This window comes from Pinus tabuliformis, chromosome 4_2 (genome assembly GCF_031772625.1).
Source record: "Pinus tabuliformis cultivar Carrire ecotype Pingquan chromosome 4_2, CPIR1, whole genome shotgun sequence".
Taxonomy (NCBI): domain Eukaryota; kingdom Viridiplantae; phylum Streptophyta; class Pinopsida; order Pinales; family Pinaceae; genus Pinus; species Pinus tabuliformis.
Window position 1 is genome coordinate 970688568 of NC_142304.1, and position 576716 is coordinate 971265283.

The following is a 576716-nucleotide window of genomic DNA, read 5'->3' on the forward strand; positions in this document are numbered from 1 at the left end:
CCTAAAAATAATAAACCTAAAGGAGTAAAATCATATGAAAATGAAACCCAAGTATATGGTGTAAAATCCCTCGACATTGGTCCCAACACACTCACTCAAGATTTCAAACAAAATTCTCAATTATTACAAATTATTTTCTTTCGAGCATCCACCGTCCATTATATAATATGTGACTTAGTTAAATCATTCCTTTTAAGAGTTAGTGAAAGCAATCAATCCTAACTTGATTAGGATTAGCAAGGGTGGGAACTCTGGTAATCAGGGATGAAATAGTATCCAATCATCATATATATTTAATTTGTCTATAATTAAGCTTCACAAACCACATTTGACTCCATACTAACAATGAAACATAATCATAATATCACCTAAATAGACTAAATTGACAATAAAAGAAGCATAATAATAGTAAAATTATTGACCTAAAAATATCAAAATTAAAAGATCATAATCAAACCCACAAATTTTTCCTATGGGATAGAAAGGCTTACAACCTATGCAAAATTCCAAGATACAGTGAAAAAGATGCAAGACACAAGCTCCATAGTGAAGACCAGACAAGTGTCTGGCAAATGCAATTGATGTCGTCGACTATATAAGAAGAAACAATCATTCATCTTTTCTACCACTATACATTCTTATCATTATTTTCATTGGTTTCTTTCTTCTTTACGTTGAGTAATGCATGCTTCTTACTTCCCTCCTCATCATTTACTTTTTCCTCTTGTTGCTTTATGTTGAGTAGTGCATGCTTTTTACTTCCATTATCTTTTGCTTCTTGTTGACTTATGTTGAGTAATGCATTTTTTTACTTCCTTCTTGCCTAAACAATCTAGCTAGCTTGTTCTTTTCCTTCATATCGTGCTCAGACTCATTGTTATTAGTCGACAATCTTAAGTTACTTAACATACTACTTTGTGTTTCAAGTGCCACTTGCAATAGAGTTTTGACTACATTTTGATATCGACATCGAAAAGTTGGGATTCTCAAAAGAGAGGTGGCCATTCTCCTACAACCTATTGTTCAAGAAAGAAAATGAAGTTGAAGAGTTGTTGAGCTCTGGCCATTCCCTCAATCAGAGCTCATATGAGAAATTTATGCCTCCTCGAAGTTGACCTATCGAAATTGACTACCATAATTCAAGATGATGACATGCTATCCCTTATTATTAGTGGAAATGGGGATAGCTACATGATCATGATGAATAATACTCTAGAAGTGTCAATAGTATAGCTCTATTTAAGGTCTGAAAGAGTCAAACATAACCACTAGTAGGCTATATGGTTGTGTTATGATTGGACCACTAGAAGGAAAAGGGGTTCCTTTGTTTTTGAGTGCATTTTCTCCATAGATGAGTAGAGTAGCTAAGAGGGATAGGGAGAGAGCACATAGATATGATTTGTGCACTGTAGTAGCCCATATGGAATAGACCTTGCTTATTTGTACTCAAAATCATTTTCTATTCAGAAAAAGAGAGAAAAGCGACCTCACTTTGCAATGGGGTTTTCTCCTATAAGCGTTTCTTAGGTTATATCTTTGGTCAATCATGGTTTGTGAATTTTTATGTTGTTTTTCTCTATTTTATACATACTTATAATTTGCATGCATACACAATAAATAGTAATTTACATATCCAAAAATCTAAAGAGAAAAATACCCTCATACTATAGATTTCAAATTTTAAGTATAATTTTATCGGATTTGTTGTGACGAACTATCTAGTAGAATGTCCATAATAGTTTACAGATCAAATTGGTATCATAGTAGGTTTTTTAGGGTATATTGTGGATATTTGCATGGGATCTAGATCAACTAGGCCAAAAATCATAAAATCCCAGTCATGGTCGACGAATATGTGAATAACTCTCGTGATTCCGTAGAGGAGAGGTTTTCCCAATTAGAATCACACGTTGTAGATATAAACTGTAATGTGAATCTCCTCATGATGGCCCTAACCAATAAGAGCAGGTTACTTGGAGAATATGGGGGTTCTAACGTATAGGTACAATCATAGGGGAGATCAAGAGATCGAGAAGAAATAAAAAATGAGTCCAAGAAAGGACCCAAAAAGGATCAACCTAGCTTTGATTATTGTGAACCATTCATAGTCCCTGTTCAAAATGGAAACAAAGGTCTATATCAAGACATACCAAGGTGAGATAGACACGAAAGTAAAATCATTGGTTTCCACAATTAGAAGTTTATTTTAGTGTTCTTCATATAGAGGAAGAACATATGATTTCATTTGTGCGACTAAAATTAGAGGGATATGTTGTGACCTAGTGGGAAATCCACACAAATATCTTGAGGTTGGATGGAGATCATATAGTGAATAAGTGGGCTGACTTTAAAACCATCATTTGGTCACAATTTTACCCTATCAGGTATGTAGAGGACCAATGGATCTGGTGCCACTACTTTTGGCAGAAGTAGGGGTAGAGCGTACAAGACTACACCACAAAATTTAGAAATATGGCCATAATGTTGGGTATGTCCCCAAAGAACCTAGATGTACTCCTCAAGTATATTGGGGGTCTACACAACCATCTATGGAAGCAAGTGATGTTTTTCAAGCCTAGATATTTTTACAAGGCTTGTATATAGGCATAATACCTAGAGAGCATAGGCCTGAAGAAAAGGGAAATCATGTGGAAGGAGCCCCGTGATGCTTTTAGGGAGGGGAAGAAGAAGTGGAAATGGGGAAAAGATAAAAAAACAACATCCACAATACACTAGTGCAAAGATTCCAACAACTAATGCAACCATTATAACATTGATGGTCATACAAAGGTGAAGTTATGGAAGTTGCATCCAAATCTTAACTCGAAGAACAAAAATAAAGATAATAATATGATGAATTTCATGGCCATTGATTTGAACAACCAAGTTGAAAGAAGCTTGGATTTGGATGAAAATATCGTTTGTACATCAATGAAAAAGGTGGTGAATCTAAGTAGCCTTTAGCAACAGGAATAGAACATAAATACTAGGCTCTTCCATAAAAAGATACAAGTTAAAAAATATATATATTGATGTTATGTTTGACTTAGGATCCCAAGCGAATCTCAATAAAAAAATGTTGGTCAACAACATGGCATTGGAATTCTATGATCATCCAAGCCCATATACATTGGGATGGGTAAATAAGGATGCATAGACAGCGGTAACAAAATAATGCAAAATTAGATTTGCTATCAGTGTGTTAATTTTTATTGATGAAGTAAAACTATATGTAGTTCCCCTTTATGTATGTGAAGTGGTGTTTGGAAGTCCCTACATGTACATGTGAGATGAAATATTTATGTGGAGAGCCAACTGGTATCGAATCATCAAGGATGGAAAATCGTTCACCATCAACACACACATAGACAAGTAAAAAATGTCACTAGTAACTGCCAATCAAGCCAAGAAATTGATCAGTTCTAGTAAGAAGTATATGTTGTTATTGTTAAAGGGAAAATAAGTTTGTAGAAGAGTCAGTGAGAGAAAAGGCATCCCTGGAGAGGTGTACTAAAAACAAAAACAACAAATAGAAGAGTTTCTACATGTATATATGGATGTGTTCTAGGAACCTAAAGGGATACCACCCAAGAGGGAAGTGGAGCACAAGATCCAGTTGTCGCCAAACTGCCCATTTCCAATCATTGGGATGTATAAGAAATCTATTATAGCAACAAGTGAGGTGAAGAAATAGTTGGAACAACTATTGGAACACGGTTTCATTCAATTGAGTACATCACCATGTGGGTCACCCATCATCATTGTGCCAAAGAAGGATGTGACTTAGCCAATGTGTATATATTACAGGCGGTTGAACAAAATTACGTTCAATAATATGTACCCCCTATTGATAATATATTATCTATTGGATCAATTGCAACAAGTGAATTTTTTCACCAAGCTGGACTTAAACTTTGGTCAACACCAAGTTCAAGTCAAAGAAGAAGATACTTGGAAGATCGCCTTCAAATTCAGGGAAGGTTTGTATGAGTGGTTAGTCATGGCATTCAGACTTTCTAATGCACCGTTTATGCTTATGAGTTTAATCCATGATATATTGTGCTCTTTTATAGATTCATTTGCTATTGTATATTTGGATGATATATTGGTATATAGTGCTACTTAGGAGGAGAAAATATCACTTTTTGATACAGGTGTTGGAGACATTAAAGAAGCACCAACTGCTATTAAATATCAAGAAGTGTGAGTTTTCAGAACAAACTTTGGTGTATCTGGGATATGTGATAAGTACAAGAGAGCTAACGATAGATCCTACCAAGATACTAATGGCGAGTGTATACTAAAGTTTTTGAGGTTAGGAATTTCGTTAGGGTGGCACAATACTTGAGGACATCCATAGCCTCATTTTTAGTGGTAGTAGCACTACTTCACACCATAATAGAAAGCGGAAATAGTTTCTAGAGGTGAAAGGGATATTAGAGGGCCTTTGACGAGCTAAAGAAGAAGATCAGTCAAACACTAATTATGGCATTACTAACAACAACCCTTCGAAGTGGAGACATATGTGAGTGGGTATGCTATGGGAGTGGTCTTGATACAATGAGGAAGGCATGTATGCCACAAGTCCAAAGTATTTAATGGGGAAGTTCTTAACTACCCTACCTATGGTAAGGAGCTCTATGCCCTAGTGCAAGCTGTGAAGAAGTGGAAACACTATCTAATGGGAAAGGAGATAGTAATCCACATAGTTCACCAACCATTATAGTACCTATAGGCTAAGAGTAAGCTACCACAAACCAAGAATTACAAGTGGATGGGGTTTTGTACAATAGTTTCATTTAGTGATCAATCATAAGAAGGGCAACACAAACAAGTTGGACAACATGCTTTCAAGACCACCCACATCAAAGATCATAGGTTTGGGAACTTTGATGCACATGGAGTCATTAAACCATGATGCATATAGGGAGGCATATTCAAAGGATGATGACTTCAAGGAGGTGTTTTAACAGTTGCATATCCAATTTCATGTGCACAACGGTGATAAAAAAGTTGACTACCATCTCCAAGATGAGTTACTCCACATTTTGGATAAGTTACGTGTTCATAAAGGTGAGTGATTGGAACTGATTAGAGAGGCTCGCACCTCCGAGGTTGCAGAGAACTTTGGTGTAGGGAAGACAATGACCAACTTATAGAGGGATGTGTATTGGCCCAAGATGCAAGAACAAGTAACTAGGTTCATAAGAGGATGCATACTTTGTTGTACCAACAAGCCTAGTAATAGGAAACATGGTCTATATCATCCCTTCCTTATATATACCCACTTATCCCTAGGAAAGAATTTCCATGGAATTTGTGGGAGGTTTACCAACAACTAGGAAGGGACATGACTACTCGTTCATGGTAGTTGACTGGTTTAGCAAGATGTGTGTCCCGATGCCTTGCAAGAAGAACATTAGAAAGAAAGAAGCACCAAACTTTTTCTTTGGATAGGTTTGGGTGCAATTTGGGATACCAAGGAGAATCATTTCATATAGGGACAAAAGATTCTAAGTGAACTTTGGACTACATTGTGGGAGGAGATGGACATGAAATTGAAGAGGTCTACAATATTGCATTCGCAGATAGATCGGAAGATAGAGGTAGTCAACAAGAATTTGGTGCAACCAATGAGAGGTTATAATCATAAGCATCTGAAGGCACTTGTCAATAATAATTTTATAAATTCTCTCTCTTAGACACACATATATGAATTTTGAGTATTAATAGTTTGAAATTTTGATTATTTTTTATTATGATTTTGTGATAGAAAATATTTTGACTTTGCATTGATTATACCTTCATCAAATATTTTGCAAAACATTTTAAAGTTTTACAGTTATAAAACAGTTTTTTTTAAGTGTTTATATTTTGCAAAACATTTTAAAGTTTTACAGTTATAAAACAGTTTTTTTTAAGTGTTTATTATTTTGAAATTTATTTATTTGGGAGGAGAAATCATAAAGAAAACATAAAAACTTTTTTAATGGGTTGTCTATTATTCCTCCCACTCTCATAATATGGGAGTCGAGAAAGTTAATATGCAAAACATAATATATTTCATATTCCATGTTTTGTATATTAACTCCACTCACTCCAACTCATTTTTACATTAATGCATTTTATTATTATCATTATTATTTTCCTATTTTATTTATTTATTTATTTTATTATTGATTAATTAATTGAATATATCGAAATACTTTTCAATTTTTTTCTTTCAATCATCATTACTAAGACTCCAAAATAAAAATAAAATAAAACAATTTTCTAAATTTTTTGTTTTTTCCTCGCAAAGAACCATAATTTTATTGCATGAGGAACAAAATTACATTTTGCACATGTTTAAAGAATTGAATAAGAGGAAGACCACAATATTGTAAGAAAATAAATTGTCTTTCGACCCAAAAAATAAGATATGACAACTGAGAAATTAAGTGTTTAAAAATGGCTTAACTTCTTATTTTCCTTGTTTTTTTGCATTTTCTGCCAACCCCCTGATGACGTATCTATAGGTATTATTGCCAACTTTGTTGCATTCACCACAGATATTGTTCTTTATCAAAATCGAAACTTTCTTACACATGCACTTTTTGTTCTTGATATCCCATCACCTTTAATTGTCAGCGTTCCTTCTACACCAAGATCATGAATTATCTCTATATCTTGCAATTTCTACATATGTTGTGAATTTGAAACTGGATTTTGGGTTGTCATGTCATATTTAGAGAGGGGGCCTTCCTTGACCTCCTCTTCCTCATCCTCCAAAAAAATGGGTTCATATGTTTGCCAATTTTTGGATTTACAAACTTTCCCATTTTTCTTTTTTGCAAGTTTTTTTACTTGTGGACACGAATTCTGCATATGCCTTGTTCGAAAGCATGAACACCATCTGAAGGTTGTGTTTTCATAATCTAAAGTATAGATCCATCACAAATATTTACGATTCAACAAAATATGATATGGTAGACCTTTACTAGATCTATTTCCACACATAGACAAGCAAAGGTAAATAATCCTTGTTGTAACTTTTCAATATCCATCTTTATGAACTCGCCCATAGTATTCCCAATGTACTCAATGACCTTTTGATGTTGGAAAGGAAGGGGGATATGTGGCGACCTAAAAAAAATGGCATTTTTGTTGCAACCACGTTTGAGTGATCACATTCAGTAACCAATGAAGTGAGGAAGAGCCCTTATCTTCCCCAAAACTAAGGCCCATCCACCATACAATTGTCATAGTCTTCCTAGGAATAAAACTATATAATGGAAAACCCTTTGGAACATAAATAAATATCACAATGTTTTCCTAGGTTGTAAATATCCACTAATGCAATGCTTCTTTGTCCAAAATCTATTGGATTTGCAAATGAGAGCCCTATCATGTAAGAATGTGAAGAGATGTTTTACCTTTGCATTGGTTATTTCCAAAGTAGGCATTTCCTCCATCTTATTTACAATGTATGACCTTGAAAGAGCTTGAGGCTGGACCGTTGAGATGGGATCTTTACCACGTGCAACATCCTTGTATGAGGCTAAAGTAGAACGCCCTCTAGAACCCACTTCTCTGCCATGCAGTCTCAAGACTAAAAACATAAAAAAATTCCTAGAGACACTGTATACACTCAGTTGACAGGAGTCCAATCACTATTTTCCCTCATAAATAAGAAATTGAAAGATAGAGGAATTCCAAGACGTTGTTTCAAGATTTATTTTAGAATCCTTCACCTTGTCTTTCGCATGAACCTAGGTATATATTTTCCATTGAGGGTTTTAACAGATATTTGAAACCCTTGCATGGATTTCGGGCTTCCTGTGTTGTCCATTGTACCCATGGAAAGGGGATTTGGAGGGATCCTTCACAGATCACTTCTTCCTAAGTGGGTCTACATATATTAAGGAGGCACAAATTTGTAAGGAAAATAAAATCTCATGGATCTGCATATATGAGCCTAAAAATCCAAAGAGAGGGAGCCAGGACAAAGCACAACCAAAGGCTCAAAACAAAAAGGGAAGGCATGTCGTTCCATAAAACATCCCATAAAACATCCAAAAATCACCCATATCTGATCGGATTTTGTAATGGGACTCCTACATAGATTTTCCTCCTTGCCTTCAGTAGAAACTAAACTGAGAAAATGATGATTTGACGGGAGCGAAGATATCATAACCACACAAAACTCATACCATCCCAATAGAGCCCTTCAAAGAGATTTTTTGCACAATCAAACACAAACCTAAAAATATGAAGGAGCTCACACCTAAGATCTAGATCACTTCACCAAAACTTACATCGAGGGCCAAATCACCGTAGAGCATCTCCATAGTAATTCTAGCTCTGGTTGTCGCCTTCCTTTTTTCCCTCCTGTTGTAAATCTAGGTATTTAGAAAAAAATTGTCTACAAAAATAGAATTTTAATACAGCACAAAACTACAAAACTATTTACCAATTGTATTTTAATTTAATTTTTTATTATTATTTCCAATTATAAGAAGATTTGTAACACTTCTTTTAAAAAAAATTATAATATATTTTTAATCTTATTCACATGTATGAATAATGAAGAATAATGAATTTAGCCATATTGGGTAATGAGTGAGACGGACATGTGTTGATGGGGAAGAAGTAAGAGGACAAGTGGTGATGAGGAGGAAGAGATGTAGGAGGTTATGAGTGAGAGGACATGTGGTGATGAGGAAGAAGAGGTGTAGGAGGTGGCATGGCATCCATTCCACTACACAATAAATGGAAGGGACATGCCATGTCGTCCCTACAAAAAATGCTTGAGATGCCATATACATCCAGGATCACACCATGAAATCCTATCACTATGACATGTAGTTTCATTACAATGCTCACCAACTCTATGTAAATACGAAATGTGGATTTTTACTCTAAAGAAGAATAATGATTATGAGGATTTTCACTTTCTTTATTGTTTTAATGGTGACTTGCCTCCCGTACTCATGGAAATTCCAAGGGATGGATTTCCCAAATTGGAATTTTCTTAACTCTCAACTCTCTATCGAATCTCCAGGATGTTTCTCCTCAAGGATTTCACTCTAGTTGCTATTTTAGGACTGACCTCTTGTACTCATTGCAATTGGAAGGGAAGGCTTTTCTAGCTTAGTAGTTTTCCAACTCCCAATTGGCTCTCTTATTTGTTTATCCTCTTGGCTTTCTTCAGCACAACTCAATTGATAGTGGAGTTTACACTGCCCGCCCAACCCTCAACCTACCAATCATCAAGTTTGGTGGTGGTGTGAGTGTGAAAAATCCACAATTGTAATAAATTGGAAACTATTCTTCTAACTGATGCAATTTATTTGACTTCTGTTAATTAATTAACGAAAAATAACGAATAGCTCACTACTGCAATATTCACAATTAAAAATAAATTTTGTGGAAAAAATTCAGGAACTAAGAAATAATGGATACACATAAAATGACATTGAAGTTTGGACTAACATTCTCAGAAAAACTCTAAAGGGAAAATTGGTGCAACATATAAGGGTTTATATTTTATTATCTTCAACAAATTAGAGAGTACATAGATTTGCTTGCTAGAACACAGGCCAAGCTCCAGAAAATTTACTCCACCACTCCAACTGGCAGATTGACCTCGAAACCCTCTGTTTCCCTTGCAAAATCAAACTCGGACATGTCCAGTAAATGTGTACAAAAAATGCTCTCTACAGGAAATATACATTTGCTGGAAACTTAGAATTATTGATCTTGCACTCCTTTTGGAGCTCCTGCACTCACACTAGGCAACTCGCTTTATCCTTTGGATCTGATCTCGACAACTGGAAAAGTGACCGACTACCCAAACCTACACAATGGAGAAACTCACATGACATTCTTGTTGGTAAACTCGACCTCTGCAAATTTCTATGGAAATCTCCCCTAAAATCCCTTCTCTCCAATCTTAGTTGATCCTCTCAATGATGCTATGTTGGCTCGAACTCTTCCTTCACTGAATGTTGCGCACTAGGAAATTCGAACTACCCTCTTTCTCATTCGATATGCCTTCTCCAAGCCCCATTGACTTTCTCTTATAGTTCGCTCATTGGAGCACCAACAACCAAGATCTAATCGTGATCGATGGCTCAAATTATCTAAGACTTGATCCATGTCACTTTATACAATTCTCTAAAGCATAAGTTGATTTCCTTAATTAATATCCTTTAATTAACAATTTTCCTAAGTTATACTTAGGAAAATTTAATTATCCGGTTAATTAATTTAATTAAGGTGTTTCAGAGCTATATCTCTCGAAACCATTTCTAGGTATTGGAGATCTCATGTTACTTAGCCTCTCTGACACCTTAGAGACTAGAACACTTTTCCAATGCTACCACATCCATAAAAAAAGAAAACTAACACTCCCTCTTAGTAATGAAGGTGTTCTCTCGAACAATCCTATGATTGGACTGTCCATGTTGTTGATTTCTGACATCTGAGATACAACTAGTTCTCACTGCCCACCAACTACTACGCATACTCTGATTCACCTCACATTATTTTTTCCTTTGCTCTGCCACAATTCCTGCATTAGGTTTGCAACTACTATAGTAGTGAGTTTCATATACTCCGAACCTTAAGCACTATGCTTCCATAGGGTTACTCCCTCTAAAGCTAGACTCTCTCTGAGTCTTAATCTCCCAATGGAAAATCACTCTGGGTAGAACTACATCTGCACCCTGTGACTGAGAAATTCACAATTCCTATGCCATTCCAACTAGCTCTGCATTGTCTCTCAAGAACTGATTGCAACTAGTTATGCTAACAATAAACCTGATACTATGATATTGTGGGCCCCTGTAGCAAAGGTGATGATCCATGTGAACAACAATTGGATCTGATCTAGACTTCTTGCTGCTCACCTATGGACCCTGCCCAGTTTTTGACACACTAAGGTATCAAGCTCCACCTCAACTTGGAGGTATTACTGCTATCAGTGAAAACTCCTCCAATCTGGTAGTCAACTCATCGATCTCTGCCAAAGCTGCTATCTGGTCCTACTTCTTGTCCTTCTTCCTTTGAGTACATTGGGAGACATAGTGACCAACTGCACCACACCTGAAGCACTTGAACTTTGAAAGGTATTTCTTCTTCTTTTCTCCTCCCATTAAGCCTTGTCCCTGTATGGGACCTTTCTTCGCCTTTCCTTTACTTGTGAAGGCTACGTTCTCTTCATCCTCCTCCTCCTTTGGTCCATTTCTATTGTTGTTGATAGTACCTACTACAAGACTAAGCCTCAACTCTTCTTGAGTGAAGTCACTCCACAGACGATCCCATCCAAGTAGCGTATCTTGCCCATAAATAACTTGGAAAAAAGTATGCTACTCTTTAGTGAATCCATTGAGAGCTATTGCACCAGCGCACTTTCTTCAGGTTTCTCTCCTACTACCGCAAGTTTATCTCTGACCGTCTTGATTCTACTAAGATAAGGTGTAACACCTTCTCCCTTCTACATCTTAGTGGTCCTCTTCTTCTCCTTGAGAATCATTTTATGATTCTATAATGGGTTCTCATACAATTTTATGATGGCATCCCACATGTCCTTAGTCGTATTCTTGTCTGCAATATGTGGGACTATGTGATCTCGAACCCCATATAGGACCATCCTCTTAGCTTTGGCCATTTCTTTATTGAAGGTATCCAACTGTTGTGGATATGTTGGCTCTACCATGACATTTGTCACAAATTACTTCAAACTATGCTCATCCAACAAGAATTGAATTTTGGCCTTCCATACACCAAAGTTAGAGGCTCCATCAAGTCTGTCTTGATCCCTGAGCCTTGTTGTAGCCATCTCTGCGAAACTCAAATATGTCGGAGGTCAATAAACTAGAACTCCCTTTTCTATTTTTAGTAACTAGATATGGCTTCTTCTACTAATCACACTCCTCCTGGAATGTGCATATATGGCCTCTGCAAACTTGTACAACCCTAGATCTGCCTCCAGGTGAGATGTCTAACCTCCCTCTACCTCTGGAATAGATTCGTTGTGCCTACCGAAAACTAATCTAGCATTCGACAACTGATCAAACCCTCTTCTAGCAACTCATACTACAAAATTTAGCCTCTTGATGATGGAATTTCGATCTCCTCTCCCTTAGCTAGAAAACAAGGAAACCCTAAGAGAAATTGTTGGAAATTCCTCCAGTGTGCTTTCCTCTTCCTTCACTTCATAGATCTGCAATTGTAAATCCCTGTTGCAAATTTTTGTGCCCATATATACTCTTCGAACTGATGGATCTGATCATTTGAATTGCTTCCCTATAATACCACTGCCTGCAGCTAGAAATCTGAAGCAAAATCGAACTTTTGCTCCACCTGGATCTAGAAATCGATTTTCTGCTTCTCTGTAAATTGAACCCTTTGCTTGACCTGCACAGATCTAGATCTTGTGTTTCAGATCTCCCTCTAAAACTACACGATCTTATTTCGTCCCACTTTGAGCCTCACATCACCATCTACTACATTGATGCCATGTGAAAAATCCACAATTGCAATAAATTTGAAGTTATTCTTCTAGCTGATGCAATTTATTTGTCTTCTATTAATTAATTAATGACAAATAACGAATAAATCACTACTGCAATATTCATAATTGAAAATAAACATCGTGGAAAATAAATCGAGCACTGAGGAATAATGCACACACATAAAATGACACCGAAATTTGGACTAACGTCCCCAAAGAAACCTTGAAGGGAAAACTAGTGCAATTACATATGAGGGTTTATATTTTATTATCTTCAACAAATTAGAGAGTACATAGATCTGCTTGGCATAACATTGGCCAAGCTTCGAAAAATTTACTCCACCACTTCAACTAGTAGATTGACCTGGAAATGTTAGGATATTCTGACACATAGGAAATAATTAATTATAACTTGGTCTAATGTATAGTTAGGTAAATTGTGTTTCTTTAGTATGTACTTTTTGTAACTTACAATCCGACGGTCATGATATGTTCTAGACATGAAGTGATCTGACGGTTCATTCTCTCCTCAGTATTACCAACACTTGATCTGTGTTTTGACACCTGATTAGTCCAAATCTCTATTTAAATAGCATGTAGGGTCATTTTTTAGGTGATCGTTCATGAGAGAATCTTATGTAATTTTTCTTTTTACATTAATAAATTTTTTGAAGTGGTCGCGTTGGCTTAGGCCGTGGACTGTTTCCTTCTTTGAGGGTTTTAAACATGTCAATAATACTGGTGTACTGATTTGTGATCTGTTTGTGAGTGGTGTCCTTTGGTGTTCTATCTAAGGAACATACCCTGTAAATTCCTACATGGTATCAGAGTTATTTGAGGGTTTCATCCACTGGTGATCCAAATATGAAACCGGTACAACTGCATCTAACTATCGTTTCATGCTGAAAGGTTTCTGGTAGCCCTAGCTACGTCATTTTTAAGGCTGGAGGTATACATTCTTTATTTGCAGTTATAGTTATTTATCTCTCTGTTTATTTCATTTTATAGTCCTCTATAAAAAAAAATTATTAGCAGATCTATACCTTTCATTTTGCATATGCTCTTTTCCCCGCGACTCTGTGAGATCTAGGCAAACCAAAAATAGAAAGAAAAGATTTTTCTCATGCATATGCTCTTTTCCGCTGCACCTTAGTGTGATCTCAGAACATCAGAAACATTGAGGAAAATATTTAGTTTCCGACCAAGTCTAACTTTAAGCTGTAAGGTTTGCATTACTTTTGCTTGTTCGTTTGGTTTATGTGGTTGTTTTTTTTTGTTTTGTAGGCAAAAATAGGTTTTTCAAGTAAGCACACACTCCAAAGCTTCAGAAAGGTAAAAAAAAACTATTTCTTCCTTTCCAAAAATTACTAACCTTTTAAGCTAGCTCAATTGGTCTAAAGTTACTTTATGAGAATAGAGGTCTTGGGTTCAAGTCTTTCATTTTGTTGAGTTACTTTTCAAAAAACACATATAAGTTATGTTTTAAAGTTACTTTATGTAAAAGCATTATCACCCATTATAAAAATTGAGTCATTTATAATTATAAAGTCACTTTATCTTTTATTTAAGTTACAATTTAGTGGATAGTTTATAAATTAACATTGTAAATGTGACTTTCACTTAGTTATAAAAGTGGGTTACATAAAGTAATTTTTTTTTTTTTTAACTGAGCTAATTAGATTAAGTTTGGAACGGGAGGGAATTTTTTTTATATAACATTATCATTCACTTCCAAACATTCACATGGTTCGTCGACATCTTCAACAACTTTTCTTCAAAAATCCAAAACTTCTTTATCTGGAAGTTGTTTTCAAAGCTGTTTTTTTTTTAATTGCCCTAATTTTTTGAGATCTTTCCATTAGAACACTTAGTTTCAACATATACAACTTCATTTTCTTTTAAAATGGAAAGTATATGCATAGTTACTCTTGACAGCACCAACTACTTCCAATGGCTATCCTACATTATGGATTTACTTAGAAGTCAAGGTCTTTATATAATAGCCTCAGACCAAGAGTATAAACCTAAAGATGAAGATAAGCAATACAAATGGGAAAATAAGCAAAATCAAGCACGTGGGTTGATAGGGATGTCTATTTCTACAAACCTTAGATTCCATATCGCAAAAATTGATACCACCGACTAGGAGTCCTCAACACGTTAGCAACCAAAGCCCTTAGAATCTCTGACAAGGAACACCTAGAAAAAGAAATAGAACACCTTATTAAAGCTTTCCTAAAAAACAGATACAACAAACATCAAGCCATCAAAGCCATAAATAAGGCAAACACTCGACCTAACAAAAATAAAAACTTTGATAACATAATAGGAAAAGTCAACCTCCCTTACATACAAGGGACTACAGACAAAATCTCCCACATCCTGAAAAATAATGGAATTCTAACCACTTTCAAACCCTTAAACACTATCCGTAACTGCCTTAATCCAGTCAAAGACAAAATCGATCCTAAATGCCATAAAGGGGTCTACTTAGTCCCCTGCTCATGCGGAAAACCCTATGTAGGTGAGACTGGAAGATCTTTCAACACTAGAATCCAGGAACACGCAGCTGACATTAAACACAATCGTTCCAAATCCTCAGTGCTAGTTGAACATTCTGATAAAACTAAACACCAAATCTGTATAGAAGATACCCGCATCTTAGCTAGAAGTGAACACTACTTCATAAGGAAATTCAGAGAAGCCATAGAAATCAGCAAACACCCTAATAACCTCAATAGAGACGACGGATGGACCATAAGTGAAAATTGGATTCCAATCCTTTCATCCAAATCGACCCCCACCTTACTATAATCCTCCTCTAATCAACCTAGAACAAACATAAAAGATCTAATCCATTATAATGAAAATAAGTAGAATATATACTATCAATAGATAATTAATAAATATATTATAATAATTATAATTATAACAATTAATAATTAATTAAAATAAAGATAATCAAAATAATTAAAAGTAAAATAGTTAAAATTAAACAATGAATTAGAATAAATTTAACTAAAATAAATATAATTAATACAATTATAAAATTAATCAAATATAATTATAATACAAAATGATTAATACAAAATTAATTAATATAATAAAACATAAATATTTATTCTAATTAATATTCAACATGACTAAAATCAATATAAATACAAAGTAATAACAAAACCGCCATAATAAATAATTAGGATAAATATAATTAATAAATAAATTAAAACAAATAGAATTAGAACATTAAAAATTAATAATTAATTAAAAGAAATATAATTAACATAATTAAAATTAATCATTAATAAAATTAAAGAATTAAAATAATCAAAATAAATAATTAATTAAAATAATAAAAATAGATAATTAATCAAAATAATTACAATATTAATCAGAATAAATATAATTAAAATACAAAATGTTTAATACAAATACAATTAATATAACCATAACCCTAAAATAATAATAATAATAATTCTATCACAATTAAAAAAAAAAAACCTAAATTTCACAAATACAATCAAAATATAATAAAACACTTATAATTATAATTAACAAATCCTAATATCTGTCGGCTAAACATACATCTCTATATATTTGAAAAATCAGATCAGTATTTCAACAATCTTTCACATCGTGAAGATGAACCATCGTTGTTGGTTCGAAACGTCGATTATAAAGAAACCTAATGCAATGTATCCGGAAAAAATTCTACATAATCATAAAACTCGCAGAAACCTCAAAGACAAAAAAACTCAATAAAGTTTTTGAAATTAAAAATGAAATTAGAGCCCATCAACTCAAAAATGAGTTGCTTACATTAGACCCCAATAGTCTTTCTTCCATTGAAAATTTTTTGTCCAAGTTCAAGATCCTTAGACTTCTCTTGGAAGGTGTTAAGGTTAAGAAAGGAGATGGTAGCCTTATCTATTCCATTCTTACTAAGTTAGGACTAGCCTACTCTGTGTTTGTTTCCACCTTCCATTCTACTAGAGAAGCCTTTATTTCTCAAGGACAAGACTACAAGTCCTCTTCTTTTGATGCCTTCTGTGATTCTTTAATAAGAGAGCAAGAAAAACTCTTACATCTTGCTCTTCTTAATACTAGAAAATCTTCTAAGAAAGCCTTAGCAGCTCAGCAACAACCAAGTTCAAAGAATCCTAAGAAGCAACATCCTAAAAAGAATGGTCCTAAACCAAACAAAAGTCCTAAGCAATTTCAGTCTCACAATGAAAACTCAACTCAACAAAATGATAAGGCAACTAAAAACAAAGGGAAGAAGACTGATAGACACTGCAAATGTTGTAATCGTGATGGCCACTTAGAATCCAAATGCTTTAAGAAGATGGAAGACTTGGAAGCAACAATGAAGAAGCATAGCATCCATTTGGAGCACTCTTCAACTTCAACTTCATCTTCAGGAATAACACTTTCTGCATGTGGTTCTGGTTATGCACTAAATGTATTTTCTTCTTCTCATTCTCATGAGTGGCTCATTGATTCTGGAGCTTCTTATCACATGGCAAAAAACAAAGCCACGTTTTCTTCTTTAAATGATTGTAACAACAAAAATATATTTGTTGGTGATGATAGATCGCTTAGCGTTGTAGGGACTGGAACTATTCATCTAGACAATGGTCAATTTAATGATGTATTATGTTTTCCTACCTTATCCTGCAACCCTATATCTATATATCAGGTAACTCATTCAGGTGAAGGTAAAACCATTGAATTTTCACCTCATGATGTTGTAAATAAGTACCTAGAGATCCTAGATAGATTTTAGCTACTGCCATTGTTGATGATTCTACAAGGTTGTATAAGTTTAACAACTTTGGGTCATCAACTCTTCCCTCGGTATTTTTTGCTCATAATGATGAAGTGAGCAAACTTGGCATGAGCGATTTGGTCACTTAAACTATCGCTCCTTTCAAAATCTATGTAAAGAAAACACGGTGACAATTCTTCCTATGGTATCTTTCATAGATGGTGTTTGTTCGGGATGTGTACTCAGAAAACATCATCGGGATAGTTTTGAAAAATGTGCCTCTTGGCACGCTTCAACCCCTTTACAACTTGTGCATAGTGATTTATGTGGTCCACTTCCAGTTGTTTCGTTCTCTGGTTATAATATTTCTTAACATTCATTGATGATATTTCCAGACGCACTTGGGTATACTTCTTAAAACTCAAGAGTGAAGTCTTTAACATGTTCTTGGCCTTTAAGGCCTTTGTTGAGAAATAACCTGGACATCAAATTCTTAAGCTAAGATCCGATAATGGCGGAGAATATGTTAATAAAAAATTCATCAACTTTTGCACTAAGCATGGAATTTAATTGCAACATATTGTTCCATATACTCCATAGTGAAATGGTGTAGCTGAAAAGAAGAATCACATCTTAAAGGAAATGGCTAATTGTATGGTTGAATCTAAAGGACTTAGTCTTAATTTTTGGGCAGAAGGAATTCACTGTGCAAATTACATACTAAATCACACTCCTACTACGGTTTTAAAGAATATCACTCCAGAAGAAGCATGGAGCTAAATTAACCCAGATGTAAGTCACTTTCGCGTTTTTGGAAGTGAAGCATGGGCCCATATTCCAGATGAGAAACATAAAGCCTTAGAACCTAAGAGTGAAAAATGTATTTTTGTTGGATATTCTGAATATTTCAAAGAATATAGACTTCTTCAACCTAAATCCAAAAATGTTATCATTAGAAAGATGTAAAGTTTGCTGAAAATAAATCGGACCATGAGCCTAGTTTGGTGGATGAGCCACCTCTCTCTATCCCTTCTACTTCTGAAAATATTCCTTCTTTAGATGATGACAGTGAGGATGAAAATCCTCCCACACCTTCTCGAGATCCTCCTTCAGCTTCTCAGCTTCCAAAATGGTTTCGTACTACTCGGGATGTAGCAAGTGCTCTTGTAGGTGATCCTACAGATCATCGTTGTACACATTCTCAGATTGATAAAGGCTCTTCTTTACTAGCAAGCTTCAACGAATTATGATCCTAACACTTTTGCAAAAGCTTCAGACCATCCAGATTGGGACGCAACTATGAATGAAGAATATCATTTATTATTGGCAAATGATACATGGGACCTTGTTCCTCTTCCAAAGGGACAAAAACTTTTTAGATGTAAATGGGTTTACAAAACCAAGTTTGGACAAGATGGAAAAATTGATAAACATAAAGCTCGTCTTGTTACTAAGGATTTTTCACAAGTTAAAGGCATTGACTATACTGAAACCTTCTCCCTTATTGCCAAAATGAACTCTATCCACCTTGTTCTATCCCTTGCTACCTCTTTCAAAATGGAAGTCCATCAGATGGATGTCAAATCCGCCTTCTTGCATGGGGACTTGCATGAAGAAATCTATATCGAAAAACCCCCTGGATTTATACAAAAAGAATCCAGCCTTGTATGTCAGCTTAATAAATCCCTTTATGGTCTCAAGAAAGCCCCTCAGGCTTGGTATGCCTAAATGGATAGCTTTCTTTTAAATACTGACTTTTCTAGGTGTCATTATGACAACATTGTTTACACCAAGTAAGTGGGTAAGTCCCTTATCATTCTTTTTCTTCATATTGATGATCTTATCCTTACTAGTAGTGATCCCAACCTTATAAACCATGTGAATTCTAGCCTTAAAAAGCAGTTTGAAATGATAGACTTAGGACACTTGCATTATTTTCTTGGTCTTCAAGTCTTGCAATCCAAAAAAGGTATTTCCATTTCCTAGTGCAAGTATGCATGTGATTTTCTACACCACTTTCACATGGAAGACTCTAAGCCAACCCCTTCTCCCTTTCAGTCTAGAGCCAAACTTTCAATCACTTGTATGTCCCCTAAAGTTGATGCTACCTTATAACGTCAGTTTGTTGGAAAACTTTTGTATCTGACCCATACACATCTTGACATTTCCTTTGTTGTTGGTCTTGTTGCTCGATTTATGAAAAACCCACAGGAAAGTCATTGGAAAGCAGCGAAAAGAATACTTTGTTATGTTCGAGGTACAGTTCAGTTTGAGATTCATTATAGTGCAGAAGCATCTCCTCTATTGGTTGGTTTCACTGATTCTAATTGGGGTGGTGACCTTAATGATCAGAATTCTACTACAGGTTATGTATTCACTCTTGGTTCTGGACCTATTACATGGGGTTGCAAGAAACATAGTGCCATTTCTCTTTCTTCAGCAGAAGCAGAGTATCGTGGTGCCATTAAAGGTAGTAAGGAAGACCTGTGGCTTCGTCAGATCCTGTCAGAGCTTGGTTTTCAGCAGGAACATCCAACTAAACTTTGGTGTGATAATCAAAGTGCCGTTCAACTATGCAAAGATCCAGTCCAACATCAGTGCCACAAACACATTGAACTACACATGCACTTCATCAAAAATCTCATTCATGACCATGTTCTTGAAGTGCAATATTATTCAACTGATCAAGTTGCAAACATCTTTACAAAGGCTCTCACAAAGGCGAAGTTTACTAAACTTCGATTTATGGTTGGAGTTCAGGAAGTTGTAACTAAGGGGGGATGGGGGGAGAGGCTCTATTGCCTCCTTCCTTCTCCTATTGTGTCATCTTTGTACATCCTTCAATCCTATTCCAAGTTTCTTTGGGGGATGTTAAGATATTCCGACACATAGAAAATAATTAAGTATAACTTGGTCTAGTGTATAGTCAGGTAAAGTGTGTTTCTTTAGTATGTATTTTTTGTAACTTACAATCCGACGGTCACAATATGTTTTATACATGAAGTGATCTAACGGTTTATTCTCTCCTCGGTATTATCGACACTTGATTCGTGGCTTAACACCCGATTGGTCCATGATCTCTATTTAAAGAGCATGGAGGGTCATTTGTTAGGTGATCGTTCATGAGAGAATCTTATGTAAATCTTCTTTCTTTTACATTAATAAATTTCCTGAAGTTGCCGCATTGGCTCAGACCGTGGAATGTTTCCCTCTTTGAGGGTTTTAACTACAACAAGAATATTGTTGTACTGATCTGTGATCTATTCGTGAGTGATGTCCTTTGGTGTTATATCTAAGGAACTTACCCTGTAAATTCCTACATGAAATTCTCACCCTTGAAAAATCAAACTCGGCTTCTTCCAGTAAATGCATACAAAAAAACGTTATCTGTGGTAAATACACACTTGCTGGAAACTGAGAACTGCTGATCCAACACTCTTCTGGTTATTTTGCACTTGCACTAGGAAAATGCTCTATCCTCTAGGTATGATCTAGACAACTAGAAAGGTGATCTTCTTCCAAAATCTATGCATTGGAGAAATTCGCATGACCTTCTTGTTGGTAAACTCAACCTCCGCAAATTTCTGTAGAAATCTCCCTTGGAAACCCTTCTCTCCAATCTCTGGTGATCCTCTCACTAATGCTCTACTGGCTCATTAGGGAATTTTGAGGTCTAAAATGGGCCTCCTAAGGAAATTATAAAATAATAGTGGAAACAATAAAATAAGATTAGATTACATCATCAAATTTTAGAGGGAAGAAAGAAAAACTATTTTTTCAACTCCTATTTTCAGCTTATCTCCCTATGGGTTTATTCAAATTTCGAGCAGAAACACTCATTGGATGCATAATTGATTCCTCATCCAAGGAGTACCCATGTTGCATACTTTAGATGGGCTCCACTATACGAAAAATGATAAATACATGAAAAACGTGATTGCAATCACATTTGTTCATGTATTTCTCATTTTCCGTGTAGCAGGGCCATCAAAAGTATGCAACATGAGCACTCTTTGGATGAAGAATTAAATTTTGTATCCAACAAGTACTCCCGCTCGAAATTTGAGTAAAATGTTAGGGAGATAAGTTGAAAATCGAGTTGAAAAAAATAGTTTTATTATTTTTTTACTTTTTTATTTTTTTAATATTTTACTCTAAAAATGGTAAATCATCCCCCATGGTTGACATCATCACATTGAATCTTATTGGTTCTAATAAAATTTATTTCGGTTGTACATTTTACTTAGGAGGTCCATTTTAGACCTCAAAACTCCCTTAATGCAAACTCTTACCTTGTTGAATCTTGTGCAATGGAAAATTTGCACTTCCATCTTGCTCCTTTGATATGTCTTTTCTAAGCCCCATCGACTTGCTCTTATAATTCTCTCGCTAGAGCACCAATGCCCAAGATCAAATCGTGATCAATGGCTCATATTATCTTAGACTCATTCCATGTCACTTTCTGGAAGTCTCTAGAGCATAAGTCGTTTTCCTTAATTAATATCCTTTAATTAACTAGTTTTCCTAAGTTAGACTTTGGATAATTTAATTATCCGGTTAATTAATTTAAGTAAGGTGTTTTAGAGCTATATGTCACGAACCTCTCTGACACCTTAGAGACTAGAACCCCTGTTTGATGATACCGCATCAATTAAAAAACTAACAGTGAGTTGTGGCATAGGCTCTCTCCCTTTATCCCTTATCTTCTAACATCACTTTACATTTTGAGCCCTTCTCCAGTAGTTGCACTTTTAGGAAACTCCCAGCCTCAACTCCCTATCTCTATCATGACACTTCAATATGCACACAACCTTAGCTCCCTACCCCTACCATGACGCGTCAATAGGCACACAACCTTAACTCTCTACCCTATCATGACATGTCAACAGACACACAGTTGTCAAGGTATAACATACTATGAATATTGGGGAGGTTTGAGAGCTCACTTTAGGGCCGAATCCTCTCCTGTCAATCCCATGAGAAAATATCAAAAGCCATTTAACAAGAACTCCACAATGTTGAGAAAGAAATAGTTGAGGAAAGAGGATGTCTCTTAGACACAAAGATTGTAGCAAAAGTAATAACATGGATTCTAGACATTGATCACACTCAAGAAAGGGAAATTCAATACCTCCACACTATAGATTTATATTGATAAATGAAAACATTGTTGGAAAAAGTGTTGTTGGACCAAAATGCCTCTAAGGATGAGATTTTTCTCATAATGGATGAGCTTAAACGACAAATGAAGGACCTAAATCTAAAAATGGATAGGATTGAAACTCATTTCGCTCCTCCACCAACTCCAGGGTACTCAAGCTAGCAAGGTGAAGATCCTATTAAAGTGGACACATTTGAATCCACATAATATCTATGTTTTCCTCTTAGTGCAGTGTTTTTTTCTTTCATCTCCTCTTCAGTACATTGAATATGCTAGTTTGAAGGATGTTTTCAGTTTTGAACACAAACTCCATGAACATTTCTATTTAAATTTTGCTTCTTAAACTCCCTTATTCAAGAATTTGATTCATTGTCACTAATATTGTTTTCTAAGTGGGAACCAGATGCATGTACAAACTATCTAGATTTATAATTTTTGAAACATCAATAGAAAATTTTTATCTTAAAAAATTGAAGAATAATGTTTTAAAAATGAAGAATAATGAATTTTTTTATGGATTATCTTTCATGTATTAAGTTCACATATTTGTAAACTCAAAAAATTTAACTTAAAAACTGAAGAATAATGTTTTAAAAATGAAAAATAATGAAATTTTTATGGATTTTTTTTCATGTATTAAGTTTATATAATAGTAAATTGATAAGTCTATCACAGCATAATAGAAAGCCTTTATTAAACTCTTATTTTAAAAAAATAAGATGGTGAAACTAAATTTCTATGAATGTAAAACTAAATTTATGAATGTAAAATATAAATTTAATCTTAAGGGCAGAGAAAATATTCAACCTTCATAGATTTTGTATATGATGAACAAAGGTGGGAGTCAAATTTCAACTTAAAAAGAATTAACAAACTTCAAGCTTCAAATTTTTATGAAAATCAGTAAGACACAAAATTTACATTTTATAAATTTTATGAAAAACAATTTTACACACAATCGACATTTTATAAATTTTAAGATATGAGAATATCCATTCTATCATAAAATCTGTATATAACAAAATGTCAAATTTCAATACCAATTGTCCTTGTGATTTAAACATCTACAACTCAAGAAGCTAGAATTTCACATACATTTCTTGATTAAAATACCTATTGTTGTTGAAGTAGATAATGGTGTAATGAAAAAAAATGATTTGGCAAGATTGAAGCCCATCTCAACCAAGCTAAGAAGCTTCACATTTGTGAGGAAGTAATTTTCCTTCATCAAGCTTATTATTAACAAACACTAAGCCCTAGGTTCTTAACCCCAACTAAGAATTATAGATCCAAATCTTGTAAAGAGCATGGATTTGTTGGTCATTAAGTATACTCCTCAAATGAAAATGAATGCAGTTTAAAGAGCCCCAATGTTTGGTTCTTTGGATTTTCTTTAGCTATCCTTGAAGAGCCCCACTGTTAGGTTCCTTGGATTTACTTTACCTCCCCCTAGAGAACCTAGTTGTTAGGTTCCTGGTGTAGCCTCGAAGTCTTAATATAATGATATGAAAACATAATTGCACTACCAGAATGGTGTGTCAAGTGATTTGGCAAGGTTTGCTAGCATCTCAAATAACTTTCAAAATGGATTATGAAATGATTTGATAAGATTTGTTACATCCCAAATAACATTTGAATCTTTACATTTGTGCCTTTGCATTTCCTTGGATTTCCTTTGACCCCCCTAGAGAACCCCATTGTTAGGTTCATGGTGTAGGCTCAAATTATTAATATGATGGTATGCAAACATAATTGCACTACCAGAATGGTGTGTGAAGAGATTTGGAAAGGTTTGCTACCATCTCAAATAGCTTTCAAAATGGATTATGAAATGATTTGATAAGATTTGATAACATCCCAAATAACATTTCAATCTTTACATTTGTGTATTTATATCTTCCTTCATCAAAATAGGGTATGAATTGATTTGGAAAGATTTGATACCATTTCAGATAAGGAATTATGTCCAATATTTCCCTTCATCAAAATGAGGGATGAAATGATTTGATAAGATTTGATACCGTCTCAAATCAGCTCAAAATCATCTAAATGAATTAGTTCCCCTTCATTGAGCTTATTATCAAGCTTAACCTCTATGCATGTTAAGTTCCTAAACCACCTAAGAATGTTTTCTTTATGCATGTTAAGTTCCTAAGCCCACGTAAGAATGTTTTCTTCAATTGAGTTGTTGGTAATGGAGTCAATCCTAAAGTGAAATTCAACATCAATTCCCTCTCTTTGGAATCCTCATGAGCCATTGTTAGGTTCCGTGTATTTCCTTTAGCTACCTCTAAGAAAATGGCTTCTTAGATCTCCTTTTAGTTAACCTAAACAAATTGATGGTACTCCTAAAATATGGCATGTCAACATCAAATCCATTTCTAAAATCTTCAAGAGAGCTCCATTGTTAGGATATTTATATTTTCTTTTGTTGCCCCTAAAAAGTGGGTAGAAACCCTAAAAAATAACGAAGAAAATGGTATGGGCTCAAAGTCTTGATATGAAGATATACAACCACAACCACACCATAAAAAATAATGGATGATCATACCATCTTGACAAGTATGTTCATGCTATATATGACTATCAGTTTCACCTTTACCTGTACGTATCCCATGGCTGCACCAAGGTGTTGACAACCCATGGAAATGAACCTTAAGGTAACCAACATTAACCTAAGGCTAGTGGGTAAAATATCAGGCGTTGAAGAAAAAATTAAGTATGGTCATACCATATTAACACGCCTATTCATGCTATATATGACTATCAATTTGACCTTTGCGTCTAAGAACCCCATGGTTGAACCAAGCTGTTGAAAACCCATGTGGTTCAACCCCATGGTAATGGAATCTTTAGGTAGCTAACATTAGTCCTAAGGCTAGTGGGTAAAATATCAAGCGTTCAAGAAAGAATTAAGTGTACTAAAGTTATTAATGGTAATGGAATCTTTAGGTAGCCAACATTAGTCCTAAGGCTAGTTGGTAAAATATCAAGCGTTGAAGAAAAAATTAAGTGTACTACATTTCTTAATGGTAATGGAATCTTTAGGTAGCCAACATTAGTCCTAAGGCTAGTGGATAGAATATCAAGCGAAGAAAAAATTAAGTGTACTAAATTTTTTAATATGGTCACAAAGACCCTAGATGCACCATCAAAATATGGGAAGGCTACACCAAGAAAACAAATAACAGACTATACATTTCCATAAGTTTGATCCTTAGCTATCTCGAAGGTAATATACAATGTATTGGAACTGATGGGAATTAAACCTTAATATCCCATGGATACCTTAATCTGTGGTATGAAAATCCTCACTCCCATCATTATTCTTAAACCTGTTGGGTAAGGTAAAAATGCCTTACTAGAAACCTGTTGGATGAGGTAAAAAACAACAGATATGGAATAGTCCTAGTGTTTGAGAAATACAGAATAGTCCTAGTGTTTGAGAAATTGAGAGGTTATAAGATTAATGTGATTTCTCCTTTCTTGATAATTACTTGTGAATTTGTTGGCATTATTTTATTATGTTTTTCTTCTTTCATCACACAATTACCAAATATAAAAACATGAAGATCACAAGAATATAGAGAACACAAGATATAGGCTCCAAGCTAGGGAAAAATCCTCTAAAGGGGAAAACCTAGAAAATTCTCTTCTTATAGAATCAGATCAGATGAGATATCCAAGACCCATGACCACAGAAAACTTCACCCTCTAGATGCCAAGTCAAACCCTCCTTTAGCACAACAAATCCATCGTCAAGAGACTAGCAACAAGAGATGTATCAAGGCAAATTTTCCGCAAACTTTAAACTCAAGAAGAAACTCCTTCTGTCATACTTCAACTCTCATTTTCATCTTTGCCTTTTCTATAATATTTCAAACCAAAATCATTCAGTGTGTGTCCAAATGAACTCCATCTTCACTCTATTTATACAGTCCAGAGGGGTGCTAATACACATGTCCATTGGAACATGGTTGACTTGACAGGTAGGCCGACTTGGCACCTAAAGAGGTTTTTCTTTACAATAGGTCCAAATAGGACTTTGACTCTTTAACTCAAAAATGAAGCATGAAGAACATGCTTGTCTGGAAGAATAATAATAATTTTTATTTTTCTTTTCTTTTGCTTTTTACATAAACTACATAATGGTATAAATTATTAAGACCAAAACTAATTACGTTTTCCAACACCTAGGTCCTTAATATGGTGACAGAGATTTCCAGTGATTCAACAAAAGATACCAATTTTGTACTTCAACCTATGTTAGAATGGAAAAGTAAATTATGCTCCTACAACTGCTACTATGTTAATTAGTATGGAACATAAATTGTACTCCTAACAATTATTATTTTAAGAAATAAAGAAAGTCTTATTTAATGTAATATGTTCTACGTTAGAATAGGAAAGAAATTTTACTCCTCCAACTACTACTATAATGGAATCATTATGTAATAGCAAGTGGATCTTAAAGAGTTGTGAATAATATTATTCAACTACTACTATAATATATTATCATGTAATAGCAAGTGGATCTTGAAAAAGAGTTAGTGGATAATATTCTTTAAAAGCATAAGGAAGAAGGTCCTAGTTAATCTAATGTTCTCTATGGTAGATTGGGAATTTTTTTTTACTCCTATAATGTGCTCTATGTTTTTTTAACCAGAATGAGTAGATTTTTTATATAAATATAGCATGCTCGTTCGCAAACAAAACCAAGATTTTACATAGTTTTTTCAAGCCTTCAAAGGGCTGATGATATATCATTTGGTCTGCAAACCTACTGTATAAGTGTTCTCTGTTCTGCTCACAAAAATTCCCCATTCCAGAGCTCCTACAACTATAAATTCGACAAAACTGAAGCATTAAATATTTACATTTACATTGTGCCATTTAGAAACTGTGAGAAAAAACTTATAAAAACTAAATATCCATTGGCGCTGGACTGTTAAGGTCCAGGCCAGTGGAGACTTCTTCGGTGCCTTTGTTCAGGTCCAACTCAGTAGAGTCCTCCTCGTTTTTCTTGCTTCTCTCCTCCACTTTGAGCTTTAGCTGCTCAATTTGTTGCCGCAGTGCATCTACTTCATCTTCTAGCTGTCGAATACACTCCCTCTTTTCCAGCTGTCTCTCATGCATCGTCAGGTTCTCTTGTTGTTGATGATGTATGTTGCGCTACAATTCAGTCAGGCCTTCCCTTAAATCCAAGTGGTCCTACACACAGATGATGCAGGTTGGTCGATTTCTCCTACTCGCCAGAGAAATTCCCACCCACAGCCCCCCTGACCTCGGCCTGCGACTGCCCCAAGTGCCTAACCAGGAACTATCCTCTGCACTCTGCACACTTGAATCCATCTTCAGACTACCCAGAGTGTCCCAAAACCTTATGTCACTCCCGCTCAATTCCAGGGTACTCTTGACCCACCGTTCCAGGAACCAACCTTCCACCACCACATCCACCTCACTGGCCTCCAACAAAACCCCAGGGATCTAACCCTTTACAGACCCAAGGTTTATAAACCTTCTCTCCAACAACAATCTTAAATTCAGTCGTGCTCAAACAGACATCCCTACACGGGTTGACGCTTAATTCTTCCCTGAGGTTCTAGAGCTGAACCTCCTCCCAATTCAACAAAATATCAACACCCAACCCAGCAACAACACTCAGACCATCAATTGCACTTAGACCCATGGCCCCCTAAAGCTTCCCACTCGAAATCTCAGGTACATATGACTGCTTGAGATTTTTCCCTTCAACCCAAACCCATCAACTGACTCGTAGCAACCTCAGCTTCAACCATCAAGGCTTCGCAGAGGTCACCTAAGCAAAATAAAACCTTAAACCATAAAAAATGAACATACCGTTATTCCTTTTATAGCAGCTGCAAGAATGTGCGATGATGATGTACCGTATGAAGAAGTTGATACAGATGAGATCCCGATGGACTTCCATTATTTCCTAGTTGTCCGCCATAAAATCTCAGCACTGCTCCTGGTCCATCTTTCCCATCCTAAGCCTCCTCCCGCAAGCGAACATGTTTGTTCTGTGCACCGTAATTAAATGTTGCTCCGAAATCCCCATTATCCTTCTATCTCCCAAGGTGGTGCATCGTCCTTTGCACCTTGAACCAAGGTGTGGGAATTGAATACACACGGAGAGGTCTCTTCCATGAAGAAGTGTAGTACCAGTGTGCCGAACACAGACACATCACAAATGTAAGCAGAGGATGCTCTTGCCATGAGGCTCCATGACAGGCCAGGGCTCACATGTAATGATGCGACAAGGCCCAAGGGACAGGGGGATGAGGTGGGCAGGGGTGGAGAACATGGCGGGAAGGAGGGGAGGCGGGACTGGATGGGAGAGGGGAGCGACGGGGAAAATGAGAGGAGAATGGTGGAGGGAAGGGATGGGGGGGGATAAATAGGGAAGAGGGGTGGCGAAGGAAAGGGGAGAGGATGGAAAGGAAAGGGGGAGGGCTAAGGGTAAGGTGGACAGGCTAAATAACCACCGTAAGAAATTTGAAAGCAATATCCCTAATTCCAAAATTTGTTGACTTCCTTGCAAGGCTGAGAGCAACCTCCACATTCCAAAATTTGTATCTCATCAAGACACTTATGGGATGTTAGTCATGCTCACAAACTCACTCATAATGCACCTTTCTTCTCTCAACTGACATGCATGGTTATAGCCTGTTTGTTAGCTTCGTGGTTATTTCCTCTGAGAATATGGAAGAAAGACACAAATTCGAAGGAGGGGATCAACCCCTGGAATCTCTTGATAATTTGGCTCAAGGTAGTGTTTTCCACTAATGAAGCATATAGATCATATGCCTAGTAATTATCATGGAATCCCCTAAAACCTGTATTGTTTTTATGCCCTTCTTTTGAGCCAGTGTGAAGCCTAGGAACAAGCCATACGCTTTTGCTTGGTTGGTCTTCCATCCAAGCCCCCAAGCATATCTATATTCAATGATTCCTTCAGGATTAATGAGAATCCCTCCCCCTCCTACCACCCCAGGGTTACCTTTTGACGCACCATCAAATTGAAGGGTCCATTTATTTGTGGATCTGAGCCAATCCACCAGACCTTCCGAGGACAACCTCAGAATCCACTTGGCCCGAGAGGGAGAACTGTGCCCCAGAACCTAAGAGGTCGGGGAGCACACCCACGAGCCAACTAAGCAGATTCCCGCTGATCCAAGAAAGGGTCTATAACTAGTTTATGCAGCTCCATACAAGCCAAAAGGGTAGTCATGGCTATTACCCCAGCCAAGGCTCGAGTCATTTTAAATATTGCCTTGTTCCTAGGTAGCCATATTTGCCAACAGGCATACTTAGGAAGAGCATACCAAATTTCTTTAAAGTTGCTTTTGGCCTGAAGGGAGCCCAAATAAAATTTGGGCCAAGATCTAAAGAAGGTCAGGATGTTTGAAGGCCAGGTAGTTCTGTAATATAGAGGCCCAAGGACTACAGACCAAACTTCATTAGCCACATCACAATGGAGAAAGAGGTGAGGGATAGATTCTTCTGCAGATTCACAGAGCGAGCATTTTGAGGGGTTGATCTGTCCCCTCTGAATATGTTATGTAGAAATAAAATTTTTATGTGATAACAACCAACAAAAAAAAATTGAGTTTTGGGATGGCATTCGTTTTCCAGATTGCTCCCCAAATAGAGTTTTTTGGAGGTAATTGGGAGTTTAAGAGCATTTGCAAATATCCTTCTTTGATAGTATAGCTGGCATTCTTCCATCCCCACTTGTCTGCCTCTAGAATGGCTATGGGGGCACAACCTCTTAGCTTCTTTAGTAGATTATCTCTTTGGAGGAGAAGAGCCTCCATATATTTTCTAACTTCCATCCCTTCCATCCTCCTTGCTGGTTCCACTCAACAATCTGCCCCGGATTTTCCTCCCCCTATGTCTCAAGAACTTTTTAAGATCCACCAAGGAAAGTTCAAACTCCAAGGGATGGAGTCTCATAATCGAATCTGAAAAAATCTTGGTGGAGTTTCCATTTCCTGGAATTTTGTTTAGATTTTTGGTGATAATGCCCTTGGAGGAGTTTATCAAAAGCCAGATGGGGGAGCCCAATCCAGGGGCCTCGCGGCATCCACGGTCAAGTTGCTGAGATAGGTATTTAGCCTGAATCACTTAGAACCACCACTAACTCGGATTTGTGATCAAACTCCAGTATAGTTTAGCTCCCATTGCCATATTGGCTATTCCCAGGTCCCTGATTCCTAATCCCCCATGCTATTTCAAAGCTCTGACTATTTTCCAATTCACTAAGTGGTATTTCTTTGTTGCCCATTTGGTGAAGCACACTCTTGGGGGCTTGTAGGACAGTGAACTAATACAAAGGTATCGTCGACAAACTAACTGAACAATGATTTCTCTACCTGCATAATTAATCCAAGTCCCACCCTAGTTAAAAATTTTGGTTTTCATTTTATCTTGCCCTTTTTGCCAGGCATGTGGAGCAACGCGTCCTAGGGAGATTGGGATCCCTAAATAATTGAAATCTTTCCACTCACGGACTACTTTAAATCCCAAGATTTCTTCGATCTTTTTTTCCCTTTGTCTTGAAATGTTACAGTTGTATATGTGGCTTTTGCTATCATTCGTGGCACCCTTGGACACACTAAGGAATCTATCTAAGATTTTCTTCAATCGCCGAGCGAGTGTGGTCGAAGCTCCGCCCATCAAAATATTATCATCTGCAAATTGTCCATGATTTATGCTTGTTAAGTTATGGTATGTTCTATGCTTATAACAGTTTAATTCTTTTTCTTATTATATTCCATCGATTAGCAATCACATGTACATAAATTAAAGTGCAGATAGAACATTAAACGATCGACAGAAAACAAGCCAAGACAAGAGACACAAGATGTGGCGGCTAGCCAGGGACAAACCCCAAAATGCGTGGGGAAACCCTTTGATCAAATCTTCTTTTATCTTCAATAATTCAGCAGAGAGAAATAGTACAATAAATCTGATTCATATCAGCAGTAGCAAACCCTAGATCAGTAGCATCAACATTAGCGGCTTCATTATCAAACTAGGGCAGACCATATCTCACAAACCGACAGTCGGATTGACTTCATTCCACCACCAAAAGTTTCGGCTTCCAGAGGAGGTTCAGATGAACCTACAGCGCAGTTCAGATGAGGAGATCTTCTAGGCCACGCAAGTCAATCTTTACTTCTGCAGTTGCAGCTTCAGTTTCAACAGTTTCCGGCTTCAAACTAGGGCAGTCGATATCTTGCAAACCGTTCGTCGGATTGACTTCATTCCACCACCAAAAGTTGTGGCTTTCAAAGGAGGTTCAGATGACCCTACAACGCAGTTCCAAAGAGGAGATCTTCTAGGCCACGCAAGTCAATCTTTACTTCTGCAGTTGCAGCTTCAAATTCAACAGCTTCCGGCTTCACATGTGTGAGAGAGAGAGACCCATTTCAGCGCAGTAGAGAAGAGACTCATATCTGCGCAGTAGAAAGAGAGAGATATGATGAGATGAGTGAGTCCAAATGAGGAAAAGTCCTCTTATATTTATACACAATGTTGGTGGGTGAATAGATGCGACTGTTGGGCTTCTGAGCCTACATGAGTTGTAGGTCGGCTTGATAATGATTCCATAATAAAAATAAATTCATATCTCCATGAATACTTATCAGAATTGGGTGATCTTTATATCAATCCTACACCTCTCGACGAGAGGAATCTAATAAAAATATTATTAGCCATGAATAAGATGACCCACATGAAGTTTTGCCCTGGTTGCCAATTTTAACACTCCCTCTCAACCATGGAGAACTTCATCTGCAATCTGTCTATCGGTCGTTACTATTCATCCATCAAATGCACTGCCTTGTACAGCCTGACCCTTGCCCTGCTCTGCTCTATTTTGCCTGTTCTGCTTTGTCTTGTTCTACCCTGCACTGATCTGTACTATTTTGTTCTGTTTTGCTCTGCTCTTGCATTGTTCTGTTCTACTCTGCTTTTGTCTGAATTATGAAGAAGAAGAAATGATCGAGGATGTATCATACTGACTCAAAGTCAGTCTCAGAGTATGTACCACTGGTCCCAGACCAGTCTCAACCAACCCAAAGTCAGCGTCATAGTGAGTACAACTCCAACGGTCCCAGACCAATATCATCCTCCACTGACTCAAAGTCAGTCTCAGAGTATGTACCACTGATCCCAGACCAGTCTCAACCGACCCGAAGTCAGCGTCATAGTATGGTACAACTCCTACCACTGGTCCCAGACCAGTATCATTGATCCCAGATCAATGGAGGTCATCCTAGCGTAGGGAGTACGGCAGTTACAACGATGCGTCCATCGGTACTACTATGGTCCCTAACTTCATTTCCCTGCTCATTGATCAGATGAGAGGTACTTCCCATGAGTCCCAGACTGCATGGGTAGGATGCCTCAACAGGAGAGCTAATCAATCCTGTCCTCACAGGAGAACACATCAATCCTGCTACAATTGCCATGGAGAACACATCAATCCAGGCCTCACAGGAGAACTAATCATCCTGCTACACAGGAGAGCGAATCATCCTGTTCCACAAGAGAGCGAATCATCTTGTCCCACAAGAGAGCGAATCATCTTGTTCCAGTGTGCACCACCAGGGGAGGGTGAGTCACCCTGTGGTCATATGTTGCTCCAGTATGAACCGCAAGTCCTCAGAGCTCCCAGAGCTCAATGTATGCAACATGCAGGACCCTTGTACAAGGGTTTCTTTCCGACTCCAAGTCGTTTGGGAAAATCACAGATTAGATCTTTCCTCGGGGCTTTGATAAGGTGAATCAACCTGTACATCATATTAATGTGATGGAGCTTCCTTGCTCATTGACTTACCATATCCCAGATGATGTCTATCTGCTGGAGCAATTGACGAATATGGGATTCCTCAATAATCGAATCCCACCTCTGGTTGTTACAGAGAATCACAGAGGTATCCAATGTAAATCCAAACAGCTCACTGAAGAGCTTTCGCAACCAGACTGCCTCACACGAGGTTATGCTAGCAACAATATATATTGCTTCGGCGGTGCTCAAAGCCACCGACTTCTGCTTCCTGCTCATCCAGGATATCGAAGCAGATCCCAAGGTGAAACAGCACTCGGAAGTGCTCTTACGGTCCACCACACTGCCTGCCCAATCAGCATCAGTATATCCAAGTAGTCTCACATCTTCGACAGTGTATCTTAACCCATTGTGCCACGAAGATATCTCAGAAGATTCTTGGCATCAATCCAGTGAGGCTCAACCAAATATGAGCTCACAATGCTAACTGAAAAACATATGTTCAGATGGAGGTTCACCAAGAACATCAATGCGAATGAGTTTATGAAACTTAGAGGCATTTCCCAAATCTGGTCCGACATCACTACCATATAACTTTTAAAAGTTAAGATCCTCGAGGTAGTCACAGGCTTGCAGTCCATCATACCAAATCTTTCCAATATCTTTACCACATATTTTCCTTGAGATAGGAAAATTTCCCTTGGCTTCTGCCACACTTCAAGTCCTTGGTCCTTCATTTCAAATTCAGAAGCCATCTCCCTCTTACATTTGTGAATGAGAGGGTTTGCACCTGTAGAAAGAGGTCATCCACATGCAACACCAGTATGATAGGCTTTTCATCTTCAACCTTAAAGTAAAGGTTAGGATCGGCTTCACTCCTAGTGAATCCCAACTTCATCAAGTAGCTATCGATCCTCTCATACCATGCTCGGGGTGCTTGCTTCAGCCCATAGAGAGCCTTCTTCAACCTGCATACATGATATTTTCAATCATAAATCTCAAATCCTTCGGGTTGCTCCACGTAGACCTCTTCTTTGATCAAACCGTGCAAGAACGCAGTCTTGACATCCATCTGATGTAGGTTCCATCCTTGTGAAGTCACAAGGGCTATGATCAAGCGGATGGTCGTATATCTGGCAACAGGTGCAAATATCATAGTCTATACCTCCTTTCTGGGATAAACCACGAGCAACAAAATGAACCTTATACTTTTCCATACTTCCATTTGTTGCATGCTTTATCTTGTAAAGCCATTTTGAAGTAACAATTGTCTTGTCCAGGGTCTAGGAACTACTTCCCAGACATCATTCTCCATAATAGACTCATATTCTATGGTCATAGCACCCTTCCATAGTTAATGCTTGACAACATCTGAGAATGATGAAGGCTCATTTTGTATGATCGTGCTCATGATGGTCAGGTATCCCTGATACTTGTTAAGTTTCTTAATTTGACGGAAGGTTCCTCAGGGTGCAGCATGTCCTTCAGAATCATCAAGTATCCCCCTAAGCCATGAAGGCCTCTTCCTAGAAGAGGAAGGCTCATGTGGATGAGAATCAATCAGATCCATGGGTTCTTCTACATCAGGCATTGATTCATCATCCTTTTCTTTCAGTTCCCTGGTGTCGGCTTCTTGAGAGCTCCTCAAAGTCAGAAGATTGTTCACCTTGCGGTGAACTTTTCTTCAAGAGTCTTGGAACCCAATGCTTGATGAGGGCATCGATTTTGTACATATACGGCAGTGATTGTAGTTTCAGCCCATAGAAACTTCAGAAGTCTTTGATCATGTAGCATGGCCCGGACAGCTTCCATCATCGTGCAGTTCTTCCTTCCCACCACACCATTCTGCTCAGGAGTATGTGGTGTAGTAGTCTCCCTCTTAATGCCAACCTCAGGTATGCCTGAGTGAACCAACTGTAATATATCGGAGGTCTTGCTTTGGCTTGAGGGGAATGGTCCCCTTTTGAGCTTTCCTTCGGCACATCCCGAACATACACCTTCTTTCTCTACTTGGAATTCGGGCATCCCTGTTACCATCTGTCTTACATCGGGTAGAGCTTTGTAATGAAGGTGGGAAAACCTCCGATGCCAAAGTTCGGAGTAAAGAGTTGTCACAAGACATGACACCTAGCGGACTTCCATCGACCTGATATAATGAATCAACATTAAACCCAAGAGTAAAGGAATCTTTATCATTATTTTTCCATATACATACCTTGCCATTGTTGAAGGTTACCTTGTAGCCTCTTTCTTCCATTGCCAAGATGGACACTAGGTTCCTTTTGAGGTCAGGTGCATTTAATACATCCTGGACTTTCTAGCCTTCCTAAATGGTTGTCCTCTTCCTCGATCTCCAGCTCTCCTCTTACCTTTGCTGTTAAATTTGTCATTCCTTTGATTTGCCATCAGAGGGATTTTGATCATCGTCCCTGTGTGAGTCCTTTCTTCTCTTTGCATGAGAAGAAAAGGTAGCAGGAGGACCTTTAGGCATGGGCATTTTTTGCACTTCTACCCTTGTTTGTTCTTGAATGCATCTAGCCATTAATTCCTCGAAACTAGGAATTACATTATTGTTCAGAAGAGTAGTCCTGAACACATACCATTCAGATGGTAATCCTCTGAAAGTTGTGAGTGCCATTTCTCTGTCAGTAATGGTTTCCCCAATAGATAGGAGATCGTTCTTGATCTCGGTGATTCTTAAGAAGTATGCTTGCATACTTTCATCTTTACCCTTCTTGATTTCCCTCAACTTATTTCTAAGAAACAAAACTTGATTTGCATCATTAACTTTAAATAAACTCACCAGTCTGTCGTAGATTTCCTTGGAGGTGTCTAGATCAGAGATGTAGGCCACCAAGCGCTTGTCGATAGAGTCCCGGATGATCTTCTTTGTTTTGACTTCTCTATTTTTCCATTTGTTCCAGGTAGCAGCAGATGCATTTGATGAAGGCTCAACAATATTGCCTCTTACATGGTCCAGCACTCCTTGATCTTCAAGGGTTAGATCGATAGACATCTTCCATCCGTGATAGTCAGCTTTCTCACGGAGCTTGTCTTCGGCAGGAAAGAGTGTTGAGGACCCCATAGTTCTTTTAGGATAGCCTTGCCAATCTTCTCTTCAATGATTGCTCTTGCTCTTGCTCGGGCTTTGTCTTCACCTCAGCTTTGATACCATGTTAAGTTATGGTATGTTCTATGCTTATAACAGTTTACTTCTTTTTCTTATTATATTCCATCGATTAGCAATCACATGTACATAAATTAAAGTGCAGATAGAACATTAAACGATCGACAGAAAACAAGCCAAGACAAGAGACACAAGATGTGGCGGCTAGCCAGGGACAAACCCCACAATGTGTGGGGAAACCCTTTGATCAAATCTTCTTTTATCTTCAATAATTCAACAGAGAGAAATAATACAATAAATCTGATTCATATCAGCAGTAGCAAACCCTAGATCAGTAGCATCAGCATTAGCGGCTTCATTATCAAACTAGGGCAGACCATATCTCACAAACCGACAGTCGGATTGACTTCATTCCACCACCAAAAGTTTCGGCTTCCAGAGGAGGTTCAGATGAACCTACAGCGCAGTTCAGATGAGGAGATCTTTTAGGCCATGCAAGTCAATCTTTACTTCTGCAGTTGCAGCTTCAGTTTCAGCAGTTTCTGACTTCAAACTAGGGCAGTCGATATCTTGCAAACCGTTCATCGGATTGACTTCATTCCACCACCAAAAGTTGCGGCTTTCAAAGGAGGTTTAGATGAACCTACAGCGCAGTTCCAAAGAGGAGATCTTCTAGGCCACGCAAGTCAATCTTTACTTCTGCAGTTGCAGCTTCAAATTCAACAGCTTCCGGCTTCACATGTGAGAGAGAGAGAGACCCATTTCAGTGCAGTAGAGAAGAGACTCATATCTGCGCAGTAGAGAGAGATGTGATGAGATGAGTGAGTCCAAATGAGGAAAAGTCCTCTTATATTTATACACAACGTTGGTGGGTGAATAGATGCGACTGTTGGGCTTCTGAGCCTACATGAGTTGTAGGTCGGCTTGATAATAATTCCATAATCAAAATAAATTCATATCTCCATGAATACTTATCGGAATTGGATGATCTTTATATCAATACTACACCTCTCGACGAGAGGAATCTAATAAAAATATTATTAACCATAAATAAGATGACCCACATGAAGTTTTGCCCTGGTTGTCAATTTTAACAATGCTTCTAATGCCATCCTTATAACGAATGAAAGGAGAGAGGGGGTACCCTTGACGGAGGCCCCACAAGGCTTTGAAGAAGCCTGCAACCCTTCCATTCACCGACGAAGCAATCCAAGGAGAAGAAATACCAAGATTTATCCATCTAATAAAGGTCTCATCCAACCCCATTTTTATGTGCTCTATGTTAGAATGGGAAAGAAATTTTAATTCTAAAATTGTAAGTATAGTAGATCAATATGTAGTAGCATGTGGATATTGGAAAAAGAGTTGTGGATAATATTCTTCAAGAAAACATGGAAGGATGTCTTGTTTAATATAAAACACTCTGCTAAATGGGAAAGAAATTTTACTCTTGCAACTGCTAGTGTAGTAGATCATCATATGTAGATCTCAAAAAAGTGTTGCTAAATATATTATTCGAAAAAATAAAGAGAAAGATTCTAATTTAATCATATTGACACTTACATGTCCCTCTTCTAACTTGGAAAAGAATTTTAAAAACTATGACTAGAACATCCATAAATATATTGACAAATTACCTTCTTTATCCACTATTCCAAACTAGACGATCTTATAATGGGAATTCTAATATATTGACAAATTACCTTCTTTATCCACTCTTCCAAACTAGACGATCTTATAATGGGAATTCTATAACATGAGTAGACTTAGGTTCTTAATATGTACTCTTATAATGAGAATTCTATAACGTGGAGTAGACTTAGGTTCGTAATATACTGAATTCTAATTAAGAGAACATGGAGTGTACTCTTAAATGATCTTATAATGAGAATTTTATAACATGGAGTAAACTTAGGTTCTTAATATGTTCTCAATAAATACTAAATTCTAATTAAGAGAACATGGAGTGGACTTGAGTTCTTATCACATTAACTATAGATGCACCATCAAATAAATACTAAATTCTAATTAAGGAACATGGAGTGGACTTGAGTTCTTATCACATTAACTATAGATGCACCATCAAATAGAGAAAAAGGCCACATCATAAAGATGAGGAACACATGTTCCTCATTATATGTTGCCATAAGGTTGATGCCTACCTCTAGGTACTTTGAACTACTTCAAAATATAGAAAACCCCATGAGAATAAAACCCTAAAATCATGTGGGACCCTGAATATGTGGTGTGAAAATCCTCTACCCACCATTATTCACTGTTGGGTAAGGTAAAATGCCCAGCGAAAAACAAAATAATTTGAGTTGGGCAAGCCCTTAAATATGACAACCCACCTTATGGTCCATGGTCACAAAGGTGTGAGAAAGCTATGGAAATGAAACCTTAAAGCCTTAGTTTAAAATGTTTAAAACAAATGAAACGTTAATACCCACGTCATCTTGGTGGTTACGTGCCACACAAACAAGTCAAAGCACAGCATTATGGAAATGAAACCTTAAAGCCTTAGTTTAAAATGTTTAAAACAAATGAAACGTTAATACCCACGTCATCTTGGTGGTTACGTGCCACACAAACAAGTCAAAGCACAGCATTTTGATCGCACATAATAAATTGGGTTGGGCAAGCCTTTAATTATGTCAATCCACTTTATGGCCCATGGTCACAAAGGTGTGAGAAACCTATGGAAATGAAACCTTAAAACCTTAGTTTAGAATGTTTAAAACAAAGGAAACATTGAAAGCCACGCCATCTTGGTGGATACGTGCCACACAGATAAGTCAAAGCCACAGCATTTTGATGGCACATAGTATACAGTCAAGGAAAAGCCACACCATCTTGATGGCGCATGCCATACATTGTATAAATTTTATCTCTACGTTTAAGTGCTCCCATGGTAAAAAATGAAAGCCTAAGCCTATGGTTAGCAGAAATAGCAGAAATAAAAGTCCATGAACCGGTTGTATAAATTTTATCTCTACGTTTAAGTGCTCCCATGGTAACAAATGAAAGCGCAGAAATAGCAGAAATAAAAGTTCATGAACCGGTAACACCACCTCATTGTAATACATTTTGTTTCTCCCTTTGGGTGCCCCCTTGACAGCACCAATATACCGAAAAGCCTATGGAAATGAAAATCTGTGGTTACACTGAAGTACCAAAGACCCTGCAGAAATAAAAGTACATAGATCGGCTACACCCAGGTGCTAAAAAAATAAACCTGAAGAAGTAAAATCATATGAAAATGAAACCGAAGTATATGGTGTAAAATCCCTCGACATTTGTCCCAACACCATCACTCAAGATTTCAAACAAAATTCTCAATTATTACAAATTATTTTCTTTCGAGCATCCACCCTCCATTATAAAATATGTGACTTAGTTAAATCATTGTTTTTAGGAGTTAGTGAAAGCAATCAATCCTAACTTGATTAGGATTAGCAGGATGGGAACTATGGTAATCAGGGATGAAATGGTATCCAATCATCATCTTATAGTTAATTTGTCTATAATTCAGCTTCACAAACCACATTTGACTCCATACTAACGATGAAACATAATCATAATATCACCTAAACAGACTAAATTGACAGTAAAAGAAGCATACTAGTAGTAACATTATTAACTCGAAAATATCAAAATTAAAAGATCATAATCAAACCCACAAAATTGACCTATGGGATAGAAAGGCTTACAACCTATGCAAAATTCCAAGATATAGTGAAAAAGAGGCCAGACAAAAGCTCCATAGTGAAGACCATACAAGTGACTGGCAAATGCAATTGCTATCGTCCACTATATAAGAACACTCATTCATCTTTGCTACCACTATACATTCTCATCATTATTTTCATTGGTTTCTTGCTGCTTTACGTTGAGTAATGCATCCTTCTTACTTCCCTCCTCATCATTTTCTTTTGCCTCTTGCTGCTTTATGTTGAATAGTGCATGCTTTTTACTTCCCTTATCTTTTGCTTCTTGCTGCTTTATGTTGAGTAATGCATGCTGTTTGCTTCCTTCTTGCCTAAACAATCTATCTAGCTTGTTCTTTGCCTTCATATTGCGCTCAGACTCATTACTATCAGTCGGCAACCTTAAGTTACTTAACATACTGCTCTGTGTTTCGAGTGCCACTTGCAATAGAGTTTTGACTACATTTTGAAATCGGCGTCGAAAAGTCGGCATTCTCGAAAGAGAGGTGGCCATTCCCTGCAGCCTGTTGTTCAAGAAAGAAAATGAAGTTGAAGAGTAAGAAGCCATTGACTTCTGAAGTTAAAAGGTTAGACATAATTACAGGCGAGTGACGTGAAACTATGATATCTCACTTCAAAATAAAAATCTCTTGACTATCATCCACATTCGAATTCACTAGAACGCACATATTCCAGTATTTAATTGCATCCCAAAAGATCAATTAGTAAATTATGCCTAAAAAACATGATCTATGAATGTTAGACTTAGTGGGGAAGCATTCTCGAAAGAGAGGTGGCCATACCCTGCAGCCTGTTGTTCAAGAAACAAAATGAAGTTGAAGAGTAAAAGGCCGTTGACTTCTAAAGTTAAAAAGTTAGACAGGATTACAGGCGAGTGACGTGAAACTATGATATCTCACTTCAAAATAAAAATCTCTTGACTATTATCCACATTCGAATTTATCCTCATTCGAATTCACTAGAACACACACAGTATGTTCCAGTATTTAATTGCATCCCAAAAGATCAATTAGTAAATTATGCCTAGAAAACATGATCTATGAATGTTAGACTTAGTGGGGAAAATATACATTGGTTCGTATACACTGCAGAATATTCAGAATAGTGGAATATAGATGTATCTATTATAGGATAACAATATATTTATTATATAGATGTTGAGTGTAAAGGTGATATGATACGGTGTGATTACAAATGAAGGCCGCTTATATGCTCAGGAGGGCTTATATACTCATGAGGGTGCCCCTTCATGAACATAGACATGTCTCTTCAGCAACTAACTATTATTTAATTAGGCACCCTCATGAACGGTCATGTCCTTTAAAAGGATATCCTCTTCAGTAACTATTTATAACTTAATTAATCATTATTATGATTTATATTATATTCATAACATTACTTTTCTCTTAAAAAAAACTGTCTTCAAAACTTATCGCTGACAAGACGTGTCATCTGTTTCTTTGTCTTGTAATCTATTTGTATTTTTTTAAGTTCTTCGAGTTATCATCTTCGATGATAGAAGATGATAAGATCCTCTGAGTGATAAATAAAATTGTCAAATTGAAAATGATAGAAGATGATAGGATCCTCTGAGTGATAAACAAAATTGTCAATTTGAAAAAGGGATCTGACCCTCCTAAATCAATCTTCTATGGAACTTTGACCCTCCTAAATCAATCTTCTATGGAACTTTGCAATTATTTGATAGCTAGGATAAATTGTTATCGTATAACTGGATTGTACAAACATCAGTAGTCTTCGAAGCATAACTCTGTTTTTTTATTCTCAATGATATATATATACAAACTTACTAAGATTATTTCTCTCGTGATTTGGATGCCAATAAGGAGTTCTTGTGATTTGATTTTATCTTATCATGTGGTTGGAAATTTTTTGATTTACTTCAGATACTGAGGTTGTTGAGTTAGTTATAAAATCTTCACATGGAATTTTCATCGTCTGAACTACAACATCAAACTATGCTTTTACTTCAACTCGTTCATCATCTTTTTGAGTTGTGATATTGACTGGATCAATATTTGTTCTCTTTCTTCAACTTGGATTGTTATGTTTGAAAATTTCGATACTTCTTTCATAGTAAGTTCTAATTTGTTTTTCAATGATTTCTTATCATTTTTAAGTTTTTTAATATGAGTAATTAGACTTTGATTATGATTTCTAAGATGTAAGAGTTCTTCAATTTTTGATTCATCAACCTAATATTTTCAGTGTTTTGATGTTCAAGTTTTTCCTCTTTTAAATCTTTCATATATTCTAATAACCTTTGATTAAGAGTTTTTAAGCGGAAATTTTCTTCTTTTTTCTCTGATAGACTCTCGTTGAATTTTTTCTCGGCCATTCCCTTTTCTTACTTTAATTTTTGCTTCTTAGCCTTGGACTTCTTGACTTTTTCAAGTATTTTTTTATTATGGTCCATTGGATGCAAAATTTCATCATCCTTTTCTTTTGACTCGTTGTAAAACATATCTTCGAGATATCTATGTTTCTTTTTGATACCCCATTTTTATGGTGAAGTTTTGTGAGTTCATATTATAATCCTTTTATTTGCATATGCGCATCACCTTGATATTCTTCAATAATAAATATTTGTCTACATGTTGGACAACCACGTTTTATATTTTTACATATGGACAGAAACATAAATTTCATTTTACAAAAAAGACATTTAGTCCAAAATGTTGACTTGTTTATGAAACTCATTTTTCATACTTTCTTCACTTCTTTCTCAAGACTTCACATTTTTTATTAACTCACCCTTTTATATCTTATTCTTTTATAAAATTATTTTCTCCTTTTTTAAGTACTTATAATCCTTTTTATTTAATCAACCTTAATTACCTTAATAATGATTATTTTATAACCCTTTTTCTTTTTTAATAATTTTATTTTTTCTTAAATTGCATTTTTGTTGACATGACATCTGGTACAACAACAATGGTGGCAATATGCATAATTGGGGGGTGCAAGGTAATCCAATGCAAATTTTAGGCGCTGAGAGACTGCCGATGCCCACCTAATTACCATCAGATATTCGACATATGAAATTGAGAGTAAGAGTGGTGGGAGAATTCGGTGGGCAACAAGGGTCTGGTTTTGCAACAACATTGCAAGAGGTGGCAACTATGATTGCTCTAATACTTTGATATTACTTTAATGTTTTATTTTTTATTTTTAAATAATCTCTTTTTTATTTCTTTTATATATATATATGGCAACTATGACCGCTCTAATACTTTGATATTACTCTAATATCTCAATTTTTTTTTTAAATAATCTCTTTTTTTATTTCTCTTATATATATATATATATATATATATATATATATATATATATATATATATATCCTTTTTTTTAATCATAACTTTGATTTTATTTTGTTTTTTTTTTAATTCCCTTTGTGCAGCAAAATTTGGCCAAGGGCCTTTTTTTTTAATGCCAAAGGTCTCAGGACAGAATGAAGAAACTCAAAAATTTGTGCAGAAAAATGCTTCGATCACAATGACAATGAAGTTGACTTTATGCCCAAAAGTCAGATCAGATTGGCTCTGTGTGAAAATTTCTCAATAGAAACCCTACTATAGTGATAATATTATTTTTTCTACTTATTATCTCATACATAAGTTATTCACAGTGTTCTTACAGCGAATATCAAAATATATTCTACTGCAGCTTTCACAATTAAAATATTGCAAGTAAATGTAAGGAAAAATAATGGTACACGGCAGTAATACCTCTTCTCGGAGACAGATATTCAACCTCTCAGCTCTAGTTTGCCCCACGAAAATTCTTCTGGTGCTTCCTCTTGGCCCTGCGTCAACCCTGCTAACTTCAACTCTGCTCCTGAAGCCTCTGCATCAGCTCTCTGGCCCTTTGCGTCGCCCACACAAGCTCCACAGCCTCTGCGCAGTCCCTAGCTGCCTCTGCATAGATCCTGCTACCTTTGCGTCAGCCTCTTTGGTCACTGCATTGACCCTCTGGCACTATCATTGCCTCTCTACTATGTACTCACTGTCCCTCGCTGCAACAAACCACTAGCTCGAATTTTCTCAGCAAACCCCGCTCCAGAAAATTGAACTCACTGATCAATCTTGGTGTATCTCCAACTGACCCTCAAGCCTCCTTTTATACTTTTCCTGTTGAGTCTTCAACAACCGAGATTAAGTCCCTAATCAACGGCTAAGATTAGATTTGGCTTGATCCATGTCATTCAGAACATTCTCACCCAATTTTATATTAATACCCATTAATATTTTAACTTTCCTAAGTTTAGACTTAGGAATCCTATTAAAAATATTAATTATTTTAATATCTCTCCAACCAGGTGGAATTTCCCCAAACCATTTTTGGGTCTTGGATATCTTATGTGCCTTAGCCTCCCACCAATTTTCATGGCTAGAGCACATCCGATGCTACCACAAATCAACACTTCCTCTTAGCGAGGAATGTGCTCTAGTAATGCTCCACCAATTAAACATCACACTGATCCTTCTGCACCAGTACCTGTGTTGATGCTTTACTTGATGCCTCACACCATTTGCACTATTGCTTCCTGTACTGCTTCCCATGACACTGCCACTGCTACATCTGTACTGTAGCTCCCTCTCAATATGTTGCCCATGCTGCCCCTAGCACTACCACTGCTAACTGTTGCACTACAACTCAGTTACCGAGAAGTAAGTAACTGATCTACCCAAATACTGGCATCCCGATCAATCTAGAAGCCTCATGAAACTAAAGCTGCCTCTGCTGCTATCTTGTGCTCCCTTTGTTGCCACTGTGTCGCTACATACACCTCTGTTCCTCTCGCGCTGCTGCAACCTCCACTACGTTGCCTCGTTTTTCTGCACTCAAGCACTGCCTTGCTGCTTCACTACACTTTGCTCCACCCGACACCTGTCATCGTGCTACTGTCGTTAAGGGCTCCCGTAGCCGTATGTGATCCAAGAGTTTGGGCACCTCAAGGATTCTTGCCCTTAGTTTGTAGTCCCCCTGACTACAACTCGATGTCTCCCCACCTCTTCTCTAGAGGTGCATGAGCACTCATGGCACAGTCGTCATCAGTCTCGACCTCTTTCTCCGCCTTAGCTGGAGCTGCCTTGGAGTCAGAAGCCTCTCCCTTGTTTTTCTTCCTGGGACACTGGGATGCATAATGTCCCAACTCCCCACAATGGAAGCACTTCACTTTGGAGATATCCTCCTTCTTCCTCTTCCCCTGTTGTCCCGCAGATGCTAGAGTCACATCCTCCTCCTCCTCTTTCTTGATTCGACTTCTTTTGCCACTACTCCCCACCTTGGTCAACCGTCTGATCTCTTCTTGGTGAAGAGTTGCCCACATCTACTCCCAACTTGGAAAAGTAGCCCTGCCCAAAATACTTTGGACAAACATCTCCCAATCCTCGGAGACTGCATTTAGGGTTGTCCTCACCATGAATTCCGGATCCGATGTAGACCCCACGAAAGTAAGTTGGTCACGAATATCCTAAAATCTGAGGAGGAACGGATCTATTTGCTCCCCCTTCTGCATCTGATACGACCACAGCGGATTTTCCAAAAGCATATTCTGTTGCACGGAAGAGCCTTGATACAATGCCTTCAAAGTATCCCACATCTCCTTTGTCGTGTTCTTTTTAGCAATATGTGGAACGAGATGATCTTTGACCCCATCAAGGATCATGCACTTCGCCCTTGCCATTGTATCCTCATACTTTTCATTCTCAGCTGGATCGACCAGGATAGCCATGGTTCTCAAAACAAAGTCCTTGATGCAATGTCGATCCAGGACTGCCAGGTCCCTGGCCTTCCAGATGACAAAGTTGGAAGCCCCGTCCAACTTGCAATGATCCCTCGGCCCGTTCACTACCGCTCCTCTTCTAGACTCCCTCTGGGTTTCGACTTCCCTCCTCGATATCTCCCTCTAAATCCTAATTTCCCTGCTGGAAATCCTCCCGCCAAATGTCGAACCGCTCTCTCCAATCCTCCTTGCAACTACAACTCGGATTTGGATTTCTTGACTAGAAATTCGTCAAGGTAGCGACTCCCTCTACCTTGGTTTTGTCCCCTTAAGTACTGTTCTGCACCGACAGAACTAGCACCCCACCAACTTCTCAATCACAATCTTCCCACAACTCCCCAAGCTCCAGCAATTGAAGAAACTGAGCCTTTCAGGCTCTGCGCAATCCCAGCAACGACAAAATCTGCTCCTCCTGGACACAACATCAATTCTTCCTGGCTAAGAAAGATGACCGGGCACTACGTAGGTCTGATCTACCCCTCTGCCTCTGCGATGACCCTCCTTCTAGCTCGAAACGATGACGTGGGCCCTCTGCGTCACTTCTTCTCTGTTGCTTTTGCTTTTGGAACAACGTTGTCTCTCAGGACAACTACTACTGGTGCCTTCAGTTCTCTTGTGATTTGCAACACTCTGATACCATGTTGAATTTTCTAAGTCTAACACGTTAGAAATCCCTACTGCATTATGTGGTTTATTTTCTCCAACTTATTCTTTTCATTAACAAGTTATTTATAAATATAAATACTGAAAATAAACACAAATGCAAAGTTAACTCATATACAAATCAGCAAATGAAATAACTGAGACAAACACACAAGGAACACTGTTATTTTTGGACAATTGTCCTTGGAAAAACCCTATGCGAGAAAACCAGTGTAGCAGATACGAGGGTTTTATTATTAAGCAGCTTCTGAGTACAACTAGGGTGCCAAAAATGGCTCACCCAACAGAGATTGTGACACGGCAGTAATACCTCTTCTTAGAGAGAGATATTCAACCTCTCTGCTCTAGTCTGCCCCACGAAAATTCTTCCAGCGCTTCCTCTTGGCCTTGCGTCAGCCCTGTTAGCTTCAACTCTGCTCCTGAAGCCTCTGCGTCAGCCTCCTAGCTCTTTGCATCAGGTCTCTAGCACTCTGTGTCACCCACGCAAGCCCCACAACCTCTGCGTAGTCCCCAACTGCCTCTGCGTAGCTCTAGCTGCCTCTGTGTCAGCCTCTTCAATCACTGCACTAACCCTCTATTGGAATTTCTAAGTTTAACCCATTAGAAATTCTTCCTGTACCATCTGATTTACTTCTTCCTACTTGTTCAATTACTTAACAAGTTATTTACCATGTAAATACTGAAAATAAATACAAGTACAGTATCAACATCTATAGATCATCAACTGAAGTCTGAAAGTAAACAAGCACACAAGTGACACCGTTATTTTTGGACCAATGTCCCTGGAAAAACCAAATGCGGGAAAACTAGTCCAGCTATTCAGAGGGATTTATTATTATGCAGCTTTCAGAATACAACCAGGGTGCCAGAAATGGCTCACCCAACAGAGAATGCCCTCGGAAGTAGTACCTCTTATTTGGAGACAAATATTCCAGTTGATAAATCACTTGATGAACGATCCCACAGCAACAATTGCAGCTTTTGTTGCTTTGCATCACTCTAATAGGGGCTACGTCAACCTATCCAGCTCAACAACTCCCAGTCTGTCCCATGAAATCCTCCCAGCGTTGTCTCTAGGCCCTGCGTCAGCTCTGCGAGCCTCTGCGTCAGCGTCTGGAGCCTCTATGTCAGCCCCTGGACCCCCTGCATCTCACACGCTCGCCTCTCTAGGTCTGCGTAGCTCTTGGCTGCCTCTACGTAGCCTCTAACTGCCTTTGCATCAACCTCACTGGGCTTAGCGTTGCCTCTCTGGTACCAACTCTGCCTTTCAGCTATGTATTCACTGCCCCTCAGCTGCAACTCAAATCACTCACTCGATTTCCTCAGCAAACCCTACCCCAGAAAATCAAATTCTTGATCTCTCTTCATGTGTTCTCCAACTGACCCTCAAGCCTCCTCTTATACTTTTCTCATTGGTCCATCAACGACCGAGATTAGATCTCTAATCAACGGCTAAGATTAGGTTTGGCTTGATCCATGACTTTTGGACCCTTCTAACTCAGTTTTTTTTTTTTTCCGAGTGGTTCATCGATACCCTTGGTCATTGGGTAGCTGCTACGTCCGCAATAATTTTGGGCAGATCGACCCCGAAGGGATATCACATCCCCGCGGCCTATGTACTGACCTGACCCCAAGGGCTTTTGGGTAGAATCGACCCTATGACCTCCCGTATGGTGAGGCACTGATTTGATCAGTTGAGTTAACCCTTGGGGCTCCTAACCTAGTTTTATATTAATACCCAGTCATATTTTATTTTTCCTATGTTTAGACTTAAGAACTCCATTAAAAATATTAATTATTTTAATATCTCCCAAACCGGTTAGAATATGCCCAAACCATTTCTGGGTCTTGGAGATCTCATGTGCTTTAGCCTCTCTACCAAATTTCGTGGCTAGAGTACATCCGATGCTACCCCAAATCAACACTCCCTCTTAGCGAGAATTGTGCTCTAGAAAAACTCCTTACTGAGTATCACCCTGATCATCCAACATCGGTCCCTATGCTAATGTTAGGCCTCCCTGCCCAACATTCTCTGCACTGCTGCATCCTGTACCGCTGCCCATGGCCCTGCCATTACCACTGCCACTGCCATTGCTGCATCTGTACGACAGCTCCCTCTGCATCCATGTTACTGCCCATGGCCATGCCACTGCCACTACTGCATCTGTACGGCAGCTCCCTCTGCATCCGTGCTACTACCCATGGCCCTGCCACTGCCACTGCTGCATCCCCTCTCATCGTGCTACATCGTGTTGCCCATAGCACTGCCACTGCTAACCACTATATTGCAACTCAGTTACTGAGAAGTAAGTAACTAATCCTCCCAACTCTGACATCTCTGTCAGGCTAGAAACACTCTCGATGCTAAAGCTCCCTTTGTCGCTGACAAGTGCTCCCTCTACTGACCTCTGCGCTGCTGCAACAACTCCATGCATCTTGCATTGTTGCCTCACGTTGTCCTGGGACTCCTGCACTGTAGCACCCTCTGTCGCTCCATTCGCATCTGTCTCTACCGTCATCTGCCAGTCCTGCTACTCCTCTTCGGGGCTCTTGTAGCACGGTATAATCCAAGAGGTTGGGTACCTCAAAGATCCTGCCCCTCATCGCCTGTAGTCCATTTGACTATAGCTCGATGTTACCCAACTTCCTCTCAAGTGGTGCATGAACACTCATGGCACACTCGTCATCCTCCTCGACTTCTTTCTCCACCTTTTCCAGTGGTGCCTTCGAGTCAGAAGCCTCTCCTTTACTCTTCTTCCTCGGACACTAATTCACATAGTGACCCAGTTCCCCATAATGGAAGCAATTGACCTTGGCGAGGTCCTTATTCTTTCTCTTCTCCTGCTTTCCCGAAGATGCGAAAGCCGCATCTCCTTCTTCCTCCTTGATTCTGACCCCTTTTCTGCTACTCCCTGCCTTGGTCACCCGTCTGATCTCTTCTTGACGAAAAGCCACCCACAGTTCCTCCCAATCTAGAAGGCTCGCCCTGCCTAGTATGCTCTAGAAAAATACCCCTCCCAATCCTCTAAGACTGCATTCAATGCGTCCTCACCATCAGTTCCTGATCTGGCGTGGCCCCTATGGAAGTTAGTTGGTAACGGATCTCCTTCAATCAACCGAGGAAGACATCTATCTACTCTCCCTTTTGCATCTAGTATGACCGCAGTTGATTTTCAAGTAACATCTTCCTCTGCACGGAAGTATGCTGGTACAATTTCTTCAGGGCATCCCACATCGCATTTGTCGTGTCCTTCTCAGCAATATGCGACACCACATGATCCTTGACCCCATCAAGGATGATGCACTTCGCCCTAGCCATTGCCTCCTCGTACTTCTCATTTTTAGCTGGGTCAACTGGGATCGCTATTATTTTCAAGGCGAAGTCCTTGATGCGACATCTGTCTAGAATGTGCAAGATCCTAGCCTTCCAGACCACAAAGTTGGATGCTCTGTCCAACCTATCCTGATCTCTTAGTCCATTCATGACCATTATGCTGCTCTTCTTCCCACTCCTCCGAGTCTCTCTACTTCCCTCCTGGAATTCCTCAATTCGACTCTCTCTAAGTCTTGATTTCCCTTCTAGAAATCCCTCCTCCTTGGTCTTTCCCTGTTAGGTACTGTTCTAACCATAGAACCCCACCAGCTTCACTTTGCAAATTATCTACAGCCTCCTACACCCCAACAACTTGAAGGATTGAGCCTCTAAGCTTTGCGCAATCCCGGCACTAGCAAAATCTGCACCTCCTGGCCACAGCGTCGATCCTTCTTGACTAAGAAAGATGATTGGGCACTGTGTAGGTCAAGTTTGCTCCTCTCTGCCTCTGTGCTAATCCTCCTCCTGGCTCAAGCTGATGATGCAGGCCCTTTGCGTCACCCCTTCCTAACTGTTTTCTGCTAGGAATAACTTCTATCACTCGAGACAGTTGTTTATGCTGTTACTGCTCTGCTCAGTTGATGCCTTCTGTTATCTTGTGATTTGCAACCACGCTCTCATACAATGTTGGAATTTCTAAGTTTAACTCGTTAGAAATTTTTCTTGTACTATCTGATTTATTTCTTCCTACTTGTTCAATTTACTTAAGTTACAAGTACAGTATCAACATTTACAGATCATCAACTGAAAGTAAACAAGCACACAAGTGACACCGTTATTTTTGGACCAATGTCCCTGGAAAATCCCAATGCGAGAAAACCGGTGCAGCTATTCAAAGAATTTTATTATTGTGCAGTTTTCAGAATACAACCAGGGTGCCAAAAATGGCTCACCCAACAGAGAATGCCCTCGACAGTAATACCTCTTAGTTGGAGACAAATATTCTGGTTGATAAATCACAGTATGAACGATCCCACAACAACAATTGCAGCTTCTACTGCTCTGTGTCACTCTGATAGGGACTGCGTCGCTGTATTCGGCTCACCAACCCCTGGTCTGTCCCATGAAATCCTCCCAGTGCTGCCTCTAGGCTTTGCATCAGAATCTGGAGCCTCTGTGTCAGCCCCTGGACCCTCTGTGTCTCACATTCTAGCCTCTTTGGCTCTGCGCAGCTCCTGGCTGCCTCTGCATAGCCTCACTGGGCTCAGCGTTGCCTCTCTAATACCAACTCTGCCTCCCAACTATGTATTCACTGCCCCTCAGCTGCAACTCAAATCACTCACTCGATTTCCTTAGCAAACCCTGCCCCAGAAAATCGAATTCTTGATCTCTCTTTATGTGTTCTCCACCTGACCCTCAAGCCTCCTCTTATACTTTTCTCATTGGTCCACCAACAGTCGAGATTAAATCTCTAATCAAAACGACTAAGATTAGATTTGGCTTGATCCATGACTTTTGGACCCTTCTAACCCAGTTTTATATTAATACCCATTAATATTTTATTTTTCCTAAGTTTAGACTTAGGAATTCAATTAAAAATATTAATTATTTTAATATCTCCCAAACCGGTTAGAATCTACCCAAACCATTTGTGGGTCTTGGATATCTCATGTGCTTTAGCCTCTCCGCCAATTTTCGTGGTAGAGCACATCTAATGCTACCCCAAATCAACACCCTCTGTCACTATCCCTGCCTCTCTACTATGTACTCACTGCCCCTTGCTGCTACAGACCACTAGCATGAATTTTCTCAGCAAGCCCCGCTCGAGAAAATCAAACTGACTGATCAATCTTGGTGTATCTCCAACTGACCCTCAAGTCTCCTCTTATACTTTTCCTGTTGAGTCTTCGACGACCGAGATTAAGTTCCTAATCAATGGCTAAGATTAGATTTGGCTTGATCCATATCATTTAGAACATTCTCACCCAGTGTTATGTTAATACCCATTAATATTTTAATTTTCCTAAGTTTAGACTTAGGAACCCTATTAAAAATATTAATTATTTTAATATTTCTCCAACTAGGTGGAATTTCCCGAAACCAATTATAGGTCTTGGAAATCTTATGTTCCTTGGCCTCCCCACCAATTTTCATGGCTAGAGCACATCCGATGCTACCAAAAATCAACAACAATGACAGTTGTTTTTGGACAATCGTCCCCGGAAAAACCCAATGTGGAAAAACCAGTGCAACGGATGAGGGTTTCTTTATTATTCTTCAACAAATTCTCATGTACAAATTACAATCAGCAAAACCGGAGTGAGAAATTTTACAGATGCTTCCTGACAAATTTATGATCTAGGTGAAGTACTCCTCTTCCCCGGAATCCTTTTGCGTCCCTCTGCGTCAAACTTCTCACACTAGCCCAGCGTCTAGCTACCCATGCAGGCTCTGCGTCAATCTGCCTCTACACTGCCTCTTTCTACGTCACCCTGTTCCTACTCTGCGTCTTCATGCCTTGCATTGTAAAAGGATGTTGATGCCCTCTCTTCCTTTCTCACCTGCAACTCTCTCTTTGATTCGATTTTCTCTTGCCGAGCTTCGACTAGTGAGAAAATCGATCTTATTCAGGTAACTGAGTATCTCCCTCTAGTGTGTTCTCCAAGTGCCCATCAAGTCTCCTCTTATAATCCTTGCGTTGATCAATCAAAGGCCCAGATTAGATTCTAATCAATGGCTAGGATCATATTGACTTGATCTCCGCCTTTTTCTAGAAGTTTCACCCACAATTTAAATTAATACCCATTAATTATTTTAATTTCCTAAGTTTAGACTTAGGGTCCCATTAAAAATAATTAATTATTTTAATAAAACTGTTTTTAGGTGGAATTTCCCAAAACGATTTCTGGGTATTGGAGAATGCATGTGTGCTAGCCTCCCTGCAAAATTTGAGACTTAACATCTAATACTACCAAAAATCAAGCCTCCCTCTTAGCGAGGAATGTGCTCTAGCAATGCAACCCTGTTGAAGCATCACCCTGTTCTGTAACATCTCCCTTTGCGCTAGCTAATGTCTGACATCCTGTCCACCAACTACTGTGCAAATGCTGCATCTGTACTGCTACTAAACCTACCACTTGTCAACACTGCATTCGTATTACAACTCCCTCTAAATTTCTGTATCTATGTTGTTGCTGGCACTGGCATTGGCACTGCCATCTGTCCCTGCACTGCAAACTATCGCTGCTATTGAAACGAATTTTCTACCATACCCATCTGCTCTCTTAACTGAGTGAACTTAGCTTTTCCGAGAACCTTTGTGAGTATATTGGCTACCTGCTCTCCTATGAGGACATACAGTGGTTGTACTACCCCACGCTGAACACAGTCTATGATAAAGTGACATCGGATATCTATGTGTTTCGACCGATCATGAAATAATGAATTCTTAGAGAGTTTGATACAACTCTGATTATCAGAGTAAACTCGGTCGCCTCCATCCTTTTTCTGAACAAGCTCACAAGCAATTTTCTAAGCCATATAGCTTCGCACGTCACTGTGTTGACTGCCATATATTCAGCTTCTGCTGAGCTCAAAGCTACCAATTTCTGCTTCCCACTGCACCAAGATATCATCCTTGATCCAACACTGAAGCAGTACCCCGAGGTACTTTTTCGGTCCACTGATCTACCTGCCCAATCTACATCTGTGAACCAATTCAATCTGATGTCCTCCCCTCAAGAGTATTTCAACCCATATCTGACTGTTTTGCACACATACCTAAGAATGTTCCTAGCTGCTTCCCAATGCACCCTTTTTTATTCTACCATGAACTGACTAAGATTGTTGACAACAAAGCAAATGTTTGGCCTAATGTTGACTATATACATAAGCGACCCAATGAGCTCCCTGTACAAGGTGGGGTCTACTTCCTTGTCTTCTGATGCATCTATTTTCTTTCAGTTAGTGATCATGGGAGTAGCCATGGGTCAACAATCCTGCATTCTGAATCTCTATAGAAATTTTGTAGCATATCTTCCTTATCCAAGGAAGAACTCCCCATTCTTCTGCCAAACTTCCAACCCTAGAAAATAATGCATCAACCCCATGTCCTTCATGTCGAATTCAACTTCAAGATTCTTTTTGCAATCCTGTATGAGCCTGGATGACCCAGTTAGGAACAGGTCATCTACATATAATACCAGAATAAGTGGCTCATTCTCTACCATCAAATAGTAGAGATTGGGATCAACATCACTCTTGACAAATACCAACTGTTGCAAGTAACTATCAATCTGACCATACCATGCTCTGGGTACCTGATTGAGCCCATACAGGGCTTTCTTTAATCTGTAGGTTTTAACTCCGTACAGAAATTACCTGCATATGAATTCTAAAACTCATAAAATAAACAATGCAAGAGCATAACACATATACACAGAGATTTTGCCCTTGATCCCAAAACTGGGACTACCCGCTTGATTTTTCATTATGTTCCTTTCAATGTTACAATAAATATTTATACATGCTGAAGCATCCAATACCATGGACCGAAAACCATTGCGTCCAAAACCATGAACCGAAAACCATTGCGTCCAAAACCATGTGCGAAAATCATGCACAAAACAATAGGTAGGTCCGCCCAACCTAATATAGGGTCCAAAACCAAAATTTTCTGGGGCACTGCCTCGGACCCCATAGAATGGGGTTACCTGCACCCCTCAAACCCCCTGTGACTACCCCCGCTACGCAATCAGTGCAATGAGGTGGGGCTCGCCCCCCCCCCCCCCCCCCCCCCTTCTAACCCCTCAATTAACTATGTGGGCTAGTCGTGGAAAAAATATAACACAACCCAACATTCTCCTACTTGTTGTTTTCTTTCTACAGGGGGCCACAAGAGACCTTAGTCATTTATCCAGCCCTGCAACGCCCATTGTTTCTCTACACCAAGAGAACTTCTTAGAGCTCACAGATTTTGTCAATGCATCTGTAGTATTCTTCAAAGTGTCCACCTTTACCAGTAACACCTTTTTGTCTTCTATCATATCCCTCACAAAGTGATACTGAACATCAATGTGCTTTGTCTTTGAATGATATGCCGAGTTCTTTTCCAAAGAAATTGCACTTTGGCTGTCACAATCTATCCTTATAGCTCCCTGTACTAACCCCATACTTGAACACAATCTTTGCAACCAAACTACTTCCTTGCTTGCATGAGTGGCTGCTATGTATTTTGCCTCTGTAGTTGATAGCTATGTCACAAGGTTCGTTGAACTTTAACCTTGAGGTTCGAATTTTGGCGAACCTTAAAAAAAAAATCGAGGTTCGGCGAACCTCATCGAACCTCATAGCCATTGACCAAGTCCATAGATCAAAACTCATAACTTCATGTCACAACTCAAGCTTGTAATTTATCCTTGTAGTTTCCATGTCCGTGATAGAATTTTTGATGTTTACTGATGTTGATTTCTTACTATTTTATCCTATAATTCATTATATATATATATATATATATATATATATATATATATATATATATATATATATATAGACGAACCTAATGGCGAACCTCATCAAAACATTCGAACTCAAACCGAACCTAATCATTGCCGAACCCGAACTCAAACCCGAACATGTGACATTGGTTGATAGTGACACTACATATTGTTTCTTACTCATCCAACTGACTACACCTCCAAATAGGTTAAACACATACCCACTTGTATATCTTCTCTGATCCAAATCTCCAGCATAGTCTGCATCAACAAAGCCACGAATATCCAACACTCTATCCAATCCTGGTCTTCCTTGGTAGCACAAACTAGTGCCACGCAAATACCTGAAAACCCGCTTCACTGCTGTCCAGTGCTCCTTCCCTGGTTTTAACATAAACCTGCTCAATACTCCTACTGCATATGCAATGTCTGGTCTAGTACAAACCATCGCATATATCAGGCTATCGACTGCACTTGCATATGGAACATGAGAGATGTCCTCTTCTTCTTCTTGTGTCTTGGGACACTGTTCAAGAGATAGCTTTACACCTACAGGAATAAGAACCTTCACCAACTCACTATCCTGCATATTAAACCTCTACAATATTGTCTCAACATACTTCCTCTAGTTTAACTAGAGCTTCCTCTTTGTCCGATCTCTTTTAATTTCCATGCCCAAAATATAGTTTGCAGCACCAAGATCTTTCATGTCGAATTTGGAGGACAAATGGGTCTTCAAAACCTGGATGACTTCTTTGTCTTTTCCAACCAGCGACATATTATCCACATACAAGACCAGATAAATAACACGGTCACCAATTAATTTAAAATACACACAGTGATCTTCTTTACTTCAAATGAATCCAAGTCCCCATATAAATGTATCAAATTTCCGATACCACATCCTTGGTGACTGTTTTAATCCATACAGTGACTTCTTTAACTTGCATACCATTTCTTTCTTACCCTTCACCGCAAAACGTTCAGGTTGCTTCATGTAGATCTCCTCTTCCAGATCCCCATGAAGAAATGTTGTCTTCACATCCATCTGTTCTACCTCAAAATCAAAAGCAGCAGCAACAGATAAAAGTAATCTAATATAAGTTACCTTGGCAACAGGAGAAAATATATCACCAAAATCAATTCCCGACACCTGGGAATAACCTTTTGCTACCAACCGAGCTTTGTATTTCTCCACCTTTCCTTCTGCATTTGTCTTCTTCTTGAACACCCATTTGCTGCCAATGAGTTTCCTTCCAATCGGCAACTCCACCAGATCCCAAGCCTCATTTTTGTGCAAAAATGCCATTTCATCAACCATGGCCTCTTTCCAGAGTTTGCCATCCTCTGAATCTACTGCTTCCTTCACAGTTCTGGCTACCTTCTTTCTCGAACTAATGTTCTCACACCCAGAGTTTGTGGCTCTTCATCTTCTGATTCCTCCTCTGTTATAGAGTATGATTCTTCCTCCTTAAGTTCAAACCCTATCTTCTCAGGTTCCTTTGGTTGGACTTCATGTTTAATAACATCTTTTACCTCTTTGAACACCACATCTCGGTTGTACACAACCTTCCTTGTTACTGGGTTCCAAAGCTTATACCCCTTTAAACCATCCTTATACCCAATAAGGATGCACTTTTCAGATTTACTATCCAACTTGGTTTGTTTCTCCTTTGAAACATGTACATATGCATCACATCCAAATACCCTCAGATGTGAGAGAGGGTTTCTTACCAGTCCATACCTCTTGTGGAGTCTTATCCTCCAACGCTGATGAAGGTGATCTGTTGACCAGGTAACATGCCGTCTCCACCGCCTCTGCCCAGAATTCCTGTCCTAACCCAACACCACTGAGCATGCTTCTTGCCCTTTCCATCAACGTCTTGTTCATTCTTTCTGCAACTCCATTTTGCTCAGGTGTGTATGGAGTAGTCTTCTACCATGCTATACTACACTTCTTACATAATTCTTCAAATTCCTTGCTGCAAAACTCTCCACCGTTATCTGTCCTCAACACCTTTATCTTCTTTTCCGTTTGGTTTTCCACCAGAGCTTTAAATTCTTTAAACCTGTCAAAAACTTCAAATTTCTTCTTAAGGAAATATATCCATGTATTCCTTGAGAAGTCATCTATAAATGATACATAGTACACAGACTTACCCAGTGATGGAACCTTCACAGGTCCAAACACATCACTATGCACAAGTTCTAATATCTGTTTCGCCCTCTTCCCACCAGAGGGGAAACTCACCCGATTCTGCGTCCCATATACACAATTTTCACAGAAATCAAAATCCAGAGAGTTATTACTCATACCTTCTACCATACCTTTACCATGAAGTATTCGAAGGACCTTCTCTCCAATATGTCCAAGCCTTTGATGCCACAACATGGGCTTCTCTCCAGAGACCATTAGATTTTCAGTATCTGTATAGGCAGGGGTGAATGCAGAAGCTACCGTTTCACCATATCACCCAACATCCTTGCCTTGCCCGGCCTTTGGTCGAGCGACTAATCGTTCCTTCCTCAATGGTGGCTTCTCTCCAGAGACCATTAGATTTTCTGCTCCACTTTCAGGAACTACAAAACTGTTGCACCCATCAACAACAGTGCTACATTCTAGCTTGTACAGAGTTCCAATCCGAACTCCCCACATCAATACCAGTGCTCCCCGAACCATCTTGCAGGTATTCTTCTCAAACACTGTTTTTACACCTGCATCATCCAGCTTGCTTACAGAAATCAGATTTTTGGCCAATGCAGGAATATGCAAAACACCCTGAAGTGTTCTAACCCTTCCACCTTGCAGCTTCAACATTAATTTTCCATGACCAACGATTCTAGCCTTCCTATCATCCCCTAAGAAGACATCACCACCATCATATTTCTCATACTCACAGAACCACTCTCTATGGGGAGTGAAGTGAAAGGATGCACCTCGGTCAATCAACCATGCCTCATGATCTACATGTGTACTTGAAGAAACCAAATACACATCCCCACCTTCATCTGAGGTGGTTTTCACCTCTGCAGAAGGAGCATCATCAGATCTCTTTCCTTTGTCAGGAGCTTTAGATTTACAGTCCCTTTTGTAGTGCCCTTCCTTTTCGCATTTCCAGCAAACCACCTTTACAGGTTTTCCTGGAGATTTAGATCTCCCACTCGATGACTTATTTTTGTTTCTATTCTGGGACCGTCCTCGTACAGACAATGCATCACCATTCTAGCTCTCCATATTTTTCCATCTCATCTCCTCCGTCAGCAAGGATGAGACTATTTCATCAAACTGCAAGGCAGTTGCATTGCTACCTATTGCAATAACTAGACTATCCCACGAATCTGGTAGAGAACACAACAAACTGATGCACTTATCTTCATCTGAAATTTTAATATCAACAGATAATAACTGACTTACCATAGTATTAAATGCGTTCAGATGCTAAGTCACCAAGTCTCCATCTTTCATCCTCAGGTTATACAACTTTTTCCATAGGAGCAGTTTATTCACCAAAAACTTAAATTGGTACAAAGTCCCTAACTTGTCCCACAAAGCCTTCACCGTAGCTTCCTCTGATACATTTAGCAATACTGAATCTGAGACACACAATCGTATTGTGTTCTTTGCCTTCTGATCCAACTTCTTCTATTCTTCATTGGACACTCTCGTTGGTTTAATACCCGGATCTACCGCGATCCACTAATATTTATCCACCAATAGATCCTCCATCTTGAGTTTCCACAACTCAAAACTCTTAACCATTAAATTTCTCGATCTCTATCTTTCCACTGCTCGTCATCTTCTTTCACCACCAGAATCGATCTCGCAGATCTCCCACTGAACAGTGTCTACCACAGGCCCGAGCGAAACGCCTCAGCAACAAAGGCGTCCTCTTGAAGCCAAAACAACTCTGATACCAAATGTAGGTTTTAACCCTATACAGAAATTACCTGCATACGAATTCTAAAACACATAAAATAAACAATGCGAGAGCATAACACATAAAACACATATACACCAAGATTTTCCCCTGGATCCCAAAACCGAGACTACTAGCTTGATTTTTCATTATGTTCCTTTCAATGTTACAATACATATTTATACATGCCGAAGCATCCAATACCATGGACCGAAAACCATCGCGTCCAAAACCATGTGCGAAAATCATGCACAAAATCATAGGTAGGTCTGCCCAACTTAATATAGGGTCCAAAACCAAAATTTTTAGGGGCGCTGCCCCGGACCCCATAGAGTGGGGTTACCTGCACCCCTCAAACCCCCTGTGACTCCCCCGCTACGCAATCGGCGCAACGAAGGGGGGGCTCTGCCCCCCTTCTAACCCCTCGGTTAACTACGTGGGCTAGTCGTGGAAAGAATATAACACAACCCAACATAATCTGCAAACATGAGTTCTCTTTCCATGAGTTTCGAAGCCTTCGGGTTGTTCTATATATACCTTTTCTTCTATCACCCCGTTCAAGAATGTTGTCTTGACATCCATCTGGTGAATCTCCCATTCCATTTGAGCTGCTATGGATATAACCGATCTCATAGAAGTGTATCGAGCAACTGGGGCAAAGGTCTCTTCATAATCTATTCATGTATGCTTTGAGCTGCTAGGGATATAACCGATCTCATAGAAGTGTATCAAGCAGCTGGGGCGAAGGTCTCTTCATAGTCTATTCCTGTGAGCATACCCCTTTGCCACGAACCTTGCCCTATACTTCTCTATACTGCCATCTGCAGCATACTTGATCTTGTAGATCCATCGTGATTCTATAACTGATATATCTTTTGGTTTAAGTACTACTTCCCACACATCATTCATCATGATAGAGTTGTATTGTTCTACCATGACATCCACCCATACTTTGTGTTGAACAACTTCCTGAAATCTAAAGGGTTCTTCAACCTGAGCTACCAATGCCTGGTATTTGTCAGGTTGTCTACACTGCCTTTTCTCGGATTTAGGAGCTCCAACAAATTCCTTTGCATCCCTCAGTGCCTATCGTACTTCTTCGTTGGTTCTACCACTAGTGGTGGGAGGGTCAACCAACTCCTCCGCTTGATCTTGTCGTTCCATCTACTAAAAACTATCTGCATTTCCTCCTTCTAAGGAGATACCCGTACTGGTCACTATACTTGATCCAGGTGTTTGTCCTCCTGCCTGTCCTTGTTGCCCCTGATGCTCTTGGACTAATGGAACATCTCCTGACTGATCTTCTGTAGGCATCTCACTTTGTCTTCCATGAACTTTGCATCCCATCTCACTACAAACTTCTTGCTGCTAGGATGTAGATTTTGTATGCCTTTGAGGTCTCACTGTATCCTACGAGATACCCCTTTTCTGCAGTTTGATCTAATTTACTATGCTTCTTGTCTGGAATGTGACAATTATCCACAATTTTGGATATCCTGAGATGACTGACTTTCGGCTTCTTCCCTGGGAAGACCCCTTCGAGCGTTTTCTTACCCAACGCTCTATGAGGAGTTTTGTTTTGAATATACACTGTTGTGTTGCAAGCTTCTGTCCATAGATACCTAGGTAGATCATGATCATACAACATAGATTTGGCTACGCCAACAATAGTTCTATTTTCCCATTCTGTTACTCCATTCTGCTCCAGTTTATATGGAGTTGTCCACTCTCTTTTGATGCCCTCCTTTGGGCAGAAATCTGCGAAGTCTTTGTCTGTATATTCTCCACCATTATCTGAATGCAATACCTTTATCTTTTTCCCTGTCATATTTTCAACAAGAGCTTTAAACTCTTAAAAACGATCAAAAACCTCATCCTTAGTCTTTAAGAAATAGATCCAGGTTTTTCTGGAGTGATCATCGATAAAAGTGACAAAGTATTCGCCACCACTAAGAGCTCTTGTGGACATAGGACATAGATATCTGAGTGTATCAATCCTAATACACATTATGCTCTATTGTTACTTCTGGAAAAAATTGCTTTAGCGTACTTCCCTAGTACACATCCTCTGCATAAGTCATCATGTTCAGTACTAAAGACCGGCACTCTTGTAATAGCCTCCCTGAGCATCCTCAGTGTTGCATGGTGTAAATGCCCCATTCCCTTGTGCCATAATTCATTTCTCTCCTTCTCACCATTATAGTTGCTTCTTATCAGTTCCATTGGTGACTCAAGCTACAATCTATACAACTTGTTGCTTCGAATCCCAATTTGCCTTTTCTTCTTCCAGCGTGGATGCTTGACATCTACTTTCTTTCCCATGAAGTATACATCATATCACTTGTCCTATAACTGGGACACTGAAATCAAATTCATTCCTAATCCTGGCAGATGCAAAACATTGGTCGCTTAGATGTTGGTCCCTACTTCGGTCTGAAATGCTATGGTGCCTCTCCCTACTGGAGTACATTTCGTTCCGTTTCCCATAGTGATTTCGAAGTTCATTTGTTCTTCTTGATAACTCGATAAATGTTCTCATACTCCAGTCATATGAGCTGAAGCCTCGCTATCAATGTACCAAACATCTACTGACGTTGAATTTGCTAAGCATGCGAATTCTTCATCTAATCTTGTAGATAACTCTGAGACACTTTGAATATCCATAATGAGTCAATTTTTTACGCTAACCTGTCCAAGCAAATACTGCAGGAAAAACTGCATCCCAAATGAGATAACCCCTCTCGTTGAATCTTTTGTTGCCCAGCTCCTTCTACCACTGACAAATTTCGATCGGAAAGACTTACCTCTTTGTCGACTCACTCAGAGAGATTTTTCCCACGAAATATAATTCTCTTGGATTTGAACTGCGCAAGCCCCTTGGAGATTCGAATTACTACCCCCACAGGAGTTTCATATTCCTTTCTTCCTTCAATGTTGGGTCTTCTGGCTTCTGCTTTCCTTAAAGCTCCGATACCATGTGAAAAATTTCTAAATAGAAATCCTACTGCAGTGATAATATTATTTCTTCTACTTATTATTTTAGAGATAAGTTATTCACAGTGTTCTTACAGCAAATATCAAAATATATTCTACGGCAGCCTTCACAATTAAAAATATTGCAGAAAGTAAATGTAAGGAAAAATACTGGCACACACACAATCACAATGACACAATTATTTTTGGATAATCATCCCGAGAAAAACCCAATGTGGGAAAACAGGTGCAACAGATGAGGGTTTCTTTATTATTCTTCAGCAAATTCTCATGTACAAATTACAACCAGCAAAACAAGAGTGAGAAATTTTACAAACGCTTTCTGACAAATTTCTGATTCAGGTGAAGTACTCTATTTCCTCGCAATCCTTTTGCATCCCTTTGCGTCAAACTTCTCACACCGGCCCAGCGTCTAGACATAGGCTCTGCATCAATCTGCCTCTACACTGCCTCTTTTTGTCTCACCCTATTCTTGCTCTGCATCTTGCTGCCTTCTAAAAAGATGTTGATGTCCTCTCTTCCTTTCTCACCCGCAACTCTCCCTCTTATTCAATTTTCTCTTGCCGAACTTCGACCATTGAGAAACTCAATCTTACTCGAGTAACTGAGTATCTCCCTTTGGTGTGTTCTCCAAGTGCCCATCAAGTCTCCTCTTATAATCCTATCGTTGGTCAATTAATGGCCCAAATTAGGTTCTAATCAACGGCTAGAATCATATTGACTTGATCTCCACCCTCTTCTAGAAGTTTTACCCACAGTTTAGATTAATACCCATTAATTATTTTAATTTCCTAAGTTTAGACTTAGGGTCTCATTAAAAATAATTAATTATTTTAATAAAACTGTTTCTGGGTGGAATTTCCCAAAATGATTTCTAGGTACTGTTTCTGGGTGGAATTTCCCAAAATGATTTCTGGGTATCGGAGAATGCATGTGTCCTAGCCTCCCTACAAAATTTGAAACTTAAAGCACATCTGATGAACTCCGATAACAATGTAACAAACATTGTACACAATGGAATATTCAAAATATCTAAAATATAAAAGTATCCACTATATGACAACAATATATTTATATAAAAAATGTTGAGCAGACGATTTCTGGGTATTGGAGAATGCATGTGTCCTAGCCTCCCTGCAAAATTTGAGACTTCGAGCACATTTGATGCTACCAGAAATCAACATTGTGTAGTGATTGAGCGACTAGTGTGTCGAAGAACTCTGATAATAATGTAACAAACATTGTTCGTATACATAGTGGAATATTCAAAATATCTAAAATATAAAAGTATCCATTATATAACAACAATATATTTATATAAGAAATGTTGAGTGTACAGAAGATATGATACGGTGTAGTTACAAATGAAGCCCGCTTATATACCTAGTCAAGTGCTCCTTCATGAACAGTCATGTCCTTTAAGACATGTCTCTTCAATAACTAATTATTATTTAATTAATCATTATTATTTATATTATTTTTATATATTATATTCATAACAATATAACTTCTATAATTATTAATTTATTAAAGATGTATGCACGTAGAGCACAAACAATATCAAAAATATGGAAACATCAAAAAGACAAAAGAGCTCTAGGTTTGAAAGCATGTTTCAAAGGAGACTTTTCAATTCATGTAATGGTAAGTGTAAACATAGGAAAAGTTTCAATTCAAGTTGAGTGGTAACAGAAAATTTTTCAATTTATGTTGAATGATAAGAGTCGTTAGAGAATTTTTGAACACTAAAATGGGCCTTTTAAGGAGTATTATAAAATAATAGTGGAAATAAAAAAATAATATTAGATTACCTCATCAAGTTTTTGAGGAAAAAAAAACTATTTTTTCAACTTGCATTTTCAACTTATCTCCCTACAATTTTACTCAAATTTCGAGTGGGAGCACTTGTTGGATGCAGAATTTAATTTTGCATTCAAAGAGTACCCATGTTGCATACTTTCGATAGACCCTACTACATGAAAAATGTGAAATACATGAACAAATGTGCTGGCAATCACGCATTTTCATGTGTTTCACATTTTTCTGGTAGGGTCCATTGAAAAATATGCAACATGGGTATTGCTTGGATGCAAAATTAAATTCAGCATCCAAAAAATGCTCCCACTCAAAATTTAAATAAAATCGTAGGGAGACAAGTTGAAAATACGAGATGAAAAAGTAGTTTGTTATTTATTTATTTAACCTTTTTTTTCCAAAAATGGTGAATCATCTCCAATGGTTGACATCAGCATATTGAATCGTACTGGTTCTTAAAAAGTTTATTTTTGTCGTACATTTTTGTTTTGAGACCCATTTTTTACTTCAAAGTTTCTCTAATGAAACATGTTGAGCAATTTGATAAAATTTTATTTCATAGTTTTAGAGATAACTCAAGACCTAATCAATTATTTCTGAATATGGCTACCTCGACAAGGTATTCAATGTTATAGCTTCATATCACTGAAGACCAACTACTGGGGGATATAGGTACTTCGACAAAATAACACATCATTGCTGGAAACCCAACCAATATAATTGGCAGGCAAGTAGAAGGGGAAACATGATTCAATGTTTCACTGTCATGAAAGTAAGTATCTCTAACGACTTTAATTATCAAATTTGATGAGACTTGAACATCATAATCAATACCAATTACATTGCAATTCGTAAGAATCATGATGCAAAGAAACATAAATCTTCCTTAATTTAGAATTTGCTTCAAAACTTAATAATTCACTTATTTTAATGAATAAAAGCCTTTTTTATCACTATAACCCACTTGATTAATGTAATTTAGTTTGGTGTTTGATGATGATAATAAAATATAATTATTGTACAGTGATGTATGGTTTGACGGTAAGTCACATGGGCGAAGCCCGGGGAGACCAAAGTTCAAATCTCATTGAGTACAATGACCTGCTGTGGTGGCGGCTAGAGGGGCGGATTCCCTTTTCCCGTGATTCTGCTCTTGCTAAAATCATAGGAACTAGTTGGTTATGCTCTTGGTGTTATAGTGGCAGCTATGAGGTTTGATCCTGGGTCTCCCATAGATTAGGCCTGGCAGTTACCGATTCACCATGTGGTTAAAAAAATAAAATATAATTATTCCTTAATTTAAAATTTTGTTATTCTTGTTAAAAAGAGTCTAAATAATCCACCGCCGCTTGTACGTTACATTTTGTAAGCATCATTATGTAGAGAAAACATAAATATTTCTTGAATTAGAAATTGATTCAAATAACCCTATAACTTAATAATCCATTTTTTTATTAATACAACTCAACTTTGATCTTAGCTCGAGTGATTTAGTGAACAACATGTTTCCTCAGTTGTGTGGGTTCAAGTTTTTGGAGACATGTTGTAACCGGCCTGTTAGTGACATTTATTAATAGTTGTATCTAGTGTAATAGTGGCAGCGGAAGCGGATCTTTCGAAATTACTAATCCTCCAAAAATTCTCATTATTGTTGAAAAAAAAAATTTGGTGTTTCTAGATTAAAATTTATACATATTTCATTGCTTGGATGTCTTGAAGGTTGTATTAAGTTCAATAGTTAACTAATAATATAATCACTAATTTTGAATGGACAAAAGCAAGATTCTCTTACAACTCGAGTGGATGAAATGTGTCATTATGTAAATATATAATTTTGATAATTAAAATGGAGCAAATTCTTTTTCTTTATAAGTTGTCTCAATCTTGTATTAACTTTTAGCAAAAATTACATCATTAGTCTCTACCACGGTCTACCACTTGGAAGCCAAACCAACGACAAATAGCACAATTTTGACACAAAAACTCTGACTAATACATCATACTTCCAACTAGACTTCCATACAAAGCTATGAGCAACAAAGTGTATACATCTAGAATGAACAAAATGAGCCATGTTGGATTTTCCAGAAGATAACGTAAAGATAATGAAACGAGACTGCATAAGATAGACATAATAAGAGAGAATCATGAGAGACTAGGCATGCCACTGTTAATTTGGCAGCTCAGGGATAAATTCCCTCCTTTCAACTACCTTCCTCATCTAGAGAGAACCCTCTTTGACATTGGAAGAATTTAATTTGGTCAAGGAAAATATTATTTTTAATGAAAAACCCACATGTGTACAAAGGTTTAGGTTAGCCTAAGGAGCAAATTAGGTCTCCTCCAAAGCATATAAATACACATCATGTCACATCACTTTGGAGCATCACTCACACATCATATATCTTCTCTCTCCTCACATGATTGGTTCATACTACCAATGAAATTGCAGGTTGACTCACACATGCGGAGGGAAAATTAGTAATTCTGATTTTTTGCGTTGACTTTCTGATTGGGGATATTTTGACCAGTTGTTGACCAAGTTTGACTTGGCATTTTGACTTGCAAAAATCTGATTTTTGGAGGCCAAATTTCTTGGTGAAGGAACTGAACTTTTCTAGGAAGTTTGACTAAGGTTGACCACAACTCTGTTGACTAAAGTTTGACCACAAAAATTTTAAGTTTGATTGTGACTTCCTCTCTCCTTTGAGAAAGACTTTTTGGAATTGTTTTGACTAAGGTTTGACCAACAAGGAAAGCTAAATTGTTTGATTACTGATTGAGCTCCTTTGGAGAACTATTGACCATTGACTTGAGGATTGGTTAGGGCATCTTTGTCTATTGTTGACTCTGACAAAAATTACAGATTTGATTTGTTGACCAAATTTGACTTTGAGGCTCATATTTTGTATATTGATTGGTTGATCTCTTGGATAGTCAAAGTTGTTGACCTTTGACTCATTGTTGAATTGGAACATTGTATCTCTCTATTGAACCTTTCATGACAATCTAATAAAAGAAGAATTTGAAAGGGCTTCCCCTTTGTGGGGTTTTTCCATGGTCTTTGACCAAATATTATGTCTCTTGTTATTGCTCTTGGCCGCCTTCTACTGGACATTAGATTCACTATTCTAACTACAATTGCTCATTTGTTATTAGAAGATTAAATTTGTTTAAAAGTGACTGCTAATTGAAGAAAAAAATGGCTTAAGTGATTGTGTTAGCATAGAACAATGGAAAATTAACATGGTATTAGAGATGAGGTCCAGACAAGCCCAAGGAAACAAGAGACTAAAACAAACACCTTTGAAGGAATCTATTTGGAAGAAGTTATTTGGTCAAGATGTCTACCTCTTACTTTAGAGCTAGAGATAAGTTGGGTGACTCATCAAATTTTGTTGTTTGTAAGATCAAGTTGGAAGTGATACTAGATGATAATGATGTCTCGGAATATGTGGAAGGAAAAGTACTGAGCCACTAGAAATGCCCCGACCACTGCCAAGTCCAAATATAAGAAGGTGAGCTCAAATCCAAGAAAATCTTATTGAGTCTTTGAAAGATCATTTGCTTACTTATGTTGGAAAATTGAAAAAGTCAAAGGACATCAACGATAAGTTGGTTGGGATGTATTAGGTCAACAATTTGAATCACATTATTTCCTTGAAAAATCAACCAAAGGGCATTAAGATGGACAAGGGGGAATTTGTGCAATCCTATGTTATGAGGATATCCCAACTAAGGGATCAATTGCAGACTGCTGGAGAGCCTATATTTGATAGACAGCTGGTGTTGTTTACTCTTCAAGGTCTTCCTCCTATTTGTGAAACCTTCATCACTACTATTAGCAACAATGACAAGTTCCTGACATTTGATGAGCTCATTAGCAAGTGTACTCAAGAAGAAACCGAGATAATATCTAGAGGGAGAATTCAAAAGCATGAAGAAGGAGAGCCCTCTTCTTTTGCTACACAAGGCAAGAAGAGAAAAGGAAGAGGGAGACCATATCGTTCAAGAAAGTCAGCCCCTGATTCAAAGGACTCCCATAGAGGAGGAAGGAGAATTGAATGCTTCAATTGACATAGACATGGCCACTATTCCTGACACTGTCTGAAAAAGAGAGATGCTCCAAGATTTAACTACAACAATCGTGTCTTCAACAACAACATATTTAGTGTTAAAAGAAGAAGAGATGATAGAAGAAGAGATTCTCTTGATGATCGTGAAGAAGGCCATCGTCTTCAAAAGAGACCAAGGAACTCCAGGTATAAAAATAATGTAGCTACTACTCAATCTGAATATATATTTATTTATGCTCTTTCTAGTTCCTCTCCTCCAGATTTATGTGATAGTTGGTTGGTAGACAATGGGGCTTCTAGACATTTCTCTAGGTACTAGGAATTTCTCTCAAATCTGGTTGAGAGGGAGTCTAATTTAAAGATCATTCTTGGGGACTACTCTCCTTATCCTATGAAGGGTTTTGGTTATGTCAAATTGCATTTGGATTATGGGGAAATTGTTCTTATTCATGATGTTATGTATGTTCCAGAATTAAAGAAGAACCTAGTATCTATATCTGCCTTGGAAGACAAAGGGATGAGAGTTGCTTTCATAAGAAGAAATGTCCTCACCTGGCCTATGGAATCTTGCATGAGGGATGTGTTGAAGAATCTAGGGCAAAGTAGTGTAGTGTGATTCTTCTTTCCTTTGATAACAATTTGTGGAGTATTTTTACTTTTCCTTATTAGCTTATTCTTTTTCTTATTATTATTAGTGCATATGTGTGTACTTCATAAAACTGCTACCAAAACATAAAAACAAGAATAAAAGATGTTGGCTCTCTGCCAAGGCCAAAACCTCTCTTCTCTTGCGAGGGAAACCCTTTTACTGAATTTCTCTTATTGAAGCTTCTATTGATCAATGCTAAACCCTAGACTCTTGACTAGAAAATCCTCCAAGCACAAGTCAAGTCCTTTCAAGATCACTTCCTCTTGCAACACTTTGTCTTCCTCCCCTCGACACATCTTTCGGCAACTATTACAGACTTAGGGCAGCAACAATGCAGCCCTAATACTTCGCACGTGTGAGTAATTCTCCTCACAAAACTATGTTAGACTTGTATTCCTTTCTTCATTTGCATACCCTTATTCCACTCTTGAGAGAGAGGCCTTGTAGGCCTAGTTGAAACCTAAACAATGAGATATATGTGGTTGTGATAGTGTTGTTGTGATGACAGTGGTTAGCCCTCCTTCACTCGCACATGTAACTATAATAAGCCTTAGAACAAACTTCTAAGGCTGGGTATTTCTTCCTTCTTCTTTCGCTAGGGTGAGAGGTCCTTTCGCTTGTCTTGGGAGACCTTGTGAGCCTAGTGTCAAGCCCAAACAACACAAAATAATGGACTACTTGTTCCTGCTATCATACCCACAGATTTCTCCTCCTCTTCTTCACGTGTGACTATTTCTAGCCCTAGAAACAATCCTTCACCTTCGTTGTCCTTTCTTCTTACTTCGTTGTACCCTTTAGACTTCCCTTCCCTTCCTTCTCTTAGCTTTTTCACTTTGCTTATTTCAGAGATCCCTTGAATTCCGTTATAGAGAAGTGGACAGCCTTTATATATAGAGGTTTGTCCCTCCATTTAGGCCGACTTGTCAACTATTTGTAGGCCGACTTGAGGACTGCTAGGAGGCTGATTCGTTGAGCAGATTTCGGATAGTTTCCATGGTGATGTAGCATGTTTGAAGGAGCTTCTTGATGGTGCCATTGCATAAGAGTAGACTTGACTTTGCTTGGAGGTTTTCCCTTTGACTTTAATATATATTTATAGATGGTGTAACATGCCCTTAAGGTCTTCAACATAATTCTTTTGACTATTTGACTCACCTATAGCACTTTAAATAATGCTAGACCTATTTCAGTGAGCAAGAAACTCATTGACATATATTATAAAAATAATATTTCTTTTCTTGAATAAATACAAATATCAAAAGTACATTTATGAAGACCAAACCTAGTTACATTTCCTTCAACACCCCCTCTTAACTAGGGAGGTATTCATACAATATTCCAAGGTGTTTAGCTATTATCAATCTTGAAGAATTCAAATAAGAGAAACCAAATTTGCAATCCATCTGTTATAACATCATATTCATCAGCATTGTCATAGTGCAAGGCCTTGATTGACAACTCCATCTCTTCATGAGATCATGAGCTAGAATGCTGGCAAGACCAATGATTTATAGACACCTTCATCATTGTCTCTCAAGGTACACACCCACTCGGGTGTTCTCTGAGTATGACCTTCTAGGACTATTCTTATCTTGGGTTCCCAACCCTCGAAGAATATCGTCCTCTTGTCTACTCTTGTCTTAGATGCCCTACACATCCTCAAAGAGTATTGGATGCCAGATGATTACCCAATCCTCCCATTCTTTCTTTTCAAGTGAAGACAAGAATGTAGTGTCTATCTTGTGTCTACATTTCCATTCATGGCCTTCATCTAGACTTACGGTTGTTAGTCCTGGTCTAGTGCATGACACATGAGATGGAAAAACACAAATGTCACTCCTTTGTAATCAGGGGTGATCCAAAACTCCCTCTTAACTAGGGACTCATTCATTTATCAACAACTTCTTCTTCGTGGGTCCTTCAGCTGCTTGATCTTCTTCCTTTCTTTGATGTCCAGAAGTCTTTGTCTGAACTTCTTCTAGGTAGGGCACCATCCATTAATCACTTTCCTTCATGGGTTGTCATGTCTTGCTTCCTTCGTGGTAATTGGCTTTCTTGTCATTCATCAGGTTTTCTTGTCATCTTGGCTACTCCTTTGTCATCTTGTCCATGCTTCAGAATATTCTTCTCATGGATGCTTTGTTGTACTTTCTTGTTTACATGCTTTGACTTAGTAGCCCATCATGACTTTATCCTGATATTGTTTCAACATTGCTTTTTCTTTTGTTGGATGGCTTCTTCATCACGACATCTTTGTAGAGTAGAATCAGTTATCTTCATCCTTCATATCTCCAAGGCCTTCATAGGTGTCAAGGGTCCTTTCTTCCTTTGTCAAAGTTGTCCTGCCTTTTGTCGGGAGACATCTTCAAAGTATCTTATCAAATAATGATTCTCGGTGATCATGGTATGCTTGATCTCTTTCTTCATTTTCGTCTTCTTAGATAGATAGGTCAACCATATTATGCTTCTTGTGAGAGCATTTCTTCATTGCTTGCTTCCTGGACTAGTCAGCGTTTCTTCTTGCTTTGTAGTCAACAATCTTATACTCCTTATGTGAGAATATTCTTTTGTTGACCTTCATTGCATTGAAGTGCATGTCTTTGAGCATGTTCTTGGAGAAAGAGATTCTTTCCTACTTGATCATGTTATAGAACTATTCCCATGACTCAATAATACAAAAATGATAACATGACTTAAACTTTGATGCATACATACCTCATCTCTTTGATCATCTTTTTGGTGTGGCCCTTCTTGCTTCATCTTAGCTTGCCTGCATATCATCCTTTTCTTAAATCCCATGAATGGGATTCCCAATGAGACATCTACTTAGGTTCATTTCCCAATGAGACATCTACTTAGGTTCATGAACCTTCTTTTGAAGATTCCATCATAAGATCTTAAAGACCCTTGTCTTGCAAATGTTTCTTTTCTTTTGATGATGCAGGTCTTCTAAGATTCTTAATCATGATCAATTTTTCTTTTCATCATGGATGAGGTCCTATACTAGGTATGCTTCTTCTACATGAATATCTTGAGCTATATCTGCCATGCTCCTATATTCTAGAAGATATTTCTACCCATGAATTTTTGTTCTTATTATAAATGCTACATCTTCATGAGTATCTAGAACACTATGTACTTCATACTTCTAGATTTTAGAGGGTTTTTTTAGCCATGCAATTTTATTCTATTCCTACATGCTCCTATATTACTCAAAACTTTGAAAGAAGTCTAGAAGCAAAGAGTTTGACCTAGTCATAGTAGAGATCCAAAGGATCTTCCTTCTTTTGCTTCTCTCCTTCTTCTTTTACTGCTTGAGTTATGTGAACTTCTTCCCTCTTTTATTTTGTTGTTGTTGTCCTTCTTGAGCTTAGGACAATTCCTTTTGTAGTGTCCATATTCTTGGCATCTAAAACATTGGATTTTGGACATGTCTTTGTTGTTTGTTCTTCGTGGACCAAAGTTGCCAAATTTAGCCTTTCTCTTGGCCATGGTAGCAAATGCTTGCTCCTTTGATCCCACACCTTCCTTTGCCTTAAGTCTGGTTTCCTCTGTTCTACATAGAGACCACATTTCACTGGGAGTGGTTGCTTCCTTCGTGGCATATATGCTTGATGTGAAGTTTCCCCACTCCTTAGGTAGAGTATCGAGTACTACAGTTTTCATTTCTCTGTCAGACATGACTTCCCCACGCTCTTGAAATTGATCTCTCATTTCAAATATTTTCATGAAGTAGGGAGCTATTCCTTCCTTTGTTATCTTCATCTTGTATAATTCATTCCTTAGAGATATTACTTCTCCACTTGTGGATACCGAGAATAGCTCTACTAGCTTATCATAAATTTATTTCGATGTCTCAAATTTGGAGACATAGGGAATGAGAGAATCTTTGATTGATTCTATTAGAATCCTTTGAGCTCTTGTCTCATCCTTATTGTACTTGGCTAATGCTTGAGTTTGTTCCTTAGCAGGGATAGTGATATTCCCTTTGACATGTTCTAGGAGTTCATTCTCCTTGAGAAGTAGATTAGTCCTCTTCTTCCATGCAAGAAAGTTATTGGTACCTACCAATTTATTGCTTTCCTTACAAAAAGACATTGATGTATAAGCAGAAGGGGACATGTACTTACTTGATGGATTTTGAGATGTAATGGATTTCCTCCTTGAAGACTTGATGGCTTTCCTTCCTAGGATCTTGATGTTTTTCAAGTTTCCTTTTCCTTGATGTGTCACCTTAGCTTTGATACCATGTTGAGGAATCCGGGGCAAAGTAATGTAGTGTGATTTTTCGTTACTTTGATAACAATCTGTGGAGTATTTTTACTTTTCCTTATTAGCTTATTCTTCTCCTTCTTCTTATTAGTGCATATGTGTGTACTTTATCAAACTGCTACCAAAACATAAAAACAAGAACACAAGATTTGATAACAATCTGTGGAGTATTTTTACTTTTCCTTATTAGCTTATTCTTCTCCTTCTTCTTATTAGTGCATATGTGTGTACTTTATCAAACTGCTACCAAAACATAAAAACAAGAACACAAGATTTTGGCTCTCTGCCAGGGCCAAAACCTCTCCACTTGAGAGGAAACCCCTTTTAGTGCTTCTATTGATCAATGCCAAACCCTAGACCCTTGACTAGAAGATCCTCCAAGCACAAGTCAAGTCCTTTCAAGATTACTTGCTCTTGCAACACTTTGTCTTCCTCCCTTCGACACTTCTTCCAGCAACTGTTGCAGACTTAGGGCAGCAACGATGCAGCCCTAATTCTTCGCACTTGTGAGTGATTCTCCTCACAAAACTATGTTATTGTCTTCCTTTCTTCATTTGCATACCCTTCTTCCATGCTTGAGAGAGTGGCCTTGGATGCCTAGTTTGAACCCTAAACAATGATATATATATATATATATATATATATATATATATATATATATATGTGTGTGTGTGTGGTTGTTATAGCGTTGTCGTGATGACAGCAGTTAGCCCTCCTTCACTCGCACGTGTGACTATAATAAGCCTTAGAACAGACTTCTAAGGCTGGGTATTTCTTCCTTCTTCCTTCGCTAGGGTGAGAGGTTCTTTCGCTTGTCTTGGGAGACCTTGTAAGCCTAGTGTCAAGCCCAAACAACACAAAATAATGGACTGCTTGTTCCTACTATCATACCCGCAGATTTATCCTCCTCTTCTTCGCACGTGTGATTGTTTCTAGCCATCGAAATAGTCCTTCACCTTCGCTGTCCTTTCTTCTTACTTCGTTGTACCCTTTAGACTTTCCTTCCCTTCCTTCTCTCGGCTTCTTGACTTTGCTTATTTCAGAGATCCCTTAAATTATGTTATAGAGGAGTGGACAACCTATATAATATATATATATAGAGGTTTGTCCCTCCATTTAGGCCGACTTGAGAACTACTAGGAGGCTGATTTGTTGAGCAGATTTCAGATAGTTTCCATGGTGGTGTAGCATGCTTGAAGGAGCTTCTTGATGGTGCCATTGCATAGCAGTAGACTTGACTTTGCTTGGAGGTTTTCCCTTTGACTTTAATATATATTTATACATGGTGTAACATGCCCTTAAGGTCTTCAACATAATTCTTTTGACTATTTGACTCACCTATAGCACTTTAAATAGTGCTAGACCTATTTCAATGAGCAAGATATTCATTGACATAGCTTATAAAAATAATATTTCTTTTCTTGAATAAATACACATATCAAAAGTACATTTATGAAGACCAAACCTAGTTACATTTCCTTCAACATGATGTATTCACCTTGGGATCTAGAATTGAAGGACTCTATAGAGTCAATGGAAGACCTCTGCGATCAATGATACATGATAGAAATCATCAAAGTGAGCTACGGCACTAAAGGTTTGCTCATCTACATTATGAAGCCCTGCCCAAAGTTAGAAGGATGGTTTCTGAGATGCCTGAAGTTTAAACTAACCATGATGAAGTATGTTCGGGATGTGCCAGTGGAAAGAAGTCAAGGGTACCATTCCCCTCCAGCAAAAGCAGGACCAATGATATTCTACAACTCATTCATTCAAATTTGTGGTCCCATTCCGATAAAATCTATGGGTGGCTATATATACTACATAATCTTTGTGGATGACTTATCCCAGAAGACATGGATATTCTACTTGAAGAACAAGGATGAAGCATTCAAGATGTTCCAAGACTTCAAGGCACTGATAAAGAATCAAACAGGGAAAAGGATTAAGGTCTCAAGGTCTGACAATGGTGAAGAATATACTTCTAATGAGTTTATTGACTTCTGCAAAAAGGTTGGAATCAAGAAGGAGACCATCATACCCTATAATCCTGAGCAGAATGGTGTGGCTAAAACAAATAACATGACTATCATGAAAGTTGTTCGAGCCATGTTGCATGATCAAAAGTTACCAAAGTTCCTTTGACGAGAATCCACTAACACAACGATCTATGTTCAAAATAAGTCTCTTCATCAAGCCCTGGGTGACTAGACTCTTAAAGAAGTGTTCACAGGTGTGAAGCTCGGTGTTGGACATCTAAAGATATTTGGTTGCCTTGTGCATTTTCATGTGTCGAAGGACAAAAGGAGCAAGTTGGAAGCCATTGGAAAGGAAGGTACATTTCTTGGATATTGTGATAATTCTAAAGCCTTTAGAATATGCGTGCCTAGTCAAAGGAAAGTTGAGCTTCGCAGCAATGTGACTTTTGATGAGGATGTTGCCCTTGGAAAAGCAAGGGAAATTCCTCCTCCTCCTATTGAGAAGAAGGATGATGATATGGACCCACTGTTGATTTTTGGGTAGCATCGGATGTGCTCTAGCTCCGAAATTCTGTGGAGGGGCTAGAACACATGATAGCTCCAAGACCCTGAAATCGTTTAGTAAAATTCCACCCGGATTGTATTCTATTAAAATAATTAATATTTTTAAACGTGTTCCTAAGTCTAAACATAGGAAAATTAAAATATTAATGGGTATTAATGAAAATATGGGTGAGAAGCTTCTAAGAGACGAGGATCAAGTCTAATTTAATCTTAGCCATTGATTAGAGATTAGATCACGGTTGTTGATTTCTCAACAAGAAAAGTATAAATGGAGGCTTGGGGTCAGTTAAAGAAGACACACAGAGAGATTGAGGAAATCGATTTTCTGAGATGAGAAGTTCTTAGGAGGAAAATTGATTGGGGAGATCTTGCAGCTAAGGGGCAAGGATAGTTCGGGAACACTGACAGAGAGGCGGAGAGAAGCTTGTGGAGGCAGCGCAGTAGCCAGGAGAGTTGATGTTGGCCCAGTCTGGGCCCACGCAGCCTTGACGCAGAGCCTGAAGGGCCAGTGCAAAGGGAGAAAGCTACCTTCCACGCAGAGAGTCGAAACTGCTGGAACAATCGGGCAAGCTGACGCAGTGGGAAGAAGAGTTGATGTAGAGCCTTAGAGAGCTCCACGCCACACGGTTATTGTGAAGGGGCAGTGCAATTGTATTGAATTATGGTATGTTCTATGCTTAAAGCAGTTTACTTATCTTTCTTATTATTATCCACAGATTAGCAATCACATGTACATAAGTAAAGTGCAAATAGAACATTAAACGATCAACAGAAAACAAGCCAAGAGAAGAGACACAAGCAAGCAAGGGACAACAAGGAAGCAAGGTGCAGCCAACACATACGTCAAGATGGCAACATGGTGCAGCAATGGCACATAATGCAGTACAGTGATGGGTACAATCATGAATAATGAAGCGTGATGAGATGTACCATAATGATGATGGGTGCAGCATGGTGCAGCGCGGTGAGGTGCAACATGATGACGAAATGCAGCGCAACGATAGGTGAAGTAGGCACCTTGGAGAATCATTTGAAGCAATATGTCTTCAACTGATCTCATGTAGATATCATAAAGTCAAAAAGTTGACTTCTATTGTAAATGTACTGTCTCTCTCTCTCTCTCTTTCTTTGTTGAACTTTGAAGAACATAAAGGAAGAATTGATCAAGCGTTTCCCCACAATGGGGTCTGTCCCTAGCTGGCGCCACATCTTGTGTCCTCTTGTCTTGTCTTGTCTTCTGCGATTTATATTTATGTTCTATCTGCAATTTACTTTAATGCTGATGTGATTGCTAATCTGGAAAAGATACTGTGAAAATTAAATAAATTGCTCTACAATAGAACATACCTAAATTTAACACCCTAAAACCTCCTCTTATACCTTTTTCTGTTGAGTCTTCAACGACCAAGATTACATTTCTAATCAACGGCTAATATTAGATTTGGCTTGATCCATGTCATTTAGAACCTTCTAACCCAGTTTTATATTAATACCCATTAATATTTTTATTTTCCTAAGTTTAGACTTAAGAACCCATTAAAAATATTAATTATTTTAATATCTTCTTCACCAGGTAGAATTTCCCCAAACCATTTCTGGGTCTTGGAGATTTCATGTGCTTTAGCCTCTCCACTAGTTTTCATGGCTAGAGCACATCCGATGCTACCCCAAACCAACACTCCCTCTTAGTGAGGAACGTGCTCTAGTAATGCTCCACCACTGAACATCACCCTGATCATCTGACACCAGTACCTGTGCTAATGCTTGGCCTGCAGCCCAACATCCTCTGCGTTGCTGCCTCCTGTATTGCTGCCCATGGCTCTACCACTACCACTGCTACATTTTTACCACAGCTCCCTCTGCATCCGTGTTGTTGCTAGTCCTTCCTCCCAACACTACATCTACATTGCAGCTCTCTCTCATCATGTTGCATCGTGCTGCCCATAGCACTACCACTGCTACTGTTGCACTACAACTCAGTTACTAACACGATGGTTACTGATCTACCCAACTACTGACATCCTTGTCAGGCTAGAAACCCTCCTGATGTTGAAGCTCTCTATGTCGCTATCATGTGCTCCCTTTGCTGCCTCTGTGCTATTGCAACAACTTTGTGCCTCTCACACCGTTGCAAACCCCACTTTGCTTTCCTGCACTATTGCAACCTCCTTCGTGCCTCTCGCACTGCTGCAACCCTCTCTGCGTTGGTTTGGGACTACTGCACTCTAACACTCTGTTGCTTCATCTGCATCTACTTCTACCGATATCCGCCATCTGCTACTGTCACTTCGGGGCTCCTGTAGTTGGATATGATCCAAGAGTTTGGGTAACTCAAGGATCCTGTCCCTCGTCTCCTGTAGTCCTCCTGACTATAGCTAGATGTCTCCCCACCTCTTCTCTAGAGGTGTTGATTTGGGGTAGCATCAGATGTGCTCTAGCCACGAAATTTGGTGGAGAGGTTGGGGCACATGAGATCTCCAATACCCAAAAAGGGTTTGGGCAAATTTTAAACAGATCAGGAGATATTAAAATAATTAATATTTTTAATGGCGTCCCTAAGTTTAAACTTAGGGAAAATAAAATATTAATGTGTATTAATATGAATTTGTGTTAGAGTGGTCCAAAAGACATGGATCAAGCCAAATCTAATCTTAGTTGTTGATTAGGGACTTACTCTCGGCCGACGAATCGTCAACAGGAAAATTATAAGAGGAGGCTTGAGGGTCACTTGGAGATCACACCAAATGATCAATCATTCTATTCTCTAGAGCGGGGTTTGCCAAGAGAGATACAATCAGTGATAGGGAGAGCAACTGAGGGAGTATAGAGGAATAGAGAAGGCAGAGATTGTGTTGGGAGAGCAGCGCAGCAGCCAAGGAGGGTGACGTAGAGCCAGCAAGGGCCCACGCAAGGCCACACAGAGACAGCCAAGTGTTGCGCAGAGCACCAGAGGGGCCAGCGTAGCTGACGCAGGGCCTCCTGGAGCTGAGGCAGGCCAAAAAAGGCTGACACAGAGCTAGCATGAGACAGAGAGGGGCTGACACAATCCAAATTGGGCATACGCTAGGGTTGCAGGAGCAGTTTTGTACTGAGGAACCACTGGAAGGGTTTTCTGGGGTTCCAGCCAGGAGATTTCTCTCAAACTGTGAGGTATAGCTGCTAAGGGAATTCTCTGTTGGGTAGGCCAGTTACGACACCCAAATTGTACTCTGATATTGCTTAATAAGAAAACCATCAAATAGCTGCACCGGTTTTCCCGCATTGGGTTTTTCCAGGGACATTGGTCCAAAAATAATGGTGTCATGTGGTGTGTTTGTTCTTGTTTCTTTTAGTTTCTGATCTATAATATGTTGAGCATACACTGGTGTTTATTTTCAGTATTTACTTTGTAAATAACTTGTTAAAGAAAAATAACAAGTAGGTAGGAATAAATCAGAAAAAGTGCATGAAGGGTTTCTAAACTATGTAAACTTAGAAACTTCAACATGGTATCAGAGCATGATTGCAGATAATAGGAGGACTAAAAGATATCAGTCGAGCGGAGCAATAGCAACAGAAAACAGTTGTCCTGAGGTGACAGAAGTTGTTTCTAGCAGCGCAGAAGCCAAGAAGTGTGATGCAGAGCTAGCCAGAGCCATGCAGAAGAAGTCGGGAGCTACGCAGAGCCAACCAGAGCCACGCAGTAGAAACTGGGAGCTGCGCAGAGCCTTAGAGATGCCAATGTTGTTGACACAGAGGGCCAAAGGGCTGATGCAGGGCATCCCAGGGCTGACGCAGACCCATCTGGGGTGACGCAGAGCCAGCATGAGGCAGAGAGGGGCTGACACAATTCACAAAGACAGTTGTTGGAGTCTAGAAGGCTGCAAAAATATTGCAGAGTGGAGCTGGTGAGATATTGTAGTCAGAACAGTACCTGACAAAGTAGGGCCAGAGGAGTTGTTACCGAGGGTTTCTAGCCGAGGAACCTGGATTAGCAGTGCAGTTGCACAAAACGATCAGAGTAGGGAGCATCTCAACAAGCGGCAGAAGGATTTCCAAGAGGGAAATCAGAGGGAGTCCAGAAGAGAACTTCCAGACGGGAAGTAGAGACTCGGAGGAGTCGAACAAAGAACTTCTAGGAGGGAAGTAGAGCAGCGTCATGGCACTACACGAGGTAAGAGACCAAGATAGATTGGACGGAGCATCGAACTTTGTAGTCTAGAAGGCCAGAATCTTATCAGTGCTTGATAGGAATTGTGTCAAGAACTTCGCCTTGAAGGTTATAGCTATCCCAGTGGACCCCAATGATAACGACAAGTACGAGGAGGCGATAGCGAGGGCCAAGTGCATTATCCTTGAGGGGGTCAAGGATCATGTGGTACCGCATATAGCCGAGAAGGAAACGACAATTGAGATGTGGGAGGCTCTCAAGAACCTGTACCAGCATACTTCTGTGCAGAGAAGAATGCTGCTCGAGATGAGGTCGTATCAAATGAAGAAAGGTCAATCGATTGACTCCTTCCTCGAAGGACTGAATGAGATCCGAGATCACTTGACTGTTATAGGAGCGACACCGGATTAAGAGCTTATGGTGAGGACAACCCTGAATGTTGTCTCAGAAGAGTGGGGAATGTTTGTCCAGAGCATCCTAGGCAGAGGGACTCTCCTACCTTGGGATGAGATGTGGGTAGCTCTTCGCTAGGAAGAGATCAGACGGCAGTCAAAGACAGGTAGCAGCAGCAAAGAGATCAAGGTCAAGCAGGAGGAGGAGGATGTGGCCCTAGCATCTGAGGGAAAGCAGGAGAAGCGAAAGAAGAAAGATCTCTTCAAGATCAAGTGATTCCACTGTGGGGAAATGGGTCATTATACGACCAAGTGCCCAAGGAAGAAGAGTAAGGGAGAGTCTTTCGAGACTAAGGCAACGCTAGCACGAGCAGAGAAGGAATTTTTGACAGAGATGATTGTTCCATGAGTGCACACGCACCACTTGAGCGGAAGTGGGGAGACATAGAGCTGTAGTCAGCCGAACTACAAGCAATGAGGGGCAGGATCCTCGAGGTACCAAGCCTCTTGGATTAGACCTTGAAGAGGCTTCGACCTTGCTATGGGAGCCCCAACGAGGAGTAGCAGGACTGGCTAGGTAGGTAGAGACGGATGCGGATGGAGCGACAGACGGAGCTACAGTGCAGGAGTCCTGAGACAGCGCAGAGCTTGCAGGCTGCAGCAGTGCGAGAGGCACAGGAGTGTTGCACCAGTGCAGGAAGGCACAACAAGGTGTGCAACAGTGCGAGATGCAAGGAGTTGTTGCAGCAGCACAGAGGTCAGAGAGAAGGAGCACTTGTCAGCGACAGAGGGAGCTTCAGCATCAGTGGATGTTTCTAGCCCAACAGGGAGGTCAATTAGGAGATCAGTTACTTACTTCTCAATAACTGAGTTGTAGTGCAGTAGTGGGAAGCACGATGCAACATGATGAGAGGAGGTGCAGTGCGGATGCAGTGCTGGGAGAAAGGACCAGCAACAGCACGAATGCAAGGGGAGTTGTCGTACAGATGCAGCAGTGGCAGTGGCAGAACCATGGGCCGCAGTACAGGAGGCAAAATTGCAGAGGATGTTGGGTAGGAAGGCCTCGCATCAGCACAGGTACTGTACCGGATGATTAGTGTAATACTCAGTGAGGAGTATTGCTAAAGAAAAGTCCTCGCTAAGAGGGAGTGTTGATTTGGGTAACATCGAATGTGATCTAACCACGAAATTTGGTGGAGAGGTTGGGGCACATGAGATCTCCAATACCCAGAAAGGGTTTGGGAAAATTCTAAACAGATCAAGAGATATTAAAATAATTAATATTTTTAATGGAGTTCCTAACTTAGGGAAAATAAAATATTAATGTGTATTAATATGAATTTGTGTTAGAGTGGTCCAAAAGACATGGATCAAGCGAAATCTAATCTTAGCCGTTGATTAGGGACTTAATCTCGGTCGTTGAATCATCAACGAGAAAAGTATAAGAGGAGGCTTGAGGGTCACTTAGAGATCACACTAGATGATCAGTCATTCTATTCTCTACAACAAGGTTTGCTAAGAGAGATAGAATCAGTGATCAGGGAGCAGCTTAGGGCATTGAGTAAAGAGGAACAAAGAAGGCAGAGATTGTGCCGAGAGAGCAGCGCAGTAGCCAAGGAGGGCGATGCAGAGCTAGCAAGGGCTCACACAGGGCCACGCAAAGGCAGCCAAGTGTTGCGCAGAGCACCAGAGGGGCTAGCGTAGTTGACGCAAAGGCTCCCAGAGCTGACCCAGGCCAAGAAAGGTTGACGCAGGGCCAACGTGAGACAGAGAGGGGCTGACGTAGTCCAAATTGGGCATACGTTGGGGTTGCAAGAGTAGTTTTGTGCTGACGAACCACCGGAAGGGTTTTCCAGGGTTTCAGCCAGGAGATTTCTCTCAAACTGTGAGGTATAGTTGCTAAGGAAACTCTTTTTTGGTTAGGCCAGTTACGGCACCCAGATTGTACTCTGATATTTCTTAATAAGAAAACCCTCAGATCATTGCACCGGTTTTCCCACATTGGGTCTTTCCGGGGACATTGGTCCAAAAATAATGGTGTCATGTAGTGTGTTTGTTCTTGTTTCTTTTAGTTGTTGATCTGTAATATGTTGAGCATGCACTGGTGTTTATTTTCAATATTTACTTTGTAAATAACTTGTTAAAGAAAAATAACAAGTAGGTAGGAATAAATCAGAAAAAGTGCATGAAGGGTTTCTAAACTAAGTAAACTTAGAAACTTCAACAAGAGGTACATGAGCACTCATGGCACAAATGTAATCATCCTCTACCTCCTTTTCCGCCTTCGCTAGCTCTGCCTTGGAGTCAGACGCCTCTCCCTTATTCTTCTTCCTAGGACACTAGGTTTCATAATGGACCAGTCCCCACAGTTGAAGCACTTTATCTTGGAGAGGTCCTTTTCTTCCTCTTCCTTTGTTGCCTCGCAGATTCTAGAGCCGCATCCTCCTCCTCCTCTTTCTTGACCCGGGCTCCTTTGTTGCTACTTCCCGCCTTGGTCAGTCGCCTGATCTCTTCTAAGCGAAGAGCTGCCCACTCCTCGGAGACTGCGTTCAGGGCAGTCCTCACCATTAATTCATGATCCAGCGTGGCGTGGCCCCTATGGAAGTTAGTTGGTCCCAGATCTCTTGCACCCTGCTGAGGAAGTGATCTACCTGCTCCCCCTTCTGCATCTGGTACGACCATAGCATCTTCCTCTGCACGGAAGTGCCTTGATACAACGTCGTCAAGGTGTCCCACATTTCCTTTGTTGTATTCTTCTCGGTAATATGCTAAACCACATGATCCTTGACCCCATCAAGGATTATACATTTCGCCTTGGCCATCGCATCCTCATACTTTTCGTTATCAACTAGGTCGACTGGGATAGCCACAGTTCTCAAGGCAAAGGCCTTGATGCGATGTCTATATAGAACGAACAGGATCCTAGCCTTCTAGATGACAAAGTTGGATGCCCCATCCAACCTGTCCTGATCCCTCAATCCATTCATGGCCATCTCTTTGCTCTTCTTTTCGACTCCTTTGGGTCTCTACTTCCCTCCTAGAAGTTTTTTGCTAGACTCCCTCTGAGTCTCGATTTCCCTCCTGGAAATCCTCCTGCCAACAGTCGCACCTCCGATCTTCTATGCTCCTGCAACACTGGTCTGGATTTCTTGGCTAGAAATCCGCCTAGGTAGCAACTCCCTCTACCTCGGTTTTGTCACATTAGGTATTGTTCTGCCTGCACAACAACAACACCCCACCAGCTTCACTCTTTGTAATCTTCCCACAACTTCCTATGCTCCAGCAACTGAAGAACTGAGCCTCTAGGCTCGGCGCAATCTCGGTCAAGGCTGATTTGCTCCCCTGGCCAACTGCGTCAACCCTCCTAGTCTTTGTGTGGCTCTTCGTGAGTCTCTTCTGCCTTTCTCTATCTCTTCCTTGGCCTCTCTTTGGCTCGAACTGATGACGCAAGCCCTCTGCATCAACCCTTCTCTGCTACTTTCTGCCTAGGAACAACTTCTATCACTCGAGACAGTTGTTTCTGCTGCAAATTCTCTGATTTAGCTGGTGCCTTCAACTCTCTTTTGATCTGCAATGCTATGATATCGTGTTGAAATTTCTATGTACTACCCGATAGAAATTTTATCTGTATTCTCTGGTTTATTTCCCCTACTTGTTTAGTTACTAATAAGTTATTTAACCATATAAACATTGAAATAAACACAATACAGTCTCAACCATTTACAGATCAACAGCGGAAAAAAATAGACAAGCACAGAAGGGACACTTATTTTTGGACAATCGTCCTCGGAAAAACCCAACTTGGGAAAACTGGTGCAGCAATTATGAGGGTTTTATTTTTAAGCAGCTTTTCTTGAATCCTCTGGGTGCCAAACTGGCTCACCCGACAAAGAACAATAATCTGGCAATAATACCTCTCTTCAGAAGCAGATATTCTGAAAGTCTGCTCCATGAAACCCTCTCCATCTCACTCTAAAGCACTACGTCAGCCTTCCTGGCCTCTACATCAATGCTCTAAGGCTCTGTACAGCCTCTCTGGCCCCTCTACGTCACTTCTACAGCCTCTGCGTCAAACATGCAGGCTCTCTGGACCTCTGCACAGTCACTACTGACCTCTGCGTGGCTCCCTCTAGCTCTGCATTTGCCTCTTTGCCTCTATGTTGGTCTTTCGGCACTATCTTTGCATCTTTGCCTTGCACTCGCTACCCCTCGCTGCAATACTAATCACTGGTTCAATTTCTCTTAGCAAACCCCGCTCTAGAAAATCGAACTGACTGATCACTCTAGTGTATCTCCAACTGACCCTCATGTTGGAATTTTTAAGTCTAACCCATTAGAAACCCTTCATGTACTTTCTGATTTATTCCTACCTACTTGTTCTGTTAATTAACAAGTTATTTACCATGTAAATACTGGAAATAAATACAAGTACATGCTCAACACATTACAGATCATCAACTGAAGGAAACAAAACAAGCACACAAGTGACACCGTTGTTTTTGGACCAATGTCCCCAGAAAAACCCAATGCGGGAAAATCGGTGCAACTATCTGAGGGTTTTATTGTTATGTAGTTTCTGAATACAATCTAGGTGCCAAAACTGGGTCACCCAATAGGGAATAATCTCGGCAGTAGTACCTCTCCTTCGGAGATAGATTCTCCAGCTGAAACCCCAGATAAACACTCTAGTAGCTCCTCAGCTCCAATCTGCCCCACAAAAAACCCCAGCGTCAGCCTCTGTGGACTGTGTCAGTCTCTTCTGCGCTCTGTGTCAACTTTCCCGACAGTTTCGGCAGTTCCCGGCAATTCTGGCTGTTCCCGACAATGCTGGCTTCTGCCCTCAATTTCAGCTTTCCCGGCAGTTCCAGTTGTTCCCGGCAGTTTAAGCTTCTACCCAATACGTCAGATTTCTTGACAGTTCCAACAATTCCCGACAGTTTCGGCTTCTGCCCTCTGTGTCAGCTTTCTCGGCTATTCCCGGCAGTTTCGTTTGTTCTCGGCAGTTTTGGCTTCTGCCCTCTACGTCAGCTTTTCTAGTTGTTCCCGGCAGTTCCGGTTGTTCTCGGTAGTTCCGACTTCTGCCCTCTGCGTCAACTTTCTCGGTTGTTCCGGTAGTTCCAACTTCTTCCCTCTACGTCAACTTTCTCCACTGTTCCGGCAGTTCCGGCTGTTCCTAATAGTTCCAGCTTCTACCCTCTGCATCATCTTTCCTAGCTGTTCCGGCTGTTCCCGGCAATTCCAACTTCTGCTCTGCGTCAACTTTCCCAATTGTTGCACTGATCCTCCTGACACTATCTCTACCTCTCTGTTTCTGTATTCACTGCCCCTCAACTACAACTCTGATCACTCTCTCGACTTCCTCAGCAAACCCTGACCTAGAAAGTTGAAATCTTGATCTCTTGGTGTGTTCTCCAAGTGACCCTCAAGCCTCCTCTTATACTTTTCTCATTGCCAGATCAACGGCCGAGATTAAGTCCCTAATCAACAACTAAGATTAGATTTGGCTTGATCCATGACTTTTGGACCATTCTAACATAGTTTTATATTAATTCACATTAATATTTTGATTTCCCTAAGTTTAGACTTATGGACTCCATTAAAAATATTAATTATTTAAATATCTCCCAAACTGTTTAGAATCTGCCCAAACCCTTTCTGGGTATTGGAGATCTCATGTTCCTTAGCCTCTCCACCAAATTTTGTGGCTAGAGCACATCTTATGCTATCCAAAATCAACACGCCCTCTTAGCGAGGACTATGCTCTAGCAATACTCCTCACTAAGTATTACTCTGATCATCCAGCATCGGTCCCTGATGCTAGGCCTGTTGTCCATCATCTATACTGTTGCATCCTGTACTGCCACTGCCACTTTTGCATCTGTACGACAACTCCCTGTGCATCAGTGTTGTTGCCCATGGCCCTGCCCCTGCCACTACCATTGTTGTGTCTGCACTGCATCCCCTCTCATCATGCTGCATCATGCCACCCATAACACCGCCATTGCTAATTGTTGCACTGCAACTCAGTTACTGAGAAGTAAGTAACTGATCTCCCAACTCTGACATCTTTGTTAGGCTAGAGAAACTCCCGATGCTGAAGCTCCCTATGTCGCTGATAAGTGCTCCCTCTCTGACCCCTGCACTGCTGCAACAACTCCCTGCATCTCGCACCATTGCACACCTCTCTGTGCCATCCTGCACTAGTGCAACACTCTCGTGCCTCTCACATTGTTGCAGCCTGCTAGCCTTGCGTTGTCCTAGGAATCCTGCACTGTAGCTCCCTCTGTCGCTCCATCCACATCTGTCTCCACTAACATCGCTAGTACCGCTACTCCTCTCGGGGTTCCCGTAGCAAGGTCTAATCCAAGAGGCTGGGTACCTCGAGGATCTTGCCCCTCATCACTTGTAGTCCGCCTGACTACAGCTCGATGTCTCCCCACTTTTTTTCAAGTGGCACATGAGTACTCATGGAAGAATCGTCATCCCTCAAGGCAAAGGCCTTGATACGATGTTTATCTAGAATGGACAAGATCCTAGCCTTTCATACCACAAAGTTGAATGCTTTGTCCAGCTTATCCTAATCCCTCATCCCATTCACGGCCATCTCTCTACTCTCCTCTATCGACTCCTCTGAGTCTCTCTACTTCCCGCCTAGAAGTTCCTGGTTCGACTCCAACTGAGTCTCTCTACTTCCCATCTGGAAGTTCTCTTCTGGACTCCCTCTGAGTCCCGATTTCCCTCCTGGAAATCCTTCTGCCAACCGTCAAGTTGCCCCTCTCTGATCGTCTGTGCAACTGCACCACTCATCTGGATTCGTTGGCTAGAAATTCACCTCAGCAGCGACTCCCTCCCCTTGGCCTTGCCCTGTTAGATACTATTCTGACTATAGTACCCCACCAGCTTCACTTTGCAACTTACCCACAGCCTCCTAAGCCCCAACAAACTGAAGGTTAGAGCTTTTAGGCTTTGCGCAATCCCAGCACCAGCAAAATTCGCACCTCCTGGCCACAGGCATCAATCCTTCCTGACTGAGAAAGATGATCGGGCACTGCATAGGTCGAGTCTGCTCCCCTCTGCCACTGCGCTAATCCTCTTCCCGGCTCAAACTTGATGACGCAAGCACTGCATCACCCCTTCCTTGTTGCTTCTCTGCTAGGAACAACTTTTGTCACTCAGGACAGTTGTTTTCTGCTGCTGCTGCTCTGCTTGGTTGATGTCCTCAGTTCTCCTGTGATTTGCAACCACGCTCTGATATCATGTTGGAATTTCCATGTCTAAGCCATTAGAAACCCTTCATGTACTTTCTGATTTATTCCTACCTACTTGTTCTGTTAATTAACAAGTCATTTACCATGTAAATACTGGAAATAAATACAAGTACATGCTCAACACATTATAGATCATCAACTAAAGGAAACAAAACAAGCACACAAGTGACACCGTTGTTTTTGGACCAATGTCCCCGAAAAAACCCAATGCGAGAAAACTGGTGCAGCTATTTGAGGGTTTTATTATTATGTAGTTTCTGAATACAATCTAGGTGCCAAAACCGGCTCACCCAACAAAGAATAATCTCGGGAGTAGTACCACTCCTTCAAAGATAGATGCTCTGGCTGACACCTGGATAAACACTCCGGCAACACCTCAACTACAATCTGCCCCACGAAAAACCCCAACGTCAGCTTCTTCTACGCTCTGCGTCATCTTTCCCGGCAGTTTCGGCTTCGACCCTTTGCGTCAGCTTTCTCGGATGTTCCGACAATTCCGGCATCTACCCTCTGCATCAGCTTTCCCGGCTATTCCAGCAGTTCCAGTTGTTCCCAACAATTCTGGCTTCTGCCCTCTGCGTCAACTTTCCCGTCTGTTCCAGCAGTTCCCGACAGTTCCGGCTATTCCCGGCAATTCCGGACAATTCCAGCTTCTGCGTTAGCTTTCCCGACAGTTCCGGACAATCCCAGCGTCTGCCCTCTGCGTCAACTTTCCCGACAGTTCCCGACAATTCCAGCTTCTGCCCTCTGCGTCAACTTTCCCGGTTATTCGGGCAGTTCCGGCTTCTGCCCTCTGCGTCAACTTTCCCGGTTATTCGGGCAGTTCCGGCTTCTGCCCTCTGCGTTAGCTTTCCCTGTTGTTGCGCTGATCCTCCCGGCACTATCTCTGCCTCTTTGATTTTGTATTCACTGCCCCTCAACTGCAACTCTGATCACTCTCTCGACTTCCTCAGCAAACCCTGCCCCATAAAGTCGAAATCTTGATCTCTTGGTGTGTTCTCCAAGTGACCCTCAAGCCTCCTCTTATACTTTTATCGTTGAAAAATCAACAGCCAAAATTAAGTCCCTAATCAACAGCTAAGATTAGATCTGACTTGATCCATGACTAAGATTACATCTGGCTTGATCCATGACTTTTGGACCATTCTAACATAGTTTTCTACTAATTCAAATTAATATTTTAATTTCCCTAACTTTAGACTTAGGGACTCCATTAAAAATATTAATTATTTTAATATCTCCCAAACTATTTAGAATCTGCCCAAACCCGGGTATTGGAGATCTCATGTACTTTAGCCTCTCCACCAAATTTTTTAACCTCTCCACCAAATTGCTACAGCACATCCGATGCTACCCCAAATCAACACCTCAAGCCTCCTCTTATACTTTTTATGTTGAGTCTTCAATGACCGAGATTACATCTCTAATCAATGGCTAAGATTAGATTTGGCTTGATCCATGTCATTTAGAACCTTCTAACCCAATTTTATATTAATACCCATTACTACTTTTATTTTCCTAAGTTTAAACTTAGGAACCTATTAAAAATATTAATTATTTTAATATATCCTTCACTGAGTAGAATTTCCCCAAACCATTTCTGGGTCTTGGATATCTCATGTGCTTTAGCCACCCCACCAATTTTCATCGCTAGAGCACCTCTAATGCTACCCCAAATCAACATATACTAGCCCGTCAAGGAAGAAGATACAAAGGAGCAAAGAAGCAGTCAACTGAGCTAGCCCGTGCAATCAACCACCAATGCCCTTGAAAATTGTACATCCTTCTTGCCCACCAGCCATGTATTTTGTCAGCGTAACAACCCCAATTCTAGCTTGCTTTCTTATGTTTGAAAAGTTGTACCAAAACTTGGGTAGAAGCTACAGGATCCTTTTGTTTTGTTCATGAAGGATAGGAGTCTGGAGATACATTAGTTGTAGAGCCTTTTACAAGATCTGATTTTTTTTATATTGACTTATACCTGGGGCCTTCTGTATTTGTGGGTAGCTACTTTCTAGGGTTTTTTGGAAGGCCTGGCAATAATTTTGAAGACCATTGTAGGATGGTTTTGAATGCAATATGCATGTGAGGAAGGTGTCACTTTTCTTATGAATAGATTTTGATTTTTTCCTAAGCCAAAAAGGGTATAGTTGGGGCCTTGTAATTTCATCTGTATATTAGATATTTATCTATTAAAAATATATACGTTAACAGGTAGCTACTAAATTCCTGATTGGCTTTGAATATCTTGCCAAGATTTTGATATTGGTAAATTATCCATTGATACCTTGATAGTTCATGAATCATGCATTGTCAATCATGGATTCATGCCACAACTTGATGTTTATTTCTATAGCATCAAATGTGCTCTTGCCTCGAGATTTTGCAAAGAGGCTAAGACACATGCATTCTCCAATACCCAGAAATTATTTGGAAAAATTCCACGTAGAGATGATTTGATTAAAATAATTAACTTTTTTTAATGGTGCCTATGTCTAAACTTAGGAAAACTAATTAATTAAAGGGTATTAATTAAATCAATCAACTCCCAGTTAATCTTAGCCCTTGATTATGTTTTAATCTTTACCATTGGTGCTCCAATGAGAGATTATAAGGAGTTTGATGGGCACTTGGAGAACACACTTGGAGCCACGAGGAATTCGATATTGCTGGGAAATAGAACTCCAGAGTAGTAGCTGTGAGTTGCTGGAGGTGATTCAATAGTTTCAAATGTTGATTTGGGGTAGCATCGGATGTACTCTAGCCATGAAAATTGGTGGAGAGGCTAAAGCACATGAGATCTCCAAGAGCCAAAAATCGTTTTGGAAAATTTCATCCAGATGAAGAGTTATTAAAATAATTAATATTTTTAATGAGTTCTTAAGTCTCAAGTTAGAAAATAAAAATATTAATGGGTATTAATAAAGATAAGGATGAGAAGCTTCTAAAAAATAAGGATCGAGTCTATTTTAATCTTAGTTGTTGATTAAGGACTTAATCTCAGTCGTTGATTCATCAACAAGAAAATTATAAGAAAAGACTTGAGGGTCATTGGAAATATATTGAGGGAGACCAATCAGTTCGATTTCTAGAGTGGGGCTTGCTGAGAAATTTGAACTAGAAGACTAGATTGCAGCAAGAGGTAACGACTACGTGACAAAAAGGCAGGGACAATGCCGGAGGACCAGCACAGAGATTAAAAAGGTAGAAGCAAAGCTACTCAGAAAGACGCAGAGGCAGCTAGACTGCGCAGTCACTGGAGGGCCTGCGTGGGTGATGCAAAGAGGCCAAGTGTTGACGCAATGAGGCAGAGTGCTAACGCAGAGGGTCTGGGAGTTGCGCATAGGCTAGCTGGACTGACATTGAGCCTAGGAGAAATGTCGGATGATTTATCTTTTTGGGTGAGCCAGTTTGGCACCCTAGTTGTACTTAAGGAAAGATGATTAATAAAATCCTTCTCTGCTGTACCGGTTTTCCGCATTAGGTTTTTCCGGGGACAATAGTCCAAAAATAACTGTGTTGATGTGTTTGATTTTGTGCATGTATTTGTTTCTATATAATGGTGTGATATCTGCAGTGGAATTTATTTTAATATTTACTGAAGGGATTTCGCAAATAGCTTATTGGAAAATAAGTAGGTAAAATAAATGAGTTGCTGCAGTAATAGAATTTTCACATGGTATCAGAGCAAGGAATCAGAGACAGGAAGGGAAAAACAATTATGGGTCGAGATCATGATGCAAAGGCATCTACGTAAGGAGACTCGTGCAGATTTTCATAAAATTGCACAAGAGATAGTAATTTCAATTTCTCTATGCTGGCTTCTAGATTGGAAGAAAAAGTTGCTTGTGTGACAAACTCTGCATCATCAGAGGTATGGTATATAAACAGTGGAGCCTCCTGGCATATGACAGGAATCCGGGAATGTTTCTTAGATTATAAAGAGGAAAGGATGAATTTTCAGATCACCATGGGGAATAAGGCAAAGTGTACTCCAGTGGGGAAGGGTACCATAGTTTTTCAAACAGAAAACGGAGAGCGGTCCCATGCTACCAATGTGTTGCATGTGCCAGGACTGGGGATGAACTTACTTTCTGTATCACAACTTCAAAGCAAGGGCTATGACGTTTTCTTCATTAAGGAGAAAGTATACATCAAACACCCGAGTTGGAAAAAGAAAGTGCAGATCGGAATAAGAAGTAAAAGGTTGTACAGGTTACAACTAGAATCACCAATGGCATTGATAGGCAATAATAGAGACAAGGACTTCAATGAACTATGGCATAGAAGAATGGAACATTTGCACCATGGGGCTCTGAGAATTCTCAGCAAAACTGTAACAGGAGTTCCAAATCTTAGTACAGAACGAGATGATGTATGTAGAGGATGTGCTCTGGGCAAGTATGCTAAAGCAACATCTCCTAGAAGTAAAAACAAGGCCAAGAGTGTACTAGGATTGATACACTCAGATATCTGCAGACCAATGTCCACTAAATCTCTTAGTGGTACCGAATACTTCATCACCTTCATTGATGACCACTCCAGGAAAACTTGGATTTGTTTTCTGAAAACCAAGGATGAGGTTTTCTGTCGATTCAAAGAGTCCAAGGCTCTGGTGGAGAATCTGACAGGGAAGAAAATAAAATTTTTGCGCTTAGACAATGGTGGAGAATATGTCGATAAGGACTTCACCGATTTTTGCACTAGGGAAGACATCAGAAGAAAGTGGACAACTCCTTACAATCCGGAGCAGAATGGAGTGGCAGAAAAGAAGAACAGGACTATCGTGGAAGCAGCTAGGGCCATGATGTATGATCAGGATATGCCAAAATTCATGTGGGCAGAAGAATGCAACACGACAGTCTATGTCCAGAATAGAACTCTTCATAGGGCACTCAGCAAGATTAATCCAGAGAAAGTCTTTACCGGGAAGACACTTGAAGTCAACCATTTCAAGATATTTGGGAGTTTAGCATATTGTCGTATACCCGAGGAGAAAAGGAAGAAGTTAGATCAAACTAAGAAAGGATATCTAGTGGGATATAGCGAAAATGCTAAGGCATATAGAATCTATCTTCCAGGAAGCAAGAAGGTAGTAGTTCGATGAGAAGTGAAGTTCATGGAAGATAGGGCCTTCAAAAAATCTCGAGAAATGCCTTCCAAGGAGCAGTCAAAAGATGAGTCATTGGTCAAACCACTTCAACCAGCGGAAGCCAAGAATTCTTCTTCAGAAGAGGAAGAATCACAAGAAGAGGAGGAGCTAACAGATGCACCTGCTACCAAAGGAAGAACGAGCTGGGAACTTCGACAGATTCTGCAGGATGCAGAAGATTTCATCCATGCACCAAGAAACAATAAAAGGGAGCAAAGACAGTCAGATAGATATCAGGCCTTAGTAGCTCAGGATGGGGAGTGTTCCAGTTTTCAGGAGGCCGCTCAACATCAAGTTTGGATGGGATGCGATGGTAGAGGAATACAACTCTATAATGGTGAACGATGTTGAGGAAGTAGTGCCTAGGCCTCAGGACAGATCAATGGTAGGGTTGAGATGGATCTACAAGATTAAATACGCTACAGACGACAGTGTGGAAAAATACAAAGCCAGGTTTGCGGCTAAGGAATATGCTCAAAAGGAAGAAATTGACTACGAAGATACCTTCGCCCCAGTAACCAGGTATACATCTATTAGAACCGTGATATCTCTTGCAGCACAGATGGGAAGGGAGATTCATCATATAGATGTCAAAACGGAATTCTTGAATGGGGTAATAGAAGAGGAAGTATACATTGAACAGCTAGAAGGATTTGAGACTATGCAGATTGACAAAAGCCTTGTATGGACTCAAAAAGGCACCTAAAGCATGGTATGGAAAATTTATAGCTACTTGTAGAAGATGAGGTTTGTCAAGAGTGACGCAAAGTCATAGAGAATGAGCCTCTAATCCTTGTATTATATGTGGATGATCTCTTCCTGAGAGGATCATCCAAGCTCATCGAGGACTGCAAGAAGAATCTAGCCACTGAATTCGACATGAAGGATTTGGGATAGATGCATTATTTCCTGGGGTTGGAAGTTTGGCAGCAGAAGGGGGAGATCTTCCTTAGACAAGGGAGATACACTACAGAAATTCTGAAGAGATTCAAGATGCAGGACTATAGGCCTATGGCTACTCCAATGATCACCAACTGGAAGAAAATTGATGCATCAGAAGACAAGGATGTTGATCCCACATTATATAGGCAGCTCGCAGGGTCCCTGATGTATCTGGTCAATACCAAGCCAAACATTTGTTACACTGTCAACACCCTCAATCAGTTCATGGTGGAACCGAAGAGGGCGCACTAGGCAGCAGCCAAACAAGTTCTCAGATATATACAGGGAACAGTCGATTATGGACTCTTGTATACCAGAAGAAATGATATCAAACTGAGTGGGTTTACTGATGCAGATTGGGCAGGAAGTTCATTAGATCGGAAAAGTACCTTTGGGTAATGTTTCAACATTGGATCGGGGATTACCTCCTAGTGCACTAGGAAACAGAAATCCGTAGCTCTGAGCTCAACTAAAATAGAATATATGGCCGCTAGCACAACTTCATTTGAAGCCATATGGCTTAGAAAACTGCTTGTAAACCTGTTCAGAAGGATGGAAGAGACCAGGATCATGTGTGATAATCAGAGTTGCATCAAGCTCTCTTAGAATCCACTATTTCATGATCAATCAAAACACATTGATATTCGGTGTCTCTTTGTCAGAGACTGTGTCCAACGAGGAGCTATGCAGTTGAGTTACACTCCTACAGGAGAACAGGTGGCAGACATCCTTACTAAGGCTCTTGGAAGAACAAAGTTTGTTTATTTCAGGGAGAAGATGGGGATGGTAAAGAATCCATTTCAGTAACAGAAATGGATAAGTATCAAGTGTTGCAGTGCTATGAGCAGCATGATGCAGCATTAGAGAGAGTTGCAGTGCAGATGCAGTGTTGGGAAGAAGGACCAGCAACAACACAGTTGCAGAGAGAGCTGCAGTACAAATGTAGCAGTGGCAGTGGTAGAGTCATGGGCAGTAGTACAAGCAGCAGCAGTGCAGAGGATGTTAGGCAGCAGGCCAAGCATCAGCACAGGTACCGGTGCAAGATGATCAGGGTGATGTTCATTGGTGGAACATTACTAGAAGTAGAGCACATTCCTCGCTAAGAGGGAGTGTTGATTTGGGGTAGCATCAGATGTGCTCTAGCCATGAAAATTAGTGAAGAGGCTAAAGCACACAAGATCTCCAAGACCCAAAAATCGTTTTGAAAAATTTCATTCGGATGAAGAGTTATTAAAATAATTAATTTAATGAGTTCGTAAGTCTCACCTTAGGAAAATAAAAATATTAATGGGTATTAATAAAGATAAGGATGAGAAACTTCTAAAAGATGAGAATCAAGTCTATTTTAATCCTAGTCATTGATTAGGGACTTAATATCGGTCGTTGATTCATCAACAAGAAAAGTATAAGAGAAAACTTGAGGGTCAGTTGGAGATATACTGATGGAGACCAGTCAGTTCGATTTCTAGAGCGGGGCTTGCTAAGAAATTCGAACTAGAAAACTGAATCACAGCAAGAGGTAACAAGTATGTGACAAAGAGGCAGGGACAACGCCGAAGGACCAGTGCAGAGATTAGAGAGGCAGACGCAAAGGCAGATGGACTGTGCAGTCACTGGAGGGCATGTGTGGGTGACGCAGAGAGACCAAGTGCTAACGTAGTGAGGCAGAGTTCTAACATAAAGGATCTAGGAGCTGTGCAGAGGCTAGCTGGACTGACGTTGAGCCTAGGAGTAACGCCGAAGGATTTATCTCTGTTGGGTGAGCCAGTTTGGCACCCTAGTTCTACTCAAGGAAAGTTGATTAATAAGATCCTCCTCTGCTGCACTGGTTTTCCTGCATTGGGTTTTTGTGGGGACAATTGTCCAAAAATAACTGTGTTGATGTGTTTGATTTTTGTACATGTATTTGTTTCTGTGTAATGGTGTGATATCTGCGGTAGAATTTTTTTTAATATTTATCGAAGGGATTTCGTAAATAACTTATTGGAAAATAAGTAGGTAAAATAAATCAGTTGCTGTAGTAATAGAATTTTCACGTCGAAGCAGTGAGAGAGGGGCAGGGATAGTAAAGGTCGGAAGGAAGTTTTCCAGTCCGGTGAGTGCATAACAGAGAGACAGTGTACTCCATAGAGAGGTTGACGCAGTGCAGAGAGGCAACGCAAAGCTTCAGAGGGAGATCCATATTTACCAAGGGGGAGTCGAGTTTCAGAGGCAGGAGCCAGAGTGGGAGCCCAGAGAGCCAGAAGATCGAGTTTCCAGAGTAGCAATTGATCAACAAAGTGAGAGAGATGTTGGTCCCAGCATGCTGACACAGAGCCAGCGCAGAGGCAGCTAGGGGTAGCTCATCTTGAGCTAAGGTCAGTGTCAGATCACCGGTGGAAGTGAGATTTTTCTCACTAGACATTTGTCAGTTATTTTCTCAAGATTTTTCTCACTAGAAGTTTGTCAGTTATTTTCTTTGCACGGATTGCTAGATTTGAGCATCCATAGTCTTGTACTCAAATTTCCTACTGCATAATAATCAAACCCTCAGCTGCTGCACTGATTTTCCCAAGTTGGGTTTTTCCGGGGACTTTTGTCCAAAAATAATTCTATATGTGTGTGTGTGCATCTATTCTTCCAGTGTTTTTATTTCTTCCACAATATCTATTTTGTGAAGGCTCCAGTGTATGTATTTCGATATTTGCCATAAAAAATTACAAGTAATTTGTTTAAGTAATTTAACAAATAGGAGAAATATCATCAGTTGCTGCAGTACGATTCGAGGTCACCTAATTTTTACACTTGAGTGGTAATTTAAGTGTTAAACAATGGAAATCAAGCACCAATAACTCGGAACATTTCCCCTTTTCATTACTAAATTACTGGTACATAATAAATGTTGAGGGTTTCTCAATTGGAGGTTTGGTTATCAACATAGATAAGCACAAGAGTGGGATGTCGTTTCTATGAGTTTAGCTTTTCCAATTTGCTCATTTACATGTAGAGTTGTTAATGTTATCAACAAAACAGCTGAAAATTTGTATATTGATAAGATGGTTATATTATAATCTGCTACTTCCAGTGCCATCCAGTTAAGAGAATGCACTATGCAAGTGATGTGATTTCGATGCTATTACAAGGTTGCAGGCTATTACAAGTATTTTATTCCAATAGTTGTAAAAATGAAACACGTTTTGAGAATGACTCACTGATGTTGTAATAAAGCTTATACTAGAAAATGAGCTTTTACAATATTCTGTCAATGTAAAGAACAAAAATTCATATCTAATTACCTTCTGCTCAATGCTTCCAATTCGGCTCTTTTCACCTCATTCTCAGGTGGAATGCCACCATTTTGCCAGGCCTCCATGCGTTCAGGATTCTGACTCATTAGTGTCAATTTGCTCAAGTAGAGTGCCTCAATTTCCTGGATTTCGTATGCTCGGATTTGCTCTTTCATGATCATTAATGGTTCAAAGAACCACTCAAAGACTCGGTCTTCAGGCCTGTCAGACTTTTTCAACTCTGTGCTATCAACTGCAAAATTTAAATAGAAAATCTGATTTACCTCATGTAAATGAGTCATAACAGATGCAATTCCATGTTCAAACAAATTAGAGTCACAGTTGTAAGAGAGAAGAATTCCATACAGAGTGGGAGGCTGGCAGAATCAAATTTTGCAGAGTGCAGAAGACTCTGCAAGATACAGTATGCAGGTAGCCCAATGCTAAGAATTCTAGACTTCCCTGTACGGTTCCACTCCTCTAAATCTGAAAGTCTAATCACGCCATCTCGAACTAGGGTCCTCCCATAAAGCTCGCAAGACTGAAAAAGGTGATCCCATATCTAAAAGTACAGTTTACATCTTTTAGCGAAATTGCACTAATCTTTTATCTTTCTTGTATAAGATGCCTTCAATATTACGTATTAATAAGAAATATAGCAGAGTTGTACAAGCATTTAAATTAAAAAAAGAGGGCCGTCAACATCACACTAACCTTTTGATAAGGAGGAGATAATTTTAACAAAAGCAAAATAGGATGATCAATACCTGCACAGATTTCATATCTTGTAGTACCCCCTTCAAGGATGCCGTGCGTTCCGGAATGGATTTTCCATGAATTGGGTGGTCTCCCTTGTTATGACCATTAGATTTCTGTTTGTCAAGTGAATAACTGGTTCCCAGATGTTCAGAGCAACATTTCTTTTCCCTACGGTAGTTGAGCCTGGCTGTCAGGAGTATAAAACAGTTATAATAAACTGAAACCAGTGCAAGGATTCTAATATGCATGTAACTGAACGAATTTAATCGAACAAATAATCAGTTTCTTTTTAGGTTCAAAAGGACAATAGATGTTATATTAATTAAAATACCCATCCTGTACAAGACCATAACTTCAATTGAGTATTACTAGGTAAAACATTAAAATCAGAATAGCACAGACAGAGCACCAAACTTAAGTAGTACCTGGGAAAGCAGGAACCTGATCGCATGTACAAGAAGTCATTGCTATACTCATCAAACAATGCTATTGCAGATATGATGTAGTTTAGTCCTAGTTGAATTGAAGTTTCCTGTTTCATCCATGCATAATATATGTTAAAAAAAGAACACTAACATTATTTATCATCAAATCCAAGTAACAGTCGATCTATTAACTGTGCCATTTCAAATTGAACATATAGTGATAAGAGTTCACATAATAGTGCTATGTTACTAGAATGAGCAAATGGGAAATGGAACAGTAAATGGGGGCTAGAGGCTTCTAAGAGATGAAAAATATGAACCCACATTCCTTCCCACTGTATATGATACGTATAAAATAGATTAGTGATGTACTACTGTAGTATCAAGATGGGAATGGAAATGAGAACAGGAATAGGAATGGAATAAGAACCAGGATTTTCTTGTAAGGTTTCTGGTAACATATGAATAGTGTGATTTTCTGATAAAATAGTGTGATTATTGAATGAAGAGAAGGAAGCAAAATTTACCTATCAAGACATTCAAAAATAAGATTTATAACAATTGCAAATACCTGATACACAACAACTGCACCGTAAAGGCCAAGAAAAAAGCTTGACACAAATGCGGTCAGCATAGCTAAAATCACTGCCAATGGCCAGAGCAGGATAGCAAAGACAGCAAATGGTACACAAACAGTCTCTAAAAATGGTCCCTCCCTTCCTATTAGATCTTGAAATAGTTGATGCCATCCTTTCAAAAGCATGAAAGGACTCTTCCATATTGCAAGCAATATAATGATTGGCACATCCACAATCACACCCAATAAGGCAACCAACAAACAACCTGGTAGCTGCGACAACCTTCAAACAACATCCAACAGGAGATCAATAAGGCATGTGCATATTTCACTAATTTGCAAAAAACAAAGGGATTATATGGAAAAAGGAACACAAAAGAAGACCAACATAATCATCCACTGAACCCTGCATGCGGAGAATTGTTACCTCATTTTAATTATGACATAGATGAAAGGAACAAATAGACTTAATCTAGTGGCAAACGCCACAATCTTCCTTCGAGAAGAGTTTATAGATACCTCTCATGGACTCAATTCTTAGGAAAAAAGAACCAACTCTAAAACAGATGTGTAGTCTTAAACCTTAAAAGTCCATGGGACAATCGTACCTTTATACATAACAAGCATTGACACAAAGAACATAATAATAGCTTGGACGTCTTATTGGAACGTGTTTGTTATTTGCATGGCATACAATGACAACCTCTAATATAACAAATACTACAAAATCACACGAGAAAATACAAGTTATTTAAATAAGAGAAAGGAACAGTGAATGAAATTATATTAATTTATGTAGACCAAAATAGGTAAATAGGACTTAAAGTGCAACATGTCATAGTGGCAATGTAGGACTGCTGAAGGATTTCTAGATGCAAAAGTAGAGTAAAAATTTAAATAAAGAGTACAAAGGGTTAAGCCCAGGAAGTAAACCCTGGACAGAGAGAAGGAAATTGATCCTATGTAAGGAGAGAAGAGAAAAGAAGAAATGAAATGAAATTTTATTAATGTTAATTGAAGACTAAAATAGGTCAATGGGAGAGGAAAGTACAACATACTAAAATAGCGACAAGAGAAGAGCAAAGGGCATCTCTACAACGAGAATAACCTGAGAAAGAGGAACAAGAAAAAAACCCTACAAATCAGGAGTAAGCTAAAAAAATAAAATCTAAGAGTAGTATTGAAATAAAGTGGAATCAATGGCTATAATCCTTATAACAAGAATGACAACGTCCACCCTAACAACCCATGGAATAATATCTTATATTGCACTAGTTTTTAGGTGGGGGACGGGGATGCATCCCTGCGACAGCTAGAGCACACTGCCAATTTTTTCAGGAGACAACAATGATATAGATATATATATATATAGATATATATATATATATATATATATATATATATGAAAAGTATATTATTTCGAATTCACTATAAATATCTACAATTTCTTTAACAAGACATACTATATAGTATCATGCACAACCCTTACACTTCTCAGTTCTGAAAAAGCTCAAGCAATTCAAAAAAGGGCTGAGTGACATTCTATTATTGACTGTTATACATGAGCAAAATGTAACTTAGCTTTAGGAAGCTTAAGTGTAACTATTTTCAATTTGCAATAAGGTCCATGAAGGGTCTATGAGACAAAGAATTGTTTCTATAGCAGCTATTCTTCCTTATAGCTGTTGTTATTGATGATTATGATAAAACATAAAAAGAATTCCCTTCTCAATAGGTTTTGTAAATTTTTATAGCTATGTTGAAAACCACTATAAAGCACTTTGGCACAACCCTTACACTTGCCAGTTCTGAAAATGCTGGAGCAATTCAAATAAGGGATGAGTGACATTCTATTATTGGTCGTTAGACATGAGCAAAATGTTGCTTAGATTTAGGAAACTTAAGTGTAACAATTCTCAATTTGCAATAAGGTCCATGAATGGTCTATGAGACAGAATTGTTTCTATAGCGGTTATTTTTCCTCATATTTCTTGTTATTGATGATTATGTTAAAACAAAAAAGGAATTCCCTTCTCAATAACTCATATTTCTCGTTATTGATGATTATGTTAAAACACAAAAGGAATTCCCTTCCCAATAGGTTTTGTAGACTTTTAGAGCTGTGTTGAAAACCACTGTAGATCACTTTGGTTCTATAAAGACTCAAGAGATTAAATTCATATATCAGATTAAGGAGGCAATTGAATAGGAATGTACTCAAACAATTAGTACCCAATTTAGGTCACTACCGTTGATTTCACAATGCTCGAGGTTGGGATGGCCGGAGCACTAGACTTTGAATGACCCCTGAAAACTCATGTACAACATGTAAAAGCTAAGATGACCCAAAAAATGAGAAAAACAAGAACAATAAACACAAGGATCAGCCCTTTTAAATGTTGCATTTCCTGTTCTTTTAACATGCAGGATTTGCTTCTTGTAATGTTGTTGCAGAATATACAATACTTTAATCACCATAAACGCAAATTGAAATCCATCACACAAAATGCATGTTTTGAGCTGCAACTTGTACAACGAATTTAGATTCACTGCAATACAAAATAATGCATGGAAAATATGAATATATTGTCGAATCATCAATGTCTATGATTGTCAAAATGGAAGATATATGCTCAAAAAATCCCTCAAATCTACCCATAAAATCCTTCAAATCTGCCAGAAACATCCCTGAAATCTGTCTAGAACGTCATTGAAATCTTCCCAGAACATCTTGGGGATGGCTAGAATTCCTTGAGTCCCTGATGAAGTCCCTAGCAGTTTGGGGATGTTTCCCAAGGGTCCATAAGTCCCCGAAACATGGGAATGCAGGAACGCAAGTTTTTTTGGTAGGATGTGTGAAAAATCAGTTGCGTTAATGTAGTTATTCTCCTCCTATATTTAAATAGATTATGTCCCTGTTGACCATGTACATGTCAACAGTTACAAAAGACAAAGTACAAAGCAGTTGAATAAATTTTTTGAGACATCATCATCATTGTAATCCTGAATTCTGCAAATTATTATAAAATGATTCTAGTATGACTATTAAGCCAAGTAACAACACCTAGGTAAGTCTATGAGTCTCCTCAAAGAGTTTCACTCTAAGGAGTTTTTTAACCTCACCAAAATATTTGTGTTTGTAAACACGAATAATTGGCAGAAATTTTCTCCCAGATATACCCCAAAGCTAGGGTTAGGGTGGAACTCATCGACGAGGTCTTAGGTGAGTCCTAGTGTTATCGAGTCAATGTATTTTTATCATACTAAATCATGTGTCTTGTGTAGCCAAATTTGGTTGAGTCTTAAGGGGTCTATGTCTATTGTAAATTTCCCCTTCTAAGGGTGATTATTTCTAAGGGTGATTATTTGTAATAATGTTATGTAAAAGTGTTGTCTAGGAATATTTTTGGTGAATGGTTCCTCATAATTAGAACACCAATGCCAAGATATTTTTAGACCCACTTTGAAGGTGGAAAATGTATAATTCCCCTTTAGAGTCTTTTAATTAATTTTTCTCGCCAAATTAATACAAAAAAATTAGCCAGAAAATTAATTAAATTGTGTCAAAAAATAATTTGAGAGAAATTAAATTCTCTCCAAGTGGAAAATTATCAAAAGTCCCTCAAAAATTCGTGGGTCCAGAAGAAATCAATTTTACGAGGTCCTCCATCAAAAGAAAAGTCAAATTGTCAAGAAAAATTAAACCTTTGGACCATGCTGGTTGAGTCAAGGATCATTTTTCAAAGAAAAAAGGTTGGAAAAAATATTTTTTGGCCTAGGATCAAGGCCTTCATCAACAAATTTTCAAATCAAGGGACAAGATTTAATTTTGGCATGGATCAAGCAGCGACTTGACATTATTATTCAGGATCAAGTCAGACTAGCCATTATTTTTCACTTGGAGGGGTTTGATCCTCTCATTATCTATAGAAGGAAGCTATTGAGCTCCTCATTGTATCATGTACTCATCAGAAAATCATTCGATGTACTGAGCTAGGCTATGCTAGAATAATTTTAATAAAAAGCCTTTGGTGTTTCAATTCGAGGTGTCTCTCTCTTGAAGATTTATGGTATGTGCTAAATAATTTTTATTGCTCTATTGATTTATTATTATCTATTAGCATAGGTATTTTGCTTTAGGTATTGAGCTAGAGTAAACACGTTGAACCTAGCAGATCTAGCATGTATCCCTAGATCTCCATCTTTCTTGTGTGAATCGAACCCCTCTGGAACTAACAATCTATCTTTTGTCTAGAGATCTTTAGCTATTTAGCCCTTGGGATTTTCCCCAAGTACATGGACTTCGAGGTGACCACACCTTCCTTGGACTCTGAGCTTGTCTAACGATTTGTGATGCAAGGTTTTGGCTAGTTCATCTGTAGGTAGATAATGCAGTGCCACAACCCCATCTCGTACCAGGCTTCTGATGTAGTGGTATTTGTTGTTTATATGCTTTGTCTTCGCATGAAACACCAGGTCTTCTATCAATCTAATGCAACTCTGATTATCACAATGTATCCATGTAGGGCTAAATAATCCTTCAAACAAGTTTGATAACAACTTCCTCATCCAAACAACTTCCCGACAAACCTCGCTTGCAACAACATATTCAGCTTCAACACTACTCAAAGAAATTGTATCCTGCTTTCTGCTCATCCATGATACCATGGAAGACCCTACGCTAAAGCATCCACCTATCGTGCTTCTTCTGTCTATCTCACTACCACCCCAATCTAAATTTGTAATCCCACGAGTTGGATGTCATTACCAGTGTACCGGAGGCAATGATATATAGTCCCACGCAAATAGCTTAGGATATACTTGGCTGCAATCTAATGATCATGCTTTTTCTCTATCTGAAATTAACTTACGACATACTGCAAAACAAATGTTTGGTCTAGTGTTCACTAGATATATCAAGGACCCAATCAATTGCCTATAGAAAGTAGAATATGTTATTTTTTGTAGCATCAGATGTGTTCAAGTCGTGAAATTTTGTGGAACGGCTAGAATGCATGAGATCTCCAAAACCCAGAAATCATTTCTGGAAATTCCACCTAGAAATGACTTAATTAGATTATTAGTCAGTTTTTAATATTTCCTACGTCTAAACTTAGGGAATATGACTAATTAATCAAAATTAATTAAGTTAAGGTGTGAATGTTCTAGAAACTCACTCGGATTGACTTCAAGTTAATCCTAGCCATCGATTAAGATCTACTCTTGACCATTGGAGTCTCAACAGAGGATTATAAGAAGAAGTTGATGGGGCTTGGAGAAATTTCTTGAGAGGTTCGATTTCATGAGCAGATGATTTCCTAAGTAGCAGAAATCAGTTGCCATAGAGAGAGCCAGTGAGATCGAAGCAGTGAGAGAGGCAGAGAGGCAGTGAAGCCAGAGGAAGGATTTCGGATCCGGTGAGTGCATTTGCAAAGAGGCAAGTGAGCCACAGTGAGGCTGATGTAGAGCAATGCAATAGCCTCTAGAGGCAATTTCGAATCTGTTTGGGAAAGACGGGTTTCAATGCCAGAAGCTGGGCAGAGGTTCTGGAGGCCAGGAGAGACATTTTCCCAGAAAGCAATAGACCAGACAACTTGACGAGAAGCTGGTTCAAACTGAGTGCAAAAGGAACTGCACTAGGGTAACGCAGTAGCTACGCAATGCCAGTTTGGACAACTCAATTTGAGTTGAGGTCAGAGCTCAAATTTGCTTGAGGAGTGAGGAATTTCCCTCACTAGATTTTTCTTGCCAATATTTCTCTATAGGATTGCCAGTTTCAGAATCTAGTTGTACTCATATTATTTCACCACTGCTTAATAATAAAACCCTCAGTTGCTGCACTGGTTTTCCCAAGATGGGTTTTTCGAGGGACATTGGTCCAAAAATAATTGTGTAAATTTATGTGTGCTAGTACTTTTTCCAGTGTTTATTTCTTCGCATTTTTTTGTGTGCAGGTTGCAGTGTGATTAATTCAGTGTTTGTTGTAGCAAACAGTAAATAAATTGTCAAAAATTAATTTAACAATTAGGAGAATTATTTCCAGTTGCTGCAACAGGATTTGGGTTTCCAAATTTTCACACAGTATCAGAGGGCAAATGATCAATCAGAGAGATCAATAGCGAAGGAAGAGGGAGTTTCATTGTTCATTGAGAGGCAACAGATCGAAACCCTAGAGGCAACACAGTCACCTTGGCCAAGTAGATCCATTGTTGAACTGTAGATGATTGAGATTGTATTGTGTTTATTTCGATGTTTATATGTTTAAATAACTTGTTTGTAATTAACGAGTAGGAGAAATAAACTAGAACAATACAGATAAAATTTCTAATGGGTAATACTTAGAAATTTAAACATTTGTAGCTCTTTCGAACTACAGCTCCAAATCAGCCCACCTCCCTCTAGGAGGTATCTCGGCTGTCATGGCGAACTCCTCCTCTTCGATCTTCACGAGTGCAGCCTTCAAATCGTGCTTCTCATCCTTGTCCTTCTTCTTGAGAGGACACAGAGTAGCATAGTGAGCCATCTCACCACACCTGAAACACTTGATCTTTGAGACGTCCTTCTTACGTCTCTACTACTCCTATTGTCCCTCCGATGCAAGGACTGCATTATCCTCCTCCTCCTTGGGCCTCGACCCACTGTTGGTGCTTCCGTCAAGTTTAACCTTGACTGTGTCTCTCCTCAGCTCCTCTTGTTTTAGAGCTGCCCACATCCCATCCCAGTTCGACAAGGTTTCTCTACCCACGATATTGTTGTAGCAACTACAACCACCCTCCAAAATTTTGCCTTAGCTTTGTTTTGGAGCCTCCCTAGCAACTTTTCATAGCACCTTATCTTGCTCCATCAAGTTCAAAAGCTTCAGTGTTTTGCTTGCACAAAGGCAGCGTGTCGATCAGAGCTCGATGCATTTCCATCACAGATTGATCACCCGGACTTGGTCCAGCTGCACGCTGAGTAGCTCCCCCAAGAAATTGCGCAATTCTAGAGGGCAACCAACCTTCCCTCTAGAAATTTCAATCCTGACTGCAACTTGCTGGGTTCCAGAATTGCACAATTCTAGCAGTCAACACTCAATGAAAATTACGCAATTTTCCCTAGCAGGGCTACTCAACCCAGAATTTGCGCAAATCTGAGCAACAGTCAGTTGCTCTGCCCAGAAATTGCACAAATCTCCCGGGCAGCAAGCCCAGCTCCCAACAGTCGAACAACCTCTTGCATGTGCAACTAAGTTGACTAGTTCCCTCCGGGACCGAGCAAAACTGACTTGTATGCATGGGCTGCTTATCCCAAGGCAGCATGCAAAGGCATCCCTTGTTTCAGGGATCTATTTTTGGCAGTTGGAGGTTACATGCAAGGATCATTTCAGAAACCTCCCACCAAGTGCCGCTTTCCCTAGATTTGTGGCATGCGCATCACAACCTAGCTATTATCAAAACTCATCAACCAGACGTTGAAAAGCTCATTTCTCACATCAACCTTACAGCTCTGACATCCCATGTCACATCTAGGAGCTGTCAGCACATTCAGCTCAACTGTTTTGGGGTAAGCTCGCTTGCCATGCCTGGTGTTGCATTTCTGGCGCCTTTTGTGTTTCGCTTCGTATTAATGTTGTCTGCTTGATTTCAATGAACGCTTGCTGTCATTTTGATACATACTAACTTGTTCTAGCACCATTTCAGTTTTCGTTGCTATCTCACTACTGTCGCATGCATGAAACTGTTTTGCACAAACGGTCGCCGATTCGGCAACTCGCCTCACCCACATGCATGTTGTTCCATTTTCTGAATCTGTCATTCACCATTTGCATGCATGATCATTCACTTATGCTTACACCCAGTATCGCAATGCATTCGCATTCACATTCGCTTTCAGTTGCCCGTCGGCGAGTCTGCCAACCTTGGCCCGGACTCTGCCTCACCAAGAGCCTCACCAAGACCGCATTGCACATTCCTGAGAGGGAAGGCTCTTCCTTCCTCTCCAGAAATGCGCATTTTTTCCCAGTAGTTGTTCCCCAGGAAACTTTGTGCAATCCTAAGGGACAGTGACTGCTGGCCCATAAAATTACACAATGCAGTCACTGAATCTGCAGTCATTGCCAGTTGAAATTGCGCATTGCGCAATTCCAACAGTCAACAGTGAAGCTAGACTATGCATTGCGCATTTCCAGCAACTAATCAGCCTCTTGACAGGCCGGACTGCGCCTTGTGCAGTCTTGGCAGTCACTCTCCCGACCTCCTGGCGGAAATTGTGCAACCTTCATAATCAGTCACACAGGGATGTTGCAAGTCAGTGGTGAAGTTCATTTTGGTTTTCGACTGACAGGTTGCTTGCCATGAGTGTTTCCATGTCTCCAGGTATCGCAAGTGTTCATCTGCCTCTCAGCAATACAAGTACAATGGTTTCTAGGAGAGCAAAGTCGAAGACACCGTTCAGAGCACGCTTGGGGATGCAGTCGATCAATTGTCTATGAGCTTGCCTACTCACAAAGACATCAAGTTGTTTGTAGACAAGGGCATCAAGATATGACAACAGCATCATCATGAATAGTAGCTAAAGGCAGCATACCAGATGCAACGAATGTGAGAGGAAGGTTGTTGACAACACAGAGGCGGAACAAGGAAGAACATGAAGTTGCACAGACAGACAAATGAGTTGCAGGAGGAACAGGAACAGTAGTGGGTGCAACATGCACTCATGGACGGAACTACGCCCGTACAAGTTAAAGATCCATCCCAGCAGCTGGCATGGAGCAGACATGGTGAGCAGTGTTGTTGATCGCATGCAAGGGATTCAGCAGCATGCATGTCATTGTGCACACACATGCGATCCAACCCATTCAGCACACTCACCAAGGCGAAGACAAGAAGCAAGTCCAACTGGAGCTGAACATGTACTTCAGCAAGTTGATGTGCATAATCACCAACACACACTTGAAGATCAGCCCAAACACTATGCATCAGTGTGTTGCCGATTCGGCTGCACTCAAGAAGACCATGCACATGTTAGCAGACGAATTGGATGAAGAAGCCGAACCAATGCACCGGTTGCAACGGAGGCAAGAGTTTGTTTCAGTAAGATGTCACCATGGGGTGCATGCACACCATCACGGACAACCAAGCTTGGCATCAGCTCACCACTTTCGCCATCACAAGCATGTCAAAGAGTTGGTCTCATCACAACAGACCGAGTGTCAGTGATGTCTTGCATAGCTTGCTCAAGCCATGTTGTCTCACATGAGTACAAGTGCATTGTAATGTAACATCATGTCAAGTGTAAGTCAAGTGTCGATAGTTGGATGTAACAATCATAGAGTAGATGAAGAGTCATGAGGGTAAATGAACTGTCATAAAGGGGAATGTCAAGGGTCACCCCACCCTTTGCTATAGATAGAACCTCATAACTCATTATATGGGCTTTTGGTCATCCAAGCATCCGATAAGACTATCTGAAGAGAGCTTGGACAATATTGTAATGCGCCTTGGCTTCCCCACTGCACGGATCAAGTACATCTCTTTGGAGGAGTAGGTGGATGTGGTTGTAACGTTCCATTATTGAAGCTAGTGGTTGGACATGGATGTATTGTATGACTGGAACTTACACTTCTTTATATAATAAGAACCATCACGTTTCATGTATATGTTGTATTGTATTCCAACTATCTTGTTTACTCTAAATGGCATATGTATTTGCTTTCTTGCACATGCATGTATGGACTATTCTGTATGAGTATGTATGAATCTTTCTGAAATGTGTTGTTGGTTTAACCATCACTTTGGATTGCCAACTTTCTTTCCAACTTGTGAGGTATCTTCGCTCGTGTGTTCTCTTCCCATCCGAGTACTATTACAAGTTGCCAAGGGGCGCACTCATCTCAACCCACTTGTGTTAGAACCTCTCATGCACCTTCCTTGACTCACTGCAGTTGTCACACCCTTGCTACCAACAAAGTTATCTTACTTGCCTCTGTGTGAAATCGCGGTCAAGGCATTACCATACGACCCACTGCTGGGACTCCTACACCAAACGGTCTGAGGTCTAATTGGGACTTCTTACCGAGAAGATCCCCTTGACATGTTGGCGGGTCCAACAACGTCAACATTTGTAGCGCTAGGAGGGCCAAATGAAAAGTTGTGCTCTCTCATCCGGTTTTGAACCTTTGCATACCTTTCATGGATTCTTGCACTCTTCTCCCTCCACAATGTTGACATAGATGGTCATTGATGTCAATATGGCAATATTCGAGGAGCCAAGAGGAGCAAACAGAGCCATCAAAGGAGCAAACAAAACTATTGGAGGAGCCAAGAGGAGCAAATAGAGCCATCAGAGGAGCAAATAGAGCTATCGAAGGAGCCAAGAGCAGATAGAGCCATCGGAGGAAGCAAACAGAGCTATCGGAGCAATGAATGCCAAAGAATACACTATCAGGAGCTATCAGGAGCAATATAGTGTATATGCATGCAAATACACTATCGGAGGCGCAAACACATATATATAGGCCAAATACACTATCGGAGGCGCAAACACATATATATAGGCTATATACACTATCGGAGGCAGAAAAAATTATATATATGCAAATACACTATCAGAGGCGGAAAAGAGCGCATATTTAGGAATACACTATTGGAGTCGAGAATTATGTAGAATTATGTAGAGATCGGCGATATTGTAATCGGCAGTTCGGTTATGTGCCATCACCCCAAACCCATGACAGCGACATATATGTGCGGACCCGACGGAACATATAAGTTGGGGTGCATAAATAGTGAAGTCTGCCAAAAGTGCTCCGAAGCATGTTTTTAGTGTATTTCAGATTTTCGGGCTCTAAGCCTTGGCGCGTTAAAACATGCAACTTTGCAATATATATAAATATCATATAATTGCGACGAATGTTGCGGACCCGATGCAACATTGCAGTTTGGTCTATTGTTATGTCGCATCGGACATATAGCAAGTGCTTAAGGCCTTCCACCCCTGAAAGCGCCAATTGAGATATACACAGCGGAACCGATAAAGTTATAAATGCAGGAGTAATAAATTTGAAGTCCGCCCCTTAATGTTTCGGTCGTTTTTTCATATAATCCTGTGTATTTCGTTTGTGACCATAAAAAGGTGGGTCCACATTCCCGGTTAATCTGACCCTCCACCATTGATCATCCCTTCGTGGATCCAACGGTCTACATATATTTCGGGTGGACATATAGCTCGAGGAATACCCGCCCGAAAAGCGATATCCTCCTCCTTCCCACTGTTATGTGTCGCTTGCCTAGTGGAATTGGAAGCCATTCGCTAAATACAAGTTCCTGCTTATGCCCCTTCCGAAATACCACTTGTGGTATAAGAATATCTGTATTGCGCAGGGTTTTTGAAGGGAAAAATGCATAAGAAACACTCCCGATAGTTCAGGAGGCTTGAACAAAAGCTGATTGCAATTGCGATTGGGACGTGGTATGTGGGTCCGTCCTGATTGGTACAGTCTCTCCGCCATCCCCTCATTCAACAACTCCAACACTGCCGAGTGTTGTTCAGAATCATGCTCACACACTTGTTCAGCTTTCACATCCTCCCAACATCACTTCACTTAAATTTCATGCAGATTTGGTTGTGATTCTTTCGAGCTCTCATATGTATTATGTTCTACGACCTCTGTCTTCACACTCGGGTGTTCCTCCGGATGATACTGTCTTGTGTTCATCCATTCTAGACTCTTCACTTGTTGTGAACTGGGAACAAACCACTAACGGAGTTGGTGTTGCACAACCAACATGCGCTATCATTCACGAAGAGTATGAGTGGGAGCTTGAGCATCAACACTCGACGAAGGATGACTCGCTTCCTTCCGAGCCCCCTTTGTTCTTTCCTAACATCTTTGGTGAACATGCAATCCAAGATTTTGCATGTGTGTCTTCATCCACGGATGCACCCATTGTTGATCACTCGTAGTGCTCACCAGATGTTGGTCCATCATTCGACAACGGAGAGGATGACTTATTCATTGAAAATCCACTTGATCTTTCATCTGTCTTTTCCGGAAACACAGAGGATGAGTTTGTTCGCTTTTCATCTACCCCTCTGTTTGATTCATCTAATCATGAGGATGCCGCTGAATTCATTGATTTTTCTGATCGTGGCGAACGTGATCCATTTGTTTCCATATTTGATCATGATCATGACTCTATCGCAGTTGATCTTTCAAAGCCACCGGTTTATGATGATCTATCTGATAATGAAGTTGAAACACCCAAGACCGTCAAGGCACTTCAGCCCGAGCTGATGGTTATGTCAGGTCCTCGCTCTCTTGGCGTTAGTCTCACTTCCGATCATGAAACTGTTCAATCACCTCAGACTCCTCATCACTCATCTGTATGCATTGAATATCAATCTCGCACACAGATCATACTTCACTTGAACTACACGATCCCATCGCTCATGCATTGGAGGAATCTTACATTGCAAGCACTCGTTCGCGACGCAAGTTATCTTTGTTTCTTTCATTTGCTTGCATGTCACAGTCAAGAGTGTGCTTATGCTTCAAAGTTGCACACAGTGTCACACAGCACTATGATAAGTCCACGGACTGCTCATCATGCACTTGCACCCACTTATGTCCTATGGGCACTTTAAAACACGATGTGGTTGTCTTCATTGTTACATCCTTCTTGTTTGCTGGTTCGCACAACTGGATTGCTCGCGGACCAAGCCTTCACCAACATGGATCAACCAATGTGTCGGTGGCCACATTGGAAATATCACTTTACATGATCAGGCCCATGCACAGTTAGTGTAGGAGTAGGAGTAGTGTTTGCTTTCAGTTGTTTGCTTACATGTTGTTTTTGTTTGTTTGTTTGCCTTCTTGTTTGCTTACTCACTTTGCTTTCACTTTCGCTTTTTCTCTTGCTTTGCTTTGTTGTTTGTTAGTTCGCTTGTTTCGTTCATAGGTTAGTTTCGCATGAAACCATGTATGACTCTTGAAGCGAGTTGGGTGAAGTACAAGAGGGCTTGTACAACTATCAGTACTTGGTTATCTGTCATCCTGCCTCTGTATGAAGAACTTGTTACTTTTATTCCATGATACGTCGAAGGAGAATACATACTGTTTGAAGTGAACCTTGGTTAAAACACAACGCTTGCAGGCTAACTAGTGTCAGTCAGTTGTTTTTGGGTTAACCCTTGTCAACTCAATCAAGTAGAGTAAGGTGGGGGAAAACCTTAACAGGCACGTCAAAGGTATAATAAACTACTTCTCTACTGGAGCAACCTCTTCTGCTCTCAGTAAGTCGGGATCCCTCTTCCGCCTCTGAAATGAATAAGTGCGATGCACAGTACAAAAAATAAAAAGTGAAAAAAGCTTGAAAAAATGAAAAATGAATACAGAAAGTCTTCCTATGCAAAGAGGTGGCGTAAGTAACTCCACCAGGGTACTGACCAGGCTTACTGGCAGCGGAGCCATGCTTGTGCTCCTATGTGACTTGATGCAAGAAAAACTGCCTAAAGGAAATTTCCCTGATTTTCACAATAACCTTACGTGAACCTGTGGGTTATGGCCCACCTATACAAATCGGAAGCATTTACATTGGTGGGTTTTAACAAAAACCCGACCAATCACCAAGCAGCGCTTTAACACATAATCCGCCAACGAATGTCGGTCCCACCTGAATGCACAAGACCGGACCCCAAATAAAATAAACCCCTCCCATAAACTTCTCGGGTCCGCTCAAGCCCAAGTCCTATCAGCTTCAATCTCCGTCGTTGATCAAAGCCCACTTGATCCAACGGTCAGCAGCAATATCACACGGGAATCTTGCACAACGTTTACCCAACCTTACGCAGCCGATAAGGATTATAAATCCTTAATCTATAATTGTTAGGTTCTGTTATGAGATTAACGTCTGATGACCCGATATTCGCTGGATATACAAGGTCATCAAATCTATGGCCTACGGATCTTCAACCAGCACACGAATTACCAAACAGCTTAGCGAACAGAAACCAAGAATCGTGCGATTTTGTAATCATGATTCCTACGCATTGGAATTTGAAATCATACAGCAAGAACTTTACCGGTCATTTCCCCAATATGTTGTATTCAATCACCATAATAATTCACCTATACTATCATATCCTGCCATTATTTGTTGTGTTTTTCGAGGTGTACCAGCCGTTATTACCATCCTTTTACCCCGCGGCCACCATGCTAACATTATTACCATCATCAGTTGGGTTGTTGTTACTCCCTCCCTACCAGCCAACTGCATCCATCGTGCTAATCCAGTTCCTATAGCGATGGGTGGGTTGGTTGCACGCCATGAGCCAAAGGGCACGACAATGGTCCGAAACAACCAGGAAGTATGGCAGGTTTTTGAAAATGCAGGGTGGAACATCTACTTCGACAGATAGCAGGGGTTTAACGAGGCAATTGCGATTGAATTTGCACTCAATTTAGAGGAAGGAAGCTCTCGGGTCCGGGGGATAGAAATCCCTGTTACAGAAGAAGCCATTACAGAGGTCAGTGGGCTACCCCAGCAGGGGCAGAAATGGTTTTCACGAAGAACCACCCTTCTGGAGTTCCCCGAGGCATTTCTGCAAGCCGGAGAAAATGTTGTTCATAATGGTCGGGGGTATGACTGGAATTCATTACCACACGCATGGGGTGAAGTAGCAGGTTTTGTAACGAGATACATAACCTGCGAGGGGAGGTATACCACTGTGTTTAAATATCATCTCAGAATGTTGGCTCACCTCCGGTTCCCACAGTCGGAAGCCTTCTCATTGAATATGTCTTTCTTCTTGTTGAAGAGTCTCCATCTGATGGCATGCTCTGCTCGACGTTTGCGACAAGTGGCAGTAGTCAAACCAACCATGGTCTGATCCGGCTAATAGTCACGCATGCAATCGGCCGACTTCAAATTCCGTGGGAAACATTCTGGGATTCTACGGAGGAAGAGATAGCACATATTAGAGCCGCTAGAGAAGAGGAGCCAGAAGAGATGGAGGAAGGAATCGTAGTAGAGGATGAATACATAAATCAAGAAGAACGAAGGAAATGGAGACGGAACCCAAGGGGCTGGAACAGAACCAGGAGAGTGAACCAGAGAGGATAGTCGAGGTTGTTCCACAAGAACCAACCTCGACTATAGAACTGATGGAAGAAGAAGTGCTGCAGCAAGGGGCTAATAAAGAAAGAGTCACCACCATGGAGCAAGTGGAGCAATTCGACAGCACTGTAATAAGCGAAGGAGGACCACATCAAGATGAGGTGGAGGAATTCGTTAATATTGCGACCGGGGGTGTCCCACAAGAACCACCCTCGACCGAAGAACCAATGGAGGAAGATGAACCAGGGCAAGAGGGGCCCGAAGCTGGAAGAACCGTGGGTCCGACAGAAGGAGAGGCTATGGGAATAATGGATGGAATTGACGAAGGATGCAAGAATCCATTTTTATCAATGATGTGCTGGGAGAAACAGTGCCAGCATCGTCTGTTCAAAGACTGCGGGATATGGAAGGTGGTGTTACACAAGAACCACCATCAACCTATCCGACCCGGGAGATTGCAGAAGAATTAAATAGTGAGACTGAAGCTGCTCCACAAGAACCAGCGTCAACCTCAGAACAGGGGACTGCAGTGGCAGAAGTTTCGAACCAGAGCAAAGACGCTGCAGATAGAGGGAAAGAGCCTAGAGCCACAAATGGGGCTGAGACAGATCAAGTAGGAAAATTCTTTCAATTTTCCTCTTACTTCTCCATTCCAAAGGGGGCAAGGGTATCTCGCTCTTCTTGACACGCGGAGGAGGATGTGGCCGTTCCACCGATTTTGAAGTTTGTTGGGTCGAATAAAGAACCAGCTACCACAGGTTTGCTGGCCGCAGACCTCCACAGAGACCTTTCCCAGGAACCAGGAATAAAGGAAGAGACAAATGTTTTTGAAACCAGGGAACCCGGAGGGGAAATTTTGGCTGAACCACTGATGGACACCCATCAAGTGAGCTCGCCACCTGTCGAGATAGCTTCACAACAAGACGAAACAAGAGTCAGTAAGGGAGTGACCGCTCTCCAGGAAGAGAGGCCAAGCAAAACAGTGCCGTCAATTGACCCTATGGATACTCCCTTGAGTAATCCACCACCTGTCGAACCGACTGTAGTACCAGATGAGGTGGTGGTCAAACAAGAATGGGTAGAATTGTGCGAACAACGAAGGCTGCCTACGAAGCAGAAATGTCAGCTGCAATTCAAAGAAACAATGCGGCTCAAAAAAGAGGTTAAGAAGTTGAGAAAGCAGATGCACTGGATGAAGAAACAAGTGAGGAGATATAAGCGTCGGGCTAAGAGGCCCATAGCCACGACGGCCGAAGCAAGGACATAGGTAGATGGAGTGGCAACAACCTCGGTTGCCACTCAAACAGACCCTATAAAATATTTGTTTCAAGGTCGTGAGTTTTCTTTGATGACTAAATTACAAACCTAGAAATCTACCACGACACGATATCAGAACGAAGCAAAGAGAGCCCAAGAACGAGCATCCGCGGCAATCTTCGAATATGTGGAGCGCATTGATATAATGCGATTAAGGTATGCCAAGTAGCAACTCAAGGTGGAGCGGCTGGAAAGGCAAGTGGCAGAGTTGAAAACTGACAAGGAGCAGATGCTCCATTTAGCACAAGAGGTGATGGCATGTCGCCCTCCCGCTTCCAATTATTCTTTATTTTTGCATGAGAATTTTCTTTTCTTCTATTTGGAAAGTATCCAAAAAGAAATTAGTCATGAGATTGAGGATGGTGTACAATTCCTCCAGATAATGAGAGCCCATGATGTGCCAACTCAGCATTTGATGTGTGAGCTTTACATGCATGGGTATCTCCTACGTGTTGAGAGAGAATTTAATCTGGTTCCATATGTGGGGGACATTCATTTAAGGGCCCTCACCTCTTACACTTTCAATCAGATAAGCTGGCAGAAGGCTTCTGACACGTTCGAGTCAAATCAGGCCACGAAGCCTTTTATGGTAAGAGGAGAACCCGAGAGATCAGTGACTATGTATAATAAGCACACTACATTTTTAGAAATTATGGGAAATAAGGAATGGATGTTGAGGACACAAAAGTGGTGCATTGATCTCTATGTCAAACAATTGGTCACATTTCAAGTTGAGGCCCTGGATAGTTGTCAGAAAAGGTGGATGATGTCACCCACATCTGTCCGGAACAGAGAACCGTTTGGAGCACCAAATTTTGCACGAGCACTCAGCAGGGTGCCAAGATATGTGGCATGCATCCAAACATGTGGGGTCCAGTGGATGGGAATTCGATTTCAATACCCTGTCCTATGGTTGCCAGCAGAGCACTACACCCCAGCCTATAATGTACCAAATGATTGGTGGAAGGAAGTTCTTCTTTCGGAGGGATTTAAGGTCCCAGGAACAGAGATGGTCGAGGAATACGATCTCACCCGGCTTCATGAAGCACACAGCTCATCCAACCCAGACCTGCAGAGACGACGATCTGCACGAGGGCGTGCAAAAGGCTAGTTGGGGGGAGATGTTGGGTACCAAATTGGCCTATCTTTTCCCGTCATTTCCACTCCTCTTTTCATCCCTTTTTGTATTCATTCGCATACATTTACCATGCAAAACTGTGAGGTAATTCCCTTTCATCGTCTCTTGGGATATTTAATTAATGAAGTAAAGTCATGTGGGTTTTTCCTATGCGAACCACTAAAATGTGTTATGACCGCAGATTATGAAGCGCAGGTGTTGACCTCACGGCATATTGCAGCAGTTCCGCGATACATAGCAGTTGATCAACCACGACGAAATAGCATAACTAATTTGCAGTTGTTCTCAGCCCATTTTGGATCATTCTTGTTCTTTCTCTCTCGGCACCAGTGCTGTGGTCGAACTGATGTATATCTTTGGGCATATAGTTGCTAGGTTTTGGGGGAGAGATGTTATTCCCCTTTGTACGGCATAAAAGATGGGGTCGTTCCTGTATCGAGGCTAGCCAGACCTTGCATTGTATTGTAACAGCATTGTTCAGATTAATAAAATACAAACCTTTTTGCTAATCTATCTTTCATTGTGAGTAACGCAGCCCTGATCAGAGAGCTGGGCCCGCTCTTCTGATAAGGTGCTACGTATTTCCTTGTTATGTGTGTATTGTTTATTGTTGTGTTTATTTCTTGATTGTTGTTGCAGATTCTTTAGATAACTGTGAATACCTTTTTAAATTCTGCAGTTGAGTTTCTATTTCTGTTTCAACAATGCTTTGATTCGGTAATCACGAACCCTTGGTCGATGACAGATTGTAACCTTGCCCCTGCATATACCTTGCATGTTGCCTTGAAAAGGATACGCACCTGGATTGATACATTAATGTAGGAAAAGGGGTGGATAAATTGTTCATACCTGGACACCAACAGTGGGATGCTCCTGCATCAGACTCCCGAGGCACAAAAATTTATGACCTCTTGGTCATATGCTTCTCCTTAATCCCATAGCAATTCTACCCACTTCCTCAGTGAAACTGCCTTCATGATCTTTCTGTGAGCTGCAACAAAACCTCTGCAGTAACAGTCTTCTCTGCTACATGATACCTCACCAAGCTTCTCCTCTGAGCTTAGTCATTTGGCATCTCTCTGGTTCTCTCTTCTATGGACCCATATGAGCATTTCATGCTCTAGGCTATTGCATTCTTCTCACCTTTTGTTGCCGCTATCAACAGTATAAAGATCATAAACTCTCCAGACTTCAACATAGCTATACCTCCTCCTTTTGCACGCAAAATCTTCTTGCTCGCAGGAAACCTTTCCCTGCTCTAATACCACATGATGCAAGAAAAACTGCCTAAAGGCAATTTCCCTGATTTTCATAATAACCTTACGTGAACCTGTGGGTCATGGCCCACCTATACAAATCGGAAGCGTTTACATTGGTGGGTTTTAACAAAAACCCGACCAATCACTAAGCAACGCTTTAACACATAATCTGCCAACGAACGTCGGTCCCACCTGAATGCACAAGACCGGACCCCAAATAAAATAAACCCACCCCCATAAACTTCTCAGGTCCGCTCAGGCCCAAGTCCTATCGACTTCAATCTCCATCGTTGATCAAAGCCTACTTGATCCAATGGTCAGCAGCGACATCGCACGAGAATATTGCACAACGTTTACCCGGCCTTACGAAGCCGACAAGGATTATAAATCATTAATCTATAAATGTCTGGTTCCGTTCTAAGATTAACATCCGATCACTTTATGACCCGATATCCGTTGGATATATGAGGTCATCAAATCTACGGCCTGCGGGTCTTCAACCAGCACACAGATTACCAAACAGCGTAGCCCCCGCAGTTAACTGTGATGTAAGCGTTTGAAAATGAGATCGATGGCTAAGATTTAGTACAGGGCTTCAACCACGATCAAGACATTCGGACACTCCTATTCCCCGCAGTCTATTCCTCCGCCATTAATATCTGTCAATCTAAACGATCTGACGGCTCCCTCTACGCTTGTTCGCTTATGATGGAATTCACATTTCCACCCAGATTAACTTTGCCACACTCTGTTCACATTCATACAACAGTTAACTTGTTAAGCCCATAACACAGGAATTAACTCAATAACACATAAACACACAGACATAAGAATTCTACATAACACACAATTTATATTATACACAGTATAATTACAATCTAAGGCATTTCAGCCTTAGTCACAAATTCTCCTCTCGACTACATTGAATCCACACTGTTTACACAAATGTTTCCTGCCTATATCACTCTTCTCACACACACAGACTCTTTATAGAGAAAATTACAAAGTTGTGGATCATCTCAGATCCATGATTTCCTCTCACAAATCGCCTAAATCTCTCTATCCACATACATGGCAGATAATTACATTAAATTAAGTCTTCTCAAGACTTATCGATTACATCAAATTAGCTCGTTTTTAATAGAAAATTGCTACCAGTTTACATGATTGTGCACGTCTCCTCCTCCATAGATTTGACTTTGACTTTTGATTAAAGGTGATCAGATGCTCCTACATCAGAATCCCGAGGCACAAAAATTTATGACCTCCTGATCATATGCTTCTCCTTAATGCCATAGCAATTCTACCCACTTCCTCAGTGGAATTGCCTTCATGATCTTTCTGTGAGCTGCAACAAAACCTCTGTAGTAACAGTGTTCTCTGCTACATGATACCTCACCAAGCTTCTCCTCTGAGCTTAGTCTTTTTGGCATCTCTCTGGTTCTCTCTTCTGTGGAACCATATGAGAATTTCATGCTCTAGGTTGCTGCATTCTTCTCACCTTCTGCTGCCGCTATCAACAGTACAAAGATCATAAACTCTCCAATCTTCAACATAACTATACCTCCTACTTTTGCACGGAAAATCTTCTTTCTCGCAGGAAACCTTTCCCTGATCTGATACCACTTGATGCAGGAGAAACCACCTAAAGGAAATTTCCCTGATTTTCATAATAACCTTACGTGAACCTGCGGGTTATGGCCCACCTATACAAATCGGAAGCATTTACATTGGTGGGTTTTAACAAAAACTCGACCAACCACCAAGCAGCGCTTAACACATAATCCGCCAACGAACGCTGGTCCCACCTGAATGCACAAGACTCGACCCAAAATAAAATAAACCCGCGCCCATAAACTTCTCGGGTCTGCTCAGGCCCAAGTCCTATTGGCTTCAATCTCCGCCGTTGATCAAAGCCCACTTGATCCAACGATCAACAACGATATCACACAAGAGTCTTCCACGACATTTACCCGGCCTTACAGAGCCGACAAGGATTATATATCCTTAATATATAAATGTTCGATTCTATTATAAGATTAACGTCCGATCACTTTATGACCCGATATCCGTTGGATATATGAGGTCATCAAATCTACGGCCTACAGGTCTTCAACCAGCACACGGATTACCAAACAGCTTAGCCCCCACACTTAACTATGACATAAGAGTTTGAAAATGAGATCCACTGTTCAGATTTAGTACGAGGCTTCAACCACGATCAAGACATCCGTACACTCCTATTCCCCGCAGTCTATTCCTCCGCCATTTTTCTTCCGCCATTAATATCCGTCAATATAAACGATCCGACAACTCCCTCTGCGCTTGTTCGCTTATGATGGAATTTGTATTTCCACCCAAATTAACTCAGCCACCCTCTATTCACATTCATACAAAAATTAACTTGTTAACATTGGATCACCATCGATCCTTACAGTGATCAATGGTCGATCAATGAACCTATAACACAAGAATTAACTCAATAACACATAAACACACAGACATACAATTCCACATAAACACAATTTATATTATACACAGTATAATTACAGTCTAAGGCATTTCAGCGTTAGTCACAAATTCTCCTCTTGAATACATTGAATCCACACTATGTTTACACAAATGTTTCCTGCCCCTCTATATCACTCTTCTCACACACAGACTCTTTATAGAGAAAATTACAAAGTCATGGATTATCTCAGATCCACGATTTCCTCTCACAAATCGCCTAAATCTCTCTATCCGCATACATGGCAGATAATTACATTAAATTAAGTCTTCTTGAGACTTATCAATCTCGATGTTATCAAAACTCATCAACCAGACACTACAGAGCTCATTTCTCACATCAACCTTGCGACTCTGACATCCCACATCTCATCTAGGAGCTGTCAGCGCATTCAGCTCAACTGTTTTGCGGTAACCCTGCTTGCCATGCCTTGTGTTGCATTTCTGGCGCTTTAGGTGTTTCGCTTCGTATGAATGATGTCTGCTTGATTTCAATGAACGCTTGTTGTCGTTTTGACACATGCTAACTTGTTCTAGCACCGTTTCAGTTTTCGTTGCTATCTCACTGTTGTCGCATGCATGAAACTGTTTTGCACGAACGGTCGCCGATTCGGCGACTCGCCTCACCCACACGCATGTTGTTCCATTTTCTGAATCTATCATTCACCGCTTGCATTCACGATCATTCACTTATGCTTACACTCAGTATCGCCATGAATTCGCATTCACATTCGCTTTCAGTTGCCCTTCGGCGAGTCTGGGCAGCCTTGGCCCGGAATCTGCCTCATCAAGAGCCTCACCAAGACCGCATTGCACAATCCTGAGAGGGAAGGCTCTGCCTTCCTCTCCAGATTTGCGCATTTCTAGCCAACAGTGGTTCCCCAAGCATGCTTTGCGCAATCCTGAGGGAGAGTGACTGTTGGCCTAGAAAATTGTGCAATGCAGTCACTGAGCCTGCAATCATTGCCAGTTGAAATTGCACATTGCGCAATTCCAGCAGTCAGCAGTCAAGCTAGACTATGCATTGCGTAGTTCCAACAGCCAGTCAGCCTCCTAACAACCCGGATTGTGCCTTGCGCAGTCTTGGCAATCAGTCTCCTAACCTCCCGGCAGAAATTGCGCAACCTTCATGATCAGTCACACAAGTATGTTGCAAGTCAGTGCTCAAGCTCATTTTGGTTTTCGACTAATAGGTTGCTTTCCATGAGTGTTGCCAGGAAATCAGAGTCGAAGACACCGTTCAGAGCACACTTGGGGATGCAGTCGATCAATTGTCTATGGGCTTGCCTACTCACGAAGACATCAAGTTGTTCGTAGACAAGGGAATCAAGATATGATAGCAGCAACATCATAGCGAGCAGCATCATGTATAGTAGCTGAAGGCAACATACCAAATGCAACGAATGCAAGAGGAAGGTTGTTGACAACACAGAGGCGAAACAAAGTTGCGAGCTCAAGCAAATCCACTGAGGATGAAAGCAACTTTGGAGACTCAGGCTACGAAGTGACGGCGCAACATGAAGATCGTGCGAAGACAGAGAATGGAACAAAGAAGAAGTTGCATGTGCTGAAGCAGCAACTCAAGGAAGAACAGGAAGCTGCATAGATAGACAAATGAGTTGTATCAGGAACAGGAACAACAGTGCGCACAACATGCACTCACAGATGGAACTGCACCCATACAAGTTAAAGATCCATCCCAGCCACTGGCACGAAGCAAACATGGTGAGCAGTGTTGTTGATCGCATGCAATGGATTCAGCAGCATGCATGTCATTGTGTGCACGCATGCAATCCAACCCATTCAACACACTCACCAAGGCGAAGACATGAAGCATGTCCAATTGGAGTTGAACATGTACTTCGACAAGTTGATGCACATGACCCCCACCACACACTTGAAGATCAACGTGGACACTATGCATCAGTGTGTTGCCGGTTCAACCGCACCCAAGAAGACCATGCGCATGTTAGTAGACGAGTTGTATGAAAAAGTCGAACCAATGCACCGGTTGCAACAGAGGCAAGAGTTCACTTCAGCAAGATGTCACCATGGAGTGCATGCACATTATCATGGACAACCAAGCTTGGCATCAGCTCACCACTTTCGCCATCACAAGCATGTCAAAGAGTTGGTCTCATCACAACAGACCAAGTTTCAGTGATGTCTTGCATAGCTTCCTCAAACCATGTTGTCTCACATGAGTACATGTGCATTGTAATGTAACATCATGTCAAGTGTAAGTCAAGTGTTGATAGTTGGATGTAACAGTCATAGAGTAGATGAAGAATCATGAGGGTAAATGAACTGTCACAAAGGGGAATGTCAAGGGTCACTCTAGCCTTTGCTATAAATAGAACCTCATAACTCATTGTATGGGCTTTTGGTCAGCGAAGCTTCCGAGAAGACTATCTTGGAGAGAGCTTGGACAGTATTGTAACGCGCCTTGGCTTCTCCACTGCACGGAGCTAGTACATCTCTTTGGAGGAGCAGGCAGATGTGGCTGTAACGTTCCACTATTGGAGCTAGTGGTTGGACATGGATGTATTGTATGACTGGAACTTACACTTCTTTATATAATAAGAGCCAACACATTTCATGCATATGTTGTATTGTATTCTAGCTATCTTGTTTACTCTAAATGGCATATGTATTTGCTTTCTTATGCATGCATGTATGGACTATTCTGTATGAGTATGTATGAATCTTTCTGAAATGTGTTGTTGGTTTAACCATCACTTTGGATTGCCAGCTAACTTGCTTTCTAGCTTGTGATGTATCTTCACTCGTGTGTTCCCTTCCCATCCGAGTACTATTACAGGTTGCCAAAGGGCACACTCTTCTCAACCCACTTGTGTTAGAACCTCTCATGCACTTTCCTTGACTCACTGCAACTGTCACACCCTTACTACCAACAGATTTATCATACTTGCCTCTGTGCGAAATCGCGGTCAAAGCATTACCATATGACCCACTGTTGGGACTCCTACACCAAACGATCTGAGGTCTCCTGAAGTTTCGTGAGGAATGGATCCACATGCTCCCCCTTCTACATCTGAGCCGATCTCAGCTTCTGCGCCAAGTACATCTTTCGTTGCTCAGAAGATCCCTGATATAAGGTAGACAATGCGTCCCACATCTCCTTAGCAGTCCCTCTGCTAGCGATGTGATAGACCACATGATCCTTCACTCCGTCGAGGATCATTCTTTTTGCCTTTGCCATTTTAGTTTGAAACTTCTTCAACGGATCTGAGTTTGCAAGCACAACTACCACGTTGTCAACATATGTCTTGAGGGCATGTTCATCTAGAAGGAATGACATTCTAGCTTTCCAAATGACATAGTTGGATGCTTTGTCCAATCTATCCTGATCCCTCAAGCCACCACTTGCCATTTATTCGACAAATATAAAGTCGAATGACCTCCTCTCTCCTTTGTGCTGCTATTGGGCTAGCCAACGCACTCCCTGTTGAAGCTAATAAAATTGTTGCCCCTTACTGCTACTCAGCTCTAGACAATTTGAATTCCTTGGCTAGGAATTCTATGAAGAAAGAAATTCCCTCAGTCGTGCTCCTCTTTCTTTTGACAATTTTCTGCCCAGCAAACTACCTACGGAAAAAAATTTGCGTCCCACCAGCTTCTCCTTACATTGAGATTTCAACACTGCTCCCTCTACCCCAACAAAAACTCGATTTGGAATCCCTTCTCTCTGTCAACTCACTCAGAGAGAGACTGAGTCGAAATTTCAGCCCTCCGGCTAAGAACTGCTCAAACCCTCTAGGGTTTCGAACTGCTGCCCCCTGCAACTTTTCGATTTCTCGCTTCTGCTTAGTGTTGGATCTACTAGCTCTGCTCTTCTTGCTTCACCTATAGCCCCGATAACATGTCAAAATTCCTAAACCAGAATTCGTACTGCAGTCACTGATGATATTTCTCCTACTTGTTAGATTTACATGAACAAGTTATTTGTAGTTTCCTACGGAAAATATTGAAATACATACACTGCAACCTTCACTTAATTAATTTTAAATGCAGAAACAAGAGATTGGGCAAGAAAGAAAATACAACACAATTAACACTATTATTTTTGGACAAAAGTCCCCGAAAACCCCAATGTGGGAAAACTGATGCAGCAGATCTGAGGGTTTATTATTATTAAGGAGCAACAAATTCTGAATACATCTCCGAATACCTCAAGGATTATTCAGTTATAGAGAGAGAAATATTGGAAGAAAGATTTGTGAGATTACCTCACGCAATCATTGAGAAAAATCCTATCACTGGATGATGTACCTCCGGCAGGCCCTCCGCTGCCTCTACACAGTCCTCATGTAGTCCTTGCATCAACCCCTCTAGACACTGCGTCACCTAGCCATCTGGTCAATTTGTTGCCCGGAGTCACTGCTCTCAGCGTCCTGGTCTCACACCCCAGCTCCTAGCTTCTAAAAGTGACTCTACTGCAAAATTACAAACTCTCTCTTACCCTCTGCACTACCTCTTCGTGGCCCTGCGTCAGCCTCTGTGAAAGCTGCTAGATCACTCTCTCCCCTCTCTGTTAATGATTCTCCGGCTGAGAAAATCTATCTCTCCGGATGTTATCTCTGCCCCTCAATTGCAAGAAACTTACTCGATCAGAATTTCCTCCTGAGAACTTCTCACTTCAAACTCGGTGTGTTTTCCAAATAACCCTCAAGCTTCCTTAAATAATCTTCTCATTGACATTCAACGACCCAGATTAAAAGCTAATCAATGGCTAAGATCATTTTAGCTTGATACTTGTCTTCTTCTAGAAGTTATACCCACAATTAGATTAGTACCCATTAATATTTTTAATTTCCTAAGTTTAGACTTAGGGGCCCAAAAAAAATATCAATTATTTTAATAAAAATGTTTCTGGGTGGAATTTCCCAAAACGCTTTCTGGGTTCTTTGGAATACATGTACCCAAGCCTCTCTCCAAAATTTGAGGCCTAGAGCACATTCGATGCTACCCAAATCAACACTGAGCCAACCACGTGGTCCCTCACCCATCTGCCATGATCGTATGTTTGAAGGTGGGCCTCCCAAACCTAAAGGTATGCCTTGTCATTTAGTAATTTAGTACTATAGTTTGCTTATCATTGTTAAATTTTATGTATGTTCTATGCTTAGAGCAAATTATTTCAATTTTCACAGTTAGCTCAATATCTTTTCCAGATTAGCAATCACATCAGCATTAAAGTAAACTACAGATAGAACATAAACATAAATCGTAGAGGAAGAGCCAAAACAAGAGGACACAAGATGTGGCGCTAGCCAGGGACAAACCCCAATGTGGGGAAACCGTTGATCAATTCTTCTTATATGTTCTTCAATAGTTCAGCAAAGAGAGAGAGAGAGATAGTACGTTTACAACAAAAGTCAATACTTTGACTTATCTAGATAAGAACATAGATCATCTCTAAGAAGATGATACATGAGATCAGTTGAAGACATGCTGCTTCAACTGATTCTCCAAGGTGACTCCTTCACCTATCGTTGTGCTGCAATTTGTCATCATGTTGCACCTCACCATGCTGCACCCATCATCGCTATACTGCAGCATCTCATCATGCTTCATTAATCATGACTGTACCCATTACTGTACTGCATTATGTGCCATTGTTGCACCATGTTGCCATACTGACCTATGTGTTAGCTGCATCTTGCTTGCTTGTTGTCCCTAGCATGCTTGTTGTCCTTTGCATGCTTGTTGTTGCATGCTAGCTATCCTTTGCATGCTAGTTGTAACATTGCATGCTTGATGTATTTGCTGCTAAGTACCATACAACTGTCCCAATGTTACTTAGTTGTCCCTTGCATGTTACTCTCCTTCGGAGACAGATGCTCTGGCTGTTCCAACAGTTTCGACAATTTCAGCTATTTCCGGCAATTCTGGCTATTCCCGATAGTTCCGGCAGTTCCAACAGTTCTTGGCAGTTCATGGCAATTCCCGCCTCTGCCCTCTGCGTCAGCTTTCCTAACTGTTCCGGCAGTTCCAACTATTCCTGGCAGTTCCGACAGTTCCGGCAATTCCGACTATTCCTGGCAGTTCCCGACAATTCCGGCAATTTTGGCTATTCCCGGTAGTTCTAGCAGTTCCAGCTTTTCCTGGCAGTTCCTAGTAGTTCCGGATTTTCCCGACAGTTCCGGCAATTTCGGCAGTTTTGTCTTTTACCGGAAGTTCCGACAGTTTTGGCTTTTCCCGGCAGTTTCGATAGTTCCCGGTAGTTCCGGCAATTTTGGCTATCCCTGGTAGTTCCGACAATTCCGGCTTTTCCCGACAGTTCCCAGCGGTTCCAATAGTTCCGGCAATTCCAACAGTTCCGGCGGCTCCTAACAGTTCCGACTTTTCCCGGTAATTCCGATAGTTCCGGTGTTTCCCAGCAATTTTGATAGTTCCTGGTAGTTCCAGCGATTTCGGCTATTCCCGGCAGTTCTGACTTCTGCCCTCTGGATTAGGGCAGCGTTATCCCTTAGGATCTCTCCTCCTACTAAAACCCAAAGACAAGTAGAGAGGAAGAGATCCCAAGTGTTTTGAAATGACTTAAGGCCACCTCTATTTATACTAAAACGTTAAGCGCAAGTGGGGTTTATTTAGTTGTTGGCCGACCTTCATGAATTGTCCCATAACACAAATAAATTCATATCTCCATGAATACTTATCGGAATCGGATGATCTTTAGATCAATCCTACACCTCTCGATGAGAGGGATCCAAAAAAAAATCAACTTCCATTAATAAGATGACCCACATGGAGTTTGGCCCTAGTTGACAATTTTAACACTCCCTCTCAACTACGGAGAACTTCATCCGCTGATCCATATGTCCGACTGTACTATCTCTTCCATCAGTGCATTGCACTGCTCTGCTCTACTGAGCTCTACTCAGTGATCAGATGAGGAGGTACTTCCCATGAGTCCCAGACTGCATGGGTAGGATGCCTCGACAAGAGAACTAACATCCTGTCCACAGGAGAACGAATCATCCTGCCCCACAGTCGCCACGGGAGAACTAATTATCCCGGCCCATAGGAGAACTAATCATCTTGTTTCATAGTTGCCACGGGAGAAATAATCATCCCGGCCCACAAGATAACTAATCATCTTGTTCCACAATTTCTACGGGAGAACTAATCATCCTAGCCCACAGGGGAACTAATCATCCTGTTCGATAGTTGCCACGGGAGAACTAATCATCCTGGCCGACAGGAGAACTAATCATCCTATTCCACAGTTTCCATGGTAGAACTAATCATCCTAGCCCATAGGAGAACTAATCATCTTGTTCCACAGTTGCCATGGGAGAACTAATCATCCCGGCCAACAGGAGAACTAATCATCCTGTTCCACAGTCGCCACGGGGCATCACAAGGGAAGGTTAAACCTCTCATCTTGTACATAGCGCACCACCAAGGGAGGGTGAGTCACCCTGTGGTCGTATGTTGCTCTAGTAAGTACCCCAAGCCCCCCAGAGCTCCCAGAGCTCAATGCATGCAACATGCAGGACCCTTATAAGAAGGTCTCTCATCGAATCCAAGTCATTTAGGAAAGTCACAGATTTGACCTTTCCTCAAGGCTTTGACAAAATGTCTGCGACCTCTACATCAGTCTCAATGCGATGGAGCCTCCTCACTCATCGACTTACCATATCTCAGATAAGGCAGTATCTAATGTCTATCTACTGGAGCAATCATCGAATACGGGATTCCTCAATAATCGAATCCCCCCTCTAGTTGTCACAAAGAATCACAGTGGTATTCATCATGTGTACAAACAACTCACTTAAGAGCTTCTGCAACCATGCAGCTTCACACGAGATCATACTCGTAGCTATGTATTCGGTCTCGACGATGCTTATAGCAACCGACTTCTGCTTCCTGCTCATCCATGATATCGAAGCAGAATCTAAAGAGAACCAGCACTGGGAAGTGCTCTAGTGATCCTCCACACTGCCTGCCCAGTCAGCATTCGAATAATCATGCAGTTTCATATTTCCGGCAGCGTATCTCAATCCATGAGAGATTGTGCCTCGAAGATATCTCAGAAGATTCTTAGCACCAATCCAGTGAGGCTCAACCAAATATGAGCTCACCATGCTAACTGGGAAACATATATCCGGACGGAAGTTCACCAACATCAACGCGAATGAGTTTATGAAACTCAAAGGCATTTCCCAAATCTGGTCCGACATCACTACCATATAACTTATGAAAGTTAAGATCCTCGAGGTAGTCACAGGCTTGCAGTTTATCATTCCACATCCGGAATCCAACTCCCTCTTACTTTTGCTAATGAGAGGGTTTGCACCTGTCAGAAATAGTCATCCTCATAAGGTGTTGTTATGAGAGGTATATCATCCACAACCTTCAAACAATGGTTTGGATCAGCTTCACTCTTAGTGAATCTCAGCTTCATCTAACAACTATCAATCCTCTCATACTACGCCCAGGGAGTTTTGCTTCAAGCCATAGAAGGCTTTCTTCCACCTGCATACTTGAGATTCCTGATCATCAATCTCAAACCCCTCGGGTTGTTCCAAACCTATGGACCTGCTACATGAGGGGAATGTTCCCCTTGTAAGATTTTCCTTCAGTACATCTCAGACATGTACTTTCATGCTCTTTTTGAATTCAGGCATCCCTGTCACCATCTGACTCACAGACCTTCAGTGTTATGTGTCAATGGACATTGTCCCTAGTGGACTTCCTGCAACTTGATACAACCCTGAACTCAAAAACATCTTTGAAAATTCTATTTTCAAACGCGTACCTTTCCAGCGATGAGTGCCACCTCGTAACCTTTGACTTCCATTGCTAAAATGGACACCAAGTTCTTCTTGCGATCAAGTACATAAAAGAGATTCTGTAAATGAATAGAGTTACCCTCATTCAATTGAGGGGTAACATTCCTTACACCCTTTCCGGGATAGGTGGCATCGGCTCCAAGTATAATCCCACAATTGTTTCCATCTCTACCAAATTAAAGAGTGCACCCTTCTATCATCATTCCATCTCTACCAAATTAAAGAGTGCACCCTTCTATCTGATGAAGTGTCTTGAAGCACTACAATCAATAAGCCAGATTCCCAAAGAATCTGGAGGAGAGGGCCAATACAAGATAACACTTCTTTATCTTATCAAAAACAACATTTAATTCTTCATATCTGGGGTTCCTTGCTTTATTTGAAGAGTCGGCCATTTCCTTGATGATCTACATCACCTGTCATTCCTTTGATCATTGAAGATGTCTCTGGAATGATTGTTATCTTCATCAAGAGATGTGTCTCTGCCATTCGGAGACTCCTTCGCATAATGGCCGAACTTATTGCAACCAAGGCATTTGCCTTTCCTTCCCTTAGATCCGAACTTCCCAATGAAGTGATCTTTAGGTAGGCCATCAGAAAATTCTGTTGCGCCATTATGATAATATTCTCTGCTTCGACTTCACCCTCAGTGAATTTGAAGAGGGATGAGGAATCCAATAATCCTTTTGTCCTTTCCCAACTGTCTTCGGTGATTTCTCTTTCACTCTTTCTTGGGCATTGCCTTCACCTCAGCTCTGATACCATGTTAAATTTTAGGTATGTTCTATGATTAGAGCAATTTATTTCAATTTTCACAGTTAGCTCAATATCTTTTTCAAATTAACAATCACATCAGCATTAAAGTAAACTACAGATAGAACATAAACATGAATCACAAAAGACAAGCCAAGACAAGAGGACACAAGATGTAGCGCTAGCCAGGGACAAACCCCAACGTGGGGAAACCCTTGATCAATTCTTCTTATATGTTCTTTAATAGTACAGCAGAGAGAGATAGAGATAGTACGTTTACAATAGAATTCAACACAGACTTATCTAGATAAGAACATAAATCATCTCTAAGAAGATGATACATGAGATCAGTTGAAGACATGTTGCTTCAACTGATTCTCCAAGGTGACTCCTTCACCCATCGTTGTGCTACATTTCATCATCATGTTGCACCACACTGTGCTGCACCATGCTGCACCCATCATCACTATGTTGCATCTCATCATGCTTCATTAATCATGACTGTACCCATCACTATACTGCATTATGTGCCATTGCTGCACCATGTTGCCATACTGACCTATGTGCTGGCTGCCTCTTGCTTGTTTGTTGTCCCCAGTGTGCTTGTTGTCGTTTGCATGCTTGTTGTTGCATGCTAGCTGTAACATTGCATGCTTGGTGTATTTGTTGCTAAGTACCATACAATTGTCCCAATGTTAGTTAGTTGTCCCTTGCATGTTGCTCTACTTTGAAGACAGATTCTCTGGCCGTTCCAGCAGTTTCGGCAATTTTGGTTGTTCCCCGCAGTTTCGGCGGTTCCGGCTATTCCCGATAGTTCCAGCAATTCCGACTTTTCCCGGCAGTTTCGACTTCTACCCTCTGTGTCAGATTTCCCAACTGTTCTACAAGTTCTGGTTGTTCCCGGTAGTTCCGACTATTCCCGACAGTTCCGTCAATTCCGGCTATTCCCGACAGTTTTGGCAATTCCCGGTAGTTCCGGCAATTCCATCTATTCCCGCTAGTTCTGGCTTTTCCCGACAATTCTCGGCAGTTCCCGACAGTTCCAGCTTTTCTCGACAGTTCCAGCAGTGCCCGGCAATTCCGGCTTTTCCCGGCAGTTCCAACAGTTCCGGCTTTTCTCGACAGTTTCGGCAGTTCCTGGTAGTTCCGGCAATTCCAGCAATTTCGGCTATTCCCAATAGTTTCGGTGCCGGCTTTTCCTGACAGTTCCAGGCAGTTCCGGTAGTTCTGGCTTTTCCCGACAATTCCTTGCAGTTCCGGCAATTCCGGAATTTCTTGGCAGTTCCGACAATTCCGGCTTTTCCCGGCAGTTTCGGCAGTTCTCGGTAGTTGCGGCAATTTCGGCTATTCCCGACAGTTCCATCTTTTGGCCTTTGGATTAGGGTAGTGTTATCCCTTAAGATCTCTCCTCCTACTAAAACCCAAAGACAAGTAGAGAGAAAGAGATCACAAGTGTTTTGAAATGACTTGAAGGCCACCTGTATTTATACTAAAAAGTTGAGCACAAGTAGGGTTTATTTGGTTGCTGGCCGACCTTGATGAATTGTCCCATAACACAAATAAATTCATATCTCCATGAATACTTATCGGAATCGGATGATCTTTAGATCAATCCGACACCTCTTAATGAGAGGGATCCAAGAAAAATATCAGCTTCCATTAATAAAATGACCCACGTGGAGTTTGGCCCTAGTTGCGAATTTTAACAATCATGGACACTTCTAGGCATGGATTAATGGGGGCATTCGGTGAAAGATTGGGCTAGGTCTGTGCTCCTGTCTTCTAGACCTCCTTTTGGATGTTAACCGTGGCCCTTCACCCATCTGCCATGATCGTATGTTTGAAGGTGGGCCTCCTGAACCTAAAGGTATGCCTTGTCATTTGGTAATTCAATACTATAGTTTGCTTATCATGGACACTTCTAAGCATGGATTAATGGGGGGATTCGGTGGAAAGAATGGGCTAGGTCTGTGCTCCTGTCTCCTAGACCTCCTTTTGGATGTTAACCGTGGTCCCTCACCCATCTACCAGGATCGTATGTTTGAAGGTGGGCCTCCAGAACCTAAAGGTATGCCTTGTCATTTGGTAATTCAATACTATAGTTTGCTTATCATGGACACTTCTAGGCATGGATTAATGGGGGGATTCGGTGGAAAGAATGGGCTAGGTCTGTTCTCATGTCTTCTAGACCTCCTTTTGGATGTTAACCTTGTACCCTAATCCTGTGGGATCTCTTTTACTGACCCTCAGGATTTAGGGATACTATTACATGGGAAACCCTGATTTTGGTTCTGCAGTCCCGCTCCATGATCCATATATACTAACCCCCTTCAATTCATTGCAACCACATTCATCATTTCTCCCACCTGGGTCCACATTCCTCTACTGGGTCCACATAGGGTTAGCTTTCCCCTTCCCCTTGCCCACACCTTGGGTTAGGTCTGGAATGATGCCCCAGAGATTGATGCAGCTAAAAAGAAAAGTAAAAGCATAATTGGCTACATTCAACAGGAAATGTACCACAAAATACGAAAGATGGCGAGGACAAACACATTTAGCACGTGGGCAAAAGCCAATACATGAGCTCTACCCCATCATCATGGCCATAACCCTAGTTCCTACAGGCTCTATGAGCCTCCTTTGTCATTTAGGATCCCATGATTGTCCCAACCCCTGGTGGGAAATGAACCACCCTAACTTAAAGGGGGTATCCACTAGTATATCTCACACATTATGCTCTTACCCCTTGAGCCCCGAGGAGTTAATTAAAGAAAAATCATAAAAGGAAAAATGCATATAAAGAAAGGTGGAAAAATCAAGGCTAGGGCACCTCATGTACCATGATTACTCCCTCCTATACATTATATACCCAAGTGTGGGCTTCCCTTTTTCAAGCTACCCTTGTGCCTCAACATGTGGCCTAAGGCTGCCCCTTTTCATTCTTTACTCCATTCATCTATTTATCACATGCCACTACCTTTTGAAGGATGTACGTTGGACATACTATCCCCTTTAAAAATAGAAACCACCAAATAGGATACTTGGTTAACCCCATTTGGAACTTGGAGACATTAGCACATGTTGAAGCCCATTATGAAAGGGCATGCCATTATGAAGTCCCCACCTGTTGTCCATAGTTTGTAAGCTCTTTTAATCGATTTCCTTGATGACTTATTATACTAGAAGGCTAGGGGACACATTGGATCTTATGTAGGATTGCAAGTGGTCTCCATCTTGGGTTTAGTCTCTCTATACGAGGTCCTAACCCTCCAAAGGGCTACATTGTCATATGTAGGGTGTGCGTTAAGATCCATGGGCCTCCACAATAGTATACAACACTCCATGGATCACCAGAGATGTTCAGAGATTGCAGGAGATTCACCTATTGGACGAGGAAGATGCACCTGGTTCACCTTTGCCCAGCCAGCTCCACAGTTGTACCATGCACTTGGTAGATCACCCAGGACTTGTATGCTGATGTGGCATCACTTACACCATCATTTGATCCCTTACAGATGGTCTACAAACATCTTCAACTTACTTGGAGACCCATGAGGTCACTTGTGTGCCCTCACAACCTTTGGGAGCACCACAGGTTTATTATGTGGAGGACAAGGGGCCAACCCCTTGTCCATTACTTTTGGAAGTCCAATTCATCATTTTGGCACTTATGGACTTCAGCAGGCCTCTTAAAGAGCCCAACAACATGCATTATTGATTGTTCGACCTCTTGAGAGGCTTGCTATTTTGTTTATGAGCTAGTTTGGTGGGCTTGTCACCAAAAGTTAGTTATTTGCACATTATTTTTATTTGATGGGCCAATGTAGGCTCAAATAGGTAAATCGAACTCATTAGGAGCGTATAAATACAAATGATGAGAGTTCATTTCTCATTATCACTTGGATTGGATCATTCTCTCTCTTAAGAATTTCACATTTCCTTCTTGGTGGAGTCTGGACGAAATTGGAGCATGGATGAATTTTGATGTTTGGATTGAATTTTCTTATCATGGAGCTTCGTAATCGGAATATGTATTGATGGTCAGATATATTCTCTTACATGTAAGTACAATTTTGTTGCTATTTTCTTTGACTTTGTCACATACATTGATAATGGGATTTTCTCTATTTTAAGGATAATTGTTGCATGCATTTACTACTTCATTGTGGAATTATGTTTCTGTTAATTTTAGGTATGTTCTATGCTGATAGCAAATTTACTTAAATTTTCCATATTTGCTCAATATCAATTCCAGATTAGCAATCACATTTAGCATGATAGTAAAATGCAGATAGAACATAAACATAAATCGAGGAAGACAAGCCAAGACAAGAGGACACAAGATGTGGTGCCAGCCAGGGACAAACCCCAATGTGGGGGAACCCTTGATCAATTCTTCTTATGTTCTTCAATAGTTTAGCAGACAGAGAGATAATACATATACATCAGAAGTTAGCATCTTGACTTACCAAAATAAGAGCAGAGATCTTCTCTAAGAAGATGTCACATGAGGTAGTTGATCTGGACACAGGTGATTCCATCACCTTGCTATACATATCACTGTGTTGCACCATGTTGCACCATCATACCATGTCCATCATCACTGTGTTGCACCATCGCCATGTCCATCATCATTGTGCTGCACCATGTTGCACCATGTCCATCATCACTATGTTGCACCACTATCATTGTGCACTATGCTGCACCATTCACACAGTTGTACCCATCATTGTGCACTATGCTGCACCATTCACACAGTTGTACCCATCATTGTGCACTATGCTGCACCATTCCATCACTGTGCACTATGTTGCACCATCATACTGATTTACCCATCATTGTGCACTACGCTGCACCATTCCATCACTGTGCACTATGTTGCACCATCATACTTTCATGTTGCACCTTATTGTGTCATGTTGCACCTTATTAGATACAGTTGCACCTTATTACATACTTTCATCCAACCATGAAAGAGTGCAAACATATATATCACTGATATACATGCAAATCCATATATTGTCTTCGTCTAAAGTCATTCCTCTGAGAGATTGCATATAGGATTGTTGTAGATAACATCCTCACATAACAGTGTATTAGATTTAGGCTTCCATAACAACATATAGGAATTAGCCTTCCATAACATGACAGTGTATAGGTTAGGCTTCCATAACAGCGTACAGGAATTAGGCTTCCATTCTTCCATAACATGACAATGTATAGGTTAGGCTTCCATAACATCGTATAGGAATTAGGCTTCCATTCTTCCATAACATGACAGCACAAAGGTTAGGCTTCCATTCTTCCATAACATGACAGCGTATAGGTTAAGCTTCCATAACAGCGTATAGGAATTAGGGCATCCATAAGGGCAGCGTATACTCTTAGTGATTTTTCCTTCCACCAAAACCCAAACGAGTGGAAAGGAAAAGATCACATGAGATGAGTGACAAATGACTTGCAAGCCACCTCCTTTTATAGTAAAAGGTTGAGGATAGATGGGGGCAACTTGGTCATTGGACGACCTTGACGAATTGTCCCATAACACAAATAAATTCATATCACCATGAATACTTATCAAAATCGAATGATCTTTAGATCAATCATACACCTCTCAATGAGAGGAATCCAAGAAAAATATCAACGACCATGAATAAGTAGACCCACATGGAGTTTGGCCCTAGTTGCCAATTTTAACAGTCCCTCTCATCTCGGGAGAACTCTATCTGCTAATCCCTCTTGTTACACAATAATTTGTCACTGTCTTCACTCAAGTCTTCCTACTGTGTCATGAGTCCAAAGTCATTCATGCTCATGCTCTCTGATGTTGCCAAATGACCCACTTTTCCAAAGTTTCTGCCTCATCGCGTCTGTTGGCTAAATAAACGCGCTGATGGGCGCTCCAAAATAGTCCATAAGCGCTGCCATCGCGGAAGTACACGTGATTCCCGCGATGGTCGAATTTCATGTGCCAGCGCAACTCTCGCTTGTAGTCTCCCACGATGATCTGACTAGCTACGTTATTTAATAGCGATGTCAGCGCGGCAGACCAGTTATGTTCCTGCGATGATCCAGATTGGGCGAATTTGTTCCAACAGTCGGCCTTCCAGATGACTCCAAACCTGGTTGTTGGCCTTGTTTATGTCGCCCTCCTTTCTCTGGCGTCACTGTTCTGTCATTTATGCTACCTTCCTTGGAGATAAGCTCATCTGCCCACCTTTGATGGAGACTCCTCCTCCTATTTAAACTCTCACCATTGCTATGTGCGGTTAGTTTGGAATTCTTAGTCTTTGGAGCGTTGCTAATAGTACTGTGAGTTTGCTAAATAGTTGGTGTGAGTGTGACAAGTTTGGGTTTGTTGATAGCTTGAGGAAGGTTGTGAAGTGCCTTTGATCTTGTGTAAAATTTGTGAGTGAGAGAGACTTGTGTATTGGGAGATCCATCTTCATAGAGTGAATGCTTGAAGAACATGTTGGCTGGATCCCTCTGAGAAGGCTTGTGACGTCAAGACCTTGGTTGTAAGCTTACTCTATTTCATAATTAATGAAATCAATGATGTTTTCCTATGTCTTGTATGTAATGTACTAGATAGCTCATGACTTCTTGACTTTGTGGGTAAATAGATCATTGTTGTTCCGGTTACGTGCTTTGTTGTATTTCCTTTGCATTGTTTCAGGTTGATTACTCATTAGAAGAAGGAAGTGGAAGCTGGAGCAGCGCAACAGAACTCCATCAACCACCGGTTGAGGTAGGCCTCCAACTTGAACTATTTAAGGAAAGCTATTGTTGATTTGTCCTTGTTTGTGACTAGACCCACTCTAGGGCTAGAGGGGTTGCCTCTGTCCGCAGAGGGAACACTTTCCTGCATCACAAATTGGCGACTCCACTGGGGAGCTGGCCTTTGTTCTTTTCTTGTTTACTCTTGTCTTGGTCTTGTTCTGCTCTCTTTTGAAGTTTTGGGGATTAGTTACCTGTTTTCTGAGTTTCCTGGTCTGATCTGGGAAATGCTCTTATTTCATTAAAGATTGATTGTCTTTGGTTTGGGAGTTTTTCCTTCCCCTGTTACTGTTTTGAACATCATCGCGGTTTTTAATTTAACAGTCGCGCTGTTATCGTGTCACCCCTTTTGTAGTATCCTGTTCATAGCGTAATTACGCTTAACAGTCGCAACAGTTCTGTCAATCGGACCATCGCGGAAAAGTCGTGTACTTCCGCGCTGTCATCGCTTTGTTGCTGCGTGTTGTTCTTTATCAGCGCTTTATTGCTAGTGTATTGCCCACGCTGATTGCTGTAGAATTGAATTTTCAATTCTACCTCCTAAATCCATCAGTCTTGCTAGTCCTTTGTTGTTTTCACTTGTTTGATGACTTGTTTTTCACTGTTTAGAGGTTGAGGCACTCTCTTGTGAGCTTTGTTGAACGAATCTTGTCTTTTTGCTTTGTGACCTAGTTTTATTGTTTCAAGTCCTTTGGATCAGTTTCGCTTGGTTGCTTGTTTGCAAGGTTTCGTTTGTTGCTTGCTATTGGTTTGATTGAGCCTTCCCCTTTGCTTACTTTTGGTTGATTGTTTAGTGATTGCTATTGGACCAATCTCAGCATTGATTCGATTTCTCTTCACTACCCGGACATAGATTACAATTGTTTGGATCAACTGTTTTTCCACATTTGTTTGTTGCTTATTGGTTTCTTTTAGATTAAAGGCATCAAAATCAAAAAGATTGCATTTCATTTAGCATGCGAAAGTGAAAGTGAATTTGCATTTCAAGTTGCATATTGAAAAGCGAACGATTAAATCTCTCATTAGTAGTATCCGTGCACTTTAGCGTTTGATGTCTGCTTACATTGAGTGACTGTTTTGTTGCCTTGGTTTTCTTGGTTTGGGAATGATCTCTCTACCCTCCCAGAGGTAGGTGTTCATCGAAGAAAAAGGATATTTCATTCATTCTAGCTGCATCCTAGGTTTTGTTATATACATACGATAAGGCCTGAAAACTGAAACATAATCCAAGATCAACTTTAAAATGAACTAAATAAATCTAACAACGCATTGGAACATAACGCACACATTTAGAAGTCTAGGCTAGAGACGTCCTCCGGCGTCGTTAAACCTAGTCACTTCTGTTTCCACTCAAGGGTGGATGATTCCTCTTTCGGTGACTCAATAGTGGTCTAGTACAGAATTGTGCTCCCACGTACCATCGAGTATATGGGAAGACCCCACTAGGTTATCATCCTTTATCCATAGGAAGCTGTGTCTACCGCCTTACAAGCCGTAACGCACCAAACACGGCATTCGGGAAGATTCACTGTCGTACGGAAAGTCCTTGGTTGTCATATGACTGCCAAGGTGTATGTGCAGTTTTACGGATTTGTCTGATAAACCTTTTGCCTAGTTCTCCAGAGTAGTCACTTTCGTTCTTTTTCGGACTCCCTAAAAGAAAAAGTCCATCTGAGCACTTGTCACTTCAAGCTCATTAAATATTCGAAGGCGACTAGAGTTATCTTTTGTCCTTTTCTCGACTCTTTAAAAATGAAAAGGTCAAGTTTTGTTCTTGTGTCTTAAAATTTATTCGGCCACAATTCACATTTACCCGGTTAGATCTTGTTTGTGTTAGCTTGAGTAGGGTCCTTTCTCTTTAAGTTGCCTTGAGTAGGATCCTGGCGGAATCACCAATCCCGTCTCCTGTTCCGAGTGACCAAGGGTCTCCTCCTTCTATTGTCCCTGAGGTACCGGTTGTGAGTGATACTCTCCCTGTTATTCCGAGTATCCAACCGATTAACTCTCGCGCTCCAGAGGACGAGACTTACGAAATTCACTGGAACCCCGTTTGGGAACCTTCCGAAGAAGATATTCCCGGTACTCCTCCTAGTGTTTCAATCCCAATGTCTTCTTCTGATATGGAGGACACATCCCCCGTCACGAGTGAAGAATCGTTGCGACGAGCGGTGAAATTCCCACCTCAACGGAAACTCCACCCTTCCGTATCACCCCTCTTGGTGTTACGTTGCCTTTATGCTATAAGGCGTTGAGGGACATTATGTCTTCTAGGACTCCCCCTACGAGTTCTATGTGGTCACACACCATCACTCCGACCTCGGATTCCTTCATTCCTCAAATTCACAATATGCCTGTCACTTCCATCCTGACTATTCCAACTGTCTGTGTGGCTTCTTCAACCCCCGTTGTCGGTGCCGTTACTGTATCCTCAGTTGTGACCGCTACTGCTGGACCTTTTTCAGGGTCAGCTTATCGTGGCCCATCGGCATCCATACCCAGAGTTGTTGACCCTACACTAGGTGCCCCACCTTCTTCTGGTTCTATCCCAGTAGGGGGGGCATACGATCAGCATTTACATGCTCTTCAGAATGTGGATCCTCAAAATCCTTTTCATTATTATGATTCTAGAGGAGCTCATATCTATTATCGCGGACCTCTGCCACCTCAGCCTACGGTTGAGGTCACGGTCCCGTTATCCGTTGCTTGGACCCCCACTGGTTACAGCGGTGGCCAAGTATCGCCTGCACATCTTCAAGGACCACCTCATCAAAGCCAACCGTCTTACATGCAAACCTCTCATGGGCAGCGGTATTACGGGCAGTCTTATCCAGGGCAACCTGGAGGCCCACAAGGACAACCCTTTCAGGAACAACCTTCGGCCTTTGGTGGTCCGTCTTTTACCTATTTTGCGCAACCCTCTGGTAATTCGGGACAACCTTACATGCAACAAGGTCAACCTGGTGTCCAGCAAGGTTATCCTTCTGGGCAAGTCGGTCAACCTTACGTTCAGCAAGGCCAACCAACTGTCCAGTCCGCTCAGCCATCTGGTCTATCAAGACAACCCTCAGTTGTGCAAGGACAGCCCAACACCCAGCAAGATCAACCTTTTGGGCAGATGGGTCTGTTGTCGCACAGATGGTCACAACAACGCTCAGACCGGGGGCTATCACCCTGATCCCCGATCTCTCCCTTTAAGCCTGTCTCCCGCTGCTAAGGGGGGTAGACCCTATGGGACAATGGATGACCAATTGTGGACCAGTTGGGTTGGGAGACACAAGGGAAAACAAGCACTTATTTGATTTTATTAAGTTAATAGGCCGTTGCCTTATGGAGTTAATAACTTAATGATTATTTATCAAATGCTTGCAGAAATATGAGCTCATTAACAATCATTTACCATCAAATAACTCAAACAAAGGTTAACTTTTGCCAAGTGCGAGACAAACGACAAATGCTCAATGGCTTAACGATATTCCAGCAATTAAAATACGAAAGATTAAATGCTTTAAATAACCTCGTAAATTTCAAATGCCAACCACTTATCACTTTCATATAGCTAATCTTTAAATGATCATTCAAGCATGTTTAACCACATGAAAATGATGAACATTAATCCCACATCAAAATTTTAGTAGAAAAAGATATATCGCAAAAATGACAACCCCTTGAGCCAAGGCAGAATCTGGCAAAAATTTTCCAATTTATTTATTTATTTTTAAATAAAAATGCAATAAAACTAAAATCAAATAAAACTAAATTAGATCTAATATCTAATCTAAAGTCTAAAAAAAAAACTTTTTCAACCTTTTATGATTTTTTTTTTTAAATCAAAATTTAAACTTTAAATAAGTCTGAAATAGAAAAAATGAACCAAAACATTAAAACTAAAACCTAAATAAAATTAAAAAATCTAAACTAAAAGAAACTGTTTATGCTTTTATAATTTTTATGATTTTTATATTTTTTATGATTTTAAAATTTAAAATTCAAAATGAAACGAAACTAAAAAAAAAATCTAATCTAAAACTAACCTAATCTATAGAAAATAAAGGAACTTTTTTTTTGATATTTTTAAAATAAAAATAAAAATAAAAACTAAATCTAAATCTAAATCTAAATCTAAAAAAACTAAAACTAAAACTAAGATTTAATAAGTCTAAACAAAATGAAAATTAACATCTAATATATACAAAATGAAAACCGAATTCTTTTTATTTTCAAATATTTTATGATTTTTATATTTTATGGTTTTTTATTATTAAAATCTAACTTTAAACAAAATTAAATCTAAATTTAGAGAAGTCTAAATCTAAAACTAAAACAAAAATTTAATAAATTTGAAACTAAACTCTAATCTATAGGAACCTTTTTATTTTAAAAAAAAAACATTTATGATTTTTATATATATATATATATATATATATATTGAGAATGAAATCCAAACTAAAACAATATAAAAACTATCCTAAGATCTAATTATAATAACATTAATGAAATTGAAACTTTACAAAAAAAAAGTAAATTTAAACAGCATCAATTTAAAAGCTAATTCTAAAACTAAAATTTAAGCCTAAAGAAATATATACAAAATAAAATCAAACCTAAGGAAAATTTAAACCTTAAATGAACGCATAAAAAATGTAATGTTTTATTGTGTGAATGTACAGGTGACGGCTGAGGAGAAATACGCAGCAGGAGAAGGAGTTCTAGCAGATTTGAGCAGCGTTTGTTTTGCAGGTTAGTTCGATGGCAGAGAGCGGCAGCGTATGGAGGAGGATGAACAGCGATTTGGAGGTGAAGGCGTGGGCAACGTTTGGGAGCACCACGCGAGGAAGGCAATGGAGTACGCAGCTGGTTTGGCTTGCAGCTGGAAGTGGCAGCGATTTGAAAAACACTGGAGCAGGACGCAGGCAAAGCATTTGAAAATGGGCAATGGGACACAGACGTTGCAGGGTCACCACGCAGATTATGTGGGGAAAAGAGCAAAGGGTGCAATGAACTGAGGGAGCTTCGTATGGCAGCGGACAAAAAATTGTGGATTTTCGTCGGTGTGGAAAAAATAGCTGAAGCAGCAATGGAGATCTGAGAAGAATCAATGAAATGAAGACTGCGCAGGAGCCAAGGGAGCTGCGGAAAGATTTTGAAGGCACCAGCAGCAATGATAGAGGCCTGAGGGTCCTGAATTTTTTTTTTGAAATTTTGATGCAGCATGAAACCCTACCAGGCAGCCAATCAATCCAAACAAATTTTACCAGAAAAATATTTTCCAGAAATCTCAAAAAAATTTAAACTGCTCTGCTTCAGATTTCTCAACGAAAACCTTCGAATAACAGTTCCCAAATCCAAAAAAAGAAAACTTGGACTGCAGGAGTAATGCCTCTGCAAGAAATGGTTCTGAGGCCAGATCTTACCCTCCAGGGCCTAGATCTGGCTTTCAGAATCAGATTTCGACTTCAGATCTGCAACATGCAACCTGTAAACAAACAGCCAGAACCTGAAAATGCCAAAAAATAAATGAAACCCTAAAAACCTTAAGAACAGCTAAATAATTACAGTATTTACAAACTGAAGGCTCTAGGTAGCCAGATTTATTGTTATGCCACAGAAATATTTTCAGAATTTTAAACTTAATGTGAGGTGTTTCAGAAAAACCCTGCATGCATTCATAAAAAAATTCAGATGATAAGCCCGGGATTAAAACTGGCTGGGCTCTTTTAGAAAATGCAATCCGGGAGTTGGCTGGTTCAGCCGAGAACTTCTCCTAACGCCCGATAAACTCAAAACTAAGATTTCCTGCACAGCTTAAAATCAACCATTAACATAGAGGGAAAAAACAATAGTGAATTCCAGATCAAATGGAGATACCTGCCATTATATTTTAGAATCTAAACCATCATTCAAACCCCAGAGATCAGACAAGATACCTGTGCCTAAATCAATCTTCATCAAGCTATAATCGATGGCTGAAAATAAAATTATGCAGAAAAATAAATCATCTTACAGCACTTCCAGAAGAGTAACACCAGCAAGATTTTTAACCCCAAAGTCTTTTTTTATTGCACAAAGAAAATGACTACAAGAGAGCTTTCTTTAGCACCAGACTCTCAGATCCAATCTGATCTCAAATGACCCCTAGCACCCTATTTAAAGGAAAAATTCACAACGGCTAGTTCAAGTGATCCATGTCAAACTAATCTCGACCGTCGATGAGGATAAAGATTTCTTTTAATCTCATCCGTCGAATTTTTAAATGCATTTTAATATATTAAAAAATTAAAATTCTGTGTTTATTTATTCAAAAATTTGACTTATTATTATTTTATTATTATTTTTATTTTTCTATTTTTTATTTTTTTTATTTTTATTTTTTATTTTTTAAATGGATCCTCGAACTTAGCCTTTGGAAAAATCACCTAGGACCTAGGACTTAGGACTTATGAGGGGATTAAAACATTTTCTAACCCTCAAGACACTTTACATCATGACTTTTACAATTTTACATCTCAAAGGGGAAAACCCATTAGACATAGACCCTCATAGACCACCCAGTTCTGCAACCAAATATAATCTAGCAGATCAACACACTAGGATTCCTCTAAGATTCTAATGACAAAATTCATTCCGGCGTTGGGGTTAGGCTAAAGGAAAACTCTGCCGATCATGAATTGGTGAGACAAAAACCTTCCGGAACGTAGATTATCACTAGAAAATTAGGTCCACCTAGGCAATTTACATACATGACTCAACTCTGCTAAGATTATTTACAATTCACACATATAGACTGGGTTTACAACATAATATGATCAATTTGACGATGACTGTCGAATGGCACGGACACATCGCTCAAGCGCTATCCCTTTTGCGAAGAAAAGGGGGTGTACTGCTATGGGTAGTTGACACGTAGTGGTCAACAGGGTCAATCTCAATTTCAACTGGGTCAACCTTCTGGCCAGATGGCTCAGCCTCAATTCTCTCAAGGACATCCTTCTGGGCCTGCTCAACCGGGCACTCAAATGATTGTTGCTTCTCAGGCTCAACCCGGTTTTCAGCCCCAGACTAGGCCCCAGACCCAATCCGGCTTTCAAATGCAGGTTGGACCTCAACCCCAACCGACTTATCAAACACAGCCTGCCTCTCAGGCTCAGTTTGGAGCCCAGCCGCCTTATGGTTTCTAGCAATCCCAAGGGCAAACTCAATTTGCCCCGTATCAAAATTATCAACAATTGCAGGTGAGTCCTTATCAGAATTACCAGCAACCTTATGTTGCTCCTGCAGGCCAAGTTGGTAATCAATGGAATGCTGGGGGGCAAATCCAGAGTCAGCCATCCTATAACCCCTATGGACAGAATCCCTACAGACAAAACCCTCCTGGGCCAAATCCGTCTTGACAAAATCAATGGGGGCAACCGCCAACTGGCTGGAACTCTGGTACTCCTTCCTACCCACAGCCCCAGATGTCCTTTAACCCTCAATTACCCTTTTTAGCAACGTTGGAACTTGGAATTACCGGATGTGTCCAAACTGACCAATGATCCTATTCTTTATAATCTGTATTGGCCCCCGGTTCCAACTAAAATTCCCGGTGATTGTCCCAAATTCGATGGTAAGGCTGGAGAAGATCCCCAAGCTCACGTCATGACTTATCAACTATGGTGTTCATCGAATTCGTGCCTTGTTGATTCAATCCAGCTCCGCCTTTTTCAAAGGACTCTCACTGGCTCTACTGCTAAATGGTATATTGAGTTATCTCGCGGACCTTTTCAAGATTTTAACTCGTTGGCTATGGCGTTTTTAACTCATTTTCAGTTGCCCATCCGATATGAAACGGGCACACACCTCCTGACATCCTTAAAACAGACAACGGCTACGCATATCTCTGATCATATCCATGAATGGAGACGGCGTCGTCGTTTGATTAAGTTTTGGATTCCCGATCAGCTTCTCACCGACTGGTTTATGACCTCATTCGTCGGTCCGATAGCACAAGACATTGCTATGGGGGCATGTGTAACTGAAGAGCAAGCTATTGCGCGCGCTCAGTACCTTGACTTGGTTTACTCCCAGTCCGGTACGCTATATGATTATTTGCCTGATGCCCCGAGACCCGAAACTTCCAAAGCCCCGCCAACGCCATCTGTTGACGGTATCATCGGTTTCGTTAATCCGCCTTCAAAGAAAACTTCCGCGAACCCTAGGAAGCAAAAGTCGAATGCTTCGAATGAAAACACTTCTCAGGCTGTATCTAATTCTAGTAGTACTTCCGAGGTTAATGTCGTCCAGTCCACCACGGCGGACAAAGCCTCGAAAGGAAAAAAGAAGGGAAAAGGAAATAATTAAGCGGATCAACCTAAGCAGGATTCCCCTAAACCTCCACCCGAGGAAGGCGCCAAACGCAAGCCTAAGTACCCTTGTCTTATCTGTGACGAGGATCACTATACCAAAGACTGCTTGAGGCGGTCTGAAGTTAGTCGTTTGTTGAAAGGCGCTCCCGGGACTCCTGCTGTGCTCAAAGAACCTTTTCCCTCACAACAAACACAAATGGTGGCTGATCCATCTCAATCCTCTTCTCTCTTTGGTTCTCAAGTATTTATGGCTGGGACAATTCCCGTCGACATCAATGCTCGGGCAAAAGAGTATCCGTCCACTGCCGGGAAAGAGCCTGAGGTCCCCTCTCGTGCTCCTTCGTCCAGTTCTGGCCCGCTCCATATCGAGAGACCTAGCACTGAGACGCCCGTCCGACCCCCTCCGAAAGGTGTACTCCGGAAATCTTCTTACAACCCTAATGCTCGTGCTGCCTAGCACTACAGCATCATTGAGGACTTAGCCCAGGCTCCGTCAACTATGTCCGCCTTAGAAGTACTCCAGAGCTGCCCCTCTCAGAGGAAGTCCTTGCTATCGGCCATCGGTGGCATAGACCCGGCTGACTCGGATCTGATTACTTTTGACCTAGAAAGCCATATACCGAGACTGCCTCACCAAATTGCCTTCCTCATACAAGTCATTATTAATTCCAAAACGATTCATCGTATAGTCATTGATGAAGGCGCTTCAACTTGCATCATGTCTGTTGCCTGTTGGAAGGCTATTGGTTCTCCGACTCTGAGCCAGTCTCCTACGACCTTGGAAGCCTTTGATGGGAGAGAGTCTCGCCCTTATGGTATACTCCAAATTTGCCCATTTCTTTGGAAGGGAAGACGGTCGAAGTGGAAGTTGAAGTTGTTGATGCTAATCTTACCTACAACCTCCTTCTCGGACGTAGCTGGACATACGCCATGCGAGCCGTGACTTCATCTCTATTCTGTGTCATTCGTTTCCCTCATCAAGGGAAGATCATCACCATAGACCAGTTGTCCTTCTTTGCTTCCTCTTCCGAAGGCAACGTGCCCTTTGTGGAGCATACCTCCATCCCATATGAGAGTGTGGGAGCCGGACTTTTTAAAGATCCTGCCCTGATGGGTGTTTTTTCACTCCCACCTCCTAACGTCGCTCCTATCAATATGATTTCCGTTCGCTCTGATCCGTGGGTTCTTCCCCCCGCTGATCAGGTAGAATCTTGGGGCGATGAGATGCCGTTGAGTCCTGCCGAGCTCAACTACGTCGAAATTGTTTCTGCATCGGCTCCACCTTCTAAACTTGCTCCTTCAGGCAGGGCTCCCGACTCGTACGCTCATTCCCCTTGGCTTGGAGATGATGCTTCTTCGGATCCTTTAAAGGAAACATTTCCTTCTAATGAAGCCATTATTGAGACCATGTCTCTTGAGGAACCCCCTTGGTCTGATCATCACCATCGTTCCTCGTTCCTCCCTGCCCACCGGGAAATGCTTACCTGTCTCGAGCAATTTGCTCCTTGTCTCCCATCTCAACCCCTTCAGACACCCATTAAATTTATCAAGTGTCTTCTGAAGGAAATATGGGAAACATCACGCAGACCCAACCCATCGACATCTCTGTGAAATCAGGGATTGTAGAGCATATCCATATCGGAGTATCTTGTACTCCAGAGGAAATTCAGCTCTATACTGATCTTTTTCACGAATTTCGTGACATTTTTGCTTGGTCCTATGAAGAAATGCCCGGCATTGATCCTAGCATAATGGTGCATGAGATACCTACGTATCCGGGCACTAAGCCTATTCGTCAACGTCTACGCCCCGTGCACCCCCGAAAGGCTGCAGCCATTAAAGCGGAAGTTGAAAAGCTTCTTAAGGCTGGTTTTATTTACCCCATCCCACTTACAGATTGGGTCTCCAATATCGTCCCTGTGACTAAAAAACAGGGTACCATTCGAGTCTGTGTTGATTATCGTGATATTAACCGGGCCTGTCCCAAAGATAACTTCCCCACACCCTTCATTGATCAGCTCATTGATGAGTGTGCTGGGAGCGAAATGTATTCATTTATGGATGGTTTTTCTGGGTATAACCAGATCAATATTGCACCCGCCGATCAGCACAAGACTGCCTTTATCTGTCCGTGGGGCACTTTCGCCTACAAAAAGCTCCCTTTCGGTTTGAAGAACACTGGTGCTACCTTCCAACGTGCAATGTCCTATGCATTTCATGACATTCGTCACATTGTACAACCCTGCCTGGATGATCTACCAGCTCATTCAGCAAAACGCCAGGACCAACCCGTTCATCTTCGCGAAATCTTTCTCCGCTGTCGACACTACCGCATCATGCTCAATCCTCATAAGTGTGTCTTCTGTGTTGAGTCAGGCAGACTGCTCGGGTTTATTGTCTCTCGAGAGGGCATCCATTTGGATCCCCTTAAAGTCGAGGCTATTCTGAATCTTCCTCCCCCTGCTTCTTTGCAGCAGCTGCAGAGTTTGCAGGGCAAAGCGAACTTTTTAAGACAATTCATTCCGAACTATGCCGAAGTGGCTAAATATTTCACGCGGTTATTGAAGCGAGATACTCCTTTTCATTGGGATGCCGCTACTCAAGAGTCCTTCGAGCGTCTCAAGGGTCTCCTTGTTTCCGCTCCATTGTTGCGTCCTCCGAATTATCATCGCGACTATACTCTGTATTTGGCCGCTGCCAATACCACTATTGGCATGGTTCTCGTTCAAGATGACGATGATGACCCTGAGCATGTCATATATTATCTCAGTCGCAATCTTCTAGATACAAAACTCGATACGCTTACGTCGAGAAGTTGGCACTGGCAGCTACTTGTGCCGTCCAACGTTTCCGCCATTATATCTTGTTGTGCACTACGACCGTGGTTTCTGATTGCAACCCAATGACATACATTTTGTCACGTCAGTTGCTGGGGGGCAAGTACTCGAAGTGGATCATTATCCTCCAAGAGTTCGACTTGGAATTCACCACCGCCAAGTCTAAGAAATCCCTTGTCTTTGCTGAGTTACTTTGCTCTTTGCCATCTCCTACCGCGCCCTCTCGGTCAGAGGACCATATCCCGGACGAAACTCTGTTCCTAATTAGCACCCTCGATCCCTGGTACGGGGATATCATTGTATATCTGCAGACGTCCTCTTTTCGTGATGTGTCTAAGGATGCTCGACGACGGATTTGCCATCAGTCTCAGCCCTATCATATCATTGGGGACACCCTGTACCGTCTCGGCACCGACTCCGTTCTCCGTTGATGCCTAACATTCGAGGAAGCTGAGCGAGTTTTGAATGACTGCCATTCTGGCACCTGTGGTGGTCACATGTCCAGATATGCTACTGCTCAAAAGATCCTCTGCGCCGGTTATTTCTGGCCCTCCATCTTTAAGGATTGTATTCTTGTCGTCCGCTCCTAGCACAAGTGCCAAATCTACCAGCGGAAGATGCGTGCGCTTCCCGCTCCATTTCACCCTGTTGTTACCGTCGACCCTTTTGCAAAATGGGGCATTGATTATACGACCTGTAACCCTCGCTCGGCCGGGGGGCATGGGTATATTATTGTTGCCGTTGATTACTTCACAAAATGGGCTGAGGCAATGCCCACATTATCTGAAGACAGTCACACAGCAGCGCAATTTTGTTTAACCATGTTATTTCACGATTCGGAGTCCCTCAGGCTATCGTCACTGATCACAGGAAGCATTTCCGTAATCACATGATGACCGAGCTAACAACCCAGCTAGGCTTACGGCATGATAGTTCGACTCCATACTATCCTCAGGCCAATGGCCAAGTAGAAGCCGTCAACGAGGTTCTAGTTACAATGCTTCAACGTACCGTTGGCATGCACAAGTCTAACTGGCACTTGATGTTGTTCTCTAATTTGTGGGCCTACCGAATCTCGGTGAAAGATGCCACCGGTTTCACTGCATTTCAATTAGTTTACGGACTGGAGGCTACCCTTCCAATCGAGTGCGAGATCCCTTCTTTGAAGTTGGCCGTCGAACTACTTCCCAACACTACTCCAGTAGAAGAATGCCTTCTTTACCTAGAACGGCTGGACGAGACCCGTCAGCTAGCCTCTCTAGCGATCGAAGCACAGAAGAAGAGAGTGAAAACTCACTTCGATCATACTGTCCATCTTCGTTCTTTTGTTGAGAGAGATTTAGTCCTGCTCTACGATCAAGCGAATGATAAGCTAGGGGCAGGCAAACTCGAGCCCATGTGGTTGGGGCCTTATATTGTAAAGAGAGTTTTGCAGAAAGGGACCTACGAGCTAATTGATTATGAAGGGAATCCTCTCGACAAGCCCCGAAACGGGTTGTACTTGAAAAAGCACTATGCGTGAATTCCATGCACTTTGGTTTGTACATACGTGTGTTTTAGCAGGTGTGTTGTGTGTGTGTGTGTGTTTTCATGTTTTTGGCTTGGTGAGAAGGCATGATTGCCGCTTATTGTGTCTTTTGCTTCTTGTGCAGATGTCTGGTGCACCTTACGTTGGTTTTGCCGATGGTGCCTGCCGCAGTACCCGCAACTTGTCCTCTGCGGCATGGGTGATCTACGATCCTCATAGTGAGCTAATAGATCTTCAAGGTGTGTGTTTAGGTTGTACCACAAACAATGTCGCTGAATATAGTGTTGTGATTGAGTTACTGGCTGAGGCAATTAATCTCGGTATTCGTGCATTGGTTGTGAACCTGGACTCTCAACTTGTCGTCCACCAGCTCAATGGGCGATATTCCGTCAGAGACCATCGCATTTTAAGGTTGTATTTACGTGTTAAATTGTTAAAAAGGAATTTTGATTTCATTACATATCAGTATATTCCACGACAATTAAACACGTTAACTGATGCATTGGCTAATCATGTATTGGACAGACATTTGCGTAACATATAATCAAAACATCATACAAGAAAGCATATAAAGCACAATAATAGACCATAGGAATATGTATATATATATATATATATATCGTGTGGCGCACGGAGGCACTCAAAAATAAGTGTACACGTCCAAATAGAGTTTGTGTTTTCCATACATCTAAGACACGTCTCTCAAAAAATCACCAGCAGGAAATAAAAACCTAGGTGTCTACTGCGGTGGGTTGTGCTCCCTATAGTACACTGCTGCTCGTGTCACCCGCCTCAACAGGCAGTGCATCCTGGGTTCCACTCCTACTGTGTGGATCTGGGACACTCTAAGGACCTCCTCGATCCCCATGTAATCTGCAATCCCTGCTAGCAAGCCCTCAAGGTTCTAGATCATTGTCTCCATCGTATCATCTGCCAGAGGAGCCAAGGCTAGTGCTGCAATGCCCTGCGCGTCCCTCCGCGCCTCTGAAGCCTACCCAAGGGGTCTTACTGGTCCTACATCTGCATACCATAGCGTTCGTCATTAGGACATGTACATGAAAAAATAAAAAAACATCATAAAAATCAAAAATGCAAAAACTGTGATCAAGTGTCTTACCACCGTCATCCCACTGCTCTCCAGCGGGCAGCTGCATGTCAAGATCTCCACGGAAATCCATGCCAGCATACGGCCAATCCTCCACGAAAATCGTCTGTCGCTCCAGCCACTCTCGGAAAAATGTCCCCCACGCCACTGGTCGTCCGCCACCTCCTCGTGGCATGACGTGAGCCCATCGCGTGGCCCTCGTCTCACGTGGCCTGGGTAAGTCCAAATCCATGTCTTGCAACTACAGGGTCGGCACTCGCTCCAGCATGAGTGAGACTAAAATGGATCCATAACCAAACTACTTCGTCTCTCCGCGACGGCAGTTGGTCAATTGCCTCTTTATGTTCGCCGTCACCGTCTCTGCCCAATTAAACATGGTGGGATTGAGACACTCGGGAGCCAACCGGAGCTGAGTCTTCGAAGCCTCATGTTGGGCTTGGGAGCCCGCTGCCCATGTCACCATGAAAAGCATAGCACGAAGGACTACATCGTCCATTGTTGGGATTGCCACCTTCCCACTCCTTGTCTTGCGTACCCGTGGGCACACTTGAGCTATCGGCATATCTAAGAAATCACCCCCAGGTCACTACCCCTCCAGAATGGGCCTCTCACCTCGACGGGACAGCCCGGTCAAAAAATATGTCTGTAGAGTCAAACTCAATATCCCAGCCTCGAATGATGAATTTCCCATCTGTGGGACTCCAGGCCCTGATCAGTGGCTCCAGCAAGTCAGGTTGTGACCGCAGGTGTGGAGTTAGGAAGAATTTGAGCAATCCGCATGCCTGTAATGCGTTTCGGCACCCCACATCGGCAAAAGCTTCTATATCGTTGTTATCATGTGTGCGTTCTTGCCAGACAAATTCCATTATAGCCTACAGGACGAGGAAAATTGGATTAGCACTTCTTTTGGAAATTTCAACGTGGAATTTGCATAAAATCATGAGTTCGCGGTGTCATCGCGTCTGTTTTAAAAACAGATGCGATGGTGCGAGGTCGCTAGTTCAAGTTTTTCGCGATCATTGCGAAAGTACACCACTTTTCCGCGATGATCGGGGCGCGCCTTATGTAAATTTTTTCGGCCATCGCAGGGTAAACCCGCGATGACCGAGCGACGGAACTCGGTTTTAAAACCCGCCTAAACTAACACTTGGAATGTTCAAAACACATGAAAAGAGTATTAAAATGGAGCGCAGGGCAATGTGTGTCTACCCGGAACAAGTTTCGAGACTAATGATGCACGGACGGGGCCGAATTTCGCTCGCCAACTTCAGTGCTCCAAGTTGCTCCATGATGAATTGAACAGTGCTATGGTAAAAATGAATGGGTTAATCCTTTTTTATAGTGATTTTGGCAAATTTAAAAATTACATTTCATAAATGTGGGTTTTTTCTCATTGTTTTACCATATGGATAGTCAAAATGTGCTTTTTAACTGTTTTTATATGTATTGTTCATATTATCTCGAACGGGTTTACGTGCAATGTGGTTTTTGTGCAGAGCTTCAAGTAGTGGAATTACGACCGTTTCATATACACTTGATCCCGAAAAGTCATCCTTAAGCTCTTTTCCAACTTGAAACATGAAAAGATAGCTGAGTTTTCCTCTTGACTCGTTAAAAAGAAACGAGAGGATATCGTCTTTAAGCTCTTTTTTCGATCGTTTAAACACAAAAAGATTACCGGGTTTTTGTTGTTTCAGGCTCGTTACTGGTTGCGAAACGACGTGCTTCCGACCGCTTTTCTACTTTTTCGGGTCGAAGTCACTACCTACGAAAAGTACTCCTCGGTCATAATGGTCGGGCGGTTCTTTCGAGTATCGTTTTATACTTTTTCGGGCTCGAGAGACACAACTTTACAAAAAATGACCCCCCTGGAGTTTTCTTTTCCGTGTCTTTTTCAAACTCTCTAAACATGAAAAAGACTCCGAGTTTTACCTATGTCAGACTCATTAAACCTTGACGACATTGGACTCGTCACCATGACGAGACTCGAGCTTCTCCTTCCTAGGGCTCGTTAAAACTATTATTAAGTTGGACTCAACAACAGGTTTATCATTGATTGTCTATGGCAGCTAGTCACTCTTGAACATCGACACTTTTTGCTTCTTGTCGGGTTGGGACATCCATACATCGTCATTTGGCCTTCCGCGGGTTTGGGTCATCATTCTAGCCTCACTCCATCCGATTCATGCCGTCTCCTTCGAGCCTCTGATCCCTTGGTGCCTGAATGCTGCCACCCCCCTCCAGAGTCGTGTCGCCGATATGTTCAAGAGTATAATCCTTCTACAGTTTACACCCTCGTCTTCTCCTATGATACTCTATTTCGCCATCTGCCTCTTGTTCCATATCTCGTGTCATTGATGGGGGAAACATTATGGCCCTCCTACGACGGGTCGTCTTCTGTCGACTTTAGCTCATTATCCAGGAGATTGATCTAGAGATCCCATTTGGTACCTTAGAGCTTGCATGCCTCAATGGCAAGTTCTTCGCACCTGACAGTTGACTTCCATCATTGGTCGTCAATTGGGTGATTCCACGAGTGTTCGACTTCAGCTCCTTTTTCACACTTTGTGGATTGTGCTGGACAGTACCTTGAGAGCCATTAGCATTATTGGTGGTTTCTCTCGCGCTTGTTAACGGTTTTCATCATTGACCGGTAATCAAGCGATGTTCTATCATGCTCGACCTCATCACGTCTATTCGCATGTTAGAATTTATACTATGATCGAATGGGTTCAAGACCCCGAACTCAGATTACGCATGTTTGGGCTGCGTGGATTGGTTTTATGATCACATGACTCATTGATGGATGGCTACGACCATACCTGAGTCCTCATGGATGGCTGCAACCATACCTTTATCATCATCATGGTCTCATTAGCTGGATGGCTGCGTCCATAACACAGACCTATTTCGTATGTCTTTTGGATGCCTGCGCCCATGCCTGGACTACATGTACTTCATTATCAGGGATATCAATTGTACTTGCGTGCAGGTTCTTCCAGATGGTGTTCTAGTTCAATCAGTTTCGTAACGCATTTCACCCCTCCCTCTCTCTCGGGCTCCATATTTTAGGGGGCATCTGTTACATAGTAATTTGTCACTGTCTTCACTCCAGTCTTCCTACTGTGTCATGAGTCCAAAGTCATTCATGTTCATGCTCTCTGATGTTGCCAAATGACCCATTTTTCCAAATTTTCTGCCTCATCGCGTTTGTTGGCTAAAAAACACGCCGATGGGCGCTCCAAAACAGTCCATAAGCGCTGCCATCACGGAAGTACACGTGATTCCCGCGATGGTCGAATTTCATGTGCCAAAACAACTCTCGCTTGTAGTCTCCCGTGATGATCTGACTAGCTACGTTATTTAATAGCGATGTCAGCACGGCAGACCAGTTATGTTCCCGCGATGATCCAGATTGGGCGAATTTGTTCCAACAGTGGGCCTTCCAGATGACTCGAAACCTGGTTGTTGGCCTTGTTTATGTCGCCCTCCTTTCTCTGGCGTGGCTGTTCCGTCATTTGTGCTACCTTCCTTTGAGATAAGCTCATCCTCCCACCTATGATGGAGACTCCTTCTCCTATTTAAACTCTCACCATTGCTATGTGCGGTTAGTTTGGAATTCTTAGTCTTTGGAGTGTTGCTGATAGTACTGTGAGTTTGCTAGATAGCTGGTGTGAGTGTGACAAGTGTGGGTTTGTTGATAGCTTGAGGAAGGTTGTGAAGTGCCTTTGATCTTGTGTAAAACTTGTGAGTGAGAGAGACTTGTGTATTGGGAGATCCATCTTCATAGAGTGAATGCTTGAAGAACATGCTGGCTAGATCCCTCTGAGAAGGCTTGTGACGTCAAGACCTTGGTTGTAAGCTTACTCTATTTCATAATTAATGCAATCAATGATGTTTTCCTATGTCTTGTATGTAATGTACTAGATAGCTCATGACTTCTTGACTTTGTGGGTAAATAGATCATTGTTGTTCCGGTTACGTGCTTTGTTGTATTTCCTTTGCATTGTTTCAGGTTGATTACTCATTAGAAGAAGGAAGCGAAAGCTGGAGCAGCGCAACGAAACTCCATCGACCACCGGTTGAGGTAAGCCTCCAACTTGAACTATTTAAGGAAAGCTATTGTTGATTTGTCCTTGTTTGTGACTAGACCCACTCTAGGGCTAGAGGGGTTGCCTCTGTTCGCAGAGGGAACACTTTCCTGCATCACACCTCTGCCAAACTATACTATCTCTGCCATCAGTGCCCTACACTGCTCTGCTATGCTGAACTAAGAAGAAGAAGAAGTGATTGAGAATGTATCATACCATCCTCTACTGACACGAAGTCAGTCCCATATAAAAGAGAGTGTCTCATACCACTCTTACTGATCTGAAATCAGTTCCAAATAAAGAGAGTGTATCATACCACTCTTACTGATCTAAAATCAGTTCCAAAAGAGAGTGAGTTATATCACTCTTACTAACCCGAAGTCAATTCCAATTGATCCCAAATCAATATCATCCTAGCATATAGGGAGTACGATAGTTACACGATGCGTCCATCGATACTACTATGGTCCCTACCCTCATTTCCCTACTCATTGGCCAAATGTTACGTACTTCCCATGAGTCTCGGACTACATGGGTAGGATGTCTCAGCAGGAGAAGGATGAACCACTCATCTTGCCTACATGTCACCAAGGGTATCCCAGGGGAAGGCTGAACCACTCACCATGTACACAACAAATCACTAGGGGAAGGTTGAACCACTCACCCTATGACTATGTCTCAGTAGGAGAAGGATGAACCACTCAACCTACCTACATGGCAAACCACTAGGGGAAAGGTTGAACCATTCACCCTATGGTTGCTCATCGCTCCATGAAGTACCCCCAAGCCCCCTAGAGCTCCCAGAGCTCAATGTCCATGCTATACAGGACCTTCATGTTGATTTGGGGTAGCATCGAATGTGCTCTAGCCATGAAAATTGGTGGAGAGGCTAGAGCACATGAGATCCCCAAGTACCAGAAATGGTTTGGGCAGATTCTAACCGGTTTGGCAGATATTAAAATAATCAATATTTTTAATGGAGTTCCTAAGTCTAAACTTAGGAAAAATAAAATATTAATGGGTATTAATATAAAACTGGGTTAGAAGGTTCCAAAAGTCATGGATCAAGTCAAATCTAATCTTAGCCGTTGATTAGAGATTTAATCTCGGTCCTTGGAGGACCAACAAGAAAAGTATAAGAAGAGGCTTGAGGGTCAGTTGGAGAACACACTGAGGGAGACCAGTCAATTCGATTTCTGGAGTGGGGTTAGTTGAGAAATTCGAACTAGTGGTCTGGAGAGCAGCAAGAGGCAGTAAGTACAGAACAGAGAGTCGAGAACAGCAGCAGGGGAACAACGCAGAGGTTGGAGAGGCAAACGCAAAGGCTGGAGAGGCAAACGCAAAGGCTGCAAACTACACAATCACTAGAGGGCCTACGTGGGTGACGCAGAGAGGCCCAGTATTGACACAGAGAGGCAGGGGCTGATGCAAAGGGTCTGGGAGCAACGCAAAGATCATCCAAGCTGATGCTAAGACTAGGGGAAGTGCTGAAGAATTTTCTCTTTGTTGGGTAAGCCAGTTTGGCACCCAGTTGTACTAAAGAATTGTTGAATAATAAAATCCTCCCTTGCTGCACCGGTTTTCCCACATTGGGTTTTTCCGGGGACTGATTGTCCAAAATATTTGTGTCGATGTGTTAATTCTTGTGCATGTGTTTGTTTCTTTATTATGATGTGATATTTGCAGCAGAATTTATTTTAATGTTTACTGAAGGATTTTCATAAATAACTTATCGGGAAATAAGTAGGTAAAATAAATCAGTGGTTGCAGTGATGGAATTTTAACATGGTATCAGAGCAAGTAATCAGACACAGGAAGGGAAAATCAATTATGGGTCGAGACCATGATGCAAAGGCATCTACGTCTGGAGACTCGCATAGATTTTCAAAAAATTGCAAAAGAGAGTGATTTTGATTTCTCTATGTTGGCTTCCAGGCTAGAAGAAGAAGTGGCTTGTGTGACTAGCTCTGTATCATCAGAGATATGGTATATATAGAGAGTGGGGCCTCTTAGCATATGACAGGAATCTGGGAATGTTTTTCAGATTATCGAGAGGAGAAGATGAACTTTCAAATCACCATGGGGAACAAGGAAAAATCTACTCCAGTAGGGAGGGGTACCATAGTTTTTCAAACAGAAACGGAAGAACGGTTCCGTGCTACCAATGTGTTGCATGTACCAAGATTGGGGATGAACTTACTTTATCTATCGCAACTTCAAGGCAAAGGCTATGACATTTTCTTCGTCAAGGAGAAAGTATACGTCAAACACCCGAGATGGAAACTGAAAATGCAAATTGGGATCAAAAATAACAGGTTGTAGAGACTACAACTAGAATCACCAATGGCACTAATAGGTAGTCAAGGAGACAAGGATTTGAACGAACTATGGCACAAAAGAATGGGACATTTGCACCATGGGGCTTTAAGAATCCTCAGGAGCACTGTAACAGGAGTTCTGAATCTTAGTATGGAACGAGATGATGTATGTAGAGGATGTGCTCTAGGAAAGTATGCCAAGGCAGCGTTTCCTAGGAGTAAAAACCAGGCCAAGAGTGTACTAGGATTGATACACTCAGATATCTGTGGACCCATGTCCACTAAAGCTCTTAGTGGTGCCGAGTACTTCCTTACCTTCATTGATGACCACCCAAGGAAAACTTAGATTTATTTTATGAAAACCAAGGACGAGGTTTTCTGTCGATTCAAAGAGTTCAAGGCTCCAGTGGAGAATCTGACTGGGAAGGAAAAAAAAATTGTGCTCAGATATTGGTGGAGAGTATGTCGATAAGGACTTCACTGATTTTTGCGCTAAGGAGGGCATCAGAAGAGAATGGACAGCTCCGTACAATCCAAAGCAGAATGGAGTAGCAGAAAGAAAGAATAGGACTATTGTAGAAGCAGCTAGGGCCATGATGTATGATCAGGATATGCCAAAATTCTTATGGGCAGAAGCATGCAACATAGCAGTCTATGTTCAGAATAGAACTCCTCATCAAGCATTGGGTAAGATTACTCCAGAGAAAGTCTTCACAGAGAAGACGCCTGAAGTCAGTCATTTCAGAATATTTGGAAGCTTAGCATATTGCCGCATACCCGAGGAAAAGAGGAAGAAGTTGGATCAAACTGCAGAGAAAGGATATCTAGTGGGATATAGCAAGAACGCTAAGGCATACAAAATCTATCTTCCAGGCAGTAGGAAGGTAATAGTTCGACAGGATGTGAAGTTCATGGAAGACAGGGCTTTCAGAAAATCTCGAGAAATGCCTTCTGAGGAGCAGTCAAAAGAGGAACTATTGGTCAAACCTCTTCAACCAACGGAAGAAAAGAATTCATCCTCGGGTCAAGAAGAATCACAAAATGAGGAGGAGCTAACAGAAGCACCTGCTGGCAGGGGAAGAACGAGCAAGTAATTTCGTCTGATTCTATGAGATGCAGAGGAGTTCATCAATGCACCAAGGAACAACAAGAGGGAGCGAAAACATTCAAATAGATATCAGGTATTAGTAGCTCATGATGGGGAGCTTCCCAGTTTTCAGGAGGCAGCTCAACATCAAGTTTAGCTGGATGCGATGGTAGAGGAGTACAACTCCATAATGGTGAACAATGTTTGGGAGGTAGTGCCAAGGCCTCAAGACAATCAATGGTAAGTTCGAGATGGATCTACAAGATCAAATACGTTGTAGACGGCAGTGTTGAGGAATACAAAGCCAGGTTTGTGGCTAAGGGGTATGCTCAGAAGGAAGGAATTGAATACGAAAAGACCTTCGCCCCAGTAGCGAGGTATGCATCTATTAGAACTGTGATATCTCTTGCAACACAGATGGGGTGGGAGATTCATTAGATGGATGTCAAAACGAAATTTCTGAATGGTGTGATAGAAGAAGAGGTATACATTGAACAACCAGAGGGCTTTGAGACACATGAGAAGAAGTCTCATGTACGCAAATTGAGGAAAGCCTTGTATGGACTGAAGCAGACACCTAGAGCGTGGTATGGGCAAATCGATGGCTATATGCAGGAAATGGGATTTGTCAAGAGTGATGCAAATCCGAATCTCTACTATCTGGTTGTAGAGAATGAGCCTCTAATCTTAGTATTATATGTGGATAATCTCTTCCTGACAGGATCATCCAGGCTCATAGGGGATTGCAAGAAGTATCTAGCCATGGAGTTCAACATGAAGGATTTGGGACGAATGCATTATTTCCTAAGATTGGAAGTTTGGCAGAAAAAGAGGGAGATCTCCTTGGGCAAGGGAGATATGCTACAAAAACCCTGAAGACATTCAAGATGAAGGACTGTAGACCCATGGCTACTCCAATGATAACCAACTGGAAGAAGATTGATGCATCAGAAGACAAAGATGTTGATCCCACTTTATATAGGCAACTCATAGGGTCCCTGATGTATCTGGTCAATACCAGGTCAAACATTTGCTACGTTGTCAACACCCTCAGTCAGTTCATGGTGGAGCTGAAGAGGGCGCACAGGGCAGCAGCCAAACATGTTCTCAGGTATTTACAAGGAACAGTCGCTTATGGACTCTTGTACACCAGGGGTAAGGATATCAGATTGAGTGGGTTTATTGATGTAGATTGGGCAAGAAGTTCAGTGGATTGGAAAAGTACCTCTGGGTATTGTTTCAACATTAGATCAGGAATGACCTCCTGGTGCAGTAGGAAACAGAAATCCGTGGCTCTGAGCTTAGCTGAGGCAGAATACATGGCTGCAAGCATAGCTTCGTGCGAGGCCATATGGCTCAGAAAACTACTTGTGAACCTATTCAGAAGAAAGATGGAGGCGATCAGGATCATGTGTGATAATCAGAGTTGTATCAAGATCTCTGAGAATCCAGTGTTTCACGATCGGTCAAAGCATATTGATATCTGGTGTGTTATGCTCTTGACCTGCAAGAAGATCCCAAAATACCAAATATATGAAGAAACACAACCCAGAACACAGAACAAAATGAGAAATACAACATGTATTTTATTATTCAGAGATGAAAGCAATGTTCACTTGCCTCTTCGAGGGGGCAACCTCCAATAGAGCAAGGCTCGATTACAAAATAAGACACGACGCCCCTCAATGGGGAGTCCCTATCCTTTCTATAGGATTCATACATGCAATACCATGGGTCAGTACCATGGTTCTCTTAATACCATCTATCTAATACCATGGCCCGTTTTCAACTAACTGTGGTCCGTTCCTTTAAATGCAGGTCAACCACTTACAATTATTAATATGGGCTTTATTGACTCTTTAACTAACTATAACTATGACTCGACCCTATTACATAAATAAGGGGGTTATGGTTGGACCCTAACATGTCGTTCCCCCATAAAAACAGCCTTGTCCTCAAGGCTGAAGCTGTGGAAACTGCTGAAGAATAGTGGTTGGTTCCTAGCTCGCATCTTCTGGAGAGGTGTCTTTCCACTTGACGAGGACTTCCTTGATCGTGCGGCCGTGCAGATGTTATTCTTGCGTGTCAAGGCCCTGTTCAAGTTGGAGCCAGATTGAACCTTATTCATCCAATTCAGGGAGACTGGTTTGAATTCTACAATTGTTCCCCACCACTTTCTTGAGGCATGATACATGGAAGACGGGATGGATTTTTGCAGTGGGTGGCAAGGCTAGCTTGTAGGCTACTTCTCCAATGCGCTGAAGTATTTGATAAGGTCCGTAGAATTTTGGAGATAATTTCTGACGCCCTTTTCTTTGAGTGATGTATGCTTGTATGGTTGCAGCCTCAAGAATACCTAATCCCCTTCTTGAAATGTGTGCTCTGAACGATGTTGTTCTGCCTGTTGCTTCATGCGATTCTGAGCTTGATGGAGATTATCTTTGATACGGGCTAGCATGGTTGCACAGTTCTGTAGGAGTTGATCCACTGCTTCCACCTTAAGAGCATCCATGGATATAAGTAGGTGAAGGGAGGAGTTGACCCTAAACTGCTTCATATGGAGTCATCTTGGTGGCGGCATGATAGTTAGTATTATACCACCATTCAGCTAAAGGTAACCACTGTACCCATTGATGTTGCTTTTCTAAAGTGAAGCCCCTGAGGTAGTACTTAGTTTGGGGATAATAGGAAGTACTTAGTTGGAGTTGGGTGCCTTGTAGCTTGAAAAGTTCCTGCCAAAATTTACTGATGAAGATCGGGTCACGATCAGACACAATGGAAGTGGGCATGCCATGCAATTTGAAGATCTTGTCCATGAAAGATTGGGCCACCAAAGTGGAGGTAAAATGGTGGGTTAGGGTGCAAAAATGAGCATACTTAGAAAGTCTGTCCACAACCACCATGATGGCTGACTTGTCGCCCGACTTCGGAAGACCAGTAATGAAATCCACAGAAACATCCGTCCAGATTGAGGCAGGATGGGCAGTGGTTGTAAAGTGCCTGGGGACTTGACTATTTTTCCTTTGTGGCGCTAACACACATCACATTCAACTACAAAAGTAAGAATGTTAGTTTTCATTCCTATCCAGAAGAAGGAACGACAAGTGCGAGCATAAGTCTTCTGAAACCCTGCATGGCCTATAGTGAGAGATGAGTGCAACTCTGGCAAAAAGCACGTTTAAAGAGTGGATGTCGGTGATATCACTACTCTATCCTTGTAGCGAAGAATCTCATCCTTCCAAGAGTAGCCCACTGTGGAATTAGGATCTACTTGCAAGTTATTAATGAGTTGGGAGAACGCAGGATGTGAAAACCATTCCTTGCAGGCTTCTTCAATCCAATCTGGAATGGGAAGAGAGATTGCTAGCAGCGTGCTGTCCTCCTCAAATTGGCGTGATAAAGCATCCACCACAACATTTTCGTGCCCTTTCTTGTAAATTATCTCATAATCATATCCCAACATTTTGGCTAGCCATTTATTTTGTTGCGGCGAGGATAGTTGTTGCTCCAAAAAATATTTAAGGCTTTGATGGTCTGTGCAGATTTGGAAACGCCGCCCCAATAAGTATGGTCGCCAGGTATCCACTGCATGTAAGATGGCCATCATCTCCTTCTCATAGGTATATTATCCCAGATGTTTCCCACTTAGTTGTTGGTTGGTGAAGGCCAAGGGTCAACCTTCCTGCATGAAGATAGCCCCAATACCCGTACCTGAAGCATCATATTCAATCACAAAAGATATGGTGAAGTCGGGTAGTGCCAATACCGGAGTGGAACACATGGCCTGTTTGAGAGCTATAAACGCTTGTTGTGCTTCATCAGTCCAGAGGAATGAATTTTTCTTGAAAAGGTGAGGGAGGTGCCTAGCAATGCGAATTGCGGACAAATTTGCGATAGTAGCCAGTGAGACCCAAGAATCCTCTCAAACTCTTCAAGGTCTTTGGTTGGGGCCAATCTTGCATTGCCTGGATCTTTTTGGGATCCACCCTAACACCTTCACGCCCCACAATGTGGCCCAAATACTAGACTTCTTCCATGCCAAAAGAGCACTTGGACAATTTGACAAATAATTTATGCTTCCTGAGCAGTTGCAAGAGCAGGTCTACCAGGCTGAAGATGTTTTTCCCAGGTGAGCTGTAGATGAGAATCAAAGAAAAAGAGGACAAATTTTCTGAGATATGGTTTGACAAGGTGATTAATGAGGCTCTGAAAAGTGGATGGGCATTACAGAGACCAAATGGCATGACCAAGAATTCATAATGACCTTCATGAGTTCGGAAAGCAATCTTGGTAATGTCTACTTCTTTCATGCGTATTTGGTGATAGCCTGAGCGAAGATCTAGCTTAGTAAAGAATTGAGCACCATTTAGTTCATCCAGCAAATCATCAACAACCAAGAAGGAGAATTTATCTTTGACCGTAAGCTTGTTGAGGGCCCTGAAGTCTGGACACATGCGTCATTCCCCATCTTTCTTGAGCACCATGACCACAGGTGATGAATAAGGACTGATGCTAGGACGAATGACACCGGCTTCCAGGAGTTCCTTGATGATTTTTTCAATTTCATTCTTTTGGGCGAAAGGGTATCTATATGGGTGCACATTCGGTGGTTGTGCCCCTGGGACCAAAGTGATGCTATGATCATGTTCCCCTCTAGAGGGTGGAAGCTCATGAGGTTTGTCAAAGACCTGCGGGTGGTTGTTTAAGACCTGTTGCATCTCAGGATGAATATGAAGAGTAGTGGGCTCAATGGCCTGGATGGCATTAAATTGGGCGATAACTCCATGATGGCCCTTTTTTAACAACTTTTCCATTCGATGCGAGCTGATGATAGAAGGAGTACCTGCCTGGAGTCCGCAAAGGGTATGTGTGTGGTCCTTCTGCTTAAAGCTCATATATAACTCCTAGAAATCCATTGTGATTGGGCCAAGTGTGCGAAGCCATTCAACACCCAAGACAATGTCACAACCACCCATGTTGATGGCAAACATGTGGGTCTTTAGGTGGTAATCTCCCATCTGAAGTTTGATATTTTCACAGCGGCCTTCACATTTCATTGTCCCCCCATCAGCAATCTAGACCTGGAAATTAGAGACTACTCTAACAAAACAATGCACAACTTCTGCGACTCTCTGATGGATAAAGTTATGCATGTTGCCACTATCAATCAATACTACTACAGGGCGATGTTTAATAAAACCTCTGATTTTGAGAGTTTGGGGAGAAGAAATGCCTGCCAAAGCATGGAGCAAGATAATTGGTTCTTCTGGTGTAGCTGGGAGCTCATTGTCCTGCTGGTTGTCCTCATCTTCCTCCTCTGGTCCCTCAAAGGGTGGGGCTTCCTCAGATGAACTGTGATCAGTAGCATCAATTTGAAAGAATTTGGGTTCCTTGCATTTATGCCCCAGGGAGTATTTGTCATCACAGTAGTAACACAATCCTTGCTTTCTTCTTTCAGCCATTTCTGTGGGGGACACCTTTTGAACCTTAAGTGTTTGGGTAGTGCCCTAAGCCTGGGTGGGCGTCCCTTGGCTATGAAATTTGGACGAGGCGACTGGGCCACTAAAGCACGTTCCACTTCGATAGCCTTTGTGCAAGCTTCCATCCATGTGGTTGGGTGGTGCATCCAGATGTGGGCTTGGATGGCGTCTTTCAGACAACTTAAAAAACATTCCAAGTAGAATTCATCTCCCAGACCTGTTGTGCGGAAGGCCAATGTCTCAAAGGCTATAATATAGTCGTTTATTGTGCCTGTCTGTCTGAGCTTAGTAAGACGACCCAAAAAATTAGATTCACGGTCAAAGCGGTCACAAATGGATTTTGCGAACACCTGCCAAGTAATTGTCCTTGGATAGCATTTCTGATGCCACTGCCACCATTGCCATCTTTCTTGGTCCAAGTAAAGGCCTCCCACACGTAGTTTAGTATCATCATCTACGATGTGATTCAGAGTGAAATATTGGTCCATTTGTGCTACCCATATTGCCGGATTAGAGCCATCAAATTTGTACATGTCCAGCTTGGGTGGTCGAGGGTGGGAATGTTGGTGATTTCCATGGAAGTGAAGATGATGGATAGATTCTCCTTCAAGGTCATTATTAAAAGCATATGCCTCTGAATGTAACGTCGACTTGCCCTTTGTGACTGTGTCTGTTAATGTCTGGATCTGCGTCGTTAAAGCCTCCAACCATTTATCAATGGTCTACATCTTCTCATTGACCCTGGCTTGAGCTCTGGTTTCTACCATACACAGAGTCGGGTCACTTGTCATCACTGTGAAAAAATTTGGGACCACCTGAAAATTGAAGCTGACAAGTGAATGGTACCACCTCGCTCAGCTCATCGTCCTGATTCTTATGGGCTAAGTCTCTTATAAGCGTCCCGGGAGGGCCTCAGAGTTTTACTCCCCACTTATCAATACTGCAGTAGCCAAATTCCAAAAAAGTTAACCGTGCCCAATGTCCTGCGAGAATCACCCCAAAGTATAGGAGGCACAAGCCTCCCTGCACAAATCGTCAGATCTGTCTGCGAAACCCTCAACTGTTGAATGTGAGTTGGACTGCGGCAACGACAAAACCCCAGCTGCTAGATCTGAATGGTATTGTGGCGGTAGACCCTGAACTAGTGGATCTAATTGTTGCGGTGGCGACAGAACCCCAACTACTAGATCTGATCTAGCAAAGAAGATAATGGGCGATCTTTAGAGAGACGAGGGAACTATGGTCTCAAGGAGTGTCAGGTGCTACAGATCGCAATATACATAAGGGTCCAATAGTAGTACTCGACCCAATCTTTCAGGGCACTAACTAAGGAGGATCAACTGTACCCTTAGCCGTACTACCCAACTACCCTATCGTACGCGCGAGTAATCTCCCCGAGTGCTGTTCTCGGTGTACTGTAGCAGCAAGACGGCCGACAGTTTATCTACGGCGAGGTTTCAGGTGAGCCTAGGGGGCTTCTGATATACCCAAAGGGTATGTGGAAGACAGTCTATGCGCGGTTCTGTCTAATGCGCTACTACTCGAAGGGGTACCCACAAGGGTTACAAGGGAGTCCAACAAGCGTGACCACCTCTTGTATTTCCTGCATGCATGCCTCCCCAAATCCGCATGTTTATCTGTTCAACGACAGATCCTGTGGTTTAAAGACGCCAAAACATGTCTCTAGCCAAAAAAGATTCTGCTAAAAATGGAGATACCACCGGCCCTGGAAAGCACTCTGATACCACTTGTTATGCTCTTGACCTGCGAGAAGATACTAGAATACCAAATATACGAAGAAACACAACCCAGAACACAAAACAAAATGAGAAATAACAGCATATATTTTATTATTCAGAGATGAAAGCAATGTTCACTTGCCTTTTTCAGGGGGCAAACTCCAATAGAACAGGGCTAGATTACAAAATAAGACACTACACCCCTCAATGGGGAGTCTTTATCCTTTATATAGGATTCATACATGCAATACCATGGTTCTCTTAATACCATCTATCTAATACCATGGCCCATTTGCAACTAACTGTGGTCCCTTTCTTTAAATGCGGGTCAACCACTTACAATTATTAATATGGGCTTTATTGACTCTTTAACTAACTATAACTATGACTCGACCCTATTACATAAATAAGGGGGTTAGGGTTGGACCCTAACACGGTGTCACTTTGTCATAGACTGTGTCCAACGAGGAGCTGTATAGTTGAGCTACACTCCTACAGGAGAACAAGTGGCAGACATCTTTACCAAGGCCCTTGGAAGAACCAAGTTTGATTATTTCAGGGAGAAGATGGGGATGATAAAGAATCCATTTCAGTAGCAGAAATGGGTATGATGTTGCAGTGTAGTAGCAATCAGCAGTAGCACGATGCAACATGATGAGAAGGAGTTTGCAGTGCAGATGCAGTGTTGGGAAGATGGACCAGCAGTAGCACGGATGCAGAGGGAGCTGCAGTACAGATGTAGCAGTGGCAATGATAGAGCCATGGGCAGCAGTACAGGATGCAGCAGTGCAAAGGATGTTGGGCAGGGAGGCTTAGCATCAGCACAGGTATCGATGTCGTATGATCAGAGTAATGCTCAGTGTGGAGTATTACTAGAGCACAGTCCTCGCTAAGAGGGAGTGTTGATTTGGGGTAGCATCGGATGTGCTCTAGCCATGAAAATTGGTGGAGAGGCTAAAGCACATGAGATCCCCAAGACCCAAAAATGGTTTGGGAAGATTCTAACCGATTTGGAAGATATTAAAATAATTAATATTTTTAAAGGAGTTCCTAAGTCTAAATTTAGGAAAAATAAAATATTAATGGGTATTAATATAAAACTAGGCTAGAAGGTTCCAAAATTCATGGATCAAGCCAAATCAAATCTTAGTTGTTGATTAGAGATTTAATCTCGGCCATTGGAGGACCAATAGGAAAATTATAAGAAGAGGCTTGAGGGTCAATTGGAGAACACACTGAGGGAGACCAGTCCATTCGATTTCTGGAGCGGGGCTAACTGAGAAATTCGAACTAGTGGTTTGGAGAGCAGCAGGAGGCAGCAAGTACGAAACAAAGAGGCGGGAACAGCACCAAGGGAACAACGTAGATGTTGGAGAAGCAAACATAGAGGCTACAGACTGCGCAGTCACCGGAGGGCCTGCGTGGGTGACGCAAAGAGGCCCAGTGCTAACGCAAAGAGGCAGGGCTAACGCAGAGGGTCTAGGAGCAATGCAGAGGTCATCCAGGCTAACGCTGGGACTGGGGGAAGTGCTGAAGAATTTTCTCTGTTGGGTAAGCCAGTTTGGTACCCAGTTGTACTGAAGAATTGCTGAATAATAAAATCCTTCCTTGTTGCACCAGTTTTCCCACAATGGGTTTTTTCTGGGACTGATTGTCCAAAATATGTGTCGATGTGTTAATTCTTGTGCATGTGTTTGTTTCTATATTATGATGTGATATCTGCAACAGAATTTATTTTAATGTTTACAGGATTTTCATAAATAACTTATAGGGAAATAATTAGGTAAAATAAATCAGTTGTTGCAGTGATAGAATTTTCACACTTCAGTAGAGAAACTCTCCACGACTCCTAGTCGTTCTCAGAAAGTCAAGAATTTGACCTTTCCCAAGTGCTTCATATGAATATCGACAACCTGCACATTAGTCTCAATACAAAGGAGCCTCTTTGATCCTTGTTGTACCATATCCCAAATAAAGTGGTACCTGGTGTCTATATGCTTAGAGCGATCATAGAACTCAAGATTCCTCAACAATCAAATCCCCCTCTGGTTGTCACAGAAGATCACGATGATATCCAACCCGTGTTCAAACAACTCACTAAAGAGCTTCCACAACCAGTCAACTTCACAGGAGGCCATACTCACTGCTATGTATCCGACCCCATCAGTGCTCAAAGCAACCGACTTCTACTTCCTGCTCATCCAGGATACTGAAGTAGAACTCAAAGAGAACCAACACCTAAAAGTGCTCTTGTGATACCCCACATTTCCTACCTAATCAGCATCAGAATAATCATGCAGCTTCACATTTCCGGCAGTGTATCTCGATCCATGAGAGATTTTGCCCTAAAGATATCTCAAATGATTCTTGACACCAATCCAGTGAGGCTCAATCATATATGAGCTCAATGTGCTAACTGTAAAACATATATCCGGACGGGAGTTCCCAAGAAACTCAATGCTAGTATGAGTTTATGAAATTCAGAGGCATTTCCCAAATCAGGTCCGGCATCACTACCGCATAACTTCTTAAAAGTTAGGCTTCATCGAGGTAATCATGGGCTTGCAGTTCACCATTCCAAATCCAGAATCCAACTCCCTCTTACCTTTGCAAATGAGAGGGTCTGCACCTGTCAGAAAGAGGTCGTCCTCATAAGGTGCCAGTATGAGAGGTCTATTATCCATAACCTCAAAGCAAAGGGTTGGATCGGCTTCACTCCTAGTGAATCTCAACTTCATTGAACAACTATCAATCCTCTCATATCAAATCTGAGGTGTTTGCTCTAAGACATAGAGAGCTTTCTTCCACCTACATGCTTGAGATTCCTAATCAAGAATCTCAAACCCCTCAGGTTGTTCCACATCTAAGGTCTTGCTAGATGAGGGGAATGATCCCCTTGTAAGTTTTCCTATGGTACATCTCAGACATGTACCTTCGTGCCCTTCTTGAATTCAAGCATCCTTTTCACCATCTGACTCACATCGGGTAGGGCCCCCTAATGAGCAGACCTCCGATGCGATAAAAGAGATGTGTCAACCAACATGGTCCGCAATGGACTTCCTTCAACTTGATACAAATTGCCAACCCTGAACTCAAAAGCATCTTAAAATTACTTTTTCAAACACATATCTTTCCATTGATGAATGGACACCAAGTTCTTCTTGAGATCAGGTACATATACCCTGATCCAATTGAAGAGTAACATTCCCTACTCCCTTTACGAGATAGGTGGCATCGTGTCCAAGAATAATCTCCAAGTTGTTTCCTTCTCTCTCAGATTAGAGAGAACTTCCTTATGTCATGTGAATTGCCTTGAAGCACCATTATCAATATACCACTTCTCCAAAGTGTCCGAAGGAGAGGTAGTGAAGAGGGTTGAACTTCTCTTACTTATCCGAAACAACATTTGATTCTTCATACTTGAAGATCCTCGCTTTCTTGAAGAGTCAACCATTTCCTAGATGACCTGCATTCCTTTTTTCCTGTGCCATTGTACCTGTCATTCCTTCGATCATTGAAGATGCCCCTAGAATGATTGTTATCATTATCAAGTGATGAGTCCCTTCTAATCGGACACTCCTTCACATAATGGCCAAACTTATTGTAAGAAAGGCATTTGCGTTTCCTTCCATTCTTAGATCCGGACTTCCCGTTGAAGTGATCTTTAGGTAGGCCATCAAATGCTTCTGTTGCGCCACTTGGATATTATTCTCTGCTTCAACTTCACCCTTGGTGAATTTGAAGAGGGGTGAGGAACCCATTGAGTCTTTTATCCTTTCCAACTGTCTTCAGTGATTGCTCCTTCACTCTTGCTTGGGCTTTGTTTTCACCTCACCTCTGATACCGTGTTAATTTTAGGTATGTTCTATGTTGATGGCAAATTTACTTAAATTTTCCATATTAGCTCAATATCAATTCCAGATTAGCAATCACATTTAGCATGATAGTAAAATGCAGATAGAACATAAACATAAATCGCGGAAGACAAGCCAAGACAAGAGGACACAAGATGTGGCACCAGCCACGGACAAACCCCAATGTGGGAAAACCCTTGATCAATTCTTCTTATGTTCTTCAATAATTCAGGAGAGGGAGAGATAGTACATATACATCAGAAGTCAGCATCTTGATTTATCAAAATAAGATCAAAGATCTTCTCTAAGATCACCTTGTTGTACCTATCACTGTGTTGCACCATCATACCATGTCCATCATCCTTGTGATGCACCATGCTGCACCGTCAACATGTCCATCATCACTATGTTGCACCATTCTGCACCATCACCATGTCCATCATCACTATGCTACACCATGCTGCACCATCACTATGTTGCACCATTGTCATTGAGCACTATGTTGCACCATTCACACTGTTGTACCCATCATTGTGCACTATGTTGCACCATTCCATCACTGTGCACTATGTTGCACCATCATATTGTTGTACCCATCATTGTGCACTACGCTGCACCATTCCATCACTATGCACTATGCTACACCATCATACTGCCACACTACACCTTATTACATACTTTCATCCAACCATGAAAAAGTGCAGACATATATATCATTGATATACAGGCAGATCCATATATTGTCCTCGTCTGAAGTCATTCCTCCGAGAGATTGTATATAGGATTGTTGTAGATAACATCCTCACATAACAACGTATTAGATTTAGGCTTCCATAACAGCGTATAGGAATTAGACTTCCATAACATGATAGCGTATAGGTTAGCCTTCCATAAAAGCGTATAGGAATTAGGCTTCCATAACATGACAGTGTATAGCTTAGGCTTCCATAACAGCGTATAGGAATTAGGCTTCCATTCTTCCATAACATGACAACGTATAGGTTAGGCTTCCATAACAGCATATAGGAATTAGGCTTCCATTCTTCCATAACATGACAGCGTATAGATTAGGCTTCCATAAAATCGTATAGGAATTAGGCTTCCATTCTTCCATAACATGACAGAGTATAGGTTAGGCTTCCATAATAGCGTATACGCATTAGGGCATCCATAAGAGCAGCATATACTCTTAGTGGCTTTTGCTTCCACCAAAACCCAAACGAGTGGAAAGGAAAAGATCACATGAGATGAGTGACAAATGACTTGCAAGCCACCTCCTTTTATAGTAAAACGTTGAGGATAGATGGGGGCAATTTGGTTGCTGGCCGACCTTGACGAATTGCCCCATACACAAATAAATTCATATCTCCATGAATACTTATCGGAATTGGATGATCTTTAAATCAATCCTACACCTCTCAATGAGAGGGATCCAAGAAAAATATCAGCTGCCATGAATAAGTAGACCCGCATGGAGTTTGGCCCTACTTGCCAATTTTAACAATTTCTATATAGCATATCTCTAAGTATGGGCCATGTGTGTTGAACAAATTTTCCTAGAGATCGAAGTTATATTGATAAGCCATCTTGATTTGCAAAACGAAGTATAAATTCTTTAAGGTCATTCTGTTTTTTTCCTAATGCTAAACAAAGTTTCCCTTGAAGCCTCCTCGAGCTAGAAAAGAGATCCACACCCATAATTCTTCTTCACTCCATATCCCCAAAGGAATTAGGCACTAATCCACCATAAGGTGATCACCTTAAAACCTCTTTTTCTTCACTTTTCCCCCTTGTTCTAGGTTTAGCCATGCTGGCCTCTATTGTGCTGGTGTTTCCTCAAGGAATGCTCCAAATTTGAAGAAATTCTGATGGTGGGATTGCGAGATATCCCAAGCCCTAGCCGTGAGACCAAACTTTGCCCTAGTGCTCTCTAGGCTAGTACCTCATGGGATCAATTTGGCACCTCTAAGTGGACACTCTTATTTTGATCCTTTCCCCTTCCTTGTTTAGGTTAAGATTATCATTGGTTTTTGTTGTCGCACAGAATGTCCAGGCAACGCGACAACGCTCAGACCGGGGGCTGTCACTCTGATCCCCGATCTCTCTGTTTAAGCTGTCTCCCTGAAACAGGCTAAGGGGGGTAGACCCTATGAGATAAAGGTAAACCAACTAGGAACCAACTAGGTTGGGAGACACAGCAGGGGAAAACCAGCGCTTGATTGATTTTGATTAGATCTTTAAATGCTTAAGACCAGTGCCTTATGGAGTTAATGAAAACCAAGTAATTAATTAGTTGTTGTTGCTTATGAATTAATTAATGATTACTTGAAAATATTTACAAAATATCAAACATGTCACGAGCATTATATAATCCAAGCAACAATTATGGAGTTAATGAAAACCAAGTAATTAATTAGTTGTTGCCGCTTATGAATTAATTAATGATTGCTTGAAAATATTTACAAAATATCAAACATGTCACGAGCATTATATAATCCAAGCAACGATTAATTTCACTAGATGCAAAATATTCAATAGATGCGCAATGTTCTAGCAAATAAATTTCAAAAGATCAAATACTTCAAGAGACCACGAAATTTATATGCTAACCAGATTCAAATAGTTAATCTCCAGACATAAACGTTTAAGCACATTTAATTATACCACAACAGAAAAAAGACTTTAAAAGGACTCTCCAATTTTTAATTAGTCTTTTTTCATAATTTTTTAATTTTTAAATATTTTTTTATATTTTTATTTTTTTATGAGATTTTTGCTAAATTGAAATAAACAAAAATCTAAACTATACAACAAAAACAAGATTCCTAATAAAAGCCTAAGGATTAATTCTTTTTATGCTTTTTAGGATGATTTATATATGCTTTTTAGGATGATTTATATTTTTTATTTTATTTTTTATATATATATATATATATATATATATATATATAGTTTTTGATTTATGGAATTAGGATCAAAACAAAACTAAATTAAAACTAAAAGCCTAAAAGAAATCAACACCTAATCTATATACAAAAATGAAAGTCGAATTCATGAAAGTCGAATTCTTTTTATTTTTAGATATTTTTATTTTTTATGATTTTTTTGATTTACTTTAAAATTAAAACAAAACTAAACTTTGAAAATTCTGATTATCAAAACTAAAGCCTAACCAAAAGAAAAAATCGAAACTAAACCTAAGTCAAACAAAATCTAACTAACTATGCTAACTTTAAAATCTTAACTATAACAATAAACATACATTCAACCCACATAATAAAACTAAATGAAAATTGAAATTTTTGTTTTTTTTTTACTACTTATATAAACGCAGGTTTGCTGTAGGTGTGACGGTGGAGGGGCTTCGACGGCGGAAAGGAAGAGGCAGTGTGAAAGAGCTAGGTCTGCGGAAGAGGGTGATGGCAGCGTGGGGGTTCTGATTGCAGGTGGAGGAGCTGAGCGATGGGGCAGAAAACGCGTGGGCAGTGTTTGGAGAAACTTCACGCAGGAGGCAGGTGTTTGCAGATTTTGAATGGCTGCAATGGAATAGGTAGCATGAAGATGGCTTGATGCAGGTTGAGACTGAGGCAGAGCAAGACTGCGCGGATTTGACTGCAAGTTGGACAACAAGTGTGATCGAGCCAGTATGGATAGGTGAAGAGCTGAGGGAATTAAGCGTAGGTAGGATGAGTGCATGGGTAGGATGATGGGTGCAGCAGATGTAGAAGGATAAACGCAAATCGAAATTGAAGCTTGCTGCGTGGATACTAGTTTGGGAAAGGACTGGCAGCGTGAAAAGGTAGTGGGGGCAGGATGTGGATTTGGACAAGCGTTAGCAGCAGGGTGGAGCTCGTATAGCAGCAACAAAGCCTGTGGGCCTTTAAAATTTCGAAGATTTTCTGTGGCAATAAAACCCCACTGGGCATCCAATCGAAAATTTACCAGAACCTAAAAATATTTTCCAGAAATCTTTAAACCGCTCTGCTTCAAATTTCTCAACGAAAACCTTCAAATAACAGTTCCCAGATTTAAAATATTCCAAAAAAAACTTGGACTGCAGGAATAATGCCTCTGCCAGAGATGGTTCTGAGGCCAGATCTTACCTTCAAGGGCATAGATCTGGGTTCAAAATCAAATTTCGACTTCAAATCTACAACTTGCAACCTAAAAACAAACAGCCAAAACCTGAAAAATGCAAAAAATAAATGAAACCCTAAGAATAAGCTAAATAATTACAATATTTACAGTTTAAAGGCTCTAAATAGCCAGATTTGTCAGTATGCCACAGAAATATTTTTAAGATTTTGATTTTAAGATAAGGTCCTTTAGAAAACCCTTCATGCATTCACCAGAAAATTTCAAATGATAAGCCCGAGATCAAAACTGGCTGGGCTCTTCAGAAAATGCAATCCGGGAGTTGGCTGGTTCAGCCAAGAACTTCCCCGAACGCCCGATAATCTTCAAAAAAAAAAGGACTTCCTGTACAGCTTAATTCAACCATTAACAAAGAGGGAGAAAACGATACTAAAATCTAGATCTAATGGAGATACCTGCCATCATATTCAGAAATTTAACTACCATTCAAACCCTAGCGACTAAACAAGATACCTGTGTTTAAAATCACTCTTCATCAAGCTATCATCAATGGCTAAAAATAAATTTATGCAGAAAAATAAAACATCTTACAGCTTTTCCAGAAGAGTAACACCAGCAAGATTTCAACCCCAAAGTCTTTCTTTATTGCACATGAAAAATGACTACAAGAGAGATTTCTTTAGCACAAGACTCACAGATCGAATGATCTCAAATGCCCCTAACACCCTATTTAAAGGAAAATTTCCCAACAGCTAGTTCGAGTGATCCATGCCAAAATGATCTCGACCGTCGATGAGGATCAAAATCTCTTTTAATCTCATCCGTCGAAATTTTTAAATGCATTTTAATATATTAAAAATTTAAATTTTGCATTCATTTCCTCAAAACTTTTGACTTATTATTATTATATTATTTTATTTTATTTTATTTTTTAAAATTTTTTATTTATTTATTTTTTAATTTTTTAATTTTATTATTTTTTATTATTTTTACTGGACCTTCGAACTTAGCCTTTGGAAAAAACACCTAGGACCTAGGATTTATGAGGGCATAAAACAATTTCTGACCCTCAAAACACTTTACATCATGACTTTCAATTTTACATCTCAAGAGGGAAAACCCATTTGACATAGACCCTCATAGACCACCCAGTTCTGCGACACATATAATCTAACAGATCAAGCAATTTGTAATAACCTAACCAAACAGTTAGAATTATTTCCAAATTACTTTTACATAGACGCGACCTAGCACACTAGGATTCCCCTAAGATTCTAGTGACAAAATCCATTTCGGCTTTGGAGTTAGGTTGAAGGAATCAATGACTTTGTAATCAGCCTCTTCGAGGGAGCAACCTCCTTTACATTAAACAAATGAACAATTCTTGGATGATACAAATAACAAAACCTCCTTTCTATATATAGGAGTCTAAGGGGTCATAATATAATCAAAGCCGACATAACAATAATAATATAAGGGCACAAAAATAACAATAGTGAGCTTCTATGGAGCACAAAAATAACAATATGGGGACAACAGGGACACAACAATAATAATAAGGGCTACAATGAAAATAGTAATGGGGGAATCACTAGTATTATAGGGACCTAACATGCCCCTCCTTCAAGAAAGTGTTGTCCTTAATGCTTGAGTAGTTCTGGATGCTTCTAAGTTCTGTATAAAATTCTCATCTTTCCATGTGGCATCTTCCGCGGGTAAGTTCTTCCCCTTGATGAGATAATCTTGAAATTGATCGACTTCGTAGTTGTCGAGTTCTTGTTTTTGTGACTGCTTCAGGTTCCAATATAATTTTTCCTTCCTCATCAAGTTCTGGGAATATTGTTTGAACTGGGAGCTTGTCACCTATAACCTTATTTAAGCATGAAACATGGAAAACTGGGTGCACTCAAGAAGCTGCAGGAAGCTCCAATTTGTATGCCATAGTACCTATCTTTTGCAACACCTTGTATGGACCATAATACTTTGGTGATAATTTATTATCCTTCTTAGCTTGCTTGAGGGACATTTGTTTATATGGTTGTAGTCGTAAGAATACCCAATCACCTACATCAAAACTTCTTTCGCTCCGATGTTGATCTGCCTATTGTTTCATTCTATTCTGCGCCAAAGTGAGGTTATCCTTTAAGAATTGGAGAACTTGTTGTTGATGCTCGATGTGATCTTCGATTGCTTGAACCTTAGAATTTTCTCTTAAATATGATGTGATGGATGATGGATAATATCCATAAAGTTCCATAAATGGGGTCATTTTTGCTGCAATATGGAAGGAAGTGTTACACCACCATTCAACCACAGGCAACCATTTGACCCATTGTGTTTGTTTATCAGATACAAAGCAACATAGATATCCTTCTAAACATTTGTTTACTATCTCAGTTTGCCCATCAAATTGAGGATGATAAGATGAGCTATGAGCTAAGTACGAAGACAAGAAAATAATTCTATCCAAAAATTTCCAGTGAAAATGGGATCTCTTTCACTTATAAATCTGTCAACTACCACCATGATAACACTCTTTCCTTCAAACTGGGTAAACCTATGATAAAATCCATTGAAACCTCCTCCCAACGTTAGCTTGGAATGGATAAAGGTTATAATAGACATGGGGTCTTAATTGTTTCAACTTTATTTTGTTGGCAAACTAAACGTTCCGCCACAAACTTTTGAATATTTGATTTAAGGCCATCCCCAAAAAAATAAGTTTTTAGAATCCTGAGTGCCCTCCTAAGGAGGTGTGTGATTCCATAGGAATCTTTTGTTTGAGTTGGGAATTCTTACATAGGTATAAGCGATCTTTGTACCATAACGAATCATTTTTCCAGCTAAATGTATCAGATGTACTAGGATCTTGTTGTAACGTTTGAATGAGTGCCCACACTTTTTCATCATTCTTCCATTCATTTCTTGCTTCGTTTATCCAATCTGGTTGGATAATAGAAGTGGCGCAAAGAAATGCTTCCACATCCTCATCCTTTCTTGAGAGTGCATCTGCCACAACATTTTGCTTCCCTTTTTTGTAGATGATTTCAAAGTCACAACCCAACATCTTTGTGACCCATTTTTGCTACTCTTCTGAAAATAATCATTGTTCTAAAAAGTATTTAAAACTATCATGATCCGTTTTTACCTCGAAGTGTCTTCCCATTAGGTAGGGTCGCCATTTCTTAAATGCTTGTAGTATTGCCAACATTTCCTTCTCATAAATAGCTTTGTGTAAATAAATTCCTTTGATTGGACGACTTTCGAAAGCAATGGGTCTGTCTTCTTGCATTAAAACAGCACCAATTCCATTTCCTGAGGCATCACATTCCACAATAAAGGTTTTTGTGAAGTCCGGCATAGCTAAGACCAATGCTTGGCACATTGCCTTTTTAAGATGTTCAAAGGCCTTCGTTGCTTCTGGAGTCCATGAAAATGCATCTTTCTTTAATAATGTTGTTAGAGGTGCTGCTATTCTCCGATAATTCTTAACAAACTTGTGATAATACCCTGTCAACCCGAGAAATCCTTGCAGATGCTTTATGGATGTGGGGATTTTCCATTCCTTAATGGTTTTAATTTTGCTAGGTCTACCTTAACACCTTCATGAGATACAATATGACCCAGATATTCCACCTCTTGTACTCCAAAGAAACATTTGGAGCTTTTTGCATATAATTGTTTCTCCTCCAATAATTTGAGCACCCTGTCAACATGTTGAACATGATCCTTCCAAGACTTGTTGTAGATTAGTATATCATCAAAAAATACTAACACAAATTTTCTAAGGGTGGGTTTGAAAATGGAATTTCATCAAACCTTGAAATGTAGAAGGTGCATTGGTAAGGCCAAAAGGCATGACCAAAAATTCATAATGACCCTCATGACTTCTAAATGTTGTTTTCGGAATGTCTTTAGTCTTCATTCTGATTTGATGATATCCTGAACGAAGATCCAACTTGGTGAAATAAATTGATCCATGTAATTCATCCAATAATTCATCAATGACAGGAATGGGAAATTTATCTTTACTAGTGAGCTTGTTGAGCTCCCTATAATCCGAACACATGCGCCATGATCCATCCTTCTGGTGAACCAATACTACTGGAGCAGAGAAAGAACTTTGACTAAGTTGAATTATACCAGCCTCTAGCATTTCTGCAACCATACATTCAATTTCACTCTTTTGGGCATAGGGATATCTGTAAGGCCTGATGTTTGGAGAAACACTAACTGCAATCAAATGAATAGCATGATCATGATCATGAATAGGTGGGAGGCCTTTGGGAGTCTCAAATACCTTAGAATGATTGTCCGAGACTTTTTGGAGATCTGGAGAAATAGATGATTTCGATGTGGGAACCTCTAGCGAACATAATTCTGCAATTACGCCTCGTTTTTCTTTCTTTAGAAGCTTTGTCATTCCGTTAGAGTTGATTATCTTTCCCAGTTTCCCTATGATACCCCTTAATTCAACTTCCTTTCCTTCAAAAGAAAATTTCATGAAAAGTTCTTGAAAATTAAAAGCTATTGTACCCAAGGATTGTAGCCATTGGACTCCTAGTACAACATCAGCACCACCCATTGGAATGGAAAGCACTGGGCTATTCAATACATATTCTCCCATGGATAGCTTGATATTATGGCACTTTCCAGAGCAATTTATGGTTCCTCCACTTGCACCCATCACTTGACATTATGGTGCTAGATATAGGAAGCAATTCAATTCCTTGGCTATCTTACAATGAATAAAATTATGGCTACTACCCGAATCAGTCGACACTACTACCTTTTTCTTCTTGATATGTCTTTCTATCTTGATAGTTTGAAGAGTGGTAATTCCGGCCAATGCATTACAAGATATGGTCGAATTCATTTCTTCTTTCTCTAGGGTTTGTTCCTAGTGTATATCCTCTTCTTTTGACGTTTCTTGTTCCTTTTCTTCCTCCTCTTAACAATTTATGTAAAATAATTTCTTCTTAGCACACTTATGACTTTTAGTGTATTTTCTATCACAACTGTAACAAATCCCTTTTGCTCTTTTTTCTTCTGATTGTTGTTGTGTCAACCTTGTAGGTTGTGGAAAGCTAGAGGCAACAACACTTCCATCTTTATAATTGTGAGTGGTAGGCTTCCTTGTTGCCAACCTAAATGCCTTCTCCAATTAATCAAGTTCCCAAAGGCGAACCTCATGTTGGATGTTATCCTTTAAAATCCCTATGAACACATCAAACCTATGCTCCTCTAGAGTATCTTTTACCCTTATATTCAATTTTTGGAAGTCCTCAACGTGCTCCACCATTGAACCCTTTTGTTTGAGATTTATCAATTGGTTGATAAAAGTGTTCCTTTTTGTATCCTCATAATGTGCTATCGTTTCATCCATAAAAATTGCCCAAGTGACAATTTGTTTACGAGAGCAAAGTCATCGATACCATGCAAACTGATTTGGTTCCAAATATAAAGTTGCAATGCGTACCTTTTGTGTGTTTTGCACATTATGGAGATCGAAATATTGCTCTATCTATAGTATCCATATTACGGTATCCTTGTCGTCAAACTTCCTCATATCGATCTTTGAAACATGGTGGGTCTTTGCTCCAACGTTAGAGTCTATGAAATCATGATTAATTTTTATTTTGTTCTCATCATGAGTTTCCTTTACTACCCTTTCGCCATTAGTAAGCATTTCTTGTAGAAACTTTGTCAAATCTGTCTTCAAATCTTCCATGTTGCCTTTAAGTTTTTCTTTTAAACCATCCATCTTAGCTCCACGCCATCCATCTTAGGTTCTGTGTCATTCATCTTACCTTCTATGCCTTTCTTTAAACCATCCATCTTAGCTTCCACGCCTTTTTTAAACCATGCATCATAGCTTCCACGCTATCCATCTTAGCTTCCACGCTTTTCTTTAAACCATCCATCTTAGTTTTTGTTACTTTTTGTGAGAGTGAATTTTGTTGCACTTGATCTCGTAATTTTGATATATCATGTTGCATTTTTTCCTCTTCTTCATGAGTCATGCTACAGATTACAGGTTGCTTACTGGGTGTTTCCATTTTCTTTCTTCAGGGCATCAATTAATGATAATTATGCTTCACTATGCCCTTTGCATTCCTTTAAACTAATTTTTCAAACCAAACTTATGAAAAAAAATTTAAACTACACACAGTTTTTCACTTTGTAGGAGCTCCATATTGTATCTAATATATCTTTGCGATTTCGGATTTCCAAAGTCTGAAATTGCGAACTGTGGTAGCCCTCTGAGTCCTCTTTCCAATGCCATAACTCTGATAGAAATTGAATTCTCCAACAAAGCGTTATGCCCAATCTCCCAAGATGACCTGATTATACATGTTTTCCATAGAGGGAACTTGTACGAAGTGCCATGTGTCACTGTTTCAACCTTCAGATCTAAGAACGATTCATAGAAAACTAGAGTCCGTCCTCTTTCTGTAAATTCTTACGAAATTTCAATATGATACTCATAGAGAAAGTTATGATGATTTTCCCAAGGTCACCTTTTTGGGATGTAGTTCGGGAGCCTGCAAAACCCCTAACTTCCTTGGATCATATCTCCAAAACTATAGCGAGACAACATCTGAAATTTAGAACCGTGGATCATCGAGATTTCAGCTCAAATGGGAATTTTTTTTAGCTTCTGAAACGTCGCAGAAAAATGTTATAGCAAAAATGCCACGATGACCTGTTTTGGAGCAGCGAAACCCTAGAATCCAAAGCTCTAATACCAAATGTTATGAAACCAGCGCACAAAAAGATAGAAAAGATATATCAACGACTTCAAAATCAACCTCTTCGAGGGGCAAACTCCTTTACATTACACAAATGAACAATTCTTGGATGATACAAATGACAAAACCTCCTTTCTATATATAGGAGTCTACGGGGTCACAATATAATCAAAGCCGACATAACAATAATAATATAAAGGCACAAAAATAACAATATTGGGCTTCTATGGGGCACAATAATAACAATATGGGGACAATAGGGGCACAACAATAATAATAAGGGCTACAATGACAATAGCAATGAGGGACTCACTAGTATTAAAGGGAACCTAATAGGGTCTCTTCCCATCAGTGAAAGTGTGTAAAGAGTAGGAAACTTTAGTTGTGGTAATAGTGGGCTTTAGCTTCATTGTTGCTCTTGACCTAGCAAGTGCCCCTCCAGGAACCCCTGCTAGTTTGAGCGGTAACATTTTGGCGTTGTTGCCGAGGAGGAAAAAGGTCTACCTCCCTAGTGAATCATTCAGGAATTGATTCATTAACGACATCTATACTCCACTCATTGTCCAAACCCCTAGTTTACTTAAAGGCGACAACATTCCTCCTTTAACTAGGGTTGCTACAAAAAGGGGAGAACGAACTCCATCACTTGTTGGAACTATCCTTCTCCCTGAATTTGAGAAAGTCAGTGATTCATCCCAAAAATTCCATCTAGTTCTAACATTGACCCAAAACAAGGTGACCAAAAGTGAAAGATACTTGGTTAGTGTCTTTACCCGTTTGAAATTGAGTGATGATCCCAAACCATTGCCTGAAAAATATAACCGATGGTTACCCAAGTTCAAAGGCAATGCTACTTGGACTACCATGAGTGATGATCCCAAACCATTGCCTGAAAAATATAACCGATGGTTACCCAAGTTCAAAGGCAATGCTACTTGGACTACCAATGGCTTTATTGAGGAATTCTATTAGCAAATGTCCCTTAGGATGATCTTTGATGAAGATAAGCCCGTGATGCTTTTCGCTCTATGCTAGAAGGAAAAGTGAGAGAATGATACCTTAGCCTTCCCCAGCATGCATACATGACTTTGAAGACCTAATCATGAAGAGGTGGTCATGCAATGCCCAAGGAACCTTTAACATTGAGAAACCCTATTAAATAACCAAGGGAAGGGAAGAAGTATGGGAATTCATTCAAAAACTTGATACGGTAGTCAAGGATATACCTGATCATTTGAAACCATTTGAAGCTAATATTCTTGATAAATTCATAAAAGTTGTGGGTGGCCACTTAACCTATGTATTAAGGGACAAAAAACCTTCCACATTGGCTGAAGCCAAAGAGATAGCAATGGAAGTTGAGGAAAACCTACGAATCTCGAAGGTAGATGTCACTAACCACCCTAGAGCTAAAGTCGAGGTCAAGAAGGAGAAGTCCAAAGATCAACACGAAGAAACCCTCCTTGCCATCCTCAAGCAAATGGAGAAATTCACAGAAAAAGCCAACACACGTGACAGGGTTAATCTAAGTCCCCGACACGTGGATTCGAGATTCGACGAATACGGGGATTCGAGTGTTAGATGCAGACACGTTGACCCCCAGAACAGGACACGTTCAGATACGTTATATATTATTTTATTAAAATATATATATATATATTAGAAAATAGATATTTCTTATACAAATTCTCATTTGTGATACAAATTCATTGATTTCAAACCTAAGTTGCACGATACGGGGAAACTCTTACGAGTTTCTGAAATGGGAACGGATATATATATTAGGACATTTAAGAAATATGTGAAATCATAAAGCATACATGATATATTCTAATTTATTACATTATGATTAAATTGTCAATTGTCAATGCATAAACTATAAGTCTCTATATTTGCATCACATTTACTCATGAATGATCACATAATGAAAATAGCAATATCCAAAATCAGCCACGAGAAATTTTTAATTTTTTGTCTCATGCTTGATTGGGAGTCCCCTCCTACATAGTCGAACGACCTTAGTGCTCTTGATTAAATACAAATTCCATACCCTAGTACCCTAGGTGCTCTGGATTATTGGGAGTCTCCCCTGCATAGAGGGCTTGGTTCTCTTGATTAAATACAAGTTCCATACCCTAGTACCCTAGGTGCTCTTGATTGTTGGGAGTCTCCCCTGCATAGAGGGCTTGGTGGGCTTGGTTCTCTTGATTAAATACAAGTTCCATACCCTTGTACATGACAAAATCCAATGGAAACATTGCAATCACCCTGATCCTAAAATCCTAAAAAACAGACAAGTATACTGTATTTTGAATGAGATCTAAAATTCTATTTTCTCCATATGAAATCCAATGAGGGCAAAACCACTCTCAAACATCCTGAGTCATTTCATGGTAATGTTAAAAATTTTAGTAAAAAAGATGAAAATGAAAGATAAAGGCGAATGTCCCCTTTATCTTTCATTTTCATCCTTTTACTTTAACATTTTAACATTACCATGAACTGCATATCAACACTAGGGCCATGGGCTTGAACATTAGGCTGCCCCACTAAAAAAAATTCTCTTTTTAATAACTTGAGAAAGCCATCTAGAAGCATCCAGAAGATATTTTAGTCTCCCAATAAAAAATTAGAAGCGAAAAAATAAAAAGAAAATAAAAGAAAACGTGAAGTGTTAACTGGAATCTCTGTCGTACGACCTGGAAACTTGTTTTCGGCCGTACTGGCCATGTTTCCCTAGCATGAAACGAGTCCGTACGGATGAAAACGAATTTTCAGCCGTACGGTATGAGTTTCCTCGTTTCCGTTTCGTTTCTGGCCGGAAATGGACCCCTGGGCAATGTTTCCTGCAACTTAATTCAAACATAGATCTTCATCTAGATGTAAGTTTTACTGTTTACAAAGTAACATCATGCATAGTACATACAAAATTCAAATACATTTGTAATTTGTGACATGTCACATAAATGATAAATCATAAATTCATAATACATATTCAATTTATCAATGATCCAATAGGAGAAAAACAAAATAGTAAGATAAAGATACTGACAACTGTAGTTTTCTCATTAAATCATCAAAATCAAAATGTGTTACATAGGTAGTGCAATGCCAATGGCAAATAGAAATAGAAAATACAAAACAATAAGTATACAAGCCTCAAGGTAGTAGGTAGCTCATGACTCATCAATCATCAATCCTCATAGTCATCATCAAAATCAGCATCACTGTCCTGATCATCATGGTCACCACTACTCTCCTCTTCTACATCCTCCTCCCCTATATCCAAGGTCATCTCTGCATCTGTTGGTGTGGAGGATGACCCCTCTACAGTATCACCATCATCAAATTTGTTAAGCTCTATCACTGGATCATTGAGATCCATGTTGGCCAATGCCAACTCAACACTATTGTCCAGACCCATATCATCAAGAAAGACATCCCACATCTTTGTCTTTCCCTTCAACCACTCATCCCTATGCTTGTAAATAAGCCGAAGATTGGTGCGAACATACACCATTGTCTCTACCCTGGACTGCTCAAACCTTCTCTTCTTAACACTATACAAATTCCCATATGTGCTCCAATTCCTCGTGCAACAAGAGGATGAAGTCACCTGAGAGAGGAACATCATGTCTAACTGTTGTAGAGGAGGGCTTGTTGCCCCATGATTTGCCCACCAAGAATAGGGCTTCTTAGCCCCCCTGTCTCTAATCAGATCTTATCCTGCAAATCGACCATTGCCAGTGGAAAACTCTGCAAAGGCATCGTCCACCTCATCAAGTGATGCTCTATCCTGAAAAACCCACCTGAATGCATCTTTCCTCCCCTGTGAGATTTCACCATCCATGTGAGGAGGGAATCTGCGGGAAGGTCCATCATTCAGCCACTCATGGCTATAGTATTTTGGGTTCAATGAGTGAGCCAAACAATGTAAAGACATGCAATTCTTGTCCCATCTGCTAACAAGAATATCTCGTACAATGGTGAAGGCAGCCTCTAGTGATGTCTCATACTCAGGGCACTCAATGACTCAATCATGGAATCCCATCCCTCATAAACCTCTCCTAGGATGGGTTGGTCTGTATCTACAAATCGAAGCAAAGAAATGATAAGGTCCATGGTCTGAATAAGTAGATCTACCCTCCCACCGAGCATCATCTAGCACTGTGTCCTTCACTCTTCTAGAGGCTACTTGATCTGTCTTTCTCCAAAAAGACCAAAACTCTAAAATAACCATGGCCCCAAGAGTGGTCTTGACTTCCCTCAACCTCTTCAACATGATGAATGATGAGGCAAACCATGTGTCCGCAATCTTCAACAATGATAGATTGTTGTACTCCTTGTAGATAGTGAGGGAATTTGTATGATTTTGTACAAAGTGACGGATATGTCATGCATCTTCAATAATGTTACGAATCCAAAGCACATTAGAAGCAATGGATTTCAATGCTAAGTTCAATAAATGGAAAATGCAAGGTGTTCAAAACACTTGTGGATATTTAACTTCCACAACCATGCCAATAGCCTTGCAAACAGGTGCATTATCTGTAATGATTTGCATATAAGAATCAACACCTACATCTTCAATAACTTTAATAAACAACTCACCCATATATATTGTGCATCCTTGTATTCTCCAAGTGCATCCACTGCTTTCAAGAAAACTGAACCATTCAAGGAAGACACCATGAAGTTGATGAGTGGGTGTCGTGTTGGATCTGTCCATCCATCAGAAACATTGCTAACCCCAGATGTTGGCCATGACACTTAACCATTTTTTGCACCTCTTTTTTTGCATTCGTCAACAATGTGGTCATAAGCTTCTCTGAACCATTGTTTTACAAAACGGCCGAATCGACTCCGACTCGGCCGAGTCGAACCGAGTTGATGGCCTTGGCAATGAAACGGTTGGAAACCCGGTTCGGTTGACCGAGTCACATATGACTCGGCCGAGTCATCCAATGACTCGGCCGAGTCATATGTGACTCGGTCAACCCGGCCGGGTCCGTTATGACTCGGCCGAGTCAATGTAGGGCCGGCTGGGCAGCGTAACAGCTCATGAAATTTCACTTTTTATGTGATTTTTGCAAAAGTTAAATGCAGTTAATGGATTCTAAAGGGTAATTGTAATTTGTTAAATGCTTTTGGGGTCCATTTCCCCCTCCCAAACCCTATTTAAGACAGCCAAATGCTCTCATTCACTCACAGCAGTCTTATGCATTTGAGTGAGAGTCTTCTTTGAGAATTAGTGAGCAGTTCTTGAGCTTGTTTTGGAGCAGCAGTGAGGAGTCTTGGAGGAGCATTGTAGCTGGAGTGAGGAGCTTCTTGGGCAGCCATTTGGAGCAGCATTGAGGAGCTGATTCTTGGAGCAAGCTTGAGGAGGCAGTTTGTGCCTGGAGGTATTTTTTTCCACCTCTATAAATCTGTTTTTGCTTAGTAAATTTTAGGTGCATATCAAGAAAGCTTAGAGAGTGTTTTTTCTCAAATAAAAGAACATTGAATCAATTTTTTTTATTTTTTTTCATTTTCAGATTGTTTTCCTAGTCAAAAAATGGCACCTAGAGCAAAAGATCCTGCTTGGGCATATGTTGAAATGGTTGATAATCAGATGCATTGCAAGTTTTGCCATAGGAAAATTAAGGAAGGTCCTGGGGGGATTAATAGGCTGAAACAACACTTGGCAGGGATTAGAGGCCAAATTACCGCATATACCTCTGATGAAATTGATGAGATTAGAAAGAATTTGTTGGTCAACTTTGAGAAATTTAAAGAAGATAAGGCTAGGCAAAAAGAGATACAGGCTGAAATTGGGAGGAAGAGGGAGATACAAAGAATGATGGCTACCAACCCCCACTATGATTTTGAGGGTTCTTCCTCTATCCCTCAAACTGAGGCATCCAACCCTTTCCGTTATGTTCCTCCCTCTTTTGGTTCTGTTCAAGATAAGGGAAAGGGTAGAATGAAGGGTGATGTGACTATCAAAAGTTATTTCACTCCCTCCTCTCCATCAGATGCACATGGTCCTGAAGTTAGTAAAGGTCAAATTCAGCCCACTTTAGATGACCATTGGAAGAAAGAATTGAGGGAGACTGCTTGTGACTACATAGCTAGATGGTGGTATGATGCTGATATCCCCTTTAATGTTGCTCGTTCACCATATTATGAGCCTATGTTTGATGCCATACATGCTGCTGGAAAAGGCTTCAAAGGCCCTACTATGCAAGAGCTAAGGGGGTTTCGTTTGCAAAAAGAAATTCAATCCATTAATGAGTATTTGCAAGAGTTCAGGGACTCATGGGCAAGAACAGGGTGTACCATCATGTCAGATGGATGGACTGATCAAAGAAACTGTACCATCATAAACTTTCTTGTCTTTTGCCCACAGGGAACCATGTTTTTAAAATCAGTTGATGCATCTGATAAGGTAAAAGATGGCCACTTGTTGTTTCAGCTATTGGATGAGGTTATTGAGGAGGTGGGGGTGGCTAATGTTGTTCAAATCATGACAGACAATGCCTCTAACTATGTTCTTGCTGGTAAAATGTTAGAGGAAAAACACAAGACCATCTTTTGGACCCCATGCGTTGCACATTGCATAGACCTCATGCTTGAGGATATTGGAAAATTAGATTGGGTCAGAAACACTGTAGATAATGCCAAAAGCATAACAAAATTTATCTACAATCATACACTGGTTTTGAGTCTCATGAGGAAACACACTGGAGGCAAGGATATTATTAGGCCTGCCATCACTAGATTTGCTACACATTTTTTTAAATTGCAATCTATGCTTTCCCAACATAGAAACTTGCAAAAGATGTTTTCCAGTGATGAATGGAATCAAAGCAATTAGTCTAACAAACCAGAAGGCAAAGAATTGAAAAGGAAAGTCCATGATGAAACTTTTTGGAGAAAGGCAGCAGAGATTGTGAAGCTTGTTGAGCCACTAGTTAAGGTGTTGCGGTTGGTGGATGGGGAAAGGTTGGCTATGGGCTTCATTTATGAGGCTATGGATCAAGCAAAGGAGCAAATAAAGACAACATACAAGGATAGAGTGGCAAAGTATGGGCCCATTTGGGCAATCATTGATGAAAGATGGAACAATCAACTCCATCGCCCTATACATGCAGCTGGGTATTTTTTGAACCCACGGTATCATTATAAAGCTAAGGAGTCAGGAGCTTTGAGGGGGGAGGTCAGAGATGGACTGGTTGATTGCATTGAACGCATGATCCCATCGGAGTCTGATCAGCTGGAGATACATCAACAGGTCACATCCTTCAGCAATGCAACAGGTACCTTTGGGAAGAACCTAGCAAAGATTGCAAGAGAAGCAGATGAGCCAGGTAAACAAAAATTTCAATTTTCAATTTCTTAATGGTTTTACAGTTTTACTTTTTTTATTAAAGTTTGTTAAATCATTTATAATTTGAAAGTTAGATATAATTTGTAATTTTGTTGAGCTTCAGCCTTCATCTAACTCATAATTCATTACACTCCTATGTTTTTTGCAGCACAATGGTGGGAGGCCTTTGGTGGCCAGTGCCCTCAATTGCAAAGGTTTGCAATTCGTATTTTGAGTCAAACTTGCAGTGCATCTGGGTGTGAGCGCAATTGGTCTGTCTTTGAGAGGATTCACACAAAAAAGAGAAACCGTTTGGAGCAAAAACAGTTGAATGATCTAGTTTTTGTCCAATACAACCTTCGGCTCAGACGGAACCAATTGCTGAACAAAAGACCTGATTCAGATCCCATTGTGTTGGAAGACATTGATCCAACATCAGATTGGGTAGTGGAGAGTCGTCCACCAGAGTTTGATCCTGATGAGGATCTTGATGAACTTGAACTGGAACATCCACTTCAGCCTGTTCAGTTGAATGCAGATCCCAATCCACCAGCCTCAGTCTCACAGCCAGCAAGGAGTAGGACTCCAGTTGTAGGTGCTTCCTCTGCTCAGCCACGACAGAAGCGCAGCCGCATATCTACTCTATCTCAGCTTGCATCTGCTGTGCAGCCTGCTAGTGGTACTGGCACCACTTCTACAGTTGCAGTTGGAGACGATGATGATGATGAGGAGCCATGGGGCCCCTTGTCTGACTCTGATGATGATGATCCAGAGATTGGTCGAGATGATCTTGGCTCCTCTGGCAGTAGCTACTAGCCAGTAGTACTAGTATTGGAGTTTGGTCACCATCACAGTTTACTTTTGTTGTAGAGGCCATTTCTAGCCTCCTTGGTTATTTGTATTTTGTTTTGAGTCTTTGATCATGTATGACAGTTGACTATGTATTGCCATTGGGTACCATTTTGATATAATGGATTGGTTCATGAGCCTACTTTGATCATATGTTGTCTTCCATCTATATTATAATGCTGTGTGTTTGGAAACATGAATGAAAATCTTTAAAATTATGTTTTTTTATAAAAAAAATAAAATAGAGATTCAGATGCTGCCGTAATGGCATATATAATTCATTCATGCATAATGACATAGAGAATATATGCTTTGGCGGAGGTTTGAAAATCTTTCCCTCCTATTTTTGTCATTTTAGGAGGCGGAGGTTTTGTAATGACATATATAATTCATTCATGGCATAATAACATATATAATATATGCATTCACACTCTCTCGATCGAATAGGGTGAGGTACGAACGCTCGAGGAACCATGAGCTCTGATCCACTGAGCTACCAACCCTATCGAATGATCTATAAGATCATTGTAAAGGATGAATAGGATTCGTTATCGAATGCTTGACCCAAAAAAATTTTAAAAATAAATATTTAATGTATTTTTTACAACGACCGAGTCATTGAAATCGAGCCGGCCGAGTCATTACCGAGTCGGAGTCGGAGTCGGAGTCGGAGTCGTAAAACATTGCTCTGAACCAGGAAGCACATACCCTGATGGAGCTCCTTGACTTGGAGCTTGACACATCTCAAAAACTAAAGGTGAGTGTGCAACATTAAAGGATATGAAGTTTTGATAGGAAAAAAGGAAATGGTGAGGTCAAGTTCTTCCCGTTTATCCTTTTGAAAAATCTTGTCCATTGGACCAAGTGAGATTGTCTTTCTTTTTGCTGCTTGTCCCCCACTAGAACTCTCAAATGGAAATTTGTTGCTACCTTGCCTCAAAAATGGAAGGGGGTCATCACTCTTGGTTTTTTTTATTTTGCAGCCACATTTTCCATACCAACATTGGATTCTCTTTCCATTTCTTTCCTCTTTCGTAAAGCCACTTTTGCACAAGCTCCAACTCCACAACCTGGTAAAGCCAACAAATAGCCTTTCACACAGAAATATGTACTTGTGAAAGTATTGTGGCAAAAGTTACATCGCCAATTCACATTGCCTCCTCACTTCACCTTGCTACTTGGCCCTTGCTCTCTTGTGACATATTTCCACAAGGGATATTTCTCAATATTACATTGAGGAGGAAGTCTTCCCTCAACATTACTTACAATAGAGGGAATACTTGCAACAAACTCTGATGAAATTGGGAGAGGAGGGGCATCTCCAATGGGGATATTTTTCCCCTTCCTTTCCCTGCCATTGATTGAGCCATGAAAACTGTAAAAAAATAAACCAAAAATGCACAAAGTTGTCAAAGAAATGCATATGCAAACTGTTGTAATAAAAATGCAAAAAAATAGAGAGGAAATGCACTTACCGTTGCTTGAATCTCTTTGAAAACGCTCCCACACCCTTTGCTCCTTGCTACAAAACACTCACAGCAAACCCACAGCAAAATAGAGAAGTGAAAGTGAAAAAAAACAATAGAAAATTCACCTTTTAACGCCGCGTGGGTGACTTTTTCTAGGTTTGTGTCCGAAAATCAAGACACAATCCGGATTCGATCATGTCCCAATTGAACATGGCATGTCACGATTTCCGGACATGAATTGGCATGAATTGTGTCGGATTCGATGGATTTGCGACACGTCAACCCTTTTGAACGAATCCAGTTTCATAGGTTATCATGAATAAAATCACTGCCTCGGAAATGGCTCAAAAATCTAGTTATATTCCAAAAGGAAAACCCTTTCCTAAAAAGAAAATTGAAGAAGATTGGCCAAGCTCGTCTCAATTCACAAACACTTTGGCAACAACTAATGTTGTTGGGCCAGACTCATCTTCTAAGGATGAGATAAGTGAAGAGGGAGAGAGTGAGGATGAAGAAATTGATGAGAAGGCTAAAGGATGAGAGAAGTGAAGAGGGAGAGAGTGAGGATGAAGAAATTGATGAGAAGGCTAACCTTGTGGACTCTGACATATTCAACATTTTGCGAGGGGGCTCTTACACATACCCTCCCATTAATGAGGTCACCCTTAAGGAAGAATCCATTCTTAACTCTGATAGCAACGGAAGGTTCAAAGGGGTCCAATATGTTGATTTCTGGTAGCATCCGATGTGCTCTAAACCTCAAAATTTGCAGGGAGGCTAGGACACATGTATTAGAGAATACCAAAAATCATTTTTGCGAAATTCTACCTGAAGACAATTTTATTAAAATAATTAATTATTTTTAATGGATGCCTAAGTATAAACTTAAGAAATTAAAATAATTAAAGGGTATTAATAAAACTGGGTGTGAATCTTCTAGAAGAAAACAGAGATCGAGTCAATATGATCTGGGCCATTGACTAGAATTTAATCTGGGTTGTTGATTACTCAATGAGAAGATTATAAGAAGAACTTCGATGGGCATTTGGAAAAGACATCGAGTAGGATCATGAGATCTATTTCTCAAGAGAGCAGCGCAGAGCAATTGGAGAGATCATCGAGGAGATTCTTGTCGTGAAGGGCAGGGATAGTTTTCCGGAGGAAGTTTTTCTAATTCGGAGAGTGCAAGGCAAAGAGGGCAGAGAGTAGTCCGGAGAGGCAACGCAATGCCATGCAGAGGCAGCACAGAGCTTCAGAGGGAGTCCGTATTTCTGTTGGGGAATAGTCGAGATCTAGTGCCAGAGCCAAGGTGTGAGACCGGAAGGCCAGAGGGCCGAAGTTTCCAACTAGCAGGAGATCAAGAGGAGGTGCAATGTGGTCTCAGCAGCAGTGATGCAGTAACTGCGTAGGTGTGACGCTGTGTTGCACAGAGGCTCATCTCCAGTGCAGATCAGTGTTGGATTTTCCAGTGATAGGGTGATATCATCTCACTATCCTTCTTCAAATTAGATTTCTATATAGGATTATCAGTGTGGGCATACGAAGAGTTGTATTTAAAAACTCCTGCATAATAATACTAAGTCTTAGCAGTTGCACCGCTCTTCCTGCCTTGGGTTTTTCCTGGGATATTTTCCAAAAACAATGTTCTCACTTGTGTGTGTGTGTGTTATTTCTTTTTGCTCAGTTCTTGTTTCTGCATATAATTTAATTAGTGAACGTTGCAGTCGTATTTACTTCGATATTTACAGTGCAACACAGTAAATAACTTGCATGAATTAATAAGTAGGAGAAATAATATCAGTTTGTTACAGTAGGGGATTTGGGTCTACAAATTTTCACATGGTATCAGAGTGCAGGTGAAGCAAGCGCGTAGATTGGAAGAGCCCAGCGTTGAAGAGGAGGAGGGAGATCGAAGTGTTGCGTAAGCAGCAAAATGAATCCCTAAAGGGATTGCGCAGTCCAAGCCAAGAGGGCAAGATTCTCGAGGAAAATCTCTCTCTAAGTGAGTTGACAAAGGTAAGATTTCCAGTTCATGATTTGTCAGTGGCAAAGGGAGCAACAGATTCAACGCATAACAGTCTTCAGGTGGGACGCAGTTTTCTGCAGCGTTTGCTAGGTCAAAAAAGCGACAGAAGAAGGAAGAACACATCTTTTGAGGGAATTTCTTCCTCAATGAATTCTGAACCAAGGAATTCTATTTCTCAATTGTTGAGTAGCAGTAGCGAGGAGCAGATCTACTAACTCCAGCAGGGAGTGCGTAGGCCAGCCTAGCAGCTGCGTAGAGGAGAGAGGGAGCAGTTCAAAATTTTATTGGCAGAGACAGCAGCTAATGGGTTGAGAGATCAAGATCGATTAGACGAAACATCCAACTATGTGATATGGAACGCTAGGATCTCCTGCCTTGTAGATGAGCATGATCTCAAAGCCTATGCCGATAGTGTGGTAGTTGTACCAGTGATGATAACATCGAAGAGATATCGCCAATAATCGAAAATATTGCGATATTTTTGGTGAGCCGAAATATCATGATATTTTCTCGCGATATTTTGGCTCCCGAAAATATCGCGATATTTCCGAGATATCGTCGATATCTAGACAAAATATTGTGAGACAATAAAAAATATCTCCGGGCACGCTATGCTGCGGCTAGAAAAAGGGAAATTCATCTTTTTTTTCTTCATTTCTGTTTTTGAGTGTTGGAGAAGGAAGGGGAAAAGTTTTGTGGTGGTTGTCAAGGAGGGATTGAGGATCAAATAACGATTATCACCACCAACTAAGATTTTTTTGTGAATCAAAGATTGAAGAACAATGAGACAAACTTCATTTCTTCCATTAACAGGTATGTTCTTAAAAACCCCTATGTTAATGATTTTTTCATAGATTTCGGGTTATGCTTGCTTGCCTCTTTTTCCTACCAACATTTTTTTCTTTATTTTTTTTTCCGTTTGCTATGATTTTCATGCCCATGAGACAATGTAAGGGTTTTCTCCATATTTGGAGAGCAAGCTTCAATTTTTTTTTCAACTTTCTTATGCACCCCCTTATTGTCATTTTTCATTCACATTGCAAAATGCAAATAATGTAGTAATTTTTTTTAAATGAGGTGGTTATCACTTATTATTTTTTGTGTCGGGGGGTTTAATGCCAATTTTTTGTTTTTTTGTGCCCTAGGTTTGAATTAGTTCACTACAAATGTCAAATATGCCAAAAGCCTTGGACCTATTTTGGGAGTTTGGGGACCCTGTTGGTGGGGCAATGGGGCAAATTGGACATATATATCATGCAAATTGTATTGGACCAAGATGTCAGGAGGGTTTACGCGATTGAAATTCCATCTGGATAGACTCCCTACACACGATGCAGATGTAATGCCTTGTATGGTTTCTAGCGCAGAGGTTATACAAAAAGCTCTTGAAACACTTGCTGAACAAGACAGAAAGATAACTGCTAGGGAGAGGCCATTGGTCTCAGATAGATAGCTACTAGTTTTATTTGTTTTGCTACATATAAGTTTATAACTCATGATGATGAAATACTTTTATATATGTGATGTTATTTTGTTTGAGTCCTTGATTGGACAATTATTAGGGATCAATAGGATATGTGATGTTATTTTGTTTGAATCCTTAATTGGACAATTATCAGGGATCAGCAGGATTTGGTATCGCCTTTGAAGTTTGATGTATCATTTCTATTTGACATCATATATATCAATGCTTTCTTCTTATTTATGTGCCAATGTGTTTAGTTCATGTTGTTATTGCTTTATATGTTTAAAAAACTTTAGAAAAAAATGAATATATTATGCATTTTTTATGCTTGCCGATATTTGTCGATATTTTGCCGATATTTTCGTCGATATTGCCGATAAGATGTTTTCTGGACCCTCGTCGATATTTTGCCGATACCGATATTATCAACACTGGTTGTACCCACCGATGTAGATCCATTCAAGAAGTACAATGTTGAGATGGCAAAGGCCAAGCAGTTGATCCTCAATAGAGTGAGAGATCATGTTGTATGTCACATTGCTGGCAAAGGGACGGCCAAAGAGATGTGGGATGCTTTGGCTACGTTGTATCAAGGACCTTCCGAGTAGCGGAAGATGTACTTGGAGGAGAAAATGAGATCTACGAGGATGCAAAAAGGGGAATGCATTGATCCGTTCCTATCGAAGCTTTAGCAAGTCCAAGATCAATGGGAAGTTGTAGGATCATCACCTCAGCCTACAGAGATGGTGAGGTTGGCCCTGAATTCAGTCTCAGAAGAATGGCAAGTATTTGTCGAGAGTATCCTAGGTAGAGAGAAATTGCCAGAACAGGAAGGGATGAGGCAAGACTTAGTCAAGTGCAATTTTGATGACAGTAGCAGCAGTGGGATGAAGCCTAGGGAGGAAGAGGAGAATGAAGCCCTTGCATCAAAAGGGCAGCAGGAGCAGCAGAGGAGGAAGGACGTTTCTAAGATCAAATGTTTTTTGTGTGGTAAATTTGGTCACTACGCTACGCAGTGTCCTCTCAAGAAGAAGGACAAGGACGAGAAACATGATCCACAGGCTGCAACCGCAAGGATCAAGGAGAAGGAGTTTGCCATGATTGCCTAGATACCTCCAGGGGAGAGGTGGGGTGATCTAGTACTATAGTTCGAAAGAACTACAGATGGGCAAGGTCCATTGAGGAGTCCACCTCATAGATCAATACTTTGCTACGGGAGCACATATCAGAAGTAGCAGAATGGACCAGTGTCAGTGAGTGCAGAAGAATGTCAGAGTAACAGTTGTAGTGGCTAGGAGTGCCAGATACTAAGCAGCGCAAAGTGAGATGTTACGAGCCAAGGTGATGCTTCAGCATGTTGCATTACTAGAGCACATTTCTCGCTAATAGGGAGTGTTTATTTCTAGTATAGCATCGGATGTGATCTAAGCCTCAAAATTTGCATGGAGGCTAGGACACATGTATTCCAGAATACCCAGAAATCGTTTTGGGAAATTCCACCTAGAGACGGTTTTATTAAAATAATTAATTATTTTTAATGGATGCCTAAATATAAACTTAAGAAATTAAAATAATTAAAGGTGTGAATCTTCTAGAAGAAGACAGAGATTGAATCAATATGATCTAAGCCATTGATTAGAATTTAATATGGGTCGTTGATTACTCAATGAGAAGATTATAAGAAGGACTTCAACGGCCATTTGGAAAAGACGTAGAGTGGGATCAAGAGATCAATTTCTCAAGAGAGCAATGCAGAGCAGCCGCAGAGATCATCGAGGGGATTCTTGCAGTGAGGGGCACGGATAGTTTTCCGGAAGAAGTTTCTTTGATCCGGAGAGTGCAAGGCAAAAAGGGCAGAGAGTAGTCTAGAGAGGCAGCGTAGTGCCACGCAGAGGCAGCACAGAACTTCAGAGTGAGTCTGTATTTCTGCTGGGGAACAGTCAAGATCTAGTGTCGGAGTCGGGGTGTGAGACCAAGAGGCCAGAGAGCTGAAGTTTCTAGCTAGCAGGATATCAAAAGGAGGTGCAGCGCAGTCCCAGCAGCAGTGGCGTAGTAACTGTGTAGGTGTGACACATTGTTGCGCATAAACAGCGCAAAGGCTCGTCTCCAGTGCAAATCAATGTCGGATTTTCCAATGACAGGGTGAGATCATCTCACTATCTTTTTATCTTTTGTCCAATTAGATCTCTGTATAACATTTCCAATTTGGGAATCCAAAGAATTGTATTCAAAAACCACTGCATAATAATACAAACCCTCAGTTGTTGCACCGGTTTTCCTGCATTGGGTTTTTCCGAGGACATTTGTCCAAAAATAACCGTGTCACTTGTGTGTGTGTTATTTTTTCTTGCTCATTTCTTGTTTCCACATATAATTTAATTAGTGAAGGTTGTCGTCATATTTACTTCGATATTTAAAATGTAAAACAGTAAATAACTTGCATGAATTAACAAGTAGGAGAAGTAATATCAATTTGTTGCAATAGGGGATTTGGGTCTACAAATTTTCACACAATATTCATGAAAGGAATATAACAAAGACACTACAACCTCTAAGGAACTGTTACCCACCATTTTGTGGGTGATATCCCTAGGAGTATTTTTTCTCCAAGATGGTCCTCAATCAATAGCCAACATCCCCCTTGCAGCCACAAACTAGCTCGTTGTGCCATTTCTTCGCCACCTGAGCTAGCCATGTGGTCCCTCACCCATATACCATGATCATATGTTTTAAGGTGGGCCTCCCAAACCTAAAGGTATGCCTTTTCATTTGGTAATTGAGTATTGTAGTTCGCTTATCATGGACACTTCCGGGCATGGACTAATGGGAGGATTCGGAGGACAGAATGGGCTAGGTCTATGCTCTTGTCCCCTACAACCTTTTTAGATGTTGACCTTGGATTCTAGTCTCATGGGATCTCTTTTACTGGCCCATTGACTTTAGGGATGGTACTTCATGGGAAACTATGATTTTGGTTGTGTGGTCCCACTCCCTCATCCACATGTATTGCACCCTTGCCACTCATTATGACCCCATTCATCATTTCTCCCACATGGGCCCACATTCCTCTACTGGGTCCACATAGGGCTAGCTCTCCCCTTTCCCTTGCCCACACCTTAGGTCAGGCCTGAAATGATGTTGTGGAGGTTCATGCAACTAAAAAGAAAAGTAAAAGCATAATTGGCCACATTCAACAGGAAAATGTACCACAAAATGCAAAAGATGGTCGAGACAAACACATTTAGCACATAGAAAAAATCCAATACATGAGGTCTACCCCATCATCATGGCCATCACCCTGGTTCCTACAAGTTCTATGAGCCTCCTTCATCATATAAGAACTAATGATTGTCCCAACCCCTGGTGGGCAATGAATTGCCCTACCTTAAAAGAAGGTATCCATTGTTATATCTCACACATCATGCTCTTACCCCTTAAGTCCCGAGCAGTTAATTGAAGAAAAATCATAAAAGGGAAAAAGGCATATAAAAAAGGGTGGAAAAATCAAGGTCGGGGCACCTCATGTACCATGATTTCTCCCTCCTATACATTATATACCCAAGTGTGGGCTTCCCTTCTACTAGCTACCCTTGTACCCCAACATGTGGCCCAGGGTTGCCCCTTCTCATTCCCTACTCCATTCACCTCTTTATCACATGCCACCACCTTTTAAAGGATGTACCTTGGACATATTATCCCCTTTAAAAGTAGAAACCACCTAATGGGATACTTGGTTAACCCCACCAAGAGTTTGGAGACATTAACACATGCTAAAGCCCATTATGGAAGGGCAGACCATTATGAAGTCCCCACCTATGGTCCATAGTCTATAAGCTCTTTTACTTGATTTCCTTGATGACATGTTGTACTGGAAGGTTAGGGGATGCATTGGATCTTATGCAGGATTGCAAGTGGTCTCCATCTTGGGTTTGGTCTCCCTATACGGGGTCCTAACCCTCTAGAAGGCTACATTGGCACATCTAAGGTGTGTGTTGATAGCCATGGGTCTCCACAGTGATAAAAAGCACTCCATGGATCCCCAGAGATATTCAGAGATTGCTCGAGATTCACCTATTGGATGAGGAAGATGAACATGGTTCACCATTGCCTAACCAACCCCACAGATGTACCATGCACTTGGAAGCTGACCCAGGACTTGTAGGATGATGTGGCATCACATACACAATCATTTGAGCCCTTATAGATGATCTACAAGTATCTTTGACTTGCTTGGAGGCCCATGAGGTCAGTTGTGTGCCCTCACATCTATTCAGAGCACCATAGGTTTATTATGTGGAGAACAAAGGGCCAATGCTTTGTCCATTACATTTGGAAGTCCAACTCATTTTGGCACTTATGGACTTCATCAGGGCTCTCAGAGAGCCCAACTGTTGATTTGGGGTAGCATCGGATGTGCTCTAGCCATGAAAGATGGTGGAGAGGCTAAAGCACATGACATCTCCAAGATCCAAAAATGGTTTGGGGAAATTCCACCCGATTAGAGAGATATAAAAATAATTAATATTTTTAATGGGGGAAAATTAAAATATTAATGGGTATTAATATAAAACTGGGTGAGAAGGTTTTAAATGACATGGATCAAGCCAAATCTAATCTTAGCCGTTAATTAGAGACTTAATCTCGGTCGTTGAAGAGTCAACAGGAAAAGTATAAGAGGCTTGAGGATCAGTTGGAGATGCACCAAGATTGATCAGTCAATTCGATTTTCTGGAGCGGGGTTTTCTGAGAGAAATCGAACCAGTGATTGGAGCTGCAGCAAGGGGCAGTGAGTGCATAGCAAAGAGGCAGAGACAGTGTCGAAGGATCAACGCTGAGGCAGAGGTGGCTACGCAGAGCCAGCAGAAGCCATGCAAAGGGCCAAAGGGATTGCGCAGAGGCTACCAGGCCCTGCGTGAGTGACGTAGAGGGCCAGAGAGCCTGCACATAGCATCAGAAGGCTGACACAGAGGGTCTCAGGCTAACATAGAGGCCAAGAGGGCTGACACAGAGCCTCAAAGAAGCATTGGAGAGTTTTTTGTGGAGCAAACTTGCCGAATATCTGCTTCCAAAGAGAGGCATTACTGCCAGATTGATTTCTTTGTCGAGTGAGCCAATTTGGCACCCAGTTGTACTCAATAAAGTTGCTTAATAATAAATCCCTTAGAACTGTTGCACCGGTTTTCCCAAGTTGGGTTTTTCCAGGGACAATTGTCCAAAAATAACAGTGTCCCTTATGTGTGTTTATTCTTTCAGTTGATGATCTGTAGATGGTTGAGACTATACTTGTGTTTATTTCAGTATTTATATGGTTAAATAACTTGTTAAGCAATTAAACAAATAGGTAAAATAAACCAAATAGTGCAAGAGAATTTCTAACAGGTTAGACTTAGAAATTTCAACATGGTATCAGAGCTTTGCAGATCACAGGAGAGATAAAGGCACTAGCTAAATCAAAGAATTTGCAGCAGAAACAACTGTCCTGAGAGAAAGAAGTTGTTCCTAAGCAGAAAACAGCAGGGAAGGAGTGACGCAGAGGGCCTGCATCATCATTCCAAGCCAGAGAAAGGGTCAGCGTAGAAGCAATGATAGGCAGAAGAGGCTCACGGAGAGCCACGTCATCCTGCTCAGCCAGGTAGGAGTGATGCAATTGGCCAGAGGAGCGATTCAGCCACTACCAGGATTGCGCAGAGCCAAGAGGCTCAATTTCTTCAACTGCTAGGGCCTATGGAGCTATAAGGAGATTGTGGATTGTGAAGCTGGTGGGATGTTGTTGTTGTCGAAGCAAAACAGTACCTAACGGGATAGAACCAAGGTAGAGGGAGTCGCTACCTAGGTGGATTTTTAGCCAAGAAATCTAGATCAGTATTGCAGGAGCAAAGGCATCGGAAAGGAGTGGTTCAATTGTTGGTAGAAGGATTTCCAGGAGGGAAGTAGAGACTCAGAGGGAGTCGAAGACAAGAGCGGAGATGGCAATGAACGGAATGAGGGATCAAGACAGGTTGTACGGAGCATCCAAATTTGTCATCTAGAAGGCTAGGATCCCGTCTGTTCTAGATAGAAATCGCATCAAGGCCTTCACCTTGAGAACCGTGGCTATCCCAGTTGACCCAGCGGATAACGAAAGGTATAAGGATGCAATGGCCAAGGCAAAGTGCATAATCCTTGATGGGGTCAAGGATCATGTAGTTCAGCATATTGCCGAGAAGAATACGGAAAAGGAAATGTGGGATATCTTGACGACAGTGTATCAAGGAACTTCTGTGCAAAGGAAGATGCTACTGGAGAATCAGCTACAGTCATATCAGATGCAGAAGGGGGAGCAGATAGATCTATTCTTCAGTAGGTTGTAGGAGATTTGGGACAAACTTACTTCCATAGGGGCCACGCCGAATGAGAAGTGAATGGTGAGGAGCCCCGTGAACACAGTCTCTGAGGAGTGGGAGACATTCGTCCAAAGCATTTTGGGCAGAACAAACTCTTCCAGGATGGGAAGAGTTGTGGGTAGCTCTTTACCAAAAAGTGATCAGACAGCTGACCAAGGCAGGAAGTAGCAGCAAAGGCGGTCGAATCAAGAAAGAGGAGGAAGAGGATGCGGCTTTGGCATCTACGGGACAGCAAGGGAAAAGGAAGAAGAAAGACATCTCCATTATGGGAAGCTAGGTCATTATGCAACCCAGTGTCCTAGGAAGAAGAATAAGGGAGAGGCTTCTGACTCCAAGGCAACGCCAGCTAAGGCGGAGAAGGAAGTGGAGACTAATGACGATTGTGCCATGAGTGCTCATGCACCTCTAGAGAAGAGGTGGGGTGACATCGAGCTGTAATAAGAAGGACTACAGGAGATGTGAAGTATGATCCTTGAGGTACCCAAACTCTTGGATCATATCTGACTGCGGGAGCCCCGAGAGACAGTAGCAGGATGACAGATGTCAATAGACGCAAGATGCGGATGGAGTAGCATAACAGTGCTAGAGTGCAGGGATCTGTAGCAGTGCACTGGGGGTTGCAACAGTGCGAGAGGCACAGAGGAGGTTGCAGCAGTGCAAGAAGGCACAAAGGAGGTTGCAACAGTGCAGGAAGGCACAAAGGTGTTTGCAGCAGTGCGAGAGGCACAGAGTTGTTACAGCAACGCAAAGGTAGTAGAGGGAGCACAGGGTAGCAGCAGAGAGAGCTTTAGCATCAGGAGGGCTTCTAGCCTGACAAGGATGTCAGTAGTTGGGTAGATAAGTTACCAATATCTTAGTAACTAAGTTGCAATGCAGCAGTAGCAGTGGTAGTGCTATGGGCAACGCGATGCTGCATGATGAGAGAGAGTTGTTGTGCGGATGCAGTGTTCAAAGGAAGGACTAGCGACAGCACGAATGCAAAGGGAGCTGCAGTAAAAATGTAGCAGTGGTAGTGGTAGAGCCATGGGCAGCAGTACAGGAGGCAGTAGTGTAGAGGATGTTGGGCAGCAGACCAATCATTAGCACAGGTACCTGTGCCGGATGATCAGGGTGATGTTCAATGGTGGAGCATTACTAGAGCACGTTCCTCACTAAAAGGGAGTTTTGATTTGGGGTAGCATTGGATGTGCTCTAGCCATGAAAGCTGCTGGAGAGGCTAAAGCACATGACATCTCCAAAACCCAGAAATGGTTTGGGGAAATTTCACCCGATTAGAGAGATATTAAAATAATTAATATTTTTACTGAGGTTCCTAAGTCTAAACTTAGGAAAATTAAAATATTAATGGGTTTTAATATAAAATTAGGTGAGAAGGTTCCAAATGACATGGATCAAGCCAAATCTAATCTTAGTCATTGATTAGAGACTTAATCTCAGCCGTTGAAGAGTCAACGCAAAAAGTATAAGAGGAGGCTTGAGGGATAGTTGGAGATACACCAAAATTGATTAGTCAGTTCAATTTTATGGAGCGGGGTTTGCTGGGAGAAATTGAACAAGTGATCAGAGTTGCAGCAAGGGGTAGTGAGTGCATAGCAGAGAGGTAGAGATAGTGCTGAAGGATCAACGTTGAGGCAAAGGTGGTTACGCAGAGCCAACAAAAGCCACGAAGAGGGCCAGAGGGATTGCACAGAGGCTACCAAGGCCTGCGTGAGTGATGCAAAGGACCAGAGAGCCTGCGCAGAGCATCAGAAGGCTGACACAGAGGGTTCCAAGCTGACGTAGAGGCCAGGAGGGCTGATGCAAAGCCTCAGAGAGGCGTTGGAGAGTTTTTCGTGGAGCAGACTTGCATAATATCTTCTTCCGAAGAGAGGTATTACTACCAAATTGATTTTTGTGTCGGGTGAGCCAGTTTGGCACCCAGTTGTACTCAATAAAACTGCTTAATAATAAAACGGAAACCCTCAGAACTGTTGCACCAGTTTTCCCAAGTTGGATTTTTCCCGGGGACAATTGTCCAAAAATAATGGTGTCCCTTGTGTGTTTGTCTATTCTTTCAGTTGATGATTTGTAGATGGTTGAGACTATACTTGTGTTTATTTTCAGTATTTATATGGTTAAATAACTTGTTACGTAATTAAACAGGTAGGTGATAAAAACCAGATAGTGCAGGAAGAATTTCTAACGGGTTAGACTTAGAAATTTCAACGCATTATTGATAATTCGACCACTTGGGAGGCTTATTATTTTATTTGTGACCTAGTTTGATGGGCTCATCACCAATTGATAGTTATTTACACATTATTTTAGTTGATGGGCTAATGTAGGCTCAAATTAGGTAATTTGAACTCCTAATGAGTGTATAAATAAGAGAGACATGAATTCATTTGTATCATCACTTGGATTGGATAATATCTTCATGTGAGATTTTCGCTATCTTTTAAGGATAAGACTTTTTGGATGAATGGAAGAATTTCGATGTTTTGTTATTCTCCTTGTCTTAAAGCTTCTATGATTGGGATATCTTGGTGATTGGATATGCTTGTTACATGTAAGTATGTTAATGCTATTTTGATCTTTTATTTTGTTGCATTCATGATATTGGGATTTTCGCTATTCCAGGGTTAATTTGCTACTTTTCTTCGAACGAAATTGTGAAAATTAAATCTCTAAATAGTGTTGTAACATGATTGGACCATGTTTGAATGAATGAATGTTCATAGAGACATCCTTGTATTGACAAGTCACCAAATATTGTTGAACGAAGTATAAATGACCTTGAAGCTACTTCAATTAAGCCCTAATGCCCAACGAAGTTGTCTTTTAGGCCTCATTGACAAATGGAAATCAATCCAAACTCTAAATTTTCCATGACTACATTTCTCCCAAAGGACAAAGCAATGGTCCTCCTCTATTGATCACTTTAAAGCTTGTTTCTTTCACCTTCCCCTCTTTTTCTAGGGCCTAACCTACACAGATCACCTAGGGAATCAATTATCTCACAATCTAGCCATCCAAATACTTTGATTTTTGGTCCACAACTACGCTTGTGTGCCCTCAAGAAGCCCTCCAAATTTCATGAGATTCCGATAGTGGGATCTTGAGATATCGCAAGCCCTAGCTCGAAGACCAATTCTTTCCCTTGGTTTCCCTTAGGCTAGAAACCTCACTGGGATCCTTGCATTGGCTTTCATTGAAAATTCATTCCTTGATCCCTTTCCCCTCTCTAATTAGGTCAAGTCTATCATTGGTTGCTAAATCCTATCCTCTTGACCTAACCTCGAGTCCACTTGGTCCCGTGTGGTCCCTTGCACTATCAAGGTTGATTCTTCAAAGATCACCTGGAACCCAAGTTTCCACAAGAATTCTAAGTCTTAGGGATCTCCTTTGTAGGATACATACTCAAAACCTAACCCTTGAAATTCTCCTCAAGCCCTTCCTAAAGAGCCTTCCATCTTGTCTTCCAAGACAAGCAAGCCACAATCTTGAGCCTGTCTTGTGAATAGGCTTCTAAGATCACCCTTCATCCTATCTTTGATCTATTCGTCTTTGTGATCCTTATCATACCGGGTCTCCTCCCATCGGTGAAAGTTCGTAAAGAGTGGGGAGCTTTGGCTGAGGTGACAGTGGGCTATTGCTCCACTGTTGCCCTTGACCTAGCAACTGCCCCTTTAAGATTCCCTCCTAGCACCCCTGCTAGTTTGAGCAATAACATTTTGGCATCATTGTTGAGGACACGAAGCGTGTGTTTGGTTCCCCATACGACATATTGACATAACATTATTGGCGACTCCATTGGAAGAACGAAGCCCTAGTTCTTCATTGAACTTCAAAGTCAATGCTTGTAGGGCGAACCAAGCATTTGTTAAGGCAATTTCATTCACCCTGGAGACTTCCAACTCGTTAAGGATCCAACAACATGTTGACCACATATATTCCCGCCATAGATATGATAGGTACCCCAAGATATCCTTCATCGAAATCCATAAAGAATATGCCAATGTTCAGTAGGAATCCACATTCCGCAACCAACCACGTGGTAAGGTTCATGAGGTGCCTTTCAAAGAAAAATATAACTCATCCTTGTGACCAAGTGGAATTATTTGTCCTATCCATTGCCCCAAGTACCGATTGGCTTGAGTCATGTAAACCTAAAAGCATTTCTTCTCTTCAAATGTTGACTATGCACTTCTTGTTGCATGAAGGGCAGAGTTTCCAATCTCATGAAGACATATCCCAAATGTTAGATATGGCCCTTCGAGAGGAGGAAGTTATTGAATATGGTTTTATGCTTGAGGAAATGTCCCTTATTGATGCATACTTTAATGATGCTGCCAAAGGAGAGACTCATGAATTGGAAAGCATGTCCTATAAGGATTATGAGGAAGATCTCAACCCCAAGAGCCCTCAGACATTGCAAGAATGGATGATGGAATATGAAAAGTCTTGCAGCGAACTGATAGCCACATATAACTCCCAAGAGATTTTCTCCCACTATTGCGAGAAATCAAAAAGGATCTGTAACACGAAGCATGAATATAAAGAGAGTCCTACTGATGACCTTCTTCTTGAGGCATTTTATCAAAATCATGTAGTAAATACCTTGGAGATCATTCTTCGGGAAAGGATGAAGGAGGAAAAGTCCTCCCTGTCTAAAGAAGAGAATGAATGGCGTCCTAACCAACACCAGATATATAGTGAAGAATGGGAGGATTCTGAGGAAGATCATGATAGTCGAATAAACGAAGAATCTACAAGTGACTCTCGGGTTGTTGATTGGGGAATTGGGAATGATCATAGAAATGAAGACCCCATGGTTTCTCAAGTCCAAAAGAATGAGCTCAAGGAAGAGGAAATGCTCTTGCCCTTATGAATAATAATGTTGGTCCTTATGAAGCCCTTCCTAGTGGTTGGAAAGGTCTCTTATTTATTTTCCAAGATAATTCAATCAAAGAAGAGCCTCCCGAGATTGTGGGAAATTCTGATGACTCTAATATAGAAGAAATTGAGCAAGATGCTTCCCTAGGCCATGCCACCAATAAAGGGTTTTTCTTCATGTTTGAGCGTTCCTCCCCTGCCCTGGAAATAGATGTTTGTGATGATGTTCGTTACCCTAGTCTTGATGAAGCATTGCTTTCCTCTATGAAGGACCAAGAATCATTGTTTTTCCCCAAATACGATGATGGGTCCACTTCTTGATTTCCCAATGACCAAAATAGCATCATCCTAAACATGTCTGAGTCTTTCACTCCTTACCCTAAGGATGATAGGCCCGAGATAGTTCTTCATCAAAGACTCATATACTGGGCCATTGACATTCCATTCCCTGGTTGGGGGATCAAATCCCATCCTCTTGACTAGTGCCTTTTCCTTCTTCCAGGGTTCCTTTCTATGGCATATGGGTCTCTGGTTTTCCCACATCCCTCCCCCGCAACCCCTCATATCATTATTCCCATTTGTAGTGTTAGGTCCACTCCAAAAATAATCATGAAAGCATGTGTTCTTGTTTGATCAATTGACATGTTGGTTGCATTGTGTCTATATGATTATAACTAGCACTTGACATTGTATGTTATGCATGTTAGAGTAGGATGCATCGCATGTTGATTTTGCATTAGAACTAACCTCATATGACAATTCTCATGGTAGATATGATGAATTTAAAGTAAAATTTGCATATTTTATTTTTCTATTGATTTTACGACCTAACACTAAGCATGGGTGATCATAAGAAACCGTGAAAAACATGTTGCCTCGTGGGTTCAATAGTTTATATGTGCAAGTAACAGGTCTATGGTAACCAAGAGATTGTTGGAGTTTTCGTGACCTCCTGTTCGAGTAGCTTCGTCCACTTCTTCGAGAGATCACATTATAATTGGAGCCAGATGTTACCCACCATTTTGTAGGTGATATCCCTAGGAGAACTTTTTTTCTCCAAGATGGTCCTCAGCCGGTAGCCAATGGCCCCTTGCAGCCACCAACTAGCTCGTTGTGCCATTTCTTTGCCACCTGAGCCAGCCATGTGGTCCCTCACCCATCTTCCATGATCATATGTTTGAAGGTGGGCCTCCTAAACCTAAAGGTATGCCTTGTCATTTGGTATTTGAGTATTATAGTTCACTTATCATGGATACTTCTGGGCATGGATTAATGGGGGGATTTGGAGGAATGGGCCAGGTCTATGATCTTATCCCCTACACCCTTTTTGGATGTTAACCTTGGTTTCTAGTCCTGTGGGATCTCTTTTACTGACCCTTTTGGCTTTAGGGATGGTACTCCATGGGAAACCTTGATTTTGGTTGCGTGGTCCCGCTCCCTCATCCACATATATTGCCCCCTTGCCACTCATTATGACCCCATTCATCATTTCTCCCACTTGGGTCCAAATTCCTCCACTGGGTCCACATAGGGCTAGCTCTCCCCTTCCCCTTGCCCATACCTTGGGTCAAGCATGGAATGATGTCGTGGAGGTTGATGCAGCTAAAAAGACAAATAAAAGCATAATTGGCCACATTCAATAGGAAAATGTACCAAAAAATGCAAAAGATGGTCAGGACAAACACATTTAACACGTGGGAGAAAGCCAATACATGACCTCTAGCCCATCATCATGGCCATCACCCAGTTTCCTACAGGTTCCTTCATCATATAGGAACCCATGATTGTCCCAACACCTAATGGGCAATAAACCGCCCTACCTTAAAAGGAGGTATCCACTGCTGTATCTCACACATCATGCTCTTACCCCTTGAGCCCCGAGTAGTTAATTGAAGAGAAATCATAAAAGGGCAAAAGACATATAAAGAAGGGTGGAAAAATCAAGGTCGGGCACCTCATGTACCACGATTTCTCCCTCCTATACATTATATACCCAAGTGTGGGCTTCCCTTCTACTAGCTATCCTTGTAACCCAACATGTGGCCCATGGCTTCTCCTTCTCATTCCCTACCCCATTTAACTCTTTATCACATGCCACCACCTTTTAAAGGATGTACCTTTGACATATTATCCCCTTTAAAAATAGAAACCACCTAATGGGATACTTGGTTACCCCATTTGGAGTTTGGAGACATTAGCACATGCCAAAGCCCATTATGGAAGGGCGGGCCATTATGAAGTCCCCACTTGTGGTCCATGGTTTGTAAGCTCCTTTACTTAATTTCCTTGATGACTTGTTGTACTGGAAGGCTAGGGGACGAATTGGATCTTATGCAGGATTGCAGGTGGTCTCCATATTGGGTTTAGTCTCTCCTTCTACAGGGTCCTAACGCTATAAAGCGCTACATTGGCACACGTTAGGTGTGTGTTGAAAGCCAAGGGCCTCCATAGCTGTAGACAGCACTCCATGGGTCCCCAAAGATGTTCAGATATTGCTCAAGATTCACCTATTGGATGAGGAAGATGCACCCGGTTCACCTTTGCCCAGCGAGCCCCACATATGTACTATGCAATTAGCAGCTAACCCAGGACTTGTCGGATTATGTGGCATCACCTACACCATCATCTGAGCCCTTATAGATGGTCTAGGTGAAAATTCCTCAACCGGAATCCCTATTGTAACAACTGATGATATTACTCCTATTTGTTACATTCCTTTAAACAAATTACTTGCAGTTTCCTATGGCAAATATCATAATACATAAATTGCAACCTTCACTTAATTAAAAATTATGCGGAAACAAAAAATTGAGCAAGAAAGAAAATACAACACAATTGACATTGTTATTTTTGGAAAAATGTCCTCGAAAAATCCAATGCCAGAAAATTGGTGCAGTAGATTTGAGGGTTTTATTATTATGCAGGAGAAAATCTGAGTACATTCTTGGATGCTCAACTAGCAATTCGATACAGGGAGAAACTAGACAAAATGAATGGTGAAATGATCTCACCTTGTCACTGGGAGAATCTGAGTCTGATCACGCTAAACTGGAGCCTCTACAAACCCTTTGTGTAGCCTCTGCACAGAACTGCGTCACTCCTACGCAGTTCCGACATCACCCCTATTGGGTTTCACGTTACTCCTTCTTTGGACCTTCTGTTGGCTGGAAAATCCGAATCTCTGCCTCTCAGTCTCATACCTTGGCTCTCGGCTACTGAAACTCAATTTCCTCAGCAAGAATTCGATCCCCCTCTAAGGCTTGCACTGCCACTGTGACAGCACTACGTGGAACAGCGTTTGCCTATTTGGACGTCGTTCTATCCTCTCTCTGCCTCATACTCTCCAACCCAGGAAAACTTCCTTCTTCCAGATATTCACTGCCCCTCTTTGCAAGAAACCTCCTCGATTAGAATTTCCTCCTGAGAACTTCTCACTTCAGAAATTCGATCTCTTGATCTCTCGGTGTATCTCCCAAATGACCCTCAAGCTCCCATAAATAATCTTCTCGTTGACATTCAACGGCCCAGATTAAATGCTAATCAATGGCTAGAGTCGTTTTAGCTTGATCCTCGTCTTCTTCTAGAAGTTACACCTATAATTAGATTAATCCCCATTAATATTTTTAATTTCCTACGTTTAGACTTAAGATCCCATTAAAATATAATAATTATTTTAATAAAATTGTCTGTGGGTGGAATTTCCCAAAACGCTTTATGGGTTCTTTGGAATACAAGTGCCCAAGCCTCCCTACAAAATTTGAGGCCTAGAGCACATATGATGCTACCCCAAATCAACACGCCCTCTTAGCGAGGAATGTGTTCTAGCAATATACGTCGCTACATACTGCTCTGACTATGAAGCATCGTCCTCTATGTTGCTAATCTCTGACATGCTATCCACCAACTACTATGTTGTTGTTGTAACCGAACTATTGCTGACACTGCCACTGTCAACACTGCATCCATACTACAGTGCCCTCTCAGGTGTTGCATCTGCAGTGCTGCTAGCACTGCCACTACCAACTGCTACTGCATTGCAAACTGTTGTTGCTACTCCACCAGCAATGGAAAAACATCCAAAATCACTGAACTAACTATGTTCAGAATGATACCACATGAATGTTGGAGCCTGACTATTGCTAGTCTCTGCACTGACCCTTTGAATCTACTACATTGTTGCTAACTTCTGCATTGTGCCATTTGCACTGCTACCAACTATGCTCTGGGTTGTTCGGTCTCTGGCGCTCCTAACCACTACAACTGTCTCTCTGACACTCCTCGACACTATCCGACACTATTCCATTTTGCTACAACAAAATTGAGCTCCCATAGCAAGGTATTGATCCAAGAGGTGGACTCCTCAAGGATCCTGCCCATGTGTAGCTTTTTAGAACTACAGCTCCAAATCAGCCCACCTCCCTCCTGGAGGTATCTCGGCTATCATGGTGAACTCCTCTTCAATCTTTGCAGGCACAGCCTTCAGATCGTATTTCTCATCCTTGTCCTTCTTCTTGAGAGGACACTGGGTAGCGTAGTGACCCATCCCACCACACATAAAACACTTGATCTTCGAGACGTCTTTCTTACGTCTTTGCTGCTCCTGTTGTCCCTTCGCTGCAAAGGCTGCATTATCCTCCTTCTCCTTGGGCTTCGACCCACTGTTGTTGCTGCTTCCATCAAGTTTGACCTTGACTAAGTCTCTCCTATTGATTTTTTGTAGCGTCAAATGTGCTCTAGCTCCGAAATTTGGTGGAGGGGCTAAAACACATGAGATCTCCAAAACCCAGAAATCCTTTGGAGAAATTCCACCCGGATGAGGAGTTATTAAATTAATTAATATTTTTTATGAGTTCCTAAGTCTAAACTTAGGAAAAGAAAAATATTAATGTGTATTAATAAAAATATGGACGAGAAGGTTCTAATTGACGAGGATCAAGTTGTTTTAATATTAGCCGTTGGTTAGAGATTTAATCTCGGTCGTTGATTCATCAACAGAAAAAGTATAAGAGGAGGCTTGAGGGTCAATTGGAGATACACTGAATAGATCAATGAGTTCGATTTTTCTGGGGGCGAGGTTTGCTAAGAAAATAGAGCTAATGATTTGAGTTGCAGTGAGGCAGTTCGGCAAAGGAACTGTTAGCGCTTGAAATTTCACCTCAGGCTGAGAAAGGTAAACCTCAAGGCAACATCAAACCACTTAGCCTCGTATCTAGCCCTACGGGGCAGGAGAGGGCTCTCCCCGGTCTATCTCGGTAAAGATCTTCAATTGGTGAGATGATCAATAGGGTAACACTGATTTTAGGCTAGTAAACTGATCAAATGGGTTGATTTGGGGTTTTTTAGGGTTTTTGGTGGCAAATTGAGGAGATGGCAATTTTGGGTGCGGGGATTGGACACAGTTTCTGCAGGGGGTTCTTTGGGGCGAGATAGGAGACAGTATTGATGCCTTAAATTTGAGGTGAATGGATGAGAAAGACAGGTGAGGAGCTAAGGAGAGCAAACAATAACTTTGAATTCTCCTTAAACAGTAGAAAACATTGAAATTAAACAAACTTAAAAGCAGAGCATGACAGTCATGAATTCTACTTTAACACTTCATTTGTTTAATGTGCAGAAGGAAAAGAAAGGAAATGATTCACATAACACACTTACAAGTACATAGAGAAACACACCATCAATACATGTAACCACAAGAATCCCAAAAAGGACTGCAAAACCCTGGTCTTCCTTAGCCAAAAATTGCAGAGATACAGTGAATAATACAATGATAGCTTCTCCCTCAAGAGTCCAACCATGAAAATGAGCAAGAAAGTACATAATATAGATCATCTAACATCTTTCCCTGCCTCTAGGGGTCGAGCTCACTATCCTAGGAGTTGTTTCAACCACTTCTAAACTATGCACTACAAACTAGGCAGTCAAAACAACTTGCCTCTATAACCTAGGAAACCAATTCATTCATTTAATTTTCACATTTTTCATGAATGAATCTTCTAGAAGAGGTACATAAGTGTAAAAGTGTCATAAAAGTACATTAATTACATCAAAGAAGATAATAATCCACCCCAAAAAGTCAAACAGGGTCAAACTGCGTTTTTCTGAGCTGTACACTGAAATTTGGAGAAATTTGCCTAACGGGTCGCGCGCCTCTGCCTAACGGGTCGCGCGCCTTTGGGACCACTTTTGGGGCACTTCCAGGTGGCCAAATTGAGCAAGAGTAGGCTTGTTGGAAAGGTCTGTGAGTCTACTTTCCAACCCAACTGGAATTTCTGTATTTGGTGATCATTTGGCCCTCCAAAATTGCAATCTCCCAAGACTGCTTTCTGTGTTTCAAAAATGTGGCAGAAAGTCATTTTTTGCTTGTTTTTTGACTTTCTGGAGGCCCAAAACTTCATAAAATCTCTTGTCCATTGATGAGCATATGTAACTTCTCATGACAAATCTGAAAATGCTGAGTTTTTGCAAAATGGAGTTGCCAGGATGAAGGGTCGCGCGGGGGTGAGACCCGTTAATGGACAAACCCTGTGTTTGACACAAAAAATTCACAATTGACAAAATTTTCTCCAAATTTCTTGAAATTTGGGCTGGGAGTCCCCAATCAAGTACCATGCTCAGTCCAAGAGGCTTTGGCCAAAATTTGGAGTGGATCGGGCCTTTTCCATCGTTTTAGTGCCTTGGCCAACCTCCTTGGATCCGGCGATTGTAATTTTGACATTTCTCTAAAACCATGACACCTGTGCAAAAAGTGAAGGAGGTTTTTCTTCTTTGGCATGTTTTGGACAAAAACCTCTCTCAGTTTTCCAAAATTCATTTTTGATTGCTCTGAAACGGCTTTTGAGTGAGACTGATCCCGATGTGTGAAGCAAGGAATTTTGTCGAAATGAAGCGAAATAAAGGGGATAAGAGGCTTCTAAATTCTTGGGGAAATTTTTGGAAGTAGGGAGGGATGTTAGGAAGCAGGGGAAAGTGGAATCGCCGAGATCGAGTGAGGGGAAGGGGTCCAAAAGGGCAAAATACAGGCCAAACCTAGAAAATTGCCAGGTTGTAGCTAGAAACTAGGGTTTGTGCAAAAATGAGGAATTTGGCGGATCTAAGGGATGGGAAGTGTTTGATAAGGTATTTTAAGGATAGGGGAAGGTGTATGAACTTCAGGAAACAAGTTTTGCCGATGATTTGACCATCCAAGAGAAATTGGCTTCAAAACCCTAGGAGAGGGAAATGACCTTACCTAGGTGCAACTGAAGCATGGACAAAGTGTAAAATGACTCATTAGACACTAAGATGATAATGAAAACCCTAGGAGAGGGAAATGACCTTACCTAGGTGCAACTGAAGCATGGACAAGGTGTAAAATGACTCATTAGACACTGAGATGATAATGAAAACCCTATGAATGATGATAAACTCAGCTGAATGATGACATGGACCGACATTTGGACAACTTTAGAAGGAGTGAAAGCAAACCCTAGACCTAATGCCTAGTGACCAAATTTTGCTTGAAAACTCTTTGAAATGACAAAATTTGACCTTGACACTCTGAGACCACTTTGTAAGAGCATATTTGATCACTGGAGGAAGGTTGGAAAGGCTGACACTAACATTGGCTCCAATGGGGATGGTAGCTCCTTGGAGGTACCAAGAACCTTAGACCTCTGGGAGAGCAGACCAGTGCTTTATCATCATTGGGCAATGGAGTCAAAAACTCAAGCTGCAATGCATGACTGAAAACTGATGACTTGACAACACAAATTGACTCTCACTCAACTAAAAACTGACTAAATACTTAAACACAATCGACAAACTGAAAATGATGCTCAAAGTGGAGCTTATTCATCAAAACCTACTCTAACAGTTTCATTCATCACCTGATCAAGTGAAATGAAACAACCAATGCAACCAAGTAAGTATTCTGTCTGCTGGTTGAATTCTCCACAAGTTCTCGCTTATGAATAACAAGAGAGAACTACTGAAAGGTAACTCCCATGACAACTTAGAAACAGATCCGTTGAAAGATATGAATTCTCTATCCACCTCCAAAAACACTGCATAAGGATCATGAAATTCAATCACACTGGAACTTAGTTCATCCAATGGATTTCTTCTCTTTTCCTCATACCATGAATGCAAACTTTGATCTAAGCCTTGTGACGAGACCTCTGCTGAAAATGACAAAGAAACCGCTGCTGGATCAAATTCATATCAGCACATGTTTCAAGCTCACCTGTAATCAATGGAAAAAGACTTTGACTGCAAACCTCATCCAAAACATCAGCTATTGGATCATGAAAAACTTGAAAAGACTGCTGCAATGTATCCATTGAAAATGTATGACATCCTTCTAGCTGTTCATCTTTTTCTTGAGAGATTTTACAAAGATTCTGCCTTATAAACCGAAATGCTTCGAAACAAAAGGGTATAGAATCTTCCTGCATCATCAAATCATGTATTTCATCTTCCACTGCTTCATCTGTAATCTGCCCTTCAATTTCATTTGGTGGCTGCAAATCTGATGCTACAAGCTGCTCAAGAATTTTGTTATCTATCTCATCCTCAACATTAACACTAAGAGATTGTTGATTTGTTGTAGGCTGTTCATTTGAAGATTTACTATGCAATCTACCCTTCAAAAAATGAAATGATTCAAAACAGAATGGTACGGAGTCTCCTTGAAACATTAAATCATGTGTCTCCATTTCCAAGTCTTCAGCTGCAACTTGACAATCAATGGCTTTCGGGTGTTGCAAATCTGAATATGAGAAGTCTTGAACAAAATTTTCATCGCGCTCAAGAGGACTCAAATCAAGACTTCTTGACATTTGATTTCTGATTGCATGGTAGTTATCTCTGATGAACTGAAACGAATCAAAACAAAAAGGCAAAGATCCTTCACTTACTTCAAATTTTGCTGCACTCTCCTCATCAATGTCATCGCTGATATGCATCGGTTGATCATTGTACTCGAGCTGTTGTAAGTGAACTTCTTCCTCCTCCCACAAACTAGCTGTTGATTTGTCTGCAAGATTAGCTTCTGTTTGGAGAACATAATCATCATCATACTGATCAAACTGAGGCAAATCATCAGTGTAAAACATATCATCAAGCATGCAGGTCATATCAACAGTTCTTTCTTCGCCAAGGTGATCTACAAAACAATCATTATCAGATCTATGACAACTAGGATAAGAAACAAAATGTTTTGGATCAGCAACTTGTTCTTCTTCAATCAGCGAGCCTTGAACATCATAATCATTCCTTGGGGTGATCTTTTGCATCATCTCTTCCACTGCACTTACCAAAATGTCAAGCTTCACCTCTAAAGATGTTGATTTTTCCGGATCTATGTTTTTCATTTCTTCTTCCTTCATTCTTGCCCGTCGGATCAGCAGATGAGCTTCTACATTTACTGCATTGTTTTGCATCTCGTGAAGTGTTGTAATATCCCTTTCTCTCAGCTGAAACTCCATCTCCGGATCAAAGGCACCCGGATACTGCAAAAGAGCAGATCTAGGAGTAGGCCTTATATCAATTGGCATCGAATAATAAACTTGGTTAAATCTGGCCGAAAACTGTTGTACTGTCTCCCCTGGCAATCTTTTCAGCTGGTTATACTCTTCTATAATCAAGAAAAGGTTCTGCCCGATCATCCACCTATCGAGAAAAACTTTGACGAACTGCTGGAAATCTGAGATGCTCGCATCAGGCAAGGTTTTGAACCAACTCTTCACTTTGGCTTGCAAAGAAAGAGCAAAAAGCCTTATACTGACATCTTCTTCATCGACTTCAAAAAGATCTAGAAAAGTCTCAACATTCTGCACATGTTGCTCGGCATTGACATTCTTACTTTCACCATCAAACCTCGGCAAGTATAGATCATAGTTTTTGGGGAAAGCATGGAGAACAAAGGGTAAAACAAGAGGTTTATACCGATCTGGAATTTTACAAGGGGTAGGGGTATGTACAGAAGGTATAGAATCAGTCTTGGTCTCTTGAGATTCATCAATCTGAAGATGGTCATCACAAAATTTAGAAGAAAGGTCTTGATCAAGCTCAAAGGTATGCAAATCTTTGGTATTCACAATCTTCAAAGGGAAAGAATCAACTGCAGGCCGAGGATCTCTTCTCAAATACAATATACCTTGCAAAGCCTTCTTGACATTCTTGGGAAAAGAGAAGAAATAATTTATGACAAAGAACAAAATGTCTTGGATGAAATTCCAACTTGAATACTTGATCTATCCATGTTGTCCTTTCATGTTTTTTCTGGTCGGGATCATCCTCCAGTGGAGTCTTTGGATCTGATCTCGAAAATGATTTAGAGTCGTCAAGTGAATGATTTTATCTTTTCAAGTGTCTGATCGTTGTCCACTATCAACAATCAGATCTGAACTTGATACATGTACTGGGGTAAAATGCAAATGAAGTGTTGTATTCACAAGCTCACGGAGATGGACTGAAGCAGCGTTTATCTACTTCCGCTTATGCAAAGCAAAAGCGTTTCGAAGGCTACCTGGCATAACTTCAGGCTCTGTCTAAGACTTATGAAACAAACACATCAATCCACAAACGAGTTTGTTCTCCCCAGTATGGTCGTCAATATGTTAGCGCTTGAAATTTCACCTCAGGCTGAGAAAGGTAAACCTCAAGGCAACATCAAACCACTTAGCCTCGTAGCTAGCCCTACGGGGCAGGAGAGGGCTCTCTCCGGTCTATCTCGGTAAAGATCTTCAATTGGTGAGATGACCAATAGGGTAACACTGATTTTAGGCTAGTAAACTGATCAAATGGGTTGATTTGGGGGTTTTTAGGGTTTTTGGTGGCAAATTGAGGAGATGGCAATTTTGGGTGCGGGGATTGGACACAGTTTCTGCAGGGGGTTCTTTGGGGCGAGATAGGAGACAGTATTGATGCCTTAGATTTGAGGTGAATGGATGAGAAAGACAGGTGAAGAGCTAAGGAGAGCAAACAATAACTTTGAATTCTCCTTAAACAGTAGAAAACATTGAAATTAAACAAACTTAAAAGCAGAGCATGACAGTCATGAATTCTACTTTAACACTTCATTTGTTTAATGTGCAGAAGGAAAAGAAAGGAAATGATTCACATAACACACTTACAAGTACATAGAGAAACACATCATCAATACATGTAACCACAAGAATCCCAAAAAGGACTGCAAAACCCTGGTCTTCCTTAGCCAAAAATTGCAGAGATACAGTGAATAATACAATGATAGCTTCTCCCTCAAGAGTCCAACCATGAAAATGAGCAAGAAAGTACATAATATAGATCATCTAACATCTTTCCTTGCCTCTAGGGGTCGAGCTCACTATCCTAGGAGTTGTTTCAACCACTTCTAAACTATGCACTACAAACTAGGCAGTCAAAACAACTTGCCTCTATAAGCTAGGAAACCAATTCATTCATTTAATTTTCACCTTTTTCATGAATGAATCTTCTAGAAGAGGTACATAAGTGTAAAAGTGTCATAAAAGTACATTAATTACATCAAAGAAGATAATAATCCACCCCAAAAAGTCAAACAGGGTCAAACTGCGTTTTTCTGAGCTGTACACTGAAATTTGGAGAAATTTGCCTGACGGGTCGCGCGCCTTTGGGACCACTTTTGGGGTACTTCTAGGTGGCCAAATTGAACAAGAGTAGGCTTGTTGGAAAGGTCTGTGAGTCTACTTTCCAACCCAACTGGAATTTCTGTATTTGGTGATCATTTGGCCCTCCAAAATTGCAATCTCCCAAGACTGCTTTCTGTGTTTCAAAAATGTGGCAGAAAGTCATTTTTTGTTTGTTTTTTGACTTTCTGAAGGCCCAAAACTTCATAAAATCTCTTGTCCATTGATGAGCATATGTAACTTCTCATGACAAATCTGAAAATGCTGAGTTTTTGCAAAATGGAGTTGCCAGGATGAAGGGTCGCGCGGGGGGTGAGACCCGTTAATGGACAAAACCTGTGTTTGACACAAAAAATTCACAATTGACAAAATTTTCTCCAAATTTCTTGAAATTTGGGTTGGGAGTCCCCAATCAAGTACCATGCTCAGTCCAAGAGGCTTTGGCCAAAATTTGGAGTGGATCGGGCCTTTTCCGTCGTTTTAGTGCCTTGGCCAACCTCCTTGGATCCGGCGATTGTAATTTTGACATTTCTCTAAAACCATGACACCTGTGCAAAAAGTGAAGGAGGTTTTTCTTCTTTGGCATGTTTTGGACAAAAACCTCTCTCAGTTTTCCAAAATTCATTTTTGATTGCTCTGAAAAGGCTTTTGAGTGAGACTAATCCCGATGTGTGAAGCAAGGAATTTTGTCGAAATGAAGCGAAATAAAGGGGATAAAAGGCTTCTAAATTCTTGGGGAAATTTTTGGAAGTAGGGAGGGATGTTAGGAAGCAGGGGAAAGTGGAATCGCGGAGATCGAGTGAGGGGAAGGGGTCCAGAAGGGCAAAATACAAGCCAAACCTAGAAAATTGCCAGGTTGTAGCTAGAAACTAGGGTTTGTGCAAAAATGAGGAATTTGGCGGATCTAAGGGATGGGAAGTGTTTGATAAGGTATTTTAAGGATAGGGGAAGGTGTATGAACTTCAGGAAACAAGTTTTGCCGATGATTTGACCATCCAAGAGAAATTGGCTTCAAAACCCTAGGAGAGGGAAATGGCCTTACCTAGGTGCAACTGAAGCATGGACAAGGTGTAAAATGACTCATTAGACACTGAGATGATAATGAAAACCCTATGAATGATGATAAACTCAGCTGAATGATGACATGGACCGACATTTGGACAACTTTAGAAGTGAAAGCAAACCCTAGACCTAATGCCTAATGACCAAATTTTGCTTGAAAACTCTTTGAAATGACAATATTTGACCTTGACACTCTGAGACCACTTTGTAAGAGCATATTTGATCACTGGAGGAAGGCTGGAAAGGCTAACACTAACAGGAACTTCAGTCTGAGGCCAAAGAATACATAGCAGAGAGGCAGAGTAGCACCGAAAGAGACAGTGCAGTCCCATAGAGGGTGACGTAGAGGTCGTAGGGGCTGACGCAAGTGACGCAGAAGCCATAGGGGCTGATGCAGGCCCTTAGAGGCAGCGACGGGGAGATTTTGTCGAGCAAAAAGGGAGCAATTCAGCAAATTGGCTTTCTGAGCAAGGGAGGCTCACTGTGGGGGTGGCGCAGCTCCTAGTGGAGGTGACGCAGTTCCAACGCAGAGCTTGGAGCAGCCATCGCTGCCCAGCACTAAGAACAGTCAGGTCACCTATGGGGTTTGATTATCCAGTTGTTGATTTTGCCAGAATATCCGTCTCTAGATAGAGGTACTTCTACCAGGATTTTTTTTTGTTGCCTGAGCCATATCTGGCACCCTTGTATTCAAGAATCTTCTTGATAATACAAACCCTCTATATGTTGCATCGGTTTTCCCGAATTGGGTTTTTCCAAGGACGATTGTCCAAAAATTATGGTGCCCGTTGTGTGATTGTCTTAGTATATTTCAGTTCATGATCTGTATGTATGTGTACGCTGCAATAGTGTTTTCGTCGATGTTTATGTAATTAAATAACTTGTTAATGCAAAGATCAAGTAGTAGATGTTAAAACAGTAATTGCAGTAGGGGTTTCTGATGTGTATATTCAGAAATTTTCACATCTCCTCAGCTCCTCTTGTATTAGAGTTGCCCACAACTCATCCCAATTCAGCAATGCTGCTCTGCCCAGGATACTCTGGACAAAGACTTGCCCCTCATCTGAGACAGAACTAAGGGCCAGTCTAACCAACCCTGAATCTTGAATTGTATGCACCGCAACAAACAATTCATCACGGGTTTCCTTCAAAGTTGAGAAGAATGGATCCACACGCTCCCCCCTCTGCATCTGAGCAAATCTTAGCTTCTGCTCTAAGTACATCTTCTGCTTCTCAGAAAATCCTTGATATAACGTAGCCAAGGCATCCCACATCTCCTTAGCAATTCCTCTACTAGCGACATGACACACTACATGATCCTTTACTCCATCAAGGATCATCCTCTTGGCCTTCGCCATTTTTTATATGTACTTCTTCAATGGATCTGCATCTGTAGGGATAGCCATCATGATGTCGACGTATGTCTTGAGGGCATGCTCATCTAGGAGGAATGACATTGTAGCCTTCCAATGATGTAGTTGGATGCTCCATCCAACCTGTCCTGATCCTTGAAGCCACTAGTTGCCATTTCTGCCAAAAATAGAAAGTCAAATGACCTCCTCTCTCCTTTGTGATGTTGTTGGGCTAGCCTATGTACTCCCTGCTGGAACTAGTAAAACAGTTGCCCCTTGCTATTGGTCAGCTCTAGAGAATTCGAATTCCTTGGCTAGGAATTCGATGAGGACGAAATTCCCTCAACTGTGGTTCTCCTCTTTCTTCTGACGATTTTTTGCACAACAAACTGCTTGCAAAAAAATTTGCATCCCACCAACTCTCCTTACGTTGAGGCTTCAGTGATACTCCCTCTGCCCCGACAAAAATTCGATCTGGAAGCCCTTCTCTCCATTGACTCTCTCAGAGAGAGACTGCGTCGAAATTTCAGCCCTCCGACTAAGAACTCGTACATCTTTTCGATTTCCCTCTTCCACTAAGCGTTGGATCTACCGGTTTCGCTCTTCTTGCTTCACCTATAGCTTCGTACCATGCAAAAATCCTTAACCGGAATCCCTACTGCAGCAACTGATGATATTACTCCTATTTGTTAAACTCCTTTAAACAAATTACTTGTAAATTCCTACGGAAAATACCATAATACATACACTGCAGCCTTCACTTCATTAAATATTATGCGGAAACAAGACACTGAGCGAGAAAGAAAATACAACACAATTGACACCGTTATTTTTAGACAAATGTCCCCGAAAAAACCCAATGCAAGAAAACTAGTGCAGTAGATCTGAGGGTTTTATTATTATGCAGGAGAAAATCTGAGTACAATTCTTGGATGCTCAACTAGCAATACAATATAGGAAGCAACTGGACAAAATGAATGGTGAAATGATCTCACCCTATCACTAGGAGAATCTGAGTCTGATCACGCTGAACTGGAGCCTCTACATACCCTCTACGCAAAACTGCATCACTCCTACATAGTTCCTACTTCACCCCTGTTGGGTATCATGTTGCTCCTTCTCTGGATCCTCTATTGGCTGGAAAATCCGAATCTCTACCTCCCGATCTCACACCCCAGCTCTCGGCTACTGAAACCTCAGCAGGAATTCGATCCCCCTCCAAGGCCTACACTGCCATTACATCAGCTCTGCGTGGGCTAGCGTCTGCCTCTCTCTGGAGTCTGGACATCGTTTTGCCCTCTCTTTGCCTCGTACTCTCCAGCCCAGGAAAACTTCCTTCTTCCGGATACACACTGCCTTTCTCTACAAGAAATCAACTCGATCAGAATTTCCTCCTAAGAACTTCTCACTTCAGAAATTCGATCTCTTGATCTCTCAGTGTATTTTCCAACTGACCCTCAAGCTCCCTTAAATAATCTTCTCGTTGACATTCAATAGCCCAGATTAAAAGTTAATCAATGGCTAAGATCATTTTAGCCTGATCCTCGTCTTCTTCTAGAAGTTACACCCACAATTAGATTAATACCCATTAATATTTTTTATTTCCTAAGTTTAGACTTAGGGTCCCATTAAAAAATATTAATTATTTTAATCAAATTGTCTCTAGGCGGAATTTCCCAAAACGTTTTCTGGGTTCTTTGAAATACATGTGCCCAAGCCTCCCTGCACACTTTGAGGCCTAGAGCACATCCGTTGTTACCCCAAATCAACAGTCTGCAGGCATCTTTGACTTACTTGGAGACCAAAGAAGTCAATTTTGTGCCCTCACAACCATTGGGAACACCAGAGGTTTATTATGTGGAGAACAACGAGTCAGCCCCTTGTCCATTACTTTTGGAAGTCCAACTCATCATTTTGGCACTTATGGACTTCATCAAGCCTTTTAGAGATCAAAAGACGTTCATTATTGACCATTCGACCTCTTGGGAGGCTTATTATTTTATTTGTGAGGTAGTTTGGTGGGCTTGTCACTAATAGATAGTTACTTGCACATTATTTTAGTTGATGGGCTAATGTCGTCTCAAATTGTGAAGATTCCCACATTGAAGGAACCCCTACTGCAGCAAAACTAAATTTACTTCTCCTACTTGATTTTAATATACATTATCAAGTTATTTTCTGAATAATACTGAAGTAAATTACTTCTACAGCCTACACCAATTTAATTTGATTACATGAAACAAGAAACTGAGCAAAGAACAAGATACATAGGACAAAGTTATTTTTGGACCAAAAAGTCCCCGGAAAAACCCAATGCGGGAAAACCGGTGCAGTAGCTCTGAAGGTTTTCTATTATTAAGCAGTAATTCTGAATACAACGCTAGATGACCTCCCGGCAATCTGGTGACAAAGAAAATATAATGGTAGAAAACAGAGTGAGTTTACCTCACTTCAGCCGGCAGATTCCAGCTGATCCGACAGCAGACTGGCTAACCCCGACTATCTCTGCATTGGCCCTGCGTAGGCCCTACGTCAACCTTTCAGGCTCTGCATCAGCTTCTGCGTTGTCTCCTGTGCCTCTGGAACTTCTGTGTCAACCTCTCCAAGCTGTTCCAACCAATGTGGAAAAAGTCAAAGTCTGGATTTAATCGGCAAGGGTCCAGAAGTTGAAAAAGTCGTGAGTTTTTTTAAAAAGTGGGCAAAAAGTCGGCAAAATTTAAAAAAAAATACAAAAATATTAATTTCTTAAAAAATCCCAATTTTTTTAATAAAATCCCGATTTTTTCAAAAAAAAAATTAAAAAATCGTTAAAGAAACTACCTCATTCACGATTTTTTGGATAAAGTCTCGATTTAATCCCGACTTTTTCAACTGGGAAAAAATCGGCCGATTTAATCGGCGAAAAAAATCACATTTTGGGGATTTAACCCCGACTTTTTCCACACTGGTTCCAACCAATGTTGTGAAAATCGTGATCGGGATTAAATCGGCGCGGGGAACGAATCGAAAAAAATAAGGAAAAAATCGTTTGGTACAAAAATATTCATTTTTTTCAATTTTTTTAATATCTAAACCATCTACAACATAAAATAAATACATTGACACATAAATATGATAAAAAAAACTAATATATAAGATGTCTAATATCGTTTATAGCGCTAAAATCACACATAACATTGAATCATGTACTGAATAGTAAGTCCTGACTCTTGAGTCCCAACTCAGCCTCAAAATATCAACAAAAAATATGATAATGTATCTCATCATGTCATAATGTCATATACAATAAAATGAAAGTCTAATCCTATTGATTTCCTCTGCCCCTCTTGCGAGAAAATGCCACAGTTTTCCCTTTCCCTCTAGATGTAGATGCTGGTGCCTGTGATGGTGGAGATGGCAGTGGAGTCTGATGTGCTCTAGAAGCTGAAGAACTAGAAGTAGGAGCCATAGGAGGTAGACCACGTCCTCTACTGGTGGCAGGGGTAGCCCGGGCAGGTGGTGTCACCTGGAAACATTACAATCTCCCAATCATGAAATCCTGAAAAACTGATAAGTCTACTGGATTTTAAATGAAATCTAAAATTCTACTTTCTCCATATGAAATCCAATGAGGCTGGAACCACTCTCAAACATCCTGAGTCATTTCATGGTAATGTTAAAAATTTAAGTAAAAGGATGAAAATGAAGATTAAGGAGAATGTCACTTTTACTTTGAGAATTTAACATTACCATAAATAGCATATCCATACTAGGGCCTAGACTTGATCATTAAGCTGCCCCACTCAAAAATTATTTGTTTCTTTCAAAAAAAAATGCATGAAAAAACCCAAAAATACGTTATAAAACTATGCTGTTGCGACCCCCAGCGATTTTTTCGGTTTTATCGCGATTTTTTCAATAAAAATCGGCAAAAAAAATCCGTCGATTTTTTCGTTTAATTATCGATTTTATCGGCAGAGGGAAAAAATCGCGATTTTATCATTTTATCACGATTTTCACAACACTAGTTCCAACAGTTCCTCGGCAATTTTCGGCTTTCTGCGTCAGGGCAACCTCACTTCTGCACTGACCCTTCTAGCTCTATGTCAAGGTTGCGTGGGCCCAGACTGGCCCAACATCAGTCATTCTAGTGGCTCTCCGCCTCTCTGTCCAGTATTCCTGAACTATCCTTGCCCCTCTGTTGCAGAATGATCACTCAGTTCGAATTCTCAGCTTCCTATCCCCAAAAATCGAACTCAAGATCAATTCGTTCTCTCCATGTGTGTTTCTAAATGAACCCCAAGCCTCCTCCTTATACTTTTCTCAATGAGACTTCAACGACCAAGATTAAGTCCCTAATCAACAGCGAGGATTAAAACTTGACTTATTCGCTTTCTAGAACATTCTCACCCATATTTTGATTAATACCCATTAATACTTTAATTTTAATAAGTTTAGACTTAGGAACACCATTAAAAATATTAATTATTTTAATAAAATACAATCCAAGTGGAATTTCACCAAACGATTTTTGGGTTCTTTAGAACTTATGTGCCTTAACTCTCCATCAATTTTCATGGCTAGAGAACATTCGATGCTACCAAAAACTAACACTTCCTCTTAGCGAGGAAAGTGCCCTAGCAACAATGTCCAACTGCATGTTGCTTTGTCTCTGAAGCATCTCCATTCCGCACTGTTGTTGCCACCAACATTGTGTTTTTGTTGCTACTGTACTGCTGCCCATGACACTGCCACTACCACTGTTGCATCTATAGTACAACTCCCTCTGCATTTGCTGCAAAAACTGCCGCTGCTAGCTCTACACTGCGTGATTTTCCAATTGTTGTTGCTCAGCAACGGAAAAGCATCCAAAATTTCTGAACTAACTGTGTTCATCATAATACCATGTGAAAGTTGGAATTTCACGGTTACTAGTCTCTAACCCTCTGAATCTTCTGCATTGCTACTAACTTTTGCACTGCGCCATCTGCACTGCTACCAACCTTGCTCTGCATTGATCAGTCTCTAGTCGCAAGCTACTGCATCTATCTCTCAAATCAATCCTACTGCATCATCTGACACTAAGTCCATCTCGCTACTACTGAATCTTGAGCTCCCGTAGCAAGGAATTGATCCAAGAGGTGGACTCCTCAAGAATCCTGCCCACATGTAGTCCTCCCGACTACTACTCAATATCGCCCCATTTCCCTCTTGGAGATCCGTGGGCACTCATGGCAAATTCATCTTCGTCAATTTTTGTTGGAGCAACCTTAGGATCATGTTTCTCATCCTTATACTTTTGCTTCAAAGGACACTGGGATGCAAAGTGGCACATCTCGCCACATTTGAAACATTTCACCTTTGAAATGTCCTTATTTCACTTCTACTTCTGTTGTCCCTTTCATGCTAGAGCTGTGTTCTCCTCCTTCTCCTTGGTCTTTGTGCCACTCCCACTACTGCCATTAAGGTTGACCTTAACCATATCCCTCCTTAATTCTTCCTATAGAAGGGCTGCCCACATCTCCTCTCATGAAGGTAGTCTTTCCCTGCCCAATATACTTTGGACGAAGATTGCCATTCATCCGAGACTCCATTCTGAGTTGTCCTTACCATTGTGGTAGACTGAGTAGACCCCACTGCATCAAGCTAGTCTCTAGTGTCCTGAAGACGTTGAAGATAGGAGTTAACCACTTCTTCCTTCTACATCAATGTCCGCTGCAACTTTTGTTCTAAGTACATCTTTCATTGTTTGAAAGAACCTTCATACAGTGAAGACAAAGCTTCCCACATTTCTCGGGCTGTATTTTTTCCATGCAAGTATGAGACCACATGATCTGGAACTCCATTGAGTATGAACCTCTTCGCCTTTCCCTGCTTGGCCTTGTACTTCTTCTAATCATTGTTCGCGGGAACAACCACAACACTCTTGACGTAGGCTTCGAGATCATACTCCTCCAGAATAGCTAAGATTCTGGTCTTCCATATGACATAGTTGGAAGCTCCTTCAACCTGTCCTGATCTTTAAGCCCATGTGATGCCATCTCACCCAAACTGTCGAATTGACTCCTCTAGTCACTACGCAACACTGGTATGCTGCACAGCAAGTGAAAAATTTGAACTTTTGGCGAGAAAGGTCCTCTAAGGAGAAAATTCCCCTTCTGTGTCTATTCTCTTTTCCGACAGATTTCGGCCCCGACAGAAACTGTGCCCTTCAAGCACTGCGATGAGGCTCTGCATCACTCCCTCCGCTTCTGCAAGCTCACAAACTAAAATCGTACCTCTCTATTGACTCTCTCAAAGAAAGATTTCCTCGAAATCTCTTCTTTCCCAATAAGGACTGCGCAATCCCTTCATGGGATTCGAATTGCTACCAAATGGAGCTATTAGCCTCTTTAGTCAGCGTTGGATCTGCTCTTCCTGTTTCAAAATCAATGCTCTGATACCATGTGAAGATTCCCAGACTGAAGGAACCCCTACTGCAGCAAAACTGAATTTACTTCTACTTGATTTTAATATACATTATCAAGTTATTTTTTGAATAATACTGAAGTAAATTACTTCTGCAGCCTACACCAATTTAATTTGATTACATGAAACAAGAAACTAAACAAAGAACAAGATGCATAGGACACAGTTACTTTTGGACAAAATAGCCCCCGAAAAAACCCAATGCGGGAAAATCGGTGCAGCAGCTCTGAGGGTTTTCTATTATTAAGCAGTGAATCTAAATACAATGCTAGATGCCCTCCCGGCAATCCAGTGACAGAGAAAATATAATGGCAAAAAAATTAGTGAGTTTACATCACTCCACCCGGCAGATTTCGACTGATCCAGCAGCGAAACTAGCTAACCCCGGCTATCTTACGTTGGCCCTGTGTAGGCCCTATGTCAACCTTACAGGCTCTGTGTCAGCTTTTGCGCTATCTCTTCTGCCTCTGGAACTTCTACGTCAACCTCTTCAGGTTGTTCCAACAGTTCCCCGGCAGTTTTCGGCTTTTTGCTTGAGGGCAACCTCACTTCTGCGCTGGCCCTTCTAGCCTGCGTCAAGGTTGCATGGACCCAGACTAGCCCAGCGTCAGTGCTTCTAGATGCTGCGCTACCTCCACTAGTGGCTCTCCGCCTCTCTATCCAATATTCTTAAACTATCCCTACCCCTCTGCTGCAAAATGATCACTCAGTTCGAATTCTCAGCTTCCTAACCCCAGAAATCGAACTCCAGATCAATTCATTCTCTTCGTGTGTGTTTCTAAATGAAACCCAAGCCTCTTTTTTATACTTTTCTCGTTGAGACTTCAATGGCCAAGATTAAGTCTCTAATCAACAGCTAAGATTAAAACTTGACTTGATTCTCTTTCTAAAACATTCTCACCCATATTTTGATTAATACTCATTAATACTTTCATTTTCCGGGTGGAATTTCACCATATGATTTCGAGATTCTTTAGAACTCATGTGCCTTAGTCTCTCCACAAATTTTCATGGCTAAAGCACATCCGATGCTACTAAAAACTAACACTCACTCTTAGCGAGGAAAGTTCTCTAGCAACAATGTCCAACTGCATGCTGCTCTGTCTCTGAAGCATCTCCTTTCCGCACTATTGTTGCCACCAACACTGTGTTGTTGCTGCTACTGTACTTTTGCCCATGACACTGCCACTACCACTATTGCATCTGTATTACAGCCCCCTCTGCATCTGCTGTTAACACTGCCACTGCTAGCTCTACGCTGCGTCATTTTCCAATTGTTGCTACTCAGCAATGGAAAAGAATCCAAAATTCTTGAACTAACTGTGTTCAGCATAATACCATGTGAATGTTGGAATCTGACTGTTACTAGTCTCTGACCCTCTGAATCTTCTGCGATGCTGCTGACTTCTACACTGTGCCATCTACATTGCTGCCAACCTTGCTCTACATTGATCTATCTCTGGTCTCAGGCTACTGCATCTGTCTCTCCAATCAATCCCAACGCATCATCTGACACTAAGTCCATCTCGCTAACTGCTGAATCTCGCGCTCCCATAGCAAGGAATTAATCCAAGAGGTGGACACCTCAAGAATCCTGCCCACATGTATTCCTCCCGACTACAGCTCAATATCGCCCCATTTCCCTCATGGAGATGTATGGGCATTCATGGAAAACTCATCTTCATCAATTTTTGTTGGAGCAGCCTTAGGATCATGTTTCTCATCCATATCCTTTTGCTTCAAAGGACACTGGGATGCAAAGTGGCCCATCTCGCCGCTTCTGCTTCTGCTATCCCTTTCATGCTAGAGGTGCGTTCTCCTCCTCCTCCTTAGTCTTCGTGCCACTCCCACTGCTGCCATTGAGGTTGACCTTAACCAGATCCCTCCTTAATTCTTCTTGTTGAAGGGATGCCCACATCTCCTCCCATGAAGGTAGTCTTTCCTTGCCCAATATACTTTGGACGAAGACTTGCCATTCATCCAAGACTCCATTCAGGGTCGTCCTTACCATTGCGGTAGACTGAGGAGTAGACCCCACTGCAACAAGTTGGTCTCTAGTGTCCTGAAGGCGTTGAAAATAGGAATTAACCCCTTCTCCCTTCTACATCAATGTCCGCTGCAACTTTTGTTCTAAGTACATCTTCCGTTGTTCGGAAGAACCTTCATACAGTGAAGACAAAGCTTCCCACAATTCTCGGGCTGTAGTTTTGCCCTGCAAGTGTGAGACCACATGATCTGGAATTCCATCGAGTATGAACCCTTTCACCTTTCCCTGCTCGACCTTGTACTTCTTCTTCTTATCATTGTCAGCAGGAACAACCACAACACTCTTGACGTAGGCTTTGAGATCGTATTCCTCCAGAATAGCTAAGATTATGGTCTTCCATATGACATAATCGGAAGCTCCTTCCAACATGTCCTGATCTCTGAGCCCATGTGATGCCATCTCACCCAAACTGTCGAATTGACTCCTCTAGTCAATGCACAACACTGGTCTGCTGCCCGACAAGTGAAAAATTCGGATTTTTGGCGAGAAAAGTTCTCTAAGGAAAAAATTCCCCTTCTATGTGTCTTTGCTCTTTTCCGACGGATTTTTGCCCCAGCAGAAACTGTGCCCTTCAAGCATTGCACTGAGGCTCTACGTCACTCCCTCTATCTCCGCAAGCTCACAAACGGGAAATCGTACCTCTATTGACTGCCTCAGAGAGATTTCCTCGGAATCTCTGCCTTCCCAGCAAGGACTGCGCAATCCCTTCAAGGGAATTCGAATTCTACCAAATGCAGCTATTGGCCTCTCTGCTCAGTGTTGGATCTGCTCTTCCTATTTCAAAATCAATGCTCTGATACCATGTGAAGATTCCCACATTGAAAGAACCCCTACTGCAGCAAAACTAAATTTACTTCTCCTACTTGATTTTAATATACATTACCAAGTTATTTTCTAAATAATACTGAAGTAAATTACTTCTACAGCCTACACCAATTTAATTTGATTACATGAAACAAGAAACTGAGCAAAGAACAAGATACATAGGACACAGTGATTTTTGGACAAAAAAGTCCCCGAAAAAACCCAATGCGGGAAAACCGGTGCAGCAGCTCTGAAGGTTTTCTATTATTAAGCATTAATTCTGAATACAATGCTAGATGCCCTCCAGGCAATCCAGTAATAGAGAAAATATAATGGTAGAAAACGGAGTGATTTTACCTCACTTCACCCGGCAGATTCCAGCTGATCCGGCAGCAAAACTGGCTAACCCGGCTATCTCTGCGCTGGCCCTGCGTAGGCCCTACGTCAGCCTTACAGGCTCTATGTTAGCTTCTGCGTTGTCTCTTCTACCTCTGGAAAATATGTGTCAACCTCTCCAAGCTGTTCCAACAGTTCCTCTGCAATTTCCGACTTTCTGGTGAGGGCAGCCTCACTTCTGTGGTGACCCTTTTGGCTCCACGTCAAGGCTGCGTGGGCCGAGACTGGCCCAATGTCTGTCCTTCTAGATGTTGTGCTACCTCCACTAGTGGCTCTCCACCTCTCTATCCAGTATTCCCGAACTATCCCTACCCCTCTGCTGCAAAATGATCACTCAGTTCGAATTCTCAGCTTCCTAGCCCTAGAAATCGAACTCTAGATCAATTCGTTATCTCCGTGTGTTTCTAAATGAACCCCAAGCCTCCTTATACTTTTCTCATTGAAACTTCTGTTAGAGTCGGTCTTGTTGCCCTCCATCAGCGATCAAAGCTCTTTGCATTTGCATATGTAGGTGTCTCATCAGTGTTAATTTTTGCATCCCATTAGGCATGCCATAACCCTGATGGAGGAGCTGGTGTGTTTATACCCCTCTTGGCATTGCTGGTTCAGGTCATTTCAGTCATTAGGCTCTCTCAAAGCTTGTCTTGTTTTGTCATAAGGTCAAATTCCTAGGTCTAGGGTTTTGGTCAAGATAGATTACAAGGTCATGTCTCTGAAGGTCAAATGGTGCCCAGCAAGCCAGAGGGATGATTTTAAAAAGTGTTTCTTCACAAATTTCAATATTGTACAGTTAATTTTCACCTTGGATTTAAAAACTCTGTTTTTAAAGCCAAGGTCATTTTAAATTTTTGTAAAAAGTGATGAAATTTCAAAAGTGTTCAGTGGACAAAATGCAACCCTGGTCCCCTTCACTAGATCCCTCAGATGATCTACCTGCAAAAAGAATCAAGTCAAAGCACTAAATGAGTCAATTTCAGGACAAAGGAAGCCAAAAGTCAGTTTTGTAAAGTGTCAATGAGAAACTTTAGAAAGTGGGTTTGAGCATGAAATTTTTTCAAATGGAGTTTATAAAAAACCAATCTCCCTCCTTTTACTCTCATTATGCATCCAAGGCATTGGCAAGTGCGAGTGAGCAAGTATCCAAGAGCTTTGGGCAAAATCTGGTCAAATTCGGGCTCAAGACAGGCGCGCGACCCGTCAGGCCAGGCGCGCGACCCGTCAGGTGCGCGCGACCCGTCAGCGAGCATCCAGCAGTGTTGTTTTGTAACGGGCGCGACCCGTCAAGCGCGCGCGACCCGTCAACGTTTCCCCTGCAAACTCAACTCAAAATCGCTCAAACTCCCTCCAAATCTTCAAGTTGTTTGAGGTAGGCCCTCTACACTTCAATTTGGTTGTTGGTTATGATTGAAGGCCCTCATGCTTGTGTTTAAGAATCAAATTGTGCAAGTGGAAGAGGCTTCATATGACTGCAATATTAATGGTTAAAATGTGCTAGGGTTTGTGTTGTTTCAAGGTTTTGTCCCTTTGTAATTGTTTCCCTCCTTCCCCTTTCCACTCACATTTGTATTTTCCCATACTATTTTATAAATAAAATGCAAACCCTCCCTTCTCCCTAATCACTGAAAATGCAAAACCAACCCCTCTCCCAAAGCATCAAAAAACTCAAACCCTAATCTTGCTGCACCATATGCATGTTTAAACACAAGAATTTGTTGGTGAATATGTGAAGAGTTTTGTAAATATGTTTCCCTATCTTCCCCTGTTAGTGCATGTATTCATATTCCCATATGTTCACTTTCTATACATGTATTCCCATATGCAGTGATTTTTGCAAATGATTTCCTAATATTCCTGATTATAAACATGTATTCCTATATGCAATAATTGTTTGCAATGTTTTCCTTAAATTCCCTGTTATATTCATATATTCCCAATTCCTTGTAAAAACGTCCCTCCCCTAACATTTCCCTCATGTCCTTATCCCCTTGAAACAGCATAGAAATCAGCATTTTATAAAGCAAAGCAGCAGTACATTTTGTCCACTTTGCTCTTTTAAACATGTCAGAAACCGAAACCTATGAGCAAAGTGATGACCAGTCATCAACTTCAGAGATTGAGGTACAGAGGAGGCCTCATAAAGGTGGAAAGGGTGGACATCATAAGCGAGAGGAGCCCACCTCTTTAGCAGAGTTACAGGCTTGTCCTATGGCAGTCACATGTTTTCAGTATATGTCTTGTTATGAGTTCTGTGAGAGGATCTCTCGGATTCAACACCACAGAGAGTTGGTCCGCCTATTTGTCTTACACTTGCATGATGGACATGTCAACCTTGCAGGGGTAAACTTTACATTGACACCTGAGGTGATCTCACATGCCACAGGGATACCTAATGTTGGGGAGGTGTGGAATAAACGCAAGGTGCTGGATAATGTTCACTTTGAGCCTTTTGTCCAGCCACCATTCATGAGACATTTGGCAGGTGTGTTTCCACCATTCAGGTTTCTCAGGAGCGAGTATGCTCCCATGATGAGGCTCATCATGCACTATTTTACCTGTGAGGGTAGATTTTCACAGATATATTCATATCATATTCGCCTCTTGATGCACTTCACCCGAGTGAGGATGATGAACATCCCTGTTTTCTTCTATCAGAACATTCAGAGGATGGTGCCCATGTTACAGAGGAAGAGCCCGGCACAGCAGTACAGGAGCCTTTATCATTGTGGTTTGATTCAGCTAGTAGTATTGCATCAGTTGACTCAGCAGGGCATCTCATGAGAGGAGTTCATCTCTCGTGAGTTTTTCACAGCACCACCCTCGCCACATCCTGAGATTATTCATGAGGAGGGAGGACCATCACAGCAGCATGACATCCCTGTCACTAGACATGTCAGCTCCTCACCTCTGGTCACCTATCAAAAAGGCCCGAGGGCCTTATTTGCAGCAGCTAGGCGAGTACTATCTCCACAGCAGGTGGAAGGGGTCTCGCCTTCATCATCAGCTCAGCGAGTGTTATCTCCACATCAGGTGGAAGGGGCCTCGCTCTCTTCAGCAACACAGGCAACACAGAGGGGCAAGTAGCCCAAGATTGATGAGGGGCCATCAGGAGTTCCAGATATTGAGTTTGTTGATCTTGAGGCCATTTCTCCGAGCCAAGAGGCAAAGGAGGTCATTCAGCGTCTCAGAGCTGAAAATGATGCCTTGCAGAGGAGATTAGAGGGTGCACAATGGACCATCACATACCTGGAGCAGCGCAACAAACAGTTGGAGGAGAAGGCACTTGATGAGCTATGGAGGATTCGTAGTGACCGAATCTTGAACCGAAGAAGACCCGGTGACCCATTGCCCGCTGACCGAGAGTCCATGCTCATCCAGGTAAATGCACACTTGGAGAGGCTGTTGGCTAAGGCCAACCAAGAGAAGAAATTGCTGAGGAACATGAAGAACCACTACTGGGCAAGGATGCATGTGTGCAAGGCAAAAATGAAAATGTTTCAAAGGCGGTTGACCGAAGCACTAAAACGGAGAAAGAGGCCTAATCCCCTCCGTATCTTGGCTGAGGCTTCACTCAAGGATCAAGGCACTAAATAGCCCAGCCACAGCACAAATCCCAAGAAATTTTGAGAATTTTGGGTGAATTTTGGCATTTTTTTGGTAATTTGCAGGTTTTTCCCATTAACGGGACTCACCCCCCGCGCGACCCTACATCAGGGCAACTCCTTTTGACCAAAACTCAGCATTTCCAGATTTGTCATGCAAAGTTACATATGCTCATGGATGGACTTGAGATTTGGTGAAGTTTTAGGCCTCCAGAAAGTCAAAATACATGCAAAAATTGACTTTCTGCCACTTTTTTGAATTGCAGAAAGCAGTCTTGGAAGATTTGGGTTTTGACAGGACAAATGAACTCCAAATTCAGAAATTCCAGTTGGGTTGGAAAGTAGACTCACAGACCTTTCCAACAAGCCCACTTTTGCTCAATTTGGCCACCTGCAAGTGCCCCAAACATGGCTCCAAAGGCGCGCGACCCGTCAGGCAGGGGCGCGCGACCTGTCAGGCAGTTTTGTCCAGAAATGCACTGTACAGCCCAGAAAACGCAGATTTGACTCAGTTTGACTTTTTGGGATGAAATGTGATTCTCTTTGATGTAATTATTGTACTTTTTAGACACTTTTACTCTTATGTAACACTTCTAGAACATTCATTCATGAAAAGGGTAAATATTAAGTGAATGAATTGGTTTCCAAGTTTATAGAGGCAAGTTGTTTTGACTGCCTAATTTGTAGTGCTTAGTTTAGAAGTGGTTGAAACAGCTCCTAGGATAGTGAGCTCGACCCATGGACGCAGGGAAAGAGGTTAGATCATCTCTATTATGTACTTTTTTGCTCATTTTCATGGTTGGACTCTTGAGGGAGAAGCTATCATTGTATTATTCACTGTATCTCTGCAATTTTTGGCTAAGGAAGACCAGGGTTTTGCAGTCCTCTTTGGGATTCTTGTGGACTCATGTGTTGATGGTGTGTTTCTCAATGTACTTGTAAGCTTGTTATGTGATTCATTTCCTTTCTTTTACTTCTGCACATTAAACAAATGAAGTGTTAAAATAAGAATTCATGCTTGCCATGCTCTGCTTTTAAGTTTGTTTAATTTCAATGTTTTCTACTGTCTAAAGAGAATTCAAAGTTATTGTTTGCTCTCTTTAGCTCTCTTTCTTTCCTGACCATCCACTTCAGTTAAAGGCATCAACACTGTCTCCTACCTCGCCCCAAGGAACCCCCTGCAGAAACTGTGTCCAATCCCCGCACCCAAAATTGCCCTCTCCTCAAATTGCCACCAAAAACCCCAAAAAACCAAAACCAAACTCTTTGATCAGTTTACTAGCCTAATATCAGTGTTACCTTATTGGTCATCTCATCTATTGAAGATTTTACGAGATAGACCGGAGAGAGCCTTCTCCTGCCCCGTAGGGCTAGCTACGAGGCTAAATGGTTTGATGTTGCCTTGAGGTTTACCTTTCTCAGCCTGAGGTGAAATTTCAAGCGCTAACAACTTCAACGGCCGAGATTAAATCTCTAATCAATGGCTAAGATTAAAACTTCACTTATTCGCTTTCTAGAACATTCTCACCCATATTTTGATTAATACCCATTAATACTTTAATTTTCCTAAGTTTAGACATAGAACCCCATTAAAAATATTAATTATTTTAATAAAATACAATCCGAGTGGAATTTCACCAAACAATTTCTGGGTTCTTTAAAACTCATGTGCCTTAGCCTCTCCATCAATTTTCATGGCTAGAGCACATCCAATGCTATCAAAACCTAACAAAAATTAGGTAGTTTGAACTCCTAATGAGTGTATAAATAAGAGAGACATGAATTAATTTGTATCATCACTGGGATTGAGTGTATAAATAAGAGAGACATGAATTAATTTGTATCATCACTGGGATTGGATAATATCTTCTTGTGAGATTTTCGCTATCTTTTTAGGATGAGACTTTTTGGATGAATGGATGAATTTCGATGTTTGGTTATTCTTCTGTCTTGGAGCTTCTATGATTGGCATATCTTGGTGATTGGAAATATTCTTCTTACACGTAAGTACTATGTTAATGTTATTTTGATCCCTTATTTTTCTTTATTCATGATACTGGGATTTTCGCTATTCTAGGGTTAATTCGTTGTTTTTCTTGGAACGAAATTCTGGAAATTAAATCTCTAAATAGTGTTGTATCATGATTAGCCATGTTTAAATGAATGAATTTTTTATTTTTGGTAGCATTGGATGTTCTCTAGCCATCAAAAAATTAGTGGAGAGGCTAAGGCATATGAGATCTCCAAAACCCAGAAATCGTTTGGGGAAATTCTACCTGGATGGAGAGATATTAAAATAATTAATATTTTTAATGAAACCCTAAGTCTAAACTAAGGAAAGTTAAAATATTAATGTGTATTAATATAATATGGGTGAGAAAGTTCTAAATAACGAGGATCATGCCAAATCTAATCTTAACCATTGATTAGGGACTTAATCTCGATCATTGAATCGTCAATAGAAAAAGTATAAGAGGAGGCTTGAGGGTCAATTGAAGATACACCAAGTTGATCAGTTAGTTTGATTTTCTGAGGCAAGGTTTCCTGAGGAAATCGAACAAGTGATCTATTGCAGAGAGGGGTAGTTCCGCAGAAGGCCGAGAATACATAGCAGAGAGGTAGAGAAAGTGTCAAAGAGACAAGGTAGAGGCAACCTTGGCTGATGCAGAGGCAGCCAGCGCTGATGCAAAGGCTTAGAGGGCCGCGCAGAGGATGCAGGAGGCCGAGACGCTAACGCAGGCATACGCAGAAGCTAGCAGAGCTAACGCTGGGCTAAAGGAGCTGCATTGTGCTGTTTCTGTGGAGTAGACTGAGAGCTGAGAGGCAGACACAGAGCCATAGAGGGTGATGCAGTCCTTGGAGGGTGACGCAATTCCGGGAGTTAGCTTGGAGCAGCTTTTGCTGTCTAGCTAAGGAACAGTCAAAGTCACTGTGGGGTCAGTTATCTGGTTACTGAATTAGCCGGAATATCTGTCTCCGAAGTGAGGTACTACTACCGACGACAATCTCTGAAGGGTGAGCCATTTCTGGCACCCTAATTGTATTCAGAAAACTGCATAATAATAAAACCCTCATATCTGTTGCACCGATTTTCCCGCATTGGTTTTTTCCAGGGACGATTGTCCAAAAATAATGGTGTCCCTTATGTTGTCTCAGTTTATTTCAGTTGTTGACCTGTATATTTGTGAAGGTTGCAATTGTGTTTATTTCGATGTTTATATTATTAAATAACTTGTTAATGTAAAGAACAAGTAGGAGATAATAAACCAGATATTGCAGTAGGGGTTTCTAATGTGTTAGATTCAGAAATTTTCACATGGTATCAAAGCGATTGCAGATCACAAGAGGACTGAAGACGCCAACAAAATAAATCTGAAAAATTTGCAGCAGAAGCAGTTGTCCCAAGAGACAACGTTGTTCCGGAGCTGAAGCGGCAAGAGAAGAGGTGACGCAGTGCTTAGATTGTGACGCAGAGGCTTACACAAAGCCTGCGTCAGCATTTCGAGCCAGGAGAGGGGCCAACACAAAGGCAAAGAGGGGCGGATCAAGCCTACCCAGTGCCCGGTCATCTTTCTCAGCTAAGAAGGATCAATGATGTGGCCAGGAGGAGCAGATTCAGCCCAAGCTGTGATTGCGTAGAACCTTAAGGGCTCAAATTCTTCAGTTGTCGGGGCTAAGGAAGCTATGCAGATTGTGATTTGAGGAGCCGGTGAGACGTTTTTTCTGTCTATACAGAACAGTGTCTAAGGAGACGGAACCAAGGTAGAGGGAATCACTACCTCGACAGATTTCTAGCCAAGGAATCCAAATCCGAGTTGCAGTTTCAAGGAGGATTGGGGAGGAGCGGATCGACAGTTGGTCGATTTCCAAGAGGGAAGTCGAGACTCAGAGGGAGTCTAGAAGAAGAGTAGAGATGGTAGTGAACGGATTGAGGGAGCAGGACAGATTAGATGGGGCTTCCAATTTTGCCATCTGGAAGGCTAGGATCTTGGCAATCCTGGATAAACATCGCATCAAGGACTATGACTTGAAAACCGTAGTTGTCCCAGTTGACCCGAATGCTAATGAGAAGTATGAGGAGGTCGAGGCAAAGACGAAATGCATGATCCTAGATAGGGTCAAAGATCATGTGATACCACATATTGCTGAGAAGAACATAGCAAGGGAGATTTGGGAGGCCCTGACCACCTTATACCAGGGCTCTTCCATGCAACAGAAGATGTTGTTGGAGAATCAGTTGAGGTCATATCAGATGCAAAAAGGAAAGGAGATATATCACTTCCTCCTCAAGTTGCAAGGAATTCGCGACCAGCTTAATTCCGTGGGGTCGGCACCGGATCCAACGTTTATGGTCAGGACTGCTCTAAATGCAGTCTCCGAGGACTGGGAGACGTTTGTCCAAAGCATCTTGGGCAGAGAAACTCTCCTCAGTTGGGAAGAGATGTGGCCAGCGCTTCGACAGGAAGAGATCAGGAGGTTGACCAAGGCAAGGAGTAGTGGCAAGGGAGTTCGAGTCAAGAAAGAGGACGAGGATGTGGCTCTAACATCTAAAGGACAGCAAGGGAAGAGGAAGAAGGACATTTCCAAGGTCAAGTGCTTCAATTGTGGGGAACGGGGACATTGTGCATCTCAGTGCCCTGGGAAGAAAAGCAAGGAATAAGCTTCTAGTTCAAAGGAAGCTCCAGCTAAGGCGGAGAAGGATGTCGACACTAATGACGATTGTGCAATAAGTGCTCATGCACCTCTAGAGAAGAGGTGGGGTGACATCGAGTTGTAGTCAGGAGGACTACATGCAAGGGGCGGGATCCTTGAGGTGCTCAAACTCTTGGATCACATCTAGCTACAGGAGCCCTTAACAACAGTAGCATGATGACAGGTGTCAGGTGGAGCAAAGTGTGGTGGAGAAGCAAGGCAGGGCTAGGGTGCAGAAATCTGAGGCAGCGCAGTGGAGGTTGCAGTAGTGCGAGAAGCATAGAGGTGTTTGCAGCAACACAATGGCAGAAAAGGGAGCACAGGATAGCAGCAAAGGCACCTTCAACATCACGAGGCTTCCAGATTGGCCAGGATGTCAGTGGTTGGGAGAAGTCAGCTACTTACTTCTTTGTAACTGAGTTGCAGTGCAGCAATTAGCAGTGGCGGTGCTAGGGGCAGCTGGGCAGCATGTTGAGAGGGAGTTGCAGTACAGATGTGGCAGTGGCAGTGGCAGTGTCATGGGCAGCAGTGCAGTGTATGTGAGGCAGCAAGACAAGCATCAGCGCAGGTACTGTGCGGAGGATCAGTGTGATGTTTCCATGGTGAAGCATTACTAGAGCACATTCCTTGCTAAGAGGGAATGTTGACTTTTGTTAGCATCGGATGTGATCTATCCATGAAAATTGGTGGAGAGGCTAAGGCACATGAAATCTCCAAGACCCAGAAATCGTTTGGGGAAATTCCACCCGAATGGAGAGATATTAAAATAATTAATATTTTTAATGAGACCCTAAGTCTCAACTTAGGAAAATTAAAATATTAATGTGTATTAATATAATATGGGTGAGAAAGTTCTAAATAACGAGGATCAAGCCAAATATAATCTTAGTCGTTGATTAGGGACTTAATCTCGACCATTGAATCGTCAACAGGAAAAGTATAAGAAGAGGCTTGAGGGTCAGTTGAAGATACACCAAGTTGATTAGTCAGTTCGATTTTTTGGGGCGCGGTTTGCTAAGGAAATCGAACAAGTGATCTGTTGCAGCGAGGGGCAGTTCGACAGGAGGCCAAGAATACATAGAAGAGAGGCAAAAGTGTCGAAGAGACAGCAGAGAGGCAGCTTGGGCTGATGCAGAGGTAGCTTGAGCTGATGCAAAGGCTTAGAGGGCTAGCGCAGAGGACGCAGGAGGCAGAGAAGCTAACACAGGCAGATGCAGAGGCTAGCAAAGCTAACGCTGGGTTGAAGGAGTTGTGTTGTGGTGTTCCTGTGGGGCAAACTGAGAGTTGAGGGGCAGACGCAAAGTCGTAGAGGATGACGTAGTTCCAAAAGTTAGCTTGGAGCAACATTCGTTGTCCAGCTAAGAAACAGTCGAAGTCACTGTGGGGCCAATCATCCAGTTGTTGAATTAGTCGTAATATCTGTCTCTGAAGAGAGCTACTACTGTCGAGGATAATCTGTTACACAACATTTTGTCATTGTCCCCGTACTCCCCGTTCCTTGATCCTGAAGGACCTCCATAGTGAACTCCATATGCTTTCCCATCATGAAGAGCATGCCTTTACATCCCTCTTAATGTGCCAAACATTCCCCTCTTGCATCATTCCCAAGAATCTTCCTTCAATCCCAGTTTTCAAGACCAGCGCTAGTACTCATTTCCTTCACCGCGCTGATTCGCAAAGTTTGAAACCAAGCCTAGTGCCGAACGGCACAAGTGAGCCCTTTCATCACTCGCACCAACCCTCTTTTGGCAAGTTTTTAAAAATGGAGTCGAAGCTTCCAAGTCTAGAAGCTTCGTGAACGGAAGTCTAGTAAATGGTTGAGCAAGATAGAGCTGAGAGAGTCTATTTAGGCTCCTTTCCCCTATTAAGATGGAACAAACCAAAGGGGATAAGGCCTCTCCCACCATAAGAAGATCCATTTCCCCTCCACCAAAGCTATGTAAACTCCCCATTTTACACCCTCAGCTAGCTAATGAAAGGGCTGAAATAATCTACAAATCTTGAGAGCCATATTGAGAACCTTAGCCTTCTAGTTTGTGTGTGAAGGGAGAATTAGCTTGTTGTATTTGGTTTGAAGCATAAGGAAAGAGGCCTTGAACTTCCATTGTGTTGAGGGTGAATCATGAGATGCTTCTAGTGGTGCTAGAACCCGGACATGCCAAAGGAAACCTGCAACGTCAAGGCTCAAGTTGTATTTCTCTTTGAGTTTTATTAATACAACTAATGGTTTCTTTCCTACATTGAGTGTCATATTACATTTGATGGCTTAAGATTCCTTGACTTTTTAAGTAGATTGAATGCGATTGTATGCTATCGCGTTTATTGTTGTCTCTTGCGTGTTTGTTTCAAATATTTGAACGGAAAGAACGAAAGGAAGTTGGAGCAAAGAAGCAAGATCACCATCAAGCGGATTAGCGTTCTAAGAGGTAGGCCCTCTTATTCGATTCTAGTCTAAGGAAGTTCTGTTTGCGACTAGACCCACTCTTGGGCTAGAGGGATCACCTCTGTCCGCAGAGGAGATTTACCTACTCCACAAATTGGCGACTCCACTGGGGATCCATCCCTCTCTTTGGATTGTTTGCATTTCATGATTTGTGTTGACTTTTGTCATATCACTCTTTCTTTTTGGTTTTCTATGCTTTACACTGTTTGTTGCCTAGAGTCTTGAATTTAGAGTGACAGGTCTGGTTTTGCTTTCTGAAAATTTTTATTTTTTCCTTGAAATCCTCGATCAACGCTGTTTATTTTTTGACAATCACGCCGATCAACGCGATTTACTCTTAAACAGTCACGTCGTACCCCCTTGTGGCACTTGTTGTCAGTTAAGCACTCACGTAGATTCCTGTAGATTAAAATTAGGGTTTCTCCTTAATCATTGCCAGTGTGTCCTGCCCTCATAAGTTCTGTTTCTTGGCTTGTTTCCCTGTATTCCCCCTGGCTAGAAAGCTTCATTAGCTTGATTTTTTGAGTATTGGATGGTTTGTCCCTAGAGCATCTAGGTCATTGTCCATTCAGCTGTTTGTTTGCTAATCAAGTCAAGTTGTTGGTTAGCCCACCCTCTGATGTGTTAAGTCTGGCCCTGTGTGAAGTTCTTTTTTATTTTTTCTTTGAATCCATCGATCAACGCTCTTTTTGGCCAAACAGTCGCGTCGATCAGGCCTATCAGCGCTAGTTGTAGCCTGGCCAATCGTGTCAGTCGTGCCGACCAGCGCTAGTTTTAGCCCAAAAAGCGTGTCGGTCTCTGAGTTAAGAAAAAATCAAAGTTTTTTCCCATTCCAGTGCCAGTGTGTCTTGACCCTCAGACTCTCTTCTTCCGCCTAGAAGTGACTAGGATGCTTTGTTTGCTGGCTTTGATTGATTGATTGACTTGAAGTTTCATTGCTTGATTTTTTGAGTTTTTTGGATGGTTTCTATGATCCTAGGCATATAGATCAATTACCGTTCATTTGTTAATTCACTCATTGTTTCAAGTTTCTGATTTGATGCTTTGTTTAATCCATCTTTCAGTCGCAACGTCTTCATTGCTTCATTTTCAATTGAATAAGTGAAAGAGTCTCGTTTGTTCTCTTATTTCAAGTGTCTCTTTTCTCTTTCCAAGCATAGATTACATTGCTTGGTTTCTCGATTAAAGCATTTATGTGTTTGGTTTGTTGTTCGATTCAGGGAAGAAGTTGGCTTTAGTTTCATTTATAATGCTTTGGATTTGGTTGATGCTTGTTTGTTCAGAATTGTGAAATTTTCATTAAAGTGTTTTATGTAAAAGATTCATTTTGCATTTTATGAAAATAAGAACATCATTCTAGTTTACTTAAGCGAAAATATTGCATTAGTAGCATTATTGAGAAGCTAAAATTGCATCATCATAAGCATTGGAAATGAAATGAAACTTCTTATGTTGTTAAGGGAAGATTAAGTGCACTTAGGTCATGTATTATGGAAATATTTCATTCTTTGATTGTTGCATTGATTGTGTGCTCTCTATCCCTCAATTAGCGTTAACATTCATCAAAGACAGATTTTTTTTTCTCATATACCTGCATATAGGAGTTTTCGCATGACAATGGTAGGGCCTTGGAATTGAAACCTAATTCAAGATCAACCGTTAAAATTTATTGAATTAACCTAAGGAAGCATTGAAACTTAACGGTCACATTTAGTGGTCTAGGCTAGATACATGTTCCAGCGTCTTTAAACCTAGCAGCTGTCATTCGCTTCGGCGTTAGACAACGCTAGTATGGACTTGTGCTCCCCGTACCGTCACGTATATAAAGGGAAATCCCACTAGGTTTACAATCCTTTATCTGTAAGAAGCCGAGTCTGCCACCTTGTAAACGTGATACACCGAACACAGCATTCGAGGAGATTGTCTACCCATACTTCTCGGTTCGCCAGGAGGTATTCTACAGTTCACAGTTACCTGGTAATCCCTTTTGCCTAGATTATCCTGAGCAGTCATTTTGGTCTTTTTGACTCTTTAAATTTCAAAGATCATCGAGCACTTGTCCTTTCGAGCTCATTAACTCTGAAAGCGACTAGAGTCACCTTTTGCCATTTTCTCGACTCTTAAAATATGAAAAGGCAAAGTTTTGTTTCAGTGTCTTAAAATTAACTACCCACGAAATATTCTTGGTTAAAGTTATCTTCCTTAGTGATTCTTCAAGGTTGATACCAATGGCAACATTTCCAGAGTCTACCAGTCAAGGATTCCCCTCGAATGGGAATCCTAGTTCGTTTCCTTCTTTTGGAAATGCTGGTGCTCCTTATATGGCAACGTTGTCCCTCCTTGGGTTAACCATTGGTTTACCTATCTAGTTATTTTCAACCTCGGTGGTCCCGAGTGTCCCAACTCCTGCCCAGCCATCTCCTTCGTTTGAACCACATCAGGTTGATTCTAAGGTTGACCTCTCACCTTCTTCTCCTATTTCTTCACCTTCCTCTTCTACTTCACCTAGTGAAAGTTCGAAATCCAGTAACTAGAGGGCTAAGAAGAAGAAGAAAAAGACGAAGAAGAAGAAGTCAGATAAGCGAGAGGCTAACTGTGCCACTGTTACTCCAAATGCACCTCCCATTGACAAACCTTCCAATCCTCCACAGGAGGTCAAATTCCCTTGCAAGCTATGTAAGGTGACCATCTCCTTTGAGACTGTCCTGGTATTCCCAGAGTCTTAGAGGTATGGTCTCAAAATCTAGATCGACCATCCCCATCAACCTTTGGAGATCATGTTGATGCTACACCCTCAGCTAGCAATGGAAGAAGAAGGGAAAAATTAAATTCCCCTGTAGGTTATGTGAAGGAGAGCATCTTCTTCACCTTTGTCCTCTTATGGACAAAGGTTTCAAAGTTTTGGAAAACCTTACAGCTCCTTAACCCCAACTTCTTGTTGGTTATCAGAGGCTTTCTTCTAACCCTCTCCTAGTTGGTAAAGACATTGACTTGGGTTCATCTCTTGCCCATCCTGCTCTTCCTGAGCATGACTCTCTTGTGTCTGTTCTCGACCAAACATTGGTCGAAAAGAGTGTCGACTTGGCTCCGCCTTCAGTTGTTCACTCTGTTTCCGAAGAAAGTAGTGATGATCATACTACTCATGTTCTTCTCGTCTCCTTAGATTCTCATGAATCGAAGAGTGACCTTCCTATCCCAGTTGTTCAAGAGAGTCCTTCTCCTTCTCCTATAGGGAATGGGGGCAATCATATGATACCACCACCAAGTAGTTTTGTCATTTCTTTTGATTGGAGTCAATTGACTGCTTTCCGCCTCCCATCTTATGTGCCTTTCCAGATCACAGTACAAGCCTATAATGTGGTAGTACATGGCACTATATTAGATGAAAGCGCGTCTGTTAGCATCATGCCTTCTACTACTTTGCAAGCTTTGGATTCCCCACAACTTGTGCCCCTCACCTAGAATTCGTTGGCTTTCAATGGAGGAATCAGTCAACCCTTAGGGATCCTTTCGAAGTTCCCTATTACTTTGGGAGGAAACACCATATATATAGACGTGATGGTAATCCAAGGTCCCTTAAATTTCAATCTTCTCCTTAGACGCGGCTATGTTTATGTCATGGGAGCTCTTGTTTCTTTGCTTTTTCGTGTAGTTTGTTTTCCACACGAAGGGAGAATAGTGACCATTGATCAATTGTCGTTCACTGGTCACCAAGTGCCTCCTATGCAATCGTCGTCCCCTATTGGTTCTTATTTGCAAGCAGTGCCTTCCCCGCCACAGGTCAATTATGTGGCTACCTGTTCCGTCTCCACATCTGCCGATGATCACACAGATGGTATAGTACATTATGTATTGGGGGCATTGGAACCCGATTTGTCTTTGGTACCAATTGACATGTATCCCTCCCAGAGCGTGGTTCTCCCATCTAGTGAGGGCCTCTTGGGAGCCATGTTCTTGTATGGTCCATGAACATATTAGTGAGCATAGTTTCTTGTCTTGTGTCAAGCTCGTTAAAAAATGAAACAAGGGATACGAAGCAGAGTTCCTTGTCTTGTGTCAAGCTCCTTAAAAATTGAAACAAGGGATGTCAGCATAGTTCCTTGTCTTGTGTCAAGCTCGTTAAATAATAAATCAAGGAGTCTGAGGATAGTTTCTTCCTGTATCTTCCTCGTTAACAAATGAAACAAATGTCCAAGGATAGTTCTTTTATTGTGTCAACCTCGTTAAAAAATTAAACAACTCTCTTTTCCAAATCTAGTCTTTGATTACGATCTCGTAAAATCCCAGTCGAGTCTTTCCTGGATCTCAAGAGTGAACCTTCATTCCATCCACTTCGCTGAATGAAATGAAGCTTGGGGGGCATGTACCTCGAATTGAGTCATTGTGTTGGGGGCATGCAAACTTATCGCAAGCATAGTTTTTCGTTTCAAGCTTGTGTAAACATGAAACCGAATTCACGCAAAGTTCCCCATGGTTCAAGCTTGTGTAAAAATGAACCCAATGCCTGATTTACACTCGTGATTGCCGTTTTTATCAGCTAATTTATGCTAGATGAGCCTTGGTTGTTTCATTCCATCGCCACCATCTCTTTGGCCGATATGCTTTCACTTGGTTGTTTTTTCCTTTCCTAAGGAACCGCAGCAAGGAGTGGTTTTGCTAGCTAGCCTCTTGACCTTTCAATGTTTTGAGCAGTTCCCCCTTAACCGAAACCTATTGCTACCCTTTATACTACTCGTTCCTCTAGGATGGGTCACCTCCTTTAAGCTCTTTTCTGACTCGTAAAAAATTGAAAAGATTACCGAGTATTTTTCCCTTTTTGCCTCGTTAAAGTAAATAAAAACGATGAGTCTACTTTAAGCTCTTTTCCGACTCTCCAAACACGAAAAGATTACCGAGCTCTTGTCGTTTTGAACTCGTTAAAGGCTACGAAACGTCATTTACCCAGTATACGTTTACCCCTTTTTTAGGCTGGGATAAACTATTTACGAAAAAGGCACACCTTAGTCGAACATGGCTAGGAGGTTCTCTCGAGTATTGTTTTCTACCTTTTCGGGCTCGAGAGACACAACTATACGAAAAGGGACTTTTTGGAGTTTTCTTTTCTGTGTCTTTTTCAAACTCTCTAAATATAAAAAAGATACCGAGTTTTACACCTTGTCAAACTCGTTAAAATATTCAACGACATCAGATTCGTCACTATGACAGACATGAGCTTCTCCTTCTTAGGGCTCATTAATCTTACTAGGTCAGATTCATCCGAAGGATGGACTTACAATGCAAGCACATGCTATCCCCTTCAAGCTTGCGATAAAAAATAATTGGGGTACCTGCCAGAAATGGTGGGGGAAAATGGGAAATTTTACCAGTTGTGTCGGCAGCTAGTCACTCTTGAACATGACACTCTTCTGCTTCGTGTTGGGTTGGGATATCCCCACTTCATCATTGACCTTCCTGGGTTTGGGCCACCATTTTTTTGCCTTTCCATTTGATCTTTGCCTCATCATCATGACCTCCGATCCTATGGATCCCAAAGCTTCCAAACTCCGGAGTCGTGTTGTCGATATGTTCAAGAGTTAATCCTTCTGCAGTTTACACTCATTCATGTTTCTCTGTATCATTCATAATCATTGCATCCCTTGTCTCGTGTCGATGATGTGGGATACATCATGGCCCTCCTTCGACACGGTCACGTCACTTCTTGTCGAATTCAGCTCATTATCCGGGAAGTTGGCTGAGAGACTCCCTTCCAGTACCTTAGAGCTTACATGCTCTAATGGCAAGTTCTTTGCACTTGATGACAGGTTCACATCATTGGCCTTCAATCGAGTGATTTCCTGGGTGTTTGACTTCAGTTCCTTATTCACATTCCATGAATTGTGTTGCTGGCACCTTGAGAGCCATTGTCATTATTGATGGTTTCTCCCTCGCTTGTTAACAGTTCACATCATTGACTGGTAATCAAGCGATTTTATAGCATGTTCGACCTCAACACATCTATTCATGTGCTAGAAATTGTACATTTATCGGGTCGTGTTGGAGCGCAAGACCCTGGCCTCAGATTACACAAGTCCAGGTTGCATGGTGATGTGACATGATCATGCTTACATACATGTATCTTTCAGAGTGGATGGCTACGACCGTACCATGAGTCTATTATATGTGATCTTTCTCATAATTAGATGGTTGCAACCATACCTTGGGTTTGATATGATCCTTCTTACTGGATGGTTGCGCCCATACCTTGGATCCATTTCCATGATCTTTTTCTGGATGTTTGCATCCATACCACAATTCATGTATCAAAGATTTCAGTAATGTACATGTATCTATGCTTGCTTGCAGGTTTTTGCGGCGACGGCCTCCAATTCCATGCATCTACTTGTAAAGCATTTCACCCCACTCTAGTTTGGCCTGCACGCTCTAGGGGGCATCTGTTACACAACATTTTGTCACTGTCCCCGTACTCCCATTCCTCGATCCTGGAGGACCTCTACAGTGAACTCTATATGCTTTCCCATCATTAAGAACATGCCTTTACATCCCTCTTCATGTGCAAAACATTCCCCTCTTGCATCATTTCCCAAGAATCTTCCTTCAATCCTAGTTTTCAAAACCGAAGCTAGTGCTCAGTGCCTTCCCCACGCCGATTTGCAAAGTTCAAAACCAATCCTAGCGTGGAACGACGCAAGTGAGCCCTTCATCACTCGCATCGACCCCCTTTTAGCAAGTTTTTAAAAATGGAGTCGAAGCTTCCAAGTCTAGAAGCTTCGGTGAACACAAGTCTGGTAAATCATTGAGCAAGATAGAGCCGAGAGAGCCTATTTGGGCTCCTTTCCCCTATTAAGATGGAACAAACCAAAGGAGATAAGGCCTCTCCTGCCATAAGAGGATCCATTTCCCCTCCCTCAAAGCTATATAAACCCCCCATTTCACACCCTGAGAACCTTAGCCTTCTAATTTGTGTGTGAAGGGAGAATTAGCCTATTGTGTTTGGTTTGAAGCATAAGGAAAGAGGCCTTGAACTTCCATTGTGTTGAGGGTGAATCATGAGATGCTTCTAGTGGTGCTGGAACCCGAACATGCCAAAGGGAACCTGCAACGTCAAGGCTCCAGTTGTATTTCTCTGAGTTTTATTAATACAACTTATGGTTTATTTCCTACATTGAGTATCATATTACATTTGATGGCTTAATATTCCTTGACTTTTTAAGTAGATTGAATGCGATTGTATGGTATCACATTTGTTATTGTCTCTTAGTGTGTTTGTTTCAGTTATTTGAGCGGAAAGAACAAAAGGACACTGGAGCAAAGAAGTGAGATCACCATCAAACGGATTAGCGTTCTAAGAGGTAGGCCCTCTTATTCGATTCTAGTCTACGCAATTTTACATTAGATTGTTCTGTTTGCGGCTAGACCCACTCTTGGGTTAGAGGGATCACCTCTGTCCGCAGAGGATATTTACCTATTCCACACAATCTTTGAAGGGTGAGCCATTTATGGCACCCTTGTTGTATTCAGAAAACTGCATAATAATAAAACCCTCATATTTGCTGCACCGGTTTTCTCGCATTGGGTTTTTCCAGGGATGATGGTCCAAAATAACGGTGTCCCTTGTGTTGCCTCAATTTATTTCAGTTGCTGATTTATATATTTGTGAAGGCTACAATTGTGTTTATTTCAATGTTTTTATTATTAAATAATTGTTAATGTAAAAAACAAGTAGGAGATAATAAACCAGATATTACAGTAGGGTTTCTAATGTGTTAGATTCAGAAATTTTCACATGAATGTTCCCAGAGACATTCTTGTGTTGAAAAGTCACCAAATATTGTTGAACGAAGTATAAATGACCTTGAAGCTACTTCCATTAAGCCCTAATGCCCAACGAAGTTGTCTTTTAGGCCTCCTTGACAAGTGGAAATCAATCCAAACTCTAAATCTTCCATGACTCCATCTCTCCCAAAGGACAAAGCATTGGTCCTCCTCTAGTGATCACTTTAAAGCTTATTTCTTTCACCTTCCCCTCTTTTTCTAGGCCTAGCCTACATAGGTCACCTAGGGCATCAATTATCTCACAATCTAGCCATCCAAATACTTCAATTTTTGGTCCACAACTATGTTAGTGTGTCCTCAAGAAGCCCTCCAAATTTCATGAGATTCCAACGGTGGGATCTTGAAATATCACAAGCCCTAGCTCGAAGACCAATACTTTCCCTTGGTTTACCTTAGGCTAGAAACCTCACTAGGATCCTTGCATTTCCTTTCACTAAAAATTCATTTCTTGATCCATTTCCCCTCCCTAATTAGGTCAAGTCTATCATTGGTTGCTAAATCCTATCCTCTTGACCTAACCTCGGGTCCACTTGGTCCCGTGTGGTCCCATGCACTGTTTTCAAAACCGACCGGCTCGGAACCGACTTGGCAAAGTTGGTCCAAGTTGATGCCCAAAAGTTTGACCCGACCATGGAAACGGTTCGGCCGGCTAGGTTAACACCGAGCTGGCCGAGTTGTTTAACCCGGTCGGCTTGGCCGAGCCCGCAATAACTCGGGTGGGTTGGAACAGCGGCCCGTTAACCCAAAAAATCAGCGATTTTTTTTATTTTCTTCTTTTAGGGAACTCCAAACTGGATTGTAATTTGTCTATATTGTCTTTGGGGTCTATTCCCCTCTCCTAAACCCTATTTAACGCACCCAACCCCTCTCATTCTCTCACAGCCATCTCACGCATTTGAGTGAGAATTTCAGTGAGAGTTTGTGAGGAGTTATTGAGTATGTTTTTGGAGCAGCAGTGAAGAGTCTTGGGCAAGCATTGTAACTGGAGTGAGGAGCTCCTTGGGCAGCCATTTGGAACAGCATTTGCCATTAAGGAGTTGGTTTCTTGGAGCAAGCTTGAGGAGGTAGTTTGTGCCTGGAGGTATTTTATTCACTTGTAAAAATCTATTTTTTCTTATTAAATTTTCTGTGCAAATCTGGAAATCCTAAAGAGTGTTTTTTGTGAAAGAAATGAAAATTGAATCAATGCTTTTTTTTTGTTTTCATTTTCAGATTTTTTGCTTTCATTTCCAAGTCAAAAAATGGCACCTAGAGTGAAAGATGTTGCTTGGACATATGTTGAAATGGTTGATAGTCAAATGCATTGCAACTTTTGCCATAGGAAAATTAAGGAAGGTCCTGGGGGCATTAATAGGTTGAAACAACACATGGCGGGGATTAGAGGCCAAATTACTCCATGTACCTCACCAGAAATTGGGGAGATTAAGAAAGATTTGTTAGCCAGCTTTAAGAAGTTTAAAGAAAATAAGGCTAGGCAAAAAGAGTTAAGAGGTTGAAATTGGGAGGAAGAGGAATATACAAAAAATGTTGGCTATCAACCCCCATTTTGATTTTGAGGATTCTTCCTCTATCCCTTCTACTGATGCATCCAACCCCTTCCAATATGTTCCTCCCTCTTTTGAGTCTTCCAAGGAAAGGGATAGGGTAAAATGAAAAAGGGTGAGATGAATATCAGAAGTTATTTCACTCCCTCCTCTCCATCAAAGCTAGTAGAATTCATATGCAGCCCACTTTAGATGACCATTGGAAGAAAGAATTGAGGGAGACTGCTTGTGATTACATAGCTAGATGGTGGTATGATGCTGATATCCCCTTCAATGCTTCCCGTTCACCATATTATGAGCCTATGTTTGATGCCATACATGCTAATAGAAAAGGCTTCAAAGGCCCTACTATGCATGAGCTAAGGGGGTATCGTTTGCGGAAAGAAATTTTATCCATTAATGACTATTTGAAAGATTTCAAGGACTCATGGGCAAGAACAGGGTGTACCATCATGTCAGATGGATGGACTGATCAAAGAAACCATACCATCATAAACTTTCTTATCTTCTGCCCACAGGGAACCATGTTTCTAAAATCAATTGATGCATCTGATAAGGTAAAATATGGGCAATTGTTGTTTCAGCGATTGGATGAGGTTGTTGAGGAGGTGGGGGTGGATAATGTTGTTCAAGTCATCACAGATAATGCCTCTAGCTATGTTCTTGCTGGTAAGCTGTTAGAGGAAAAACACAGTACCATCTTTTGGACCCCATGTGCTGCAGATTGCATAGACCTCACGCTTGAGGATATTAGCAAATTAGATTGGGTCAAAAACACTATAGATCATGCCAAAAGCATAACAAAATTTATCTACAACCATTCATGGATTTTGAGCCTGATGAGGAAACACACAGGGGGCAGGGATATTATTAGGCTTTCCATCACTAGATTTGCTACTCATTTTTTGACATTGCAATCTATGCTTTCACAACATAGAAACTTGCAAAAGATTTTTTCCAGTGAAGAATGGAGTCAAAGCCAGTGGTCTCACAAACTGGAAGGCAAAGAATTGAAAAAGAAAGTTAATGAAGAAATATTTTGGAGAAAGGCAGCAAAGATTGTGAAGCTTGTTGAGCCACTGGTTAAGGTGTTGCGTTGGTGGATGGGGAAAGATTGGCTATGGGCTTCATTTATGAGGCTATGGATCAAGAAAAGGAGCAAATAAAGAGGGCATACAAGCATAAAGTGGCTAAGTATGGGCCCATTTGGGCAATCATTGATGAAAGATGGAACAATCAACTCCATCGCCCTATACATGCAGTTGGGTATTTTTTGAACCCACGGTATCATTATAAAGCTAAGGTGACAGGAGCTTTGAGGGGGGAGGTTAGAGATGGATTGATTGACTGCATTAATCGCATGATCCCATTGGAGTGTGATTAGCTGGAGATACACCGACAGGTCACAACCTTCAGCACTGCCTCAGGTACCTTTGGGAAGAACCTAGCAAAGATTGCAAGGGAAGCAAATGAGCTAGGTAAACAAAAATTTCAATTTTCAAATTCTTAATACTTATTTTGTTAAATCGTTTATAATTTGAAAGTTGGATATAATTTGTAATTTTGTTTAGCTAACTCATTACACTCCTATGTTTTTTGCAGCACAATGGTGGGAGGCTTTTGGTAGCCATTGTCAAGAATTGCAGAGGTTTGTAATTCGTATTTTGAGTCAAACTTGCAGTGCTACCGGGTGTAAGCGCAAATGGTCTGTCTTTGAGAGGATTCACACAAAGAAGAGAAACCATTTGGATCAAAAACGGTTAAATGATCTAGTATATATCCAATATAACCTCCGGATCAAGCGCAACCAATTGTTGAACAAAAGACCTGATTTAGATCCCATTGTGTTGGAAGACATTGATCCAACATCAGATTGGGTAGTGGAGAGTCATCCAGCAGAGTTTGCTTCTGATGAGGATATTGATTATGACTTATAGACAATAGCATCACTTGAACATAATGTTCAATTGAATGCAGATCTTGATCCACTTGTACCAGCGTCAACCTCAGAGCTAGCAAGTCCTCTACTCAGCCACGACAGAAACGCATATCTCGTCTATCTCAGCTTGCAGCTGCTGCACAGCCTGCTAGTGCTACCACTTCTACAGTTGCAGTTGGAGATGATGATGAAGAGGAGCCATGGGGCCCCCTATCTGACTCTTATGATGATCCAGAGATTGATCCACATGATCTCGGCTCCTCTGGCAGTAGCCAATAGTACTGGTCACAGTTTACTTTTGTTGTAGAGGCCATTTCTAGCCTCCTTGGTTATGTGTTTTTGTTTTGATCTTTATATCATGATCATGTATGTATTGGACAGTGCACTGGGTGCCATTTTGATATAATGGATATATTCATGAGGCTACTTTGATCATATGTTGTCTTCTATCTGTATTCTAATGTTGTGTGTCTGAAAACATGAATGAAAATCATTAAAATTATGCTTTTTTATAAAAAAGATAAATATTTAATGTATATTTTACAACGACCAAGTCATTGAGATCGAGCCGACCGAGTCGATACTGAGTCGGAGTCGGAGTCGACCCTCGGTCGAGTCGGAGTTTTAAAACATTGGTCCCATGCACTATCAAGGTTAATTATTCAAAGATCACCCGGAACCCAATTTTCCACAAGAATTCTAGGGCTTAGGGATCTCCTTTGTAGGACACATACTTAAAACCTAACCCTTGAAATTCTCCCCAAGCCCTTCCTAGAGAGTCTTTCATCTTGTCTTCCAAGACAAGCAAGCCACAATCTTGAGCCTCACTTGTGAATAGGCTTCTAAGATCACCCTTCATCCTATCTTTGATCTATTCATATTTGCGATCCTTATCATACCGGGTCTCCTCCTATCGGTGAAAGTCCATAAAGAGTAGGGAGCTTTAGCTGAGGTGACAGTGGGCTATTGCTCTACTATTTCCCTTGACCTAGCAATTGTCCCTTTAGGATTCCCTCCTAGGACCCCTGCTAGTTTGAGCAGTAACATGAACCATCTAAAGAAGACACATTACCCAAGCAAGCCTCTCCCAAGGAGTCTCTCCCTGAAATTCCTCCCAAGAAGGATCCCCTGACCAAAGCCAATTCAAAAAAAGGGTCCTCCAAGGAAGGAAAACATCAAGAAGAAAGAGAAGGGAAAAGAGGCCAAGCTTAACATTGACATAAGGGTTGTCGTAGGAAAAATAACCATACCCATTCCTTTGAAAGAGATTACAAAAATCCCTGAGCAACAACAACAAATCAAGAAGTCCCTAGGTATTCAGGAAGAAAAATTACCCAAAGACTTACAAAACATTCATTTTCTTCATTGAAACCCTTGATGCGAACCATTTATGCTCACTTTGGCTATCAATGACCTCTTCTTACACAATTGTATGTTACACTCAAGGGCTTCTGCGAATATCATGCCCTTAAAAGTTATGAAGGAATTGGGTCTCATCATCACTCGATCGTATAAGAAGGTATGTGGTTTTAACTCCAAGCCTGTGGAGGCGGAAGGTCTCATAAAGGACCTTAAAGTTTCTTTGTCTAGGAACCCCGACATATCCCTTCTCATGGATGTTGTTGTCATTGATATTCCTAATGTGTGGGGAATGTTATTATCTAGCAAATGGGGGGCTTGTGAAAATTTCTAACACAAAATTCTACTGCAGTAACTGATTTATTTCTCCTACTTAAATAAGTTATTTACAAAACCCTTCAGTAAACATCAAAATAATTTTTGCTGCATTTGTCACATAATAACATAGAGAAAATAACAGTGATATACAAGCACAAGAATCAATCATATCAATGCAGTGATTTTTGGACAATTGCCCCTGAAAAAACCCAATGCGGGAAAACCGATCCAGTAGATGAGGGTTTATTTATTATTCTTCAACAACAATCTCTTTACGAGGAATGATTTTACAGAATATAAAGACACATCTGAAAGAAACACCAAAGACAATTTTTCCCTTTACTTTGGAGAAATTCTGACACCCCGAAGACCCTTCAGCCTTCACTGCGTCACTTCCGCGTGAGGCCTACCACCTTTGCGTCACTTCTGCATGAGGCCTGCGTGAGGACTGCATCCCTTGCTACGTTGTCTCTCTAATCTCCCTCTGCTTTGTCCCTCTTATGCTCTACATCACCTCCTCCTTAGTCTCTGACTGATGCTGATGCCTTCCTCTTCCTTCACCCTACAACTCTCCCTGTGAAATCGAACTCCTTCTCCTTGAGAATTGATTTCCCTCGAATTACTGAGTATTTGCCCAGTGTATCTCTAAATGACTCTCAAGTCTTCTCTTATACTTTTCCTGTTGATGATTCAACGGTCGAGATTAAGTCCCTAATCAACGGCTAAAGATTAAAACAGACTTCATCCTCGTCTCTTAGAAGCTTCTCACCCATATTCTTATTAATATCCATTGACATTTTTATTTTACTAAGTTTAGACTTAGGAACCCCATTAAAAATATTAAGTATTTTAATAACTCAAAATCCGGGTGGAATTTCTCCAAACAATTTCTTGGAGATCTCATGTATTCTAGCCCCTCCACAAAATTTCGAAGCTAAAGCACATCCAATGCTACCCAAAATCAACAAGGCTACCGTTGGGGTCATGTTCAAATGGACTTATCATACGCTACCATCCCACAATCTAATGGAACCCCTTTTATCTTTTATAGGGAACCCACCTACCTCTCTCACGTGATTAAGCTTGGACAATATTACGAAACACATGAAATTGAGAAGCCTTCTCCTATTCTCCCGATTCAAGAAGTATGTATTATCAAACGATCAATTTCTAAAACAAGCATAAAGTGGAAGCCTAAAAAGGAATATAAGATCGGGGACTTTGTCTTGGTTGATAGAGACCCAATGTCTGTCAAGATTCATGGAAAATTTGGGGCGGACTATTATAACATTGCTAAACTCAATGACGAACTTTGGCCCGAGCCGGTCAAGTTAAGTCGTATCACCCATTTCCTTAAGACTTGATATTGTACCATATGCATGGTAGATTAGGATGCATTGCATGTTTATTTTGCAATATCATATCACCCATTTCCTTGAGACTTGATATTGTACCATATGCATGGTAGATTAGGATGCATTGCATGTTTATTTTGAAATATCATATGATATTTCTCATGATAGATTAGCTGCGTTTAGATTTGAAAACTGCATTTTACTTCTCTGAGTCGATTTTATGGGCCTAATCCAAGCATTTGCGATCATGAGACACCATGAAAGCATGCTGCCCCGTGTTTTTCATATATTATATGTGCAGGTAACAGGTCTACGGTAACCAAGAGATTGTTGGAGTTCTCATGACCTCCCATTCGAGTAGCTTCGTCCACTTCGAGAGAGATCACATCACATTTGGAGCCAAATGTTACCCACCATTTTGTGGATGATATCCCTAGGAGAAAAAATTTCTCCAAGTTGGTCTCAATCGGCAGCGAACAGCCCCTTGCAGCCACCAACTAGCTCGTTGTGCCATTTCTCTACCACCTAAGCTAGCCACGTGGTCCATCACCCATCTACCATGATTGTATGTTTGAAGGTGGGCCTCCTGAACCTAAAGGTATGCCTTGTCATTTGGTAATTCAGTACCATAGTTTGCTTATCATGGACACTTATGGGCATGGATTAATGGGGTGATTAGACGGAAAAAATGGGCTAGGTCTACGCTCCAATCTCCTAGACCTCTTTTTGGATGTCAACCTTGTGGCCTAGTCCCGTGGGATCTCTTTTACTAACCCTTGGGATTTAGGGATGGTATTACATGGGAAACCCCGATTTTGGTTGTGTGGTCCCGCTTGTTAGTTTTTGGTAGCATCGGATGTGCTCTAGCCTAAGGCACATGAGTTCTAAAAGAACCCAGAAACCATTTGATTAAATTCCACCCGAATTGTATTTTATTAAAATAATTAATATTTTTAATGGGGTTCCTAAGTCTAAACTTAGGAAAATTAAAGTTTTAATGGGTGTTAATCAAAGTATGGGTGAGAATGTTCTAGAACGCAGATCAAGTCAAGTTTTTAATCTTAGTCGTTGATTGGAGACTTAATCTCAGTCGCTGAAGTCTCAACAAGAAAAGTGTAAGAAGGAGGCTTGGGGTTCAGTTAAAAGCACACTAAGAGAACGAATTGATCTAGAGTTTGAAATTTCTAGGGCTAAGAAGTTGAGAAATTCGAACTAAGTGATCATTCTGCAACAGAGGGGCAGGAATAGTTCGGGAATACTGGGCAGCGAGGCAGAGAGCCACCAGTGGAGGCAACGCAACACCTAAAGGGACAAACGTTGGGCCAGTTTGGGCCCACACATGCTTGACGCTGAACCAGGGAGAGCCAGTGCAGAGGAGAAGTTGCCCTCACGAAGAAATCCGGAATTTTGTCGAGGAGCTGCCAGAACAACAGGGGTGGGTTGACGCAGAAGATCCAGGAGGCAGAAGAGACAACGCAGGGTTGACGTAGAGCACAAGAGACAGCGCAGAGATAGCCGGGGTTAGCCAGATCAATCGAAATCTGTCGTGTGAAATGAGGTAATCTCACTCAGTTTTCCGCCATTATATTTTTCTTTGTAATTGGATTGCCGAGAGGGCATTTAGCATTGTATTCAGAACTACTGCTTAATAATATAAAACCCTCAGAGTTGCTGCACTAGTTTTCCCACATTGGGTTTTTCCAGGGACTATTTTGTCCAAAAGAAACGGTCCTGTGTATCTTGTTCTTTGCTCAGTTTCTTGTTTCATGTAATCAAATTAAATTGGTATAGGCTACAGAAGTAATTTACTTCAGTATTTTTCAGAAAATAGCTTGATAATGTATATTAAAATCAAGTAGGAGAAGTAAATTTAGTTTTGTTGCAGTAGGAGTTCCTTGAGTATAGGAATTTTCACATGGTATCAGAGGATTGATTTTGAAACAGGAAGAGCAGATCCAGTGTTGAACAGAGAGGCCTATAGCTGCATTTGGAAGCAATTCGAATCCCCTTGAAGGGATTGTGCAATCCTTGCCTGGAAAGCAGATTTTCCAAGCAAATTTCTCTCATAGAGAGTCGATAGAGAGGTACGATTTCCTATTCATGAGCTTGCAGACGGAGAGGTAGTGATGCAGGGCCTCAGCGCAGTGCTTGAAGGACGCAGTTTCTGCCGGGGCAAACATCCGTCAGAAAATAGCGAAGACACATAGAAGGAGAATTTTCTCCACGTAAGACTTTTCTCGCCAAAAGTTCGGATTTTTCACTTGCCGGGCAGCAAACCAATGTTGCACAGTGACTAGAGGAGTCAATTCGACAATTTGGGTGAGATGACATCACATGGACTCAGAGATCAAGACAGGTTCGAAGCTTCCAACTATGTCATATGGAAGACCAAAATCTTAGTTGTTCTGGAGGAGTACGATCTCAAATCTTACCTCAAGAGTGTTGTGTCTATTCCCACGAACAATGATCAAATGAAGAAGTACAAGGTCGAGCAGGCAAAGGCAAAGAGGTACATACTCGATGGAGTTCGAGATCATGTGGTTCACACTTCCAAAGCAAAGATACAGCCAAAGAAATGTGGGAAGCTTTGTCTTCACTGTATGAAGGTTCTTCCAAACCACGGAAGATGTACTTAGAACAAAAGTTGCAGCGAACATTGATGTAGAAGGGAGAAGCGGTTAAATCCTATCTTCAACATCTTCAGGACACCAAAGACCAGCTTGCTGCAGTGGGGTCTACTCCTCAGTCTACCACGATGGTAAGGACGGCCCTGAATGGAGTCTCGGATGAATGGCAAGTCTTCATCCAAAGTATATTAGGCAAGGAAAGAATACCTTCGTGGGAGGAGATGTGGGCAGCCCTTCAACAGGAAGAATTAAGGAGGGATCTGGTTAAGGTCAACCTCAATGGCAGCAGTGGGAGTGGCACGAAGACCAAGGAGGAGGATAACATAGCTCTAGCATCAAAGGGACAGCAGAAGGACATTTCGAAGGTGAAATGTTTCAGTGTGGTGAGATGGGCCACTTTGAATCCCAGTGTCCTTTGAAGCAAAAGGATAAGGATGAGAAACATAATCCTAAGGCTACTCCAACAAAAATTGATGAAGATGAGTTTGCCATGAGTGCCCACGCATCTCAAGGAGGGAAATGGGGCGATATAGAACTATAGTCGGGAGGACTACATGTGGGCAGGATTCTTGAGGAACCCACCTCTTGGATCAATTCCTTGCTACAAGAGCCCGTGATTCAACGGTAGCGAAATGGACTTGTGCCAGATCATGCAATTGGTTGGTTGGAGAGATAGATTCAGTAGCCTGAGACTAAAGACTAATCAGCGCATAGCAAGGCTGGCAGCAGTTCGCATGGCACAATGCAGAAGTCAACAACAGCGCAAAAGATTCAAAGGGTCAAAGACTAATAACAATTAGATTCCAACATTCACATAGTATTATGTTGAACACAGTTAGTTCATTAATTCTGGATTTTTTTAGTTGCTTCTCTCAGCAACTGTGTTGCAGTACGAATGCAATGTTAGCAGTGGTAGTGTTAACAGCATAGCAGATGAAGATTTGAGAGGGAGATGTAGTACAGATGCAGCAGTGGCAATGGTAATGTCATGGGTAGTAGTATAGTAGCAGCAGAGCAACACAGTGTTGGTGGCAACAACAATGCGGAAAGGAGATGCATCAGAGACAGAGCAACATGCAATTGGGCATTGTTGCTAGAGCACATTCCTCGCTAAGAGGGAGTGTTAGTTTTTGGTAGCATCGGATGTACTCTAGCCATGAAAATTGGTAGAGAGGTTAAGGCACATGAGTTCTAAAGAACCCAAAAACTGTTTGGTGAAATTCCACCTGGATTGTATTTTATTAAAATAATTAATATTTTTAATGGAGTTCCTAAGTCTAAACTTAGGAAAATTTAAGTGTGAATGGGTATTAATCAAAATATGGGTGAGAATGTTCTAGAAAGCGGATCAAGTCAAGTTTTTAATCTTATCGTTGATTAGAGAATTAATCTCGGTCGTTGAAGTCTCAACAAGAAAAGTATAAAAAGGAGGCTTGGGGTTCATTCAGAAACACATTAAGAGAACGAATTGATCTAGAGTTCGAAATTTTCGAGGCTAGGAAGATGAGAAATTCGAACTAAGTGATCATTTTGCAGCAGAGGGGCAAGGATAGTTCGAGAACACTGGGCAGAGAGGCAGAGAGCCACTAGTGGAGGCAGCAAAACACCTAGAGGGACTGACGCTGGGCCAGTCTGAGCCCATGCAGGCTTGGCGTTGAACCAGGGAGAGCCAGCACAGAGGAGAAGCCGCCCTCATGCAGAAATCCATAATTTTGTCGGGGAGTTGCCGGAACAGTCGGGGAAGGTTGGGGCAGAAGCTCAAGGAGGCAGAAGAGACGGTGCAAGGCTGACGTAGGGCCTACACAGGGCCAACGCAAAGATAGTCGGGGTTAGCCAATTTGCTACCAAATCAACCAGAACCTGTGAAGTGAAATGAGGTGATCTCACTCAGTTTTCTGCCATTATATTTTTCTCTATAACTAGATTGCTGGGAGGGCATTCAGCATTGTATTCAAAACTATTGCTTAATAATATAAAACCATCAAAGTTGCTGCACTTGTTTCCTGCATTGGGTTTTTCCGAGAACTATTTTGTCCAAAAGTAATGGTGTCCTATGTATCTTGTTCTTTTCTCAGTTTCTTGTTTCATGTAATCAAATTAAATTGGTGTAGGCTGCAGAAGTAATTTACTTCAATATTTTTCAGAAAATAACTTGATAATGTATATTAAAATCAAGTAGGAGAAGTAAATTCAGTTTTGCTGCAGTAGGAGTTCCTTAAGTATAGGAATTTTCACACTGCTCCCGCATCCATTGTATATTACTCCCCTTCCATTCATTGTAACCCCATTCATCATTTCTCCCACCAAGGTCCACATTCCTCCATAGGATCCACATAAGGTTAGCTTTCCCCTTCCCCTTGCCCACACCTTGGGTTGGGCTTGGAATGATGCCCCGGATGTTGATGTAGCTAAAAAGAAAAGTAAAAGCATAATTGGCCACATTCAACAGGAAATGTACCACAAAATGCAAAATATGGCAGGGACAAACACATTTAGCACATGGGCAAAAGCCAGTACATGAGCTCTATCCTATCATCATGGCCATCACCCTGGTTCCTACAGCGTCTATGAATCGCCTTTATCATTTAGGAACCCATGAATGTCCCAACCCCTAGTGAGAAATCAACTACCCTACCTTAAACGGGGTATCCATTGCTATATCTCACACATCATGCTCTTACCCCTTGAGCCCCAAGTAGTTAATTAAAGAATAATCATAAAAGCAAAAGGCATGTAAAGAAGGGTGGAAAAATCAAGATCAAGGCACCTCATGTACCATGATTGCTCTATCCTATACATTATATACCCAAGTGTGAGCTTCCCTTTTTCTAGCTACCCTTCTACCCTAGCATGTGACCCAAGGTTGCCCATTTTCATTCCCTACCCCATTCATTTCTTTATCACATGCCGCTACCTTTTAAAGGATGTACCTTAGACATACTATCCCCTTTAAAAGTAAAAACCACCTAATAGGATACTTGGATAACCCCATTTGGAGCTTGGAGACATTAGCACATGCCAATGGCCTGTTGGAAAATGTAACTATGTTTGGTCTTCAATAATGTACTTGAGTCATTATGTAATGTACTTGTCAAAAGAATAATGAAAAGAGTTTTTATTATTATTATTGTGACTTATTAAAGCATGGGTTTCATGCTTGGGTCACCATGTTTTAGGTCAAAGTCCCCATTGAGGGGTTCTAGTATTTATTCCAAGTCTATAGAATTATTGTACATTTAAAGAGACCCTTCTTGGTGTTGGAAACACTGAGAGGGGAGTGAATCAGTATTTCTTTTCAATTGTTATTATGTCCAGTTAGATTCTACACAATTAAAATCAGAGAAATGAATAATCTTATTATAGAAACAAGGAGGATAAAAATCCTTTTATCAAATGAAAGAGTACAATAAGATATGAGGGCACTAACCCTTCAAAGTTCCAGGCACCAACCTGTACCCAAGCACCAACTTGGACTTTTTATTTTTTAATGAGGCTCCAACCTCTAGGGCTTCGACCCTACTCTTCTCAAGGGTCTAACCTTGGGTTTAATGGCGCCAACCCCTAGGACACCAATCCTTTAGTTTTCCTTAATAAAGAATTTGTGATTTACTTGCTTGAATGTTCTTGACAAATTCTCCATTGTTCAATCAGCTCCAAGGTTACTTATTTTTCACTTAATCTTCACTTTACTTTGTTCACCATAGACATCACTGCTACACTTCTTAGTCCATAGTCATCACTGTGTGCACTTCTTTCCAGGCTCTGTCCAAAAGTGTATAACCAAACTGTTGCACAATCCGAGGACAGTACTGCTCCACAGTCCCTAGATCACTCCACTAACTCGAGCTATAACAGGTCCGGAGGTGTATAACCAAACCGCTGCACAATCCGAGGATAGTACTGCTCCACAATCCCTAGATCACTCCACTAACTCTAGCTATAATGGGTCTAAAGGTGTATAACCAAAATGCTACACAATCCGAGGACAGTACTACTCCACAGTCCCTAGATCACTCCACTAACTCGAGCTATAAAAGGTCCGAAGGTGAGCAAGTCTGAGGATGAGCTACAACAATCTGAAGCACTACAATGTAATGTCGAAGTGTGTTACAATCAGTTGAGCACAGTCACAGAGAGCCACCGCAGTTAATAGGGAAAGTCCGAAATATCCACTATCTAAAGATAATTCGAGGCTCAGCAATACACCAAGTCTGAGATCAACAGTTCCTGCATTGTGTCAACAGGTACGCGATCAACAGTTTTTGCACTGTGTCAACAAGTCCGCGATCAACAGTTCTTGCACTGTGTCAACAGGTCCGCGATCAACAGTTCTTGCACTCTATCAAGAGGGCCGAGGGTAATTGGGGTGGAGGAGATGTTTTATTGAGGGTCTGAGGTATGTTTACAGAAAATAAGATTGATCCGTTGTCTATAGTTTGTCAACCATTCAATATAACCCAAAAAACATATATTTGTGGTATTTTCCTTCAATGATATGCCTTTTTTCCTTCAAGTTCACGAGTTGTGAACTGCGGTTACCTCTGATCTTCATAAATTCTTAAACTGACGACAGAATAATGAGTTTGAATGCCTAATATATAGTGTTTCTGTAATGGTAAGCGAATAGACATGACTTTACAAACAGGCCGACATGAGTACCCCTGTGTATAGGTCAGCTTATAAGTAAATAAATAAATTTTGACTTAAAAATTCATTTTCTCACTATTCACTGGGAGTTTGGAGGCGAGTAAGAGCACAATGGAAAGAGGAAAAAATCCTCTTTCAGATGGCATGGGAATTATTAAGAAGAGATACCTCTAATGGATGATAAAATATATATTTTTTGTCACTGCCTTTGAGTTATTAGGTGCAGAAGAGGATTAGGACAGTGTGGCTTCGTTATAGGAGTCAAGTCATCATGAAGGTAGTGCAGCGATGGTGTAGTAATCCATAGGAGAGTGATTAGGACAATGTGGCTTCGTTATAGGAGTCAAGTCATTATGAAAGTAGTGCAGTGATGGTGTAGTATAGGAGAGTTCAACTGGCATATTTTCCATCAATGACAATTATTGACCAACACTTGGGCTTTTGAATCATGTAAAAAGGTTTAGTATTGAGTCCAATATGAATTATGGAACCTCCAAACCATGTCAGCCTAAGGGAAGATCAAGTCGGCCTAAGGCCCTATTCGACCCCACAAGAAGCGTATAAAAGGAAGGACATCGAATTCATTTGGAGCATCACTTCTAATCAAGTTTAAATTCTCTCTATTGGGCAGAAGTGCGAAAATCCTATTGTTGGGCAGAACTGCGAAGTGGGTAGCTGGGAAAGTTTGTTGCCGAGAAGCTAAAGTGAATGTGAATTTTGGTGAGTCTAAGGAGTAAATGAAAATCGAAATTTTGGTGGTGGTCTCTCTCTGTTTCATGCTCTGGATTGGGAGATCGAAGTCTTCCAAGTTGGACTGTTGCCGGAAGCTGTTAGCTGTTGCAGGTTGCTCTATAGTCAAAGTTGTTGGGAAGAGATCAATCTTCTAGAGGCTGACTTAGTATGGAGGGAAGGTCTAGTCTTGGTCTAGGGTGAAGAGTCTCAAAGAATACTATTGAAAGGAATAATTACTTTGACTAGGTTTTCCTCTCGAGGGGTGTTTTTCCGTGGCATGTGCCTACATCTTGTGTCTATTATTTTATGTGTTCCTACTTTTGGCAATTGCTTGATAAACTAAAGAAAGAAGATATAAAGATTCATAATAATAAGAAACATCACAAGTAATTATCAAGATCAAGAAAATCTTTACTACCTTTTTTATTTTCCAACATGCCCATTATGGAAGGGCATGCCATTATGAAGTCCCCACCTGTTGTCCATGGTTTGTAAGATCTTTTACTTGATTTCCTTGATGACTTGTTATACTGGAAGGCTAGGAGACACATTGGATCTTATGCAGAATTGCAGGTGGTCTCCATCTTGGGTTTGGTCTCCATATACGGGGTCCTAACACTCCAGAGGGCTACATTGGCATATGTAGGGTGTGTGTTGAGAGCCATGGGTCTCCACAATAGTAGACAACACTCTATTGATCCCCAGAGATGTTCAGAGATTCCTTGAGATTCACCTATTGGACGAGGAAGATGCACCTGGTTCAACTTTGCCCAACTAGCCCCACAGTTGTACCATACACTTGGTAGATGACCCAGGACTTGTATGCTGATGTGGCATCACTTACAGCATCCTCTGAGCCCTTACAGATGGTCTACAGTCATCTTCGACTTAGTTGGATACCCATGAGGTCACTTGTGCGCCATCAAAGCCATTGGGGGCACCACAGGTTTACTATGTGGAGAACAAGAGGCCAACCCCTTCTCCATTACTTTTGGAAGTCCAATTCATCATTTTAGCATTTAAGGACTTCATTAGGCCCCTTAGAGACCCCAAAGACATGCATTATTGATTATTTGACTTCTTAAGAGGCTTGTTATTTTGTTTATGAGCTAGTTTGGTGGGCTTGTCACCAAAAGTTAGTTATTTGCACATTATTTTTATTTGATGGGCTAATGTAAGCTCAAATAGGTAAATCGAACTCATTAGGAGAATATAAATACAAATGATGATAGTTCATTTCTCATTATAACTTGGATTGGATCATTCTCTCTCTTGAGAATTTCACATTTCCTTCTTGGTGGACGAAATTGGAGAATGGATGAATTTTGATGTTTGGATTGCATTTTATTATCTTGGAGCTTCTTAATTGGAAAATGTATTTATGGTTGGATATATTCTCTTACATGTAAGTACAATTTTGATGCTATTTTCTTTTACTTTGTCACATACATTGATCATGGGATTTTCGCTATTTTAGGGCTAATTGTTGCATGCATTTACTGCTTCATTGTGGAATTATGTTTCTATATAGCATATCTTTATGTATGGGCCATGTTTGTTGAACGAATTTTCCTAGAGATCAAAGTTATCTTGATAAGCCATATTGATTTGCAAAACGAAGTATAAATGGTTTAAGGTCACTCTTTTTTTTCCCTAATGTTAAACGAAGTTGCCCTTAAAGCCTCCTTGGGCTAGAGAGGAGATCCGCTATCATAATTCTTCTTGACACCATATCCATAAAGGAATTAGGCACTAGGCACTGATCCACCAAAAGGTGATCACCTTAAAACCTCTTTTTCTTCACTTTTCCCCCTTTTTCTAGGTCTAGCCATGCTAGGCCATCTAGGGCATCATTTTGTCGACAAAGTAGCCACAGAAAAAGTTCGATCTCATGGCCTCTACTGCGTTGGTGTGTCCTCAAGGTCTCCTCCAAATTTGAAGATATTCTGATAGTGGGATTGCGAAATATCCCAAGCCCTAGCCCTGAGACCAAACTTTGCCCTGGTGTTCCCTAGGCTAGTACCTCATAGGATCAATTTGGCACCTTTAAGTGGAAACTCTTGTTTTGATCCTTTCTCCTTCCTTGTTTAGGTTAAGATCATCATTGATTGCTAAACTCCCTCCCCTTAACATAACCTGGGTCCACTTGGTCCCGTGTGGTCCCATACCTTTGAAAAGTGAATTCTTCAAAAACCACTTAGGAAACCAAGTTCAATAACGATTTGAGGTTTTGGAAGCTCCTTTACAATTCGCACTCCTTGAACCTAGCCCTTAAATCCTTATCCCCTTATCCTAGAAAGCTTTGCACCTTGCTTAAGAAGCAAGCAAGTCCCATTCTTGAGCCACCCCTAGGAAAGGACCTCCGAGATCACTTCACACCCCTCTTAGTTGATTTATCCTTTATAAGTGATTCTCTATATATCGAGTATCTTCCCATCGGTCAAAGTCTGTAAAGAGTAGGAAGCTTTAGGAGTGGTGACAGTGGGCTTTAGCTTCATTGTCCGAAACCCCCTGCTAGTTTGAGTGGTAACAGGGCCAAAAATATCACATGTGCTGATGAATAATGAAATGAACCTATCCTCTACTTATATGAGGATTAGGACAAGTAATTATGCCTAACAAAGCCCCTGAAAACAAACTTCCACACAAATTGGAAATTTCCAACCATTCTTCCCTTACTAAAAACTTCTTTGTTTTTGCAAAGGGTTCTTTCCAAGTCAAAAAGGAAAACACAGTGGAAATCGTGAACGGGTCACACCCCAACAAAATATTTGTTGACCATATTGGTTAGCCATCAAGCCACTTAGATAGAATCAACATAATACATTTTGGTGAGCATGTGATAATAAATGAATACACAATATAATTGGAGTGAGGCGTTAACAAAATATTTATTGAAGGGGTGATCATATAAACATACTTAATATTTTGAGAAAAAGAGTTTTATATATATATATATATATACTTTAGGCAAGTATTAAATTACATAATGAAGTAGGTTTTTCACACCTTCACCACCAATTACCAAAAAACTATTATAAAAATAATATCTAAAGTCAAAAGAGATGCAAGTTTAAAGTAAAATATAGTTCAAAAGTAAAAATGGATTCTATAATTGAGGAGAAAGGGAGATTTCCAAAAACTTCAATAAGCTATGCTTCAATGCTATTTAGAATCAAGGGGGGAATCTTGCAGGAAAAGATATCACTATTTATCGCTATTTCTATCTCCCACCTAAATATAATAATTATGTAAGTCCTAAATTCACTAACCAGTTAGTAATTCCCGAGTCCAATATAATTGAAAAACTAGACTATTGAGACTCAAAATAATATGACTTAAATGATTTACAATTAAACATTGGCGATTATACATTTATATCGAATTCACTATTAAATCTTTATGGAGGAATGATGGTAACATAATTTTGGGTTCACCTTGGATGAAAACTCTAAGGTCCTTCATTTTTGTTAGTTTTTGTAGCATCATATGTGTTCTAGCCACGAAATTTTGTGGAGAAGCTGGAATACATGAGATCTCTAAAACCTAGAAATCGTTTCTGGAAATTCCGCCTAAAAGTGTCTCAATCAAAGTATTAACCGATTTTTAAATATTTCCTAAATCTAAACTTACGAAATGTGGTTAATTAATGAGTATTAATTGAGATAAGGAGTGAATCATCTAGAAACTCACTTATATCGACCCAGAAATTATTCTAGCCATTGATTTAGTTTTAATCTTGGTCGTCGGTGATCCAACAGTGGATTATAAAAGAAATTCGATATGGTGATGGAGATCATCCAGTGCAGATAATCAGTTGCCCAATCAGTTCGATTTTCTCAGTAGCAGCAGAGAAGAAAGACCCAGAGGGTGAGTAGCAGGTCGAAGAGGAGAGAGGTAGCATTCTGGGAGCAAGTTTTTCAATTCCCAGAAGAGTCGAAGGAAGGAAGGCTAAAATCTTCTAAGGGCCAACATAGGCTCCGCGCAAACGCTGACGTAGGTAGCTCAACGCATCCAGTATTTTCTTCAGATTAGATTGTCAGCTAAGCATCTAAATTATTGTACTCAGAATTGTTGTTGAACATTAATAATAAAACCCTCAGTTGTTGCACCGGTTTTCCCAAGTTGGGCTTTTACGAGGACAATTGTCCAAAAATAATTGTGTCAAGTTTATTGTGTGTGCTAGAATTTCTCAATTTTTAGTATTTTATTTTCCGCAGTATTTTTATGTGAAAATTGCAGCTCTGATTTTATTCGTTATTTTTCGTAGCAAATAAGCTGCATAATTAATTTGTATCAAAAGCATAATTGATCAGTCCGAAAGCTCAAAAGCACAGAAAGGAATTTCATTGTTAAGAGGGAGGAACAAATCGAAATTCCCAGAGAAACTCTGTAGGGCCTAGAACAGGCAGTTCGAGTTGCTAGGGCAGCAATTCAATTTTTCAGTTGAAAGGAGGCAGGAAAATCAAATTGCCCAAACTAGTGATTCCAGCAATCAAAAGGAGCAGTTGTAGGTCAAATTTTCGCTGAGCGGAATCCGCATCGGGAGGAAAAGAGGAATAGCACACTAAATTTGTTCAAGTATAACCATGGACAAAAGTAACATTCAGGAGACTTCAGATTTGTCGCCAGATTAGAAGAAGAATTTGCTTGCTTAGCAAAATCAACTTCACAAGGAGTCTGGTATATAAACAGTGGAGCATCAGCTCACATGACATGGGTTAGAGAATATTTCTCTAGCTACAAAGAGGAGGAGATGGATTTCTAGATTACTATCGGAAACAGAACGAAATTTACTCCAGTAGGGAGAGGTACCATAGATTTTCGAGGGGAGCAAGCACCAACACTTCAGATGTATTACATGTGCCAGGATTGGGTATGAACCTGATTTCAGTATCCCAGTTACAAGATAAGGGGTATGATATTCACTTCGTGGGGAAGAAAGTGTATGTCAAACACCCGAGCTGGAAAAAGGTAAGATAGATTGGAGTTCGAAGTAACAGGTTGTACCAGTTACAAATCGATTCTCCAATGGCATTGATAGGCAGTAACAATAGTTGTGGGAAGGAACTGAATGAATTATGGCACATGAGAATGGGACATCTACACCATGGAGCACTCAAGATGCTCAAAGAAATCGTAATAGGGGTTCCTGAACTTGAAAATGAACACGATGATGTGTGCAGAGGATGCATACTTGGGAATTATGCTAAGGCGGCATTTCCAAGAAGTGACAGCAGAGTTGATGGTGTGTTAGGACTTATACACTCAAATATTTGTGGCCCGATGTCCACTAGAGCTCTCAGCGGTGCCGAATATTTCGTCACCTTTATTGATGATCATTCCAGGAAAACTTGGATCTACTTCTTGAAGACCAAGTATGAGGCCTTCGACCGTTTCAGAGAGTTTAAAGCTCTCGTGGAGAATGCAACAAGGAAGAAAATCAAGGTGCTTCGTTCAGATAATGGTGGGGAATATACTGATAAAGACTTCACAGATTTCTGTGAAAAGGAAGGCATCAAGAGAGAATAGACAATTCCATATAATCCACAGTAGAATGGTATAGTGGAGCAGAAAAATAGAACCATTGTTAGAACTGCAAAGGCTATGTTATATGATCAGAATCTACCCAGATTTTTGTGGGCAGAAGCATGTAACACGGCAATGTATATTCAGAACAGGACTCCTCATAGAGCATTGGGGAAGAAAACGCCAGAAGGAGTCTTCACAAGGAAGAAGCCAGAAGTCAGCCACCTCAGAATTTTTCACAGCATTGCTTATTGTCATGTGACAGATGATAAAAGGACCAAACTGGATCAGATTGCAGAGAAGGGGTGGTACAACGAAACCTCAAAGGCATTTAGAATCTACAATCCTAGCAATAGGAAGATAGTAGTAAGGCAATACGTGAAGTTCATGGAGGACCGAGCTTTCAAGAGGTCTCGTGAGATACCTGCAGGTGATCAGCATCAGTTATCAGAAGCTCCTTTAGTCCAGCAGTAGGAGCAACCGCAGGGGCAGCCAGTGGGACAAGCAGGGGGGTAGTCACAAGGGTCAAGTACTGTGACCAATACCAGTATTTCCTAAGGTGCAGGAAATTCAAGGAGTTCTCAGCAGATGGAGCAGCAGAGACAGGATGAGGAGGAGTTGGCACAACCTCCCACGTCTAGTGGTCGAGCCACAAAGAGGTTCGTCAGACATTAATAGATGCAGAGGAGTTTATTGGAACTCCTAGGACGAGCAAGAGACAGCGCAGACAGCCTGATAGGTACAAAGCATTGGTAGCTCAGGTTGCAGAACATTCCAGCTTTCAAGAGGCTGCACAACATCAGGGGTGGATAGATGCCATGGTAGAAGAGTATAACTCTATCATGACGAATGATGTTTGGGAGGTAGATCCAAGGCCAGAAGACAGATCAGTTGTAGGTTTGAGGTGGATCTATAAGATCAAATATGCGGCAAACGACAATGTGGAAAAGTACAAGGCTAGGTTCTTGGCAAACGGGTGTGCACAAAAGGAAGGGATAGATTATGAGGAGACCTTCACCCTAATTTCCAGATACACTTCTATCCGGTCAGTTATATCTCTAGCAGCTCAGATGGGATGGCAGATTCACCAGATGGATGTCAAGACAACCTTCTTGAACGGAGTGATAGAGAAAGAAGTGTACAAAGAACAGCCAAAGGGCTTTGAGACTCACAAGAGGCGCACGCATGTGTGCAAATTGAAGAAAGCTCTATACGGGCTCAAGTAGGCTCCCAGGGGATGGTATGGTAAAATTGATACCTACTTGCAGCAGATGGGGTTCTTCAAGAGTGAAGCAGATGTCAACCTTTACTATTTGATGGTAGAGGATGAGCCCCTCATTCTAGTTTTGTATGTGGATGGTCTATTCTTGACAGGATCATCGGGGCTCATAAAGGATCGCAAGAGGAACCTAGCAGCAGAATTTGACATGAAATATTTGGGGTTGATGCACTATTTCCTAGGATTGGAAGTGTGGCAGAAGGATGGGGAGATCTTCCTTGGGAAAGGAAGATAAGCTACAGATATTCTGAAGAGGTTCAAAATGAAGGATTGCAAACCCATGTCTAGACCCATGATTACCAACTAGAAGAAGATAGACGCATCAAATGACAAGGATGTCGACCCTACCTTGTATAGACAACTCATTGGGTCTCTCATGTATCTAGTCAACACTATGCCAAATATTTGCTTCACCGTTAATACTCTTAATCAGTTCATGGTGGAAACGAAAAGGGTACATTGGGCAGCAACGAGGCATATTCTGAGGTACATCCACGGCACAGTGGAGTATGGGTTGAAATATACTCGAGAGCATGACGTCAAACTTTGTCGCTACACAGATGCAGATTGGGCAGTCAGTTCAGTGGACAAGAAAAGTACCTCCTTGTATTGCTTCAGTGTTGGATCAGGGATAGTTTCTTGGTGTAGCAGGAAGAAAAAGTTAGTAGAACTAAGCTCTGTAGAAGCAGAGTATATGGAAACTATCATAGCTACGTGCAAAGCTATATGGCTTCGAAAACCGCTAGTAAGCTTGTTCAGGCAGAGGATGGAGGCGACCCGTGTCTATTATGATAATCAGAGTTGCATAAAACTCTTTGAGAATCCAGTGTTTCATGACAGGTCGAAGCACATTGATATTCGGTGTCACTTCATCAGAGATTGTTTACAACTAAGAGCAATCCAGCTATAATACGTTCCCACAGAAGAGCAGGTTGCGAATATACTCACGAAAGCTCTATGGAGAGCTAAGGTTCTCTATCTCAGAAAACAAATGGGTATGGTGGAGAACCGGTTTCAGTCAATGTGGAAAAATTCGAAGTCGAGATTAAATCGGCAAGGTTCCAAAATTTGAAAAACTCATTAAAGTTGAGAGTTTTTGAAAAAGCCGAAAAATTTAAAAAAAATACAAAAATATTCATTTTATTTTTATTTTTTAGCATCTAAAGTATCCACAACATCAAATAAATGCATTTCCACATAAACATGTAAATAAAGCTAATATATAATATGTATATGAAGTCTAGTGCTAGATCACATATCAAAATAGTGAATCAACTCCTAAATCTTCAGTCTTGTCTGAGTCTCAACTCCCAAGAGTCAAAATATCAACAAAAAATATAATAAACGTATATCATGAGTCATCTACATGTCATAAAGTAATCAATCACTGAGATCCTCTGCCCTACAGGAATAGGGAATGACTTTGCCTTTTCCTCTAGAGGAAGAAGGCCCAACCCCTAGAAATACAAATGGACTCAGTCATTCTCCAGAAGCCGATAAAAGAGGTGGTCTTTGTCCTATGTTGCTGTTGACCATCCTAAATGGTGTCACCTCCTCCTCATCATCCTCATCCAACTCTGCCTCCTGACCCTGATGCTGCTCCTCCTAAATGGTGTCAGCTCCTCCTCATCATCCTCATCCAACTCTGCCTCTTGACCCTGATGCTGCTCCTCCTCCTCTACCTCTAGCTCTCTCCCCTACAATTGTTACCTCCTCTGGATCCACATCTAACCAATCAGGGATACACTCCATGGTCAGCCTCTCAGTCTTGACCCTCCATGCAGCACTGGTATCAATATTGTCCAATGAGATGGCTTCCACATCAGGAGGTTTCTGAAGTTGTCTCACCCACAATCGAAGATTGTCGTAGACATAGACCATGTCATTTAGGCGTTGGGACTCCAATCCCCCAATCTATATTAGGGTCATAGATTGTAAATTAGTACTTAGAAAATTTAAATATTAAAAATAATAAAATGAATTCAAAAAATTTAATTTGAAATTTTTCTACCTGATGCTCTTTTTGTTGTGTATTTTGTCAAGTACACTCTAGTTGCGCTCACACCGAAAGGAATTGCATGTTTGGCTGAGCACTCGAATGGCAAGCTTTTGGAGATGGGATACTTTGCCACCATAGCTTGTCCACCAAGCATCTACAAGTTAAAAGAAAAATGAGAAACATAAAAAAAACATTGAAATTATAAACTTGAAAGTTTGAAACAAACTGAAGCTTACCTGGCATTTTGGTCGTCCTATTCTTAATAGCCATGGTAAAACTAAATATGCCACCTCCCATACTATATACCTCCATTTCTTAGAAATATCTTCACGTTCTTGCTCAAATGCCACCATCCTCTCAACACAAGTGAAGAATCCATCCATCACCTCGGCATCAAATCTGAAACCATAGGCATAAGCAAATGCGGGGTTGAGGTAGATACCTGCAACATGAATGGGGCGATGGAGGGTATTGTTCCATCGCTCATCAATCACTCTCCATATGACTTGTTGTTTCTCCAACCCCTCGTCTCTCTTATCTTCATAATAAGCATGAATGGTTTCGTTGGCCCTATCCATGGCCTCATACAAGTAGCCCATTGTGGACTTGTCTCCATCAACCAATCAAAGAACCCTTACCAAAGGTTCTGAAATGGCACACACCTCCTCTACTCCTATCCAAAAGCTCTAATCAATGAAACTAGTCTGCATATGCCCTCTCCCTCTGGTTTGCGGCTAATAGATAAAACACGCCAATCCAGTGAAAGAAACATGCTTTTCACATCCCACATAGAATTCAACAGAGACTGAAGAGATATGAAAGTAGTGGCAAATTGTGTAATGGCAGGATGCACCAACTCTTTGTTGTTGGTGAATATTCTCATCAAGCTAAGCACAGATGCATGATTATATATAAATTTTGTTATGCTCCTGGATGATTCAACAATATCCCTCACAAGAGGAATCTTACCTATATCCTCCAACATCAAGTCAGTACAATGAGCAGCACAAGGTGTCCAAAACAAGTTAAGATGCCTCTCCATAAGCAACTTGTCAGCTGCAACATAATTTGTAGCATTGTCCGTTATGATTTGGACAACATTTCTTAGGCCTACTTCCTGAATGAAGATGTCCAACAACTCACATAATAAACATGCATCTTTAATGTGTGCAGACGCATCAACAAATTTCATAAATATTGTCCCCTTGGGACAATTAACCAAGAAGTTAAGAAGGGTCCTACCCTTCTGGTCAGTCCAACCATCTAACATGACTATGCATCCAGTGTGTTCCCATGATGCCCTAAACTCCTCCAATCTAGAAGTGCAATCAGTCTTTTCATCTTGAAGAAGAGGCCCTCTCAATTCTGCAAAGGTGGGGGCTTTGTACCTCGGGCCAACGACAACAACAACATCAAAAATAGGTTGGCAAAATGGGTTTGTCTTGGCAATGTTGAAAGGAACATCACTCCATAGAAGACACTTACTGACCAACCTGTTAGCTTCTGACTTTTTTTTTTTTTTTAAGTCTCGATTTGATGTCAGGTTGTGCACCAGGTGTGGTTCTAGGAACAAAAAAAGTTGAGAAAGCTGAGGAGTTAGGACATATGGGTGTGGAAGGTGATGCTGAAGAACCACTCTCACTTCCCCCACTCTTGAGGCCCCTACCAATTGGATTTTTAGTGTTGCCCTGGTGTCTTTGCCCTCCTCTTTATCCATCAACAATTGAATGGCTTGTCGAATGATTTCTAGAGATGGATTTGGGCAAAGGTCTACATTTTGCCCCAGAATTTGACCCAAATGGAATTTTCATCTGTTAAAACTTAATACCTCCTGACATATGCTTGTTGTTGATTTGGGATAGCATTGAATGTGTTCTAGGCCTCAAATTTTGCAGGGAGGCTTGGGCACATGTATTCCAAAGAACCCAAAAAGTGTTTTGGGAAATTCCACCCAGAGACAATTTTATTAAAATAATTAATATTTTTTAATGGGACCCTAAGTCTAAACTTAGGAAAATAAAAATATTAATGGATATTAACCTAATTGTGGGTGTAACTTCTAGAAGAAGACGAGGATCAAGTTGAAATGATCTTAGCCATTGATTAGATTTTAATTTGGGTCGTTGAATGTCAAGGGAGCTTGAGAGTCATTTGGAAAACACACCGAGAGATCAAGAGATCAATTTCTGAATTGAGAAGTTCTTAAGAGGAAATTTTGATAGAGGAGATTTCATGTAGAAAGGGGCAGTGAGCATCCGGAAGAAGGAAGTTTTCCTGGGCTGGAGCGTACGAGGCAGAGAGAGGGCAGAACAACATCCTGAGAGAGGTGGACATTGGCCCACACAAAGCTGACGCAGTGGCAACGCAAGCCTTAGAGGGAAATCGAATTCCTGCCAAGGAAATCAAGGTTCAATAGCCGGGAGTCGGGGTGTGAGACCGGAAGGCAGAGATTCGGATTTTCCAGCCAGTAGAGGGTCCAGAGAAGGAGCAGTGTGATACCCAGTAGGGTGATGCAAGAACTGCATGAGAGTGACACAATTTTACGTAGAGGCTACACGGAGGGTATGCATATGCTCCAGTTCAGCGTGATCAAACTCAGATTTTTCCAATGACAAGGTGAGAGCACTTCACCATTCGTTTTGTCCAATTTCTCTCTGTATCGGATTGCTAGTTGAGAATCCAAGAATTGTATTCAGATTTTCTCCTGCATAATAATAAAACCCTCAAATCTACTACACCGATTTTCCTGCATTGGGTTTTTCCACGGACATTTGTCCAAAAATTACGGTGTCACTTGTGTTGTATTTTATTTCTTGCTCAGTCTCTTGTTTTCGCATATAATTTAATTAAGTGAAGGCTACAGTGTATATATTACGATATTTGCCATAGGAAACTACAAGTAATTTGTTTAAAATAATTTTCTTAAAGCAATTTAACAAATAGGAGTAATATCATCAGTGGTTGCAATAGGGATTCCAGTTGAGGAATTTTCACATGGTATCAAAGTTGCAGGTGAAGCAAGAAGAGCAGAGCCGATAGATCCAGCACTGAGTAGAAAAGGGAAATCGAAAAGTTGCAAGAGGCAGCAGTTCGAAACCCCCAGAGAATTTGCGCAGTTCTTAGCCGGAGGGCTAAAAAATCTAAGGCAGTCTCTCTCCAAGTGAGTCGACGGAGAGGACTCCTTGTTCGAATTTTTGTGGGGGCAGAGGGAATAACACTGAAGCCTCAACGTGAGGAAAGCTAGTAGGACGCAGATTTTTCTACAGGCAGTTTGCTGGGCAAAAAATCGTCAGAAGAAAGAAGAGAAGCACGGCTGAGGGAATTTCTTCCTCAGAGAATTCCTAGCCAAGGAATTCGAATTCTCTAAAGCTAAGCAGCAGCAAGGGGTAGCAGATTTACTAACTCCAGGAGAGAGTGCATAGGCTAGCCCAGCAACAGCATAGAGGAGAGAGGAGGTCATTCGACCTTTTATTTTTGGCAAAAATGGCAACCAGTGGCTTGAGGAATCAATACAAGTTGGACGAAGCATCCAACTATGTCATTTGGAAGGCTAGAATGTCATTCCTTCTAAATGAGCATGCCCTCAAGACATACGTCAACAACGTGGTTGTTGTCCCTACAGATGGAGATCCATTAAAGAAGTACAAATCAGAAATGGCAAAGGCCAAGAGGATGATCCTGGATAGAGTCAACAATCACGTGGTGTGTCATATCGCTAGCAGAGGGACTGCTAAGGAGATGTGGGATGCCTTGGCCACGTTATATCAAGGATCTTCTGAGTAGCGGAAGATGTACTTGGAGCAGAAACTAAGATCTTCTCAGATGCAGAAGGGAGAGCATGTGGATCCATTCCTCACGAAGTTTAAGGAGACCCGTGATGAATTGTCTATTGCGAGGCATACACCTCAGGATTCAAAGTTGGTTAGACTAGCCCTCAATTCTATCTCAGATGAGTGGCAAGTTTTTGTCTAGAGTATCCTGGGCAGAGTAGCGTTGCCGAATTGGGATGAGATGTGGGCAACTCTAAAACAAGAGGAGATGAGGAGAGACTTAATTAAGGTCAAACTTGATGGAAGCAGTAGCAGCAGAGGGTCGAAGCCCAAGGAGAAGGAGGACAATGCAACCCTTGCATCGAAGGGACAACAAGAGCAACAAAGACGTAAGAAAGACGTCTCGAAGATCAACTGTTACAGGTGTGGTGAGATGGGTCACTACGCTACTCAATGTCCTCTCAAGAAGAAGGACAAGGATGAGAAACACGATCTGAAGGCTGTGCCCGCGAAGATAGAATAGGAGGAATTCGCCATGATAGCGGAGATACCTCTAGGAGGGGGGTGAGCTGATTTGAGGTTGTAGTTCGAAAGAGCTACAGATGGGCAGGATCCTTGAGGAGTCCACCTCTTGGATCAATACCTTGCTAAGGGAGCCCAAGTTTGCAGTAGCAGGATGGACTAGTGTCGGATGGTGCTGAAGAGTATCGAGGAGAGAGTTGCAGTGGCTAGGAGCACCAGAAACTGAACATCGCAAAACAGAGTTGGCAGCAATGCAGATGGCACAGAGAAGAGGTCAACAACAACACAGTAGATTCAGAGGGACTGTGCAGAGACTAGCAGCAATCAGGCTTCAGCATTCACGTGGTATCATATTGAACAAAGTTAGTTCAGTAATTTTGGATCTAAGGCAACACAGGCCTTAGATGGAAATCGAATTCCTGGTGAGGAAATCGAGTTTCAGTAGTCGGGAGTCGGGGTGTGAGACTGGGAGGTAGAGATTTGAATTTTCCAGCCAGCAAAGGGTCTAGAGAAGGAGCAGCGTGATACCCAACCGGGGTGATGCAGGAACTGCGTGAGAGTGACACAGTTCTATGCAGAGGCTACGCAGATGCTCCAATTCAGCGTGACCAGACTCAGATTTCTCCATTGACAGGGTGAGAGCACTTCACCATTCGTTTTGTCCAGTTTCTCTCTGTATCGGATTGCCAGTTGAGCATCCAAGAATTGTACTCGGATTTTCTCCTGCATAATAATAAAACCCTCAAATTTGTTGCATCGGTTTTCCTGCATTGGGTTTTTCTGGGGACATTTGTCCAAAAATAACAGTGTCACTTGTGTTGTATTTTCTTTCTTGCTCAGTCTCTTGTTCCGCATATAATTTAATTAAGTGAAGGTTGCAGTGTATGTATTGCAATATTTTTCGTAGGAAACTACAAGTAATTTTCTTAAAGGAATTTAACAAATACGAGTAATATCATCAGTTGCTGCAGTAGGGATTCCGGTTAAGGAATTTTCACACTTAACACACAACTTGCAAATCAAATACATTCTATTGAGCCCCCCACATTCGGGTATAGTATCAAGTTCACCATATTCCCACATAGGGTCCAAAAGTTGTTTGAAACTTTGAACTTGAATTTGAACCCGGGCACAAAAGACAATTGAAAAAAATTAAAAATTTCCCATCACATAAGAAGCAAACACAAATGTAATTGTTGATTTTAGATTTTAAATGCCTCTTCTCACTCACTCGAACACACTCAAATTCACTAAACAAGGGTTTGAATTTTTGTCATTTGATTCTTGAAAGTTGAAGTTTTGCTTCAATCTAGATTCTAAACAATGTTTTGATTCAAAATTCTAAGCAAAAATAAGAAAAAAAACAAACTAATAGAATTATAGAAAGATTTAAGAAGCCATTTGTGTAACAAAGGCTAAGAGAGAAATTAAAATACATACCTGGTAGCAACAATTCGACACTTCCCCCAGATGCGGGTGATCTGTAAAGCATTAACCATGATGGGACGGGGGAAGGCGCAGCATGGAAGGCACCTGTCCAGCATGCTCGCCGGACAGAATATCAGGTGGGTGGATATGAACTCGCAGGTGGTTAACATTATGGTTGTTTGTTTGTTTGGTCTCGGCATTAAATCGTTGTCCAGTTACGCCTGCACTGGAGGATTTCTGCCTGCAACGATCTTGATTGCCATAGTAATGGCGGGTGAGAACCGAGGGGGTGGCACTCGCGTATTTAATAGCTTCAGCTTCAGCAACATGCTACTGTGTTTCATTCTGCTTGGAACGATTCAGAGTTTTGATACAGATTGGGCTTGGGGGGGGTCATGCTCCGGTTGCTGTCTTCGGATTGCGCCTGAGGCAGGGCTCACGGTGCGTAATTTCCCCTCAGCTGTTGGCGGCATCCCCTGTGGTGTTCGTGGAATTCTCATTGCTGGTCGTGGAATTTCCACTGAAGGAGATTTCAACATTGTTGTTCGTGCTTTTCTGGCCGCTATGCCGAGACCCCGCCAGCGCATGCTCAGCCGCAGAGGCTCCGGCCGCGGCAACCCTTCGCGCCCTTCTGCTGGGTCTGGCTCCATGGGGCAAGCTCCTCCTCCTCTGGGAACAGAGAGCATTCTGAGACCAAGTCAATACCTGGACCCAAACTCTCCAGACTCCTCCAATTCGTCGTCCTTTGGCTCAGCTATATTCTTGTTCAATTGTTCTCTCAATCGCCCGCAGATTACGGCTCATGTCTCTGTTCTCTTCTTAGAAGAAGCCCAAGATGAGGGCGAGCCTAGTGCCCCTATGCCTCACTCAGAGGAAGATCAAAATCTCAACTCTCCGAGGCCTTCTACTGATATGCAACACGGGACTTCTCAGCCAGCCAGCGCCATCAACATAGTGCCAGTTGCTCATGCTCAGCCGGACAGGCAGGAACCGGAAGAGGGATGGTGCAGGATTGTGGAGGAGCCACCCGACGAGTAAACTTGTGTTTCAGCTGTTCATCAGTTTTTGAAGCCCAGTGGAAAGGAGGAAAGGTTCTTTCTGGCTCTGTCTGTCAAGCTTTCTCTATGTTCTTGTGTCGGGTCTATTGTCTAGTTTCTGTTGTGTCGGGACTATTGTCTAGTGTCTGTTGTTTGTATCTCTCTGATTCCCCTGCGCGGGATATCACGTTCAAATCCCTAGTTTTTGACTTAGTCATGCTCAAACGGCCTATCTCTCAGGCATGATGGCTTTCTTTGTTCAATCGATGTAACAGTACTCTCTTTTTGTATATAATAGATTAATCATACTTAGCAAAAAAAACAATTCGACACTTTGAATCTATCACATTGAGTAGTGGACAAATCTCCAAATCCCCACCACAAAACTAGAAAATCTCCTCCTCTTGGGCAATGGAAAATAGCTCCTCTCTCCACAGGGACGAATGGGAGCAAAAGACAACAAACAAAGATGTGTTTTTCCCCTTTTCGGCCTCTTATCTGCGGCCTAGGAAAGGTGCGGCGACTTTTTGGGTCAAGTCCCAATTAAATCGGGAGTATTACGATTTATTCCCGATTTTTTCGAGAGTGAAAAAGTCGATAAAAAGTCGGCCGATTTAATCGGCTGGTTGAAAAAACCGGGTTTTTAGGATTTAATCCCGACTTTTTCCACCAAGGACAAGCTATTTTGGATGTTGCAGATGTTGCTGTTGCAACAACAATAGATGAAGAGGGAGTTGCAGTGTTGGCAGCAGTATGGCAGGGTCAGCAATAGCACATATGCAGTGTATATCAAAGTTGCACAGTGGTTGGTGGGTAGTATGGTCAGACATTAGCAATGTGATGGGAGATGAGGCAGAAACAAAGTGTTGCTACAGGGTGCATTAGCACTAGAACACATTCCTCGCTAAGAGGGAATGTTAGTTTTTGTAGCATCGGATGTGTTCTAGCCATGAAATTTTGTGGAGAGGCTATAATACATGAGATCTCCAAAACCCAGAAAATGTTTCAAGAAATTTCATTTGGAAGTGCCTCAATTAGATTATTAACCGATTTTTAAATATTTCCCAAGTCTGAACTTAGGGAATATGGTTAATTAATTAGTATTAATTGAGATAAGGCATGAATCATTTAGAAACTCACTCGGATCGACCCAAAAATGATCTTATCCATTGATTAAATGGATTATAAAAGAAAGTCGATGTGGTGATGGAAATCATCCAGTGCAAATACTCAGTTGCCCATGCAGTTCGATTTTCTCAATAGCAGCAGCTCAGCAGAGACGATAGAGCCAAAGGGTGAGTAGCAGGTGGAAGAGGAGAGCAGTAGCATTCCAGGAGAAAGTTTTTAAGTTCCCATAAGAGCCAAAGGAAGTAAGCCTGAAATCTTCAGAGGGCCAACATAGGCTCTGCGTAGAGGTTGACGCAAGAAGCTCAGCGCAAAGGCTAGGGAAGCTATTTCGGAGGCAAAAAATAGTTGTGGGGTGAGAGAAAATTCTCACAATATTTTTGCCAGTGTTTTCTTCAGATTAGATTGCCAGTAGGGCATCTAAATTATTGTACTCAGAATTGCTGCTAAACATTAATAATAAAACCCTCAGTTGTTGCACCGATTTTCCCAAGTTGGGCTTTTCTGGGAACAATTGTCAAAAAATAACTGTGTCAAATTTATTGTGTGTGTTCTAGAATTTCTGAGTTTCCAGTATTTTATTTTCCGTGGTATTTTTATGGTGAAAATTGCAGCTTTGATTTTAATCGTTATTTGTCGTAGCAAATAAATTGCATATTTAATTTGTGAGTTAGAAGAATAATTTCCAGTAGATACAATAGATAAAATTTCACAATTTTAAATACAAAGAAATTTTTGACATTTTCCTACAAGAAGAAAAAAATAACACTACAATACATTACATTAATGCCAAATCCAATAACACCAAAAGACATTAAAGATATCTCAAAGGTAATCCTTCAAGAAAGTTAAAAACCAATGAAACAAAATTATCGCAAACAAACATGAAGAAAATTTTTCGCCTCAAGGACTATAGTTAAAATTATTTACGCAAATTAAAAAGCCTAAGAGGGATAAGAAGTTGGTGGAAAACAAGGCACAACAACTTCTTGAGAGGGACATGTTATCGTCCAGATAGTACAAGCACCGCAACAACGCTGAGGATGGAGGCTGCCACTTTGATCCCTACCCAATTCGTTCTCGTTGTCTCCCAACAACAAGTTATTGGGGGTAGTCCCTACGGAATGAGATAAAAGGAAAACAAGTTGGACACGAATGAGTGGCCTAGCCAATTGGTTAAATTCGAGCAAGATTATTGATTATATTAGATTTTAAAGTATGAAACCAGTGCCTTGATGGAGTCACAAATTCTTGCTTATAATAAATTAGACCCAAATGGCCAGATAGACACCCGCTGCTTAAAATGATTGACTAACCTAAATGATATGCAAACCTATGACCTATGTGTGATGCAGAGATCTTGGTTATTTTTTAGTTAAATGCCTAATCTAGATGCAATCTCCCCTTAACTATTTTGAGGTTGGGCTCCAAGGTAGGTTGTGCGAAGGAGGCCAACGGGAAGCAAGCTAGGGCCTGATTACCAATACCTTTTGTTGTGCTCCTATCACCTGATGCCTCTGACGCTGCAGATATTGTGGCTCTGACGACTGCAAGGTCACCATGTCAACCACCGAAGAGTTGTCGAGACCGTTCAAGCCAAGTGAAAAGGGTTGTCCTATGTTTCTATCAACCTAGCTTATGCTAGGAGGTAAATTATTAGTGCAATCTAGACTTAGTATGCTAATGCAAGAGATTATGAGTGAGATTTGTCTTGAGTTAAGATTGTTTGAGTTATTTAAGTACTTAGTGAGAATCTTCTTATAGCACGAGTACTCAACAATATTAAAATGACAATCCTTAAACGAGACAAGTGTAAACTTCAACAATATTCCACAAGATGTTTAATCAATTAAATCAACTTATCCACTTATTAATCAAGATGTCAATCACAGTTCAACAAGATTATACATGATAATGCCAAAGAGATGTGAAACTTAAATTCTCAAGAAACCAACAATGTTAGTCACTTTAATCATGTAAATGCTAGGAACAAGTAACAAGATATGAAGACACTTTATGTTCCAATGATCCTTTTTATGAGCAGTAAGTGACTAATATGACAACAGTAAACAATTTATGACAGCAGTAAATAAATGCTACTTCAATGATGCCTATGCTTACTCAATGCTGCAAAATGTGCCCAATTGCCAAGTAAACTGAGAAATCAGATGTATTAGGGCCTTTAAGGTATGTTTTCAGCGAATTTTTCAGATCTGAAATATTTATAACAGCAGTAAATAAATCGCAGATCAGCAAGCTAATGAGGCCCAAGACAATGCCCAAGATGTCCAAAAATAGTAATATTTTGCCAAACTTGAAAAAATCAATTTTTGGAGCTATTTAGAGGATGTGATTCAGAAATTTCAGAACTTATATGTTTATTATAGCAGTGCAACAGTGACAAATCAGCGACCCAACAATGCTTAAGACAAGCCCTAATATTTCCAAAAATAGTAAAATTTTGCCAGAAATTGAAAATTCAAATTTCTTAGCCCTTTTTAAGTATTTGATTCAGAAAATTTAGATCTGAATTTTTCAATTATGCAGTAAATTCCAGCAAGCTTGAAAGTTAGATCTAGGCCAAATTCAAGATGCCCAAGTGGCCAAAATTCACGAAAATGAAGATTCTGCAAATCTAAACAATTTTGACCATGTAGCATGTGATTTTAGGGCTTAAAAATTAGTGATTTGATAGTTGTAATAAAACAGAGATAAACTAGGGTTTAGAGATCAAACCCTAGGCCTTAAGCCTTGAAGATCTCATGGTTGAAATTCGTTGAAACTTTGGGATCACGTTGCCGCTTGAAAAATATGAATTTTGAGACCTTAAACCTACAAAACTGCCAAGTATTTAGCCTTAAAACTTCAGATAAGGGTTTAGGGCAGATTAAGGCAAAAGAGGCCAAGAAAAGGAAAAACAAGGCCAAAGAAAGCCAATTTGTCTCAAAAAGAGGCAAAAAATTGAAAACCCGTGTCTCAAAATGTTTTTTTCTTCCGGATCTAAATTTTGTTGTCAAATCTTCAGTAAATGTCCCTGCAAAATTTTCTAGAGACTAGATCTTACTCTCAAGGGCCTAGATCTAACTCTTTTCTCACTTGATTCCTTGATCCAACCTGCAAAAATGAAAATAAAAACACCCAAACCCAAAATATATACAAAATACTAAAAATCCCCAAAACCCAAGTTAGAAAAAATAACTTATAAGTTAAATCTACAAAATTATTCACAAGATTTACAAATATACAAGGGAATTTTAAATTTTAAATTTTTCAGAAAAATATTTTTATGTTGTTTTTTCCTTTGAAGAATGGTTAAAAATACTTTAGAAACTCCAATGTATACTATAGCCTTAGCAAAGATTTAATCCAGCATATAAATATTTGGAATCCAAGCAACAATGATTCTTGCCCAAGTTTGTGATTGAAGGCCAAACACTGAAGTACCTGCAAACACTATGATTTTATCTCAAAATAATTTGTTAGATCACATGGTGAATCAAACCACCTAAGATTAGCCCAAGACTATCAATAGTATGGTTATATTTCCATCTAATGAAAAAAACAAATCTTACCAATATTCAGCACAACATAGAGATGCTCGTAGTCCGCAAATACCAGAAATCAATAAAGAAGAACACCTTGAATTGCACCCTAAAGTCTTCATTATGATTGAAAAAATAGTTCCCAACGGGGCAATAGTTACAAAGTTGCTTCCGTAGAAATTTTCTAGCCAAAGATCAAGATGACTAGAGACTCAACTGACTCTCTAATTTATAGATAAATCCTCCAAATGGAAGAACAACAGCTAGTTTATTTGATCCTTGTCAAAATAATCTTGGCCATTGATAAACACTTCAAGATCTTTTAATCTTGACCCTTGATTTTTTATTTTTGAAGAATTTTCGAATTTATCATTTAATTCCATTTTAATTAGCTCAAAATTAATTATTTTGAGTTAATTTCCTCAAAAATCTCATTTTGACTTAACCACCAATGTCCAAGGGTCCAAATTTTCTTGAAATATACAATATTCCTTTGGTGGAAGACTTAAAAATTGATTATTTCAAAACCCACGAATTTTTCCATTTGGAAAATTTATTTTCCTAGACAATTTAATTTTGACTCTAATTAATTAATTTTCTGGTTTAGGATTTAAATTTATTTTGCCAGAAAAAAATAATTAATTTACACATGAGGGGATTAATTATTTTTCTAACCCTCTAATACATATATTTTTCATTTACAAGACTCAAAGAGGGAATACACATACATCTTAGACCCTCAAGACACATAACCCATCTGCGACTCAATATAATCTAGTAAACCAAGTAATTTGTAATAAAATAATTTAGCCAATTAGCTTAAATTATTCCCAATCCATTTTTACATTAGACTTGACTAAAACACTAGGACTTGCCTATTAATTAGACAATAAATTTCACCCTAGCTTTGAGATTTAAGCTGGAGGGGAAAAAAAACTCTTCTGATTAGCCGTGTTCAAAAACACAAGTAATCAGTGAGGTTAAAAAAGCTCCTAGGATGGAATTCATCATCAAATTATAGGCTTACCTAGGTTGTTACATAGACTCAAGGTTTTACTAAGATCATTTACACTATATAACTTGCAGAATGGGATGACCATGACACATGCACTGTTGATATGTGATCTAATCCTTGTTGAAAAAGTTGGCACTTCCACTTCCCTGCAACTTTGACAATTTGAGTGCAACAAGACACATCAAAGCATCAGATGTGAAAATGCAAGTTGGGGAAAAATGAACGAATACAGATCCAATCAATATCATAGCCCAACAAAATGCCAAACTACTTTAAGTAAAAACATACTTAGACGTTGGAGTACAAATGATAGAAATTCTGAATGTACCTACTAATAAAAGCTCAAGAATTAATGATACAACATCATCATATAAAGAAAATAAAAGTCCAAAAACAAAGCAATGAAACACTACTAAGACACCTTATCGACATCCTACTCACAAGAGAAAGTACATTAACCAGTCAAGGTGTTAGCATCAATCGAAAGGAAAACAATTAACATATTTTTTGAAGAACATTGATAGTATTATCAAGTCTTGTGATAACAAACTATTTTGGAAAGCCTATAAGCACAATGTTTCATAGAGGATCGAATCAGCATGGTTAGATCACTTTTCAATTCGACAATTTTGCTCATCACTCAAAGGTTCATATCATCTTGTATCAGCGAAGATAATAGCTCGAAGAATTGGGGAAGATGCGAAGAGATTACAAGACGAAGTAAAAGATATCAAGCCTTTACAATATGCTTCGAGGACAAAGGATTTCTAAGGGGAAGGCAATGTTATGAATATAAACATATATAAAATTCTTCATAATTAATATAATTAGTATAATGAAAGAACATGTCTCAAAAGACATGACTATTCATTAAAGGGCATCTCGCCTAGATATATATACAGGGCCCTCATTGTACAATAAAACATATCACATTTTCTACTATCAATTTTTCTATACATTTTATATTGTCTACATGGATTTCTTTATATTCCATACATTTTGAATATTTTGTGTATAAACAAACTTTGTTCGTCTCAAACTACTACACATATAATATTCTGCAGCATCAACTTTGTTGATTTTGTAGCTTTGGAAGGTCTTCTACATAAGCTTGTGTCTAGCATGCAAGAGAAGAAGTCCTCTTTAAGTGGTTGTTCAAGGAGAAACTAATAAGATCTTCTTCCTAAGTTTTTAACATAGGAAAAAGTACATTGATTGATTATTTAATTAATGTTGACTTTGGGCTCATGTTTATCTAAGGATAAATATTAAATTATTTAAGTGATTTAGATCTAATCTCCACCATTGATCTAACAAAGCTAGGATTTAATCTTCCTTGTCTATCCCTTTGGAGATTAGGGATTTGGCCCATGGAGAAATTATAAAGACAACCTATGGGGAAGGACGAAGAAAAATTTTTATTGTTGAAAGCGATTTTCTCAAGGAATGAGAGACTCCAGGATTAAAGAGAAGCGAAAAGGATTGCAGCAAGAAAATTTCTAGAGCACATTTCAGGAAGGCCAAGTCTAGGAGAGAGGCTGAATTGCTAAAGTGAGGGGCCAAGTTTTGGAGAGAGGCCAAAATATCCACGGGTAGATTTTTTTCAAGTGCACAGGGGCCATACGAGAAAAGGAGGGGCCAATTTGCTAGTGAGGGAGGTTGAATTCTCCAAGGGTTGAAATCTTCCAGGAGGGACCAATTTGCTGGTGACGCAGACTGAATTCCCCAAGGGCAGAAATCTTCAGGGAAGGCCAATTTCTAGTGGGTCGAATTCCTTGATGCCAATTTCTAGTGGGTCGAGTTCCTTGATGCCAATTTCCAAGTTCCAAGCGGCTGTAATTTTTCTGTGTGCTCTCTGTGGGGCTAGGCCCTAAATTTCTTGAGTAATATAAAGTGAAGGGAGATTGTTTTTGAAAAAATATATATATGTTGTTGTGTGATTGATTTCCCTATTTTATTTCCGCTGCAAATTTAATTTCTGAAAGATAAAATAATCATGAATTTATTTTCCAGCGGTTTTCAGATTTTACTGAGTAAATAATGTGTGTATAAAAAAATTGTTGAAATATAAATAGATCAGATCAGGTATTGGAGATTTAACAAACTTCCCCCAGTCATGAGGATATATCATTTTAACAAATTATGTAGAAAAATATATGTACTCCCTTACTTGTGAGACTATATGACTTGTATAAACCAGTGAACTCCCTAACCTAGAGGACCTACACAGTTTTCTGGAGCTTTCAATATTGTTTTTAAATACTAAACAAGCAAAAATGATGAAGCTACAAAGACCACCTAGTATTTAAGTGACATATGAATCAGTAGAAAGGAAAAAAAAAGTACTCAGAGAATTAAAAAGTATGCCATACCGAATATCTAAAGGCTTTCTGTCTTTTGGTTGTTGATCACGCAATTCATCCATAAAGGAAAAGTAAGAATGGAAGCACACATCTGTGAAGTCACGCACCACTGTAAAGCTTCCTTTCACCACACTCCATGTACCATCCTAATGTTCAAAAAGAGAGTGCTTCAGACCCTACTTAAAATGGCATGTGCATTAACAGTTGTCAAACCAACATGACTGCATCAGGGAGCACTCCCTGCAAAAATATTATAGAATCCTTTTGGTAAAGGACATCTGACACTAGCAAGTAGTGATAGACCTAAGCATATATTCCAGAGATCTGTCGATTGGATAAAATAAATCAGAAAGAGAAAAGGAATAGAAGCAACTGGCACTTTTCCATTTTCAGAAATGGTACATTACCCTTTTGATTAAAAAATTTATACTCTCTCAATTAAATTTTGCCATGACATCGGAAGTAAGTTAAAAGAAGAAAAAATCCAAAAAGAAATTATCTAAATCTAAGGTCAGAATACATGAACGGATGCATACCATAAAGCAATGAACATATTTGTTTTCACGTCCCTCATCAACAGCCTCAAAAGTTGCCACCAGGGGTGTAATGAGGCCATACCCTAAGCCTGCCAAAAAGCTTCCAAGGATAACCACAATTGGACACATAATTATTGGCGCTATCAGGCCTATTAATAAAACAACCTTCAAAACTGGTCCATATTGTTTAGCCCTGCATTCAGCAGACTTCAAGACATAAGCTGCAAGGTTTTGCCTCTAACAAAGAAATTCGATGATATAAAATGAAATCAGTCCTATCACATTCAAACTTCAAAGACAGAAAGCAATAGTGCTTAGGGTCACTTCTCACAGATTATAGTATTAAGGTAAACTGCTGGTCCAGTATTGAAAAGTTGTATTTACCTAGCACTCTATATTTGTTTTTTAATAGCAAACTAGCCTGGGTAGCCCTAATGAGCTCTCGCTCCCTAAAGTAGACCCTTGCAGTAATATAAAATTCATTGTACCAACACCACAATTAAATCTCAGTAACCAACACAAATACTAACAATACCAACTTAAAAAGGTAGGCATTCATCCTAATTGTCACCAATGTATGCTGTGATCAGCCTTTGCCAAATGCCATAAACATAACAATGTCTTGGCCAGGCCTTCATGGTTTAAGGAACTGCAGTTAGAATCCTGTCAGAATATAATACCCTGGTTTTGACCCTTGGAATGTATTGTATCTGATTATATACAAATTGTAAATGAGTGGTTATAATGACAAGAGTAGAGCCATGTCAGCTCAAATAAATAACCTTGCAATTGCATGTAAATGATGTAAATATGAATGTATGGATTCCTAATGCAGAGCTCATGGTCAAGGCCAAATTAGTGAATGGAAAGGCATGTAGATGTTGTAAATATACTTCTATGAACAATGTGGTATGCTGACCATGGTGCAGTCAAACCATGTAAGTTTTAATGCTCGATGGCATCCCTAGTGAACCAATGTTGTTGGGCATTTGGCTAGTTTTGTGCCAGTAGTTTCTTGGTTCAAATCCTCCTAGATGAGGCACAATATTCTATATTGATGGGTTTAATAGGGATGCCATCCACAAACGTGGTGAAGAATCCCTTGTACACCATGGCGTATGTGTGTGTGTGTATATTGCAGCACTAAAAATTACACAGTAATGCACTGTGATAAGCATACCACATGGTCCATAGAAGTATATTTACAGCATCTAAGTTTATATATATACAAACATAGATGTGTGTGTGTAGGTCCAATATGACTAAAGAACCGTGAATGTATGAGAGGGGCTGTGATTCAAGAAGAGGGGAAAAGGAAGGGGAGCCCATGGGAATGTAATCCTCTATTCATAAGTGTCAACTTAAGACATAAAAACTCTCTTTATTCCATCATGTCCCTAAAATGAATTCATCCACCTCTTTGAATTAGAGCTTGTCAACATAAGAACTCATCTTTAATCCATCATTTCTCTTAAACAAATCCATCCACCACTTCTGACCTAGAAATCAAATCATGAATGCATGTAGAGGTCAGTGATGATGTCTATCTCACATAGTTATGGAAGTATGGGAAAAGTACCATAATTATGAGGAAATGTAATTGTACTTCCTTCTCCTACACAATGGAAAATCATACTCGTTCTCACTCTCACATTGATGCTCTCCACTTCTAATGTTGTGTTCTGAATTGTTGCCTATTACCACAAAATCTAGTAAGCATTGGAGAGGGAAACCCTACAAGACAAGAGCTAGCCAAAGTGCTAACAATAGGATAGTGGACATGTTACCCACCAAAAGTGGGTGATCCCATAGGAGATATTCTCTCCTAGATCTCTCTTCAGCTGGCAACCAACAGCCCCTGACAACCACTAGTCTAACCGATACATTGTGCCATTTGATCTCTGCTCCCTGCATTAGTCATGTCCCCTCGCCCATCTGTCGAGGGCATATGTTTGAAGGTGGGCAATCCAACCCAAAAGGTATGTTTTAACTTTTTCATTATGGAATCGGGTGCTTTTGCATGTTTTTCCTTGGGCATCTTGGGCATGGGTTATTGGGTGACTTGTAAGAAGGAAGGGTTTTGACCATAGTTTTGTTCCCTCACCTTAAATGGGGGCTAATATTCAATCTTAGTCTCATGGTATCTCCCTATAAGCATATGGCTTGAGGAAGGACACTACCAAGCTTATATGGCTTTAGGAAGGGCACTACCAAGCTTATATGGCTTTAGGAAGGGCACTACCTGGGAAACCTTGATTTGGTAGTGTGGTCCCATTTTCCCAATCCACATTTTTTACTCCCATCCACACATTACAAGCCCTATTTCATCATTTTCCTTCTTTGGGTCCACATAACCACTAGTTCCTGTTACCACACAATCTAGCAGGGCCCTAAGGAAGGAAAAACCTAAGGGACAACTACTAGACTAAGTGATAACAATGGGACAAGGATCCACGGCAGTGTTAATTGGGAGCGGAAGCGAAAGCGGGGAGCAAGAGCGAAAACGGGAGCGGGAGCAACATTTTCAAAAGCTCCCAGTTTGGGAGCGAATCTCGCAGCGATTGTTATATACTATATATATTTTTATATTTTGATACATATATGTCAACAAAAACATGTAGAATGATGAATTAGATATAAAAAACATAAAAAAAAACATAGATTGATCATTGAACCATATAACATCAATCATCTAGAAGTTATAATCTTCATCAACCACGTCCACAAGTTAGTAACATACATATTACAACATATTGAGTCTCGTGAATCATGATTCATCAATCTTAAAGTTTCAACTTCAAGCTTTCAAAATTGAAAATTCAATATATAACATTTATCATCATTGATCACCAAAGTTGTACTTGTAAGCTAAGTTTAACCATTACAAGAAATAATATCTAACTGTTAACATGAAATGAAATGTTATAAAATGAATTATGAAATGAAATGAAACAACTTTCACGAAGCATCATATTCATAATTCAGAATCATTACCAATGAGTTATAATTGCCAACTTCAAACTTCAAACTTTCATTGTCACAGTCATATATTGTTTACAAAAAATATCATTATGATATGAAAGAGTCAAGAGTCAAGACTCAACAGTTATGAAAACTAATAGAAACTAGAAAAGACAAGTAAACTATAAATCTATTATCTACTACTACATGTGGCCCTTGCCACGAGAGTCTAATGTATGAGCCGGTCATGGTGGTCTTCTAGGAGCCTCCCGCACAGACCGACGACCATAACTAGAAGGCACATGCCCTCCACGTGAGGGTGTAGATGGAGGTGGCGACAACAAAGGAACAAGACTCGGAGCTCGAACACTGCTACTAGATGGTGGAGGTGGCATGTCTGCTGCTTCATCTTCCTCCCTTATAAGTTCCTCTTCCAGTTCTTCAAGATGTATAGTGCCATCCTCCAAATTGTCATCCTCTAGGTGGTTGTCCCAAATTTTATATGTTGGATCCTCATAAACCCGATCACAGTAATTACTCAACAACCTCAAGTTGTAGTGCACATAAACCAAGCTTTCTGCCCAGTTTTCATTGAGTTTGTTTCTTTTCACATTATGTATGAAGCTGTAGGTGCTCCAACACCTCTCTGCAGAAGAAGTATTTACAACCTGTGAGAGAAATTTTTTTGCCAATTTTGGCAAAAGTCCATAGCCGCCATATGATTCCCACCATGTGAGAGCATCAAATCTGTCTCTGTCTTTCATTGCATGGAAGGTACCAAACAAACCAGTGTTTCTGAAGTATTTGCCTATTTCAAGGCACACACTAGCACATTCCTCCCTGTTAGGTATCAAATTTTCTAATGCTTCCAAATATCCTTTAGATACCTCTTCATCTATATGGGGTTTGGTCCTAACCCCACCCCTTGGTGCAGGTTGGCCCAACCAAGATGTAAAGTAGTATTTTGGTGTAAGGATATACGCCAAGCAATGTAGTGGAAGATTAAGTTTATTCCACCATACACACACACAATCGTGAATCAGTTTGTATAAGTTGGGATCATTGTTATGAACAATATCTTTTATTTGCCCCAACATGGTATCCATCTGCTCATACACCTCACCAATCACTGGTTTATCTGTATCTGCAAACCAAATCATGTGATAAATGGGCTTGGTGAAATCCAATACTTGCCTCACACGTGCCCAAAACATACCATCAAGAGCGGCCTCCTCCACCAGTTCAAAACCTTGCCTGTCAGCTGCATTTGTAGCCCTTTCCTTTAATACCTACCAGTGTGGACTTGATACCATGCTAGCCAATGACTCTCTTACCTTCAAAAGGCGCCTGAAGGTGAGGTAATAGCTACCAAATCTAGTCCTCGCAATCTTCAACAACTCCAATCTTGAGTGACTACGGAAAAGGCCATGGGTATTCCTATGATTTGTAATAAATTTTATCATTTGTTTGCCTTTCTTGTACAAATCACCAATCCATTTGTGATGTTCGTTTTTTCTCTTAACAATATCATGCATCAAAAGGTTCAATGTGTGAAGTTTGAACTAAACAACCAAACCAAAATATGTTGGGGTATTTATCCTCAATAATTGCTCTCATTGTCTTACAATTAGAAGCATTATCAGTGATGACTTGGATGACATTGTATGGCCCAATACAGTCAATTGTTTCAAGTAACGCTTCTGCAATGTTGATGTCGGTCTTGAACTTGTCTGAATAACCATATGCTGAAAGAAAGATGGCACCACTAACAGACATAGTAAGAACACTTATCAATGGCTTGCCTTTTACATTTTTCCATGCATCAGATACAATGGACACCCCATGGTCAGTCCAAGAACTTGTCATTCTATTCAAAGAGTGTGATATTTTTTCTTTTTCATGATCAATTCCAATGGTTCTTGCCTTGTCATACCCAGGGATCTTGTATTCTTTAGGGGCATCATTTAAGGCAGAAACCATTTCGTGCCAATAAGGTGAGCGAAGAACATTGAATGGTATCCCTCATGCATAGAAAAACCTGTAAACTTTTGAATCCACATCATTCCTACACCCTTCATCAAGGAAATCTGATATGGTTCTACGCCTTAAACCTAGTGACCCTATGCCTCCATATCCACTGCCTTGGGAGGATGCTGAAGGAGTTCTTTGTGCATGTGATTGTGATCTTGGTTCAAAGAAACCCTTTGATTTTTTAGATTTGTATTGGGATTCCTCCTCTTCCCTTGTGTATTTGGCTCTATCTGCTGCTGACACACCTGTACAAATTTTGATTCCCATTTGTTTATCTCCATCCCATGGCATTTTCCCGCAGAGGTGTTTTCTGGCACGGGTATATGAACCTGTGTAATTATTGTTGCAATGGGGGCAATGAAATTTAGTGGTTCCACCCCCTTTCCCTGCTTCAGACCTGTTAACATAATTCCACAATGGGGTTTGGTCTTGTTTAGTTTTTTTTTACCTAAATCATGTTCACTCCCCTCCAGCTCCTCCTCACCGGGGTTTTCATCAAATCCACTTTGTCCCCCTTCTTCATCCCCTTCTTCATTTCCAACCCTCCTTTTTCTACTCTCCAGCGCCATAATAACCAAAAAAGGAACCAAGATGAAGAAAATGCCAAGAAATATAACCATAATGTTTGAAATTTGAAGTTTTGAATCTGTAAAATTTAATAAAATGGAATGGGAATGGGTGTTAAACACACATGGGCAGCCAAAGAAATATTAATGATAAAACATGCAGTACATTTTTATTAACATGAGATATACATTTATAGTACATTATGTGACTCTTGGGTTTCAGATTCCAAGGTCTCTTGGACTGCTTTTGTCCATTCGACTTCCACACTAACCCATTTAGGATTAGGTGTCCAACATTCCCCCCCTTAATTCGAAGGGTTATGTATGAGTCCAAGAAGAGAGCTGTAATACAAAATGTGCAAAAAATGCATGGCAACACTAGGCTGAATGTGCTCTATGAAATGTTGGTATAAAGGGCAGTGGTTTAAGGATGACCACCAACACTGGAACGCTTAGTGCAGTTCCCGGAACTCTTCCAAAACTGGCAAGAAACCGAAGTTTTTTGCTAGAGGAAGTGATCCTATTGTTTTAAAGAGGGAAACCTTCAACCATAAAAGGGAGGTCTCACCCCGCATAAAAGGTAAAACTTCAACCTGAAAAGGGAAGTCTCAACCTGTGATGGTTTAAGGATAACCAACAACTCTGGAATGCTTAATGCAATTCCTGGAACTCTTCCAAAACTGGCAAGAAGCTGGAGTCTTCTGCTAGAGGAAGTGTTCTTAATTGTGTTCCTGGAACTCTTCCAAAACTGGCAAGAAGCTAAAGTCTTATGCTAGAGGAAGTGTCCCAGATTGCCAACTGAAGGCATGTTCACGGGCATCTTTGTCTCTAGCTACAACTCTGAAACTGGTATAGCAGGTTGTGGCTCAGGCTCGCTTGATGTGGCTTTGAAGCTTGTAGATGACCATCATTTCCCCCCTGTCAGGTACAAGGTGAGAAGATGGAGAAAACTCAACTGCAAGACTGTTCAATATTCTGGAACAAGTTCTGACATGTGTTTGGAATATCTTCTTGGCTGTTGATGCCCATTGCCAAGAAGCGATCCATCCAAGATGAATCTTTGTTCTTGCAGGACGTTTGTTTCTGAAGCATCTGTGTGAAGAATGACTGGTTTTATGACAGTGCTTACATGGATGAAGATCAAAACAGTGATCTTTCAGATGGCCAACTCGATCACAGTGTTGGCATTTTATGATCTGTTGTTGTTGTTGTTGTTGTTGCTGTGGAAGAGGGGCAAAATTTGGAACAGCTGGAGGTGAACTGTCATGAGGAGCAAGTGAACTGTCATGAATGAATCCAGCACTCTGAAACTGAATGGGCTTGGCATAGTCTGGAATATGAAAGGACAAGTCCTTGTCATATCCAAGACCAGTTTTGTGCTTGTTGTGGACAAGTTGTTCCCAAGGTCTGATGATGGGCTTGGGAAGTGCAGACTGAGTTTCTGCATCTGCATATACAACTGCTGCTTTATTTGAATGAACTAACATGTTGCTGATGGGTGGTTGTCTCAATGTTCTGAACAGAAACAGGTTCAGAATGGTGTCTATTTTGATGTAGCTCTTCTTGCTGTAGCTGTGATTCAAGCTGCAAAAAATCGATCTTTTCCTGTGCATTTTGTAGACATGTCTGAATTTTTGAGAGAGATCCTTTGCTGATTTGTAATGTGTCATCAACAGTAGATAATATCAGAGTTTTAAGGAACTGTAATACTTCACTGGTTCTGGCCATTTTTTCTTCAATGTCTGATTTACACCTTAAAAAACTGATCACAACTACTACTCAATGCAGAAAAGTAATATCTACTCACAGTACACAGCAATATCCTTTATAAATGTCAGCAAATGATCAGTGTGCAATATAACGGATTACAATCAGCTCACCAAAATCTTTATGCAGCAGTGGAATCAAGGAATCAATGCACTATAATGAGTTTTAAATACAATGCCACAATTGGGGCAACAACAACTGCAAACTTGTTTGGATCCTTCAAGTACTCCTTCAAAAATGATGGTTATCAAAACTTCAATAATTATAACACCATGTCATGGGCATTCTTTGAACTGTAATTTACATGGGTCAACCTTAGCAAAGCATTAAACATATGAATGGCGCCAGCAATCAAATCGGATCCAACTATAGGAACAGAAGCATAGAATCTCGGTTGCGAATGGAATTCGAACTATTCAAAGTGTATTTGAAACCAATCACCATACCATGGATCGTATACCATTCAGGCCTCATACAAACTTATTTAAAACAGCAGCTTCAACGTATTTCAGGCAGCATCATAACGTATTCAGGCAGCTTTAATCACAGTTTTCGATGCATTCAATACAGCTCCAGGTCAGCACACAAATAAATCAATGAGCGATATACAAAACTGATTTCTTTCTCTTCAATACTTACTGAACTTGTGGTAACTTAGAAGAAGAGCATCGATATTATACTACTCAGAGAAGATTTTCAAAATATCAAATCTGAAAGTCTGTCCGCAGTACCGTTGCAGATAGAAACATGAACTTTGTCATTCCCTTGGACTTGAATAATAAAATGGCAAATGTTGTAGAAGTGTTGATCAATAGTGGAAGACAAATTGAGACATTCAACTTTGTTCATGCATAGGGTGTTTTCCAGCAGCATAACGAAAATCCAAAAGAAATATATGTTTCCATATGCGGCTATATACCAAAACTTCAGCCAGAAACAAATCACCTCGTGACTTCCTCCTCTCCAAAGTCTCCACACAGAAACCTGAACCCGTTTATGTATAAGCTCAATGTCTAAAATTGTCAATGCACGGGCCCGAAGACACCAAGAGTAATAAAGACACTCAATGACATATAGCTACACACTCAATGCCATTGGATTCCAGCTTGCAGATAATGCCGAGATCCCCTAATGCGGTCGATTCTCTTCAATAGCCATTGTAATACCAACGAAGTTGATAACAATCCAACATAGCACGCGTGTATGTGGTTTTGCAGAATAAATACATCAGAGCACACATTTATGTAATTTTCTTGCTCTGTTTACAGGGAAAAAAACCAATAATAGCCAAAAAGCAAAAATCCCAACAACATCTTACGGTAGGCCGTAACAAAGGCTTCACCAGATCCTATGTAATTTCTTGCTCTGTTTTCTGAGAATTCGATTCTTTGCATGGACTTCTGTACTTGTAGTCAATATACAGTTTCACCGTTTCCCTCAACCTCGATTCATTCTGTTAATGGAAGCATGTTCTGGGTTCAATGTCAGTATCAGTATTACGATCATTTACAGCCAAAGCAATAATCAAAATCAAGAGAATGGACGACTCAAAGCTTCTGAAGCTTTCAAACGTTCCGAAGGCTCAAACTTGAGAAGTCCTTGCAGCAAGTCTATAAGTAGTACAGATGAATGGTCCACAATCAGGCTGTTGTGATGAGGGCAACAATGTTTGAATGCCCAAAAAATCAAATGCCAACGAGAATTTTGTAATAAACTTCCAACTTTAATACTATATAAACACCACTTGCAATACGCATTTTTCTACTGAAAAGAAATGAGAAGCCCTGCAACTGGAGTCCCGTCGAGTCTCTATATTATGGTTTGTATGCAGCCCAACGTTACAAGTACTCAACCCACCTGCCATTGCCAGCAGCTTTCGTATACAACCGAGGGAATGAGTCATCCCCAGGGTTCGTGCAATGCCGTCTCCTGTCCTTCACACACTGACATTCAAGATCACGCTCGCGCCGGTATAATGATCTCCTATCTGAACAAAGATTTCAAATTTGCCAGCGCCTCAAAAAATGAACTTAAAGATTGCACAATTACATCCTCCGGAATAGACGATGACGCCGGTTCTTGGAATGTGGAATTTAAAGATGGGGGCGATGAATATAATTCAGAGAGTAGTTGCAGCATTGACATGGACCTTCAGTATCTTCTTGGTGCCAACGACGAGGAGCAAGAGCAAGGATTTATTCTTCCCAGTTGGCAGCATGACATTATTGGAAACGACAGCTTCTCATTAGGCAGTGAAGTTGGGGAATTTTTTTTTTTTTCGACTGAGATGGAGACTGCACAGCTTTTGGAACTCTGCATGTCTGATTGCTGGTTTGGTGGAGGAGGAGGAAGCATTGAGGCTTCCACACATGAAGACTGGTTTGCTGAGTCGCTCAGTGGTGATTTTTTTAACCGACTGCTGTGATCATGAGATGAAAATCGCTAGCTAGGACCAGGGCGTGGAACAGAAAGATAACGTTATGTAGCGTAGCAGAATTTTAACCACACAATGTATCATTCTGTTCACGTTTACATTGTTTATGAGCAAGCCTGAGGTTTCTTTGAACTGCTGCTAGTGGTGGTGGTGGTGGTGCTCTTCGGGGGCTGTCTCGTTGCCGCGACCTTGGCCAAAGTAGACTGGCAATTCGCCTGCTGGAAATCAGTGCATATCCAGGGAATCAAAGACCCTGTCAAGGAAGAGAGGAGTTACAACAGAAGGCAGAGAATAATGTCAGATATTTGCAGCGTCTAAATAGTGGCAGCGTTTAATGGGTAGCGACTGTGGAGGGGCAGTGGACAGACTGACCACGCAGAGGTTCTTGAATCATTTCAGTTTCCATATTAGATAACCATTGTATCTGCCCGTCGGACCCCTGATAGACAGAGGTGGCAGTGAATCTCAGACAACGGTTATGGCAGAGAGCATAGAGCGTAGGAAAGAATATGGCGCAGAATGAGTAATAAAACGCTCAATAAGGTGGCAATTCTGATCAATTCTGATTAGTAGAAAGACAGAACTGACATGTAGGTAGAGACCACAAAACAAGTGGCTCAAATATGAGCAGGGCCAGAATTCGCCCGCTCTGATACCATGTTAAACACACATGGGCAGCCAGAGAAATATTAATGATAAAACATGCAGTACATTTTTATTAACATGAGATATACATTTATAGTACATTATGTGACTCTTGGGTTTCAGATTCCAAGGTCTCTTGGACTGCTTTTGTCCATTCGAATTCCACACTAACCCATTTAGGATTAGGTGTCCAACAATGGGAATGGGAAACCGAAATAGAGAAATTTAGAAAATTGTATTTATTTATTTAGAAATTAGGAATAATTTAATAAACATTAAAAAAAAAATTGCTAAACATTCTATTAAATATTGTAGAGCAGCAAACCTACCTCAAATGCGTCCAATCTCCCCTTGCTCCTTGCTCCTTGCTCTTTCCTCACTCTCTCCTTGCTCCTTGCTCCTTGCTCTTTCCTCACTCTCTCCTTGCTCCTTGCTCTCTCCTTGGCACCTTGCTCTCTCTCAATCTCACTCCCTCCTTGCTCTTTAGTCCTCACTCTCACCCTCTCAATCTCCCTCTCTCAATCTCAAATTCTCAAATGAGCTCTCACTCTAACTCTCACAATCACAATGAAACCCTTTAACCCCTCCCTCCCTCAATTTATTAAAAAAAAACGATTTTTTAACCGGCGTATTTTTTTTCCTGCCAAAATCGCTCTAGCCTGTCGTTGATCGCTCCCAGACCGCTCCTAGGATATAAAATTCGCTCCCGAAATTGGCAGGGAGCGCAAATTTTTTTAACGGGAGCTATTTCGGGAGCGCACTCCCGACCCGCTCTCGAGTCTCTCCCGCCCGGAGCGCAGATTGGGAGTGGGATCAAGGGGGGGAGCAAGGATTGGGAGCGGGAACGGGGGGGGAGCGCTCCCACGCAACACTGATCCACAGTCACCTTAGTCAAAATCCCCTTCTCTTTACGAACTTTCATTAATGGAAGGAGTATCAATAGGAAGGGAATCACCTAGAATGAGTAGATCGATGATTTAGATATGGTGTGATTCCACAAAGCCCATTCAAGGAGAGACACGAAAATGGCTCAATGCTTCAAGAAAGTTAAACACTCTCCAAGAAAGGCCTAGGAGGAGATCAAGACTTGGGGCTTGAGATTTGTGATGATAATATGTGTTCCTCTAAGATCAAGACTCCAAGTGATAGGGTAGGACCTCTCAAAGAAGCTTTATGTGATGATTTAACACCTCCAAAAGGCTCTTCGCTCCTTTTGAGAGACCTAAAAAGACTTGTGCTAGACCTGGGGTTCTAATGAATAAGAGAAGAAATACTTCCAAGGTACTCACTAATGACTAGGTCAAGGCAAGGGAGGAGAAACGGTTTCTTATGATTTATTCCAACGAATATTATGCTCATGCAACCCTCAAGAAAGTCCCTTAGTCTAGGAGAAACATTGTGATGTTCCTTTTTCTGGTGTTCCTTACGGCATGGTTAAAATGGACTTTCAGAGACGGGGGTAGAGAGGTCACAGGTGCAAGTTGGCATCATCAACGGGCCCAAGGGCCTTTGGAGGGGTTTTGAGGAGTTTTTATGAGGTTCGATGACATTCGCTTGGTATATTCCATCATCCGCAAAGTTTTCCTTTCATTCTGTTGCATTCCGACAACTTTCCAAAAATAGAGTTATTAATGGGCCTAACTCAATTAATTACGCCTAAGGTGGCATTTGGGAGGAATACTTGGCAGAACACCTTAGTGTAATAGCTCATTGGAACCAGAACAAGAAGATCTGTTGGATGGGATAGTTAGAAGTGATTTTCAGTGGCCTGAGGAGACATGGTGGGCAATTTACCATTTTCCCACATTAAAAAGAATATTTTAATTAAGGGAAATATGCTCAATGATAAAAATAATAATAAAATATGAGCTTCTAGAGGGGTCTATCAGATCTATAAAAAGAGGAAGAGGAGACCATTAGAGGACATCTTGGATTTGGTATTTCTTCTTGTATGAAAGGTTGAGAACTCGGTTCTTTACTTCAGCAGTATCCCCGGGACGGAAACCCTTGAGTGATTCAGTGAGATTGGCGAGTACCCATCTCCCCTTGGTGAATTCATCCAGTATTCACAGGAGAGCTCAGCAGTTGTATTTCAGACTAGTTTTGGAGGGCCAGGGCAGCATCGGAGCAGATTCTTGAGGCCATTTTCTATCTTAGCTATAACAATTGTTTCAGCTTGTAAACCCCCCCAATTTATATATATTAGAAATAAAGCTGAGAATTCTTGCTCATTATGTTGTTAATTTGTTGTTCTATGTTGTTAAATTTTACATGACAATGTTCTGTTAATTGAATGAAATTTTACCTGAAGCATTTTGTGAGTTGAAATTCTGAGAGTGGAAAAAAAATTGGTTGGTATATTACAGTGGCATCAGAGCTGGTGTTCCTGCTAGCTTGAGGGTTTCTTATTGAAGATTTATCAATTGCGTGTGTTTGAACGAAAATCTCAATTGACTGCCTGAAGTCCGAGACCATCTACTTATCACAGGCCAAGGGTATAACTATTTTTGGCTAGGTTAATTTTTTGATCTATGGTTAATAAACTGCTGTAATAATCATATCAAATCTGAAAATTGCTAAGGAAAACTCACCTAGAACCCTAAATTTGAAATTCTCAAGTTTTGGTGCATTTTGCTAGTTTTTGGCATATTGGATATCTAGTTTGGGCCAGAGTTGCGGGGGAGCACTCCTCCCCCCCCCCCGCTCCCGCTCCCAATCCGCACTCCGGGTGGGAACGAGTCGGGAGCGCGTTTGGGAGCGATTTCGGGAGCGCGCTCCCGATAAAAAAAAATTGTGCTCCCTGCCAATTTCGGGAGCGTCGATCCCAGAGCGAAAATTTAACGCTCGGGAGCGATCCGGACGGAAAAAGCCGTAGACGCGCAAAAAAAAAAATAATAATAATAATAAATAAATTAAATAAAATAAAATAATTATGTTTTAAAAACTCAATGGGGCAAACAAAAATTTCATTATCACTTGAATGGGAGCAAGAGCAAAGGAGCGAGGAGAAGCAAGGAGCAAGTGCCGAGGAGCGAGGAGCAAGCCTGCAAAGAGGTAAGTAACTTAGTAATTTAGTTAGTTTAGTTAGTTTAATTTAGTTAGGTAGTAATTTAGTTAGTTTAATTTAGTTTATTAACTATATTTAGTAAAAAAATCATGAATCTAAATTAAATTAATAAATTAAAATTATTAAATTAATTATCTAAATAAATTAAATTAATTTGCAGATTCAAAAGCCTACAAATATCAAACATCATGGACCTGGCTATATTTCTTGGGATTTTCCTCTTCTTGGTCCCTTTTATGGTTATTATGGTGCTGGAGAGTAGGAAACGGAGGGGCCAAAATGAAGAGGGGGATGAAGAAGCTGGATAAAGTGGATTTGATGAAAACCCCGGTGAGGAGGAGCTGGAGGAGGGTGAACAAAAACTAAACAAGACCAAACCCCATTGTGGAAATATGTTAACAGGCCTGAAGCAGGGAGAGGGGGTGGAACCACTAAATTTCATTGCCCCCATTGCAACAATGATTACACAGGTTCATACACCCGTGCCAGAAAACACCTCTGCGGGAAAAGGCCATGGGATGGAGACAAACAAATAGGAATCAAAACTTGTCTAGCGATGTCAACAGCGGATAGAGCCAAATACATAAGGGAAGAGGAGGAAGCCCAATACAAATCAAAAAAATCAAGGGGTTTCTTTGAACCAAGCTCACAATCAAAAGCACAAAGAACTCCTTCAGCATCCTCCCAAGGCAGTGGATATGGAGGCACAGGGTCATCAGGTTTAAGGCGTAGAACCATATCAGGTTTCCTTGATGAAGGGTGTAGGAATGATGTGGATTCAAAGGTTTACAGGTTTCTCTATGCATGTGGGATACCATTCAATGTTCTTCGCTCACCTTATTGGCACGAAATGGTTCTGCCATAAATGATGCCCCTAAAGGATACAAGAGCCCTGGGTATGACAAGGCAAGAACCGTTAGACTTGATCATGAAAAAGAAAAAATATCACATTCTTTGAATAGAATGACAAGTTCTTGATCTGACCATGGGGTGTCCATTGTATCTGATGGATGGACAAATGTAAAAGGCAAGCCATTGATAAGTGTTCTTGCTGTGTCTGTTAGTGGTGCCATCTTTCTAACTGCACATGATTACTCAGACAAATTCAGGGCTGCCATCAACATTGCAGAAGCATTACTTGAAACAATTGACCGTATTGGGCCATACAATGTTATCCAAGTCATCACTGATAATGCTCCTAATTGTAAGGCAGCGGAAGCAATTATTGAGGATAAATACCCCAACATATTTTGGTCTCGATGTTTGGTTCACACATTGAACCTTCTGATGCATGATGTTGTCAAGAACAAAAATGCACAATACAAATGGATTGGTGATTTGTACAAGAAAGGCAAACAAATGATAAAATTTATTACAAATCATAGTAATACCCATGGCCTTTTCCGCAGTCACTCGAGATTGGAGTTGTTGAAGATTGCGAAGACCAGATTTGGTAGCTATTACCTCACCTTCAGGCGCCTTTTGAAGGTAAGAGAGTCATTGGCTAGCATGGTATCAAGTCCACATTGGCAGGTATTAAAGGAAAGGGCTACAAATGCAGCTGACAGGCGAGGTTTTGAACTAGTGGAGGAGGCCACTCTTGATGATCAGTTTTGGACAAGTGTGAGGCAAGTATTGGATTTCACCAAGGCCATTTATCACATGATTTGGTTTGCAGATACAGACAAACCAGTGATTGGCGAGGTGTATGAGCAAATGGATACCATGTTGGGGCAAATAAAAGATGTTGTTCATAACAAAGATCTCGACTTGTACAAACTGATTCATGATTGTGTGTGTGAACGATGGAATAGACTTAATCTTCCACTACATTGCTTGGCGTATATCCTTACGCCAAAATACTACTCTACATCTTGGTTGGGCCAACCTGCACCAGGGGGTAGGATTAGGACCAAACCCCATTTAGATGCAGAGGTAACTAGTGGATATTTGCAAGCATTAGAAAAGTTGATACCTGACAGGGAGGAATGTGTAGCTGTGCGCCTTGAAATAGGCAAATACTTCAGTGGCACTGGTTTGTTTGGTACCTTCCATGCAATGGAAGACAGAATAGATTTGATGCTCTCACATGGTGGGAAACATATGGCGGCCATGGACTTTTGCCAAAATTGGCAAAAAAAGTTCTCTCACAGGTTGTGAATACTTCTTCTGCAGAGAGGTGTTGGAGCACCTACAGCTTCATACACAATGTGAAAAGAAACAGACTCAATGAAAACCAAGCAGAAAGCTTGGTTTATGTGCGCTACAACTTGAGGTTGTTGAGTCATTACTGTGATCGGGCTTATGAGGATCCCACATATAAAATTTGGGACAATCACCCAGAGGATGACAATTTGGAGGATGGTATAGTGCATCTTGAAGAACTGGAAGAGGAACTTATAAGGGATGAAGATGAAGCAACTGCAGTTGCAGTAGCCATGCCACCTCCACCTCCACCATCTAGTAGCAGTGCTCGAGGTCCGAGTCTTGTTCCTTTAATGTCGCCACCTCCATCTACACCCTCACATGGAGGGCATGTGCCTTCTAGTTCTGATCGTCGGTCTGTGCGGGAGACTCCTAGAAGACCACCACGACCTGCTTATACTCCTAGAGACTTTCGTGGCAAGGGCCACATGTAGATTTACAGTTTACTTGTCTTTTCTAGTTTCTAATAGTTTTCATAACTGTTGAGTCTTGAGTCCTTGACTCTTAACTCTTTCATATCAGAATGATATTTTTTGTAAACAATATATGACTGTGACAATGAAAATTTGAAGTTTGAAGTTGGCAATTATAACTCATTGGTAATGATTGTGAATTATGAATATGATGCTTCGTGAAAGACTAAAGTTGTTTCATTTCATTTCATTATTCATGTTTCATTTTATAACATTTCATTTCATGTTAACAGTTAGAAGTTAGGACTTAGAAATATCTAAGATATTACTTCTTGTAATGGTTAAACTTAGCTTACAAGTACAACTTTGGTGATCAATGATGATAAATGTTATATATTGAATTTTCAATTTTGAAAGCTTGAAGTTGAAACTTTAAGATTGAATTTGATGAATCATGATTCACGAGACTCAATATGTTGCAGTTGTAATATGTATTTTACTAACTTGTGGACATGGTTGACGAAGATTATAATTTCTAGATGATTGATGTGATATTGTTCAATGATCAATCTATGTTTTTTTATGTTTTTTATATCTAATTCATCATTCTACATGTTTTTGTTGACATATATGTATCAAAAATTAAAAAAATATAAAAAATATATATATTTTTAAAAAATCGCTCCCGGATTCACTCCCAAACCGGGAGCTTCTGAAAATGGTCGCTCCCGCTCCCAAGTAACATTGGTTTGGGCAATCTTTATCTTGCTGATCTGTCTTTACTTACTGTTGTAATCTTATAATCAAATCTGAAATATTGGTGAATACTCCATCGTAAAGTGTAATTTACATTGTTGGTTGTATTGGAAATATTATACTTCAATGTGATGAGTAATTTTCATTATTTGGAATGGTTTATGCATTGTTGTTATACATTGGTAAATCTAAATTTTTTGTATTAATAGTGTTGATATAAACTGTCATAAATTCGTGATCAACATCTTGATTGATTACTGTTAACATGGCATCTTGGGTATCTTGGTACCTTGGTACATTGTTAAAATTTGTACTTGTATCTATAAGCATTTTATCTTGTTTAAGATTGTGATTCACTATTGACAAGTACTCTTAAAATTTTTCTAATCAAAGTACTTAAACAACTTAGGAAAATCTAACTCAAGATAAATCTCACTCATAATCTCTTGCATAAGCTAGGCTGATAGAGATACAGGTCAACCCTTGTTATCTAACTTGAGGGGCCTCCGCAACTCTTCGGTGGTTAACATGGTGACCTTGCAGTCGTCAGAGCAAGTCTCTGCAGCGCAGGAGGCATCGGGTGATAGAAGCCTAACAGAAGGTATCGTTAATCATGCCCTATCCTGCTTCTTGTTAGCCTCCTTACCACACCCTACCTTGAAGCCCAACTTCAAAATAGTTAAAGGAAGGTTACACTTAGATTAGGCATTTAACTAAAACTTACCAAGATCGCCACATGTCACATAGGTCCTAGGATTTGCACATCATCTAGGTTAGTCAATCATTCAAGCAGTAGGTGCCCATCCGGTCATTCGGTTTCAATTCATAAGAAGCAAGAATTCGTGACTCCATTAAGACACTGGTCTCATAATAGAAAAATATAATTTAATCAATAATCTTGCTTAAATTCAACCAAGTGGCTAGGTCACTCATCTGTGTCTCCCAAGCAAGTTAATTCTCAACTTGCTTTCCTACACTTCATTCCATAGGGACTACCCCCCATAGCTTGTTATTGTGAGATAGCTAGAACGGAGTGGACGGGGATCGGAGTGATAACCCCTGCCCTGAGCATTGTCGCGGTGCCTATACAATCCAAGAGACAATAGGTACTTCACCCACAAAACCCTTTTGTGGTGCCAACTCACACAAACCCAATACCCATGGTTGTGGAGTACCTCCCAAGCTACATAAATCAACAAACACTACATCAACATAGCAAGCTCATGAACTTTTCTTGTGGAAGAAGAAATTTCAGCTAAGGGGGAATTTGTTTGCAACTAAGGAGAATACCTCCCTTGCTAAGAGGGAGTGTTGATATTTTTGTAGCATCGAGAGGTATTCCCGCATGGTAAAAATGGTCTTCAAGTCGGCCTAGAAAAATTATATAAAAAAATATTTTATTAATCAAGTCAGCCCAAGCCAGTGAAGGCACATGTTGCTTGGGTTATCACACCCATTCAACTTGTATAAATAGACATTATGATGCCTCATTATTATCTCTCTAGGAGAGCCACACATGTGAGAAGAAGGGCAAGTTTTGACCACTAGGATGATTTCTTTTTTATGGACCAAGTTAACCAAAGTTGACCGAGTTTGACTGCGTGTTGACTGCAAGGCCATAGCTGACAGCAGGCCATTGATCACAAGGTCATCGTTGACCACAGAACCGCAGCTGATTGTAGGCTATTGACTGCAAACTTTGACTCTAGTTTGACTAATTTGACCGCAAAGTTCAGAAGTGATTTCTAACAAATTTGACCAGGGTTGAATAGCATGAATTTGACCAAGTTTGACTGGTATTTTGACTTCGATATTGGCACAGATTTCTAGACAAATTGTTGATTTGTAAACCTTGCTAAAAAATCATTTTTCCTAAAGAAAAGTTGTTGGGTTTTCTCCCAAGGTTGGGTTTCCTAGGGTAAAATTTGTTCTCGATTGTGTATGGTCGTCTTTCTATGATATTTATTATTTCTTCTACATTTACTATTGATATTTTCTGAAGTGTAATTATTCAATAATAGTAGTGGCATAAAATACTAGTTAAAATCATCAAGAAGTAATTATCTAGCTGAAAATCATATTCTATTGGACATCTTATAGAAAAATTCAACGTTAGCTACCCCTGCAAAAACACTGTCAAAGTCCAAGGCATCCCCAAGCTATCTCCAATCCTCCAAACAGGAAACCAAGTTGTCACATGCCAACTAGGGCTCGAAGCCCTCCTCCGTGATATACAATGCTCCACATCCCTTGTAGGGTGCTCTCCAAATAAGTGGCTCCTCCATGAGACCTCAACAAAGGGCATCCACCAAACTACCAAGAGATCTCCAACACCCAAGGGAAGAACGTTGAGCCTACAATCAAATGAAGTCAAACATCCGCTAAGAAAGCTACTTCCAATGTACCTATCCATCATAGACCATCTCTCATGATACAATCCATCTTGGACCATCCAAGGGCTGAACATACACCATGTATCTCAAATCTCATGAAGCACCCCCAAACATGGTGCAAATACTTTCAAAGTAACCCAAAAATATAAAAATGACAAAAATCAACACCGTGAAGAGGAATTGCAGACCTTGTTGGAGAGATAGAGAACCTATAGATCAGCATAGGCTAGGCAAGTTAGGAAGCCTTCACCCATTGGTTATCGTTGTTCATTGATTGCTTTAGAAAAGTTTTATTTTTCCATGTTATTTCCAGCAAACATTCAGTAGATTGGACTCTTTATGTCTACATTAAAGAGCATCGAAACGGAAGAATATCCCTGAGAGACTATTTGAGCAAAGAAAGGGAGCTATTCCTTATCTTACGTAGGGTAATGAAAGAAATTGTGATGGCTGTTTGATGGTATGATGAGGTGCCTAGAGTGCTTTGTAATAAGCAATTTGGCTGAGTCATGAAAGCAAATGGATTGCATCAACTGTGTTGTAGGCCTGTGGCTTGATTCCTTCGCCATGGTGACCTCATATCTCAGATCGGGAATGGAATCTAAAATAGATGACTATGGTTGAGTGGAAAATTACTCAAACACCGCCAGTTTCTGTTTCTGTTAAAAAGATGTGTGTTTTTTCTTTGTCTATGAATCTGCAATTAAATTTCATTTGCTGCTATGGAAATATATATATTTTACTAATTTGCATCTTGTGTGTATTCATGTTCAGTTCCGAGCATGGGCATTTGGTTGCCATGAAATCTGTTAAACAATGTTTGATTAATTCCATTGTATTTTTATTATTGCAATCTATACATGCATTTAAATCGTTATGGACCTCCACGAAAGGCCAGCTCTGCTATGTTAGAGTGAAATGGTCTGTAATAGCCTGTTAGCGACTCCTCGTTCCATGGCTTGCGAGTTCGTGGGAGGGGATGCCAAACAAAGGTGGCAACAACCTCAAGGCGTGGTCTCGTTCCATGGCTTGCGAGTTCGTGGGAGGGAATGCCACACAAAGGTGACAACAACCTCAAGGCGTGATCTCGTTCCATGGCTTGCGAGTTCGTGGGAGGGGATGCCACACAAAGGTGGCAACAACCTCAAGGCGTGGTCTCGTTCCATGGCTTGCGAGTTCGTGGGTGGGGATGCCACACAAAGGTGGCAACAACCTCAAGGCGTGGTCTGAAACTTTTTCTTTCGTATTCCTGAAATTCCATTTGTTCTTGTACCAATTAGCCTTTTCAATTTTACACAATTGACCAGCTTGTCATTCGATGAATAAATCCTAATTGCAATGTCGGACATCAACTCACTCACTTAAAAGAGAGGGTTTAATGGCCTGTTCGCGACTCCTCGTTATAGCTTGAGAGTTCCTGGGAGGGGATGCCACACAAAGTGGCAACAACCTGAAGGCGTGGTCTGAAACCTTCTCTTTCATATGCCTGAAATTCCATTTGTTCTTGTACCAATTAGCTTTTTCAATTTTACACAAGTGACCAGCTTGTCCATTCGACGAGTAAATCCTAATTGCAATGTCGGACATGAACTTGCTCACTCAAAAGAGAGGGTAAAGAGCAATAAAGGCCCAATATTGTACCTCTGCGTGCTGAGCCTGCAGTTCTCATATCAATTTTAACAAGATTCTAGTTGTGAAAACCTACCTATTTCTATTCATATGTATATAGTCAAAGCCTTATTCTATGACTTAATTGATGATCAAGTTCCTGGGTGTCTTCTAACTTCACCAATTACTAGAAATCCTAATTTGTAATTATTTTCTGGCAAACTATCTCAAAAAAATTACCTTAATATAAAAATAAGTAGAAAGTGAGCCCCATAGCACTTCGATAATTAAAAAAAGACCAATTAAGTAGTTGAAGTTAATACCTAGCCAAACAATAATATGTCCAGATTGCATGTGCAGGCCACAGCCCTATAATGACACCTGAATTCCCCACTGTAATGACAATGGCTGCCATTGGCCCAATTATTGCAGCTGCAACGATATTTTGAACGATTGCTTCACTTTCAGAACAAGAGAGTAAAAAATAGAGAACCAGTACAATCTCATAGCAACCAAAACGCCCAACAGTTGAGCAAACACAACCATGAAAGCATCTATATAGATATAGCAAACAAAGTGTGGGCTGACATTCTTACAATTTAACAGCCCCTAGTAAAATCAAGTAACTAGGATTCAGTACTATTCAATGATTATTTATTCATACCTTTGCATTCTTACAATGTAACAGCAGCCAGTAAAATCAAGTACAATTCAGAACTATTCATTGATTATCTATTCATACCTTTGAGAGTCCCAAGTAAAACCAACCAAACAAAGAATGGCAGAAAACATAGCAAATTCCACAGCTTAACAATGAGGCCATTTGGAATATCCATCCTTTCAGTCGAAATGAAAGATACAAAGAAGGGGAAGATGATGGGGTTTCCCGGAGGGATGATAAAGAAGTCATGGTGAACAACACAGAGAAAGGGGCAGAAAAATGTGTCGCTCAACCAAGCTTCCAGATGGCATATAGTAGTTTTAAATTCGGTGACAAAATTGAAGAGGTAGTGGATTATTAATTATAGCTCATGCTCCGCCGCAGTTCAGATGTCAATAGAATCAATTCGGTGGTTTCGGAGAGGTCTAGGGCTCATGCCACAACTTAAGTTGCTTAGATTATGTAGGCTGGTCGAGAGTGAGAGTTTTGTACGACTGTTATATGGTTTTGGTTTTTGGCAGCTTTAAAATGTTTTGAATTTTAATTAAATTTTAAATTTTTAAAAATTATTTGCAAAGTTTATTAAAGTGGTTGAAAAATTAAATATTAATTTATTTATTTATTTTTGGAATTTTAAAACTTCAATTTCTAATTTTTATTTAATGCACATAGCTGATTTGACTTAATGAACATTGCTGATTTGATTTATACTATTGCTTTTAAGATTAATTTGTTAAAATTTAAAATTATTTTTAAAAATTTTAAATAACTAAAACATATTCTCAAAAACGAAATGTCCCCATGGGATAAAAAAATTAAAAATATATAGATGTAACTTATTATTTAAAAAAATTAACAAAAGAACCTTCCATTTTCCAAGTATCCTTATAAATTAATTATCTAATAATAAAAAATAAAAATTTAGATATGAATAATGCACAGATTTATCAAAGTTTGTAATCTTGTCATCAACGGGCTTCGAATTCACTATATTTGTTGACATTATCAGAAATAAGAAATGAAATGATATACTCACTACATTTGTTGACATTATAAGAAATAAGAAATGAAATGATATTTTAACATCCACGAGACCATCAGTTCTTTGCTTTTTGTCTTTTGCAATCCAATTTTTTTCTTATTCAAATTGATGATGAGTTGGCCCAACCTTCTAACAATCACCTTGCTAAAAAGACAATGCCAAGAAACCGATGCTAACATATTCCCATAACTTTCTCTGATGTCTTTGAACGCATCACATTCCAAAATGAAACGTTTTTCCAATTCCACTACCCTAGACTTGCAAAACGCATCACATTCCAAAATGAAACGTTTTTCCAATTCCACTACCCTAGACTTGCAAAATGTACACACCCGTTCTTCCCAAGCTTCCTTAGGCCTTGTCCACAGTCTTGTTTCACACTGAAGTTGATGCAAGTTGGTTCTTAGTTGGGCAATAAGAACCTTTTCCCTCCACGAAATGCTAGCTCCAATTAACTCTTTTTGTCATAGATCACACGTAGAGTTGAATTCCTCAATGTAGTGCTTCTTCTTTCTACCCAACTATTTTCCCCATACCCGTTTATGAAACTTCTCCATAACAAAATTCTTTAGCTCCTTTCTATTTGTGGGACAGACATTGAGGTAGATATTCCATTTTTGCATCCATGTGTAGTTTTGTCTCATCCGTGTTTTCTTTCTTTCACTCATGCCTTCATTGAAGATAACATTAGGTCATCTACCTAATCTCATTTGCTCAATCTTTTTAGATATCTTATGAGTTGCACCATAGCAATTACTTCGATGGGAGTTGCTATGTTTCATTGAAGATTATCTCATAAAGTACCAAACTTTTTATTTTGAACTTGCTCATGGTCAAGTGTTTTTGGATTTTCTCAATTTGTTTCCATTTTCAGACGGGGGTGTTGCTAGCCTGCAATTCACACCCATATAGCATCACTAGACAAACTAGTATTCCAAAAAGCACTTTAATCGTTTTTCAATCCCATAACTCTGCCTCTCTACATTTGTTTTGAAGAGAATATAATGCTTTCCACCCTCCTATAATTATCTTCTTTCTGTAGTCCTCCCAATTAAGTTTGTTGTTGAAATCAATCCCGAGGTACTTGTACTCATTTACTTCTTCAAGAATGTTGCCTTCAAAGAAGAACGTATGCTGGCTCTGCTTCCTTTTATTAGAGAAAATCATTATTTTGGTCTTGCTAGTATTGACTTGCGTCCCCACTACTCTACAAAAATGCTCAAGGGCATATAGGTGCTTTTGCAATCCATGGGCCGATTTAGAAATCAATTCAAGATCATCACGTATAAAGAAGCTTTATCACAAACTCCCCCAACCCAACACCATCTCCATCTTGCAGATTTAGCCACTCTTCCAGTTTATCAATATATAAACCAAAAAGAGTAGGAGATAGAGGGCAACATTGCTTGACTCTAATATCACTTCTAAAGCTTTTTGAAAAACCCGTAAAGGTTCTAATTTTGACTTTCACTTCTTCATAAAGTCTATGGACAGTGGCTTTATAATGCAAAGGATAGAGGGCAACATTGCTTGACTCTAATATCACTTCTAAAGCTTTTTGAAAAACCCGTAAAGGTTCTAATTTTGACTTTCACTTCTTCATAAAGTCTATGGACAGTGGCTCTATAATGCAAAGGAATTTCAAGTTCTTCCATTCCACACCACAACTTATCTCTAAGGACAGTGTCAAATGCCTTTTTGAAGTCAACAAAAAAACAAAATACTTCTTCTTTGTCTTCTCAAATCTTTTCAATAATATGTCTCATCGTGATACCATGACTGTAAAATATTTCGACATAAAACCAGCTTATCCTTTTATTCTCTTTTCTTTTACTTATACCTCTTATTAATATAATTTAATTTGATTAACCCAATCATCCTCATTGTCCACTAAACATGTAAGTATCCCAAATAAAAGATTGAACTTGTGCAAAATCTGAATTCGTTTCACCGCATTCAATTAAGAGTACCATATTCCAACCTTCCCCACATAATATTTTCACCATTTTTCCGAAAAAACACCTTTTCACATTTCTTCCCATAAAATATATACTTAAATCATTATATATATAAAATAATAAATATATATGTATTAGATAAATTTTCCAAATGTTTTAATAATATTTATTAATAACAATTTAATTTTAATTTTTTCACATTTCTTACCGTAAAATATATACTGAAATTATTATAACAATTTTATTTTAGAAACGTAAATATACAACCTATCAAATTTAAAATATTAATTTTTATAATAAAATCATATATATATATTAGTATGGAAATTTAAAACATTAATTTTTATAATAAAATCATTCATATATACTATAATAAAATCATATATATATATAAAAGTATGGAAATCTAAAATTATTTTATTTGTACATTTTTATTTCAAATAAATTAGAGAACACTTTTATTATTTGCAATTTTTTGAAAGTGAATTTAAAATAAATATATCATAGTTTATTTAAAACAAAAAAACATTAAATTTAAAATATTATTTTTATACTGGTTAGGTTATATTTTTTTTAGTTTGTTCCAAAAATTTTGCTTTTTAATTAATTTTGAAAATTTTAAACGTCTATGTGATTTAATTTTTAATTTTTATTTTTAGTTTTAGTTTTACATTTTGGCTTTTTTTTTATATTTTAAAATAATTTAATTTTTCTTATAAATATAATTTTACAATAAATATAGTTTTCTTATAAATATAATTTTACAATCAATATAGTTTTATATTATTTATTTTTTATCCGTTGAAAATTAATTATATTTCTAGATTAAAGATTGATATACAATTTAATCAACCAACTTTAGTAAGATAACTATGATACTTTTTTATAAAAAATATTTTATATTTATGAAAATATTTTAAATATAAAACGTATTTATATAAATCTAACAAATTATTTTAATTTGATTCTATAACATTTTTTAAATTAAAACTGAACACTTACAATATAATAAGATTTTTAATCATAGATATTTATCTCTATTTTATCATGGATATTATTAATTTGTAAATAAACTTTGTTACAATATCATGGGTAACTAGTTTCAAATCCAAAATATTTTATCTTGTATCATTTTTATGAAAAAATGTTAAATTTTTACATTAGTTTTTAATATTATATCAATTTAAAATTATATTAAATAATGTTTACTATATATATAGAGAGAAAAATATATATATAGATATATATACTATTTAAATTATTAATTACTTTCTAAAATATTTTATCTTGTAACATTTTTAATGAAGAAACTCTAAATTTTTATATTATATATATAAATAATTAATTTAAATTATTAATTACTTTCTAAAATATTTTATCTTGTAACATTTTTATGAAGAAATGTTAAATTTTTACATTATTTTTTAATATTATATCAATTTAAAATGATATTATTTATATATATATATATATAATTTAAATTACTAATTACTTTTTGTACAAGAGGTAAGTATTAAGCAACAAAGTTGCATGTTATACTTGTTTTTAGAAAATTGAGTGTAAGTTGGGGTTACGGTCCATTAAAAAAATGTTTTAAACTATTTTTGTTTAAGTTGTAGATTATTGGTAGTTTGTGAATTGTTTGAGTATATTTTTGGTATTATAATAATAGTTTTTTTTTTTTTCGTAAATTTCTGCGTAGAATTTTTTTAATCAAAAAAGTTTACAATACCCACCTGAAGGTGGGGTTTTCACATAAAGACCAAGACCAGACTGTAAGGAGACATTAAGGTAAAAATAGTAAAAGAAACAAAAGTTTTACCCAACTTTGGGCTACTTTTCGGATTTACTTGTTTTCCTTTGTTGTTTGATTACTTCCACCCACCTATTCGGCAAAGGAGTAACCATTTCTTGTTGAAGAATTGCCTGACGAGTTGTTATTGCATCCTTTTTTTAATTCTAAGGAAACTAAGACGCAGGCTCGCTTTACCGCTCCCAACGCAACAGTGGTATTGTTTATCCATGTGCGAAGTGCTAAGCTTTTATTCGCTCTACTCTCATCATGGTCCTCATCTAAAGAGAGCATTTCATCATTTGATTCAATGTCCTCCTGGTCTAAAGAGGAGGAGTCCTCTTCCTCCATAAAAGGCGGGTTACATGGTTTCTAAGCCTTAGATTTAGTTTTATGTTTTACTGTGTTTTGAGTGCAAGAGTTATGTTGGTGTCATGTTTGATGGTAGAGGCGACAATGAAAATTCATGTTGTCATAGTCCAAGAGTTGGATCCAATGGAAATCACCTACTTTCAGGTTGATTTTGTCCGGTAAGCATTTACTAATGTCAAGTTCTACACAACCTACCGAAAGTATAAACTCCACTTTGGCCTCGCGTAAGATGTGTGGCTAGTAGGAATCGACCTTGGTTATTTCCGATGCTTGTAAACACTGAATCATGCCATATATGAGCCAACAAGTTTAGAAGTTGGACCCAAATGGGGAGCTTTGTAATTATTGTTGTAGAGGGCTCGAAATTTTGGAACCAAGTGGTCATGAAAAACCCCGCTTTTTCCCAGAACCATGGGCCCTTAGATAGAGCACTCTGGTAATCTTCCTAGAAGGCTAACACAACTATGAAGAAGCCCTTAGAATAAAAGAGAACTCTGCAGGCTCTGGTCCAATTACAGTGTATTCAGTTGTAAAGATATGTTGTTTGAGGCCACATCTCATTGAAACGGCAGATCATGCCATGCTTTTCCATTAACACATGAAGATATTGTAGTTCTGGATGGGAAATGTCGACATAGGGAATATCTTCTGATTATTTCCATAAAAAACAGACTAGGTGCATCCTGAGAAGGAATTGCTTTGCCTGGAGTTTGAGGATTAGTTGAAGGAGGATGAACACCCCGGGGAGTCTGATTACGAACTGCATCTTTATATGAGAAAATCTGGGAGGAGGAGGGTTTCCCCAAAGCACCCACTCGCAGACGAAGAGTCAAAAGTAGAGTGGAATCCTTACAAAAATGATAATGAGAGATAGAAAGAGAGTCTTATAATTGCTTACATTCATAAAGGAGGCGTTGAACCCCATGAGGAAACCCTAATAGTTAATAGCTTCAAATTATTCATCATAATTTAAAATAAAAATTAGAGTTAACTTCAAAAAAAAATTCAACCAAGAAAAAAACAACAGTTTTGTATTAGAAAAGTTGTTTACATTATTCATGTGTTTATCTATTAGCATCGGTGATATCAATAAACTATGTAATACCATGTTAATGGAATAACAATGTGTATGAATGTCTAAACTATATATATATATATATATAATCCTAGAATAATCATATTCAAGTCCATAGGAAATAACAGGATCAATTGAGCATGCCAAGATCATTATATATCCCATATGTTCTATAAAAGCATGCTATGAGAGTCAGAATATCTAAAGTGGGGAATGAACATTCTTGCACCGCACATCATGGAAATATTGAACAACGTTATTCGGCAAGGAATTCCAAGAGATTGGACAACTAGTCTAGCAATACCCCTTTTTAAAAGTGGAGACATTAATAATCCTTCCAACTATAGAACCATTATGATCAATTCTTTGTTTGCAAAACTCTTCAATAGCATGGTGGAAAATAGAATCAGTAAGTGGGCAGAAGTCAAAGAAAAGAGGGCAAAAGGGCAAGCAGGTTTTAGGCCGAAGCATTCTACAGTAGATCATGGTATCACGTTGAGACACATTATGGAAAAGGTTTGGAAGGGCAAAGAAGAAGTATCTTGCTGCTTTGTTGACTTCAAAAATGCATTTGACACGGTCCCTAGAGATAAGTTGTGGAGTAGAATGGAAGAGCTTGAAATTCCTTTGCATTATAGATTTGTCGTCCATAGGCTTTATGAAGAGGTGAAAGCCAAAATTAGAACTTCATCAAGCATTTCAGAAAGCTTTACAAGTGACATCAAAGTCAAGCAAGGTTGCCCTTTATCCCCTACTCTTTTTGGTTTATATATTGATAAATTGGAAGAATAGCTAAATCTGCAATGTGGGGATGGTGTTCGGTTGGGGAAGTTTGTGATAAAGCTTCTCTTATATGCTAATGACCTTGTATTGATTGTTAAATCAACCCGGGGATTGTAGATGCACCTTTATGCCCTTAAACATTTTTGTAAAACAGTGGGGATGCAAGTCAATATCAGCAAGACCAAATTAATGATTTTCTCAAATAAAAAGAAGCAGAGCCAAAACTCGTTCTTCTTTGAAGGAAACATTCTTGAAGAAGTAAATGAATACAAGTACCTTGAGATTGATTTCAACAACAAGCTTAATTGGGAGCAGTGCAGAAAGAAGAGAATTTTAGGAGGGTGGAAAGCATTATATGCTCTTCAAAACAGATGCATAGAGACAGACTTATGGGATTGGAAAACAATTAAAGTGATTTTTTGGCTCCTAGTTTGTCTAGTGATATTATATGGGTGTGAATTGTGGGCTAGCAGCATCCTTGTCTCAAAATGGAAGAAAATTGAGAAAATCCCAAAACGTTTGATCATGATCAAGTTTAAAATAAAAAAATTCTAGTCTCTTATGAGATAATGTTGAGTGAAATAGGAGCAACTTCCATCGAAGCAATTTCTATGTTGCATCTCATAAGGTATCTTCAGATAATTGAGTAAATGAGAGAAGGTAGATGGCCTAATGTTATCATCAATGAAGGAATGAGTGAAAGAAAGAAATCATGGATGAGACAAAACAACAAATGGATGAAAAAATGGAATATTTACCTCAATGCATGTCCCACAATTAGCAAAGATTTAAAGAGTTATGTTATGGAGAAGTTTCGTAAGCATATATGGGGAAAAGAGTTGGGTATAAAGAAGAAGTACTATGTTCAAGAATTCAACCCCACATGTGATCTCCAGCAAAAAGAGTACATTGGAGCTAGCATTCCATGGAGAGCAAAGATTCTTATTGCTCAATTAAGAACTAACTCGCATCAACTACAGTGCGAAACAGGTTGGTGGAAAAGGCCTAAAGAAGCTTGGGAAGAGCGGGTGTGTACTTTTTGCACTTCTAGGGCAGTGGAATCAGAAAAACATTTCATTTTGGAATGTGATGATTTTAGAGACATTAGAGACAGTTATGTTAACAATGGTTCCTTGGCATTGTCTTTTTAGTGAGGGGATTGTTAGAAGGTTGGATCGGCTCAATTAATTTTAATAATAAGAGGGTTGAATTGCAAAAGGCAAAAGGCAGGGAAAATAGTGGTCCCATGGACTATATCTAGTCATGTGGACATTAAAATTTCATTTCATTTTATATGGATGTCCAAACAGGGTCCATAACAGAAATTTCATCTGAAGATTGTACAACGGAATCTGTAATCCCCTGCCCGTGCAAGCCCCAGAGCAATTCAAACTTGTACCGTCATCCAGATTATTAGTTGCATTGTACCAATATAAAAAACAAAAAGCCCAAAAAATTGTACCATTAGAAACAAAAACAACTACCAGATACGATCAATTAAAAGAGATACTATCAATCCAATGACAGCTGTCGAAAATAAAGTGTGAATATTGAATATCATTGAAAGGAAGTGTGTGACCTTCCTTTGACAACTTGTATGCGGTACTATTCAGTGCCAAGTGGACATGTGTATAAGCGACCCTTTGAAATTGAGTATTGAGCAACCTAATATGTTGCATCCAATTAATTAACAGTGGGGAGAGAAAGTTGTGTGCTTAGATTCTTAATCAAAAACCGACTATGAATTCCCCAAGACATCCAAAATCTCGATCTCCAGTTAACGAGCACAATACAAAACACCCTAAAGGGCCAATACCACAACTTTGGCATTTGATCCAATGCCTCCTGACAATTTGAAATGGTATTGTGAACTAAGATGTAATGAAATATATACTTCACAACCACATAATTCATTTTTTCCACCTCCATCGAATATCAACAAGGTGAGTTATAAGCAGATGTAAGAGGATGAATCTATTCCACTGAAGAGATACCAATATTATATCCAACTTCCCTATAAAATGCCACAATAGGATACAAGTATCTCTACTAATTGGATATGTGCTTTTCAAATGTAAGTTTGTTACAACATTTCCAAATACCCTACATAATGTATAATGGAAGAGGCCCAACTGCCCTCTTGTTGGTAATTCAATCTTGTAGGCAGTTAACAATGGTGGAGTAATTCCAGACAGTCTGAAAGTTTATGATATTCATCACTCTAACCTAAATGGATTTAGCAAAAACACATTGCAAAAAAAGATGTATTGTGTTCTCCAAAGCGCATGCATATAATATACATCAACCAGGACCAATGAATCCTCTATGGCAGAGGTTGTCCCAAGTTAATGGCTTATTGTTCCAGGCCATCTATGCAAAAAAAATGAGTTTGGTCAGAATACCCCATCTCCAAATATTCAATATCTATATGATTTGTAACTGGATGTATATGTGCAGTGGATAAATATCTATATTCTTCCTTGACAATGATCTGGCCCTATCCCAAGTTACCTGCCCAGGAGAAAGTTTCCTCATAGTCATATAGAGAAATGTCAACCAGTGTGAGATTGTGGATATACCTATCCCAACAAATGCCCAGATCACCATATAGTCCAATGTTTATTGCCCTTATCGAGGTAGGATATATTGAACGATTATTGATAGAAATCTAACTGATGTAGTATATACCCAGATTATGTATAAATATGAGAATTTCCACTTGAAGAGTATAATCCCTTCGATATCCATAAATAGGATCAAAACCAATCTCAACATTAGCCCCATTGCCAACTTTCCACTTGATGTTGCGCATAAGCCAAGGTTTGACTTTCATGAAACTTCTCCATATATATCATATGGAAAATGGGTGCACCCTGTTTGATCCATTGTATCAAGGACCGATTATTGATGGACTTTCTCTTGATGGTATGTTGCCATATACCTTCGCAATTAAGTGAACTCCACAAGATTTTCATCAATAGTGCCCAACTTAATCTATCAAGTTCTTTGATACCCCAACCACCTTCATCATCCTCTGCGAGATAACCTCAAGATGGGCCAAATGGAACTTGTGCTTCTCAGAAGTTCTAGCCCATATAAATCTAGAAATAATGGAGTTGATCCGGATGGTGATATTTTTGGGCAAAGAATATAGATGTAACTCATAGATTGACATACTTTGTAAGACCTCTTGAACCATAATTAGCCAACCCCCAACAAAAAACCATTTGTGTGACCAACTAAACAGATGATGCTGGAATTTCTCAATCATCCATTATGAGTCTTTGATCCCATACATGTTTGGTTTGAGAGTAAAACTGAGATATTTAAATCTAGAATCTAAGGGTACACGGTCCACAACAAAAATATCGAAAATATCCATTATGATAGCATCTTTTGAGGATGAGGAGATCAATAGAGACTTAGAATTGTTCATGTATAGTCCACTTTCCTCTCCAAATAGACAAATAATTCGCTGCACATTACTCCAATCCACCACAGACAAATTACCAAATATAAGTATAACATCCACAAAAATGAGATGTGTGGCCTCAATATACTTGGATATCCTTACACTTGTAAAAGCCACATTGTAATGAGCATCTAATATTAACCTACTCATTCCCTTAATGACAAGTAGGAAAATTAGTGGAGATAAAGCACAACCTTGTCAAAGTCCCCGAGATGCCCTAAAAAAATGGGTGGTCAGACCATTAATCAAGACCGCAAAGTTGGCAGATGAAATTCATGCCATTATCCAAGATACAACCTTGTCGTAGAGGCCAATCTTATGAAGAGCCAGTCGCAAGAACATCCAATCCACACAATTGAAGGCCTTATGAAGATCCATTTTAAGTAGAATGGCCTTGATCTTCTTATGTTTGATAGAGTGTATGGTCTCATGTGTGATAGCCACTGCATCTTGAATTTGGAAACCTTGTAGAGAACCAAATTGCTCCGACCCAATAAATTTGGACAATATGATTTTGAGACAATTGGTTGTACTCTTCGAGATCATCTTGTATACAATGTTGCATAAAGAAATCGGGCGATAGTACATTAATGTAGATGCATGTGAGACCTTTGAAATCAATGCAATAAATGTAGAGTTTATAGCACCTAGGAAAATACCAGTAATTTGAGATTCTTCAGCAACCTTCAATAACCCTGGCCCTATAATGTCTAAGAAATGAACAAATAGTTCAATCGGCTAGTCATCGGGTCGAGAGCTCTTATCGGGCAAAGGACTACATAGCCACCACCAATTCATTGAGAGTGATCTCTCGGTAGAAGGTCTCGTTAGCCGCTTCCTCAAACATGCAAGGAAATGTGTTAATGACCCCTAGTTGTCGAGCAAAGTCCACATCAACCCTAACCTAGTATTGTGCACAAAAATGTTGAATTGTCTCAACTTCAATATCCTTTAGATTGTTAACGATATTTCCATTAGAGTCTCGCAATTCCAAAATGGTATTTTCACGTCTCCTTGGAGATGCATAATTGTGGAAGAATTTAGTATTCTTATCACCCCCCTTAATCCATATGACCAGACTTTTAAGACACAATTCTTCCTCTTGGAACATGAGAATATCCCCTTTCTAATTATCGGGTGCAGTATCCTATACAATTTGTGTAACTGAGAAATATTCCTTATGAGAAGGATCGACCAGTATGAAAATTTTGTTGTTAAGCTCCTCAAGCTCTTGAATATGTTTTGTCTTTTGAACCCTAACCCATCGACAAACAATCTACTTGATTTCTTTAAGCTTATTCCCAATAAATACCATATGTGATTGTTGGGTTCTGAATATGTCATATACTTTAGTATATAAAGTTGCATTTCATAAGTCATATTCCCACATTTATGACACTTTCCATAGCAATTATACCAACAACTTCTGCTAAATGCACCTCTTCCACCTCATGGTTAATTATGATGGATTTCTTATCTTTTTAATGATTAAATGTGTCTTTAGTATAGTTTTATCAATGATGGTTTAAGAATGTGTTTATGTGGCCAAGAAGCATGTTCAGGTATGAAAGCGTTTGTCTATGTACTAGTTAAGTACCAATTTGACAATTAGGTCCAAGTTTCTCCACCTACACTAATGGAGTAAAAAGTCAAAATTATAAAATGTGTTTTTTTCCTCATAGGAATGAAAAATAAGGTGCCACATGGGCCTAATACGTTGGTACATGCCTTGGCATATACCCAAACCACACGTGTGGGATCCTAGCACGTGATTTAAGCTACAACCTAAAATAGGTAACAATTTTGAAACTGCCATGTTTTACCTCATTTTCCATGCATATGGTGTCAAATCTCAAGAATCCTGAAAATGGGTTTTTGCACTATATAACAATTTACTTATATCTAAAACCATTTCCCAAATTCAATACAATTTCAAAGTTACATCTGGTTCTTCAAAGCATATTTGTACAAAATTTCTGAAAAATCCAGATTTGCAAAAGTATCTAAACAACCAACTTCAGGCACGATTTCAAAGGCCATAGAATTGAATCAAGAAATTTCAAAATAGGATTTTCTTGATAATATTGAAAATTAGGCTCCATATAAACATCTTTCCAAAATACATCATGTTCGAGGAGATAATATTGGTTCTGTAACACCAATTTATATAAAATTACATAAAAACCAGATTTCTGAGATTTTCCTCTAAAGTTGTAAATTCGTTTTCTGAGTTTAGGGGATTGTTTCTTATCCTTCCTCAATGGATTTTATGTATAAATAAGGCCTCAAAGAGAAAAGAGGGGGAGGGGGAATAGAGTAACGAGATTATTGTCAAAGCATTTCTTAACTTTCCCAAACATTTGGATAGTTGAACTGTGATGTATATACTTTCTTGAATATCTTTTATTATAACATTTTGATATGTTGGTTCCTAATTATTAATGTATTGAAAAATAGATAAGTTTTTTGCAATATTCTCACTTGCCTAAGATCGCTGGCAAGGGCCCACCAACGATCTCAATCAAGCCATTGTGAACTAGTTTCAATTTGTTTATGCATAGTTAGTTTTCATTTATCATAGAATTGTTATACTCTTTTCCTTTCAGTATTTGTAGATTAGCAATTATTTTTCTTGTTAATTTATCTGCATATGAATGGATTGATGAAGCGAATTTAGTTGTGTCTGATTAAGATATTCTAGTAATAAGTTAAAAAAATTGAGTAATTTTGGTAACAAGATTAAATCAAATGGTTGACTAGATAAGTAGATTGAGGTTAAGAAAGGTCTCTGTTTTGTAATATTTCTTTATGGAATTTTGGTTTGAGTCCTATTCTTTCAGGACTTAAAAGATATTCAATTTTCTTCCATGTGGCCCCATTAGTTTCTTGGACTTGCTTAGCATTCAAATTGAGTGATTTTCTAATCTGTACTTTACACAATGTTGCATTAAAATCATTTCCCCCATTTTCATATTGAGGATATTCATTCGAGGCATTGTGTGATCAGATTTAAGTCAGTTAAAAGTTTAGTCAATTTCAGATTTGGTTTCTTTGATAGGTTTCAGTAATTAGGTTATGTACCAGGAATAGTATCAAATCATGGTACCGAAAAACTTATAGGTTAGAATTCATAATTATGTAGCTTACCAGAATCTTAAAAGTCACAATATCTTGCAAAAACAAAGTTCTGTAGCACAAACCATAGTATGCCTAGACTAGTACTGTGTTGTAACTCAAAGTTTACAATCCCTAGTTGAAACTTTAATAAAGGGTAATTATTTAAAAAATTAAAACACCTAACATTTTTGGCGTCGTTGTCAGGGAGTTGCAAACGATTCAAGTAACATTTTTCTTTGATAGGTTGAGTTTTAGTAGAATAATTTTCGTGGTAAGATTTTCAGGGCAACTAGAGGGTAGAGAAAGTGCAGTAAGACGTGAGTGATGAGCGACACATCCACTATTTTGGGGTTTCTCCAAAGTTTGGTTGTCTCTGTTTGATTTTCTAATTATTTTTCATATGCGTAGAATCGAAAGTAAGTTCCAAAGCCTTGTTGTTTCCTTATTTTTCTTTTCAAGAGTGTTTTCCTTTAGATTGATTCATGAAAACAAGATAAACCTAACTTGTGTGAAAAGATAACTTGGTGACAACAGGATCCTAGTGGCACGGTGGTGCTTTGAGTACATAATTGTTTTGCTTGGATTTGCTTCCTTTTTATTTATTTTGGATTTTTAAATTTTTGGTACTATAAGAACCCCCTTGCACTAATCCATGAGTGAAACAAGGATTAACAACCAACAAAACAATGTTCAAGGATGATCAAGAGTTTGAAAGAACTCTCTCAAATCCTAACAACAACTGGGATCTTTGCTTCTAAGGAATAAAAAATCTTGACAACAGATAAGAATTTATCCACCTCTCTCCCATGAACCATATCCACAGGAATATCTTCACCTTTGCAAACTTGTCGAGGAAACTGAAGAATCATGGACCACATCAAATGGTGAGAAACCTTTAGAACTTGAGACTGAATCATTTTTGACATGCCTATTTGCGGATCCTCTGAGCACACACGGGGATAATCATCTAATAATAGAAGATATGCATGGCATGGTAAAGGAGGATATGCCAAGTGAGCTAAATAAAGAGGTAAACCAAGAACATTTTGATTTTGTTGAAATTTGGTTTCAAGCAACTATAAGACCATACCGCCCCATTCTTCATTACTTCTTAACATCATCATCAAAATAGTTGATTCTTTGTACTCAGGTATACATTAAAGACTATATTCTAAACTTGAGTATGAATGCATTTCTATACCTATTATGAACATGGTTACATTGGAAATACTCCTATACTTGAGGAGAGGAATTTCTTTTTCTTAGGTAGAGTAGGATAGTAAATAAATAAATGTTGCATATAATAGTTAGTTTAGTTCTAAAATATAGTGCAACACCTTTCTCAATTTTCTTTTTGTATAAGTGGGAATGTTGACAGTTAAAAGGCAACTAGTTGAAATGGGAGGTTTATGTTCCTACAATTGATTTTTTTTAAGGCTTCTTTCTGCGGCATATTGTTTTAATGAAGATTGCCACTTAGTCTTATTTTAAACAACAATGTGGTTCAACTACTACAATTCTTTCCCACTTATTACTTCTTTATGATACTTAGACTTGTTTCTAGTTTTTTTCAATAATGTAAGCTATGAACATCATGTTTGGAATTTTATAAAAAGGTAATCTTCTTAATTTGAGGATCTTTTTAGGTTGGATGCCTAAAATCAATGGAAATGATTGCATTGCAACGCCATCCAGTACTGCGTACCAAGTGTGTGGTACCATATTTTAGCCAACCATAATTTTAATTTCCAGAATTTCGGTAATCAATTTGGTACCAATACACAAAATTTCAATTTCCAGAATTTTGGTACTTAGTTCGATACCTGTAACCAGAATTCTAGATCTTCATCATTCATTCTCTGTACATTCAGTTCACAAAATTTAAAATTTTTCATCTTCATGACCAAAGTTAATTTGAAAAACAAAATCGGATTCACAGATCTTGTTCATTCAAAGCGCTTATATACTAAAAGAAGACATCTTCGTCAACATAATGGAACACTTAGGGGAGTATTTGATGATATCTTTCCTTTTTCCTTAAGTTGTTAAAAATGATGCATTCATGCTTTATTATTACTTATCTATTTTAAGATCGTTATTTCATAAAGATGATTGATTAACCAATCTTTTTCATAGAAGTTGAATTGAATGATAATTCCAAACTATTCATAGTTGATATACTTGCTCTAGTTTGGAATTTCATTGCTCTTATTCATATAGTTTTATGATTATCAATACGAAATAGTTTCTCAAAATATAGTTACCAAAACATATTAAGGGGATTCAAACAAAGTGAAAAAGTCCATGCAATGATACCATTGAGAAAAAACTTAACCAAAACACCAAAGCATGATATCTGAACATCTTTGTTAAGACTTGCAGAAGAGTTGATAAAGTATATGCTCTTAGTGGAACACTAATTTAAAAAGCAAAAGCATACATGAAAACTATGATTGGTAGGAGTTTAGGTGTTCTTTGGTTAGCTTCATCCATCTCGCATTAAAATGGCTCATTGGTTAGCTTCATCCATCTCGCATTAAAATGGCTCATTCATGCTATGTCATTTGAGTACCTAAATTACCTTATGCGTCCAAGACATTATGTGGGTAGTCAAAGCCACTCTGAAAGGTATCATCATATGCATTTAAGGGGATTTCTGAATTTTCTCCCCCATCCACCAATTGCAAAAACAATGTCTATACTATAAACCTGAAATGGTAGGAAACATGGGACTAGAGCCTTTAGTGTAAAATAGATTTAAGAGGTTAATCTAGCCAAGGCTATGGACGTCTGCTGGCAACGGGTATTGACTTGTAATATCACTAGGAAAACCCATCGGGGCTATGGACGCTCATGGGAAATGGGACATTTTGCCTAAAGAAGTGTCAACCAGACCAAGGCTTTTGTCTACACGTATGATGGTTACTCTATAGTGTTACAATCAAAAGGAAGCATGTGTGGATTAAACTCAAAGGGAAAAACAAACTCCATAAATTGCTACTAAAGAATTGCCTTAAGGTAAACTTGAGACCTTTGTCATTATTTTTTCATATTATATATAAGATTTAATTACCTTAGAAGTGGGACCTATGATCATAGAGAATTAATAAGCTCAACTGCAAAGCTTATTTGTAATACTAGGATAACTATAAGACTTTGGGATTTCGTTAGTAATAACTAATTTTTCATTGTTTCATCATTTATTATGATCGTAAAAAACCTCCTACCTTTTCGTCTACCAAGAAAGAGAGCCCCTTAAATTTATGAAAGGTTTCTTTTTCTTGAGCATAAAACTGTTAAGGATTGATGAAATTATATGCAATGAGTGATTTGGAATTTCTTTTATGTTTGGTGTTAGTTTTGCATCATTTTAATAAATCAAGTATGGCATATTTTTGTTTAGTATGCATCTCATTAGTTCCATTGTTTTTTTTTTCAAAGCCATCTCAACAACCCTCCTCACTTCTTCAGTACCTCACCTTGTTTGTATGAGGACATGCAAAACCTCAAGCATGGGGGAGTTTTTGTTGGGACCTTTGGATTCTTTTCAGCATCTTCAGTTCATTCTCTTCAGCTTACTTCAACATATCATATCGACACTCATTGACTCCAGTTCTTGCATATCATTCCAAACTCTCAACCTTACTCAGCCTCATCTTCAACTCCATAAAATTTCCATTGTAGCTTACAATACAAATCAAAATTCAAAAGGTATACTTGAGGTAAAACATGTTTAAGACTCTTTAACTCATTAAAATTTAAGGAAGCTTGATGATTAACCACTTCTTATTCCATAAATATTTACTTTTCTTAAACCACCATTAAACCCCCCATTTCCAAATCCATTAATGCATATTTTGGTAAGGCCATAAGAATGAAAAATTATTGTGGTACATGAATACAAAGCAACATCTATAGTGTCTTCTCCTTCTACATCATAAAGCATTCGCGAAATCATCATATGAATGTTGTCAATAAGAGGATGAAGTCATTGTCGCTTATCTGAGAAGAGAACCGCAAAATGAGTAATGGTCTTACAAGTTTCGAAGTCCATGTTTATACAACGATTATCTTCAACATCACCTTATATCATCCACCATCCCTTCCTAATCCATATCTTTTTGCGTGAGGGCATGCAAAATCTCAGGCACAAGGGAATGATGGGCTCTGAATATGTCATATCATTTAGTATATAAAGTTGTCATTCATAAGTCAAATTCCCACATTTATGACACTTTAAATAGCAATTATACCACCAACTTATGTTAAATGCACCTCTTCTACCTCGTGGTTAATTATGATGGATTTCTTATCTTTTTAATGAATAAACGTGTCTTTAATATGGTTTTATCAATGACTATTTACTAATGTATTTATGTGGCCAAGATACCCTAACAATATATATTCCATGCAATAGCCATAAACATATTCAAATACATAGAATACTTACAAGAAAATGCATGAACATGTCTCTAAAAACAAGAGAAAGTCTCCATAAGCAAATACTCCACAAAACATCACAACTCTATAAGAAACAAGTCTATTTCATCTACGCCGAAATCTCTTAGAGGCCAAATTTATCCACAAGTGATGATGAGAACACAAATGAGGTGACCTCTATTTATATGAGGTCTACCTCTACCAATTTATGACTAATGAAGCCCCTGAATCAAGTTTGGCATAAGAAAACCTAGGGTTGCAATCCAACACACTAGTTAAATGAAAAAGTAAGTAATGAATTCCCACATATGAGAGTCTTAGCCTCAAAAAATGTCGACATCATCCCCTTTTAGGGCTCCAAATGTCATGCCAAGGTGTGATGAGGTGTTAAAAAGTGTTAAAGTGCTTTGATCCTGCAAAGTTTGAGGAAATTCCTTCAAACACCCCTTTGGGGTTCCAACTTCAATTGGGGTGCCATCACGTAGTCTCCATGGATCTCCAATTGTCAAAATGAGGCCTCATCTCTTGAGCATTAGGGATTATCCATGTGCAATAAACCCTCCCTAGTCTCTCAATGGGAGACCATCCTCATCTAGGCTTTGACTCAAGTCCTTCCCATCAAGTTGTGTTAAGACCATCTTGGGGATATGTTGGGTCCAATGGAGTCATCATGAATAATCTTCTATGCTATGTCAAAGTAGACCAACGTTATGAGTCCTGAAGGTGCTCTAGGAAATGTAACATCTACTTATATCATCAGGAGGCTCAACTCTCTCAACGATGCATATGCTAAGCCATATACTTCTCTGAATGACTTGTGTATGGATGGAGTGAGTGCCCTTCAAGGCTTGGGTTGTTGTGAACCACCTTACAAAAATAACTTGAACTCAAGTGAAAACAACCATTCATCAAAGGATGAGATCATATATGCATCTAAGTGGACCAAAATTGAATGTTAAGGGCATGTTAATATTTAAACAAGGATCACCTTTTGATACCTAACTAGACCAAGTCCTATAAATGTGTTCTCTACCTTGATAGAGATGGCTAATAGTTAATCATACTAGGTTCTTCCAACCCTCAAGGGAAAGTGATAGTTCTAAGGTAAACCCCTCAATCAATAGGTGTTAGAGTGAAGGTATGACAATGGAGGGGAAAGGCTTCATGGCCAAGTGCCATGGTCAAAGGGACCAACTGATGGGGAGTCCACATCCTAACTATATGAATGTGAAGGAGGTAGAAATCATGAAGGCATGAGTTACCCTGCTCGACTTGCTTTTCCACCCCTCTTACGCACCTTTTACTTCTTCTTAATAATTCTTTATATTACAACATACAACTCAAGGGTTAGAGCTTACTCTTTATGATGTAGTATTTTTATTACCCCTTTAAGATCAAACAAACCATCGTTCATGAAGTTTGGGACATTCAAGAGTTCCTTTGATGTGAAGGAGCATCATGTGCTCAAGAACTAGGTTGCAATGGCTAATGGGCAGGGTAGATCTCATGCTAAACGTTTTCCCATGTGCTAATTTATGTCCCTCACCATATTTTACATGTTGATTTTCTTCTTTTTCTTTTGTTGTCGCCATGACATGTTTTTTTTCGTTCTTTTAGTTACATCAACCTCCAAGGCAATATTTTTTCAGCCCTACTCAAAGAGTGTGGCATAAGGGTTCCAAATCCCAAAGAAACAATGACAAGTTGGACCCGAAGAATGGATGTGGTATATGGGGCTTGTAATGTGTGTTGGAAAGTGTCAAGTATGATGTAGGGGACAATGAACACACTATCTCAATCTGGGTTTTCTTAGTAGTGCCCCTCTTATAACCTTAAAGTTAGAAAAATAGAGAGAGAATGATTAAACACACAACACCAAACACACACACGGTTTCATTGATCACATAAAGAAGTTACATATATAATAATTAGATCACCAACTTCTAGATGATAAGATCTGAATAATGTGGATCTATGACTCATAGACAACTCACACACGTAGGGAAATAACTATTTCTAGAATCACACCTAGAGACTCACAATGAAAACTCACGACAACTTGGAAGTCATGGAAGCATTACTTCCAATACCCTCCCTTAATGCTTACATGACAAAACTAGAAAGTAGACATTACAACAATGAATGAATCTCTACCAAATTTGTCTGGTGTGGTCATCACTAGCACTCATCTCCCCTCTGCAATCTCACAGTTTCCACTCTTTTCTTCACCACAATTTCAGGCTTCCCACTTGATCCATTTAAGACATAATCAATTTAGACCATCGTTGACGTGCTTTGCAAAATTGACGTTTCTCAACCTCCTGGAGTGCAACAAGTCATTCTCAATATTGAACCATTCTATGGAAGTGCCACCATCTGTTGAATCCACGACACTGCGCACATTCATCAGTTCTCTAGGATAGCATTATGGGTACAAAATGTCTTCAACAAACAACTCTACAACTTGCCTTATAAAATAACCTGTATCGACACTCCTGCAACATGACGAGTCACACCAACTTAACCTTATTAAGAACTACCTGTGACTAATACTCCTGGAACACAATAGGCCATATTAATCTGTTGAATAATTAACCTGTTATCTATGAACATATTCTATGTGATTGTGCATATCGATCTTTTTTCCTTACACTAGTGCACTCCAACCTAATAAAATTACAACCAACACCCCACAATGCATCTCGATAAACAAGACTAGAATAATTTGTTAATTGACTTTCCAACCTCCTCAGGCAAAATATTCTCGTTCAAGGGGGCATTATCATCTCATTGACGTGGAATAAATTTAAAACTCATTACATCATTACAAATTATGTAATGGACGAGAGAAGACAACTTTGGAGCAGTGCTTATAAGTAATCTATAGCCATCAGCTCCGTAAGATGTGTATTTAAAAAATATTTTGAAGACTTTTAGATCTTTGAGTACCCATGGCAGCGTTTGCATATTTATAATGTCTCATTCCTTTTGAAGATATTGGCGATGGCACGCAGGGTAGGATAAACGAGGACCAGCCTATGTCTTCACTTCGACAACATAAACTACACGTTTAGGAGATAAAGAGAAAAGCACGCATGACAGAGAAATCATGATCATGCCTTTTTTTCTTCACACACGAGTGCCATACGATTGCACGGATCTGTCTACGTCGGCAGAGTGACCATGGTGCAACTCCGATTGTGAACCGTTCCGTTCCATGGTCCCTAATCCATGCAACTACTGCAGCTCAAAACACAAAACGAACAGATGGTTTCCCCATGCGGACTTTCAAGCTTCCGTACTTCGATTTGCAGAGAAAACTTGTGGCTCTGAAAACAATCACTAGCTATGGAACTCTGTTGCATTTAAAAACAATTCTTCAAACCCCATTGCAAGAAGATCATAAATATTGACCATCATTGATATTAAAGAAACAGAAGGAGAAGAAATTATACACAACCCCATCAATGCCGCCGATGCTCTCACGGACCTCTTGGTCGCGAGTAATACTTGTCAGCGTCTCCGTCGCCAGGATTTTCAATTGGCATTATGGCGCTTCGGCAGATTTGTCATTTATCAAAGGCAGAGGCTGTGCGATGACCCCAAATTCTATTTTCTTGATTTCCCACACACAAGCAAATGTTTGTCTTCAACCTCGAGGCCGAAGAAAAATGACAGTATTTGCCGGCTACAATCGTCCATCCTTGAAGTCACGAGGTTTCCCTTGAGTGGGCAGAAGGGAATCCTTATCAGCTCACGCTCCGCCGACTACAGTTATAATACAAAGGAACATTGCAAAAGTCTTTACAAAGACATACAGATATGACAAATCCCTCAACAACCATTTGTTCTATTAACAAAAATAAAAATGAAGACAATCCACTCTCCACTTATTTACAGAGAATTAGCTATTATGACTCATATTTTTTTTTGTCCTCTCCCGAGGGAGTGAGGGTAGTGTAGGCTATGATACCAATACACAACACCAAATACATATAGTTTTATTAATTACATAAAGTAGTTACACATATAACTAGCATTTGCACTACATGCTGCAAAGGAAACACCATAAGACGCAAATATAAGAAAAAAATTGACTTACATAAATATAAGAATAAAATGACACTAATGATTTCAGTTTTATTGAACTCTTCAATCATCCGCATGGAAAGTGAGTCTTCACACATTGTTGTTGTTATTCCATTTGCCCTCATGATGAGTGAAGAGTTCACTTCCATGCTTACAAAGTGATAAACACAGAAACCAATAGCACACTGCATAGCCTAAATCTTTTAGCCAGTACCAACAACCATTTTTATCGAAGAATGCATTGTTGTTTTATCAATCAAAACAAAAATTGTGCAGTTACACAATCATGACAAAATACTTCAAATGAAGGGCCAACTGTATTTTTGGTCACTAAAGAAAATCTCTGACGACATTAACACCCCGTTACAAAATATCGTAATTTATTGTCTTAACACTCTAGAATTGACTCCCTGTCAAGTTGGATTGTCTTCGGAGTGCATGGCAAATGAAGCATGGAGCATTTATTTATTGAAGCAATCTCAATACGATGACGTGGATCATACATATTCTCATCTCTCAAGGCTTGTAATATAGCATCTGCTGATGCTTCCCTGCATTAAGAGGTTAAAATTGCTCCAGTCAATCCTTTCTCAAATGTAGAATATAAATTATTGCCCGTGCCAACATTTCAAAAATTATAAACTTTGATCATGTTTAGGGGAAAGGGAATGAGATGTCCTATTGACACTTTCGCAAGACAACTTTTTTGGATATGACATTCGTACCAAGATTGTTCTACATTGAAACCTTACAAGCAAACAAAAAATTATTACCTTTTTTATAAGGATATTGTACAGAGTCTTAAGAATGGGACATAGCTCCAGAGGAACCACCTCCTTTTTCCTCTCTAGGTGCATGATACTTAAACTCGGTTTGCAAAGCAATTCATAGAATGCTTCCACGACTGATACACCCTATATTATCAAAAACAGAAAGTAGCCATTCATGTTTCTGCAATATGGAATTTGATACTGCATTTCCAACCTTAAATACTCTGCCATCTTTGGATTATGAACTTACTTTTAAAGCATGCCAAGGACTGCTAAAAAGCTTATGGGTCTCCTTGGAAGCTTTCCAAAAGCAGTTTTCCCACTTTGTGGTTGCTATGTCTCATTTAAACTATGAAACATGTATTGCAACAATAAATAAAAGAGAAAAAGAAAAATATTGCCTGAGCTCAAAATTGGATTTAAACTTGTATCATTCCTTTTCCTTGTATGTTGTCCCCCATGTCTGGCCTAATTTCTCCCTTTGCAATCCGTTGACCATACCACGCATTTCTTCCCTTCAGCAATGTAACATATGTATCAGCCATAAGTGGGCCTGACAATTTCTCAGGCTCTTTCGCAAACAAATGTGTTATATAGATCATCTCTAATGTGCAGTGAGAAAAATAGACAGACTTGCTTGTAGCACTCTCATTTGTCAAAGTTGCGACCATGCCTGTACAGGAACTAAAATGTATTTACATAGTTTGGACATGAACAGGGAAACACTAATTCATCATTATTTAATGGTTTAAGAGAAAATTACAAACATGAATGATAATAACTTAAGGCATAATGAATGCCTGTGAAACAAATTGTATGTTTATGCAATGCTAAGAGATGCTAGTTGCAACGTTCAATCACTATTATTAGTAGCCAAAATTCAAAACTTAATCTAAAACCACTGAAACTATACAAAATTTGTCACGAGAAATGAATGAAAGTGCAAGAAGCAACCATGAGATCATTGTTTTATACTAAATAGTAAATACTTGTTGGCTGTTAAATTTAACGAGGACTACCTTGCCCACAACACCTATTGCAATTGGACATTAGGTGGATTCTAATTGTTTTTAAGCACTAGGTATTCGTAAACAAATTAGATTAGGATTACTTATAGTGCTGTAAACCTCTGTAGCTTTTCTGTCACATTTCCCTTAGATGGGGAAGATGGAGAGTATAAATGTTCAATTTCTGTGCACCAGTAAACTCGGTAAAATGTAGGGTTTGATTCGCAATATACAAAATAGCAAGGGAAATATTACTCAGCAAGTGGTCTTCCTTATTTGATTATAAACAATTGATAACTTTGATTATACACAATTGATCACCAACTACATAAGGAAAATGCCTATACTTACCCAATCTGCCTAAATCTTTTAGCCAGTACCAACAACCATTTTTATCCAAGAATGCATTGTTGTTCTATCGATCAGAACAACAATTGTGCAGTTACACAATCATGAAAAAATACTTCAAATGAAGGGACAACTGTATTTTTGGTCACTGAAGAAAATCTTTGATGACATTAACACCCCCTCACAAAATATCGTAATTTATTATCTTAACACTCGAGAATTGACTCCCTGTCAAGTTGGACTGTCTTTGGAGTGCATGGCAAATGAAGCATGGAGCATTTATTTACTGAAGCAATCTCAATACGATGACGATCATACATATTCTCATATCTCAAGGCTTGTCATATAGCTTCTGTTGATGCTTCCCTGCATTAAGAGGTTAAACTTGCTCAAGTCAATCCTTTCTCAAATGTAGAGTATAAATTATTGCCCGTGCCAAGATTTCAAAATTTATAATCTTTGATCATGTTTAGGGGAAAGGGAATGAGATGTCCTATTGACACTTTCACAAGACAACTTTTTTGGATATGACATTCGTAACAAGATTGTTCTACACTGAAACCTTACAAGCAAACATAAAATTATTACCTTTTTATAAGGATATTGTACAGAGTCTTAAGAATGGGACATAGCTCCAGAGGAACCACCTCCTTTTTCCTCTCTGGGTGCATGATACTTAAACTCAGTTGGCAAAGCAATTCATAGAATGCTTCCATGGCTGATACACCCTATATTATAAAAAACAGAAAGTAGTCATTCATGTTTCTACAATATGGAATTTGATACTGCATTTCCAACCATAAATACTCTGCCATCTTTGGATTATGAACTCACATTTAAAGCATGCTAAGGACTGCTAAAAAGCTTATGGGTCTCCTTGGAAGCTTTCCAAAAGCAGTTTTCCCACTTTGTGGTTGCTATGTCTCATTTAAACTATGACACATGTATTGCAGCAATAAATAAAAGAGAAAAAATAAAAATATTGCCTGAGCTCAAAATTGGATTTAAACCTGTATCATTCCTTTTCCTTGTATGTTGTCCCCCATGTCTAGCCTAATTTCTCCCTTTGCAATCCGTTGACCATACCACACATTTCTTCCCTTCAGCAATGTAACATATGTATCAACCAGAAGTGGGCCTGTCAATTTCTCAGGCTCTTCTGCCAACAAATGTGTTATATAGATCATCTCTAATATGCAGTGAGAAAAATAGACAGACTTGCTTGTAGCACTCTCATTTGTCAAAGCTGCGACCATGGCTGTACAGGAACTAAAAAGTATTAACATAGTTTGAACATGAACAGGGAAACATTAATTCATCATTATTTAATGGTTTAAGAGAAAATTACAAATAGGAATGGTAACAACTTAAGGCTTAATGAACGCCTGTGAAACAAATTGTATGTTTATGCAATCCTATGAGATGCCAGTTGCAATGCTCAATCACTATTATTGGGCATGGTAGCCAAAATTCAAAACTTAATCTAAAACCACTGAAACTATACAAAATTTGTCATAAGAAATGAATGAACGTGCAAGAAGCAAACATGAGACCATTATTTTATACTAAATAGTAAATACTTGTTGGCTGTTAAATTTAACAATTGAGAGGACTGCCTTGCCCACAACACCCATTGCAATTGGACATTAGGTGGCTTCTATTTATTTTTAAGCACTAGGTATTCGTAAACAAATTAGATTAGGATTACTTATAGTGTTGTAAACCTCTGTAGCTTTTCTGTCACATTTCCCTTAGATGGGGAAGATGGAGAGTATAAATGTTCAATTTCTGCACACCAATAAACTCGGTAAAATGTAGGGTTTGATTTGCAATATACAAAATAGCAAGGGAAATATTACTCAGCAAGTGGTCTTCCTTATTTGATTATAAACAATTGATAACTTTGATTATACACAATTGATCACCATCTACATAAGGCAAATGCCTATACTTACCTAATCTGCCTAAATCTTTTAGCCAGTACCAACAACCATTTTTATCCAAGAAAGCATTGTTGTTCTATCGATTAGAACAACAATTGTGCAGTTACACAGTCATGACAAAATACTTCAAATGAAGGGCCAACTGTATTTTTGGTCACTGAAGAAAATCTTTGACGACATTAACACCCCCTCACAAAATATCATAATTTATTATCTTAACACTCTAGAATTGACTCCCTTGTCAAGTTGGACTATCTTCGGAGTGCATGGCAACTAAAGCGTGGATCATTTATTTACTGAAGCAATCTCAATACGATGATGTGGATCATACATATTCTCATTTGTCAAGGCTTGTAATATAGATTCTGTTAATGCTTCCCTGCATTAAGAGGTTAAAAATGCTCCAGTCAATCCTTTCTCAAATGTAGAATAGAAATTATTGCCCATGCCAAGATTTCAAAAATTATAAACCTTAATCATGTTTAGGGGAAAGGGAATGAGATGTCTTATTGACACTTTCGCAAGACAACTTTTTTGGATATGACATTCATACCAAGATTGTTCTACACTGAAACCTGACAAGAAAACGGAAAATTATTACCCTTTTATAAGGATATTGTACATAGTCTTAAGAATGGGACATAGCTCCACAAGAACCACCTCCTTTTTCCTCTTTGGGTGCATGACACTTAAACTCGGTTGGCAAAGAAATTCATAGAATGCTTCCACGGCTGATACACCCTATATTATAAAAAACAGAAAGTAGCCATTCATGTTTCTGCAATATGGAATTTGATATTGCATTTCCAACCATAAATACTCTACCATCTTTGGATTATGAACTTACTTTTAAAGCATGCCAAGGACTGCTAAAAATCTTATGGGTCTCCTTGGAAGCTTTCCCACTTTGTGGTTGCTATGTCTCATTTAAATTATGAAACATGTATTGCGGCAATAAATAAAAGAGAAAAAGAAAAATATTGCCTGAGCTCAAAATTGGATTTAAAACTGTATCATTCCTTTTCCTTGGATGTTGTCCCCCATGTCTGGCCTAATTTCTCCCTTTGCAATCTATTGACCATACCACGCATTTCTTCCCTTCAACAGTGTAACATATGTATCAGCCAGAAGTGGGCTTGTCAATTTCTCAGGCTCTTCCGCCAACAAATGTGTTATATAGATCATCTCTGATGTGCAATGAGCAAAATAGACAGACTTTCTTGTAGCACTCTCATTTGTCAAAGCTGCAACCATGCCTGTACAGGAACTAAAAAGTATTAACATAGTTTGAACATGAACATGGAAACATTAATTCATCGTTATTTAATGGTTTAAGAGAAAATTACAAACAAGAAATAAGCAGACGGTTTTATCTCGTTAAATTTTGCAAGAAATGCATGCTTGATAACATCCACGAGAATTTCACAACACCAAATCATGCATGCGTTCATTGCAAAACTCCAAACCCATTCATTTTTTGCCTCCAAAATGTTTTGAGCCAATACAAATATGATGTATGACGTGATATGGAACCTCTCCATAGTATCATAATATGCCATCTTGTGTAGATTCTCTTAGCTCACACGTTTGAAAACATTGCTCTTAATCTCCGCAAAATTATTTGACACAAGTAGTGCCAACAAGGCATTGTTGTGAGATATGATTGCAGCTGATAGAGTAATTGCTTGGGCTAAAATGACAGAGGATGAATGCAACAACAACTATCATTTGGTCCAGAATGAAACGTGCAGTCTCAAATTCCATAGATTCTTTAGAGCTACTTGCAACTCCCTCTGCTGAATTGAATAACACTTGAAGCACATCCCCTCCAAATGACTGACAAAGTTTATCAAATATCTCTAGTACATTAAACACCACATAAAGTTTGAAAGTGCCTTGTCCTCTGATAAAATGGTAGATGAGACTAATATCTGTTACTTGGAGAAGTGCCACTCCACAAATCAACATGACTAAGCATCCAAAGCAATTCATAGAATGTTTCCACTGTTGATACACCCTATATTATAAAAAACAGAAAGTAGTCATTCATGTTTCTGCAATATGGAATTTGATACTACATTTCCAACCATAAATACTCTGCCATCTTTGGATTATGAACTTACTTTTAAAGCATGCCAAGGACTGCTAAAAAGCTTATGGGTCTCCTTGGAAGCTTTCCAAAAGCAGTTTTCCCACTTTGTGGTTGCTATGTCTCATTTAAACTATGAAACATGTATTGCGGCAATAAATAAAAGAGAAAAAGAAAAATATTTCCTGAGCTCAAAATTGGATTTAAACCTGTATCATTCCTTTTCCTTTTATGTTGTCCCCCATGTCTGGCCTAATTTCTCCCTTTGCAATCTGTTGACCATACCACACATTTCTTCCCTTCAGCAGTGTAACATATGTATCAGCCAGAAGTGGGCTTGTCAATTTCTCAGGCTCTTCCGCCAAGAAATGTGTTATATAGATCATCTATGATGTGCAGTAAGAAAAATAGATAGACTTGCTTGTAGCACTCTCATTTGTCAAAGCTGCAACCATGCCTGTACAGGAACTAAAAAGTATTAACATAGTTTGAACATGAACAGGGAAACATTAATTCATCATTATTTAATGGTTTAAGAGAAAATACAAACAGGAAATAAGCAGACGGTTTTATCTCGTTAAATTTTGCAAGAAATGCATGCTTGATAACATCCACGAGAATTTCACAGCACCAAATCATGCATGTGTTCATTGCAAAACTCCAAACCCATGTATTTTCTGCCTCCAAAATGTTTTGAGCCAATACAAATATGATGTATGCCATGATATGGAACCTCTCCACAGTATCATAATATGCCATCTTGTGCAGATTCTCTTTGCTCACACGTTTGAAAACATTGCTCTTAATCTCCGCAAAATTATTTGACACAAATAGTGCGAACAAGGCATTGTTGTGAGATATGATTGCAGCTGATAGAGTAATTTCTTAGGCTAAAATGACAGAGGATGAATGCAACAACAACTATCATTTGGTCCATAATGAAACGTGCAGTCTCAAATGCCATAGATTCTTTAGAGCTACTTGCAACTCCCTCTACTGAATTGAATAACACTTGAAGCACATCCCCTCCAAATGACTGGCAGAGTTTATCAAATATCTCTATTACATTAAACACCACATAAAGTTTGACAGTGCCTTGTCCTATGATAAAATGGTAGATGAGACTAATATCTGTTACTTGGAGAAGTGCCACTCCACAAATCAATATGACTATGCATCCAAAGCAATTCATAGAATGTTTCCATGGCTGATACACCCTATATTATAAAAAACAGAAAGTAGTCATTCATGTTTCTGCAATATGGAATTTGATACTGCATTTCCAACCATAAATACTCTGCCATCTTTGGATTATGAACTTACTTTTAAAGCATGCCAAGGACTGCTAAAAATCTTATGGGTCTCCTTGGAAGCTTTCCAAAAGCGGTTTTCCCACTTTATGGTTGCTATGTCTCATTTAAACTATGAAACATGTATTGTGGAAATAAATAAAAGAGAAAAAGAAAAACATTGCCTGAGCTCAAAATTGGATTTAAACCTGTATCATTCCTTTTCCTTGTATGTTGTCCCCCATGTCTGGCCTAATTTCTCCCTTTGCAATCCGTTGACCATACCACACATTTCTTCCCTTCATCAGTGTAACATATGTATCATCCAGAAGTGGGCCTATCAATTTCTCAGGCTCTTCTGCCAACAAATGTGTTATATAGATCATCTCTGATGTGCAGTGAGAAAAATAGACAGACTTGCTTGTAGCACTCTCATTTGTCAAAGCTGCAACCATGCCTGTACAGGAACTAAAAAGTATTAACATAGTTTGAACATGAACAGGGAAACACTAATTCATCATTATTTAATGGTTTAAGAGAAAATTACAAACAGGAAATAAGCAGACGGTTTTATCTCGTTAAATTTGTCAAGAAATGCATGCTTGATAACATCCACGAGAATTTCACAGCACCAAATCATGCATGTGTTAATTGTGAAACTCCAAACCCATGCATTTTCTGCCTGCAAAATGTTTTGAGCCAATACAAATATGATGTATGTCGTGATATGGAACCTCTCCATAGTATCATAATATGCCATCTTGTGCAGATTCTCTTTGCTGACACGTTTGAAAACATTGCTCTTAATCTCCGCAAAATTATTTGACACAAGTAGTGCCAACAAGGCATTGTTGTGAGATATGATTGCAGCTGATAGAGTAATTGCTTGGGCTAAAATGACAGAGGATGAATGCAACAACAACTATCATTTGGTCCATAATGAAACGTGCAGTCTCAAATGCCATAGATTCTTTAGAGCTACTTGCAACTCCCTCTACTGAATTGAATAACACTTGAAGCACATCCCCTCCAAATGACTGGCAGAGTTTATCAAATATCTCTATTACATTAAACACCACATAAAGTTTGACAGTGCCTTGTCCTATGATAAAATGGTAGATGAGACTAATATCTGTTACTTGGAGAAGTGCCACTCCACAAATCAGTATGACTAAGCATCCTATGTCAGAAAGCTCATCAGCACACGGCCTCTAGAACTGACCGTCAAGCATCTCCATGTGAATGCCAGTATCTTTGTTGGCATGATAGTCAATAATGATAGAAAGGAATCAAGGCACACAAAAAATACTACATCAATAAGCAATTCACATCTCCAGGGAACATGGAACATTGTATTGTAAACCCTTTGTCTCTTTTTATCATTTCCAACTGATGTTGTGCTTCGCAGAGAACTGCCTCCATATATTTCACTGAAATGGCCTTGTCCTCTGATAAAATGGTAGATGAGACTAATATCTGTTACTTGGAGAAGTGCCACTCCACAAATCAATATGACTAAGCATCCAAAGCAATTCATAGAATGCTTCCACGACTGATACACCCTATATTATCAAAAACAGAAAGTAGCCATTCATGTTTCTGCAATATGGAATTTGATACTGCATTTCCAACCATAAATACTCTACCATATTTGGATTATGAACTTACTTTTAAAGCATGCCAAGGACTGCTAAAAAGCTTATGGGTCTCCTTGGAAGCTTTCCAAAAGCAGTTTTCCCACTTTGTGGTTGTTATGTCTCATTTAAACTATGAAACATGTATTGCGGCAATAAATAAAAGAGAAAAATAAAAATATTGCCTGAGCTCAAAATTGGATTTAAACCTGTATCATTCCTTTTCCTTGTATTCTGTCCCCCATGTCTGGCTTAATTTCTCCCTTTGCAATCCGTTGACCATACCACACATTTCTTCCCTTCAGCAGTGTAACATATGTATCAGCCAGAAGTGGGCTTGTCAATTTCTCAGGCTCTTCCACCAACAAATGTGTTATATAGATCATCTCTGATGTGCAGTGAGCAAAATAGACAGACTTTCTTGTAGCACTCTCATTTGTCAAAGATGCAACCATGCCTGTACAGGAACTAAAAAGTATTAACATAGTTTGAACATGAACAGGGAAACATTAATTCATCATTATTTAATGGTTTAAGAGAAAATTACAAACAGGAAATAAGTAGACGGTTTTATCTCGTTAAATTTTGCAAGAAACACATGCTTGATAACATCCACGAGAATTTCACAGCACCAAATCATGCATGCGTTCATTGCAAAACTCCAAAACCATGCATTTTCTGCCTCCAAAATGTTTTGAGCCAATACAAATATGATGTATGCCGTGATATGGAGCCTCTCCACAGTATCATAATATGCCATCTTGTGCAGATTCTCTTTGCTCACACGTTTGAAAACATTGTTCTTAATCTCCGCAAAATTATTTGACACAAGTAGTGCCAACAAGGCATTGTGTGTGAGATATGATTGCAGCTGATATAGTAATTGCTTGGGCTAAAATGACAGAGGATGAATGCAACAACAACTATCATTTGGTCCAGAATGAAATGTGCAGTCTCAAATGCCATAGATTCTTTAGAGCTACTTGCAACTCCCTCTGCTGAATTGAATAACACTTGAAGCACATCCCCTCCAAATGACTGGAAGAGTTTATCAAATATCTCTAGTACATTAAACACCACATAAATTTTGACAGTGCCTTGTCCTCTGATAAAATGGTAGATGAGACTAATATCTATTACTTGGAGATGTGCCACTCAACAAATCAATATGACTAAGCATCCTATGTCAGAAAGCTCATCAGCACACGACCTCTGGAACTGACCGTCAAGCATCTCCATGTGAATGCCAGTATCTTTGCTGGCATGATAGTCAATAATGATAGAAAGGAATCAAGGCACACAAAAAATCCTACATCAATAAGAAATTCACATCTTCAGGGATCATGGAACATTGTATTGTAAACCCTCTGTCTCTTTTTATCATTTCCAACTGATGTTGTGCTTCGCAGAGAACTGCCTCCATATATTTCACTAAAAAAATATTGGAATGGGGACATCCCAACATATGTAGGATATTTGGAGCTGTGAGCAATCACATGCTCTCAATCCATCAGTGCTTAGGGATCTCCGAAACTGACCCTTCCCTTATTTGAATCCTTGTCAGGTTGTTGCTGCTGTTCTGATCCACAACTTGGAGAAGCGGCCCCATTCGATTTCTGATCTTCTGCTATTTCATTCTCAACTATGCATTTCATGCAAGAGTTGGCCTTCACATTCAAACTATCATTCAGAGTCCACTGCCTCAACTTAGGAGGAGAACCCCAATTGTTGCACATATTCGAAATGTCTTCCAGATTTGTTGGCGTATTCACGACGACCGATCTATGTGCCCCTAGTAAAGAAACCAAAACCCTGTCCTCTGGGTCGACCGACTCCACTTGATCAATACCCATAACTCCATTTGCATGTGCATCCATATATGTTGCTTCCTGGAAAATCAAAGAATCGTCCGTTTTTGTATGGTCTCTCTCATTATTTAGGGCAATTGGCTCATCTTTCTTGGTGTTATTATTACTATCATCTTCTAGCAATAGCAAAATAGAGTTCTCTGCATGGCATTGAATAACCCCGTGCCCCGCTTCAGTTTGCTTTGAAAATCCTGATTCGGATTGTTCCACGGTGGCTTCCTTCAAGAATCCGAAATCCGGAACAGTGGAGGGAGAATTTAAGGAATTCACTGCAATATTATTTCCATGGATTTGGTCATCGTCCAGGGTTGAAAACGGTGGTAAATCTGTGGCACTTCTCTTTAAACCCTTATTTCTATGTCGTCTGCCATGTGATTTAACGGCAACATCTGAGCCATTACAGGTGGTAATTCCACGCTTGGCATTGCCGTTGCCATTGGCAAAATCTTCGTCTTCTTCTGCATCCCCTGCAAAATTGCTTCCATGGATTTGGCCATTACCCGGGGTTGAAAAGAGTGGTAAATCTGTGGCACTGCTCTTTAAACCCTTATTTCTATGTCGTCTGCCGTGTGATTTCACAGCAACATCTAAGCCATTCTGGGTAGGAATTCCAAGCTTGGCATTGCCGTGGCCAATGACAAAATCTTCGTCTTCTTCTGCATCCCCTGAGCTATCGTGTTGTTATTAAGTGTCTCTTGGTTTTGCAGTTACATGAAGGGAAAACAGTAACTGCCGAGCGAGTCCCAACCGTCACCGACCAATTCAAATCAACGGGTGAGGATAATCTAATCGTCTAACAAAGGATCTAAGGGCGCAAAGCGATGACAAAAAAGCAGTTGGGGGAGTTGATTTCAGAGGGGACGCCTTACAACGTAAAAAATAGATCACCGATTTTTAGATGATAAGATTCGAAGAAGGTGGATCTATGACTCATAGCCAACTCACACATATAGGGAAATAATTATTTCTAAAATCACACCTAGAAACTCAAAATGACAACTTAAGATAACTTGGAAGCCATGAAAGCGTTACTTCCAATACTTAAGTCCTCAAGGGAGGTCCCATTAGAATAGGGCTAAAGATTAAACCCTTAGTAAGGTGAGAGAACAAATTTACAATGAAGATCTTTCATTTTTCCTGATCACCCCTTTACCCATACTAAATGCCCAAAACAAACAAGTATAAACACCCAATTGCAAAATGATCAAAGTATCTTTTTAATAGCAACACTACTTCATCCAAGTGCAAAAGTCCAATGGTGAGAGACATGTGGTTGAGGCAAGTAAGCCACGTGACATATCATTGTCAAATAGTAGGAGAAAGTTTTCTCCTATAGAATTAATAGTTTTGGTGGGTAACAAAATGTATATATCTTCAACTCATATATTAATTATTTTTAAAATTAATAATTTAAAATAAAATTACATTTTATTTTTTCATGACAATGTGAGATGTATAATAATATAAGTATTTTGATATCTATTGAAATTTACGACCTTTAATTTATATAAGTACACTAACTATAGTATTAACATCATGATATTACAATAAACAAATCAAATCACTAATAATTTACCAATTTTATTTTAATAATAACATATATTAATAATTATTTTAAAATTTTATAAATAAAAAATAAATATAAATATAATACTTTTTAAAATATGTATAATTAATTTAATTCTTCTCATCCTTCTTATTTAAAGTTAGTCCATATGACACGTTTGTAAGGAGATGGACATGGCCATGTCGCTCCATAAATATATCTATAATAAATAAAGAAATAACATTTCCTAATCATTATATAAAATAAATAATTAAATACCATATAATAAAAACAATTTATTTCTTATCGGCCATTTTTATTAAAAACACATTTAATATTAAATATGATATAAAACGTCCCGGATGAGGGTGTTAATTCCATAAGTTAATATGATTAGACGGAGTGGTGGCGGATGGGGAGGCCACATGGCCCCCTGCAACTTTTCCCATGCCACCCTGAATGGCATTTATGGCACCTTGCAGGAGCTATTTAATGCCTGCACTAGCCGAGGCAGAGCCCTTGCCCACATAACAATGGAGTCGGAGAATTTCCCTGTTATTCTGCCCTTGATTCATTGTATCTGTCCTCCGTAGGCGGGAGAGCCGAATGAGTGCACCAACACTGGCCGCAGATGTTGGCTGTTGAGCTATATTGATTTGGGTAATGGCTTCCACCATTCCCACACCAACCTTTGCAATTTTTCTCACAACCTCCATCCCTCTATAATTTCCTCGCATAGCTCCTCTGTCAATTCCTCCACTGTTCCTGCTGACACTCTCCCTGTTCCCATATCCACCATGGTCTGCCATCGTATGCGCAGTCGACATGGGGGCATGCGAGGGGGAAGTTCTCGTTCCCCTGCTCTGCCTAGCCTTGATTCTGCTTCCCCTGCCTCCTCTGCCGATAATCCCCACCCGCACAGTTTCGCAGGCGGGTACCCAGATACGTGTAGTGGCAGAGGCAAAGCCTGGCTCCATAGCTCAGGTTGTGAAGCTGCAGCTGTTCACACTGCAATCTTTCCCCTGCCTCTGCATCCTGCTCCTCACACCACGCAATTTCGCTTTCGTAGTTCTTTGAACCACCCTGTTATCGTAGCAACTGTCTCAATTACCATCACAGAAGCGACTGAGTAGCATGTTCCCCTGGATAATCCTACGGACGAGGCGAACAGAGTTGGCCCGAGTAGCAGGAATCAGAGCAACAATGGTGAATCAGAAGCTGATGAAGGTCGAAGCAGAAGGCATGGCAAAGCTATTGCTGACAGTCAACATGTTGAGACAGACATACACAGTTACACGCAGACTTTTGATAGCCGTCAGGGTGACACGTCAGGCCTGCGTGTTGAGGCATGCAGCATGGAAGAAGGCCATCAGGCGCTAGGACGTGGTGAGTCGGACAACTCGGATGACTGGGCGTGTCCAATTGTGGAGGATCCTGCTTCGGAAGAATAAGCGCCATGTGTCGTGCTACCAGGTGGAAGTTTTGTCATGTTTTTGGTTTAGTTTATGTTTAGTCTTATGTGTCTTCAGGATAAACTTTTGGTCTGGTTACCTTGTCTCGGTAATGCTCTGTTTAAATTTGCTACCCTGTGTGGGTTATTTTTGGACTGGTTTCCCCTCTGTTAGGGCAGTCAAAAATAATTATTATGGATGTGTGTTGATTGAGGCTTGGTTCCTCTATAGCCAAGCTTCACTGTAATTCCCTTTTTGTATCATATTAATAGATTAACGTTACTTACGAAAAAAAATAATATAAAACTTATTTACATTATACATAACCACAACTAATTTCAAGGGTTTACACAAAAGAGGGTATGAATGGTGAAACATATTATTGAAGTATCACATGCTTATATGTCAAGACATATGACTTATATGAACATGAGCATGGGAAATCCCTTAACAATGGTCCAATAAATGGAGTTAATTTGGAAAGGGTTGAAATAATTTAAATGATATATTTTAGTGTATAAATGTTATGATTTTTAAAATATTTTAAGTGGTTTGAGTAATTTAAATATATTTATTTTTACATATTTTATTATTAATATATAATTAATGTATAACAATTTATTTAATTGTTTTTTATATCATAGATCATTAACATGATTTTATAAGTCAATAAAGTCTATATACACAATGTCATATTCACAAAATTTACATGTTGAGTATTCATCATATCTATTCATATTCTAACTCAATATTATTATTACCAATAATTAATAATTTTCATCGACCATTTACACACACCACCTACTTTCACCATTTCATTTTAATTATTTAATCTAGAAACAATCCTACTAATAATAGCAAATACCACACTAATAATGAAATACATTACATATAACGCAATTGTAATTTACCCATCTACTTAACTATCTTCCCACAACGTTACACTCACAAAACTTCCATGTTGAACATTCATCATATTCATTTATATCCTAGCCAATATAATTACTACCAATGATTAATAGTTTTCATGGACCTCCCAGATGCGGGTGTACGTCGGAATTGAATTGCTGGCAGAGGAACGGGACGACAAGTGGCTTTGCCACATGGCCATCCGTAAACCTGCACACAAAGCCATAAAACTAATTTACAACAACAGTAAATGGCATTTAAGTTGGCACTCTAATCAACTCGCTCGCGTCTATCAACCTCGACTCTGCATAATGGTGCCCTTAGGTAATTTACATTCCACCTCCTTTGTCTCTAATCCTATGCCTTTGAACTGCCATTGTCCCCTGACTGCAGTGGAACCAAGTTCACGCACTGCTACGGGCAGGCGCTGCAGCATTCTATGCTGCATTGAATTTGGTCCGGGTAATCATTATTCGCAGAGTTTTATTTGCAACCTTATTCTCCATTTTGAGCCTACTGAACTTTCTACCTCTGAGCCAACCTCTGAACTTGCTGAGCCCTCTCAATCCTCAATGTCGAATTCTCGCATAAATTCTCTTCATCCCCGCGTCATCATGCCCCGGCTTCGCCATAGAATGTGGAGCAGAAGAGGGAGTAACAGAGACATATTGCCTCACTCTCTACCATCACCAGCCTCAGATTCCTCATCCCCCTTGGCTCATTATGTCTTAGACTGCTATCCAAACACTCGCAATGGTAGAGGCCGCTCACGAGCTCTCCGCTCCCAACCTTTGCAAATCGCCTCTCCAGCCTCTGACATCCCCTCCAGCTCATAGCATCCCCTTCACTTAGCCCAGTTCATCTATTGCTACTCCCTGCACCAACCACTCATAAAAGCCACCATATCAATTACCTTCCACGAGGAGCCAGCCAACGAAGATGGACGCCCAACCTGCGAGGAGCCAGCCAGCGACGATGGATGCCCACATTGCGCAAAGGAGAAGAGGGATAATCCTCAGGACAAGACTATTGCGGAGGAGAAGAATCGCGATCCTCAGGCGAAGGGCGACACGGGTATGTTGCAGCAGGAAGAGGATGACATGGATGCATACAGGTGTTTCATCATTGAAGAACACCCGTCAGCACTGCATGACACATGACTCGCCAGCACAACATGACACATGACTCACCACGCGTCTTCGGGTTTCAGGTTTCCGGAAATCACGTCAATAGGATTATTTTGTGCATTTTTGAAAATTATGCTAGCTACTTTTTTCATTTGCTGGTTTCCCCTGCACGGGCAGCAAGTTCATTTTTTGGACTGGACTGGACTGGTTTCCCATCACTGGACAATCTCAATCTTGTTTTGATGCTTTATGCCTTGAACCTTGACACTGAACTGCAGAGGCCAAAGCCTCAGTGTATTATTATGTTACAGTAGCAAAATTTAGACTTATTTAGAAAAAAAAAAATTTCATGGACCATTTACTCACACCAAATACCTCCACCATTTCATTTTAATCATTTAATATAGAAAAAATCTAGTTAATGATAACGAATACCACACTCATGAAAAAGTTGTTATTTACCCATCTACCTAATTATCTTCCCCTATTTGATAGACTCTAACTACACAGAGTAATAAAAAATTATTGACAATTAGCTACATAGAGTAATAAAGAAACACTGACAATTAGCATAGAGAATGTTATTTTGGTGTTTACAATAGATGCAAGCCTACAAAATCGTGAAGAAGTCAATTTCACAATTATATTTCAAATATTTAGAGGACATCACCAACTATCTTAATTGTATTGGAAAAAAATATTGACTTTTTATTTGTGGAAAGTTTTGAAAAGTAATGGTGAAAAGTTTCCAATATATGAAATTATATAAGCTAAAAATTTCATTATAAATTATATTAAGTTAAATGCTTGTGTTAGTGCAAACAATAGGATACAAAATTGCTTGTCTTAATGTGAACATATTACGGTTAAAATAATTAAATATAATATTATAAGTTTTTTTTTAAATATTTTTTTGAAGTAAAAGATTATTTTCATATTTTATTTTTGAAAAAAAAGAATTTATATTGTGGTTTTCCCTAATTTGTTATTAGGTAAAATCAATTGATAATAAAAACGATTTTTTTTAGCATCTAAAATCAACATAAATTATAAAAAAAATTATATCAATTTTGTCTTGAGGTATATAGTTTTCTATTGCAATTATGAACTGAAAATTAAAAGAGGAACATGTAAAATAAGTAAAAGGAAAGTAAATAGAAACCATCATCTCATCTTGGGGGAGTCTAATTCCTCTATTGCAATTAGTTCTTTGTTGTTTCCTAGAGAGCATCCCAGGCCTAGAGGGAGGCCTAATTGAGCTTTAATGCATTACAAATGCATATCCCAACCACGTACAAAGAGTTAAAGTTCATAAAGCATAAGGAGGATCTCTTTTTTTACTTCATTATGATCCAACAGAGCTCTCTCAAACAACATCTTTAAGTGAAAATAAATGTCCATCGTGTACATACGTTGATTAAAACAACCATGTGTATGGAAAACATCAAGAATCTAATCAACGATTTCATTTGCCACCTCAAAATAGTTAAGTAGCCATGTTCACCTACAATTTCCATTTCAACTTCGACAATTTCATCCTGAATGGATTGGGGCATATGAGAGCAAAAGAGCCTCATGGAGGATTCTGCCCTCTGCTGGGCTCTTGAGCCACCTCGTTCCCCATAATAAGCAAGCATAATGCCGACTTTGAGCACATTGCCATGGCATTGGTTTTGTCAACCCAAGAATTAAACAGAGTGTAGGATGGAAGGGGTTAAAGAAAGACACAAAATTTGGAGACTGTGATAGAAAACCAAAGATGGTGGGAAACAAAGCTAAGTGAAAATGGGAAAATGGAGCCATGAGGGGTCAAGAAAATAGGGCACGAGGAAAGTTCCCAAGTGACCAGAAGAAAGAAAAGGCGTTACAACCATCAACGAGCAGTGAAGAGGAAAGGAGTCAAGGACAATAACAAAATAGGGATGCCAAGAATGAAGAACAAAGAGAGAGATTGGCAAAGCCTGTTAGGAAGCAACGAGAGGATAGAGCCACAGAGGTTCAACAGAGTGGGGAACAAGGAGAGGGCGAGAATGGTTAGGCAAAGGAGAAGACTATGCATCCATAAATGGAAAATGGAAAGGCAAAAAAAAAAAGAGGAACAAAAAAGAAACATATTGAATGAACATGTCAATTGGAGACCAGAGAGAAAACTTGTTCCAAAAGAAACAGTCGATCAAAGCCAACAAACATGGAGATGTAGAGAATTTTTGACCACGTTACCCATTTCCTACAATAAACTTGATGTGACGGAGACATGGGCCACGAATGGACATTAAGCCTTTCACATTCGAAACTTGTACCCTGAAATAATCCTTACATGTGCAAAATTCCATGCTTTCATCAATTGTGCATTCCACTTCATTGAGAATGAAAAATCAATCTAAGGGGAAGGGGAGGTCCACTACTCTAGTTAATAATGGCTTAACTAATTCCCAGATGAACCACCATTAAACCAAATTTGTCATTGTGCTGAACATGCATCATCTTCTTACATGCAAGCATCAATCTAAAACTCAAGGTGTGGCATTTAGTTGATGCTGTGACGTTCAGTTGATGGCTCTAGGGGGCATGTCACCACCATTAATGCTTGATGGGATTGTGACCATGCACCTCCCACCTAGCTCCTCACTAGCACCTCATCTAGGGAGTATTATAAGATAATTTATTATATGTAAATTTTACTAATTTCCCAAATTTAAAAGTAAGTTTATGTATAATGCATTATATTGTACTAATTTTGTTTTGTCAATCAATAATATTGTCTAACTTACTCCACTTTGTTTACTATTTTATAAATTAAATTAAATTTTCAAATTCATCTTTTTAATACACTACATTGTAATTGTAATCTCTTTCTTCATTCTTTGTATAGGTTTCTTTTGAAAAATATGTTTCCTTTAAAAAATTGTTTAACTTATTCCTTTTTTTATCAACTAAATTTATCATGACACATTTAAATTTATATTTATATTGACTCATTCATAAAACAAATTGAATTATTTATTTATTTAGAGGAAATATCCAGGCAAGACACCCGGAGCCCGTTTATTAACAGATCTTAAGCCCGAGGGAGTCAAGGAGAATTGACCAATTGAGTTAACCCCTCGAAGCTAAAACAAATTAAATTTGTTAATTTATATTTTTATACTTTTATATTTTTATTTTATTTATTTATATATCATATAAATTTGTGACATTTATTTATTTATTTTTTCCTTCAATTAAATTTCTCTTCCACTCATTTATAATTAATTAAAAAAACAACAACAATATTAATTTACCAAAATTTATATAATTAAGCATTAACCATTTTTTTTTTTAATTGTGATTGAACTCATTACTGATTTAGATTATCAATATATTTGTATTGTAAAATCAATATAACTTAATATTAATTAAATTTATAATAGGTTTAATCTTTTTTTTCAATGAAACGATTATAATTGTATTAAAAGAAATTGGTTTCAAGGCCAATTCCTTTTAATTTAACACTACTTCTGCTTCATTACTGATTTAGATTATAAATATATTTGTATTGTAAAATCAATGTAATTTAATATAATTAAATTTATAATATGTTAGAGTTTTTTTTTTTAATGAAACCATTATTAAAAAAAGTTGGTTTGAGTTTTTTTTGAATGAACCCATTAGATTGTATTAAAAAAAGTTGGTTTATATGTCCAATTCCGTTTACATTACCACTGGATTCTAAATTTGATTTTTGTCCAATCCAAAATTTAACGCTACTTCTGCTACATTTCCACTGTCTCCTTGACTGATTACTCTTATAAACTCTCCAAAAAAAACTCCTAACACTAATATATATTTACATAACATATTCAAATAAGAAAGAGAACTAGCCACTGTTGTGACCCCTGCTACATCCTTCTCTCCATCAGCTCTTGCACGCTGTCACTCCAGCTGCTCAGTGACAACGATCTGAGGGTGTCTCTTCCTTTGAATTCTCCTTGTTTTCCCCATTTCCAGATTTATCTAAGGCCTCAAGATTGATTAGTCGATGTTCTAACATGTCCATTTTTATTTACATCCTTTCCATCTTATATTGAAGCAGACCAATTTTCCGATTTACCATTCGGTTTCCTGAGGCCAAAATTTCCCCTTGACTGTTCATAAGGGTTAGAATGTGCTCCATGGTCGTTGTCATGTAATCTAACTGATTGGCGATGTTGGCGTTTTCCTGCATAGTCGAATGTTGCGGTGCCCATTCCATATTTGTTGATGATCGAAAACTGGGGGGTTATTTGGGAAATTGTTGATCCAGACGCAGACCACTACTCTGGGAAGAAGAACCCTGCTTGTCTTTTAGACTGTTTCATGCATTTACCTCTCTCCGCATATCAGGTTGCAATCACTATTCTTTATAACTTGATTAACCAACTTAACGCTCTTGTCCCTCAGTTCTAGGCCTTCACAACTGGCTCTGGGATTCAAGGTTGTCTCCATTACTACACTGCAGTTGAGCATGCAGGGTTGGCCTGCAGAGGTTGATGGCAACAAATTACTGACTGGTTAATGGGTAGTAAATGCAGGGTTGTATATCTCTTTTATTAAATAATTGGTTTACTAATTTAATAGTGAGCATATTCCATTATTCAATAATTGGTTTACTAATCTAATAGTGAGTATATAATAAATACAGGGTTAGTATATACTTATTATTAAATATGGTAGCATAGCTAGGGTTTCCTACCACTTAGTTCAATATGAATTAATTGTGGTATTTGAACAAGGGCTAAGTTGTAGATATTCTTGTTTAGTTTAGGTATCTTTAAATTAGAATAAAAAACAATAAATACATACATGAATGAATGAAGAAAGTGTTTTTTTAGTAGCCATTAAATACTTTGGAACGAAATTTCTAGAACCATACTTCCAAACCAAAAAATGTTTCTACCAAAAATAGTAAAAACATTATTGTTATATTGTATCGGAAATGTTCTAACTAAAACTGCTATATATATATATAACCACTCATCAAATTCTATAAATTACATTTGTACCAATACATATGAATATGCTCAAGATAAACATCAAAAAAATATTGAATATACTAAATATGAAAAAAAAATATGCTCTTCACAAGTGAAACAAACACTGAATAGAGATTTTTATCAAACACAATAAAATAAACGAACTAATAAATTAAGAAAATGTTGACGTTGTAATGTTTTATGTAATAAAGACACAATTACATTATTATTTTTAGGTGATATAATTTTTAACAAAATTATGATATGAAAATAATTTCGGAAGAAATTATTAAAATTATGATATATTTACTTTAATAATGTGTTTTTGAATGCATAATAATTTAAAGATATTTCAATTATTTTTTATTTGATTTTAGACAAAATTGACTAGTGACAATTTGACCATGACTTACATAACTAGATTACAATTTATTTTCAAAAATACATATAAAAAAATTACATTTGCATTAATTACCTTATGACCTTTCAAAATGAATAAAGTATTTGGAAAAATTGATATTAAAAATATCATTTAAACAATATATAATTATAATTTAACTAACCATTATATCAAGGACTTTGGAAAAAAAATATGTTAAAATCTTTGCAGATGAAAAATGTGTATTTCAAAAAACAATAAATTAAAAATTATGTAACCTAAGTATTGTAGAATAATAATTTAGCTAACTATTACATTTTTTTATAATTTCTATATTTCTCAAAATGAAATGTATCATTTAATAAGACAATTTAGTGAAATTGTTTAAAATATAATTTAAATAATACTTCCATATTTTAAATTTAATCAATTGTTTACCTTGCTTTTAACTATCATATCATACCATAAGAAGAGCATTTTTAATTAGATTGTGTGTGGGTGCCATTCAAATTCTCATTAACAAAATCAATTATTTACCTTGTTTTTAACTATCTAATCACACAAATAAGTCCAACTATATTTTAGTCATAAAAAAGATGAGAAATTGATGTGGGAAAATATTTAAGAAGACAACACATTAAAATTATACTTGCACATTGTTGAAGTGTACAATATTTAAGAGTGGTGGAAGGACGTTAATGAATGTTTGTTTTGGACATTGCTTTTTGTTCTCTTTAAAGTGTCACGGGTCCTTTCTTAAATAGTACAATAAGCAAACACAAACTTTTTAGACCAGCGAGAGTAAGGGAGAGCATGACCAAGCAAGAAAATTACGAATAATATTAAACTAGAAATTGCTCCTAAAGGTTCAAAGATACACCGAAGGAATAACAAATTTAGTAAGACTATCTCTAAAAACTAAATTACTAAATATTAAAGCTCTTATTTCTAGTAGAATAAATATTAGATAAATATTATTTGAAAAAAGATTGAACAACCTCTACTATGAAGAGCAACCTTCTTCAGTGATTGCTTACTTCTTGATGGAAATTTTTGGTTAGATCATTTGGTTATGGTCATAGTAAGATGACCGATGAAAAATTCCCTAAATAAATAGCTAAATGACCACAAAAAATATTCAATTCTTTGAGCAATGAGAAAATTGTTTAATACAACAACTATAATCTATTTAATAGAGTAAGTAAAAAATATTTCAAAATTAAAAATTGCAAAATCTATTTAATATATAGATATTTTGATTATAAACACTCATTATTAAAAATGTTAACATTTTAAATTAATTTTAAAATATTAGATTATTTTCCTATTAAATTATTCTTATATATATTTAAATAACTAATTTTGATCTCATTTTTATTATTTAATATTAACATTTTACTATTATTTTATTACTTAATATTAATATTTTATTTAAACTTCCTATCCAAATTAATTATCTAGATTGTAATTCACAAAAATTTCAGTGTTACACTTAGCAGAATTTTCATCATTGTGGAATTAAAAAATGAGAGAGAAAAGATTTCGGGATCGTATTAATTATCTAGATTGTAATTCACAAAAATTTCATAGTGTTACACTTAGCAGAATTTTCATCATTGTGGAATTAAAAATTGAGAGAGAAAAGATTTCTGGATCGTGACATGGAAAATGGGTATTAATTAAATTAATATATTATTTAGTAATTAAATTTAATTTACAAATTAAAAAAAAATATTATTAATTTAAAATATTATAAAATATATAAATAAATATCATTAAAACCATAGATGTAGCAAAGCAATAAAAATTGATTGATCAACACTATTAAAACCATATATATAAAAATAAAAAAAAACAAATACCGCAAATAAATTTCAAACATTTTTATTATAGTACATTACAATTTCATAAACTTCAATAAAGATAACAAAATAATCGCATTACATTAAAAACCATTTCTCGATATAAAATAGAGTTACAATGGATATAAAATTTTATGCATGAAAGTTTCTCTTCCTTCCACATTTGGAGTTGTAATTCCAAGAAGAAACAGTTTCTTGCAAATCATGACATTTTATTTTTGGATCTGCATTTTACCTGAGAAACACAATCATTGATGTGTCTGAATTAATTTATATTTGGCGGTTGCAATGAGATTTTTTTATCTCTCTGCAGACGTGGCCTTTTATTTCTAATATTTCTCATTGATATTCTTAATTATTTGTTCTTTAGTCCTCTGAAGAAGCTTTATATTAGATTTATTTTACAATATTTACATATATATACAAATGTCATCAATCACAATATACTGATATATATACACGATGATACATATAAGCTGCCGCGCAACGCCACAATTATGAGAATCGATCACTAACAAGATGTGTGAAAGCCGACTACCCCACCCCCGCGTGAACTATGCACTCTGTTGTTCCCCTATCATAACTTGTTGCCACCTATGACCTTAGTGTCACGTAAGGAGTATTTATGGTACAAATGTTTTCTCTATATTCATTGTTACGATTTTTCACTCAGCTGCCTCTAAATTCTTCCAAGTGGTAACGCTCTAGTCTGCTTGTTGTTCCAATCCTCGGACAGGTTCTCTTTAGTACATTTATGAATTGGTTTTTTTTTTTTTTAATCGTAAAGGAAGTGTTTTGGTTTTGATTATCAAACTTACTTCTGTGTTGTTGCATGGGCTTCCATACTTCAATTGATGGAGTTTGAAACCCAAAAGCTTGTGCCTAAGGATTTCTGAGTCAAGCATCTCGTTTCATGGTGATTTCATATTTACATGGAAGCAATGCTGGTGGATCGATCACAGAGCCTTTTGAGGATTCGAGCCGCAGACCTCTGAAGGGACCGATCTCTCTTCTATGGTTTTCATTTACACGGTTTTAAACTTACGGGCAGGTTCGGTTCCCTCAACTTACATGAATGGCACTAAAGAGAAGGGTGCCAAACTTGGCTAACCTATCTGAGGAAATTAAGTCTCCCCACTAGGAAATCAACGCAGTTTCTAGGAAATCAACGCAGTTTGGAAATCGCGGGCCCAACGGTTCGATCCCGTGATCTCCAGAATCCGAAGGACAAAACACTGCGCAGGTCAACAGAAACGGGAACGAAAAAAATTAAAGAAAAGGAAGAAACAGAACTGATGCCTACGAAATAGACAGATTAAAATGTGTGTATGGCTTTGCACAGACAAGGGAGTGGGTCTGTGCAGGTGGATAGGGCCGCATTTAAACAGAGCAATTTGGGTAGCAGTGAGAGCAGCGAACAGTGAGCAGTATGAGCAGTGAACAGTGAGCAGAGGAATTTGGGCAGCAGTAAGAGCAGTGAGCAGCAAACAGTGAGCAGTGTGAAAGCAGGGAGTTTTTACGCAGCTGAAGTATTGAGCAGCAAGCAAACAACAACAAATGCATTCAAACATGACAAAGGAACCAAAAATTTCAGAACATGTGGAGACAAACGATTTAGGACAAGTGAAAATTGCATCATCCGCCAAAGCTGGGAAGTGGGTTTGGGTCAATGCCAAACAATATCAGGGCATTTTAAAACGAAGAATAGCTCGTCTAAAATGGGAGCAAACAAGGAAGAAACTCCCTCGCAAAAAGCACCCAAACAAGTCTCCTCCACAAGCACGTGGCAACAAGAAGCCCAAAGGAAAAACCATTGACGATTTTGCCTTATATAGTCCCACATCCACACCTCTCACCTGGTCATCTGATCTTTATGTGAAAGAATTGTTAAATGCAAAACAAAGGTTGAAGGTTTTAGAAGCTAAAGGGCAGGAAAGAGATCATAAAATTCATATAATAACGGCTGAGAACAAAGCGTTAGCAGAAAGCAATAAAATTTTAGAAGAACAAGTGGCATTACTACAGGAAGCTCTCCTGATAGGGAAGACAGAATTGCAACGCATGAAGGCGGATGTGAAAAATGTAAAGAAATCTGTAGTGGAAAGTACAGAGGTGGTGAATGTGAAATCATCCCAAAGGGAAAATGATTGTCCAAATAAACAACTATGAAGAGAACGCAAGAGAAGAAATGAAAGAAGATTCCACCAAAGTTTCCAAAACTTGGGCTCAAGTTATTAGTAATTCTGCTAATAAGGTTGACAACATGCAAGATAGTGAAGGCAAGGAAAGACAAAATAGGGCAGCAAACATAATTATTAAAGGGGTGAAAGACTATGGAAAAAATGAATGTACTCTTGACCTTGCAAGAGACTTCTTGAAAGACAAGTTGCTATGGCAAGGACAAATATACCAAGCATGGAGGGTGGGTAAGTTTAACAGGGAGAGAGCCAGGCCCATAAAAGTCATTATGCCTAGCTCACGTGATAAATATATTATTCTAAGCAAGAAGCATCTCTTGAGGGGTTCTCGTTTTTTCCTAGAAGAAGATTTAACTGTAAAACAACAGGAGGAAAGAAGAGAGGAAATTTTAAAGGTTAGGGCAGCAAGAGATGAAGGAAAGAGAGCATGGATTTATAAAGGCAAAGCTGTGATAGCGCAATTTGGACCTCCTTCCAAAACAGAGCAACAAGATGGTAATAAAGAAGAGGCAACAAACTCTTCAATAGGAAATCAGAAAGCAAGGCCAGTACGGGAAAACAGGGACAAAGACTCAAATGTGAGTCTTGCACGTCAAAATAAATAGCAATCAAGTCATACCCAGGTTTCCTGGAGATTAGTTTGTTGGAACTGCAGAGGTTACCCATGGAGACGAGGACCTGGGTTAGGGCCTATTGCGGAAAATAGAGACATAATTTGCCTCATAGAAACGCATGAGCATGAAGGGTGCAAGACACCTTTGTTTGAAGGATACTGGAAGATGGCAGTGTGGAACAAGGCAGCAGGGAATGGCAAAGGGCACGGGGGTATCATGGTTTTAGTAAGGGAGAAAGAAGGTCGTCTCATTCAGTTAGAAAAAGAAGACTCAAATAAGCAATTCATTTGGTTCAAAAAATCAGAAAATGGAAACCACATCAGAATTGCAGCATGCTATTTTGCGCCACAGGTCTCAAAAATCTACAAAGGTAGAGGGCTTGACCACAAAGATCCATTTGCAGCTTTAAAAGCGGATATTGCAACATATTCTCAGCTAGGTGAAGTCCTTATAGTGGGTGATTTCAATGCTAGGATTGCAAGTGAGCAAGCTAGCGTTCTTTGTTGTAAAGATGATTGTGACCCTATTTGGCTTACAAAAGAAAGCAATCATCAGTGGGAAAGAATTTCAGAGGACAAGCGCTGCAATCTCTTTGGTGAACAATTGCTTACTCTATGTGGGGCCTTTGATTTAGTCATTTGTAATGGTTTGACTAGATGGGCAAAGTCCGGTAATTTCACTTGCAATACTTACAATGGAGCAAGTGTGATAGATTAAATAATTTGCTCGCATGGTTTGTGTGAGGAAATGGACGAAGTTCTGGTTGGAGATCAGCTATGGGATTTGAAATCAGATCACAAGCCAATTTATTTATGTTTCTCTTGGATTGGAAAGAAACAATTAGAGTCAAAAATTCAGCATGTCCAACAAAATCTCCCACAGGGCAGAATTCTTTTGACCCCAGAAAATTGTAATACCTTCAAAATGACGTTAGAGAGGCTCTTTGAGAAGGAGAAAATTACAATTCACAGCCTTCATAGTCATGAATTAACACAATTAATTCAATGCGCACTTGCAAAGTGCAAAAGAACAAAAACTAAGAAGTCTGAAACAAATTGCTTTCCGGTTAATGCTTAGTTTGACGAGGAATGCAAAAAGGCAAGGAGAATCTGGAAAGAGTCAAACAAGGACAACATAAAGCTCAAATCTTACAAGCATTTATTAAGCAAGAAAAAGGCTGATTTCATGGTTTCAAGGAGGGAAGAACTAATCTTCCTTGGGAAAAATAATCCCAAATTATTTTGGAAGGAGCTCCAACCGAAAAATATACAAATTGGAAATAATATTACAGCTTCTAAATGGTTTGACTATGCAAGACAACTCTATGAGCAGGTTCCCAAGGTTTACCCTCCCTCCTTGGTCAACACGGATACTAAACTCTTCACGGTACAAGAGGTAGAGGTGGGTATCAAGAAGTTGGGTGTTGGAAAAGCAAAAGACTTAGCTGAACTCCAAGCAGAATATCTAAAGTGGGGCTCAAAGATCCTTGCACCTCACATTACAAAAATCTTCAACAACATCATACAACAAGGGCTCCCCACAGATTGGACAACTAGTCTGGCAATACCTCTTTTCAAGAGCGGTGACATCAATAATCCCTCCAATTATAGGACCATCATGATAAACCCTTTGTTTGCAAAGCTATTTGGAAGCATGCTAGAAAACAAAATTAGCAGGTGGGCAGAAGAAAGAAATAAGCGTGCTAAAGGGCGAGCAGGTTTTAGACCTAAGCATTCAACAGTTGATCATTGCATAACTTTAAGGCACATCATTGAAAAAGTTTGGGAGAATAAGGAAGAAGTCTTTTGTTGCTTTGTTGATTTCAGAAAAGCGTTTGACTCGGTTCCTAGGAATAAACTTTGGCAAATAATGGAGGAACTTGGGGTTCCTAAACATTTGAGAGCAGCTGTGCATAGGCTGTATGAAGAGGTGAAAGTCAAAATTAGAACTTCGGCAGGCATTTCTGAAAGTTTTAGAAGCGATATCGGGGTCAAGCAAGGTTGCCCACTGTCTCCTACCCTTTTTGGTTTATATATCGACAAGCTTGAGGAGTGGTTAAATTCGCAAGGGGGTGATGGTATCTATTTGTGCAATTTTGTTATAAGGCTTCTTTTGTATGCAGATGACCTTATTTTGATTGCTAAATCGACGCTTGGTTTGCAAGAGCACTTACTATCCCTTGAGCATTTTTGTAGAAGTGTGGGGATGCAAGTCAATATCAGCAAAACGAAAGTAGTGGTCTTCTCTAAGAAAAGAAAACATAACCAACATAAGTTCTACTTTGAAGGCAACATTCTGGAAGAAGTTGCGGAATACAAATACCTCGGAGTTGACTTCAACAAAAATCTAAGCTGGAATGGTTGTAGAAAGAAAAGAACTTTGGGGGGTTGGAAAGCATTTTATGCTTTTCAAAATAGGTGTAGAGAGGCAGAGTTATGGGACTGGAAGACCACTCAAACTCTTTTTGGGCTTCTAGTGATTCCAGTGATTCTATATGGTTGTGAACTGTGGGCTAGCAGTACTTCCGACATGCAGTGGAGACAAATTGAGAAAATTCAGAAGCGTTTAATTACAAACAAATTTAAGATTAAAAGTGCAGTGCCTTATGATATCCTGTTAAGTGAAACAGGGGCTGCTCCTATTGAAGCAATTGCTATGGTGCGAGTCATAAGTTATTTAAAAAAATTGAGCAAATGGAAGAGGGTAGATGGCCTAAGGTTGTCTTTAATGATAGATTGTGCAAGAGCAAAAAAACTTGGATGCAACAAAATAACAAATGGTTTAGTAAATGGGATATTTGCTTGAACGTGTGTCCCATAAACAACAAAGAGATAAAAGCTTTTTTGATGGAAAAGTTCCACAAACGTACTTGGGAGAAGGAGCTAGGAAGAAAGAAAAATTACTATATTGAAGTGTTTAATCCCACTCATAATCATCAACCAAAAGCATACATAGAGGCCAATATTTCTTGGAGAGCCAAAATTCTTATTGCTCAGTTAAGGACTAATTCTCATCAACTCCGTTGTGAAACAGGGAGCTGGAAAAGGCCAAAGGAAGTATGGGAGGAAAGGGTATGCATTTTTTGTTCTTCCGGAAAAGTAGAAACAGAAAAACATTTCATTTTAGAATGTGAGGCCTTCAAAGACAACAGGGAAAGTTATGCAGATACGCTGGCAGCTAGCTCTTGGGATAATCTATTTAACGAGGGATTTGTCGAGAAGACAGGAGCATTTATTGTGAAGCTTCACAAAAAAAGGGCTGAATACATCAAGCAGATGAAAAAGCAATCTGTCCCATAGGCTATCTTTAGCCTCGTGGACGTTAAAATAATTTCTTTCTTTCTTTCTTTCTTCTTTGTTTTCTAAGTTAAGCAGAGAGTTGTAGAGGCGAAGTGCCAGAACTTGGTTTGAACTACACATGCATGGTTTCTCTGAGAAGTTTGTGATATTTCGACCCCAGCCAATACATTCTCCAAATGAAGTAATTCAAGCTCGCTTCATGTGTTGATTCTTGCAATTTTTGTCTGAAGGCAAGCCTTACACTAGAAGACCATATATTCCCTATTCTGTTTGCTGTCTATTGCGTCCAGGATGGCAAAATCTTCTACCAAGAAAAAAAAACAACAATGAGGGTTTCCTTCGAGCTTTTCCTAGGAAGAAGCTCAAGCCAGAGTCATAAGTGAACATGGTTTTCCTGTCGAATGGTCTAATGCTGATAAGCATACGTCGGTGGCGAAGTTTTTTAGGGCCCTACAACCATAGGCTGAGAAAAAACCAGTCGAAAAGGGGTCAAGAAAAACACACTAGGGACCCCAGGTATATATGTACATGATGCTATGGGGGAGCGAATTGAATATGGGAAGATCATCAACTAGGCTTTTCACAACAAGACTATGTAGCCCTGCAGGTTCGGCTCTGAACTTGCTGTAAGTTATTTTGTAGCGTTGTTTTATAACTAAAGCAAAATTTATTTATCAGTGCCCCCAGAAAAGAGTTATATGCTTTGCCCAAACTGCATTTTGGTATAACAAAGACTTTGTTGAAGTATTTAGAAAATTTTTGTTTATATGGTAAGAATACATGACTCGTTTCTCTATTTTTTGTTTTATAAAGTTTCACAAGATGGCGGTATAAACAATGTGAACGCATATCAGGAAAATCCTCGTAGATATGTATATAACACAATGTCTAAAGAAACTTGTTGAAAACCATACAAATTTCCATGCCAATCAGGCAACAATATTATAACTTGTAGGTATAACATTCCAATGCGAGTTAAATTAATGTTGAATTTCTTCGCAGAACATGTGGAATGTGACTCCAGAAGCACATCTTTTAGTTGAATACAGTTTCTAGACAGTATTAGTTGATTTTAGTTGATTTAATTGTATGCAGAGTACTCATTTCATAAAAGTATTCTGATTTTTCCACAATTTAAACGACATTGGCGTAAATATCTATTGATATGAGCAAACAATTGCAGGTATAGGAAATTGAGCAGGGACAGGAAACTGAGAATGGAAGTGGACAAAACAGAAAACAAGAAACTGAGAATGAAAGTCGACAAAACAGAAAACATCGATAATTCAAATCAATACTGTGACAAGCCATATCTTCAATGAGTTGCACAAATGTTACAATTATTCTTTCGCAACGAGTTCCTGCTACCTCCGTATTCAAGTGTTTTTATGGTGATTTCGCTCAATGCCAGTTCTCCTATTTGCTATAGGAGTTCTTTAGCAACAGGTTCCTGCTACCTCTATTTTCCTGGTGATTTCCAGAAATTCTTTACCAATAGGTTCTTGCTGCTTCTCTTTTTCTGGAGATTTCCATCAACGAAAGGTGGAAGAATGTGAAGTCAATATGCATTTTTAATTACCGAATTGATTACACCACTGTACTTTCACAAATAAATCGATCTAGACAGATCTCATAAATTCAATTTTTTCAGGGCGTTAAAGCCGATGCAAGGAAGGAAGAAAGAGTGGGCTCCGTAATGAACATTATAGCCATATAAGTTACGAATTAATTTAAATTTACAATAACATGGCATGTCACTCATGGTCTTCGACATGGTGCGAATTTAATGAGAAGGGGTGCAAATGAGTTTATATATAAAGTAATAATTACTAAATAAGAGTCTCTTTTTTTGCACTTATACAAAATTAAATAAATTTAATGATGATGATGATGGTTAACGTCCGCTGAGATCAAATAATGCTCTATTGGACCTAAAGAAAAAAATTATCTATTTTGATTTAAGATTTTATTCCTATGCTCAAAAAGCTTGGAGAGAAGCCTCCCAAGCTCACTATAATTTTGACATTGTAAAAGGCTAAGAAGGTCAGTATTGTAACAAAGATTGTGAAACTGAGATCTAATGTGGTTATACGCGGGGCACTCTAAGAGGAAGTGGTTTTCATCCTCGATGTTCCTATTCTCACATATATGGCAGATCCTTTCCGTCCATGGCGTTTTAGGAACTGCCCAACGAACTGTTTCACTATGGAGCTCATGAGAATTCGTTCTAATCTTTGCTATATTTATTTTATTCTTTGAGCTAGTTAAAATAGAGAGATACTTTTGATCTTCTAGGGTGGGGTTGATGACCTTCTTATAATAACTTAATTTTCTTTTAGCCGCTAAGTCTTTCTCACACCACATTTTTTCTTTGAACTTAGAAGTAACAATATCTTTAATGTTATTTATGTTTTGCAATGCATCATTTTCGTTGATCTCCCAATAGTTTAACCAGGCCCTTGTGTCTTTATGCCACCCTCAATTGAGCCTTAGGTGGTTTTGGCTAGAATTTAAAGCTAGCTTAGGAAGTCTATGATCGTCTATGTTACTGATTTTGTGCTTGTACAACAGAAATAATTATAAAAAATAAATTATTTATAAGTTTTAATGTTCATTTTATATATTTTTAATAAAATTTTGGTCAAACATGAAATTAATTGAAATTGAAATTAAATAAATTTAATATAATAGTTATAAAAAATAAATTATTTATAAGTTTTAATGTTCATTTTATATGTTTTTTATAAAAATTTTAGTCAAACATTGAAATTAAAATTAAATAAATTTAATATAATAATTATAAAAAATAAATTATTTATAAGTTTTAAATTTTAATAAATTTTGGGTCAAACATGAAATTAATTGAAATAAGAGTCTCTTTCCTTTGCACCCATAAAAATTTAAATATATTTAAATTATTAGGGTCTCTCTCGTTTGCACCAATCAAAAATTAAATAAATTTATAAAAATTTAAATATATTTAAATTATTAGAGTCCCTCTCGTTTGCACCAATAAAAAATTAAATAAATTTAATTTCATAATTGTAAAATATAAATTATGAAATTAATTACTAAATCAAAAATTAAATAAATTTAATTTCATAATCGTAAAATATAAATTATGAAATTAATTACTAAATAAGAGTCAATTATGAAATTAATTACTAAATAAGAGTCTTTCTCGTTTGCACCCATAAAAATTTAAATATATTTAAATTATTAGAGTCCCTCTCCTTTGCACCAATAAAAAATTAAATAAATTTAATTTCATAATTTAAAAAAATAAATTATTATTTAAATAAATTTAATTTCATAATTGTAAAAAATAAATTATTATTTAATTTCATAATTGTAAAAAATAAATTATTTATAAGTTCTAATGTTCACTTTATATGTTTTTAATAAAAAAAAATTGGTCCCCCGGATGCGGGTGTTTGACAGCTCGGAGGGTATGCGGATGGCGTTTCACGTGGGCAGGTGTCAGCTCCAACACGCCACAAGTTATGAGGCAGGTCAAGCGAGCTGGTCTCGCACAAGCCTATTAATGACGTCATTTACTTCTTCCATCCGTTGCCTGGTTAATTGTGCTATGACGCTCCATAAGCGAATTGCTCCCGCGGCTTTGTTGCATTCCTCTGCAACTTCATGGATTGCAGTGTTGTGTGTCTCTCGGAGCCTCTCTGCAAGCGAAATTATGCCCGTCAGTCCCTTTCTGGTTTCGGGATCTTATGGTTCAATTCATGTTCTGTCGTCGCCTCACTCAGGGTACTCTTCTCCACGCATTCACTCTCTCGACAATTCTCTGAACATTGCAATGCCGCGTGAACGGCCTAGGATGGGGAGCAGACGTGGTGGCTCCCGTGGCCGCGTGGCCTCTCAGCGATCCTTGGACACGTTGGAACCTGGGGGAAGCAGTCCCCTAGTCACCAAAAGCGGAAGAGGCAGGGGTCGTGGGAGAATTGGGAGGGTTGACTGTGAGCATGTTGCTTATCCCACTGTGCGGTATCGCATCCCGTGTTCTCTTGCCAACTCCACTTTCATAGTCTTTGTCACCATAGAAAAATGTGAAGATAATAGGGGCTCGGGAGCAGCCCATCCTAAAGCACTCGCAGAACAGAGGATGGCGAATCCGGTGGAAAATCAGCGCCAGGTCATGGCAGGTGCTTCACTGATGAATCTAGTTGTCCCTGCCGGTCCAAGTGTGCTAGTAGATGGTGAACCTACAGGCTCGGCGGTTCCTCATTCTGACTCGGAGGACTCTCTTCAATTTGGGTGCAGGGTCGTCGAGGAGCCTTACACCTCTGAGGATGACTGATCCAGCCCGAGTTTTCGCCCTTGCAGTTTCTGAAGTAGGCGCTCGACTCTGTTTTGATTCTCGCAGTTATCGCTTGTTTCAGGTCTCTGTCTGTCAATGTGTCGTTTATGTTCAGCACTGTGTCATGTCTGTCAATGTGTCGTCTTAGTTTTTGTTCAGCACTGTGTCGTGTCGAAGGTGTAGTCAAAATACTGCTGAAGGTTCACACTGTACTGAAATCATGATCTTTTTGTAACATGCCAAATTCAGGGCAGAACTTTCAAGGCCATGGCCTTGCTGTAATATTTTTGTATCAATAATAGAAGTAGACAGATTGAGAAAAATAAAATAAAAAAATTTTGGTCAACATAAAATTAATTTTATATGTTTTTAATAAATTTTAATTTATATATTTTTAATAAATTTTTGGTCAACAACATAAAATTAATTTCCAATTTTTAATAAATTTTTGGTCAATATGAACTTATTTATCGAATTGAGGCTTCTGTGATCCATAATAGTTGTAAGCAGAGCTTCGGCGAAAATCACATGAGGAAAGACATTTGCCGACACCTTTCGAACCAACCAGTGTGGTTCATCGTCAGGACAAGTTGAAGAAACAGGTCCAGCTTAGCATGTTAAATAGTCTGAGCAAAGACTCAAATCGACCAACGGCTAATTTTGACCTACGGACCCAGGTCAAATTACTATTCATTAATTTAATATTATTATTATTTTTAATATTAAAACATAAAATATTTTTAATGGTTAGTTTTAAATTTTTTTATTAATATATATATATATATATATATAATAAGCTCAATAACATAGACAATCATAGGCTTCCTAAGCTAGCTTTAAATTCCAGCCAAAATCACCTAAGGCTTAACCGAGGATGGCATAAGGACACAAGGGCCTGGTTAAACTATTCGGAGATCAATGAGAATGATGCTTTGCAAAACATAAATAACATTAAAGATATTGTTACTTCTAAGTTCAAAGAAAAATTGTGGTGTGAGAAAGATTTAGCGTCTAAAAGAAAATTAAGTTATTATAAGAAGGTCATTAACCCCACCCTTGAAGATCAAAAGTATCTTTCTATTCTAACTAGCTCAAAAAAGAAAATTAATATAGCAAAGATTAGAACGAATTCTCATGAGCTCCATAGCGAAACTGGCCGCTGGGTAGTTCCTAAAACGCCATGGATGGAAAGGATCTGCCATATTTGTGAGAATGGGAGCATCGAGGATGAAAACCACTTCCTCTTAGAGTGCCATGCATACAACCACATTAGATCTCAATTTCACAACCTTTGTTACAATACTGACCTTCCTAGCCTTTTACAATACCAAAATTATAGTGAACTCGGGAGGCTTCTCTCCAAGCTTTTCGAGCATAGGAATAAAATCTTAAATCAAAATAAATAATTTGTCTTTTTAGGTCCGATAGATCATTATTTGGTCTCAGCGGACGTTAACCACCATCATCATCATATATATAAACATATTAAAGTTACGATAATAGGTTGTTAATAAATAAATTACTTATAGTGGTTAGTTTGAGGAGATAATTAACTTATTAATTTAAATTATTTAGTAATTATTTGTTTCTTAAACCAAAATAGATAATTTGTTTCTTTAGGTCCGATAGACCATTATTTGGTCTCAGCGGACGTTAACCATCATCATCGTCATCGTCATAAAACATAAATATATATAATAATATGTTGTTAAGGATCAGAAAAATTATCGATGGTTAAAGTAATTTATTAATAATATATATATATATATATATATATATATATATATATATATATCAAGTGGACGTTAACCATCATCATCGTCATCATCATAAAACATAAATATATATAATAATATGTTGTTAAGGATCAGAAAAATTATCGATGGTTAAAGTAATATATATATATATATATATATATTTCAATTAAAAACATAAAGTTAAGGTTAAAAATATAAATAAATCAAATAATTTAAATGGTTAGTTAGAAAAGGTAATTTATTTAATTTAATTAATTAATTTATTATTATATATTAATAATATAAGTCATTTTTAGTTTAATTAAATTATTTATTAAATATAATTCATATAATATTAGTAATATAGTCTTGATATTATTAATATTAGTAGTCAAAGTATTATTATTAATTTAATATTGTTGTTGATGATGATGATGATGGTGGTGGTTAACGTCCGCTGAGACCAAATAATGGTCTATCGGACCTAAAGAAACAAATTATCTATTTTGATTTAAGATTTTATTCCTATGCTCAAAAAGCTTGGAGAGAAGCCTCCCAAGCTCACTATAATTTTGACATTGTAAAAGGCTAGGAAGGTCAGTATTGTAACAAAGATTGTGAAACTGAGATCTAATGTGGTTATACGCGGGGCACTCTAAGAGGAAGTGGTTTTCATCCTCGATGTTCCTATTCTTACATATATGACAGATCCTTTCCGTCCATGGCGTTTTAGGAACTGCCCAACGACCTGTTTCACTATGGAGCTCATGAGAATTCGTTCTAATCTTTGCTATATTAATTTTCTTCTTTGAGCTAGTTAAAATAGAGAGATACTTTTGATCTTCTAGGGTGGGGTTGATGACCTTCTTATAATAACTTAATTTTCTTTTAGCCGCTAAGTCTTTCTCACACCACATTTTTTCTTTGAACTTAGAAGTAACAATATCTTTAATGTTATTTATGTTTTGCAATGCATCATTTTCGTTGATCTCCCAATAGTTTAACCAGGCCCTTGTGTCTTTATGCCACCCTCGATTGAGCCTTAGGTGGTTTTGGCTAGAATTTAAAGCTAGCTTAGGAAGTCTATGATCGTTTATGTTACTGATTTTGTGCTTGTACAACAGAAACCTAAGCATAGCTAGGCTCTCAATAGGGGAAAGACCTGCTTCTATAAAGAGAATAGGATAAAGTGTATTACTTTTAATTTTCAGGTTATAAGTTATAAAACGCTTCTGGATTTGCTCAATCTTTCTCCATGATTCTCTGGAGATGCTGCAACCCCAAACCTCACAGCCATATAAGATAATAGGAGTGACTAAAGTTTCAAAGAGGAACTTCTTTTTATCCCACATTACAAGGTTTGCAATTTTACAATTATTTTCAAGACCATAGTAAGCTTTCCACCCCCCATTAATCCTTTTCTCAATGCTATGGTTCCAGTTGAGCTTGTGATGAATATCAATTCCTAGGTACTTGTAAGAATACACTTCCTCCAAGTTATTATTGTCATACATAAAATTAGCGTAAGTTTCCTTCTTGGATTTGATAATCATAACTTTTGTTTTGTTAGTGTTAACAGTCATACCCATGGTAGAGCAGAAATCCTTAAGAAGCCTGAGTTGCTTATTAAGATCAGATGGGCACCTTGCCAAAAGAACAATATCGTCAGCATAAAGAAGAAGGATGACGACTATCCCAGCTAAGATCGTGCCATCACATCATGCTTCCTCTAAATAGCCTTCGAGCTTATCGATGTAAATGCCAAATAGGGTAGGGGAGAGGGGGCAACCTTGTTTAACTCCGATGTTACACTTAATATCTTTCGACCACCCTTCATTGCTCTTTAGCTTGGCAATTACATTCTCATATAACCTTATAGCGGCAGCTCTCAACTCGAGAGGAACCTTTAGCTCTTCTAATCTATTCCAAAGGTTGGATCTAGGAACCGTATCGAAAGCCTTTCTAAAGTCCACAAAGCAACAAAATAAATTGGATTTATCATTACAACATTCCTCCGCAATGATCCTAAGCGTAACAAGGTGGTCTGTTGTTGAGTGATGCCTTCTGAAACCTGCTTGGCCTTTAGCCTGCTTACCTTCACTTTCAAGCCATATGCTTAACTTTTTTTTCCAAAATACTACCATATAACTTGGCTAAGAGAGGGCTGATCATAATTGTTCGATAATTAGAGGGGTTATTTGTATCCCCACTTTTAAAAATAGGGATAATGAGGCTCTCAGTCCAAGGTTTAGGGAACCCTTGCTTGACTGCTTGATTGAAAAGCTTGTGGATGTGGGGGATGAGGACAGGACCTCCAATTTTTAAGATTTTCGCTTGGTAACCTTCAATGTCCTTAGCTTTCCCATTAGCGAGGCGATTAACCCCAAACTTAATGTATTCTAAAGAGAAAACTTCTTTCGTTGTGAGAAAGGTTTCGAAATTATCCATGACATTTGGAGATTCATAAAGCTTTTTAAGATAGGAATTCCAATCGCAAAGAGCAATTTTATTATTATCCTTAGTCTTCCTAGTTAGAATCTGCCTCCAAAATTTCTTAGGAGCTACCTTAGAGAGGTGTAAGAGATTCTCTTGTCTTTGACGAATGTACTGCCTCTTTTTCCTTTTAGTTAGGGCTTTGTATATTTTTATCTTGTCCATTTTAAGATATTCATCAACAGCTTCCTTAATTGCTCTCCTTGCACTTTTACAATCTTTGTCATACCATGGATTGGTTTTGCTATTTCTTTTATTATTTGAAACTTCAATTGAGAACTTGTTAATAGAATATGAGAGGGTTGTAGTAAAATTATGATAGAGGTCTTCTATGTTGTCTATATTAGATAAAGGAAGCAAATTAGTTTTTAATTCATTTAGAAAGAGATCATTTTTATTTCTATCAAAAATTAAGTTCTTTTGGCTATAAGTATTATTTTCTATGGGAACTCTATGCATGGCAAAATTGAGAGTTATAAGTAAAGGCCTATGATCAGAGTCAGGTTCATGGTCGTTTAAGATGTCAAAATTTATTATTTCGTTGTATAATGGGAGATCGGAAATAACATAGTCTACCACACTGCTACCAAGCCCATGGATGCAAGTCATCTTGCTAGAATTGGGCCACTTCTTTAGACCATTGCAAATTATGAGATCCTGAGCACTATAGAGCTTGACTAACTCCGACCCAAACAAATTTTCCCCGAGATCTTCAGAGTTCCTTTTGTACCTGCTAGCCAGAGTAGGGTCTTCATCTAACCAAAGAGGATTAGGGTTGGAATGATTGCTTAGAATAAAAGATTGGTTGTTTGAAGTTCGAGCATTAAAGTCACCTATTAAAAGGATATTCCCGTCATTCCTTAGGCTAGAAATATCATTCTCTAAACCATTGTAAGGGTTAGTTTTATCTAGATTCTTCTTCTTATAGAAGTTAGAATTAATGGGGGGAAAATAACATATTGCTATGTAGGACTTTTTATTATTAATGTCTTTGATCTCTATCCAACTATATTGGTTGTGAGGGTCGTTTTTATAAATCCTAACATGGGGGGAGATGTTCTTCTTAATGTAACAAGCTATTCCCCCAATGCCTCTACGGGAGGATCGCTTGTTCCAGGCAGACCATAGCATAAAGCCATCTATGTTAGGGACCTTAGATTCTTTGTGCTCCCAAGTTTCAACAAGCAAAATAATATCAACATCATTTGAAATCCAACTTAGCTTGAGGCCTTTGTTCTATGGGAAGCCACGACAATTCCAAGAAAGGATCCGGAGCATGTTTAATTGCTATTGATTACTATCTTTTTGGTTTCTATCTCGAATAAAGGCTTTTCTATTTCTGATTATTGCCCATTTTCCTTCCTTTCTAGCTTCTTTTACCTTTTGAACCTCCTTTCTTAATTCTGCTTGGTCTTCTGGAATGAGATCTTCATTTATGAATATTCCTGTTCCTTTTAGACTTGAGGTTTTACTAAGTATGTCGTGCTTATGATCAGTGGAGCTCACCTTTATGCGGATTAGTCTTTCTTTATTCTCAGTTAATTTCCCCAACCTTGTTGCTTCTGTGAGACACAATGTTTCAATTTGTAATCTATTATGTAGTTCTGTCTGGGCTAAGGCTAAAGTATCCTCATCTACTTCCTCTTTTAAACCGAATATTATAAGGTTTAAGGCCCTTTTGTTACGTTCGTGGTCTAATTCTATTAATTTTTTCATTTCATCTTTAATTGGTTTGATATCTAACTTATCTACCACATTATTTAGGGTGAGGCGGCTATTAACTTTTTCTTCTAGTTCTTTAATCATGTCTTTCATTTTAAGACTCTCTAAAGTATCAGCATCTCCTTGCTGGGATGGTTGGTTAGTATCTTGGTTATGTTTTTCTATAACTTGCAGTCTAGTCTCCATTGCCTCCATTTTATTCTCTAGTAGTTCTATTTTATTTTCTATTTGTTTTTGGATCGTGTCTTCAAGAGATGCAAATTTATTTTCCAGCATGGCTTCTAACTCTTTTTGTAGCTTGGCTTCTCTTTCTTCTCTACGTTTCTCTAAAGAATCTATATACTCATAAAGGCCTTGTAGAGTAACTGTGCTAGGTCTCCCCTTGGTAATCTTTGGTAACTGTGGTGAAATATTCATACTTGAAATTATATGAGCAAATATGTATTAGAAAAAGAAAAAGATAAGGAATGTGTGCACCTGATATCAAAAAACTTGACTGCAGATCGCCTGTCTGCCCTTGGTAATCTTTGGTAACTGACTGCAGATCCCCCGTGCCCACCGCAACCCGCAGACTCTTTCACCGAGCCTCAGAACACTTTCACCGAAGAATATATAGAGTACGTTTTTAACTCTTTCACCGAGCCTCAGAACTCTTTCACCGAAGAATATTTGTGAAGAATATATAGAGTAAGAATATATGCCAAGAATATATAGAGTATGTTTTTAACTTTTTCACCGAGCCTCAGAATACTTTCACCGAAGAATATATGCGAAGAATATATAGAGTAAGAATATATAGAGTATGTTTTTAACTCTTTCACCGAGCCTCAGAACACTTTCACCTAAGAATATATAGAGTACGTGTTTAAACACTTTCACCGAAAAATATATGCGAAGAATATATAGAGTAAGAATATATGCCAAGAATATATAGAGTATGTTTTTAACTCTTTCACCGAGCCTCAGAACTCTTTCACCGAAGTATATATAGAGTACATGTTTAACTTTTTCACCGAGCCTCAGAACACTTTCACCGAAGAATATATGCGAAGAATATATAGAGTAAGAAAATATGCCAAGAATATATAGAGTATGTTTTTAACTCTTTCACCGAGCCTCAGAACTCTTTCACCGAAGTATATATAGAGTACGTGTTTAACTTTTTCACCGAGCCTCAGAACACTTTCACCGAAGAATATATGCGAAGAATATATGTTATTCTTAATGTTATTATTATTATTATTTATGGAAATAAGTTAAATTAGGTAAAATATATAGATAAATAAAATAATTTTAATGGTTAGTTATAAAAACTTTAATTTAATTAATTAATTTAAATTATTTATTAATATATATGATGATGATGGTTACCGCTGAGACCAAATAATGATATATATATATATATATATATATATATATATATATATAAAAGTTATAATATACGGTTATCAAGATAAAAGTCAGGTGAAAGATAAAGATAGTTGAAAAAGGAATAAAAATAATGAATAGAAAATAAAAAATAAAAAATAATAAAAAATAAATAAAATAAAATAAAATAAAAAAATAATAATAATAAAACAAAATAAAAAATAAAATAAAATAAAAATAAATAAATAAATATATGTAAATATAAGGTATAAAAAATAAATAAAAATAAAACAGAGAGAACGACAAAAATAAAAAGGGGAGGGACAGGAAGAAGAACAATAGAAACCACAGAGCAAAATGGATCAACCCCAGGAGGAAGGAAGGCTCCAGGGGGAACACAGAAAGCTAACAAAAAAAAGGGGGGAAAGGAAAGACTTAGACGACAGGGCAGGGATCCAACAGCTACTGATTTTCCAGCCGCAGTTGGTCGATTTAGTCGTTGGAGTCTCTGCTGAGACTATTTAACATGCTAAGCTGGATCTGTTTCTTCAACTTGTCTTGACTATGAACCACACTGGTTGGTTCGAAACGCCTCGACAAATGTCTTTCCTCATGTAATTTTCGCCAAAGCTGGTTACAAATATGAACTTAATTGAATAAATTATTTATAAATTCTAATATTCACTTTATATTTTTATTATAATTGAATAAATTATTTATAAATTCTAATATTCACTTTATATTGTTTTAATAAAATTTTGATCAACATGTAAAATTAATTGAAAGATGAACATATTTTTAAATACGTTTATACCTTAACCTCAGGCTAGGCTAGCGATAATAACTGGCTTAACTAGTTATTTATTTTCACTCAGGTTCATTAGAGAAATACAATCCCTATCCCCCTGGACAAATGTGGAATGAATACATAACACTTACATATATTAATAGTGGCCTATCGACCTCTAGGCATATTAGTATATTAGTCAATCAAGAACATTCTCTTACATGCATTCGACGAGGCTCCCAAGAGCCCTTAATTCTTTCGTACAGATTTGAAACGATCATTGCTCCTAGAGTTTTTGGATTTATACTAATCAAGGGTTAAATTTCATGCCGGTTTACAGGTTTTTTGTTTTTTAGATGTCAAATATTTTTTATTTCAAAATATACTGGCCAATAATTTTAAAAAATATCATATTAACGGGCATGTAAAAAAAATGACCAATTTCAATTATATATATAAATGGTTCATGTCAAGATTTACCTTGAAACATTGGATGCCAATACCTTTCCGCCACGTAAACTCAAGGGGTTGTGAAAGAGAAAGAATTGTGGTGGAGCAACAAAAACCTTTCAAATAAGTTTATGTAAAAATGAAGTTTAAGAGTACGAAATTAGCTGTCCCCGACAGACTTAACTTGTTTCAATAAATTGATACCACGGGAGTTTTTTACTCTCAGGGTCAAATGTACTCTTAAGTATTTATGAAAATTATGGTTGCATTAAACTTGCTCAGTGCTATCCCACACTCTCAATTAAATCTGCTCTCTGTGATTTTTCTATCATTCCCGCCCCATGATTCACCATGGAAAAAATTAAATAGATCTGCTTACAACAATTTTTTTTTTGAAAAAATAACAGAACATTTGTTACAACTTACTATAGATTCTTAAAATAGATAGTTATTTTTTGGTAACTGAACACTAATTTTATGCCATATATTTTATTCGAAATTTCTCGTCAAAGACTTGAAATTATTAAAAGTGAGGGTAATATTGAATCAATTGGGTATAGAGAGGCTTAAAAAGAAAATTTAAAAATATTGGTAGAAAACATGTACACGTGTCCAAAATTTAAACATTAACCCAAAAAACAAAATTAAAAAGTAAAAGATCTGGGTAATGAAAAAATTCATATATAATCTAATTTGAGAAGAATTCAATATAGAAAATGATAAAAAAAATATTAATGAATTAAATATTTTTTAGATCTAAGTAATGAAAAAAATTCATATATAATATGGGGTTTTATATATTTATTAAATAGAAAAAAAGATATATTAAATTTAAATATGAATTAAAAAATATATATATATTAATTTTTTTGGGTTAAATATAAGATTTTTTTTAAATTAAATAATAAGCAAATTTAAGAAGAATTTAATAGAGAAAATGATAAAAAAAATTAATGGGTTAAATATTAAAAAAAATATAATATTTAGAATTTAGAATTATTAATTAATTAATAGAGCTTTTATTTTCATTACTTAATTTATTTAAAAAATGACTTTGTAAATAAAACAATTAATTGAATTTGTTTATTAAGTTTTTTTTTAAGATTTAATGAATTAAGTATTTAAAAAAATTAAAAAATAAATATAATATTTAGAATTATTAATTAATTAAGTTTTTATTTTCATTACTTAATTTATTTAAAAAATGATTTTGTAAATAAAATAATTAATTGAATTTATTTATTAAGTTTTTTTGTTTATTAACTTATTAATGTTTTTTCTCTTCATTAATACGAAAATTACATGTTGAATCTCCAGCATGTATGAGATGCATTTACTTGAAGTTAGAATCGTCAATGTTCAGTATCACTATTTACAGATATCAGCCTCTATTTACAAATATCAGCCTGATATTTACAAAAAGTAAATTAAAACATATAGTCCATAATAAGTCCAGAAAATAATTGTAAATGCAAAAATAAAAAAAGGAATGATCATAAAGATCATTCTGAGAGATTTCCATCCAATTCGATGAATGTACGATGAAAGAACTGGAAAAATTCCCCATCTCTGAATTCCTTTATCAACCAATGTCCTGATCAGTTGCGCGACCTCTTTGGAAAGAAGATCAACGACTTCATTCCTTTCCTTGTATATGTGAGAGAATACAATAAAATCAAATTGCGATTTTAAAGAGAGGACATCCTCCATTAAGTCCCTAAGTGTGTGCAAGTGACAATGACATTCATCATTGATCCAATTTATGACAAGCTGTGAGTCCCCAAAAATCTGAATCCTGTGGCAGTTTTGTTCTAGTGCAAATAGGACAAGGTGTCTTAAGATGTTTAGCTCCGCAAAATTGTTTGTACCCTCCCAAGACCCACTTTCATTTTGAAACAAAGGTGTTCATTTATGTGGAGAACTGCACCCACCCCATAGCCCATCATTTGAGCCAAGCCATTGAAATAAGCCCAGGGAGTGCTTTTGTCAATAATTTTAGGAGAGATGATCCTATTGCTGTGGCGAACAGTATCCTTGGGAATCAGGTTGAAAATGGCTAAAATGTTGTCACAGGTGACTGACCAGTGGCTCAGAGCCTCATGAAAGATAAGGTGGTTCCTGTTCAGCCAAATTCCCCAACAAACTATCAGTGGAAGATTCCTGGCTTTTTATGAGGCTACATCAGTCCACCAATGGAGCCAAGCTTCTTCAATATTTTGGCCTTCCCATTTTTTATCCATGTTGAGTGCAGTTGCAATGAAAGACCAAACTTCCGTAGAAATCGGGCAGTGGAGAAACAAATGGTTCGTATCCTCTGCTTCGTTTTTATAGAGACTGCATCTGGAGGGACCCTGGAAAGCACGTTTCATTAGATTAGTTTCTGTTGGGACCTTATTTCAGAGGATGCACCACATGAAGAGCCGAGACTTGTGTGGAGCTTTTAGTTTCCGTAAGTGTCGCCACCACCAGCATCCATTTCCCAAAACCTGAGCCTCCATAAGGGCTGCATATCCATCTTTTGGGGTATACTGGCCATGAGGAGCAGAGGCCTAGATGATCTCGTCTTCCCGGTCTATAATTCTGATGTTGGCTTCCTCTAGAGCCCCAATGAAATGGTGTCAGACCCTACGCCATCTTTCTGGTATACCCATGGTCCCAAAATCCAGCCATTGCTGCATAGCCTAGTCTCAGCACCCAACCATAGAAATGTGTGCAATCTTGGTGAAACCGGACTCAGAAAGGCGAAAACACATATCCCTAAGGAGAATATGAGAATTCTTGTAACCAGCCCAGGCATCCATGCCAATTCTTACCTGCTCTCCATTGTCAATCCGCTAGGCTAACCCATCCTTGATAATGCTTAGGGATTGGGAGATGGCCTTCCAAATGATCAAGGCACCCAGTAAAGTCTAACAGGGTCTACGGATCCAATCGATAACAGATAAAAGATGGTTGTACTTATTATAGGCCACCTCTTTCCAAAGATTCACAGAATTGATGATTTGCCAACTCAGCTTCGCCGCCAGAGCTTTTGCAAAATCCTAGAGATCCTTTAAACCCCATCCACCCCAATTTTTTGGTTTTGCAATCCTCTCCCAGTGAACCCAAGCAAAAGTATGTGCCTTGTTTTGATCTGCCAAAGGAAGTGACAACAAATCTATTAAATCCTGCTGAGAATTCCCTTTCTGATCTAAGCAAGGGTCATCCAGTATACCAGAATGGCCTCCAGTACCGTCTTTATCAGAGTGAGCTTTCCTGCTCTAGAGAGCCATCGCTGCTGCCAGATGTTTATATAGATTTTGATTTTTTCAATAAGCCACGACGAGTCAGCAATGCAGTAACCATTCGGTTTTAGCCTGAAATCAAGATATTTGAGGCCTGATTCCAGCTCGTTCTTGACGAAAGCTAATTGTTGTGTAGCATACCTTATCTCATTTTGAAGGCATGAAGCGAAAATGATGGTAGATTTTTCATAATTTAACTCCATACATGTAGCTTTACAAAACAATGATAGAATGTTCTTGAAACAAGAGGAATCTCGGAATGAACCATTTGAAAATATAAGTACATCATCTACAAACAATAGATGCGAGAGGGATGTCATGTCAGAAATCAAGACCCCCCCCAGCGCTCCTGTTGAGCGAGCATTTTTTAACAATCTACTTAATCCTTCCATGATCAAAAGAAAAAGCAGGGGGGGATAGAGGGCATCCCTGTCTCAGCCCATGTTCTGCATGGAAGAAACTAGATGCAACCCCATTAATGAGAATACTAAAGGAGCTAGAAGACAAACATCACATGATCCAATTTATGAAAATATGGGGGAAGCCGATATGGGTGAGAATGAGTTGAGGTAGGTCCAACTCGCATGGTCAAAGGCTTTGGAAAGATCGATCTTGAGTATAATGGCCTTTTTAGAGAGATTTTTGATCAAGTGAAGGCCTTCTTGAGCGGTCCCAATGGCTCCATCGATCTGATGGTGACAGAGGAAAGCAAACTGCTATTTGGAAATCATCTTGGATAGGATAGGCTTTACATGCAATGCTATAATTTTTGAAATGATTTTGTAAATATAGTTGCAGAGGGAGATAGGATGGAAGTCGTCAAATGTAAGGGGCTTGTCAACCTTAGGGATGAGGGCCAGGAAAGTTGAGTTGAATCCTTCATACATCCTGCCTGTAGTTCTGCACTCTTCAATAGCCAAGAGAAGATCCGACCCAATGAGCTCAAAGAAAAAGATGTAGAATTCCATGGGCCACCCATCTGGCCCCGGGCTCTTGTCCCTGCTGAAACATTTCAGAGCGAATTCCATTTCCCCCATCGAAACTGGCATGTTTAAAACCTCAACTTCTTCCTCCTCAACAAATCTAGGGAGAACCTCAACGATGTAGAGGATCTCAGTGATGGAGGTCCCCCTAGGCGCCTTGTAAGTGTTTGAGAAGTGTCACATTCCCATGTTAGCAAGTTGATTGAAAGAAATAGCCTCCCTGCCCGAATGGTCTCTCAGCTCCCATATGGTATTAATAGATTTCCTTCCCCTTGAAAATTGTTGAAAGAATTTTGAGTTCTCATCGCCCGCCTTTAGCCAAGTTGCTCTACTTTTCAAGCACCATGTCTCCTCTTTCTGTCTCAAAAGCCTGATTTTTTCCGCTTCCAATTTGATTAAGTGGTCCTTTGTTTCAGAGGAAGCATAACTGGACAACCCATTGTCTTCCAAGTGTTTGAGGACCCCTTCAATCCTTTTTAACTCCACCTCATCTTTTTGTTGTTTGATCCTAGCCTAGCTGAGGGTTTTCGACTTTAATCAAGCGAGGTTATTAGCAATAACAATGCCCGGAGATGAATGAATATCCGGGCTGAAGTGACTCCATTTTCCTTGATAATATCATGAAATTCAACTTCAACAAGCCAAGTCACTCTGAACATGAAAGGAGAATGGGGTTTATGGTTGGAATCCCCAATCTCCAAGAAGATCGGGGAATGGTCAAAATACCCCCTGATCCCACACATTGTCGAATGCGGTCCAATCAAGCTAACAGGAGAGCTTTGATGAGGAAACGATCCAGCCTTCTAGCCAAAGCATCCTCCCCGGTCCTATGATTCCTCCAAGTCAGCATGAGTCTTGTCGTTTCAATGTTTAGAAGGTCATGATCATCCATCATCCCTTCGAAGAATCCAGTTAAGCTATCCATCTAGGCCCTGTTGCCCCAAGATTCCGCGAGCCCAAGTGAGAAGTTTAGATCACCTCCAATAATCAAATTCTCAAATTACATGAAATCAACTTCCAAGAGTCTTTCCAAAAAAAAACTCCTTGTTATGGCAAGGCCCATAGATGTTAATGATCCTTAAGGGGATGTTGATGATAGATGAGGAGGTATTCGCCCCCAAGAAACCCTCCCCACCCCAAGCGTTTTCCAATCTTATCGATCATTTGTTATACCCTGGTGCAAAACCACCCGATCGCCCTCTCACATCTAGAAAGTAGAATTCGCAATCCGAAATAAAATTCTTGAGTACCTTATTAATGGAGTTCCCATCTCCTAGAGTCCCTTGCAGAAAAATTACATCCAATCTCTCCGAATTTAACAATATTTTTAGCACTAATTTTTTATCCGGGCTGGCCAGACCCCTGTAGTTGAAAGAGAGGCACTTCATGGGATAATATTTGCAAGGTTTCCCTTTGCTCTAAGGACCCGATCAATGGGATTCTAGATACCTGAAGCCACCTCAATGCCAACCCTTTTGATGTCTTTTGATAAGTGGGATTGTCTTCCCCTGGGGGGCTTCGAAGGGTAAGATGGGGGAGGGTCCACATCCAAGCCAAAAGAAGGGGACAAGGAAGAGGGTAAAGATCGCAGATTGTAGCGGTGAGCACCATAAGAGGCAGGACTATCACTGGAATCCAAAGAAGGTACATTCTGAAAAATGGCTTGGGGGGTATAATGGGATGGAGTAGGAGTAGTTACCACGAGACAGATTATGGGACACAATTTTCCGACCCCAGATCTCGGACTCGAAAAACACATAGAAGAAGATGCAACAGAAAACTGACAATCATTTGTAAATAGAGGAGAGGGAGGAATTGTACCAGAGAACGGAGCAAAGCCTCTGGAGCGTGATTTGGTGATCGTAGCTGTAGAGGTCCCAGAATCAATCTGTGAGAGCGCCCCCCAAGAAACACTCTGGTCCGGCACTGGAGCATCAGGAAGGGTTGCCGATGAGGAAACCTCCATCTCCACCGTTTGGGTGCCCGCCGAAACAAAGATCTCGAGGGACTCAACTGCTTACAAATAATCAGTGGACAATATCTGTACAGATGGCCAACCTCATGAAAATTCCTGCTCCTAAACGGGATACCCACATAGTCTAGTATCTGCCATCTGATGATCTCGCTCATTTGACAGCTGTAGCTCTTAACTAAACCTACTTGGGTATCCAAGTGCACTAAAATTCTGGCCATTTCTAGGCAGCCAGAGTCCTCATACGTTCTATCATGATCATTTTTTACTCCCAAATCGTCCCCAATACACCTGAAAATATTCTCTGCCCAAAATTGAAGCGGGAGTCCAGGGAGACGTACCCATATTGGCCCAGTCCCCAAATTTTCCTTTTCCGGATTAAAAAGAGGCGTCCAACGTTTAAGCAGGACATGAGTCATCTCAATGTGCCAATATCATGTCAACACCCAATCCACCAGCTCTAGCAGAGGAAAAATGAGTGCAAACCAGCCCCGAGACATGGTTATGACAGCTGGGATTTGCTCCATTACGTTCCCCCATACCTCTACTGTCCATTTTTTTAAACGCCCCAAGGTGCAGTTTCGGCCATGGACCTTTCCCACCAGCATTGTGCGTTTCGTCAACATTGCTTGCTCCATGCCTATGCCTACCCCAAAAACCAGCAGCCTGCCACGTTCCCGCGTCTTTGATGACTTTGATCTCTTTCCCACTGTAGGGCTAGAGTGTGATCTTGAGATTTGTTGAGGTCCTTCCGCCTGTGGGTTATCATCTAAGTCAGAAGCCCTTATGTCTTCCAGCTTTGAATCCTTCCTTGTGATGCCACCAAAAAACCCTGAAGGGTGAGTATTGCAAGTGGAAACAGTTGGTGGGAAACCTTCGGTAAAAGTCTTAGTTGCCTTGAAGAGTTGATTCGAGGAGTCCTTTGAAACCAGAATTGTTCTGCTTGTCCTTGCTACAGATACCCCCGTACTACCCAGAAGCGCCTTTGCACTCTGCTGATTATTTTCCCAGGTCTGTAGGTCCGGTGGTGATGGGATAATTAAGAAAGGTGAGTCAGAACCCTCACCTGGGTTTATCAACCCATCTATCACTGCTGTTGCTGGTTGTGAAAAGCCTAAACCCCGCAAAGTCACCTCCATGTCATCCATCATCAATGAGAGATCAACTACCTGCACATTCGGTAGAAGAGTTGTTTATGGTTCCTTCCCAGAACATGACATGGGGTTTACTTCCACCCAGAAGTCCGAAGGGGTCAAGTTGTTTGAACAATAATCAATCAAATCCACCTCCATACATAAAAACAAAAACATTGTTTTGTTTGCTGGTGTAGTTCCGATAAAGCCGGGTCAAAACCCCCATAGGAATTGACCCCTGGTGAAGTTTAAGAACTCCAGAGACCTGCCGCCAGTTTGCAAACCAAAACTGCCACAAACAACACCTTACTAATGTTAATTATTAACACATTAATTTAAAAATTAAATATAAATTTAAAATATTAATAATATTCAATTTATAAAAACCTAAATTAAGAGAAAATTGTATCACTTTTTACAAAACCACAAGAAAACATCTTTCAGTTTATATAGTTTAAAAGTTCTTGTTATGTATTTAAGATTACTTTTGAAAATATAATTTTCAATTTGGTAAATTATTGTTCACATTATTTATTTTTTAAAATCTTGTTTTGTATTAAAGATTAATTTTGAAAAAATAATTTTCAATTTTGGGAAATCATTGTTCAAATGTTTTAACTTATTTTCTGTATTTAAAATTACTTTACTTATTTTACCTATTTTAATTTTTCCGCAATTTTGAAAAGTTTTATCTATTTGTTAATTTTGAAATTCAACTATATTTTAAAAACCATGAGATTAACACTGTTCTTTTTTGTAATTTATTAAGTTTGTGAAAAATAAATTTTTAAATTTTTTTTTTAAATTTATTAAGTTTGTGAAAAATGACTTTTTAATATGTATTTAAAATTACTTATTTTAATTTTTCCTCAATTTTGAAAAGTTTTATCTATTTGTTAATTTTGAAATTCAACCATATTTTAAAAACCATGAGATTGTTTTTTTTTTTGTAATTTATTAAGTTTGTGAAAAATAAATTTTTAATCTTTGTAATTTATTAAGTTTGTGAAAAATAACTTTTTAATATGATTTTAATTGATGAATTGAAATTCATATATATCTAATTACTTTATTTTTATTATATATCAACAAATATATTAAAAAAAAGAGAATCGACTTTCTATCAATTTTTTTTGGATGGTCTACTACATCTCAAGTTTCATCTCCTAATAAAGTTGATATGAAGATTTAGATATCTTGGGGCATAATGAAGAATTTGATATCTTGGGGCATAATGAGAATGTGATGAAGAATGTCAAGGGGGGGAACCTAGCACCCAAAAGAAAAAGAAAAATGAAAGTAACAAGAGAGTTTCGTGAGCAATGGAAAATTAAGTATAAGTGGTTGAGAGAGGCAAAGCATGAAGGAAAAACAATTATGAAATGCATATATTGTGAAACACATAAGGCAATAGGACCATGGGGAATTGACACTGGTTGCTCTACCTTGCAACATGATTCTATAGTTGTTCATGCTAGTTCAAGCATCCATAAACTTTCACAAGCAAAGTGGATATGTGGAAATGAAAAGAAAGCAAAGCCTATTACAGAACACATTGCATGCATTGATGATAGGAACAAAGAAAGAGTCATCACTACTATGAAATTAGTGTATTGGATGGTGCAAGAGGATGTACCACTCTCAAAATATGAATCCCTTTGTTTGTTTTCAATGTCTTTACAAACGCCAAATATGCCAAAGAATAAAGATTATACACCCTACACAAATCACATGGCTGCAAAATAATTCATTTTTTCCATATCCCAATATCTTGAAGAGCTACAAATTTAAAAAATGTTAGATAACCCTTTCTTTTCATTGATGCTAGATGAAAGTACAGATCGTAGCTTAGAGAAACATCTTGTGGTTTATGCCACATTTTTAAACTCAAAAGGATTGGGGCCTCCAATTTCACAATTTTTAAAGCTCATAAATGTTTGTTATGGAAGAGGGAAAACAACTTATGATGCAATCAAACATTTAATGGAATTAAGGGGTCTTTCAAAAGAAAGATTGATAGCAGTTTCCACAGATGGTGCTTCTTCAATGGTTGGTAATGAAAATGGTTTTATTACTTTCTTGAAGAAATATGTACCTAATATTCTAGATGTTCTTTGCATTGCTCATCGTGAAGCTTAGGCGCGTCAAATGCTTCAAAAAGAATACCTGAATTATTGTTTGTTGAGAAGTTAGCAAATAAATTCTATTCTTGGGTGCAAAATTCTACAAAAAAAGGTCAAATTATTGCTCTACAAGAACTTATGCAACTTGAAACTCTTCAAGCTCTCCAAATCCATGGAGTTAGATGGATTTCAAGGGGACAAGTCATTGAAAGACTTGTTGTACTTATGCCTCCCATATTAACATTGTGGAAAAATGAAAGAAAATACTCATGGTATGATAAGGAAAGGATCTTTTACTTACAATTTTTTTTTTTTTTTACATATTCTTGCAGATATAATGTGTGAATTAAACAAGTTTAACAAGCAATTCCAAGAAGAGTACATTGATGTCACCTCTTTAGGGGTAGCCATAGATGTCACTGTAAACACTTTAAAAAGGTGGTTTTTAAGAAGTGACACATTTGCAAATGGCACATGTTGTTTATATAAATTTTTAGATGCCTCTAAATTTGACTTTCTAGAAATTTGTGATAAGGAGAGGCTTGTTCACAAGCATGCATTACAGTTTGTAGAAATTCCACATGCATATGGTGATTGTGTTGATATGCAAAATCAATCATGGAAACCCTGTATTGAAGGTTCAGTGGAGAGTTGCAAACAACTTGCAAAAGATTATGTTCAATCTCTTGTAGAGAGTTTGAATGGAAGATTCCCTGATCTTGCATTTTTCAACTCTGAAAGGTTCTTTAGCCCTTGCCATTATTTAGAGGATGTTCATAGTAGAGAACAAAATTCCAAGCGTTGGCTTGAAAATATTTTTCAACAATTACAAAATTCTTATTATGAAAGTGAAGAAAACAAAACAACATATGATTTTGAAGCTTGTTTGAAAGAGTTGCATCTGTTTGTTGGCACTCTTCGTGTTAACTATGAGGGATCATCCATGAAAGATACTTGGAGGATTTTTTATGTTACATGATTGCATACAAATTTTCCTAACATGTCAATATTATGGCACGCAATACTTACTATTCCTGCAAGTACAGTCACATGTGAGAGAGGGTTCTCAAGAAAAAACATAATAAAGGATCCCCGAAGAACAAAACTATCATTAACTGCATTGGATGACTTGATGTGAGTGTCCTTAACTGGGCTTGATTCATCAATGGTGGAATGGGATAGAGTATATGACATCTGGAAAGATGCTAAAGAAAGAAGAATCTTAAATATTTAAAGTTTTTGCTTTTATGTTTATGTTTGTAATGGTATTGTGTTTTGACAATTACCTCTTTTGGTGAAACTATCCAAAGTTTAGTTTGTTTACATGATAATATTGAATGTAATTTTTGAACATTTACATAGTTCATGCATATTATGTATTATGTTTTTTGTTTGAAACTTATTTCATAAATATTGTTCTTTTAATGGGGACACTTATAACACTAGCGAAAAATGCCATGCCACTCTATTTCGAGTACAAATTATTTATGTTTTCACAGCGTTGCAAGGCAAGTCCAAGGAACTTTGGGATCAAAGGTTTGACGGAGTTTAAATGAGTGCTGAAATATTTAAGGTTGGATGCCGAAGGTAAGTTTTAAATTTCTTCTTATTTGAAGCCATTGTCTTTGCTTCCGCCATTGGAATGGTCAACATAGTCAAATTTGTTTTATAATTTTTTTTTTCACACGAGTGCCTATATATTACATAAAAATATAACTATATTAAAAATATTTATTTGTCTTAAAGGTTATTCACAGTCATAGTGGAAAATCGTATATTGAACAACACTGTAATTTCTATGAACATAATCATGAAACAATTATATAATGTTTTGTTATGTAAATGTAAGTTTCAAGAAATTTGTGATTACAGAAGGCTTAACGGAGAAAAAAACATTCGACCAAGTTTTTTGATCAGGGTTTTTCTTTAGGGTTTTGTCGCTGGTCACCATGGCGGGGCGTGGAGGAGGGAGTTCAACTCCCTCCTACAGTCAAGTGGTTGCGGACAGAAGCAAGGGAGTTGGATCACATCGCTTCAAGAAACCAACGGAGGTGGTAACAGAGGCTAAGAATATAGAAAAATTGGAAACTATCAGACCTCAAGGACAGGAAGAGAATCATGAGGAAGCTAGTAAGGAGAAGAGGACAAAAGTTAGCAGTCTGAAAGTTGCTCCTATGAGTACATCAGGGTTCTGTAAACCCAAGTCGACTATTCCTCGAGCCATTTTGTTAGGGTCCCACCCTAATCCCCTTATTTATGTAATGGGATCATGTCATAGTCAAGAGTCAATAAAGCCCATATTAATAATTGTAAGTGGTTAATCCGCAATTAATGACAGAACCACAGTTAGTTGCAAATGGGTCGTAGTATTAGATAGATGGTATTAATAAAACCCACGGTATTGGCCCGTGGTATTGCATGTATGAGTCATATATAAAGGATAGAGACTCCCTGCGAGGAGCATCGTGTCTTATTTTGTAGTCGAGCTCTGCTCTATTGGAGGTTGTCCCCTCGAAGAGGCAAGTGAACATTACTCTCTGAATAATAAAATCATTGCTAATATGTGTTCTGGGCATCTTTTCTTCGCATATTCTGTATTTGGGTATCATTTTGCAGGTTAAGAGCATAACAAGTGGTATCAGAGCACTTTCCAGGGCCGGTGGGATCTCCATTTCTTAGCAATTTTTTTTTTTTGGCTAGAGACGTGTTCCGGCGTCTTTAAACCACGGGATCTATCGTTGAACGCATAAACCTGCGGATTTGGGGAGGCATGCACGCAGGAAATACAAGAGGTGGTCACGTCTGTTGGACTCCCTTGTAACCCCTGTGGGTACCCCTTCGAATAGTAGCGCATTAGACAGAACCGCGCACGGATTGCCTTCCACGTACCCTCTGGGTATATCGGAAGCCCCCTAGGCTCCCTTGAAACCTCGCCATAGATAAACCGTTGGTCGTCTTGCGGCTACAGTACACTGAGAACAACACTCGGGGAGATTACTCGCCCGTACGATAGGGTAGTCGGGTTGTACGGCTAAGGGTAAGGTCGATCCTCCTTAGTTAGAGCCCTGAAACATTGGGCCAAGTACTACTGCCAGACCCTTATGTATATTGCGATCTGTAGCACCGGAAACTCCTCAAGACCTTAGTTCCCTTTTCTATCGGGGGATCACATAGCATCTCTTCCAGATCCGCCTGTGCAAAGGGGTGCAGTAGCAGCAGACATCAGTCCCGCAGTCTCGAGTTCGCACATCAGCCATTCCGATCTATTAGATCCATCAGATCCACAGAAGCAGTCTGTTCCGCCATCAGATCCGCCATTCAGAACTCTCAGATTCCCCAGATCGGAGTCGTTGTGAAGGGTTCCTATACCAGGGTATAATTTTCGCAGGACTTTTGGCCACGTTGACATTTTGAGGATTTGGCCACTGCAGTATTGATAAGGAAGGAGTAAAACTCCATTTGGAGTTTTCAAAAAAAAAAAAGTGTGAGATCTTTCGGGGTGCTTATTGGTGATCTAGCTCATCAGAATCAGGACGACGAGCTGAGAACGGTGGTACCATTCACTTCTTAGTGAAAATTTTTTAGGCGGTCCCAATTTTCAAAAAACCTGGTTGGTGTATGGTAGAAACTAGAGCTCAAGCGATGGCCAATGAAAGGATGGACAAATTTGAAGAATCAATGCACAACCTCCACCTTTAGCTTACCGGACTATGTAACATGGTCGAGAAAATAGTCCTGAAGGGTAAGGAGCAAGCCCACGAGGAGGAGTATAATGGCACTAAACACAATGAGGGTGAGTCTAGCCACTCTCCTCACATCTGGCACACTCACCCACCACCCAGTTAGCGACCTCCCAAGTTGGATATGCATAACTTTGACGGCTCTCACCCGTCGGCATGGATAGCACAAATGGAGCAGTATTTCAAACTGAATCGCATCTTCGATGATGAGACTCAACTTATGTTAGGGAGCATGTACTTGGACAATGAAAGGTGGCAATGGTGGGAATGGCATCAAAGTTGCACTGGACCTTTTAAGACTTGGACCAAATTCACCAAAGCTCTTCAAGACCGCTTTGACCAGGAATCATCTTTTTTGGGTCGTCTTACTAAGCTCGACAGACTGGTACAGTGGATGAATATATTACAACTTTTGAAGCCTTAGCCTTCCACACTTGGGGTCTCTCAGATGTGTTCTACATGGAATGTTTTATCAGCGGTCTTAAAGAAGCTATCAAAGCCCAAGTCCTACTGCACCACCCTCCTACATGGACTGAGGCTTGCAAGGTCGCTCGTAAAGTGGAACATGCATTAGCATCCCAATACAGTGGCCCAAATTTCTCCGCTAAAGGTCGCCCCCACAGGCTCACAACACGACTCAAACACTTAAGGTCCAAAAGGTGTCACCTGCGGAAATGGCCGAAAGAAGAAAGCAAGGCCTATGTTTCTACTGTGATGAAAAATACTCCCCAAGTCATAAATGCAAGGAGCCCAAATTTTTTCAAATTGATGCCACTGACTACAGCTCAACAGAGGAAGATCCACCACTGGAGGAACATGAGAAGCTAGAAGAAGACAACCAAAAGGACAATGTCTCTGATGAACCAGTTATTTCGTTGCATGCTTTGGCAGGGATTTCTTCCCCTCAAACTCTCAAAATCAGAGGTTTTATTAAACATCGCCCAGTAGTAGTCTTGATTGATAGTGGAAGTACACATAATTTCATCCATCAAAAAGTAGAAGAAGCAGTGCATTGTTTTGTACGAGCAGTTTCTAACTTCCAAGTTCAAATTGCGGATGGAGGCACAATGAAATGTGAAGGGCGCTGTGAAAATGTCAAACTTCAAATGGGGGATTATCAGTTGAAAATGCACATGTTTTCCATACACATGGGGGGTTGCGACATTGTCCTCGACGTTGAATGGCTCTGCACTCTTGGGCCAATCACAATGGATTTCCAGGAGTTATATATGAGTTTTAAGCAGAACAACTACACACATACCCTCGGTGGACTCCAGGCGGGAGCCCCCTCTATCATCAGCTCGCATAGGATGGAAAAATTGTTAAAAAAGGGCAATCATGGAGTTGTATCTCAATTTAATGCCATCCAGGCAGTCGAAACCAAGCCTCTGCCAATTCATCCTGAGATGCAACCGATTTTAAATAACCATCTGCCGGTCTTTGACAAGCCTCATGAGCTTCCACCCTCGCGAGGGGAACATGATCATAGAATCACCTTGGTTCCAGGGGCCCAACCCCCAAATGTGTGCCCATACAGATATCCGTCCACCCAAAAGAATGAAATAGAAAAAATCATCAAGGAACTTTTGGAAGCAGGTGTCATTCGTCCCAGCATTAGTCTTTATTCATCCCCAGTGGTCATGGTGCTCAAGAAAGATGGGGAGTGGCGGATGTGTCTCAACTTCGGGGCCCTCAATAAGTTGACAGTCAAAGATAAATTTCCCATCCTGGTGGTTGATGATTTGCTGGATGAACTCAATGGGGCTCAATTCTTCACTAAGCTGGATCTTCGCTTAGGCTACCACCAAATTCGCATGAAGGAAGTCGACATCCCTAAGACTGCTTTCCGAACTCATGAAGGCCATTATGAATTCCTGGTCATGCCATTTGGTCTTTGTAATGCCCCCTCTACTTTTCAGAGCCTTATGAACCACATTCTCAAACCATATCTCAGGAAATTTGTCCTTGTCTTCTTCGATGACATCCTCATCTATAGTTGCACTTGGGCCGCACATCTTCAGCATGTAGATCTACTCTTGCAACTGCTCCGTAAGCATAAATCATTTGTCAAGATGTCCAAGTGTTCGTTTGGCATGGCAGAAGTAGAGTATTTGGGCCACATTGTGGGGCGGGAAGGTGTCAAGGTGGACCCCAAAAAGATCCAGGCAATGCAGGAATGGCCTCAACCTAAGACCTTGAAGAGCTTGAGAGGATTTTTGGGTCTCACAAGCTATTATCGTAAATTTGTCCGCAACTATGGTCACATAGCGAAGCCCCTCACCCAACTCCTAAAGAAAAATTCATTCTTCTGGAATGAGGAAGCACAACAGGCCTTTAAAGCTCTAAAAAATGCCACGTGTTCCACTCCAGTCTTAGCACTACCTGACTTCACCAAATCTTTTGTCTTTGAATGTGATGCTTCGGGTATAGGTATTGGGGCAGTCTTAATGCAAGAAGGGCGACCGTTGGCCTTCACAAGCCAACAACTCAGTGGGAGGAATCTGGGCCAATCTACCTACAAGAAGGAAATGATGGCCATCTTACATGCAGTCGAGACCTGACGACCTTACTTATTGGGGCGACGTTTCCAAATCCGCACATATCATCACAATCTTAAATATTTTTTGGAGCAACGCCTATCCTCCCCACAACAAAATAAATGGCTAGCCAAAATGCTGGGATATGATTATGAGATCATTTACAAGAAATGGAAAGACAATAGTGTAGCAGATGCATTATCTCGCCAATTTGAGGAGGAAAGTTGTCTGCTGGCAATTTCTCTCCCCATTCCAGACTGGATTGAAGAGGCTCGCAGGGAATGGTTTTCACACCCCGAGCTCTCCCAACTCATTTCTCAACTGCAGGTAGATCCAAATTCCACCAAGGGCTACTCGTGGCAGGATGATATTCTTCGCTACAAGGACAGAGTCGTGATATCACCAACATCCACCCTCAAAAGTCGCATTTTGGCAAAATTGCACTCATCTCCCATTGCAGGACATTCGGGCTTTCAGAAGACATATGCTCGCACTAGAAGATCCTTTTTTTGGACAGGCATGAAAAAGGACATCCTTACTTTCGTAGCAGAATGTGATGTCTGTCAACGCCACAAAGGGGAAACCGTCAACACACCAGGCACATTACAACCATTTCCCATTCCGGCATCAATTTGGACGGAGGTTTCTATGGATTTCATTACAGGTCTTCCAAAGTCAGGGAACAAGTCAGTCATCATGGTGGTTGTGGACCGACTGTCGAAGTATGCTCATTTCTGCGCCCTACCCCACCCATTTACACCAACTTTGGTTGCTCAATCTTTCATGGATCAGATCTTCAAATTGCATGGCATGCCCACTTATATTGTGTCCGACCGCGACCCGATCTTTAGCAGTAATTTTTGGCAGGAACTCTTCAGAATACAAGGCACTCAACTAAAACTCAGTACTTCCTATCATCCGCAAACAGATGGTCAAACCGAAGCCGTCAACAAATGTCTAGAAACCTACCTTAGGTGTTTCACTTCAGAAAAGCAACACCTTTGGGTACAGTGGCTACCTCTGGCTGAATGGTGGTATAACACCAACTATCATGCCACCACCAAAATGACTCCCTATGAAGCAGTATATGGTCAACTCCCGCCTTCACCTACTTCGTATCTCAAGGGATGCTCAAAAGTACAAGCAGTGGATCAACTCCTACAACACCGAGCAACCATGCTCGCCCATCTTCGAGAGAATCTTCATCAAGCTCAGAACCGCATGAAGCAACAGGTAGACCAGCATCGCTCAGAGCGCCGATTCAAGAACGTAATGAGGTCTTTTTATGGCTCCAACCATATAATCAAACATCACTCAAAGACAAGGGGTGTCAGAAACTCTCTCCCAAATTCTACGGACCATATCAAGTACTTCAGCGCATTGGAGAAGTGGCCTACAAGTTGGCCTTGCCACCTACTGCAAAAATCCATCCAGTTTTCCATGTCTCATGCCTTGAGAAAGTGATTGGGAAAAATTGCAGAATTCAGATCAGTCTACCTGAATTGGACGAAGAAGGGTCCATCTGGCTTCAACCCGAACAGGTCCTAGACACACGAGACAAGCAACTGCGCGGCCGCGTGATTAAGGAAGTCCTCGTCAAATGGAAAGACACCTCTCCGGAAGATGCAACTTGGGAACCAACCACTATTCTTCAGCAGTTTCCGCAGCTTCAGCCTTGAGGACAAGGCTAGTCTTAAGGGGGAGGGCATGTTAGGGTCCCACCCTAACCCCCTTATTTATGTAATGGGATCACATCATAGTCAAGAGTCAATAAAGCCCATATTAATAATTGTAAGTGGTTAATCCACAATTAATGACGGAACCACAGTTAGTTGCAAATGGGCCGTAGTATTAGATAGATGGTATTAATAAAACCCACGGTATTGGCCCGTGGTATTGCATGTATAAGTCATATATAAAGGATAGAGACTCCCTGCGAGGAGCATCGCGTCTTATTTTGTAGTCGAGCTCTGCTCTATTGGAGGTTTCCCCCTCGAAGAGGCAAGTGAACATTACTCTCTGAATAATAAAATCATTGCTATTCTGTGTTCTGGGTATCTTTTCTTCGCATATTCTGTATTTGGGTATCATTTTGCAGGTTAAGAGCATAACACATTTTAAGTGACCCAGCGCTGCAGGTGTACAGAGACCACATGTCGGAATATGTTGTTATCTGTAAATTTATGGGGATTTTGCCGATGGAGAAGGCTTTGCAAGCATGGATAAGGAAACACTGGAAACCAAAGGGGTAAATTAACCTTCACCTTGGGTCCAAGGGCTTCTTCACGGTGGTGTTCACAAGCTTAGCGGATAAAGGCAGAGTGTTCGAGGGAGGACCCTATTTTTACGCTTCTACATGCCTTTATATGAGACCATGGGTAATGAACTTTGTCCCAGAATCAGAAACTTTCACCTTGGTGCCAGTATGGATAAGATTCTATTCCCTTCCCTTAGATTATTGGCTGTCAGAGTCTCTAAAAGCTATCGGAAACACGCTAGGGCATTTTATAAAGATCTCAGATGCTACTCTAAGAGGCAAATACACTTCCTTCGCCCGAATATGTGTGGAAATGGAATTATCTGGGGCACTTCCAGATGAAATCATTTTAGAAGTGTATGACGAGGAATGGGTGCAAGCGGTGGACTATGAACACGTTTTAGGTGCTGTAAGTGCCATGAACACGTGCACCTATACAGGGACTGCCCATTGAACAAGCTGGAGAGTAATACGAAAGCCACTATAGGGAAGTATCCTGAAGATTTTACTAAGGTTGGGGGTAAAGGGAAAGGAGGCAAGTGGTACCAAAAGAAAATTAATGAAGACGGACAACCAAGCCACAATAGTTTCAGTTTCTTAGAAGAAGAAGTCGAAAACAACGCGACAAACTAGGAATCAGAGAATATTCCCACTCAGAAGGAAAGGGATGCTAATATGGAGGATATACCAGAAAAAAACAAACAAAAGGATGATACGCTGAGCATTATGGAGCTTAGTAGGGACCACGAGATGACCCCAAGTGAGGTTGGAACGAAAGACCATGAACTGCAAGAGATTCTAGAGAGGGAGAATTTAGATCTAGGAAACTGGAGCAGGGAATCACCAAAGGGGTAGACTCTTTGCCAAAAGAGGAGTTTGACAGGGTTCAAAAACTCTTCCTCTGGAGATCACAAATGAAGTTTTTTGTAGTCAAAAGAAACCATGATATCCAGGAGAATATGGGAGTGAAAATGATGGAGGATACACCAATGCATTCTTCCAAGAACCCAGGTAGAAAAAAGAGGAAGAAAAAAAATAGAATGAGCTGCTGATCGAATGTGGGAAACTTATGATTAACTCAGGTGAGATGAGGGATCTTACCAGTTACTCCTTTACAAACCTTTCTTAATGAAGCTTACAACCTGGAACATTAGGGGTCTAGGAAGTAAAAGGAAATAAAGAACTCTTAGCAATAGAATGAAAGAAGAAAAATCAGGTATGGTTTTTATTTAGGAAACAAAATGTTTGATAGACAAGATCAGAGAGATACACAACAAATGGTTAATCAAGTATGAGTATCTAGAGGTTAAAGCAGATAACTCAGCGGGTGGGATTCTTACTCTATGGGATCCTCAAAAACTTGGAATCCTGGATGCTGAAGCTTCTAGGAACTATCTATCGCTAGTGATTCAACCTTTGGGTGATAAGGAGATCTACATGATCACTAACGTCTACGGTCCTAAAAAACTAGAAGACAAACTTAAGCTTCTCACCTCCCTTGAGAAGCTGAGAGAGAGATATCCTGATATGCCATGGATTTTGGCTGGGGATTTCAATATGATTAGATATCCTACAGAGAAAAAAGGCGGTACCAAAAAACTAGGCAGAGACTCCATTGCCTTCTAGAACTTCATGAATAACATGGGGCTAGTGGACATCGAAACAATAAATGGCTCTTTTACTTGGAATAATAAGAGGGAAGGGGATTCTCAAGTCGCCTCTAAACTAGATAGATTCATAATATCAGAGGACCTCTTTCTCACAGGCCTTGATATGTCAGCTTTAATCCTTCCCTTCGGAGGCTTGGACCACTGGCCTGTCCAGCTTGAAGCTAATTTCATGGGTACACCGAGGAACAAACCTTTTAGGTTTGAAAATGTCTAGCTCTCTCACCTTGACTTCACCAGAAATATTGACAAATGGTGGGCGGACGATATGCCCAATCAAGGCACTAAAATGTTCATGTTGCAGCAGAGACTTAAACACATCAAATCTAGGCTTAAAGATTGGAACAAAAAAGAGGTTGGTAATATTTTTAAAGCCAAAAGAGAAGTTGAGCAGAAACTCCAGGAGATTAATCAAATCATCATCTCAGAAGGTTTTATCGAGGAACGAAAAATTCAAGCTAACTCTCTTCAGAACGAATGGGACGATCGATGCATGCAAGAGGAGATTTTTTGGAGACAGGAATCGAGGGTGCAACGTAATAGAGAAGGAGAAAGAAACAAGAAGTTTTTTCATAGATAAACCTTGGATAACAGATCTCATAAAAGGATTTCAAAACTTAAATATTCTCAAGGGAAAGATCTCGTCTCTCACAAAGAAATGGAATCTGTCCTAGTTCAACACTTCCTTAGCATAACAGAGGAGCCTCTCGTCGACAGATCTCAGTTCATTAACAAATTCACAAAGTTCATTCCTAAGCTTGTAACCAGGGAAGACAACCACAATCTTAACAGGCCAGTGTCTGAAGAGGAGGTTAGTGAAGTTATCAATGAGATGCAAAATGGGAAAGCTCCTGGCCCTGATGGTTTCAATGTGGACTTCTTCAAAGCTTGCTGGAAAACAATCAAACAAGATATCCTTGATGTTGTGGAAGACTCTAGAAGATCCAAAACTGTTTTGAAAGCTCTTAATGCCTCTTTCATAGCTTTGATTCCAAAGCAGGAAAAATCTATGACACTGAACAGATTCAAACCCATAGCCTTATGTAATGTGGTGTACAAAATTATTTCCAAAGTGATCGCTAACAGACTCAAGCCTCTTCTTCTTGCTCTCATCTCAAAGGAGCAAACTGGATTTGTGGAAGGAAGACAGATTCTCAACAACATCATACAAGCTCACAAGGTGGTACACTCTCTTAAGAGCAATAAGCAAGCTGGTATGATCATGTAACTTGACCTAGCGAAATTTTATGATAAGCTAAGATGGTCTTACATCAGGGCAGTGCTAAGAGCTTATGGCTTCAACCACAACTGGATAAGATGGGTTATGGCCCTTGTATCCACGGCCAAATTCTCCATTTTGCTTAACGGATCTCCCTCTAGAACCTTTATGCCTTCTAGGGGTCTCAAACAAGGGGGTCCACTCTCCCCCTTCCTCTTTGTTCTCATGATGGAAGGGCTAGGCAGAGCGATCAAAATGGAAAATTCTGAAGGAAGAATCCAAGGTCTGAAACTTACCCTGGATGGTGCTTCTTCTACTCATCAACAATTTGTTGATGACACAATGCTGCAAGGCATTCCTATGGTTAAGGAAGCTAAAGCTTTCAAATAAATCCTGAACGAATTTGCATTGGCCATTGGTACAAAGGTAAGCCTTAACAAATCAAAGGTGTTCTTTTATAACACTGGTATTGCTATTCAGAGGAACCTCACTAGAATTCTTGGGTTTCAAAGGGATCAGTTACCTTCCAAGTACCTTGGAATGCCTCTTACTGACAAACCTCTGAGCAAGGGAGTGTGGGAGTCGGTAACTAATAAACTTCAGGACAAAGTCAGGAAATGGACCTACAGGTCTTTGAATTTGGCAGGGCATCTTGTGCTTACAAAGGTTATCCTACAGGCTATACCCATTTTCATGTTTTCAGCTCTTCCTGCTCCTAAAGGAGTTATGCAACAAATCAGGAGTATTCAACGAGATTTTATTTGGGGCAAAGGGGAAGAGAAAAAGAAGTGGGCTTTGGTAGCTTGGGACAAGCTCTGCAAACCTAAGGCCCATGGTGGTTTGGGGCTTCATGACCCTGAAATCCTCAACAGAGTTTCGGGAGCCAAACTTTGGTGGAGGTGGCTCAAGGAATCAGCCACCCCTTGGGCCAAGCTTTGGAAGCAGAAATATGCAAATAATTGGCAGGAGAGGGATCATATCCGAATGTCAGGGCTCATCAAGGGCTCCCACATTTGGAACCTTGCTTGGGAGAATAGAGCCATTGTCTAGTAGCATAGTTTCTGGGAGATCCGAGCTGGGAACCTTGCACGGTTTTGGGAGGATAACTGGCAGCAGGAACCAAATTTGTTTAGGGAAGAACTAACCACTCTAAAAAATGACACTGACAACAAAGGTTTACTTATGGTAAGTGACTTCTGGGATCAGGTAAGGGACAATGGTAAATGGAGAATGTGGAAGGATCTTGGTTATAGTGAAGAGAGTCCTTTGAAGGCCCAGGCGGATTCTCTTGCTCTTGACTTGGAGCAGAGGAAGATTTTGGTGTCATCCTCGTCTGACCAACTGAGATGGGGTTGAAACATCGAACGCACCTTTAACCTCAAAGAAGCTAAATGCATGTCCCTAGGTTTTGATTATCCAAACCCTGATCAGGTTTGGAATGACCTTTGGCAGAACTCACAATGGATGAAAATCAAGTTGTTTATGTGGTTGGTTCACCAAAAGAAAATTCTTACATGGGAGAATCTTATGAAAAGGGGCTTTGTTGGCCCATCCAAATGTCATCTATGTGGCTTACAGGAGGAGATGATGGAACATTTACTAAACCTCTGCCTCTTCACCTCTACCTTGTGGGATTGGGTGGTCTCAGTCTTCAGGCAAACTGATAGGGACAGACTCAGCAACACCAACACTTTGAAGAATTGGAGGAAAGACTTCTCAGGTAATGAAATCATTAACAAGGGTTGGACTTTGGTTCCAGGCTTTATTATCTGGGATGTCTGGAAAGAACGATTTTCAAGAACAAAATAGGCTCGACCCAGAACATCATTGTCCAAATTTTACGATAGGTCAAAGATACAGTAGGAGCCCTTATGCGGCAAAATTCCTGAGGACCCTCCTTTGCCCTAGGATGCTCGCATACTGCTGCAATTGGGTCTCCATTCTTTGGTTCCCCAAGGCACTGTCAAGGGTGTGAGAAAAAAAACTGCTGGTAAAGATATCTGGTAGCCTCCTCCTCATGGTTTTTTGAAAATCAATATAGACAAGGCCTCTAAGGGCAACCCAGGGATGGCTGGATTTGGCGGTGTCATAAGAGATGAGCAGGGGTGCATAAAGGATATCTTTCATAGTCATTTGGGGATTGCCACTAATAACATGGCGGAGCTCATGGCATTAGAGCAGTGCCTGGAAATCCTGATGGAGTCAAATTTACACAACGCCATCATTGAATCTGACTCTGAATTGGTCATTAATGCGGCCAAGAAAATGTGTAATGGAACATCACCCGGAAAAGTGTCGAAACATTGGAGGCTCTTGCAGGTCCTTCAACGTATTCATTCCCACTTGCAAACCCTGAGAACCGTCAGCTTCATTCATGTGCAAAGAAAAGCCAATATGTTAGCTGATCGTCTGGCGAATGAAGAAGTGCTATGTAAGGAAAGCTATATTCGGTACGACTGGGATTCTATACCCTCTGGTAAACTACGTGATGATTGTTAACGATAGGCAGCCAAAGATATGGCGTACTTCCAGACCATGAATAATGAGAAGGAGGAAGACTAGCGGAAGTAGGAGAGAGCGGAATTCCTTGAGCCTGGTTGAAGTGCCACAGTAAATCCTAACCGTCGATCCCACAGTCAATGCTTACATCATAGCTAACTACGGGGGATGAGTATTTGGTAAATAACATGCTAGTTGAAGGGTCGCAGGCCATAGGTTTTGATGGCCTTCGTTATCGAATGGATATCGGGTTTTAAAATGGTTGGAGGTTAAGTCTAAGAGCGGAACCGAAGTTTTATAGACCAATGGTTTATAATCTATGTCGGCTTCGCCGAAGCGGGTAAGTGTCGCGCAAGTTTCCGATGCGATATCATTGAGGACTGTCAGATCAAATGGGTTTTGATCGATTGGATATTGGGTTTTAAAATGATCGGAGGTTAAGTCTAAGAGCGGACCCGAAGTTTTATAGACCAATGGTTTATAATCTATATCGGCTCCGTGAAGCGGGTAAGTGTCGCGCAAGTTTCCGATGCGATATCATTGAGGACCGTCGGATCATGTGGGTTCTTGATTGGAGAGAATATCAATTGTCTGATTGAAGGTAAGATCGATGGTGGAGATTGAGCGATAAGAATTGGGGAGATTGAGCGATAAGAACTGGGGAGAGATCCACAGTTTGAACACTTAGGATTTGGGTTTTGTTGACCTTGTTGTTTGTTCATCATCAACGAGTTTGTCTTTTGTTGGTCTTTACATTTGTAAAGACATGTACCATATGTAATCTTTTTTTTTTTCAGCTCCACTCTTACTTGACCAAAATAAAATAAAATGTAAGTTTCAAATTTCTTTTGATTTGAAGCCATTATCTCTACCTAAACAATTAAAATATTTGTTTTATAATTTTTTTCATGCATGATAATTATGGTATGGATGCCTATTCTATTTTATGCCCTCGCCATCCTATTTTACTCATTTGCATGAATAAAATAATGACTTGTTGTGGGGTTACTCATAATGGCTATACTATTTCATCATTGTATACAAAACACAAGAAACTATATATAATAAAACTTGAAACACAAGAAGCTACGTATTATATATATGCGTAAAAACTTTAAAGTCACTTATGACAAAAATCTCCAAAATACCATAATTCTTTTCACCCAACGAGTCGAGAACCAAAGCACTCGTAGAACTCGATGATGGTTTAATTAGCGTGAATATACTTATGAGTCATGACGATGGTGCTCCAAGCATCTTTCTCACATGAAAACAAATCCACCAACCATTTTGAAACTAAATTTATAATGTTCTTTATTATTACGAGGTCGACTCCGAACAATAAATAATTAAAGATGTGATAGAAAGTTAAGATGGATTTGATAGAAAGTTAAGATGGATTTAGGTTAGTGAATATAATTTCTAGAAATTCAATGAAACTAATAAAAATAAATGTTACAAGTCATATGATGGATAGTTTAAAAATAAAATCGTAAAAAAATAATAATTCTTTGATGAGTACCCATTAAATTTAGTCCATGATATTAATTATTATGGCAAAGGCTTGAATGAACAATTATTATTCTGAACAACTGTTCCTTGCTCGAGACGCCTTATAAATATATATACATTTAAAAAACGTGTCACAATATATTAACTATTGTTCACCTATAAATACACTTTGTTAGAATAGTACAAATTAATACTATGACTTATCACATGTGCAAAGAAAACCATAGATCGTTAATTAAAAATACATAAAAGGCATATAATTCCATTTAAAATAAATCTCATTTGTTTTTAATAAATATTCCATGGAAATTAAATCCCTACCATCTATTTAGTAAATTATTAATAATTTAATTAATGTGCATAGTTTAAAGTGGCCATGTTATAGCTCGGAAAACAACAAAAATTTTGGCATGATTTTGAGAAAATCTCGAGGAAATATTTGAAAATTCGGGTTACAACTATCAAGCTTCAAAATTTTGGGTGCCCCTAGAGTTCTTAATGGTGTTGAATCCATTTCGGCCTTAAAAAACAATTTAAACTCTCCCACAATCATATTTCTTGTTGATTCTAGCTAGAAATTCGTGGTCCACGCGAAATTGTAACCTCACTAGACAATATCTTTAATTAAAGTTCTAAAAACACTATTCCAAAATAAACATGCCTATAAACACAATTATTTTACATTTATTTATTATTTTAAATCATTTGCATTGTATACCATTTTAACATTTTAATCATAAAATATATTGATTTACATTTTTAAATCATTTGCATTGTATATCATTTTAACATTTTAATTATAAAATATATTAAATTACAATGTTTTAATTCCGCACGTGTGCTTATGATAATTGGGGTTTATCATTTTCAAAGAAGGTTTAAAACTATAGTAAATATTGAAAGTGTTGATAGTTTGTTGATTACTTTTAGTTTAAAGATTGTCTTAGTTGTCAATTGGGTCCATTCTAAATAAAATAATATTTAATGAGATTAAATTTGCTTGATGAATTTTTTATAAAGGTAAAAAAATTGTTTGATTTGGTTTAAAATTTTATTTAAATATATTTAATTTTTTTAATAAACACATTATAAATCATTGTGATTTTTTTTTATGAGCTTAAAGATTAGAAGTTGATATTGTAACAACTACTTTTTATTTATGATTTAATATGGGTGTATATAGGGTCCATGGGGTATTGGATAGATGGATAGATGGTGATCGGGTGTTCTGTTAAGGGGTGAGATATTAAACATGATAAAGATGTAGTTCTCCCAAGCTTACAAAAAAAATATGGGTGTATATGGGAAGACAAACGCATCAAAAATATGATTGCATACATTGCTACTGCAAGAATGAGTATAAAAATCAATGAAAAAGATGACTAATTAAATGTTTAACCATTGAATATGAACATAGTTTAAAACATATTTTAAAAATTGATAATTAATAAGATGTTGAAAATATGCGCAGATTGAATAATGAAATTAATAACAATTTTTTATTATTTTTAAAATAAAATTAATAGAGAAACATTTTGAATATTTTAAAAAATATTTTAATAATTATATAAATTTTAAAATAAAAAATAAATACTCAGAAAATATAGCTTAATTAGTGATCACTTTATTATAAAATAATATGTAAAATATGAAATTTAAAATTTAAATTCTGATAAATTAAACTAACAAAATCAAAATAAAAAATTAAATTAATTATAAAATTTGTAATAATTATTATACTATTTGTGTGTAGTTTTTTTTTTAAACTAAACACAAACAACAACTTCTAAACCTAACAAATATCTAACACAAAGGAAAGGAAAAAAAAACAAACCAAATGCATAAAATAAAACATTGAATTACCATAAATTCATATTATATAAAACGCACCAAAAATCTTTGTATGTGAGTTAAACTCACATTGTAATATTAAAAGGTATTCACAATAAATGGTTGTGAAAATATTTGAAAATATCTCTTTAAAATATAGAGAATAAGCTCTTTGGCAAAAACAATTCCATATTGTCTTTCAATCCATAAAACTTAACATAAGCCTTGAAATGATGCAAATACCATAAAATCCCGGTGTCCCTAAGGTTTTGTTTCAAAACAGGGTCAGTAGCCTCGAAATAAAACATTATAAAACGCCAAGAAAAAGCTTATTGGTACGGAATTGCTCGAATCTTCATATCAAGATATATGCACTTGATTGATTTGAATAGAAGAAGATGACAGAGCTGGGCAGATTTGTGTATATGAGTTATATCCAAATTTTTATTTTTTTATTACATAATGAATTTATATTAGAATACATGGTGATTGGAGATTTCTTTTGATTATATTCTAATTTTTTTTAAGTAATGGTAATATTTATATATTTAATTTATGAGAATATTTAGTTTTTTTTTGTTGTTTTTAAAATTTTAAAATTAAATTTGATAAATTAATTTTAAATTTCTTAAAATTAATCTAATATACTATATTTATCTATTAAAATTAGAAATTCAAATTTAAAAATTTAATTTTAAATATGTGGAAAAAAATAAATTTAATATTTATTTTATCAAAAACATTAATAAATTTTGTTTTAAAAAATTTACAAATTAATTGAGCCAAAACATTTCGATCTAAACATATCACAATATCTAAAAATATAAAGATATGCAAAATGACTATTTTTTTTTATATTATCACAATTAGCCAAAGTCACAATTTTTTTTTTAAATCACAGTTAACAAAGTATTTTGTGATTGGACAATTGTAACCACCCATTTATACATGTGATTGAATAATCGTGGCTCTAAGTATAGTTTTTCCATGCCCTTTTGGTTATGAAGTCTTTAAAATTTAAAGCCTTTGAAAAAATAAAATTAACATATTTTTTTTTTTTCAAAAACAAGTTAATAATTTTTGTACAATATTCTTATCGTGTTAATTTAGAAATATTAACAAGATTTGATTTTGAAATCTCTAAAACTTAAAATCTGAAAAAATTCTAAAACAATTGAAATTAACATAAATAGATCTTTTTCCAAATACAAATTAATAATCATGGTACAATATTATGATTATTGTGTTAATATTTTATCTTTGTATAATATCATTATTTTATTATTGTTATTGTGTTAATTTAAAAATATTAACAATTTTAATGATGGATAAACATCACAACACTTGTTTTAGAACTCCATGCTCTCTTGGTTTTGAAGTCTCTAAAACTTAAAACTTTTGAAAATTCCAAAAACAAATAAAATCAATTTTTTTTTCCTTTTTCAAATTGAATTAATAATCCTCGTATAATATTATCATTTCATTATTATTAGTGTTAATCTAAAAATATTAATTTTTTTTTATTAATTTTATAAAATTATATTGCTAACCCAGTTATATAAATTCAGAATAAACATCAATACACCATAAACATCAAAACACTTATTTTATGATACATTTAAGTGGCCAAAATTAAATAATAAAAATAATAAAATTTTACCTAAATCATAAATTTATTTTAAATTATTATTATCATTATTAATTATAAAAAAAGTAATATAAGAACTAAACATATATATTAAAATAAAAATGCAGCAAAATTCTTAACCATAAAGATCCACCCCAGTTAACTACTTTACCATGGAAATTATTAAGTTGTGAATAACCTTTGTTATAATACCATCTACTGATACCATGTGCCCAAATAAATATAACCCATTTCATATGACACTTGGTTATGAGCATAACTACTTTTGAGACAAATCTTAACTTTTGATCTATGGCTACTACTTACTCCGTGGAAGTTAAATCTCTACCATCTATTTTTGGAAGTCATATTCCAAAATAGACATGCTTATTGGCTTTAACTATTAGGCAAACACCTTGTTTTTGGTGAACTATACATATTTTACCACTTCTTCTACCTTTGAAATTGAACTTTCTCTTTAACTATTAGACAAACCGTTGACGAGAATGACCCACCTATCAAATTGGGTTTCAAACCGGGACTAGTAAAATCTAAAATCTCAATGGACCGGTCTTTAAAAAAATACATAAAATAATTCATTTTTAATGAAGAAAAACTATTTTTAAGATTTAAAACCAATAGAGACAAAATATGCAAAGTTTGCTCATCTATATACCATATAAAAGTGAATATATCAAAATGGCATAAAGTGCAATACATATGAAGGACAAAATGCACAATCGACGAGGCTCTAAATGGCTTATAAGTCCAAAAAAATGCTACAAGCTATGGGGCCATTAGCCTACTACAAGTCTACATATTAGTGATCAACATGATCACTACTCATCATGATCAAACTCATCACCACTACTAGACATGGGTTCATCAATATGAGTTATATAAACATTATCTGGCTCAGAGTTTGGGGACTCAAACTCCTTTGCAACCTCAATATTAGTAGTAGTAGAAACAAAACTAGACATGAAAACTACAAATCATTGATCAACATGATCACTCATAAAACTCATCATTGATTCAACACCATTAGAAATTGAATCATCAACAAGAGCTACATAAATATCATCTAGCCATCTCCTCAACCTTATAATATGGTAGAAAAAACTTAGCATGCCTTACCAATTATTTTCCTTCTAGTGAAAGGTGCATTTTTGTTAAAACCATGGTAGAGGAGTTTAACAATCAATACCACCAATATCAACAAATTTCAACAATCAATGCCACAAATATCAAGGTACTTAAAGGGCTTCATGTTCTTGATCAAATGCCAATCTCATACCCTCACGTAATCCCCCAAAACTTGAAAACTATTAAGTCTATTAGATTTTGAGTGAGATCTAAAATTCTATTTCTCCATATGAAATCCAATGAGGTCGAAACCACTCTTAAGCATCCTGAGTCATTTCATGGCAATGTTAAAAATTTAAGGATGAAAATAAAAAATAAAGGAAGTGTCACTTTTACTTTAAGAATTTAACATTACCATTGATTTCTAGCGTTGTTAGGGTTGAGATGTGTGAGACATGCTTTTAAAGGCTTGGAGGGATTGTTTTTTTTTTAGGAAACCAACCCATAGTTTCTCTTAAAACTTCTTCAAAATGCACAAAACCACCTTCGGGTTTGCAGTCGACATGGCAATAGATCGACCAATTTATAAAGGAGCCGACCATTTTATAGCCAATTCTATTATAAACTAACTAGTTTATGGTCAGTTAGTCCCAGAAACACTAGCCCACAATGTTCTAAACTGGTTTTTCTACTAGTTGGATGGCTCAACCTAATGAACTAGTTGGTTGACCGGTTTACAATCCGACCGATTTTGAATACTTTGATTAGACTCACTCAAAAGGCACACTATTTAACTATTGCATGCTTTTGTTTTTCTAGCCAGAGATTGAATCTTGGACAAACTTGTAATTCCTTATTGTTTAATATGTGTTTTTGAATAAAAAAAACTAATTTAATATTCTAAAGAATCTTTACTGCATTTTGGACAAAACTGACAAAAGAACTTCCTTAAAAAGACAAAAACATCTAATAATTAAACTCCACTCACTCACAAACTCGTTATTTTCCAGCAATTTTAATAAGATAATTTCTTTAATAAAAAATATTCAGAAAAAATAAAGGCAACTTTCAATGCTAGGTACCCTCGAATCTAGAAATAAGTTGGAAATCATTTTATGTTTTTCAAAATAGGTGTAGAGAGGCAGAGTTATGGGAGTGGAAAATCACTCTAACTTCTTTTGGGCTTTTACTGATTTTGATGATTCTCTATGGTTGTGAACCGTGGGCCAATAGTACATCTACCATCCAGTTGAAACAAATTGAGAAAATTCAGAAGCGTTCGATTGCAAACAAAATCAAAATTAAAAGTGTAGTTCCTCATGATATCTTGTTAAGTGAAATAGGGGTTATTCCTATTGAAACAATTGCTATGGTGCGAGTCATAAGGTATTTAAAAAAAATTGAGCAAATAGAAGATGATAGATGGCCTAAGGTTGTCTTTAATGACATATTGTGCGTACTTGGAATAAGGAGTCAGGGAGAAAAGAAAAGTACTATATTGAAGAGTTTAACCCCACTCATAATCATCAACAAAAAGCGTACATAGGGACCAATATTTCTTGGAGAGCCAAAATCTTTATTGCTTAGTTAAGGACTAATTCTCATCAACTCCGTTGTGAAACAGGAGCTGAAAAAGACCAAAAGAAGTGTGGGAGAAAAGAGTGTATTATTTGCTCTTCCAACAAAATGGAAACAGAAAAACATTTCATTTTAGAATGCGAGAACATCAAAGATAGCAGGGAAAGTTATGCAGATATTCTGACAGCTAACTCTTGGGATAATCTATTCAATGAGGGGTTTGTCGAGAAATTGAGAGCGTTCATTGTGCGGTTTCACAGGAAAAGGGTTGAATACAAGAACTAAATGGAGAAGCAATTTGTTCCATAGGCTATCTTTAGCCTCATACGCGTAAAAGCGTACATAGGGACCAATATTTCTTGGAGAGCCAAAATCCTTATTGCTCAGTGAAATGGGGCGCTGGAAAAGACCAAAAGAAGAGTGGGAGGAAAGAGTGTATTTTTTGCTCTTCTGGAAAAGTGGAAACATAAAAACATTTCATTTTAGAATGCATGACCTTCAAAAACAACAGAGAACGTTATGCAGATATTCTAGTAGCTAGCTCTGGGGATAATCTATTCAACGAGGGATTTGTCAAGAAATTGAGAGCGTTTATTGTAAAGTTTAACATAGAAAAAGCCAAATACAAGAACCAAATAGAAAAACAATTTGTTCCATAGACTATCTTTAACCTAATACATGTTAAAATATGTTTTCCATTTCTTCCTCAATCTCCCCTACTTCAAACTAGGCAACTGCAAAATTTGGATTTAGAATTTTAACCTAAGCATTAACCATCATTTGAGCCCACACTCGTTGGATTTAGAAGTTTAGCATAAACATTAACCACCATATACGCGGACACCCGCAGGATAGAAAACCAAGTAGCAGAAAAAACGGTACCTTTAGGGTTTACTATAAATTAGTTGCTGACAATTTTCTAAATATATGTGAAATAAGACTCGGAAAAATAGCAGAAAACTAAGAATTATTTAAATATTTGTTTAAAAAAGAGACTTCGTAAAAGCAGCAGAATACGAGATAATTATTTATTTTTCTGTGAAAAATAATCGATTAGTTTTTTTAATAAAAATTGGTAGCTGCTCTTTCAATGCTTTTGTTGAGAAATTTTGAGACTCGTTTCGTGCTTTATAGTATTTAGATTCGTCTCCCGACGCTTCAATTTGCATATTTATGGATTCATGCGATATATTTAGATTAATTTTCTGAAATCTTTTGTGCGAAAAAAGAGTCTTTCCTGGGTAGATTTTAGGTTCATGTTGGGCTTTCTAGTATGTGAAATTGTCTGCTGGAGGCTTTCGAGCAAGTCTTGCATTCATATTGTTCAGGTAGAGATACTATTCTAAAATCTTTTGGAGCAAATCTTGCATTCATACTGTTCATGTAGACATACTATTCTAAAAACTTTTGGAGCAAATCTTGCATTCATACTGTTCATGTAGACATACTATTCTAAAAACTTTTGGAGCAAATCTTGCATTCATACTGTTCAAGCAGATCAAGAAAATTTGGAGTTCCCTCAATCATCCCTCAATACAGCACATAAGCAGGAACCTAAATTCTGAGGCAGACAGATTATCAAAACTTGGTTTGAATGCGGAGCTTGATGGATTTCATGTGATCATCAAAATGCAGGAGATATGGCACGAAGCTAGGGTATTTCCAATTCCTGGATAATACTTGGGTTAATCCTTTGCTGCTCCTAAATTTTCCCCTTTTTTGAAAATAGGATGATGAACAGTTTTCATATTATTTCTTTTTGGTGAATTCTGCGGGAACACCCGAACAGCTCAGTAAGTTGTATCAGCTACTATGATGATAGAAAACTCTATATTGTATGATGATAGAAAAATCTATTTGCAGTCTCTGTATCTGTAGACTTGTAAAGAACTACTCCATGATTGAATATATAACTGCTTTTTTCATCTGAAAAAAATACTGTTCATGTAGACATACTATTCTCAAAAATATTTCAGGCCTCTGAGATGAGAATTTGCGGCGGGTTTCGTGCTCTTGTCTGTAAATTTGTTTCGCGGAGGCTTTCAAGCAAACCATTGCGGATCAGGGGATGTACTTTGATTGTAATTTTGTGAAAGGTTTTGTGCGAACAAAAGTCAGGTTTGATTTATGGATTTAAACCGTAATTTGGTTCTGCAGAAGTTCTGAAGCAAATCAGTGAGTATATAGTGCATTGCATTTAACCTGCAAATTTGTAAAATTTATCGTGAAAAAATATTTATGTCGTCTTTAATTCGTTAATTGTTAAATTCCTTGTAAGTATTGCAAGTCACTTTTCACATTTATAACTAGCAATTGTCCCAAAAGGTACAAAGAGAGGCCGATAGGATTAGTGAAAGGAAGAAAGTTCTATAGATAGTCAAGCATATATAAAGGTAAGTAGTGACGAGCAATAACCATGTTGACCATCCTGTACCAGTACATTTTGATATTAGAAGAACAAAACCAAAACCAAACCATTCATATTAATATAGTAAGTGTAGAACGCGTTCATACTAAAACATTAACATTATTAAAATTTTGAAACCGATTTTAAATTCATGTATTGTATTTTTCAAAGTATTTTGTTTTACATACTTAAGTCCTCAAATATAGTGGTTTTAGATTCCATTTTGGCAAACCCACCATTGAAAACAATATGTATTTCTCTGGCCCTCAAAGCAAGCTTTTACCACTTATTAATCTATGCTCTGTCCAAGATACAATTCAAACTTTCATTTTCAAGCATTTTAAGAGGCAAAACAGTGCAAATATTTTAAATGTTCTATTTACTTGTCTGAATTTCTACAAATAAAATATATATCTTACATCCCCACCCCACCTTTAAGGGGTTTAAAAGGAAGAAAGTTAAAAATTTACATCAAGAATTTGATTCTGGAAATTTCTGCAATCCCTACACATCCTTCCTTTAAAGGGCATTTTACAATTTGTCTTTCGAAAAATGGAAATAGTCTCAACCAAAATTTTCAGTTATACTTTAATCTGTGTCTCCAGATAACAATTCCCCATGATCGCCAGTTCACACAGAACATTGGTCACACACCAATTGCCCCCACTTAACACTGCTTATGCATCACTCATTCGCAATAGGTTAACAGGTTTCTTTGATATCCAATTCTAACAATAGTTTTAGACCATCTTTGTGTTTTGCTTCCTCACATAATCTGTGTCTCCAGATATTTTTCCTTCTACACTCCCATACACTCGTTTTCCTTCTACTCAGACCAATCATCTTCAACTTTGATTTCAAACCAAGAAAGGGGTTCAAGGTTTCTACAATTTCAAATTCAATTAAAATGATTTCAGTTTCTTGGAATTTTCTCTGGAGCAATCTTTGCTGCCCCAAAACTGTTTATACCCTTTTCCATAAGTAGGATACATACGCAGCGACATTTTTCACTCAAACCCTGAAAAAGAACAAGCCTTCAGGGAATTTCGTCTGGATCTTTTATCATTAATGTAAACAAAGAAACACAATTTATAAATTCCCACTGTTTTCTTGAAAAAGGAATCAGAAGAATTTACATTTTAAATGGCAAATATGAATACTTTCGAAATTGTGATGAGTTTCTTCTTCCGTATCTATCACATAAGTAGTTTTAGTGCCACCCCATTGTTGGCCACTCTTCGCCGCTACATCTGTAACCTGGACACTTTGCCTACTTCAATCGCCCTGCACAGTTCAGATCTCTCTTGCTACAGGATCTACGCATCAATTCTGCACTCAATGGCTCCACAATTATAGCCCCAAGCATAATTTGTCATTTGTCAGGGATTACCCTAGATTTGTCACGGTAACAATCTAGAAAGCAATTACTCAAAACTAATTGATTGAATATATATATATATATAACAATAGTGCGGAGATATTTTTTCAGCCCATCGAAATAACTCATGATGTGGAATATAGTTCTTGCTTTCAGACCTTTATGGACCAACTGAACATATCCATTCATTACCAATAATGGATTCTATGATACATTATGTAATCCATTTGTGGCCTTCTTATCCTAAGAATTGAACATTTAGGAATTATCATACAAGCCTCATTCATCATCCAGGGGCCAGGAAAAACTCTCGTTCAGGAAGTAGTAGTAGTTTACAATTAGGGTTTTCATTCAGGGAGTAATAGATCTGCATCTTGCAACAATTGCACGACTTCTTTCATAGAAGGCCGCAACGCTGGCAGTTTGTGTGTACAGGATATTGCAATTCTCAAAGTCTGAAGCATTTCTTCCTTAAATGAATTGGAAATCTTCGAGTCAAGAACCACAAGTGCATCTTCCTTCTCATATATTTTTTATGAAGTCCAATAAAGAATATCCTTGTTCTCCCAAACTCGTGTTCAATGGCTCATTTGCCAGTTATGAGCTCTAGCAAAACCACAACAAAACCGTAAACATCGTTTTTTTCTTGCGACCTTCAAGGAGTATGCATGTTCTACCAGGAAAATAGATAAACAAGGTGCAATTCAGGGTTCATCCATTTGCAGAACCTTGTGTGGGAAACATCAAGGAAAAAAATGGAACACATAGGCTAGGCAAAAGGGATGGTAAATTTACTAGGAGCAATGTAACCGTGAGTGCCTACAAAAATTGTTGAATCCCCTCCTCTGTTACAAGCTTGAAGAACTTTTGCAACACCAAAATCAGTAATCTTGGCCTCATAAAATTGATCCACCAAGATATTGGTAGACTTGACATCTCTATGAATAATTGCAGGGGAGCAATCGTGGTGAAGATAAGATAATCCATGAGCCGTCCTTAATGCAATCTTATGTCATGTTGGCCAATCCGAATTATTATTGCTATGCAAAGCTTGAAACAGGTTCCCATTAGGCATGTATTCATAGACCAACACATTAGACTGCCTGTTGGACATATAACAATAGAGCTTCACTATGTTTCTGTGGCGAATGGTTCCCAATGTTTCAACTTCTTCCTTGGACAATCGATGGTCATACTCTCACAGTAAATGCTTCCCACTTCGTTATTCTTCTTCTTATGTTTGTCCGTACTGAAATCATCTATATCCATTTTGGAGGTCGTCCAGAGGTGCTTCACTGCCACTGTTTCATTGTTGTGTATGTCAGCGCGATAAACCTTGCTGGATGCCCCACTTCCAATTACATTTGCTTTGTCTTTCAATAATAAAACCCTAGAAAGCTCTTCTGCATTGAAGCTCAAGTTATGAACATACCTCCAGCCTATCTGCTTGGTGACGAACATACCTCCGGAAAAATACAAGTCCAATGACGAATATTAATGCTGTTGTTATCGCTCAGAAATTGTCCTGGTTGTGGAAGGAGATCTCTGAGATAACCTTTTCAACCAATCTTTGGGTTGGAAACTGACCTTTCCAACCGAGGGGCTCCCTCTCTGAATCAACTACCCAATGTCACTTAGGCAGCTGCTCATGTAATTAAGCAATAGCCAGATCTTTGGTAAGTGAGATATTCAAAAGAAATTTGGTTGGGCAGGAGAGGGTTTCCATTGGGCGATGGAGTCACAGGCTCTGGAAGATAACCAAAGGTTTGCTGGATGTTTGGTCGAATGAGCAAAGGCTTGACAGAGGCAAGGTAGAAAAATGTTTTCTTAGACATAAAATTTAAGATCAGTTAACAGATGAAAAGAGAAACACAATCCACTACAAAGGAGCACCTAACAGAGGGCGAATTCCAATGAAGTAGCTTTAGAAGGAAAAACTTGCACGTATTGATTACTATATTTCAGAGCATCTAACTTGGACGAAATCTGAAATATTTTCCCTTAATAAGATACTGAAGAAAGATAATATGAATGGAAAACAATCACATGAAAGAACACAGACTAGAAAGCACTTTTCACATGAATCTCTATGGCCAAAGCTCTGGTACTTCTGATCCAGAGAATTTGATTAAAGTTCAGAAACACTGTTACAAAAATTGGCCCATGAAATTCCTCAGGACCCAACCCCTGACTATTACAAATCATCCCTTCAATAAACAAAATAATAACCATATGTTACTGGTTTACTGGAAATAAAATCAATTAAAATCATAACAAATAAGCTAAAAATAAAAGTTGTTGCAATGGATTTGAATTGCTGTAGCTGCTGATGGATTTATCCTATGCCTGAAGATTTGGAACTTTTATTGCCACTTGTGTTTTGACTGCCAACTATGTCCTGCAAATCTGGAATTGCTGATTTGGTGCCAATCAATCATCAGTCCACAAAATTTGGAGTAAATTTTGACCTGCTAATTTCTCCTGGAATACTTTGTCTTCGATGGATTTGAATGCTCATTTTGTGGCCTAGAATCTGCAGCAAGTTCTTATTTTATGTTCCTCAAAATCTAGAAACAATTTAAGTCTGATTTTATGCCTGGAAATGCTCAAATAATCTCTTTTTAGATGTACTGCCACCTGAGCCTGCCATTTGTTGCTGACAGCCTTTATCCATTTTAATGTGCTCTCGATTGTGCATGCCAAAACAGTCCCTTTAAAGTTAAAAACGAAATATGACAAGAGAATAATCCTCTGCTTATTTCCAGCTAATTACCAAAGTCAATATTAGTTCGAAGGAATAAGAGTTAGCATAAAAATTTGGAGGAACTGATATCTTCAACAAAATTACTGTCACAATCTCCTCAATCATAGACATACATACTGCAAAGTGTGCACCAGAACAAACTGGTTGCATATAATGACCCCATTTTTGCTGTCCATATCCTCCCTGTTGGATTAACATTCGATTGCAAATTTTTGTACTCCACTGAGTCAATCTTGCAAAACTATGGTCATATATTGGTCTAATTCAGCATGCACATGATTGGGCTTATCTTTTGGTCACAAATCTATTGAAGCTAACACTAAAGAAATTGGTTCCTTTGCTAGGAACTTTATCTCACCCTATATCTGAGTGAAGTGAAGAATGAAAAGTTCACAAAACAAGTCTCAAAAGGATCGAGAAGCATTCAAAACCCTTCCTCTTGAAGCTACAATTCTCAAAGTCCTCATAGAAAGCCAGATTCAAAATAGCTTCCAATTGATACATTCCAATTCTTGAAATTCTTTAAGTAATGTCAACTTCACAGGGTTGCAAAAGCGAGTTTGAACTTCTCCATTCCTTTATTATCACATTGTTTTTATAACAAGATAACAAGAAACTTGCATAATTGTCTCACTGCAACACTCGATTCTGCTACAAACTGGAGGAAGGATTGAACCATTGCCTCGAATGTTATAACTTTATGGCGATTATGACCCCATAGTTATTCAAACCAGACCTCTAGGAATTTGTAATACCACCATGAATTGTCTTCAAAACTTGTTAGTAAAAGTAAAAGTGCAATGCGCCCACCAATCAACTTTATTTGGCTATTATATCATCCTGTGAGCATGCTTGTATGATGTCTGCATTTAAACTCCTCAGAGAGCTCTATATTCCTGGTTTGGAACAAACAATCCTCAATAGCAAACACAACATATGTCAACAGGGGGTTTCACATGGGCTTTTCGCTTCAAAAGCATTCTGAAGTTTGTGACCAAAGTAGGAAGAACACTTGCAAACAAGGCGTTTTCCTTCATCTCTTCATCTGTCATAAATGCCCCTTAACTCAAATGACATCGAGTGCGTTTCTGACACAATTTCTTCCTGATGTAGAACCATCTCATATGAGAGAACATTTGTGGGACGATCTCTGTAGATATCACTGCAAAGGTCACAATAATTGGGCATTTGATATTTGTTTACAAACCCTGGGCATTGCAGTAAAATCTAGACTCCTTTAGAAAGATGCATACATGTCATTTGGCATTCAAATGCACTAATGGCGTTCCATATTGCTTGTAAACTGGCACATAGGGTTTTGAAAATTATCCTTCGCAGTCCATATATTAACACGAACCTTGCAACGCTTACTATGAAATCTGGATAGAAACCCTGTCCAGCTATTGTGGATCATGAGGCATTACTTTAAGAGACAATTACGAGATCAGTTTCAAAGCAGAGCTGTAGTTTCAAGCAGAGCTGTAGGAGATGGATCACACAACAGAGCAGAACTTTATGCTTTTTGGTAGATTCTGAAAATAGCAATAGAGAAAGGTTTAAATTGTCTACAGGTGATAAGAGATTCCAAACACATTGCAGAGAGGTCAAATGGAAATTTCAATCAGGAAAATTTGCAGCTGGCCCATCATTGGACGGAATCAGAGAAGCAAGGAAAGATTCCATGTCATTATCTTTTCAGCATGTCTGCAAGGGATAAATATGAAGGCTGATATATTGTTCAAGTAAGCACTGAGGATGCAGAACAAATGGATGGAGATGATTGAATACAAAGGCATAATAAAATAAATAGCAGGCATTTGTGAAGGAAGCAAAATAGACTGTGAAGAGGAAACAAAATATACTGTGAAGCTTTAGTTGAGGCTAGCTAGTACCCAGAATCCTATGGATTTTAATAAATTTTCCATTAGTTGGCTTGTACACGCATGCAAAGTCCAATATAAACAATAAATGTGAATACCTGAATGAAGTTGTGAGAATTTTATACAGAAAACAGTGCTAAGACGCTTAAAGGAGAGGGGGGCCATTACCTGGACTACAAAGGATAAAGTGTGTATTCTGTTCTTCCTCGTGCGCATTTTCAAAATAGAATTCTATGGAAATCCTGGCATGGTGGCAAAATTTGGAAAAAAAATTCAACTCGAAACGATTCTGTAAAGCGCCATTATCATTTTGTTTGTCATTCTGATAGCGTGCGTTGTCTGAAAGTTCTCATTAAGTCAAATGAGAGTTCGCCAATCTATCTGATCATGGAAAAGGGACGAGGGTAGAGTCTCTTTCTCGTTTCAATGTGACATGCGGAGGACATAATGCGCTTTTGGGACCTCCTCCTTCCACAAACAGAATTATTCACCTCCAAAAAGCTAAAATTAGAAAAGCACACAGGGCAGATCAGAGAGATCCCACCCAAAAGAAACGTGCATGGCCACATGTGTTTGTTGTCACACTGTTAGCTGCCGCAGCTGGAGAGAAACACATCTATTTCTGAATCTGCAAAGCAATTCAATTGCTTTTTGAAACTCTTAGGCTCCACAGTGTACACAAGAAAACACTAGTCGGAGCGTTTGATGGGATGGTGATGAGGTTAGGTCTCGGAATTACCCGCAACAGAGAGGATCGCTCAGATGGGTATGGTGACCAACAACCATATGAAATAGATGGGTATGGTGACCAACAACCATATGAAATAGAAGAGTTCGATCCTCATATAGAAATCACAGAAACTCCCCATTCATACATACTGATTGCTCATCTCCCAGGTACAAAATAAAACCGTTTTACTCTTCTGCTCTTAATGAAAATAGGGCATTTGATTTTTTCCTGAAATGGTTGGGTTGTTATGAAGGATTCAAGAAAGACAATGTAAGAGTGGTGATCGATGACACAGGGACTCTGATATTAAGTGCGCAAAGACGGTTCCAGGAAATGGGAATTGTGGGATGGACATGGCAGAAAAGGGAACGCGCCCTAAGGTTTAGAAAGTATCTGAGAATTCCCGATAACATTAACTTGGACGCCATAGCTGCCAGGTTTGAACATGGGGAATTGTACATCTTTATGCCCAAATAAAGACCCGGGGAGCTCGGACGGATCGGCGTTTTGGGACAGGCTGAGGAGACTAAGCCACAAGAAGAACAAGATCCAGTTCCTATCGGACGATGAACAGCCTGAGCGTGGAATTCGTATTGAAGACATCACTAACGAACCAGAGGAACCTCCATCGTTGGCTCCACCTCCCGCAGTCCGAGTAATCAGCATTCCGGAGGTGAGTGAACCATCCAGCGATGAATGCGAAAGCCCTGCAATTGAAGTTGTTGAAGCTCCGAAGGAAGAACCTGAAATGATTGTTCCGGTCGAGATGCCTGAAGAGGAGGAGCCACCTCCTCATGAAGAAGAAATTCCAATGGCAGATGAACCGCCCGAAATTCCAATAGCAGATGAACCGCCGGAGGAACCTCCAGCAGAAATTGAAATTGAAAAGCCCGAGGAGCCGGCTCCAAGCAGACCTGAACCTCCTGTTGATCAAGAAACAGTGGAAACCTGACTGTTGAAGAAATTGAAAAGCCCGAGGAGCCGGTTCCAAGCACCCCTGAACCTGAAATGGCTGTTGAAGCTCAGAAGGAAGAACCTGAAATGGTTGTTCCGGTCAAGATGCCTGAAGAGGAGGAGCCACCTCGTCATAAAGAAGAAGAAATTCCAATAGCAGATGAACCGCCCGAGGAACCTCCAGCAGAAATTGACATTGAAAATCCCGAGGAACCGGCTCCAAGCAGACCTGAACCTCCTGTTGAAGAAACAGTGAGAACCCCGACTGTTGAAGAAATTAAAAAGCTCGAGGAGCCGGTTCCAAGCACGCCTGAACCTCCTGTTGAAGAAAAAGTGGAAACCCCGACTATTAAAGAAATTGAAAAGCCAGAGGAGCTGGCTCCCAGCACACCTGAACCGCCCGTTGTAGAAACAGTAGAAACCCTGCCTGTTGAAGAAACTGAAAAACTAAAGGATCCGGCTCCAGTCAGGCCTGAACCTCCTGTCGGAGAAACAGTGGAAGCCCCGACTGTTGAAGAAATTGAAAAGCCCGAGGAGCCGGCTCCAAGCACGCCTGAACCTCCTGTTGAAAAAAAAGTGGAACCCCCGACTGTTAGAGAAATGGAAAAGGCAGAGGAGCCGGCTCCAAGCACACCTGAACCGCCCGTTGAAGAAACAGTGCAAACCCTGCCTGTTGAAGAAACAGAAAACCCGTAATTGAAGGAGACACTGAATGCTCGCTGGAAAATAGTAAAAAAAACCCTAATATGAAAACTGTTTGTCGCTGAATGTTGATGACACGTGTCAACCGTGGAGAGAAAAGGACGACGAAAGGTCCCTTTCAAAGAAAGGCCTATCGGCCTAAATATTACAAATATTTTGATATGCACATGGGTTATGGGGCAAAGAACAGTGCTTCCAGCACTTGACTTTTTGTTAAAATTAATTGCTTTGAAAAGAAAGACTATTTCTTTTATTAAGGAATATTTCTTTTATTAAGAAACCATAATTTCCTTATAAGTGAATCCTTATAATTCTATAGCTCTCAGGGTATCACATATAAATTATTGAAGAGATTTTGTTACATGTGTATTTTTAAGGATTTTATGTATTTTATAGGGAGTTATTTTTAGTGTGATTTTTTGGAGTTTTTGGTGAAATTTTGATTTGTGCTATTTAAACTAGTTTTTTCACTCTATATATGAAGTCAACGCCCTGAAAATTCCCTAGAGCACTTTTATTTTGCAAGAGTTATCCATTAAACTTGTGATTTCAATGAATTCTTGCAAGATTTTAGAAAAATTAGACCGGGAAAATCACCAGAAAAACATCAAAAAATAGCACTAAAAACAATAAAGTTTCAAAAATAATTTTGTATTGGGCAAATATTTATTTTTGAATATGTAATATTTTATACGCTGATGCGGACTTCGCAAATGAAGCTTTACAGGAAAGAAGACATTCATAATGGAGTTGTCTATAATGCGACTTTTTGGAGATTCCGGTGACGGAATCCGGCGGAAGAAATTGAGGTTAAATTTTGATTTGTTGCAGTTAAAATGGTTTTTTAACTGCATATTTGGATTCAGCACCCTCGAAAACCCCTGGGACGCTTTCATTGTGCAGAAACTAGCTATCAAACTTGTGATTCCAATAAATTTCTACCGGATTTCGACCGGAAAAACCCGCCGGAAAGACTTTCAAAAAGTCGCGTTATAGACAACTGCATTCATAATTGCGTGCTTTGTGAAATTTGGTTTCTGGTTGCAGGGTTATGGAAGACAAACGCGAATCCTATAAGCACATGTTTGCCCATCCATATGAGGCATGCATAATCATATTTCTCATGGCTGCAGTCTGTTTTGTTGGATGTCAAGAAAGGGGCCGCGAAGTGATAATCGTATGGTTTGTGGACCCCTATCATACTTTGAAGCATCGTTTTGAGAACTTTATTGATTTCCTCAATTTTCCCATTTGCCTGAGGGTAATAGGGAGTAGTCCCAAGTTGGCAATAAGTTCAGACATCATGTGATTGTGAAAATGTTTTCCATGGTCTGTAACTATAGCCTATGGAACAATAAATTGTACAATGACATGATTGAAGAAAAGGATAGTAGTTGTTTCATCTATATTATTGTATGTAGCCATCGCCTCGTCCCACTTGGTAAAGTAGTCTACTGCTACAATGATATAGCCATGCCCCCCCACCGGAGTGAGTGTTACATGTCATGAAATCAATACCCCATTTCGCAAAAAGACCAATGACGTTAACATGATACAAAGGAGTAGGTGGAGCATGGGTCTTACAATTGTATATCTGGCATGCATGAAACTTTTGGACAGCGAGGATGCAGTCGCAAAACATGGTAGGCCAAAAGTAAACAACACGCAGGATCTTCTGTGCGGTGGCATAACTAGACATATGACCCCCACATTTCCCAAAATGGCATTCATCCAAGACTTTCTTGGCCTCTTCATGAGTGAGGAACCTTCAAGAAATTGTATCGATACCACGGAAATAAAGGGTGTCACCGATTATAATGTAATTCTTGGCTTGATATCGGATAAGTCGTTGTTCAAAGCGAGAGGTATGAGACCAAAAAATCTAGATCTAGAGATATCTTATAATTTCTACATACCACGGGTTAGATGACACGATCAAGAACAATGACTCGTCCGAAATAGAATCACCAAACATTGTTTCAGTTTCAACAATGGGAAGGTCGCAAATTAGCTCAGCAAAAACTAAGGATTTCATTGACTTGGATTTGATGGACTCCAAATCGAGCTCCTAGAGGATGAAAATCCACTTAAAGTAATTTCCCCCAACAATTTTCATGATAAGATGTATTTCATGGGGTTGCAATCAGAAACAACCATAGTCTTGTGCCATAGGATATAATGGAGAAGCCTTTGGATAGCTTGGAGAGTCACCAAAGCTAACTTTTCAACATGAGTATACTTGACTTCGATATCATTGAGATTACTACTCAAGTAATAAATAGGATTATCAATCCCTACATTGTCCTCCTGGATCAATACCATAGCAATTGTAGTAACTACGGCGACGAGGTACATGAAGTAATCACATTGGTAATTTGGGGGATATAACAACGATGCCTGAATTAGAACATCTTCCAAGGCATCGAATGCCTTTTGAGTGGCGTCATCTCAATGGAAGGGAACCACTTTCTTCAACAAGAGACTAAATCATGTGGTCAGTTTGGCGTAGTTGGAAATGAACCTCCGAATAAAGTTAGCCTTCCCTTGGAGTCATTGAAGCTGAAGAAGGGAAGAAGGAGTAGGAAGATTGATGATTGCCTGGAATTTTAATGGCTCAATATGAATTCCATGTTTCGATGCAACAAAACTGAAAAGTATACTAGAACTTACACAAAACACACACTTGTGAGGATTAAGTCGAATGGAATAATGTCTACATTGTAATAATATGGCCCTAAGATGAATAAGGTGATCATCCCAATGTTTCAAGTGAGCGGGAAAATAATTAAAATATGGTTGCACAATTTGTTTGATGTCATGGAAGGCATAATTCATTGCCCTTTGAAGCATAGCCCCAACATTTTTCTATATGAAAGGGACATCGTGATACGCAAATGTGCCATAGGGACAAATAAATGTAATCTTATGTTGGTTTGGCAGGAGAATGTTGATTTGATTATAGCTAGAGAATCCATCCATAAACAAAAATATCTCACAGCTGGCACAATCATCAACAATTTGGTTGATGAACAGGGTGGGATAATTATCCTTTGGACAAGCATGATTAATGTCCTGATAATTGACACACGCGTGAATTGTCCCTTGTTTCTTCATGAAAGGACCAATGTTAGACACCCAATCAATTAGAGGTATTGGCTAGATGAAACCATCACGTAGAAATTTCTCAGCTTCGGCTTTAATAGAGGCATCCTTCTTGGTATGCATCGGATGAAGGCGCTACCAAACTAGTTTAGCATCAGGATACATCTTAATTTCATGTGCAACGATGTTCGGATCGATACCTAGCATCTCTTCATAATACTAGGCAAAAATGTCTCTAAACACCTGGAATAGGGATTTTATAGGTCTTAATCTCATCGGGAGAGCAAGACACACTGATATGTATATTCTTGACAATGTTAGGTTTGATCAAAATTTTGAGAGGGATAGTCTCTTAAATATTCAACAAGTTTTTTCTCAGAATCAACACCATGAATGGATACGAAATTTCTATACAACTCAGTGATATTGGGTCGATAGAGTTCACTAAGATTATCCTCATAGAAATATGGTAAGGAGGAACAATGGTGATGATCATCCCATGACGCATCATCTGGCATCATGATCTCCATGATGCTCTCAGCAATAGAAAACGTACGAGGAAAAGGATCAACGGATGTACCATAATCTAAGGAATGATCAACCCAATTGATCGAAGAGGGGGGATCAGAATAAGTTGAATAGGCCAAATAAATGGATGTATAGTTGAGATCAATGGGGATGAGCAATGTACAGTCACCAAAAATGTCAATATTAGATTCAACTGGTATTGTTCAAGGATTGGTTGGAGTAGTAAGAAAATATATGATATTTATATAGGAAATTGAAGTAGAATTGTGGGAAAGTGAAGGAGGAGGAAGCGCAAAGGTTCCCATGAGAGAGGAATTCTTAAGTAGTCCAACACTGACATGCTGATATGGGTGAGGGGTTTCCCCCATGAGAAGGATGCTTCCAGTAGCCTGAGAATCGGTAGAAAATAAAGTGAGATGATCAGTGGCAACGATACCACATTTATGAGGAAAAGTGATCATTCTAAAATATTTTGAAACAACCGCAGCCATGGCATAAACCCACATACGGCCTATTAGAATATTGTAATCTAGCGTACCGTCAATAACTTTGACTTCTATGGATACAGTCTTGCCACCTAATTCTACTTGTAATGAATTCAAAATTCTACAAGGTTTGTATCTTATTCCATAAAAAGCCTTCAGAGTGGTCAGTGACTGACTTAATTGGTGAGAACTAATGGCCTTCGAGCAAGATAGAGACATAATACAAGTTGAGGCTCCCTCGTCCACAATAGAACGATGGATATTCTTATCGGGAATGAAAACCTAGATCATGAAATCTAATTAAGCTGGAAGTAGAGGTGTATGATTTGCATGGTTAAAAATACTAGGTTGGAATCCAAAGGATCAATATATCCAATTGCAGAAACAAAAGCCTTCTTTTGGGCAGGACAGTTTTGCAACACCTTGAGAGTGGAAATAGTTGAAGGAAATTGAGCTAGATCCTCAACTATGCTGTAATTTTGAGCGGCTCTTGCACGAGGGTTGAAAGTAGATTTATGGATAACGCCTTTGGGAGGCTTAATCATCAACTTAGTATGTATGTCATTTGGAGTGGGAGCTAATGGAGATGAAGTTGAACCGATAGGTTGATCAGTAGCCTGACCATTCGAGGGATTCACATCACCCTAGTATATACTTCAGGGAGCCACCATAACATAATTTTTTGGCTTAGTAGAGGAAAGCGTCAAAACCAAGTTAGAGGAAGCAAGATCGCGAGCAACCATATTGGTCTCATGATTCAAAAACAGGTATATCAACACAACAGGTGTAGCAAATGATTTAAGGTATCGATTCACTTCTATCCTGTGTGGAAAATAATGAGTGAAATGCTCCTCATTATAAATCAAACATGGGTAATGAGGTTTCCATTTTTCTTCAGAAAACTGAGTTCTTTGTTTATCCTGTGGAGGATTATCTTTCTTATTTTTACCTTTTCCTTTCTTCTTAATTTTTGGTTGTTGAGATTTACCTTTGGAATATTGAACGACATTGATCTCAAAAGTATAAGCCGCAAGATTGGTGGAAGGAGGGCTTTGAGCATCCACAGCAAGAGTCAAACCAATTTTTTTACTCATCGACTGTTGGCTGGAAAAACCAATCATGCCATCGGTGGCATGCGATTCTTTACTAGGAGGTTGAAGAAAAATATTGGGAGGTCACGAAGTATTTGGTATTTTATCATAAAGCGTGTTGGATTGGGTATAAATAAGATCCAAATATTAGGAACGAGAAATTACCCGCCCTTCAATCACAACTCCACCCTTGGTGACATCTTCTGTGATGGATGGCAACAAAGACTTAATGAACCATTCAACTAACAATTTATTAGGATAAAAAGCTTTAACCAAACTACAATGACGTCATCACTCATGAATGTGATATTAAATGTGCATGGCATTAGTTTTTTTTAAATTGGTTAATAGTTCAGTTCCAATCTCATATCGGATGGGTAATTGGAAATGTGTTAAGAATGTGGTAGCCAAGGTGCTAAAATTACCGAATGAAGCTCGTGGTAATTCAATATATGATTTTTCTATCATATCGGTGACTGTACACTAGAAAGGACACAAACGAACAGATTCATCATTGAGAGAGTTCGAATAACACCACAAATGATAATTCATCACATGTGTGGATGGATTTTCTCCATGATTTCCATTGAATTTAGGGATATCACCACGCAAATTTGTTGGAATAAACAATCACCAAGGAGAATGAGCAATGGGGTCATTGGTGAGCCTGGTTAGATCCGGCAATTCGATAGCTTCTATGAATGGCAACTGCATGTTGAGTTCTAGTGGAGGATACCCTAGATAAGATGGGATGGCCTGAGAAATAAGTATCTATGTTCTGAGATAGGGATGATTTTGATTACCATAATACACATAACCTTGCTCCCTAGCTCTAGGATAGCCTTGTAAAGGTTGAAATGATTGGATTTGGATTTTCTGATCATAAGGCATTTGAGGTATACCTTGATATGGTTGATACTTTTCCCCTGTGGGATTTTGCATCATGCCCACATAAGGTTGGTTAGGTTGCGCATGCTCCATACCATATACATTCTGAACTAGTTGAATTTAATGAATGGATTGACCAAACGATTGTGATTGTAAATTACCTTGAAAATTCAGGGCATACAAGGCTTGAGAAGCACCAAATACCGATGGAATAGGTTGAGTTAAATTTGCAGCCTATAAAGGTTGGCTTACATTCACTTGAGCTTGAGCAGGTTGAGATACAGGTTGTTGAAAATGAATCTGATATGTAAATGGAACAGGTTGAGAACTTAAATATGAAGACACAACCGAACCAGGTTGTATAGGTGTAGTAGATTGTCAAGCATTAGCAGACATTCCCAAATGTGGAGGACTCATGTGAGGTTGAGCACTAACTTGAGAGGATGGAAATGTCCCTACATTAGGTTGTCCCCCTACCAAAAGAGGAGGGTTATACGAGGTAGATTCCTCCCAAGAAGAGGGTTCCCAATAAGAGATAGATTGGGTTGTTGTAGGTGTCCATACCCAAAACATAAGAACCAGCATGTTGGGTTGTTGTAGGTGTCCATACCCACTAACATAAGAACCAACATGTTGTTGAATCATAGGAGTAGATGGAGGAGGAGTAGACTATGTAGTACTCATCAAAGAAGTTCCAAATGGAATTCCAGATGTAGATTACATGGGAGATGTCCATGGACTAGATGTTGCGCTAGAAAATGTACCAGACAAAGATTGGTAACCAGGTGGGATAGATGGAACACCATACAAATGTGTCTCTGGCGATGTCACAAACATGGACGAAGTTGCAGCATGGGTTGTCTCGGTCATGGTAGTAGATACGAGCTAAGAAACCATAGCAGATTCAGTCATGGTTAACTGTCTCAAAGAGGGTTGTTGAGGGAAACTCAAAGGTGAGTAGAAAGGAAAGGAACCAGAAAAAGAATCTTGTAATGGAGTATGAGGAGAAGGGAAATAATGGGCCTGATAAAAATGATCCCCTACTCGAATATGAGAGGAGGGTTGAGACTCTTCCTGTGGAATCTCTTCGATACTCACAAGACCAGGCGGAAGTGGTTCATTGTTGAGTCCAAGATATATAGGTTGTGGTTGGGTATGAGACAAAGGAAGAGAAGAGGAATTCCTTGAAGTAATGGGTACAGATAATTGAGGTGCCTCAGGTTGTATAACCTCAGGTTGTGTTGCCTCTGATTCAGTATAGCTAGGTTCAATAGCCTCAGGTAATGAGATTTAAAGTACTTTTTTTTCGACTATGCCAGACTCACCAGCTAATGGAGAAGTGATATTAGGTTCAGTACTCACAGGAAAAGATGATTTTGGTGGATCAATTTCAGGTGGAGGACCATAATTAGTAGCTCCTAAAGTACTAGATTCGGTAGTCTACGACTTTTTTTCTTCTGACAAGAGCCGGGAGTTTCCTCAGGTAGAATAGGAGGCTTATTTTTCATTCTACGTGAACAACAAAGTGTAGGGTGTAACACCCTTCTCCCACATCTACCCAAGCAACCGGCCAACTAGTGTAAGCATGCGACGAGAGGCCACTATGATATGATTCAACCTCCTACGTCACGTTAAGAAAGTGGAATTGACGAAAACACACCATACAAAAATTCAGCATCAGCATTAGGACCCTTAGGAACCAATCCAACCTTGCTTCCAACCAGCCCCTGGGTCCCACTGATATTTAAAACCACTTGACCTCTGTACGCTCTCATGTTATGGGCATGCTAGCCTCCAGGGACTATTTTTCATAGTGTTGTGCCAACGTCCCAGGGATTTGAGCCAATTTTTCAGGCCCAAAGCCCAAGTCACTGCCCAGAATTGAATGACATCTTTAGAACAGTAAAATAACAAGGAAATGATAGTACAAATGAAATCACTTGAATAAGACCTTGATTAGACCCCTACTAACCATAACAATCATTTCGTCAAAAATACCACGAATATGTAATCTACAGGTGTAAATAACATATTTGACCATAGGAGTCTCATACTTAGCTAGAAATCGCTAAGAAGAATTGATGCCTCAACACATCAACTGTCATTTCATCCGTTAGGTCATCGATACATTGTTCATTCATTTACCAGTAAAACCATGATGAGATCCATAAATAGCTATTGTCATTAAACATATATATACCCAACATAATAGAAACAGAAATACCAATGGAATCATAGCCATATAAACCACATATAACCAATATATTACTCATATAATTACAAGGAGAAAGAACCTCATATTGATGATGCAAAATCCAAACCCGGGATGGGACTCCCACGTTCCACCCAATCGTAGAATGGCTGAGCCAAATCTCTCTTCATCCATTCACCCCCATGCCATATTCTAAGCATGAATTAGGGGAATTTTGAGGTCAAAAATGGGCATCCTAGGAAAATTATAAAATAATAGTGGAAATAATAAAATAAGATTAAATTACATCATCAAATTTTAGATGGAAAAAGAAAAAACCACTTTTTCAACTCGTATTTTGAAGTAATCTCCTTATGGGTTTGCTCAAATTTCGAGTGGAAACACTAGTTGGATGCAAAATTTTATTCCTCATACAAGGAGTACCCATGTTGCATACTTTTGATGGACCCTGCTAGACAAAAAATGAGAAATAGATGAAAAACGTGATTGTAATCTCATTTTTTCATGTATTCCTCATTTTTCGTGTAGGTCCATCGAAAGTATGCAACATGGAACTCTTTGGATGAGGAATTAAATTTTTCATCCAACGAGTAATCCCGCTTGAAATTTGAGTAAAACATTAGGGAGATAAGTTGAAAATACGAGTTGAAAAAGTAGTTTTATTATTTTATTATTTTTTAATCTTTTTACTTTTTTACTCCAGAAATGGTGAATCATCCCCCATGGTTGACATCATCATCTTGAATCCTATTGGTTCTTATAAAAATTATTTTGGTTGCACATTTTTCTTAGGAGGCCCATTTTAGACCTCAAAATTCCTCTAATGAATGTGGGATCTCATAAAAACACATCAATCCAAAACCATCTAGGACTTCCAGAGGCCAGCCACCTCAACCCATCAAATAGTGATTCCACCTCATGGTCAGACATCACAAAACCATCATCTGGTTGGTCGTTATCCAAGCCTTCTAGGGCTCCAAAGCATTTGTTCCAACCAAGGCTCCAGGACTGGTAACTCAACCCACAGTTGTCATCGGGCTCCAGGACTAGTAACTCAACCCACCCACCAAGGGATCCAAAGCGTTTTTCCAACCAAGGCTACGGGACTAGTAACTCAACCCAAGCTATTACAGGGCTCTAGAGAGTTTGTCCAACCAAGGCTCCAAGAACTAGTGACTCAACCCAAGCTAAGGAAACATGAGAAACAACCAAAACAAAACAAGGAAATAAACCTACAATATCCATGGCTATCTAGGAAATGGAAAGGCTATGCAATCCACTGTCAATCCAAGAAATCCTCCATGCCAGTGTTAGATCACAACCAATAATCCACATGCATATTCCATGCATGCCAAAACTAGTGAGGAAAACATACATGAGACTTGGTACCTGCAATCAAATCCCATTGTAGTTGTCGATTTTGATGTCCTCTTGTGATTTCTTGCTCTTCCTTTGCCTTCTTGCTCCAAAAATCCAAGTATGCCACACCCTCCAAGAGTGCTCCAATAAAAATTTAAGTATCCAAGAGTATGAGAGAGAGAGAGAATAATGAGAGAGCTCCAACGCTGAAATGACAAAAAGTCACCAACTAATCCTCATAAGAATTTTTATGAATGATGCCTCTTTTTTCTTCATTTTCCATTATATTCCTTCAATTTCCTCCTCACATGCAACCTGTGACCTTTCACCTCCCTTTTCTCTTAATTTCCATTATTTTCATAAATAAATGTGCCAAAAATGTCATTTTGCCTTTCCAAAGCCTTAGCCATTTCCTTTGCCAATTTCCTTAGCCATTAAACAACCACAAGTGATCCCCATCATTATGCTTTTGCCCAACTTTTAGCTTGGAATAAGTGTCCCATCAACCCTGGTTATTATTTTTCCTTTATTAACTTTTATTACATGGAATTTTCACCAGGGCTATTACAGAACCCTCCCCCTTGGGGGAACATTGTCCTCGGTGTTCAACAACACCTATAACCACAAGATTGTTGTAAGCAACATATATTGTCGAGGGAGCTTTATAACTTAGCTCGTTGCAGTATTTACAATGATTAACCTGCTAAGAAGCAAACCAACATGAAAAAATAACAAACATAACATTATAATGACATGACATTCATACCTCTTATTGGAGCTTTATAACATATCTCATGGTGGTATTTACATCCATATACATATGTACATATACCAAAATCACCAAAATATATACCAAAACATATACCAAGATATATACCAAAATTGTTTTGCCTAAACTGACATAGCTCGCATCTAATCTGCCATCTCCCATGTAGCTTCATTGGGCCCAAAGTGCTTCCATTGCACCTTAACTTGCTCAATTTCTCGGTTCCAGAGCATGAGCACCTTTTTCTGCAATATACACTGAGGCTCTGGCTGGAATTCTCCATCTGGTTCCACCTGCAATACAAACCATTCAATCACATGATTAACATCTTTAACATAATTCTTAAGCAATGACACATGGAAAACATCATTGACTTTCCATGTTTGAGGTAGTGCAATTCAATAGGCTAATGGCCCATTCCTCTCAATAATATTGAAGGATCCACAAAACCATAGTGCCATCTTGGCACATGATCCAATCCGTCAAGAGCTCTTCTTCAGTTTGATGGGCAAGTACACATGTTCCCCAACCTGGAACTCCTTGAACAACTCGTTCTAATCTGCATAGCTCTTCTGCCTATCGTGTGTTGCTTTCAAATTCTTCTTGATTACCTGCATTTCTTGTTCCATTTCCGCCAACACATCCGGTCCAATCAACACCCTGTTAAACGGATCACTCCAACTGATGGGAGTATTGCAACTCCACCCATACAATGCCTCAAATGGACTCATCTTCAAATACTCCCGAAACCCATTATTGTAAGCAAACTCTACCAATGGAAGATACTCTTCCCACTTTCGTTTTTTATGCATCACATACATCCTCAACATATCCTCTAATATCATGTTGATCATCTCTATCTTTCCATCTATATGTAGATGATAAGTTGTATTGAATGCCAACTCTGTGCTCAAACTTGCAAATAACTCCCAAAACTTGGAAGTAAACTTTACATCCCTGTCTAACATAATCTTCTTCATAACACCATGCAATTTGACCACATATATAATGAATACTTGTGCTACATCGCTAGCTGATAATGTAGACTTTACTGGAGTGAAGTGTGCAACCTTTTTCAACCTGTCCACAATAACCATGATGGAATCATGTTGTCTCACTGTCCTTGGAAAACCTGTGATGAAGTCTATGCAAATGACCTCCCATTTCCATTCTGGAATCGCAATTATTTTAGCATTCCACCTAGATACTTACACTCTTTCTTCACATGCTGACAATCGAAACACCTAGCCACAAACTTTGTTACATCCCTCTTCATGTTCGGACAATAATAAAATATATTCACTATTTCCAGTGTCTTCTGACAACCTGGGTGACCCAAATATGATTTCGCATGAAATTATCTCAAGATCACCTTCTTGAGCAGACTATTGTCTAGTGCATATGTCCTGTCTCTGAATTGAACCAATCCATCTATTGTAAGGAAATAGTCCACATCCTATGCACCTACACCTGTACCTGTACTGTCACGTGTACCTGTACCTATACCTATACATGTACATGTACCTGTACTACCACATGTACCTTTACCAGTACTCTGCTACAACATGTGCATAATCTTCATATATCTAACATCCTTTTAACCTCCCTGCAAGGTCTTATCCTGTAAGTTTGTCCCATATGAGCTCATAGTTGCTAAGTGATTTACTTGTACCCACCTGCTAAGAGCATCTTCCACTTTGTTCTCTTTACCTTTGATATACCTGATCTCAAAATCAAACTCCCTGATCGTAGCCAACCAGCGAGCCTTCCTACCATTCAAATTTGGTTGGTCAAATAGATACTACCAACCACTTTGATCACTCATCAATGTAAACCTCATGCCTAGAAGATAGTGTCTCCACATCTTCAACACATGTATAATCGCTACCAGTTCAAGATATTGTGTCGGATAGTTCTGCTCGTGCTCATTCACTTTTGCGACTCATAGCATACCACTTGTCCATCCTATATAAAGACTCTACCAAGTCCTTTCTTGCAAACATCTTTGCATACTACAAACTCTGTGTTTGAATCTACAATCTTTATCACTTTTTCATGTGTCAACAACTTCTTAAGCTGATCAAAACTAGCCTCACACTCCTCTATCCATTCGGACTTCTTATCCTTTCTCTGCAATGATGTAATAGGATAAGCAATCTGTGAGAAGTTCTTGATGAACCTCCTATAATACCCTTCTGACCCCATGAAATATCTCACCTCATCTACATTATTAGGAGTTACCCACTCCATGATGGCCCTTATATTTAATGGATCTATTGCAATTCCCTACTTAGAGACAACATGCCCCAAGTAATGTACCTCAGTCTGAAAGAAACTACATTTACTAAGCTTAGCATAACATTGATTCTCTCTTAACACTGCTGCTAAATTCTCGACATGCTCTTCCTCATTTTTAGAATATACCAATATGTCATCAATGAACGCAATAACAAACATATCCAAATATGGATATAAAACACCATTCATTAAGAACATATATGTAGCTGGAGCATTAGTCAAACCGAATGGAACTACAACAAACTCATAATGCTCATACCTGGTCTGGAAATTTTTCTTGTAAATGTCATCCTCTTTGATGTATACCTAGTGATATATGGATCTCAAATCAATCTTCAATAACATTGTTTCTCCCTTCAACTGATCAAACAAGTCATCGATCATTGGTAACAGATACGTATTCTTGATGGTCACTTTATTCAATTGCATGTAGTCAATGCACAATCTGAGAGTACCATCTTTCTTCTTCACAAACAATACAGTTGCGCCCCATGGTGATACACTTGGCCTAATATATCACTTATCCAACATTTCCTTCAACTACAGCTTCAACTCTACTAACTCAGGTGTACTCATCCTGTACATTGCTTTTGATGCTGGAGTTGGCCCTGGCACCAATTCAATGGAAAAATCTACCTCCCTATGAGGTGGAAACTCTGAAATATCATCAAGAAATGTATCATTGAACTGTTTTAGAACTGGGTACCTACTCAAAAAATCTGCATCTTCAAATTCCTTACCTTTGTCACTAGAAACTTGCACTGCAAATAACACACACCCTTTACTGCTACTGTGCTTTGCTTGCATAGCTGTCACCATCTTAATTGATGTGGCTTTCTTTTTCCCTGTAAGACTCTTGGTTCCCTATTATCATACAAGCACTCAATGGCCTTGTCATAACAATCCACCTTGGTTCTATGGAGGTACAAGAAATCCATTCCCAACAACATATTGTATGATCCCAACGGTAATACATTCAAATGCGTTGTGGTAGGCATACCATTCAACTCAACTGCAAAAACTCTTACGCAATGATGAACTCGCTTCTTTGTACCTGTAGCCAACTACACTAACCACAATTCTGCATGCAATTTTGTACTCAATCCACACTTATCCACCAAGTCAGGACTAACATATCTATAATTAGATCCAGGGACAATCAAAATAGAAATAACTTGATCATAAAGCTTACTGTCCATCTCAATGATAGATTCCTAATGGTCTCCCTGTTTTTTATCAAATGTTGCATAAATACAAGGAATACTCTGACCATCATCCCCAACAGTCTATGCATCATGTGAAATGTATATATTAGGTCTACCACCCTGATACTGTGGACAATCTCTCCTGCAATTATCTCCTCCACAAGTCCAATAACTCACAGAATCCTTATTCTAATCCTCAGATCGATGTCCCTCTCCTCTATCTAATGCATTGAACTTCTTAGATGGTGAAACATTCTCTTTATTACTTGAATCCTAAGGTATTGCTCATTTCTTGCTCCATTTTCCTTTGTTCCTTGCATTACCTTTCCAATCTGGCTTAGTCTCAGATCTACACTTCGATTACTCATAGCAATGCCTTAGCTTTCAAATCGTTTCCTCCAATTATTTAGGCTCATCAAACTCAATCATGTCTCTGAATGCAACCGACAATCCACTAATGAACCTCTAAATCTTGGCCTTATTCGTGAGATAGGGCACATACCTCAGTAATTCCAAGAACCTGTTAGTGTACTCCTCGTCTGTCATCAATCCCATCTTTATCTCATAGAATTATTTTCCCTGTCATCAAAGTATCTCTCTGATAGGCACTTCTTATTGAATAGTCACTCAAACTCACTCCAATTCAAGTCCTCATGAATACATCTGACATTCTTCACATCTTCCCACCAAATTATTTTTTTACCTTTCAGACTGAATGTAGCTACTCTAGCTTTCCTGTTCTCTGAATAATCATGTAACCTGAAAAACATCCTCATACCAACAAACCATGCATCTGCATCATGTGGTTTCTTCATCTCTCCATCAAGATTAAGTGTCTTTTCTTTCTTAAATTCATATAGTAAGTATCCCCTATCACTCCTCCGGTAAGGATTACAACGATGATGATCATAGTGCCTATCTGAATCAGAACTAGAATAAGACTTGTTTCTGTCCCTCCTCCTATCCGGAGTGTCCAACAATCTATCATCTCTAACCATGTCATCTTTATATGTACCTATGACCACCATGCAGCCTACTACCATATGCCCCATTAGTTTAGTCCTCCCTCTCATATCCGATCTGACGTGACCCCTGTCGCTGCAAATATGACAAAATCTGAAGTATCACTGCATTTACCTCTTCTTGTTTCTCCTATGCCTGCATGATTCTGTCATTATCTGCCTTACAACTCCTTATTTATTCCTTTAATATTCTTAGTGTATCTTCCAAATCGGAAGAGTTCCCAACACCATACTACTCTTTTGATTCATAGGGAGAGTCTTTATAGTCTACCATCTTGCTAGCCATTTGATATTTCTTCCTACAAGGTATATCATGTCAGCTAAACCAAATCACAATAAACCAACGTACCTTAGTATAGCTCGGGGAGGATACCTTGTCTGCAAGATCAATAAATCAGTGTGATACGCATATAACGTAAACAAGGCAACATATAGAAATATAACACATAAGCATATAACCATGCAACCATCATTCTAGCTAGGGTCCAATCATCAGTTTTGTGGCCGATTTTTCGGTAATACGTGGAAACGACTCTCGGAAACGGATATCTCGGCTCTTGTTACGATGAAGAATGTAGCGAAATGCGATACTTAGTGTGAATTGCAGAATCCCGTGAATCATCGAGTTTTTGAACGTAATTTGCGCCCGAGGCCTTGGTCGAGGGCACGTCTGTCTGGGCGTCGCATCCCATTCAAACGCGCTCCCTGCAATATGCTAGGGAGCAGCAGAGCTGGTCGTCCATGCCCCATGCGGTGCAGTTGGCTGAAATACCTCAAGCGATGTTTCGTGGCGTGCGTCGGCGAGTGGTGATCTTGTCCCCTTGGATGGGCAGTCGGCGTTAGCTGATGCGGGCTTTGTGTGGCATCGCTCGAACTTGCTTTTCTCTCTCTTGTCCTCCCATACTATGACCTCATGCATGACAACAACCGTTACATCACTATACACTTGACCACAAGCAAACATGAATATGCATAAGCAATGTGAAGTCATCCACACAAACGCATAACCACATATAATCAAGCATAACCGAACTCAATCCTACCAGAATGATACATGCAATCAAGCATACAAGGATGTAACCAAACATACAAGAATGTAACCAAGCATACAAAAATGATACATGTAAGTGATATATAACAACATATAACCAATCATACACTCACATCGATGCACTCCATAATAACAACATCAACTTCCACATGACAACGTCACTACAACAATGATTAATATCATGCAAATACAACAAGCACATGGAATGCAAGTGTAAGAGACACACAAGCAACCGACATGCATGCATGACCAACACATAGTCGATCCAGCCTGAGGGGTGAACCATGCTTTGATTCCACTCTATAACACCCTCCACTCACATTTACCCAAGCAACCGTCAACCGGGTTAAACATGTGACAAGAGGCCACTATGATATGATTTGACCTCCTGATTCACGTTAAGGAAGTTGAATTGATGGAAACACAACATAAAACAAGGACCCTCAGGAACCAATCCAACCTTGTTGCCAACCATCCCCTGTATCCCACTAAGATTCTAGACCATTTGACCTCTGGATTCTCTCATGCTAGAGTCCAGAAACCTTTGGACACTCTCACAAGCCTGGAAGCCAGCATCCAGGGACTATTTTTCACAGTGTTGTGTCAGCGTCCCCAGGATTTGAGCCACTTTTTTAGGCCCAAATCCCAGGTCACTACCCAAAATTGAATGACTTATTCAAAATCGTAAAATAACAAGGAAATGATAGTACAAATGAAATCACTTGAATAATACCTTGACTGAACCCCTACTACCCATGACAGGCATTTCGTCAAACATATCACAAATATGTAATCTACAAGTGTAAACAACATATTTCAGCATAGGGGTCTCATACTTATCTGGGAATATCTAAGAAGCATTGATGCCTCAACACATCAACTAACATTTCATACATCATGTCATAGATACATTATTCATTCATTTACCAATAAAAACATGATGAGATCCATACATAGCTACTGTCATAAAACATATATATATAATCAACATAATCGCAGTAGAAATACCAATAAAATCACAGCTATATAAACCACATATAACTAGTATAATACTCATATAGTTACAAGGAGAAATAACCTCATATTGATGATGCAAAATCGAAATCTAGGATGGGACTCCCATGTTCCACTTGGCCGTAGAATGGTTGAGCCAAATATCTCTTCATCTATTCACCATGTGCCATATTTCAAGCATGAATGTGGGATCTCATAAAATACATCAATCCAAAACCATCCAAGGATTCCAGAGGCCAACCACCTCAACCCATCAAATAGTGATTCCACCTCAAATTTGGACATCACAAAACCATCATCAAATTAGTCTCTATCCAATTCTTTCAAGGATCCAGAGCATTTGTTCCAACCAAGGCTCCAAGACTAGTAACTCAACCCACCAAGGGTTGCAAAGCGTTTTTCCAACCAAGGCTACGGGACTAGTAACTCAACCCAAGTTGCTATAGGGCTCCAAAGTGTTTTTCCAACCAAGGCTCCAGGAACTAGTAACTCAACCCAAGTGAAGGAAACATGAGAACCAACCAAAAAAAAACAAGGAAATAAACCCACAATCTCCATGGCTATCTAGGAAATGGAAAGGCTAGGCAATCCACTATCAATCCAAGAAATCCTCCATGTCATTGATAGATCATGACCAATTATCCACATGCATATTCCATGCATGCCAAAATTAATGAGGTAAACATACATGAAACTCGGTACCTACAAGAAAATCTCGTTGTAATTTTTGATCTCAATGTCCTCTTGTGCTTTCCTACTCTTCCTTTTCCCTATTTCTCCAAAAATCCAAGTATGCCACACCCTCCAAGAGTGCTCCGAGAAAACTCTAAGTATCCAAGAGTATGAGAGAGTGAAAGAATAATGAAAGAGCTCCAACACTGAACTGACAAAAGGTTACCAACTTATCCTGTGAAGCCTTTTTATGAATGAGGCCTCTATTTTTTTTCATTTTCCATTATTTTCCTTAAATTTCCTCCTCACATGCAACCTGTGACCTTTCACCTCCCTTTTCTCATAATTTCCATTATTTTCATAAATAAATGTGCCAAAAATGTCAATTTTCCTTTCCAAAGCCTTAGCCATTTTCTTTGTCAATTTCCTTAGCCATTGAACAACCACAAGTTATCCCCATCACTATGATTTTTCCCAACATTCAGCTTGGAATAAGTGTCCCATCAACCGTGGTTATTATTTTTCTTTTATTAGCTTTTATTACATGGAATCCTCACCAAGGTTGTCACATAGGGTGTTGTTCTTCCATGTTGGTTTAATAAATTTTAATAATTAACACAAGAAATAAATCAAAGAGAGTAATATAGGCATAAAGTTTTACCAAGCAACTATGAACTATAATATGCAACCTTGGAGAACCAAGGATTTACGTACAGGCAAGCAATCTCCCCAAATGTTGTGTTTGGTGTATCATAGTATATGTTAGTGTCAGTCTTGAGCCCTCCATCAGTGATCAATAGCTCTTTGCATATGCATAGGTAGGTGTCTCATTAGTGTCAGTTTTGCATCCCGCTAGGCATGCCATAAAACTGAATGGAGGGCTGGTCTTTGTTCCCTTCTTGGCTTTGCTGGATCAGGTCATATCACAATGAAATTGAGTCATGTTTGTTTTTATTTTAGTCTTGAGGTCCCAGGTCTTAGGTCTAGGGTTTTGAGTCAAAATCACTGCCAGGTCATGAGTTCAAATTCAGTGAGTGCCCAGCAAGCCAGAAGGAGGTATGTACATATGTTTCATTGTTATTTTCATCAGCTACAGGTCATTTAATGCCTTGGATTTAAAAACCCTGTTTTTAAGTTCAAGGCCATGAGAAATTTGTAAAAATAAAGAAATTTTCAAAAGTTTTCAACTGGTTCCTTCGCCACAGCCCATCAGATGGTTAACCTGCAAAAAGAACGAAGTCAAACGCCTCAAAGAGCTAATTTCAGGACAAAATGAACTCCAAAACAGTGTTAAAAGAGAATGCAAAATGAAAACATTATAAAGTGGGTTTCTAAAGTCAAATTTTTTTAAAACGACCCTATAAAGGTAAATTCCCTCCTTGCAAAGTTTCATTGTGCATTTGAGAGCGAAAAATTACAAGCAAGAGGCAAAGAGGGCGAATTTGGGCGATTTCCAGCAAATTCCAGGCTTTGGAGGGTGCGCGACCACTCCACAGGGGTGCGCGACCACCTGGGTGGTGCGCGACCACTCCATCCAATTTTCGCAGTGTATTTTTGGTCGCGCGCGACCACTCCAAGGGTGCGCGACCACTCCAAGGAGGGGTGCGACCACTCGTTCCGCCTTCACAAAAACTCACCCAAACTTCAATTTTCTCTCAAATTCGCTCGTGGATTCTACAAGGTATGCCTCCTTTATTAAGTTTTGAATTGTGTCATGGATCCAAAGGAGGGTTATGGTCATAAATATCATGCAAAAAATTAATGAAAAATAGGTTAAGTGACTTGATGTCTTTGCAAGCTTATGTTAGGTTGTATTGTTTGTTTTTCAAGGTAATTTTTCCTTTATTCCCTTCCATTATTTTCCCATTATAAATTCACATGTGTTAGAGTGTCATTTTCATTAATCTCATTTGCAAAGAAGCGCTAAAACCCTACCCCAAATTCCATGAAACCCTAACCCCTCCTAAACCCTATTTCAAACCCTAGTTTTCTACCATGCATCATGCTCAAACCATACACTATTACACACAACAAATTATGTATGTAAATTGCACAGCAAAAGAATGAAAACAAATATAGTAAAAAGAAAAGAAAATGATGACAAGGCATGCTTATAATCACACAAAAACAGAGTAAAAAATATAACTTGCATAGCCTTATAAAAAACAAAAGAAAAATGTCATCTTGCTGTAAATATCAAAGGTTAGAAGCTGTGTGAAAATCATGACAAAGTTTATCAAATGTACCAGCTGCTAGCTATCAAAAAGGAGCAGTTTTGCTGTGCTAGGGTTTGTGCATTAACATGGTATCATCTCCCTTTCCCTAGACTCTGTTTTCCTACCTATTCCCCTCATGAAAAACCCAATTCAATTGCCTATCCCTTCTTCAAACTCCCTATGCAATTGAATCTCCTCCCCTATTGTCAAAACATGCAATGAAACCTTAATTCACTCATGACAAATGCAATTATGAAGCTGCCAGCACTATTGAAAGACTGCTGTTGTGAAAATTGGTTGGCAGACTTTGTTAATAGGTTTCATTACTCCCTAACCCTAATTCCCTATATCCCCTCATTCCCCTAATTCCCTTGATACAATCCCTCTCCCTTCCATTGCAAAATAATCACAGCAACCCTTCTCTTCCCCTTGTAATCAAATACCCAAAACCCCTGTTTTCCATTAGCATCAAATGGCCATTTTTACATGTGAAAAAATAGAGTATGCTTATGAAAGGCATTAAAAGACAAAATAAGCAAAGGAGCAGCCTCTTACTTGTACATCATTGATGCTACCCTATTCCCCTGTGCCCATGCTATTATTTCCTCCATGATGGAGATTTTTATTTTCCTTTCCCTTGGTGCTCAAAATACAAATTTTCCCTAATAAAGTATTAATTTGCAAATGATGAGAGATAGAATGACATGTTTAACATTGTGTGATTGTTTCCTTCGAAATTCCCTGTTGTTTATATATATATATTCCCTTTCCTTATGTAAATTCCCTCCCCTAACATTTCCCTCATGATTTTTCCCCTTGAAAACAGCATACTTCACAGCATTTTGTAGGCGGGGCAGCAGTCATCTTGACTTATTTATTCCACCTTTCTCAATAACACCATGTCAACCACTGAGACTAATGAGCAAGGTGATGACCGATCTTCATCCACTGAGATTGAGACACAGCGGAGGCCTCGCAAAGGAGGTAAGAGTGGTCATCACAAGAGGGAAGAGCCCACATCATTGGCAGAGTTGCAGGCTTGCCCATTGGCAGTGGCTTGTTTTCAGCACATGGCTTGCTATCAGTTTTGCGAGAGGCTGTCACAGATTCAGCATCATAGAGAGCTGGCCCGGCTATTTGTCCTACACCTTCATGACGGGCAGGTCGCCCTTGCAGGGGTGAATTTTGTGCTTTCTCCAGAGGCCATCTCATAGGCTACCGGGATACCCAATGTGGGTGAGGTGTGGCCAAAGCGCAAGTGGCTAGATTTTGTTTACTTTGAGCCATATGTCAGGCCAACATACATACACAACTTGTCAGGGAACTTTCCTTTCAGATTCCTCCGAGAGGAGTATGCTCCTATCATGCGGCTTATCATGCACTATTTCACATGCGAGGGGAGATTCTCACGGGTATTTGCTTGTCACATCCGCATGCTGATGCACTTCACCAGGGTGAGGATGATGAACATCCCGGCTTATCTCTTTCATGACATTCAGAGGATGGTCTCTATGTTTCGGAGGCAGTCCCCAGCTCAGCAGCTCAGGAGCTTGTGTCATCATGGTCTCATCCAGCTAGTTGTTTCCCATCAGCTGAGTCAGCAGGGCATTTCTTGGGCAGATTTTATCTCCCGTGAGTTCTTCACACAGCCACAACCACAACCAGAGCCAGAGGTCATTCATGAGGTGGGAGGTCCATCACACCAGCCCGAGATTATTGTTCCGAGACATGTGGCTTCTTCACCTCGGGTCACCTATCAGAGAGGTCCTAGGACCTTATTTGCAGCAGCTCGACGAGTATTTTCTCCACAGCAGGTGGAAGGGGTCTCGTCATCTTCTTCAGATCAGCGAGTGTTATCTCCACACCAGGTGGAAGGGGTCTCACATTCTTCATCAGTAGAGGCAGTACGGGAGGGCAAGCAGCCCATGATTGAGGATGAGAGAGCTGGTGATACACATGATGATTTCATTGGTCGTGATGCCCGCTCTCCTTCTTCAGATTTTTATGAGATTATCAGGCAGAGAGAGGAGGAGAACCTCGTGTTGTAGCAAAAGCTCCAAATGGCTCAATGGACCATCACTTATCTAGAACATCGCACCAAACAATTAGAAGAAGAAAAAGAACTTGATGAGCTATGGAGGATCCGCAATGATCGAACTTTGAACCGTAGGAGGCCCGGTGACCCATTTCCTGCTGACCGGGAGTCCATGCTTATCCGTGTGAATGCACACTTGGAGAGATTGTTGGAGAAGGCAAATCGTGACAAAGAGCTGCTACGCAACATGAAAACACACTATTGGGCAAGATTGCATGTTTGCAAGGCTAAAATGAAAATTCTCCAAAGGAAGCTGTCAGAGGCCCAGAAGAAGAAGAAAAGGACAAACCCACTCCGTATCTTGGCTGAGGCATCCCTCACTCACCATGGTACTCATTAGCCTTCATCCAGCAGCAAAATCAAAAAAAATTGAGAGTTTTGGGGCATTTTGGAAATTTTTTGGAAATTTGCAGGTTTTTGCTTGTGGAGTGGTCTCACCCCCCGCGCGACCACTCGTGAGGATTGCTCGGAATTGCAAAAAGTTGACATTTTTGGAAAGGGTATGAAAATACTAAAATTACCTATACTTGGGAGAAGCCTGATTTTGAGATTTGAGCCTCCAAAAGTTCAAAATACATCAAAATAATGACTTTTTGCCCACTTTTTGAGTTGCAGAAAGTGACCTTGGGAGAATTGACTTTTGAGGGGTCAAATCAACTCCAAATCCAGAAAGTCCACTTGGGATGGAAAGTAGACAGACCAAGCTTTCCAATGAGCCATCTTGCACCTGATTTGGACCAGTGGAACCCACTAAAAAGTTGCTGCAAAGGGGCGCGACCACTCGAGCTGAATTTGGCAGTTTTGACTTTTCAGGCCAGAAAACACTGTTTTCACCTTGGTTGATGATTTTTACTTGTAGATGATGGATGAATGTATAATTTTCATGGCACATTGATAGATTTTATCTCTCTTTACCCTTCTAGAAGCTTCCTTGATGTAAAAAGTGAATAATTAATGCATGGATGAGTTAGCTAAGTAATAGAGGCAAGTTGTTTGACTACCTATTATCTAGTGCTTAGTTTAGAATCAGTTCAAACTGCTCCTAGGAAGCTGAGCTCGACCCCTAGAGGTGGGGAAAGGAGTTAGATGGTCTATATTATGCCTTCTCTTGCTCATTTTCATGGTTGGACTCTTGTGGGAGAAGTATTATTGTATATTGTACATCTATTACTGCAATTTAAGGAAAAGGAAGGCCAGGGTTTTGCAGACATCATTGTGGATTCTTGTGGATTGTTGTGTTGATGGTGTGTTATCTACATGTTATTGTAAGTGTGTTTATGTGTTCCATCTCTTTCTTTGCTGCTAATTGAACAGATGAAGTGATAAAGTTTGAATTCATGCATGCCATGCTCAGCTTTTAATTTTGTTCAATATCTATGTTTTCCACTGTCTAAAGAGGATTCAAAGTTTTTGTTTGCCCTCTTTAGCTCCTCCTCTATCATTCCTGATCATCCATCTCAGATTAAGGCATCAGCACTCACTCCTACCTTGCCCCAAAGATCCCCCTGCAAAAACTGAGCCCAATCCCCGCACCCTGAATTATACTCCCTCCAAATGCCACCAAAAACCCCAAAAATCTTTAAATCAACCTCCCTTATCAATTTACTAGCCTAAAATATTTATTCCTAATTGGTCAGCTTATCATATTGAAAGATCTACCGAATCTGACCCGAGAGAGCCTTCTCATACCTCGTAGGGCTAGCTACGAGGTGAAATGGTTTGATGTAGCCTTGAGAGTTTGTCTATCTCAGCCTAGGTGAATTCCAAGCGCTAATAGTATACAAGGTGGTCGACTTGGTTACCTTTGGTGAAGATAGCAACCTATGGTGGACTTCCAGTCTATGTTAGTGTTGTCTAATGCATAACCATACAATTAGATCGTTCCCATATACTTCTCATGCATAGAGCACCATCCAATATATCGGAGGTACGTGGAGAACGATTTGATACTTACATTTGTGGAACGGGATATCACCCCTAGAATGCAACACTGGAAAAAATGACAACTCCTATGTTTATATACGTCAAAACATGTCTCTAGCCTAGACCTTTATATGTTTTTGTTAATGTTTCAAATGCCCCTTCAGATTGATTCAATAAATTTTAAAGTTTATCTTGAATTAAGTTTCAGTTTCCAAGGCTCATTGTGAATTTCACCTGAATATCCTAAAATTCAGTCTACCATGATAAAATCAAACTTTTCTTTCAATGAAAATCTATGTATGGAAGGGAAGAGAACAAAGAGTATGCAACATACAAGATGTAACAAACAAGTTTGTTAAATTCAATTCCCCTAATGAAACTATTCCAATTCCAATTCACACACAAAACCCTACATGCAATGCAAGATGCATGAGATTTTTCTTTTCAATTCCACTTAATTTTCAGATGAAAACTAAGATGCTTGCCTAATCACTGATAAAAGAAATTATTCAGAATGATGATTGAAACACCAATTCTTTCAAGCAATCAATGACCAAACAATCAATTTTCTAATGACCTAATTGACAATAATAAAGAAAAATCAAAACAAAATCTTATCAAAGGCACTCAAAACCAAAAGAAGAAAAGATGAAGGCTTCTGAGAGACCAAGACACACTCAAGGACACAAAGAGAACCAGCTGGAACAAAGATAATCAGAGCTAAAATCACAAAAGGAAAGTATTTGCATGAAACAGGGGCCAACGCAAGAGTTGAAAGGGAACCAGTGCTATGTAGCACAAGTGCAGAGAAGGTTGGGGAGCATTGCAACACGCTGTCTCCAGGACAAGGGGAGTGTTGATCAAAATAAGGCCAAGTTCTAACACAAAAAATCAAATGAATCTCAATGAAAGGCCTTCCTCGGATCAATTCAAACCGAGTGAGGTAATGGATGTTTTTTCAAGAGGTGAAACAAGTAATAGGGACAAGGAAACCATTAAGGGAATGAAACAATCCCCAGTGGAGTCACCAATTTGTTATGCAGAATTTATGACTATAGACAGAAGTATCTCCCCTAAACCTAGTGGACTGGTCTAGAACAACAGAAAGCAAAGAATATAAATTTCCCTTAGATAAATTGAAGAATGGAAAGAGGCTTACATGTAATCCGTTGTAAGCTTTTATGTCTTCTCGGCTTGTAAACTCCAATTGTAGCTCTAGTAGTTATAATTAGAACTTGCACATACAATCAACTCAAGCCAAATATTTTTGACATCTATGTAGCATTATCCAATTACTTTATTCAATGGATTAGAAAAGCATGGAAATACATGAATGTAAACATAAGATAACACATATAGGAAAATGGCATACTTTGTGTATTCATATGAATAGAAGAGAGTTTACAACCAAGAATAGTAGTTGCTATCTTAGAGATCTCCCCAAATTGACTTGTCCTTCCTTGTCACAAAGCACACCTCAATATCACCCTAATGCATGAATATGATGACTCTCTTAGATTCAATGCAGTAACATGAGGGTATGATCAGTCTCCAAAATCCAACCCAGATGTTGTACATGGTTGTAAATGTTATGAAACCAGCTCACAAAAAGATAGAAAAGATAGTTGAACGCCTTAGAATTCAGCCTTTTCGAGGGGGAAACCTCCTTTACATTACACAAAAGAACAATTCTTGGATGATTCAAATGACAAAACCTCCTTTCTATATATAGGAGTCTAAGGAGTCACAATATAACCAAGACGACCTAACAATAATAATATAAAGGCACAAAAATAACAATAGAGGGATTCTATGGGGCACAGTAATAACAATATGGGGACAATAGGGGCACAACAATATTAATAAGGGATACAACTACAATATTAAAGAGGGCATCACTAGCATTATAGGGACCTAACATGCCCCTCTCCTTCAAAAAAGTGTTGTCCTCAACACTTGAGTAGTTATTGATGCTTCTGTATAAAATTCTCATCCTCCCAAGTGGAATATTTAGCGGATAAGTTCTTCCATTTGATGAGATACTCTAAAATGGATCGATTTTGTAGTTGTCAAGTTCTTGTTTCAATGACTGCTTCCGACTCTATAATTTTTCCTTCCTCGTCAAGTTCTGGCAATTGTTTGAACTGGGAGCTTGTCGCTTACAACCTTCTTTAAACATGAGACATGGAAAACTGGGTGCACTTGAGAAGCTGCAGGAAGCTCCAATTTGTATGCCATAGTACCAATATTTTGCAACACCTGGTAATGACCATAATACTTTGGTGACAATTCGTTATCCTTCTTAGCTTGCTTGAGGGACGTTTTTTTATATGGCTGTAGTCGTAGGAATACTCAATCACCTACATCAAAACTTCTTTCACTGCAATGTTGATTTGCCTGTTATTTCATTCTATTATGTGCCAACACGAGGTTATCCTTTAAGACTTGGAGAACTTGTCGTCGATGCTCGATGTGATGTTCCACTGCTTGAACCTTAGAATTTTCTCTTAAATATGATGTGATGGATGGTGGTTGATATCCATAAAGTGCCATAAATGGGGTCATTTTTGTTGCAGTATGGAAGGAAGTGTTATACCACCATTCAGCCAGAGGCAACCATTTAACCGATTGTGTCTATTTATCATATACAAAGAAACGAAGATATCCTTCCAAACATTTGTTTACTATCTCCATTTTCCCATCAGATTGAGGATGATAAGATGAGCTATGAGCTAACTGAGTACCAAGACAAGAAAATAATTTTGTCCAAAAATTTCCTGTAAAAATGGGATCTCTGTCACTTACAATAATCTTTGGGTTTCCATGTAGCTTTTGAATTGTTTCCATAAATGCCATAGAAACTATACTTGCTTTAAATGGATGTGATAATGCACAAAAGTGTGCATACTTGGTAACTTTGTCAACTACCACCATGATGTCACTCTTTCCCTCAGACTTGGGTAAACCTGTGATAAAATCCATTGAAACCTCCTCCCAATGTTCGCTTGGAATGGATAAAGGTTGTAATAGACCTGGTATCTTAATTGTTTCAGCTTTATTTTGTTGGCATACCAAACATTTCGCCAGAAACTTTTGAATATCCAATTTAAGGCCATCCCAAAAAAATTCCTTCTTAACCCTGTGGTAAGTTTTTAAAAATACTGAGTGCCCTCCTAAGGGAGAAGCCTGCAATTCCAGAAGAATCTTTTGTTTGAGTTAGGAATTCTTACAAAGGTATAAGCGATCTTTGTACCATAACGAATCATTTTTCCAGCTAAATGTATCAGATGTACTGGAATCTTATTGTAACTTTCACATAAGTTCCCACACTTCCTCGTCATTCTTCCATTCCTCCCTTGCTTCGTTTATCCAATCTGGTTGGATAATAGAAACGGTGCACATCAATGCTTGCACATCCTCATCCTTTCTTGATAGTGCATCTGCCACAATATTTTGCTTCCCTTTTTTGTATATGATTTCAAATTCATAACCCAACATCTTTGTGACCCATTTTTGTTGTTCTTTAGAGGATAATCTTTGCTCGAAAAAGTATTTAAGGCTTTCATGATCCGTTTTTACCTTGAAGTGTCTTCCCATTATGTAGGGTTATCATTTCTTAAGTTCGTGTAGTATTGCCAACATTTCCTTCTCATAGATAGCTTTGTGTAAATACTTTCCCTTTATTGGACGAATTTCGAAAGCAATGGGTCTTTCATCTTGCATTAAAACAGCACCAATTCCATTTCCGGAAGCATCACATTCCACAATAAAGGTTTTTGTGAAGTCTGGTGTAGGTAAGACCAGTTCTTGGCACATTGCCTCTTTAAGATATCGAAGGCCTTTGTTGCTTCTGGAGTCCATGAAAATGCATCTTTCTTCAACAATGTTGTTAGAGGTGCTGCTATTTTCCCATAATTCTTAACAAACTTGCAATAATACCCTGTCAACCTGAGAAATCCTCACAAATGCTTTATGGATGTGGGGATTTCTCATTCCTTAATGGCTTTAATTTTGCTAGGGTCTACCTTAACTCCATGAGATACAATATGACCCAGATATTCCACCTTTTGTACTCCAAAGAAACACTTGGATCTTTTTGCATATAATTGTTTCTCCTCCAATAGTTGTAGCACCCTATCAATGTGTTCAACATGATCCTTCCAAGACTTATTTGATGATATCCTGAACGAAGATCTAACTTGGCAAAGTAAATTGAACCATGCAATTCATCCAATAATTCATCAATGATGGGAATGGGAAACTTATCTTTAATAGTGAGCTTGCCGAGCTCCGTATAATACGGACGCATGCGCCATGATCCATCCTTCATGTGTACCAATACTACTGGACCAGAGAAAGAACTTTGTCTAGGTTGAATTATACCAGCCTCAAGCATTTTTGCAACCATATGTTCAATTTCACTCTTTTGCACATAGGGATATCTGTACAGCGTGATGTTTGGAGGAACACTTCCTGGAATCAAATGAGTAGCATGATCATGATCACGAATAGGTGGGAGACCTTTGGGAGTCTCAAATAGCCTGGAATAATTGTCCAAGACTTTTTGGAGATCTAGAGAAATAGATGATTTCAATGTGGAAACATCTAGCGAACATAATTGTGCAATTACCCTCATTGTTTCTTTTTTAGAAGTTGTTTCATACCATTAGAGCTTATTATCTTTCCTAGTTTCCTTGCAATACCCCTTAATACAACTTCCTTTCCTTCCGCATAAAATTTCATGAAAAGTTCTTGAAAGTTAAAAGCTATTGTACCCAAGGATTGTAGCCATTGGACTCCTAGTACAACATCAGCACCTCCCATTGGAATGGAAAGCATTGGGCTTTTCAATACATATTCTTCCATGGATAGCTTGATATTATGGCACTTTCCAGAGCAATTTATCGTTCCTCCATTTGCAACCATCACTTGACACTCTAGTTCTGGATATAGGAAGCAATTCAATTCTTTTGCTATCTTACAATGAATAAAATTGTGGGTACTTCCTGAATCAATCAACACTATTACCTTTTTCTTCTTGATTTGTCCTTCTATCTTGATGGTTTGAGGAGTGGTAATTCCAGCCAATGCATTACAAGATATGGTCAGATTCATTTCTTCTTTATCTAGGCTTTGTTCCTGGAATATATCCTCTTCTTCATGAGTCATGCTAGAGCTTTCAGGTTGCTTACTAGGTGTTTGCATTTTCTTTCCTCAGGGCATCAATTACCGATAATAATTCTTTACTATGCCCTTTGAATTCCTTCAAACTAATTTTGCAAACCAAGCTTATGCAAAAATTTAAAAAAAAACTACACACCTTTTTTCACTTTGTAAGAGCTTGATATTGAGTCTGATGAATCTCTGTAATTTCAGATCATCTAGTTCTAAAATTGCAACATGTAGTAGCCCTCTGCGTCTTCTTTCCAATGCCACCAGTCTGATCCAAATTGGATTCTCCAAGAAAGAGTTATGCACAATCTCCCAAGATGACTTGATTATAGACCTTTCCATAAGAGCGAACTTGTATGAAGTGCCACGTGTCGTTATTTCGACCTTTGGCTCTAAAAAATATATACAAGAAACTAAAGTCCGTCCTCTTTTTGTACCTTCTTACAAAATTTCAATCCAATGCTCAGAGAGAAATTTATGACGATTTTCCCCAGGTCACCTGTTTGAAATGTAATTCAGGAGTCTGCAAAAAAACCAACTTCCTCAGATCATATCTCCACAAATATAGCACGAAACCCTCTGAAATTCAAACCCGAGGTTTAATGCGATTTCGTCTCAAATGGGTTTTTATTTTCGCTTCTGAAACATCGCAGAAAAAAAATTATAGTGAAAATGCCACGATGACCTATTTGGAGCATCGAAACCCTAGAATCCAATGCTCTGATACTAAATGTTATGAAACCAGCTCACAAAAAGATAGAAAAGATAGTTGAACGCCTTAGAATTCAACCTCTTTGAGAGGGAAACCTCCTTTACATTACAAAAAAGAACAATTCTTCGATGATTCAAATGACAAAACCTCCTTTCTACATATAAGAGTCTACGGGGTCGCAATATAACCAAGCCGACCTAACAATAATAATATAAAGGCACAAAAATAACAATAGAGGGATTCTATGGGGCGCAGTAATAAGAATATGGGGACAATAGGGGCACAAAAATATTAATAAAGGATACAACTACAATATTAATGGGGGCGTCACTAGTATTATAATGACCTAACAGTAAATTTATAGAAGAGGGATGGTATTTAAGGAATTATTACCCATTTACCAATCTAGGCTTGAGATACACTTAAAAGGGGAATATGATCTCAAGGGATAAGAGGTTAAATATACAAGTTAGGATCATATAGGATTCAAACTTCTTATCAAGGTAAATGGTTAAAACAACCCCTGGAAGCTTCTAGAAGAGGAAGCTTCAAGATTATTTTTAATTTTCCCGAATTTCTAGAATCAATGCACCCCTAACAAAGGACAGTCTGTTGTTAATCAGCGTTGGTGCAGAAGGAATAAAACTGCTGCTAGACGCAGGTCCCTAAAGGGGCAGCGTGGGTTGGGCCTTAAAAGAACTTATTTGAAGCAGTAAAACCTAGAAATTCAGGGATTTGGAAGAGTCATGCTTAGGTATTTGTGTAGGGATGATGACAATATATTCACGGATGTTGATTGGTCAGGTTTGCAAGCCTATTGACCAGATGAGACAAAATATCATATAACACAGGGTGATCTCAGTTGAGCAAATAAATTTTAATACATCTCTATTCTTTTGGTTAATGCAAGCAAGCATTGGGGTTTTTAGCAGTTTTCTTTCACCAAGAAAAATACTTGTTGCATGTGTGTTATTTCTTCTTTCATATCTGAGATTTTTGTTCTAAATTATGAATTAATGTCCATAGAGCAGTAGAGTTGGTTTGTGCTTTGTGATTTTGATTAAAACTTCATGAGCAGTTGCAGATCTACATCATAATTTCTACATATATGGATTATGAAATCATTTCATATTCGGATCAAATTCCCTTGGCTCAACATTATTCTTATTTTCTTATATACTCTCCAAGTCAAACTTGTTTCCACGTGATTCATTACAAATATGATGAATATTTGAATTTTTCTACTTTTAGAAATAATCCTAGGATTTTCTATTGATGCGTCTAACATTTCGTCCTAATACATCACCAATCCAACAATTCATTTATATCTTATTATGGATTGAAAATAGTGTATTGTGTCAATATAATTCATCCATTCACAATAGAAATATATATCTTAGGTTTATCATTTATTGATAATTATGTTTATGGATCATTTATTCATAACCTAGATTACTTTATTCTCGAATATTGGATGGAAACTCTACATATCTGTATATGAACCGATGAGTGAATTATTTGGTCATTCACATAAGTTCTTGATCCCTCCCATTCGTCAATTAGATTGGTAGGATTCTATTTACAGGTTCATATTAAGTAACCTTGCATCCCAATTTGATCATATATATCGTCAATATATATTTGCAATACTGGTTTCTAACTCAATGGTAAGAGTACTCGACTTTTAAGTGCGACTAAGATCTTTTACACATTTGAATGAAGTAGAAAACTCGTCGATACCATCGGTAAAGTTGGGAACTATGACTAATCCACGAAGTATAATGAACAGAAAACAAAACAAAAAAAAACACGTCGTACAAACACATGATCTTTATTACACCTTATATTATTTCTCAGATATCTCATGTATTCGATCAGGACCGGATTTGATTCAAGGAATTGAATGGGTAGGGGATTTCTATTGTATACCTAGATGGATCTATAATATGCTCATCCTTTTGAATCAAATGTGATAATTGTGAATAAGATTGAATAAATTCTCGGTTAAGTCGAATGAGTCAATGGAGAAATCTATATGACTTGAATCATAAGTAGACCCAGAGAAACGAGCTTTTGTTCCTCGTTCCAATTAAGTGAGTGAGGAATTTCCTTTACTGATAAGAAGTTAAGAGTAGTTTAGTACCTGATATCGGGAGGTTTTCCCTGAGTAGATTTGGGATTTATACACTAACAATGAGTCCTAAGTACTCAAGTACAAATGTGTAAGATAATAGTGTACTGACCAAGTTTATTTATTCCATGAGTCGGGAGAGTGATCAGTTGCCTAGATAAAAATATTTTCATTCTTCCTCATGAAGAATGAGAACCTTGGGTAGTAAATCTATATAATATAGAATCTTGATATCCGTATATATCTCTTTTTTCCTATCTTGTTCCGTCTAGATCACACCATGTATTTTCTTAGAAATTAAGAGGTTATCCTCATGAAAGAGGGCCATAGCTGAGGTTTGAAAATGGATGATTTACATAGATATGGAAGGGAAGATAGCTCTTGGTAACAATGCTTTTCATATCCACTAATTTTTGAGGAAGCACTTTATGCATCCAACAAGTGCTCCCACTCAAAATTTGAGTAAAACCTTAGGGAGATAAGTTGAAAATACGAGTTGAAAAAGTAGTTTTTTTCTTTTTTCCATCTAAAATTTGATGACGTAATCTAATCTTATTTTATTACTTCCACTATTATTTTTATAATATTCCTTAGGAGGCCCATTTTAGACCTCAAAATTTCTCTCATGAGGGTAAATTCCCACATTAAAATTATATATCAGATACATGAATACCATAGTCTATTCATCCAGAAACTTTGGTTCCAACCTTTCATCGTTGGATCCAATATGCACCCTTCTTGCACCCATTATGATTTGTTCTCTATGAATTTCAAAATAGTTCGAGAATTTATAAAGATCATTTATTTTCGTTCCAAGAGTAAATACGAGATTCTTCATGTTCTTATGGAATTATTACGTTTATGAATGTGAATCCATTTTATTTTCCATTCTTAAATGATCCTGTCATTCACGATCATTGTCTCATGGATATTTCCCACAGTGAACACTTTTTCATCAAAATATAAATCATATTCTCATATTTTCTCATTGAAATTCGCCGAAAAGTATCTAGTTGCTGAAGGTTCCTAAAATTCACTATGTTAGATATGGTGAAATATCTATTATAACTATAAAGGGTACTCTTCTCCTAGTGAAAAAATGTAGATAATATATTATAATTTTTCGGAAATGTTATTTTCATCTGTGGTGTGAACCATATAGGGTCTGTTCTCATCAATTATCCAAGAATTATTCTTCTTCTCCAAGTTATTTTACAATGGTTCGGATAAACCCTCTTTTGGTTAGAACCAAAATCCTAGATGAGTTATTCATCGTCGATCTTATTAAGATGAATTTGATCTAATCTAAGTTCTTATTGTACCAATAATTGGATTATTGGTAATAGAACAAATTTGTGACATATCAGGGTGGCCAATTAGTAATTTTTCTTGGACCAGTCTAACAGATGATGATATCCTTAATCGATTCGATCAGATTTGGAGAAATAATTTTCATTACTACAATGGATCCTTTGGTTGAGATGGTTTATATCGTATAAAGTATATATTTTCATTATTATATGCTAAAAATTTAGACTGTAAACATAAAAGTATGATACATGTAGTTTGGAAGGAATTAGGTCCAGAACTCTTGAAAAAAACCATTTTCAAAAGAACGAGAATTTTATTCTTCGCCTTTTTCATCAAAAACAGTGCCCCATTCATAAAGAGAATGAAATTGGAATTCAGAAATCCCATAGCTAATTCCTGGCAAAATATACTATATCTAAAAATAGAAACTTATTTGACGAGTGAAATTCTCTTTGAGAAATTTCCTCAATTCAGAATCATTTTGATTTTTCTATCTGAGAACTAAAATGATTAGGAAATAGATAAATTTCATGGGGAAATTCGTGTGCAATGATAATTACAAGCATGGTTTGGGGAGATATTCCTCACTTTTACTGATACTAAAGGAGTAGATCGTCCACTCCATCCAACGAGCTCTAAGTTCGAGTCCTAAGAAACTCAGATCAAATTTTTGATAGGGACCTCTGTCCACTTATTCTGGTTATGGATCCAATCAATTTTTTTTCATATTTTTCTGTATTCATAGGAAATGAACTATCACAATATGGATTCTCCAAAAAGGTGATAAATAATTCCTATCCCACTAGTATCAATTTCTTAAGAATTCGGTTCCAAAATTTTGTTGCACTTCATTATAGCGAATAAAACAAAACAAAAAAATATTGATACAGTCCTACTTGTTTTCATTACAATTGATCTACCATTCCTCGAACCAGGAATAAATAATTTGATGGAGTGTCTAACCATAGATATATCTATAGAGTGTGGAATATATGTAAACAATATAGATTTTATCTCAAATGCCTTTATATTTTATCCATATAGTATAGATCAATATCTATCCTGTAGGGATCGATATTGAAATTACATCCCAAATATTAGTTGACATTGATACATGGATCATATTATACTTTAAAATATAAATCCTTATGCTTGGGATCCTCTGATGATTTAATAAACGAATTTGTGACCATCACTGCAATTATAGAAAGATGTGAAAGCACAAATTTATGGGGGCTTTGGATTGACGGTGAATGGGTGCACTGTTAAGGCACTCCTTGCGATAGGTCACTCATTCAAATCCCCCGTGGGTGCTTACCTACCAAAAAAAAACAAATTTATGGAATCGCTTTTGTCACTGGATCATTGGCACTTAAAATCGTCTTTATATTGGATGGTTCAGAGTCTTGATTATCCCTACCTTATTGACCATAACCTTTGTATTCATTATTAATTTCATTGCAGCTCATCTGGTAGATATTAATGGTATTCGTGAAATTCTTTTTGGTTCTCTTCTTTATGGAAACAATATTATCTCTGATGCCATTAGTCCTACCTTTGTAGCTATCAGTTTGCACTTCTATCCCATCTGGGAAGTAGCTTATGTCGATGAATGGCTATACAACAGGGTTCCTTACGAGATAATCATTCTACACTTCCTACTTGGTGTATCTTGCTATATGGGTCATAAGTGGAAGCTTAGCTTCCATATGGATATGCATCCTTCTATTGTTGTTGCATACTCAGCTCTTGTTGCAGACGTTATGACCATGTTCTTTATCAACCCTATTAGTCAAGGAAGCTTCTCTAACAGTGTGCATCTAGGAATCTTTGTTACTTCCAATTTCATGATTGTACTCTAGGCTTAGCACAATACCCTTATGCATCCGTTCCACATATTGGGTGTAGTTGGCATATTTGGTGCCTCTCTATTCAATGTTATGCATGGTTCTTTGGTAACTTTTAGTTTGATTAGGGAAACTAATGAGAATCATTCCACAAATTCATATTACAAAGTTTGTCAAGAGGAAGAAACCTACAATATTGTGGCTACTCAAGTATTTCAGCCAATTGATCTTCCAATATGCTAGTTTCAACAACTCTCATTTTTACATTTCTTCTTAGTTTCTTGGCTCATAGCAGGTGTCTGGTTTAACTCACTATGCATAAGAACTATGGATTTCAACCTAAATGGATTCAATTTCAACCAATCTATAGTTGACAGTCAAGGTCATGTAATTAACACTTGGGACAATATTATTAATCGTGCTAACCTAGGTATGGAAGTTATGCATGACCGTAATGCTCACAACTTTCCTCTGGATCTAGACATTGTTGAATCTATTTCAATAGGAAGATAATACTCTGACATATTTTTATCCTATATCGCTTAATTGAAGAATACCAAGCCTTTCAATAATGGGTATGTGTAGTTCACGTGCATCCAGCAGGAATTGAACCTGTGCCAATTATGAGTTGCGTGCTTTAACTATTCAACCATGGATGATGGATAGAGATCATCAACATATTCACTTTATAATATGAGTATAGACTCAAATCTAAAATTGGGTAGTTCGGGATCGGGACCCAATTACATTATTTCTCTCATACTTGATTCATGTCAAATAATATCACTAGACATTCAAATAAAATTTCATTGAATAAATTTGATAATAATCCATACAACTTGTTCGAAAGTTGGGAGTTAGACATCGATCTTGCTTTGATCCCTTATCAGAGGTCACCAAGCCACATAGGAACAAACATTAGCGCGTGTTTTCTTCCTGGAAGAAATGACTGTAGATAGAGACAATTGGTTTATTTTTCTGGGGTGAACGTAGCCAAGTGGACCAAGGAAGTGGATTGTGATTCCACCACACGTGGGTTCAATTCTCATCATTCACCCATAAAAGAAGATAAAAATATGAACTGGATCTAATTCATTGTCATTTTCCTATTTCAGTTAAAAAAAAACTATCCATGTGGTACAATGGTAGTGGTTGATTGACACAAACTTTCCAATTATATTAAATCAATATTATATGATATATTCTATTCATTGGGATGAAAAAAAGGGGGAAACATGATGTAGGAGCATGAGGCTCGAAGACAAAAGGCTTCGAATTTATTCCAAAAATACAAAAAAAGTTTACAAGCAAAGGAGTGGGATCCTTTAGCTGTCAATTTACAAAGTTCTCTAGATAGGATTTGAGCTAGGATTTAGGGATTGTGTGATTTTATAATTAATTCAAGCTCTTAGATTCAATTGAGATTCTCAAGGAGAATATCAATCGGATTAGATATTGTCTAAGATTAGGTACATTCGATCCATTGATTAAGGATCTGATTGTTAGAATGAAATGGTATTTATGTAAGTTCTGAATGATCGTAAAGGGATTTTCACTGATTTGGCTTGATTGGGCCATATAGGATTAAGTTGCAGAAACTGTATCTCTGTGTATTTATGTATAATTGGTCAATTTCGGAGGTGTCTTATTCCTTCAAAATATCTCTGAGTTCTATTGATTTCCAGTTTGGCTTTTGAATTAGAGTATGTAAAATCTGTATTATATCGCAAACTTGCGGTTTTCGGCGTTTTGAAATAATTTGGTTATGTTCTAAAAACATCAAAGAATATGGTTTGAGACAAGTTAAATGTAGTGGAGGTGTTAAGTTTGGCAGAACAGAGAAAAGAAAACCTGACAAAATCGTGTTAACCCAAAGGAGTCTAGAACCGTCCGATCTACAGATCCAATAGATCTAATGGTCATCACGCGCCAATAAGCTCATGCGTTAGTCAAGGAAGAAAAGTGGTTTTATCAGTGAAGTTGTTTATCAGGGGAAGAAAAAGTGGTAAGATGTCTTTTGAAATTCTAAGCGATTCCATTAATCGACCGACACATAGCACTCAAATGGAGAGAGAAAACCACTTTATCGGGTGGAAAAACATAGCGCAAGATCTTCGTCCAATATCATTGTTAACCGTTGGATCAAGTGTGTTTTAATTAACGGTCGAGGATCGCCAATTAGTTTTGTGATCGGGTGAATCAACAACCAATGGATTGAAAGGTAAGATCAACGGCGGAGAGTCAGCACGATATGTGTGTGGAAAAAGCGGACGCGATAAGGAATTAACCAAAAGTTTGAATCCTGTTGATTCCGTAGAGATTGAAAGGTTATCATATTGCGGGTAAAATTAAGCAGTTTTGCTAATTTAGCAAAATAGCCAATTTTGGAGGTAGATGACTGATACTCCAAAAGAAATCCAAGAAGAAGTTCCACCTGAACTTGCAGAAATCGTTTCTGGATTTGAACGATTATCCATTACACCTGCACCGAGACCACCATTTGTGGTATCAGAGCAGCCTACTGAAACTAAACAGGATCTCAAGGATCAGAAAAATAATTCCAACATGGATTTCAGAGTTGGAGGAAGAGGTGGTGGTCGAAGAAGAGGAAGACCAGTTGTAAATGTTGAAGTGTTGGAAGCTTTGCAACATATGCAAGCTAGATTGGAAGCAATGGAAATGGGAAGAGATGCAGATGTTGGAGATGTCAGTGAACCTGAAGTTGGAGCTGCAGAAGATGAGGAACTTGCAGATGTAACTCCTGAAATGAGATTCTTTAAGTCAGTATTGAGATCCACATCCAAGCCTAGACTTGAAGTTTCAATCTACACATAAAGCTTAAGCCCTAAGGAATTGATAGACTAGATAAATGACATGGAGAAATACTTCGATTACGAAGAAACAGAAGAAGGAAAGAAGGTGAAGTTTACTATCACAAAACTAAAAGGACATGCAGCATTTTGGTGGGATGGAGTGCAGGCAGAAAGAAGAAGACTTGGCAAACAACCAATTAAGAATTGGAACAGGATGGTGGAAAAACTGAAAATTAAGTTTTTTCCAAGTGATTATCAACAAACATTATTTAGATAGATGCAGAATCTTAGACAGAGCTCTATGATAGTAAAGGAATACACAGAGGAATTCTACAAAGTGAGTATAAGAGCAGGGCAAATCCAAGAAACATATGATAAGGTTGCAAGATATGTGAATGGTCTCAGAATGGAGATCCAAGATGAGATAAGTGTACTGTCTCCTAAAACAGTAGAAGAGGCTTATCAGATGGTATTGAAGGCTGAAGAAAAACTCATGAGGAAGCAGTCTGCCAGAAATAGAGGTACTTTCTGAGGAAGGGGAAGTCAAGGTGGTAGAAGAAGGTCTACAACACCTAAAGATTGAGCTAGCAGCAGCTCAAGTCAGCATGCACCCACAGGAGGTGATGCAAGTGGCAGAGGGAGTTTTTCCAAAGGAAGAGGAGGCAGAGGTAGAGGAAGAGAAATCAGATGTTACAGATGTAACAAGCTAGGACACAGAGCTTATGAGTGCCCAGAAAATATAGGAATGAATCAAAGTAATGCAATTTTTGCAAAAACTGAAGAGGAAACAACAAAGGCAATAGAATAAGAGAATGTACCAAAGAAAGGGGAATCTTCGGTAGTCAAAAAAAAATTGTTAAAGCCAGCTAAAGAAACTGTTGAACCAGCACAGAGAAAAACTTTATTCAGGATTGTGTGTCAGGTTCAAGGGAGGTGTTGTCAAATGATAATAAATAGTGGTAGTACAGATAATTTGGTCTCCACAGAAGTGGTGGAGAAATTGAAGCTGAAAACAAGGAAACATCCAACACCTTACAAGGTGTCATGGCTTCAAAAGGGATATCAGTTGGTAGTGAATGAGCAATGTGAAGTGGAGTTGCAGTTGGGTAAATACAGAGACAAAATTTTGTGCGATACGATTCCTATGGATGTGTGTCACATATTGTTGGGTAGACCTTGGTAGTATGACAGAGGAGCTATGCATGATGGAAAAAAGAACACATACAAATTTAGTAAAGATGGTGGCAATCATACATTGTTGCCAATGGAAGAAGAGGATGCATCAAAGAAACTTGATCCAAAGACCCTTTTTTGGAGTGGAAAGGAGTACTTGCAGCAAATGGAAGAAGATGAGGTAAGTTTTGCATTGGTTTTCAAATCCAAGGTAATAATTACCTCCACAAAAGTTTATGATTTTCCAATTGAAATTCAAGAGATGCTGGACAATTATTGTGATATCATTGTAGATGACTTGCCTGATGATTTACCACCCATTAGAAAAATCAGTCATCACACAGATTTGATTCCAGGAGCAAATCTACCTAATATAGCAACTTACAGGATGACTCCCACAAAGAATGAAGAGATCAGGAAATAGGTTCAGGAACTGTTAGACAAGGGACTGATTAGAGAGAGTTTGAGTCCTTGTGCAGTGCCAACAGTGTTGTTGAGCCCAAAGAAAGATGGAGGCTGGAGAATTTCCACTGATTCAAGAGCAATCAATAATATAACAATCATGTACAAATTTCCTTTACCTAGAATCGAAGATTTGATGGATTGTTTGAGTGGAGCTAGATATTTTACAATGTTAGATTTAAAAAGGGGTTATCATCAAATCAGAATTAGAGAGGGAGATGAGTGGAAAATTGCTTTAAAGACCAATGAAGGATTGTATGAATGGATGGTAATGCCTTTTGGATTGTCGAATGCCCCTAGTACATTTATGAGGCTCATGAATGAAGTTTTGAGAGAATTTATTGGTAAATTCGTAATAGTATATCTGGATGATATATTAGTTTACAACAGATCTAAGGAGGAGCATATGAGACATCTGAATTATGTCTTACAAAAGCAACAAGAAGAAAAGTTATTGATAAATTTAAAGAAATGTTCATTCATGAAGGAAGAATTGGTAGATTTGGACTTTTTCATTTCCGCTGAGGTGTTAAAGATGGATCCAGAGAAGATCAAGGCTATCATGGAGTGGCCTTCACCAAAAGGTGTCTTTGAGGTAAGAATTTTTCACGGTCTTGCTAGTTTTTACAGGAAATTCATAAGGAATTTTAGTAAGATTAAAGCTTCAATTATTGACACAATAAAGAAGGACAGACAACCATTTAAATGGACTACTAAAGCAGGAAAGAACTTCCAACTGTTGAAGAGAAAGATTACTGAGAAGCCTATTTTGATTTTGCCTGATTTTAATAAACCTTTTCAAGTGAAGTGTGATGCCAGTGGAGAAGCCATTGGAGCTGTTTTGAGTCAGGAGGACAGGCTTGTAGCTTATTTTAGTGAAAAGCTGAATGAGTCAAAGAAGAAATATTCTTCTTATGACAAGGAGTTTTATGCAATGGTGCAGTCTTTGAAGAAGTGGAGACATTACTTGATGTCCAAGGAGTTCATACTGTATTCAGATAACCATGCATTACAGTACATTATGCAACAGCCAAAGCTTAACCAGAAGCATGCAAAATGGGTAGAATACCTTCAAAGTTTTAATTTTGTGTTAAAACATATAACTGATCAATCAAACAAAGTAGCAGATGCCTTAAGTAGAAAAAGCATTTTAGTTCAAGAAAGTCAAATTGAAGTGTTGGGTTTTGATTTTCTTAAAGAGTTATATGAGAAAGATCTAGATTTTAAAGAAGCATTTAAATCTTGTAGAAATCATGTTTTTTTAGATAGAAGCAAGTGGTTGGATTATTTCCTGCAAGAGAGACTGTTGTTTAAAAGACATCAGTTGCGCATACCAAATTGTTCCATGAGAGAAAATTTGATCAAGGAGAAACATAGTGGTGGACTGGGAGGACATTTTGGTGCAGACAAGACTTATGAGCAGTTGAAATAGTTTTATTTTTGGCTAAAGATGAGAGCTGAAGTGGAAAAATATGTGAAAATTTGTAAAGTCTGTCAGTATGCAAAGGGAAGGAGCGAAAACACAGGTTTGTATGTTCCATTACCTATTCCAGATAGACCTTGGGATATGGTAAGTATGGACTTTGTTTTGTGTTACCAAAAACTCAAAGGGGACATGATTCATTTTTTTAGTATTTGACAGATTTTCAAAAATGGCACATTTTATTCCATGTTATAAAATCAGTGATGCTACTCATGTTGCTAACTTGTTTTTTAAATAAATTGTAAGGATGCGTGGATTACCTAATAGCATTGTTTCAGATAGAGATACCAGATTTGTTGGTCATTTTTGGAGGACCCTGTGGAAGAAACTTGGTACTAAACTAACTTTCAGTTCTGCTTATCATCCTCAGACTGATGGGCAGACTAAAGTTGTAAACAGAAGCTTGGGTAATCTTCTGAAAAGTCTTGCAGGTGAGCATCTGAAACAGTGGGATCAAGCATTGGCACAGGCAGAATATGCTTATAATGATTCTCCTAATAGGAGTACAGGGCAAAGTCCATTCCATATAGTTTATGGAATGCACCCAAGAGGAGTGTCTGAATTGAGAGACTTAGGAAAAGCTGAAATGAGAAGTGCTAAAGGAGAAGATTTTGCTACAGAAGTTCAAGCAATACATGAATAGGTAAAACAACAATTACAGGACAACAACATAAAATACAAGAGCAAAGCAGATTTGAAGAAGAGAGAAGTTAATTTTGAAGTTGGAGATTTGGTTTTAGCACACCCGAGGAAGGAAATATTTCCAAAAAAAGAGTATAACAGATTAAAGTTTAAGAAAAATGGACCATACAGAGTCTTGAGGAAATTTTTTGCAAATGCATATGAAATTGAATTACCCCCTGATATGGGAATGTCTCCAATTTTCAATGTTGCTGAATTATACAGGTATGAAAAGGGACAGGCAGATGATACAGTAGAAGACAAGGAAGAATAAGAGGTGAATTGGGTAAAACAATTACCTATAGCAAAGGCATTGCAACCAGAGAAGATATTGGATAAAAGAGTGTTTAAGAAAATAAGGGGACACGAGTATTTTCAGTACTTGGTCAAGTGGAAAGATCAACCAACTATTGATGCCACCTGATTTACAGAACCTGGTTCATTCTGTAGAAGAGCTCATGGACAGGAGCCCATGAAGAGTTTTGTCCTCAAGAGTTTGATGCAGGAGCATGAGGCTCGAAGACAAAACGCTTCGAATTTATTCCAAAAATACAAAAAAAGTTTACAAGCTAAGGAGTGGGATCCTTAGTTGTCAATTTACAAAGTTCTCTAGATAGGATTTGAGCTAGGATTTAGGGATTGTGTGATTTTATAATTAATTCAAGCTGTTTAGATTTTGTTGAGAATATCAACTAGATTAGATATTGTATAAGATTAGGCAGATTCGATCCATTGATTAAGGATCTTATTGTTAGAATGAAATGGTATTTATGTAAGTTCTGAATGATTGTAAAGGGATTTTGACTGATTTGGCTTGATTAGGTCGTATAAGATTAAGTTACAAAAACTGTATCTCTGTGTATTTGTGTATAATTGGTCAATCCCGGAGGCGTTTTATTCCTTCGAAATATCTCTGAGTTCTATTGATTTATAATTTGGATTTTGAATTAGAGTATGTAAAAGCTATATTATATCACAAAACTTGTGATTTTCTGCGTTTTGAAATAATTTGGTTATGTTCTAAAAACATCGGAGAATATGGTTTGAGACAAGTTAAATGTAGCGGAGGTGTTAAGTTTGGCAAAATAGAGAAAAGGAAACCTGACAAAATCGTGTTACCCCAAAGGAGTCTAGAACCATTTGATCTACAGATCCAATAGATTTAATTGTCATCACGCGCCAATAAGCTCATGTGTTAGTCAAGGAAGAAAAGCGGTTTTATTAGTGAAATTGTTTATTGGGTGAAGAAAAAGTGGTAAGCTGTCTTTTGAAATTCCAAGAGATTCCATTAATAGACCGACACATAGCACTCGATTGGAGAGAGAAAACCACTTTATTGGGTGGAAAAACATCGTGCAACATCTTTGTCCAATATCGCTATTAACTGTTGGATCAAGTGTGTTTTGATTAACGGTGGAGGATCGCCGATTAGTTTTGTTGATCGGGTGAACCAACAACCGATGGATTGAAAGGTAAGATCAACGGTGGAGATTTAGCGCGATAATATTTGTGGAAGAAGCAGACGTGATAAGGAATTAACCAAAAGTTTGAATTCTTGTTGATTCCGTAGAAATTAAAAGGTTATCATATTGCGGGTAAAATTAAGCAGTTATGCTAATTTAGCAGAATAGCCCAGTTTGGAGGTAGATGACTGATACTCCAAAGGAAATCCAAGAAGAAGTTCCACCTGAACTTGCAGAAATCATTTCTGGATTTGAACGATTATCCATTACACCTACACCTAGACCACCAAAACAGGAGGGGTAAAAAATAAAATAAAATAAAATCTTGGATAATGAAATTAGAAGAGATAATAGTTTATAAATTTTTATGCAATCCATGGACCAAATCCAATTTGATGAGATTGTTAATTCAAATCCTTTCACAGTGGGAGCACCTTGTAAATCTCTTTGTGCTTAGAATTCTCAGTACGTAGCTTTTACGTGATCTATGTAAAAGAAATCCATATTTTTTGGTGAAAGGTATAGTAGTACTTACATTATCGATCCTCATATATCACTTCATTCATAAAAGTAGTATGTTTGAGAGAAAAAAAAATATATTTCATGAAACTCTTTCCTATAAATAACTTTGTGGAACGTGGAAATGAAACACCAAAAGAATATTTAAAGCCTTTCACTAAAAATTGGTTGATATTTCCACATATTTTCCTGTTTTTTATTGAAAAGATCTTACACAATCGATCCATAGGGAATTCTGATCTCGTTAGTTTCAATTCAGGGTATGACAGGAACATTAACCAAGAAGGATGAGATCAGAATTCCCTATGGATTGATTGTAATATCTTTTCAAGAAGGATGAGATCATCTCAGAGAATCAAGGACCATTCAAAACTCATTCTGAAAATGATGAGAAAGATATCAATTTGACTCTTAATTCAACCAAAAATGAGTATTGGGAACCTAAAAAAGATCGTTGTGAAGATCCATTCACAAGGAATAAAATGAATATTGGCAACGAAGAAAGAGATCAATTCTTTGGGATATTTATTTTATTGAAAAAGAACAAGAAAAAATAGAATCAAGTTTTTCCTCAAAGTGTTTATTAGAATATTATCAGATCTCTTGGGTGAAATAATTATTTACAAAATATCAAAGATATACAAAAGAGAATTTCTTTCCTTTGGAAAGGAAAATATTCATTGAAAATTTTACAAAATCAACTCATTTTGCTATTTTTACATATTTCCAATAGATGAACCATGTATGGGTGGTCCTAGTGCTACTAAGAATCCCATTGAATATTCTTATCCAAAAGGTTATTTAAAAGACAAAAAAAATAATTTCCCAAGATTCAAGGATTCAAAATCCTATTCATTAATGAATAGGATAGTTTATATGGAAGATCAAAACATATTTTGAAATTGAAAAACCTACCTTGAATTGAGTTATTCCATTGGCTCCTGGATGTAATATTCTTAGAAAGATGAGTTATATGAATTGATCCAACTATATTCGATCTATAAAGCAGAATTTTACTCTTCCTTGGAATCTATCTTCTACATTTTGTGATCAAAGAAAAAGACAATACACATTGCACGACAATTTTCGATCAAAAAAAAAACAAAAAAAATTGTTTTGGACATGACATATCAATTCACTCTTTCAATAACTAAGCCTAGTCAAGTTCATGATTAATTTTTGTTGACATTTATTATCGCATGAATCCATTATATGAACTCAACAAGAAGGGATCATTGATATCGGATCGGATATTCAACCACAAAGAGAAATTGAAGAATCAATCTTTATGGGTCCTACTCAATATTATTGATAAATTAGATGATTATTTAGATCAAATCATCAACAAACAATTGAGCCAATCTAATTCCAAATATCACTTGGAGATAGGAACTCCATTTAATAATTATAGAACTGAATATTTTAATTGGTATGAATTAATTCAGCATAACATTTCCAAACATTTAGAAAATGTATTAAGTAGATTCTATTTTTTAAATAGGTTCAAACACAATTTAAAGGATAAAATTCAAACACATTGGATAGAAAATAAAAATTTGAACAATGTAACGAAAGGTACAATTAACCAACATTCAAAAAGTTTGAAAAAAAATCAGAGGGAATGGTTCAACCATTCTATTATTCAAACGGATAAACATATCAATCAAAATTTGAATGTGTACAAATTGTCCAATCAGACCAAATAGTTTATGAAATATTTGAAACATTTACTTTTCTAAAAAAATTATTTAGAAATAGTGTTTGATCTAATTCGATCATGTATTAATACTAATCGATATTCAATTGGTTGGTTTGTAAGTCCCAAAAAAAATAATAATAATAATAATAAATAAATAAATAAAAATAAAATAAAATAAAATTAGTTGAAACTTTTGTCCCTTTCTGAAATTACTGTAAAGATCTTAGATTCTAAGTTCAATATCATTTCAATGTTCAATTCTAAGTTTGATATTTTCATTTCAATTTTGGATTTTCACTTTCATGAACTCAAAAGTCTTATTTATCAACTATTAAATAAGTTGTCCGATCCAATTGGTGCTCTAATCGTTCATTTCAAAACATTCAAACCCTTTATTTTGGATGACCTAATCTTTCACAAAGATGGAATTTCTTGATTGATGAAGGAACAATTGCACCATTTGTTTCGAATGATATATCGATTCATCCAGTGATTATTAACTTACTCACTAATGAAAATAATCACATGGAATCGTTCGATAACAATTATTTTTCAACGATATCCAATGATCGAGACAATTGGTTGAATCATGCGAAACTATCTTTCAAAGCTCAATGAGAGCTTCTTTTCATGGAGCAAATACGCTCCAATTTTTTCATTATGTTCATCATCCTCAACTAAATTATTGGAAGATATTACCTTTTGATATGGAAAGGATTTATACAAAAAAGGAAGAATGTTACATATGGACAATTATTCAATCTTTTTCTCATTCACAATAATTTCTCTTCCTTGCCCATTAATGAAATATGACGCGTTCACTCAGAAAAATAGACTGTTTCATTCATCAAGTCACAAGTATCTAACATATTCTTACCTAAGTATTTACAACGAAAACGAAGTGGTGACCAAACGTTTACATTAATCTATGATTTGTATTGATCCTTCAATTTACTAACTCAATTGAATCCATTAGTTCGTGACAAGATATATATTTCCTCAATCGAAAAGATTTCTACAACGCCTTTAACAAAATAAAAAATAGTCAATTTGGAAAGAACTTTTTGCCAACCTTTTTTCAATAGATCTAGCTCAGAAGAAAACAACTTCAATAAGTGCCTTAAAAAGGGTTTTAGTTATAATGTGAGTCTTATTCAAACTTGATCTTATCAACACGATTTACTATTTTCCTCGTATTCAAGATTAGTTTGCAACCAAAAGTTTCAAAAACATAATTGGAAATGAAGACATAGATGGGAGGAGGTGGATTGATCCAAAATGGATCTTGAACAAACCCCTTAAGTCTTCAAATACATTTTACGTATGTGTTAAATGGGAAGATATGTTTTTAAAAATAGTAAAAATAGAGTAAAAAACAGAGAAATGCAATGAAGCGTAGCTCCTTAAAGAATGCAGCAATAATGCTTAGGGACTGTTGGATCCAAAAGATCAACGAACGGGAGCAAAAGCGCAGCAATGGATCCGTTTTAACTATCGCATCTGAGAAGAGCCAATGGAGTGTTAAAAACCTTGGCCATGAGTGAATTGTGATTGTGATCAACGCAATTTAATATGGGTCGTTGAATCAAGTGCGCAGATCAATGGTACAGATCCATTACAAATATCACATCGCAAAGTAAAGGGAGGACTTAAACCGTGGGCCCGAAGGCCATGCGATATGCGTTTTGCGACTTATCGCATCGCAAGAACCAAAGGGGAAGGAACTTAAGGCTGTAAGCACTTGTATTGTCAGCTGTCAGATTGGCATCAAGGATCAACGACTAAGATTGAATCGGCGATCGGCATCGGCGTATGCTAAGGTATCAGGAAAGACCCCTGGGTTGTAGCGATTGCGATATGCCAACAGCGATATTGTGATGGGACCAATAGTGATACGGCGATATCGGCGATCGATGATTAGCACAGTCAAAGGAAAGACCCCAGGGCCGTTGCGACTTGCGATAAGCGCGGACCCGACAGGAGAATAAGGAATATTTTATATAATTTGAAGTCCGGCTTTATAGCTTTGCGATCATATTTTCTTGTGTTTTCGTGTATTATTGTAATAAACGAAAAAAGGCTATTTTCGGAGTTTTGTTGTGAAGAAAGGTCGGACGGTCGGATTCATCGCGCCCGCCGATCCTTTCGTTCAAACGGCTTCTATTATAAACAAACCAATTCCCCGATTTAAGCGGCCTTGTAACAAAAAATGTTATAAAGCCCGATGAACGAAGAAAAGTGCAAGGGAGAGGACAGTGGCAGGAGCTTGCAAGAGGGGCGAAAGCTCATTTTGTCAAAACTTGACAAATTTTATATGGTTTCAGCCCTTCTCGACGCCACGAACGCAATGGCGCTATCTATTTCTCCATCTAAGTTCTGCATTTTTCGGCCATTTTCCAAAATGGAGGTATAAGACTCCTTTTTTGTAATTGATGACTGTATTCTTCTTTTTTCATGCCATTTAATGAATGAAGGCCTCCCCATTGATCGAGCAGAGCCCGGATACGTAGGCCAAGTTGGATGAACTTCGTTATCAAGTCTTGTTGTCTTCTTTAATACTTTGCATGTTTCTCCTCCTTCCTCATGTGTACATTATTTTTTCTCTGTTAAACTACAATTTATGCATGTAATTCTTTAACACATCTATAAGCAAAAGATCTTTGGATCAAGAACAAAATATTATACCCTCACTGCATTCTAATGACCCTGCTAAGAAACAAGAGATGTATAGGTTCTCTTGAATAAATAGTATTATTTAAAAATGGGATTTGTTCAAAACATATATGCCATGGTTTTTTACCTCTAAATGGTGTAAATATCTTGAAAATATGCTTTTAGATACTCTTTCGAAGATATTACTACATGGCAGTAATCAATTTGTATCTATTTTGCAATATATTAAGCATAATATTATGCATAAATTAAATATCTTGTGGGAAATTTCTCATCCATTATGGGAACCTATACAATGGAAATTGAGAACGAATCTAATCAATATTTTGATTTTTAGTTTTAGATTCAGAACTAATCTTATGAATAAGTTTTTTTTCTCCAAGGAAAAATTTCAAGGAGTTTTTCTCTTCCTACAAGGATTGTTTCAAAGGAAAATAGTGATCGAGAGAAGACATCATTTCCATTCATATGGGCACATTTGAGATTACTAAATTCTCGAGTATATGAATATGGTTTCTTATCCATTTTTTCGTTCTTCGGTATTCTATTTTTCAATATTTGAAAGTGATTTATTTAACCTTTATTAATTTAAACATAGACTTTGAACTCATCAAATATTTAAGTATTCATCATATGTGATATAGTTACAAAAACTAATGAATCCTCTCATGCCTAATTGGTGGCTCTATTATATAGGAGACAACTCCAGTTCTTCTTATATGAAGAGGAAGATAAAGAAGAAAACTCAATTTGCTTATAACTATGATAAGAGTTGAACAGATTGTGCTCTAGCATGGATATCTCCAAAAAAATATAGAATCACTAGTTTAGTTTCTAATGACGGGAAAAAACATTTCTCAATTTGAATCAAATTTGACTTACATTCATAATTTCCTCAAGAATGAATTTGGAGATCAAATCACTGGAAAACCAAGACTTATTCACTTATGATATTTTGTATACACTTATCAAAAGGGTCTAAAGAATTATGAGTTCAATCCATTTTGTTTAGCAAAAAGATGGGTATTCCTTGCTTTTGGTCAGAAGATTACCTCTTCACAAGTATTATGTCAAACAAACCCCACATTTCATGGAACCCCTTTCTCACTCCACTCACAGCCATTATTTTCCAAAGGGATTTTACTAGTAGATCTTATCGTAACTGGTTGATCTTATTTGATCATAATCTAGCAGCAAACTCATATGTTCCTTTATTATCTCTAAAGAAGTTCTTGCATTGTGAGTTTTTAAATTACCCTGATACTGAAACTATTCCTACTAATTTTGATAGTTTTTGGAAAGACAAAATGGAACATTTCCATATTACCTTTGAATTGGATAAAAGAATGTCTCCTTGCATAATATGGATTCCAAAAATTCATGAACTGAATGTCAATGATTTTGCTAACTATTTCTTTGGTTTAGGCTTAAATGGCTCTTTCCTTGGTTTATTACTAAACCATCTCTATAGAGATGGTGAGAAAGATTCTCTTAGAAATATTCTTGTTACTGCTAATTATATCCCCCAAAGAATGGATCCAACTCTAACAACTCCAAATCGATTAAATAGATTATCAATATTTGAATGCTTGTTATCCCACAACGACAAACGGAATTTCCTATTCATTTATGTAGCAAAGGGTTCTACTTAGAAAAAGAGTTATCCTGTCCCGATGAATTTGGATCTATAACCATAGATTCTGATGCATGATATCTAGCAACATTGGTCAATGAAGCCTTAATAATTAGTATTACCCAAAAGAAATCAACTATACACACTAATAGAATTCGACCCACTATTTATAGGAAAAATTGTCGTTTTCCATCTATGTATAACTAGCAATTGCCCCTAAAGGTGCAAAGATACATCGAAGGAATACAAGGGGCATGTGGATTTGATCTAATACCATGTAGGTGTATAAGAAGCAACAGAAGGATTACATTGCATAATCAAAAGAATTTTGACTAAGAGAGGAAACTAAAGAAATGAACAAAGTTTCTTCATTATTTGAAAAATAGATTATGCATCATTTTTATTTATAGTGGCAAAAGAAGTTTTTAGCAATAACTAGAAGAGAAGCTACCAATAACATAAAATGTTGATAGGTGGTTAAAAAAAATACTTACATATATATGTTGTGGGTCTTCAAAATAGATACATTGTTGCCAATCTTATATTTGTGGTTTTTTATTAAAGACTGCCAATACAACATACATGATAAGGTAGTAGTGGATATGGAATTATTTTTCACACGAAGCAAACCTCTAAATATAATCTACTTATACTAGAACTATTTAATATAAAAAAATTAATGTGAGTTTTTAAAGCAACAATATTAAAATAATTTGTATCCTTAATACAAAACAAGGTAAACCACTCCTATTTTCAATATGTTAGGTCAATAACTTATGTACTTTACAATAACATCAAATTATACAATGTGACAAAAATTTCATGCACGCCTTTTAGATGTTATAGTACCTCACATTTATAGTTCATATGTATGAATATGGCACATTTTTAACTTTACTAATGTGTCCAAACAAATAAATTTCAAAATGATCTATCATGATAAATTTCATGAGAACAAATCAATTTCAAATTATACATTAGATCAACATGAGACAAATCAATTTCAAATTGTAAATTAGATCAATAACATCAAATATCAAATTGTGTAGCAACATCAAATTATAGGTTGTTACACAAATTACTTGCACGTTTTTTTAATTATGTTAACTAATATTTGTAGTTTATGTATTGACATGTCACATTATATCAAACTCAGTTCTTATGTACTTCATATTTGTAGTTATTATGTATTGACATGGCACATTATATAAAATGTAGCTCCTATCTATTGATATGGCACATTATATCTAATAGTAAAATTTGTAATAAAACCATTTTTCAAATGTTTCCATTTCTTCAAATAGTTGAATTCTTAATATGTATAAATTCATTTTATTTTAGTGTCAAAAACAAATCAAAAATCAAAGAGATTTTAACTTTAGCGTCAAAAATTAACCATTTTTAGGCATTTTTCCATGTAGTCACCTTACATATAAACTCATTTTAACTTAGTGTAAAAAACAAATAAGAAATTAGAGAATTTTAACTTTAGTGTCAAAAAGTCAAACCATTTTTAAAGACATTTTTCCAATTACTTTCCCTTTTTCAAATAGGTGAATGTCTTCACTTATATATATATATATATATATATATATATATATATATATATATATATATATATATATATATATATATATATATATATTTATTTATTTATTTATATATGGTCATCTTGACCTTAGAATTTATTAGTGTCAGCCTTGTCTCCCTGTCACCAGTGATTAAATATGCTTTTACCAAGTCTGTTAGGGGTCTCAAGGTCAATTTTTATCATGTCACCAGGTTTTCAGAGTAAAATTTGGTCATTGGCTAGTTTGTCTAGGAATGTCTCTATTCTTTTGAAAAATCTCACATGTCGATCGCCTACTTCACTCAAATGAGGGAATCATAATAAAGGGAATGTTTTCATCATATCAGTCATCATCATTACCATTTCACTCAGTTCGATATCTTTATTAGGTCATTAGGGTTTCAAGGTCCATCCTCATTCCATGCATAAATCTGGCATTAGATGAGTTGTGAAAAGCAGCTCTTTGCATAAGTTTTTATGAATTTTCATAAGTTCTTCATACTTACAATATCAAGGTTCTAAAAAAATAAGTCTCACTATTCAAAAAGATAAAGAGAAGCTCAGGTTTCAACTCTCCAAAGTGGCCAAGTTTAAAAGGTCAAAGTCATGTTTTGAAAAGGTATGTGGGGCCCATTTTTATTCAAAATAATATCATATTGTGCCTATAAAATCTCAAAAAGTCCCAAACTTGTTTCATTTACATCCTAAACCTCCTTTTTTCATCGAGATCTCCTCTCCATTGGTGAAAAAACACGAGTTTCCTAGCCAAATTTGGACAAAATATCTTGGCGCTACGCTGCGTTTCTAGAGGTGGCGTTGCGCTTCCATGAAATGCGCTGCACTTGTGACAGAGTAGCCTGAAAATCGCCCAAACTCACCAAATTTCAAATTTGAGCTTGCATTCCTACTTATTTCTCTTCTAAGCTTATTCACAAGTAAGTATCATCCTTTTTCTCACCTTTTTCCTTTGGCAAAATAAATGCAAATGTGAGTTTTCTTCATCTAGGGTTTATGTGAAATTTCATGCTGCAAGACTAGTGTAAATGATGGGTTTGGTTAGTTATGACATTGAAAACTTGTAAATTTGTCACCTCATACCTTTGTACATGTATAAATCACCCTATAATTCACTAATTAACTCATCTACCCTCAGATTACCTCACCTTTACACAAACCCTAGCTCATACCTATCATTTTGGGAAAATTTCCTAGCATGACTATTTTTCAATTTCTCCTAATCATCTCTTTCTCTCATTTCACTCCATTCAAACTTCCTAAGTTTCTTGCAACCCCTATTCACCTCCCAAAATTCCCCTACCATCATTTCCTTTCCCCAACCCCCTCATTTCATCATTTCACTCATTCCTCATTGTTTTTCCATTTTCCTGTTATCTAGGGTTTCTATCATAATGGAGGGAGATTCTTCACCATCAGAAAGGAGAAAACATCATAAAGGAGGTAAAATCCTGAGATATGAGCCTACCAACTACAATGAAATCAACTCATCACCATTCATCAAGCAGTTTTCTGAAGATTTCAAATGTCTAGAGTTTTGTCAAAGGGTAGTTGAAGTGGGCTTCCATGAACAGCTAACTGATTTCATTGCCACCAATCTGAAAGGGGAAAGGGACATCATAGTAGGGGTTGAATTTACACTTTCAAAAGCTGCCATTTCTCTTGCCACAGGGATACCTGATCATGGAGAATACTAGTTTAAAGGCATGAGCTTGGACCTTAAAAATCATAGATCTTTCTTGAAATAACCTTATAGAGAGGCACAAACACACATCATCCCATTTAGTTACCTGTTGGAGAAGTATGTGCCATTGATGAAGGTTGTAATGAATTTTTTCACCTGTGAGGGAAGATTTCCCAGATTGTATGCATATCACATCATGCTTCTAATGCATTTCACAGCGCTAAAACCTCTCAACATGTGTAATTAGTTATTAAAATGTCTGAGAAGGTACAAGTGAAAGGCAAAGAACACCACCCTAGTCTTTTTCATCACAACTTGATAAAAATTGTAGTTCTCCATCAGCTGGAAGAAAAGAAAATGACATGGGATTCATTCATAGAAACAGCTTTGCAATGGCATGAAACTACTTTTTCAGTTCATCATCAAGACATATCAACACAGCAGGTGGAGGTAGGATCATCAAGCAAGTCAATGGAGGTTCCCAAGGCACCTAGACCTGAGGTGACCAGAATGTATCAAAGAGGAAAAAGGCTTGTGTTTACTTCTCAAGTTGAGAAAAGGGCCAAGCCTTCTACATCAGCAAAACAGGGATCACATGTACAGGATGAAGACCTAATTGAACATGATTTTGAATTGGTGGACTTGGAAGCAGCAAATGAACCTTCAAACATGCAATAGATTATCAAAGAGAAGGATTCTCAAATCAAAGAACTCATGGACAATATGGCAAGAGCAAGGTTCGTCATTTCCTTCCTTGAGCAAGAAAACAATCAGCTTAAGGCTAAACAACTCATCATGGAGAAAGAGAAATCCAAGGTGTTGCAGAAAGGAGGCAAAGGAAAAGTAGTGTTGGAGCCTAGTGAACATGAGGAACCTGAAAAACAAGTTAGGAAAAAGAGGCCAAGGACCAAGGGACTCAAAAAGGCATTGAAGGAGGAGAAAGGACATAATCTGCTAGATGAAGACCTAGACATGGAGGACATAATTTCCTTGGAGATCAATGAGGATAGAGAGTATTGGCTAAGTAAGGTCAATGACCACTTAGAACAGCTTCTTGACAAAGCCAACAAGGATAATCAGCTATTGAGGCACATGGCACATCATTATCAAACCAGAAACATGATATGTAACATCAAGCTCAAGCAGTTGAAAAATAAGCTAAAGGAAACCCTAAAGGACAAAAATGAGAGGGATAACTTAGAGATGCTTGCTGAAGCATCCATGAGGGAATGAAATACCTCATTTTTCACTTCATGACCAATTTTGAAGGTTTTCCGAGAATTTTTTGTTTTTGGGAATTTTGGTGCCAAATTCAAAAATTGGGCTAGTCACAAAAGCACATTGTGCTTTTTCCTCAGGGATTCAAATGACAAGTTGTTATGAAACCAGCTCAAGAGAAGATAGAAAAGATAGATCAACGGCTTAGAATTCAGCCTCTTTGAGGGGGCAACCTCCTTTACATTGCACAAATAAACAATTCTTGGATAATTCAAATGACAAAACCTCCTTTCTATATATAGGAGTCTAAGGAGTCACAATATAATCCAGCCGACCTAACAATAATAATATAAAGCCACAAAAATAACAATAGAGGGATTCTATGGGGCACAGAAATAACAATATGGGGGTAATAGGGGCACAACAATATAAATAAGTGGTATAACTACAATAGTAATGGGGTAATCACTAGTATTATAGGGACCCAACATGCCCCTCTCCTTCAAAAAAGTGTTGTCCTAAACGCTTTAGTAGATATGGATACTTCTGCATAAAATTCTCATCCTCCCATGTGGAATCTTCAGCGGATAAGTTCTTCCACTTGATAAGATACTCTGAAATTGATCGATTTCGTAGCTATCGATTTTTTGTTTCTGTGACTGCTTCCGGTTCCAATATAATTTTTCCTTCCTCGTCAAGCTCTGGAAATATTGTTTGAATTGGGAGCTTGTCGCATATAACCTTCTTTAAACATGAAACACGAAAAACTAGGTGTAATCGAGAAGCTGCAGGAAGCTCCAATTTGTATGCCATAGTACCAATCTTTTGCAACACCTTGTACGGACCATAATACTTTGGTGATAATTTATTATCCTTCTTAGCTTGCTTTAGGGACATTTGCTTATATGGTTGTAGCAATAGGAATACCCAATCACCTACATCAAAACTTCTTTCACTGCGATGTTGATATGCCTGTTGTTTCATTCTATTTTGTGCCAACACGAGGTTATCCTTTAAGAGTTGGAGGACTTGTTGTTGATGTTCGATGTGATGTTCCACTACCTGAACCTTAGAATTTTCTCTTAAATATGATGTGATGGATGGTGATTGATACCCATAAAGTGCCATAAATGGGGTCATTTTTGTTGTTGTATGGAAGGAAGTGTTATACCACCATTTAGCCAGAGGCAACCATTTGACCCATTGTGTCTGTTTATCAGATAGAAAGCAATGAAGATATCCTTCCAAACATTTGTTTACTATCTCAGTTTGCCCATCAGATTGAGGATGATAAAATGAGCTATGAGCTAACTGAGTACCAAGACAAGAAAATAATTCTGTCCAAAAATTTCTAGTGAAAATGGGATCTCTGTCGCTTACAATAATCTTTGGGTTTCCATGTAGCTTTTGAATTGTTTCCATAAATGCAGTAGAAACTGTACTGGCTTTAAATGGATGTGATAATGCACAACAATGTGCATACTTGGTAAGTCTGTCAACTACCACCATGATGACACTCTTTCCCTCAGACTTGGGTAAACCTGTGATAAAAGCCATGGAAACCTCCTCCCAATGTTGGCTTGGAATGGATAAAGGTTGTAATAGACTCGGTGTCTTAACCGTTTCAACTTTATTTTGTTGGCGAACCAAACATTCCGCCACAAACTTTTGAATATCTGATTTAAGTCCATTCCAAAAAAAATCCTTCTTAACCCTATGGTAAGTTTAAAAATCCTGAGTGCCCTCCTAAGGGAGAAGTGTGCAATTCCATAAGAATCTTTTGTTTTAGCTGGGAATTCTGACAGAGGAATAAGTGATCTTTGTACCATAACGAATCATTTTTCCAGCTAAATGTATCAGAATTACTGGAATCTTGTTGTAGCTTTCGAATAAGTGCCCACACTTCTTCGTCATTCTTCCATTCCTCCCTTTCTTCGTTTATCCAATCTGGTTGGATAATAGAAATGGCACACAACCATGCTTCCACATCCTCATCCTTTCTTGAGAGTGCATCTACCACCACATTTTGCTTCCCTTTTTTGTAGATGATTTCAAAATCATAACCCAACATCTTTGTTACCCACTTTTGTTGCTCTTCAGAGGATAATCTTTGTTCTAAAAATTATTTAAGGCTATCATGATCCGTTTTTACCTTGAAGTGTCTTCCCATTAGGTAGGGTCGCCATTTCTTAAGTGCATGGAGTATTGCCAACATTTCCTTCTCATAAATAGCTTTGCTTAAAAACTTTCCCTTGATTAGACGACTTTCAAAAGCAATGGGTCTTTCATCTTGCATTAGAACATCACCAATTCCATTTCCTGAAGCATCACATTCCACAATAAAGGTTTTTGTGAAGACCGGTGCTTGGCACATTGCCTCTTTAAGATGTTCAAAGGCCTGTGTTGCTTCTAGAGTCCATGAAAATGAATATTTCTTCAATAATGTTGTTAGAGGTGCTGCTATTCTCCCATAATTCTTAACAAACTTGCGATAATACCCTGTCAACCCAAGAAATCCTCGCAGATGCTTTATGGATGTGCGGATTTTCCATTCCTTAATGGCTTTAATTTTGCTAGGGTCTACCTTAACTCCTTCATGAGATACAATATGACCCAAATATTCCACCTCCTAAACTCCAAAGAAACATTTGGATCTTTTTGCATATAATTGTTTCTCCTCCAATAGTTGTAGCACCCTGTCAACATGTTCAACATGATCCTTCCAAAGCTTGTTGTAGATTAGTATATCATCAAAAAATACTAACACAAATTTTCTAAGGAATGGTTTGAAAATTGAGTTCATCAGACCTTGAAATGTTGAAGGTGCATTGGTGAGGTCAAAAGGCATGACCAAAAATTCATAATGACCCTCATGAGTTCTAAATGCCATTTTCGGAATGTCTTCAATCTTCATTCTGATTTGATGATATCCCGAACGAAGATCCAACTTGGTGAAGTAAATTGATCCATGCAATTCATCCAGCAATTCATCAATGACAGGAATGGGGAACTTATCTTTAATAGTGAGCTTGTTGAGCTCCCTATAATTCGGACACATGCGCCATGATCTATCCTTCTTGTGCACCAATACTACTGGAGCTGAGAAAGAACTTTGACTCGGTTGAATTATACCAACCTCTAGCATTTCTGCAACCATACGTTCAATTTCACTTTTTTGGACATAGGGATATCTGTACGGCCTGATGTTTGGAGGAACACTTCATGGAATCAGATGAATAGCATGATCATGATCACGCATAAGTGGGAGACCTTTGAGAGTCTCAAATACCTTGGAATGATTGTCCAGGAATTTTTGGAGATCTGGAGAAATAGATGAAATGTGGAAACATCTAGCGAACATAATTGTGCAATTACACCTCTTTGCTCATTTTTTAGAAGCGTAGTCATGCCATTAGACTTGATTATCTTTCCTGGTTTCCCTGTAATACCCCTTAATTCAACTTCCTTTCCTTCCGTATAAAATTTGATGAAAAGTTCTTGAAAATTAAAAGCTATTGTACCCAAAGATTGTAGCCATTGGACTCCTAATACAACATCAGCACCTCCCATTGGAATGGAAAGCATTGGGCCAATCAATACATATTCTCCCATGGATAGCTTGATATTATGGCACTTTCTAGAGCAATTTATTGTTCCTCCATTGGCAATCATCACTTGACACTCTGGTGCTGGATATAGGAAGCAATTCAATTCTTTTGCTACCCTACAATGAATAAAATTGTGGGTGCTTCCTTAATCAATCAACACTATTACCTTTTTCTTCTTGATTTGTCCTTCTATCTTGATGGTTTGAGGAGTGGTAATTCCCGCCAATGCATTACAAGATATGGTCGGATTTATTTGTTCTTCATTTAAGCTTTGTTCCTGGAGTATATCCTCTTCTTTTGACCTTTCTTGCTCATTTTCTTCTTCCTCTTCACAATCTATGTAGAATAATTTCTTCTCAACACACTTATGACCTTTTGTGTATTTGCTATCACAACTGTAACAAAGCCCTTTTGCTCTTTTTTATTCCAATTGTTGTGGTGTCAACCTTGTAGGTTGTGGAAGACTAGGGGCAACAACACTTCCGTCTTTATAGTTGTGAGTGGTATGCTTCCTAGCTGCCATAATTTTGCTTTCCATTTTTCTAGCTCCCTGAATGCCTTCTCTAATGAATCAGGTTCCCAAAGGCGAACATCATGTTGGATATTATACTTTAGAGACTCTATGAACACATCAATCCTATGCTCCTCTGGAATATCTTTTACCCTTATGTTCAATTTTTGGAACTCCTCAATGTGCTCCATTATTGAACCCTTTTGTTTGAGGCTTATCAATTGGCTAAAAAAAGTGTTGTTTTTTGTATCCTCATAATGTGCTATCAATTCTTCCGTAAAAATTGCCCAAGTGATAAATTGTTTACGAGAACAAAGCCATTGATACCATACAGACTAATTTGGTTCCAAATATACAGTTGCCATACGTACCTTTTGTACGTTTTGCACATTATTGAGATCGAAGAATTGCTCCATCTGTAATATCCATGTGGCGGGATCCTTGCCATCAAACTTCCTCATATCGATTTTTGGAATATGGTGATTCTTCGATCCAACATTAGCGTCTATGGAATCATGATTAACATTTCTTTTGTTCTCATCATGAGTTTCCTTTACTACCTTTTCACCATTAGTAAGTATTTCTTGTAGAAAATTTGTCAAATTTGTCTTCAAATCTGCCATGTCTGTCTTTAAATTTGTGTCCAATTCTATCTTCAAATTGTCCATCTTAACTTCCATGCCATTCATCTTAGCTTCCACGCCATTTATCTTAACTTCTGTTAACTTTTGTGAGCGTGACATTTGTTGCACTTGTTCTTGTAATTTTGATATATCATGTAGCATTTCTTTCTCTTCTTCATGAGTCATGCTAGAGCTTTCAGGTTCCTTACTAGGTGTTTGCATTTTCTTTCCTCGGAGCATCAGTTTCCGATAATAATGCTCTACTATACCCTTTGAATTCCTTCAAAATAAATTTTCAAACCAAGCTTAAGCAAAAATTTAAAAAAATCTACACACCTTTTTTCACTTTGTAGGAGCTCGATATTGCCTCTGATGTATCTCTGTACTTTCCAATCATCTAGTTATGAATTTGTGACCTGTAGTAGCTCTCTGTGTCCTCTTTCCAATGCCACCAGTCTGGTCCAAATTGGATTCTCCAAGGAAGAGTTATGCACAATCTCCCAAGATGACCTAATTATAGACATTTCCAGAAGAGCGAAGTTGTATGAAGTGCCACGTGTACAATTTTCGATATTTGGTTCTGAAAAAGATATACAAGAAACTGCAGTCCGTCCTCTTTTGGTACCTTCTTACGAAATCTCAATCTGGTTCCTAGAGAGAAAGTTATGACGATTTTCCCCAGGGCACCTGTTTTGAATGTAATTCAGGAGTCTGCAAAAAGACCAACTTCCTCAGATCATATCTCCGCAAATATCGCGCGAAAAGCTCTGAAATTCGGACCCAAGGTTCAGCGTGATTTCTTCTCAAATGGTTTTTTTTTGCGACTTCTGAAACGTCACAGAAAAAAGTTATAGCGAAAATTCCACGATGACCTGTTTGGAGCAGCGAAACCCTAGAATCCAAAGCTCTGATACCAAATGTTATGAAACCAGCTCAAGAGAAGATAGAAAAAATAGATCAACGCCTTAGAATTCAACCTCTTCGAGGGGGCAACCTCCTTTACATTACATAAATAAACAATTCTTGGATAATTCAAATGACAAAACCTCCTTTATATAAATAGGAGTCTAAGGAGTCACAATATAATCCAGTCGACTTAACAATAATAATATAAAACCACAAAAATAACAATAGAGGGATTCTATGGGGCACAAAAATAACAATATGTGGGTAATAGGGGCACAACAATATAAATAAGGGGTATAACTACAATAGTAATGGGGTAATCACTAGTATTATAGGGACCCAACACAAGTGGATTACATTTTTGGAAATATAATTACATCCTCTCAAAACCCATTTCATCATATTTTTCAGAGAGGGCACAAATTTTGATAAAAAGGAGAAAAAGGGGTCAAAAATCATCATTCTGCCACTCTTTTTGATAATTTGGCGTTGTGCTTCTAGAGAGACCTTGGGAGAATGATTTTTTGAAGGCCTTCGCATGGGTCATTTTCAACAATTCAAGGTGTTTTGGAAACTAGACAAGCAAGGCTAGTTTATCGTTTTCTCAAATCTCAATTTGGACTTCAGGAAGACACCTAAAAGTGGGATCAAAGTTGGTGCTTTGCTTCTGCAAATTTCTGAGTTTTTATTTAAAATTTCACTGTGTAATTTCCTAGTTTTCCAATTTGACTTGGTCAAAGTCAAAACTCATGATGTAATTGCAGTAGTTTGAGGTTAGATGGTGTAATCATGAATAAATAGACATGATAGGTTGTTTTTATGGTTAATTAGGCCTTATAAAGGAAGAAAATTTCAAAACAAATTCTAAGAGAAGATTTTGTATTTGACCTTCTCAATCTTACCTGTTAGTTGAGAGAATCTTGGAAACAACTCCACCACTTAGGAATTTGAATCCTGAAGGTGGGGAAGTTGTTTGATTGAGTCTATATGTATCATTTCTCATTCAGAGAGAATTTTTGGACTTTTTTTTAGAGGCTTGGTACCTTATATTCTCTTACAGCTAATACAGGAACAATTGCAGCTATATTTCAGGAATACTTGTTCATGAGTCTATTATGTGAGTTTTCTTTCAGATTAGCTTCTAATTGATGAAATCATCTCTCTTTTCATGTTTTATATTCTTCCTATGGTTTTTATTGTAGTTATATAGACAGAATTCTTAGATTTAAGCTATGTTTATGTGGAAATCATGCTTGTGTTTTTTTTCTTTTAAGACTAATGAATTCATGCCTTTAGACGCTCATTATGTTCTTTTAAACTCTCAGACCTGTTCTACATTGACAACACTTTAAGTTCACCATAACACATTGATATATAGCTCTTCTTTATACTTGTCACTGTATACTTGAAGCCTTGACCTAATTACCTACTCTAATCTCTAGTCCAGCAAACTAAAAACCCTAAATTCAAAAGTACTCAAACAAAACCTGTATATCTAGCCTAAAACCAATTTATTTTCAGTTATTAATTGACAAAACTTTAGACAGATCCCTCTCTAGTTCAGTAGGGCTAACTATTGAACTTAAAGTGGTTCGAGGTTACCTTTTCCAATTTCATCCTCAGCCTAGAAAATTGTAGAGGATAATAGAATCGAAACTAATCAAAACACAACTCAAATCTCTCTAAATCCATCAAAGAAAAACACAAAAAATTACAACACAATTCAGAGAGATTTTAAAGCATTGCAAATTTCCCATTTTTCTCCTCACCAAACAAATATAGGAATTAAAGAAAACAAATCAAATCACAACACAAAGCAGAGAGATAAAAAAAACAAATCAAAACACAACACAAATCAGAAAGATGAGAGATAATAAAGATATTAAATCATTCTAAAAAAAAAAATCACCTTTGACATTAAAGAGATTAAAGCATTGTAAAAAAATCACTTTTGAGATTAAAAGGATTAAACCATTGTAACAAAATTGATGTTAGTGGCGGTACCACAACTTTTTTTTTTAATAATGATAAAAACCATAGCATATATTTATTATTTTATTATTTTTTATTCACATCAGTAAATGCTTAGTCATCATTGCACGTGTGCAGTGTGGGTAAAAACTATTTCCAAATTACCAATATGCATCGTTTTATCCCTGCATTGTGTCACCTCTTATCTCATGTTCACTCTTAGAAAGCTCCAGTTACTATCTACCTCACACATACACTTTTTTCTCCTTTATATTCATCATTCCCTGTGAATTTTAACAAATCAAAGGTATGATTACTATCAATTCCTTTAGGGTTTTATATTGATGTAGTGAGTTGGTTTTATATTGATACAGTGAATTGTTTGTATTTTGGGTGACCAAAAATTATCAATTCAATTATTGTGTTATGCATTGCAAGCTATTATAGTTATTGTCGGTGCTCTAAATGTCGCTTCTCAAGATGCCTACAAATTGTTTTTGCAAGGTAAGGAAGAATTGCATTTAATTTTTTTCAAATTGACTGCAATTATATTGATCTGATGAGGTTGGGGGTATTATAATGATCAACGTAAGAAATTGAAAGAAAATGGATTTGTTTTTAAGGGTAGTACTATCAATTTAGTAAGAAATTTAAACTTTACACCCTCTATGGGAAAACTTTGGACCTGTTTTTGGAAAAAATCATATTTATCATATATATTCTGAACCATTTTTCTCCCACGCAATTGTTTATGTCATTTCTACCATTTTTGAGAAAGTACTTCAAGAAACTTGTCCTTCAAGGTTTCACCACAAAGAGTAGGATTTCGTTAGCTTAAATTCCAAGTATAAGGGATTACTATTGTGTCGAAATCCCTGGGGATTGCTCCCATTGACCTGTTATCATTCCTACTATCTCAATAGAAATACTAAATTTGATCAAACAATGGTTGTATCCCTTATGAGTTATTCACCAATTTATTTAGGGTCTTATTTTTTTTCATTTTGATTAGAGGTTCCAAAATAATTTTGACTGCAGAGCAGCAATTTGGATTTTTTCTACTGATATATGTTATTGTGTGCAGCAACAAAGTTGTTGGCTTACAAAAGCATGTTTGAAGTTAATGAATGCAAGGGCACATATTGGTCCAATCCCCATTCCAGAAATGAGCCATAATGAGATCTGATGTTTACAAGAGTTTTTATATAATGGGAGCATCTCAAAGGAGAAGATTGAATAACATGGTCAATGGGCTATTCTTCATCAGTTTTGGTGCTTCATGGCCTGCATCATAAAGTGAAGGAAGAGATCAAGAGGAGAAGCAAAGGTGCTTCAGCTCCATTACATGAGCTTGATAGAGTGGGCTTGTCGCTCTCCTAGATTGAAAAACCGAAGGCAACGAGTTTGAAGGAGAATGCCACTTGCTAAAATATCATTTTCTAGAAGAGGAAAAAATAGCGCTCGAGGATTGGTTGGGATAAATAGTGTTTGCCCAGCGAAATCCATAGAGGGAACACCTTCGGTTTAATTAGGCTAGATCCGATCAAAATGAAAAAAGACCTATCACAAAGTAGGAAAGCTTGTTATACAAAATATGCTTCGAATAAATTCTCCCATGAATCCTTTATCTATCAAAAATAAATTATGGAAGGAAAGGTTTTGTTATTTGTTCAAATGGTATTTAGAACCTTCGATTATTGAGACAATTATGAAGGAATTGATCATACTTCCCCATATTTTGGGTTTCTTGGCCAGATCAGTTGCTCGAGATTCTTGGTCTATATCATAACGAAATAGAGATAATTGGATTCCTTTTGATAGATTCGTTGAGCATGATCTTGATCTAGCTTCTAGTCTTTTACAAAGGCTTATGGTGGAGTTTCCATTTTCTAGGTTAGGAATATGTTGGGGTAAGTCTGATAAGGATCATATCACATTTTCTCCTCAACCCAAAGTGAGAAATCATCTAGATATGCTATGATTTCTGAAAGAATATGAATTGAATTTTATTCTTGACACAAATCAAATGGATTGGGATATGGATGAAGAATTAATAAATAACGTAGTTTGGACTCCTATGATTCGACGTCTTAGTTCTCTTTACAGTAATCAATTCGATCATACAAAAACAACCAATTCATTAGGATCTTCGCATCAGCCTGGATCATTTAGCAGAGGGAAGATAAGAAGATCTTAATTTTCTATACAATATCTGATGCAATATAAATCCCTTAGGAAACCAATGCTCCTTTTAGGAAGACAATTTCTTTGGGATCCCTTGCTATTTCAAGAGAAATGCCTTGTGTTCTCACACTAAGAAATTTTCGCAAATGAAGAATTGTTGAAAAGGTTTTATATTACTTATGGTTCAAGGAGAAAAATATAAAAACCTGCTTTTTTCCCTAAAAAAGTATCCAAAGTGTTTTTCATAGATATAATTCAAAATCAATGAACAATTCAATTTTGGTCATGAATTCATGGAAACCATTGTCTCTTAGACATATATTGGACTTTAAACGCATTCAAGAAATTGGTCTCCAATTGGAACGTATGCAGCCATATTCTCCTTTATATTCATATCAATGTTGGTTGATCAAAAATTTGAGAGAATAGGTTGACTGCTTCGAATTGTTAATTCATCGCTAAAGATGGCTCAGAACCAATAGTTTATTATCTAATGAATATTTTCTTTGTAATACTCTATTCGAGAGTTATCAGTATTTATCAAATTTGCTCCTATCTAACAGAATGCTATTGGATCAAATTACAAATATATTGTTGGAGAAGAAAAGGATTTTTCTGAATGAAATATAACACTCAATTCATACAACATGATTGAGATTTGATATCAGTTGGGATAATTTAGAATTAAGTAAAATAAAATTGATCAAGAAGTAGGGTCGTGGGAATCAATGAGTTTCTACATATGATCCAATTTAAGATCCTATAATGAATCATTTCTTGGTATTGTACAAAAATAGTAAGTACGTTGGAGGGAAAAAAAAGACTTGATAGATCTTTAATTTGAATATAGGTTCCTCAATCTAATATTGTGACCATGTAAGAGTAAGCATAGTATAGACAAACCAATTCTCATTATTTTAATGAGATATTCTCTACTAGACTATGCTTACTCCTTATTTCCTCGATTTCAATTCTAGCATTATTTTTTCCCTCATTATTTAGAAGAAAGGAAAGGATAGAGTCACAGGATCTCACATGGATATAGTTATTAAGGTTTGGTCGTATCTCTCGGATCTTGCAAGATCTTGAGAGGGGTGGTATATGGTCAATCTATGCATCAATATTCTCAATCTATGTCCTTAACGGAATATACCTCATAATACAAGGGTGGATTAGGAATGGACTCCTCATTAGGTAGAGAAGATATGATCATACCTGTGATCCATTGTCCTATTCCAACAATGTTAACTTGTCGGTAATCATCGGAATACCTTGTATCAACAGAAAATCTATCCCAATTTATTAATAGACCCTCATACAATATTTTACGTTGAATTTCTCGTTGAATAAGCATGAGTAATATTTGTTAAGTGTGTGTTATATTCTTTCCACAACTAGCCCCACGCGTTATATGATGCATTGGGCACAACAAGGGGGTCACAAGGGGGCTGACAACCCCCCTGTTGAGGATTTTTTTTTATGAGAACCCAATAATAGTTGGGTGAACCCAAATATGGTGGGAGGACCTACCCATGGTTTTGTGCATGTGTTTTGCACATGGTTTTGGACATGATGGTTTTCTGCCCGAAGTATTTTGTAGATGTGGTCAAAGGAACTATAGTTATGATCTAATCCAGGGCTAATGGATTGGGGTTTATGAATGTTTTGGCATGTATATATATTTATTGTAACATTGAAAGGAACATAATGAAAAATCAATCTGGTAGTCTCAATTTTGGGATCTAGGGGAAAATATTTGTGTATTTGTTTTATGTTCTCGCCGTTGTTTATTTTTATGCTTTAAGAATTTGTTTGCAAGTAATTTATGTAAAGGGTTCAAACCTACAATATTATGCCTTGAAGAGGAATCGAACCTCCACGCTCTTAAGCACGAGATTTTGAGTCTCACATGTCTACCATTTCACCATCAAGGCATCCTAAAAGTGAATTATATTCCATTCATATATATATGAAAAATATCTTAATCTATGAATATAGAATATATGTTAGAAATAGTGTATTCAAGTATTGATATCGATTGGTCATATAGATTCATCATATATCATCCAAAATTTTTATTTTTGTATTAATTATCTGAAGGATATTTCATATACATAAATAATATGAATAAACATCCTTTCTCTTTCGATTCAGTAAAAACCTAACGAATTGATTATGGTACAAAATAACAATATGTTAAGAACAAGTTTAATCCTATCCATTGGCATTACAATTGATCTCCCATTCCTGGAAAGAAGAATAAAGAATTTTATAGAGTATCTAACTACTCATAGATCTATATGAGAATATATACTCGTTGCCATGCGTTCAACGGTTGGGAACATTTATTTCAAAAAAATAAAAATAAAAAATTGATTAATTAATTAATTAAATAAAATAATAAAAAATATAAATATAAATATAAATATAAAATATAAAATAATAATAATAATTAATTAGTTAAAATAATAAAATAATAAAAAAATATAAATATAAAATATAAAATAAAATATAAAAGGCTTGGAATGGTAGTGTGGTTGAAAATAGGATCCCTCACTCTTTTCTCTCCTCTCCTTCAAAACCGTGCATGGGACTCAAACCTCGGGCGGTTCCTAAGTGATAAAGAATGAATACCATTTGATTCTTTTTATATTACCTCCCTCGTGTACATATAAAACCAAATATATTGAATCAATAGAAAGTATTACCAATCTCTCTTACAAAATAACTTTTTCCATCTAAAAATATTAGTTGTTTCTCACCTTGCTTTACCCTCATTGTGATTTTATTGGAAAAAGTTTAATAGAAAGTATTAAGAAAGTATTACCAATCTTTTTTTCGAAATATCTTTGTTCATTTAAAAATATTAGTTGTTTTTTACTTTGCTTTACCCTAATTGTGATTTTACCCCCACATATATATATATATATATATTTGAAAACTCTTTGGTCTGACTGGAGGTAGGGGCAACAATCCTTTTCTCTCTCTTTTCCACGTCTTCGTAGAGATTTTAGAGATAGAAACATTTCTTAAAAAAAAATATGGATATCTATTCACTCTATTTTATTAGAGAGGTAAAAATTTGTAAAATGAATTGCACTCGTTCATAAGGGTTCCATTGATGAAAAGAAACTGGAAAAAGTTCGGATCCAATTCTTATAGTTATGGATATAAGTGCAATCCAAATTCCTAGAGAGTTATACATTTGTGTATCTATGAGGTCATTTACTATTTCTTGAAGCTCAATTTGTCCTCTGGATAGACCATATAGCCAAGAAAGACCATAAACCAAAATGGAAGAAATAGAAGAAAAGCAAATGAAACTCTTTCAAACAATCTCAAAGTACAATTGAAAATGAAGTTTTCACTTTGCACTTGTCAAATCATGAACTAGTAATTTCTTTCGATCCCCGAAAAAGTAAAAACAATTTATAGCTTTCAATTTTAAGGGATTTACATAATCCTCCTGAATAAGATCCAATTTTTCTCCATAATATATCTCCTCATTCCTTAAGGAAGCCTTCCCAAGAAGACTTAGATCTATCTATGATTTATATATTTTCCTTCTTCTTTTTTCTCTTTTGTTCCGATAAACATATTGTCTGATCCAAACGGGAATCAATTTCTAGTTTCTCAAAATATGTAAATCCACCATATAGATAGGTAGATCTCAATGTCATTTACGAATTAACGAAAATGTGCAAAAGCTTTATTGGCTTATATCATTATGTATCTCTTCCCTTTTATGTATAGCATTGTCATTCCCTCTAGTAGCATCCATTAATTCGTAATTTAATTTGAAATTCATATTTCGACCTGAACATTTTCGAGATACCCCTAATAACCAACAAATGGCAAGTACTTTTCCTTGGGTTGATCTTACCTAATTGGAAACTCGATAAGTCAATCGAGTCACACGTCTTGATTTTACTGTTACATTGGGAGTTACTCTACCTATTGCTTGGCATAGAACAAATAGTGGATTTTTCTGTCTTTTGTTGAATATTTTTTATTGCTGAATATTTTTTATGGCTCATAAAGAATTCGATAAGCTAATAAATTTTTATTTTTTTCCAATTTTTAAGAATATGATTAACCACCATATTAACTAATCGATTATGACAAATAAAATCAGATTTTGAATATATATATATATATATATAGATATATATATGCCTTCACCTATGAGTGTGAAATTGAAATTGGGCAAAGGTTTCCAATTTGATCATTTTCATAATTGTAAAAGTATGAGTGTGAAATTGAAATTGCGCAAAGGCTTCCAATTTGATCATTTTCATATACAATTGCATTGTATATTGTAAAAGTTATTGTATTTTAGCACTTATTTTATGCAATATTATAGATTAAAAAAATTCATAAAAATTAATTAAATAACTTTATTTTATATTATTATTATTATTAATTAAAAAAATTATTAATAAAATTATTGTATTGGAACACTTACTTTATGATATATTTTGTATTGTTAAAGATTAAAAAAAATCATATAAATTAATTAAATTATAACTATATTTTATATTATTATTATTATTTTTATTCTATTGGTAAATCTCTAGAAGATTTGAACCTTGGATCTCTCGGTTTTCTCAAGACTCATATTACTTCGAATACCAATTGAGCTGGGGTTTAAGGATATTTTATATTAGTTTATTAATAATTCTAATAAAAAACAATATGTTAGGTTACATTTAAAAAGAATTTGTCACAATATTTTTAACCATGAAAATTGTTAATTTATAAATAGATATTGTTAAAATAATACAAATTAATACTATGATTTATCATTTCTTAGAAAAACCATAAATTATTAATTAAAAATATGGAAAAGACATAATTCTATTTAAAATAAATTTCTATTTTTCTTAATATATTTCATGGAAATTAAATTCCTACTATTCACCTAATAAACTATTAATAATTTAATTAAAGTGCATGGATTTTATTAATAATTTAATTAAAGTGCATGGATTAAATATGCCACGTTTTCCGTTGGAAAGCAATTCAAGTATAGATTTGAGAAAAATTAACAGAAATTTTTGAAAATTCAAATTAGTTATGTCATTAAAAAATAAATAAAAGATTTAAATACTCCCGCAATTACATTTTTAGAAGAAAGGATGAAATTGGACAAAGCCTAATTAAAATTCTAAAAACACTACTCCAAAAAAACAGCTATAAACATAATTAATTTATTAGATATCATTTTGGGATTCAACTGTGTTAAGTAAGTCATTCATGTATGACCATAAAAATTAGTCAGTTACGACTACCTCTCATGGAAATGGTCATACATGAATGACTTACTTAACGCAGTTGAATCCCAAAATGATATCTAATATAATACACTGCGTAAACCCCATAATTAAATTTAAAAAAAAAAATAAAAAAAAAAATAAATAAATAAATAAATTAATTCCGCACTTGTGCTTGACATGATTGAACAATCGGGGTTTATCATTTTCAACGAAGGCTTAAATTTATTTATTTATTACGAAGACCAAGGTTTATTATTATATAAATCTTATAATAATAAAATATCTAGAGTGACTAAATTTTTTATATTTATCACAGTTAACAATAGTCACGAAATCTTTTATATTTGTCACAGTTAGAAAGAGTCACGAAATTTTATATATTTGTTCCAGTTAGCACATCAAAATACTTACTTTAATACTCCATGTCCTATTGGTTTTGAAGATAAACTTAAAACCTTACTCTAATATTAAAATTAAATTAAAATTAAAATTAAATTAAATTAAAATTAAACAAAATTAAATTAAAATTAAAGTTAAATTAAATTAAGTTATACTAAATTAAATTAAATTATAATTAAATTAAGTTAAAATTAAATCACTCCTTAAAAACTATAATAAAATTAAACTCATTCAATTTCATTTAATCCATTAGCTAACCTAACTCTAGTATTAAAATTAAATTAAATTAAAAATTCAATTAAATTATAATTATAATTAAAATAAATTCAATTCAATTCAAATCAAAATCAAATTAAATTAAATTAAATTAATAAATAATAAATAAATTAGAATTAAAATTAAATTAAATTAATTAGAAATTAATTAAAACCACACCATTATCATGTTGGCTCTTTACACTACCATACCTTTTATTTATTACACATCATTTTCTGACTTCTTCAGATATCTAACCCTGATGATGAACCACGGAGGATGATTCAAAACTTCGATACAAAAAACAGTAAAATGTGATGGATCCGAAAAACATAACCACACAAACTTAAAACCTTCAAAAATTCTAAAAACATTTTTCAAATGCAAGTTAATAATCCTTGTATAATATTATATTATCATTTCATTATTATTAGTGTTAATCTAAAAATATTAACAAGAATTTTTTAATTTTCTAAAATATAGGGTTATATCAATTTCGAATAAACATGAATACATGATAAACATGATACATTTAAGTTTTCCAAAATTAAATAACAAAAAGGGTAAAATTTTAATTAAATTATAACTTTATTTTAAATTATTATTATTATTATTTATATATATATATATATATATACACACACAGGAACTAAACATACATACCTCATTCCTCATTTTTTGTGAACTCTACATACTTTGCCACTTCTTCTACCTTCGAAACTAAACATATGCCCTTTAAGGAACTACCACTTATTCTACCTTTAAAATTAAAATTGTGACCTCTAAGGAAAAAAAAACACATACTCTTAACTATTGGACCCTAGCATTCAAAACTGGAACCAGTGACTAGTCCACCTATCAAATCAAGTTTAAAACTGAGACTAGTCAAATCTCAATGATCCAATGTTTAAAAAAATACATGAAATAATTAATTTTTAATGAAGACAAACTTCTTTTAAGATTTAAAATCATGATTTCAATCCAATAGAGACAATATGCAAAGTTGTTCATCTATGTACCATATAAAGGTGAATATATCAAAATGGCATCGAGTGAAATACATATCAACAACAAAATACACAATCAATGAGGCTCTAAATGGCCTCCAGAGTCCAAAAAATGCCACAAGTTATGGGGCCACTGACCTACTACAAGTCTACATATTAGTGCTCAACGCGATCACTACTCATCATGAACAAACTCATCACCACTACTATACATGGGATCGTCAACATGAACTATATCAACATCATTTGGTTTAAGACTCTGAGGATCGAGACTCCTCTACAACCTCAATAGTAGTAGTAGTAGTAGCAATAGCAAAACTAGACATCAAAACTACAAATCATTGATCAACATTATCACTCATAGAACTCATTGATTCAACACCATTAGAAATGGGATCACCATCAACAAGAGTTACTAGCTCAAAGTTTTCAGACTTGGATTGCTCAACCTTATGATATGGTATAAATTGCAAAAATTTAATATGCCTAACCAATGATTTGGTTTGAGTGAAGCATTCATATCCTCAAATTGATAATATGGTAGTGTTGTAGCGACTACAATCACCCTCCAAAATTTTGCCTATGCTTTGATTTTAAAGTCTTCCCTTCAATCTGTGGGAGCTTATCTTTTATTGTCGTCAAGACTTATCGTTTTATGTCTTGGTTGTGTTTACTTGTTTTGATATTGATATGATCTTTTTAAGTCACAAGCTAACCCTCTGACTTGACCTTGCAGCAGTCCTGGGCTTGCCTCGAGAAACTACGAAATCTTGGAAGGCAAGTCAACCTTGATGATGGAAATTGTGCAATCTAGAATGGAAGCTCAGCCTTGAGCTTGAGAATGGTGCAGTCATGGATGGCAACCTAGCACTAAGCTCAGAAAATGTGCAATCCATCCCTTGTGCTCAGAAACTGCGCAATGCACTGAGTCAGGAAGTTGCCTAGTTCCCCGGAATTGCACAATCTTCCTTGGCAATGTGCATGGCAAGTTCCCAAAAAAGCAAAAAAGAGAAAGAGAAAAATCATTCCTAGAAAATAGGGAGTCATTATTAGTTTCCCATAAGGTGGCACAGTAGCTATTTTTAGAAATTTCCACCAAATGTCGCTATTTCCTTAATTTTAGGCATGTGCATCATAAACCCTAATCTGCCCAAACCTATTTAATTGACGCATCTAGATCTCATTTGTACATTCGATCCTAGATTTATAGCATTCCCAAGGAGATCAAAGAGCCTTCAGTGGAGTTTGCATCACTTTTCTGGGTGAATTTTGTTTTTGTCATCTTTTGTCGCTTTTTCTGTCATTTTTTGTCGTTTCTCTTCTGTGAGTGTTGTTTTTCTTGTTTCTCTTCATGGTTGTTGGATTTTTAACTTATATTAGCTTGTAAAAGTGTTGATTCATTTTTTTGTTCACCTTTCACGAGTGTCACATCAATTTTCTTGTTTTTGCATGCCAGTGATCGCCATTTCGGCGACTCTCCTGAGTTTTTGCACTTGATTCGCATTGATCTATCCATACTCAGCCAAATCTGCACTTTAACTTGCATTATCGCTTAGGTATTCTTGTTTCCTACACCCTCACCAAGCAAACCTGCACTTCACTTGGTCATGCGCTGCCTTGCCCAACTGCACATTGCGCATTACTAGGGCTCAGTGTTGCCACCTTAGCCATTGAGATTGCGCATTACCAGGGCTCAGTGTTGCCACCTTAGCCACTGAGACTGCGCAATGCGCAGTCTCTCCTTGTCACTGCCCAGGCTGAATTGCGCAGTCTCAAGCCTTAGATTTCATCACCCCACAATGTGCATTTCCCTCAACCTATCTCCCTTCCTTGATCATGAGAATTGTGCAATATTTCTCATTTCCCTCAACTGCTAACACTGCACAATGCGCATTTCCCTCAACCTATCTCCCTTCCTTAATCATGATAATTGTGCAATATTTCTCATCAGCCCATGTGTTTGCTGCCTAATCTTGCTTTGAAAGTTGATTGCAAAAGCTAATGTAATCTTGCCATGAGTGACTTTCCCCCTGTAGGTTTCACAGTTGTTGAGCACTTCTCTCCAGCGGCCATTGTTATCATGGCACCCAAGAGAGCTGCTTCAAAAGATAACGCGGAAAGAACTACTGGGGAAGCAGTTGAGAATACACAAGCAAACTTTCCAATATATTCAGACACTCAATTGTTTGTAGAAGAGAAATCAAATCTTACATGGCATAAACTAAACGAAGCTTTTTCAACAAAGAGCTTCAAAGAAGATCTAGAGGACCGGCAGGTATATGTTAATGTCTAGAAATCAAGGACACACAGCGTTGCATGTAGATATATAGCCTTCCCATGTGTAGATGTTATCAACGGGATTGTTTCACATATTGATATGAATACTATGACTTTGAGCAATGCTAGCAGATAGAAGCTTTTTATTTTTCTGGCAACAAATTATTGTCTTATGTACCATTTGCCTGAGCCATAAACACTCGTGGCTTCATAATTTTATGCCAGCAACAACTATTTGGGCACGAAAGACGTTGTTAAAGGTTGGGTGAAAGAACCATCAAAGTTTTGACACACACCCACCAATACTTACAAGACAAAATCTCTCAGGAGGGCCTATCAGTCATTGATAATCCTAGCTTGCAAAATCTACAATCAACAAATCACTAAGACCTTTCCCTAAAGGTGGTAAATCTTATTGAACCAAGTTGTGGACGAAGGGAAGTCGTCCAACTGGCCAGACTTGTTGGCTCAACAGTTAAGTATCCATGTAGCTAATGCCCTGAATCCTCCAAAGGGAAGGAAAGTGAGATTTTACATGTCTACATATTTAGTGGATGCAATCTGTAGAAATTCCTTGTAGATTCAAATTTCTTATGTAATATGCTAAACCAAAAGACTTGAATCTACTCTACTCATTAGTGGAAACAATTAATCAATCGAGAAATCACAACATAAACATGAGGGTTCGATTAGAGAGAATGGGCGGAAGGCAATATGGCGCGCACCTCTGAATTCAGCCACTAGGGTTTCGTGTTGTCTGCACTCTGTAGGTAATGGCAAAGGAGGGGGGGAACCCTGAGATCCCCTCCTTTAGAGACATGGTAACCGGTAAGTTTAAAGAACTGGAAACCTCCTTCTTCACAAATGTAACAACCTACAATGTTTTCCACTCATCAAGAACAAGCAAAGCAGAGAGAGAGAGAAAAGGCAAGGAATAAGAACAAAAGCAGAAATCCAAGCCGCAAGAAAAAAGTTGTCCAAGCTAAAGCTTCATCGTCAATGGAAGGAATAGAAACGGAGGAAAGACAGTCTCACTCGGGCCAGCAACAAAGGGCAAAAGCAAAAACCAAAAACAATTGTAATTTGAAAGCAAAGAAACTTTTGATCCTAAAAATACAAGACCTTGATGTAGCAGCATATAGAGACTACATGTAGGAGCATGTCGTCATATGCAAGTTCATGGGAATCTGACCCACAAAAAAGGCTTTGAACAGATGGATACAAGCAAAATGGAAACCAAAAGGAGAACTCAAGCTACAACTAGGCTCAAAAGGATTCTTTACGGTCATCTTCGACCTCCTGGAAGACAGAGACAAAAATTTTGAAGGAGGACCCTATTTCTTCAACTCAGCGGGGCTCTACTTGAGATTTTGGAAGGAAAATTTTACCCAAAAAAAAAACCAGGAGTTCCGATATGGGTTAGGTTATACTCTCTGCCTACGGATTATTGGGCACCATCAGTCCTCAAAGGCATTGGAGATGAATTAGGAGAGTACATAAAAATTTCAGAAGGCACTAAAAATGGCCACTATGTTTCCTATGCAAGGATATGTGTTTACATAGACGTCTCAGGAGCCCTACCTGAGGCAATAAAGCTGGTATTTAGAGACGAGGTCTGGCTCCAAAGCATCGACTATGATCATATACCATTTAGGTGTAGGAAATTCCACGAACATGGACATCTTTTCCGAGATTGTCCCCAAAACAAAGTACCTCAAAGCAATGAGAAAGCCCACAAGAAAAAAGATGAGCAAGGCTTCACAAAGGTCGTCCAAGAAACAAGCATAACAAGAGAACAGAGATGAAACAAGACCAATATCAAGAAACAAGCCCAAACAAATATGAAGCACTGCAAAAAACGCAAGAAGACCCTCTCTCAAACAACAAGAATGAGGAAGAACCGAATGGAAACTTCCAAAACATGGAAAACCAAGAACAAGGGGAGTTGCACTCATAGCACATTCAAATAGAAGAAGACTACACACAAGAAGATACTGAAATGAACCTGTACTAATGGAAACCACCCGAGAAAATAATGCGATAGAGGAGGCCTTGGAGGGAATAAACCTCATATCCATAGTTGAAGAATGGCAGAAAAACGGGCTAGCAACAATACCAGAGGAGAAAATTCAGAAAATAGAAGGAGCCTATCTACTACAAGAAGAACTAAAACATAGTATACTCCAAAAACCACCTGAGGACAAAGCAAACAAGGGCATATTGGCGAATATGACAGCAGAAAGATACAACCCAAAAGGGCCAAGCAAGAAAAGAGGAAGAAAGACAACGGGACAACTCCTCCAAGAACTTGGTGCAAGACTCCTAAATGAAGGAAAGGTAAAAGCTCTAACCCTTACCCCTCTCCATTATCAATGAATTGCATATCCTGGAACATAAGAGGACTCAATGGTCCTAGGAAGAAGAGAGTCTTGAAAATAGACTCATCACAGACAAACCTGATATGATACTCATTCAAGAAACTAAACTTGACATGGAGAATCTCAACCTCCTCCAAAAAAATTGCTTCAAAAATTACAGTTACATAGAAAACTCTGCAATTGGTTTGGCTGGAGGACTTATGACCCTCTGGAAAATCTCTCAATACGAGCTATCATCCTCAGTAGCCACTAGACACTCCATCACAATGGTTCTAAAAATCATTGGAACCAATGAAAGTATATGTGTTACGAACATCTACGCTCCCCACGGGGTTGTAGAAAGAATTAGCATGCTTCAAAATATCAACAAACTCTTGGATTCCATTCCCCTGCCTTTCAAAATCATAGTCGGTGACTTCAATATGGTTTTAAACGTAGGGGGGAAAAGCGGGATCCGTAAACTGGAAAATGACTTTGTAGCCTTTCAATCAACTATAGATGGGCTAAGTCTAATAGACATCCCCACTAACAATAGTATCTTTACCTAGAACAATAGAAGAGGAGGAGACCGCCAGATAGCCTCCAGGCTCGACCGCTTCCTTCTCTATGAAGCCATTTACATGACCTCCTGGGAAATGGAGGCCCAAATTCTCCCCCAATCAGGTTTCGACCACTAGCCCATCTCCTTGAAAATTCAAATATCCTCAGGTCCAAAGAATAGGCCTTTTAGATTTGAATATTTTTGGCTAGAGCACCCATAATTCATGGACAATGTGAAAGAATTGTGGAGAACCTCAATGCCTCAGTTAGGAAACAAAATGTTTCAATTCCAACAAATACTAAAACTCATCAAAGACAAAATCAAAATCTGGAACAAAGACACCTTTGGCAACATTTTTCTAACAAAAAAGACCTGGAACAAAGGATGGAAACACTCCAACAAAAAATCATCAGCAATGGCATCACCAAACAAATGAAGCAAGAAGAGATTAGTTTCCAAAAGAACTGGGAAGAAAGAGTTTCTCAAGAGGAAAAATTATGGCAACATAAATCCCATATCAATTGGCTAAAATGCGGAGAAAGAAATTTAGCCTTCTTTCACCGCTCAATGATACAACACAGAAGACATAATAGAATCTTGGGCCTAAAAACCACAAAGGGGAACATGATCCATAATCATGAAGATATTGCTAATGAATTAAATCTCTACTTCAACAATCTTCTTGAAGAACCTAGGATGGATAGGGCCAAAGCCATAAGAGAAATCACGAACAACATTCCGATCATCCTAACCCAGGACCACAATAAAATGATCATGAAGAAAATAACCATGCGAGAGGTAGAAGAATCGTTATGTCTATGCCAAATGGAAAAGCTCCAAGACCTGACGGCTTCACATCTGAATTCTTCAATGCCTGCTAGAACATTATCAAGGAAGAGGTTCACACTTTGGTGGAGAAATCTAGAATCCACAAATCGGTCCTAAAATCCTTAAACATGGCTTTCCTCACTCTGATTCCCAAGGAGGAAGGAGTCAACTCCCTAGAAAGGTTCAAACCAATCGCACTCTGCAATGTTATCTATAAAATCCTTTCAAAGGTCCTAGCCAATAGGATCAAAACTATCTTGCCTCTCCTAATCTCCCCAAATCAATCGGGTTATGTGGAAGGTAGACAAATCTTGGACAACATCATCCTCTCCCACAAACTGCTCCACTCCCTAAAAGTTCAAAAAAAACCGAGTATGTTGATGCAGTTGGACATGTCAAAAGCCTTTGACAAAATAAGTTGGGATTATATGAAAGGTGTCTTAGAAGCATTTGGTTTCAACAAGGACTATATAAAGTGGATCATGTCAATGGTTTCAGGGGATTTCTTTTATATTCTCCTAAATGGATCCCCTTCTATGCCTTTCTACCCCTCCAGAGGAATTAGACAGGGTGATCCACTATCGCCTTTCCTTTTCGTCATCATGGCAGAAGGTCTAAGCATATCTATCATGGCAACCTCCTCTTGCAACTCTCTATCCAGCCTCAAGCTCCATGTCAACGCCCCTCCCTCCACTCATCAGCAATTTGTTGATGACACTTTGTTAATGGGCCTTCCCACTATAAAAGAAGCCATATCCTTCCAAAAAATCCTATCATAATTTTTAGAAGCTTCAGGCACTTCCATTAACCTAGAAAAATGCATTGTTCTCTTTTAATGCACCCTTAGCAATTCAAAGAAACATTGCTATAACAATGGGATTCCAAAGATGTTGTCTCCCCTCCAAATACCTAGGGGTCCCTCTAACTGATAAACCCCTTGTCTATTCCATTTGGGAAGACCTCATAACCAAGATGGAAAAAAGATTGGCTAACTGGACTTTCCATGCCCTCAACTTGGTTGGTCGATTGGTCTTGGTAAAATTTGTTTTACAAGCTATACCCCAGTACATGTTCTCAGCTCTTGCTGCTCCTAAATCAATCACCAATATCATAAGGAACATCCAATGAAACTTCCTCTAGAGGGGTACTGAAAACAAAAATAAATGGTTGTTGGTTGCCTGGGATAAACTGTGCAGACCAAAGCATGTTGGAGGCCTTGGCTTAAGGGACCATGAAATATTGGGGAAAACCCTTGGGGGCAAAACCTGGTGGTGCTGGTTGGAAAACCCAAACTCTCCCTGGGGCAGAATCTGGAAAGCCAAATATGTCCCAAACCATTCAATTAAGAACCTCATCAGGCTTAATGGGAACATCAAAGGCTCGACCATATGGAATCAAGCATGGGAAAACAAGGCCATCATCCAAAATCATAGCTTTTGGGAAATAGGAAACGGAGAAAATGCTCTCTTTTGGGAGGATGCTTGGCAGCAAATGCTAAATCTAAACAGGGATAAATTCAACCATCTACGCAACACAATGAAAGACAAAGGAAAAAACAAAGTAGCTCATTATTGGAAGCCTCACAATGGCAAGGATAAATGGAGGGAATGACTGGACAAAAAATATTGGGAACCTCTGCCCAATGATCTCGACTAGAGAGCATTTTCCAAAGAAATCCATGAAAGACAAATACAATTTGACACAGGGGAAGATAAGATAAGATGGGGGAAGAACGCAGCTAGACATTTCAACCTCAAGGAGGCTTACAACTACATGGAAAACCACGACCAAATTCAACCGGAACAAAAGTGGAAAACTCTGTGGGGAAGGAAACAGTGGCCTAAAATCACCCTCTTCCTGTGGCTCACTATGCAGAAGAAAATCTTAACCTGGGACAATCTAAGGAAAAAAGGCTTCATCGAACCCTCAAGATGTAATCTTTGCGAAAAAATTGAAGAGACAGCCAACCACCTTCTGAATGAATGTGATTACTCTAACAATCTCTGGAATTGGGCGGAAATGGTTTTCAAGGAATCAAACAGGGACATTTCCTCTATCCTCAACACTATTGAGAATTGGAGAGTCTCTTTCTCATCCAATTCAATGGTGAACAGAGCTTGGAATTTACTCCTAGGTATAATTTGTCGACCTCTGTGGAAAAAAAGGAGCGTTGGAATTTTCAGATGAAATTACAGCTGGAAGAAAATATATTGACCTTCATTAAGCAAACGATCAGAGAAACGGTCTCTACTTCCAATCTCCAATTTTCCAATGATACTCCCAGTCAAGCAAATCAACGCATCCTCACTCTCCTCAATATGATCTCCCCCTCTATCAACATTAACCCCATGGCTCAATCAATCAAGACGCTCTAAGTCAATGGTCTCCTCCGGATAAAGGAATCTTGAAGCTAAATTAGAAAATTATATATTACAGAGCAATGGAACACATAAAATATTGCAGAAATATAAACACATAAAAAGAGATGCAAATATACGTGGTTCACCCAATTTGGGCTACGTCCACAGAGAAACAATCAGTCCTTCCTTTTATATTATTTAGCAAATGAAGAGATACAACATACAACATATCCGCTATAATTCCCTCTTCGCTCTCACATAATCTCCTTACTCTTTCTACTCAGAATACACATCTACATAGTCGCAATACAATTCCCTCATATATAGCGAGGGGTTGCCTTCGAGGGAAAAAACCCCTAAATTAAACATAACTTATATCGTCAAATTTCTGCCTAATGAACAGCCCAAATTGACTATGAAATTAAAACATTTTACAAGGCAATTTTACATATATTCTTAGCTTCGAGGGAACCCCCCCCCCGATCCCCCGCCACGGGGGGGCTCTAAAGAATCGTCTTCGCCCCCCCTAGAATGTTATAGACATTTTTGTGCCTTACAGCATTGAGCATGAAATGTCCATAATCTAAGGGATCCAAAGTCTCTAAACATGTTGTTCCTACCCCTAGAGGAACAAGGCTAACAAACCACAGCAATTCACAAAAGTTCTCCACCAGAAACTGCTCAAAAACAAGTCAATTCAGGATCATTTCAGTGGCTCCACTAGCTGTCTGCGCTGAATGTCAAAGCCAACACTGGCTACCTGCGCTGAGCGAGAGTTGACATGTGGCAAGTTCATTCCACGAGGTGTCAAAACCCAGGAAGCTTCCAAAATCTTCCTCAATGACACTTGCCTCAGAGAATTCGACTGGTGATGAGTAAGAGGTTCCAAATCTCCAAGTGGAAGCAAAAACCTCCAAGTGGAATCAAGAACTGACAGAGGGAGAAGACACTAGTCAGATCTCAAGCTGACTCATCCTCTCTCCAAACATCTATATATGGATCTCTCCTCCATGAGATCTAGACGCTGGAATTTTGTGATTGCAAAGAATTGTTGTTGATTTGAGATTGGAATCATTGGGTGCTTAATGCTTTGAAGGGGGTGAAGATAGGAATTCCATTTGCTGGGAAGGAGATGCTGGATTGGAGCCCTCTGGGTTGTATCTCTTCCTGAACCTTGTTATTCATCAATAAAGCTATCTTGGTTTCTCCTATATACTGATGTATTTTTGATGTATGATTGCATTAGTATGTTTAGTTTATTTCTAATCCTGAACTAGTTATGAATATGAATCCATGTCTTGTGTAGTGTTCTCTTCTTGTGATCTTGCAGAAACCTCTTGAAGTTGGGCGATCGAGAAGGCAAGTAGCTGGGAACTCACAAAGAGAAGAGAGACCGGATCGAGGGACAAACGGAAGACACCGGTTAGTCCATCTATCTCTCTTCATTCTTAATTCATAAAGGAAGAATACTAGAATAGTTGTCTCTGTTTGTTGCTAAGGCACTGTCACACCTTAGGTGGATAGGATCGTCTTGCATAGGCATTTTTCCTCACAACAAATTGGCGACTCCGCTGGGGACATCTGTTTAGTCATTTTATTTGTGTTTCTATCATTGTTTGTTTCATAGACTCGACAGCAACAATCGAACTGCATCTGCTATTCCCGGATGCAAAGTAGACAGTTGCTACTTTGATCCAATCACTGGACTTGTCTATGATCTGAACAATGGACTCACAAATGATTTGATGATCCTTTGTGATAGATCTTAGTACTCCCTCAAAGCATCCCTTTGATTGCACCTTGATTGTTGCTTTTATTTGGCCTAAAACAGTAGATTAAATAGCAATCTGTGACCTAGAACCAGTGAGAAACGAGAGTTTCTCCTTCAGCGCAGACCCTGTGAAGGGATTCTGCATTTCAACGCAGGTCCCGTGAAGGCTACCTACGCTGAATTTCAAAACCTCTGTGTTGAGGTTGCGCTGATCCAGTTTGGCCTTGTGCAGCTAGGGTTCTCTGCTCTGTTTTGCCTTGTTTTGATCTCTGATTTTTGCAGCCTGTAACCAGCATAGGTACCAGTCTGATAACTCGTTTTCTCTGCTTAAATTCCGCCTCCTTTTGTACAAAAAGACTGTGAGTGTTTTTATGTGTTTGTGGCGTCATTTACAGTTTTCCTTTGCATGAGTGAAATAGTCATCCTGTAGCCCTTGATTCATATCTGTTGATTGTGATCTTAGAAGAGAGTTCATTGGTTGTTTGCAGTTGATTATACATTTACTCTTGCTTATTGATTTGAGTTTGTCTCTTTTAAGTGTCGAAACAAGTAAACTTGTTTGTATTTGTCATTTAAAAGCAAATTCAAAGTTGTACAAAAAGCTTTCTGTGTAGGCATCAATACTAAGAAAGCGGAAAACAAACACCTGCATTGTGCATTTGCATTTTGATAGTTTGCATGTCTGATTTAGGAAAAGTGCATTAGAGTGTGTTGGTTGCTTTTTGAGAAAAGATGGTGTCTTTCTTTTCCCTTAGTAGCTAGGATTTTCAAAGTTGAAAAGATATAAAGCTTGTTTATCATCTTTAGACTGCATTTAGGAATTGTATCATACATCTCGTGGTGAACCTTGAAAGGCAAACTTCTAAAAAGATCAACCTAAAATAAATTGAATGAACTTAACAACCCTTTGCAACATAACGCACAACATAGAGGTCTAGGCTAGAGACGTGTTCTGGCGTCGTAAAGCCTGGTGACTGTCGATCTCGTTGATGGTGGGTGATTCCTCCTGAGGGACGATAGCGCCAGTACGGATTGTGCTCCCACGTACCGTCGCGTATATATTGGGAGACCCCTATAGGCATAAAACCTTTATCCTTAGGAAGCCGTGTCGACCGCCCTACTGATCGCAATGCACTGAACACAGCATTCAGGAAGATCGACCGCCCGTACCCTAAAAAGTATTCTGCGGTTTTGCGAAAAGTTTGGCACACCCTCTGCCTAGAACTCCAGAGCAGTTCCTTTTGGCCTTTTTCAGACTCTATAACGGAAAAAGTCCATCCGAGCATTTGTCACTTCGGGCTCGTTAAAACATCGAAGGAGACTAGAGTCATCTTTAGCTTTTTCTCGACTCTTTAAAAGTGAAAAAGCAAGTTGTGTCTAAAGCGTCGTTAAAATTTATTTTAAACGGAACAATCACCCCTATTCCTGCGTTGATCTTTGGGTTGAGAAAATGGAGCACACCAACCAAGGAATTCCCCTTGGTGGAAATCCTAGTCCCTTCTCCTCTTGGGGAGATGTTGGTGCACCTCATATGGCCACATTGTCGCTTCCAGGACTGACAATTGGTTTGTCGGTCTGGCTCTTCTCAATTAATGTCGTTCAAACCACCACTATTCCTGAACAGTCGAGTCAACAGTTAGACCAGACCAGAGTTGCCCACCAGCCTTCTACTTCATCTAATTCTTCCTCTCCTCCTTCCTCTTCGCTTGACGGAACTGGTAAAACAAAAAACCAAGTTCCTAAGGAGAAGAAGGAAAAGAAGAAGAAGAAGGAGCCGAAAGCGACTGGGGGCAAACAAATGTCTTCTGACAAAAATCCACACACAGCACTGACTAGGGCTAAATCGCCATATGTCATATGCAAGGGAGACCACTTCCACAGAGATTGTCCCTGCATCCCTCGGATACTAAGGGACTGGTCTCCCCGTTTGCACAATTCGGTAGCGTCGACCTCTGATAGCCATGTTGAAAGCTCACCGTCCACTAGTGAAAATGAAGTCCCAGGACAGAGAGGGAAATCTAGATTTCCCTGCAAACTGTGTGAAGGCGATCACGCCATCCACCGTTGTCCCTTCTTAGACGAGGCTAAAAGAGTTTTGGAAGATCGCCCGATTTTACGAGCGCAACTTCCTCCTGGATATCAAAAACTCCTGCCAAGTCCTTCACTAGTTGAGAACCCGGCTGGCCCGCCCAGGTGGTCAGCCGAAGCATCTATCATTGAAGATGAACCGTCTGAATCCATACCTGACGAAAGTCAAAAGGTTGAGGCGGCAGTTGACCCGGTTTTGCCTTCAGAGGCTCTATCTTCGAATGATACCATCACAGAGGAGAATAAAGACGACACCGTCCAAATTCTCTTCATCAACACAGACTCCGATGAACAAGGGGGCAATTTGCCCATTCCTTTATCGCAGGAAGGAACTTCGTCAGAGTCGTACCCGGCCGTCTATTCGGTCCCACCACCAAGCAAACTAGTTGTCTCGTTCGACTGGAACCAACTAGGCAGACCCCGGTTGCCAGCAAGCATACCATTCAGAATTATCGTTCAAATATACAGAATGGTAATGGCTAGCACTATCATTGATGAGGGGGCATTTGTGAGTATCCTTTCCTCTATTGCTTGGAAAGCGCTTGGTTCGCCAGCGCTTTTGCCTGAAATGAGAAATCTATCAGGCTTTGATAAAGGAACCAGTCAACATTTAGGGATCCTCCCCAATGTGCCCATAACATTGAAAGGGAAGACCGTTCAAATGAACGTGATGGTCGTTCAATGACCTTTGGATTATAACCTACTCCTTGGACGAGACTATATATATTGCATGGGAGTCGTCGTCTCCTCACTCTTTAGAGTAATGTGTTTTCCCCATGAAGGAAGAGTGGTCAAGCTCGTGGACCAACTTTCGTTTCCCGGATCACGCATCGCAAATAGTCGTGTACCATCCCTAAATGGTCTATTCACGCAAGAAGTGTCTCAACCCACGGTCCGTCCTCATGATGAGCGTGAATAATCCGGGAGGATATGACTGGAACCCAGGGGGCATGCGTCTTGGTCTATTTCGGCAGGGAAACTTTGGGTATAGAGTAGGTTTCCGCGGGAGAATATGACTAGTCTGTACCCCGTCCGTCTAGGAAGAGGGTTATTCTAGAATAAGATTCTTTTGTCAAAGTTATGTGAGTTGGCGGGCTACGTCGCTCACCTTTGTCTATTTCGGTAGACATTGCCGAAGAAGTGTTTTGTTTGAAAGATTAACGAGACAATCTTTGGGTAACCTGAAAGAGGTAGGCCTCTCTCGGTGAAACGAATGTTTTGACGGAAATGGAGTAGGGGTAACCTTGAAATCGTACTTTATACCTGGGGGCATGCAAACCTTTTGGAGTGCAAGCAAAGAGCGGTTATTTATCTGTTTTTTGGGTTAGCTGTTTCCTAACTCACATAAAGAAAGGATGCGGGGCAAAGCTTTGTGAGATGAAGCTCCATAAAAAATAGAATCTCAATGAGACACTCTTATCATATGACTGGGTTAATCGAGCAGTTTTAGCACACAGTTCATGCTCGTTAAAAAATAAACGCAAGATCCGAGCAATTTTAGCGCATAGTTCATGCTCGTTAAAAAATAAACATAAGACCGAGCAAATGTTTCCACCTGTGTTTAAGCTCGTTAAAAAATGAACTATCCCGGTAAATAACCACTGTGAATGTAATATCATCAGCCATTAAAGCCTTGGTCGTGTTTGCACCGTCACCTCCACTTTTCCATTGGCCGATCGTTCACCTCCATATGTTTGTTTACCCATTTTGAGGAACAGCTGCGAAGAGTGATTTCACCTAGCCATCCTTGTGACACTGCTGTGATTGGAAAATTCCAACCTGTACCTGGAATCAGCTGCTAACCTTGTTTATCACTCGTTCCTCAAAAGACGAGTCTTCTTTAAGCTCTTTTCAACTGACTCGTAAAATATGAAAAGATTGTCGAGTCCTTGGCCTTCCAGCTCGTTAAAGGGACAGGAAGTGCTATCCCTCCTCTAGATTTTAATCTTTTTGGACCTGAGGGATTATTGCACAAAAATATCGAGCGCTTGTTTTATTCGGCTCGTTAAAACTATCGAAAACTCATCCCTTCTGTATTGTTTTATACTTTTTCGGACTCAAGGGATTAGATGACGAAAAAGGACTTTTGGAGTTAACTTTATGTATCTTTTCAGACTCTCTAAAAATGAAAAGAACCGAGTTATCTTTGTCGTTAGACTCGTTAAAATCATTAAATAGCGACAAACTTGTCTTTAGACGAGAACGAGTTTCACTATCGCTAGGCTCTTTAAAACATAGCGATGGGCTTGCCCGAAGGGCAGGTTATAGAACAAGCATATGTTATCCTCCTCAAGCTTGACAAAAATAAAGAGGTACTGGTCAGCAATGACTAGGGAAAAATTGGGAGAAACTAAAGAAAACTTTGATGGTAGCAAGTCGCTCTTGAACATGACATTTTTTCTCCGTACCACAATCGGGTTGGGTTGTTTCATTCACCGGTCACATCCATGGTCTCGCCATACCATCCATATTTGGGGTAATGCTACCAATCCATCGCATCAGTGTCGCCATATGTTCAAGAGAAGTCGTTCAGAAAAGTCAACCGTGTCCCATCCACTGTCGTACATTATCCTTCATCCTTTCATGACCGCCACCCTGAATCATATGTCACAGATCGTTTTCACCTCCATCAAAATCATTAGCTCCGTTCCGTGTCACTGATGTGGGATTCGTTAAGGCCCTCCTTTGACGGATCGCTTCTTGTCGACATCAGCTCATTATCCAAGAAGTTGATCTAGGAACAACCCCTTCAGTACTTTGAAGCTTGCATGCCTCAATGGCAAGTTTCTCACTTCCGGCGACAGGTATACATCAATGACCTTCGACCGAAAGATTTTGCGTGGTGTTCGATGCCAAGTCCTTTATTCACACCACGTGAATTGTACTGCAGTACCTTGAGGGTCATTATCATTATCGGTGATTCCTCTCGCGCTTGTTAACGGTTTGCATCATTGACCGGTAATCAAGCGATGTCTTTCCATGTTCGACTTCAGAACATTTCTCACATGGATCGACTTGTACTTAGAGTGAAGATCGAACGAGTTTGAAGACCCCGGATCTAGTTTCATCCATCCGGGCTGCGATATATATTCAGGAAAGATAAAGACATTGACATGTACATCATTGCAGCAGATAATCATCCTACTCAAAGGATGATAATTTCATCAAAATTATCAGTCTACCATCAGACGATTGTCTGTTCTATGTACAGAAAAATGAATTTATAAAGCTGAGCATGGGAATGCCCGCCTCAGCTAGATCATGAGAGCAGTATGAAAAATAATGTATTGTATTGTATCTTATTACAGGTCTCCTCCCAACATTGGATGAACTTCGGATCCCCCTGATAAAACATTTCACCCGATAAACAACCTCATACTTTAGGGCGCAACTGTTATAGACATTTTTGTGCCTTACAGCATTGAGCATGAAATGTCCATAATCTAAGGGATCCAAAGTCCCTAAACATGTTGTTCCTACCCCTAGAGGAACAAGGCTAACAAACCACAGCAATTCACAAAAGTTCTCCACCAGAAACTGCTCAAAAACAAGTCAATTCAGGATCATTTCAGTGGATCCACTAGCTGTTTGCGCTGAATGTCAAAGCCAACACTGGCTACCTGCGCTGAATGTCAAAGCCAACACTGGCTACCTGCGCTGAGCGAGAGTTGACATGTGGCAAGTTCATTCCACGAGGTGTCAAAACCCAGGAAGCTTCCAAAATCTTCCTCAATGACACTTGCCTCAGAGAATTCGACTGGTGATGAGTAAGAGGTTCCAAATCTCCAAGTGGAAGCAAGAACCTCCAAGTGGAATCAAGAACTGACAGAGGGAGAGGACACTAGTCAGATCTCAAGCTGACTCATCCTCTCTCCAAACATCTATATATGGATCTCTCCTCCATGAGATCTAGAGGCTGGAATTTTGTGATTGCAAAGAATTGCTGTTGGTTTGAGATTGGAATCATTGGGTGCTTAATGCTTTGAAGGGGGTGAAGATAGGAATTCCATTTGTTGGGAAGGAGATGCTGGATTGGAGCCCTCTGGGTTGTATCTCTTCATGAACCTTGTTATTCATCAATAAATCTATCTTGGTTTCTCCTATATACTGATGTATTTTTGATGTATGATTGCATTAGTATGTTTAGTTTATTTCTAATCCTGAACTAGTTATGAATATGAATCCATGTCTTGTGTAGTGTTCTCTTCTTGTGATCTTGCAGAAACCTCTTGAAGTTGGGCGAGCGGGAAGGCAAGTAGCTGGGAACTCACAAAGAGAAGAGAGACCAGATCGAGGGACAAACGGAAGACACCAGTTAGTCCATCTATCTCTCTTCATTCTTAATTCATAAAAGAAGAATACTAGAATAGTTGTCTCTGTTTGTTGCTAAGGCACTGTCACACCTTAGGTGGATAGGATCGTCCTGCATAGGCATTTTTCCTCACAACATGGAACCCCCTGACGACGGGCAAAAACGGGACACCAGTTAGTCCATCTATCTCTCTTCATTCTTAATTCATAAAAGAAGAATACTAGAATAGTTGTCTCTGTTTGTTGCTAAGGCACTGTCACACCTTAGGTGGATAGGATCGTCCTGCATAGGCATTTTTCCTCACAACATGGAACCCCCTGACGACGGGCAAAAACGGGCGGCGTTGCCGCCCCATGGTGAACTGGGGTCCAATGCAGCGATACCTTTGATTAGAGAAGATAATCATGCTCCACACCTAACAACCTGGGGGAAGCTGGCTTCGGAGGTGTATTTAGAAACTCGCAGGGAAAGATTATCTAGGTTTATGCGGGCAACTTAGGAAATTCCACCAACAATGCAGCCGAGCTACAGGGTTTGGAGCATGGTCTGGATATTGCCAAAGCTCAAAGGTTTTGGCCACTGATCGTTGAAGGTGATTCCATGCTTTCCACTCAAGCTTGCCGAAAATTACAACAAGGAATGATGGTCATCAAAGTATCCGACAACTGGCAACTCAATAAGATCCTTCACAGGATCAAGCGACACATCGACGAAGCCAATGGGATCCACTTCCATGCAATCAGACAAAAATCAAACAGCCTAGCAGACAGGCTGGCAAATGAAGGCATTGGTGGCAATCTCATATTACACTCACTCGCCTGGGCGGACCTGGAACAGAGTACGTTCAAGCAGGATTGTGATTTTATAAATGGTCTAGACAATAGGACTACAGGTCCTCTCATTAATGACATCACCTGTCCCGCTCCTGATCAGAGACGGTACACCCACTACAGAAATTCATTATGAGCTTCTCCTTGAATAGTCGCCCCCATTCTTGGCACAAAGTCGGCACATATCGGTTCGTTACGTCCCCTATATGGCACCGTCTATCAAACCTATCAACCAATTTCAGTACCCTCTCCCTCATTATTGTTAGTTTTTGGTAGCATCGGAAGTGCTCTAGCCTTGAAAATCGGTGGAAAATCGGTGGAGAGACTAAGGCACATGAGTTCTAAAGAACCCATAAATCGTTTGGTGAAATTCCACCCGGATTGTATTTTATTAAAATAATTAATATTTTTAATGGGGTTCTTAAGTCTAAACCTAGGAAAATTAAAATAATAATGGGTATTAATCAAAATATAGGTGAGAATGATCTAAAAGGCGGATCAAGCCATGTTTTAATCTTAGCCATTGATTAGAGACTTAATCTCGATCGTTGAAGTCTCAACATGAAAAGTATAAAATGGAGGCTTGGGGTTCATTTGGAAACACACACAAAGAGAGTCTTGATCTGGAGTTTGATTTCTAGGGCTAGGAAGCTGAGAAATTCGAACTAAGTGATCATTCAGTAGCAGAGGGGTAGAGAAAATCCAGAAGGACTTTCCAGAGAATACGGACAAAGAGGCAAAAAGAGGTTGCAGAGAGGCATCGCATTGGCCGGGAGAGCTAACTTTGGGCCAGTCTGGACCCACGTAGCCCTGATGTAGAGCCAGAAGAGCCAACACAGAGAAGAAAATTTGGATGTCACGCAGAATCCAGAACTTTTGGGAACAGTTACAACTGTCGGAACAGTCGGGATAGCTGACACAGAAGGCAAAGGAGGTGACGCAGGGCTGACACAAAGCCTAAAAGGCTAACGCGGGCCCTACGCAAGGCCAGCGCAGAAATAGTCGGGGTTAGCCATCTTGTGTCGAATCATCCAGAATTCTGCAGGGCAAAGTGAGGTAAAACTCACTCAGATTTTCCGTCAGTATTTTTCTCTGTAAAGGATTGCTAGATGAGAATCCTAGATTTGTATTCAGATATTTCTCCTGCATAATAATAAACCCTCATAACTATTGCACCGGTTTTCCCGCATTGGGTTTTTCCTAGGACTATTGTGTCCAAAAATAAGTGTGTCTTATTTGTTATACAGGAAAATGACCTCTTCATCATCTGAGAGGAGGAAGGCAGTTTCATTGAAAGATTGAGCAAGTTCACAGTCATGTTTTCTAGGGTAATGCTCCCTAAGAACCAAAAAGAAGAGTTATAACGCTCCTCAGGCATGAACCAAGGGTGTTAGTCCCTAGGGTAACTCTTTGTGTTGCCTTAGGGGCAGCATTAGTCAGCTTTGGTGAGTTTCTAGAGGTCAAAGGAGTGGGTTGACTAAATAATATCCCACTATTTACTCATATGTCAGCCCAAAAAGTAGGAAACATCCATATTTGACATGTTTGAGGATATTGTTATTCCTAACAGAGTCTAATGAAAAGGGAAAGAGCAATAAAGCATGGAAACATCCCAGCTTTTGCCAAAGGGAACTCATGAAAGAGTTGGCAAGGATTAGCCTCTCATTCTATATATTTGAGGCTTGGGGCATTGTGAAAGAGGTCGAAAGAATTGGAAGGATTGCCTACTTACTGTCAAAACTTTGTATGAGACATATTGGTTCACCAAGAGGTTAAGAAGAGAGAGAGAGAGAGAGAGGAGCTGGAGGAGTAAGGGAAGCTTGATGCAACTGATGGTTGTAATCACTCTTTCCTATCATTAATATAGACTTGCAGTTGTGTTGTCTACTCCATGGTGTTGATGTTATGATTCATTTACATGTTTATGCAATACCATTGGTTATGAGTAGCTTAGATATATGTTGTTAGATATACTTATGTATTCTTGTTTTGATTATCAAGGTTATATGTTGTAGTATTACTTCTCGTCTTGTCTATGTGCAGGTATTGATCTAGGAGCTAGTTGAGAGGTCTTCCACTCCGCTACATTGGGTTCTCCAACAACACTGCACCAAGATCCGAGGTAAAACTCTTCCCTCCTACTTTGATTATCATTTCATTGATATGGATATGTACATGTCTCTTTGTGCCAACTGCAACTAATCTGATACGTCTACCAAGAATCTCGGGAAGATCCTTGAGGGTATTTCCACCTCAACCACCTGTGCATTAAACCCTATATCAAAATTGGCGACTCCGCTGGGGACTATACTTAGTTCCTGGTTTTCTCCTACCAAGTTCCCGGATCTCTCTTTCTTCCAGGCCTTGTACTTCTTGGTTCCCTTTCTGACCATTCAGGACTATTCAACACCCCTCAAATTGTGCTCAACATTTGTTCTGATCCCAAAAGACTTATTTTTTAGCTTATTCCCCCCTAACGCACCCTAAAAGTGCAACGAGATTTTTATAACGCTATGTTGGCTTGCAGATAGAGCATTAGTGCAGTCACTAACTCTCTATGTCCTCTTCTGAAGTGTGTTAGCCAACCAAATCTTGATAAACAACCAGTTCTGTGAACTCCTGGGTTGGGGAAGCTGCCTATAGTCTGATCAAGGATCTGCAGTTGTGCATGTTTGTTTGGTTTCCTGTTTCCTAAGCATTTTTTCTTTTTAGGAAAATAGCTTAACTGCTTATGTTTTTTCAAGAAAAAGAAAATACAAATTTTTTACAGTTTTTCTGCTTGGTTAGATTATGCATTTATTTGGTTTTAAAGTTGTTAGAGAGCATTGCATGTCTGTAATTTGTGCTTGTGTTTTACTGTACTGGATGCATGGTACAGATTGATGTATAAATGATCCTCTCCTTGTAGAAATAACTCATTCATCGAAGTGAAATTAAAATCATTTTCTGCATGGTTTGTGTCAGAGTCCCACAAAAATCCATACGTCAACACCCCTTCCGAAGACATTAACAAAATACATTTAAAATTTATCTCGTAATAAAATCAATCAGCAACTCTTTTTTTAGTAAACACGCATATTAGTATAAGGTAGGACCTTGGGTTAGGCAGTTGTGAGTTAACTATCCAATATCGTAAAATCGAGAGTAGTGTCGTTCAAGAGGGAAATTATGTTGCACTCATACTATCTGGGACCACTCCAATCAAAGCAGAGCTAAATGCGATATAACATTAGAACGTGAAAGAAGGTAGTCTGCCTTCGATTACATCTCCTTTGGGTATTATGTGTATCAGGGATCCCTTCGAGGGTATCGCAGCTGAGTCGGGGACTTAGGTATCTTGCCCACACAGTGTACTATCTGTGTCCATGTCCCTCCCAGTAATCTCTGTAATTTGAGTTAACCATAATAGCCATACCTTTTAGGGACCAACACACGGTGACTGGGGCAGACTTCCCTGGTACTTAAATAGACGAACCTACTCTGCCTTAAGTTTTTGGGAGGGTGCTCGTCTTCACGAGAGTACTTAGCCCCTTAATCCGAGGTTCGAACGAAGCTCAAGAGTAATCATAATTGTACATTTGGCCATCTCTCTTTTTTATCCATTTTGACACTGGTTTTCATCTCAACTAACGGTGGTTATCAGACACATTCATATTCGTTGCTTGTTGATTGACTTTTTAGAGTATTTTTTTATTTTTTAAGTGCCAATTTGTTATCACTGAGACTATAATCAATATCACTATAAAAAAATTGATAAAATATATCAATCATCGTGGCTACATACGTCCCTCGTTGTCAATCTAAGCGACAATAAGGTCTTCCTCCACTGATGGTGGAGGATTCACTAAGCCTCAGTGTGCCGGATTACCCATCTTCAGGGAATAAATCTCTAGTATCTAACACTGAATCATTCAATACATCCCAAGACTCAATACTACCAAAAGATTTATTTACTGAAGGTTTTGAACCTCCTAATAATCCTCCTATCACTGATTCGTTGGGACCGCTATTGATTCAACTTGCACTTGTATCTACCATGTATTCCATTGTACCTACACCCACCATTCCATCAACGACTAACGGGTCGTGGCCTTTTGTGGACAATTTTGGTCCACCTCCACTTCCCCAATCGACAATTAGTATTGCACCGTTGATCGTGAACCCCGCTATCCAAACTGTGCCAAGTTTGAGCAATTTAGTTACACCCAACATGAGCGGAACCCAATACATATCGATTTCTTCCCCTTTTGTGTTTGCTCCTGGACCTTCGACAAGCGCTCCAAATAGCGTTGTTAGCACGGGTCCCTTTAGCAACCCCTTTGGTTGGAATCCTTTGTTTAGTTCAAACCCCCAAGTTCAAATGCCAGGGGGCATCATTCCCAACATGCACATACCGGCAAGGGGCATTACAGTTCCCCCTCCATTTATAGGACAAACTGGACAGTCATTGATTGACATGAATCCTCCATATGTCAGTCAAGTGTTGACGACCAACTATGTGGCTGGAGGGATCCCTCAACCCAGTCTCGCTCAATCCATTTGGGCACCCCATTCTCAACCTTAATTGAGTCAAGGGGGCAATTATTATCCTAGGGGAAATCAAGCTTATATCCCCCAGCTTAACAACCCATATGGATAGCAACAATATATGATTGTTCCTCAAGGAAACTATTATTCAACAAATCCTATGTATAATGTTGGGAACAATATGATGGGCGGACCGCAAGGACCCTCAAGTCATTCGTCATCACCCTGGTCAGAATCGGGGGTACCAAACGCTTTGCCTTTTTTGGCAACACTCGACATTCCTGATCTGTACAAGCTAAACAATGACCCCATCTACCATAACTTACATTGGCCTCCAATCCCGCACAAAATTCCTACTAACATCCTGAAGTTTGAAGGCAAACAAGGGGAGGATCCAGGTACACATATCACCACCTATCATCTATGGTACATATCAAACTCCATGGTGGATGATAATATCCGACTCCAACTCTTCCCCCACACCCTCACTGGCAATGTCGCCAAGTGGTATATTGAGTTACCATGCATGTCAGTTAATACCTTTGGTACCTTGGCAATGGAATTTTTAAAGCACTTTCAGTTACCCATCAATTACGAAACTGGGACGGAACTCCGTACTACTTTACGCCAAGACACCTCTACCCACATCTCCGATCACATTCATGAATGGAGACGTAGGAAGAGGCTAGTCAAAGCATCCCTTCTGGATTATCTATTAGCAGATTGGTTCTGTAAATCTCTTCTTCCCTAAATCACTAAGGATGTTGCCTTAGGTGGTGTAGTCATTGAAGACCAATCCATTCATCATGCCCAACACTTAGATTTAATTTATTCGCAGTCTGGCACATTATACGACGTAATCCCCAATGCCCCCAAAACTTCCAATTCTCCCACTACTCAGCAACCTGGTGCACACGTTGATGGTATTATCGACGCTACCTCTGGGTATGTTGTAAAACAACTTAGTGGAAACATAGCCTAGTTGTATGTTGATCCCGCTACCCAATCGGTGTCTCTTCCTACCGCTGTAATAAACTTTGGGCAGTCTACACAAAAACCCAGCGGTAAGAATAAGAAGAATAAGAAAAATACCACTCCTTCGAAAGAGCAGCCAACCAAGTAATCCAACCCAAAGCAGAAAGTTGTTGCGTCACCTGACAATAAAAAGGATAAATCTGTCAAGTTCCCTTGCAAAATCTATGCGGAAGACCTTATGACACATTATTGTTCGCACCTCTAAGAATGCACAGATCTTCTTGCTCAAAAGGGCATTGGCCAGACCCCTGCAGTCCTACACAACCCTTTCACTGCTCAACAGCAACAGCATCTTATTGCAAACATGCCTCAACCCCCTCAAGGGGGAAATGGCGATTCAAATCATCCTTCAGCTAGTGAAGGACCATCAGCCGTTTATACTTTTGAAATGGTCGATCTACAAATGCGAGCCAAAACTTATGGAGCTCCAGTTGCTAACACTCAGGAAGCTGCCTCGAGTTCAAACGCACCGCCGCCCAACGATATTAATATCGGAAGTTTGGTTGCTAATCCCGTAATTTCCCCCCCAAAAAGGGGCACTTCGTCACACAACACATAATACATCTGCACGTGTTGCCCAGAGCTACAGTATTGTAGAATATTTTGCGCAAGCACCATCATCTATGTCTGCACTCGAAGTATTGCAAACTTGTCCACCAAAAAGGAAAGCTCTACTTTCGGCTATTGGTGCGGTTGACCCTCAAGATTCCATGCTATCAATATTCGACATGGAGAAATATAAACCTCCCCTTTCCCACCCGCGTGCATTCCAGGTGCAATTTTTTTCAAAAGGACGAGGGGTACATAGAATTGTCAATGACGAAGGCACTTTGACTTGCATCATGTCTACTTCATGTTGGCTCGCCTTGGGTTCTCCAACCCTCTCTCTGACGTCAAATTCCCTTAAAGATTTCAATGACTATACATTCATCCCAAAAGGTTACCTTGCCATCTATCCCATCACTTTGAGTGGGAAAATGGTAATAGTGGACATTGAAGTCGTGGATCGAAAACTCGACTATAATCTGATTTTGGGTCACAGTTGGACTTACGCCATGACTGTCATCATGCCTACTGTCTTTTGCATCATCTTATTTCCATTGGATGGAAGGATGTGGACCAGTTGTCATTTTTCACCCCAGATTACTCCACGTTACCTAGCGACATTGTACCTTTAGTGGGTGGCATACATGACTCTTATGTCAGTATCGGTACCAGTCCTTTGAATGTTTCTTCCCTAGTGAGTTGTTTTCCTCTCTTGTCGCCCGTGGTTCCACAGACGGTTTCTATGGTCTCAACTATTCCTCATGACCCAACCGATCCCTGGATCCTCCCGCCCCTTCAGACACTGACTCTTATGGAGAACAAATGTCATTGTCACCAGTCGAATTGGCCTATCAAGTCATTCAATTTGCATCTAATTCTCCTATCTCTTTGGTCATGGCCAATGGTACCATCTCCTCTCCCACAACTTCTCCCCCTAACGATCTCCTCAATCAAGTCCTACCTTCGAACGAAGCTATTCGATAGATCATGTGTTTAGAGGAGCGACCTTGGGAAAACTCTCACCATCGTGTTTTGATATCTAATTCAGACGCGACAACTATACAAATCATGTCCTTTGAAGCACCTGAGATCGTTCCCTCGAGTTATACAACCATCCAAACTTAGGATTCATAAAGGAACATGGGAAATCTTTCAAAAATGATGCTCATTAATATTTCAGTGAAGACAAGCATCGTGGAAAATATACAAATTGGAGTTGATTGCAATCCTGAGGAAATTGCAAGATTCACATTTCTTTTCAAGGAAGTATGCGATGTATTCGCTTGGTCTTACGAGGAAATGCCCAGCATAGATCCATCTATTATTGAGCATGAGATCAAGGTTTATGACAATGCCAGGCCTGTCCGCTAAAGACTTCGACTAGTCCACCCCTACAAAACTAGAGCCATCAAGACTAAGGTGGAAAATTGTTATGTGTTGGTTTCATTTACCCGTTCCCTTAACGGAATGGGTTTCCAATCTAGTTCCTGTAGATAAAAAACAGGGTACCAGTGAGTTTGTGTCGACTACTGGGATTTGAAAACTGCATGTAAAAAAAATAATTATCCGACACCGTTCATCGACCAAATAATCGACGATTGTGTCAATTTTGAATCCTTCTCATTTATGGATGGTTTCTCAAGTTATAACCAAATCGCCATAAAACCTGTGAACCAGCACAAAACCGCCTTAATTTTCCCTTGGGGAATATTTTCATATATGAAACTCCCATTCAGTCTAAAGAATGTTGGAGCAAACATTTCAGTGGGCCATGGACTACGCATTCCATGATATCAGACACATTGTTCAAGCTTACTTGGATTACCTTCCAACCCATTCCAATAAGCGAACCCAACACCTAGTTCATCTACGAGAAAATTTTCTTAGTTACAGTTTCTATAACATATGTCTGAATCCCCACAAATGTGTTTTCTTTGTCAAGTCTGGATGCCTACTTGGTTTCATTTGGCAAAAGGCTTTATGCACCTACTGAAGAAGGGAGTACCATACTTGTGGGATGATCAAGCCCAACGATCATTTAATGCCTTGAAAGATGCACTTATATCTGCCCCACTGCTTAGTGCTCCCAACTATTCGCGCAACTTTCTCCCCTGCCTGGCAACCTCACGATCCTCTATTGGAATGGTGTGGGATCAAACTCACGATGACCTTAGTGAAAATATGATTTATTATCTCTCGAAAGGCCTCGCTGGGCCCAAACTCCAATATTCACGTGGAAAAGTTATCCTTGGCAGTTGTCTTTGCTGTCAATCGCTTCCGACACTTTATATTATTGCCACGGACTACTGTCATCACTTTGGAGAATCCCATGAGACATATTTTATCTCGTTAAGTCATCACAGGAAAATATTCCAAATGGATTGTTATCCTCCAGCAATTTGATCTGGTTTTTGCCACTCTGCCATAGCGAAAAAATCCTTAGTCTTTGCAAAACTATTGTTAGATCTTCCCATTGTCGATCCAAATGAGATAGTCCATGATCCTCCCCACGATGAATATTTCTATATGATCGACTCAACTGACCCTTGGTATGGTGACATTCTATTCTACCTCCAAGCGCAACGATTCTGCCCTAAACTATCGTCAGGTGACCGCCGTCGCAATTTGATATGGTTTTTGCCACTCTGCCATAGCGAAAAAATCCTTAGTCTTTGCAGAACTATTGTTAGATCTTCCCATTGTCGATCCAAATGAGATAGTCCATGATCCTCCCCCGGATGAATATTTCTATATGATTGACTCAACTGACCCTTGGTATGGTGACATTCTATTCTACCTCCAAGCGCAACGATTCTGCCCTAAACTATCGTCAGGTGACCGTCGTCGCATCCGCCACCAAGCTCAGCACTATTTAGTGTTGAACGATACTTTATATCATTGTTGCACTGATACAGTTCTTCGAAGTTGCCTCACTCATGAAGAGGCGGAACACGTTTTAAATCACTGCCATGCTAGGGCATGTGGAAGCCATCCTTCTGGCATGTCTACTACCTAGAAAATTCTACGCACAGGATAATACTCGCCAACCTTGTTCAAAGATTGTATTAAGGCAATCTAGTAGTGTCACCCTTGTCAAATATCTACAAAGAAAATGCGTTCACCCCTGGCCCCCTTACACCCATTATCTCCATCGACCCCTTTGCCAAATGAGGTATTAAATTCATCACATGCAACCCCACTTCCTCTTATGGACACAACTACATTATTGTCGATGTGAACTACTTTACGAAATGGGTTGAAGCTATTCCCACTTTCTGGGTCGATGGAGAAACCACGACGTTATTCATGTTCAATCAGGTGATCTGTCATTTCAGTGTGCCCCGCACGATCGTTACAGACCATGGTTATCACTTTCAGAATCATATGATGTCTGACTTCACATCGTTGCTCGGTTTTAGGCAAGAACAGTCTTCCTCCGACTACCCCCAGGGTAATGGCCAAGTGGAAGTCGTTAATTGCGTCCTAAAAACCATGATATTCCGGTTAGTAGGTAACCACAAAACCCATTGGCATCGTATGTGATATCCTGCATTGTGGGCGTACCGAACTTCAATCAAAACCGCTACAGATTTTACACCACTCCAACTCACTTATGGCCTGAAAGCGGTACTACCTATCGAGTGCTAGATTCCTTCACTGAAACTTGTTGTTTAATTCTTGCCTGCCACCACTACCAAAGAATAGCGCTTACTATATCTCAATCAGTTGGATGAGATCCGTCGAGATGCCACACTGGAACTCGAAGCCCATAATCATCGAGTCAAAGCCCAATATGACAAAAATGTCAAGCCTCATTCTTACCAAGAATGTGATTTTTTTCTTCTGTATGATCAAAAACAAGATCTCTTGGGGCCAGGAACGCTTTAACCATTATGGATCGGTCCATATGTTTTCACCAAGGCCCACTCAAAAGGTGCCTATGAACTTCAGGACTGTGAAGGAATACCACTCACGGAGTCCCGAAATGGGCTCTATCTAAAAACATATTATGCATGGTATTGCACTAAGCATGTCTTTTTTAATTTTATGTATTTATAAGTTTTTCTTCTTTTTGTTGTGACTGAAATTTTGGCATTTTTTTAGTATTTGTCTCATACATATATCTTGGTGCGTAGATGTATTAATTTCCCTTACCATACATAGGATACATGGATGGTGTTAGTGGTCACACACGACACATTGCATCAGTTACTTAGGTCATTTACACACCTGAGTCGGAACTAATTTTATCTGGGGGAGTCTTTCTTAGCACTGCCACCAACAATATTGTTGAATATATGTATGTAATTTCACTTCTCACTGAAGCATCATCTCGGGACATCTCCAATCTGCTGGTCAGGTTAGACTCTCAGTTATTCGTTATGAAATTAACAAATCATTATCACATTCGCAATCCAATCTTGTTACATCATTATTTATTTGAGTTTATTACATATGAACACATTCCTCAAGAATTTAATGCAGTGGCTGATTCATTAGAAAACTATGTATTAGAATGACATTTGTCTCATTTATTATAGATACATGCATGAAAGTAAAGATTTACATCGGAAAAATCCCAAAACTTTGGTGTTTTAAGTACAAAATGGCTCTACTAAGCCTCACTATGACACCCGTTGGCTACACCATGCTACTGCTAAGAGTCTACTTCTCATGAAAACTCGGAACATCGCTAGCTAACCTCCTCAGAGGAACCAGAAACCGCTCAGGCACAATGACTATGTGTCGCTACATATGGGCAGGAATCTCCCTCATGGGAAGAGGAGGAACACCCATGCTCAGACCTTTGAGGTTCCTCAAAACCTTGCGGAGACTCTGCGCATCATCTCCATCTTCAGCAGCTACCACACCCACACCAACCCCAGGTAGTCGGTCCCCCCGCCTCACTTGGCAAGGCATGCCCGCAATTCACACTGGTGCCACATCTGTGTCAAGCAAACGCTTCATGTTGGTACTTATTCATCCATAAAATCAAAAACATTACATAAACATTCAAAAGTTCAAAAATAATTTAAGTACTCTAAAAAACCTTTTACCTTGAGGCCCCCACTAAGTTCCAGGTGGAAGCATCAACTCTAAATCTCCTATAAAGTCCATTCCTTCATATTCATAACCATCAATCATCAAATCTAAACGCTAAGCCACTCAAAGAAGTGTCGGATTGGTCCCCCTCCAGTACAAGGAACCAGTGAAGCCCATCGCCCTTGCCTTGGCTCCCTGGGATCAACCTGACCCAAGCTCATCCGTGGCCTCATCATGGGAACTCTCTCAAGTAAGAAGGACACAATGAGAGTACCATACCCAAATTCCCTTTGGGTACGAGTCTTACAGGTTGTCAACTCTGCCTTCAACTAGTGAAGAACTCCCTCACACCAGTTGAATATCTAAGGTTGTAAGCAGTCAATAGCAAGTAACAGTTGAGCCTTCATAGCTACATGAGGACTCTTGGACCCCACCAAGCACACAATCATCCACAAAATGGCCCTCATGGGCCTTGTCCTGATCCGCTCAATGGGGACCCTGTTTCTCACTAAACCATTGTCAGGTTTGTTGTGGGTTTGGACCAACTCGAGGGTGGTTCGTGGATCTATCCTACCCCTAGTCAAGTTCACTCATGCACCTTTGCACGATAAACCTATAAGAAAGTATATGTCATCTTTGTCGATCGAGAGCTCATGATCCCCGATCTGAAACACCCCTTGGTGTTCATCCCACCGTTGGATTATCCAACTCATAAGTTCTTCTTGACCCTTCATCAGGTCAAGCCTTGCATACTTCATCAAGCCACATCTTCACAAAGCAAGTATGCATGTTGGATCATTTAGCATCTGTAGTTCCTCACTATCATGAGCTCTTTCTCTCCAAAAACTCATGATGATGGCTCAAAACCTGCACAAAACCACCCAAAAACCAATCAAAATGATGGAAAAATCACAAATAAATCATGCAATGGGGTTTGCAATTGCGCCCATGTTGCCTAATGACCCCCCTAGGGCCCACAGGGCGTGCTAACACACCCCTGCAAGTCGTGAAGGGCGTTTAACACTCCTCCAGACCTAGAGGGGAGTTTTAGGTGCATACAACTGATGAGGGCTTCCCCATATTCAAATTTCACCCCTAATGCCACTGAAAAAGGTAAAATAATGCAGGATAAAGATTAGACCATCTACATTGAACAAACGACACGTTGAATCGTCGCCTAGATTGCTCGTAATCGCTCGGGGAAGATCTGCTCCTCTTTCACTCCAGAACACTTTCAGAGAACACAAATGGTGAAAATGAAGGCTCCAAAACCTTCTTATAGTCACTTTGGAGGTATGACTCACCTTAGTTAGTCATTGAAATAGAATTTTTTCATTCCTATGTTGTTTATCATACACCATTTTGATATATTGTCAATATTACTCATGCTTTGATGAAGAGATTTTAGTGCTAAGTTGTAGAACGAATATGTTCGATTCACTATGAGCACTTTTTTAATGGGATCTTTTCTCTCTCTTCAATTGAAAAATCCCAGAGTTTTCGTCATCGGGCTCGTAAAACTCTTATGATAATTATATGAGCACTTTCTTGTTTGGGACTCTTTTTTGCTCTTAAATTGAAAAATCCTTGAGTTTTTCACTTCTTCGGGCTCATTAAATCTACGAAGAATGCATGAGAAACTCTTCTATCTCTTTTTCCTTGCTCATTAAACTGAAAAATATACTTCGAGTTTTCTTCATTTGACTCATTAAAATTTGATGAAGATCTATTGATTTTGTCTTCATGTGACTCATTAAAATTTCATGAAGAATATCGAGTTTACTCTGTCCCCTCGTACTCGTAAAAAAATGAGACAAACATCTATTGAGCATAGGTTTATCACTTTATCCGAACTAAGTAGACTAACTTACGGAAAATGAACTATGTCGGGTATACTATTAAACCTTTGTCGCACTCGGTTAAAAACTATGACAAAAGGACCCCTTGGTGCTCTTTACGATCTTTTCAGTCTCTCTAAATATGAAAATACCGCCGAGTTTACCCGTTTGGACTCGTTCAATTTAATCAGATGGGGAAAATTGAACAACACAATTGCTTTATGTCTATATTTGGAAAGATTTTTTGGCAGCAATCCTTCCCTTGAACATGGCACACCCTCAGCAAAAAAATCCTTTGTCGTCCTCTCAAAAGAACCTTACTGTTATCACCAAAATAGGACCCTGATAGGCTGCTGATCAGAATATCTCGGTGTAACTATTTCAAACCAATATTTTAGCTAAGGCTTAGCCTCCTCAGCGTGAGAGGGCTCTCTCAAAGGGTTAATGATTTAGATTAAAGATATGAATAGATGGCTAACTCTATGGTTTGTAATTGTATATGTTATAGGTTGAAGGATGAAGGCTGGCTACCATTGGGCTATGGAGTCAAAGTATGTTTCAGTACCACAGCAAGATCAGCTTAACATGAAGTCAGGGCATAGAGAGTTTAAGTGCAAAAATGAAAATACAAAACAGTGAAGCATAGTTAGTTTATCTATGAAGGAAGTCATAGCATCATTGATGAGTTCTGAGTGTCATAAGTAAACACCACTGCAATGTAAGTATTGAAAGATGCCATCATAACAAGAACATACAAGAACTCTTCATGAATCTTGAGTTGTCTAAGTAGAAATCTGCGTTAGGTTAAAAATATACACAGTCTGCACATAGAGCAGCAGCTGAGCCAAAAAGTCTCCAACCCTTTGCTAATTCAACCTCTTGCTCTATATAAAGCATTTACAATTAGGATTCCATCATCCCTCATCAAGAGAATTCGAATTTTCCATCAGTGACACCTATTCTAACCATAAAACAAACCATTAATTAGAACTAGCTGTTAACTAGGAGTGCTAGTGACCTAATACAACTAGGAGTGTAACTCCTTATCATGATACAAAAACATTATCTAAGCATTTAAAGCATTCTTTGACAACTTTCAACCTCAAGAAGTCGAATTTGATGAAGCCTCCCACGTGGTCATCTGACTGCTGAAGACAAACCCTAGAAATTATGGAACATGTTTCTGTGTTTTTAGGTTTAGGATCCCTGAAAATGGCACGTGGGACAGAGCCTTTATCTCCTCATCCATGACACATTTTTCGAAACTGAAGGAGGTTTTTGTAGTCCATGATGTCTAAAACAAAAACCTCTCTTGGTTCTTTAAAATACTTCTCCCGCTGTCCAGAATCTATCCTTGAAAAACACGTGTCAAACAGGAAAAATCCCTTCTCTGAATTTTGGGTTTCAAAGAAAGCTTATTATCTCGCAACTGAAAACACTTATGAAGAAAGTGAGATAGGTTTTTGTAGCTGGAGAGTTTATGAAAAGAAACCTCCTTCAGAATTCCAAAATACCTTTTCATGTGACCAAAAACTAATCTTGAAAAAGACTGCTAAAAACAGAAGACCAAGCTTGACTTTCAGCAGTTTCGTAGCGCAACTTTAACCATAAATTCCTCCCACCTCAGAATGAATTTGAAGAAACTGAAAGAGGTTTTTGTATTTCGGCATGTTAGGAAGAAAAGCCTCTTTCAGTTTTCAAAATTGATTTCTCAGCTGCTCAGGAAACCTTTTGGAAGTTTACTAGTAAAAACAGTTTTTCTGTTGAAACAGGCTGCTTCAGGGGTTTCGTAGCGCGCTACGAAAACTCCTAATTCAGTGATTTCGTAGCGCAAAACTGGTTTTTTACAATGTCTACGCTACGAAAACACCTAGAGTGAGTTTTGCACTATGAAAACCTTGACACAAGTTTGACACATGGAATTTTAGGTGATGTGGGACCAGTGATGGGAAAGAACGAAATGTTGACCCTATTTGACCATACCAACAAAACTCTTTTATAGATCTTAGACACGAAAAAAACCATGGAAAGACTAGACCAAGACTAACATGCATCCTTTGGAATAAAACTGATGTCAAAACACATGGTGAGGCTTTTAGGACATGGAATGAGGCTATGAAACTTTTTAGAAAAGAGAATGACACTTGTTGAGATGAGATGACTCAAAACCAACAAGACTATGACTAGAAACAAGGCAAACTTTCCAAAGCTTAAAAACAAAAATTTTAGGGTGATAACACTTACCATCCTATTACTTTAGCCTATATACTCTAATGTTTCTGCATCCTTGTATCCTAACACTCTTTGGTGTTCATGAGTCTAGATTTGTCTGGTTAAACTTTTGTGTCATGCCTTCTATTGTTCAAGGGATCCCTTCATCCTATGTTTCCTATATCAACCGTCAATCATATACTTCCATCATGCCCTCTGTTATAGACATTTTTGTGCCTTACAGCATGAAGCATGAAATGTCAATAATCTAAGGGATCCAAAGTCCCTAAACATGTCATTCCTCCCCCTAGAGGAACAAGGTCAGCAAACCACAGCACTAAATATCAGTTCTCCACCTGAAAACACTCAAAAACAAGCAAATTCTGGATCATGTCAACTGCTACACTGGCTACCTGCACTGAATGTCAACTGCTACACTGGCTACCTGCACTGAATGTCAACTGCTACACTGGCTACCTGCGCTGAATGTCAACTCCAACACTAGCTACCTGCGCTGAACGTGTTTGGACATGTGGCAGACTCATTCCTCAAGGTGTCAGAGCCCAGGAAGCTTCCAAAGTGAAACTTGCATCAAGGAATTCGACTGGTGATGAGTAAGAGGGTCTATATCTCCAAGTGGAAGCAAGAACCTCCAAGTGGACTCAAGAACTGAAAAATAACTGAAGTGGGAGAGGACACTAGTCAGCTTCATGCCAGCTACAAGCTGACTCATCCTTTCTCCAAATCTCCTATATATAGAGCTCTCTCATGAGGTCTAAGGAGGCTGGAATCTTGTGAATGTAAGGAAGTGTTGTTGGTTTGAGTATAGAACTATTGGGTGATTGCTTTGAAGGAGGTGAAGAGGAGATTTCTTTCTGCTGGGAGGTGTTGCTGGATTGGGCCTCTTATGGTTGTAACACTCTCAGAACTTTACTTCTTCCATTAATAAAGCATTTGAGGTTCTTCTATATGCATGTGTCTCTGTGGCGTATTGATGCTTGTATATTTGATTTATTCTAATCCTTGAATCAATTATGGATGTATGCTTCCTGTAGTTTCCTTTTCTTGTGCTTTTGCAGGATCTTTGTGTAGCTGGGCCAGTGAAAGAGCAAGGAGCTGGGAGCAAGCAGCAAAGAGGGAAGATTGGATCAATCATTAGCGGAAGATAACGGTTAGTGGATCTCTTCCTCCTCTCTCTTACATCTCATAAAGAAGTAATCTTGAATAGCTTTGTATTCAGTTGTTGCTGAGGTACTATCACCCTTAGAGTGGGATAGGGTCATTCCGTATTGGATACTTTTCCCAACAACAAATTGGCGACTCCGCTGGGAATCGTATCTTGTTGGTTGTTTGTGTTTTTTCTATTCATTTCATAAACAAAGGGAGTACCGAATCGAACTGTATTTGAATCTTTCGAATGCAAAGTAGAGCGCAGCTACTCTAGCTCAGTTTCTGGGCAAGTTTATGATTTGAAGAGCTGATCCACAAGGACTCTAATAAGCTCTTAGTGATAGCTTTTCATCCTCCTTGTCATCCCTTAGTGTGTCCTTGACTGATAGCTTCTGATTTGGCCAAAAACCGTGAATTTTTGAGCAATCTGTGACCCGGAAACTGAAGAAAACGAAAGTTTCGTTCTTCAGTGCAGGTGCTGTGAAGGCAGTCTGCATTTCAGCACAGTTCCCGAAGGGGCTACCTGCGCTGAATGTCAAACTGACAGTGTACTACCTGCGCTGAACCAGTCTTGCCTTGTGCTACTGGGGTTTCCTGCTGTTTCTTGCCCTGTTTTCACTCTTGTTTTTGCAGCCTGTTACCAGTCAATGTGCCTATCTGAAACCAACTTTCCTTGCCACTATTCCGCCTCGGTTGTATAAAGAAACTGTGTTTGTTCTTTGTGTATTTCTTGTATCATTTACAGTTTCCCATAACGAAAGTGAACTAGTATTGTCGTGGCCTCTTAGATCTAGACCTGTGATTAAGTGTCGTTTTGATCTTACGAGTTAGTTTATTTGTTGTTCATAGCTGATTGAGCTTTTGCTTTCGTCATATGGTTTGAATTTATATATTTCTAGTGTCAAAACAAGTAAATCTTAAGGTGTCTTTTGATTTTGGACAAGCTTGTTTGCTTTCACTTGAAATTGAATTCGAAATTATACAACAGCTTTCTTTTTGTATCGCACCAACATTAAGAAAGAGAAAAGAAATACCTGCATTTTGCATTTTGCATATAAGTTTGTATGTTGATTTAGGGAAAAAGTGCATTAGTGTATGCTTTTTGATCTGTGTGAAAAGATGTTGTCTTTCTTTTCCCTCAGTAGTTAAGATTTTCATAAGTCGAAAAGATTGAAAAAGCTTGCTTCTCATCTTAGACTGCATTTAGGAATTTGTATCAAACATCTCGTGGTGAACCTTGAAAGGCAAACTTTAAAAAGATCAACTTAAAATATATTGAATGAACCTAACAACGCTTTGAAACATAACGCAAACACATAGAGGTCTAAGCTAGAGACGTGTTCCGGCGTCGTTAAACGTGATATCTTAGCGTTGAGTGGTTGGGTGATTCCTCCACGGTGAAGCGATAAGTATCAATACGGACTTGTGCTCCCACGTACCGTCGCGTATATATTGGGAGACCCCTATAGGAACAAAGCCTTTATCCATAGGAAACCGTGTCGGCCGCCCTACTGATCGCAATGCAGTGAACACAGCATTCACGAAGATCGACCACTCGTACCGTAAAACGTATTCTGTGGTTTTGCGAAAGGTTTGGCACACCCTCTGCCTAGATCTCCAGAGCAGTTTCTTTTGGCCTTTTTCAAACTCTATAACTGAAAAAGTCCATCCGAGCATTTGTCACTTCGGGCTCGTTAAAACATCGAAGGAGACTAGAGTCATCTTTAGCTTTTTCTCGACTCTTTAAAACTGAAAAAGCAAGTTGTGTCTAAAGCGTCGTTATAAAATTTATTTTAAGCGAAATAATCATCACCTTTCCCTCGTTGATCTTCGAAGTTAGTCCACCACAAGTGGAAGTTCCTATAGAATCGCTAAGAAATCTTTTGGATAGACTAGATATGTCTGAACAACCGTCGACATCTAGGACTGTGTCGTCCGACACAGCAGCAGAAGAGCCTCCTGCTACTACTCCAACGATGTTCGCTGGTATACCATCTGTCCCGGCCAATTGTCAACAACACGTCGGAGTCCAATCAGGGACAACGACATGGTTAGTTCCTATTTCTTCATCCGGATTATCATCTGGTATTTCTTATGTTGAAACTCAACAAATTGATCCAATGTGTCTTCAAAGGCCAATTTACCCTTTAAGTACTGGATTTCCACCATATGGAGGGCAGTATGCTCTTTCATTGTTCCCTCCCAGAGAACAACCATATGGGAGTTTACAACAAAGTTCAGGTCAAACTGGAATTACATCCAGCGGTTGGGTACCAATACTGCCTCAACAACCAGGGGTTGTATATTCAATGCAACCAGTACACCCTGTGTCGAATATTCTCACCATACCTGCTATAGTGAATGTGTCGCAAGTACAAGCTCCACCTACTGTATGTCAACCCCAAGTTTCTCAGGTTGCAATACAACAACCTCTTGTCTCAACGACTCAATCACAATCTCAGGGTAGTGCCTCCTTATCTGGAGCGACTCAGGCTCAAACACGTACTGTGACTCCTCATCCCGGTCAATCACCCAGTATTGGTCAACAGCAAATGGTCCAACAACCAGAGCTGGTTCAATCTCAACAACCGCCATTCCAGCAATCATATCAAGGACCTGAGCGACAAGTCTTTGTAATTAATGGGCAACCATACTATAATGGTTATGCCCATCAACCTTGTCAAAGTTGCCAGCATTATGCTAGTTTGCAAAGACCCATTGCTCAGGCGATCCCATCTTATCCTGGGTATGCTTCGCCTAACCTGAATCAACAGTTGCCCTTTGTAGCAACTCTAGAATTACCAGATCTAAACCGGCTGACGAATGATCCAATTGCTTATGCTCCTTGGTGGCCAGCGATTCCGCATAAACTTCCGTCAGATATTCCTAAATTTAATGGAAATCCGAGTGAAGATCCGTCGAATCATGTGATGACATTCCATCTATGGTGTTCATCGAACACTCTGAATGATGATTCGATAAGACTTCGCCTCTTTTAGAGGACGTTAACGGGTCCAGCAACAAAATGGTACATTGAATTGCCTAGAGCTTCGTTCGACAACTTCAGTACCTTAGCCACAACCTTTTTAACCCATTTTCAATTACCGATAAGGTATGAAACGGGAACAGAACTCCTTACCAACTTCAAACAGACGACTGCCACCCACATATCTAATCATATACATGAGTGGCGTCGTTGTCGTAGGATGGTGAAAACATACATTCCCGATCAGCTATTAGCTGAATGGTTTATCAAGTCATTACTTCCTGCCATCACGGAAGATGTGGCAAAGGGGGGGGTCGTAACGGAAGAGCAGGTTATCGCTCGTGCGCAATATCTGGACTTGGTCTATACTCAGTCCGGCACGCTCTACGACAAAATACCTGATGCCCCTAGACCGGAATTCTCAATTCCTCCTCCTCCTAAATCAAACAATGACTCTCACGCCGGCGATGGCGTGATTAGCAAGCACAAAATTTATAGTCAAAATGCAAATGAAGAACTTCTTGCCTCAGAAGTAAATGCCATGTCGACCGACAAGGGCAAACAACTGAAGCAACCAGGGGGCAAGAAGAAAAAGAAAGGGAGAAAAAGGAAACCCCCAGCAGGGTGTCATATATGCGATGAGGATCATTGGACGAAAGAATGTCCACATATAGCTGAAGTTAAGAAACTCTTTAAGAGTTCAAAAACCCCAGCAGTATTGACTGATCCGTTTCCTAATCCAGGTCAAAATCTGGTTGCTAATCAAAATGCTTCCCAATCTCAAGTGCTTATGTTGTCTACCTCAAAGCAGCAAAATAATGCTTTGACAAGAAATAAGGATTACAGGAATCCAAAGCTGTCGAACAACAAGGCTAATGAACAACCTAATAGTTCGACAACAACTTTGACCGAAGTTGTGCCACCCATCGTCCCTGAGCCAATAATAAAGTCGCAAAAGGGAGCAGTACACAAATCGACATTTAATCCTTGTGCGAAAATAGCACAGATAGAGGACCTGGCCCAATCGCCGTCCGTTATGTCGACACTTGAGGTACCGCAAAATTGCTTCTCCCAAGAACAAGCTTTATTATCAGCAATAGGTGGAATTGACCCAATGGATTCCAATCTTGTCGCCTTTGATCATAAAGGATATGACCCTCAGTTACCAGCTCAACTAGCTTTCCTTATTCAAGTGAAAGCCCTCAACAAAACTGTTCATCGAACAATTATTGATGAGGGGGCATCTACATGTCTTATGTCGATGAGTTGCTGGAAAGATTTAGGCTCACCACCCCTGTCGAAATCGTCAACGACGTTAAAAGCATTTGATGGACGATCATACACTCCATACAGGATTTTAAGTAACTTGCAAGTTGAACTGGGGGGCAAAACAGTAGGAATTGATGTTGAAGTAATTGATGGAAACCTCGATTACAACATCCTACTTGGAAGACCATGGATCTATGCCATGGCCGCAGTTGTGTCGACCTACTTCAGGAAGATTGCATTTCCCTTCCAAGGAGGAATTACAATCGTCGACCAACAAACTTTTCTCCACAACAGTTCACAAGTTACAGGAAGCATTCCAATGATCCATGGAAGGAATCATTTACTCCAAAATATCAGAGTAGGTCTCCTAAAAGACCCTGCCTTAATGGGTACTTTTTCCCTACCGCCCCCAAGTAATCTGGCGGAAGTGGCCACAGTGGAATATGAAACCTTCTATGTCTGGTGGATTTGGACTCTGAGGACGGTTCTAATCTTGTGTCAACCTCATTAAAAAATGAAACAAATCCCCGAGGAAAACCTTCATTCCAACCACCGAGTTGAATGCAATGAAGCTTGGGGGGCATGCACCTCGATTTGCTTTATTATGCTGGGGGCATGCGAACTTATCACCGAGCAGTTTTAGCACATAGTTCATGCTCGTTAAAAAATAAACATAAGATTGAGCAGTGTTTTGGCGCATTCAAGCTCGTTAAAAAATGAACCCATCCCGGTAAATAACCATTAAGTATGTAACCTGATCAACCATAAAAGCCTTGGTCGTGTTTTGCACCTGCCACCTCCACTTTCATTTGGCCGATCGTTTTACCTCCATATGATTGTTTACCCATTTTGAGGAACAGCTGCGAAGAGTGATTTCACCTAGCCATCCTTGTGACACTGCCGTAATTGGAAAATTCCAACCTGTACCTGGAATCAGTTGCTATCCCTGTTCATCACTCGTTCCTCAAAAGACGAGTCTTCTTTAAGCTCTTTTCAACTAACTCGTAAAATATGAAAAGATTGCCGAGTTTTGGCCTTCCAGCTCGTTAAAACGACCGGAAGAGCTATCCCTCCTCTAGATTTTAATCTTTTTGGACCTGAGGGATTATTGCACGAAAAGATCGAGCGCTTGTTTTGTTCGGCTCGTTAAAACTATCGAAAACTCATCCCTTCTGTATTGTTTTATACTTTTTCGGACTTAAGGGATTAGATGACGAAAAAGGAATTTTGGCGTTAACTTTATGTACCTTTTCAGACTCTCTAAAAATGAAAAGGACCGAGTTTTCCTTGTCGTTAGACTCTTTAAAATGATTAAATAGCGACAAACTTGTCTTTAGACGAGAACGAGTTTCCCTATCGCTAGGCTCGTTAAAACATAGCGATGGGCTTGCCCGAAGGGCAGGTTATAGAACAAGCATATGTTATCCTCCTCAAGCTTGACAAAAATAAAGAGGTACTGGTCAGAAATGACTGGGGAAAAATTGGGAGAACCTCAAAGCTTTAATGGTAGCAAGTCGCTCTTGAACATGACACTTTGTCCTCCGTATCACATCGGGTTGGGTTGTTTCATTCACCGGTCTCATCACCATGGTCTTCGCCAAACCATCCGTATTTGGGGTAATGCTACCGATCCATCACATCAGTGTCGTTATATGTTCAAGAGATGTGTTCAGAAAGAGTCAACCGTGTCCCATCCACTGCCATACATTATCCTTCATCCACCCATGATCGCCACCCTGAATCATATCTCACAGATTGTTTTCACCTCCACTAAAATCATTAACTCCGTTCCGTGTCACTGATGTGGGATTCATTAAGGCCCTCCTTTGACGGATCGCTTCTTGTCGACTTCAGCTCATTATCCAAGAAGTTGATCTAGGAACAACCCCCCCAGTACTTTGAAGCTTGCATGCCTCAATGGCAAGTTTCTCACTTCCGGCGACAGGTATACATCAATGACCTTCGACCAGAAGATTTTGCGTGGTGTTCGACGCCAAGTCCTTTATTCACACCACGTGAATTATACTGCAGTACCTTGAGGGTCATTATCATTAACGGTGATTCCTCTCGCACTTGTTAACGGTTTACATTATTGACCGGTTATCAAGCGATGTCTTTCCATGTTCGACTTCAGCGCAATTCTCACATGGATCGACTTGTACTTAGAGTGAAGATCGAACGAGTTTTGAAGACCCCGGATCTAGTTTCATCCATCCGGGCTGCGATATATATTCAGGAAATATAAAGACATTTGATATGTACATTATTACAGCAGATGATCATCCTACTCAAAGGATGATAATTTCAGCAGAGAATTATCAGTCTACCATCAGACGGTCGTCTATTATATGTACCAAAGTGAATTTATAAAGCTGAGCATGGGAATGCCCGCCTCAGCTAGATCATGAAAGCAGAATGAATCATAATGTGTTGTATTGTATTACAGGTCACCTCTCAGCGATTGAATGAACTTCGGATCCTCCTGATAAAGCATTTCACCCGATAAACGACCTCATACTTTAGGGGGCAACTGTTATAGACATTTTTGTGTCTTACAGCATGAAGCATGAAATGTCAATAATCTAAGGGATCCAAAGTCCCTAAACATATTGTTCCTCCCCCTAGAGGAACAAGGTCAGCAAACCACAGCACTAAATATCAGTTCTCCACCTGAAAACACTCAAAAACAAGCAAATTCTGGATCATGTCAACTGCTACACTGGCTACCTGCACTGAATGTCAACTGCTACACTGGCTACCTGCGCTGAATGTCAACTCCAACACTAGCTACCTGCGCTGAACGTGTTTGGACATGTGGCAGACTCATTCCTCAAGGTGTCAGAGCCCAGGAAGCTTCCAAAGTGACACTTGCATCAAGGAATTCGACTGGTGATGAGTAAGAGGGTCTATATCTCCAAGTGGAAGCAAGAACCTCCAAGTGGACTCAAGAACTGAAGAATAACTGAAGTGGGAGAGGACACTAGTCAGCTTCATGCCAGCTACAAGCTGACTCATCCTTTCTCCAAATCTCCTATATATAGAGCTCTCTCATGAGGTCTAAGGAGGCTGGAATCTTGTGAATGTAAGGAAGTGTTGTTGGTTTGAGTATAGAACTATTGGGTGATTGCTTTGAAGGAGGTGAAGAGGAGATTTCTTTCTGCTGGGAGGTGTTGCTGGATTGGGCCTCTTATGGTTGTAACACTCTCAGAACTTTACTTCTTCCATTCATAAAGCATTTGAGGTTCTTCTATATGCATGTGTCTCTGTGGCGTATTGATGCTTGTATATTTGATTTATTCTAATCCTTGAATCAATTATGGATGTATGCTTCTTGTAGTTTCCTTTTCTTGTGCTTTTGCAGGATCTTTGTGTAGCTGGGCCAGTGAAAGAGCAAGGAGCTGGGAGCAAGCAGCAAAGAGGGAAGATTGGATCAATCATTAGCGGAAGATAACGGTTAGTGGATCTCTTCCTCCTCTCTCTTACATCTCATAAAGAAGTAATCTTGAATAGCTTTGTATTCAGTTGTTGCTGAGGTACTATCACCCTTAGAGTGGGATAGGGTCATTCTGTATTGGATACTTTTCCCAACAACACCCTCTGTCAATTTGACCCATTGCTCAAAATTTATCTTCAATAAACAATCATTCTTGTCCTGTTTTGTGTCGACTAATGTAGGACACATTATTTCCTACATTTTGACAGATCTCTTCCTATCGACTTCAACACTTTATCTAGGAAGCAGATTCAGAAACATATCAGTGACTTGGAACTTGCAGGCATTAGTGGCAGGCTACCTTGTGTTTAATCAGGGGTTTTCATTATTGGCTCCTAGTTGAATGATTCTATGAGTGTTCGACGATAACATCATTATTCACACTCGCTAGATTGTAATGCCCATCCTGGAGACCATCATTGTTATCGGTGGTCATCCTCGGGTCTTTTAACAGTTTTCATTATTGATTGGTAATCAGACGATTTCTTACATGTTCGACCTCAACGCCTTTATTCATGTGTCGAAATATGTTGTTAAGATGAAGCAGCGATCAAGGCCTTGGGTAGAGGCTTACATCACTCAGTCTTGTTTCCTCTCCCAAACTGCGTATATTATTTTTTGAAGACAGCTCATTAAGATGATCCTATTATGACACAAGTTCAACATTGTGCTTATCAGTGGACTGTTGGAAATACTGAGAGGGGGGTGAATCAGTATTTCTTTTTCTCACTATTGTTTTACTAGTTAAATCATATATGTTCAGAACACAAAATGAACAGCAGGAATAAATGCTTTTATTAATATAACTGTGCAGTAAAATAAATAGAATGTCACAATTGGTTGCCAAGCTCCAACTTGGACTTTGGTGAGGCTCCAACCTCCTGAGCACCAACTCTATTTTGCCAAGACACCAATCTTGGATTTAGGAGCACCAACTCCCAAGGACTTCAATCCTTTTCAATTCTGAGGCTCCAACCTCTTTGGTATACACTGGTGTGTTGTTGCGCTCTTTTCAGCTTCCACTGCTTCTGCTGCCCCCTTTTTCTTCTGTTGCTTCCACTATCTCATGCTCAAGTTATGCCATCCACCAACAACACTGCAGTTCTCTGTTTTTGCTGCTTTTATATGCTCCATGCCCCTGTCCATTCGTTTCCTCTTACATGCTGGCTCTTTGGCTTCCTCCTCACTTGATCGCTTTGACACTTCGGCTTCCATTCCTTTGCTTCTTCTATCTATACACGTGTTCCAAAATCTGAGTAGAACAAACCCAAACTCCCCTTTCTTAAATAAAACTCGGCCCTTGACCTGTGGTTAATACCTTACAGGCTTTATCGGAGGCGTTTAATCACCCATCGGAAGCCACCACCCGAGCGTTTTAATCAACCATCGGAAGCCACCAACCGAGCCTTTAATCAACCATCACCGAGCGCTTTAATCAACCATCGGAAGCCACCACCCGAGCCATTAATCAACCATCACACAGGCTTTAATATATATCTTAACCTCGCGGCCATGTATCATATAATACACGGAAAACATTATAAACCCCCACTCTAATTCAAATGTCGGACTTCAATTATTAGGCACCCGCCTTTACAATTTCGGCGGGTCCGGATTTCGCAACCATAACAAAACTCTTAAGGCCTGACCTCCGATGAGGAGCGGACCCGATGCTCTTTTAGACTCCCTTCTATACTGGTTTCGGATCCGTCATATCGGCGGATTCGTATCGGCGGGATTGTTATAACAGAACGGGTTTGCGGACCCGATCTCCCATTCAACCATCCTCTATATAATTTCGGCTCCGGATGATTTCGGAAATCGCTACCTCCGATGCGATACAAGAGTTCTGCGGACCCGATATGGTTTTACACTTCACTTGATAATAGTTTCGGCTCCGGATTTCGGAGCTTGCACCTTGAACAGTTCCAACATTCTGGATGCGATAAATTATAGATTGTTTTTAATAAGTCCATCGGGTCCATGCCTCTATCGCAATCGGCAGATTATAACGCCATCCCTTATGACTTGCGATCACTGCGGATGCGATATGATATTAAGCCACAATCTATATCCCCGTCGGGTCCGCAGCCTTATCGCAATCGGCGATCGGGAGAGTGTCATGCCTTTGTTTGTTGTTGCGATGGGCGGATGCGATATAGCATTCAACCATAACATAATTCTGCATCGGGTCCGCATTATTATCGCAATCAGAGGTTTCAGTGGTGGCACATAGCTGAACCGCCGATTAGCGATGTCGCTGATATATATATATATATATGCCTTTATATATAAACTTCTCCACCGATAGTGTGTTTGTAATATGTGCCCGCCGATAGTTGTGAATGCATATATATATAAGATTTTTAACCGCCGATAATGTTAAAGCATGCATACATGGGTTTTAGAAGCCTGATAACATATCTATATGACTTCTACTCCTCTTGGCATATATATGGCATATATATATGTGGCTCCTCCTATAGCTCCTCTTTGCTCCAATGTGGCTCCTCTTAGCATATATATGGCATATATATATGTGGCTCCTCCTATAACTCCTATTTGCTCCAATGTGGCTCCTCTGGCTTGGTCTGCTCCTCTTGGCTCCATTTGCTCCTCTTGGCTCCGATATGCTCTGTCTCCTCCTCTTGAATATTGCCATATTGACATTAATGACAATCTGTGTCCAACATGGACACGATCGTCATATCTTTGTTGAGAAATCACTCTGACATAGATATTGAACATGGGAATGCCCGATTGAGGACATGATTTTAGATTTTAATATATGTGGTTGTATCAAGTTTCTCATAATCCCAAAGCTCTGATCCTCTCTCTTTTTTCCAACACGAAAATTCTGAAGTATTTCGAACATCATCTTCGTCTCCGATCTCACACTTTAGGGGGCATCTTTTATACAGGAAAATGACCTCCTCATCAACTCAGAGGAGAAAGGCAGTTTGACTGAAAATTTGACCAAGTTCATAGTCTTGTTTTCTAGGGTAACACTCCCCAGGAACCAGCAAGAAGAGTTATAACGCTCCTCAGACATGAACCAGAGGTGTTAGTCCCTAGGGTAACTCTTTGTGTTGCCTTAGGGGCAGCGTTAGTCAGTTTTGGTGAGTTTCTGGAGTTCAAAGGAGTGGGTTGACTGAATAATATCCTACTATTTACTCATATGTCAGCCCAAAAAGCAGGAAACATCCATATTTGACCTGTTTGAGGATATTGTTATTCCTAACAGAGTCTAATGAAAAGGGAAAGAGAAATAAAGCATGGAAACATCTCATCTTTTGCCAAAGGGAACTCATGAAAGAGTTGGCAAGGATTAGTCTCTCATTCTATATATTTGAGGCTCAGGGCATTATGAAAGAGGTCGAAAGAATTGGAAGGATTGCCTACTCACTGTCGAAAATTTATATGAGACATATTGGTTCACCAAGAGGTTAAGAAGAGAGAGAGAGAGAGAGAAGCTTGATGCAACTGATGGTTGTAATCACTCTTTCCTATCATTAATATTGACTTGTAGTTGTGTTGTCTACTCCATGGTGTTGATGTTATGATTCATTTACATGTTTGCGATACCATTGGTTATGAGTAGACTAGATATATGTTGTTAGACATCTTTATGTATTCTTGTTTTGATTATCAAGGTTATATGTTATAGTATTACTTCTCGTCTTGTCTATGTCTAGGTATTGATCTAGGTGCTAGTTGAGAGGTCTTCCACTCCACTACATTGGGTTCTCCAGCAACACTGCGCCAAGATTCGAGGTAAAACCCTTCCATCCTACTTTGATTATCATTTCATTGATATGGATATGTACATGTCTCTTGGTGCCAGTTGCAGCGAATCTAATCTATCTGCTAAGGATCCCAAGAAGATCCTTGAGGGTATTTCCACCTCAACCGCCCATGCATTAATCCCTATAGGACTATGTATCTTGTTCTATGCTCTATTTTTTGTTTCATGAGATCAAATATTTAATTAGTGTACACTGCAGAAGAAATTTGCTTTAGTATTCAGAAGAATCACTGAATGAATGTAATTTAAATATCAAGTAGGTGAACTAGATTTAGATTTGTGGTAGGGGTTCCTTCGAGTCTAGGAATTTTCACAATTATAACATTATACCTCCTTTTGGTCGCAATCGATGGCCACACCACGCCATCCCACTCCTCCTTGATTGCTCGCCCCTATGTATACCCCTTCCCCTCAGCGCTTCCTCTCCATCAACTCTGCCCCTTTGCCTTTTCTTTCACTGCCCTGCATTTCACCCCTTGTCCTTCTTTCACAGCCCATCCTCCGTTCCCTGATTCTCGCCCCCTCCCCAGAATGGCTTCAAGGCATGGCTCCAACTCTACTCCCTAGCGCAATCATGGTCGAGATCATAATTCATCTAGGTGGGATAATGCTAGTATGCAACCAAGAACCAGAGCAAAGCCCTCGGCGAGATGCTCTGCACTCAATTATGCCATCTCGGTTAACCCAGTGACCTAGGAGAGAATCAACAACTTGGAAACCCAAGCGCGCAACATCAGGCGTAGAGTGACCACGGAAGCTCTGGATGCGGAATTCGAATGGATTCTTGACCCGGGCCTTACCAAGGCTAGGGAAAATCTCTACAGTCGCACTATTGAATTATCATGGCAGCTGAAGACTATCTTGGGGCTCGCCCTTCAGGAGAAATCTGAGAACAAAAAGGCTCTGGAAGAAAAGATTGACATGCTCACAAACAAATTCACAGTGTATGTGAAATCAGTACACCATCAACGTCTTGTCACTCAGGATTCGTTGCATTACACCTTGCTCAAAAATCTAATGGCTAGTGGTGAGTGATCTCCAAGTGTCAAAAAAATAAACCGCAGGCACCTCTTCCAACCTCCAAGTTGCAATTGAGACTCAAGCAGGAAGTACGCAAGAAAAGACTATAAGCTCGGACGAAGACCTTGGGGAGGTAACTGCATAATGTTAAAAGGTATGAACTCCCTTTTTGATATGACATTAATGTTACCTATTCCAAAGATATGGAGATTTACTTCTCTCACCGGCTTGCATGATGTCAAAGTCAATCGCATGGTGTTTTGCACATCTCTCAATCAACGCATCACCAGCTCGAGGGACATTTTTTGCACTCACAGAAGCTATCCTTCCTCCACCAACAGATCAAATCCTTCTACTCAGCTCAGGGGAAGGAGCCTTTTTTTTTATTGTTGCAGATGTGAAATTAGAAAACCAACTCAGTCAAGGAGGAACATTTTTTGTAAAAATCAATGTAAAAATCTCTTCAGCGAACATAAGAAATCATGTTTTGTATCATTTGTGAAAAGAAAGCTTGGCTCTGGTGCTGGAGCACTCTGCTCGCGCCATCCATTTCAGTTTGTAAATATTCTACTTTAAAGAAATAGAGTCTACCTTATTTACAACAAAAAAAAAGAATAAACATGAGACATGATTCAATCATGAATGCTCAGAGATTTATCTAAGGGGAAAGCTTGTTTCTCAAAACCCCTTCCTATATGTATATTTCATCAGATCAAAAAATAGAGAAGAAAATGCAATGCTTGTTCAACCTGAACAATCTCTGCACAAGTTATCTCACTACCTCACAAGCTGACTTTGGCCAATACTTAGCCGATTTTGTTGCTTGTCAAGCTCGTATTTCCTTGCGATGTTTCTCAAGGAATTAGCCCCTTATTAATTAGGGAAATTTTCATCCCGAATTGTGCAATCATTATAGGCCCTTCTCTAACTACGTGTACCACCTGTACAACCCAACGAATTATACAATTGATAGTGCACTGCCCTTGAACTCAAATCTCAACTGGGTAACTCGAATTTCATGTATGCATGAGTTAATTATAGTTGATTTATCAATTAACTGGTTGAACACATGAAGTTTCACCCCACTACTAGACCTCCTACTAGTCACTCCAACAATTGGAACTAGTTTAACTGACATTAACTCAGTTTAACTGAATTACACTATTACAATTCAACCTAGGCTCCTAAAATTTTGGAACCACTCTACATGATTCAAGTTAGGCATTCAACTCGAATCAACTGAGCCAACTAAGTGAAAATAACTTAGTTCACTGATTATTGTTGTCTTGTGATGTGGGATTACAATTTTCTCCTAATTTAGTTCAAGGGTAAATTAAATCAGAATTTTCTTGTTGCCATTTTCAACACTCCCTCTCAACAAGAAAGGGATTATCAGCTACCTCGATCCTGCCTCTATGGAACTCGAATTTTCATCTTGACAATGTCTTTGTCAAAATGTTTGCATCATGTTCCTTTGTAGGAATGTACTCCAACAATATGATTCTCCTTTGCACACAATCTCATAGATGGTGATACCGGATGTCGATATGCTTCGACCGATCATGAAAAAATAGATTTACAGAGAGTTTGATATAGCTCTGATTGTCATAGTAAATCACAATGGGATCCATCATCTGACCAAATAACCCAACAAGAAACTTCATCATCCAGATAGCTTCACAAGCTACTTGACTAGCAACCATGTACTATGCTTCTATTGCACTGAGTGCCACTGATCTCTACTTCCTGTTGTACCAAGAAACTGTTGTTGACCCAATACAAAAGATGCCTCCTGATGTATTCTTCCTACCTGATGGACTACTTGTCCAACATGCATTTGTGAAGCCTTGAAGCTTCACTCTCTCTGTCTGTTTGTACCAAAGACCAAACTGGGTGGTTCCTCTGAGGTATCTCAATACATGTTTGGCTACCTTCCAATACAGTTTGGTTGGCTTAACCATTGCTTGACTAAGATGGTTAACTGCATAACACAAGTTTTGTCGTGTTTTCACCAAATACAAAAGTGAACCCACAAGTTGTCTATAAATAATGGCCTCCAACTCTTCACTTGAAGTGGCATCATCTTTCCTCCAACTGCCTGTTAGAGGAGTGTCCATGGGTTTTCTACTCTCCATGTAGAACTTCTTTAGTATCTCGTTGACATATTTTCCCTGAGAGAAAAACATTTCTCCATCTCTTTGCCATACTTCCAAACCAAGGAAATAATGCATCAGTGACATGTCCTTTATCTCGAATTCTCTTGCAAGATCCTATTTACAAGACTTGAACAACTTCTCATCACCGGTTAAAATTAAATCATCGACATATAATACTATAATCAATAATTTACATTCAACCACAATATGGTAAAGGTTTGCATCTGCGTCGCTTTTGGTGAAGTCTAACATGGTGAAATAGCTTTCGATCCCGGTGTACCAAGCACGAGGTACTTGTTTCAATCCATACAGTGCTTGCTTGAGTCTGCACACATGTGAATCTCTATCGAAGGTCTCAAATCCTTTTGGTTGCTCAATGTACATCTCCTCCTCAATCACTCCATTGAAGAATACATTTGTATTCACATCCATCTGATGTATCTTCCATCTCGTCTGCACTACAAGAGATAGAATTGACCTTATTAAAGAGTACCTTGCAATTGGAGCAAAGGTCTCTTCATACTCAATACCCTCCACCCGAGAGAACCCCTTAGCCACAAATATGGCCTTTTGTTTCTCGATGCTTCCATCTGTTGCTTTGTTCACCTTGTAGATCCACCTAGATCCTACCATTGACTTGTTCTCTGGCCTTTGGACAACTTCCCAAACATTGTTTCTGACTATGGAATCATATTCCTCTACCATGGCATCAATCCAAACTAGCTGTCTACACTACTTCCTCGAATGAAGATGGTTCTATCTCAACTAGCTCACTCATCAGAGCCATGTACCTAGTGTACTGATCTGGTGACCCCTCTTCCTACGTTGTGATGTGGTTGCTCCCACATTCTCTTTAGGATCATGCAATAATCTATCAGCTTCCCTCGTGCGCTTCCTTCCATCTCTAGATGTATTTGCAAGAGTGGGTGCTTCCAATCTCTACTCTTCTGCTTGTAGTTGCTCCACAACATCCTGAGGCTCTTCCTTTGGAGCCAAAAGCTCATAGGCATGCAACTGAAGCTCCCTCTCAAGAGAACATATCATGGTCTTCTCTTCATCGAACTTCACATTTCTACAAACAATTGTCATCCTATGAGATGGCGAGTACACCCGATAGTTGTGAGATGTATCAGTGCACCCCATAAATATGCCCAATCTAGTTGTCAGCTCTAGCTTTTTCCTTGCATCCTTGGAAACATAACAGTAAACTAATGAACCAAAGATCCTGAAGTGTAACACATCTAGTTTCTTCCCTGAAAAAACTTCTTCTAGTGTACTCAACCCAAGAATCTGATAAGGACTCTTGTTTTGCACATATATAGTTGGGTTGCATGCTTCAGCCCACAAGTGCAATGGTAGGCCCTAATCATGCAACATTGCTCGTGCAACTCCCACAATACTTATGTTCTTCCTCTCAGCCACGCCATTTTTATATGGGTTATGGGGTGCTATTAACTCCCATTGAATGCCTTCTGATGCATAGAATTTATTGAACTCATTCGACACATATTCACCTTTGTTATCGCTCTGAAAAGCCTTCACTTTCCTACCACTGTTTTTCTCAACAAGTGCTTTAAATTCACAAAATTCGGAAAATCTCTGGTCTTTCTTCTGCATGAAGAAAATCCAGCACTTGAGTGAGAAATCATCTACAAATATAACATAATACGTGTGCTTTTTCGTGGAGGTTGTCAAGAATGGTCCACACACATCTTATTGAATTCTTTCAAGGAATGCTTGTGCTCTAATGTCCTTATCATGAAAGGTAGCTTTGGTGTATTTCCCAAGTGTACACCCTTTGCATGTAACTCGCTGCTCTAGCGCACCCTTAGGAAGTCCTGTAGAAATATGTTGCATAATCTTCAAGGCTCCATGGTGAAAATGGCCAAGTCTCCTATGCCATAATTAATTGATGTCTCGGCTCTGCACCTTCTCTTCTTTCATGCTCAAAGCAGAGCAGTATTCTACATCCAATTTGTAGAGGTTCTTCCCCAAATCCTAATCCGCTTCACTTGTCTTGTGGCGATATTTATAAGGAAATTTTTTCCTTTTCTAAATAGCACATCGTAGCCGCGATCCTCCAACATAGCAACTAAAACTAAATTCTTCTTCAGACCTAGAACATACATGACATCTTTTAATGTGAAAGGAGAACCAGACTCCCTCTGAAAAGTACTATATTGATATTGGTTGTGTTATACCTTCCATCATCTCCAATCTCGATGTGCATCTGGAGGTCCTTCTCCTCCAAGTCACTAAATAATTCTTTGTTGCCCATTATATGGAATGAGGCTCCACTATCCAAATACCACACATTACTCGTCATCGATGTCACCATGCATGCAATGAGTGTGAAATCCAACTCGAATTGTGAAGCTAGAGCTTCACCTGTTGCTCCTCCTAAGGGCTTCTTGTTGGCCTTATTGTGCAGACACTTCGTAGCATAGTGTCCTAGTGCATGACAATGAAAACATTTAATCTTCGACAAGTCTTTCTTTTTTCCCACCTGACCAAAATCTCCTTTGTATTGGGATTTCTTACCTTTCCCTTTCTTTTCCTTTCCATCCAAGGCACAGTTCTCCTCATCATCATGCTTGGATGAGGTTTCATCTCTGGTATTCCGCCTTATCTCTTCTTGCACCAACTCAGACCACAATCGCTCCCAATTTGATAGCTTCTCCCTCCCATTTACTGAATCCTGGTAGGTGTATTAGCTCTTGAGAAGGCCTAGAAGTGTTAGGCTTACCATATCATCTTCAACAACTGTAATACCAACACTCCTAAGTTTATCCCGACATTGGGTGAACCTGCTCAGGTATTGTGGTATTTTATCACCCTTCTCCATCTTGATATTCTGAAGCTTTTCCTTCAGTGACAATGTCTTGTGGTCACTATTGTTCTAAAACAAGTCTATCAAGGCCTGCCACATTGTATATGGAGTATCATTCCCGTGGAGATTCGAGACAATATGATCTCGAACTCCTTCCATTATGATCCTCCTCACGTTTTCCACACATTTATTCCACTCTGTCAAACTTTGAGCACCGGTTGTTAGAGGCTCATAAATATCATTGTCTATGAATTCCTTCAACCCGTTTCTTCCAACACTGCCTCCATCATGTCCTTCCAAGCAATATAATTTGAGCTACCCTCAAGGGCATACTCGAGTATTAATCCATAAAATGAAATCATGTTGGCTCTAAAGAATGATTCAGCAAATTTGATTCCCCTGCAAAGACAAACTTGAATTATTCTCTTCTATTGTGATTCTTGCTCTGATGCCATGTAGTATTTTTTTGTAGATTCAAACTGCTTATGTAATATGCTAAAACAAAAGACTTGAATCTACTCTACTCATCAGTGGAAACAATTAATCGATCGAGAAATCACAACATAAACATGAGACAAGATTCAAACGCATATGCTCAGAGAGTTATCTAAGGGGAAAGCTTGATGCTCATAATCCCTTCCTATATGTATATTGCATCAAATCAGAAAATAGAGAAGAAAATACAATGCTTGTTCAACCTAAACAATCGTTGCACAAGTATAATCTATCTCATTGTCTTACAAGTTTCCTTTGTCCAATACTTAATCAATTACGCTGCCTACCAAGCTTCTATTTCCTTGTGTTGTTTCTCAAGGAATTATCCCCCTATTAATTAGGGAAATCCCCACCCTGAATTGTGCATTCCCTATAGGCCCTTCTCTGACTGCATATACCACATGTACAACTCGGAACATTATACAACTGATAGTACACTGCCCTTGAACTACAATCTCAACTGGATAACTTGAATTCCATGCATGGATGAGTTAACTATGGTTCATTTATCAGTGAATTGGTTGAACACATGAAGTTGCACCCCACAGCAAGACCTCCTACTAGTTCCTCGAACAGTTGGAACCAGTTTAACTAACATTAACTCAGTTTAACTGAATTAAACTATTACAACTCAAATTAAACTCAACCTATGCTCCTAAAATTTAAGAACCACTCTACATGACTCAAGTTAGGCCCTCAACTCGAAATAATTGAGCCAACCAAGTGAAATTAACTTAGTTAACTCATTCTTGTTGTCTTGTGATGTGGAATTACAATTTTCTCCTAATTTAATTCAAGTGAAAATTAAATCAGTGTTTTCTTGTTGCCATTTTCAACACAATTTGCGCACACAATTCATTCCCTGACATGAACTGGACTTGGATACCTCGAGATCATGTCGTGCACATCCACTGCAGATTGCTCTCGGATTGTAACCACAGAGGAGTTATGGAGAAGTTAACTGACCACTTCCTCATTCCGCTATACAAGAAGATCTTTGAGGAAGAACCACCTTGCATGTCACATGGGGCAATGGAAGCGATATCAGTAATCGTAGATTGGTTTGCCTCATCGGATGGCACCTTTCTTAGAGTGTTTGGCGATCAAAAGTCGTCGCATCTTTTGCCAAGATATGCCACCGACAAACTTTTCATGCAAGAAGTTTCATATAATCTCTCCACAGGGTTGTCAACAGCGTTGCATGGGAAAAAGAAAGCACCTTGGCCAACTCTTCCTCTGCAAATTGGATTGTATGAGATCAAGAACTTGAAACTTGCAGATACCGAAAGAAAGGCGATATAGAAGTTTCCATTCGATACTCAGGAATTTAATACATACGATCCCCGTGGTATTTGCAAAGACCACTGTGAAAGAATTCACTTCCAGTGGGTCAGCGGGAAATTTCACTGGCCGGAGTAGGATCCATGGAAGAATTGTTATAATGCCTCCAAGTCCCACGAATTAGTCATTTTTGCAAGAACTTCACAGGTGACTCCGCATAAGGAAGATACTTCGAAAGCAATGCCAACAGAAGGGAGAAACTCCGCACAGGATAAGGGAAAGAGAAAGGTTGCTTTTAGTCCAGGGGCAAAACGAAGCCACAAGATGAAAGTGAATCCAACGATTATGAAAGCAGCTTTAGCGGCAGAGATAAAGAGGAAACAGAGGATGTAGAGAGCAGAATGGAGGAAGAGGGAAGAGCACAGGAGATTGGAGGAAGAAAAGTAGAAGCAAGAACAAGAATAGAAGCATAAGCACGAAGAATAAGGGAGGTGAAGCGCAATAGCAAAAGAAATAGCGCAGAAACAAGGTTAGGAGCAAGAAAAATTCTGGCAACCAGCAAAGGAGAGCGAACAGATGCAAGACACGGAGCTTGCTCAACAGATTGAAGAGTCGATAGAGATCGTAGGCATGGAGGAGGAACTAGAGCCGCAAAATCAAGATTTCGACCTGATGCCTAGCACACAGCAAGTCACTAGTCAATCTCCACCACCTCTAGCAGCAGTGCCAGCTCCAGGCGAGGAAGAGGAAGTTGTTCCTCTTAATGATGATCCGATTATGGACACGTACAATTTGTCATATAATGAACTCCAAAAGAAGATTGTACAAGCGTAAGAAGCATTTTCTAGATGACCTTGCATTGCCTACATTTATTAGAGAAAGGGTGGTTGTCGCAGACACCAGGAAGAATCCCAATACCATTGTTGTAGCCAACTTGGCTTTTGCAAGTGCAGCAAAGTCGAACATTGAGTATTTGATGGCCGAGAACAAGCAATTGGCAAAGAATTTGCAAGTTGACAGGCAAGAGGTTGAGCAGCTCTGCACAGTGGCTCAAAATCCAGCGTTTGCACAAGTCCATCTGGAGGAAATGAAGGCAACAATACTGGGTGAAGTATCAACACTAGGAGAGACCATGCAGAATCTCTATGAGGAGCTTGTTACCATGCATAACGCAGTTGTCCACTTGTATGGCTTGCAGCAAAAATGTAAAAATTGTCAAAACTCTCAGGGATGTACAAGTTGTCATCATTGTCGTGTATGAATGGTCAATGCGATACAAAGGGGCACCAGTTGACTTGGGCAAGAAAATGAATCAACATGCGGAGCTAGAGAAAGCAAGAATGTGGATGTTGATCCATAACAAAAAACAACTCACCTCGTTCATTGGTAACATTCAGGCCTCGTATGCACAGGTATACAATAGCGTGGATTTCTTGGTGAAGTCCCACAAGATCCCATCAGTTGGCTCACTCACTGAAGCCAAACCCAGGAACCAAGTAAGCAATTTAGACAAATTGCCACCAAGGAAGATTTGGAGGTGAAAAGACAGAATATGCAGAACTACATTGGTGTACCTATCCAAATCAAGACAATGTTGCTCATGTTGTATAAGGAAGTTCAAATTGGGTCCAAATCATTATTCTTGGATGCCATGGAGGCTAGATTCTGCTTCCAGCTAGGCACCATCACACAATGTGGGCATGTCATCGCACAGTACCAAGCTTGGCACTGATACATGACCGAAAGACATTAAGTGGAAGTTGTTGAGCTTGAGTTTCCCCAAACTCAAGCATGATAGTGTTTGGTCTTATTAGGTTGTCTAGTTGGCTCTACCCAATTTTTTCATATATGGGTACGAGTGTATTGTAATTAATTTGTAATTGGAAATCCAAGTGTCAATATTGGAATGTGAAAAGTCATGATGTAATGTAATGAGTCATTTTGTAAAGAAGTTGCAAAGTCATGGGGAAGTCCAAAAGTCACAAAGGGGAGTTGAAGAATCACCCCCTTGTTATAAATATATACTCATAACTCATGTAAATGGTTTTTGGGAGCCAAGATTTTGGCTAGGATTAGGCTTACAATTAGGAGCTTGGGAGTTTGCGAAAGCCTTGGCTTCTCCATAGCATATAGGGAGTATATTTCTTTGGAGGAGATGGTGATGTTGACTTCACGTTCCACTGTTGGGGCTAGCGGTACGTCAATGGTACATGTATGATTGGAACTTTCACTTAATAAAAGCTCAGAGCCAGCATGTTTCTTTGAGATCTTCACATACAAAGACTAACAGCTCTGGTTGAAATCGTGATTCAGCTCCTTTTTAATTCAGCCTCGCTTGATTAACAGCCTCGCTTGATTATCAGCCTCGCTTGAAATTTAAACTCTTCCATTTAAAACCTTTCAATACATAATCGGGCAGATTTGTCACTCATGTAGCACTTACGACCATCATTAAGGTTTATGCACGGTAAAATTTCTTGGGAATGATACTCTGTGCATATCAACAGATCTAGTGGTGGTGATAGTGGCAAATGAGCGTTCAAACGTGATACGAGAGGTACATAAACTGACATGAGAGGACATAACTGATGAATCACCTAACGGACTTGACATTTCGGGAAAGATTCGCTGCGAAATGCACGAATCCGTGAATATAGTAGGACTATTCTTGTTATGTTTGTAATGTATGTTATTTAACTTATGCTTGTGCTTATGAACTAATTCATTTGCATTAGTACAAATATTGTTGAATGTGTGTTGTTGTTTAATTCATCATTGTTAATTTGTGAACTATTTCGCAAATTAGCTTGTGATATCATTTATCCTTGTGTTCCTTTCAAGTTATGTATTATTACAGAGTAACAGTCCAAAAATAAATATCTAATTAACTGTCCTAATTAGCATTAAATTTAAATCAGAGTGGCTCTTACCTGTGGTAGAAGTAGGCTTACCGCAACAAGGTTTTGGGGACGACTCTCCACCCAACCGTAGGCTCAATTGTGCAACGTCTTGCTACAACTGGCCACCCCCGAGCCCTCAATCAACATACTACTGCCAGTGACTCCTAGGTCTTAGTATACCATTCTCCCAAGAGAATGAAAGACAGAATCTCGGAAAGATGGAATGCAAGAATGCCTCTCATCTTCCTCACCATCTATTAAATAGAACAAAACATTGGAAGGGGAACCACATGCACACACTCCATGTGTATGCATGCAACTTTTTTCTTGTTTTATTTCTTTCCTTTTCTTTTGATTTTTAGCTTTCTTGTTTTATTTCCTTCTTTTTGATAGTTTTCTTGTTTTATTTCTATTTATTCTTATTTAGAGCTTTAATATGGTTATTACTATTTTTATTTTTATTATTTTTATTATTTATTTCTTTTTATATAATTTTTAATATCATTTATTATTTAACACTTATGATTTATTATTTTTATTATTTATTATTAAGTGATTTATTTATTATTATTCATTATTTTTATTGTTAATTATTATTTTTGTATTATTTTTATTATTTTTTATTATTTTTTATTTTTTATTTTTTATTTTTTATTATTTATTATTAAGGGGAGGGATATTACAGCTTGTTTTCATGCATATGTTGTGAATATAATAGGACTATTCTTGTTATGTTTGTAATGTATGTTATTTAACTTATGCTTGTGCTTATGAACTAATTCATTTGCATTAGTACGAATATTGTTGAATGTGTGTTGTTGTTTAATTCATCATTGTTAATTTGTGAACTATTTCGCAAATTAGCTTGTGATATCATTTATCCTTGTGTTCCTTTCAAGTTATGTATTATTACAGACTTCTAAGGGGCTCACTCATTTTCCCTTTTGTGCGGTGGAACCTTCATGCATCGCAGTTGACTCTCCGCATGGTCACACACTTGTTCTCATCAAAGTCATTATACATCACTCTATGTGCTATTGCAGTGAAGGTACATCATTAAAACCCACTACATCGGCAACCAGGTCATATTTTGAATGTGACTCCTACATCAAATGGTGTGAGGTCTAATTGAGACTTCATATCGGGCAGATCCCCTAAATGTTGGCGGGTCCAGCACCATCAACAACTAAAAAAAACTTAGCATGTCTCACTGATTATTTTCCTTCTAGTGAAGGGTGCATTTTTGTCAAAGCCGTGGTAGAGGAGTTCAACAATCAATACCATCAACATCAATAAAGTTCAACAATCAACACCACCAACATCAAGCTACTTGAACGCCTTCATGCTCTTGATCAAATGTCGGTCTCATATACTCACACAATGACATAATCAAATGGAAACATTGCAATCCCCCAAATCCTAAAATCCTAAAAACTATTAAGTCTATTGAATTTTGAGTGAGATCTAAAATTCTAATTCCTCCATATGAAATCCAATGAGGTCAAAACCACTCTCAAACATCTTAAGTCATTTCATGGTAATGTTAAAAAATTAAGTAACACGATGAAAATGAAAAATAAAAGAAATGTCACTTTTACTTTAAAAATTTAACATTACCATTGATTGCCAACATTGTTAGGGTTGAGATGTGTGAGGCAAATGAAAGGGAAGGCATGCTTTTAAAGGCTTGGATGGGTTGTTTTTGGAGGAACACAACCCATAGTTTCCATTAAAACCACTTCAAAAAGCACAAACCCACCTTTTGTGGGCCATGCGGCCTACCTGGCAATAAACCAATCAGTTTACGAAAGAACTAGCCGATTTATGGGAAAATCAGCTTGTTTATGGCCAATTAGACCCAAAAACCCTAACTCGCAAGGTTCAAAACTAGTTTTTCTACCAATTGGGTGGCTCAGCCTAATGAACCGCTATCGGTTTGACCGGTTTATGGTTCAAACCGACCAGTGTTCAATACTATGATTAGACTCACTCAAAAAGCACACTATAACTATTGCATGTTTTTGTTTTCTAGCCAAAATTCGGAGATTGATTTTTGAACAAACTTGTAATTTCTTGTTGTTTAATATATGTTTTTGAATAGAAAAATGGATATAGTGCCCTAAAAAAACCCCAATCAAATTTATGATTGTAAATAATTTATGCTGCATTTTTTACAAAATTGACAAAAAGCCTCCCACAAAAAGGCAAAAACATCTAATAATTAAACTCCACTCACTCTTAAACTCATAACTTTCCATCAGTTTTAATAAAATAAGTTCTTTAATAAATAAAAAAATTATTTAGATTATTATTTAAATTTATGAAAAAATAAAAGCATCTTCCAACTCCTCGAATCTAGAAATCCAATCTCCCTACTTTGAACGCGAGCACTGCGAAATTTGGATTTAGAAGTTTAACATAAGCATTAACCACCATTTGGGCGCACATTCGCTGGATTTGGAAGTTTAGAGTAAATATTAACCACCATTTAAGCAGACACTTGTAGGATTCCAAAAAACCAAAAGCAATAAGTCATGTTGCCGACAATTTAACATAACTATTCAGCAATCATGAAAAAGAACAAGTCTAGCTAGTTGGCCCACACAAATCATGTTGTGAATAGGTCTTCTACCAAGTTGGCCCCACAATTATAAGATTTGAGTTTTTTTTCCATTTTAAATCATTAATGTTGTGGAGCGAATCATGTTAAAATTAGGTGACAAATCATTTCGATCCTTGGGTCCTCGGGAGTTCGTTTACAAAATAGAATTTTTTATCATGATAATTACTTGTGATTTATTTAAATGTTTCTTTAGAGCATTTATTTCATTCAATTATGTCATCAAGCAATTATACATTCAAATATGCAAGAAAGTAGAGATCATTGTATACAAGAGACACAAGAAATTAGGCCAACGACCAGGGCAAAACTCATAAGGGGAAAACCCAACAATACTTCCTTATAGAATCAATTCAACAAGAGACATTTAATTCATAGACAAATTGTCCAATATAATCAACCTCCATGTGCCAAGTCAACTCTCCAAAGTTTCCAAGACAAGATGTCTCAAATCTATTCACAAATAAGTCTACAATAAAGTTTGCTTCAAGTCTCAAGAGGGACGAATTATGACCTCCATCTCAACCATAGAATACAGACGTCATCATAGAATATAATGCCATAGGACTTCACTTTGACTTTACATATTCGTGCCTCAGAACTTCATATTAGGATCAAATATTTGTGCTTCAAAACTTTGCATTAGGATTAGATACTTGTGCCTCAGAACTTCACCTTTCATAGCCTCAAATAGACCACACATTTCAGAGATGTATATGCATATTTGAAGTGCCAGTTTCAGAGGATACACCTGGGCTATTTATAGCCTTCTTAGTCATTTGAAAGGGTGCCATATGAAGCAGAGTTGACCTTACGCATGGAGAACTGACTTGGCAATTTGGAGAATTATAAAATTCAATTCAAAATTTTTCTCTTTAAAATATCCATCCTCCTGGGCTATTTATAGGCTTCTTAGTCTTTCCAAAGGGTGCCATATGAAGCAAAGTCAAACTTACGCATGGAGAACTGACTTGCCAATTTGGAGGATTATAAATTCAATTCAATTTTTTTCTCTTTAAAATGTCCAAATGGGACATGCCAAGAATAACTTTTTCTATCAAATATTTTTTCCTTTTTGAGTCATTACAAAATCACAATTATGAAGACCAAACCTAGTTACAATTTCAACACTCCCTCTTAACTAGGGAGGTATTCATAATGACTATCAAGATGTTTTCAAGATGACAATACTATATGGAAGGATTATCAAGATTAAGATAAGCATCATCATCAATATCATCACTAGCATCAACCACATTGCCATAACCTAGTCGGTACCCCTGACATATGGCACATGTGCATTGTTTGGTATCCACCAAAACAAGCTCACTCTAGACAGCGATCGGAGCGCAATGCCAAACAACACACTCACTCTAAAAAGAGATCAGAGCACGATGGTGGGAGGCTCCTGCTCACTCTACAAAGATATTCGAGTGGGCCTCTAGGACTATTCTCCAACCAAGGTCTAACTAACATAGGGAGAGTTCATCAAACCATTCTTCAATCGAACCATTCCTCAAACCAAGGTCAAAGTGACACAAGGAGAGTTCATTCTCCAACCAATGTCAAAGTGACACAAGAAGAATGTTAGTCCATCAGAGCATTCTTCAACCAAGGTCTATGTAATCAAGTCAAAGTACATTACACAAGAAGAATGTCAGTCCAGGATGCTATCTAATATGTCAAACCATTCACCAACCAAATGACATAGGGAGAACTTCTCCAACCAAGGTCAAGATGACACAGGAAGAATATCGAACCATTCTCCAACCAAGGTCATGAAGACACAGGGAGAAAGTCCATTTCATCAGCTCTCCCTCTCAATGATAGAGGTAATCTCCACATTCCCAAGCTAAGTCAATAATTGTACTTCTCAAAACATCCATGACCATCTATACCATGTTGGTAACACATGTTGGAAAACACATCTTGGCTTGACCATAGACTATTCGTGTTTCCTTCACTAGATAACAAATGCCTCTCAGATACCCACAATGGATGCTCCCTCTCACACTAACAATCCATCATCCAAGAATTTGAGGTCATCTTTCTCTGGGGTCATAACAGGGTTTCTTACAATTCCCTTTGGAGGCAATACCTTCTCCACAATTGCTCCCTCTGACATATGAGTCCTTTCGTCATAGACAAATCATATCGAATCATCAACTGAGGTAAACGTCTTGCCAAAATCCTCTCCCTTTTACTGAGAGAACCTTGTAAAATGCATGCTAGATCTTGACTTCTCTTAAGCACAAATACTCTAAATTGTTTGCTCCCTCTAAACTTGTTTATACACATCGAGAAAGTCCTCAAGCTTTGTTTCATTCTTCTAATTCTACATTCATTTGTTGCCTAGGCCTAAATGCCATTTGTCATCAACCTGCAATCCTCACCAGGAGGCCGTGAAAGCACTATTATAACCACACAAAGAATTCAAAGACGAAAGGCTAACTAACAGTAAAATAATAATAGTAATAATAAAGCAAGAGAGATATGAAATACTTATCTTTTGAAGCTTATGGTGGGATAACAGCTCCCTCTTGATCTTAGACTTCACGCATCCATCTTGCAGATCAACCTTGCCATCTCCTCACAATCTAGGGTTTTCCTCTTTCAATGGAAACGACTAATCTTAGGGTTTTATTCACAAACCCTATGAGATTTTCTTATTCAAGCCCTTTTGGTTGCTAAGGTTTTCAATATACACAAGCCCTAAGATCTTTATGAAATCCTTCATGGTCATTACTCAGTCAATTGATCATTCTTGACTTTACCGATAATAGCTTGACAACAACATTTTATCTTAGCCTCTTGGAATAAACTTCATCATTCTAGACCAAACATCTTATCTCAGCACCTTATCTTGTTAAGAGAGAGACTTTGAACTATAGAGGAATTCTTTTCATTGTTATCGAACTTCCTTCATCATTGTGAGTTTTCTTTAAAGACAAAGACACGCTAGTGAAAGCAATCCTTCAAGGCTGAGCATTTCAAAATGCCCAATCAACAATGCAACATTTCCAAGGAGAGGCACTTCAATCTTTCTAAGGGTCACATATTCTTATGGGGCTATGTCTTGTAATGTTGTCATATATCAAGACAACTTTCATGTGCATACTCACATATCAAACTTCAAACCTCATATCCATCCTTGATTACCAGAGAAACAGTCTCATGTATTCAATCTTATAACATATCTTCCAGAAGTATGAAACACTTCATCATTATTAGTTCAATCCAATCTTCACAAGTTAGGACTTCTCTTGCAAATGAAGTATTCTCCACGCTTTTATGACACCTTGATCAAATCACTAAAGTGGTTACCAATAAAAATGCAAGCTCACTTTACTGAATTTCTTGTTCTCTTGAACAACGTTTAGTATTTGTGGATTTTTTTAAGTCGTCTCTTAAGGCTTTCAAAAATTCTTCAGCCACTTGTCGTCATAGTATAAAATGGAATCAATGAGATCGGTCCTCCTTTCAAACCTCATGTAATTTCAAACCTATTGAGGTTCTGAGGCTCGGTACTAAGAACAACCTCAAGTCTTATTCACTGAACATGGTTCGTATAAGATTGAAGGTTATTCTTCACAGAGATCTTTGTTCTACACACAAAGATTGTGATTCTTCGTTCTGGTTATAGAGATTATGAGAGTATGATACTTTGTTCTGGTCATTGAGATATTTGTACTATGCTCCGGTCACTTGTTCTAATTACAGAGATCAAATAAGTTCGATGTTTGTCACATAAATCACTTTGTTCTTATCACATAGATTAGATATCTTGTCCTATTGTTCCTTCATTTTGGAGTATGATCTTAGTGCTTCTTCCCTTTCACCATAGCTCTGCTTCCATGTTGAAATTCATTTGCAAAATAGAATTTCTGATCATGATAATTACTTGAGACTTATTTACATGTTTCTTTATGTTGACCTAGGTTGTCATTGATGTCAATATGGCAATATTCTAGATACTAGATGATGACATGAAACCAAGGGGAAGCAGAGCAAATCCATGAAGAGCCAGAAGCAAGGCCATCAGGATAGCCAAGCCATAAGCAAGAGGAGTTAACAAAGAAGGCATATCAAAGCATATTACAGAATATCAGAGCAAGAGAGGCATATCGGAAAAGGTAGAAGCCATCAAGGTATGAAGGTATAAGAGGAAGTCTTTGAAAAACACTGCCAAGCCCCAAACCCCCAACAACGACATATATATATATATATATATATATATCGACGATATGATAATCGGCAGTTCGCCTATGTGCCATCACCCCAAACCCCCAATTGTGATATATACATTGCAGACCCGACGACAACATTATGGAAGGTTTAATGTTATATCGCATCCGTAGGAGGATCGGTTGTCAGCCATAAACGATGCCATGGGCTCGATGTATAAAGGACCACCGGAAGCCTTGATTGCCAATTACGATTACACATCTGGACTCGATGGGTTTATAGACCCCACTGTATAAGGTTTGAGTTCCGCGCATAAGGGATTTTCAGTGTATTGGCGGGTTTCAGTTTAAAGACCGAAATACAATGGAAAAGCCCCGAAGCGATAAAGACCAAACCTAAAGCAATGATAGATGTAGGTAAAATGTTTTTGAAGTCCACCCTTGAGCACTTTAAGCCTGGTTTTCTCATATATTCCTGTGTATTTGAATATATGCATTGCATGGGGTTTTAAGGCCAAAGATGCATATAAAACGCACCCAATAGTTCAAGAGGCCTAAACGATAGTTCAATAGGCTGAATCATGGCGATTGTGATTGCGATTGGGACGTGGCATCTCCGTTAAACTGTAAAGTCCTCTGTATGTCTATGATGATAGAAAAAAAGGAGCGATGTTACAGTTTTAACTTCGAATATGTGTTCTTTGTGTACTATTCGGTCCTCACCATTGAATCGTGTCTCAGGAGTGTTGGTGAGCACGAAGAGACAGAGAAAGCCACAGCAACCAAGGAGGGAAGCCGAAGGATCAAGCGATGCGAAGGAAACTACAGAGACCGAGGAGGAAGCCAAAGACCCAGCGAAAAGAGAAAACTGATGGACAGAGGCATGAGGAATGCATAAAACCAGAAAAACAGAGAACGAAGTGGTGTTGAACGTTGTTGATACAGTTGGAGGAAACAGAGGCACAGAGAGGGTCCAACAGAATAGAAAAAGGGTCGAAGGACCAACATGACAAGAGTTAGTCGAAGGGCAAAAGTAGCCAGCAGAGAAACAATCATGTTGAAGCATTCACTATGACAATAAGAACATATGCTTGAACAGAAAGTTGGTTCTTATGCAGAGCTTAGTGCAGCGAACAATGGACTCACTAAAGCTGTGTGGAGACATTATCAGAGGTCATGAAGGCTATTGGAGACTTTGTGTGGACAGTATGAAGAGTCGTAAAGACTCCTTCATAAGAAGACTAGTTGTCATTGATGTTGTAGTATGGAGATTACAATGAAGCTATAAACAGACAGAACTCAGTAGAGAAGAGTTCTGAGATTAGAACATTACTATGAAACATGCCTTGACAAGATTGGGTTGGAACCCTTGGGATTGGTGCCTCAGAAGTAAGAAGGATTAGAGTCCTTAGGGTTGATGTCTCAGAAGTAAGAAGGATTGGAGTCCTTGGGGTTGGTACCTCAGAAGTAGGAAGGTTTGGTGTCCTTAGGAGTCTTAGGAACTGGAAGGATAGAAGTCCTTTGGAGCTGGTGCTCCTAAGTCCAAGATTATTGCCTTGGCGAAACAGAGTTGAAGCTCAAGAGGTTGGAGCCTCACAAAAGTCCAAGTTGGTGCTTGGCAACTAATTGCAACCATCTATATATTGTATCTATTTTATTGCAATGATTATATTAATAAAAGCATCGATACTTGTTCATCTTGTGTTCTGAATATAAATGTTTTAACTGGTAAAACAATAGTTGAAAAAGAAACACTGATTCACCCCCCCAGTATTTCCAACACTTTAGAGCATTTACTTTCATTCAATTATGTCATCAAGTAATTATACATTCAAATATGCAAGAAAGTAGAGATCATAGTACACGAGACAAGAGACACAAGAAATTAGGCCAACGGCCAATGCAAAACTCACAAGGGGAAAACCCAGCAATCCTTCCTTCCAGAATCAATTCAACAAGAGACATCTGAGTTATAGACATACTAACCAATATAATCAACCTCCAAGTGCCAAGTCAACTCTCCAGAGTTTCCAATCTGAGATGCCTAAAATATGTTCACAAATAGGTCTACAATAAAGTCTACTTCAGGTGTCCAAGAGGGCCAAATTATGACCTCCGTCTCAACCACAAAATACAAATGTCATCATAGAATATAATGCTTCAAAACTTCATATTAGGATCAAATGTTTGTGCCTCAAAACTTCGCATTATGCTCAAATACTCGGGCCTCAAAACTTCACCTTTCATAGCCTTAGATAGACCTCGCATTTTAGTGATGTATAAGCATATTCAAGTGCAAATTTGGGAGGATACATCTAGGCTATTTATAGCCTTATTAGCCATGCAAATGGGTGCCATATGAAGGAGAGTCAACCTTAATCATGGAGAACCGACTTAAAAATTTAGAGTCTTATAAAATTCAGTTTTCAATTTTCAATTTTCTTCTCTTTAAAATGTCCAAAAGGGACATGACAAGAATAACTTTTTTTTTCAAGTAAAAATTTATTTGACTCATTACAAAATTATATATGAAGATCAAATCTAGTTACAATTTCAACAGCCAAAAGCTCTGGCTATGACAATTTTCCATCAATCATTTCTCCACTTTGACTTGGAGGGCTTCTCTACCTCGAAGATCACTAAAGGTCCACTAAAGGGGTATTGCTTGTTTCATTGTTGTATGGTTTGTGATTGAATTTTAACAAAAGTCATAGGCTTAGTTGTCCATTTGTCAAAAAAATTGCACTCACTCAATGATAACATATAACACCAAAGTCCCTATAGGAGGCCAACGGAATGGAATTCCATCCAAAGTCCCTGGAGGAGACCAGGGGAATGAAATCCTTGAGAATTTAAAGACTTTTAGCTAGGTAGGTTGTATCCAAATACATCCTTGATGAGCATAACCTCTCTGTCATTTTTTTTCTCAACCATACTGAAACCGAAAACCCCATCTCCATGCCATCTTTTTTCTCAACCATATTGAAACCCCCACAAAACATAGGGTGTAGGCTTTTGGGCAATTAATCAACCAACAAACTCCAAAAATGGGCCCTTTCTCTGCATTGTTAGAGATGGACAAGGCCAACGTTCAATCCTTTGAGCTCAAGCCCACTCCAAACAAGTCATTGTGATGGCTCCATGCCCCTATTCATAATAACAAAAGCAACATTGGGTACACTAATGGTAGCAACACCCCCGTTGCAATCCATACAATTAGAGGTAAAAGCAGTGCAACCTAAACATATAACACTCAAGGTTGTTTTGAGCAAGAAACAATAAATCTTAATGTCCTATAAATAGAAACTCTATACATCAAGCATCCAATCTATAATCCTTTAACTCATGAATTTTATACAGCGATTTTTGTAAGTGTGAATTATATATATATATATATATATATAATTTTCTTTTTAAATATTCACCAATTGTTTACATAAAATAGGTAATATTTATCAAAATTTATATTAATAGTAATTATTGATTGAATACTCACATACATACTCATATGAATTTTTCGGAACTTAAATAATTACCCCAAAATGATGTATCAACACAAAGATGGTCGTTGGGTTGGGTTGAACTAACATTTCATGAACAGGCCAATGCTTCCCAACCAAAGTCCATATGCTAAGATTCAATCCCCGGCATCCAATTTTAAATAGACAAAGAAGAAAAACATAGGAAACCATACAATAAATTTCCGTCCAATGTTTGATTGCCCATGAAATTATAGTGGCTTCACTTCAAGAGTCCACTGAAGTGAGAGACGAGTACAAAGCTTTTTAATTTCAGATAGCATGTCTAGTGCATTCTTAAAAAGCACAAAGGACAATAACATTCTTTGACTTCTTTATTAAAGAAGTCTTACCTTGCCCAAAGAAGTTTTCTAACATGGCACGGGAAGACATTTTTCCACCATGGTCGCTTCCTTGAAAGGAAGCCGAACAGTAGTTGCAGGAGGTGAATTCCTCAACTGCCTGCAAATATGTTACATCACTCTAAGAGATCACCCTAAGAGTTGCTGAGAGTAGTATAACTGATGTAATTTTTGGATCCATATACAACCAAAATCAGTGTATATACGACCCCCCACCCCAAAATTTGGTGGTGGTCAATTGCATTAGAAAATAAAAACCTGTCCAACCGAAAGACAGCGAATTTATGTATCTGCTGCATCTCAACCAAATCCTTAACTTTTCCACTTTAATCTAGTTGTTTCTTTTCAATTTTGTACCGTAAATTTTTCATAGTTCTATTCCAAAATGACCTCTAAGAGGGCTGCTCAAGTAAAAGACTACCTACTATTTATTTCGCAGCCATTTGCGGTTACTGTTGCCAACATATCAAGTAAAACCATAACTTCAATTGAATAATGAATGACCACACATTATTGTTTCTTAGTTGTAAAGCACAGTTATATAACAACATTTGAAGGGAAGAATATCTTATTTAATTGCAGTGAAATTTGAACAATCTTAAGAAAACAACAACGACAATTGAATGTTAAATCTAGAGGAACTTTTTATTGAACCATCTCATGATATGCATCATATGTTTTCAAGGTTGTGGAATAAATTTTGAGGTTAGGCAAAAGAGTTATATGAGGTTCAAGGCAGACCCACAATAAGGACGTCAAAGGTTAAATGACAAGAGACAAGTCTAGTGAGACAAAATATAAGCTCCTAAATCTCAATTGCAATAAAGGTACCCCACAAGAGGACAAATCTAAGTGCCATGTTAACAAGATTTAGAGTTGACAAGTAAAGTGATTTTCACCAAGACCAAGGTCATTAAGAGGATAGAAATGCCTTCAGAGATTTGCTTTCAAGTTAATAAAATGCAATTAAAGACCACAAATTTGTTGAGATACTTGTGCGTAACTAATCTCCAGTGCAGTCAACTACCCCAAAATCCCTATTGCTAATTGTGTCACCCCGGCATTCTGCTGATTGCCCAAACAATATTCAGATTTTGCTTTAGATTGTTATTGGGGAAGAATTTGTTGGGTTTGATTTATTGTGGCTACTCAATCAAAGAGATGGAGAAGGGACACAGGAGGTTCTTGTCAACACCTTTGGTGTTGCAAATCATCTGGCTGTGAAAAACTGATTGCAGAGACAGCAGAGCATATATAGTTCCTAACAAATGTATTGATTTGGGTGCAGGCAATAGATGCACAATTGCATCTAATTTTCCAAGCTGCCGATCAATTACAGTTACTTTGCAATAATGTACACTAAAAAAGCTTGCCAATAGTACAAAAGTTTGTTTCGATAGACCAGATTGATGACCAAATCGGTATAATAGTTGCATGACCAAGCCCGAGCTTGTGGCCACTGCCTTGACAAGCTCCGTTTATTTGGATATACTGCAATCAATAAGATATGAATAATAGAAGTTTAGCACTGCCAGAGTTATTTGACATGTGCAACATCAAATTGAGTCAATCTGCAATTTCTTAACAAGTGTAGTACCCTAAATAAAAGCCTTCAAGGAAAAAGAATATTTGCATGCACAACGCTAAAAAAGGATTAAGAAAACAAAAAAACATTGCAAGCAGAAAAATCAAGACTGGAAGACAATATACCTTGTAAAAAGGATGAGGTTGCCTTCATCCCACTACCTTTACAAAAATGCAGTAGAGGAGCTTTCTATTTCCTCTTCTTGCTGCAGCTTTCCTATATACATGTCATTGACCTCAGCCACGAACGAAATTATCCCAAAAATCATTTGGTTCCTCATTTTCTCTAACCACCTGTAAATCACCATCAACAAAACAAACAAAGAGAATAATATGAAATATTTTTATATCGTTTGCAAAATCTGTTCTTGAACAAACAAAAGCTTCCTACTCTAAAAATTCAAACATTAGAGTCAATAGATCTGCATAATTTTCAGAAAATTAAATGCCCCAAAAATCAATATAAATGGCATGAATTAGTTTCAAACTTCAACAACCAGAATCAGAGAGCAACTGAACACCATTAAAATTGGTTTTAATGCTTTGGTAATCCAAAAAACTAAATCAAATGTAATGCAGCCTAAGAAGGAAAAAATTTCAAACCCTTTGCTTCACCCTGCCCCTGAAACAAGAAAGGACCAAACACAATAAAAATAACCAAAGAGGAACACAGTTGAGAAAAGCAAAGTTCTTTTTCATGTATTTTCTCATTTATATTTCTCGAGGTACTTCTTTTACCAAGATGGTGTGGATTTTAGGTCATCATATGAAAGGTATTTGGAGTATCTAGCATGCTAGGGTAAGGAAGTTTTCTCTTCTTACTAAATATTCCTTTCATGTTCCTCAGTAACTATTAACTAACAGATCTCGAATATTTTGGGCATAATTTTGTATCCCACGACAATGATAGATATGCGAGGGGCACAAAAACCATGTTTAATTAACAAAATCAAGCATTTCAAGTAAAATAAGGAAAAATATTTCAAAATACTAGTACATACCTTGATAGGAATATCTCGTTTCAGATTCATTCGCTCCAGGAAATCATGACCAATTTGTACCCAGTCAATATCTCTTAACTGACTTCTATGTATGCTACCATCCACTTGAACTATTTCTTTCTCAACCACCGAATCACAACCTACCCACAGATAGACTACCTTTGAAAACTCTGCATCCCCACAGGCTTTGCTTGGTGCTAATAAAATGAAAATTGCTTTAGAATCAAGATAATCTGCATCAAACATGTCAATTTTTTCTATCTTGGGCCACTCATACAAAATTGGACACTTCCATTCATGGTCATTGTTCTCCTTCAATATACTTGCATGGGGTGACTCATTGTCGAGAGAGGAAGGATCAGAGATATCTTGGGCAGGTGATGAAGCTTCTAACATTGAAATGTATAGCTGATTTTGCCCATTGTATATTTTGCCAGGCCAAGTATCTTTATTCTGTACAGTTTCCTTACTTTCTGAAAATTGTTTCTGCTCCTTTTGGCTTACTCCATGACACACTTCATCACAAGCTTCAAATAGGAATTCTGAATCTCCATTTCCCGTAATGCATTTCTCTTCAGTGACACCAAAAGGAGCATAAGTGTCTACTGGTGTACCATTTGAATTCAAGTTAGGATCATCAATTAATGCTGGTAGCTCTAAATATGGGGAGTTACCTCCTCTACGCTGTGCCAAAGAAAAAGGAGAACCCTTGGATGGAAAAGAAACAGACTTTGCGATAATTTGGAAAGGAGGGTTGGACCTGACAAAGGGATCAGATAAATTTGAGACTGGAGATGGCGACTGAGATGACGAAAAAACAGACCAAGCAGAGGAACAGGGTGATGAAGTAAATGAAAGAGACGATGGTGACGGCGAACAAGACTTAGAGCTGATTATTGAATCTGGAGCAAGTGAGCTGGGAGAAGGATAAGAAGAAACAGATATTACAGGATCTGGAGATAAAAGTTGTGTGTCCTTGTGACCACTCAATGCCGAAACAGCTACGTTGCCAGTTGCTTTTGAAGCTGTAATGAACTCTTTCACACTGCCACTCACAAATTTGCGTCGTAGTTTACCCCAGCCACTTTCTCTTGCTGGAAGGTGTGTTTCAGTTCCAGAACCTGATATTGAAAATGGTGGCAGAACCCCTCCTATAATCGCTCTCCTGAACAGCTCAAAATCTATATCATATGATTCTACCCTCTTGTTTCCAACACCCACCCTGCGTGCTGCATCAACATCCTCTTTGCCAGAGTTAAAGCTTCCTAAGACATCTTTCCCCACACTATTTTCTGTCTTCTCGTAGTCATCAAATAAGAGAGGGACTTTCGAAAGAGCATCCCAGAATTCATCAGTTTCATGCCCTTCCTCAATAATAAAAATTGGACCCTGAGCTCTTTCATATCTTACAACCTGCGAAGCAGCATCCTTTCCCTTCTTTTCCATTACAGGGTCACAGATTCGTCCAATCCACACATAAATTGCAGATGGTATTTGTATAATAAAAGCACCTCTGGAATCCAATGCATCTGCACCAGGTTTACTCACTGCTTTTGGAACTAAATGTAAAGAATCATATGAAGAATGAGGGGCCATTCTATACATCCTTAGCAAAGAGCTAGGACTCATTGGAGCTGCATGTACCCTTTTCTGGCACTGTAATAATTGGCAAGCAAAACCCATGTTTGGATTTGTGATACCACGGGCCGTTTTAACATACTGAAATGCATCTTCAAAGCTCTGACCTTTTCTCCACATGAGATATGCAATTACCAAGGAGGTTGAACGGGACACTCCTTGGCAGCAATGCACAAGAACTCTGCCACTTAGTTCTCTGACCTCCTCAAAATAATCAAACACATCATACAAAATACTTGTGATGTCTTCGGAAGGGCTATCTTGCAACCACAGTGTCTTGTACACCAAATCTGACTTAAAATATTCTGGACAAACAAAACCGACACAATTCAATACGTGAGTTATGCCATTCTCACGGAGAACCTCTCTATTTTTGGCAACAGCATCACTTCCCAGATAGATGTGTTCTGCAACCCTTGAACATTCCTTACTGAAAAATGCAAATTTATCCCTCTTCAGCTGTGACTCTGTTGGCAGAGTATTTCGTTGAACTGATCCTAAGTCAAGTTTAATGCCTGGGCTATTTATTTTTCCTGCATTTCTCTTGGCCCCAGGTGTTGTAGGATTCGGCCATTCTCCAATGTCGTCGGATCCTGCTTTAGGCCATTCTTCCAAGCACCTCCTCGTGATTGACAGAGGCTGCAATGGTGGAAGGGATGACCTGGCTTTGCAACTTTGCTGTGATCGAGGGGTTAGTGGAATAGGGGTCTCTCGCAATATGTTGTCATTTCTCTCGGCTGAATGCGGAGGAGGCTCTAGCCTCTCAAAATTAATGGGGTCATCTCTTTGTGATACAAGCCGAGTGGACCACGAGGCAGATTTGCAAAATGTTTTACAAACTCTAGGAAATTGACGACCTCCCTTAGTATCCCCATCTGCACCTTCACCTAACATGGCACTTTCTTCAATGCAACTAGCACAATGCCTTTTTTTGCTATCTTGGTTACCAGGGAACATATAGACAATGCTTCTTGAATTTCGTTTCTTGCCACAGCTTATCAGTTGCACGGACTCTGATGGATTGGAATCGACATAGGAAAATTTTGCAGAATGATCGATCTGATAGTTGAGTAAAACCATACTCTATGGACTTGCCCAAACAAGGAATGCTTTGCATGGGCAAACATGTGTTTATGGGATTCGTGTTTGTCTTCCATAACCCTGCAACCAGGACCAAATTTCACAAAGCACGCAACTATGAATATGCCCTCTTTCCTGAAGTAAAACTTCATTGGCGAAGTATAGCAGCATATAAGTTATTAAAGACAAATATTATAAGGCTAATTTCTCTAACATTTCGACAAAAATTAGCTAATTCAAAAATAAATATCTGTCCAAATTTCTATAGTTACAAAATTATTTTCCCAACGCTATAAAATACATAAAATCCTTAAAAATGAACATCTTACAACATCTCTTCTGTCATTTATAGCTCATATCTTGAGAATTATAGGGATTCACTTACAAGGAAATTGTGGATTCTTAATAATCTCCCTGCATGGTAGTCTTTCTTTTCAAAGCCATTAATTTACGCAAAATGTCTTTCCATCCAGCCATAATATTTGCATTAAACCAATAGCCCAAAAAACTGAAAATCCTAGAATTAAGTTGAATATTTTATAATATTTCTATGGGCTAATGTTTTTTAATAGAAACACCAAAGCTTCAGTTAAATGACCAATGATTCATATCATTGTTTTCATGTAAAAACAGTTACTAAAATTCCAAGCAGACCTGAACCCCAAACTTGCAGGTCAATGCTTCGTTAACTAGTAAAAGTTTCCCTATAGGGAAAGCTTGAAGCACAAAAATGTGATAAATCAAATCCACCGCATCAAACCTTAAAGTTTTGCATAAAGGCTTCTAAAGGAATTTTGAGAGAAAATGCACACAGAGAAGCCTAAATTTGCTGAAAAAGCGTTTCTGGAAACCAATAGACTAACTCCATGTACCCCTAACGTTTTGATCAAGAACCTTCTATGGACGAATTTAACAGTTAACAAATTAAAGACAATATTAAGAAAAAAATCGCAATAATTTTTACAAATTTGCAGTATAGTCACTAAATGCAATGCACTATATACGCAAAGTTTTGCTTCAAAACTTCTAGATAACCAAATTAAGGTTTAAATCCATAAGTCAAACCTGATTTTTGTTCGGACAGAAGCTTTCACAAATTATAGTCTACGTACACCGCCTGATCCGCAAAGATTTGCTTGAAAGCCTCTGGGAAACAAATTTACAGACAATAGCACGAAACGAACCGCAAATTCTCATCACAAAGGCCTGAAATATTTTTCGAACAAAAACTTTTAGATTAGTATGTCTACATGAACAGTATGAAGGCATAAAGATTTGCTCGAAAGCCTCCGGCAGTCAATTTCACATAATAGAAAGCCCAACACAAACCAGAAACTTTACCCTCGAAAAAGACTTTTTTTCGCACAAAAGATTTCAGAAAATTATAGTCTAAATGTACCGCATGAATCCATAAATATTTAAATTGAAGCCTCGGAAGGCGAATTTAAATACTAAAAAGCACGAAACGAGTCTCAGATTTTCATAACAAAAGCATTGAAGGAGCAGCTACCAATTATTATACAAAGCTCACCGAATTCTTTCACAGAAAACTAAATACTTATCTCGTATTCTGCTACTTTTACGAAGTCCTCTTTTTTATTTTACAAATATTTAAATAATTTCCTCGTTTTCTTCTACTTTTACCGAGTCTTATTTCACATATATTTAGAAAATTGTCAGCTACTAATTTATAGTCAAAAAATATCCTTTTTTTCTGCTACTTCTACCGACTATTTCACAGACACTCGAATAATTATTCAAAAGACTTCGTCCGCACAAAACTTAACGGGGATGCTGTGCAGAAGGAAATTATTGACAAAACACATGGACCTCATCCCTCTTTTTCTGAGTATTTGCAAACAAGCTGAAATAAAGGTCCAAAAATTTTCGTTTGAAAAATACCTACCCGCCAAATTTTACGCCGACCTCTCCGCGATTCGAAACTGTGACCTGGTCTCCTACGATCGGGCCACTCAACAGTCCACTGCTGGGGAGGCGCTGGAGTTACTTCTGGATGCCGCAAAACAGCCGAGAGAATATGCAGAGGTGGGAGCCGGTGAAGAAGTGTTCAAAGCACGGTACATGGGGCAAACCCTAGAGCTCTCTAACCAGAGTTAGAATTAACCGTGGGATAAGGGTGTGGGGTCAGGGCGGGTCACAGCCATCCGTGCCACGTCATTACCGTCAATCACATGCATCATGCATGTGCATTCATCAATGCTTCGGGTCGTGCCGGCACTTCTTCCCGGCCGGCCGACCGCTTGCCGGAACCTTCTCCCAATAAATAAAAATAAATATATTTTATTCCTTTACTATATCATATAATAAGGAGATTTACTGTGGTCTTTTGAGTAGTTAAAAAATTGCAATTGCGGTAATATTTGATTTAGTTACTAAATTGCAATTGAGGTAATATTTGGTTTTGTTCATGGAATTAAGGTTAAAACTAATCTTTATTTGGTTTATTTACTAAATTGCAATTGAGGTAATATTTGGTTTTGTTCATTGAATTAAGGTTAAAACTAATTTTTATGGGATCAATATTAGATTGAGACATGATTAATTTCATTAAAAGTAGTTTTAATTTTATGGAATTTAATATTGAAAATTATTTAATTTTATTAAAGATAGTGTTTAATCATAATTATTAAAAATAAATTTTATTAGTTTGTAATTTATCTTATATAGTTGATTAAGAGTTAGTTTTTTTTATAAATATGAGGAAACATGCTAATGCTAATAGTTTAAAAGAAAAGTATTTGGTGAGAGGGGAAGTTTGTTTCTTCTTTTTTTTATCATGATGAATCCGTAATTGTTGTAATAATTTGGGCAAAGTTCAAGATCAAACCTACTATAACATCAAGAATATATTTAATAGCTCATAAGCTAAGTTGGCACTATAACACCAAGATCCCCATATATGCTAGGAATTTATGACTTAACAAGAGTTTATGCATTTATGACTTAACAAGAATCTAGACTCCATGAGGCTGGGGGAGCCTTATCACCACGAGACAAAGTTGTCCACCCATAGGATTTGAAACCAGGTGGAGGGGGTAACATCCATTATGCCAAGCACTCGGTCATCCCATGAGGAGACAGAAGTTTGTCTCTTCTTAACCATCAACAAATTAAACATTAAGTGTATTCTAAGTAATATAGACTTTTATTTCCTTGCACGGGTGATAAGGGTGGTGAGGGAGGTGAGGTTATTGTCACCTTGAACAATGAATTGGGATGATGTGGCTTGTTGTCCCCCATGCAAATGAAGGTACATGTTATCAATGTGTGGTTGTGTGGTTTTAATGGACATTTCCTCTAGTGAATTCCTCTTTATGTGAGCTTGTCGATTCACCCTGGCACCCACCCATTCATAGTCGGTGCTTGGATCTCTATTGCTTTGACTCATGATGAAGTTATTTTCCCTTTAGAAATTACCCCTCTTAGTTCAAGATTCCTCCTATGACCTACCTTTCCTTGAAAAATTCTCAGATGGTGATTTTAGTTTTTTCATTCCCCTTTATGAGTTGCATGACTAACTATGTTAGCAGGTCTTATTATAGATGTTTTTATTCAGTACAGATGTTTTTAATTCTCGAATGTGACTGAGTAACATCTAGTCTTTATTACTCAGTATAGATGTTTTTAATTCTCGAATGTTTTTTACATCTAATGTAATTATGTTTTTTTGTCATAATTTTTGTTATTACTCTATTGTAAGGTGTAGATAACTAACCAAATGTAATTTATGAAATATTTTTGGATGATGCTTAAGCATTGAGTATGTAATTTATAATAGTTATCATTGTTGCGGCAGGGTATAATGCATTTGGAAATGTGTTGGCATTCAAGTAGATTGATCGTTGACCAAAAAATAAACGCCTATGTTATATATATATATATATATATATATATATATATATATATATATATATATATATATGCTTTTGATTGGTTAATTGGCTTGTGGCCTTATTGTGTAATTATAGTTTCGTCATTGCTTGGGTTGACAGGCTCGAGCATTTCTATCAACAATTCAACATGATTTGTGACATCTCCTCATGCTCCCTCACACCCCTGCTTTAAAATGCCGTAGTCTTTAACGCGACTTTTTGAAAGCCTTTCCGGCGATTTTTTCCGGTGAAAATCCGGCAGTGATTTATTGAAATCGAAGTTTGATAACTATTTTCTGCACAATGAAAGCGTCCCAGGGGTTTTTCAGGGTGCTGAATCCGAATATGCAGTTAAAAAACCATTTTAACTGCAACAAATCACGATTTCATCTGAATTTCTTCCGCCGGAATCTCAAAAAGTCGCATTATAGACAACTCCCTTTAAAATAAATTCCCTTATTTTCGGGCATGATGGTCAGTGTGTCAATTCATCCATCGATGTCAATCACTGACATTCGCATGTGTGAAGGATGTCCTGACATCTCCACTCTCAAAGCTTCACCGCCTCTGGCCATTCATGTCATCCTTTTCCTGTCAACTCACACCAAATTCAAAACACAACAAGGATTGAATGTTTGTACTACAACCCCTTTTCTTGGTTAACTTTGGTTTTAAATCTAAGTCAAACATTTCCTGGAACGGAGGGTTTGGCCCTTCAATTTATGCCATGAAGTTTATTTATATTATTATTTTATGATTTAGACTTGTGTCATAAATGGAATCAGTCTTAGGCTTTTAAAAGTAACAAACTTTTCTCATACCTGGTCTACACAATCTCTAAGAATTGGGATTGTAGCAAATATTGTAGATAATCTTCGAATATCCCTGAGGTTTAAATACTACAAGCATGTTATAACTTGGAATAAAATAGAATCCTTATCATCCTGATCTTTAATGTAAACATTGGGTTTTGCACAAATATTTTAAGTAATCTCTTAATATTCCTATGCTTTAGATTATGTAAGTCTGTAATAAATTGGAGTATTCACATAAAATAAAAACTTATCTCAAACCTTATTTTCCTAAACTTTTATGTAAGAACTATAATTATAGAAATTTCTATAATAATTACTTCTTGTTATTCTATAGCTACAAAATATGTGTTTTTTTCTTCATTGATTTGGTTTAAATCTAATTATATTTTTATCATAATTTAATAAATCATTAACTCATATTACTAATCAAACACATTAATTTAAAGAAAAAACACTCAATACTCAAAATATTTGAAAGCAAACCCCTGATCGGGATGAGGGAAGTGGGGAGTACGATCAGAAGGATAGCTCAAGGGAGAGGTTGGCCAAGCCGGCCACCAACTACCCTCACAATAATTCAAAGGGACGGGGTGGCAGCATGCATGCCTGAGGGAATTTCGAGGCAACGAGGTGACAGGGGAATGGAGGAGAAGGAAGGAGGAAACGGTAGCGGAAGTGGGATGGGACGCAAAACAGGTGTGAAAGGGTTAATGAGGGTGGCTAAGGGGGAAGGAGAGAACAGTATGCAGCAAAGGAAGGTGGCGAACGGAGTTGAACAGGCATCTGATCCTCTAGTGGCTAAGCGAAAGTCCGGGTATGTTTTCTTTGTCCTAATCCCTGCATCTCTTACGATCGTTCATGGTATAATGGAGGAGGGGGGAGAGCCAGAAGTCGCTAAGGGAAGGCCACGTCTAAACAAGCCCGCTAATTACCCTGTCACGCACAGTAAGGGGGCGGAAGGGGGAAAAATGGGAAATGCAGAGGAAGAGACGGTTCAGTTTGGGGCAGAGGTCTGTATGGTAAGGAAATGCGAGAACCAGAACAAGGGCTTAACGGGGTGTTGTGAGAATGGGGCAAAGGGACCACCTGAGGGAGTCAAACATGCAATCTGGGTGGGGGATGAGACAACTGAGGGCCTGCCCATGTTTAGCCCAAGGGCAGAGAGACCAGGGAGTATCCAGACCTCTGGGAGAAACCGGAGTAGAGAGAGAAAGCCCAGTGACAAAGATATGCAGGCGTTTGGGATAAGTGGAATTTATGATAAACTAACTTTTGGTGCTGATCACTGTCAACAGGAGGCGGTAGAGGGAAAGATGGCTCGCATGGGCAGAGGAAGGGGTCGTGGAGGAAGAGGGCAGCAAAGCCAGCCAGGCAGAAATGACCCGACATCCTCCACACCAATATATCCGAGGCGTAGCAGGAAAACCATGAGGATGGCGGTCCAAGAGGCGGCCCGTGCATACAAAGAAGGAACAGACACTGACATTCGTTAGCTCATTCAGGAAATGGAAGACAATGTCATGGAAGGAGACTCTGAGCCCGAGATGGAGGAATGGGGAGACATCATTCCTGACCCGGGGCACACCAGAGGAAGGATGACACTCTACAAGCAAGCCTTGCACGTGTATTGGGTGCTGAAGCGCTTACTGGCCAGGGCGCTGGAGCAGGTGGCGGGCGAAATGGCTGAAATCGCCCAAGGAATGCCAAATATAAAGAAAGACATGAAAAACCTGCAAATCATCATGATTATGCAGGACAGCAAGCTGGATGAAATCCAGCAACAATTGCAGAAGCTATCTCCAGCACCAGGGGACTCGGCGGCAGCACAGGCAAAGGCGGATGGTGACAATGAAGACCGCAAGGATTAATTCATGTAGTTTTTCAGTATGCTTTTTTGAGGATAGCTTTTATTTTCAATAGTCTTATGTTAGTTTGGAACTTGATTAGTGACTTCTGTTGCGAGGTTTACTTAGCATGGATTGAAAGACTTATTCATTTTTGCTACTGGATGGCTTATAATAATTTTAGGTGGCCAACAAACTTGGTTTCCCATATGGGAAAGTTGAGGCCACCAAACTATTGTATATGGATCAACTTGATTTTATATGAATAGAAAAAGAAAGGCACCACCACAGCTTACAAAAAAAAAAAAATGAAAGCAAAATATATATTTTTAACCACCTTTCCCTATTGCAAAGGAAAGGATTTCGGTCTAGTGATACTTATTTCTAGTTTGTCATTGTTGGTCTTTGATATATTATAGTAAAATTGTGTTCTAGTCAACTAAAATTACTTTACGAAGGGGAATGTTTTTAGCAAGAGTTAAAAGGAATAGATTATGTCAAATCAATTTATCTAAAGAGAATTTACAAATGATTATCAATAAAAGAGATATTAATTTTTATATAAATAATTTTTCCACTTTCAAAGATTAAAAGGTTCAACTATAACTTCTAAAAATATAAGCCCAAATCGTTCTTAATAGTTTTCCAAAAAATATTGAAAATTTTCACGAAGTAGAAGGATGCTCAACCATTATTCATACAAATTCTCACTTGAGTAAAAAAATTCACAAAAATATATCATTTTATCAATAGAGGGATGATCTCTCTCTTCATGTATGTCTTCATTGTTTTTTACTCCAATTTAACTATACTTACACTGAGTGAGAATGTAACCCTTTTTCAAATATAGCAGTTAGTTCATACCTTTCAAAGTTTAATAATTAAATTAAACGATAAAGAATGCTAGCTATACAACCTTATTGGATGATACTTAAACATTAAATCGATTATGATTCAATGAAAAACACTCTTTTAAATTATCAAAAACCTTGAACATTGTTGGATGTACAATTTTCTCCAATGACTTGAAAATGTTGATTTACATTATGAATGACTTCTCAAACCATGTTGTGATCTTTAGCTATTAAATCAATCAATACAAACAAATGGATATATAAAAAAATTTGCGAACTTAACATGTATTTATTGCTTCATCGAGTGCAACTATGATTTGGTTTAAGAGTGGAATAATTTGTGATATTTACCCTAGATAATAGTCCTAAATTATTGTGATTTTGCGAAATATTATTTTTCCAATAACCTGAAAATGTTAAATATGGTTGGACATCCATTTAAATTAAGTTAGGATTTTTTTTCCATCCACTTAACTTTTGATAGTGCACACAATATCATATATTCACATCAAATAAGATTACATATAAATACATTTAGTGTTGTCTCAAGATAGGTAGACTATCTTGGACACACAATCACCTGGTCTCTATATCAATCTACAAAGTCTAGTTTAGGTCAAACATAATAAAAGAATATGTTGATGTCCATATAAAGGAACAACCATCCACCGGAATGCATGGGTGCTAACCGCTGCAACCGTCAGTCTTGTAGGATGTTCTTTGCATGCATGGTTCTGTCAACCATTATAACTGCATACATGTACCTATACCTGCAAATCCCCCTTGATACCATCATCATGGGTTTTATCGACTCACCCTCAACCATGCATTGTGCTCAGCTAGAGATACGCTAAGACCTCTAAGAAAATAAATTTCTCCTGTGAGTAAGGTATGTCACTCCCGACCACCTAGACTTCGAAATTGTGAGCACTGAGGCTCCTATGTTGCCACTAGGTCACTGTAGCCACGAAGGCTCTGTAGGTAAATCAGGCTTACATTCCACACTCCAACTCTTGGAGTTACCAGATACATACATTATAAAGACCACTACAAAACATCCTATACTTGCTTACAATTAATATGTGTGACTCATAATACATCATGCTAGTGAGTCTATTCCACAAACTCACACTAACTCACATAAACTTTCACTTAGTTGTCCATCATCATTTAATTTCTAGTGTTATTGTTGCACAAAAACAATAATTTTTGCACTTCAACCTTATTTCCATCACGGAGTATCTTTGCATCCTCTTTCTTTTTCTAGTTTTAATTCTTGTCTTCAGTTCACTTACGCGATTTGTTAGAGTAGCTAATTCTAACAAAACCACTCCATTGAATTAGCTAGGCTCAATGCTTCTAATTCCAAAACATTTATAAATACCACATTTTACTTTTCTTTGGAGTTTCCAAGCACAAAATCATAATCATTTTAATAAATTGACATTTCTACATTGAGTTGATTATGCTCGACGTATTTACCATCCCAAAATCCAATTTTGTGAGGTTGACCTAATCTTTCAGGATACTCGCCTTTATGTCATGCAGTTGTTGCAGCCTGCTACCTGTTTGGAGGATGGTAAAACTGACAGCTCATGCCTTTGATATTATTCCTTTTATTTACGCGCTAAAACCAGATGTAATTAATCACAAGGGTATTAAGTTTTAACCCGCCAATAAATTCAAGTCCAAGCTTCTTTCTCTGTCCAAACTCGCCTTCGGTGAGCCTTGATCCTGCTCCATATCCCACTCTATCCCTTTCAATTTTTCGTCGCAGGCCTTGGAATCGACGTCACGAGTTCCATTTTCATGCACTGAAAATTACTCCCACTCGAATGAATACCACCATGACGCCTAAGACGCAACGAATTTCACATCGCCGGCCTTCCCTGGCCCGACACATTTTGCAGCAGGGTATCGCCAATTAGTCCCTTTCCTCCTCAAGCAGTGCATCTTTGTGGCCTCTACATGATTAATAGATTTCTTCTACACAGGTCCTCTTTCCACGAACCTTTACACCTTATGACTACTTCTTTTGCATAGCGGAAACATAACAAAAATTGGTAGAAATTGATTTCACTTTCACGTCGGGTTCACCATGATCCGGTTCTGCCCTCCATAGGTCACGCAACCTAGTAGGAAGGCCACCAGATGCGAAGGAGGAAACAACCAACATCCACACTAGATCCACAATACCACAGATCACCAGATCAACAGATTCTTGGGTCGATCTACAGCTACGAGCGCTGCCACTACAGATTCAGCGATTTCATTGGCAAGCACTGACTCAACAACACAGCAACTCAACCTCAATCATTGGAAAATCTCTCCCTGTCTCCAATGAAAGTCTGCCTCCTTGCCAGCACTTAGCCTAGAAGCAATCAGAATTGGTAGCTCCAACAGCTCTTCCAAGAGCGTTTCCACTTGATCTTATAGCACTTCCAAATAGCTTCCAAGCGGCCTCTACTTGCTTTCAGATCCCAGCAGCCACACCACCTTCACAACTCATGCATATATAGATGGACAAACAAAAATTAAAAACAATACAAATATACTATGTTATTTCCTCATCCCACGAGGGGCCAAGGCCCAGGCCCTCATGAGCTCTGGTACCAACTTAACTTTTGATAGTGCACACAATATCATATATTCACAACAAATAAGATTACATATAAATACATTTAGTGTTGTCTCAATATAGATAGGCTATCTTGGACACACAATCACCTAGTTGAGAGAATATCTCAACCACACACCAATCTAGGAATATCTAGATATAACAACCCTAACGTATAGGAACAGGCTCCTCACATAGAGAGACACAATTGAGACAAGTAGGAATTACATATTCCAACGCATCCAAAACTTAACAAGTATATATTAAAGTTTTATAGTTCAACAAAGAATTAAAAAATATGATGATTCTTAAAGTGTATTATAAATTCTTAGGTAACAATTCAATTCAAAAAAAATTATCATAATAATATGGAGAAGTAATTGCGAATAAAAAATTGTTGATGTATATTTTATTCTCAGTAAAATATAAATATAAATATGAGTAAATAAATTTATTTAAGTGGATGCGATGATGGGATTTTTTTTAATTATGTAATTCAAATTTTATTTTATAATATAATATTTTTTAAATCAGTGATTGTGTTTAGAGGTGCTTTCCAATTTAATATGGTAGAGAAGTTGTAATGTTTTGTTTTGGCTTGCTTTGTTTAACATTTTGACATAGTAAAATTATATAAAATAAAAATAAAAATAAAAATGAAAGTAAAATTAAAACTAAATAAAATAAACTAATAATTAAAGTAAAATAGTTCATTTAATGTTGGCAATTTTTGGACTAGATTTTGAATATAATATTTTTATTTTTATTTTTTTTTATTATATAAAATTATTCATTTTTTATTGGGCTGAGAAGTGTAGAAATTAATAGAAATTTTCTACTACTAATGTATTCGAGCAGAAAAAAACAAGAGATTACAAATTTCTTTTAAAATTATGTGGAATGGAAATCCCAATTTGAAACACATGCAATGACATGCAATGATTAAAACATCACAAGAACACAATGATTTACAAGGGAACCCAATTGGGAAAAACCCCTCTGTTGCTTTTCATTAATCAGATTAGAATGAGAAACTATTACAATGGCTTGCTTCGTATCTGAAGCACGGCCTGCATTGTAAACTTGTTCTCCTGCTTATTGTCCTACTCTAGCCAACACTTAGCCAATTCAAGGCCCTGACTTGCTCCTATTTCCTTGTGCAATCCTGGAGGAAATTAGCTCCTAAAAAGTAGGAATTTTCTCCTATTTGATTGTGCAATTCCCAAGGAATTATTCACTTGCTTAATAGTCAAGCCTATACACTCAACTAGTATACAATTGATGTTTACAATGTACCTTTTCCTCCAATCCATCTAAACAATTCGAATTCCATGCATGTATGGGTTATTTTTAGCTGACTGACTAGTTTAACTAAGAGATCACTGAGTTAACAATAATTCTATTACTCAACTGAGTCAACTAGGTAGTTGAGCTTAGTTAGCTGAGTTAAACTGAAAATAATTGAACTAGATTGTTAAATTTTAGCAATCACTACATGCACAACTTTACTTCTAGCCTATAACTCAAATTTATTGAGTAAATTAGTAGACAAATCCATGTCACACAAGTTAACTGCAATGCAAGTCATCCTGCTAATGTGGAAAATCGAATTACTGAATTTGTCTAAGGCACAAGTCAAATTTACCCTCTCTTGCTACACTTCTAACACTCCCTCTTAGCAAGAAAGGGATTTTGCACTACCCCTGTCCTGCACCTGTGGAATTCTAATTTGCCTCTTCACAATGCCTTTGTCAAGATATATGCATCCTGCTCCTCAGTTGGAATGTATTGTAGCACCGTAATTCTCCTTTACACACAATCCCATCAGTGATGGTACTTGATATCAATGTGCTTGGACCTATCATGAAATACTGGATTCTTAAAGAGTTTGATACAACTCTGATTATCACAATAAATCATTGTCGGGTCTGTTAGCGCTTGAAATTTCACCTCAGGCTGAGAAAGGTAAACCTCAAGGCAACATCAAACCACTTAGCCTCGTAGCTAGCCCTACGGGGCAGGAGAGGGCTCTCTCCGGTCTATCTCGGTAAAATCTTCAATGGATGAGATGACCAATAGGGTAACACTGATTTTAGGCTAGTAAATTGATCAAAAAGGTTTATTTGGGGTTTTTAGGGTTTTTGGTGGCAAATTGAGGAGAGGGCAATTTTGTGTGCGGGGATTGGACACAGTTTCTGCAGGGGGTTCTTTGGGGCGAGGTAGGAGACAGTATTGATGCCTTTGATTGAGGTGGATGATCAGGAATGACAGGTGAGGAGCTAAGGAGAGCAAACAATAACTTTGAATTCTCCTTAAACAGTAGAAAACATTGAAATTAAACAAACTTAAAAGTAGAGCATGACAGTCATGAATTCTTACTTTAACACTTCGTTTGCTTAATGTGCAGAAGGAAAAGAAAGGAAATGATTCACATAACACACTTACAAGTACATAGAGAAACACACCATCAATACATGTAACCACAAGAATCCCAAAAAGGACTGCAAAACCCTAGTCTTCCTTAGCCAAAAATTGCAGAGATACAGTGAATAATACAATGATAGCTTCTCCCTCAAGAGTCCAACCATGAAAATGAGCAAGAGAGTACATAATATAGATCATCTAACATCTTTCCCTGCCTCTAGGGTTCGAGCTCACTATCCTAGGAGCTGTTTCAACCAATTCTAAACTAAGCACTGAAAACTAGGCAGTCAAAACAACTTGCCTCTATAAGCTAGGAAACCAATTCATTCATTTAATTTTCACCTATCTCATGAATGAATCTTCTAGAAGAGATACATAAGTGTCATATCAACATGAAAATACAAAAATTACATCGAAGAGGGTGAAAAATCCCATCAAAAGTCAAAACTAGTAAAAGCTGGGCGAATCCATGAGCTGTAAGTGAAAAATTGTGAAAATTGCCTCATGGGTCGCGCGCCAAATCCTGACGGGTCGCGCGCCTTTGAGAGCACTTTTGGGCACTTCCAGGTGTCCAAATGAGGCAAGAGTAGGCTTGTTGGAAAGGTCTATGAGTCTACTTTCCAACCCAACTAGAATTTCTGAATTTGGTTGTCATTTTCCCCTCCAAAATTGCAATCTCCCAAGACTACGTTCTGTGTGTCAAAAATGTGGCAGAAAGTCATATTTTGCTTGTTTTTTGACTTTTTGGATGCCCAAAACTTCACAAAATCTCTTGGAAATGGATGAGAATGTGTAACTTTGCATGAAAAATCTGGAAATGCTGAGTTTTTGCAAAATGGAGTTGCCTAGTGAAAGGGTCGCGCGGGGGGTGAGACCCGTAATGGACAAAACCTGTAAATTGCCTGAAAAAACCAAAATTTACCCAAAATGCTCAAAATTTCTTGGGATTTGTGTTGTAGCCAGGCTATTTAGTGCCTTGGTCCTTCAGTGAAGCCTCGGCCAAGATGTGGAGGGGATCGGGCCTCTTTCTCCGTTGTTGTGCTTTGGCCAACCGCCTTTGGATCTAGCGATTGCAATTTTGACATTTCTCTAAAACCATGACACCTGTGCAAAAAGTGAAGGAGGTTTTTCTTCTTTGGCATGTTATGGACAAAAACCTCTCTCAGTTTTCCAAAATTCATCTTTTATTGCTTTGGAACATCATTTGAGTGTGACTTGTCCCGATGTGTGAAACAAGGAATTTTGTCAAAATGGAGCGAAATGAAGGGGATAGGGGGCTTCCAAATTCTTGGGGAAATTTCTGGAAGTAGGGAGGGATGTTAGGAAGCAGGGGAAAGTGGAATCTCAGAGATTGAGTGAGGGGAAGGGGTCCAAAAGGGCAAAACACAGGCCAAACCTAGAAAATTGCCAGGTTGTAGCTAGAAACTAGGGTTTGTGCAAAAATGAGGAATTTGGCGGATCTAAGGGATGGGAAGTGTTTGATAAGGTATTTTAAGGATAGGGGAAGGTGTATGAACATCAGGATACAAGTTTTGCCGATGATTTGACCGTCCAAGAGAAATTGCCTTCAAAACCCTAGGAGAGGGAAATGACCTTACCTAGGCGCAACTGAAGCATGGACAAGGTGTAAAAAGACTCATTAGACACTAAGATGATAATGAAAACCCTATGAATGATGACATGGACCGCCATTTGGACAACTTTAGAAGGAGTGAAAGCAAACCCTAGACCTAATGCCTAGTGACCAAATTTTGCTTGAAGACTCACTGAAATGACAAAATTTGACCTTGACACTCTGAGACCACTTTGTAAGAGCATATTTGATCACTAGAGGAGGGCTGGAAAGACTGACACTAACATTGGCTCCAATGGGGATGGTAGCTCCATGGAGATGCCAAGAACCTTAGACCTCTGGGAGAGCAGACCAGTGTTTTCCAACCATTGGGCAATGGAGTCATTATTTGACAAACAATACAAGACTTTGACTCATTTATTAACTGAAACTTGATGCAAGCCGACACAATGACAAATTGAAAAGATGGAAAAAACTTGACTCTAACAAACTAACTCAAGACCTGAACTTAAAATTTAAAACTTGATGGCAGTACATAACCGCCTGTGGTTCTTACAAAACAATATACCATCAAACTATATCATAATGCCAATGCAACCAATCAAGAAGATGGCTTCTTGACTGATTCTTTCTATCAGATCTTCTGGTCAACAGTACAAACCTATCACTGGGCATCCAAAAACATAGCTGACCATGATCTCCCTCCTCACTGAACACAGCAATAAATACTTTCACTGTTGGCTGCAACAAACTTGCTAGAGGATCTTGAAAAACATGAGGATTTGCCATTGCCACCTCCTGCTGAAAGAACAAGGTGTCTTTTGCTTCAAATTCTGATCTACCTTCATCATGTGCTTCGATAAAAGTATGCTCATGGGCTTCAAAAAACTCTGAACAAATGGATGAGCAGATCTCTTCTTGGAAAAACACTTCAGCACATGAAACATATGAAGAATCTGAAAGGTAATCTTGTATGCTCTGATCTTCGGTAGTCAGACAATATGGTAAGTGATCTTCATATGATATGACAGCCTCATCATCTTCATGAAAGAAAATATTATCTGTTTGCTGATCTATAAGACAGTCATCTTCTTCAACAGAGGAATAAGTTTCCCCAACGCTTTCCTGACTATGTGTGCATTGCAAATCTGCTGTAGCTTGGGCTGTAACAAGACCTTTCAAAAGCTGATCTATCTCCTCTTCAGACAAAGGAGACAATGCCTTTTGTTCTCTTCTGCTTAAACAGTGATTATCTTCATATGATAGGGCATTCAAACTATCATTTATTACTGAGTTATTGAAAGGAGATTCATCACTTACTTGCACAAAGATCTGTTAGAAAATTATATATTACGGAGCAATGGAACACATAAATGTTGCAGAAATATAAACACAGAAAACGCACAAAACAAGAGAGACACAGATATACGTGGTTCACCCAGTTTGGGCTACGTCCACCCTGAACAGCCAGTCCTTCCTTTCTATTATCCAGAAAAATGAAGAGATACAACCTACAGCAAAACCGCTGTAATATCCTCTGTTTTCTCTCACAGTCTCACCTCTATGTTTCTCGCTCACCGAATACACATCTATATCAGCCTCAAATACAATGCCCTCATATAAAGAGAGGGGTTTCCTTCTAGGGAAAAAAACCCTAAACTAAACATAAGTTCTACCGTCAGATCATCCGCCTAATCTGGGGTCCAAAATGTCGGTACTATAGAAGATAATCAGGCTCCACACCCAACAATCTCCCACTTGGAGACTCATTGTAGCAACTCCACCGCTGCTCCATTTGCTGGATAATGACTCCTCTTTGGACCTGGCTGTTTCTCATCTTCATCGTCATCCTTGAAGACCAACTGAAACTGAGCATATTCTCAGTTTCTCCCTGGTTACAACTTTTGTTAGCATATCTGCAAGGTTCTGGCTAGTGTGTATCTTTTCCAGCTTCAACTCTCCATCTTCCAACACTGATGATATGAAATGGTACTTGAGTTGTATGTGTTTTGTCCTGGAATGAAATGCTGAGTTCTTTGCAAGATGAATGGCACTTTGACTATCACTGTATAACGTGCCCATATCATGCTCCTTACCCAATTCACCCATAAACCTTTGTAACCAAATCATTTCTTTACTAGCCTCTGTAGCAGCAACATACTCTGCTTCTGTTGTTGAGAGTGCAACAACACTTTGGATTTTTGAAACCCAACTGACAGTTGTTCCTCCGACAGTAAATACATATCCTGTAGTGCTCCTCCTATTATCTCTGTCACCTGCCATATCTGCATCAACATATCCTTGTAGGGATATGTTTGAACCACCAAAGCATAATGCATGATTTGTGGTACCTCTCAAATATCTGAGAATCCATTTCACTGCCATCCAATGTTCCTTTCCTGGATTGTTCATGTACCTGCTTACAACTCCCACTGAATGTGCAATATCAGGCCTTGTGCAGACCATTGCATACATTAAACTTCCAACTGCTGATGCATATGGAACTTTAGACATATAATCCATGTCTTCTTGGGTCTTTGGGCACATTTCTTTGCTAAGTTTGAAATGGCTAGCAAAAGTTGTACTAACTGGTTTTGCATTTTGCATGTTAAATCTTTTCAACACCTTTTGTATGTACTCATTCTGAGACAATGTTAATTTTCTATTTTTCCTGTCTCTAGTTATTCTCATACCAAGGATTTGTTTTGCAGCACCCAAATCCTTCATTGCAAATGAATTTGCCAATTTTCTTTTGAGCACATTTATTTCCTGCATGTTAGATCCTGCAACAAGCATGTCATCTACACACAATAACAATATAATATAGCTGCCATCATTTTGCTTTTTCAGATAAACACAATGATCAGAGTGACATCTAGTATAACCTTGTTCAGACATAAACTTGTCAAATTTTAGATACCACTGCCTTGGAGCCTGTTTTAAACCATACAAGCTCTTCTTCAACCTGCACACAAGTTTCTCCTTCCCTTTCACCTCATATCCTTGTGGCTGCTGCATATATATCTCTTCCTCCAAATCCCCATGGAGAAAGGCTGTCTTTACATCTAACTGCTCAAGATGCAAATCTTCAGCTGCTACAAGACTTAAAATAGTTCTGATTGAAGTCATTTTAACAACAGGAGAAAATATTTCATCAAAATCAATACCTTTCTTCTGTGCAAACCCCTTCACCACAAGTCTAGCTTTGTACCTTTGCTTTCCTCCATCTTCTTCCTTCAGCCTGTAAACCCATTTATTCTTCAATGTAGTTTTTCCTGCAGGCAACCTGACTAAATCCCAAGTCTGGTTATGCATTAAGGAGTCCATCTCTTCTTCCATGGCTACCTCCCACTTCTTCTTGTTTTCAACCTACATTGCTTCTTCATAACATTCAGGTTCACCAGAATCAGTCAACAATAAATAATATAATGAAGGAGAGTATCGTTCAGGAGGTCTACCTATCCTGGTAGATCTTCTAACACCACTTTCAGGTGTTTGGGGTGCCTGTTGCTGTTGTGGTGGTTGCTGTTGTTGTGGTTGTTGATTATTATTATTTTCAGGCACCTTTACTTTTTCAGTGATTTCATCAAGGACTGCGTATTCCTTGTTTTCCTTTTCCTGTTTATTTTCCTGCAACTGATTCTTATACAAGACCTTTTCATTGAATATTACATCTCTGCTCCTAATGATTTTGTGATTTTCGTAATCATATAAGCGATAACCAAAATCATTAACACCATATCCAATAAAGGTACATTTCTTTGACTTTGCCTCAAGCTTTGTTCTATTTTCTTTATCAATGTGGACAAAGGCCTCACAACCAAAAGGCTTTAAAATAGAGTAGTTTACCTTTTTACTTGTCCATGCTTCCTCTGGAACACCACCATCCAAGGAACTTGAAGGCCCTCTGTTTATTAGATAAACAACAGTATCTACAGCATCTGCCCAAAACTGTAAAGGCAATCCTGCATGCAATCTCATGCACCTTGCACGCTCCATGATTGTTCTGTTCATCCTTTCTGACACACCATTTTCTTGTGGTGTTCTTGGAACTGTCTTCTCTCTGCGAATTCCATGCTCTGAACAGTACCTATCAAACTCTTTGCTGCAATATTCACCTCCATTGTCTGATCTAAGACACTTCAATTTCTTTCCTGTCTCAATCTCAACCAAAGCTTTCCATTTCTTGAAAGTATCAAATACATCAGATTTATTCTTAATACAATAAATCCAAGTTTTTCTAGTTGCATCATCAATAAAAGTAACATAATAACGAGAGCCACCAAGAGATGATACCTGAGCAAGTCCCCATACGTCTGTATGCACAAGCTCTAATTTTTCGTTCTTCTTTTCTTTCCCAACTCTGAGAAATCTGACTCTCTTCTGTTTTCCATAAATGCAGTTCTCACAGAAGTCCAAATCAACATTCTTCAAACCTGGCAACAAATTCCTTGAGTGAAGAATCTTCATCCCTTTTTCACTCATGTGTCCGAGCCTATGATGCCATAATGCTGCATCTGCTCCTTTGGAAGTCAAAGCATTAACAGAGTTAGAAATACCATTGCATAAATACAATGTACCAACCTTTTCACCTTTTGCTATTACCAGGGCTCCTTTTGTGACCTTCCAAGCTTTATCTGTGAAAGTTGTCACACAACCTTCACTGCCTAACTGCCCTGTTGAAATCAGATTTTTCTTAAGATCTGGAACATGCCTTACCTCCTTTAGTAGCCATTGGTTTCCATTCTGCTGTTTTACAAGAACCTTACCCATTCCAACAATTTTACAGGGTTTGTCATCACCCAGACGAACTTGTCCAAAATCTCCTTGAACATAGTCATAAAAGTATTTCTTTTCAGGTGTGGCATGGAATGAGGCCCCTGAATCTACCACCCAGGAATCAGTAATATTTTCGAAAGAAAGAATCAAAACATCTTGTAACACCTCACCTGTCACATTTGCTTCATGATTGTTTTCTTGCTGTGCATCTCCTTCTTTTCCCTTCCGAGATCTACAGTCTTTCTTTAGGTGTCCTTTCTTTCCACATTTCCAGCACACTATCCCCGATCTGGACTTGGATCTGCCTTTCCTTGATTTACTGCGATATCTGAGCTCTTTCCTCTTTCCATTTTTCTTCCTCTAGACTCTGCACTCAAAGCATTTCCCGATGTCTCACCGGAGCTTTTCCGTCGCATTTCCTCGCTAAGGATAGCACCGACAACATCATCAAACTTTAAAGTACTAGATCCAGAAACGAAGTTACTAATGGCCATTACCAAACCATTCCAACTTTCTGGTAATGAGCACAAGAATAACAGAGCTCTAACTTCATCATCAAATTTTACCCCTACAGAACTTAACTGGCTTGTAACTGTATTAAAATCATTTAAATGGTTTGCAACAGATCCACCTTCCGACATATTCATATTAAATAATCGTTTCATAAGAAATACCTTGTTTGAGGCCGAGGGTTTTTCATATAGTTTCGACAACGTCTGCATCAAACCCTCTGTCGTGGTTTCCTTCGAAATGTTGAAGGCGACTGACGCAGCAAGACACAACCGTATTGTTCCGAGTGCCTTTCTATCGAGAAGGTTCCATTCTTCGTCTTTCATACCCGTCGGCATCTTTGTTTTTCCGCCCAATGGTAGGTATAGATCTTTCTGATACAGATAATCTTCCATCTGCATCTTCCACAGCGAGAAGTTTTGGCCGTTAAATTTCTCGACCCTAAACTTACCATCTTCTGCCATTGCTCCCACTCGAACCAGGAACCCTTCTTTCCTGCGAGTTTATCAGCCAAATAGACCTTCGGCTCTGATACCAGTTGTTAGAAAATTATATATTACGGAGCAATGGAACACATAAATGTTGCATAAATATAAACACAGAAAACGCACAAAACAAGAGAGACACAGATATACGTGGTTCACCCAGTTTGGGCTACGTCCACCCCGAACAGCCAGTCCTTCCTTTCTATTATCCAGCAAAATGAAGAGATACAACCTACAGCAAAACCGCTGTAATATCCTCTGTTTTCTCTCACAGTCTCACCTCTATGTTTCTCGCTCACCGAATACACATCTATATCAGCCTCAAATACAATGCCCTCATATAAAGAGAGGGGTTGCCTTCTAGGGCAAAAAACCCTAAACTAAACATAAGTTCTACCGTCAGATCATCCGCCTAATCTGGGGTCCAAAATGCCGGTACTATAGAAGATAATCAGGCTCCACACCCAACAAGATCTCACCTTGTTGTTCATGAACATCTGAATCCAAAACTCTGTCTATGATCTCAACAATAGAGCTCTCTTTGATGGGCTTCAGCACAAGATATTCCTAGTCATCATAATCTAAATGTTGTTCTGAAGTAGTTGTCCTAACATTATCACATTCTGCAATCTGGTTTTCTTCTGTGGGCAGATCTGAAACAACATTTGCTCTTTCCTCATTTTCAACCATATTGAAATCTTCAGCCTGCTGATCTTGGCAAGTATCCTCTAAGATTTCTGTGTGCTGCTGAAATGGATTCTCATACAGAGCCTCCATAATCTCAACATCCATAAAATTATCATCTTCATAATACTTCTCAAGGCTTTCGATAAAATTATGTACATGGCTACAACAATTCTGAACTAAAATCGAAGATGGATATGATTCTTTATACTTTTCAAAGAACACGGTATGAAAATCCCTTAAGCAATAAATTGAAGCAGATGGCAAACTTTCATACCAGGATCTGGCTTCATCTTCCAGAGTAGCCATAAACATTTTCATCAAACAATCCTCAGGAAAATTGATCTTTAACTTGCGAATATGCATATGAAATCTAACCAGATGTAAAGAAGCATCCTTCTTACCATCAGCGTTAAATGTGGGCAAATTCCTTGACCAATCTACCTTGGGCATCTTATTCGGAAAACCTGGAATGTGATCTCGGCTCAATGGAGCATATCTTCTTGCAATCTGATCCATCTTGAGAAATCTCAAAGCTACTGATCTCTCTGAAGTGAAGTCACCATGAAGCACAGGTTGTTGGATTCTTCAGTGAAAGGGGTCGCCAGGTGAATGATTTCAGCCTTTCAAGTGTCTAATCGTTGTCCACCATCAACAATCAGATCTGAACTTCATACATGTACTGGGGTGAAATGCAAATGAAGTGTTACATTCACAAGCTCACAGAGGTCGACTGAAGCAGCGTTTATCTACTTGCGCTGATGCAAAGCAAGAG

At 39.0% G+C, this 576716-nt stretch overlaps 2 protein-coding genes and 1 non-coding gene across 6 annotated transcripts; 1 reads left to right on the top strand and 2 right to left on the bottom strand.

The window, feature by feature from the left end:
* Positions 1-39987: 39987 nt before the first annotated feature.
* On the bottom strand, positions 39988-306817 carry LOC149172865 (putative membrane protein At3g27390). Of its 4 annotated transcripts, none has more exons than XM_089424444.1 (10): positions 306445-306816; positions 306026-306134; positions 284857-285049; positions 284330-284466; positions 98571-98859; positions 98000-98106; positions 97583-97757; positions 97182-97356; positions 96825-97068; positions 39988-40599 (listed from the first exon to the last, which is right to left on the bottom strand). In XM_089424444.1, exons 1-10 carry the CDS (start codon positions 306536-306538, stop codon positions 40212-40214), a joined length of 1911 nt encoding a protein of 636 aa, XP_089280570.1. In that variant the 5' UTR covers positions 306539-306816; the 3' UTR covers positions 39988-40211. The 4 variants fall into 4 exon arrangements, with proteins under 4 accessions (XP_089280570.1, XP_089280569.1, XP_089280568.1 ...); XM_089424443.1 differs by having other exon boundaries at positions 97182-97377; positions 97583-97742; positions 306445-306815; XM_089424442.1 differs by having other exon boundaries at positions 97182-97377; positions 306445-306815.
* A 121229-nt stretch (positions 306818-428046) lies between these two features.
* Positions 428047-428200, top strand: LOC149172866 (5.8S ribosomal RNA). The gene has a single exon (XR_016259939.1). It is a non-coding gene; the product is annotated as a 5.8S ribosomal RNA (ribosomal RNA).
* A 123670-nt stretch (positions 428201-551870) lies between these two features.
* LOC149172867 (protein-tyrosine-phosphatase MKP1-like) lies at positions 551871-557529 on the bottom strand. Its single transcript, XM_089424446.1, has 4 exons — positions 557370-557529; positions 556529-556669; positions 552746-555544; positions 551871-552038 (listed from the first exon to the last, which is right to left on the bottom strand). The coding sequence occupies exons 3-4, from the start codon at positions 555461-555463 to the stop codon at positions 551982-551984; spliced, it is 2775 nt and encodes a 924-aa protein (XP_089280572.1). The 5' UTR covers positions 555464-555544; positions 556529-556669; positions 557370-557529; the 3' UTR covers positions 551871-551981.
* Between the last annotated feature and the right edge of the window lie 19187 nt (positions 557530-576716).

Coding starts and splice junctions, on each gene's coding strand:
- LOC149172865 (XM_089424442.1), bottom strand. CDS start 306,538: ATGGATATTCCAAATGGCCTCATTGTTAAGCTGTGGAATTTGCTATGT. Junction 306,135..306,444: donor TTTACTTGGGACTCTCAAAG/GTATGAATAGAT, acceptor ATATCGTTGCAG/CTGCAATAATTGGGCCAATG. Junction 98,860..284,329: donor AGAAAGCCTTTAGATATTCG/GTATGGCATACT, acceptor TGTTGTTTGAAG/GTTGTCGCAGCTACCAGGTT.
- LOC149172867 (XM_089424446.1), bottom strand. CDS start 555,463: ATGGTTTTACTCAACTATCAGATCGATCATTCTGCAAAATTTTCCTAT. Junction 552,039..552,745: donor AACGAGATATTCCTATCAAG/GTATGTACTAGT, acceptor GGTGATTTACAG/GTGGTTAGAGAAAATGAGGA.